This window comes from Pinus tabuliformis, chromosome 7 (assembly GCF_031772625.1).
Source record: "Pinus tabuliformis cultivar Carrire ecotype Pingquan chromosome 7, CPIR1, whole genome shotgun sequence".
Taxonomy (NCBI): Eukaryota; Viridiplantae; Streptophyta; class Pinopsida; order Pinales; family Pinaceae; genus Pinus; species Pinus tabuliformis.
The window spans coordinates 1,411,871,813-1,412,448,528 of NC_142293.1; the positions used below are offsets into that span (position 1 = coordinate 1,411,871,813).

At 37.5% G+C, this 576,716-nt stretch overlaps 1 protein-coding gene and 1 pseudogene across 3 annotated transcripts; one reads left to right on the forward strand and one right to left on the reverse strand.

Annotated features, from left to right (window-relative positions):
- The first annotated feature begins 117,099 nt into the window (after positions 1-117,099).
- ATS1 (phospholipid/glycerol acyltransferase family protein) lies at positions 117,100-366,613 on the forward strand. Of its 3 annotated transcripts, none has more exons than XM_089459840.1 (12): positions 117,100-117,892; positions 129,853-129,950; positions 137,074-137,160; positions 137,308-137,405; positions 165,653-165,710; positions 166,011-166,112; positions 166,253-166,314; positions 166,396-166,506; positions 193,065-193,143; positions 254,863-254,982; positions 255,069-255,182; positions 366,200-366,613. In XM_089459840.1, exons 1-12 carry the CDS (start codon positions 117,535-117,537, stop codon positions 366,320-366,322), a joined length of 1,410 nt encoding a protein of 469 aa, XP_089315966.1. In that variant the 5' UTR covers positions 117,100-117,534; the 3' UTR covers positions 366,323-366,613. The 3 variants fall into 3 exon arrangements, with proteins under 3 accessions (XP_089315966.1, XP_089315967.1, XP_089315965.1); XM_089459841.1 differs by lacking the exon at positions 366,200-366,613 and adding an exon at positions 365,992-366,024 and having other exon boundaries at positions 117,101-117,892; XM_089459839.1 differs by lacking the exon at positions 366,200-366,613 and adding an exon at positions 365,302-365,834 and having other exon boundaries at positions 117,102-117,892.
- Positions 366,614-576,356: 209,743 nt separating this feature from the next.
- The window catches only part of LOC149252942 (protein ENHANCED DISEASE RESISTANCE 2-like pseudogene), a 1,276-nt pseudogene continuing 916 nt past the window's right edge, over positions 576,357-576,716 (reverse strand).

Here is a 576,716-nt window from a genome sequence, read left to right on the forward strand (position 1 = left end):
TTGGTAGGAAAAATTATTGATATCGTGATGGGGAAACCTATTGCTCAAAAATATCTAGATCTTGGTAGTCCCATTGTGAAAATTCAAACACTTTGATTGATCTAGGAGAAACCACCTATTTTATGAGTAAACAGACAATGGAGTAACTTAAGCTTCCTAATATTCAATATACCCCTACATTATTACAATTAGTAGATAGATTTGTTGTCAAACTAGATAGAGTATTAGAAGATGTGTTTGTTTCTCTATATTCTTGGGAATATCCTGTAGATTTCATGATTTTAACTCCCAAGAATAATTTAGGAGGCCATTCACTGATCCTTGGTAGACCTTGGCTAGCTACAGTTGATGCATTCATAAGTTATAGATCTGGTGATATGTATATCTTACCAATTTACATTGTATCCTCCTACAGAGACAATAAATAAAGTAGAAAGTGAAATTTGGATGGATGATGATAATGAAGATCTTGATGATATGCAACGAGTTTATACCCTTTCACAATTAGATGAAGAAGATCAATTGATCAATTTAATGAATAATAATGATTCTTCTTCATACTATGAGAAAGATCAAAGTTTTCAAGAGAAATGAAATATTGGATATCAATCATCTCACCAAATAGCTTTACATTCTATGGAAAAGTTTGGAAATTCTCAAGAAAAGAAAAAAATTCCAGAAAAACATTGAATATTAATAATAATTTGGAAGAATTTAAAAAGAGAAAATTGATACAGATGCTACAGAAACACTCTTCTACTTATGCATGGGAGTATACTGATATGAAACGAATTAATCCTAAAACTTGTATGCATCATATTTATATTCAAGAAAATGCCAAACCAGTTATACAACCTCAAAGAATGATGAATCCTAATCTGAGAGAAACTTTTAAGTAGGAATTACAAAAGTCACTTAATGTGAATTTCATATATCCAATATCACATAGTCAATGGGTGTCACCTTTAGTGATTGTTCCAAATAAAAATGGAAAATGGAGAGTGTGTATTTACTATAGGGGATTAAACAAAGCTACTTTGGAAGATCATTTTCCACTAGCCTTTATAGATCAAGTATTAGATACCTTGGCATGGAAGAACTATTTTTCATTTATACATGGTTTTAGTGGATATAACCAAATCCAACTAGCACCAGAAGATCAAGATAAAACTACTTTTACATGTCCATGGGGAACATATGCCTATAGTGTACTTCCCTTTGGATTATGTAATGCACCTGCCACATTTCAGAGAGTTGTTTTAAGTATCTTTTCTGATCTAATTTTACTTAATGTGAATTTCATATATCCAATATCAGACAGTGTATGGGTGTCACCTTTAGTGATTGTTCCAAATAAAAATGGAAAATAGAGAGTGTATATTAACTATAGGGTATTAAACAAAGCTATTTTCAAAGATCATTTTCCACTAGCCTTTATAGATCAAGTATTAGAGTATTAGATACCTTGGCAAGGAAGAAGTATTTTTCATTTTTAGATGGTTTTAGTGGATATAACCAAATCCAACTAGCACCAAAAGATCAAGATAAAACTACTTTTACATGTCCATGGGGAACATATTCCTATAGGTTACTTCCCTTTGGATTATGTAATGCACCTACCACATTTCAAAGAGTTGTTTTAGGTATCTTTTCTAATCTAATTCATGATTGCGTGGAAGTATACATGGATGACTTTATTGTGTATGGTGATACTTTTGAGGAAGCTATTGAAAATTTGGAAAAAGTTATTCTTTTTTAAGCTTGGTAGGACTACATCTTCATCATGTCCAACTTCTCACCCCGATCGGGGGGTAGCATAAGATTTGAACCCAAGACTTCCGGTTTGGTGAGACTTCATTTCCACAACCATTGCCAATTGAGCTACCCCAAGTAGACATAAAAAGTTCTTTAGAACCCCTATTTTTAATAATTTTTAGAATCCCTATTTTTAATAATTTTTCAAGAATTTGGTGTATTTATTTATCTATTTTATTTTTATTTTTTGTCTCATTTTTAATGGCATAATAAATAAATATATAATATTATTTATTAATAATCAGTTAAATAAACAAATAATATTAATTAATAAAGAAAGGATGAAGAAAAAAAAAATTATTAATATACTTATTTAAATAAATTAAACTATTATTTATTACTATTTAACATTTTAAAGTAATCCCCTTCACTAAACATATATATTCGTTCAGTTGTTTTATAATATTATTTTTATAATTTTCCCTCCCGAGTCAAATATAGCCATTTTTCCCCTAACAGACAAGTTGACCTATTTTCTTATTTAACCTTCACTAAGATTTGTCTCTTCATCTTCTCCTAAAGATCAACCACACTGGCTGGTTCGAAACGCGTCGACCAAATATTCTCTATGTGATTTTCTCCAAAAAATTTCATGAATTAATAGAAAGTTCTTATTAGATGTAAAGAGGAAAACCTTTCATTAATCCATGAGAAATTTTTTATGATGTTCAATGAAGGGATTGTTTTATGCCACCATATTTCAAGTGATGGAATCAAAGTGGATACATATAAAGTAGAAATAATTTCCAAAATTTCAATTCCTGTTTGTCAAAGAGATGTTAGAAGTTTTCTTGGATTTACTGGATATTATAGAAGATTCATAGAAAATTTCACAAAAAAAAAGCCTCTCCACATTTTAAGCTCCCTACAAAAGATTGTGAATTTCTTTGGAATTTTAACTCTCAAAAATCATTTGAGACATTAAAACAAAAGATTATTGAAGCACCAATTCTAAGGGGACCTAAGTTGTCTCTTCCTTTCCAAATTTCTACTAATGCTTCAGATACAGCTCTGGGAGTTGTGTTGGGACAAAAATATTTAACTCCTTATGTTATTTATTATAGAGTTAAATTACACTATAACAGGAAAAGAGTTTTTAACTGTTGTGCATGCCATTAATAAGTTTCGTCATTATATCATTGTTTATGAAACTTTCATTCATACAGATCATTCTGCCATTAGATATATAATTAAAAAACCAATTACTAATGGTAGATTCTATGGGGTAAAGTGCATGGGATGAAAACTACCCTCAAAGGTCTTCCCGGGACCTTCGACAGATTGTAAGATTATCTGCAACAGCTACAAAGTTACACACATGTTCATCTATCAAACATAAATTGACAAGGTATGGAAAGAGGATTACCTTTAGCTCCTTCTAGATTCGCTTAGGGATCTCTATGCGGCAAGAAGAACTCCTTCAAGGCTGGCTCCGAGACAATTCCTGCACAAAGGACAAGGCAAACCAAACACTGCATATGCTTCTGAAAACTAATGTAAGAATGCACAATAAACATGTATTAGTGTATAACTTAACTACTCATCTCAACAAGCATCAGAATGAACAAATAAATGAACAACATTACCGCCACTATGGAGTAGGGAACACAACTACAGTTCTATATTTATAATGGAAGAGTGATTACAACCATCCGTTGTATCAGCCTTCCTCACCCCTTCTTCCTCTCTCTCTGATGTTAAACGTGCACGAAATCATCTGATTACCAGTCAATAATGGAGACCGTTAACAAATGCGAGGAAGGCAACCAATAATGGTGATGGTCTCCAAGATGCACAGTGCAAATTAGCAAGTGTGAAGAATTTCTTTGTCGTCGAACACTCGTAGAATTGCTTAACCAGGAGTCAATAATGAAAACCCGCGATCAAACATAAGGTAACCTACCACTAATGTCTGCAAGTACCAAGGCACTGAATGTGTTTCTGGGTGATCTTCCAAGATAGAGTGTTGAAGTCGATAGGAAGAAACCTGTCGAAAGGTAGGCAATGATGTGTCCTACATCAATCGACATGATCGGACAAGAATGATTTTGTTTTTTGAGGAATATTTTGAGCATTTGGGTCTAAACAATGAAGGGCATGATGAAAGTATATGTAGGATTGGTTGATAGAGGAAACGAATGGGGACCCTTGAACAATAGAAGGCACAAAAACGGTTTTAACCAGACAGCACTAGACTCATGAACACTACAGAGTGTTAAGATACGAAGATGCAATTTCATCAGTGTATATAGGCTAAAACTCATAGGATTGTAGGGTTCATATTGAGAGGCTATAAAAAATGAAGGTTTATTTGAGGGAGTGCCATGTTCAAGGGAACGATTGCTGCCAAACCACACTTTCTAATACGGAATACAGTTGTATTGTCCACTTTCCTCGTCTGATTAATGTAATGAGTCCAGACGGGTAAACTCATCAATCTTTTCATGTTTAAAGAGTCTAAAAAGGATCGCAAAAAGAACGACTCTTTTCCCTATCTGATTAGTTTAATGAGTCCAGACAGCCAAACTCATCGATTTTTTCATGTTTTAAGAGTCTGAAAAGTGTCGTAAAAAGAACGACTCTATATCTTGTATGTGTATTTAAAGAGTCCAGACTAGGCAACTCGGTGGTCTTTTTATATTTAGAGAGTCTAAAAAGATCGTAAACAGACTCCATGGTGGTCCCTTTGTCATAGTTGTTAACCGGGTGCGACAAAAGGTTAATAATATACCCGGATCGGTTACTTTTCCGTATTTTAATCTATTGAACCCGGATAAAGAGAAACCTATTTTCAATAGATGTCAACCTCATTTTGTTACGAGTACGAGGTGACGGACTAAACTCATGTTTTGTCATGAATTTTTAACGAGCTCAGTACAAAGCTCGGGATTTTTCAGATTTAATGAGCAAGAAAAAAGTACCTAAAAGAATGCTCGGGTCATCTTTAGCAAGTTTTATGAGCAGCAAGACATAGCTCGGGATTTTTTTCAGTTTAAAGAGCGAGAAAAAAGTGCCTTAAAAGTATGCTCCTTTGGTCTGTTTCTGTTTATGAGCTAGAAAAAGATCAAAAAAGAGTCGCTCAGAGTATTATTGCATATATTTAACGAGTGCAATGATGAAAAACTCGAAGATGTTTATATTTTTTAAAGAGAAATAAAATATCTCCAAAAGTGCTCTATCTATCGTTGCATAGATTTAACAAGCGCAACAACGAAAGCTCGGGGATGTTTATATTTTTTAAAGAGCTATAAAATATCCCTAAAAGTGCTATATCTATCATTGCATAGATTTAACGAGTGCAACGACGAAAGCTCGGGGATGTTTATATTTTTTAAAGAGCAATAAAATATCCCTAAAAGTGCTCTATTAATCACGGTATATATTTAATGAGCCCCACGACAAAAAACTCGAAGATGTTTAGATTTTTTTAAAGAGCAATAAAATATCTCCAAAAGTGCTATATTCTATTCTTCATTGTAGTAGTTTAACGAGAACAAAGAAAGAGACTCAAGGTTTTTCGGAGTAACGAGCAAGAAAAATACCATAAAAATAATGCTTGATCTTCTTCATGGGAGTTTAACAAGCCTAAAGAAGGAGACTTGAGGATTTTTTGGATTAATGAGCAAGAAAAATACCATAAAAACAATGCTCAGCCTTCCTTGATCTCATGCTTGACAATAGAAGGGTCTAAGCCATGCATTTCCTCATAAGACCAAGGAAAAACATCGCGGAAGTCCCTAAACGGGTAGTTGAAGCTCACAGTTTCTTCAAGATTGTGATTGGCTCCACTCTGTATGTTTTCCACGATGCCTGTCATGACAGAAATATCAAGGAGCAATGTTTGTGAAATATTGCCCCTGTTTCCTTCTGAGTCCAAAAGTTGGATAGTCATATACGGTGAGGAAACGATTTCATGTGCGTCAGGTGACAGGATTTGAAGAGGCATCATGTCCGAATCAGATATCGAAACATGATGGTGTGAATCCTCCCAAGGTCGCTCTTCTAACCTCGTGATCTCTCTAATAGCTTCGTCCATCGGTAGGACTTGATTGAGTGGATCGAAAGAAAGAGCGGTTATGGGAGGGGCAGTGGTACCGTTGGCTGAAACCAAAGTGACCGGAGATTCAGATGCAAATTGAATGGCTTGGTAGGCCGATTCAGCTGGTGACAGCGGCATTTTCTCTCTGTATGTGTCAATGTCTAAAGGAGCCAATAGGATCCATGGATCGGTCTTTTCATGAGGAATAGATGAAAGCATATTGACCATCTGTGAAACCTGCGGCGGCTGAAGAGGGAAACAACCCATGAGGGAAGAAGCCTTCAGTAGACCGGTACCTACACTGACGTAACTGTTAGTTCCACCTCCTACTAGGGGTACGGAGCCACTTGGTAATGGTGAATAATCAGGGGTGCAGAAAGACAACTGATCTACTGTAATAACCTTTCCATCCAATGGAAATTGGATGATGCAAAAGACAGTAGATACGACGGTCGTCATGGCATATGTCCAACTGCGACCCAGCAAGAGATTATAGTCGAGTTTTCTGTCTACGACTTCTACATCCACCGTTATGTTTTTCCCAGCCAAAGTGATGGGAAAACTGGCTAGGCATCCTTTTGGGATAAAGGTGTGGTCGTCGAAAGCTTTAAGGGAGTTCGATGGTGGGGATGGGGTTGGGGAACCCAAGGCGAGCCAACATGAAGCTGACATGACGTAGGTTTAAGCACCTTCGTCGATGACAGTTCGGTGTATACCTTTACCTTTCGAAGTGATATGCACTTGAAATGCATGCTGGTGGGAAAGGGGAGGTTTACACTTATCCATGTCGAAAATAGCAAGCATGGAATTCATAGGGTCAATACCTCTGATAGCCAAAAGCAAAGCTTTTCGTTGGCTAGGGCATGTTTGCAATACTTCGAGTGTCGACATAGCCGACGACGCTTGCGCCAAATCCTCTACAATGTTGTAGTGTTGGGCAGCATGTGCAGATGTATTGTGCATTGTGTGTCGAAGTGCCCCCTTGGGGGCTCAAATTACAAAGTCCTCAACCGGCCGTTTGATATGTAGATCGTTGGGTGACGATGGGTTTTGACCTAAGGATGGTTCCGCTGCAGGAGTGACAGGAGCTCCATAAGATTTGGCTCTTGTGGCGAGATCTACCGTTCCAAATGTGTAAACAGTAGAACTTCCTTCACAAGCTGAAGGATGTTGCGAACCATCGTTGCCCCCTAGCGTGGGTTGCAGTTGGTTGGCAACAAGATTTTGCTGTTGTTGAGTAGGAAAAGGATTTCTAAGGACAGCAAGTGCCTTACCAGAATCCCTTTTGGCAAGGTAATCTGTGCATTCTTGAAGACACGAATAACGCCAGGTTACGTGGTCTTCAAGACAGAGTTTGCACAGATATTTGGTGCCTTTATCCTTTTCCTCATCAGTAGGTGCATCAGCCTTCTATTTTGGGCTGGACTGTTTTGTTGACTGCTCCTCAGAAGGAGCGATATTTTTCTTGTTCTTATTTTTCTTACTACTAGATTTTTGTGTAGACTGCACAGAGTTTATTGCAGTGGTAGGAAGAGCAGTTGATTTGTTGGTAGAGGAAGCATTAGGGTTGCCAGGAGCATGGGGGATTATGTCGTAAAGAGTGCCAGACTGTGAATAGATCAAATCTAAGTGTTGGACATGACGTATGGATTGGTCTTCAGTGACCGCACCACCTAGACTGACATCTCTAGTGATTTGTGGAAGTAACGACCTACAAAACCAGTCCGTTAAGAGAAAGTCTAAGAGGGGAGCTTTGACTAACCTCCGCCTACGTCTCCATTCATGAATATGATCAGAGATGTGGGTGGTGGTATCATGACGAAATGAAGTAAGGAGCTCTGTCCCAGTTTCATAACGGATAGGTAACTGAAAGTGTTTTAGGAACTCCATCGCTAAAATGGCAAAGATATTTACTAACGCGCGTGGTAACTCAATATACCACTTTGCTGCATTGCCAGTAAGGGTGTGGGGAAAAAGATGTAACCAGACACTATCATCCACCATGGAGTTAGAAACACTCCAAAGATGGTAGGTGGTGATATCGGTGCCCGGATCCTCCCCTTGTTTTCTGTCGAACTTAGGAATGTTTGTCGGTATTTTATGCGAGATCAATGGCCATTGTAAGTTGTGGTAGATGGGGTCATTTGTCAGCTTGTATAAGTCGGGAATATCCAACGTTGCCAAAAAACGCAGATTGTTGGGTGCCCCCGACTCGGACCGTGGTGATGACGGATGACCTGAGGAGCTCTATGCTCCTCCCATCGTTTGGTTCCCAATAGTGTACATGTGTTGCGTGGTGTAGCAGTTGCTTTGCGGTACAGTTTTATAGAGTGGATTTTCATGAGGATTTTGATACTGGGGTATGAAATTGCCCCCAGTATAAGCGATGCCCCCTTGACTCATTTGAGTCTGTGAGTAGGGTGCCCCCATGGATTGGTTGGGTATCCCTTATGGATTCCCAACCAACACAGAACTAACCATATGGCTTTCATTGACAAAGGGAACACTCATGTCAATCAGCGACTGTCCATGCATGCTTGAGAATAGAGGGGGAACTGTGACATTCCCCACCGGCATGTGCATATTGGGAACCCCCCCAGATATCTGAATCTGGGGGTTGGAACTGTACATTGGCGGCCGACCTTATTGTTGGTAAACTGGAACGCGCCCATAGTGTTGCATTGAGTGTTATACGGAGCACTATATGTGGCACTAGTCGAAGGTATGCATTGTGGAACCATAGGAGTGGGACCTGATATCTACTGGGTTCCACTTATAGAGGGTGTTATGTGAGTTGTCATACCTGGGACAAACGGGACAACGGGATTCCACATTACCGGTGTTGTGATGACCGTCAACCGGGGAAGTGGTAGAGGACCAACATTGTCTCTAAAATTCCACAACCCTTGAGTCGTTGACTGAACAGATGGGAAAGTTCCACCTACTGAAGAAGGAAGTACAGGTACCACAGGAGCAATGATAAGATCTGATGGATTTGTAAGCAGAGTGTTAAAGTGAGGAAGAAATATTTCTGTGAAGAAATCCTCCAGCAAACTGGGATCGTCGGTTGTCCACACAGATCCCGTGTGAGATTTAGGAGACTGATTCCTCAAAGATGAGGAATCTGAGTCAGTGGAACTTGGTGAATCCTCCACAATGAGTGGAGGAAGTCCTAATAATCGTCTAGAGTGATGACGAGGGCCGGATGTAGCCATGATGACCGTTAAGTTTTATCAAATAAATTTGAATGTAATATTATTTAAAGTCTCGAAAATGATAGCACTCGGGTACCTAAAAAGAAAAAGTACAATAAATATATCAATTAGCAAATAGAGGGAAATTATCTCGTCTGATAGGCACCGATCACTGGAGATGACACCCAGTATCTCAATGAATAATAGAGATGGATGGCCAAATGTATGGTTACGGTTACTTTAGAGCTTCACCCGAACCTCAGATTGAGGGTCCAAGTACTCTCGTGAAGACGAGCACCCTCCAAAAAACTGAAGACAAAGTAGATCCGTCTATTTTAGGTACCAGGATAGCCCGTCTTAGTCACCTTGTATAAGTAACTAGAAGTTTTGGCCACTAGAGATACCTCAAATCACAGACATTACTAGGGGGGACATAGTCGTAGATAGCATGCTGTGTGGGTAGGATACCTAAGTCCCTGACTCAGTTCTGAAATCCCCGAAGGGACCCCCAATACACAGAATGCCCAAAGGATTTGTAAGAGAAGGCGGGCTACCTTCAATTACAGTCCAATGTTGTCTCGTATTTCGCTCTGTTGTTAGTGGAGTGGTCCTGATAATATGAGTGCAGAAGGATTTTTCACTCGTTAACGACACTAGTTTTGGTTTTCAACCTTGGGCAGTTCACTCACATGCTTATCCCAAGGTCCTAATCTAGCTAATGTTGGTTTGCTCAAAAGAGTAACTGATTGATTTTAATGTAAATTTTAGTGTACTTGATTATTTGTCTTCGGTAGGGGTGTTGACGTATGAATATGGTGAGACTCTTGACTCAATAAACCATGCAGAACAATGCTCTTAAAATATATATATATATATATATATATATATATATATATATATATATATATATATATATATATATATATATATATATATAAAAAATTAAAATTAAATAAAAAATGAAAATGAAAATAAAAAAATAAAATTAAAATTAAAATAAAATTAAAAAATTAAAAATAAAAAAAAAATTCAATTTCTTATGCAAACAAGTCTTATTCTACACATTCATCTTTTCACATATTCATGGATTCGTCCATGCATCTAAAGCCATTCAACACTTGCATAACCGAAAGATTCTTTTCCCAATATTTCCTAACAACTACTGAAAACCAAAATGAAGCAGCTTACAACTATTTCGACAGAAGGATCAATAGATAATTAGTTGGGCCACTAATGCTCCCTGTACACAGGCAAAGAGCTTTATAAAGCTCTGTGTAGACTGGCAACCTGCGTTAGTGAGGGAAATAGCTCAAACAAAGGGCCTTTAGGATCAGTGTCTAAGGAGAATGCAAACTATTAGGATGTAACAAGATAGATGGTGGATCAGAAAAGGATTTGAAGTAGGAAGCTCTTAGAAGAAAGAGAAGAACTAAGAGGAGTCCAGGTTGATCGGGAACTAGATGTATAGTCCCCAGCGGAGTCACCAATTCTGCTATGGGGTAAAATGCATGGGATGAAAACTACCCTCAAAGGTCTTCTCGGGACCTTCGACAGACTGTAAGATTATCTGCAACAGCTACCAAGTTACACACATGTTCATCTATCAAACATAAATTGACAAGGTATGGAAAGAGGATTACCTTTAGCTCCTTCTAGATTCGCTTGGGGATCTCTATGTGGCAAGAAGAACTCCTTCAAGGCCGGATCCAAGACAATTCCTACACAAAGGACAAGGCAAACCAATCACAGCATACGCTTCTGAAAGCTATTGTAAGAATGCACAATAAACATGTATTAGTGTATAACTTAACTACTCATCTTGACAAGCATCAAAATGAACAACATTACCGACACTATGGAGTAGGGAACACAACTACAGTTCTATATTTATAATGGAAGAGTGATTACAACCATCCATTGTATCAGCCTTCCTCACCCCTTCTTCCTCTCTCTCTCTCTCTCTTTTAGCTAACTTCTTCAAGAATATGACAGTTCACAACAGCTCTATGGGCTATCCTTCCAAATGCTCTGATCCTCATCACAATGGCCCTCTCAATGCTTATATAGCAATCGAATTAGGGCTGCCAAGTTCCTCCTAGAGTTCATTAGGGCAAAAGCCATGAACTTGCCCTATTTACAAGCTTTTTCCCATTTGCCTTCATTCTCAAATTGGAATTTCTCCAAATATCTTGATTTTTGGAGTTTCCTTGCTTTTCTTGAGAAAATTTAGGGATTTAATATCTAGATATTTATGAGCAGATTCGTTGGCTTGACTCATTGAAATTCTCTTAGGTTCACTAACGCTCCCCCTGGTCTAACAACTTGAGTTAGCAGGGTGACTAACGCTCCTTTATGCTTGGTAACAAGCTTTATAAAGCAGGTTAGCAGTGTAAAGCCAGCGTTAGTGTGGATTCAAGGCCTGCAATTGTGGTCTTTGCTTCAGTCATTTTGTCTTTCACCTCTGAGTTGATGAGGAGGTCATTTTGTCCTATAACAGTGGAGTTACAAGATGGTTGCTATTGTTACAAGAATTCAACATTACTATTCTCGATAGACCAAGAAAAGAAAATACAGTTGTTGATTTTCTTTCTATAATGCAGAATAATAATGATGATGTTCCTATAAAAAAAAAATCCTGATGAATATATTTTTGCAGTATCTATTAAAACACCTTGGTTTTCATATATTGCTAATTATTTGGCTACGAGAAAGTTACCTCCACAACTATTAGCCAAAGGAAAGAAAAAAGTCATTAAAACTAGTGCACCTTATTCTTGGAGAGATGGAGAATTGTACAAAATTGGATTTAATTTGATCATCAAAAATGTGCTCAAGAAGATGAAGTACCTGAAATCCTGAAAGCTTGTCATGATGAGCCATGTGGAGGACACTTTGCTGACAAAAGAACTGCCTACAAGATCTTTCTTTTGGGATATTATTGGACATCCATTTTCAAGGATGTCAAAGAATATGTCAAAAGATGTGATAGTTGTCAAAGAATGTGGAAGCATATTCCATCAAATGAAATGCCTCTACAGCCATAGGTACTTGTAGGGCTTTTTGAAAAATCCTCCATCTAAACAGAAAAGGTACATACTTGTTTGCATAGATTATGTTACAAAATGAGTAGAAGCTAAACCTCTTTTATTTACAACTGAAAATGTTGTAGTTACATTTATTTTTGATGATATTTTTACTCGTTTTGGTATTCCAAGAGAAATTGAAATAGATTAAGGTACTCAATTCACACCAATTTGGTGCAAAATGTCATGGAGAAATATAAGATCAAGCATCGAAAGTATACTCAATATCATCCACAAGCCAATGGACAAGTGGAATCCACCAACAAAGTACTTAAAGCAATTCTCACCAAGACTATGCATTTTCATAGGAAGGATTGGGCATAAAAGCTTACAGAAGCTCTATGGACATATCAAACCATATGGAGAAACACAACTGGACATACTCCTTATGAGATTGTCTATGGGAAGCAAGTTTTGCTTCCAAGTGGAGACCTTCAAAACAACAGCTAAATTGGGCATTGATCTATCAAAAGCTCAAAAATAGAGACTAGCACAATTGAATGAGCTAGATGAGATCTAACAAGATGTTATCCAAAGAACCAGCATAGTTCAGCAACAAAGATCAAAATGGCATGACAAATTTATCAAAGCTAAAAATTTCAAGCAAGGTGACTAGGCTCTTCTTTTTTATTCCAAATTCAAATATTTTCAAGGGAAATTTCAAACTCATTGGCTTGGTCCTTATGAGATTGATACTATTTTTTATAATGGAGCAGTCAAAATCAAAACTATTGATGATGAACAAGTTACTTTCCTTGTTAATGGTCATAGATTAAGGTTGTATCATAAACCACTAACAAAGGAAGAGTTTGTCAAATATTTGCAAGAGAATTATGAATTCAAGTTGGTCAAGAAAGGAGATTCTTCTCCTCATTCTCCAACTTCATTGTAATTTTTCTTATTAAATATAAAAATAACAATAATAATAAAATATAAATATAAAAAAATAAAAATAAAAATAAAAAGTATAAACATGAAAACCAACTATGTTGGCATGTTTATACAGAAAACTAATACTTCTTGGCGGTTTAGATTTTCAAAATTCCCTTTTCTTGTCCCTATTTCTTTCTATCCTTCTTTTTCTAATAAATTTCGGGTGGTAAGTAATGCTTTTGAAGGCCAATTTTCTTCACTGGTGACTAAAGCAACAAAAAAATAAAGAGTCTTTTCTCTGATCAGAGCAGCAAAATTGCAAAATGAGTAGCAACAAAATTTATTTCATTCTACAATCGATCTTCAATTCTACAGCCAGGTCTGAATTCTACATCTATATCAACATTAGAAAATCCATAGCAAAGGAATATCAAAAGGAACTCACAAAGCAAAGGTATGGAAGATGTTGACTTATTTTCCGTAAAAGAACTTAGGTTTTAATTCATGGGATGATTTTATTAAAGAAAATCTTGAATTATTAGAAAACCTTATAAGACTACCTAAAAATCATAATTGTTACACCCCACCATCATCATTACTCATTCGGTCACATCAATTTTGCATATATCTCACCGATCCTATGAAATCAGATCTAAGAATCGTGGGAGATCATATGAAAAAGTGTAGTCCTATCACGAAACTAATACTCCGTAAGTGCCTTACTCTGCTATCATTTTACTCAACCTCATCCCATTTCACTCCATTCTGAAACCCTCACCAGTCAACTCTGCTCATTTCGTATCAACCCTCCATCATCCCTGTCGAAAGGAAACAATCAAAGACTAAGACTTCTCTCCACCATGGGTATCATCATCTGATATGAACCAAACAGAATCAAGTTTCTTCAAGCATACCCGAGAGTTAGAGATCAGTTGCAACAAGTAGGGTGGCTTAAGTTCTTTTAAAAATTCGACGGGCATGAGACAAAGGTCACCAAAGCTTTTGCTCAAGATTTTGATGGAGTTGAGGTAGAAATTGGAGACATCAAGCTTATCTTGACAGAGTCTATCATGGCAGAAGCTACATAATTGCCTAGAAACAGAGAAAGTTGGTTCAAGAATAGGAAAATCAAGGAGAATGACTCGGTAAACTTCCTCAAAGAACCAGGTATGGATATATCCATATTTAAAAAGGGAATTCCAATTACAACACTAAAAGGGAAATGGAGAAATTTATTGTTGGTTATCCAAAAAAATTTAAGTTGTGAAGAAAGGTTCGAAATTATGTTTTTCTACCATGCCTAACTTTTGATTCATTTTATTGACGAGAATGAAATAAATTTTCCTTACTTTTTACTTCAAAGTCTTAGAAAGATGGAATCTAGTACACAGAGAGAATCTATATCTATTGATAATGCCCTCTACCATCATGGATTAATCAAAATTATCATAATAGCACATTTAGAAGCTAAGGGAGACAATTGGCAGGACTTTCTAGTTCATAACCACTTTATAGAAGTTCAAGAAGAAGAAATAAGTAGGAGGGTTAAAAGAAGTCGGTGAAGGTCAACATCAAACCCTAACCCTAAAAAGAAAATGGAAGAAGAAAGTTTATAACATAATGAAACAAAAATACCAGAAGACCCATTTGAATATGACACCCCACTCTCTCGGTACTTTGAAAAATGTAAGCAAAAAAATGAGAAACAGAGTCTTAGAAGAAAGAAAGCCAGCTTAAGTTCTAAGCTACCTGAAGAAAGTGAAAAAATAGAGACAAGAAAACAAGAGGTTAGAAAAACAAAAAGGCAAGACATTAAAGGATCAAGGGTAAAATTGAGAAGAAGTAGAAGAATTTCAAAACTCTCAAATACACAGTCTCCAGAAATGATCGATCTTGAAGAAGAAGGGTACATAACACCACCTCACACAATGATCTCGATAAGAAAACACCAGACATTGATCCAGTCCAGCAAGAAATTTATGACTATGTGGAATCCCTAGAACAGAGAGTGCAACAAAAGGTAAGCTCCTCTCATAATCAAGAAAATTCATTCAATGAAACTCCTTTGTCATACCATAGACTTGAGGATACCCTGAAGCAAGACATATATGAGCTAGAAGTTCTTAATAAACATCTCACATAGGAAAGAGAAGCAGCAAAGGTACAAAATGAGATATTAAGAACTCAAAATGATAACATACTTTTACATCTCTGCCATTGGTATAAGAAAAATAAGAAACTCAAAGCAAACAATAAGTTCCTTAAGAATAATATCAGGGGTTTGCAAAGTAAAATTATGATGAAGAGACCAAGGGATACCTTTAGCATTAGAAAGAGAAAGGAAAGCACTAGTATGGATGTGCTTGCATAGGCTTCAGAAATCATACATTGAAGAAGAAAGAAGAACCAATTTTGAATTTTTGGTGCATGAGGACATGCAAGACCTTCGGTGTGGGGGAATGTTGAAGTCTGAAATTGTTTCCTTTTTTACTATCTCTTTCCCTCTCCTTTATCTTTTTGTGGCCATTTTTGTAGCAATCTCAGTATACTCAAGGTTATTTAAGCCTATAAAACGTATTAATCATACATGTTTTATAATCTATGTTTCTTTATGAATTATAATGAAAACATATCTATAAATATGAAATCTTAATCATTCTGCACCTAATTTTGAATTCCGCATCCATATCCATGATTAGACAGGGTGCAATGCATCAACAAAGGGATGAAGGGTATTTGAAGATGACAAATGTTCACCAGATGGACGACCACTTATCGGCATGACTTGGCAGGCTATAGAGATCAGGAGATCTAAGAGTTAAAGTCAAAGTCAAACTTTGAGTATGATGGTGCAGCGGTCAATTAAAGATAAGCAGGAGATTGCGACGACATCAAGCGAGCGTACAAAATACATGTTCAATCACGAGAATACGATTCGAGAAGAATATCTCATGATTTTCTCTTTTAGTAGCAAATTATAAGGAGATAAAGTTCTAGTTTAATTCAATTTCCTAGATGGCAAAATAGTTTCATTTCTTATCGACATATAACCCTTTGATTAGTTATAATAAAAATTGTATAAAAGTCATAAGGCGAAACCCAAAACACAGTTTGGAAGTTAAGTACGTTGTGGTTTATTTCCAGTGTTGTAAAACTCTGTTTCGAATTAATAAAATCCTTTGTTTTTAATGCGTGACTAAGAAATCAGCTGATCGGTGATAGACTTACACTCATGGGAGGGCCCCCTATCGAGTTGTAAGAATATTAGTTTTGTTTCTATTTGCTCATAGCATGATAGTTTTCTAAAGTTTCTTTTCTTCTGAAGTAGTTTCATTACAGTTATGTTTTGATCATTTGTTATTTCGATCTCAGAGCGGTCATAAAAGAAAAATACCAAAAAGATTTGATTTTCATATGCATTTTCTTTCCAACAATTTTGTTTCATTACTCAGTTAATTTTGTAGATGGTAAAAGAAATGTATTTTAGAATTAATTGCGCACATCAGTAATCATTTAGAGTTACAAGTTCTCATTTGATTTTTTCTTCTGCAAGTAATTTCATTAACATTCCTTTCTGCAATTGTAGTTAATTTCTTTTCTTTCTGCAATTAGGAATTAAGTTTTATTTATGAAATTAGTGTATAGGTTCCTTTATTCAAGATAGTGTTGTAGTGTTTTCAATTCTTCAAGTAGCATTAAAATCTTTTTCCCGCAATCTTGTGTTAGTATTTCCTTTTATGCAAGTAGAAATAAGTTTTGAATTCTGCAATTAAAATATATTTTCAATCCTGCAAGCAATAGATTCTAATTCAGTTAAGTAATTGGGTTTTGATGTAACTTTGAATAGAAAGAACTTGTGCATGATTACTCTTTAAATCTCATTCAAACATTTGTTCATACTTAGGATAATATCACACTTAGAATAATTCAATCCATAAATAGAATTCCTAGCATATATGGTGCACATACATCTCACAAGTACACGAACCTTGGTTGAAAATTAATGAAGTAATTTAAGAACAATTAAATTACCCAACACTTACCATAAGATGCATCATGCATGTTCGCTAAGGATCACCGTCCCTATGAGTGCAAGTTGCCTAGAGAACCACTGTTCTTCTCCTTTCTATCCATTAGTTTTCCATTGTTGATTTTGCAATTTGGTCGAAATGGGATTCTATGGAGGAACCATGAATTCTTTGGGGGGCTTCTGCTAGTATCACAGTGATAACAACTTACTAAACAGTGGTATCTTTGCATATGTGTATACATCATATATAAGGTAGAAGATGACTATCTCTCGTTGCTTCATTAGAAACTACCTGCCTCTACTATATATCTTAGAGCATATTCACGGGATGGAGGGGAGAGAGGCGAAGCTTTCTCATCTATTTTTAACAATGAATCATGGATAATGTGCACCATTGTTTTGCTTAAGTGTAGATGGTGCCACTCTTGATGCAACATTGTAGTATCAACGTTGTTGAGTGGAAGTAATAGGGTAGGGGCAAGGACAAAGACTATGGAAAAGAACCTTTGATGATTCCATCTTTTAGGTCGTTCCCTGAATGAGCTACATGAAGTAGCCCTGATGTAAGTTGTCTACTGCATTCCTTTCCCTACGGAAAAGAGCAGCAATAAATCAACGTCAATAGAGCTAATTGTTGTTTAGACACTGGATATATATTATTTCATTTATGAATTGATGTAGGTGCATCATCTAGATATATACCACATCGTCAATGTCATACTAGAAATTATTTTATACTTTAGTTCTCTTTCTAAAATCCTAGTACATACATGAGGAAACTTGGAAACAAAACAAAAGTTGCAAGGTTCTATAGGCTCAAGTTTGTACATATTATTCATTTGTGGGAGTTGAAATATTTATCTAGATGCTTACGAAGTTTACTGGCTCAATAGTTCACTTCATAATCTGCATTTGTTAACTCAAGACTCACTCATTTCTCCTTTTAGACACTTCTACCTGCATCTGGTAAATAAATCAATTATCTTTGTTAATTATGATTCCAGATATCAAGCATTTTGTGTCAATTTTGATGTAATCAAAGCCCTTTCTATGAACAATATCTTGCCTTGCACACCAAAGAGGGTTTGAATGTTCATTGTTTTGAACGTTCATTGTTTTACAGGTTATGTTCATATAATCTAGTAATCTTAAAACACATCTAGTAATCACAATGAAAGTTGCAAGTTTTATTGACTTACTAGTTTTCTACATCATCTTTAGTTCATCAACAAGACATCTTAAAGAGCTCTTGTACGTGACTCATTTATTTAAGACAACAAATGGTCCTATCTTGAATAATGGACTACTTCTTTGAAGGACCTGCTTATGCTCACATGTTGAAGTGTCATATGAACCTGTAGCCACAGATGGTGAGTGAACCCCTAGTAATTACCATCACCTTGAAAATTATTTCCTTTCACCTTTCCTTTATAGTATAAGGGCAAGCCATGAACCTCGATGCACAACAAAGGGAAACATGTTTTAATTACAAAGTTATTTGCAATGCCACACATGTCATCTGGTATTGAACTGCAAAACATCACCAACAGAGAAGCTTTGCGCACAAGTCAATAGTTATGATACTAAATCGTTGTTAGATAGTAGGAAGATTGTGTTATGCTACTAAAGGCAGTTATTCGGTGATGCTTGAAGCTCTTTATCACCAAATGCTAGTTCTTTGAAATTCCAAATGCCAGTTTGTTGAATGCATATGAGATGTTGCATTGAAACTTATATATAGCATTGAAACATTGGTTTTCTAAGTGTTGAAAGATAGCACATATTAAAACTTTTCTTTAATAACATTGTATCAAATTTCAAAACATATATTAACTTAATTTTTGATAAGAAATAAATGCAATGGGAGGAGCCAACATAGATTAACCTAAGTTTTGAAAGGAAACAAATGCAATAGGAGGAGCGACATCTGTAATAAGACTTCAAAGTTGGTATCCAATCTTATGTGAAAAAATATATATATATATATATATATATATATATATATATATATATATATATATAGGTTTCCTATATTAAACATTGAAAATTCAACATTAAAGTAATAGTGGTAAATTAAATATTGACTATTATAGTCTTTCTTTACCTTTAGGCAAGGACTAATAATACAGATGTTATGCAGATTTTACTTTTAAACATCTAAATCTTGAGCTTATAACATAAAGTGACTTGCTACATATTTTAATAAAGTGGTAGTGGATTGTATAATGAAGTGATAATGGATTGTACAGTTATATAAACCATTCCAAAACACCATTGGTATGTGTTTGACTTTACTATACACACACACACACACATATATAATGAACCATCCACATAAAGAGATAAAAAGTCTCACCTAACAAGCATATCTCTTAAATATGGTTTTTCATAAAGTTTTTAACCTTGTACAGAAATTACTTGCAAACAAATTATTTAAAAAAAAAGATACAATGGTGAGAACAAAAAATATACAAAGAGATTTTTTCTCTTAGAACCGGAAATTGGGAACCAAATTCATTTTTCATTATTTTCCTTTCAATGTTAAAATGCATTATATACATGTCGAAGCATTCATAAACCCCCCAATCGATTAACCCTGGATAAGAACATAACTATAGTGCCCTTGACCAGATCTATAAAATACCATGGGTAAAACCATCATGCCCGAAACCATGTGCAAAACCATGGGTATGTCCGCCCAACATCCTTGGGCCCACACCCCATCCTCGAGTCCGCCCAACCATCCTTAGGTCTGTAAATAATATAACACATACCCAATATTCTCCCGCTTGTTGTTTTCTTTGCACACAGGGAAGCGCAAGAGTATACAATCATTGGTCCAGAGCAGCAACACCCATTGTTTCTCTACACCAAGAAAACTTCTCAGTGCTTACATAATTTGTCAATGCATCTACAATATTCTTCAAAGTTTCCACCTTTACCAGCGACACATTTTTTACTTCAACCATATCCCTCACAAAGTGATATTAAACATCAATATGCTTTGTCTTTGAATGGTAAGCAGGGTTCTCGTCCAAGAAAATTGCACTATGGATGTCGCAATTTATCCTTATAGCTTGTTGTACCAACCCCATACTTGAACACAATCTCTAACCCCAAATTGCTTCCTTGATTACATGAGTGGTTGTCATGTATTCAGCCTTTGTAGTTGAAAGTGCCACTATAAGTTGTCTCTTTCTCATCCAACTGACTACTCCTCCAAATAGGTTAAACACATAACCACTTGTATATCTTATATGATCTAGATATTCAACCCACTCCACATCAACAAAGCCACATATGTCCAACACTCTGCCAATATTTGTCATCCTTGGTAGCAAAAGCCATAATCACTAGTGCCACGTAGATATCTAAAAACTCGCTTTACTTTTGTCCAATGCTCCTTCCTTAGTTTTAACATAAACCTGCTCAATACTCCAACTGCGTGTGCAATGTTTGGTCTCATACAAACCATTGCATACATCAAAATACCAACTACAATCGCATATGGAACACGAGATATGTCTTCTTCCTCTTATTTTGTCTTCATACATTGTTCTACAGATAATTTTACACCTACAAGAATACGAACCTTCATCGGTTTACTATCTTGCATATTAAGCCTCTACAATATTGTCTCGACATACTTCCTCTCGTTTAAAAAAATCTTCCTCTTTGCCAAATCTTGTTTAATTCCCATGCCAAAAATAAAGTTTGCAGCACCAAGATCCTTCATGTTGAATTTAGAGGACAATTGGGTCTTCACATCCTAGATAATTTCTCTATCATTTACGATCAGTAGCATATCATCCACATACAAGACCAAATAAATAACATGATTAACAAGTAATTTATATTGCTCCTAGTGATTTGCTTTGTTCCTTGTGAAGCCAAGTCCTTGTACATATGTATCAAATTTTTGATACGACATGTTTGGTGATTGCTTTATACAAAGACTTATTTAACATACACACCAACTCTTTCTTACCCTTCACTGCAAAGGCTTCTGGTTGCTTCATGTAGATCTCGTCCTCCATATCCCCATGTACAAATGTTGTCTTCACATCCATTTGTTCTACCTCAAAATCAAATCCAATAGAAACAGATAAAAATAATCTAATAGAAGATAACTTGGTAACAGGGGACAAAATATCACCAAAATCAATTCTCGACACCTAGGAATAACCTTTCGGTACTAACCGAGCTTTGTATTTCTCCACTTTTCCTTTTGCATTCATCTTCTTCTTAAACACCCATTTTCTTCCAATGGATTTTCCTCCATTCGACAACTCTACCAGATCTCGAGCCTATTTTTTCCCAAAGCTTCCATTTCTTCAACCATGGACCTCTTCCAAAGTTTGTCATCCTCTGAATCCACTACCTCCCTGATAGTTATGGGATCATCAGCAGTAATAGATAAAGTAAAATTTGAATATAAATCATATGGACTATACCTCTTTAGTTTCCTTCTTTCCTGAACTGGTCTCCTCAAAACCACAATGTGTGGTTCTTCTTATTCTTATTCTTATTCTTCTGTGGAATCTGAATCTTCATTCTTCATATCAAAATCAATCTTGTTTGGTTCCTATTCCCTTGGTGGGACTTCTTGTTTTATGACATCCTTCACTTCTACAAATACCAAATTTTGATTTTAGACAACTTTCCTTGTTTATGGGTTCTAAATCTTGTAACTTTTTAAACCATCTTTATACCCAATAAATATGCACCTTATAGATTTACTATCCAACTTGGTTCTTTTCTCCTTTGGAGCATTTAAATATGCATCGCATCCAAATAGCCTAAGATGTGAGAGAGAGGGTTTCTTACCATTCCATACCTCATGTGGAGTCTTATCCTCCAACACTGATGAAGGTGATCTATTAAACAGGTAACATGCAGTATCCACTACCTCTACCCAAAATTCCTGCCCCAATCTAGAACTATTGAGCATGATCCTTGCCTTTTCCATCAGTGTATAGTTCATTCTTTTTGCAACTCCATTATGTTAAGGTGTATATGGAGTAGTATTTTTTCATGATATACCACATTTCTTACGGAACTCTTTGAATTCCTTCTTGTAGAACTCTCCACCATTATTCGTCCTCAACACTTTGGAATTCTCCTCTATTTGATTTTTCACTAGAACCTTAAATTCTTTAAACCTATCAAAGACTTCAGATTTATTTCTGATGAAATATATCCATGTATCCCTTGGGAAATCATCTATAAGCGAGATGTAGTACACAGATTTACCTAACGATGGAACCGACATAGGTCCAAACACATCACTATGGACAAGCTCTAATATTCCTTCTGCCCTCTTAGCACCAAAGGGAAAACTCACCCAATTTTGCTTCCCATGTACACAATGTCCACAAAAATCAAAATCTAGAGAGAAATTAGACATACATTCTACCATACCATTACCATGTAGTATTTGAAAGCCCTTCTCTCCAATATGTCCTATTATTTGATGCCATAACATAGTCTTTTCACTAGAGACTAAAATATTTTTTGCTCCATTTTCAATAACGATAGAATTGTTGCACCCATCAATAACAATACTGCCTAAAATATTTTACATATTTCTAATATGAGCTCCTCTCATCAATACCAATGCTCCTCGAACCATCTTGCAGGTATCTTTCTTGAACACTGTCTTTACACCTGAATCATCCATATTGCTTACAAAAATTACATTTCTATCAAATCTGGGATGTGAAGAACATCGGGGAGTGTTCTAAACCTTCCACCTATCAACTTTATCTTGAATTTTCCTCGTCCTATGATTCTCATCTTCATATCATCACCTAGGATAACATCAGCACCATCATACTTCTCATATTTGCATAACCACTCCCTATGAGGAGTGATGTGGAAGGATGCACTGAGTCAATAAACCATGCCTCGTGATCTACATGTGTGCTTGAAGAAGAAGCCAAATACACATCCCCACCTTCATCTAAGGTGGTTTTCATTTGTGTAGAAGGAGCATCATCAGACCCCTTTCCTGTCTCAGGAGTTTTAGATCTATAGTCATTTTTGTAGTTCCCTTCTTTTCCACATTTCCAGCATACCTTTACAAATTTCCCTGGAGATTTATATTTCCCTATAGATTTATATCTCCCACTTGAGGACTTATTTCTATTTATGTTATAGGATCATCCTCTTACAGACAAGGCATCTCCACTTTGTCTCTCCATATTTTTTTGTTTCATACCCTCTGACAACAAGGCTAAGACTCTTTCATCAAATTTCAAGGTAGGTGTATAACTACATAAGGTAACAACCAGACTATCCCGCGATTTTGGTAGAGAACACAACAAATTGATGCACTTACCATAGTATTGAAGGCATTCAGAAGCTCTGTCACTAAGTCTCCATCCCCCATCCTCAAGTTATAAAACTTTTTCCATACGAACAGTTTGTTCACCGAGGACTTATATTGATACAAAGTCCCTAACTTGCCCCACAAATCATTTGTTGTAGCTTCTCCCAAAACATTCATTAATATTTAATTTGAGACACAAAATTATATTGTGCTATTTTCCTTCTGATCCAACTTGGTCTAGTCTTCTATCGACATTTCCATTAGTTTAGTACCTAGATCCTAGTACCTAGATCCACCACAATCCACTAATGTTTTTCGACCAACAAATCCTCCATCTTGAGCTTCCACAGCTCAAAACTTTTTCCGTTGAATTTCTCAATCTTTATCTTTCCACTACTAGTCATCTCCTTTCACTAAAAGAATCGATCCCATAGGTCTCCCACTATAACAAGGTCTACCACAAACCCGAGAAAAACCCCTCAACCATAAAGGTGCCCCTTTGAAGCTAAAACCTGTTGTAAAACCAAATGAAGGTTTTAACCCTCTACATAAATTACTTGCAAAAGAATTCTTAAAAACATAAAATATACATGGTGAGAACAGAAAATATACACGGTGATTCTTTCTCCTGACATTAGAGAAATTTTGAAGTTTAAAATGGGCCTCCTAAGGAATATTATAAAAAAATAGTGGAAATAATAAAATAATATTATGTTGCATCATCAAATTTTAGAGGGAAAAAGAAAAATCTACTTTTTCAACTTGTATTTTCAACTTATATCCCTATGGTTTTACTCACATTTCAAGTTACAAGAAAAATGAGAAATACATGAAAAAATGTGATTACAATCACGCTTTTCATGTATTTCTCATTTTTTCGTGTAGAAGAGTCCATAGAAAGTATGCAACATTGGTAGTACTTGGATTAGGAATTAAATTTTACATCCAATGAGTGCTCCCACTCAAAATTTAACTAAAATCGTAAGGAGATAAGTTGAAAATATGAGTTGATAAGGTAGTTTTTTTTCACTCTTTTTACTTTTTTACTTCAAAAATGGTGAATCATCTCCATGGTTGACATCATCATCTTGAATCTTATTGGTTCTTATAAACTTGATTTTGGTTGTACATTTTTGTTTTGAGGCCCATTTCACACCTCAAAATTTCTCTACTGAACCCAAAACCGGGAAAACCAGATTGATTTTTCATTATGTTCCTTTCAATGTTACAATACATTATATACATATTGAAGCATTCATAAACACCCAATCCATTAACCCTCGATTAGAACATAACCATAGTTCCCTTGACCGGATTGAAAATACCATGGGCAAAACCATCATGCCCAAAACCATGGGTAGGTCCACCCACTATCCTTGTGCCTGCCCCCATCATTCAGTTTGCCCAACCATACTTGGGTCCACATAAAACAAAAATTTGTTGCCCCGACTAATTGTGCAAAGAATATAACACATAACCAACATTTCAATCCATTATTAATAAATAAATAATTAGTTAGAAGTTAGATTTTCATAATTGCTTTGGTTTAAATTCTTTTGAATAGTGATTAATGATTAGTTAATTACTACTTAAAGGGATATACTTTTTAGAAAATACAAGTCTTCTTGATGTGTTCGAATTCAATAACTTTGCTATCAAATTCGTTATTTTTTATTTATTTTTTACTATGGTGAATCGGTAATTTGTTGAAGTAGTCTTGACAAGGCTCAAGATCAAACCTAGCGACTGCCACTATAACACCAAGAGTATATCCAATAGCTCGTAAGCCAAATATACTAGGAATTATGACTTAGCAAGAGTTGATACTCCATGAGGGTGGGGGAGCCTACTCCTTGAGCCTTATCACAATGGGTCAAAGATGTCCACTTGTCAGATTTGAAACCAGGTGGAAGGGATAACATCTCATTGTGCGAACTACTCAGTGTTCCCACAAGAGGACATAAATTCCCTAATTAGTACAAAGCAAACATTTACCAATCTTTAAACTATAATTTGAGACCTATTAAAACCCTAAAAAATTAAGAAATAAGAACTTTGTCATTCTATTTATAAGCATAAACCTTCTCTTTAAAAATTTCTAAAATTAAACATTATACAAGTTTGATGGTCCAATTAACACATAGAAACCACTTTGCCTATATTTAGACTATAATTTGAAATCTCTCAAAACCAACCTCGGTTGTTGGGTTCGGCAAACAAAATTGATTAATTTGAAGTTTGTCGAATTTCATTCCTAGGTGAATTTATTCAATGAGGTTCACAAATCTCAAGTTGAACACAAAGAAGCCAAACACGAACACAAATAATTTTAGGAAATTCATCTAAAATTTTATTGAAATTTGTTTCTAGTTCACTATGAAATCACACGAAAAAACGAACACAAATAATTTCACAAAATATTCTAAAATTCTATTGAAATTTGTTTCAAGTTCACTATGAAATCACAAGAAATTCAAAGAGGTTCTTAATAAAAAAAATAAAAAAACAATAAAATCCTAAAGGCTAAAACCAACTTGCTTTAAAAAAAGAAAAAAGAAAAATCGAGGTTGTTTGTACTAATAAAATGTTGTCTCTAAATGTCAAACTTGACAACAAAGGGAGAAACCAAAATGGGTTAAATTAACTTTGGGAGGATGCTTGAAGTCGTGTTGTTAATTTGCTTAGAACATGAATTTTTTTAATAATATTTTTCATTTCTATTTGTTTATCTTTATCTCCACAATTTTGATATATTATTTCTTTATTTATACGATACACTTAAATTATATAAGTGTATATATTTATGAACAACTATAATAGAGGTGTAATATTTCAATAAATATATAAAATGAGTATATATATATATCACAACAAAATATATATATATATATTTCACTTAAATTATATAAATTTATAAATAATTATAACAGAACTTAATATTTTAATAAAATATAAAAGTTAAATTTATAAAACATATATATATATATATATATATATATATTTGTGGTTTATGATTTCTGGAGATCGGTGATCGCTACATCCGTAGTATATTTGAAGAAATCACTTTATATCGACTCAACCATGGAGCCTAACCCTGAGAGTGTCGAGAGAATTGAACCCATGACCTCTCAATAGTAGAAATTATTTAATGATGGAAACTTAGCTAACCCTCAAAACCAATTATTTTTTAATACATATATATATTATTTGAAATGTAATATTTCAATAAAATATGAAAAAGTAAATACATAAATTATAAAAAAAAAACGTCATTATAATAATCTTTAAATTTTATTTTTTTCCGAATATATATGCTAATTTTTATCTATACCATACATACTTAAATTATATAGTTTTATATATTTATAAAGTGTGATATGTTAATAAAATATATAAAAGAAACAGATGTAAATATATAAAAATATTTGAATCTATATATATATATAGATATATATTATAGAACTGTAATATTTCAATAATATATATATATATATATATATATATATATATATATATATATATATATTGAAATATTACAGTTCTATATATATATCTATATATATATATATATATATATATATATATATATATATAATTGTTATTTATTGTTTTTTAATATGTGTGTGAAATGATGGTGATGATAATGGTTAACGTCCACAAAAACTAATATGGTTCATCGGACCTTAAAAAGGTAATTGGTTCAATGAGGCGCTTTAATATTTTATTTCTATAATTAAAAAAAGACGAGAGAAGTGTTGCGAGATCACATTCAATATCTTCACATTATAGAGTTATAACCATTCTTATAACACACATATTAATTTTTAATTTTTTTTAGTATGTTGAACATAATACAAAATTTTATTTTCAAAATTTTAACTTTTGAACTCTAAATTCATCAAAGTCAAACATGAATATGAACCAAATGGCTTAAAAACCAACAATTTTTTTTGTCAAAATTATTTATAAACATAAATTATAAATCCTTTTCTTTCAAAAATTATAATAATAATTTATAAAAAAATCACTAATAAAATCTTACACAAGTTCGATTGTCTAACTTTTCTTAATACACTTGTTTATTCAAATAGATTTCTAAAACCTTTTTAGAAAGGGTTTATTTATTTTTCATTTATATCAATATAGTATAAAGTATTTCTTCTTTATTTAAAACATAATTAGAAAAATTAAATTATAAATTTTACTCTATTAATATAATATAAATTGTTAGGGGTGGTAGGAGGGGGAGATTATCATTAATCGTGAAGGAAAAACGAAAATCAAGTTTGCTTGGGCCATGGGTTTGATATTGAACAACCTTGTCGAAATATATCGTCTCATTTTGGGTCTTCAAATAGTTAATTGTCAAGGCATCTCTTCTATAGTTGTTCTGGGAAACTCTCTTCTAATTATTCAATACCTCTGCTCCACCTCTCTCCCTACTAACAATGCACTCCCTCTCTTTCTCCACAGAATCTCTAGCATATTGGAAGCATTTTCTCATAAGTCCTTTCATCATATACTCTGCAATCAGAATCAAGATGCTGACAAGCAAGCCAACAAAGCTTACCATCTTGAAGTAGGGTAATCTAGTATTAATGACCAACTCTCTTGGAAACATATACCATGATCAAGACAAATCTTGGCTTCACTCCTTCATCAATCAACAAATATCAAAAAGGAAGAATGTAATGAACTTAGTCATCGACAAAGTTTGTTTTATTCTCCTTTAAATTTGGAAGACCCACCTCCTCATGGATAACAAAGTTGGCATCATCACTTCAATTTCTCACATGCTCCATATTCATGTGATATCTTCCAGATGGTGATCACAAGTAGATAGTCCCTTCACAAGGACATTTGCCTTGTCCAGAGTCATGGAATGTATGCATAATGGTGCTAGATCGAAATTAAATGAAATCTCCTCACAATACCTCTCACTACTCTATACCCTGCAGATTGGATGCAGATAATCTATATCCCTAGTTCTCAGCATCGAAGGCAATCTAGAAAGCATTAGAAATCTTGTATCCAAGGTAAACATCCATCCATGTTGAGGCTGTAAAATTTGACATGTGTGGCTAAATATGAGGACTACACAGATGCGAAAGGTAGAATTTGGAAACTTTTGTGAGTCGAATCTACTGCTCTTGCATCAGGGAGTCATCCTTCCCTTGGGTTTTTTTCCCTCCAATCATATTCATTACCTGTAACCTTTGTTCAAAACTTTAGAATCTCCCTTCAAAGGAACTGAAATGGGCTGGCACTTAATATCCCTCCATGATTAGCACTCCAGGGGCATTGACAGTCTCAAAAACAACTGCTAAGTCTCATTTACCTCAATCTTTATGGTCAGGTGAGTATCATGGGCTTGTGTCAGCTCAAAAGTCGACAATAAACTCTGAAGGCAGGGCTGGTAATTGTAGTGGACAATCACTGCCCCAAGCCCCTCTGTGATTATTGGGCCACTGTATTGCATACTCTGACACCCCACATAATGCAACCAGCCTAAGGGTTTGTTCAACAATTCCAATGGCTCATCATTGTAACCTGTGTCTGCACCCGCCCCTAAATTGGTTCACAAAGGTCTCAAATATGCATCATAAAATATTGGTCCTAACATAAACTGTTCAAAGCCAGCAGGTCAAAATTGAATGCATGGAGGACAAGATGGATGGGTTGTTCCTTCAACTGGCTAATCTCCAAGCTCAAAGGAATAATGAGAACTTAAGAAGCACAACAAGTAGTGCTCCTACAAATCAGATGTCAATCGATCTACCTCAGTAAGCTATGACAAATACATTTAAATGTATTTTTGTAAATGGTCAATTTTGTAGAATCTACAATTGTAGAAGTATGAATTTTGGCTCTAGGAAGATATGTAACAAAACTCTGCCAGAGCATTTAGATATATCTCTTCCTTTCCTCTTAGAACCTCTGCTCATTTTGAGAAAAATTTAATCCTCCGATGTATCTTGATGTGACCGTGCACACATTTAATTGCAAAACTTTTATTATTTGTGTCCAAAAAAATAGAATACAAATTGTTGTGGACAATTTTCGAGAGAAATTGCGTAAAGGATTTTTAATCCATTTAACATTTTGAGTGGACACTCCACCCATCATTTGGGACTAGAAAACATAATGATATCAAATGTGTGTTGAGGAGTATTTAATATAGAATAATAGAAGGTAGTTATTTGTCTTCCGGAATTTCTCCACAACATGAACAACTATGAAACTATTCACTCACTTTTTTTTTAATCCTCTATTGCAGGTTGACTTATCATTGTTATTCAAGGAAAATCGCACCACTTGTAATTACCCATTGGTCATTCGTAAGGGTGCGGGCTTTCAACCCTTCTAGATGCCTCTATGCCTTAGGTCGTTAACCTGTTTCCTTATGTCTGAGGAAGGCGAGATCTTAGCCAAGTAGAAGCAGTTTTCGGGCATACTTTAGGCCTGTTAAAATTTAGACTCACTTTCAAAAACAAAAAAGAAATTGTGGGAAAACCTATCATAACTCAGTTGTCAAACCAACAATGGGGACAACCATCTATTGAATTTTCTAAGTCTATCCGTTAGAAAATTATTTTGTATTCTACTGGTTTATTTCTCCTACTCGTCTAAATTCGAACAAGTTATTTAATAGAGTTAAATATCAAAATAAACACAACACAGTCACAACATCTACAAATCATCAACTGAAAGAAAACAAGCACACAAGTGACACCATTATTTTTGGACAAATGTCCTCGGAAAAACACAATGCTGGAAAACCAGTGCATCTATTCTGAGGGTTATATTATTATGCAATCTTTCTGAGTACAATTGGGTGCCTAATTGGCTCACCTGACAGAGAAAAATACACGACAGCAATACCTCTATATCCGGAAACAGGTATTCAGAAAACTTGTCCCACGAAACCCTCTCTGGCACAACTGAAGCTCAGCGTTGGCCCTTCTGGCCTCTGCGTCAGCCTTCTACTGATCTACGTCAACCCTAGGACCCTCTATGTTAGCCCTCTGAGGCACTGCACAGCCTCTGGGACCCTCTGCCTCACTCGAGTAGCCTCTACATGGATGACGCAGTCCCTCTGGCCTCTGTGATGTCTCTGCTAGGCTCTGTGTAGCCTGGACTAGCTGCTGCTCTCACTCTCTCTACTTCTGCGCTAGTCTCTTAGTATTGTCTCTGCATATCTGCCTTGTACTCACTGCCCCTTGTTGCTGATCATTGATTCAACTTTTCTTAGCAACCCTGCTCTAGCAAAATGAATGACTGATCACTCTAGTGTGTTCTCCACCTGACCCTCAAGCCTCTTCTTATACTTTTCTCGTTGGTCCATCAACGTCCGAGATTAAATCTCTAATCAACTACTAAGATTAGATTTGGCTTGATCCATGACTTTTGGACCCTTCTAACCCAGTTTTATATTAATACCCATTAATATTTTTTTCCTAAGTTTAGACTTAGGAACTCCATTAAAAATATGAATTAATTTAATATCTCCCAAACCGAGTACAATCTATCCAAACCATTTTTGGGTCTTAGAGATCTCATGTGCTTTAACCTCTCCACCAATTTTCATGGCTAGAGAACATCTGATGCTACCCCAAATCAACACCCTCACTGGATGTTATCCGCAAATGTAGGTTGACTCATCATTGTTATTCAAGGAAAACCACGCCACCTATAATTACTTGTTGGTGGTCCATAAGGGGGTAAGCTTTCACTCCCTCCAGATGCCTCTAGGTCTTGGGTTACTGACCTATTTCCTTATGTCGGAGGAAGATGAGCTATTAGTCAAACAAAAGTTCTTTTAGGGCATACTCTAAGCTTGCTACACTCAATTATTATAATATAGATTATATTTTCTTGTTTTTACACCGAAGGTGTTCCCTCTATGGAGTTGGTTGGGAAAACACTATTCATCCTTGCCAATCCCCTTCCCCATTTCCATCCTCCTCCATCAAGTAAAAAACATACGCAATGGAAAGGAATTTGCGCTTGTTATATTTCTTGAACGTGGATGGCAGGCATGTTTCTGGTGGCCAGCCTTTCTTCTTCGAATACATCAGAGATAATTTTCATGGAGGGAGTGTTGCCCAGAGTAGTCAACCTTCTCTCCATGGCCACACAGTTATTTAATTGCGGTGTTTTGCAATTCAATACGCTCAATGAAACAAATCAAAAAGTGTTTATTAGTCTTTACAATTCTAGCTATAATCATACCATGTTCCTCTTCACAGAAGATGGAGTACCCAAGAACATTCTCCTTGACGACAAGTTCAGTGCCAAGCTATTAGACTTCGCACTAGAGAAGTTCATCAACTGGAGTAGGAAGAGTCGAGTTATGACTAAAATAAGGGGCACACTTCTCATCTTGAGTGATCCAAGTGAATATTGGTGGCCACCCGCCTATTCCACTTGGACCCCCACCGTTGTTTCTTTTCAGTTTCCTTAATTATAGCACAACTTGCTATTTTTGGCAGTTTTTCGGGTCCTAAACTTCTTAAGTCATTTTGAGGGACTAATTGGCATTTTTAGGGAAAATGGAGAGACCAGAAAAGTCCCAATTTAATTTCTCGATTTTATTTCGACATCTTTGAAACGGGGTATTATGATAGCCAAACGGAGATCGTATGACAAATTTACGACCACAGAAAGTTGAAGTACCAATTTACCCAAACAGGGCCCACAGTTTTTGCGCTTCATCTCCTAGGGTTAGGTTTTTGGATGTTTAGGGTTTTCCATTGTTTCTTAGTAATAAATAGGCCTTTGAGCCTCATTATAACACAGTTCAGAGGCATGTATCTGCCACATCTATTCTCAGAGATAAGCTACCATTGCCCAAGCTAGTTTATTTTTATTTTTGTATGTAACCATATTTCAGTGTTTTGATATTAATGAAATGAAGTTTTACTTTTGTTTCATCTCTATTTATATGGGTATTTCTGTATTTTTTGTGTTCCTGCATAATTCTAGATGAATGGTATCAGAGAAGTTTGTTCTTTCTCTATTTTTTTCTTTGCATGTCCCCAATGAGGTCAGGGTATAAGAAGTAACGGCTCGATCTGGTTGAACCTTTGTAAGACTAGCCTCGCAAAACTCGACGGCCTCCCATGGCGGAAGAAAAGAAAGATGAGGGGGCAGGAGATATTTTCAAAATATTGCTTGAGGAAGCCCTCAAGTGACAGCGGAACACGATGATGGATAACTTTGCCCAAATCCTCCCATGGCTACCTACAGGCGATGAATCTTCATCCAACGACCACTCTCGAGGCGCCACTACCTTTAAGGCACATGTTAACTTTTATATTCCCATATTTAAGGACCAGATAGATGCAGACACCGTAAATAAATTGTTAAATATGTTGGAAGGATAATTTTCAATTCATGACTTTTCCAATCGGGAAAAGGTTACTTTTGCACTTCTAAAATCCGTCCCACACGTCAAGGATTGGTGGGAAACCTACTATGAACAAAAGGAAGAGAGGGAATCCTCACTATTTTTAGCCACACCCAATTGGAATTCTTTCTGAGACGCCATCAAGGAACAATATTACCCTGTCGGGAGCTATGAAGATAAATACATAAATTGGACCATGCTATGATAGGGAAGGGACCAAGATGTGTTGGAGTTTACAAATGTTTTCCATACCCTTTGCACGAAGTTGGGTATCAAGGATTGTGAGCAGCATTTGGTATTCAAGTACTGTGGTTGTCTACATAAGTACATCCAAGACGAGATGGATTTCCTGGACATCTTCTCGCTTGGCATGGCATACCGATACGCTGTCAATATTGAGCAGAAGTTTAAATAGAAGAAGCGAGACTTTGGATTTGTGAATCCAAAGCAAGGAAAAGGCACCCCCAAACCACAGAGCAAAGGAAAAATCCAAGACAGGGTGACCTAAGACAACCCACCAAAGCCACAAGCAAAGAACAACACCATGAAGACAAAGAAGGACATGGGAAAATGGTGTGAGTTACATAAGAGTTCAACTCACAACACAAGTGAGTGTCGGGTCAAGCAATCACTGGTGGCCAAGGTGAAGGCTTATGAATCAGATGCATGCTCCAACTCTGAGTCGGAACCTGACATGGGGAATGGCAAAGGGAAGCAGATCATTGACATGAAGCCTAGTGCCACCGTGGCCACCACTAAGATCCAGAAGAATGAGCCTGAAGATCCAGAGGAGGGGGAACGCCTCTTCCACTCACAAATGTGGGTGAAGGGTTCTCTGTTGCAGTTCATTGTCGACAACGGGAGCCAAAATAACCTCATTTCGAAAGAGGTCATGAAGTGGTTAGGCCTACCAACTACAACACATCCGTAGTCGTACACCATCAGGTGGCTTCACCAAGGACGAAATCTCTGCGTCAGCCAGTAGTGTTTCCTTCCCTACAACATCAAGCCCTTCATGGATGAGGTACTGTGTGATGTTGCTACTCTTGAAGTTTGTGATGTATTATTAGGAAAACCATACTTGTGGAAGCGACATGTTGTATATGAGTCTAGACCTCACTCTGTGATTATTACTTTTGGTGATAAGTTGTACAAGATACTGGAGGTAGCCCCACCTACCATCATCTCTTTGATCATTGCAAAGAAATGTAGTAAGATCATTTCCCAGACCAAGAAATTTGTTTTCCTTATTATTCGCCCTCAGGGAAAGAAGTAGGTTGTGGCCATGGCTTCAAGACACGGCTCCTTTACACGGCAGAAGCAAATGAATAAGGTCGTGGACGAGTACAGAGACATTTTTGCCTCACCCACAATGGTACCTATGCACTGTCAGGTCAAGCACTCCATCGATCTGACCCCAGGCATGTCACTACCAAATGGATTGATTTATCGATGCTATGTTCTGGAGAATGATGAGATCAAGAGGCAAATTCAGGAGTTGTTGCAGAAAGGTCATATTATTTAAGGCTCATCACCCTGTGGGAGCCCGATTGTGTTGGTACAGAAGAAGGATGGGACCTAGAGACTCTGTATTGACTATCGGGCATTGAACAATATCATTGTCCAAAATAGGTACCCAATCCCATGAATTGATGACCCTCTAGACCAGTTCAAGGTGGGGAAATATTTTATCAAGATTGACTTGAAGTCTGGTTATCACCATGTACCTATCGAACCCTTTGATGTGTGGAAGATTGCCTTCAAATGCAAGGAGGGCCCTACAACCTTCACGAGATTGATCGTTGATATCTTGTGACCCTTCACCAATGCATTCATGGCGTTGTATTTAGATGACATCTTGATCTTTAGCCAAAGTTGGAAAGAGCACCTCCACCATATCCGACAGGTCCTTCAAACCCTGTGACAACACAAGTTGTGTGCCAATTTGGAGAAATGCACTTTTGGCATGACCCAGGTTCAATATCCGGGGTACATCATTGATGAAGAGGGTTTTCATGTGGACCCAACCAAGATACAAGTCATTCGGGATTGGCCAACCCCAACCACTCTAACAAAGCTTCGTAACTTTCTAGGTCTTGCCAATTTCTATCGCAGGGTCATGTTGGGGTTCTTTCATATCACTTGGCCTTTAAGTCAAGTCACCAAGAGGAGTGAAAGGAAAGATATTTTTTGTTTGAATCCCAACAGAAGGCATTTTCCAAGTTGAAGCATCACCTCTACTCTACACCAGTTCTCACATTACCATACCTGATCCAACCATTTGAGATCGAGACAGATGCCATCGACTATGTTATTGGTGTAGTTCTTACTCAGCAGGAGCATCCAGTGGCATATCACAATGAAACACTTTTAGACACTGTCTGAAAGTATCCAAACTATGACAAAGAGATGTATTCCATTGTGCAGGCCTGCTGACAATGGAAGCACTACATTCTGGGGAAGGAAACGGTTATCCACACAGACCACCGACCTCTGTAGTTCATACAGACACAAGGGAAGTTTCAGAATGATCACCATCAGAAATGGTCCACATACTTGTAACAATTCCATTTGAACATTAAGTACAATAAGGGTAGCACCAATAATGTTACAGACTACCTCAGCGGACCACCGGTCATGGCATTGACCACTGTGCTCGACTCTTGTGGGCACGAGACTGTAGGGTGGCCACATCTTTACAAGAGCTATCTAGAATTCAACAACACATACCAGACACTCCTGGAAGGTAAGAAAATTCCAAATTTTCACCTCGAGGATGCACTGTTATGTCACCTAGGACACATATGTGTTCCTTTAAGTGAGAATGCTGAGATAATTTGGGAGGCGCACTACAGTCAGGTCGTTGGACATTTCAGGGTAAAGAAAACAATGGCAGTGTTGTAGAAGTATTTTTATTGGTCAAACCTTCGACAGGATGTTGGGAAGTACATTAGATCTTGCACTGCCTGCTCCATTTCCAAACTGACCATCAAGAAGCAAGACCTATATACTCCTCTGCCTACTCCTAGTTAACCTTGGGAATCCATCTCCATGGATTACATGTCGGGCCTTCCTTTTATTAAGCATCGCAATGATTGTGTTTTCGTGGTCGTCGACAAATTCTCTAAGATGGACATTATGGCGGCCTGCAAGAAGAGTATCACAGCAGAAGCCACTGCTAAGCTCTTCTTTGAACGAGTGTGGGTACATTTTGGGATCCCACAATCCATTATCTCAGATCGAGATAGCAGGTTCCTAAGTACATTTTGGTCAAGTCTCTAGTCGATTTTGGATACCAAGCTCCCTAAGTCCATGACTTTCCACCCCCAAACTGATGGCCAACCAAAGGTCATCAACAAGATGATCATACACATTTTTTGTATGTACAACTCAAAGCATCCACGCACATGGGAAAGCCTCCCCTATGTCCAGCACAGCTACAACAGAGCTCTTCGTAGCTCAACTAGCCACATCCCCTTTCAGGTGGGGTTGGGATTCCAACCACTATGTCCCATTGATGTGGCCATACCATTTGCAACTACTCAAGTAGATCCAGCTGATGTCCAGTCCGAAGCTGACAGGGCTAACAACTTCATTGAGTGCATTCAGCACATCGCAAGCATGTCCATGACATATTGGACAGAGTTAATGCTAAGTATAAGCAGTGTCATGATCAGCATCAGGTGCCACAAAAGTTCCAGGTGGGCGAAAAAGTTTGGTTACATTTACAGAAGGAACGCCTCGCTGGGCCCCACCGCAAGCTTCGCCTGCTTTGATATGGGCCTTACACCATAACTAAGGTTGTAGGGGACAATTCTTTCGAGCTCAGCATTCCACCATTCCTTGGCTTGCACCCAGTGTTCAATGTGGACCACCTTTGACCATACTTTCTGACACATCATACATTGCAAAACAACTCACACCAACAAAGTTAAACCCAGACTACATGGAACAGAACACAACTGATCGGATCATGGACACACGGATCACGAACACTCACCAGTAGAAGATCCAACTGTATCAGTTTGTCAAAGTTGGCCAACTCCTGCATCAAGGCAAGTGGCTCACCAGGGACCAAGTTCAGAAGAAGTTTCCCCGTCTCATGGAGGCACTCAACGCAATGGGGATCATTGCTTCCTAAGGGGGGGAGGACCGATCTAGGTGGATATTGGTGACCACCCACCTATTCCACTTGGACCCCCACTGTTGTTTCTTTTAATTTTCCTTAATTGTAGCACAACTTACTCTTTTTGGTAGTTTTTTCGGGTCCTAAACTTTCAGAGCCGTTTTGAGGGACTAAAAGATGTTTTTAGGGAAAATGGAGAGATTGGAAAAGTCCCACACCAATTTCATTATTTTTTTTGGCCTCCTCTTCGACATATTCGAAACGAGGTATTATGATAGCCAAATGGAGATCGTATGCCAAGGTTATGACCCTGAGAAGTTGATGTACCAATTTACCCAAATGACGCCCACAATTTTGGCGCTTCATCTCCTAGGGTTAGGGTTTTGGATGTTTAGGGTTTTCCGTTGTTTCTCAATAATAAACATGCCTTTGAGCCTCAGAGGCATGTAGTTGCCACATATCTTCTTAGAGATAAGCTACCATCATTTGAGCTAGTTTATTTTTTATTTTTGTGTGTAAGCATATTTCAATTCTTTGATATTAATGAATGAAGTTGTATTCTTGTTGCATCTCTGCATATATGGGTATTTTTGTATTTTGTTGTGTTCCTGCATAAGTCTGGATCATTGATATTGGTATGTAGTGGGCTTAGAACAATGGGTTTCAACCGTGGCTCCTTATTGTGGTTCGAAAATGGGGAAATACAAAAATGAGGATAAAAGGTTTCCATGTGTTGTTTTTACCAGCAAACGTGGATGAGGATATTGTTGCTCTGTGGTACATCTTCAAATCTAGATGACCATCTCTTTCCCTGCATCATCTTTTTCTAAACCATATTACAGACAGCAACAATAAACTATGTTGGAAATCTTGGTGTCTGCTCCATCAACAAAATTATAGATGACAAGAAGAAAAAAAGTGCAGATATAATATAGAATCTATTGAACACAAATATTAGTATCTTTGTCCAAGATTGACAAGCATCGTTATCTAGTAGAACTCAAGAGGAAGTGAAGTAATGGCGAGAGTAAACAGTGATGAATTAGAAGAAGAGGGGTAAGTAGATGTATTCACAATTCACCACAAACATGCCACACATGAGATATTGAGGCAATGGAACGTAAGTGTATTTTGTTTCATGTTCTTATGTATGAGTCAAATTATTATACTTTGGTGTCAAAGATTTATTTATCATTGAATGTGGAATTGAAGTAAGGGTGACACGATATAGGTCAATTAATTAATTATTGAAGGGGCTTTGCATTCCAGGCTACTACCTTTCATATGTATACTCATCAAGAGACTTAATTTCCTCTAAGAACACTATTATATTATATCTTACCATTGAAACTTCTCATTGAATAGTCTGTTATAACAGCCAGTGCAAATTGGACCTACCAATTCATTAGTACAGAGTATTGAAGAGTGCCTTGTAGCAAGGGAACATACCATTCTTCCTGGATCTTGCACTATCATTTTGTGAAAATGACTACCCAAAAAATTAACATGTTATTCTATTTTATCAAAATAAGAACTCAACCTTTTCTTAAGTTTATAATGTATATTGTTTGAAGAGTTAATAGAGTTAGTTCCTCTTTTGTTTAACTATGTATACCATCCTCATATTCTATGACTAATCTGTGGACTCGATTCTTCCTATTACATCTTGACTCTGAACAAAAAGATATGGTCAAATTGAGAAATTGATTTACCAAAGAGTTTTTCGGAGGAAAATAAGGGGAATCTACAATACTTATTGAGACTTCATCTCTTTCTTGAATTAACATGAATAGGATATAGACATGATATGAACTGTTACCGAACTTGGAAACATTGAAAGAGACTACTCTTCAACACTTTTACGAGACACTCTAGATGACTTCTATACATTCTATATATTTACATGGATTGGGGTATGCTTCAAGCATGTGCATTTAAGAGATTTGTTTCCTCTCTACTGATGTGGTTTGTGCAGAGGGAAAAACTCCACCACGATTCTAGAACTCCCAAGTACTACCTTTCATTGTTTATATATATTTGTTTGAAATTGAAATTAAGTGTACATGGAAATATACCATGCAATTATGATATATCAGTACATCTATATTTGCTCTTTCGACTAAGCATGTTAATCAATGGATCGCAGTTGGAGCCATACAATATTTTCTAGGGAACTATTTTCAATCTTTTATTTGAATTTGCCTACACGCAAATCTCCATCATCGTTCTAGATATTGTGGTGATTTATAACAATATATAAGTACTCTAGTGTTGTGCAAGTGGAAGGAAACTTTCATCATTGACGCCCAACTATGAAAACAATGCATAGGGAAGCCCGATTTGGAGTTAGAAGTGCTTGCAATGAGGTTTAGGTGAGGTAGTTGTGATGGAGGTATCACATGGCTCACTCGGCATGAGAATGAGGGATCAAATGCTTCCATGCAAACATGTTACCTTGAGCTACGAAGTAAAAACATGGATAAATTTTCCAAGGGTTACCACAGTGCCCATGAAGTAATGAACCACGAGGAGTCCAAGAGGAGATTGACTAAGCCTTCAAAGCTGGCACATTAGGAGGTGAAAGCGGCCACTGACTAAAGTAGTCATAGATTCCTTCCAAGAGGATCTTAAGCGAACTTTCGAGGTTAGCACATTAGGAGGTGAGAGTGGCCAATGACAAAAGTAGTCATGAGTCCTACAACAACAATCTTCCACGGATCATTCTAGCAACAATTCTACAATGCCTTCTTATAACACCAAGATGACCAAAGCAGCCCAAAGGAAGGAACATCGTGCTGATGATCATAGATGAGTGCTTATTTATGCACATATGTGACCGAGGGTTCTGACAAGGGAAAATACGTGTACTCACTGTTTTTGGAAGTGGTTGTTAGGATGCCATTGAATGGAGCAAACATAAGTTCATTGACAGTAATAGTTTTTGACTTCTTGGAGCAATACTACTGTCATCATTGATCTAGGTGGATGTTGGTGGCCACCCGCCTATTCCACTTGGATCCCCACCAGTGTCTCTTTCAGTTTTTCAGTTTACTTAATTGTAGCACAGTTTACTATTTCTGGCAGATTTTCGGGACCTGAACTTATGGAGCCATTTTGAGGCCCTAAACGACATTTTTGTGAAAACTGGGGCAAACTTGAGTTTTCAATTGATATTTTCCACTCAAAAGTTGTATTCCTCAGATAGATATTTCTAGAGAGGTATTGTGTGTGTCAGCCAGAGATCGTATGCCAAAGTTACAACCCCGGGAAGTTTATGTACCAATTCACCCAAACGGGGCCCATAGTTTTGGCACTTCATCTCCTAGGGTTAGGTTTTTAGATGTTTAGGATTTCCCATTGTTTCTCAATAATAAATAGGCCTTCAAGCCCCATTGTAACACAGTTTAGAGGCATGCAGCCGCCACATCTCTTCTCAAAGATAAGCTACCATCACCCAAGCTAGTTTCTTTCCATTATGTTTGTAAGCTTATTTCAATATTTGATATTAATGAAATGAAGTGTTATTCTTGTTGCATCTCTCTATTTATGGTTATATCTGTAATTTTTTGTGTTCTCATTGAAGTTTGGATCAGTGGTATCAGAGCAGTCTTCTCTTTCTTAGTTTTTCTTTGCATGTCCCCAACGAGGTTGGGATATAAGAAGTTAGGGCTCAAATTAGATGAACCTTTGCAAGACTAACCTCACAAACCCCGATGGCCTCCCATGGTGGAAGAGAAGAAAGATGAGGGGGCAGGAGATCCTTTCAAAATCTTTTTCGAAGAAGCCCTCGAGTGATAGAGGAACCTGATGATGGACAACTTTGCCTAGATCCTTCAACGGCTACCCAAAGGCGATGCATCTCCTTCCAACATCCACTCTGGAAGCGCCACACCCTTCCAGGTACAAGTTAACTTTGACATTCCCGTATTTGAAGGTCAGATAGATACGGAAATCGTAGATAAATGGTTAAATCTTCTAGAAGGATATTTTTCTGTTCATGATTTTTCCATCAGGGAAAAGATTACTTTTGCACTTCTCAAATCCGTCCCCCACCTCAAGGATCGGTGGGAAACCTATTATGAGAAGAATGACGAAAGTACACCCACACTATTTTCAGCCACACCCACTTGGAATTCGTTATGGGATGCCATCAAGGAGAAGTACTATCCTTTCGGGAGCTATGAGGATAAAAACATAAAGTGGACCATGCTATGGTAGGGAAGGGACCAAGACATGCTAGAGTTTACCAATGTTTTTCATACCCTTTGCATCAAGTTGGGCATCAACGATTCTAAGTGGCATTTGGCACTCAAGTATCACAGTTGTCTACACAGGTACATACAGGACGAGATGGAGTTTCTGGACATCTCCTCGCTCAGCACGACGTACCGATATGCTATCAAGATTAAGTAGAATTTTAAACAGAAAAAAGCAATACTTTGGATTTGTGTATCCAAAGAGATGGAAAGGTGCCCCCAAACCACATAGCAAAGGAAAAAGCCAAGGCGGGGCGACCTAGGATAACCAGCCAAAGTCGCAAACAAAGAACAACACCTCGAAGACAAAGAAGGACATAGGAAAGTGGTGTGAGTTCCATAAGAGCTCCACTCACAACACAAGTGAGTGTCGGACCAAGCAGTCACTGGTGGTCGAGCTGAAGGCTTCCGAATAAGACTCATGTTCTGACTCTGAGTCAAAACCTAACAAGAGAAATGAAAAATGGAAGCAGATCATTGACAGGGAGCCCAGTGCCAGCATGGCCACCACCAAGATCCAGAAGATTGAGCCTGAAGATACAAAGGAGGGGGAATGCCTCTTCCACTCACAAATGTGGGTGAAGGGTTCTTCATTGTAGTTCATTGTCAACAGAGGGAGCCAAAAGAACCTTATTTCAGCAAAGCTCATAAAGTAACTGAGCCTACCGGATGTAGCACACCCGCAACCATACACCATCAAGTGGCTTAACCATGGATGAGATCTCCATGTCAGCTAGCAATGTCGCCTTCCCTACAACATCAAGCCCTTCACGGATGAGGTATTGTGTGATGTTTCTCCTCTTGAAGTTTGTGATGTATTATTAGGACAACCATACTTGTGGAAGTGGGTTGTATATGAGTCTAGACCTCGCTCTATTATTATTTCATTGGGTAATAAGTTATACAAGATACTGGAGGTAGCCTCACCTACTGCCATCTCTTTAATCTCTGCTAAGTAATGCAGTGAGATCATCTCCCACACTAGGAATTTTTTTATTCCTAATTCACTGTCAAAGTAAGGGGAAGATCATAGCCACATCCATGGCCCCTGCGAAAGGTTCCTCCATGGGGAAGAAGCAGGTGGATACAGTCATGGAAGAATATAGGGACAAGGCGTACCCTTGCACAGACGTACCCTTGCACTATCAAGTCAAGCATTCGATCGATCTAACTCCCGGAGAACCTCCACCCAATGGGGGTATATATCGTCACTCCATTCTAGAAAATGATGAGATCAAGCAGAAAATCTAGGAGTTGCTGCAAAAATGGCACATCCGACCAAGTTCCTCGCCTTGTGGGAGCCTTATTGTACTTGTACAGAAGAAGGATGGGACCTGGAGGCTCTGAATTGATTATCGGGAACTAAACAAAATCACTGTCAAGAAAAGGTATCCAATCCCATAAATTAATGACCTTCTGGACCAACTCAAGGGGGGAAAGTATTTCATCAAGATTGATCTGAAGTCTGGTTATCACCAGGTTCCAATAGAGCTCACAGGTTTCTGGAAGACTGCCTTCAAATCTAAGGAAGGCATTTTTGAATGGTTGTCTATGCCCTTCGGGTTGGCAAATGCCCCTACTACTTTTATGAGGCTAATGGATGACATCTTGTGGCCCTCCACCAGCTCATTAGTGGTTGTCTATCTTGATGACATCCTCATCTTCAGTAAGAGTTGGGAAGAACACTTGCAACACATTCGGTAGGTCCTTCAAACCCTTCAGTAGCACAAATTGTGTGCTAACTTGGAGAAATGCACATTTGGCATAAGCCAGGTCCAATATCTAGGTTACATCTTAGATGAGCATGGCATGCATGTGGATCTGACTAAGATCCAAGTCATTCGGGATTGGCGAGCTCCGACCACTCTAACAGAGCTTCGTAGCTTTTTGGGCCTTGCAAATTTTTATCGGAGGTTCGTGTTGGGATTCTCCCATATCACTTGTCCTTTGAGTTAGATTACTAAGGGCGGGGTGAAAGAAAAGTTTTCATTATTCGAGTCCCAACAGAAGGAGTTTATTGAGTTGAAGCACCGCCTATACTCTGCATCGGTACTCACATTTCCAGACCTACAGTAGACATTTGAAATTGAGACAGGCCTCCAACTATCCTATTGGTGTAGTCCTCACCCAGCACGGGCATCCAGTGGTCTATCATAGTGAGACGCTTTCTGATACAATTCGGAAGTACCCCATGTATGATAAAGAGATGTATTCCATCGTGCAGGCTTACCGACAATGGAAGCATTACATTCTGGGGAAGGAGACAGTCATATACATTGGTCACCGACCTCTTTAGTTTATATAGACACAAGGGAAGTTGCAGAACAATTTCCATTAGAAGTGATTTACATATATGAAACAATTCCTCTTGAACATTAACTACAAAAAGGGTGGCACCGATCATGTTGCAGACTGCCTCAGCCGACCCCCAGTTGCAGCACTAACTATTGTTCTCAACTCTTGTGGCCACAAGACCTTTGGATGAGCACAACTATACAAAAATGATCCAGAGTTCGCCTCCACATAACAGATGTTAGTATATGGCAAGCAAGTTCCTGATTTCCACCTTCATGATGCATTATTACACTACCTGGGCCACCTTTGTGTTCCTTCAAGCAAGCGTGCCAAGCTGATTTGGGAGGCACACTATAGTCAAATCGTAGGACACTTTGGCATGGAGAAAATGTGGTTGTACTACAAAAGTATTTTATTGGCCAAAACTTCAACTAGATGTTAGGAAATATATCAGATTATGCACTACCTGCACCATTGCCAAGTCAACCATCAAGAAGCAAGGCTTGTACACTCCTTTGCCTACTCCCAGCTAGTTGTGGGAGTCCATCTCCATGGACTATATGTTTGTCCTCCCTTCTACCAAGCATGGTAATGACTGTGTATGTGGTCGTGGACAGATTTTCTAAGATGGTTATATTGACAGCTTGCAAGAAGAGTATCAGAACATAGCACAAAGCCAAACTCTTCTTTGAACGAGTGTGGGTACATTTTGGGATCCTGCAAACCATTATATCAGATCAGGATAGTAGGTTCTTGAGCACATTCTGGTCAAGCCTCTGGACACTATTGGACACCAAGCTCACCAAGTCGACTGTCTTCCATCCCTAGACTGATGGTCAGACGGAGGTTGTCAATAGGATGATAGTGCACATACTCTGCATGTACAACTCCAAGCATCCACGAACCTGGGATGAGAGTCTTCCCTATGTGCAACACAATTATAACAAAGCTCTCCATAGCTCGACTGGTCGCAGTCCCTTTCAAGTGGGTCTAGGATTTCAACCATTGTGTCTAATTGATGTTGCCATGCCTCATTCAACTACAAAAATAGAATCCATACATGTATTGTATGAGGCTGGTAAAGTGACCAAATTTATTGAACACATCCAACACATCTCCCAGCAGGTTCACGGCATCTTGGAGAAGTCAAATTCCAAGTACAAGTAGTGACATGATCAACATCGGGTGCCACACAAGTTTCAGGTGGGCGACAAAGTTTGGTTGCATTTGCAGAAAGAATGCCTTACCGGAGTCCATTGGAAGCTCAGACCACTCTGATATGGTCCTTACACCATTACCAAGATTATGTAAGATAAAGCTTTTGAGGTCAATATTCCCCCATTCCTTGGCCTGCACCCAATGTTCAATGTGGACCGCCTTCGACCATACTTTCCATCATTACTGGACACATCAGACATTGCAGAACAACTCACACCAACAAAGTTAAACCCAGACTACATGGAACATGCCACAACTGATCAAATTATGGACACACAGATCAAGAACACTCACCAGTAGAAGATCGAACTATATCGAGTTGTCAAAGTTGGCCAACTCCTGTACCAAGGCAAGTGGCTCACCAGGGACCAAGTTCAGCAAAAGTTTCCCCATATCATGGAGGCACTCAACGCAATGGGGACCATTGCTTCCTAAGGGGGGAGCACTGATCCAAGTGGATGTTGGTGGCCACCCGCCTATTCCAATTGGACCCTCACCACTGTCTCTTTTATTTTTTCAGTTTCCTTAATTGTCGCATAGTTTACTATTTTTGGCAGTTTTTTGAGTCATGAACTTCCGGAGCCGTTTTGAGGCCCTAAAAGACGTTTTTGGGAAAATCGGGGCAAACATGGGGCTTTAGATAATGCTTTTCACTCAAAATTTGTAGTCCTCACATATATATTTCTAATGAGGTATTGTGCGCATCAAATGGAGATCGTATGCCAAAGTTACGACACCGGGAAGTTTATGTACTAATTTACCCAAACGGGGCCCATAGTTTTGGCACTTCATCTCCTAGGGTTAGGTTTTTGGATGTTTAGAGTTTTCCATTATTTCTCAATAATAAATAGGCCTTCAAGCCTCATTGTAACACATTTCAGAGACATGTAGCCATCACATCTCTTCTCAAAGATAAGTTACTATCGCTCGAGCTAGTTTATTTCCATTTTGTTTGTAAGCTTATTTCAATGTTTGTATTAATGAAATGAAGTGTTATTTCTGCTACATCTCTGTATTTATGGTTATATCTATAATTTGTTGCATTCCTGTTTAAGTTTGGATCAATCATAGTCAACTATGTACTTTTGTGTTATTGTAGTTTCAATATAAGTTGGGGACATGAAGTAAGTTGTAGGGTGAGGTGGGGGCATTAGATTTTTTGAAGTTCTAGCCTTTCGGAATGATGCACTAGCCTTTTCTCGCTTTGTGGCTAAAATGCAAGTTGGAGTTTTCGCCCCTGGGGTCTCCAGGTTTGTTAAACCTCCCCTAATTTCTTAACTTCTCCTTGTCTAGGATATTTTATGGAGCAACGAAGCATCCATGCAGTGATTTTTTCTTGAATTTTTATCCCTTTGTTCTTGTGCTAGCCCTCTAATTGGATATAGATTTGGATAGGGTGTAGTTTTTATTTAGCAACATATTGACCGAATTAAGGACATATAGTTGTATCAAGAGCGGATAATACTGAGAAACAATGAATTAATAGTTTGTCTCACTTAATACTATATTTTTATTCCCATTAATAACAAATACTTCGATATAAATTATGCCTTGGGGCATATGCATTGGTTCTTGTATTGTTTGAATTATGAGCCAAGTCAATGTTGTGGTTTGTACTTCATTTGTTGTGTAGATTTCAAGATATTTTATGCATATTCAATTAGCAGTTATCGCTAATAAAATTTGAAAATACAAAAAAATCTTTAAAAATTTGAAAATAGAGTTTTCTTAATTTTTTCAAATAATCTTTATATAATATTTTATTTTTTGTAAGTTTGGTAGGAACTTTCTATTCATTTTATATCAAAAAAGGGCAAGTTACAACCAAAGCCTGACTGGTTAGGTGGCCTCAATCTGCCTAAAGGGAAACTAGGTCAGTTGGCCACCTACCGGCATGATAAGCCATCCAAAAATGAAATATAATAAGTCTGTTAATCCAAGCTAAAAAATTATAATTGTCCTTATACTTCCTAACATCTAGATGACTGTAAGCATACTGAAAATACTGATAAGAGTGAAAATCTTGCATACAATAAAAGTCAAAATGAGAGGTGATACACAAAACTACTCATCATCAGCTGAGTCAATAGGAATCGGGTCCTTTGCACTTGACCCTAGAAGTTCTGATTGCAAAATGCATGGGATAGGTTGTTCAATGCAGCTGAGGCGACCATTCTGCTTTTGGAGTTGAAATTTAATTTGTTGGAAATCCTCATTGTAATCCGCGAATGTCTGAGAAGACGTGGTTGATATAATTTAGAATATTAGATTGTTGTGTTTAAGATCCTCCTTAGATTAGAAACAAAATGCTTTCATTGTGCTTAAGGATTCATGAATTTTTGGCAAGTGAAAAATGAGTTTTCATGTTAATTTTATGAGCAATTAAACATAGATAAGAGACTGAACAGCAGCATAAATGTGTACAGAACATCATCCAAAAAACATTACAATAGGAATATGATAAAGGAGTTCACCCCTCCTGGGCTGCGTCTCCTTGGTCCATCTTCCAATGCCTTGGGCCTCTCTATTATGCTCAAAAGTGTAAAAAGATGTGTTTACAATGCTCAAATGCTTCTGAAACCTGCTCCAATAAGTCCAGATTGTCCAAAAATGACCCTCTAGCCTCTTTTTGCATAAAATTTGGTGGAAAACTGAAGAAGTTATGACCTCTTCTAGTTCTCCCAATATTCGCTCCACAAATTGAACCATTTCCGGCATGAACCTACAATTTCACCGCGCAGCGATCCATAATCTATCGACACTGACTATTCCATCACAAATCACAATCGGTGAAGAACCAATGGTCTTATGAGCTGTGAACGCGGAGGGGTGATATGCTATTGTGATACGACAGAACCATTAGTTGGAGCCCATAATCTTATCGATCCAGGATCCATCGCAATTCACAATCAGCAAAGTCAAGGGGTAATAGATATATGGGACTTTGCACTTCTGCGATGTGTGATTATGATTATGGCATCGCAACCCGGGTACACTACGGGTTGATTCATTGAATCGCACCTGTCAGGCCAATTCTTTAACATTGACCTGCCTACGACATACGATTTGCGAAATACGGGGCCAATGGCAGCTTGCCACTTGGTGCTTCCCCATTTGCTGAAGGGTCATACCACGTCATCCACTCCTGCCATGTGTCCAAGTCAAACCTGAATCTTGACTTGCTCTAACTTCTTCATATGAGCTTGGATTAGAGTGTCGTTCGCACCGTTGTAATCAGGATGGCAAGCACTTCGATCTAAAACTAATTTTATCGAGCTTCTTCCACTTTGAGTTTTGAGCTTAATTTTGAGCACCTGATGACACCTCCTCACTGGAAGCCTTTTGGACCCCAAAAAAGGATCACTTTCAATTGTCCAGCAGGTGAGGGTACATTTCCCTCACCTTTCCAACCTCTATCCATTTGGATTTTAAAGGATTTGTACCCTTGAGCCCCACTTGAAGATAATCGATGCTTCCACTTTTTGATGTCCTTGTTCTTCTGTCAAGTATAGTGTCTTGCTGAAGCTCATCAAGGAATTCTAGAGAAAAGCCTTCAATAGATGGAATTTGAATATTCTCTCCTTGATCTTCAATCAAAGGAGGCTCATACAATCTTAGATTCTCAACATTAACAACAACATAAATTTGCATATATGAAGGCAAATCCAACCTGAAGGCATTGTTACCAATCTTTTCCAAAATTTTAAATGGACCATATCTAATTGGTTTTATCTTTTTACCTTCTCCTTGGAGCCTCTCTTTGTTAATGTGAAGCCAAACTTCATCACCAACTTGGAACTTGTGATCTTAACAATGCTTGTCGTGCCTTGCTTTGTACTTGCCTTGGCTTTTCTCAAGTTGTTCTTGAACCTTTTGGTGTACTAATTGGATTTGTTCAATGAACTTTCTTGCTTTGTCTATGTTGATATGACCTTCAATAGCAACATCTTTTCCAAAAATAAAATCCAAAGGATATTTACGCAAGTATCCCAAGCATGTCTCAAATGGCGAAGTTTGAGCTGAAGAGTGCTTGGCTCGGTTGTAAGCATGTTGAATATAGTGCAAATGTTTATCCCACAACTTGGGATTCTTGCTGCAATACCCATGAAGAAGATGTATCATTGTTCTATTCACCACTTATGTTTGACCATCTATTTGTCAATGAAAAGTTGTACTCTTTTTCAATTTGGTTTCCATGAATCCCCACAAACTTGACCAAAAATTCCCAACAAAGCGAGAATCTCGATCACTAATAATGGATGTGGGCAATCCAAAATGCACCCAAACATTCTGAAAGAATAACTAAGCATTTTGTTCAGTTGTAATTTGATTTTTACATGGCATCAAAATACACATTTTGTTGAACCTATCCACAACTACATAAAAATAATCATGACCTCTTTTTGACAATGGAAGACCACCTACAAAATCCATAGAAACACTCTCCCACGATCGTGAAGGAACTGGAAGTGGTGTGTATAATCCTAACTTCCTATTGCTAGGCTTACTGATTGCACATAATGAACACCCTTTAATAAAACAAGACACACTTTCAAGCATATGAGGCTAATAACAATACCTTTGTAGAAGTGCCATCGTCTTACTTACACCGAAATGACTAGAAATAAGAGAAGTATGTGCCTCTCTTATGATGTTAACTCTTTCTCCCTATGGAATACAAAGCTTGCCAAGATGGTACAACAAGTTATCATGCAAACAATAATCCAATTCCTCTACTTGGTTACCTTGACTCAAGATTGCATAAACATCTTGAAAGTCATTATCTAATGCATATTGCTCAATATAACTTTCATGTAAAACAAAATTATTCCTGAGTAAAGTAGTTGCGCTAAAAATAGGCCTAGAAAGTATATTGACAATTTTATTGTAGATACCTTTCTTATACCTGATTACCAAGTGGAATTGTTGAAGAAAACTCATCTATCGGAAATGCCTTGATTGCTACAACTTTGATTGTGATTGCAAGTATTACAATAGTTGATGATCAGTGTGAATGATTGTTTCATTACCCATCAAGTAGTGTTTCCATTTTTCACACTTTGCACCAACACATACAATTCCTTGTCATATGTAGGATAGTTAATCACCACACCATTAAAAGTTTCCGAATGAAAATAGATAAGTTTTCCATGTTGCATGAGGACTGCACCCATAGCATAGTCACTAGCATCAGTCTGAATCTCAAATGACTGTCTCAAGTCTGGAAGTGAAAGTACTAGATTTGTACTGATATTTTCCTTCATTGCATCAAAGGCCTTTTGTTGTTTGCCTCCCCACTGAAAAACTTTTTTCACACTTGTCAACGCATGCAAAGGAGCTTCTATAAGAGAAAAATTAGCAATTAATTTCCTCCAATATTGGGTTGCTCCCAAAAAAATTCTTACCTCAATAAATGCCTTGGGCCTTAGCCAATTCACAATGACATCAACCTTGGACGGATCTATTTTCAACTCACCTCCTCCAACAATATGACCCAAGTAAACTAAAGAAGTTTTTCCAAACTCTCACTTTGATATCTTAAGATACAACAATTCTTTTTTCAAGACATCAAGTACTTTTCTTACATGCATGACATGTTCATCACGAGATTTACTGAAAATTAAGATGTCATCTAAGTATATTATGACAAACTCATCAATAAATGGTCTCAACACATCATTCATCACACGCATGAATGTAGCGGGAGCATTACATAAACCAAACAACATAACTAGCCATTCAAACAAACCTTGTTTTGTTTTGAATGAAGACATTGTTTTGAATGTTGTCTTCCAAATGTCTCCTTCAGCTATTCTAATTTGATGGTAGCCACTTCTTAAGTCCAACATACTAAAATACTTTGCATCTTTCAATTAATCAAGTAAATCATATATTCTAGGCAATGGGTAATGGTTCTTTACCGTAATTTTGTCCATTGCACAAATGTCCACACACATGCGCCATGTTCCATCCTTCTTTGGCACCAAGACAATAGGTGAACAACATGGCAAGGAAGATGGTCTGATGATCCCTTTATTCAAAAACTCTTGAATTTTCTTCTTAATTTATGCATTTTCCATCACTGACATCCTATACATGCCAATGTTAGGAAGAGGACAACCTTGCTGCAATTGTATCTCATGTTGGATTCCTCTCTTGGGAGGTAATCCCTTTAGTTCCTGAAACATCTCATCATATTGGTTAACTACGTCAACCAATTTAGATTTCAAATTTGAATCACAACTTTTAAAATATTCATTATCAACATCATTCTTGGGTTTGATCATTATAAGAACAAAATTCTTGCTCAAAACCACTAGTCTTTTCATCTGTCGTGCATTAACAAGCGAAAGATTTATTTTCTTGTTATGAGCTCTCACAATATATTCTACTCCATCTTTCAATACATGATTTTTTTCATGTCTATGGAAGATAGCTTTTCTGTCATAAAGGTACGAGCTGCCCAAAACTGTGCCACAGATATCTAACGCACAACGTCAAGCTCCACTTCATCTATGAAATTTGTAGTAATGGCGAATTTCAGTTTACACTTTCTAGTAACCTGCAATTGCGCATTGTCACACACCCATATAAGTGGATATGGTTTATGGTGTGGAACGGTTTCTAAGTTTAAACTTTTGACAATGTTTTCAGAGATAAGATTGACTTGAGAGCCACTATCGAAAAGCATATCAATCTTGTTATGTTTTGAGATCACCCTTAGGTGAAAAAAGTTATATTCTCCTCTTTTCGTTTGGAATTTCATTTTGTGAGTTTGAAGAACTAGTGCTAGCAATGGATTATTTTCCTTTTAACCGCATCGATGTGATTTTAATTTCATCACCCGAATCGGATCCCAAATCTTGTTGAGTGGTTGTAGTTTCCTTTTGTTTCCCCTTGTTGTTGTTTCCTTTTGGCCTCATTTCAGGATGAAGCTTCCAACAATGAGCTTCATCGTGACCCTCTCTAGAACAATGTTTGCATGTAACTTTATCTCCTTATTTTTTTATAGATGCATTTTTCTTTGCCTTCCCTTTGAAAACTTTTTCCTTTCCTTTACTCTTAAATGGATTTTTACTACTTTCTTCTGGGGTGTTTTTCCCTCTTGCCTCAAGATGAGTGGCTTGCACACACATATCATTTAGATTATTCAGATTAAACATTAAGATAGTATGCTTAAGGTAACTGTGTAAACCCCCCATGTACTTCAGCAATATGTCCTGTGATTGCAAATCTACACCTAACATCAAAGGCCTTTTTCTGAATTCTTCGATGTAATCTTGCACATTTTGTCCTTTAAGATGTCTAAAGTTCTGCCAATTCATGATGGCTTTCTGCATATAAGCTAGAGAGTAGAATTGTCTTTTGATTGCAGCAATGAAATCATTCCAAGAAATTGAGGTCTTACTATGTCTTTTAATCTCCTCTTAGGTCTTTGATTCCCACCATACCAGTTTTGCACCTGCCATTCTCAAGGAAGCTAACTGAATCTTTATGTCATCCTCTTGAAGGTTTTGAATCCTGCAATAGACCTCCAACTGACAAATCCAATTATCAAGCTTCTTTGCATTCACTTCACCATTATACATGGGCAACTCAAATTTAACATCAAGTTTTAAAACAGGTTATTTACCAGTTCCTTTTGTAGTATGATGATGAGTATGAGTAAGGGTTGTGTTAGTGGAAGAGGATGAAGATGCTTGTGAAGAAGAAGATGAAGAAGATGGTGGAGAGTGTGGAGGTTTGTCTCCATTTTCATTACCTCCTTTTCCATTACCTCCTTCTGAAGAACCTTCTCCTTTGGGAGGTTTGGAACTTTCACTTTGCAACCTGGTATTCCTCTCTTTAGAGAGGACCTTCACCATCTTTGTCATGTCAAAGAAAGCCTTTATGAAGGTCTTCTCATCTTTTTTCATGTTTGTAGGTTCTCCTTCATGAGACATGATCTTTGGAGTGTCAACTACAACTTGAGGCCGAACTGGTTTTGGAGATTGTGGCAACCTTGCTCTCCTTCCCCTTGACCCAAATCCAGGGCTTCCAAACAGCTTCCCTTCTCCTCTTTTGAGGTTTAACCTTATAAGCATGACATAAACTCGCAAACAATTAAATCCTTCTTTCACAAATCAAAGCTAGTGCTCTGATACCAAAATTGATCTAATTTAGAATATTAGATTGTTGTGTTAACATCCCCGTCATATTAGAAATAAAAAAATTTCATTATGCTTAAGGGTTCATGAATTTTTTGCAAGTGAAAAATGAGTTTTCATGTTAATTTTATGAGAAATTAAACATAAATAAGAGACTGAACAACAACATAAACATGTACAGAACATCATCCAAAACACATTACAACATGAACATCATAAAGGAGTTCACCCATCCTGGGCTACATCTCCTTGGTCTAGCTTCAAATGGCTTGGGCCTCTCTATTATGCTCAAAAGTATAAAAATATGTGTTTACAATGCTCAAATGCTTCTAAAATCTACTCCAATGAGTTCAGAATGTCGAAAAATGGCCCTCTAGCCTCTTTTTGCATCAAATTTGGTGGAAAATTGAAGAAGTTATGACCTCTCCTAGTTCTCTCAATATTCGCTCCACAAATTGCACCATTTTTGGCATGAACCTACAATTTCTCTCCAAAATTGCACTAATTGGGCAAAAATTTCATCATGCAGTGGTCCATAATCTATCGACACCAACTATTCCATCGCAAATCGCAATTGGCGGAGAACCGACAGTCTTATGGTTTGTGAATGCAATAGGGCGATATGCAATTGCGATACAGCGGACCCAACAGAACTATTAACTAGAGCAAATAATCTTATCGCATCCAGGATCCATCGCAATTTTCTATCAGTGAAATCAGGGGGTAACAAATATACGGGACTCTGCACTTCTCCGATGTGCAATTGTCATTATCACATCGCAACCTAGGTACGCCGGGGGATGATTTATCGCATCGCACCTGACGGGGCCGATTCTTTAACACCGGCCCGCCTGCGACATGCGATTTGAGAAATGCGGGGCCAATGGAAGCATGCCACTTGGCGCTTCCCCATTCACTAAAGGGTCCTACCACGTCATCCACCCCTGCCATGTGTCCAAGTCAAACTTGAACTTTGACTTACGCCAACTTCTTCATATGAGCTTGGATTCGAGTGTCGTTCGCACTGTTGGAATCAAGATGGCAAGAAATTCGATCTGAAGCTAAGTTTATCAATATTCTACCACTTTCAGTTTTGAGCCTAATTTTGAGCACCTGAGCAGTGGCCGAGCCTCAAGGGATATGCTCCAAAGCTTTGGCCAGAAGATTCTTCATCATCCACTGCAAGTGAACAGTCTATTTATACTGAGAATTTTTCCCCTGTGTGTGCCCTGGGTCAAGCACCAGGTTCATCCAGTCATCCAAATCAATGTCCGGTATACCAGCTTTCTAGTTTAGTTCCTCTTCCCATTGTGCTATAAGTTGGCAGACCTAGGCAGAGCTCTCATGATATGTAGTAGTAGCTTCATCAATAATTTGGGAGGTTGTATTATGCCCATGGATTTTACCTGTAGAAGTGTTGGGTTTACAAAACTCAGTGGTAGCTTTTAGCTACTTCCCACGACCATGAGAACCCCGAGTGGTCTCACCCTTCCCTGTGGCAGCGTGAGCCATGGCTCATGAATGGTGGAGCAAAATGAAATCAGTTGTTTTGAACCCTGTTGGCCAACCCAAGGTGAGCCGATACCCAAGAGAAATATGCTTCCAGGGGTCACACCAAATTAGGCAACTTGTTAGGGTAACCAAATGTGAGAGCCACAACCCATACAAAAACCAACTTTGTCTCCTTTTGTATACTAGGAACCTAAGATAGAAATAGTCCCATGTCCTAGAAACTTGAATCCAACTATGCCCAAAACGTCTAAGGGTATAATTATAAACAAAACCACATCCATACCAAAACCTTGAAAATGCAGTGCCGAGACCACATATTTCCAAAGGAAAAGCAAATCTAGTGCACCAAGGACAGAAACATAAAGACCGGGAGTGGCCCATAGACCTTACCCAACACATGCCCATACGAGCCAACAAAATTCCAAAGAACACAGACACTAGAATACTAAAAATGAAAGATCCTTCAAACATCTTTGAAATGGCAGTATATGAGTCTTGGTAATGCTCCATCCAAACCATCTGATGAGCCCCAGTATTGCAACAAGAATGTTGCAACTCCCAAGGCTTCCAACTTTAGTTATCAACTCGGGGTTCATACAAACTTAACAGGTATTGACACTATATGTGCAGCATACAAAGTGTCCTTCCTTCACTGCCATGATGTAATGGAGTGAATGTAATGAAATCAAATCCTAAAATAATTTCATAAATGGAAATGTTACTTTGAAAAGAAATTAATCCTAGGCAAGAACAACAAATTGTAATTGAAATCCTAAGAGCATGAATTCAAATAAATAGGCCTAATCTACATTGTAAAAAGGCATGTCCTAATTGGTGTTTATTCTTCCTCAACCATTGATTTAGAGCCTAGGGGTCATGATTCAACCCTAAGAGACAAAAACCAAGCTTTTTGAGCAAATTTGGGCAAGTATATACGTGTTAGAAGAGTGCTACAGGAAGTTACAGGTGCTGCTACAGGAAGTTATGGGATTTGCTATAGGAAGATATAATTCACCGGATGAGCAATAAAATCAAATCCAAATTGGATGGGATAAGTTTTTTTATTGAATATGATATCTTAGGTCTCCAATCCAAGTGGAATCACTCAAAAATGCCCCTGTTAACACATGCTAAAAAATAGCAGAAAATTACTAGTCTAAAATCTAGAAATTCGAGAACTAGTGAGCTAGTTAATCTATCAAATGCCTAACCTAATCAAGTGAAAATGAAATGGGGTGATTTTTTTTATTAACATTAATGTTTTTATTATCTAATTCAAGTGGAATAAACTCAATTGAAGCTCATTAGCATGTTCTAAAAAATAACAGAAAATTGCTACTATTTCCCACAAGGGACTTCCAGAAATTTAGATTTGGGAAGAAGCAAACTAATCCAAGTAGCTCAATGATTACTATGACCTTCCAAAGTTGTTCCAATGATGAAATTATGCTTTTAATCCTAAAAAATAACTTACTTCAACCATTTAACCCAATCCTACAAGAAATCATCAATACTAAATGCAAAAATAGGAAAAACAAGAACAAGAGATGCATGTGAATAAGAAGAAAAGTAAAATATACAAAGGGGCTCTAAGGCTCCTGGGATGGCCAAGCCCAAGGAAACTTAGAGTCCTATGAAGGAGAAGAAGATTTAGACGGAGGAAATGGTACCAATCTTCATTATTTTCATCAATACAATTACATCCCTGTAAGAAATGAAAGTGGAGCTACAAAAATACAAATTTTCTCCACAAGAAGACTAAGAAAAAACAACCCCTAGAGTCAAATTCGAATTGGTACCTCTACAAGATGATGAGGATGCATTCTCCTTTAAAAGAAGAAGCTTTCCCCTCCAAAACCCCTCAAATAGTGGATTTGGTTCCCAACACTAGGAATCTGAATTAAATGGCAGGGAACACATGCCTAGATTTTCTCAATCATTGGAGCTCCAAAATTTGTGTAGTAATTTCAGAATATCTAGTTGATTTATTATCCAATACTGATCCTCCTATAGTAGGGAGAAAGTCCCTAAATGATCTCCTCCTCCAAATCTTCATAATCTGCCCAATATTCTCACAATATTCTACAAAAATAGATAATATTAGGCACATATAAGAAATCATCTCTAAACTTTCCTAATGAATATATTAAAGTTAAAAAATAGTATTAAGTGTAGAAGGAGAGTTTTAATATAGCCTTCATGTGCCTAAGAAATGTTAGATAGGCCTTAATTGTTGTCTAATTTGGAGGCTCATCATACCCCCTTACTAAAATTGTTGCTCATCCTTTGAGCAACATATCCATCTTCCTTGCCCTGTTGTTCTTCATGTATGCTGACATGTTTCATGCTTTATTTTTTGGTTTATTTGATGCTCTTTTTGTTGCCCTTCTTTCTACTGCATTTTTTCCCTATCTCAGTTTCCCAAGGAAGCCCTAATGTAGGTTGAGATTGCTTCTTTCTCTTGGGTGATTCTTCAACTGTAATGAGTTCTATTTTTTACGGAAATGCCTTGCTTTTGGTTCACCTTCTTGGCCACTTAGATATTTTAAATTGAATACAAACTCAAGTGCAATCCCATCATCATACCCCCTTACCTTTTGTTTGCACCCTTGTCATTTCCATTGAATATTTCCTTGCTCCCCAAGGCTTTAGTGCAAATTTTCCTTCCTATAACACTCTTATTAACTTCTTGTAGTAGTTTCTCAGCCTTCCTATAGTACTACAAGATCTTCCTGTAGCAATCCGGAGAGGGGATGAAATTTGATTTGTGAACTATTGGGATGATGGAGAGTGGTGAGTACATGAGCTTCACACAACCTGAATCCTATAGAAACTAAATTTTGCATGCCAAGAGGTGGTGGGTCCATCTTTTATTTCTTTTATTTTTCCCCTTTTTTTGTTGATTTTTTTCATTATTTTTTCTTTCTTTTTTTTCAACTTTTCTCTATTTTTTTCATTACATGCAAAATAAAGTCAAAGTGATTTGAGTTAAGTGAGTTGGCCCTAACCTACCCCTTCGCACTCCTTATCTTCCATCACGACTAAATGATTACATCCCACTTTCTCAAGTCCTCTTCACTTTTGTCTTGTCCTCTCCCCCATGTGCAGGTGTCTTGGTGGAAAAGTGAAGTTAATTGCTAGATAAGGCCAAGGTTGCTTTGCTAATACTCTTGGCTATAAAAAAAAAAATTCCTTTGTACACTTGCAATGTTTTTCAAGCTAAAATAAGTTTGTAGGAAAGGTTTAAAGGATTGCATACCTGAGCCTTACCCTTGATGTGTTTTTGCAGGTGATATTAAGGTTGTTGATATGAATGTTGAAATTGCCTTTGGTGGTCTTGAAGCTGTTACTAATGATCTTGAAGCTGCATTTGATAATTTGCTAGAGGTCCTATTGTTGGTATCCTTGAATCTAGAGGTCTCCTAGGTTTTTGGTTGTTGTAGTTGCTGCTTCACATCCTTGGCTAAAATGTTGTTGTTGAGCTTCCTAACATGATGATTTCGGAGGTGTTGACTTCCTTTGTTAGTTGATGCATAGGCCTTCATAGCATTATGCTTTTCTTCTTCTTTTTTACTAATGAAATATTTTTCGTGTGCAAGACTCTTTCTGGTGTTCAATTTGTTGTTGTTGGAGTTGATGGATGGCCCTACATCTACTCTTTAGGGATAGTGTGACCCTTATATGATCCAAGATCATTTACTTATAGATGCATCAGAATTACATGAAACAGAGCTTATTAACCGTGGAACTTGAAAGCACATAAAACAATGTGAAAATAACATGATAAGCAAGAAACCATGACACAAATATTTGATTACGGATTCAATCTAATTTGGACTACGTCTTCGAGCCCTGCTCAATAGTGGGAAGGCCATCTTCCATTAAGTGGCATAAAAAGAGATAAAATTACAAGAAACATTCATTTACAATCCTTATACCTCCAAGTTGGAAGATGGACAAAGAATGGAGAACCCACCTTCAGAAACAGACAGTACAACCGAAATCCTGGCGAAAAATCGTGCAAAAACAACTATACAAACACCCAATTCGAATAATCGGGCTTTCTACACCCTCTCAAAACCTCTCTGCTACTCAAGGCGAGGTTCCAGCCCTCTGCTGCAAAGTCAGGTTACTATTGCGTACAATGTTCTGAACTATCAGCTAGTCTCCCCCTCTTTTCCTATGCAGACAGTCCATTATATATATGCTGGTGGCAAACTCCTCAATTCTCGAGTAGTTCCTAACAAATAACAAGTATTAGATGGAGGGTTTCTTTCAAGCAGAGATTCTCAGGCCCTTGAATAGTACTTTGTAACAACCCTATCAAACATAGAAAAACATTTCACGCATTGTTTTCGCATTAAACCTCAAACAGAGGAATAATCCATCGGTTCAGTTAGCCTCATTGCAAATCGCAATCGACATTTTCCATCGGCGTACATACCCAAGCCTTTACAAAAAATTCCCTGCGATAACATTGGACTCTATGGGCTTATTAAACACAGTTCATAATATATCAGGTCCGAAGCCTCATTGCAAATCGCAATCGGCAGGAACCGGGGTTGGTACTCCATACGAATTCTCCAATTTCATGAACTATAATTGTGATATATCACATTGCAACCTGACTCTGTCGAGGGCCGATTCGTAAACACTCGATCCACCTTTGATCCATTATATGCGATATCGCAATCGCAACTAGGATCCTGCAAGGGGCCGCATCGTAAACACTTGTCTTTTGCGATTGCGATATGCAATTATCGCATCACAACTTTTCTTGCTCAGGGAAGATTTGAAACCGCTGACCTTTGCCTTCTTTGATAAGCGAAATGTGGGCCCCATGGTGGCCTGCCACTTGGAGCTTCCCCATTCGCTGAAAAGTTCTGCCACGTCATCTTCTCCTGCCACCTATCCAAGTCAAACCTAACTTTGACTTGCTCTAACTTCTTCATATGAGCTCGGATTTTAGTGTCGTTCACACTTTTGGAATCAGGATAACGAGCACTTTGATCTGATGCTAAGTTTATAGAGTTTTTGCCACTTTGAATTTTGAGCCTTTTTACCATGCCACTAGTACTTTTTATAGATCCACTTGGATCAATCCTCCCCACTAAGAGCTTTTGGACCACCAAAAGCCTTTTCAGTCAATTGGAAAGTGAGGAAATTTCTCTCTCACTTTCTCTTTCTCCATCCATAGAGCTTTACTCAAATGCATTCCTTTGAAGCCAACACGAAAGTACTCCACTTCTCCCCATCGTGAAGTTCTGGTTTTCTTGTTGAGTATGATATCTACAGACAACTTGTCTAGATACTCTGGGGAAAATCATCCACTGTAGGAATTTGTGAAACCTTTTCGATATCCATAATCAATGGAGGTTCATAAAGCTTCAGGATTTCAACATTTACTACTAAGTACATTTGCATATAAGCGGGCAAGTCCTGACGAAAAGCATTGTCTCCAATCTTTGCCAATATGGTTAAGGGACCATATCGAATGGGTCTCAATTTCTTCCCTTCTCCCTTCATTCTATCCTTACTGATGTGGAGCCATACCTTGTCCCCAACTTGAAACTTATGGTCAACTCAATTGTTATCATGTCTAGCTCTATACCGACCCTACCTCTTCTCCAATTGCTCCTGTATTGCCTGATGAATCACCTGTATCCACTGAATAAACTTTTCTGCTTTGTCCCTATCATCTCATCCATTTCGATCCTTATCTTTCCTAAAGACCATGTCTAAGGCATCCCTTGGTAGATAACCAAAACATGTCTCAAACGGTGAGCTATGTGTGGATGAATGTGTTGCTCGATTGTATGCATGCTGCACATAAGGAATTTGTTCATCCCACAACTTGGGATGTTTTCCACAATAGACTCATAACAAGTGTACCAAGGTGCGGTTGATGACCTCTATCTGCCCATCGGTCTGTGGATGAAATGTCGTAATTCTTTTCAGCTTAGTGTCCATCATTCTCCACAAGATGGTCCAATAGTTTGCTTAGCAGTGACCTGCTTTTTACAAGGCATTAAAATACACATTTTGCTAAAACGATCCACGACGACATACAAATAGTCGTGACCTTTCCTAGACATAGGCAAACCACCTACAAAGTCCATGGACACACTTTCCCATGGTCGACTTGGAATAGGGAGTAGTGTGTAGAGCCAAACTTTTCTATTAGAGGGCTTTGAAACAGAACACAACACTTTACAAAGCGAGTCACAATTTTTTTCATATGAGGCCAAAAACAAAACCTCTGTAAATGACATAAAGTTTTTTCAACCCTAAAATGACCATACACAAGAGAGGTATGAGCCTCTCGGATTACATGTACTCTTTCATCAATAGGTATGCACAGTTTGCCAAGGTGATATAATAGTTTTCCCTGCAAATAATAATTGTCCACCTGCGATCCATGAGTCAGTTTTGCATAAATCTCTTTAAAATAATCATCGTTAGCATATTGTTCAGCATAACCTTCTAATGATAAAGAAGCATTTTGCAAAACTACAAATGCAGAAATAAGAGGGAAAGAAAGCATATCTGCTACTTTCTTGTTGGCATCCTTCTTGTATTTTATTACCAAATGAAACCGCTGGAGGAATCCCATCCATCTAAAATGACAGACTTGTTGAAGATTGGTATGTGAGTGACGGTATTGCAAGGGCTGATGATCCCTATGGATGATGGTCTCCTTACCGTTCAAGTAGTGTTTCCACTTCTTTACACTCTGAACCAAGGCGTACAACTCCCTGTCGTATGTGGGATAATTCACAACATCCTGGGAGAAAGTCTCTGAATGGTAATATACATGCTTCCTTTGTTGCATCAATACAACACCCATGTCATATCCACTGGAATTTGTGTCAATCTCAAAATTTTGTTGAAGGTCTAGTAAGGCTAGCACTAGTGTTGTGTTGATCTTCTCTTTTAGCGTGTCGAAGGATTTTTGTTGCTTTCCTCCCCACTGAAAGGTCTGCTTCACACTTGTTAATGCGTGTAATGGAGTTGTGATAACAGAGAAGTTTGCAATGAACTTTCTCCAATATTGTATCGCACCCAAAAAGATTCAGACCTCTGTAGCATTTGTGGGCTCATACCACTTCATAATCACATCTACTTTAGAGGTATCTATTTTCAATTGCCCATTACCGACTATGTGACCTAAATAAACCAATGAGGTCTTCCCAGACTCACACTTTGACAGTTTTACATACAGTTTTTCCTTTTTCAGAACATCTTGAAGCACTTTCTTCACATGACATACATGTTCATCCCATGTCCTACTATACACAAGAATATCGTTCAGATATACAAGCACAAAAATATCAAGAAGAGGCCTAAACAGATCATTCATTACCTTCATAAATGTGGTCGGAGCATTGCATACTTCAAATGGCATCACCATCCATTCGAATAACCCCTGTTTGGTTTTAAATGCAGTCTTCCAAATGTCTTGTTCTACAACTCTAACTTGGTGACATCCACTACGCAAATCCAATTTTGTAAAGTAGACAACATTTTTCAACTGATCTAATAATTCATCAATGCGAGGGAGAGGGTATTGATTCTTCACCGCAATTTTTTTTAGCGCCCTATAGTCTACGCACATTCTCCATGTGTTGTCTTTATTTGGCACCAACACGATTGGTGCTGCACGGAGAAGAAATTGGTATGATGACCCCTTGATTTAGCAAATCTTGCACTTGTTTCTTAATCTCCTCCATCTCGATAGAAGTCATCTTGTACATGCCAATATTCGGTAAAGGAGCATCTTGTTGTAAATGGATCTCATGTTGGATTTCCCGTTTTGGGGGCAATCCTCTCGGTTCCTGAAACAATCCATCATAGTCAAAAATAATTTCAAACAATTATTTCTTATGATCAGGATCACAACCTTTGAAAGCGTCAGCCATCTCGGCCTCTTTCGCTCTCACTACCATGAGCATGCACCCTTTACTAGAATTAACCAGTCGTTTAATATGTCCTGCACTAACAAGGCTAGCACTAACTTTCGTATGATGAGCTCTGACAATATATTCCACCCCATCCTTCATGAGGTGGTATTTATTTTCATGCCAAAAGAAAACTTCCTTTTCGTCATATAGATATGGACTTCCCAAGATAATTCCACATATATCTAAAGGCACAACATCTAACTCTACCTCATCAACGAATTTGGAAGCGATAACAAATATGGTCCTACAATGCTTGGTTACTTGTAATTTTGCTTTATCACTTACCCAACCAAGCAGGTATGGACTCGAATGAGGCTTAGTTTCGAGGCCTAACTTTTCCACTAAGGACTATGAGATTAAATTTGCTTGGGAACCTAAATCTTACAGAGTTTCCACCTTTGTGTGTTTTATCATAACTCTAATGTGGAATAGTTCAATTCTCTTTCTCTCATTACTTACAGGCTCATTCAAATAACTAGTACTTGCCATTGAATCAAAATTATTACTAACAAAAAGAGTACCTCTTGCGTCCACGACTGTGATCAATGTCTCATTATCGGAATCTAATCCAAGGTCCTACTGTGTTGTTGCCACTATCTTTTGCTTGCCCTTTCTGTTGAATCTCTTTGGTCTCAGCTCCGGATGTAGCTTCCAACAATGGTCCTCGGCATGACCTTCTTTCTTGCAATGTGTGCAAGATGGTGTTGCTCCATCCCCTTTCTTGGCTGCGATGGTATATTATCCTTCCCCTTTCCTTTCTTCTAGAATTTTCCATGTTGAGGGTTGAACAATGTTTTCTTGGCTTGATCATCACTTTCATTCTTGCCTCGGTTTTCAAGGTGAATCACCATTGCGCTGGCCGCATCAATCATAGTAGGCTCGAACAATAACAATGAGTGTCTTATGTAACTATCTAACGCACCAAATTACTTAGTTACAGTCTCGGGCGAATCTAATGAGATGCCCAAATTCATTGCTTGTTTCCGGAATTCTTCAGTGAAGCTTTGCACACTTTGGCCTTTACCTTGCCTTAGATATTTCCATTCCATTAGTTCCTTTTGTTTACAAACCGAAGGGTAAAATTGGTCTTTCAATGCAGAAATAAAACTGGACCAAGAGGAAAGAAGGTTACTTGATTTTTTGTTGCCCTTCTGCAACTTGCTCTCCCACCAAACGAGAGCAGTGCCACTCAGTCGAAGAGATTCTAACTGGACCTTTGCCTCATCTTCTTCGATCTGCTGGATCCGGAAATAAACTTCTATTTGTCTTATCCAATTATTAAGTTTTTCTTCACTACACTCTCCATTATACATGGGCAGGTCAAATATTACATCTAGCTTTAAGAATGGTTTCTTAGATGTATGCGCGGAATCGCGATTAGAGTGATGAGAACTATCACTTGAAGAAGGAGAGGGAGGAGACTCTTCTCCAACACCTTCATGATTTGTTGATCCATTGTCGTCATCATCCTTCTTCTCATGCCCAATTGCCTTCTCATACTCTGAAAACATCCTGTCCACTTTCTTTCCCATATTGTATAATACCTTGCGGAAATTGTGTTCATCTTCCCAACAAGCTTTTTCATTTGCCATGTTTCTTCTTCGTTGTGCACATCCTGCTTTAGGATCAAAGAACTTAAGCGTTCCTTTTCCTTTTCACAGCTTGTTCCAAGTTAGCATATACTCATGCAATTTGCATCGACAAAGACCTGCTTTGATACCAAACTTGATCCAAGATCTTTTACTTATAGATGCATCAGAATTACATGAAATAGAGCTTATTAACCATGGAACTTAAAAGCACATAAAACAATGCAGAAATAACACGATAAGCAAGAAACCATGACACAAAGATTTGATTATGGAGTTCGTCCAATTTGGACTACGTCTCTGGGCCCTGCTCAATAGTGCGGAGGCCTTATTTCATTAAGTGGCATAAAAAGAGATAAAAGTACAAGAAACATCCATTTACAATCCTTATACCTCCAAGTTGGAATATTGACGAAGAATGGGGAGCCTAGCTTCAAAAACAGACAATACCACCGAAATCCTGGCAAAAAATCATGCAAAAATGCTTATCCGAACACCCAATTCAGATAATTGGGCTTTTTGCACCCTCTCAAAACCTCCCTATTGCTCAAGGTGAGGTTCTGGCCCCCTACTGCCAGGTTGGGTTACTACTACGTATAGTTTTTTGAACTATCAGCTAGTCTCCCCTTCTTTTCCTATGTGGAGAGTCCATTATATATATGTTGGTGGCTAACTCCTCAATTCTTGGGCAGTTCCCAACAGATGACAAGTATTAGATGGTGGTTTGTTTCAAGAAGACATTCTCGGACCCCTGAATAGTACGTGGTAACAACCCTGTCAAACATAAAAACAGTCCACAGACTGTTTTCGCATTAAACCTCAAACGGTGGAATAATCCATCGGCGCAGTTAACCTCATCGCAAATCGCAATTGGAATTTTCCATCAGCATACAAACCCAAGCCTTTAAAATAGGTGCTCTGTGATAGCAACGGACCCGATGAGATTATTAAACACAGTTCATAATATATCAGGTCCGAAGCCTCATCGCAAATCGCAATCGGCTGGAACCGGGGTTGGTACTCCATATGATTGCTCCCCTTTCGTGAACTGCAATTGTGATATATCACATCATAACCTGACGCTGCCGGGGGTCAATTCGTAAACACTCAATCCACCTCCAATCCACGATATGTGATATCGCAATCGCAATCGGGATCCTTCCAGGGGCCACATTGTGAACACTTGCCTTTTGCGATTGTGATATGCAATTATCACATCACAACTTTTCCTGCCTAGGGCCGATTTGAAATCGCTGACCTCTGCCTTCTGCGATAAGAGAAATTCAGGACCAATGATGGCCTGCCACTTGGAGCTTCCCCATTCGCTGAAGAGTTTTGCCACGTCATCTTCTCCTACCACCTGTCTAAGTCAAACCTAACTTTGACTTGCCCTAACTTCTTCATATGGGCTCCGATTTGAGTGTCGTTTGCACCGTTGGAATCAAGATGATGAGCACTTTGATCCGATACTAAGTTTATAGAGTTTTCACCACTTTTAATTTTTAGCCTTTTTACCATGCCACTGGTACTTTTTAGAGATTCACCTGGATCATTATAAGATTCAAGAATGGCCTCATAATGCCTTCGGGTGATTGGATCTTCTATTCTGGAGCTGCAGGAGGAATCCCCTTCCTGTAGCAGTCATTTAATTCCTCTTCGAGACCTCATTATTCATGTGGGACTAATGGAAAGTCATAACAAGTATAAGGACAGGGTTAAAATCATCAAGAGGTGGTGTAAGTGGTGGAAAAGTTGATGACAAAGCTTTTTCTGATTTTTTTTTCATGTAAGGTGGAGTGGAATTTGAAGATGAATTTTGGCTAGATGGAGTGGATAAGTGATGAAAGTGGTGTTGGGTGACCATTCTCAACCTTCCCTAAAGAATACATGACCTTTTTACCCCTTTCTCCAATCAAATTGCCTCCTATAACTTCTTCTCGGCCATCTTGTAGCATTTCACAACAGCCTCTTGTAGCAAAATTATTTTATGCATATCTCTCAAACAGTAGACTGGATTGACTTGAAATTTGGTGAGCATGTTTCCATCATCCCTATGCATCCACCCATTAAAAATCTTGGGTAATGGATGCATCAATCTTGAGAAAATTTAAAAATTGTTGTAGGTGATGGAGGTAGATTTCTCGAAAAGTGTGCACTAGAATTTGTTGAAATTGCTTGAGCATGTTACCATCATCCATATGCATCTCCCCATGAAGATGCACAGATATCGACAAAAAATAAAAATGGTTGTAGGTGATGGAGGTAGATTTCTCGAAAAGTGTGCACCAGAAATTGCCAAAATTGCTTGGGCATGTTACCATCATCCATAGGCATCTCCCCCTTAAACAACTCACAAATGGATGCACAGTTTTCAAGATATGACAAAAATAATTTTATGCTATGTATTTTGGTTTCCTGTAGCAAAACAGAGTCCTCCTGTAGCATTTAAGACAACAAGAAAAATGAATGGGAAAATCTTGGGAACGATGGGTGGATGGTGTAAATAGATTAGGGTGATGGATTGGCATGGCCTTGGTCCTTCTGGAGCATCTGAGCAAAGGAGAAGAAAGTCCAAGTTTGACTTCCTTTGACTGGAATTTTGACCAACTTCTTCTTTTGGTGCTAAAGTGTTTTGGTTGCTTGCAAAAATTGGAGAGCACCTACATTCATGAGAGAGATACATGGAGCAAATAATTTTTTCTTTTTCATTTTTTCATTTTTTTTTTACTTTTCTTAGGCCTACTAGCTGCCTCAATGAGGTTTTCAACTAGCAGGTTTGCCTAGGCGTCTCAAAGCAGGTTTTCACCTAGGATCTTGTTTTTATTTTCTCTTTTTTCTCTTTTTTCCAACTCATTTACCACCTCATAGAGGTTTTCAATCATTGAGCCATACTAAGGCACCTCAAAGGATTTTTTCACCTAATATTTGGTTTTTTCTCTTATTTTTCATTTTTTATTTCTTTTTTTATCCTACTCTACTTGAAAAACAAAAAATCTTTCAAGTATAGGAATACTTCTAATGGAGCCACTTGCATAACATGATGACAGATAAAATCATGTGTAGGCTCAAAACATATGGTTTGATATGTACCTGAATGTGAGATACCAACTGCTTTGACTGAGAGGAGATCAACAATTGTTGAAGAAGAGTGTGTTGCTGCAACTTAACAATTTTATGGAACCATATTTCAATATAGTTGTGATGCCCTTGGTTCGCTTGTTCATCTAGATCATTCTACATGTCTTCTTCTACGATGACATTCAAATCTTCCTCTTTTTGCAGATTATTCTCGTCAACACATGGAGGATTTGATGGTAAACATGAGGGAACTTTCTCAATATCTGATTCTGATGTCTGCTCTTAATCAAGTGAAGCCCATGATTCTTTGGTCTTCTTATTTGAATCTTCTTTTTCTGCATCTTGTCCTTCAATGGCATCAAGAGAATCTCTTTTTTGCAATACTCTTCCTGAGCTAAGATGAATACCATTGAGATCAAGAGGGGGTGTTAGGAAGTGTTGTACCTCAACATTATAAGTGGGTTGATATACTTCCTTGTGTGGGTTTGGAAATGGTGGTACAGGTAGTTGAGTGGGAGTGGATGTGGTTGGGTTGTGGTTGTGGTGGAGGTAGATGGTAGGGATAAAATGGAGTTCTATATGGAGGATATTGAGGAAAATATTGAGGATATTGTGGATTTTTCTCATAAATTCCTTACCAGCCTTGTTGCCAAGATTGGTTTTGGGTTTGAGATGGACAAGGTTTCCAAGGAAAGGGTGTGTTCCAATTATTTTGAGATGGATGTGAATAAGCTTGAAATTGTGAATTAGGCTCTTGAATCATACCAGGTTGACTAGGTTGCGCCGGTCCTCCTGGAGCTACATAATATAGTTGCTTTGGTGATTGACTTTCTCCATTGTCCTCTTGGTAAACTTCCTTCAACCTTGGTAATGATGGGAAATATTTAACAACATGTGATTCTACATGGATAACACAAATACTAACTTCTTCTTTTTCCTCGTCTTGCTTTCTTAACATTTCTACTTGTTCGCTTAGATTTGCTAAGAATTTCTATTTTAAAGTCATCAAACAAATTTTCAAGTTTAGCTTGACTTACCGATCTTGATGTTGATTTACTTACTCTTGCCCTTTGTTGGCAAGGTAAATCCCCTCTGTGACAGAGGCAATCTCCACTAGCCCAGAATGGGTCTAGCAACAATCAAACAATGCTAACACGCAGGTTCCTAATTACAAATTAAAGGTAGATGATGAGAGCCTACTTGGATTCCAACGCTAGTGTTGTAGAAGAGTCGACACTCCCGTTCCTTTGCTCCGGCCGGTCACGATCCTCACGATCTTCGTGAATGGACACCTGCACATGCAAAGAACGACACAAATGCAAGCATAAAATCCAATAGATGCAATTATATACCGGTCAGAAAGGATATAACTCAAACATCATTACAATGAACAACAAGAGTGGAACCATAATGATAGTCATCTATTATTGATAAACAACAAAGAAGAATACAACCATAGTTCTGACGTCAAATCCTCCTTTGGCTGGGTGATCAGCTACATATGTCTTGCAAATCTTGTCGGGATTGGGAACAAGCCTCTCTCTCTTTGATTATGAATGCAAAGAAGACTCTTACAGCAATCTCTTAGACTTCTGAAAGTATAATTCTCCCTATGCTCCAACTAGCTTGTCAAAGGCAACGGAACAAGCTTTTATAGATGGAGGAGAAGGAGATAAGATCAATCACACCATCTATGGGATTGGGTTTATCCTCAGAAAGCTATTATGGATAGAGGAAAGGGAGATAAGATTAATCACGACATCCATGGGATTGGCATTATCCTTAAAAAGCTTCATGAGTCGAAAGGAAAGAACCTTCGCGCGTGCCTTTGTTAAAAAGCTTTCCCAAACTCGGTTGGCGCGAGTATATCTCTGAGACAGAGCGCCAACTGGTGCGTCCTCTTTGGACGATTTCCCCTATTGGCGCGAGTAGTGCACTGTGGATCCGCGCTAATGGAAAAAGGGAACTTTTCAAGGATATTCTGCAGGAGATGTCTTCAGGGCATATGAAGTCCATACTTAGAGGAATATAATGCAAGTGTTTTCAAGTTATGTCACTTTTCACAGGTCCCGGAATGAGTCCTCCAAAGTGCGAGAGAGGGGTGATAGGGACGGTGACAAATGGTGATAAATTACTGTGTAACAGATGCCCCCTAAAGCATGAGGCCCGAGAGAGAGAGGGGTGAAATGCTTTACAAGAACACATGCAACTAAAAATGTTTTTGCCGGAGAATCTGCATAGAGAGGTACAACTGATATCTTAAGTACATGATATATGTGGTATGGGCACAGCCATCCATAACAGAGTACATAATAATCTAGATCCAAGGTATGGGCGCAGCCATCCGGTGAGGATCGATGAATAGACTCAAGCATGGTCGCAACCATCCAGTGAAAGAATCATGTAATAATCACAATAATCCACCAAATCGCAGCCTGGATTCCAACAGACAAAATCCAGGGTCTTGCGCTCCATCTTGACCCGAACAAAAGTACAAGTTCAAGCATGCGAATACATGAGTTGAAGTCGAACATGCATGAACATCGTCTGATTACCAGTCAATAATGAAAACTTTTAACAGACGCGAGAGGTACCACCAATAATGACAATGGCCCTCAAGGTACTATAGGTACAATCTACGGCGTGTGAATCAGTGAGCTGGCGTTGAACACCCGTAGAATCATTCGATCAGAGGCCAATAATGAAAACCTCACGTCGAACATGAAGAACCTGCCATTGAGGCATGTAGGCTCCAAGGCACCGGAAGGGAGTCTCTAGATCAGCTTCCTGGATAATGAGCTGAAGTCGACAGGAAGTGTCCTTGATCGAAGGTGGGCCATAGTGTTTCCCACATCATCGACACGAGACAGAGGAAGAATGTTGTGGTGAATCAGAATTATGCGAGCTATCAGAGGGAGGTTGTTATTCTGCAGAGGTCAACTTCTCTTGAACATATCGGCGGCACGACAGTGGACTTGGCAGTATTTGACATCAATGGATCAAAGTTCATGGTGACGAGGCAACGAGCAAATGAGAGGTCAAACAGGATCACCCAAATCCGCGGAGGCAAGTGAAAAATGAGATGAGATGTCCCCACCCAGACACGAAAGCAGACAAGTGCCATGTTCAAGAGCGACACACTGCCGACACGACAATAATTATGGTTCCATTTTCCCCCACCATCTCTGGCAAGTACCCCAGTTATTTTTATTAACAAGCTTGACGGGGATAGCATATGCTTGTAAAGCGTCATCTCGACGGACTCCAATGTCATCAAGTTTTAACGAGTCTGACAAAGGAAGAACTCAGCGTCTTTTCATGTTTAGAGAGTTTGAAAAAATAGAAGAAAAGAAAACTCCAAGGGTGTCCTTTTTCGTAAAGTTGTGTCTCTCGAGCCCGAAAAAGTATAAAACAATGCTCGAAAGAACCGCCCGACCATTACGATCGAGGAGTACTTTTCATGAGTAGTGACGTCGACCTGAAAAAGTAAAAAAAACGATCGATATCACGTCATTTCGTAACCATTAACGAGCCTGAAACGACAAGGGCCCGACGATCTTTTCATATTTACACGGTCGGAAAAGAGTTTAAAGATGACCACCTCTTATTTACATTTAACGAGTCAAGAGGGGTAGCTCGGCGATCTTTTCGTCTTTAAACGGTCGGAAAAGAGCTAAAAGTAGACCTCCATTTTTATTCTCTTTAACGAGTCAAAAAGGGAAAAGTACTCGGCAATCTTTTCATCTTTTACGAGTTTGAAAAGAGCTTAAAGGAGACTCGTCCTAGAGGAACGAGTGGTATAAAGGGTAGCAACTGGTTCCGGCAATGGTGGAACTACTCAAAACATGTAATGGTCAAGAGGCTGGCTAATAAAACCACTCATCGTTGCGGTTCCTCAGGAAAGGATAAACAACCAAGTGAAAGCATATGATCGGCCAAAGAGATGGTGGCGATGGAATGAAACAACCAAGGCTCATCTAACAGAATTTAGCAGATAAAAGGCAATCACGAGATGTAAATTAGGTATGGGTTCATTTTTACACAAGCTTGAACCATGGAGAACTCTGCTTAGATTCGGTTTCATGTTTACACAAGCTTGAAACGAAAAACTATGCTTGTTATCAGTTCGCATGCCCCCAGCATAATAACGCAAATCGAGGTACATGCCCCCCAAGCTTCATTGCATTCAACAAAGTGGATGGAATGAAGGTTCACTCTCGAGATCTAGAAAAGACTCGACTTGTATTTTACGAGATCTTAATCAAAAGACTCAATTTGGAAAGGGAGTTGTTTCATTTTTTAATGAGGTTGACGCAGTAAAAGAACTATCCTCATAACCCTTATTTCATTTTTTAATGAGCTTGACACAAGATCAGGAACTATGCTCGGCCCGACCTAGTTTCATTTTTTAAGGAGCTTGACATAGGAAAACGAACTATGCTCCACCCGAACTTCATTAGAATGAACAGGAAGTCGGGGCTTCCAAGAGTGCCACTCCGGGTGGAAGGGTAACATCTCGGAAGTCAGGACCCAATGCCCCCAGGACACTATGCACAACGGCGGCATCACTGGATCCAAGCACGGGATAAGTGGCCACGTAGTTGATCTGTGGTGGGGCAGATGCAACTGGTGGATGAAAACCAGGAGGGGATGACGACTGCGGAGGAGGCACCCGGGGACGAACGAACGATAATTGATCTATAGTCATTATCCTTCCATCGTGTGGAAAGAAAACCACACGGAAAAGTGAAGAGACCAGGGCCCCCATGGCATAAACATAGTCACGGCCAAGGAGAAGACTAAAATCTAAAGCACCTTGGGTAACCGATACGTCTATATAGACGGTTTTGCCTCCCAAAGTAATAGGGAACTTTGGAAGGATCCCTAATGGTTGACTAGTTCCTCCATCAAAAGCCGTCAGATTCGACACGACTGGCACAAGCTGTGGGGAACCCAAAGCTTGCCAAGTAGTGGTAGGCATAAGACTGACAGATGCACCCTCATCCAAAATAGTGCCAGGTATTACCCTATTATAGGTGTATACTGTGACCCAGAAAGGCACATGGGATGGAAGGCGGGAGGTGGTCAAACGACTCCAGTCGAAGGAAACGACTGAACTACTTGGTGGGGGAATTGTATGATTGCCCCCCTGCTCTAAAGGGACTGAACCATGCTCCACCCGAACTTCATTAGAATGAACAGGAAGTCGGGGCTTCCAAGAGTGCCACTCCGGGTGGAAGGGTAACATCTCGGAAGTCAGGACCCAATGCCCCCAAGACACTATGCACGATGGCGGCATCACTGGATCCAGGCACGGGATAAGTGGCCACGTAGTTGATCTGTGGTGGGGCAGATGCAACTGGTGAATGAAAACTAGGAGGGGATGACGACTGCGTAGGAGGCACCCAGGGACGAATGAATGATAATTGATCTATAGTCACTATCCTTCCATTGTGTGGAAAGCAAACCACACGGAAAAGTGAAGAGACCAGGGCCCCCATGGCATAAACATAGTCATGGCCAAGGAGAAGACTGAAATCTAAAGCACCTTGGGTAACCAATACGTCTATATAGACGGTTTTTCCTCCCAAAGTAATAGGGAACTTTGGAAGGATCCCTAATGGTTGACTAGTTCCTCCGTCAAAAGTCGTCAGATTCAGCGCGACTGGCACAAGCTGTGGGGAACCCAAAGCTTGCCAAGTAGTGGCAGGCATAAGACTGACAGATGCACCCTCATCCAAAATAGTGCCAGGTATTGCCCTATTATAGGCGTATACCGTGACCCAGAAAGGCACATGGGATGGAAGGCGGGAGGTGGTCAAACGACTCCAGTTGAAGGAAACTACTGAACTACTTGGTGGGGGAATCGTATGATTGCCCCCCTGCTCTAAAGGGACCGAAGCAGGACTCTCGGGAGCAGCTGGGATAGGAGAATCATTTCCGAACGCAGGAGAATCTGAGGAGACGAGAAGAACATGGGAATGATGCTCTTCCGAAACAAAGTGGTCGACGGGTGGTGAATTCGAGTCGACACTCTTTCCGACCAATGGTTGGTCTGGAACAGGCTTGGCACAGCCAAGTTCGGGAAGAGGGGCCTGGACACGAGAAGAATTTGAATCAATCTCTTTGTCAACAGGGGGATGATCTGCGGCTGCAGAAAGACGTTGATAGCCAACGGGTAGTTGGGGTGAAGGAGCTGTAAGACTTTCCAAGATAACAGAGGCTTTATCCATGAGCGGGCAAAGGTGAAGGGGATGATTGCCTTCACAAAGTGTACAAGGGATTCGAATCTTCCCTTTTCCCTTACCATTTCCAGCTAATAGAGTAGCATCGTCATGAGCTTCAGAGGACGATGAGGGGCGGGTCGGATCGTGAGACCATACTTCTAAGACCCTGGGAATGCCAGGACAATCGCGCAGAAGATGGTCATCCTTGCATAATCTACAAGGAAATTTGACTTTCCGCGGAGGAGCAGAAGGTGGCCCGATGGGAGGTGTACTCGAGGGACTAGCTATAGTTTTAGCCTCTCCCTTAGTAGACTTCTTCTTCTTCGTCTTCTTATTCTTCTTCTTAGTCACCTGGTTACTCGAATCTAGACTTTCACCAGGCGAAGTAGAAGATGAGGACGTAGAAACAGGCGAAGAAGGGGAGAGGTCCACCTTAGAATCAACATGATGTTGTTCATGTGGAGGGACTGATTGACCAGAAGTTGAGACGGCAGAGACCAAAGAGGTTGGGAACAACCAAACAGGCAACCCAACAGTTAACCCTGGGAGGGACAACGTTGCCATGTAAGGAGCACCAACATTCCCAAAAGGAGCGAAATGACCAGGGTTTCTGTCAGAGGGGATCCCTGGGTTGGTGAACCCCGGAAAGGTTGCCATCGAAAAAGAAGCCTACTCAAGCTAACGCAAACAAGATCTAACCGGGTAAATGTGAATCACGGCCGAATAAATTTTAAGACAAAGGAACTGAACTTGACCTTTTCATGTTTTAAGAGTCGAGAAAAGGACAAAAAGGTGACTCTAGTCGCCTTCGAATGTTTAGTGACCCCGAAGTGACAAATGCTCAGGTGAGCCTTTTCTTTTAGGGAGTCCGAAAAGGATCAAAAGTGACTACTCTGGAGAAACTAGGCAAAGGGTTTACCAAAAAAATCCGTAAAACTGCATATACACCTTGGCAATCATATGAAAACCAAGGACTTTCCGTACTGCAGTCAATCTTCCCGAATGCTGTGTTCAGTGCGTTACGGCTTGTAAGGCGGCAGACACGGCTTCCTGTGGATAAAGGATGATAACCTAGTGGGGTCTCCCCATATACTCGACGGTACGTGGGAGCACAAATCTGTGCTAGAACATTATTGAGTCACAAAAGGAGGAATCACCCAACCTTAATGTGAAACAACAGTGACTAGGTTTAATGACGCCGGAACACGTCTCTAGCCTAGACCTCTAGATGTATGCGTTAAGTTCCAATGCGTTTTTAGATTCATTCAGTTCATTTTACGGTTGATCTTTTATTAGGTTTCAGTTTCCAGGTCCTATCGTATGTAATCTCTCACAATTTCCTAAATGCAAGCTATATGCCAAAATATATCATTTCATTCGATGAACGCTAGCTACAAGAGAGTTGAGATCTTTCAATCAAACAAAATGATCATAAAACAATTAACAATGACTCTAATGCAGCTAATGGCAATAAACGAAACTTTTCTTTAAAGTCACTAATCGCTAATAACAATGAAAAGCTCTAATTTCCATTAACTACTGCAACGCAAAAGAGATTGTTCGTTTTCTTTTCGATGGCAAAATGCACTAAACAAATTTTGAGAGATAATAACAAAGAGTAAAAGAAACAAATTTCACTCAATGAAAACACAATCAAGTCCCTGAAACACCAAGACAATCTTTCAAACCAAGAAAATCACAAAGACCTCAATGAGATATGTAATCTAAGCCCAAACGAAGCCAAGCAAAATCCAAACGAAAAAGAGGTAAATTGCTCGAAGAACACAATAAAAGGTTTTTACAACCACTAGACAAGTGCAAAAAGTAGCCAAGAAGTCGACTGGACAATCAAAGAACCAAAAACTCCTACAGAAGGCTCGATGCACAAAGCCACTAGATGCCCTAGGGCTGGAATGTGAAATCGATGGAAAGAGGCAAACACCCGAAGGATGAAGGTCAAAACCAGTCAAACAAAGCTCTGACACACTCCAGTAGTTGAAAAAGATGTGACAAGACAGAAATCCAAGCTCAGAAGGCTTCCAAACAAGCAAACTGGAAAAGTTCACAGGCCTGGCGCGACTGTCAGGCTGTAACTCGCGCTTTTAAGGGATTGGCGCGAGTTGTTTTTGTGCAACATGCGCCCACTGGCGCGACTGTCAGGCAAAAAATCGCGCTAATCAAGTTTGCTAGCTTAAAAATAAAAACAAGCAGTCCAAGGCTTGATCAACAGTATCCAGACAGACCAGGCAGCAAGAGACAACTAAAAATTCAACCCAGAAAGCTTATCTAAGCAAGCAAAACAAGAGAAAACCAAAGGGCAAGACAAACTCCAAGTTGTTCGGTTCGTAAACCAAACCGGAGATTGACTGAAGTGGCGTTGATCTACTTCGCTAATGCAGAGCAATAGCGTTTCGAAGGCTATCTGGCCGTACTTCAGGCTCCGTCCAAAGTTTACAAATCAAACAACAAATAGTATCCCCAGTGGAGTCGCCAAATTGTTGGCGAGGTAAATCCCCTCTGCGGACAGAGGCGATCCCCACTAGCCCAGAATGGGTCTAGCAACAATCAAACAATGCTAACACGCAGGTTCCTAATTACAAATTAAAGGTAAATGATGAGAGCCTACTTGGATTCCAACGCTAGTGTTGTAGAAGAGTCGACACTCCCGTTCCTTTGCTCCGGCCGGTCATGATCCTCACGATCTTCGTGAATGGACACCTGCACATGCAAAGAACGACACAAATACAAGCATAAAATCCAATAGATGCAATTATATACCGGTCAGAAAAGATATAACTCAAACATCATTACAATGAACAACAAGAGTGGAACCATAATGATAGTCATCTATTATTGATAAACAACAAAGAAGAATACAACCATAGTTCTGACGTCAAATCCTCCTTTGGCTGGGTGATCAGCTACATATGTCTTGCAAAGCTTGTTGGGATTGGGAACAAGCCTCTCTCTCTTTGATTATGAATGCAAAGAAGACTCTTACAGCAATCTCTTAGACTTCTGAAAGTATAATTCTCCCTATGCTCCAACTAGCTTGTCAAAGGCAACGGAACAAGCTTTTATAGATGGAGGAGAAGGAGATAAGATCAATCACACCATCTATGGGATTGGGTTTATCCTCAAAAAGCTATTATGGATAGAGGAAAGGGAGATAAGATTAATCACGACATCCATGGGATTGGCATTATCCTTAAAAAGCTTCATGAGTCGAAAGGAAAGAACCTTCGCGCGTGCGTTTGTTAAAAAGCTTTCCCAAACTCGGTTGGCGCGAGTATATCTCTGAGACAGAGCGCCAACTGGCGCGTCCTCTTTGGAGGATTTCCCTTATTGGCACGAGTAGTGCACTGTGGATCCGCACTAATGGAAAAAGGGAACTTTTTAAGGATATTCTGTAGGAGATGTCTTCAGGGCATATGAAGTCCATACTTAGAGGAATATAATGCAAGTGTTTTCAAGTTATGTCACTTTTAACAGGTCCTGGAATGAGTCCTCCAAAGTGCGGGAGAGGGGTGACAGGGACGGTGACAAATGGTGACAAATTACTGTGTAACACCCTTCCTCTTTATATGTGTGTGCATGTTTCACAAATTTCTTCAAATGATAATTGGTATACATCACCTTTACTCATGAGATAAAGGAGATCAATCCACTCATCCCTAATTGTTATAAGTAAGAGGGTTTTTAGTGTGTCAGACCCTAAATGATTTAAGTTTTCCCTCTTAACATTATACATGAACCTCTCTATTAGATCCTCAAGTCTCTCATTTTCCTTTTTATTCATTCTAAATATTTCTTCTTTAAGATCATGATCTTTATATTTTTCTAGAAATATATGTTGCATATCATTCCGTAATCTTATTGAATTAATCCCTAAACTCATGAACCATTTAAGAGTTTTATCCTTCAATGTTGCTGGAAACAATCTCAACTTTTGAGTGTTTAGTAAGTAACCATAAGATCTACAAAGGATTTCAAATTCAAAGAGAAATGTTTCTGGATCTTGTGACTTCATACCATGGAAGTTGGGAAGGAAAAATGGAGGGATGTTCTTCATATGCACACTAACATCAATATCTTGAAGGAGAAATCCAAGAGGATCTTCTTCATTATCATCATCTCCATCCATTTATTCTACCTTATTTGTCACCTCCTCTTCTTCTACTTGCAAAAGTGGATGGTGATGTGTCTCTTACTGCACCACGTGATCAAATGCGGGGGTGGGGTTGGAGGAGTATTTTTAAATTTAATTTTTTTTAATAAAAATGCTAATGCAATGCAATTTTTGTTTTTGAAATGAAATATGCCTAATTCAAATCTTTTTTGTTTTTGCAGAAATTAAAAGAAATGAATCAACCAAGGAAGAAAAAAATGCATACTTTGACACCTCCCCGGCAACGGCGCCAAAAAGTGATGACCCTCAGTATTGCAACAATAATGTTGCAACTCCCAAGGCTACCAACTTTAATTATCAACACGAAGTTCGTACAAACTTAAGAGGTATTGGCGCTATATGTGCAGCATACAATGTGTCATTCCTTCATTGCCATGATGTAATGGAGTGAATGTAATGAAATCAAATTCTAAACTAATTGCATAAATGGAAATGTTACTTTGAAAAGAAATTAATCTTAGGCAAGAACAACAGTTTGTAATTTAAATCCTAATAGCATGAATTCAAATAAATAGGCCTAATCTACATTGTAAAAAGGCATGTCCTAATTGGTGTTTATTCTTACTCAACCATTGATTAGAGCCTAGAGGTCATGATTCAACCCTAAGAGACGAAAACCAAGTTTTTTTAGCAAATCTAGGCAAGTATATACGTCCTAGAAGAGTGATATAGAAAGTTACAGGTGCTGCTACAGGAAGTTACAAGCTGCTACAAGAAGTTACAGGATTTGCTACAGGAAGATATAATTCACCAAATGACCAAGCAAATAAAATCCAAATTGGATGGGACAATTTTTTTTATTGAATAGGATGTCTTAGGTCTCCATTACAAGTGGAATCACTCAAAAATACCCTTGTTAACACATGTTAAAAAATAGCAGAAAATTACTAGTCTAAAATTTAGAAATTCGAGAACTAGTGAGCTAGTTAATCTATCAAATGTCTAACCTAATCAAGTGAAAATGCAATGGGGTAAATTTTTTTATTAACCTAAATTTTTTTATGATATAATGCAAGTGGAATCAACTCAATTTAAGTTCATTAGCATGTTCTAAAAAATAGCAAAAAATTACTACTATTTGCCACAAGGGACTTCCAAAAATTTAGATTTGGGAATAAGCAAACTAATCCAGGTAGCTCAATGATTACTATGATTTTCCAAAGCTATTCCAAGGATGAAATAATTCTTGTGATCCTCCAAAAGAACTTACTTCAACCATTTAAACCAATCCTACAACAAGAAATCATCAATACTAAATGCAAAAATACAAAAAACAAGAAAAAGAAATGCATGTGAATAAGAAGTAAAAAGAAGAAAAGTAAATTATGTAAAAGGGCTCTAAGGCTCCTGGGATGGTCAAGCCCAAGGAAAATCAGAGTCCTATGAAGGAGACCAAGATTTAGGCTGTGAAAATGGTAACAATCTTCATTATTTCCATCAATACAATTACATCCCTGCAAGAAATGAAAGTGGAGCTGCAAAAATACAAGTTTTCTCCACAAGAAGACTAAGAAAAATCAAACCCTAGAGTCAAATTCGAATTGGTACTTATACAAGATGATGAAGAAGCATTATCCTTGAAATGATGAATCTTTCCCCTCCAAAATCCTTCAAATAGTGGATCTCGTTCCTAACACTAAGAATCTGCATTAAATGACATGGAACACATTGCTAGATTTTCTCAATCATTGGAGTTCCAGAATTTGTGCAATAATTTCAAAATATCTTGTTGATTTATTATCCAATATTGATCTTCCCGTAGTAGGGAGCAAGTCCCTAAATGATCTTCTCCTCCAAATCTTCATAATCTTCCCAATATTCTCACAATATTCTACAAAAATAGACAGTATTAGGCATAAATATGAAATCATCTCTAAACATTCCTAAGAAAGGTTAAATGGGCCTTAATTTTTGTTTAATTTGGAGGCCCATCACCATCTAATTCAGAGCATATCCCTTCTTCCCAGAAACCAACAAACAAATATAATGAGCCATAATAGCAAGGATACATATGATGGAACTAAAAACATACCCGAGAAAGGTGGCATGTACCCACTATAAGTGAACCAATGCTTGCAAAAGACCTCGAAGGACTCCTCCCCCAAGCTTCTGAGTTACTCAGGCCAGACCGTATGCAAATGAGAATCGCATACGAGGGACTTATCGAATTTACCAGCGAAAAGGCCAAGAACTAGCTTCTCGATTATGTTGTTGCCACCTTCAGGAATGACATTAATTGAGGCCATGCACCGCTCCATGTGCCTCGTGCATATGGAGGGTGGTGAGGGTTCTCCTCAAGATCCTCACAACATACATCAGTCACTGGCAGGGCTAAATCGATCTAAATCGCACCATTATCGAGGAATCTTTATACAATATTTATTCTATTAAAAATAAGAATTATATTTAGTGATTCATTAAATATGATTTAGTTTTTCAAAATGATTTTCCCAAATCTTTCCTTCAATGTATCTTTACACCTATAGGGACAATTTCTAGCTTATAATATTGTAACATGTGCTTTAAAAAACCCCATATGTTTGAAGCACACTATATGAAACCTCTGAGTGGATGCACGTAAGTACACTACCTTTCTTATTATACCTACCGCAAGGTTGGTATATTGTAAAGGGTAAGTTGTTGACTTTCTATTAATTTAGTCAACTATATCATATATTTTTCCCTTTGCTAAAGTTTAACTTTAGAAAATCATTTTTATATTTTATGGTAATTATTTTATTCCAATCTCTTTGTAACATCATTGGTTGCTCATTTTTACATGTTATCGGCCATAGCATCACGAGTTGAGTCATGTTGCATTGTCTGTAATCTCCTTGTTGTGTACTCTGCGTATTGCACGTTACATTTTGCATTAATACATTCAAACTACTTATATCTGTGAGATTTCTCATAATCCACGTACATTAATATAACTTTAAAAGTTCTCCACGAAGGTTTAATAGCTTGCACGTTCATTACTCGTTTACATGTTTTTTCCAAAGTATTACATAAGCTATTTTTATTTTTCAAATATTTAAAATTATTTATTTTATATTTTATTGGTTAACATATTGAGGATCTTATGACAAGATTGATGGCCATTTTCCTCCGTGGGTTAGGATTTACCGCACACATGTTTCGAAGATTAAATATTTATTAATACTTTTTACAATAGTTAGCTCTTGTGATAAAGTGTATTGGACCAATACACACGTCTTTAGACTTGCCTGAGGATGGCGAGGCAACTTATATTCAGACTAACACATGTTATTACAATCTTGGTATTCCTCGTTGTACAAATGTCTTTTTTAGATGACATTGTGTTTTAAATATACAATTATAAAAATGTTTTACACAATATATTTATTTATTTTGTTCTTAAATTATGTAAGAAACTAATTCACTCTTAGAAATTGTGAAACCAAATCACTCTTAGAAACCGTGATTGAGGGGCATCTAAGCCATGCAAATCACAAGGAGACTACACCAGGTTTGAGCCACAGGAGCCGTTAACATGATTAGAATTTTTCCCACGAAATCTCTAACTGGTGATCTTCACATCACGGAGTGAATTACAATACACAAACCAATTCTCTCTTAGACTCGTTCATTTTTGTTAATTTCTTAGTTGCTTTTGCTTGGTTTATTTACTCTCCTTAGTCAACTTGTGGATATATTGCTAGCCTTGAATTGTGGTTTTTATTGTAACATGTAATGTAGTTTTTATTTTATTGCTTTACATGATAGTTTTTTAAGGAGTTGTCTTTAGTGCGACTTTTTGGACTTTCTGGTGCCGGAATCCGGCAGAAAAAAAATTGAGGTGAAATCATGATGTGTGTTATTTAAACTGGTTTTTTGACTCTCTATATGTATTCAACACCCTGAAAACCCCTTAAGGCACTTCGATTGTGCAAGCGTTACCCATCAAGCTTATGATTTCAATAAATTTCTGCCGGATTTTAGAGAAATTAAACCAGAAAATCTTCCAAAAAGTCTCACTAAAGACAACTCGGTTTTTAATCTATTTTAGATGTTTTAAATATTTATTTTGTTTTGAATTTAATACTCATGCCCACACATGTCATCGGTATTAATCATTATTAATGTGTCATTCGAATATATTAATTACATTATTAATATTTTTAGATTAATTATAAATGGAATAAATTTTTAATTTAAAAAATAGATTTAAATAAATTTTTCACTATATAACTTAAAAAAAAAAACAATATTTTAATTTAACAAATTAGAAAACAACTTTTAACTTAAAACAATGACTTTAAAAAAAAAAATAATAATAAAACATCCATGATAAAAAACTATATTTTAATTTAACGAATTAGGAAACAACTTTTAACTTAAAACAATGATTTAAAAAAATAATAATAAAACATCCATGATATTTTTTTAATAGTAGCATTTATATACTTTTATTTTTATTTTATATATTCTTAAACATTTTTTATTTTATTTAAACATGTTCTAACATCCACCATATGTGTGGACAACGTCGTAGTCTAATTAGACTGCTTTTTTGCCCTAAAAATCATGAAAATTCTGGTAATATTTTGATAAATTCCGACAGGGATTTTTATAAATCCAGGTTAAAGTTGTTAAACTTCAAGATTTTGGGTGCCCCAGAAGTTTTTGATGGTGTTGAATCCATTGTCACCTTCAAAAACATGATTTAAACACTCCTTCTGCAAGATTTGTTGAAATTTTTTTGCCTAGATTCCGGCCAAAAATGGTCGTCCGGGCAATTCCTCTGCCTCGGTAGACTTGTCCGTGGACAACCGTTCTTACAATCTCGTCTTAAAGATGATAATATAATGTAAGGGAAACTTTATTATTTATTATTTTTTGGTTTTATAAATTACAATAAATATATTTTAGTCATTTTAATATTTTTATTTTTTGATGCTATTTTTTTAATAAGTTGTATATTTAGTATGAATAAAATTATAAATAAATATAAAATTGATTATGTATATTTCATTCATTGACATGTGAATATTTACTAATATGTTGGTGAGTTGTGAAACTAAAGTGAACGAGAAGCATATGTGCCCTAAAATTATAATAAGATCTAATCTGTCAATTCTTAACATGGTTGGATTTTTTGTACTCACCTTCATATATAAGGAGTGCCTTAACAAAAACACTCTATCCCCGAGTATTTTAGGTCTGATGGGTAATTTTTTTAATTAATAATATTATTTATTGTTTTTAATATATTTTTGTCTTGAGATATATTAGAATCTTAAAATACATACCCTTTTTTTTTTACTACAACTTTTTAGTCCTAATGAGCAAGTTTCATTGCCTAACCTTTGTTCAAGTCTTAAGATTGATTCCTACTTCTCCAAAAACCAAAGTGGTGCTCATATTCTCACTAAGAATAAATTATACAAATACAAGGCCATGTGTGGGGGTTCAAGGTGTTGTTTGTGGTTCAAGTTTTCATGTGTGCTCAAGGTGTTATTTGTGGCCGTAGCCAATGTATGTTCAAGGTATTGTTCATGACCTTAGCCAATGTGTGCTCAAGGTGTTATTCATGGCTTTAGCCCATCTGTATTCAAGGTGTTGTTTGTTGGCTTGGCCTATGGTTAGGGATGTTAATGGCTTAGCCTATGGTTAGGGATGTCAATGCCACTAGAAGTTTTTAGCAGTAGGTATGTACCTTAGGGTCATGGAAACACTATACACTTCTACTTTTTACCCTTTTTTTCAATGTACACAAATCTATTGTAGATGAAACTATATACACATATTAGTTGACTATACAGATTAGTTTAAATGTAACTTTTATTACTATAAACTATTGATGAAATATGTATTTCTTTATTGTTTTATACTTTAATTTAGATATATTTAAACTAAGCAGTAGGTACTAGCTACTATGTAGCACTTGTTAATTAGTATACTAATTTGCAAATCAACATAATTTACAAGGTGCAACACATGCTTTGAAACATCATAGCTTGGCATTTAATAGCATATAAATATGTTACAATATGACGTAGATGAGAAGGAAGTACTTTCTCATAAATTTTCTACCAAGAAAATTTATTATGGCTAGAATATTTAATTTTTTATTAAAATGATTAGGATTTTTATGATTTAATTGTATGAAATTAAAATGATTAGGAGTTTTATGATTTAATTGTGTGAAATACGTAATAGGTGTTGATTTTTTGGGGATGTGTGTGTGTGTGTTCGAGACAAGGGTGGCAGAAGGACAAGTCATGATTAGTCGAACGAAAGATTGGCCAAGTGTTTGTAATGAAGTAGTATTCTGTTTTATCCTAGGATAAAGATTACATGTTATTACAAAACATATAATTTTTTTGAACATAGTCTAAGTAATGATTGTAAGTGATATTGGTTTTCTTGTGGGTATTATTTATGTTGAAACCATCTTTTTAGTCATGGGGTAAAACCAAAAACTACCTCTAATTGACTAACTTGCATTTGTCTTCCTTGAAAGCAAGGAAATATAGTAATTACCCAAGACCTATAGACCTACTTCTATATGGACCTCTAGTGGGTTATTTCAGGTGGCATGGTTTGCATTGGAGAATGATGATGATTCAACTCGCATTCACAAATCGTAGTTAGATATCATTATTCTCATTGCTAGTTGACAATTCCGTTATGATTGGTCTTGCCACCTTCAAAAGACCTAAAATAAATAAATAAATTGTTAAATTGCAAGTGGTTAAATTACTTCTAAGACTGGTACTTGGTGTTGTGTATGGGATTAAGGCTAGATATTACCTGAAATCACATGACCCCACTAGAGGCAGTCTCAATTATTGAAATTGGGTCATTGCTTTGTTGTGGATACTACCTAGGTTAAAATTATCTTTTGGTCCTAGAGAAAAATCTAAATCTACTTCTAGTTGGCTAAGAGTTCATCTTTCTCGAAAGTAAGAAAATAGGTTAATGGCCCAATAACTAAAGGCATTTGGTATGAGTGAAATTTTGTGCCTTATGGACCATTAGTAGGTTATTTCAGGTGGTGTGGTTTTCCTTAAATAATAGTGATGAGTTGGCTCGCATTGGTAGATAACAACTAGTAATGGCTACCCTCACTAACAATTGACAACTGAATTATCAAAGGCTTTTCCACCTTAAAGAAAAGTAAAAAATAAAAAATTGTTGTAATTGGGGTTTGTATTTGGTTTCATGTATGAGACTAAGGCTAGATGTTACTTGTAAGCACATGTCTCCATTGTGTTAGCCTTGATGATGATCTACTAGGGATGTTGGATTACTTGCATATACTATCTTGGTTGAAACCACCTTTCGGTCTTAAATTATAACTTATAATTGCTTCTGATTGGCTAAGAGTTTATCTTCCTTGAATGTATGTAAACATGTTAATGCCTTAAGACCTAGAGATATATAATAGAAGTGAAGTTCTTCTCCCTTATGAACCATGAACACATTACTTTAAACGTCTGAGTTTTCTTTACACATAATGACATTATTATATGTCAGGATTTTGAGACATATCAACAAACCCTCAATTACTATCGTTGAGTTTGATAAGATTATTTTAAATGCCTAAGTTTTCTTTACACATAATGACGTTATTATATTTCAGGATTTTGAGACATATCAACATACGCTCAATTAATATCGTTGAGTATGACAATATTTCCATTGCATTATATATATATATATATATATATATATGAATATGAATGAGGGAAAGAAATGAAAAGCACTAAATTTATCTGGATAAAGTATTTATTTTTTTTTTAATTTAAATAATTAGGAATTATATATTCTACGTTTTGGGTTTTTTTTGGTCAAAATATGATGATACAATTATGGGTAAGAGTGTGATTTTTGATAATTCAAAATATATTTTTCACTGCACAAACCCCTTGAGCGTCTAGATTATGCAAATTACACAACTCAAATTTATAATTTGAACAAATATCTATTAAATTTAAAATAAAAAAAAATTACCTAAAAAACTTCAAAATATAAAATAGTTAAACTGCATGATGGAGTGTATAACCATTTATATTAATAAAAGAAAAACAAAAAATAATATTATATATTTAAAAATATAATTTTCCTAACTTTATCTTTAATTTTTTTTTAAATATATAATTGGTTTTTTTTCATCAATTATTAATACATTTGAAATAAGATGGATATGTTGGGGTATTTAGACATTTATTAATATTTAATTTGTTTACAGATATAAATAACCTATCGAACTTAGATGCAAGTCTTGTTTGGCTTTTAGTTTAGTGGTGAAGATGGTAACAAGTTAGGCCAAGACTCTGTTTCCTAAAGACGTGCGCAAGTGATTAAAGTTTGGCCCAATTCCTGAGTGCTTTTTGGTTTAATGAAGAATATGAATTGGATTCGGTATTGGCCTCAACAGACTACTCCACATGCTCTTTTGAGATGAAGTGTCGTATTAGGAATCTGGAGAAGGAGAAGCTCAGTTTGTTGAAACAGGAGGAAGCTAGATGGAGGCTCAAAAGCAGAGCTTTATGGATGCAGGAAGGAGACAAAAACACGAAGTTTTTCCATAAATATGCAAATGCAAGGAGAGTAAAGAATTTCATATGGAAAATAAAGGACGATAACGGTGGATATGTTGTTTCCCAAGAGGATATTACAAAGCAGGCTATTGCTTTCTTCTCGAAACAATATTGCAGGAGTAATGATATTGCTTTCAACGACATCAGATGGAGCATTGACTTGGTGCCTGAAATGTTTGATCAAGAAAAGAATGATGCTCTGTTTAGACCAGTTTCTGAAAATGAACTTCTTGATGTTATGAAATTATTTAAGAAGGATAAATCCCCTGGTCTTGACAGATGGACAATAGATTTCCTAATCCATTTCTTTGACCTCTTCAAAATGGATTTGCTCAGCATGGTGGAAGCATCCAGACTATCGGGCAGCATCCACAACCATACCTCGTCCACTCTCATTTCTCTTATTCCTAAGAAGGGAGAGCCAGAATCTTTTTTGGACTTCAGGCCCATCTCCCTATGCAACATAACTTTCAAGATTATTACAAAGATTATAGCAGAAAGAATTAAAGGCACTTTGGCATCCTGTCTCTCTCCTAATCAACATGCTTTTTTAAAGGGCCGTAATATTCTTGATGTTGTAGCCAGTACACAAGAATGCTTACATTCTATGTCTGTGCATAATACTAATGCAGCTATCATGAAAATTGACCTTCAGAAAGCATATGATGTTTTGGACTGGGGATATTTGCAATGTCTTCTCGCAAAAGTCGGTCTGAATCTGGGGCCTATTCGATGGATAATGGCTTGTATCGAAAATGTTAACTATGTTGTTCTAATTAATGGCCTTCCCTCTCCTTTCTTTTGGGCGGAAAGGGGCCTTCGACAGGGCTGTCCACTGTCGCCTCTCCTATTCATATTGGCCATCAATGCTTTGAGTTTGCACATCAATCGCGCAGTGGAGGATAAAGCATATGTTCCGGTCAAGATCTGTAAGCAAATACACATCTCTCATAATCTGTTTGTAGACGACGTATTGTTATTTGCTATGCTATCTAAAGCATCCTGGATGTGCATTAAGTCTATTCTTGACCGCTTTCAAAGGGCCTCTGGGCTTGCCATCAATAAGGCCAAATTGGTCCTGTATCATAATGGAACTAATGAGATCACGACATCTTGGATCTCCTAGCTCTTTGGAATCGACTATAGACCATTGTCTGAAGGTATCAAGTACCTGGGCTTTCGCCTTAAAGCCAAGGCTTATTTAAAGGATGACTGGAGATGGCTTGTTGAAAGATTTTATAGTAAGATCGCGCTGTGGGAATACAGATCGTTATCCTTGGGTGGCAGAGTCGTCCTCGCCCAATCAGTCTTGATGCAGATGTCGGTCTACTGGACTCACCTTTATTTTCTCCCGGCTAGTATTATTCAGGCCATGAACAGGATCTCTGCCAATTTTATTTGGGGGGCGAAAGCTGAAAGAGGTAAAATTCATCTTTCAAAAATGAATCACTTAACTTTGCCAAAAAAACTTGGCGGATGGGGTCTGAAGGACTTAAGGATTTTTGGAAAAGCTCTTGTTTGCAAATCTTTATGGAGAGGCATCTTTGACTCAAATCCCTGGAGTGCAATTATCCACCAAAAGTATCAAAAAGGAAGAAGCTTGGAGTTCTGGTTCAGGTTGGGCTCCATTGGAAAAAAACAGGGGTCTGCTATTTGGCTTAGCTTCAGGAGAATTGAGAAATACTTTCTTAACAATCTAAAATGGAGGATGTTCTCTGGAAGGAAGATCTTCATTGGCTTCGACTCTTTTGCTCGTTTCAGGGGTAATCTACAGGTTCCAGATCCTCTTCTTTTTTACCTTCACAGATCTGGTATCTTTACTTGGAACAGGATTATCAAGGAGTGGAGGGGGCTCTCTCCTTCGCTCAAGAATGCTGTTGATCTTGGTATCCCATAGGCCTTGTCTCTTCTATGGGATAATCTCAAGAACACTCTTGATCAAGGTGGCTTGAATCGGGCTGGGACTGATGACCATGTGGTGTGGTCTTTATCTCTCTCTCACTCTCGAGCTACTGTAAAGGACATATACTCTGATCTCATTTCCAAAAAGATTATTCCTGCTAGACAGATTTTTCTAGTGTTCCGGTGGAAACTCGGCTGCCCCCTCAAAGTGATCATTTTCTCTTGGTTAGTCTTTTACAACAAGAATTTAACTTGGGAAAATCTGCGAAAGCGTTCTTGGCACGGGCCTAGCAGATGCGTGTTTTGCAAAATGGAGGAGGAAACTAACTATCATATGTTCTTCAATTGCATCGCCTCCCATCAAATCTAGTATGCTCTAGCTTCGTATTTTTCTTTTCCGCACCTTAATTTCTCTTATGTTGATGCAGCTTTTGCCTGGTGGGGAAGTCAAGAAGCTGACAAGCGCCCAATTCTTCCGATCACAATATGGTGCCTTTGGAAGTGGACGAATTTAAAAATCTTTGAAGACTCAAATATTTCTTCCAAATATGTTCTGTTTTCAGTCTCAGCACTCCTTCCTCCTATTCGATGATAGGTCGATGGGTGCAGTATGTATGGCGTTTAAATCTCGGTTTTGTGCCCTAGATTGTTTCTGGGGGCTTTCATCTGGGCTTCTTTTTTGTTTCCTGTAATGCATTATGACAATGGTGGTGATGCTGGTGATTCCAGTTTTTATTATGTTTCCTATGTGTAGCTTCATGTTTTATTCTGATAGGCCTCTCAGCTATTAGACTCTCTGATGCGGTCTTCTTCATGAAATCCATCAGAGTATGATGTATATATTGCCTCAATATAATATATGTGCTTTTCTTTCTGAAAAAAATGGTAACATTTTAAGTGGTTTAATTCTAATTCCCTAAAAAATTAGATAAATTATTAAAGTAATGTTGATAAGTGATTGAAACTAAGTAAAATTTGTGTTATTATTTATTTATAATGATGATATGATAATTAAAGTTTAATTTTTTTTGGAGATATAAATCAGTATATATTTATTAAGTATAACTCTAACATGAGTCGAGAGGATCAAATTACAATATGTTATTTGTCATTGTTTAAATTATATTTTTGAATGCTAAATAAATTATATATAAGACTAAATAAACATTTTAATTATAAAAAAAAATAAAAAAAATGATGATATATATATATATATATATATATATATATATATATATATATATATATATATATATATATATAATTTTTTAAATGATATATAATATAAATAATTTATATTAAAATATTTTACATCACATATATATTAAGACAATTTATCACACAAATTAAAATAGATTTTTATTATTAATATTTGTTTAAGTAGGCGTAGTCCATTTTTCTGGTTAATTGTAATCAAAATATGACAGAGATTTTTAAAAACTTGAGTTTAAATTGTTTAATCTGCATAATTCGAGTACCCAGGGGTTTTTCAAGGTGCTAAATCCATTTATGCATTCAAAAATGTATTTTGAACAAAAAAAAATCTTGAAATTGTATTGCCAAATTTTGGCAATTTCGGTGAAAAAGGTTATTTCGTTTATAAATTAGACTACGCCTTTTTAAGTATATGTCAATATTAATTCTTATTAAAATATTTTATTGATAACCAACATTGAATATTTTTTATACAACGTTAAAATGTTTTATTTTAACAATTTTTTTTCTACATATACATATATACGAAGTTGATATCGACATAAATTAGCTAACATAGATCTTCAAATAGTTTATTTGAATATTTTGTGGAAATATTTTTTGAAAAATATAAGATTTATACATATTACTTATATATTTTTTACTTCTATTCATTTTTTTAATTATATTAGATATTATTTTTCCATTTAATATATATATATAAAAAGAGGCGGATGAACAAAAACTTACACATCTCTTCATACTAAATTGTAAAAACAATTTTAAAAAAAAAGTAAAGACAATAGTAAGCTCAATTTCATTGGAAATATAAATAAACGATTAAAGCCAACACTAACTCTTACATGATTAATGGAATAACATCTCTCGGTGCAACACCTTAATGAAATAGAAGTGCTTATATTTTTTCCTAATACAAATCACTTGTGCTACTTAAATTTAATGGAACAATACCCCTTGTTATGATACATTCAACAATACCCCAAGGTGGGTGACGACTCCCGACCCTCCACCTGACAAACATGCAGCACCACCTGGATCATCACGCGGTCCTATACAGAACAAGGTACAGGTCGTTAAATACTCACCCGCAGAGAGATATCCCATTTGCTGGGATCTACAAGTCATAATGGCTGGCAATCATACCAATCCACTTCACCATTGTAACACGCTTAATCCTGCTTTTAATCAGCCCTGCAACCTGATTATCGCCATGTTTAGTACCTTCGCCACCCTGGGGTCGAGTTTAGCTATGAGCCATGTCGTTCATGCACGTCCTGGTTCGCCCCGCTGTGGGAGTCTGTTCGCTCTCAAGGCATCGGCAGGTGGCCATTGACCTCTGTTGGGTACAAAGCTCTCTAATCCCGAGGAATTTTTCGGGTTCATGTGGGGTTCACATCATCCGACATTTGTAATACTTGTTTTGTCTGTCCTCTAGCCCAAGACCCTAGCGACTATGCATATCTGTCTAAATCCCAATGGTGACGGTTGGTGACGGTTGTAACTTTGTTAATTTTTAAATGGCAAGGGTGACAGTGGTAACCTTGTTAATTTTTATTTTAGGAAATGAAATGAAATGATATTTTAAGGCATGACACTAAAAAAATAGTTTATGAAATTATTTGTAATTTTGTTTTTAACTTTTTACAATTCAATACTTTTTTATTTAAATTGATAATAAGCTAACTTAACCTTCCAAAAAAACACCACACCCAAATGATTTGGATTCTCTGTAGAGCCCAAACTACGACACATGTGTGGCTAAGTGTGAGTGTCAAATCCTCATCTCTCCTCTCCAGCGCAACAGTGGCCCTAATTCTGATCGGGGCTCAGGGTGGTAGCAACAACCGGTCTCCCGACAATGACATCGAGCCACCCCAACCCTCAATTGGCACCAACAAAAACAACACTTCATACAATTGGGTGCATAGCCTCTCATGGGGAGCTCTACTAATAGGGTGTTATGCTCACAAGGTTGTTGGACGCTCAGTAGGGAACACTGCATGACAATAGAGCACGGGCATTTGGGTTCAAGTTCGAGCGATCGCCAAGTCACTCGTTGGGCCAAGTTTGTGACAAGGCTCCTACTCAACGGCACCAAACACATTGTTCTTCCAGATCTCGGCATGTGTCCACTCTCAACAGCCCTGAGCTGACCTCATTACAAATTCCAGGTCTAAATGACACTGCCTAATGATTTTTGTAATACAATACCACCCAAATTTTGTTTAACTCTGTCTACTGCTCAGACAAGAAGCAAACAATATAATATCAAAGTCTTATATTTGTGTCATTGGTCTAGTATTCCTTCTGGAAGACCAGTAGCACTGAGTCAATACTCATGTAATCTTTTCTTTCTGAAGTAATAGAAACAAAGGGAAATGTTTGTGTCAATGCTTTACTCTTCAAAGCTAATGGAATAATTCACACTCATTCAAAGGGAAATGTTTGTGTCAATGCTTTACTCTTCAAAGCTAATGGAATAATTCACACTCATTTTTTCCATGCAAATGGCTTACAATTTAGCTAAAGGGTAGTGTGTTAATTGTTTATTTATGGAAGCTTTTTTTATCTACATAAGCGGTAAAGTAAATTTATTAGTCATAAAATTTTAGTTACGGAAAATGACAAAGTATATCTATGAATTATAAAATTTTAGTTATGGAAAATGTTTAAGAATTCATATTTATCTTAAAATTTAAAAATTATGGCAAATTTTATTAATTCTTAAAATATAAATTATAAAATATTTGTCTATATTTTTATAAAATATTAAAATTTCCAAAAAAATGCATAATTTGTATAAAAAATTAACAGGGTTTAAATTAGCATACCTTTATTTTTTAGAGTTTGGGTGAACTATGAAAAAGAGAAAATGAACTAATTTATTTAGAAAAAAACAAAACAAAACAAAACAAAAACAAAACTTACCATTAACCTATGGATAGAACTAGATCCTAGTGTGTTAATTGTTTATTTATTGAAGCTCTTTTTATCTATATAAGTGGCAAAGTATATCTATGAATCATAAAATTTTAGTTATGGAAAATGGCAAAGTATATCTATGAGTCATAAAATCTTAATTATGGAAAATGTTTAAGGATTCATATTTATCTCAAAGTTTAAAAATTATGGCAAATTTTATTAATTCTTAAAATGTAAATCATGAAATGTTTGTCAATATTTTTATAAAATATTAAAATTTCCAAAAAATTGCATAATTTCTATAAAAAAAAATTGACGAGTTTTAAATTAGCATACCTTTATTTTTTAAAGTTTGGTAAACCATGAGAAAGAGAAAATGACAATGAACTAATTTATTTAAAAACGAAAAAGACTTACCATTAACCTATCGATGAACTAGACCCTAGTGCTTATTTCTTGAAGCTTTTTTTATCTACATAAGTGGCAAAGTATATCTGTGAGTGATAAAATCTTAATTATGGAAAATGTTTAAGGGTTCATATTTATTTCAAAGTTTAAAAATTATGGTAAATTTTATTAATTCTTAAAAGGTAAATCATAAAATGTTTGTCAATATTTTTATAAAATATTAAAATTTCCAAAAAAATGCATAATTTCCATAAAAAAATTGACAAGCTTTAAATTAGGATACCTTTATTTTTTAAAGTTTGGGTGAACCATGAGAAAGAGAAAATGGGATTGAACTAATTTATTAAAACAAAAAAAACGTGCCATTAACCTATGGATGAACTAAACCCTAAATTTTCTCTTGATCTTAATTTAACAACCTTTTGATGTGTTGACAGTGCTGGACCCGCCAATATTCAGGGGATCACCCCGGTATGAAGTCTCAACTAGACCTCACACCATTTGATGTGGGAGTCCCATCCAGTATGATGGCTCGGTTGCCATTGTCTTAAGGATTTGCCTCAACTCTTGCTTGTTAGCACAGTAGAGTGGTTCGCTGTCTTCGAGAAGTGAGGTTTGCGTGCCTGGTGAGTGTAAGTGTACTTATGTCAATGTTTCTTTCACTGTGAGGGGGAAAAGGTGAAGGTGAGTTCCAGGTTGAAAGGGATCAGTCTCAACTCGGCTATGAACACACAACACAAAGGACATACACAACTTTCGGCGGAAAAATCCACTCGGATTAGGCAACCACAACATACAAGGTAAGATAACACATACAACACTCACGGATTAGTCTGAGACAAGTGCAACGCTTGTTACAGCAAGGTTCATGTGAAAGGTCTGTCTGATGTCCGGTAGAGCAATCGACACGGATGGGACAGCATTAACAACATATACAAAACGTTTCCATTAATAGATTATGCATTACAACAAATGAATCAGTTAAGATGTAGAACACATGGTTAAAGCAACATGCATTACAAGTGTTAAAGATCAGTCTTACAACAAATACAATACATGTGTGAAAACGTGTTGGCCTGTTGACAGGCTTCTGAATTAAGCGAAAGTTCCAAGACACATCATTACACCATACATCACTAACCCCGTCAGCAGGGCATTGGAGCCACTACTTCTCAAAGAAAAGATTACAAACTCTCTTGGCTATATGGGAGGAGCTGAGGTGAAAATTATTATCATGTACAAATGAGGGGGGTATTTATAGCCAAGGATGAAACTGACCCTTGTGGTTGTTCAACTACCCTTATGATCGTTTGACTTCCATGACTTTTCGACTTACATGACTCTATGTTCCACAAGTGGGTCTCTTGGACTTCCACGTTACATCACATTGATAGGCAACAAGTCCATAGTGGAGATGTCAGCAACATGACTCATGACTTGACTCGACATGACTTGACAAGACAATGCTGGTACATTCGTGTTGCTGCTGGAGTGCATGTCGAGCTACAGTGTTGCTGAGTGATGGATGTCTTCATGGTGTATCATAGCTTCACCTCCACATGGCGAAGTGCGTGGAGTCTTTGATGGTCCTTTGTTCACTTGATGAAGCTTTAGCATGTTGTTCCTTACTTTCATGCTAAAAGGCTTGACAGGCTCACTCGTTCGCGAAGGTGCATGTTCATTGTGTTCATCCGCTTCACATGCTTCGTTCGTTCGTCCGTTGGTGAACCTGTCCATCTGCATGTGCTCCCTTTGTTCATTTTAGCCGTCGCCTTGTCATGTTCATTGGTGTACCTTTACCTGCAGTCACTCATGACGAGACGACATCAAATCCAAAACCTTCTAGTCTACCATGACACATGATCATTCTGGTGTAGGTGACAGGAGAGGCAGTAAGGTTGTGATGCAGGATGATGGCTCCGAGCAACTGCTAATGAAAACTATGCAATATTCATTGAGAGATGAAGACATGCAATCTGAGTACACAGTGACTGTCTGCAAGGTCTGGCTTGGTTGGGAGGAAAAATTGCGCAAATTTTGGGAGGGACAGTCCAGGCTACAGGAGGGCAAGGCAAGCATGCTCTACACATTTTCCGAAACAGATAGACAACAGGGAATGGACAACTATATTTGCGCAATTTTCCATAGGAACAAGACGACCTTTATGAAGGGTCAGCAGGCAGGGATTGCATGGTTTTTCTGGGGAACTGCCCGGGAGACTGGCAGCCAAAACTATGCAATTCCCATAGGGAACTGCCAATTGGCTGTTGGGGTCACTGGCAGCCAAAACTACGCAATTCCTAGAGGGAACTTCCAGTTGGTTGCTGGGGTCACTAGCAGCGAGAATTGCACAATTCCTAGAGGGAACTGCCAGTTGGCTGCTGGAGTCACTGGCAGCAAAAACTGCGCAATTCCTAGAGGGAACAGGCAGTCTACTATTGGGAGCTGCTAGCTGGGAAAACTGTACTAAGGCCGGGAGGCCGGCCTGCTGATCATCTCTGCACAATTTATGAGTTGAGCTGACTGATGGGTAGAGGGAGGCCTGCTCATGAGCATTGCGTAATTTCTGAGATGAATAGTCGGTCGACTGTCTGGGTAGCCAACATGAGGATTGCTTGAGTTGCTTGCGGGAAGTGTAGCTTGAAAGGACTAACTTGGTGCTTCTGCGTTGTTCTGGTTAACAATCGATCAAGTCAAAAGTAGGGTGATGATCCAGTTGTCAGTGAGGAGTCTGGTCGTCAGAATTCCAGCAAGAATGACTAAGTGTGTGAACAGTCGAAAGATGCATAGGTGATCATACGAACACACACTCACATGACTTGACGATGAAATGATCAAACCATCCAGATACACATGTTCAACATGACAAACCGACGGTGCAAGCGACAAGCGTGATACTTGTGGTTGATCGTTCATGATCGAGATGACGCTTGTGCGACAATGAATGTGACTCCGTGTGTGAGCGCGACAAATGCTTTCATGGCGAACATAACATACACATACAAAGCAAAGACTTTGAGCATAACCAAAACATGGTCGCAAGCATGACTTGGACATCAGCATGCAGAGACTTGGATGCAATGAACAAGCAAGGTGAATGTAAAGACTCACACGAGCTCAAGGAGTGAGCCTGAGTGTGTGCAATCATCAAGAGAAACTCTTCAAGGGAGGCTCTGAAATTGGTGCAGGCCAAAATTTTGGAGGGTGGTTATAGCCGCTACAACACTTGGTGACACATTGATAGAACTCCAACTTCTCTGTTTTGGTTCATTGCTAGCACAGGGCCTTGGTCTTTCGAGAAGTATTGAATCATTGTGCAAATTACTTCACTTTCCCCACTTACCCCGTGGACATACATGGTTCACCCTTTGCCAACTCAGTCAACACGATCAAAAGTTTAGCTTAGATCTCAGTGTTTTGAATCTGGGAAGGGTAGTTTAGTTTGCGAGTTGAAGATTTTTAGAGTATAAGTTTTCATCTCTGGTGTTTCTCCGCTACTCGTAGGCCTGGATAGTACCCCAGTGGAGTCACGCAAAAACACACACATTGCTCCACTACTAGCTAGCCTGGTCAGTACCCCGGTGGAGTTGCATGCTTCACCTCTCTGCGTAGGAAGCCTTTCTCTTCTTTCACCTTTGTATATATATATATATATATATATTTAAGAGAACTATGCATAGGCACTTATTTATTTTTGGGGTGGAAGAGGGATCCCGACTTATTGAGAGCAGAAGAGGTTGTTCCTTTAGAGAAGCATGTAAGACCTTTGACATAGGTTTTCTCATTTAGATTTCTCCTTCTCTGTTTCTACTGGTTGGATTAGCTTAAACACATAGAGCAGAAAGCTGAGTACAATTATGGGGCTTTCTAGTATGGACACCGGTTCACGGTTGGACCAAAGCTTCCCTTACAGACGGTTCATATCTTCCGTCAGGACTTCATCGGCCGAAGGTTGTAACAAAGCACAAAGAAAATGGACACAAGATGGGCCAAGTGCTACAGTGTCACAAGTCTCTTCAAATTTCAGCCACATACTCTATTCAAAAGCCAGAACGTAGTAGTTGGCAGCACTTATTTCCGGAAACAAAAATAGTAATATATCAAACAAACAAAATGAACATGAACAAAAATAGTAAGCAGAATCAAACAAAGCGAAAGCAAAGATAATAAGCAAAACAAACCAAATGAAAACAACAAGTAGCAAGTAGACTATGTACATGGCATGGGCGCGGCTCGACCTACTGAAACTAGTGTTTGAGGACTTGGCCTTTGACAGGAAGATTATCAATCCTCCCATCAAGTGATTGCAAATGATATGTGTGTGAGCCAAGTTTCTCGTGGACCAGTGCCAGTCCATCAAGCTCTGCTACTGGAACCTGGTGGCATTCTAGAAGACCTTCAAGTGAAGACAACACCATTGTTTCAGGTACTGTGTGCAACATGGGCTCGGATGATGGCACGGGGTAGTTGTTTTTATTCCGGGAAGGATTCAAGTTTCTGAAGTCAATGCATAAGCGAATCTTCCCAAATTTCTTACGTTCAAGATTTTGGTTAGAAAACCAAGTATGATGACGAACTTTGCAAGTGATCCAAACACTTAAAATGTTAGTCAATCTTTTCGGAAAAAGGAGGACAAACAACATGTATGTGTTACCTATTCTTTACTATAATGGCTTGTCTCCTCCTTTACCTGGAATCTCATGTTGGATTGCTCGGGTGCAATGGGTACTCAAGTCATCATCTACTCGTGCAGACCCATCTCGGTATTGTTCAATCAAGTGGTCAACAGTTGGTTGTTGCTGCAGTGTGTAACTTGTACCGAGATTTGCCATCTTCGGATCATGGTGGGTTCCCAGGTTGCTTTGTTCGTTCATGGTGTTGGTCCTTCTTGTGTTCATCGCGAGTGATTCAACATCATAGTTTGTGACTTCGGACTTCAAAAAACTTGAAATCACGCATGGTTCATTGTTTTGGATGGTTGAGATACACTTGATCCTTGAGCCATTATGTGTTCCTGATTTGCCAAGACTCATGGCCCACAACTTGTCTGTATATGGAACGTTCGACGTGTTGGTACTGCTGCTACTACTAATACTATCAGAAAAACAAATTGTACAAGTTTCATTATCATCAATTGGGCGAGGAAGGAATCCCAACTGCTTGTCTGACGAGGTTGGGGTTGGTCATGTAAGATAACACTCCAATGCCTTTTCCAGGAAGAAGTTGTCAAACATGAGTTCTGCGAAGGCCAATGGTTCGTTCTCGCCGTTAAGGGGAGTGACATTGTGTTTCATATACCTCTCCGATAACACCTGGATTTGGTTGCATCTGCCCTTGTATGGAAGCCACATGTGAGACCAGTCTGTGGAAAAGTATCCATCTAGCTTGTTGGACCAGTCTCTGCTGAGCAACAGACCATATGCTTCCGGTATGTCCACAACAACTATGTTGATGCACTGGTGGACTCGACTGTCATGGGATAGTCGGATGATCATGTCTCGTAGTTCACCAATGGCTGGTACTGACGTTTTATCAAGTTGGATGATTCTCATCGATGTTTCACTCCATCATGCATTGATATTCTTAGCAATGGAGAGCGACATGACATTGGCTACCGCGCCAGAATCAACCAAGCAGTTGTGGACATTGTAGTTGAAAACTTTGAATGAAAGCAAGAATGGGGGGCAACCTGAGTTTGCTTCTTCCATCTAAAGTGTATTGAGCACAATGGATAGTGATCCGGGAGGTGTGCTTTCTCCCTTGTTGGTGGAGGTCGCGCTGTCTATTGTTGTTTGTCCCAATGCGCACAGTAGGATATCTCGCTGACTCTGGACTTTGGCTAGCTCGAACAAACTGATGTTCACTCAAGTTTTCTTCATGTCATCAACTATGTTGTAATCTAGAGGTAGTAAACTCACCAATGTTTCCGGGGTGGAACGGATGCTTGTGTTGTCTGACAGATTGTTGTACAATTTTCTACCCATGGACGTGCTCTTATCCGTCGTTGTCTTCCTGGAATTGCTTTGTGTTTGTTGCTTTGAGGCAGCTGGTGGTTCGGCCTTCTTTATTAGTTGTCTCACCTCTCTTGCATCTCCTGAAGTGTAGGGGGAGCCCCTTTACTCCTAAGATGGTAACGATCATTTTGCTTTTGGGGCTACTTCTCGGTGTTCATCTTCGAGACTACTTGCGAGCACTGGTATGCGTTCACCACATGCCCAGAACTTGGTGCTTCATCAGGTGCAACCTCTTCGTTATCATCAATGTCTTCTAGTTGCTCATGTATGTTGCCATCTGCATCGAGTGTATGAGTACAGACAGAGGTAACAACTCGCTTCCAATCTGAACAAGAGTTCTCGGGGTGAAATTCTTCATGGAAGGAACAATACTTAGGATCAACACATTGATCGAGTTGGAACATAGGCTTCTGTGCAAATTTGGAACCGAACTGGCTGTTGCTTGATGAGTCGATTGATGAACTGCTTGCTTATCTCTGTCTGGGTGGATGATTGTTTGCAAATGTGTTCGTCTTCCGTTGCTTGAGTTCGGACATTTCGATGGTCAAGTTCTTGACAAGGCGAGTGAGAGTCTCAATGTCAGTTGCTTCCTTGTCTCTGCCTTTGCTCATCGTTTCTTGGGGATTTCTACTCACATCCTTGGAGTCTTTCGTTAATTCGTCATCCTTGATGACTCTAATGGTGCGCAAGTCTTTCTCAACAGCAATAGCCTCTTTGCGGATTTCTAAAATTGTTGGCTTCACAACTCGCTTGATGAACTGCGCAATGGTGGTTGGCAAGACAGAGGTGTAATAGTCGACAATGATGGAGTCATGAGGTTTGGTGTCTGCTGCAAACTTGTTCAAAATATGCATAAACCTCTGATTGAAATATTTCACTTTCTCTTTTCCCTCCATCCCGAGGCTTCCCAATTCTTTGAGTAGCATGGTTGGGGTCTTATCATCAGCAAAATTTTCAAGGAACATATGTTTGAAAGAACCCCAGTTCTGTATGGAGTTGGGTGGAAGGCTGTGATACCAAGCAGCTGTGCAGTCGTCCAAGGTACATGGAAACAATCTACATGCTACGTCATCATAACATACCTCAAGGGTCTGCAGCTGTAGGTAGAAGTTGTCTAAATGGTCTTCTACCTTCACCATGCTGTCAGGGTTGAACTTGATGTTCATTCTCTCTGCTCGCTTCGGCATCTTGTGCAGAACAGCCGGGAGAGCCAATGGTCCCTGAGTCATCCATTCAAGATTTGGGTCAACCATCTCTTCGTCCTCTTCATCCTCTTCGTCTTCTTCCTCTCCTTCAGAATCTGATGGTTTTGGATCTAAGTCTATCAGCTCGTCTCCACCTCCACTTCCTCTGTTGCCTTCCCCTCCACCTCCTATATCATAGTTTGATCCCAAGACCACAAGAGTGCCTTGATCGTCTTCAAAGAAGATTGGAGGTTCCTCTCCATCTTCAATAGCTTCTTTCAAACCTTCAACAGTAGCAAGGACTGCTTCTTCCACTGATGATACAACAACCCTTGTGGGAGTGGCTTTTGGCTTCTTAAATGTGTGTGGAAGATATTGTGCGCCTGGGATCAGTCCGACTACTGTTGCAAACTGGCGAGTGATGGGACAGATAGAGTGAAGGTGTTGATATGAAATCTCGTGTTCAATTCCAGGAGGTGAGGAGTAAATAATTGTTGAGTCGTGAGAGAGGGAGTGCGAGTTACTACCTTGACTAGATGGTTAATGAGTGAGTGTGAGGGGAATATCAACCATGTACAATTGGTTTCCCTCCTTCTAGCGCCAGAAATATTGACGGTGCTGGACCCGCCAACATTAAGGGGATCACCCCGGTATGAAGTCCCAACTAGACCTCACACTATTTGGTGTGGGAGTCCCATCCGGTATGATGGCCTGGTCGCCATTGTCTTAAGGATTTGCCTCAACTCTTTCTTGTCAGCACAGGGGAATGGTTCGCTTTGTCTTTGAGAAGTGAGGTTTGCGTGCTTGGTAAGTGTAAGTGTACTTGTGTCAATGGTTCTTTCACTGTGAGGGGGAAAAGGTGAAGGTGAGTTCCAGGTTGAAAGGGATCAATCCCAACTCGACTAGGAGCACACAACACAAAGGACATACACAGCTTCTAGCAGAGCAATCCACTCGGATGAGGCAGTCACAATGTACAAGTTAATATAACATGTATAGCACTCATGGACCAGTCCGAGATGAGTGCAATGGTTGTTACAACAAGGTTCATGTGAAAGGTTTTTCTGATGTCCAACAGAGCAGTCGACACAGACGAGACAACATTAACAACATATACAACACATTTCCATTAATAGATTATGCATTACAACAAATGAATCAGTTTAGATGTAGAACACATGGTTAAAGCAACATGCATTACAAGTGTTAAAGATCAGTCTTACAACAAATACAATACATGTTTGAAAACGTGTTGGCTTGTTGACAGGATTATGAATTAAGCGAAAGTTCCAAGACACATCGTTACACCATACATCACTAACCCCGTTAGTGGGGCATTGGAGCCACTATTTACTCCTCAAATAAAAGATTACAGACTCTCTTGGCTATGTGGGAGGAGCTGAGGTGAAAAGTCCTTTCATGTACAGATGACGGGGCTATTTATAGCCAAGGGTGAAACTGACCCTTGAGGCTGTTGAACTACCCTCATGATCGTTCGACTTCCATGGCTTTTCAACTTACATGACTCTATGTTCAACAAGGGGGTCTCTTGGACTTCCACATTACATCACATTGATAGAAAACAAGCCCATAGTGGAGATGTGGGCAACATGACTTGACAAGACAATGTTGATACGTTCGTGTTGCTACTAGAGTGCATGTTGAGCTACAATGTTGCTGAGTGATGGATGTCTTCATGGTGTATCACAGCTTCACCTCCACATGGCGAAGTGCGCGGAGTCTTCAATGGTACTTGGTTTGTTTGATGAATCTTTAGCATGTTGTTCCATGCTTTCATGCTGGAAGGCTTGATAGGCTCACTTGTTCGCAAAGGTGCATGTTCATCACATTTGTCCGCTTCGCATGCTTCGTTCGTTCATCTGCATGTGCTCCCTTTGTTCATCCCATTTATCACCTTGTCATGTTCGTTGGTGTACCTATACCTGCAGTCACTCATGACAAGATGACATCAAATCCAAAAATTCCTAGTCTACAATGACACATGATCATTCGAGTGCGGGTGACCAGGAGAGGCAGCAAGGTTGTGATGCGGTATGATGGCTCTGGGCAACTGCTAATAAAAACTGCACAAGAGTCACTGAGAGATGGAGAAAGGCGATTTGAGTCGACAGTGACTGTCTGCAAGGTCTGGCTCGACTAGGAAGCAAAATTGCGCAAATTTTGGGAGGGACAGTCCGGGCTGCAGGAGGGCAAGGTAGGCATGCTCTGCAATTTTTTTGGAATGAATAGTCAGAAGGGGGTGGATAGCCAAATTTGCGCAATTTTCCAAAGGAACAGGTCAGGCTGCATGAAGGGTCAGTAGGCAAGGGATTGCAAAGTTTTTCTAGGGAACTGCCTAGGAGACTAGCAACCAAAACTGCGCAATTCCCAGAGGGAACTGTTAGTTGGTTGTTGGGGTCACTGGCAACCAGAATTGCGCAACTCCCAGAGGGAACTACCATTAAGCTGTTGGGGTCACTGGTAGCCAGAACTGCGCAATTCCTATAGGGAACTGCAGTTGGCTGCTAGGGTCACTATCAACCAAAGCTGCGCAATTCCCAGAGGGAACTGCCAGTTGGTTGCTAGAGTCACTGGCAGCAGAAACTGCACAATTCCTGGAGGGAACAAGCAGTCTGCTGCTGGCTGGGAAAACTGTACTAAGGCCGGGAGGCTGGCCTGCTAATCATATCTGTGCAATTTCTGAGCTGATCTAACTGATGGGCAGAGGGAGGCCTGCTCATGAGCACTGTGCAATTTCTGAGATGAGCAGTCGGTCGACTGTCCGGGTAGCCAGCTTGAGGGCTGCTTGAGTTGCTTGCAGGCAACGCAGCTTGAAAGGACTAACTTGGTTCTTCTTAGCTGTTCTGGTTGAGAGTCGATTGAGTCGAAAGTAAGGTGATGGTTTGGCTGTCAGTGAGGAGTCTGGTCGTCAAAAATTCAGCAAAAATGACTAAGTGTGTGAACAGTCGAAAGATGCATAGGTGATCATACGAACACACACTCGCATGACTTGATGACGAAATGACCAAACCATCCAGATACACATGTTCAACATGACTGACCGACGGTGCAAGCGACAAGCGCGACACTTGTGATTGATCGTTCATGATCGAGACGACGCTTGCACGACAATGAATGTGACTCCGTGTGTGAGTGCGATAGATGCTTTCATGGCGAACACAACAGACACATACGAAGCAAAGACTTTGAGCATAACCAGAACACGGTCGCAAGCATGACTTGGACATCAGCATGCAGAGACTTGGATGCAATGAACAAGCAAGGTGAATGTAAAGACTCACATGAGCTCAGGGAGTGAGCCCGAGTGTGTGCAATCATCAAGAGAAACTCTTCAGGGGAGGCTCCGAAATTGGTGCAAGCCAAAATTTTGGAGGGTGGTTGTAGCCACTACAACATGATGATGATCTTAACTTGGGGATTATACTGAAATACTTCACTGCACAAATAAATTAAATGAAAATGGTTCGTTTAATACTTTCCCCTCACAAGTAGTGACATAACATGCCTTAACATAATGAAAAGGTGTAGTCTAGATATTTTACAATTTTAACCTCTTTTCGGACATGTTTTTTCTGACCAATTTCGATAAAAGTCTACTAAAAAATCATGAAATTACATATCTCAGTCATTGAGATTGCATAATTTGAGCACCTTGAGAGTTTTTGAGAGTGTTATGTTAATTTATGCATTCAAAATGTGATTTAAGCAATGTAAAGTAGTGATTTCACCAACAACTAAATTATTAGGTTCTGATGATAGGTTGGCTATAAGGACTTTTGGAAATAAACTATATTCATAGTTTTGAACATTCAACATTTTGAGTGGACACTTTCCCATCATTAGGGACAAAAGAAAATATTTGAATATATAGATTTAACAGTTAATCATATTCTGAGTGTGTAGATTTTCACAATTATTTCACTCAAAAAGTTGGACAATTCCAAACTCTAAACAAAATTTATTTCCAAAAACTCTTATAGAAATACGAGTAACTATGAACATCTAAACACTTAGATCCAATGATAATTATTCGAGAGAGTAAAAAATGTTGGACATTTAACTTGTCCAAATAAAAATGCTTATGTTAATAATTTACATCAAGAATAATTTACCCTTGTAATTACTTAAAAAAGATCATTTAAATGAAAATTATGGGCTCTAGTCAATTGTCCATATAAAAGTGTTCGTGTTAATGAATCACTCTCAAGAACCAAAGAACCATTTTATGCATATAATGAGACTTTCACTTTCAAATATATTGCAAAATAAAACAAGAAGGGTGAATTCTATTCCATCATCATTTCTTCTTCATTTTTCCATGGAACGAAGCACCTTATCCTTTTAATGGTTCATGATCACTCAACAACAAAGATTGAAGCCATTGCACCAATCTACTTCATATAAACTCATCATGTCACTTACAATAATTAAACTTGGGTGGGGAGAATAAAGCACATCCCTCCCAACTACTTAAGATAAATCCAATTAACAAATTCAACCCTTACTCATAAATAATTACATATATTTCTCATGCATTAAAAACTGCCACATATAATGATTTGGAGCAACATAAGATTTTAAACTAATATAGTCATAAATCATAATTGAGAGTCACAAAGAATTAAATTAGATAATAAAAAAATCAAATTTAATAAAATTTTGGGAAATTATAATTTAGAATCTATTTTTTTGTCCTTCATTTTTAACTTATTCTTAAAAAATCTAAATCATAAATTAAAAAAATCTATAACAAGACTTTATTAAAAGAATAAAATTACTATACATTTATATAGTTTTTGAATAATTGTCTTCAATAATAAAATAATGATAAAAATATTGATCATCTGAAGTAGATAGAAGGGTTGTGGTTGTGTAGAATGGATGAAGAGCAAGTGCTTGATTATGAGTCGGATGAGGACATGGTAGGTGTGTTTTGGTCTAGGCCACCAAGTGTTTTATGTGATCAATTCAAATGGGTGCTCGACAATGATTAGAAAGTCAGGGAGTCATCAATGAAGGAGGGTAGGGGAGAATGTGTTGAAGTTGTAACTTGGTTCAGTCTTCATAATCTATCATTGAAATATTTATTATATTTTTGTCAAAGCGTATTCTTCATGCTTAGAGAGTCACAAAGAGTTAAAAATAATTTATTTTTGTCCAAAGAAAACGTATTTGAGTCATGTCCCATTTGGACATTTGTAAGAAAAAGGAATTTGAATTTTACGTTGAGTCATTAGTCTACAAGATGACCAAGTTAGCCGCCCCTCCAGAGTGACACCCATTTGACCGTCCTCGACAACTATATAAGGAATAGTTCAACTAACTTGATGGACGTTCATTCATCACATTACATAACATCTTTTACACCTAATGAAGAAGAAGAAGGGCAAAGTAAAAGGAGAGAGAAAAGGAAGTCAAACCTTAAGAAGAATATTCTTTGTTGATTGAATTTCAAATTCACTATAGTTTGCATGTTTGAAGAGGCCAAAGTTTTCTAAGATACTGCAGGCCAAATTTCAGCCCCCCTATTGCATGACCAAAATTTTATGTGTTTGACCAGTTCGGAGCAGATTTGACCAACATTGACTTTGACTCTTGGAGGTGACTTGAAGGAGGGTTGGATTTGGCATCTCAATGGTAGTTTGGTCTTGGTCTTGGTCTTAGTCTTAGATATCTCTCATTTTGATTTGATTTTATAAGACAAGAATTGTTGGGATTTCCTTTTGTGGATTTTGCCCTGGCCTCTGGCCTAATTTCTGTTATTCCTTGTCTCATTGTGATATTTATGTTTTGACAATTTGTATAATTTGATTGATGAAGAAGACATAAGAAGTAATAAGAAAAAAAATCTAATATTCACAAGTAATTATCAAGAAGAGGAATCAAGCATTAAACTACACTTCACTTGGTTTCTCAACAAAATATTTTGTGTAGGAATTTCAAGTGACAGATATAGGTGTGTTATCCTTAGCTACGATTGTTGTTTGTTTATGTGTGGGGTTGGAGTGGAACTCAAATTAGGGTCATGGATCTCGAGAGGTTGTTTCTCGGACTAAGGTTGCGCTCAATTAGTGCCTTTATCCTCTCCCCTCATCGATTGTGGGGTGCCTGTCCACAACGAGCTACCGATGGATGTGGTTTCCATTCAACCCCGTTCTCATCAAGTGGTTTTGACATTCTTAACACCTTTTCCTCCTCTTGATGGTTTCTTGAGGAAGACTTCATACAAACTATTCCTTTTTTTGTGGCCAAGAATGTATCTTTGGGGTGGGGGGGATGGCAACCCTTTGTTGGGTGAAAGTAGCTTTTTCAACGCGTTGTTGGAGTCATATAGTGCAGAGAAAGTTCGCTCTTCAACAGGTCTGGTCGAGCCCTGTAAATGTCCTTCATGGTGGTTTGAAAACTAGGGGAAGGTTTCAGTTTCTCCAGGAGACAACGGGACGTGAAGTAAGAGAAAGTAGAGAAAATGTTTGAGGTTATAGAGTGAGTACCCAAAGCTGAATATGGGGGAGGACGTTTTGATGGAATTGGTTTTTAAACTAGCTAAAAAGGTGGTCGTGGATCATGTGAGGGGTCGCAAATTCAAATTTAAAACCCTGTCAGAATGGGTCGAATATACCTTAAGCTAACATGTTCAGAAAACCCTTGATGTATTTTTTCTAGCAAAAGGATGGTTCTAGCTAAAATCCCGATCTTCAAAGGAGGCTTTATAGTTTTCACAACAAGTTTGGAGCTTGGATTCAGCTCTTATGGTTTTCAAAAGACGAGTGTCTCTCTTTAACATGAGAAAAAATCAAATGGATATTATCTCCATTTGAGTTTGTCTTCCAGGCCTTCCCTCTTAGCACTAGAGTCCCATAATCCTTTAGGATATTGGGGACTCCTTGGGCTCTTTCTTGAAAGCCGACACGTATTATTTGGAGATGGGTGATAGATCGATAACACACATTCTTGTTAACATAGATATGAGAGAAAGGTTGGCAAATGAAATGGAAATAAGGGTTGGAATGGCCCACATGCAAGTGCTTGACTACAAAGGGATGCCAACGATGCCATAAATATGGGCATTTAGTGAACAATGTTGACTTCCTCTCTCCAAGAATTCATGGAGGGAATTAGAGCTTCCTACAGCTGCGATGGTTCAAGGGGTTTCTAAAGATCCGATCAAATTTCCATTGTGCAAAGTGATAAGGTCCCACTTTCCACAATGGACCTGAGGGAGGAGGCTTAGAGGGATTCAAGTTTACCATAGGATAATGTCACACAGGTTGTTGAAACCTTGGCTGAGGTGGGACGTGGGGAAGGCTCCGACGTTAGGATCTAGGTTGAAACCTCTTTCCCTCTCTCTTTCATTTTTGCATCAGTTATTTCTAAAAAATGTTGTGATAGTATGATTATGGGGTTAGGGCCTCCAAGTTTGTATGCACCACCTTTGTGCAACTTTCTTGTTCCCTCATCGGTATTGTGTTCGATATCTCCGAGGGATGGGAGTTCTTCCTCGGTGGCTTCTTGTGGAGTCTGTGTATCTGATGAGGGGGATATTAAGGAAATTCTTTATAATATCAGGTCCCGCCTTATTCTCCTGTTTGTTGCAGGGGTTTTAGGAGGGTTGGGGAAACTAAACACCTCTTCGACAGATAATAAAGGGAGGGGAATAAAATGTTACCTATCAAAAGCCAATGATCAAGCCTAGGTTGAGATAGTTGCGAGTATAAAAAAATACATAGATGGGGCACTTAGAGTAGTGAAATCCTTGAGTAGGGTTTCACCATGAAACTACTCTCTTTAAATTATAGGGATCTGGAAAGCTCATCCAAAAAGCTTTCCTTGCGTAGGGTTGTGTAGTCTAACAACCTCAACATAATTTTCCTCTGATATATTTTGATAGACAAGGATAACATATCTTCTTTAATGGAATCCTTATTTGGGGGATGGAATTTTGTGGGTCTTGATGGCCATGGAAGATCTGGTGGCCTAGTTGTAGGATGGAACTCTAGAAAATGTAGAGTGCTAAACTCTTGGAGTGTACTTTCTGGCATTAGACTATAAATTTTCTCTGAGGATTTAGGCACTAATTTGGTGGTTTTAAATGTCTATGGGTCTAACATGGAGACTTGAAGTACTGGGAAAAAACCTATGTTAAGGAGATAATTAAATCGAATTGTCTCAGTTTTGGGGTTGACCAAAATTTCTCTTTATGAGTAGAGAAAGCATGGGGTCCTAGAGCCAGGGCAGATCCACTCTTAAATTCCTCCAGTCATTTGATGTTAGCCCATAAACTCATAGATGTTGAAACAATTAAACTCAAAGTGACTTGCAGAAACAAGCGTGTTGGTGTTAATTGTGTGGAAGAAAGGTTAGATTGTTTCCTAGTTGCAAAATCATTTTTAGATAGATTCTCTCTCCTTTGGCAGTGGGTAGACATTAGAGGGGAGTCTAATCATTCACTATTTTTCCTAGAAATTAAGGGGTTAGTAAACAAACCTGTCAGTCCTTTTCAAGTGAGCTCAAATTGGCTAATTGATGATGAGTTCATCAACCTAGTTAAAGGCACACTATAAATATTTTGATTGTGGGGAAGGAGGCTCTGCAACTAGGTAGTTAGAAGAAAATTTCTAATTGATTAAAGGGATTACCAAAGAGTGGGATTTCTTGAAGAAGTTAAGCCCTTTGACAGGTGGATATGGAGATAGATTGGATATCATCGACGACAAAGGAGGGTTTCTCAAGTCTAGAGTCCGGGAAGGACTTATTTAGTTTGGAATCCAAAAGGAAATAATTGCTTGAAGACAAGGAAGCACTATGGAGATTAAAGAGTAGTGCAATATGGCTTAAGTGTGGAGATGAGAATACAATTTTTTTCTAAGCCTTTGCAAGTGGTCGCAAAATACACGATACTATATGGTCTTTTAGATGAGGAGGGAAGAGAAGTCTCTAATTTTGAAGGGTTGGCCAATCTAGGGAAAGCTTATTTTCAAAAAAAATTCACAGAGTTTGAAGGTTCAATAATTGTTGAGGTTTTCAGACTGGCCCAATTCTTCCCCAGTTTTGTGGAGGATGAGGAAAATCGATCATTAATGGAAGAGTTCTCTATCGATGAATTGATCGTTGTTCTCCACATCTTCCAAAAGAATAAAAGTCTTTGGGTGGATGGATAGTTAATTGATTTTTTTTGGGCTTATTTGATATTATGGGGATTGATCTGCTTAGAGTAGTTGAAGAGGATATGATGTCAAACAAAATTCTACTTGCCTTCAACTCTACTTTCATTGCTCTTGTCCCAAAAATCGATAATCCTCGCTCCTTTGAGGACTTTTGACCTATTTCTCTCTACAACTGTGTCAATGAAGTGATTGCCAAAATTATAGCAAGAAGATTAAAGCCTATTCTGTCAAAATCTATTATGAAGGAACAAATTGGTTTTCTAGATGGGAGATAGATTTATCAAGCAATCAGAGTGCCCTAGGAAGTGTTGCACAATATAAAAATATGGAATTGTAAAAGGGCAGTATAAAAATTGATCTCTCAAAAGCCTGTGACCGAGTTAACCAGCTTTATCTTCATTCACTTTTGACTCATGTTGGTTTTGCTGCCAATTTTGTGGCTTGGATTGATGGGATGTCTGTAGTTTGTCTCCTTTGTGGTCCTTGTTATCACCCCAAGAAACTCTCCTAGGTTGTAGCTTGGAGATGCTCGAGAGCATTACAAACTCAACTAAATGTTGGAAATGGATGAATGGAAGGAATGATGCTTGTTCAAGCCAGATAACCACTTCTACGATGCTTAACTCCAGACATGCATGAACACCCCCAGACTACAAGGATTTAGACCACCAATTACTCACAGTTTAGAGTTTGGGTGAAAATGGAGAATACTGACCACACCAGCAGATGCACAGGACGCTGTGATGGCCGGTTGCAACCAGTGAAGAGGTCTGCAAATCTAATTCCCCAGTGCACAGACAGGATGACAGCTCTCTGCCACTAGATGAAAAGAAACTTGAATAACATATTCACTGATACATACAGGATTCTAGCACAGAGGTAGGATGATAGCTCCTCTAATGCTAAACATCAAGATTTTAGGAAAACTACATATCAGGCGCAGCCTAGAACAGAAATAGAAATGGAAAGTGAGCGATTAATAGCAAAAGAAGCTTGTATTAGCCGAAAATGAAGACGAGACGCTGCAAGTATCAAGGTAGTTACAGTCTCCAGAAGTTGAACCTTACATCAAAACAACAACCATCAACCCTGATTACATCTGTTTTCTGGGTATATATAGAGTTTCATTACAAAGACGTTCTATTATTCTAGGTGTGGAGGGGTCACAATTGACCACCAACCGCTTTAACTGCTTGATGGAGTCTTCAGTGCAATTTGCTTGCTTCAGTGAACAAATATGATCTTCTCAGGTGCTCTGCTATCCTTCTCGAGCAGGTGGAGTGTTATATGGGATAAAGTCCCATAAGTGTTGAATGCATTTACTCGCTCGGCTGTCCTTTTCCTTCTCGACCATCCTTCCTGTTGAATGCGGTTGGTGAGGAGTTATTGCGACGAGTACTGGATGCTGGCCACCTTCGTCCTTTTGGGAGTATGGAATGGTTATGGACTTGGATAGTCGGGACGGATGGAGGAATAAGGTTGGTCGTTAGATTGGGTGGATCAACGACGGATACGGCTTGGCGGGGACTGTCAGGAAGGCGAGGCGGAAGATGATTGTAGGCTGTTGGATCTCGGGCGGGTAGATCCAACGGTCGCCGGGCGCCGAAGATGCACAGAGCTTATCGGGTGGGAAGAGCGGGCTTGAGTGGTAAGTGGTATTGCTCGCACTGCTATTGAGGGTCGGGCGGTAATCGTACGAGGGGGAGCGATCCCACTCGGAGGGAGACGCGTGGCAGCAGAGGGGCGGGAAAACCGCTTTTTATCACGCATTATCACGTGGTTGGTTTGCGGATGTGGGAGGAGCGATCGCCGTCCGATCGTGGCGGAGGTGATCGAACGGTGGAGGTTCAGTTGAGCAGGTTTTCGTTGAATGCGGCGGGGAACCATTGGATCGGGATGCGTGATCGACGGCTATGATCAAAAGGCGACGGTGGGTTAAGGAGGCGCAGGGTCGTGTGGAAGCGGCGTTATGAGGTTTTAAGCTTAGCGCTTGGGGCTTAAGAGCAAAGGTTTTTATATGATTTTTATCAGCAAGTCCCGGGAAATGGAGGTGAAATGAGGATGAGTGAGGTGAAGGGAAGGGCGAGCATAACTGGTATAGGCCTCTTCTAATCAAACCGAGGATTGAACTAACTCAGGTTCTTTGAATATCAGCAACATGTAGCAGAGCTAACAGTCCTTATAAATGGATTGACGTCTCCATTTTTCCATGCTCAAATGGGTTTAAGATAGGGTTGTCCCTTATCCCCTCTTTTGTTTTTACCAGTTACTAAAGGTCTTAGTTGCATGTTAAGTGAAGCAAAAAGAAGAGGTGAATTTCAGGGTGTTCAAATTTCTTAGGTTTTGGCAATAACCCATCTGCTTTTTATGGATGATATTCTTAACTTTCGTAGTGGTGTTGTCGAGGATGCTAATAAATTGGTTGAAATTCTATCTATATTCGGGAAGGGCACTAGAATGGTTATCAGCGATAAGAAATCTTCAGTTTCTACTCAAAATTTGACTGATAGTGAAATCCACTATTCAATTAGTCTTTTTCCCTTTTTGCATAAACCTTTCGACCATGGTTTGAAATAACTTGAGTTTAATGTGAAACCAAACAACTATTCCATAAAGGATTTGCATTAGTTGATTACCAAGTTGGAGAAAAGGCTCAAGGGTTGGAGTTTAAGATGGTTATTGTGAGTAGATAGATTGGTGCTTGTAAAATCAGTTTGCAGGCTATCATGATGTAGTGGATGTCCCTTGCTTGGATTTTAAATGAATTATTGAAAGAGCCCATAAAATTTGTGCAAAATTCTTGTGGGCATACACTAAGGACCATTTTGTGCTTTCATGGGTTAGATGGGATAGAATTGCTATGTTGAAATTGCTTGGAGGATAGGGGCTCAAGACCCTGTATCATTTCTCGAAAGCCCTGGTTGCAAAATATGGGTGGAGGATGCTTTCGACAAATAATTTTTGGACTGTGGTAGTAATCCAAAAATCTATAGCCCCCTTTTCCTTAGAAGAGTGGGTTTGGCTTCAGAATAAACCAAAGGTAAATATTTCTGTTATTTGGAGGGCGGTGTTAAATTCCTTTGATCTGATTGAGTTTGGGCTAGCATGGAAAGTTGACAATGGTGTGAAAGTGAGAATAGGGGTGGACACTTGCGTTGTCTAGCCCCATGGCCGTGAGAAATTAGACTTGTTTCTGAACCACCTTAATTGCCAATTTGAATCTATCAAGTTCATGATGGAAGTTGAGGTGGATGGGCGACTTCCTTTCCTTGACATTCTCCTCTCTAGAATGGATGATGGTTCTGTTTCTCACCAAGTTTTTTGCAAAAAAAGTCGCACAGAACATTATCTTCATGCTAGTTCTCGTCATTTTCCTGCTCAAAAATTTGGTGTTCTTAGCACCCTTGCTACCCGTGCTCTGAGAATCTCTAATGAAAGCCACCTGGAGCAGGAGAAATCTCATCTCCTTGAAGTTTTCAAAAATAATGGGTATAGTAGAACTCAGAGCCTCAAGGCCTTTCAAAAAGCCTGTAAAGGACCAAGAGTTAAAACTGCTCATTTTGATTCTATCCCCAAGGTTCATCTCCCGTTTATTCAAGGGACCACTGATAGGATTGCCCATATCCTTTGGAGGAATAATGTTTCATCTTCGTTCAAACCTCTTAGAACCATTAGAAATTCTCTTGGTTCGGTTAAGGACCCTATCGACCCAAAGGACATGAAAGATGTTTACCTGGTTCCATGTTCCTGCGGTATTTCATATATTGGAGAAACGGGTCGATCAATTAACCAGAGGATCCATGAGCACACTGCAGACATAAGGCACAATCGTTCTCGCTCATCGGCCTTAGCTGAGCATGCAGAGAAATCCAAGCACCATGTCTGTATTGAGGATTCCAAAGTCATTGCTACAGTGGATCATTTCCACCATAGGAAACCTAGGGAGGCTATCGAAATTGAAAGGCATGCCAAAAATCTCAACAGAGATGATGGTTGGAAGCTGAGTAAGAGCTGGATTCCGACCCTCTCCTTATGATCATCTTGTCTCTTCCTCCTTTATTTTTAGTTTTTCCTTCCTCTTCCCTTTTTATTGGTTAACTTTATTTTAATTAATTCTCTAGCTTCTTAGTACTTTATATTTTTCTAATCTTATATTATCCCCCCTTTTTTCTTTGGTTTTAAGTCATTTTTTTGACCCCCTTTCAATAAATTATGTGCTCCTTTTGTTTTCCTTCCTTTCCTTCTCTTTATAGTTTATATTAGTATTTGATATTATTTATAAACTCCTAACAACGGTTTTTATAACTTACTCTTAACCCTCTTATTAATTTATGGAGTATTCTTAATATTAATTTATAACTAAAATTTATAATAGTAAATAATATCAATCTCCTTGATGGAATATTTTGAAACTTGCACTTGACCTCTTTATACTTTTTTCCTTTTTATTTTTTATTTTTTATTATGATTTAACATTATATTCTAACAACCATTTTTATTAAAGCTTATTCCCTTATTAATTTTCTTAACTATATTATTATTATTGTACTCCTAACTATATTTATAATATTAAATAGAATTTACAACTAATAAATATTAAATAATTCCTTTTTAGGATTTCTAGTTACCTAATCTCCAATGGCTAGTCCTCAATGGCTAGTTTTTCAACGACTGGTTTAAACCTTGGACAATGATGCATCCTTACTATTTATTCATGAAGATTGTATGATTTTTTCCACCTTGTCCTGAGGATGAACCACATCAATTGGTTTGAAACGTCGACCCAATCCTAAAAATGTGATTAATCCGAAAGACATTTATCTTCATTATGGATAACAAAAGTCTGAGATCTAACAATTTTTTTTTTTTAAATAACAATGACCTAAGGCTAAAACTAACTTGTAATTTTTTCCCTATAAAACAAACGAGTTGTCATTAGTTTAGTAAGACTTTTTTGAAACTTGAAATCACAAGCTTGATGGTTAACCTCTGCACAATTGAAGTGCCCTAAGGGGTTTTTCAGGGTGCTGAATCCATATATACAGTCAAAAAAGTAGTTTAAATAACACAAATCAAGATTTCACCTCAAAATTTTCCACCACACTAAAAACAACTCCTAAAACAAATACCTATATTAACATTATTATAATATAAAATACCATAAAATAACTCATTGTAAAACAAATACTTATCTTAACATCATTATTATAATATAAAATACTATAAAATAACTCACTTAAATAAAATAATAATAAAAATACTATCTATATAAATTGTTAAATAAAATAGATCATTACATTATTATTATAATTTTAAAAATATATAAATATATATTTTTTATCTCTTTAAACATAAATTTCAAACAAATCAAAACATGAAAAATACCATCTAGCTAAATTATTAAATAACATAGTTCATTACATTATTGTTATAATTCAAAAAATATAAATATAATTTATTAATTTTTTATATATTTAAACATAACTTTCAAACACATCAAAACATGAAAGTGATATATTATTATTATTTCTGTGAAAGTGATATATTATCATTATTTTTTTTTTTAAAATCAAACCGGCAAAGGGCATGGTTGCCATCAAGGGTTAAATTTGACGAGTCACTCTACCCAGAAATAATTTTAATCACTGTTTTATTTTTAAAGTGCTTGTCATATGATGTTTAATATTTATTTTTATAAGTTTTTTGTTTTTTTGTTTTTTAACTTCTACTAATCATATTCATAATTGTCTTCACATTAAAATAGTGAATGTAGGCAACTAAATTAGACAATTAAATTTATTTTAACAGAAATTGAAATGCACATACCATGTTTTCCATTTAAGTCACTTCAATGCCAATCCAATTAAAGAATAATATGTGTGATATAAGTTTCAAACAAAAAAACATAATGTGCATGAAATATGTAAATGTTTTAAAAAATACATTCAATATCATCATGTACAAAAACTAAATTTTGGAGAGCTTTACCAAACAAAGTAATTGTCAAAATAAATACATGTTAGGGCCATCAGGATTTGTAAATGTATAAAAATAAAAAAACAAAAACAAAGTACATACCTGGACCTTCTTCTAAAAGATTTTCAAATATTCAATTGTGTCATCTAGCATGTCTGTAGTGTTCGTTTGCTGCATTAAGTCTAAAAGTGAAAATTTATAATTACTAATAACCTGCAAATTGTAACAACTTTTACAAACAATGAGTTCACCTACAATCTAGGCATACCACATTCTGAATATTAAGCTCCAATTTTCTTATTTTTCATATTTCGTACAAACTATTCCATCACTTATGGATGTTTTTCGGACATGCAAATATGCTAGTATAGACATGGTTTTTATATGTGAGAAAAGCCTATAAAAAACACCAAATATTATGGCATTTATAGCATAAAAAAAAAAAAAAAAAAAAACAAACAAACCATTTTTCTCAAGCAAATAATTACACTTCTCCATCAAAGATTAAACATCCAAGAATAACCTAATGAAATTATATAAACATCCAAATATATAAATTTAAACTTTCTTTCTACTATTAATTCAAAAAATCATATAACAAAATAAAAAATTGTAATTTGATAAAAATATTATGTAGTAGAATTCTTTTGATAATTACGGTCAAATAAAATTCAAGCTGTAAAACGGTTAGACTTCTCTTTCAAATATTAATTCATGTTGGGAAATTTTCAAAATATTATGTAGTAAAATTCCTTTGATAATTATGGTCAAAGAAAGTTCAAGTTGTAAAACGGTTAGACTTCTCTTCCAAATATTAATTCATGTTGGGAAATTTTCAGAGAAATGCACTGAAATGTTGTGTGGGAAAATATTTTTTCAAGAAATACTATGCAATTGTGTGGGAAATACATAAAATAATTATGTGAGAAAAACGAGAGGAGAACCTGAACACATAAAATTTCTTGCATCATTGCTCGGCTCCTAAGTATACGATGTCCACGTACCATGCTTCATTTTTTGAAATGGCCATCATTTCGTTTTCTAACTCTGCATCCGCTCTTTTTCAGTTGGCTTGCTATTTCTTCTATATTGCTCTTTCTGTAGGCACTTACTCACTTATCCACTCAATTCCACGTTACTTTGATGGCTATTAGTGGATGAAGAATGCACAAATCTATTAAATGAAATGGACAAACCGGACCTACTATCTAGAATGTAGAGCAGATCGACTAAATATGAGGCATCAACCAACTTCGATGGGGATGGAGAGCCCAAAATCCAACCTCTAGGACCTCTAACCCACGGGGGAGCCGAGTAGTGCAGGGAACCGTGTGGCTCTTTGGTTTTGCCAAAGTTCGAATCCAAGGAAGTCCCAATGCCTTTGTTAGTGATCTGGTCTTGAAGCTAGTTGAAAAAATCTTAATAGGGATTATGTGAATGGGAAACGAGAATGAATTTATGTATTTCAAATTAGCTGTCTCTGAAGCAACCCATGCCTTGCCCTACCTTACTTGGTATAATTATAATTATGAGGAGATCCATACGCACAAAACAGAGATTTAGGAAATCTCTAAACCATTCTTGTACAACAATTAACTGTAAATGCGAGGATTGACTTGTCTCAAAACAATTTTGTGTTTTAAATGAGTATAGTGTGCAAGTCGCAATTAACTATAAGATCCAGAAACACGAAGTATATTCATCACTTTCATTAATCTAATTCATCTTCCTGAATCCCAACAACCTCGACGTTGAAGTCATCTTATCCTTGTCTTCTTTGTGACGAAATTCAATCTGCCATCGTTCCTCTACCTTAAAAGCCTTTATGATAATGAAAAGTCGCCATTTCCAACAAAATCTATATGCAGATTCCATATGGGAGAAAAATAAATCTGTGATATATAAAATAGATATAAATATATAATATATATATGTGTAAAAATTTAAAACCGGTAAATTTTTTATACACCCGTCATTATGACATTTTGAAAAATTATAAGCAAGTCAACAATTACGTGTTTATTTTGAAATAAACACGTATTTGATAGCGAAAAAAAGGGTAAAAAGTGAATACGGTCGTCAATTTTAAAGCCTGGTTGCCATCGTCACGCTGCAACGACCGCCCAATTTTTAACCTCCACATAACGAAAAAGCACACGTAAGGCTGTAGGAGAAGATCTCAGTGCCGTGTATATTTTGAGAATCCCCATAAGTCCACCTCAGCGAAAGCAACGTATTATTCCCTGCGACCCGGAACCTATCGCTTTCCATTTCCGACGTGTCACGTACAGTTGGAAAGCCTCAAAACCTTCTTCAACTCGTCTTAGTACCATTGGTTGAGATTATAGACGGTACATATCCTCTCCCGCAATCAATTCCTCTCACCCACCCAACCAACCAGCCTTATCGGGATTCCAGTGGCAAAAACGGCGGAAACAGAGCATCTTTCGTTTCCTTACCACTTCTGGAATCTGGAATTTGAGCTTCAAGCGCATCCTAAAGGAATCCGTTACCTTTCCAAAGAAAACCTCTGAAGTTCCGCAAATCACTAAGCAGGAGGAACTCCAGGATTTGCTCTGCCATCACATCAATTGTTGAATTCAAAGTATAACCTCAAACTGTTGCTTCAGCAGCAGTGCAAATTAATGAGAGTTTACGAGTTCGATCTCTTTCATGATCTTTTTGCTGTCATTCCTCTCATTATTAGCTTAGGTTTGGATAAGCAGCTAAGTAGGGCTTGGACGAATTAGGGAAGAAGAGTTAGTTTAGTTCAGGTTAGGTTAAAAATGGCGGCTCTTTGTAATGCTGCTGCTGTTCCCACAGCAGCGGCAGCAACAGCGTTCTCCCCGGTAAAATATTTAGGGTTTAATTTATCTTCCGAGATGCCATTACACGGCAGAGCTACTTTGTGTTTCTTGGCGGCTCATCGCCAGTCCAGGGGCTTGGGCTTCCCCCGTTTAAAGTTAAATTCTAGCTCAAGGAACAAGATGAGAATAAAGGCAACGACGGAGCTGGTGGAACACATAGGCAATATTGAGCAAGTTGTGGGTCCTCCTAAAAATTTGGCCGTTGCAGAGCAGCCAGTGAAGACAGACAATGCTGCCGGACACTCCCAGAGGTTTCTGAACGTCAAGACGGAGGAAGGTGGGTTTTCTGATTAACTTCTTAATTCATTCAAAGCGGAGGAAGGTGGGTTTTCTGATTAACTTCTTAATTCATTGCTTGTTTATGCTGCAAATATAATTCTTCAATTGGGATTTTTCTGAAATTATTATTTTTTATTCGATTGTAAATTGAAACAGTTGCTGTAGGGCAATGGTTTTAAATTTAAGTTTCTACTATGTACTTTAAGAAAAATTATGATCACGTCTAAAGACTCGGAATACGTCATTGAGTGTTATGCATAAATTTTCAATATGTTAGTATATTTTTAGGAGACTTTTTATATTAGTATATTTCCCCCTTTTCACAGCCATGTCTCTAATAATTTAATGTTAATTTTTCTTAGGGTTATATTGTTCTTTGCTTTGATAATTGTATTTTATTATTTCCATATTTAAACTCCCCTCATCATTATTCAGATTTACATCATTATTCAACGACATATGCAACTATGTAGAAAGAACAATATCATCATCAATGCAACGAAACATAAAACAAGGAACAATAGAAGAAAAACATTCACATATAGAGACACCAGGATTGGTTGGAGACTAAGGCAAAACCCACTATAGGAAAAACCCTTTCAAATTCTTCTTCTTATTAGATTGTCATTGAATGATTCAGCAAAAGAGAGTACAATGATCCATATCTTCATCCATACAACTATCCAACAAAATCAACTAAACAATATCCATAAGATGAACCCAACCATGCTAATAATCCAAAAACCCTGATTCAAGAACATGTAGTCAACTGTTACTGTTTGTAGTCAACTGCCGAACTCTGCGGTCAAAATGCGAAAACTTTGGTCAATTGAAAAATTCAACCTTTAGGTTCTAATCGCAAGGAAGATGTGTCATGCATGCGGTGGAAAGGCTTTGGTCGAAAATTCTCCATGACATGCTTGTGGCTGCAGTGGAAATTTCTCCATGACATGCCTGCGGTTGAGACCCATGTTAATTTTAGATAACAATGGTATGTTCTATGCTTAAGAGCAATTTACTTCAATTTTTTTCTTCTTATTAGCCCAATATCAATTTTCAGATTAGCAATCACATTAACATTGATAGTAAATGCAGATAAAACATAAACAATAACCAGTAGACTAGCCAAGACAAGAGGACATAGTATTTGGTAGATGCCAGGGAAAAACCCCAATGTGCGGAAAACCCTTTGATCAAATCTTCTTATTATTCTTTAAAAGTTCAGCAGAGAGAGAGTACAATATACAAAATTTAGCCCAGGCACAGTCAAATCTGTTTAGTCAAATTGCAGTCAACAGGATGCCCTAACCAGAAATTCAATGCTGCTCAAATCAGCAGAATTACTCCTCCAAATCAGCTTGGTCAAACCCAGTCAATTCGGCCTCCAAAAACAGTTCGAATGAACCCAAAACAGTGTTGAAGAAATCGGTCAAACTTGGTCAACGCACAGTCAGCTTTGTGGTCAAAGGGCCTGCAGTCAACGCTAGTCAACCTTACACAAATCAATACTGTGCAATCAAATCAACTAAGTCAACTTATCAAGCCTTAGATGCCAAATCAAAACTAATATCAAACTCATAAAAGCTTTTGCCAATATTCTTGTGACAAACTCTTTGGACCAAAATGTCAGGTAGATCTCACATTCAAATGCCAAATTATGACTTCATCTATTGTCATGTCAACAAACTGTTATTAAGCAATATCAAGCCATCCTTATGCCACTAAATAAGAATGCATAAATCAAGAACAAGTCATATAAGTTTCATGCATATACCAAGGATAAGTCAGCACTGTTTATATTTCAACCAATGTGCCAAAACCAATGAAACCAATACAAAATCATTATTGAATACCAATATTAGTTATTGAAAGTCACTATAGCATTCCCATCAAGGCAAATCATTAGTTATCAAATCAAAACCCTAATTTGTTATCATTGTGAATTCAATCAATCCATAAGCTAGAACATATCTATGAACTATCAGTTATCATGTCAAAATTTGAATACTTCTCATCTATACTTCTCATCAACTATTATCAATCACTATCATGTACTAGCTTTAATGATCAAATCAAAATAACATGCTAATATGCATATTCTGGTCCCCTGCAAACACAAGTTTAGCCAAAACATTCACATTCTCTATAGTAAGTCAAATATTCCAACTTCCCTGCTCATAGGACATTCTATTGTCTGCTCCATGTTTGTAGGACTGTCATACTCTAGGTGCACTTTTGATTTCATGTATGAGGCTTCATATTTTGTGACCTATAGGCACAAGTGCACCCTAGGCCTTATTCCATGTGGTTGTGGCTTAGACTAGGACAACCTTCTTTGCCCAGATCAGAACTTGCTGCAGACCAACAACATCAAATATTTGCCTATTTACTTTGACAATAAAGAATCTTATACTTTTAATGCAAATGATATTAGGTGTAGGGATCTTATGAAGAGTTTCTCCCTCTTAATGAGCAACCACTTCAGCCATCATCATTCAAGTCATCAATTTGTTTATCATAATACTGTCATGCATCAACAAGACTGTTAGATCATGAAATCCAACTATATCGGGTTCTACCACATATATTCATCATACCCATAACATGTTAGCATCAACTACTTCATCATCACATATGAACATGCCATCAAATTTCATCAAGAGTTAAAGTCTTATGATTAGGGCAACTGACAGGTTTATCATCATACTTCAAAGATTATAATCACTACATCACTTCTTTACATTTATTCAATCATCAAATTAGGTCATTCAATTTTGCCATATTGTGAGAATTACTAAGCCAAGTTCAACAAGGAGATTCTGAGCAATAATCATATTGTTACACTTCTACCATCATGGTTATCATGCTTATCACAATCATTATCAATAGTATCAAGATCAATGCATCTAGGAGACCCATCATGTCTAAGATGTGAGATGCTTTGCCAAATATCAAGTATACCAATATATGAAAAATCAATGTTTCTATGTAGCTTTACCATGACTTAATAGAATGTAAGATACCTGTCCAATACCAAGTGCACCATCTCATCATAAGTACCGTGAATCAAACTTACTTTCATATGCATGCATGAGCCATTTGTGAGGGTGATATTCATCATACCTTACCAATGTTGCCGCTGAAACATAACATTGAAACAATGTATCATATATACCTTGTAGTATTCAAAGACCTGTGCACCTTGATAATGGTAGCAGGAGCACTGTTAAATTTGGCAACTAGGGCCAAACTTCACATTGGACGGCTCATATGAGGCAGCTCATAGTTTTCTTGGATTCCTCTCTCTGAGAGGTGTAGGATTGATCTAAAGATCATCCCATTCTGACATGTACAAATGAAGTTATTAATTTATTTTGATTATGGGCAAATTGTCAAGGTCAGCCAACAAACTCATGTAGGCTCAGAAGCCCAACAATCACGTCTATTCATCCTCAATGTTTGCCTATAAATACATGATGCCTCCTCCTCATTTGGACACACTTCACTCACTCATCTTCTCTCTCCTACTTTGATTGGGTACGAAAATCAGAAGCTGCTCTCCACACGTGCGAAGGGAAGGAAGGGTTTTCTGTTTCAGCGTTGACCAGATTTGACCAAAAATTTCAGAAGCTGTTTTGACTGCATTGACTTGTTTTTGGTGCGATTTTGGGTGGAGGAATTCTGTTCTAGCAGGCCGCAAATGTGGGCACAAGAACCGAGGCAATCTGACCTCCGGTTTGACAAACGTTGACTATACGAGGGCTGGCGGCATGGTTGAATTTTGTTGACCAGTTTTGACTGGACTTTTTGGACTGTTTTGCGCTGATTAGACTTGCTGTTGTAGGTCGAAATTGATTGGGTTTGACCGAGATGAATGGGGAAGAAATCTACCCTGCTAACCAGCGTTGACTTTCTGGTTAGGGCTTTCTGTTTTTGTTGTTTGACTGATCAGATTTTCACTATAATTGGACAAGTGAATATTATACATTTTACTCTCTCTCTCTCTGTGTTGAACTTTTGAAGAATTTTAAGAAGAATTGATCAAGGGTTTCCCCACATTGGGGTTTGTCCCTGGTTGGTGCCATATCTTGTGTCCTCTTATCTTGGCTAGTCTTCTACTATCACTGTTTATGTTCTATCTGCATTTTACTATCATGTTGATGTGATTGCTAAACTGGATATTGATATTGGGCTAATAAAGAAATTGAGGTAAAATTGCTCTAAGCATAGAACATACCATTGTTATCCTAAATTTAACAAGCACTTTGTCAACTTTTTCATCAGGTGCCTCCTTTCCTTTTTTTTCAGCGCTAATTCTTCTCTTCCTGCACTAGCCATCTTTTTCTGCATCTCAGATGATCCTCAAGAAAGATCCACTTATCACATCTCATCAAGATGTAGAAATTAATGTGTAGATTCAATACTGCTCATGAAATTTACTAAATTACAAGACTTGAAGCTACTCTAGTGATATGCGAAAGTTAATTCACCATCTAGAACACAAATCATAGACATGCAAAAGGAAACATCACACATGCACAAATATTTATCTAGGTGAAAGAAACTGCTCAAAACCCTTTATTGTCTCAGAGAATAAAGAAGAAATACATATGCTTGCTCAAGCTTGAGCACACTTTGCAATTGTATAGTCTATCCCTCTGCTTGAATGACTGACTCTGGCCAACACTTAGCCAATTTTCAAGCCCTCCAAGCTCCTATTTCCTTGCGTTGTTCCTTTGGGAATTAAGCCCCTATTAATTAGGAAATTCCCTCATCTGGATTGCGCAATTCCTTTAGGGTCTTCCTTTGACTGCATGCACCATCTGTACACTTAGGAATAGTCTACAACTGATAGTATACTACCTTGGAATCTTCATCTCAACTGGGTAATTCGACTTCTTTGCATGCATGAGTTAATTTAGGCCAATTTATTAGTTATCTGGTTGATCACTGAGTGTGGTTGAAGTTCCACTACCACAACTTGACCTTCCACTAGTTCCTCCAATAGTTAGAACTAGTTTAACTGAGCATAGCTCAATTTAGCTGAATTAAATTGCTACAATTGAAATTAACTCAACCTAGGCTCTTAAAATTTAGGAACCCACTACACTCAATTGAACTTCATGCCCTAACTCGAACTAAATGAGTTAGAATCCTATATTTTAGGAATCAACTCAAGCAAACTGAAACTCAACTCATTAACTCAAATTGAGTTTTCTTAACTGAGTGGCAAGAGCCATGTCACCTTAGTTAACTCCTCAATTTGTCTGTTGATGTGGAATTTCAAATTTTCTCAATTCAATTAAGGCAAAAATCAAATTGAGACTTTCAACACTCCTTCTCAGCAAGAAAGAGATTATCAACCACCCCTATCCTGCAGATGTGGAATGTACTACATGCAACACCTCGCACTGCTGCTGCTGCCGCTACAAAACCTGCCACTGAGAAGTATCCAAAAAAAATTGAATCAATTGTCTTTGCAACTGTCTACTGGGAAAACTGTGCTGCTACTGACTCTGCTACTGAGCCTCTTGCTTTGTTGTCAACACTCCTCTGCACTCCTCAATATCTGACTGACACTGATCCTCCTTCTACTGAATACTGTGGGCCCCTGTAGCATGGTAATGATCCATGAGGAGAACGCCTCAATGGACCCTACCCAAATTTTTGCAACTCTTGGACTAGGGCTTCACATCACCCCACCTCACACCTGGAGGTATGGCTGCATGTGCTCCCTCTCTGCCCACTTAGCTCGAACTCTCCCCCTGCTGGAGGTCTTTGCTTGAGTGGATGTCTCCACTTTGCCTCCTATCTGCTTCTCCATTTGTAGCTGCTCCACAATTTCCCGAGGCTTCTTCTGAGGTTGCATGTTGAGAGGTAAATCATGCTACCTCTCAACCACCACATCTCTAGTCTCTGCTTTGTTCCTTAAGGCTTTGCATGCATCTTCTACCTCAAGTGCATACAGGTTCTTGGCTCAAACCTCGGTTTGCTTCACCTGTCCCGTGGCTATGTGTCTCAGGAATGCCTTTCCTTTGCTGAAGATCACATCATAACCACAGTCTTCCAAAACTGTAACGAAGACAAGATTCTTCTTTAGACTTGGAACAAACATCACATCCTTGAGTCTGAGAGGAGAGCTTGAATTTCTCTGAAAGGTGACAATACAGATCCCGGTTGCACTGTAAATCCCGTTGTCTCCAAACTCAATGTTCATTTGGAGATCTTTCTCCTTCAAGTCATTGAAAAATTCTCTATTCCCTGTCATATGGAACGAGGCACTGCTGTCCAAGTACCACACCCTTCCCATCACTGTGTTGGCCATGCATGCTATGAGAGTAAACTCAAGCTCGAATCGTGAAGCCAAAGCTTCACTTGCTGTTGCTACTGTAGACTCCTTCTTGCATGCCTTCTTCTGTGGACACTTAGTGGCATAGAGCCCAAATTCACGACAGTGAAAGCACTTGATTTTTGACAAGTCTTTCTTCTTGCCCTCTTGGCTAGAAGTAGCCTCACCTTGGGACTTCTTCCCTTTGGCCTTCCTTCATTTGCTGACTAATGCAAAGTCCTCTTCCCCTTCTTTGGATGAGGTCCCATCTCTGGTATTCCGCCTTATTGCCTCCTGTACCAAGTCGGACCATAGGCGCTCCCAATTTGGCAGTTTCTCCTTCCCATTCACCGAATATTGATAGTTGTGCCAGTTCTTGGGAAGGCCTAGAAGGGCCAGGCCTACCAAATCAGCTTCTGCAACAGTAAAACCAACTCGACCAAGTTCATCATGACATTGTGTGAACCTGCTCAGGTACTGTGGAATGGTCTTGTTCCTCTGCATCTTGATATTTTGCAGATTATCCTTGAGCCCCAATTTCCTGTGGTCACTACTATTCTGGAATAAATCTGTCGGTGCTTGCCGCATTGCATACAAAGTCTATTTCCCATGGAGATTTCAGAGAATATGGTCTCGTACTCCCTCCAATATGATTCTTCTCGCCTTGGCTACACACTTCTTCCATTCTGCTAGATCCTTAGCATCAGATGCTGCTGGTTTCAGAATATCATTATCAATGAATTCCTTCAACCCATTATCCTCGAGTACTACCTCCATGCAACATAATTCTAGCTTCCCTCAAGGGCATACTCGAGCCTTAGTCCATTGAAATCCATCTTCTCAGTCCTGAAGAAAACTCGCAACACTGATCTGCAAGTTCGAATTTCCTGCAATGACAACTTCGAAATCTCTGCTCTACAGTGATTCCAACTCTGGTACCATGTAGATTAATGTGTAGATTCAATACTGCTCATGGAATTTACTAAATCACAAGGCTTGAAGCTACTCTACTAACATGCGAAAGTTAATTCACCATTAAGAACACAAATCATAGACATGCAAAAGGAAACATCACATATGCACAAATATTTATCTAGGGGAAAACAACTGCTCAAAATCCCTTACTATCTATATTGCATTAATCAGAGATTAGAGAAGAAATGCATATGCTTGCTCAAGCTTGAGCACACCCTGCAAGTGTATAGTCTATCCCTCTGCTTGATTGATTGACTTTGGCCAACACTTAGCCAATTTTCAAGCCCTCCTAGCTCCTATTTCCTTGTGCTGCTCATCTGGGAATTAGGCCCCTATTAATTAGGAAATTCCCTCATCCAGATTGCACAATTCCTTTAGGGTTTTCCTCTGATTGCATGCACCATTTGTACACTTCAGAATAGTCTACAACTGGGATCTTCATCTCAATCGGGTAACTCGAATTCTTTGCATGCATGAGTTAATTTAGGTTGATTTATCAGTTATCTGATTGATCACTGAGTGTGGTTGAAGTTCCACTACCATAGCTTGACCTTCCACTAGTTCCTCCAACAATTAGAACTAGTTTAACTGACCATAACTCAATTTAATTGAATTCAATTGCTACAATTGAAATTAACTCAACCTAGGCTCCTAACATATAGGAACCTATTGCACATAATTAAACTTCATGCCCTTAACTCGAATTAACTGAGGTAAACTACTATTTTTTAGGAATCAACTCAAACAGATTGAACCTTAACTTATTAACTCGAATTGACTGTTCTTAACTGAGTGACAAGAGCCATGCCACCCTAGTTAACTCCTCTAAGTTGTCTGCTGATGTGGAATTTCAAATTTTCTCAATTTAATTAAGGCAAAAATCAAATTGAGATTTTCTTGCTTCATTTTCAACACAAGAGGTTAGAGGTATCCAAATATTCAAATATACATGCAGGAAGTATAAGTAATAATCTATGTTGCCAGGAAATGTGGGTTCAGGGACAGGGATGGGGACGGGGACGGGGATGACATTTTTGGAAACAGGGTGCGTGGGTTCGTCGGGTAATATAATAATATTAAATTTTAATAATTATATTTTATAAATTATAAATTTATAAATTATAATTAATAATATATATGAAATTTGAATTTGTATATTTTTTCAACTTTAAACAAGAAAACTTTAATCATTTAAACATGCACATCATTGAACATTCAACATTGACATTGAAATTTCAAAATTTATCACCAAAAAACGGTTCATTGTTTACAAATTAATAAGAATCATGAATCATGATATATGTCCATTGTCATACTACATTCAAAATTTGCCTTAAGGCATCTTCAAACATGAACTAGGAAATTTAAAAATACTAAATAGCTAAAGCCTAAGGAACAATGGCTTCCTTAAAGACCAAAAAACTGAAAATAACAAGTTATTTGACCTTCAATATTATTGCATCCCTTTTTATTAAAAAAGAACTAATAGGTATAAGAACCAAGGCTGCTTGGTAGTGGGGGGACACAATTTTTAGAAGCTTCTAGATCGAGAGCGTTTTTTATACTATATATATTTTGAATCACTACATATAAATTTTGTGGTTTTTTTTAGGCTTGTGGCTACATTAAAGTATAAATTATGGCTGCTGGCAGCATATATTTCACTGCTGTCCCACCAAACACACAAGGCAGCCCAATAAAATAAAGTTTAAAATGTTGAGTCTTTGAGAACTCAGAATACTTTAGGATTTTTGAGCGTACTCCTGAGTTTGTAGGAAACTTGGCTAGTGTATCTTAGTCAGCTGTGTGTGACAAAATCTGTCCCAAGTTTCACCAAAATAGCTGAGTCTAGCATTTACTTAAGTTAAGTAAATGTTGGACTCGCTGCTTTGGCATTAGACATCTTAGTATCTTACAATGTTACATGTAAATTCTTATTTTATGTTTGAATTTTTGAAATAACTTATAAAGTTATAAGTAGCATAAACATGTCATTCATGCATGCCGTATCCTAGTATGTATTTTCAAAATATAGTTTTTTTAATATAGTTTTTTTTATGAAGAACCCAAAGAACCCAACCCAAAGAACCCAAGAACCCATTAAAGGAAAAGAACCCAATTTTTTTTTTTGAAGAACTCGGTTCTTCTGGGAAGAACCCGTACCCGAATCCGGTACTTAGGTGCGGGAACCCAGGACGGGTTCGAGAACCCCATCCCCGGGTGCGGGAACCCGTGCAACATAGGTAATAATCCAAGCAATAAACTCAAACAAGAATAGAATCACAAAGAGGTAACGTAATCTAAAAGGTACTTATCTTTTAACGAGAAGAGATCAACTCCCTCTTGCACCAACCTTCAAGAGTCATGACTGTCCATTCACCATATAACATTGTTTCCTTTAATATACTCATCAACCTCATCAATAACCAAGGCCTAATTGAGACTATCTCATCTAGGGCTACATAAAATCTGTCACAAGTGCTTGAACTTTTTCACATTGATCATGCTTGGGTTTCTAAAGTGCATATCTCCAATTTTTGTCATAATTTAGGGTCCCTCATGATATCCATCAAATCCTAATGCAAGGTTTCCTTCAAACCCTAGTATTCTTTTAGGTCTCCTCCATCTTCTCTTGCTTTCATGAAAGGTGTCTTCTTAGGGGTGATTTTAATGACTTTCTTCAACTCAATTCCGATAGCATGTTAATTTTTCTTAGGGCTATATTGTTCTTTGCTTTGATAATTGAATTTCTTTATTTCCATATTTTAAATCACCCCATAACATCATATCATTATTCAACAACAGATGCAACTATGTAGAAAGAATAATGTGATCATCAATGCAACGGAACATAAAGGACCAATAGAAGAAAAACATTCACACATAGAGACACCAGGATTGGTCGGAGACTCGGGCAAAACTCACTACGGGAAGAACCCTTTCAAATTCTTCTTATTAGATTGTCATTGAATGATTCAGCAAAAGAGAGTACAATGATCCATATTTTCATCCATACATCTATCCGGCAAAATCAACTAAACAATATCCATAAGATGAATCCAACCATGCTAATAATCCAAAAGCCCTGATTCAGGAACCTGTAGTCAATTGTCCCACTGTCTATGGTCAGCTACCGAACTCTGCGGTCAATGAAGGAAAACTTTGGTCAACTGAAAAATTCAACCTTTAGGTTCCAGTCGCAAGGAAGATGTGTCATGCATGCGGCTGAAAGGCTTCGGTCGAAATTTCTCCATGACATGCTTGTCGCTGTAATCGAAATTTCTCCATGACATGCCTACGACTGAGACCCAAAACCCTAAAAACAGAGATGCGAGCTTTGGACCTTGCAATTTCGGACCTGTGCCAACCAATCTCTGCGAACTTGCCTCAGACTTGTGTGAGCCAAACCAAATAAGAGAATAGAAGAATGTCTTATGATCATGTCCAAATGAGGTTGAGGTCACTTGTATTTATAGCCTTCCAAGGGTGTCCAATTTGTTTTAGGGCTGAGACCAAATATGCACATGTGGGCTTTAATTCAAGAATACACTTTCCATTGTCCAAATTGAGCACTTCAATAGTCAAAATTTGTCCTCTCGAAGAGAGGAATCTCATCCCATGGTTGAAATTTGCCATTGAGCTGCCAAATTAACATTTAATTTTAATGGGAATAAACCATAAAAAAACACTTGCATATGGCTGACAATTTTCAACCATCAGTACATGTAAAGTAAGTGAATTTGTTTGTTTTTTTTTTACTAAAACAGAAATGGTTAAGTATATGTTTTAAAAGAGGCTGCAGTTGAACTGGTCAGCGTGATAATATAAAACAGAAGATGTAAGTGAATTTGTTTTGTTTTGTTTTGTTTTTCACTAAAACAGAAATGGTTAAGTATATGTTTCAAAAGGAGCTGCAGTTGAACTGGTCAGCGTGATAATATAAAACAGAAGCTGTCTCTAATAGCAAAATGCAGCATGCTTATCCAGCCATTAGAATCTCAAACATGATGATGACTGGTGCCTTTTTCATAGAAATTCAAAAAGTGGCTGCTAGTTTAGACCGTATAAAAACTCCTAGATACAAAACAGTTTTGCGCATCACATCTGATTACAAACTGGTAAAAGTTAAAACACATGCTTGCTATTTGCTTCATCTCGAGCCAAATTGGTGGGCTGAGATTCTTGTTTTTCCAAGTCCATGTTTCAAGTATCTGATGTTCTGCTTCCTCTTCTCAGAGTTCTGTGGGAGTTTAACATATTCAGATTAGAAGCTGAAGATTGGGAGATTTTACTTAGATTGCAGACCATGTTTCTGAGCATTGAACACTCAGTGTTTAAAACCTGTATTTGTTTTTTTGCTGCACTAAAGTGTCATTACCATTGCATTCTGTGAAACACATTGGTTCTCATTTTCATCTACTTTGGTGATGACAGAGAAAATGGAGATTCAAATCACCCTTATATACTCTTCATCGCGATGCAGGATACTGTGCATTTTTTGAATTTCTGTTTGACATTTGTGATGATTTCCATGACATTCCATTTCCTTTTAATAAGTATATACTTTTTCAGTATGCTAATCCGATTTTTAGTGTTCCCATGTATTAGCATTTTCTCTAACAATGATTTCAGTACTGATGGTGAGCTTTGTGCAGATCTTTTCAGGGGAATTAGAGAGGAAATTGAAGCCAAACGATTACCTGCTAGTGCTGCAGCCTCGATGGAGGAGGTATATCGAAATTATCATGATGCCGTAAGTTGGAGAAACTTTAATGTTCTTGAACTCTAATTTGCTATCAGCATTTTTCTTTTTTGATTTGCTCAATTAGAACCATTGAAGTTGGTTCTCATTTTTCTGTTTGAGTTTAAAACTTTAAACTTTATTCACTTTTTCAAATCAGTAATCAATGATCATGCATGTGCTTCTTTTAAATTTTTTGGAATCCTCTGATGCATCAGTTGGTGGTTTGTTTCTTTTTCTGTGTTCTTTTCAGTATGCTAATAGTAGATATTCTCCCAGCACTCTTGTACCCATTTTTCATTTTATTTCGTACTTTATTTCAGGGGGTTCTTTTTTATAGCAGTAATAGCACGTTGAACAGTGCCTAACATCTCTTCCAAAGTTCCAAGTGTCTTCGCCAATATTCTCATAATCTCCAAATTAGACTATATTTATAGCAATAGGATTGAATGAGAAACAGGATTGACCTTTGGACATTGATGGTGTACTTTGCTTCATGATATTTGGGGTGCACAGTGTATGTTGAAGCCTCATATGGTCTTAAGTGTTGAATTTCCACGACCTTGGGTCTAGGTTAGAGTCTTAAAATCATTGACACTACCAAACCAAGAATCTCAACCATAAACTACTTTGCACAACAGAAATATAAAGCAGTAAATCACATATGCACAAGTATACACATTTTTTAACAAATTGTACAATATGTACAACCCTAATCTTCGTTGTATTAAACCAAATCTGAATAATACAACAGTCTATGGGCTTGTGTAGTTTGCTAATTTTCATTATGCATTAGGCGACTTCTGCATGCCCAAATACTTAGGCTTGTGTAGAAGTACTTGCCCGAGCTACAAACATCAACACTTGCTCTTAGTAAGGGAGATACCTCCTGAAGAGCCACTTGGAACTAGCTGTCCTTCTTGCCCTGGCATATTGTCCTCCTTCAGAGGCCTACTTGTGAAAATTCGAGAATCCCACTCGAATCTACAACTACAGCAACTGATTAAACTTCTGCTATTTGTTAATTACAGAAACAAATTATTAATTGCTTCTTACAACAAATATCAAAGCTAATACAACTGCAACCTTCACTTAATTAATTTATTTGCCCAAAACAAGAACAAAACAATAGAGAAAGATACACACAAGTGACACAATATTTTTTGGACAAAAGTCCCCGGAAAAACCCAATGCGGGAAAACTGGTGCAACAGATTTGAGGGTTTTTATTATTATGCAGAAATATTATGAATACAACTCTAGGATGCCCTCCCAACAATCCAGTTACAGAGAAAATCACTTGGCAAGAAATACTGGTGAGATGACTTCACTCAACATTGCTAATCCTGATTGATTCGGCCGCTGAACTGTGAGTTCCCCAGCTACTTTTGTGCTGCCCCTACATGGGCCCTACGTCAGCCTCTAAGTCACTGTGTGAGAATCGATCTGCCTTCAGAAGCCTTTTCCAGCCCTCCCGACTCAGAAACATCAACTCCTTCAACTAATTCGGACCTCTGCATTGGAAGCTGCTGTGCTGCTCTGCGTGGGGCCTGTGTGAGCCCTTCCTGGCTCTGCGTCACCCTCTCTGCCCTCTGCACTGCCTCCTCTATGTGTCTCTCTGCCTCTCTGCTGAGTATTCTTGGCTCTGGAGAAGATCCTCCAGCCAAAACTCTCTCTGCCCCTCTCTGCAACAACTCACTATCGAAATTCACCTGGCAGTTGCTCTGCTTCAGAAAATCGAACTTCTGAACTCTCTGTGTGTTTTCCAAATGATCCTCAAGCCTCCTTAAATAATCTTCTCGTTGACATTCAACGACCTAGATTAGAGGCTAATCAATGGCTAAGATCATTCTGCGTGATCCTCGTCTTCTTCTAGAAGTTACATCCACAGTTAGATTAATACCCATTAATTATTTTATTTTCCTAAGTTTAGACTTAGGGTCCCATTAAAAATAATTAATTATTTTAATAAAACTATTTTTGGGTGGAATTTCCCAAAACACTTTTTGGGTTCTTTGGAATACATGTGCCCAAGACTCCCTGCAAAATTTGAGACTTAGAGCACATTCGACGCTACCAGAAATCAACACTACTCTCCATGAATGTGCTTCTAGCAGCCTCCAAATGCTTCTATGCTTCCATCAATGTCTGAACAGATTTACTTGTCAACTTGTATAAGCTATTCTCTCTAACCATGCTGGCCACTGATGTGTCTGGGCTAGACTTCTCTGGACGAATGAACACTTGCCCATTCTTGATTTTGACCTCAAATTCTCTATCCTTCATGACTGACACAGAGCAAATTTCTCTTTAGCCATGGTATGAATAACATGTTCTTCGCTTGCAACATCTCTCCCGACTCTAGTTGAAACATAATAGTTCCAACCCCCTCCATTGCATACTTGGCGTCATTACCAAGCTCCACAAACAAATCTAAGTCAATCTCCATCAGACTATTAAATAGCTCCTGTGCCTTTGTCATATGCATGATGCACCACTATCCAGGCACCAAACACTCTTAGTGTTGGTGTTGGTAGATAGGCAAGGGACAAATGAGAAGTCTCTGTCGAATTTTGTTGCAAACTCTTCAAGATGAACCTTCGCTGATGTTGTTGCTTGCTGCAACTTCCCCTACCCACTCTTCCACTCTAGACACTGTGAAGCATAGTGCCTACTCTTGTGGCAATTGAAGCACTTGATTTTACTCAAGTCCCTCTTCTTTCTTCTTTCCTGGTTGAGAGGTTGCCCCCTTACTGTTACCTTTTGAACCATTTACTTTCTTGCTTGTTGATGTTTAACTCGTCCGGAGTCTCTTCCTAGATGTAGTCATACCAAAGCCTTTCCTGATTGGAAGGGTGCCCCTAGGTGCAGATTCCTTGGACAAATGATTACCATGACTTGGGAAGACCATTCAATGCCCCATTCACGAGCTCTGTGTTTTCCACCTTTTCCCTAGTGCTAGGACTGAATGGACAGCTAGTTCCAAGTGGCTCTCTAGGAAGTGCTTTTCTGGCTAAGAGGGAGTTTTGATGTTTGTAGCTAGAGCTGGTACTTCTGCATAGGCCTAAGTGTTTAGGCATGTAGAAGTTGCCTAATAGATTCTTGATCTTTGCAATTAGTTTATTGATTAAAGTAATTTCTTTTATAAGAAAAAAGTGAGTTAATCGAATGAAATGAAAGACACCATTGACTATAATATTACTTTACTTAATTGTTGTGACTAGCTCTTTGACATACCACATTAATATGACTATAGAGCACTCTTTGATGATTATCTCAAGGCTTATGGTCTATATAAGGATGATACAATCTAAAATCTCTCCATTTCTTCCATTTCTTTCCTGACTGATAGGTAAGAAGTAAAACAAGTAAACTATGTCATTTAGTTCCAAGTGGCTCTTTAGGAAGTGCCTTTCTTGCTAAGAGGGAGTTTTGATGTTTGTAGCTGGAGCTGGTACTTCTGCATAGGCGTAAGTGTTTAGGCATGTACAAGTTGCCTAATAGACTCTTAATCTTTGCAATTAGTTTAGTGATTAAAGTAATTTCTTTTATAAGAAAAGAAGTGAGTTAATCGAATGAAATGAAAGACACCAATGACTATAATATTACTTTACTTAATTGTTGTGACTCGCTCTTTGACACACCAAATTAATATGACTATAGAAGCACTCTTTGATGATTATCTCAAGGCTTATAGTCTATATAAGGATGATACAATCTATAATCTCTCCACTTTTACGATTTCTTTCCTGACTGATAGGTAAGAAGTAAAACAAGTAAACTATGTCATTCATCAAATAATGGAAGATATAAAAAAGCTAAGCTCCCTTGTTTTGATATCCAAGCCCTTGTAGACCCTTATGCTGATATTTTTGCATAGGTTAAAGGTCTCCCTCTCACTTGGGTTGTACTACCACCATCTTAGACCTTGAGAGATTTTTTGGGTGGCATGAATTTCTAGAGGCATCCACCTCTACTCACATATTCCTCACCCCCTGCATCAATTGAGAATTAGATAACTTTTAGCTGGAATGTACAAGAAGACAAGGCCTCTCAATGACCTTAGGACATTCTATATACGATATCTATGGTTTCCTTTCGTGACTTGCTGTAATATTTCGAAATAGACATTGATGCCTACTAATTCTCTTTTGAAGCCGTGCTTAGGTTGGGAGGACACCTCATAACTTATCATATGAAACTTTGTATCAAATAAAGGTGAATTACAACACATTTGACAAGGTATTTTATGCCTTAGTTTGACCACTTAAGTAGTGGCACCATTTTTTTTTCCACATAATGATTCCCAAGGAAACCCATTGGGCACTTCCCCTCATTTGAAGGATGGTACATATGGTAAACTGGATTTTTCGGGGCTTAAGTCCAGGTCAAAATCTCGACTACAACTAGCTCACAAAGAGGAATCATGTCACAAAGTGAGATTTGAACCTAGGTGGGGGAGGAAACAACTTTTCCTATTGGCCACTTGAGCTACACCCAATTGATAGAAGTTGCATGATTATATCCTTGACATGAAACCATTTTGCAGATTGATAATCAACCACTTCAGTTCTCGAGCTCACAGTCCAAGAGTTGAGGACCCTGCCATTTGAAGTGGGTTTTATTCTAACAATTTCATTTAAATTTTAAATACAAGAAAAAATTAGCCATCAAGGTTTCTGAATTTTGTAGAAGACTTTTGCTAAGGTTCTCAACATTCTTGATGTTTGATGTGTTGTGAATAAGGAGTGAAAAGATCCGTACTCAACTAATCCTCATTTTGGTCCTATTATGGCAACATTGCAGCAACCCACCATTGTGAATCAAAACCCTTTTCTAGAATATAAAGTAAAATACGACCTGCTATTCATGCTTAATTAACTGTATGTAAACAGGACGAGCTTGCCTATTTCATTGGGAAGCCCATTCTTCTTTTTATGGTACACACTTAGGCATCCATAAGAAATGGCAACACCTTCAGTGATACTCTGTTGTCCTTCCATGCAGAAACAAACAGAAGGTTACATCGAATGATGCTCTCCTTGTGCTGAATTTAATCCTTGCAATCAGAAGCTTGGATTGTACCTGCCATTGCTGGTACCACCAACGTTGGGAATCCATCTTAATTGATTTCACCAATGGTCTATCCACTACACAAAGAAAGCATGCCTATATTTTTGTCATAATTTGCATATTTTCTAAGATTATAGTCATTATTCCTTGTAGCAAATCCATAGATGCAACACAAGTTTTAGATATATTCTTTAAGCATGTATGGAATCAGTTTGGGTAGCTGCTCACTAGGATTTCAAGCTGACATTCCAGAAATTTGAGTAAAATTTGGTTGTCTTTGCAGAAGCTATTGGGTTGTTGGTTCAGGTTTCTCTACTTCCATCCCACCTCAAATTGATGGGCCTTCTCGAGGTTGTCAATAGAACCTGTTACCCCTAATGTCAGCAGGGGTACATATAGATCATTGCTGTATTTTTCACCACCATTGTAAGCCGAAGGTCATAATTCGAAAGCATTGTAACAACCATGTGAGGTCCTGTATTAGGTGTCCTAGACTTTGGTCAGACCATGGCGGTCCCTTGAAGTCCATCTTGGGTTCATTTCATCTTGTATAGGATTTGAGGGCATTATGTGGGCTTGCTTGAGGACTCATGGTCTTATAGGAGTTTGCATTTGTAGGGGTGATTATCAGTATATGGGCCAATTCAACCCATGTCAGGGTGCACCTATGTCTTACCCCATGGTTAGAGTCTATAGAGTTTGTAGGTGGCATTGGCTTTGTTGTAGTATCACTCAGACAATTCTTATGCATGGCAGTCTTAAACAAAGTTAACTTGCTGCTGGAGAGTCAATTAGCTCTTTAAAAATCTAACTAGCCATTGAATATACCTTCAATCAAGAAGTTGAGGAAAGGATTGATAAAGTAGCCCTTATGAAATCAAATAACCAACTCAAAGGCCAAGTCAATTTGTCCCAAGCAAGTCGAATTTGTCATGGACCAAGTCTAGCTACCACTTAGATTTTGGAGAGGGATGTTGGGCAACTATATGCTACTATTCTTCATCTTTGACCATTTCGGGCCATTAGCAAAGAAAATTTTAGGTTAACTTCAGCATTGTGAATCAATTCGGCCTCTTGGTGGGAAAAATGATTTTTATAATGAAATATTTTATAAAAATACTAAGTCTCTAACATGTGGATGGCTAGTAGAAAATATTTTCTAGAGGAGTCCAGCTAGTCGTTAGCTAGCTGTTATCTAGCTACTAAAAATATTTTATAAAAGGCTAGCCTCCTCTCTAGCAAAGGTTGTTGTTGTCTTATGAGATAAGTGCCATCAATAAAGAATTCTCATTTGCAAACCCGCATTCAAATTTTTTTGTACATTGTGTGGGTTGAATTTTACTATCGTTTTTTTTTCTTGATTAATTGTTGTATCTGTTTGTATCTAAGAATTTTTCTAACAAGTAGGATCACACTAAAGCTAACAGATTGAGCAATTGAAGGGATGCATAGTCAAGTGGAGGAGGTAAACTAGGGAGCAATTTCACTTCGTCTCTTTATCTGCAGGTGTCATTCTAGGAATGGTTGGACTATTCTGGTAGGAAGCTTCGACTGGGAAGGGAGCTTGTACTCCATCTCTCACTCAAACTGAATGTTGGAGAACACCACTCTAGGGGCTGCTTTTGGTTGGGTACAAAATGTAAAGGAGTTTTTAAGTCACAAGTGGGGGCGATTTTTTTTGTAGACTGAACCCACCTCCTTGACAAAGTATAATATCAGCTAAGAAGGCATGTGTTTCACAACCCAACAATAGTTGCTGACATGTGGCAATGTATCATAATGTATCTGCAAACTTCTGATCATAACTATGGTGTTTAGGAGACAACCACCACCAATTGATTTCTTTATCAATCTCTCTTTTGATTTGATTAAATTACATTTTTTGGATGCTAGTTACCATAATAATTTATTATTTGAACAGCATATATAGTGTACAACATATGCACAATTCTGCTTCTCTCTTGCATTCTGTGTTATTTGTGCAACTGTTTTCATTGCTGTTTGTGTGCACATATCATGTAATATTGAATATTGTATTGTACTTCACTTGTCATCCTCTACAGGTTCTTTGCAGCGGTGATCCCAATGCAAAAGAAATAGTTGTTTCAAACATGGCAGTAACTTTTGATCGTATTCTCTTGCAATTTGAGGTTTGTTTCTTTCAAGAGGCTCCTATATATAATTGTTTGCATAGTATCGTCATTTTTCAGAGTATATTCCTAAGAAAAAGCATTAAATGCATTGCACCAATTTTTCACATCAAAACATGCAGGTAATTGCTCTTTTTTGATTGTTAGGATCCTTTTACATTTTCTTCCTATCACAAAGCAATACGGGATCCTTTTGATTACTACATGTTTGGACAAAATTACATCCGCCCATTGATTGATTTCAGGTATTTTAGTGATCCTTTAGATGAAGGTTTAAGCTCTTATTTTAGATTAGAATCATATACCTTTTGAACAATACTTTTTGATTATAGTCTAACGAGACTTTTGTTATTATTATTACTTCAAATTGAATTGAACTTTTTTAGTCTTGGAAGTATGATTATTGAAAAGCGTAAAATAAAAATTAGTTGGGAAATGATTTATAATTGGTATAATGGTTCCATGTTTACTTACTGTCAAAGCTAGATAGTGTAGTACTAATTCTATCTTGTTGCAAATGATTTACACGGTAACAATTTTTTATTTTGTTTAATATTATCTTAGTATTCTTTTAATCATAGTAGCAACAAATGGTCCTCTTAGATAAGGAAAGGACACCATTTAAATTCTTTTGCAGCAGGCATTTGTTAGACATTATTTTTTCCTTGGCGTGGTCAATGCCGATGGCACTTTTCAAATTAGTGACTTCAATTTGAAATTTTGAAATATAGCAACATTTATTTGAGAGCTCTGCCATGTAGTGCAGCCACAAATTAGACAGGATGATGTATTTTGTCTTGTAGTCTATCCCATCCGTTAAGGACTTATACATGTGGTCAAAGGAATAACTATTATCAATTATGCATATATGGTTTAATTACTTTATGAATAGGTCATGGGCCAACTCTAAAGTTTGTCATTTTGAGGACATCATTGTAGGAATTTACAGGGTAAGTTCCTGAGATAGAACACCAAAGGGCACTACTCACAAACAGATCACAGATCAATACACTAGTATTTTTGACAGCACCAACTACTTCCAATGGTGGTCCTACATTGTGGATTTGCTTCGAAGTAAAGGTCTTTACAGAATAGCCTCAGGCCAAGAAACTAAACCTAAAGATGAAGATAAGGCAGTCAAATGGGAAAATAGGCAATATCAAGCACATGGGTTGATAGGGATGTCTATTTCTCCAGACCTTAGATTTCATATCGCAGAACTTGATACCCCTAATGAAGCAATGAAACAACTCAATAAAGTTTTTGGAATTAAAAATGAAATTAGAGCCCATCAACTCGAAAATGAGTTGCTTATGTTTGACCCCAATAATTTTTCTTCCATTGAAGATTTTTTGTCCAAGTTCAAGATCCTTAGACTTCTCTTGGAAGGTGTTAAGGTTAAGAAAGAAGATGGTAGCGTTATCTATTCTATTCTTACTAAGTTGGGACTAGCCTACTCTGTGTTTGTTTTCACCTTCCATTCTACTAGAGAAGCCTTTATTTCTCAAGGACAAGACTACAAGTCCCCCTCTTTTGATGCCTTTTGTGATTCTTTAATAAGAGAACAAGAAAAACTCTTACATCTTGGAAACTCTTCTAAGAAAGTCTTAGCTGCTCAGCAACAACCAAATTCAAAGAATTCTTAAACCAACCTACTCTGTGTTTGTTTCCACCTTCCATTCTACTTGAGAAGCCTTTATTAATTATTTCTCAAGGACAAGACTACAAGTCCCCCTCTTTTGATGCCTTTTGTGATTCTTTAATAAGAGAACAAGAAAAACTCTTACATCCTGGAAACTCTTCTAAGAAAGTCTTAGCTGCTTAGCAACAACCAAATTCAAAGAATCCTAAGAAGAAGTATCCTAAAAAGAATGGTCCTAAACCGAACAAGGGTCCTAAGCAATTTCAGTCTCAAAATGAAAAACCAATTCAACAAAATGATAAGGCAAATAAAAACAAAGGAAAGAAAATTGATAGACATTGCAACTTTTGTAATCGAGATGGCCACTTAGAATCCAAATGCTTTAAGAAGATGGAAGCCTTGGAAGCAACAATGAAGAAACATAACATCCATTTGGAGCACTCTTCAACTTCAACTTCATCTTCAGGAATAACACTTTCTTCATGTGGTTGTCAAGCATCGCGCTCTGGTTATGCACTAAATGTATCTTCTTCTTCTCATTCTCATGAGTGGCTCATTGATTCTGGAGCTTCTTATCACATGGCCAAAAACAAAGCCATGTTTTCTTCTTTAAATGATTGTAACACGAAAAATATATATGTTGGTGATGATAGATCTCTTAGTGTTGTAGGGACTGGAACTGTTCATCTAGATAATGGTCAATTTAATGATGTATTTGTGTTCCAACCTTATCCTGCAACCTTCTATTTGTATATCAGATAACTCATTCAGGTGAAGGTAAAACCATTGAATTTTCACCTCACGATGTTGTAATTAAGGACCTAAGAGATCTTAGACAGATTTTAGCTACTGGAATTGCTGATGATTCTATAAGGTTGTATAAGTTTAACAAATTTGGGTCATCAACTCTTCCCTCGGTATTTGTTGCTCATAATGTTGAAGTGAGCAAACTTTGGCATGAGCAATTTGATCACTTAAACTATCACTCCCTTCAAAATCTATGTAAAGAAAATATGGTGACAAGTCTTCCTATGGTATCTTGCAGAGATGGTGTTTCTTCCGGATGTGTACTCGGAAAACATCATCGGGATAGTTTTGAAAAACGTGCCTCTTGGCATGCCTCAGTCCCTTTACAACTTGTGCATAGTGATTTATGTGGTCCACTTCTAGTTGTTTCATTATCTGGCTACAAGTATTTCTTAACTTTCATTGGTGATTTCTCCAGACGCACTTGGGTATACTTCTTAAAACTCAAGAGTGAAGTATTTAACATGTTCTTGGCCTTTAAGGCCTTTGTTGAGAAACAATTTAGACATCAAATTCTTAAGCTAAGATCTGATAATGGCGGAGAATATGTTAACAACAAATTCATCAACTTTTGCACTGAGCATGGAATTCAAATGCAACATACTGTTCCATATACTCCACAACAAAATGGTGTAGCTGAAAGGAAGAATCACACCTTAAAGGAAATGGCTAATTGTATGCTTCAACCTAAAGGACTTAGTCTTAATTTTTGGGCAGAAGCAATTAACTGTGCAAATTACATAGTAAATCGCACTCCTACTAAGGTTTTAAAGAATATCACTCCAGAAGAAGCATGGAGCTCAATTAAACCAGATGTAAGTCACTTTCGTGTTTTTGGAAGTGAAGCATGGGCCCATATTTTACATGAGAAACATAAAGCTTTAGAACCTAAGAGTGAAAAATGTATTTTTGTTGGATACTCTGAAGATGTCAAAGGATATAGACTTCTTTCACCTCAGTCCAAAAATGTTATCATTAGAAGAGATGTAAAGTTTGTTGAAAATATATCGGCCTACAAGCCTAGTTCGGCGGATGTGCCACCTCTCTCTATCCCTTCTACTTCTGAAAATATTTCTTCTTCAGATGATGATAGCAAGGATGACAATCCTCCCCCACCTTCTCAGGATCCTCCTTCAGCTCCTCAGCTTCCAGAATGGGTTCATGCTACTCGGGATGCAGATGCAGCAGGTGCTCCTACAGATCAGCGACGTACACGTTCTCAGTTTGATAGAGCCTCTTCTTTACTGGCTCAAGCTTCAACGAATTATGATCCTGACACCTTGGCAGAAGCTTCAGGCCATCCACATTGGGACACATCTATGAATGAAGAATATCGTTCATTATTGGAAAATGATACATGGGATCCTGTTCCTCTTCCAAAGGGACGAAAACTTGTTAGATGCAAATGGGTTTACAGAACCAAGTTTGGACTAGATGGAAAAGTCGATAAACATAAAGCTCGTCTTGTTGCTAAGGGTTTTTCACAAGTTGAAGGCATTGACTATACTGAAACCTTCTCCCCTGTTGCGAAAATGAACTCTATCCGCCTTGTTCTTTCCCTTGCTGTCTCTTTCAAATGGGAAGTCCATCAGATGGATGTTAAATATGCCTTTTTGCATGGGGACTTGCATGAAGAAATCTATATATAACAATCTCATGGCTTTATACAAATAGACTCTAGCCTTGTATGTCGGCTTAAGAAATCTCTTTATGGTCTCAATCAAGCCCCTCGGACTTGGTATGCCAAAATGGATAGCTTTATTTTAGATACTGGCTTTTCGAGGTGTCATTCTGACAACACTGTCTACACCAAGAAAGTGGGTAAGTCTCTTATCATTCTTGTTCTTTATGTTGATGATCTTATCCTTACTGGTATTGATCCCAACCTTATAAACCATTTGAAGTCCAGCCTTAAAAAGAAGCTTGAAATGACATCTCTAGGACACTTGCATTATTTTCTTGGTCTTCAAGTCTTGCAATCCAAGGAAGGTATTTCCCTTTCCCAGTCCAAGTATGCCTGTGATCTTCTATGCCACTTTCACATGGAAGACTGTAAGCCAGCCCCTTCTCCCTTTCAGTCTGGAGCCAAACTTTCAGTCACTTGTACTTACCCTGAAGTTGATGCTACCTTATACCGTTAGCTTGTAGGAAAACTTTTGTATCTAACCCATACTCGTCTTGACCTTTCCTTTGCTGTTGGCCTTATTGCTCGGTTTATGCAAAACCCACATGAAAGTCATTGGAAAGTAGCTAAAAGAATACTTCGTTATGTTCGAGGTACGATTCGGTTTGGGATTCATTACAATGCAGAAGCATCTCCTCTATTGGTTGGTTTCACTGATTCTGATTGTGCTGGTGACCCTGATGATCGGAAGTCTACTGTCGGTTATGTCTTCACCCTTGGTTTTGGACCTATTACATGGGCTTGCAAGAAACAAAGTGCTATTTCTCTTTCTTCAACAAGAGCAGAGTTTCATGGCGCAGTAGAAACTAGTAAGGAAGCCCTATGGCTTTGTTAGATCCTGTCAGAGTTTGGCTTTCAGCAGCAACATCCGACTACATTTTGGTGTGATAATCAAAGTGCCATTCAACTATGCAAAGATCTAGTTCAACATCAACGCAAAAAACACATTGAACTACACATGCACTTCATCGGAAAGCTCATTCATGACCATGTTCTTGAAGTGCAATATTGTTCAACATACGATCAAGTTGCAGACATCTTTACAAAGGCTCTCACAGGAAGTTGGAGTTCAGGAAGTTGTCTCTAAGGGTGGATAGGCTCTAATGCCTGCTTCCTTCTCCTATTGTGTCATATTTGTACATCCTTCAATCCTATCCCAAGTTGTTCTTAAGGGGGGATGTTAGGATATTTCGACACATAGGAAATAGTTAAGTATAACTTGGTCTAGTGTAGAGTTAGGTAAAGTTTGTTTCTTTACTATGTACTTTTGTAACTTACAATCTGACGGTCACGATATGTTCTAGACATGAAGTGATTCGACGTTCATTCTCTCCTCAATATTACCGACACTTGATCCGTGGCTTAACACCCGATTGGTCCATGATCACTATTTAAAGAGCATGGAGGGTCATTTGTAGGGGGTGACTGTTCATGAGAGAGGCTTATGTAAATTTTCTTTCTTTTACATTAATAAATTGCCTGAAGCGGCCGCATTGGCTCAGGCCGTGGACTGTTTCCCTCTTTGAGGGTTTTAATCACGTCAAGAATATTGGTGTATTGATCTATGATCTGTTTGTGAGCGGTGCCCTTTGGTGTTCTATCTGAGGAACTTACCCTGTAAATTCCTACAACCATTAGGAAGTCCTTGCTAGGAAGTTCTCATTAGTTAGCCGAATGTTTATGTCAACCATTACTGTGTGCTTAGATCTTTATGCGTATGAAAGGCCCTCCATTTTGGATTGAATTATTATAATAGATGGAGACAATATCATAGTAGATTTTCTTTTGCCTCTCTCTCTATTGATCATGTCTATCTAATATAAATAGATGGAGTTTATTAAAATAGCTTAATGATATTCTGTGTATTCAGGAATCTTGTCCATTTTCATTTCAGTTAGGAGCATACACACTCCTTTTTCTTACTCTGTTCCATTATCATTACTCTAGTAATGTTGCAAATACTCCTATTCTCTTGATTTTTTTGCTTTTCCAAGTTTTACAGGTTGCCAAAATCAGTATCTTTGAGTTTTTCAGGTTCAAGTTTATGCTTGCTGATATTTTATGATATTTTCCCCAATTTTTCTGGTAAGTTTGTTTGTGGACCTTTGGCAGTATATTCTCTGAAACAATATTCGCGACATTCCTTGTAACCTAGGTTGAAATCCATGTTTAACATTTTTGTGCCATTGTTGGGTTTGGAGTGTGACAAGGAATGATCCTAATCAAGAATGGTGCAAAAAACAATGTTTACAAAGGAAAAAAAGCAATGTTGTTAAGCAAGAAAAAGTGCAAATTGAAAGAGAAGCTTGAGTTAAGGGAATTGATTCTATATGCACACATGTGCTCCAAGGCCACATGTTTGGTAAATGCTCTCTAAAGGTGGACGTTTCACTTCAATAAATGTGTAAGGGATCCAAAAGTGAAAAGTTGCCTCAAAAAGTCACAATGTTTCATCTCCAAGGGTCACATTAACCTCCAAAAGGTGTGATGTCATCATCAAGGTGTCCAATCATCATGAAGAAGTGCCATATCCTTATCAAGCTGCAATGTCTATCATCTAGGTGTCACGTAATGTTAGAAAGAGCAACATCTCATCTCCAGTGTGTAATGTCTCATCTCAAATGTGTGGTAAGACATCTCCTCAATGGTCCCCAGTCATTATAAGATCCAACACTCTTTAAGAAAGATGGAACGACCTCAATCAAGTCTGGGAGCAAGGTACCATCAACGTCCTCCAAAGGGCCATGTCTATGTAGTTGTCATCATCAGGGGGAGGGATTTAGGCATCCAAGTGTGACCATTTGACTTATATACATGAGTCCATGCAACATAAAAAGTGAGTCATGTCTCATGTAAAAGTAATTAGGTAGATCACATTAGGTATCTTCTTCAAACTTCACACTAGTTTATGACTTGATACAATTCACCAAGTTTTGATATGGGAGGATCATTATAAAACCCTATTAGGTGTACCAATACCCAAGAAGAGTATTTCCTATGAAACCATCAAGTGTAAGTGTAAATGACAATGGTATGTGTTACCCACCAAAAAGTGGGTAACCCCACAGGAGAATTTTTCTCCTTTGGACAACTAGCTAACCAATAACCCTACATTGTTCAGTATATCATGGCATGCCATATTCCTCTGCCATTTGCACTAGTCAAACACCTCTCAACATTCCTTTTGAAGGAAGCTGGGTCTCCATTATGCAGGCACTTAATGTTTTGGGCATTCTAACATGGATAAAGGGGTAACCTGAATTGTTGACCGATCTTGACTCTAGACTTGTTCTCTCACCTTACTAGGAAGGTTAGTTATTGATCCTTGTAAGGTCCCACCTTACCAACCATCAGTATTATACTAAGGTTGACTCAAAATGCGATTTAAGTTTAAGTTTTTAAGATGTAAAAGTTAATGCAAGGTCATATATCTATATTTTTATTTTTATTTTTATTGGTATTCTTTACACTACACACTAATTTCTACTAACTAACTAACCCATGGTAATATTAAACTTCTCATTAAAGCTACAGGGTCATGGTTCCTCAAGATCCAAAACTTACAACCATAAGTCTTAAAATCACATTTAAATGATAGAGTCTTTAGTGGGATAAACAATATCAATCTTTACAAACCACAATTTCCAATAAGCTAATTGTTCATTCTATTGCAATTAAAAGTGTTTAAGAGTGACTAATTTGATTTTGTTCTAGATAATATGCCTATGAATTCTTTGGTAAAACAAGGGAAGAAAAACAAGATAATTCAACTTCTAAAGGAGTGGTTTCCAATTATTATGAATTCATATGTGAGCTAACAATTACAACAATTCACCTACCCAATTTGCCTTCCATGGATTTTTAATTCAATGGAATCATCATGCTTATTCTTTGAGATATTTCTAAAAACACCTTGGCTGCGAATCCTAAATTCACTTAATCATATTTATAGACAATTCATAGATGTAATTAGCTACAACCATTGAAGCACTATGTCAAACAATTTGCAAGCATGAAATGTACAACCATTGAGGCATTTTGTCAAACACTTACAACCGTGACCCTTAAGGCGATTTCACCAAAATTAATTAACATGAATCTAAGAATACATAACTTCTTTTTCATTGTTAGAAATGCCAATAAGTGAACCTAATACATAAGTAGAATTGTCATCTATCTTGATCGCTGCATATACAAAAATTTAGGCACATAATGACTATAAATATTTAAGAATTTTTACAAATAGCTCGCAGCGATGTAGCTACAGCCATTGGAGAATTTTGAACAACGGTTAGCAGTCACAAAACAAGCTGCTAGCTATTAAACTATCAAACAAACAGTCACAAGTTATTTAAACTATCAATGTATTAACCATTTAGACTTTAAAATAAGAATTCCAAGTTTATATAATAGTCTAGTTTCATAAAAAGAGGTTACCAGGCAAATCACAGCTAAAAAAAATAGCAAGACGAACCACCAGGCGGCAACAGCAAATTTGTAAAATATAGCAGATTACAGAATCAGATTCTGAACTCTGTTTTTTGAAATCAAAGTTGCGGTGACACGGCCATAAGGTACAGATACTCCCTGAAGTTAAAATGAATCGAAACAGAAACACCCCGAAACGCGATTATTTAAAACCACAACCAAAAACAAATTCCTACTATCTCATTTATCCCATTTGTCAAACATATAATGTGCAAACTTATCTACCACTGTAAAAAGGGAAGGAAAAACCAAATTTATGCAATTAACATGTTTTCATAAAACTCATGGCAGCCTGAATGCTTCAACCATTAAGACATTATGTAAATCAACTTGCAATGAAACTGTACATAAAAACTTACATAAAATAAACTACAGTTATTGCAAAATTCCTTCAAAATTTAGTGTGTAGCATTTGATATACATCTAAGTTTCAGTCAACAACCAAATAAGCAAAAACCATGTAATGAACTACAAAAAAAAAAAACACAATATAATGCTGTCAACATATCTGGCAGTGAATTTATACAACTCAAAAAAATGGAGTATGCTCCAAGTTCCAACTCCAATGAGAGTATGCTCCAACTCCAATATCCTTACCAACTCATTGTGAACCATCCGTTTTTCCTCCCAACCATATCCAAGAAGAACTTCTCCCCGTGGAACCCCCGAGCTGCAAAAGCTCACAAGCAGTACCAAAAGACAACAATAGAGAGATTTGCAAGGCAAACTAAGGAAGCAAATTTTCACTTCCTCTCAATACCACTCATGGCCAACCTCAATAGCTAGAGATCTTAGGATTTTAATAAGAATTTTAGATTTATTATGGAGACAATTGGCTACTCTTCATATCTCTCCCTCTCACTATTTTTCTCAAGTCTCTTCCACTCTTGGCATCATAATCCACCCCCAAGTGAGAATACATGGGACTCATATATAGGAGGAGCAACCAATTCTTGTCATAAAGGAGGAGTAATGTGCATGCATTGGATTCCATTTAGAGCAGTGTAACTTATGCCATTAAAGAGAGGTATGCATGCCTTAGTTAAGGAGAGTGTAACATATGCATTAAAGAGAACGTAAGAGGAATATTTTATGACATATTTTTAATGAGTGAAAAGGAATATGCCATTCTTTGATGAGTGCATAAAATAGAGTATAATGAATTATTTATAAGAGAGAGAGAGAGAGTTACATAGAGCCATGAGAGTCATGAAGGAGATGTGTGAATTGATTGAGGAGATAAAATTGACTTGTAATTCCTTTTTAATAATAATATCATAGTCTCATAAAAGATAATAATAATATTAATAATATTGAGGATTCAATCAAGATTTAACTATTAGGATTGATTAATGATAAGTTAAGTCGTTTTTCTTCAACTCTGCTTGATTACCAATTTATGCAAGGTGATTTACTATTTTTGGAAAGTCGTGCTTGAGATGCTGGACATGACTTTCTATTTTTAGAAAGTCATTCCAAAATTGTGAGAATGAAATTTTATTTAAGGAAATTCATCCATGAGTGGTATTTTTCTTCTGGAGAATAGGGATTCCGCACCCCTATTTCATGCATCTCCGTGCCTTAGTAGATTGAGGACTCCGTGCCCTGATCTACTCCAAAGATCCAAGATTCCACAACTTGATATTTTTAAATATTCAGGACTCTGCGCCCTAAATATACAAGACTCCACGTCTTTATCTTTCTTGGATTTAGGACTCCACGCCCTAATTTCCATGACCTCTCATCTACTGTGCTTTGAAACTTTGTGTTTCTCCTTATGGTACTGATTGTGAGCTTTTACCCATCTGATCGTTCGCTGGTGAGGCCTTGTTCAAAGACCTGCACACATTACAATCTCATAGATCAAAGGGATCGAATGAATTTCATAATGAAATTAACTTAATCGCATTTTACCCAGAATGGTGCATGACTTCCACAATTATTTTGATTTTGAAGAAATGACTTCCACAGTCATTCATAATTGAACATCCTTGTTGGAAAATGACCAGGTACCCTACCACATCCTGCTTAGTACAATATTAGACATATATAATCACACAAATCATGTATCATCCATAAATCATAATTAACCATCTATTTCGCATAACCATGAGCATCCATGGGTCTATGTGTCTCAATCTTGGATCACCATCCATGTCATACACCTGCTTCATAAATTAGATACAAAAAGAAAAAAATATGTATAACATTTACTTAACCAAAACCATCTAATATAGATAATCAATGATGCCACATATAAGAGGAAATATAACTATATAAAACATTATTCCTCAATCAAGTGATCAACCTGTCATATATATAACTCGTCAAACTTCACCCTTGATAGGAGTGAGAAAACCATACTAGGAAAAAAATAGGACACTACAATCCTAGTCTAGTTGGACCCCCTTTGAGGCGTTCAGGTTTCAGGAGGGGCACTAGGGAAACTTGGATTGAGGTAGCATGTTCGTATTTTTTCCATACTTCCCACTTCCCACCATTCCCCATATTTCATATCCATTGTTCGGGTTTGTTGTTGTTAGTTCATTGGGATTGGCACCCTCATATACTCATCTTTGAGTTTGGGTTGGAAACTTTGCCCCAAAGGTTGATGCAACTAAAAATAAAGGTAAAAGCATAAGATGGCCACAAGGATAGAAAAAGAAATGTTAAAATGCAAAAGATGGACAAGACATTAACTAGCGCATGAGCAAAAGCCATTGCCCAGTTCTTGAGCACTTGACAATCCATCATATAATAAAGGAACCTTTGCATGTCCCAACCCTAATGAGCGAGAAGTTGACTCATCTTTAAGGGGTAAATAAATTCTATATCATTAAAAGCAAGCTTGGACACTTGGGCTATGCTCCCTATGAAAGAATTATCAAAAAGAAGTAAAAGGTGCACCATAAGGTTGGAAAAAGTAGGCCAAGGAAAGGGGTAACTCATGCCTCCACGATTGCTCCTTCCATACATTTATACACTGGGGATGATGGATCGCCATTGATCGATCCCATGGCCATGGCACCTTGCCATGGAGCTTTCCCCCTTTATTGCCACGTTATCACAAACACCTATGGATTAAAGGGTTGACCTAGGACATGTCACCTCCCCTTAAAGGCTAGAAGCACATAATAGCGTTAACCATGTAGCCATCCCTAACATAGGTAGGGAACACTTTTTTGGGACTTGGTCTAGTTAGATATTTGAAGGTGATCCTAATTTAAAGTATTATTATGCTCTTAACAATTAAATATGGTTCCTTGTGATGCAACTATGGTCATTGTCCCTAACGATTGGTAACTTTCATTTAATCTTTAGATGATTTTGCCTAGTGGCCTTGTTACTGCTCAAACTAGCAGGGGTCCTAGGAGGGGATACTAAAAGGGTAGCTGCTAGGTTAAGGGCAACAATGGAGCGATAGTCTTATGTCACATCAGCTAAGGCTCCCTGCACTTTACGGACTTTCACCGATGGGAGGATACTCGGTAGAATCACTAGATGAATAGTCAATGCAAGGATGAGGAGTGAGTCCTAAGGCCTATTCACAAGAGAGACTCAATTGTATGGTTTGCTTGCTTGGGAAGCAAGTTATAAGGCTACCTAGGAAGGGCCAAGGGGATTTCAAGGGCTACGGTTTGAGGATAAGACTTGTAAGGAGGATACCTAGTCCCAAAAACCCTTGTGAAAACTTGGTTTCCAAGTGGTCTTTTGTGGAATTAACTTCAATAGGTTGTGAGACCACATGGGACCAAGTGGACCCAAAATTAGGTCAAGTGGAATTGGTCAGTCAAGGAGGGGCTTTACCTAATTGTGGAAGAGAAATGGATCAATGGGCAAATCTTCTTGGAGAAGTATGCAATGATCGAAATGAGGTCAATAGCGAAGGGAAACCTAGGGCAAGAAACAATCCTTGAGCTAGGGCTTGCTATATCTCGAGATCCCACCATCATATTTGCTTCAAATTTGGAGGTTCTCTAGAGAAAACTTCAACATAGTTGTGGACCAAAAATCGAAGTGTTTGGATGGCTAGATTGTGAGATAATTGATGCCCTAGGTGACCTATGTAGGCTAGGCCTAGAAAAAGAGGGAGGTGAGAAGAATAAGCGTTGAAAATGATCACCAATGGAGGATTAGTGCCTTGTCCTTTGGGAGAGATGGAGTCAAGGAGAATTTGTAGTTTGGAATAGATTCACTTGGTCAAGGAGGCCTTGAAAACAACTTCGCATGGCATTAGGGCATGAGAGAAGCAACTTCAAGGTCTTTACACTTCGATTTGCAATATTTGATGACTTATCAAGATAAATTTTGACACAATTATCTCTAGGAACATTCACTCATTCATACATGGCCCATGACATGATGCAACGCTATAAAAAGATCAAATTCCGACAATTTTGCATAAGAAAACAAAGTCAACTATAGTCAAACTTCTTCAAATCCTCGACTTCGACCCTTGCAACACTTTTTCGTCCTCCTCTTCAGTCCTGCAATTTTGCGGCCTTCTTGCAGTAGTTGCAATTTCGCACATGTGGGAGAAATATGGTGAAAGAGGTCTTCTTCCTTCGCTTAGGGTGCTTCTTTATCCTTAGTAATGAGGCTTTCAAACTTGATCTTTTGACAACAAATTTTGGCTCCTTTAGATGATTGTAATTTGGACCTTGCTGCAACAAGAATGATGTCCTAGTTTTTCGCACGTGTGAGAGAATGCGTTACAAAATTCAGACCATCAATTTCGACTTTCCTTAGCTTGTCCTTTTGGTCTCTTTCTTATGCTTGTGATCGAGTTGCTTGGTGTGTTCTCTCAAATGAGGTCAAGTGTCATGTATATATAGCTGTCCTTGGAGTACGAATTGCCCTAATGAGGTCGACTTCATCATATCAAGGTCGACTTGATCTTGGAGGGGTACATTGACACATTTAACTCAAAAATAATTTCTTTGACTTGTTACAAGATGCCCAATGGGGTCTTTCACGTATGACAATGACTCTTGTGACTTATTGACTTTATGACAAAACCTAGAAGCACAAAATGGGTGCTTTGACCTAGAACAATTTAACCTTGAGCATGAAACCCCATGATTTATAAAATGACAATAATAATTTTCTTTTTCTTTTACATTAAATACATAAAATCAATAATACATAGAATATTATCAAGACTGAACCTAGTTACACATTACAATAGACTTTATGCCTGAAACCCACAAAAACCTAGCAAGAAATTGGGCTACTTTCGGCTGGCCTAGAATGCCCTAAAAATGCGCACTTCCTATCTTTGCCTGGTGTACGCACTACTGAAGGAAGGGGTTGCCTATAGGCCCCAAATCCCTCCGGAAAATTCACTACAAACCGTTCTGCAAATCCCTTCAGCAAGTCCTCCAAATCTCGACAATCACCACCCCCCAACTCACCCAACTAAGCTCCCTTGTGCAGGTCCAGCGAGTGACCCTCTGGGCATAGTCAAAAGCAATAGAAATACTCCTCCAAACTCGCAACACTTTAGCCCTGCAAAATATCCCAAATCTTTGGCAAATAATAAGATAATATCCTCTTGAAAAACCTATAATCTAGCATGCCTTGTAACTATTTCCCGAAGGGGTGCGTACTCCTTCTATGTTGAAAAGTGTAACTAGGTTCGATCTTCATAATGTCATGTAATTGTGACTTTTGTAAATGATGTAATGAAGAAAATAAAATTATTTTTGTAAGCTTTTCTTCATGGGTTTCATGAGTAAGTGATTTTGTTTTAGATGGGTCCCATTGAGAGCCTTAGGATTTGTCATTAAGGTCAAAGAATTAATGTCATGTATGAAGAGATCTTCTTGAGCATGTGTAAAATGTATATGAGTCAATTAAGTGTCTAGAAAGCCCTCCAAAGACTAGCATAGTCCTCTTCTCTTGATGTCAACTTGCAAAATGAAGTAATAACTCATGTCGGCTCAGCCAAAGTGACACACCCTTTCAGATGCTAACATCGGCTTAGCCAAAGTGACACACCCATTCAGATGCTAACATCGGCTCATTATATGGACGAATGACTATATATACAAGGCTAGGGTCATCGCAGAAGACACAATTCAGAAGCTCAGATATCTGAGATTTTCGGTGGCAACCGTAAGTTTAGATGTATCTCTCTCTCTGTAGTTTCAGATGGATGGGACAAAGATTACAGTTCGGATCACACTCTGAATCTCAGGTAGTCAATCATAGTGGCAAGTTCAAGGTGAAGTGTTAAAGAGACATTGAAGATCCTTTTATGGCTAACTACAGAAATAGAAGCTCCATCTCTGAATGAATGATATTTGTGCCACAGTTTGGACAAGAGAATATAGTTAACAGTTCGATGCTTTGAAATAGTTATAGGTCCGCATCATAAAGGACCTACAGTTTGACATTATACCACAGTGGTTCGGTCTCACAGCAAAGGAGCATTCAATGCCATTGTTTGAAGGTCTCAGAGATTAGTGACCAAGGTAGTACTTCAGGATTCAAAGCTATTGTTTAAGAAGAGGTTCTTATCATTACAACGATCTCATATAATGCAAAGTAGAAGAAACCGAGAGAAAGTAATCGATAAGGTGGAAGAGGACTTGTGTCTTGATCTTGGAGAGGCTACTAGGTCAAGTGTCTTGGTCTTGGTATTCGTCAATCGGAATCTCTATAAGAAGGAATTTGTGCGGGTTTTCCTCTCAAAGAGTGAGAGGTTTTGGCCCTTGCTCATAGCCTTCATGCTGTGTCTCTTTTGTATTTATGTTCATGCATTGGTTATTGTTTGATGAAGAAGAACACTAATAATCTAACATGAAGAAGATCCTAATCTAAACAAGTAAAACGCATTCACACGCAGTCACTAATAGAAGAGAAATCACCTAATGCTAATGCCCTAGATTTCTCAACATGGTATCAGAGCTAAGGTGCTAAAGTCAAAGAAAGGGCATCTAATCAAAGAGACACTAAAGGATCGAGTTTCAAGAAAGGCATCTAAGCAAGTCAAAAGTTATCAAAGAAAAAGATCAAGATCTATGTCGAAGAAGCAGTCTACAACAACAAAAGTTTTGGATCCTCTAGTCATAATCAAAAGACCACAAAGACCCTCATCAAGTTATCTACAAAGCAAGTAGCTCAAAATACTTTGAAGACGAAGATCACATTATCTTGAAGAAAGTCGAAACCCTAGAAGCATTTATGATCTGCACTCATTCACTACCAAAGAAGGTGAAGTATTTTGAAGACAAAGAAGGCTAGAAGGCATTGCCATCATCTTCAAAAGCTACAAAGCAAGTTCCCTCTCATTGAAGCTAGGATCCTCTTCTTATCCTTGAAGAAGATCATCCGAGGAAGCAACAAAAATCACCATCAACAAAGAAAGCTAGATCTAAAGGCGTTGACATCATAAAAGGAGAAATCTCCTTTATTGAAGAAAGACTTTTTCATTTGGAAGAAGATCATCCAAAAGGGAGCACTAATACATCTTCTTCAACCATCATCAAGGTGATCAAGTTGAAGATTTCATCTTCACTTGTCAAGTAAGTATCTTTCATTCTTTAATCAAATTTGGTAAAATGACTTCATATTTGCAAGGAGATCTATAAGCTGGTTGGGTCATCAAAATTCCTTGCATGGAAAAAGGAGGATAGACATAGTCCTTGAAGAAAGCGAAGTCATTGAACACATCAATAAAATGTTCTCCTCTGAATACATGGAAAGGGATTCTTATGAAAGATCCCCTCATATAGCAGTATTGGAGACATCAAAGAGATGTATAAGATAAGCTCGTAAGACTATTCTTCGAAGATGCGATAAAGAAGGTCACATGACTTAGATCTGATCTATGCAAAATATGAGGTATTAAAGAATGAAGGGATATCTTCATAAGGCCTCAACTGCGAGATTTCAGAGAGATGATAAGAAGATAATCATCATTGTTCTAAATGCACTAACTAATGAACAAGGTAACAAATGTCCATGGGGACAAGAAAGTTACCTCATTCGACAACTTGTGGTTTCTATGCAAGAAGATAGAAGAAGACAAGTTGAGGGCAAAAGTGTTGAAGGTTAAAGGACTCAAACGTTGGCAAGAAGGAAAGGGAAGTTTGGAAAATTTGGTCCTAAGAAAAGAAAGAAGACCATAGTTGAGATTCAATGCTATGGATGTAAAAATTATGGACATTACAGGAAATATTGTGTTAAAGGGAAAATATCAAACAAGGAAGAGAAGAAGCCCATATCACCAAAGAAGTGGAGGAAGCCGAAGAGAAGAAGTCCAAGAAAAGAGGAAGTAAGGGATCTCTACTATTTCGAGATAGTCTCCCTCACAACAAGTCTTGACATAGCTTCTAAATCTTATGTTATAGGATATGGCTATAATAAATAATAAGATGCATTGTCGCATCACGGAAGCGTTAGAAACAAGAGCTTGTGACATCACCATAGGAAACACGAAGGATGTCTGGAACAAAATCCATGGCATTCAAATATGAAGGATATAGCTCTTGGGAGCGTCATTGCAAACTTAAGGAAAGGAAGAAGTCATCCAGGACAAGGTTCATCATACATCAAGTCAAAAAGGAAACGTTTGCCGGATAGGGATATGCAAGATCCTATAGATTCTCTGATGAAATCCTCATCGAAGGGTTCACCGATCTAGAGAGGAAGCAAATGTTTCATCATGATTAGGGACTCCAATTTGTGGAGTTCATGGGATGATGATATGATGACATAAGAGATGTAGTAGATAAAGGGGTTGAAGATCTTTTCAATCAAGGAAGCTGCTGAAAGAAGCCTAGTGTTGATTTGGGGTAGCATCGGATGTGCTTTAGCCACGAAAATTGGTGGAGAGGCTAAGGCACATGAAATCTCCAATACGCAGAAAGGGTTTGGGCAGATTCTAAACAGTTTGGGAGATATTAAAATAATTAATATTTTTAATGGAGTCCCTAAGTCTAAACTTAGGGAAAATAAAATATTAATGTGAATTAATATAAAACTGTGTTAGAATGGTCCAAAAGTCATGGATCAAGCCAGATCTAATCTTAGCCGTTGATTAGGGACTTAATCTTGGCCGTTGATTTGTCAACGAGAAAAGTATAAGAGGAGGCTTGAGGGTCACTTGGAGAATACACCAAGTTGATCAAGATTTCGACTTTCTGGGGCTGGGTTTGCTGAGGAAGTCGAGAGAGTGATTAGAGTTGCAACTGAGGGGCAGTGAATACAGAAGTAGAGAGGTAGAGATAGCACCAGGAGGATCAGCGCAGTAGTCGAGAGTAAGGGATGTAGAACCAGACAGGGGTTCACGCAGAGCCAGCCAGGAGCTGCGCAGTGCCTCAGAGGGCCAACGTGGGTGACGCAGAGGGCCAGAGGGCTGACGCAGTACCTCCAGAGGCTGACGCAGTGCCTCCAGAGGCTGACGGAGGCCAAGCTAGAGGGACGCTGGGCAAACTCTGGGCTAGAAAGGGTTGACGCTGGGGTTTCGTGGGGCAGATTGGAGTTGTGAAGCTGCCAGAGTGATTATTTGGGGTTTCAGCCGGAACATCTGTCTCCGACTGAGAGGTACTACTGCCGAGATTATTCTCTGTTGGGTGAGCCAGTTTTGGCACCCAGATTGTATTCAGAAACTGCATAATAATAAAACCCTCAGATAGCTGCACCGGTTTTCCCGCATTGGGTTTCTCCGAGGACATTGGTCTAAAAACAACCGTGTCACTTGTGTGCTTGTTTTGTTTCCTTTAGTTGATGATCTGTAATGTGTTGAGCATGTACTTGTATTTATTTCCAGTATTTACATGGTAAATAACTTGTTAATTAATAGAACAAGTAGGTAGGAATAAATGAGTAAAGTACATGAAGTGTTTCTAATAGTTAGACTTAGAAATTCCAACACCTAGATGACCTAAAGGTAAATGAGGTATGTATGCTTGTATTTAATATTATAATGTCATGTCGTATGGTTGTAGGTAACATGGATCACTACTTCTATCTTGAGAAGCATGATCAAGGGAAAATGATCTCCCCCTTTGAAAGGATGCAGGAAGGCATAGGTCACACTAGATGAAATCAACATAATATGTCCTCATATGAAGTATGAGGTGGTTGACTACAATTAAGGAACTTCAATGGAAGCTCTCGGGAACGGAATGTGTCAAGAAAGGAAGGAAGAGATCGTGAGATATGCAACCATGATAAAGACAATCCATATCCAAAAGACCAAGAATATTTGACTAGGAAATCTCTCAGAAAGATATGAAGATTCTGATGGAAGTTTGAAAAAGATGGAGACCCTTGACAATGGATATTTGTGGTAGATGTGTCAACATGTATGCAGAATGCTGATACCTACAGGAAGATGTTATGATGAAAGACCATCACAAAGGTAATTCTAATTTAAGTATTCATTTTGTATTTTTGAACTAATATCTAGATGGGCTTGTGTAGGACTTCCAAAGGGAAGGTCTGTGGATGACTTCTAGGAAAACCACATAGAAGGATGTAAGATCCTTCTGGAAAATATGGCATGAAGAAAACATCATGACATGAAGCAAAACCTGGTGGAAAAACTGCTGAATCACTTTCTGATGAAAGGAATGAGGACATGACTGACTCATGAACGAAAGTGATGGATGGTCTGTGCCATATGAAGAAGTCCCAAAAGATGAAGACTCCATGACGAGGAATAAATTTATGACCTCAAAGGAAGGAGCTCTTCAAGCAATTGGTTGTTCCGTGATCTTCACATGAGGAGCTGCTGTAGGTCCCTAGTTAAGAGGGAGCCTGAAAAGAAGTTTCTTACTTGGAAGAAACTTGGAAATGTTGATTTCTGGTAGCATCAGATGTGCTCTAAGTCTCAAATTTTGTTGGGGGCTTAGGTGCATGTATTCCAAAGAACCTAGAAAACGTTTTGAGAAATTCCACCCAAAAACAGTTTTATTAAAATCATTAATTATTTTTAATGGGACCCTAAGTCTAAACTTAGGAAATTAAAATAATTAATGGGTATTAATCTAACTGTAGGTGTAACTTCTAGAAGAAGACGAGGATCAAGCATAAATGATCTTAGCCATTGATTAACTTCTAATCTAGGCCGTTGAATGTCAACGAGGAGATTATTTAAGTAGGCTTGAGGATCATTTGGAAATACATACAGAGTGAGTTTAGAAGTTTGATTTTCTGAAGCAGAGCAGCTGCCGGGAGAATATCGATAGTGAGCTTTTGCAGTGAGGGGCAGGGTTATTTTGGTTGGAGAGCCTTCTCCTGAGCCAAGATACGCAGCAGAGAGGCAGAGAGACACCAGAAGGAGGTAGCGTAGTACCTAGGAGGGGTTGACGTTGAGCCAGAAGGGCTCACGCAGAGGCAACGCAATTCGCCAAGCAAAAGTCTGAATTTGTTGAGGGAGATGACATTTCTGAGCCGGGAGGGCTAGAAACTGCTTCAGAAGGCAAATCGATCCCTAGTTGAGCAGACTCTGCCTTAGAGGCTGACGCTAGACATACGCAGAGGCAACGCAAAAATTGCTGGGGACACGTTGGTTCAGCTGCCGGATCAGCCGAGACTTGTCGGGTAGAGTGAGGTAATCTCACAAATTTCTCCTGTCAGTTGTATTTCTCTGTAACTGGATTGCCGGGAGGGCATCCAAAAGTTGCATTCAGAAAACTACTGCATAATAATAAAAACCCTCAGGTCTGTTGCAAAGATCCTTTTATGGCTAACTACAGAATTAGAAGCTCAATCTCTGAATCAATAATCTCTCTGCTACAGTTCAGACAATAGAATATAGTTCACAGTTCGATGCTTTGAAATAGTCACAGGTCCGCATCATAAAGGACCTACAGTTTGACATTATACCACAGTGATTTGGTCTCACAACAAAGGAGCATTCAATGCCATTGTTTGAAGAAGGTCTCATAGATTAGTGACCATGGTATTACTTCAGGATTCAGTGCTACTGTTGAAGAAGAGGTTCTTATCATTACAATGATCTCAGTGACTACAGTGATCTCATATAATGCAAAGTAGAAGAAACCGAGAGAAAGTAATCGATAAGGTGGAAGAGGAATTGTGTCTTGATCTTGGAGAGGCTACTAGGTCAAGGGTCTTGGTCTTGGTATTCGCCAATTGGAATTTCTATAAGAAGAATTTGTGCGGGTTTCCCTCTCAAAGAGTGAGAGGTTTTGGTCCTGGCTCATAGCCTACATGTTGTGTCTCTTGTGTATTTATGTTCATGTATTCGTTACTTTTTGATGAAGAAGAACACTAAAAATCTAACATGAAGAAGATCCTAATCTAAACAAGTAAAAAGCATTCACAAGTAGTCACTAATAGAAGAGAAATCACCTAATGCTAATGCCCTAGATTTCTCAACATTGACACATCTAACTCAAAAATAATTTCTTTGACTTGTTACAAGATGCCCAATGGGGCCTTTCACGTATGACAATGCCTCTTTTGACTTATTGACTTCATGACAAAACCTAGAAGCACACAATGGGTGCTTTGACCTAGAACAATTAACCTTGAGCATGAAACCCCATGATTTAGAAAATGACAATAATAATTTTCTTTTTCTTTTACATTAAATACATAAAATCAATAGTACATAGAATATTATCAAGACCGAACCTAGTTACACATTTCAACATACTCTACACCTCAAAAACACAAAAACCTAGCAAGAAATTGGGCTACTTTCGGCTGCCCCGGAAAGCCCTAAAAATGCGCACTTCCTATCTCTGCCTGGGGTACGCACTGCTGAAGGAAGGTGTTGCCTATAGGCCCCAAATCCCTCCGGAAAATACACTACAAACCCTTCTACAAATCCCTTCATCAAGACCTCCAAATCTCGACAATCACCTACCCCCAACTCACCCTGCTGAGATCCCTTGTGCAGGTCCAGCCAGTGACCCTTTGGGCATAGCCAAAAGCAATAGAAATACTGCAGGATATGTCAGACCTGCAAAATATCCCAAACCTCTGGCAAATACTAAGACAGTCTCCTCCTGAAAAGCCCATAATCCAACATGCCTTCTAACTATTTCTCCAAGGGGTGTGTACTCCTTCCTCTGTGCCTAGTCTGCTCCAAATGATGGTCGAATACACTTGCAGACACTCCCGGAACAACTCCAAAAGTGTAGCAATGGACTCCCCTAGGGTAGCCCTCGAAGTCCACCAAAGAGAGAGGTGAGATTTCCGCTCGGAAATCCTTTGTTCTAAACAACATAGTTGTTGAATTGGTTCAGCAACTCAAGCAAACAAGGGTTCAATTCTGAAATTGGAAAAGAGTCCCAAAATGAGGCCCTCCACCTCTATTTATCCTTGCTGCCCCTCCTCTCTTCATGTGGGCTCCACAAATCAAACTCCCTTCTCTCTCTCTTCCCAAAAGTGCGAGTTCTCCTAAGGGGTGCAAATTACCTCTTGGAGTGGTCCCCACATTCCACAGACCTTTCAATTTGCTTTCTTTCCTTATGTTTGGACCCTTCTTCTATCAAAATGTCAAGTGGGGTCCTCCTAACCCACTTTTCCCCAAGTCAACAAGTCAAAATTGTGCAAAAATGTATTTCTTAGCAGAAATTGCTAAGTGGGGACATTACAAGGACATTGCAGATGTTCTCACTGAGATTCTCGTTGGCTCTTGGATTCTCCTTCATTGTGCTGGCTCATATTATTTCCTCTGTGGCTGTAATACCATGTCAGAGTTACATGGAAAATTGCAAATACAATAGGAGATAATAATACAGAAAATACCAAGAGTGAGAAAATATACTTGGATAATTATATTCAATATGTAACGTCATAATACATATGTGAGAGAGGGACATAACTATGCTATGTGGATTACATCATGCGTGATTCATAAATTCTTAATTAATGACATAATTCAAGCTAAGACATGACTTTTGACCTCATCATTACTTTATTACATAACGTGACATTGTGACATAAGTGTAACAAATACATTACTAAACTCTGAGGTATGACCATTGTAGAGATTTACTTTAACAAAATCATTAGGATGTTTGTTAGTATATTCATGAACTTACATTGGTTTGTGACCCAAAATCAGTTTTATGACAACTGAACCGTAGCTGGTTGAATCACCTGGTTTGGCTGGTGGCACAGAACTGGAAAAGATCAGTTCAGTACTGAACTGGCTGGTTCAGTATTGAAACGGATGGTTTAGTACAATGTGACTAAGGACCCTTGAAATACAAATTAAGAAAAAATAATAATTATTTATGAGTGGGGCATCCTAATATTCAACCCTAGAGCCCCATTAATACTATGTGATTAATGGTAATGTTAAAATTTTAAAGTAAAAATGATGAAAATGGAAGATTAAGGAGAATGTCACTGTTGACATTCTCCTTTATTTTTCATTTTCATCCTTCTTTTACTTAAATTTTTAACATTACCATTAATTGTTTCAGGATGTTTGAGTGTGGTTCCAACCTTGCTGGATTTTTTTACATTCTCCTTTATCTTTCATTTTTATCCTTTTACTTAAATTTTTAACATTACTATTAATTGTTTCAGGATGTTGGAGAGTGGTTCCAACCTCATTGGATATTGCATGGAGAAATTAAAATTTTTGATCCCATTCTAAATCCAAAGGCCTTAACAATTTTTAGGATTTCAGGATTGTGGGGATTGCAATGTTTTCATTAGATCTTGTGATGTATGAGGGTTTGGAATAGCATTTAATCAAGAACACCAAGGTCTCTATGTACCTTGATGTTGGTGGCTTTGGTCGTTGAACTCCATCACGACCCTAGTAAAAATGTACTCATCACTCAAACAAAATCTCATTTTGACATGTTAAGCTTTTTCTATCTTATTTTAATGTTTGTAGTATGATATTGTTGATGAGGATCCCAATGTTGGCAATGATTTTGATGATATGTTGGTATTTGTTGTAGCATGATTTTTTTCAGACTCTAGAGGCCATCTATAGCCTCTGTTGATGTATTTTTGGTTCAGGGATGGACTGCATGTACATGTAGTGCTATTTTGGTTCTATGTGCCCTTGTGTTGAAATTCGTTTGCAAACAAGAATTTCTAATCACGATAATTACTTGCGACTGTTTATATATGTTTTACATCTAGCATTTACTTCATTCATTAGGTCATCAAACAATTATACAAGTACAATGCACAAAAAGACAAGAGACACCATAAATTAGGCCAAAGGCCAAGGCAAAACCCACAAGGGGAAAACCCAACAATCCTTTCCTTATAGAATCTTTAGTCAATAAGAGAAATCCAAGTTATATATAAACTGACCAGTAATCCAATTGCCAAGTCAGCCCTCCATCAATAGCTCAAACTCTGCCATAATTCTGGTCACAAGATCTTCAATAAGTCTGCCATGTTCCTGTACTTAGATACCACGTCCCACAGAGATAGAGTGCCTCACATTAACAGAAATAATAGTCTTCTTGTAGCTCGCATTCCACAGAGATAACTGTCGTCCTGTAGCTTGCATTTCATAGAGATAACAGTCCTCCTGTAGCTCACATTTCACAGAGATAACAGTCCTCAAGTAGCTCGCATTATCACAGAAAAGTATTGCCTCAGGAAGTTCGTATACCACAGAGAAGTGTGCTTCAGACATCCAAATTTCTCTTCCACATGTGAACACCGAATTACTTTCCAAATGGTGGAGTAATGTTGCCAATATATAGTGGTTGCTTATCCGAAAAGGTGCCTCTAAGAGCATAGCTGACTTGTTCCTTGGAGTGCTGACTTGGCAAATTGGAGGGACAAATGACGCTGTCAAAAATTCAAATTTACTTATTTTACAAGGGTCACAAAGAACATGCCTTCTACATTTTTTTTTTCACCAAAACAAAGCATGGAGAACATGCTAGAAAGTAATAATAATTTTTCTTCTTTTGTTTTTACATAAAAGACATATTGATACAAGTACAATGACAATTATGAAGACCGACCACAGTTACAATTTCAACACCTTAATATATATATATATATATATATGAAAAACTTTGCTTATTTGTGTATAATGGTTTGGATCTAAGTCACCGGATTCATCCTAACCCCCCTACGAATCCCGAATCCAGCGAATCTGACACGATTCGGTCCGGATTCATTGACACGTCGTGTCTTTTTCCGACACATCGAATCCGAGGTCGTGTCAGGATTTTCAAAAGCATGTCGCGATTTTGGGAAACGTGTCCTGTTCATGGTAATTTTAATCTTCATTTTCATCCTTTTACTTAAATTTTTAACATTACCATGAAATGACTCAGGATGTTTGAGAGTGGTTCCGGCCTCATTGGATTTCATATGGAGAAAGTAGAATTTTAGATTTCATTCAAAATCCAGCAGACTTATCAGTTTTTCAGGATTTTAGGATTGGGGGATTGCAATGTTTCCATTGAATTTTGTCATGTATTAGGGTATGGAACTCGTATTTAATCAAGAGCACCAATCCCTCTATGTACCTTGATGTTAGTGACATTGGTTGTCGAACTCCTGTATCATGAGTCATGACCCTCCTAAAAATGTACACATCACTCAAACAAAATCTTGACTTGACATGTTATGCTTGTTCTATCTTATGTTAATGCTTAAAGGGTGATATTAATGACAAAGATCCCTATACAGATACAAAGGTAATGACAAAGATACCTCTAGATATTATTGCTTAGAGGGTGATATTAATGACAAAGATCATGATTTTCCAACAAGACTAAAAAATTAGACATTTCTCGTGGTGGCAAGAGGGCCAAGCATAAGAAATAGATAATAGATTGACATGTATTTGAATTTTGTATGTACTATGCATGCTAATAGCTATAGATGAAGATCTATGTTTGAAATCAATAAATTTGTATCATTAATTAAAATTTGTGTAAGAAATATGATAATATCTAATAATTTTATATATATATATATATAAATATATATATATATATAAATATATATATATATATATATATAAATATATATATATATATATATATATATATATATATATATTTAAATATCTATATATATATATAAATATATATATATATATATAAATATATATATATATATATTTTTTTTAATAAAATAATATATAACGTGTCCTAACGTGTCCTGTTCCGGGGGGTCAGCGTGTCCGAATCTGACACCACGAATCTCGAATCCTACGTGTCCCGAATCCCCTTGTCAGGTGACTTAGGTTTGGATTCATATGGATGCACATGAATATGTTTCTTTTTGCCTTCAAAATTTGTATATTTATGTATTTTTTGGTTGACCTTTTTTTCACCCAGTTTTTTCTGTTTCTGGTGCGGTTCCTTGTTTTGGGTCGACCGCTTTGATGACCAATCTGGTTCTGATAACATTGCCCAAAGTCTGTGGTTTTTTCGTCAGCCCAACTCAAAAACCTCAGTGTTAGACTATACAGATAGAACATCAACTGAGAAAGTGCAACATTGACATATTTTGAAACTTATAAACATTTAAACCAAGGAATGGCAACACTGGCATCATTTGAAATTTATATATATTAAAATCTTGTTTCCTCTCCCCCCTGTGTGAATGCTTGTTAGTTGCATTATCCATTTTTTTGGTGAATATTTTGAAAGGATGCAGTTGGTTTTTACTTGCTTTCTAGGAACTATTAACTGGTTTTCATTTTTCTTAATAAGAACAACACTTTGCGCACATGGTGATCTAAAATTGGAGGAGAACTTCTCCTTCCTAAAAAGTGATCGTTCTCTTGACGCTTTGCAAGGAAAAATGGGTCTTTTGACAAAACAGGTTTTCAAAAGTCTCTTTAAGGACTATGAGTTAGTTTTTCATGTAAACTTAAAACATAAGCAACATCTTGTGATTTAACTCATACAGGCATTCATGAAGAGCAACAACAAATAATTTGGTGACGGAGTTCACCCCTCTTGGGCTACGTCTCCGGGCCTACCAACATAGCTAAACTGCTCCATATATTCAGTGAAAAAGAGTACATAAAGTTTGCTGATAAAACAAGTGCCTAGTTTCTTCTTCAAGGAAACGTTCTCTTGCAAAGAACTCTCACTATAAACACCATGACAACCTATAGTCAGTCATGAAACCATTAGCAATAAAAGGCGTCTCTTACAAAGACCTAGTACTCCATCTGAAAATGAGCATACATGAGTATACAAGTACTTCAATTCCACATTGAGGTAAAAAAAAAAGCATTTCTCAACAAGGCACCCTACAAGTCACAGTTGCTGTAGTAAACTTCTGAACGTATGTAAACCCCCACAAGGCCTTCTCCATGCTCAAACACCTTCAAGAACTGCTCTAAAACACTGATTGATCCATACACTCATGGACTTGAACCTGCAAAAAGTCTCTCCAGATGTGCTCCAATCAACAAATAGAGGGCAACATTGGATCTAGAATGTCCAAAAACCCTTATCTAGAGTCTAGACTCTTCTTGAGTTCCAAAAGGCCAAGAACACATCAAGTTATAGCTCTCACAAGCTTTGAAAACTCCTCCTTTGTTATCCGTCCTGCAAACTAGATAAACAGTCTAACAACGCTACAATTTCGCCCTGTTTCTTGCTGTGGAGGCGACAATTTCACCCACCTCAGGTGCAATTTGTTGGATAATTAAATTGCCCAATAACCTTGTGAGTGGAAAAATCTGGTCACATTAGTGCCATAAGGCCGAGCGCTGGGCCTAACCGCCCACCCCTGTTTGCCTGGACTCCTTAACCATCGAGCCTGTGGTTGCGTTGGCTTGATATGGTGGGGGCCAGGGCTAACCTCTCGCCCTTGCCGTTGGAGCACTCTCCTCCTTTTGCTGGGGTCACATGCTCGACCATATGGCCTGGGGCCGGTCCCAATACACCACCCCCCTGTTGGCCTAGTGCCTTCTGATCCGCTAACGATCTTCTTCCGCCAGTGCCAGGGTTCTGTGGATGGTCCCGTGACCGGGGGCCAGGGCTGGTCCCAAGCCCCACTCTGCTATGCCGTGGTTGTGTGAGGTGCAGGTAATCGGGGGCTGAGGCTGACTACTCGGCCCCTCCTCCAAAAAGGTGCTCCACTTAAACTTTAAATAGAGCCGAAGCCCTTATGGGGTAAGAACCACCCCCGTGGCGTAGTGGCAAGGCACTTGAGTGTTGGATGAGAGGTCGCAGGTTCGAGTCCGGCTGAGACTATCCGACCCTTAACAAATTTTGGCCAACCACGGGGTGCCACGTGGCAGCCTCTGGTTGGGCCATGTGGCATACCCTCATTGGTCCACCACTTCAACCAATAAAAATGAGCCAATTCGCACCTGTATGGGCCTGCCACTTGGGAGGCCTTGATTGGCTCGTACCTGCCCAGTCACCCTGATGATGTCAGCAGTACGGCTGCCCAGTTAGCAGCACAGTCAGCAAACTTGCTAATTTATTAACTGTTGCCCGAAAAATGAGAACATTATAACTTTTTCATATGACATCGGATTGAGGTGAAACAAGTGTCGTTGGATTCAGAACGATGAACACTTCGACTTGACACCAGTTTCGAAAGATTCTCAGCAATTTAATTTTTGAGCTAAAATTTGATCACTGGATCACATGGCCTAGTGCTCTTCTTTAGGATAGTAGCAAACAAAGGAATCTGAACAAGAGAAAGCTATCTATTTTACAAGTGTTATTAACTTCTTTAACTGATTTTATTGACAAAATGTTTGGGCCGCAAGTTTGAGGTATGAAAAATTTGAATCTGTATTGTGACAATGTACCCATGCACTTTGGTAAGCACCAAGTACTGGACATTGTATGCTGTTTTCTACGTGTTTTTACTTTTTGACAGGAGAATAATAGTGGTGCAGTGCTTTTCAGGTACCTTTTCCACTGGTAGTAATTGTTTCCTATGGTTGTTGTTTGTTCTAGGAACTCATATGTTGGGAATTTAGCATTATTTGATGAGATGGACAAACAGTTAAAGCAGGTAATGGAATGCTTTGAGCCAGGTTTACTTTCTGTTTACCAGTGTTAGAAACCAAAATCAACTTCTGGAACATACTTCTGAGTGGAGCTGTACCCTAGTGTTTCCTCACACGGTCTAACAAATGCTTATGGAAGAATGTGAAATACAAGACAATGTGCTCAGGTCTTCGACACAGACAACATGGTTTTTATAATTGCTTAATGTGTACATACTCTCTGGACATATTTAAACCAAGTTTGAAGATACTTGCTAGACAAAATTTACAGGCATACTATAGAGTTTTTTCATTTTGTTCTGCAGGGTCATAACATTGTACTGTTTTCAAATCATCAATCAGAAGCTGATCCTGCAGTTATCGCACTAATGCTGGAAACTAGTAATCCAAATATAGCAGAGAAGATAGTAAGTAAACATGATTTTTGTTGTGATCTAGGGATACCTATACGTTGGCTAAGTCTTTGTTGCTGTGAATGTTATTTGGTATTCAAATTCTGGCAATATCTTCCTAATAGTAATCATTGTTGGGTATTTTCTTATCATAGACATATGTAGCGGGAGATAGGGTGGTGTTGGATCCAATTTGTAAGCCTTTCAGTATGGGCAGGTATGTTCCCTTATTTAATTGTTTTTGGCAATACAGAGGTAAATGTAATTGGTGATCATGGCTTCTTGAATTTGATATCAGGAATCTACTATGCGTGTACTCAAAGAAGCACATAGAAGATGTACCAGAACTTGCTGAAATGAAAAAGAAAGCAAATGCACGGACATTAAAGGAGATGGCTTTGCTTCTGAGGTATTTTGATTTCAAATATTTTTAGAGATTGATTGGGAAGCTTGGATGTTTAACATGTTTGTGAACAAATACCATTTCTTCAATGTTTTATTTAACACTTGTATATTCCGTACAAAATAATTTAGGGTGTGGATAATGCCTGTCTATCTAAATAGGTGCTTAGTGTTATCGTTTTTGTAAATATGCAGCTAAGAGTGTACATAGGGTTTTAATCTTCAATAAATACAACTGCGAGAAGCTTAACCTTTATTTCCCTACCTTATGTGCTAGTTGTAGATGCACTGTGTTACTTTCTTGATGCAACAACCTTACAGGGGCAGGTAAGAGGGATTACTATTCCACGAGAGAGCGTTAAAACCACTTTGCCAGTGATTCACTTCTCTTGGTTCAGTGGAGTCTTTACTCTATTGGAACTGCCTTGGGTTTTTTGAACTTTGGATACTTTTGGACTGTGGTTGGTGTTAGCTTTATGGGTTACTATAAAAATGTTGACACCATGTTTGGGTGTGCTTTGAAAGATGTAGGTTGCATGGTTTATGGTTAGCCCTTGGTTGATTTGTGATGGACTTGCACATTGGAGGTGGCTTACTCATTGGTTGCTAAACCTCATGGATGATTGCATTTCATTCTTTTTTTTGGCATTGGAGACCTTTAAACAACTTGGTGACATTCTACATTCTAGCAGGGTTGGCAAGGTTCAACCAAGCCTGCTAAATGGTAAGCACTTTTAGGAATACACCCATTGTCATCTCATCGTATTCCTCTCACTTTAAGCCAACTCCCACTAAATGCCATGGGCGGTATCACTACACACATCAACTCAACTGAATGAATAATATACCAGTGCCTAAATGAAGTATATGGAAGGTGTAGGAGTTTCTAGGCTGATTAATGATGTAACAACAAACTTCTATTGCAGACCAGCAAAGGAAACTACTCAATATGCCAAGGAAATAAGCTTGAAAGTGCCAAAAATTGGGTATGAGAACTTCTTACCACAATAGAGGACAAAATAGAGTTGTTATGCCTATTTTATATTACTATAATGATGAAAGAAACTGGCTGTTCAGACTTGTGATTTTGTATTACTAAGGAGTGCACCAGGCCAACAAGCAAAAGGCCACTTCAGAGACCTAAAAATGACTTTTAGTGGACTTGAAACTTAAAGGACTTAATTGGAGATGTTATTACTATAAAATACCTTTCCAATGAGCATAGGGACACAGTAGTTTCAGAGATATTCAATCTGCGAATCAACTACCCAGAAAATAACCCACAACCGTGAGGGTTGTGTTGCCGCCTAAATCCGCAACTAGATTATCGTGGAGAAAGTCTTAAACTTCACTTGGTGTGGCCTTCGGGGCAAGTTGCAAGTTGGGTATGTCACCCAATTCCCGACTTCTCCGTCTAGGCTAATCCTAGCGAAGCCAAGGGGGGTAGTCCCAAAGAAGAATACTTGTTGGAAAATCAGGGCAAATGTAGATTCTCCTTACTTGATAATTACTCGTGAAGTTAGTTATATTTTTATTTATTATTTTACTTCTCTTTCGTTAAGAAATTACCAACAAAGTAACTATAAGAGACAAAGACACTAATGTAGGATCCACGCCAGGGTTAAACCCCACTTCTTGGGGAAAACCCAAATTGTCTCCTTATAGAATTTAGATCAAAATTAAGAGTTGCTCATATTGTACTGGCAATGCGACAACGGCTTAGGCCAGGGCTGCCACTCTAATCCCTGCCCACTCCATTCTAGCTGTCTCCCAACAAGAGGCTATGGGGGGTAGTCCCTATGGAAATGAGATGATGCAACTTGTCCTGGAGACACAATTGAGTGGCCTAGCTACTTGGTTAAATTTAGCAAGATTCAAGGATTTGATTAGATTTAGAAATGAGACTAGTGCCTTATGGAGTCAAAACTCTTGCTTATTACACATCAAGACCAAGTAACCAGATGGACAACCGCTGCTTAAATGACTTACTAACTTATAGGCTATGCGAATCCTATGGTCTACGTGTAATGCATGGATCATGGTAACTTTTAAATTATATGCCTAGTCTAAATGGAACCTTCCTTTTAACTATTTTGAGATCAGTCTTTAGAGTAGGTTGTGGGATGGAAGCCAACGGGAAGCAAGCAGGGACTTGATTAATGATACCTCCCCTTGTGTTCCAACCACCCAGTGCCTCTGGCGCTGCAGAGACTGTGGCTCTGGCGAATGCAAGGTCACTATGTTAACCACTAGAAAGGTGCTGAATCCCTAAAGCTAGGTGAGCAAGGGTGGCCCAATGAGTCTATCAACTAAGCTTATGTTTGGAAGTAAATTATTAGTGCAAGCTAAGCCTAAAATGCTTATGCAATGGTTATGAGTGGATCTTGAGTTAAGATTGTTTATGTTCTTTAGGTAATTGTAGCAAGAGTACTTAATAATGAATTTGAAAGACAATCTTAAAATCAATTATCCAATTATTTCTCAACAATGCTTCAATTAGATTCCAAATGCAAAGATGCCAAGTAGATCTTAATGCTCAAATAACTTAAACCATTAATGCGATTAGAGGATTTAAAGCTTTTAGATGTTTGAGTGATTTTAGTGCCAAGTTAACAATTTTTCAAATCTAACACAAGACAAGCGATTGTTAGAACTTAACAATATAAACCACCATGATCCAATTTAACAATGAAAGAGCTACTTATGATGAAGTACAAGACAACAACAAGTAAATCACTTCCAACCAAGAAATTATTAAGCATATGAAACTAAAAATGACCAATGTCCTGCGAATTGATAAAACAACTTTGCCAATGTAAATTTATGATCTTTTAGCCCTCTTAAGATGTTATATTGAGAAAATATCAGATCTGATTATGCCTTTTATGCAGAGATATCAGCCACTATAAATGAAGATTCAAGCCCAAAATATCAATGCCCAAGATGTCTAGAAGCTATGATAATATGCTAGAAACCACAACAATCAATTTTATCCACTTCAGAATGCTCTTTTCAGATTTATATCAAATCTGATATAGTGATTATGCAGAGATATCCCAAGAAGCAAATGACTAGATCCAATACCCAAGTAGCCAAAACACTAGCAAAATTTTACTATGAAATTATTAAGGTGTTTAAACCACTTAGATAAGATTTTAGGGCTTACAATTAACTGTTATAAAATGAATATGACAACTAAAGCACAACAGTGATAAAGTGAGGGTTTAAAGAGCAAACCCTAGGCCAAGATTTCTCCAATGATTATACCACCTGAAAATACAAGATTTGAGCCAATTTCTTTGCAAAACACAACAAGAATTCAATCTAGAAATTTCAGAGGTAGACATAAGTTAAACTAGGGCCAAGGAGGGCCAAAGCGAAAGGAAGAAAGGCCTCAAGAGGCCTAGGAAAACCATGTCAGAGGAAGAAAGGCCCAAATAGGCCCACTACAAGTCTAGAACGCTGCCGTTTAGCTCAAGGAAGTGCCAAAAGGCCCTAGAGGGCTGCGGCCTAAATAAGGCCCGTGCCTAGGCCGCTAGGCCACAAGGAGTGATCTGAAGGGGAAGAGAAGGCAACAAAGGGCTAGACAGAGAGGAAAGGGAGGGCCGAGGGCAAGGGGAGGCCCTTCGGGGCTTGCGACAAGGGCTAGAGAGGAGGCCGAGTGTCCTAGAGGCCATGATCAACCCTAGGAGGGTTGAAAAAGATGACGTTGGGGCCAAAGATGCTGACGCAAAGTTAGGAGAGGAAGACGTTGGCCTTGGAGGAGGTAGATCCGGGCCTGGGAGCCCTAAAACTTGAAACCCCAGCTCTGAAATTTTTTTATTCACTTCAGATCTTCAGTTTGCTGCAAATTCTTCAATAAATGGCCCGTCAAAAAATTTAGAGACTAGATCTTACCCTCAAGGGCTTAGATGTAGCTCTAATCCAACTCTTCTCACTTGATTCCACTTGCACAAATAAATTTACAAATACCCAAAACTTCAATATATACAAAAATTTCAAAACCCCAAAATTCCAATTAGAAAAAATAATTTACAAAATATATTATACAAGTTTATTTACAAATGTACAAATATACAATGCTTTTAAAAGGAATTTTGAGATTTTTTTTTTAGATTTTTTTTAATAAATAGCTAAGCATACTTTGGAAAATAAATGCATGCTACAACCTTAGCGAAGTTAGATAAACCACAAAAATATTTGAAATCCAAACAAGGTCAGCTTCTGTTCACAGTTTGTGAACTTGCAGCCCAAAGACTGGGGAGCCTGCAAACATTATATTTTTTTTCAAGAAAGCTTGTTAGACATATGACGGATCAAATCACCTAAGATAGACCCAAAATCTACTAATAGAATGTTCTTATCACCATCTAATGATCAAACTTTAAAAATTTTAAGCACAATATAGGAAAGCCCGTACCCAGCGCATACCACAAATCAGTAAACAATAAACACCATGAACTGCACCCAAAAGTCTTTATTATGATGCAAAAAATGTTTCTAGCAGGACAGTAGTGTTACATCAGCTTTTCTATAGAATTTTCTTAGCCAAACATCAGATGGATTTAAAGACAAATGATTCCTAATTTATAGATAAATCCCCTAAGTGGAAAAATAACGACTAGTTGGTTTGATCCCCTTCAAAATAATCTCATCCGTTGAAAAATATTTGATCATCTTTTAATCTCCATTGTCGAAAATATTTATTTTTGAGGAATTTTCGAATTTCTCATATAACCCTTTTTTTATTAGTTCAAAATTAATTATTTTGAGCTAATTTCCTCAAAAAATTGACTATGACTGAACCAACAAGGTCCAAGGGTCCAATTTTTCTTGAAATTTCCAATATTCCCTTGGTGGGGGCCCTTCAAAAAATTAATTTCCTTGATACCCAAGAATTTTTCCATTTGGAAAATTTAATTTCTCGAAGATTTTAACTGACTCTAAGTCATTAAATTTTTGGCTTAGGATTTTAATTTATTTTTAACATAAAATTTAATTAACTGACAATTGAGGGGATTAATAATTTTTCCACCCTCTAATATTTTAGCCATGGTGTCTAAATATGAGGGACCTTGCACTAAAATATTTTTTATGTAGGATAATTACATTTTCAACCCTCAAAGGGGGAACACCCATTTGGTATAGAGTCTAGACCTTCAAATTCCATACCCATTTTTGCGACACAATATGATCTAGTAGACCAAGTGATTTGTAATAAAATAACTTAGCCAATTAGCTTAAATTATTCCAAATTACTTTTACATAAGATTCGACTAAAATACTAGGACTCACCTAAGACTTTGACGTAGAAGGTGTGAGGTTGGAGGGAAAAACTCTGTCGACCATCTGTGTTTACAAACACAAATGAATCAGGGAGACGAAAAACATCTTAGGATGAAACTCTTGCCAAAATAATAGGCTTACCTAGATTGTTACATACATATACAGTCTTACTAGCATCATTTACATTATGAATTTGCAGAATGGGTTTACAATGACTCAATAAACTGATGACTAATGATCTGATCCTTTGAAAATTTTTGGCATATTTGCTTCCTTGGAACTTTGACAAAAACTGTGCAACATCTGGCTCCATATGGGGACACGTTGCTTCTATGAAGTAGCGTGAGAACCCCACAATCCTGCATCCAAGCAAACAAAAGTCCATCAAATAGATATCCATTCAAAATCGAAATCATCATGCATACATAATAAATCCTCCTGGAATAGAAAAATGTACTCTAACAAAACTGAAATATAAGAGACATAACATGAATGCGTGAAATAAAACTAGTTGATGACATGAACTAAGAAGGAATAGGGTTAGAGATACTATACAAACGATGGCCTATGGCATCATATGTTATCGGTGTGGCACAATCTTGGACATGTGCTTATTGACTGGTAGATCAATAGGTTAGTTATCAGATGTCCCTTGCTGAAACTTGACCCTCTTTGGTCGGTGTAATTGTTCATCACTACGTTGCATATCTCTGTCACACTGAAATTTGCTTCTCTTTCTGTTTGAAGGAGGGGATAGGTGGTGGAATGCCGAAAAGTGATAAACTCGTTGGACAAAGTCTGATTCAAAATATGGTGGATGACCCTGTGGTACAACTTCTTCACCATTTTCCAATCTCTTTGGAACTTCCACGCGATGTCTTCTTTCCACTTATCTATATAATTTTACCATGCCACTAGCTGCTGCGGGAATAGTGGCGTAAGATAAATCCATCTGAGTAGACCCTCCTAAATCAGCTGCAAATTTTATGGAAAGAAGCATTCCCCATACATCTGGTGCATCAATTACTGCTATGTCCATGATGATAATCCTTTACGGGTAATCAACCAAGAAGACTTGTAGATCTTTAACTACACCAAGGACTTCAACCTTTTTAGAATCCATTGAGCAAATGTTATGGTAAGTTCTAGATATTCTTAAGTTCAATTGTTGCATAACGTTCTTAGTCTTAACATTTGTGGATGCACCGAAATCAAGCATGCAGTTGTGAAGCAATCGGTCATTTATGTCCAAAGTTAGGAAGAAGGGCTGATGATCTTCATTTGTCATGTAACAGTTCAAATCTTTCAACTTAATTTCCTCATCCTTAGAATCATTATTACCTTGCTGAACAATACCCAAAGCCTTGAAGAAAGATGCCCTCTGAGATGGAATTTTTAAAAGTTCAAGCATCGGGACAAACATCTTAGTACTATTAATCCATGCGGTCCAATCCACTTTCAATCCTAGCTTCTACCTTTTAGAGGCTAATTGTTTGTTTTGATTCTAATCCTTACTTTTCCTCTGATAGATGTATCCCTTGCTTCTAGAAATTTCTAAAATTTGCTCTTGAGAGGGTTTTTTACCGTATGCTTGAGTAATGGGGTCCTTTTCTTCACTGAAATTATTTATGGTGAATGATGAAGAAATCATATCAGCACACCGACTCTCTTTAGAAGCATGCTGTTATGCTTTATTTACTTGTTGATTTGCTCCTTCCTCTAAAATTCTTCTAGCAAAGGCACATGTACTTTCCAAGATTCCTTCTAGAGTAAGCTATTGTGAATGGTTGAACAAGTGGAGTCACCACCCAAACAGGAAACCAACCTAAATGTCCAAGTGCTAAAGGTGCAGATGAATAAGATGGGAGGATTAGTGAGAAAACAAAGGATAAGGTGATGAAAAGATGAAGAATGATGGAAGATTAGAAAATCAGGAAGATTAATAAGAGTGTCGTCAACACCAAGGTCCAATAAATTAGTCCTCGACAATGACGCTAAAAATGTTCTGCTTGACAAGCTAGTGAATGATGATATGATGGGAAAATGTCGTTAACCCTGGCAACAAGAAACTTGTCCTCAACAACGGCGCCAAAAATGTTGTCGCTCAGATTATACAGGCACTGCGACAACAACTTAGGGCAGGGGCTGTCACTCTGATCCACGCCCACTTCATTCTAGCTGTCTCCCAACAACAGACTATGGGGGGTAGTCTCTATGGAAATGAGAGACACATTTGAGTGGCCTAACTACTTGGTTAAATTTAGCAAGATTCAAGGATTTGATTAGATTTAGAAATGAGACCAGTGCCTTATGGAGTTAAAACTCTTGCTTCTTACAAATCAAGATCAAGTAATCGAATGGACAACCGCTTCTTAAATGACTTACTAACCTATATGCTATGTGAATCCTATGATCTAGGTGTAATGCAAGGATCTTGGTTACTTTTAAATTATATGACTTATCTAAATGGAACCTTCCTCTTAACTGTTTTGAGATCGGTCTTTAGAGTAGGTTGTGGGATGGAAGCTAACGGGAAGCAAGCAGAGGCTTGATTAATGATACCTCCCTCTGTGTTCCAACCACCCAGTGCCTCTGGCACTGTAGAGACTGTGGCTTTGACAACTGCAAGGTCTTTCTGTTAACCACTAGAATGGTGCTGAATCCCTCAAGCTAGGTGAGAAAGGGTGGCCATATGAGTCTATCAACCAAGCTTATGCTTGGAAGTAAATTATTAGTGCAAGCTAAGCCTAAAATGCTTATGCAATGGTTATGAGTGGATCTTCAGTTAAGATTGTTTATGTTCTTTAAGTACTTGTAGCAAGAGTACTTAATAATGAATTTGAAAGACAATCTTAAAACAAGACGAGTGTTTAGTGATACAAGCATAAATGTTAAACAATAGATTAATCCACAAGATGCTTAACAATTTAAAACACTTATTCAACAAAGATTACTTGAGACCGTTTAAGATATGCCAATGATTGATGTTAAGGGATGCTCACTTAGAATAGTAACCAATGAAACTTAATATGCCAAATTCTAAAGATATCAAAGCTTCTTAAGATTATGATTTTTTTTTTTTTTTACTTAGAGCAATTAGCCAATGATTTCTCAACAATGCTTCAATTAGATGCCAAACACGATGCCAAGTAGATTTTAATGGTCAAATAACTTAAACCACTAATGACATTAGAGGATATAAATCTTAGATGTTTGAGTGATTTTAGTGCCAAGTTAACAATTTTTAAAATCTAACACAAGACAAGGGATTGTTAGAACTTAACAATATAAACCACCATGAGCCAATTTAACCATGAAAAAGCTACTTATGATGAAGTACATTCCAACCAAGAAATTATTAAGCACACGAAACTAAGAATGACCAATGACTAGCCAATTGATAAAACAAGTTTGGCAATGTAATTTTTTTAAGTTTTAGCCCTCTTAAAATGTTATATTAAGAAAATATCAGATCTGATTATGCCTTTTATGCAGAGATATCAATCACTAGAAATGAAGATTCAAGCCCAAAATATCAATGCCCAAGATGTCTAGAAGCTATGATAATATGCCATAAACCACAACAATCATTTTTATCCACTTTAGAATGCTTTTTCAGATTTATATCAGATCTTATCTAGTGATTATGCAGAGATATTCGAACTTATGAACTTTCTAGTGATAATGTAAATTTATGAATTTTTAGCATCTTAAGATGTTATATTGAGAAAATATCAGATCTGATTATGCCTTTTATGCAGAGATATCAGCCACTAGAAATGAAGATTCAAGCCCAAAATATCAAGCCCAAGATGTCTAGAAGCTATGATAATTTGTTAGAAACCACAACAATCAATTTTATCCACTTTAGAATGCTCTTTTCAGGTTTATATTAGATCTGATCTTGTGATTAGGCAGGGATATTCCAACAAGCAAATGACTAGATCTAGGCTAGATGTTCAATACCCAAGTAGCCAAAACACTAGCAAAATTTTACTACAATTTTTATTTTTTATTTTTTTTGTTTTCCGTGGAAAAAGGACGTAATTTTATTCATATGAAAAAAATTACATGTTGTAGATGCTAGAAGCATATGTAGAAGGCTGCCCATTGTAGGACAAATTACAATAAAAAGAAAATAAAAAAATCAGCAGGCCTATGCTTTTCTGCTCTTCTTCTTCTCCACCCTCCGCCAACCTTCCGAGTCAGGAGAGGGTGTAATGGCCAGCAGGTTTGCCAGTGTGTTCAATGGAAGTTCCTTGTCGGATTCAGATCCTTCAAATCCATGAGTTCTTTTTATGCCACTTACGTCCAACTGAGGTTCTTGATGCTGTTGTATATTGTTTGGCCCGAGTTGAGAGTTTGGGGCAATTTCTTCCTGAGTATATTTATGTCCTGGATATATATCAGTTTCTGTTTGGTTCTCTGTAGGTTCTGTCTGTATGTCCTCATCATCCATCAAGTCGGTCCACTGCCACCCATTGGGATTTTTGTTGTTGTTTCTTTTTCCCTTTGGGGTCCTTTCTCGACAGTGGATAGTTGTATTGGAGATGCCCTGTTTTCATGCAGCTGCGGCATCTGAATGCAGGGTTCTCATAGTCGAGCGGTTGAGTCCTCAATGTATTGTTGTAGTTCAATGTGATGTGTTTAGGTAGTCCCTGACTCAGGTCCACTTCAACGCAAATCCTGGCAAATGTGAAAATTCCTTTGCTAACTCTGTCTTCATCAATTTTTAGGAATTTCCCTAAGGAATTCCCAATGGCTGATAATACTTTGTAATGCCAAAAATGTAGAGGGAGGTTATGGAGCCTCACCCATACAGGCATTGTTGAAATTTTCATAGTGTTTGCATCAAATTCAGCAAACCAGGGAGTAATGAAGAGGCCAACATTTCCCCAAAACCATGGCCCCTGTTCGATAATACTGTTGCATTCTTGTTCTGTACAAAAGCTAACTATGAAAAATCCCTTTGAGCATAGGTGTATATCACAGTTTGGTGTCCATGAGGAGTAAATCCATTGATGCAAAGCATTGGGTTTTGGCCAGAATCCATTAAATCTACAAATGACAACGTTTTTGGATAGTTCAGTGTGTAGATCAGTTACCTCTGTTAGAGTTACTTGGATCGATGGGGATTCCAGTTTTTGTTCCACTAAATAGGGACCTGGAATCTCTGTTGTTGGTGCTGGTTTATGCTGCATTTTTTCTTTTCCCTTGACTGCATCTCTAAAGGAGCCAATATTTTTTGAGCTGTCTCCATTACATCCTCCACGCAGTCTCAGATTAAGAAAGATGGTTGAATCATTGTTGATGCCATATTCCTGGAGTGAAAGGAGGTCTTGTAGACTACGTCAAGAGAATATCAAGTTTTGGTATTTGGTGGGTGTCCCAAGTTGGTTCTGGATTTTCTCCTTTAACTCTTGAATATTTAGCCCCTTGCTGAGCCTCATGCAATGATGGCTGCCCTCTGTCTTTTTGATGAAGATTTGAATCTGTTCTTCACCCAAGCAGTAAGATACAACCATTTTGGAGCCACAATCCGATGGATTGGGCGATTTCTCTGCGAACCCCGATTCACCCCACATTTTTATCTTTTGTCTGCTACCTGGTGCCTCCAGATTTGGTATACGAGGGACATTTTTTAGGTACTCTGTCATTGCACCTGGATATATTGAGTCCGCTGTAGTCCGTCCCCTTTCGATTGCACAGGTCTCTAGTTCAGATGTGAGCCAAGACATTGAAAGCCCTACTTCACTTATCCATGCTCGCGGCGGCATGTTGGTGGCGCAGTTGTTGCCAGGGGATGTCGTAGGCCGGACAGACTGAGATATAAAGGCGTCATCACGCTGCGAGCCAGGAGTCCAAGCCACTGAATCACCGTCCAGAGGCAAGCAAGGTCGTGGTTCATGCACAGGAGAAGTAATGAGGTGTATTTTTCCCCCGCCAAGGAGACCGAGAGCTTGCAGGTGTGGTTGAAACAAAGAAAACCCATTTAACGAATAAAGAAACTGTAATGTTATCTCTTCCAGGCGTGATTCTTTTCCCAGATAAGAGGAGACGCCAACCGGCTCGTGGACGCCCTCTACCGGTGTGTTGAAACCCTGTGGGAAGGTCCCTGCAAGTTAAGGAAGAGAGATCGCCATTGGAGTTGCAGAGCACAGTTCCCGTCCAAGTCAAAAAAAATAAAAATAAAAAATTACTATGAAATAATTTAGGTGTTTAAACAACTTAGATATGATTTTAGGGCTTATAATTCACTGTTATAAACTGAATATGATAGATGAAGCAAAATATTGATAAAGTGAGGGTTTAGAGCACAAACCCTAGGCCCAAGGCCTTGTAGCACACTTGCCCAAAATTCCAAGATTTCTCCAATGATTATGCCACCTGAAAATACAAGATTTGAACCAATTTCTTTACGGAACACAAAGAATTCAGTCCAGAAATTTCAGAGGTAGACAGAGGTCAAACTAGGGCCTAGGAGGGCCAAAGGGGAAGGAAGAAAGGCCCGAATAGGTCCATGAAAAGCTTAGAACGCTGGCGTTTAGCTCAAGGAAGGGGCCGAAAGGCCTTAGAGGGCTGCGACCTAGGGTTTTAGAGCCACTAGGGCTTGCGATTACCCTAGAAAGGGAGGCTGAGGCCTAAATTAGTGCTGCGGCTTGGCTGCTAGGCCACAAGGGGGGAGCTGAAGTGGTAGAGGAGGCAGCGGAGGGCTGGACGAAGAGGAAAGGGAGGGCTGAGGGCAAGGGGAGGCCATCTGGGGCTTGCGACAAGGGCTAGAGAGGTGGCCGAGTGGCCTGGAGGCCATGACCAGACCTAGGAGCATCGAAAAAGATGACGCTGGGGCCATAGAAGTTGACGCAGGGCTAGGAGAAGAAGACACTGGGTTTGGAGGGGTAGATCCGGGTCTGGGAGCACTAAAACTTGGAACCCCGGCTTTGAAATTTTTTTTTGCTACAAATTTTTCAATTGCTGGCCCTGCAAAATTTTTGGAGACTAGTTCTTACCCTCAAGGGCCTAGATCTAGCTCTAATCCAACTCTTCTCACTTGATTCCACTTGCACAAATAAATTTACAAATATGCAAAACAGGGTTGCGGGGGAGCTCGCCCTCCCCCACCACAAACCCACTCCCAATCCGCGCTCCACTTGGGAGCTAGTCGGGAGCCCACTCCCTTTAAAAGAAAACGCTCCCTGGTTTTTAGGGAGCGATTAGGGGAGCTCCCTAATCTTTTTTACAATTTTTTTTTTGCAGTAACATACCAAATGCAATTTTTTTCGAAGAAACAAATATTTTTTGAGTGGGGCAACCTAATGATCAAGCCTATGGCCCTAGTATTGATATGCAATTCATGGTAATGTTAAATTCTTAAAGTAAAAGTGACATTCTCCTTAATATTCATTTTCATCCTTTTACTTAAATTTTTAATATTACCATGAAATGACTCAGGATGTTTAAAAGTGGTTCCGACCTCATTGGTTTTCATATGGAGAAGGTAGAATCTTAGATCTCATTCAAAATCTAGTAGATTTATCAGTTTTTCAGGATTTCAAGATTGAGGTGATTGTAATGTTTCCATTGGTTTTTGTCATGTATTAGGGTATGGAACTCCTATTTAATCAAGAGCAGCAATCCCTCTCCCCCTTTTTTACAGGAAAACATGATGGACTGTTTGCTAGGCTTGCCCCTAGCAATAGAAGGCCCTGCCCCTACACCTAATGTCAAATAATGAGTGCTAGATATGGAGCTGTGCTCTCCTGTATCTATAGCAGATGGTGCTGATGCTGATGCTCCCACAATCTCCTCCTTCTCCTTCTCTTCCTCCCGCTCCTCCTTCCTTGAGTCCTCCTTCTCTTGCTACCCCTGTTCTAATGGATCTTCTGGCTCTAACCATGAAGGGGACTCCTCCAAGATTGGCACCTCAGACTCCACCCTCCACTGAGACAATACATTAATATTGTTTAAGGAAATGGCATCTGGATCCATTAGTGCTTCTATTTGCTTCACTCGAAGTTGGATATTGTAATGCACATACTCTAAATCATTTAGGCATGAGAACTCCAACCTATAAGAGTGTCAAAAAAACTAACGAGCCTTGTGTATTAACTCTTGGCACTTGAGGGTCATTAAGTAAAAATTAAAAATTACAATAAATGTAATTGCTGAACTGAACGCTGAAGCTCAAATTTATACTTCTTGTGCTTGTTTTAGTGTATTTTCTCAAATACACTCCGATTGCGCTCACACCGTGAAGAGCTACATGTTTGACTTAGGATTCTTATGGCCAATTTGTGCAAATTTGGTGCCCTTGCACCATAGTTTCGCCACCAAATATCTACAACAAAATAAAGAAATAAAAAGGTCAAAAACTTAAAACATAATTAAACTTTCAAATAAAAGTGACATAATTGAATTTTAAAAATCTAGAATTAGAAATAAGTAAATTCTAAGTTGAAAATTCTAATGAGTGATGACTTGTCACTTACATGGCATGAAGAGGGTCCTTTCCCTAATAGCATCTTCAAAGCCAAATAGGCCAACACAATTTCATTAAACTGTATCTCGCGATTGATTTTGCTACGAAGCCTAGGATCAAGTACCATCCTCTGAATATAGGAATGGAGCCCTTCAATCACGTCGCCAGTACCATCCTCTGAATATAGGAATGGAACGCTTCAATCACATCGCCATCAAAATCATAGGCACATTTGTATGAAAATGCGGGGTTGAGGAAGAGTGTTGCTGCATGAATGGGTCGATGAAGCATCCTTGTCCACCAACTATCAATCACATCCCATAACATCATATGTCTATCAAGCCCAACAAAACCTTTGTTTGCATAATAAGAACGAATGGCCTCCTTGGCCCTATCCATGGCCTCATACAAATAAGCCATTGCAGGCTTGTCCCCATCTACCAATCTCAAAACCTTTACTATAGGTTCACTAACTGAGCACACTTCTTCTACTCCCTGCCAAAATGTGTCAGTGTACACCATTTTTGCAATGGCTCTCCTGTCTTGTCTCCTACTGTATCTACAATCACGCCACTCATCAGAAACAAACATTTGCTTCAACTCAAACTGGCATCGAAGCAAAGACTGAAGAGTAATAAAGTTGGTGGCAAAACGTGTGATTGCAGGATGCCACAACTCCTTGTTTCTAGTGTATCTCCTCATGAGGCTAAGAACAAAAGCATGGTTATAAATAAACTTGGGGACGCTCCTAGCCATATTGTTAAAATTGGCAACTAGGGCCAAACTCCATGTGGGTAATCTTATTAATGGCAGTTGATATTTTTCTTGGATCCCTCTCATCGAGAGGTGTAGGATTGATCTAAAGATCATCCGATTCCGATAAGTATTCATGGAGATATGAATTTATTTGTGTTATGGGACAATTCGTCAAGGTTGGCCAGCAACCAAATAAACCCCTCTTGTGCTCAACGTTTTAGTATAAATAGAGGTGCCTTGAAAGTCATTTGGACACACATCCTCTTGGTGATCTCTTCCTCTCCACTTGTCTTTGGGTTTTGGTGGGAGGAGAAATCTAAAGAGGATACACTGCCCTAGAGGATGCCCTAGATCCTAACGCTATCATGGAGGAGATTTTAACAAAGTGAAGAAAGGGTTCTACGCAGCTAGTCAAGATGCCTTCTAGGTAGCCCTAAAGTAGGAATCTTGGAGGAGCCCTAGCTGCAGGTATACATGCCCTTGACGCAATCAAGGAAGGAATTAAAGTAGAAGCCCTCAACGCTGTCAAGAAAGGGCTCTCTAGTCTAAGGAGCTTCAATGCAGATCTAAGGAGTACTAGAGGGAGCCCTAGCCGCAGTGAAAAGAAGCCTACACATAGCTGAAGGATAAGCCCTCATACACTGTCCTAAATACCCTAGTTGCATGTCATGATTTGCTGTCACAAGTAACCCTCAAAACGCAGCAAAAGAGAACCTTGATTTGATGTCTGAATAGCTCCTAAACCACTGTCCATAAAGATCCTAATTCGCTGTCATAATGGAGACTTTAGCCACTGTGTTGAGAAGAGTTCTATATGCTGTCTAGTGGAAGTTCATGAAGCCCTAGCAGTAGTGAGGAGATCTGAAAGAAAGATGTATTACACTGTCAATCTAGAGACCTAATTGGCAGCCCCCATCTAGCTCCTATTTGCCATCATGAAAAAGGTCTTATACGCAGCTCTATTAGCCGCAATAGAAGAGGCCCTAACCAACGGCATACAAAGACCTAAGACGCAGTAAGAGGAAGTGGTCTTATGCCGCAACTAAAGGAAGTATTTCATCAATGTTAAAGTCACATTGTTGTAGGTGACAGCGTGACACATTTGAGGTTTGTTCTGGGCATAGTGTGCAACAATAATGCTGATTGGTAGACATTGTTCTTCAAGGGTAATAACTGGGTATTGTATGATAATCTTGCTTGCTGCCGGGCTAGGCCGCAGGCCATAGCCAACAACATATTGTGTTAAGAGTTGCACAAGGATAAGTACTAAAGGTTGATGTGACTACTTGTGTGGTCAACATGTTAGACAACTTGGTTAGATGCAACGGTTGGATGCAACATGGTATTAGAGACATCAGTAAAGTGCAACATAGTAGTCATTGAGTGCAGATCATTGATGAGTGCAGATCTGTGATGAGAGCAGCTCAGTGATTGGAGCAGCACAGTGACAGGAGCAGCGACATGAAGTGCCTAGCATGGTCATTAGGTCCAACACTATGATGATGAGTGCAACATGGTGCTACACGGTGAGGTGCAACATATGGACGAGATGAATCACAATGATATGTGAAGCAGTCACCTTGGATAATCAGTTGAAGCAACATGTCTTCAACTGATCTCATGTATAGATGATCTATTCTCTTATATGAAAGTCGAAGTGTTGACTTCTGTTGTAAATGTATTATCTTTCTCTCTCTCTGTGCTGAACTATTGAAGAACATATAAGAAGAATTGATCAAGGGTTTCCCCACATTGGGGTTTATCCCTGGCTAGCGCCACATCTTGTGTCCTCTTGTCTTGGCTTGTCTTCTGCAATTTACATTTATGTCCTATCTGCAGTTTACTTTAATGCTGATGTGATTGCTAATCTGGAAAAGATATTGAGCTAACTGTGAAAATTGAAATAAATTGCTCTAGCATAGAACATACCTAAAACTAACACATATCAATCACCTCCTTGATGAAGGAGAGTTTCCCCATATCCTCAACCAACAAATCGATACAATGCGCTGCACACGGAGTCCAAAACAATATGCATTTCCTCTCCATAAGCATCTTGCTGACAAACACATAATTAGCTGCATTATCTGTTATGGCTTGCACCACATTCTGCACACCAATCTCCTGGATGAACCCATCTAACAACTCACATATCATTGCTGCATCTTTTATATGTGCTGATGCATCCACTGATTTAATGAACATGGTACTTTTAGGACGATGTACCAAGAAATTTAGATAGGTCCTACCCTTCCTATCTATCTAATCATCAGACATTACTGTGCATCCAGACACTTCCCATGTCTGTTTCAACTCCGCCAATCTAGAGTTGATGTCTTGCTTTTTTGCTTGAAGGATTGGCCCCGCAACTCCTCATATGTAGCACTTTTGTACCCTGGGACCACAACAACAATAGTGTCACACATTGGCTGCCAAAATGGATTGGTTTTGGTGACGCTGAGAGGTAAGTCTCTCCAGAAAAGACACCTCCCCATAACTCTATCTGCTTCTTGCTTCTCCATTTTTTTAACAATTGATTTTTGGAAGGTTGTGCTTCATGTTGTGTTTGTGGAACAAAAAATGATGACCTCCCACTCCCGCTAACATTAGCAGTAGTAGCAGTAGGTGACGTTGTGGAGCCCCTCCCACTTCCCTCAACCTCAAAATCAGAAGAAGATATCCCGAAAGACCTACCTGCACGTTCAGCCTTGTTTTTTTCTGCCTCTTCCTTCTTTCTGTCTTTTTCATCAATTGCTTCAACATCTTTTTGTATAAGGTCTGCACTAGAAACTGTACAAAACCCAACATCATGTCTAGGGAGTCTAGCCAGATGGTATTTCAATCACATAACCCCTCTTGTCATCCCGGTCCCACACAATTTGCATGATAGATATGCTTGATTTGTCCCATCATCAGGCTCCCCATACTCCCAAAATGAGTCCAAGGCTTTTGACATATTTGTAGTGAGCTAATTCAAACCTAGGGCATGGAAAAAACAAAAAATGGGCATTAATGATTAAAGTTTAAACACCCATACACAAAAAATAATAAGTAATAGCCACATCATTTAAAAAAATATTTTTTTTGCTACATTATTTGCAATGTGAATTCAATGAAAAATGGCAATAAGAGGGTGCACAAAAAAGTTAAAAAGGAAATGGAGTTTGCTGTCCAAATATTGAGAAAACCCTTGCATTGGCTCATGGGCATGAAAATCTTAGCAAATGGAAAAAAAAGAAGCAGCAAAATGCTAGTAGACAAAGATGCAAGCAAGTATAACCCTAAATCTATGAAAAAAATCATTAATGTAGGGGTTTTTAAGAACTTACCTATTAATGGAAGAAATGAAGTTTTTTTCTCAGTGTTCTTCAATCTTTGATCCCAAAAACTTCTTAGTTGGTGGTGATAATGGCTATTTGATCCTCTATCCCTTCTTGACAACCACCACAATGCTCTTCCCCTTCCTTCTCCAACACTCAGAAATCGAAATGAGGGAAAAAATGAGAAATTTCCCTTTTCTAGCCGCGACCCAGCCTGCCAGACGATATTCCTATTGTCGCGCGATATTTTGCTGAGATATCAACGATTTCTCAGAAATATCACGATATTTTCGGGAGAGGAAATATTGCGATATTTTCTGCGCGATATTTTGGCTCGCCTAAAATAGCGTGATATTTATGAAAATTACGGATATCCCGACGATATTATCATAACTGTATAGGACAAACTACTATATATATGTGGCTGGGGTCTTCACATTTCCACAAAAGTCAACTTCGGATCACACTTTGAAATTTGGGTAATCAATTGCAATGACAAGTTCAGAAGTTGCCGTGACAAGTTCAGGAAAGAAGCTTTGATAAGTATGCACAAAATCTCGGTATAGTTGCAGAAGATTACAGTGTAGATGGGAGCAGAGAAGTTAGATGAAATTTCGGTGATACTACAGTGATATCTCCTCACTGTCTCAGTGTTATATCACAACAAAGACCTCGGTATAATCTCTGTCTCAGAACAAAGGAGAAATCAGTGCCACTCAGGATGAAGGTCACAAGTTTGTGACTAGGTCTCGGAGTTATTGCATGAAGAAGGTATCGGTGCTACCTCAAAGATCAGTGACTATGATTCCTTGCTACTGTTGAAGGAGAGGTTCGTATCTTTACAGTGATCTCAGTTCGATGTCATCTCATGACTACAGTGATCTCATATGGTGCGAAATTTGAAGTAGAAGTGTTAATTTTAGGTATCTTCTATGCTTAGAGCAATTTATTTCAATTTTCACAGTTAGCTCAATATCTTTTCCAGATTAGCAATAACATCAGCATTAAAGTAAACTGTAGATAGAACATAAACATAAATCACAGAAGACAAGCCAAGACAAGAGGACACAAGATGTGGCGCTAGCCAGGGACAAACCTCAATGTGGGGAAACCCTTGATCAATTCTTTTTATATGTTATTCAATAGGCCAGCGTAGAGAGAGAGAGAGAGAGAGATAGTACATTTACAACAAAAGTCAACACTTTGACTTATCTAGATAAGAGCATAGATCATCTCTAAGAAGATGATACATGAGATCAATTGAAGACATGCTGCTTCAATTGATTCTCCAAGGTGACTCCTTCACCTATCATTGTGTTGCATCTGGTCATCATGCTGCACCTCACCGTGCTCCACCATGTTGCACCCATCATCACAATGCTGGACCTCATGACCATGATGTACACATCATACTGCTGCACCTTATGTTGCACTGTTGTCCCATGTGTCACTGTTGAACCATGTTGTCATACAACATGTCTCATGTGCTAGCAACACCATGCTTGCCACTGCTATCCATGCTGTCCATGCTTGCCATGCTGCACCATGCTTTCCGTGTTGTTCATGTGCCTTTGCTGCCATGTCACAACTGTTGTCCCACTTTGCCTTGCCATACCTTGGTGCTGTCCCATATGTCTTAGCATACCATGTAGCCTAGCTATCCCATGCATCATTGCAGCAGTATGTCATCTTGCTGTCCCATGTATCTTTGCAGCGGTATGTCACCTTGCTGTCCGATGTATCATGGCTCCACCAAGCTCCATTGCCTAGCTGTCCCATTTACTAGCACTGCTATCCACAACACTGCTATTCCAATGTTGCCTTCACTGCTATTTATATGGTGACTGTTAGAGCATATGACAACCTTTACACACCCAGCTATCAGTCCATAACAGCCCCTTAAGGACTACGGCCCACCTTGGCAAGCTTCTTCCCTAGCAACGTTGCTTCCTTAGGATGTGCGTCAGCCCTTAACACCCCCAATGCAATCACAGCTGTGTGCTTAGGCCTGCGGCCAAGTACAACAACAATGTTGTAGCAGCTACCTCCACAGAATGATGCCCACAACATCATATTGCTCCTATTATCCTCGGCTTGGCTGCTTGTCTTGTTTTAGCCCTTAAAATGGTCCCTGCTCTCCTCGTTGTCTTGGCCTCTCCTTGCTTTAGCTAGGACTGCGGCTAGGGCTTGCTAAGGCCTCTCTCGACCTCCTTAATCTCCTACACATCACACTGTCCAGATCTCCTCAATCTTCTTTTGTGGCTAGGCTTTAGACAGCTAGGTTAGGGCTGGGCAGACCAGCGGTTAGGGCAGATTGAGTAGGGCCTCCTCCAACGTGATATTTCTTCATCCATGGATTGCGGCTAGACTCCTTTAGGTAGCGTATAGAATCCTTCCATAGCTACGTTGGCCTATCTTCTTTGTTGCGGCTAGGGCAACCTCTTTTCCTCCAACATCTAGGGCTTCCACTCTTAGATTTCTCTTCCACTAAAACCCAAGACAAGTCGAGAGAAATCAAGATAGAAGTGTGTGTAGAATGACTCTCAAGTCATCTCCTTTTATACTAAAATGTTGAGCACATGTGGGGTTTATTTGGTTGCTGGCCGACCTTGACGAATTGTCTTATAACACAAATAAATTCATAACTCCATGAATACTTATCGGAATCGAATGATCTTTAGATCAATGCTACACCTCTTGATGAGAGGGATCCAAGAAAAATATCAGCTGCCATAAATAAGATGACCCACATGGAGTTTTGCCCTAGTTGCCAATTTTAACAAGAAGGAACCGAGAGAGAATAAACGAGAAGGTGGAAGACGACTTGTGTCAAGGCAACTAGGTCAAGGGCCTTGGTCTTGGTATTCATCAATTGGAATTTCTATACAAAGAATTTGTGCGGGTTTTCCTCTCAAAGAGTGAGAGGTTTTGGCCCTAGCTTATAGCCTACAGTCTGTGTCTCTTGTCTATTTATGTTCATGCATTGGTAGCTGTTTGATGAAGAAGAACACTAATAATCTAAGTAAGAGAAGATCCTAATCTAAGGAAGTAAAAAGCACTCACTAGCAGTTACTAATGAAAGAGAAATCACCTAATACTTGATGCCCTAGATTTCTCAACATGATTCTCTCACATTATATTTGATGAGAAAGGTCATTGGTTTACTGACAATAGTTATTGTAGGAAATAATCATGACTTTTACAAATGATGGAATGATAATTTTCTAAACTAACCTCTTTTGCAACGATTAAAGATGAATTAGTCTGTGTCTCTTGTCTATTTATGTTCATGCATTGGTCGCTATTTGATGAAGAAGAACACTAATAATCTAAGTAAGAGAAGATCCTAATCTGAGGAAGTAAAAAGCACTCACTAGCAGTTACTAATGAAAGAGAAATCACCTAATACTTGATGCCCTAGATTTCTCAACATGATTCTCTCACATTATATTTGATGAGAAAGGTCATTGGTTTACTGACAATAGTTATTGTAGGAAATAGTCATGACTTTTACAAATGATGGAATGATAATTTTCTAAACTAACCTCTTTTGCAACGATTAAAGATGAATTATATCATATCATTGCAAGCAATGAAGTCAATATGTATAATTATTATTACTTGCCTTCACTCTGGGATCATGATTTGAAGATCTTTATAAAATCAATGGAAGACCTATCCATGCATTGATTCATGAGAGTAATCATCAATGTGAACTGTGGCACCAAAGGTTCACTCATCTTCACTATAAAGCATTGTCTTAGGTGAGAAATATGGTTTCTAGAATGCCTAAGATTAAAGTGGATCATAATGGAGTTTGCCAAGGGTGTGCAAGTGAAAAGCATGCAAAGGGACCATTCCCTTGAAGCAAAAGCAAAAGCAATCAGGTACTTCATCTTGTACATTCTGATTTATGTGGACCTATGCATGTAATTTCTCTTGGTGGCTACTTGTATTATATAATCTCTGTGGATGATTTTTCTTGCAAATCTTGGATTTTCTTTTTGAAAAACGAAAGTCAAACATTTAACATGTTTAAAGACTTTAAAACTCTTGTAGAAAAACAAACTGGAAAGCAGATCAAAATCTTCAGATCTGACAATGGAGGAGAGTTCACTTCAAATGATTTCATTGACTTCTGCAAAGAAGATGGAATCAGGAAAGAGACCACTGTACCATATAACTTAGAACAAAATGGTGTGGCTGAAAGAAAGAACAAAACCATCATGGAAGCAGTCAAAGCTATGTTGCATGATCAAAATCTACCAAAGTCTATTTGCGGAGAAGTTGCTAACACTGCTGCCAATGTCCAAAATAGATCTCCACATTGAGCCTTAAACAACAAGACTCCTGAAGAAGTCTTCACTGGTGAAAATCCCGAAGTTGGGCACTTGAGGATCTTTGGTTGCCCTATCTACTTTCATGTGCCAAAGGAAAAGAGGACCAAGCTGGAAGCTTCAGGTAAGAAAGGTACGTTTGTTGGTTATTGTGAAAATTCTAAAGCTTACAAAATATACGTGCTTGATCAAAGAACTATAGATTTTAGCAGGGATGTAACATTTAATGAAGATGCAACTCTTGGAAAGGCAAGAGACACTCCTCCTCCTGCTAATGTTGGAAGTCAAGATAATGCCTTGGATGCGCAAGAAGAACCTGAGCTTGAACTTGATCTTGCTGATGAACCCATGGACCCCTTGTATCATCCTCCATGTGATCCTCCTGCTAGAAAGAGACCATTATGGCTTTGTGACACTCTACATGATGCTGATAGACATGTTGCCCCTAGAGGAACCTTCAGAGAAAGCAAAAAACCATGCTAGTTCCAGGGATACGTCGTAGCCATGAGTAATATTATTCAGGATGAACCATGCACTTTTGAAGAAGCAGTGAAAGATCAAGTATGAAAAGATGCAATGGCCAAAGAATATGAGTCGATCATACATAATGATGTATAGGAAGTAGTTCCAAGACCCAAAAGTAAGAGTGTTGTGACTCCTAAATGGTTGTACAGAATTAAACATGGTGCAAATGGTAGTATTGAAAAATATAAAGCTAGATTTTGTGGCTAAAGGTTTCTCTCAGAAAGGAGGAGTAGGCTATGATGAGATTTTTGCGCATGTTGCTTGATATACTACCATCCGATCTACTATGGATCTAACTGCTAGCTAGGGATGGACTCTTCACCAAATGGATGTGAAAACTGCTTTTTTGCATCGCTTCCTCAAGGAAGAAGTATTTGTGGAGAAACCACTAGACTTTGAAGTGCATGACAGGAAACCTCATGTGTGTAGACTGAAGAAATCTCTATATGGATTGAAGTAAGCCCCAAGAGCTTGGTATGCTTGCATGGATAACTTCTTGATGAAGCTTGGTTTTACTAGGAATAATGTTGATCCAAATCTCTACTTCAGGATGGTCCAAGGTATCCCTTTGATTTTGGTATTATATGTCGATGACGTATTCTTGACTAGTGGATAACCTCTTATCCTCCAATGTAAGAGGGAGTTAGCTTTTGAATTTGAAATGAAAAATCTTCATTTGATGCACTATTTTCGGGGCCTAGAGGTATGGCAGACTTGATGAGATTTTCCTTTCTCAAGGAAAATATGTTGTCAAGCTTCTGGAAAGATTTGGTATCACAGAATGTAAGTCCATGAACACACCAATGGAAATGAATTTCAGAAAGCTATGTGGTGAAGCTGTAGGACTCGATTTAGCTAACCCTTTCGAGTATGACAATTGATTGAGGCACTGATGTTCTTAGTGAACACTAGACCGAACAAATGTTTTACGGTCAATACTTTGAGCCAATATATGATTAAGCCATCATATGCACACTGGATTGTTGCAAAGCATGTGTTGAGATACTTGGATGGTGTTGGACATTGGGTTTAGTGCCCCTGTGTGTTTTGCGACATGGACTAACAACCTCTCGTGGATCCTAACTGGTGGTGATTGTAGGATAGACTAACACTTGTGGGTTTTGGTGTAACAACAATTGTGATTCCAACAAGTGGTATCAGAGTGACAGGTCTTGAGTTCGAAACTCACCCAACTCGTGTTGGGGGGGAGTTTGTTAGACATTGGGTTTAGTGCTCCTTGTGTGGTTCATGACATGGACTAACTGCCTCTTGTGGATCCTAACTCTGGCGATTGTAGCAGAGACTAATGCCTAAGGGTTTTGGTCTAACGACAATCATGATTCCAACACATGGGACCATTAATCTTGGATTGAGATATACTTTTTGAGATGTGAGACTACATGGGTACTCTGATGCTGATTGGGCTGGTAACTTTGCTAACAAAAGGAGTACATCTAGATGTTGCTTTAGCTTGATATGTGCCATGATATCTTGGATGAGCAGAAAGCAGAAGTTTGCAGCCCTTAGCACGGCTAAAGCCGAGTACATTGATGCTAGCATGGCTAGCTGTGAGGCAGTATGGCTGAGGAAGCTCTTTGGAGAGTTGTTTGAGCATGTGCTAGATACGACAATAATATACTTTGACAATAAGAGTGGGATTTGACTTGCAAAAAATCTCTTGTTCCATGACAAGTCCAAGCACTATGAGATCAAATATCACTATATCTGGGATATGGTGCTGAGAGGAGCAGTAAGACTCCATCATATTGCAACTGATGATCAGATAACTGACATATTTACCAAGCCTTTGTTGAAAGGGAAATTCTTGGTATTCAGAGAGCAGCTTGGACTAAAGGATGTGACCCTTCTTGGTGGGGGCGACCATGGATATGATCGAGAACACTGATCTATGCTCTTCCCTCTTGTTTGAGCTCCCATGTTGGGAATGGTGCCATGAGAGCTCCTGGGGTTGAGGGAACTCTTGACTGTAGGCTGTGCGGGATCCTTGTCTTGTGTTCACAAGTGGTAACCCCCCTACCATCAAGTTTGGGACTTCCTAAGAGTATACCTCAGTATGCATCCTACCCACAATTTGGGCGTTGGGAGTACCACCCATTTGGCCAATGGGTGTGGTAAAGCTTGGTTGTGCGCTATCCTTTACAAGTGGCGATCCCCCCTAAGCAGAGGTGAGGCTTGGTTGTGTGCGATCCTTGTCAAGTGTTAATCCCCCCAAGCAGAGATGGGACTTGGTTGTGCATGATCCCTGTCATGTGTTGACTAGCGATAATCCCCCCAAATTCTATGGATGCAGGTGTTCTACCACTTGACTCTTATGGTAAAACGTGGTTGAGCGCAATCCTTGTCATGTGTTGAAAAGTGGTAATCCCCCCAAAACAGAGGTGAGACTTGGTTGTGTGTGATCCTTGCCATGTGTTGACAAGTAGTAATCCCCCCAAGCCTGTGTCAAGATGGGAAGATTAGTGGATATAGGGTGATAGATGAATCTCCCCTATGATGATTTTTCTTCATTATATTGAGACATCATTGTTCTAGATGATACAAAGAAGAGATGAATAGAGATGAGAAGAGAAAGAAGAGATCTTTGATGCAAAAAGAAATTCCTCCATATCTAGGAGGGAGTGTTGAAAATTGGCAGCTTAGGGATGAATTTCCTTATTTAAAATCTCATTTCTGGCAATTCTAGAGTGAATTTCTAAAAATAGAAAGTCATGTCTAGCATCTCAAGTATGACTTTCCAAAAATAGTAAATCAGCTTGCATCAATTGGTAATCAAGTATAGTTGATGGAAAATCACTTAACTTATCATTAATCAATCCTAATAGTTCAATCTCGACTTAATCATCAGTGTTGTTATTATTACTATTATCTTTTGTGATACTATTATATTATTATTATTAAAAGGAAATTCATGTCTCTCAATCTTGTCATATGTAACACTCGTCAATTACTGCATATGTTACTCTGTGTCACTTAATTTATAAGTTACATTCTCTCTTACACACTCATTAAAAGCGTGGCATATTCCTCTTAGACACTCATTAAAGCATACCATAAAAGATTCCTGTTACGCACTCTTTAATGCATATGTTACATCGTCTCCTTTATGGCATAAGTTACTAAGGCATGCGTTGTTCTCCTTTATGGCATAAGTTACTAAGGCATGCATACTTCCTTAATGGCATGAGTTACAAAGGCATGTGTACCTCCCTAAATGGCATATGTAACTCCTCCTCAAGGCATGCGTATTGCTGCTTCTTTATGACCAAAATTTGTTGCTCTTCCTATATATATGTATCTCATATCATCTCATTCTCAGTACTTGTGCATTGTGAAAGAAGAATTCGAACTTGAGAGAGAGAGTTGGAGGCTTGAAGAAGACTGTGAGAGAGAGGGATTTGGAGAGTAAGAGCAGAACTTGAAGGTTTATTCAGTGTTTTCATCAACTGCTACTACTAGTGATCTTCATGCTACAACTTGTTTAGATTTGGGTGAAGTTACTCATTCTCTTGATCTCTTATTGTACTTTGTATCTTTACTGAACAATTGATGTGTAATAGAATAAGAATTTGGTTGGGTTTTCACCTGGTGGGTTTTTCCCTAGTCATTGGACCTTAATTGTCTATGTCTTATCTTGTTCTTAGCTATCTTCAATTGTGCATTTGGTTTATGTTTTATCTACAATTGCTTAACTAATATTGCAGCAAAAAGAAGCTTTGGAATAAGTAATTGTTACAACATAGAACATTAGAATTTCAACATTTATTTTGTGAATGATGCCATTATTTTATGGGATAATTTTATTGATTGGTTTCTTCTGGTGGGCGTCAACCTGAGAGAAGTGCAGGAAGGGTGGCCAAGTCATCTGGATTGCTCCAAGTGGTGGTAGAGACCGTCCTGATCCAGATACAAAGGAATGGTTTCCAGTAAGTTGATAGCAAAATGGCCATAAACTCATTTTATTTATCAGTAATTCACACTGGCGATTTGTTTATGAGACACCTTAAATGGGCTTGAAACCTTAATGCTATGTGTTACTTATCTCAGGATATGATTTGTTATGTTCTGTTAGTTGTTTCCTTTTAAATTAGAAATGGTAAAACAGGGGACATTTAACTATTATACTTTTTGGAATTTATTTTCAGTCATACCAGTTATTGGAACACAATTGGGAAAGCGAAATTTCCCATATCTACTGTTTTATCTGTTGTATAGAGTTAATGTCATGGGCTGTTTATGTTCAAACACAAAATTTTCATAGATAATAGTCACGGTCTCTTGTCAAGTGTTAATTTTAAAACAATGTGCAAGATTTAATTGTAGTTATCTATTCCAACCTCTTTCATAATGATCAAGACAATATGACATATAGTCAAAGTTACTAAACTTCCGGATGCCTTTGGAAGATTTCAGTGAGGTACAAACTTGACAATTTCGAAACTGACTAGCTGTAGCATCTTTGCTACTTCTCATCGAACCAATGAGAAAGACATGCCATTTATTTTTATACAAAAAAAATCCACAAATTGAAACACCATCCAGGAGGAGCACAAGCACTACAAGCTAGACTCAATTTCTACAAGAGGTTCATTCTCATTACTTACGACATCATAGACAATAATGTATTCACAAGTTGAGCTCTAGCTCTTTATTAGAATTTCCAAGCATTGCTTATAAGATTATGTTCTTAGCCAACATTCCAAAGTGAACAGAGATAACTTCCAACATGCATCACAGTTTTTTCAACCAGAGTCCTGCTTAATATCTTATGGATTAGAGGATCATGGTCAACATGCAAAAACACTAACAACCTATAATGGATTCCAACCTTGATGTCATGCTTCTAAAACATAATACATAACCTCAACCTGATTTCAGTATCAAGATGTCAAAGCCAAAACCCAAGTATCATTCACTAACTCGTCGGCAAAGTTATGAACTCATATCAAAAGAGCTCTACTATTTTCTCGTGACTAGCAAGTGGAAATTACTGATGTTCTCAACCATCAAGATCATCAAACTTAGCATTCACCATATTGCCTCTCTGTTATGTATTCACAAATCGGATTGGATGTAGACAACTCTATTTTATACATAAATTAAGGGACAGAACATACAATAAAATCAAGCTTTTAGAGACAATCAATGGTTGCCATAGCCAATACTGTATACCTACCACTTGTTAGCACAAATTTCTGCTGTGTGAAAACTTAAAAGGATGAAATAACTTCGAAATTCTGCAGTGGAAATTATTGTAACATTTAGGAAAATCTGCCCAATGTGTCACCAACTAAGTCACCTGACACGGAGATTCGAGATTTGACGGATACGGGGATTCAAGTGTCGGATACGGACACGTTGACACCCCGGAATAGGACACGCTTGGATACGTTATATATATATATATATTAAAAATTAGATATTTCTTACACAAATTCTCATTCATGATACAAATTCATTGATTCAAACATAGATCTTGATCTAGATGTAAGGTTTACAGAGTAACATTATGCATACAAAATTACAAATACAATTGTAACATAAATGATAAATGATAAATTATAATACATATTCGATTCATCAATGATCCAATAGGAGAAGGACAAGATAGTAAGATAAAGATACTGTAGTTTTCTCATAAAGTCATCAAAATCAAAATGTGTTACTGTTTACATAGGTAGTGCAATGCCAATAGCAAATAGAAATAGCAATTACAAAACAACTACAACTACAAGTATACAAGCTTCAATGTAGTAGGTAGGTCATGACTCATGAGTCATCAATCCTCATAGTCATCATCAAAACCAGCATCACTGTCATCATCATGGTCACCATTGCTCTCCTCTGCTGTATCCTTATCCTCTGTATCCAAAGTCATCTCTACATCTGCTGGTGTGGAGGATGACCCCTCTACAGTATCACCATCATCAAATCTGACAGGCTCTAGCACTAGATCATTGAGATCCAAGTTGGCCAATGCCAACTCAACACTGCTGTCTAGACCAATGTTGCATTAATCATTATTGAGATAATATCGGCGCGAGGAAAAAATCAGAAAAAATCGTCATTATCTGGAAATAATCGGAAATAATCAAGAAAAAATCGTTTGGTACAAAAATATTCATTTTTTTTCAATTTTTTTAATATTTAAACCATCTACAACATAAAATAAATACATTGACACATAAATATGATAAAAGAACTAACATATAAGATGTTTAATATCATTTCTAATTTTCTAGTGCTAAAATCACACATAACATTGAATCATGTTCTGAATAGTAAGTCCTGAATCCTGAGTTCCAACTCAGCCTCAAAATATCAACAAAAAATATAATAATGCATCTCATCATGTCATAATGTCATATACAATAAAATGAAGAAAATAACTAAAGTCTAATACTGTTGATTTCCTCTGCCCCTCTTGCGAGAAAATGCCACAGCTTTCCTTTTCCCTCTAGATGTAGATGCTAGTGCTGGTGGAGTTGGCAGTGGAGTCTGCTATGCTCTAGAAGCTGAAGAACTAGAAGTAGGAGCTATAGGAGGTAGACCATGTCCTCCTCTACTGGTGGTAGGGGTAGCCCGGGTAGGGGGTGTCACCTGGAAACATTACAATCTCCCAATCCTAAAATCCAGAAAAACTGATAAGTCTGCTGGATTTTGAATGAAATCTAAAATTCTACTTTCTCCATATGAAATCCAATGAGGTCGGAACCACTCTCAAACATCCTGAGTCATTTCATGGTAATGTTAAAAATTTAAGTAAAAGGATGAAAATGAATATTAAGGAGAATGTCACTTTTACTTTAAGAATTTAACATTACCATGAATAGCATATCAATACTAGGGCCTAGACTTGATCATTAAGCTGCCCCACTCAAAAATTATTTGTTTCTTTCAAAAAAATTGCATTTCGAACATTTAGCATCCCTTATAAAACCTCGTTGCCCCGACTGCCCGCGATAATTTCTCCATATCATCAGGAAAGACATCCCACATCTTTGTCTTTCCCTTCAACCACTCATCCCTCTGCCTGTAAATAAGACGAAGGTTGGTGTGCACATACATCATTGTCTCTGCCCTGGATTGCTCAAGTCTTCTCTTCTTGACACTATACAAATTCCCATATGTGCTCCAATTCGTCTTGCAACAAGAGGATGAAGTCACTTGAGAGAGGAGCCTCATGGCTAACTGTTGTAGAGGAGGGTTTGTTGCCCCATGATTTGCCCACCAAGAATAGGGCTTCTTAGCTCCTTGTCTCTAATAAGATCATATCCTGCAAATCGACCAGTGCCAGTTGAAAACTCTACAAAGTCATCCAACACCTCATCAAGGGATGATCGATCCTGAAAAACCCACCTGAATGTATCTTTCCTCCCATGTGAGATTTGACCATCCATGTGAGGAGGGAAACTGTGGGAAGGTCCACCATTTAGCCACTCATGGCTGTAGTATTTTGGGTTCAATGAGTGAGTGAAACAATGTAAAGGTGTGCAATTCTTGTCCCATCTGCTGACAAGAATATCCTGTGTAGTGGTGAAGAAGGCCTCTAATGATGTCTCATACTTGGGAAACTCACTTTGTAAAATAATGCTCATCACAGACTCAATCATGGAATCCCATCCCTCATAAACCTCTCCTAGGATGGGTTGGTCTGTATCTACAAATTGAAGCAAAGAAATGATAGGGTCCATGACCTGAATAAGTAGATCTACCCTCTCCCACCAAGCATCATCTAACACTGCGTCCTTCACTCTTTTAGAGGCTACTTGATCTGTCTTTCTCCAAAAAGAGCAAAACTCTGAAATAACCATGGCCCCAAGAGCAGTGTTGACCTCCCTCAACCTCTTCAACATGATGAGTGAAGAGGTAAACTGTGTATTCGCAATCTTCAACAATGATAGATTGCCGTACTCCTTGTAGATAGTGAGGGCATTTGTATGATTTTGTACAAAGTTACGGATATGCCGTGCATCCTCAATAATGTTACCAATCCAAAGCACATCAGAAGCATTAGATTTCACTGCTAAGTTCAATGAATGGACAATGCAAGGTCTCCAAAACATTTGTGGATATTTAGCTCCCACAATCATGCCAACAACCTTGCAAACAAGTGCATTATCTGTAATGATTTGCACACAATAATCAACACCTACATATTCAATAATTTTAATAAACAACTCACCCATATATTGTGCATCCTTGTATTGTCCAAGTGCATCCACTACTTTCAAGAAAACTGGACCATTCAAGGAAGACACCATGAAGTTGATGAGTGGGTGTCGTGTTGGATCTGTCCATCCATCAAAAACAGTGCTAACCCCAGATGTTGGCCATGATGCTTTATTAGGCTCAAGCGTTTTTTCCACCTCTGTTTTTGCCTTAATCAACAAATGTGGTTCTAAGCTTCTCTGACCCAGGAGGCACATACTTTGATGGAGCCCCTTGAGTTAGAGCTCGATACATCTCAATAAATAGAGGTGAGTGTGCAACATTAAAGGATCTGAAGTTTTGATTGAAAAAAGGCAATAGTGAGATCAAGCTCTTCCTGTTTCTCCTTCTGAAAAATCTTGTCCATTGACCAAGTGAAGTTTTATTTCTTTTTGCTGCTTGTCCCCCACCAATACTCTCAAATGGGAATTTGTTGCTACTTTTCCTCAAGAATGGAAGGGGGTTATCATTCTTGGTTTTTTTTTGATTTTGCAGCCACATTTGCCATACCAACATTGGACTCTCTTAGCATTTCTTTCCTCTTTGGTAAAGGCACATTTGTACAAACTCCAATTCCACAACCTGGTAAAGCCAACAAATGACCTTTTACACGGAAATATGTGGTCGTGAAAGTATTGTGGCAATAACTGCATTTCCAACTCACATTGGCTTCTCCCTTCACCTTTCTGGGTGGCCATTGCTCTCTTGTGACATATTTCCACAAGGGATATTTGTTACCTTGAGGAGGAAGTCTACCTTCAACATTTGAAGCTGCTGTTGCAACCCCACTTGCAATAGAGGGGACATTTCTAGACCCTGATGAAATTGGGGGAGGAGGGGCATCTCCAATGGGGACATTCTTACCCTTCCTTAGCCCCTTCCTTGCTACCCTTGATTGAGCTATGAATGCTGTAAAAAAAAAAACAAAAAATGTACAAATTTGTAAAAGAAATGCACATGCAAACTGCTATAATAAAAATGCAAAAAAAAAGAGAGAAAATGCACTTACCTCTTGCTTGAATCTCCTTGAAAATGCTCCCACACCCTTTGCTCCTTGCTCCCAAACACTCACAACAAACCCACAACAAACTAAACAAGTGAATGTGCAAATAGAAAGGAAAAAACTGCCTTTATAATGCTGCGCATCATCCCATTTTCCGGTTCAAATCCGAAAATCGGGATTTGTCGTGTCCGATCGGGACACAATTCAGATTCGATCATGTCCCAATCGGATATGACGAATCCTGATTTTCGGATTTGAATCTACCCGAATCATGTCTGATTCGCTAGATTTGGGACACGACGGGCCTAGGGGACGAATCTGGTTTCATAGGTCACCGACAGATCTCCTTCCCATTCAACCTTGTGCTTGGCAACCTTGGGGGCTGTCCCTGGCTGTTGATGTGCTGTCTGCAGATAAAATTCATATCACAGATTCACAGCACATGATATGTCATTTGGCATGACTTTGAGCAGTCAAAGGGGTTATGAGAATAATTTTAAATTTGTGTGGTGGAAAATTTTCTTTACTCAGCATAAAAAATGATGAGAATAATTTTATGTATAAAATTAATAAAATAAATATAATTAACTAAATATATTATCTATGTAGAGGGGCACGATCTGTTCATTTTCCATTACTCTATGCTATTTCAATTACTTTAGCCCAAATCACTTCTTCAATTAGCAATCTTTTCAGTAACAATTAATTCTTCCACTAAACAATTCAGTAACTGAAGATAGAACAATGAATGCAATGACAATAGGAGAGAATCAACACATCAACAAGAGACACCAATTTGGTCAAAGACCAAGGAAAAACCCCACAAGGGGGAAACCCTTTTAAATTCTTCTTCTATTAGATTGTCTTCAAATGTTCAACAAAGAGTACAATGAGCCCAAATCCATAAACAATAATCAAAGTCAAAGTACAACGAATCTACCTACCAATATCAAAATATGTGGCAATAGTCAAATCTGGTCAACTGTCATAAAGTTTGCAATTCTGAAAAGTCAATAGCAGTCAACATGCCCTAACTAGTCCACAAATCTGCAGTCAAAGTCCTCCAATCAAACTCGGTCAAAGGTCAAAGAGTGCGACCTCAAATGCTAGTCAACCATAGCCCAAAACAATCCAAGAATATCCAGTCAAACTTGGTCAAAGAAGAGAGTCTACAGTGAAGTTTGCAATTTTTTCTTAAGTCAAAGTGCTCCAAATGCCTCAGTTTTGGTGTCCAAAAATGTGGCCTGCGCAAAGAGAAATCCTCTCAAAAGATTGAACTCAAAATCAGTCCAGAAATTCAAAGTCAATGCTGGTCAAAGATGTAGAAAACTTCAGAATTTTGGCCACCTGTAATTCATCCTTCTTTCAGTCAACGCATTTGAACAGATCCTGCAATTTTGTACAAACCAATGAGGAGAGGAGAGAGAAGATGTGTGTGATGATGAATGTCTAAATGAGCTTGAGGTGACCTTAATTTATAGGCATTGGATGAGGGCTTAATTAGCCTCTAGGCTGACTTGATCAAATGTAACATTGTGGGCTTCACTTCAAAGATACACGTTTCCTTATCGGAATCCAGTGCTTCAAAGGTCAAATTTGGTCCTCTTGGAGAGAGGAATCTAGTCCAATGATTGGATTCTGGAATGTCACTGAGCTCCCAAATTAACACTCCCTCTCAGCTAGGGAGAAATTCCAACTGCATCATGTGATTATTGCAAATATGCTATTGTCAAATCATGTCTCATCTCTGCTCGACTCTATCTATTGATTCATTCTCGAATCTAAAGAAGAAGAAGCATAGGGGAGCTTCAGCTACCACCCTCTATATCCTTTGGGGAGCCACTGATACCACTTAGAACCTCTTCTAGCGGGGAGCCAATGCTACGACTCGAGGATCTCTGCCAGCGGGGAGCCAATGCTACGACTCGGGAATCTCTGCCAGTGGGGAGCCAATGCTACGACTTGGGAAACCTATATAGACAATAGGAGGGATGGCACTTACCTTATGAGGTAAGAATCACGCCTATCCCATTTCCTGGTGATAATAAGAGGGATACTAGCTACCAGAAGTGGTAAGGATCACACCTAACTCAAGCAGCAAACACCCATTGGCTAGATGGGTGGGAAAGACAAATGCTAACTAGGATATACTCTGCTAGACCAAGATAGGGTAGATATTTGACTTGTAAAAAAGGACAAGGATCATGCACACCCTATGGGTGACAATATGGGAGATACCCGACCTACTACAAGTGTAGGGATCATGCACACCTATTGTCCAAAGATCCCTCAAACCCAGGAGCCCTTAACGTTCCATTCCCACCTCAGGAGCTAAACCAAGGGGGAAGAGCTATGCTTAATGTTTTCAATCAGCCCAAACCCTTACCTAGGAGGGTCACATCCATCAGTCCAAGTTGCTCTGCAATCTACTCATTAGTTAAAGTATGATGGAGTCTCACAATTCCTCTCTTCTCCATATCATGTATGTAATGATATTTGATCTCAATGTGCTTGGATTTGTTATAAAACATGAGATTCTTTGCCAATCAGATTCCACTCTTGTTGTCGCAATGTATCATTATCGTATCTAGGACTTGCTCAAACAATTCTTCCAAGCTAACAATGTATCCTGCCTCGACCGTGCTTAAAGCAACAAAATTTTGTTTCCTACTTATCCATGATATCATCGTAGATCCCAAGCAACGCCCAGATGTGCTCTTCTTGTAACTAACGTTTTAACTTTTTAGCCCAATCATTATTGGTGTGTCCATGTAGTCTCATATCTTAGGAAGTGTATCTTATACCAAGATCTTTCATCTCGAACACAAAAGCCAACTCCTTCTTATGCTTAATCATCGGAGGCTCACTACCTATCAAGAATAAATCATCAATATATAAAACCAAAATCAAAGTCATACCTTGGACCAACTTGAAGTAGAGGTTCAGATCGACACTGCTTCTTGTGAATCCAAACTTCACCAGGTAACATTCAATTCAGGCATACAAGGCTCTGGGAGCTTGCTCCAAACCACATAATGCTTTCTTCAATATGAAAATGTGAGTCTTCTTGTCTTGTACTTCAAACCCTTGGGGTTGCTCAACACATGCTTCTTCCTTGTACCTTTCAATGTTTCCATCTGCTTCATGCTTTATCATATATAGCCATTTTGAAGTTGCATCCGACTTTTCTTGTGATCCCAGGACAACATCCCATACATCATTCTTCATAATCAATTCTTCGGCCATGACATCTTTCCAAACCTGATCTTTCATAGCTACTCCATTATGATGGAGATTATCATCGATCTTGATCCTGTTAGAGGGGAATGGTTTCGTTGACTTCTTTTTACTTCGGTGCCATAGCTTGCTTTGATGATTAGTGTTGTGGACCATTACTAGAAGAGTTCTTCCAATGACTCTGTAGAGTCCAAATCTAAATCCCAATGTGAAAGCATTTCTCATAGAGGATCCCATAGGCCAGGTAAGTACTTTTCCTCTAATGAAAATAACCCTCATTCCTTTGTTCTCCAAGGAAGATATAGATACTAAATTCTTCTTTAACCTCGACACATAGATCACATCATGGAGCAAAAAAGATTCCCTAGAGTTCAAATGAAATTTAACAGAACCAAAGCCCTTCATAGGATACAAAGTTTTGTCTCCAAGAATAATCTTCAAATTCGTCTCCCTCTCAACCAGTTTTGAGAGGGCTTCCTTATACCCGAAGAGGTGTTTAGAAGCCCCACTATCTGCCATTCAACTATTATACAAATTCAGAGAAGAACCAATGTTACTTGGGAGCGGGAGCGGGAGCGACCATTTTCAAAAGCTCCCAGTTTGGGAGCGAATCCGGGAGCGATTTTTTAAAAATATATATATTTTTTAATTTTTGATACATATATGTCAATAAAAACATGTAGAATGATGAATTAGATATAAAAAACATAAAAAAACATAGAGTGATCATTGAACTATATCACATCAATCATTTAGAAATTATAATCTTCATCAACCATGTCCACAAGTTAGTAAAATACATATTACAACTGCAACATATTGAGTCTCGTGAATCATGATTCATCAAATTCAATCTTAAGCTTTCAACTTCAAGCTTTCAAAATTGAAAATTCAATATATAAAATTTATCATCATTGATCACCAAAGTTGTACTTGTAAGCTAAGTTTAACCATTACAAGAAGTAATATCGTAGATATTTCTAAGTCCTAACTTCTAACTGTTAACATGAAATGAAATGTTATAAAATGAAACATGAATAATGAAATGAAATGAAACAACTTTACTCTTTCACGAAGCATCATATTCATAATTCACAATCATTACCAATGAGTTATAATTGCCAACTTCAAACTTCAAATTTTCATTGTCACAGTCATATATTGTTTACAAAAAATATCATTATGATATGAAAGAGTCAAGAGTCCAGAGTCAAGGACTCAAGACTCAACAGTTATGAAAACTAATAGAAACTAGAAAAGACAAGTAAATTGTAAATCTACATGTGGCCCTTGCCACGAGAGTCTCCAGGAGTATAAGCAGGTCGTGGTGGTCTTCTAGGAGTCTCCCGCACAGACCGACGACCAAAACTAGAAGGCACATGCCCTCCACGTGAGGGTGTAGATGGAGGTGGCGACAGCAAAAGAACAAGACTTGGACCTCGAGCACTGCTACTGGATGGTGGAGGTGGAGGTGGCATGGCTACTGCCACTGCAGCTGCTTCATCTTCATCCCTTATAAGTTCCTCTTCCAGTTCTTCAAGATGCACTATACCATCCTCCAAATTGTCATCCTCTGGGTGATTGTCCCAAATTTTATATGTGGGATCCTCATAAGCTCGATCACAGTAATGACTCAACAACCTCAAGTTGTATTGCACATAAACCAAGCTTTCTGCTCAGTTTTCATTGAGTCTGTTTCTTTTCACATTGTGTATGAAGCTGTAGGTGCTCCAACACCTCTCTGCAGAAGAAGTATTCACAACCTGTGATAGAACTTTTTTTGCCAATTTTGGCAAAGTTCCATGGCCGCCATATGTTTCCCACCATGTGAGAGAATCAAATCTGTCTTTGTCTTCCATTGCATGGAAGGTACCAAACAAACCAGTGCCACTGAAGTATTTTCCTATTTCAAGGTGCACAACTGCACATTCCTCCTTGTCAGGTATCAACTTTTCTAATGCTTGCAAATATCCACTAGTTACCTCTGCATCTAAATGGGGTTTGGTCCTAATCCCACCCCCTGGTGCAGGTTGGCCCAACCAAGATGTAGAGTAGTATTTTGGCGTAAGGATATATGCCAAGCAATGTAATGGAAGATTAAGTCTATTCCACCGTTCACACACACAATCGTGAATCACTTTGTACAAGTCGGGATCTCTGTTATGAACAATATCTTTTATTTGCCCCAACATGGTATCCATCTACTCATACACCTCGCCAATCATTGGTTTGTCTGTATCTGCAAATCGAATCATGTGATAAATGGGCTTGGTGAAATCCAATACTTGCCTCACACTTGTCCAAAACTGACCATCAAGAGCGGCCTCCTCCACCAGTTCAAAACCTCGCCTGTCAGCTGCATTTGTAGCCCTTTCCTTTAATACCTGCCAATGTGGACTTGATACCATGCTAGCCAATGACTCTCTTACCTTCAAAAAGCGCCTGAAGGTGAGGTAATAACTACCAAATCTGGTCTTCGCAATCTTCAACAACTCCAATCTCGAGTGACTGTGGAAAAGGCCATGGTTATTGCTATGATTTGTAATAAATTTTATCATTTGTTTGCCTTTCTTGTACAAATCACCAATCCATTTGTATTGTGCATTTTTGTTCTTGACAACATCATGCATCAGAAGGTTCAATGTGTGAACCAAACATCCAGACCAAAATATGTTGGGGTATTTATCCTCAATAATTGCTCCCGCTGCCTTACAATTAGGAGCATTATCAGTGATGACTTGGATGACATTGTATGGCCCAATACAGTCAATTGTTTCAAGTAATGCTTCTGCAATGTTGATGGCGGTCCTGAACTTGTCTGAGTAATCATGTGCAGTTAGAAAGATGGCACCACTAACAAACACAACAAGAACACTTATCAATGGCTTGCCTTTTACATTTGTCCATCTATCAGATACAATGGACACCCCATGGTCAGTCCAAGAACTTGTCATTCTATTCAAAGAATGTGATATTTTTGCTTTTTCATGATCAAGTCCAACGGTTCTTGCCTTGTCATACCCAGGGATCTTGTATCCTTTAGGGGCATCATTTATGGCAGAAACCATTTCGTGCCAATAAGGTGAGCGAAGAACATTGAATGGTATCCCACATGCATAGAGAAACCTGTAAACCTTTGAATCCACATCATTCCTACACCTCTCATCAAGGAAATCTGATATGGTTCTACACCTTAAACCTGATGACCCTGTGCCTCCATAGCCATTGCCTTGGGAGGACGCTGAAGGAGTTCTTTGTGCTTGTGATTGTGAGCTTGGTTCAAAGAAACCCCTTGATTTTTTTGATTTGTATTGGGCTTCTTCCTCTTCCCTTATGTATTTGGCTCTATCCGCTGCTGACGCCGCTGGACAAGTTTTGATTCCTATTTGTTTGTCTCCATCCCATGGCCTTTTCCCGCAGAGGTGTCTTCTGGCACGGGTGTATGAACCTGTGTAATCATTGTTGCAATGGGGGCAATGAAATTTAGTGGTTCCACCCCCTCTCCCTGTTTCAGCCCTGTTAACATATTTCCACAATGGGGTTTGGTCTTGTTTAGTTTTTTGAGAGTCATGTTCACCCTCCTCCAGATCCTCCTCACCAGGGTTTTCATCAATTCTACTTTCTCTAGCTTCTTCATCCCCCTCTTCATTTTGGCCCCTCCATTTCCTACTCTCCAGCACCATAATAACCATAAAAGGGACCAAGAAGAGGAAAATGCCAAGAAATATAGCCAAGTCCATGATGTTTGATATTTGTAGGCTTTTGAATCTGCAAATTTATTTAGATTAATTAATTTAATTTAGATTCATGATTTTTTTACTAAATATAGTTAATAAACTAAATAAACTAAATTACTACCTAACTAAATTAAACTAACTAAATTACTAAGTTACTTACCTCTTTGCAGGCTTGCTCCTTGCTCCTCGGCGTTTGCTCCTCGCTTCTCTTCACTCCTTTGCTCTTGCTCTCTAGCTTCTACTCAACTCATTCAACTGATAATGAAATATTTTTAGCCCCATTGGGTTTTTAAAACAATTTTATTTTTATTTTTTTTATTATTATTATTTTTTTAATCCGCCGGATCGCTCTCGGCACCACCCGATTCGCTTTCGGAGCGAAAATTTAAAGCCCAGGAACGATCGAGAGCGATCACTCCTTGATCACTCTCGGGCTGTAATTTTCTCTCCGGGAGCGACAACGCTTCTGAAATTGGCAGGGAGCGCGGATTGGGATTTTAAAACAATTTTTTTTTTTTTGTTTAATTTAATTTGTTGTCCCGCCGGATCACTCCCGGCGCCACCCGATTCACTTTCGGAGCGAAAATTTAAAGCCTGGGAACGATCGGGAGCGATCGCTGCTTGATCGCTCCCGGGCTGTAATTTTCTCTCCAGGAGCGACAACGCTTCCGAAATTGGCAGGGAGCGCGGATTGGGAGCGGGTTCGAGGGGGGGGGGGCACTCCCCTGCAACTCTAAGAAGAACCATAAAGGGTTGAAATAAGAATGTATTCAGATTGACTAGTAGTTACGTTACTTTCATACTTAGAGTTTCTTGACTTTTTTGAGGACGAGGACTTTCTTCACGATCTTCCGGAGTATCTCTTCTCCTTTGATCATCTCTCCCTCTCCTATCATCTCGCCTTTTTCTATCATCACTTCTTCTTCTGTCATCGCTTCTTCTTCTATATTTGTACCTATTGTTGTTGTAGCTTCGGTTGGATCTAGGAGCATAATCTTTTTCTGGGATAGTCTCGGGCATAGTGACCACGCTTGTGACAATTGTAGCATTCAATATCCCTTAATCTTCTATCAGAGGCATCTGACTCGGGAGAGGGCATATTTGAACCAGATGGTCTTCCTTTTCCCTTTTTCTTTTTATCTTGAGTAACAAATGCAATGGGCTCTCCTTTTCCATGTTGTTGAATTCTCCCTCTTGAAATCATCCTAGGTTCTTCTGGAGTGAGTTTTCCAACAAGCTCGTCAAATCATGGGAAACTGTTGCTATTGCTTATGGTGGTAATGAAGGTTTCCCAAATAGGAGGGAGACTTCTAAGGGTTACCAACACCAACTCCTTGTCAGGTACAATTTCCCTAACTCTTTGTAATTGATTTTTAAGACGATATCCTCATGATGTAGGATTGCATAGTTTCTCCTTTATTCATTTTCGTATCTTTGAGTTGATCTTTCAAGGAGATGATCTCATTCAAATTGTTGACTTCATACATATTAGCCAACTTATCATACATATCCTTAGACTTATTCAAATTCCCAACATAGGTAAGTAAATGATCTTGTAAACCATCAACTGCAATTTTCTTTGCTTTTAACTCACCTTTCTTTTACTTGTTCTTGGCAACAACAGGAGCATTTTTCGGAGGCTCAGGAACTTTTTCTTGTATGCACTTGCAGACATCATTATCATCAGCTATGATTTCCAAGCTAATCTTCCAAGCAACAAAATTTGATGAGTCTCCCAGCTTCTCAGTTTCCTTGAAGAATGAGGTGGACATCTTGTAATATCCCAAATGGGCATTTTCATTAAAATTTCCTTAGGGTTTTAACTTTGCACAATTTTACCAAGAAACACAACCAAAACACCAGAAATTTGATAGAAACAATGAACCAAAAAATTATACAGAAATCTCATTAAAAATATCACAACATGAGGAACAATGAGAAATGTGGCAACAATAACAAAATCCAGCTTTATTATATAGAAATATATTGCCAATACAATAGTTGGAAACGACCCTCCAAGATATGCTATAATGCTGATGCCGACCTCCAAACTAAAACAAGAAATCAATCACTACTCCTGTGGATTCTGAATGAATCCACCAAGAGGAGAGATGGGATGTCGCCCACTCTCACTGAATCACCCAAGGGTTTCCGTCCTGGGGCTACTGGAGTAGAGAACTATGTTCTCAAACCTCTCACACAAAGACAATGCACAAATCCAAGATGTCCTCAAATGGTCTCCTCATCCTCTTTTATAGATCTCATGGAGTCCTCTAGAAGCTTTATTTTATTATTATTTTAATCCCTTGATACATTTTCCCTCTTTTCATTTTAATTAAAATTTAAAATACCCTTTTAATTCGGAAAAATGGTAAATTAGCCACCATCTCTCCTCAAGCCACTGAAAGTCACTTCCCACCATCTCATCCTGTAGATATTCTTGTTCCGGTTCCAACGAGCTATTACACTAAGGTGTTCCGTCAAGTATTCATCCCAGAATGCCACCTTAAGCGTAATTAATTGAGTTAGCCCAATAATAACCTTGTTTCTCGAAAGTTGTCGGAATGCAACAAAATGAAAGGCAAGTTATGCGGATGATGGAATGCGCTGAGCGAATGCCGTCAGACTCCATAAAACTCCTCAAAACCCCATAAAACTCTTTATAAGCCCCTGGGCCCACTGATGGAGTAAACCTGCTCCTGTGACCTAGCTGCCACCAACCCTGGAAGTCCATCCTGACCATCCCATACGGGAAACCAAAAAAAAGAACATGACAAATCTTCCTGCCCCAAGACTGCTTGCCCTCAAGCCAATTTGGCGGTTTCGTGCAATTGAGAACCAATACCTTGATCCCATACAAACCACTGGGTGATACCATGCCTCCGTGTCACCCAACCATGAATAAATCCCTTAATTCCTGGATCCCAGACTAAACTCTGACTTGTCTTGCCATCAACAGATCCTCTTGGATCCTAATGCCACCATGGCCAATCATCAGCACCCCTATCCCACAACTCCAACTGTGCTCTGTCTCCGACTGTAGATGCTGCTTCATTAATTGAATACCAACTCATCACCTCTCTCCAGTCCAACCCTTGGCATAGACCAAGGTCAGCCCCACTATGCTGATGCAGGCCTAGTGCAAATGGTATGTGTTGCACATATTTTGTCAAAGTTCCAAAGAAGCAGTGGTACCATATTTTTCTTCAAAGATCGAGATCATCAACCATCCGCTATTATGTCATCGTAAACCCATTTTGCAAATTTTTAATGTAAATGATGCTAGTAAGACCATATATGTATGTAACAACCTAGGTAAGCCTAATATTTTGGCAACGAATTTCGTCCTAGGAGGTTTTTTCGTCTCACTGATTCATTTGTGTTTCTAAACATGGATGATCGACAAAGTTTTTCCTTCTAGCCTCACCCTAAAACTAGGATGAAATTTGTTGTCAAAGTCTTAAGTGAGTTCTAGTGTTTTAGTCGAGTCTTCTGTAAAAGTGATTTGGGAATAATTTAAGCTATATGGCTAAACTATTTTATTACAAATCACTTGATCTACTAGATCGTATTGTGTCAAAGAATTGGGTAATTAATTGAGGGTCTATAACGAACGGATATTTTCCCTTTGAGAGTTGAATTAAGTAAAATCTTATGTAAAAAATATTTTGGTGCATGATTCCTCATACTTAACACCATGGCTAAAATATTAGAGGGTGGAAAGATAATTAGTCCCCTCAAGTGTCAATCAATTGATTTTCTGGCAAAATTAAAATTAATAATCCTAAGCCAAAAAATTAATTAATTAGAGTAAAAAATTAAAATGTTAGAAAAATTAAATTTTCCAAGTGGAAAACTTTGTGGGTCTTAAAGAAAATAATTTATCAAAGATTTATCAACGACCGAAATTATTTTGACGGGGATCAAGCCAATTAGCCGTTATTTTCCACTTGGAGGATTTACCTATCAATTAAGAGTCATTTGTGTCTCAAGTGATCTGATGTTTGGCTAATGTAATTCTGCAGAAAAGCTGATGTAATGCTACTATCCTGCTGAGAATGTTTTTTGAATCATAATAAAGACTTTGGGGTGTAGTTCATAGTGTCTATGTTCTATTGATTTGTGATATGTAATGGCTACGAACATTCCTATATTGTGTTAAATTTTTTATATTAAATCACTATTTCATTGTAGATGATAGGAACACTATTGATATGTTTTGGGCTCATCTTATATGATCCGATTCATTGTTGTTGTAACGATTTATGCTTGAAGAATTATATAGTGTTTGCAGGTTCCCCAATGCTTGGGCCCCAAGTTCACAAACTGTGGGCACAAACTGACCTTGTTTGGACTTCAAATATTTTTATGGTTTTTCTAACTTCGCTAAGACTGTAGTTTGCACTTGTTTTTCAAAGTACATCTAGCCATTATAAAAAATATTCAAAAAATTTATTTCTCAAAATTCCCTTTAATAACATTGTATATTTGTACATCTTGTAAATAAAATTTGTATAATATATTTTGTAAATTATTTTTTTAACTCTTGTTTTGCAGTTGGGGTTTTTTGGGATTTTGTATATATTGGGGGTTTGGGTATTTGTAAATTCATTTGTGCAGGTGAGATCAAGTGCGAAGAGTTGGATTAGAGCTAGATCTAGGCCTTTGAGGGTAATATCTAGCCTCTACAATTTTTTGCAGGGCCAACTACTGAAGAAATTTTGCAGAAATTGCAGATCTGAAGCAAAATTAATTTTAAAGCAAGGGTTTCAAATTTTTTTGGTGCTCTAAGGCCCAACGTCCTCCTCTAGCATCAGTGTCCTCCCTCTCCGTCCTTGCATAAGCCATTTGAGGCCCTACGTCAGCCCCAGAAGCCCTCCAGTGTGAAAATTCCCAAGATCTAACAATCTTTGGAATCCTACTGCAACCCGCTGAATCTACATCATCTAGATCGTAAATTACATTACAAACTTATTTCAGATTTCTTCTTGAAATATTGAAGTAAATTACTGAAGCAACCTACACCAAATTAAATATGATTCTGGAACATAGAAACTGAGCAAGGAAATACAAACACATAGGACACCGTTATTCTTGGACAAATGTCACCGGAAAAACCCAATGCGGGAAAACTGATGCAACAACTCTGAGGGTTATTATTATTAAGCAGTAGCAAATTCTGAATACATCTCTGAATACCTCACAAGGTTACTCAATTATAGAGAGAAATACTGGCAGAAAAAATTGTGAGGTTACCTCACACGATCACTGGAAATCCTGGCTGATCCAGCCCCAGACTGATTGACCCCGGCTTTTCTGGCTGCCTCTGCGCAGTGTTTGCGTCAACCCGGCGTCAAGCTCTCTAGGGACTACGTTACTCCTTTGGCTAGTCAATTTGTTGCCTAGGAAATTTGATTTCTGCCTCCCGGTTTCACACCTCAGCTCACAGCTTCTGAAACTCGAATTCCCTCTACAAATTTTAGACTCCTCACTGACTTCAGCGCTGCATCTGCGTGGCTCTGCATCAGCCCCTCTGGCTCAGTGCTGCCACTGCTGGATTACACTCTGCCTCTCTTTGTTGATGATTTTCCAACTGAGAAAACCACTCTTTCTCCGGAACCTATCCGTGCCCCTTTGCTGCAAGAAATCTCCTCAATCGAATTTTCCTCTTAAGAACTTTTCACTTTAGAAAATCGATTTCTTGATCTCTCTTTGTGTTTTCCAAATGACCCTCAAACTCCCTTAAATAATCTTCTTGTTGACATTCAACGACCTAGATTAAAAACTAATCAATGGCTAAGGTCATTTTAGCTTGATCCTCGTCTTCTTCTAGAAGTTACACCCGCAGTTAGATTAATACCCATTAATATTTTTAATTTCCTAAGTTTAGACTTAGGGTCCCAATAAAAAATATTAATTATTTTAATAAAATCGTCTCTGGCTGGAATTTCCCAAAACACTTTCTGGGTTCTTTGGAATACATGTGCCCAAGCCTCCCTGCAAAATTTGAGGCCTAGAGCATATCCGATGCTACTCCGAATCAACACTCCCTCTTAGTGAGAAATGTGCTCTAGCAATATATTGCTGCTGCATACTACTCTAATTCTGAAGCATCATTCTTTGCGTTGCTGATGTCTGACATGCTGTCCACCAACTACTGCGCTGCTAATGTCTGACATGCTGTCCACCAACTACTGCGCTGCTGATGTCTGACATGTTGTCCACCAACTACTGTGCTGTTGTTGTAACTATACTGTTGCTGACACTGCCACTGCTTGTGAAATTCCTGTACTCTAGGAACTCCTACTGCAACAAAATTGAATTTACTTCTCCTACTTGATTTTAATATACATTACCGAGTTATTTTTTGAAAAGTACTGAAGTAAATTACTTCTGCAGCCTACACCAATTTAATTCGATTACATGAAACAAGAAACTAAGAACAAGATACATAGGACAATGTTATTTTTGGACAAAATAGTCCCTGGGAAAACCCAATGCGGGAAAACCAGTGCAACAGCTCTGAGGGTTTTATATTATTAAGTAGTATTTCTGAATACAATGCTGGATGCCCTCTCGATGACCTAGTTACAAAGAAAAATATAATGGTGGAAAACTGAGTGAGATTACTTCACTTGACCCAGCAGTTTTAGGCTGATACGACAGCAGAACTGGCAAACCCCCGACTATCTCTACATTGGCCCTATGTCAGCCTCATAGGCTCTGCCTCAGCCCTACGTTGTCTGTTTTGCCTCTTGGAGCTTTTGCATCAACCTCTCCCGATTGTTCTGGCAACTCTCTGACAGTTCCAGATTTCTGTGTGAAGGCAACTTCCCTTCTACGTTGGCCCTTCTGGCTTTGTGTCAAGCCTGCGTGGCCCTAGACTGGCCCGACATCAGTGCCTCTAGGTGCTGCGCTGTCTCCATTGGTGGCTCTCCGCCTCTTTGCCCAGTATTCCGGAACTATCCTTGCCCCTCTGTTGCAGAATGATCACTTAGTTCGAATGTCTCAGCTTCCAAGCCCCAGAAATTTCGAACACTAGATCAATTCGTTCTCTCGATTTGTTTCTAAATGAATCCCAAGCTTCCTTATACTTTTCTCATTGAGACTTCAACGACCGAGATTAAGTCTCTAATCAACGACTAAGATTAAAAACTTGACTTGATCCGCTTTCTAGAACATTCTCACCCATATTTTGATTAATACCTATTATTACTTTAATTTTTCTAAGTTTAGACTTAGGAACCCCATTAAAAATATTAATTATTTTAATAAAATACAATCCAGGTGGAATTTCACCAAACGGTTTCTGGGCTCTTTAGAACTCATGTGCCTTATCCTCTCCACCAATTTTCATGGCTAGAGCACATTCAATATTACCAAAAAATAACACTCCCTCTTAGCAAGGAATGCGTTCTAGCAACAATGTCCAACTGCATGTTGCTCTGTCTCTGAAGCATCTCCTTTCTACACTGTTGCTGCCATCAACACTGTGCTACTACTGGTACTCTACTGCTGCCCATAACACTGCCATTGCCACTACTATTGCTGCATCTGTACTACAACTTCCTCTCAAATGTTGCATGTGCTATGCTACTAGAACTGCTACTGCGAACACTGTATTTGTATTGCAACTCAGTTGCTAAGAGAAGTAACTGAAAAACACCCAAAATTACTAAACTAATTGTGTTCAGCATAATACCATGTGAATGTTGGAATCTGACTGTTACTAGTCTTTGACCCTCTGAATCTTCTGCGCTGCTCCTGACTTCTGCACTGTGCCATCTGCACTATTGCCAACCTTGCTCTGCGCTGATCAGTCTTTGGTCTCAGGTTACTGCATCTGTCTCTCCAACCAACCCATTGCGTCATTTGACATTAAGTCCATCTCACTACTGCTGAATTTCGAGCTCCTATAGCAAGGAATTGATCCAAGAGGTGGGTTCCTCAAGGATACTGCCCACATGTAGTCCTCCCGACTACAGTTCTATATCGCCCCATTTACCTCCTGGAGATGCATGGGCACTCATGGCAAACTCATCTTCGTTAATTTTTGCTGGAGCAGCGTTAGGATCATGTTTCTCATCCTTATCCTTTTGCTTCAAAGAACACTGGGATGCAAAGTGGTCCATCTCGCCACATCTGAAACATTTCACCTTCGAAATATCCTTCTTCCGCTTCTGCTTCTGCTATCCCTTTGATGCTAGAGCTGTGTTCTCCTCCTCCTCCTTGGTTTTCGTGCCACTCGCACTGCTGCCTTTGAGGTTGACATTAACCAGATCCCTCCTTAATTCTTCCTATTGAAGGGCTGCCCACATCTCCTCCCATGAAGGTAGTCTTTCCTTGCCCAATACCTTGGACAAAGACTTGCCATTCATCCGAGACTGCATTCGACATTGTCCTTACCATTGCGATAGACTAAGGAGTAGACCCCAATGCAGCAAGCTAGTCTCTGGTGTCCTGAAGACGCTGAAGATAGGAGTTAACCCCTTCTGCATCAATGTCCACTGCAACTTTTGTTCTAAGTACATCTTCCATTGTTGGGAAGAACCTTCATACAGTGAAGACAAAGCTTCCCACATTTCTTTGGATGTATCATTTTTGCTCTGCAAGTGTGAGACCACATGATATCGAACTCCATCGAGTATGTACCTCTTCACCTTTGCCTGGTCGACCTTGTACTTCTCCTTTTGATCATTTTCCGTGGGAACAACCACAACACTCTTGACGTAAGCTTCAAGATCGTTCTCCTCCAGAACAGCTAAGATTTTGGTCTTCCATATGACATAGTTGGAAGCTCCTTCCAACCTGTCCTGATATTTGAGCCCATGTGATGCCTTCTCACCCAAACTGTTGAATTGACTCCTCTAGTCACTGTGCAGCACTGGTCTGCTGCCCGACAAGTGAAAAGTTCGAACTTTTGGCGAAAAAAGTCCTATGAGGAGAAAATTCCCCTTCTATGTGTCTTCGCTCTTTTCCGACAGATTTCTGCCCTGGCAGAAACTGCGCCCTTCAAGCACTGTGCTAAGGCTCTGCATCACTCCCTCTGCCTTTGCAAGCTCATGAACTGGAAATCGTACCTCTCTGTCGATTCTCTCAAAGAGAGATTTCCTCGGAATCTCTGCTTTCCTGGCAAGGATTGCGCAATCCCTTCAAGGGGATTCGAATTGCTGCCAAATGCAACTATTGGCCTCTCTGCTCAGCGCTGGATCTGCTCTTCCTGTTTCAAAATCAATTCTCTGATACCATGTGAAAATTCCTATACTCCAGGAACCCCTACTGCAACAAAACTGGATTTACTTCTCCTACTTGATTTTAATATACTTTATCAAGTTATTTTTTGAAAAATGTTGAAGTAAATTACTTTTGCGGCCTACACCAATTTAATTTGATTACATGAAACAAGAAATTGAGCAAAGAATAAGATACATAGGACACCGTTATTTTTGGACCAAATAGTCCCCGGAAAAACCCAATGCGGGAAAACCGATGCAACAACTCTGAGGGTTTTATATTATTAAGCAGTAGTTTTGAATACAATGTTAGATGCCCTCCCGACAGCTCAAGTTACAGAGAAAAATATAATGGCGGAAAACTGAGTGAGATTTCCTAACTTCACTCGACAGTTTCCGGCTGATATGACAACAGAACTGGCAAACCCTCGACTATCTCTGCGCTGGCCCTGCATAGGCCTTGCGTCAGCCTCAGAGGCTCTGTGTCAGCCTTGCGCTGTCCCTTCTACCTCTTGGAGCTTTTGCGTCAACCTCTCTCGACTGTTCTGGCAGCTCCCCGATAGTTCCAGATTTCTGCGTGAAGGCAACTTCCCTTTTGCGCTGGCCCTTCTGGCTCTGCGTGAAGCTTGCATGGGCCCAGACTGGCCCAGCATCAGTCCCTCTAGGTGTTGCGCTGCCCCCACTGGTGGCTCTTTGCCTCTTTGCTCAGTATTCCCGAACTATCCTTGCCCCTCTGTTGCAGAATGATCACTTAGTTTGAATGTCTCATCTTCCAAGCCCCAAAAATTTCGAACTCTAGATCAATTTGTTCTCTCGGTGTGTTTCTGAATGAACCCAAAGCCTCCTTATACTTTTCTCTTTGAAACTTAAACCATTGAGATTAAGCCTCTAATCAACGACTAAGATGAAAAACTTGACTTGATCCGATTTCTAGAACATTCTCACCCATATTTTGATTAATACCCATTAATACTTTATTTTTTCTAAGTTTAGACTTAGGAACCTCGTTAAAAATATTAATTATTTTAATAAAATACAATCTGGGTGGAATTTCACCAAACGGTTTCTGGGTTCTTTAGAGCTCATGTGCCTTAGCCTCTCCACCAATTTTCATGGCTGAAGCACATCCGATGCTACTAAAAACTAACTCTTCCAACACTACATCCGTACTACAACTCCCTCTCAAGTGCTGCATCTGTGTTGTTGCTAGCATTGCCACTGCCAACTACTACTGCACTGCACATTGTTGCTTATAGCAATGGAAAAACATAAAAAATTACTGAACTAGCTATGTTCAGTGTGATACCACGTGAATGTTGAAGCCTGACTGCTGCTAGTCTCTGCACTGACCCTATGAATCTACTGCACTGCTGTTGACCTCTGCTGTGTGCCATCTGCACTACCGCCAACTCTGCTCTGCGTTGTTCAGACTGTGGCGCTCCCAGCCACTGCAACTGTTTCCCGACACTCCTCGACACCATCCAACACTAGTCCATCTTGCTGCCACAAAACTGGGCTCCCGTAGCAAGGTATTGATACAAGAGGTGGACTCCTCAAGGGTCTTGCCTATCTGTAGCTTTTTCGAACTACAACTCTAAATATCCCCACCTCCCTCCAGAGGGCCTCAGCCCTCCTTCTCCTACTCCGCGTCAGGGTTTTCAGGCCTTTTTTGGCCCAGCCTAAGGTTTTTAGGCCTAGGCCTTCCCTCCTAGGCTATGTTACCAGAAACGGGACGGTTGCCACTGTTCCCCGTAAAAAAGCGTGTAAGAAACGAGACCAGACGGAAACACCGTTTTCTACGATCATTTTAGTTAACGGGTGCATATATTTTATGGGAAATCTTTTACAATTCGTAGTTTGCTCTTTTGCAGGTCGTTCTCACTTCTCAACCCTATATTTTCACTCTTTATTTTAGATTTCATGCATGTATTCATTCAATAACCTAGAGGCCTATGCCAAGTATACAGAAAGTTGATCATTTCTGTACTATTGTCCCTTTCTTTAGTTGATTTGTTTTCCTTTAACATGTATATTGTTAAAATTCATAGTTTAAACACTATTCTATATGTGGCTCAAGAAGTTCACATTTAATTGCAAATTCTATTTATTGTTTACAGTTATATATATATATATATATATATAATTATTTGGATTTTTTTTAAAGAAACAATAATTAGCCGAAGGCGCAAAATGCATAAGAATGTATACACTTAATTGACTAGGAGGCATAAGAATGTATATATTTAATAATCAATTTGTTAAGCATCAGTTTGGTATTCAAATTATTTAGTTTTTTAATAAAATTTGGATTGGAAATTTAGTTGAGACTACATTGAAAATTGAAACTAACTCTGTATTTTTCATTTTTATTTTCATTTTCTCTCTCCTTGTTTCTTGAGTGTGAAACCTCCAAACTTTGTTTCTCGTACCATTGTCGTTTCTCGTTTCGTTTCCTGTTTCTCGTTTCTGGTAACATAGCTTCTAGGGTAGCTGCAGCCCTTGAGGGCTGTTTAGCCCTAGGTCGTAGCCTCCTAGGGCCTTTCGACCTCCTCTCTAGGCTGCACGACAACCCTTAGGGCTTGCTGTGGGTTTGTTTGAGCCCCTTCTCTTCCGTGGCCTTACTTGGCCTCTTCTCCCTAGCCACTGCCTCCTTCAACATTTTGCTCTCCCCTTTGGCCCTCTTCCTAGTCTCATTTGTCTCCCTTCTATCCTCGGTTGCCCTCTGAATTTTCTAGACTGAATATTGGTGAGTTTTACAGGTGAAATTAGCTCAAAGTTGGTGTTTTCAGGTGCCAAGTACATTGGAGAATTTTTTGGCAACTTGGGCAAGTGATTTACAAGGCCTTGGGCCTAGGGTTTGATTTGTAAACCCTTGTCCTGTCACTGTTTTGCTACAAATATAGTAAATCTTTCAGAACAATAACAAAATTCATGATTAAGTGCCATAAAAATCATATTTAAGTAGTCCAAACACACCAAAAGTTTCATGGTAAAATTTTGCTAATTATTTGGTGACTTGGGCATTATTTATTGAGCATAGATCTAAATTGCTTAGTAACAGAAATATAATCAGTAGATCATATCTGATATAAATCTGAAGATCACATCTTAAAGGGCTTAAAAATCAAAATTTTCAATTTGGCAAGCTTGTTCTAGCATTTGGCAATTTTTGGACACAATTTTGCACACACTTTCACATTGGTAGCTCATTGTTTGCATATCTTTCTTACTGCTGTTATAAGTGTTTCCAGATCTGATATATCTCTGAATACTTCATCATAAGAGGGTTAAGTAGCTCATATAGTTGCTTAGCAAGTCATTGGGCATCTTGCTTAATATTTCTTGGATCTAGAGTATATACTTGCTGCTGTCTTAAAAGTTTATAAGTGCTCATGATTTTTTGGTGCTCTTGTGAAGAAGCTTGTCTAAGCATTGGTTATTTGAAAGCTAACACGTTTTTTTCTTGTAAGCCTATTCACAAATTTGCACTAAATAAGCACTCACACATCACATCTCTAATACTCTAATCTTGTTTAAGTCACTTTGGGCGTTGAAATATCTTTAACATTTAAGTGTCTCTTTCTCTTATGTATTTTGGCATCTATTTGGCATTGTCTAAAGAGCGTGATCTTGGCATTATCTTAGATAATTATTATTGGCATAAGATGATTTGGGTAATTGGCATCTTGTGTTCATTGGCTTATTGTTAAGTGAATAACTGTTCTTAATTGCTATCATTAGTTAAGCATCTTGTTGATTGATATATTGTTTACATTGGAACTTATTAAGTTGGCACATTCTTGGTTGAAAGATTGTTTTATAATTTATCATTAAGTACCCTTGTCATAAGAAACTAATTATAACTTAAGTACTTAAATGATTAAACAATCTCAACTCAAGGTTCACTCACATCCTTTGCATAAGCATTCTAGGCCTAGTTGCATTAATAATTTACCTCCAAGCATAAGCTTGGTTGATAGACTTCTAGGGCCACCCTTCACATCTAGCTTGAGGGGCTTGGCAACTCTTCGGTGGTTAACGCGGTGACCTTGCAGTGGTTAGAGCCACAGTCTCTTCAGTGCCGGAGGCATCGGGTGATAGGAGCCTAACAAAAGGTATCGTTAATCAAACCTTTGCTTGCTTCTTGTTGGCCTCCTTCCCACAACCTTCCTTGGAGTCTAGTTTCAAAACAATTAAGGGAATGTCATACTTAGATTAGGCGTATAACTTAAAATTAACCAAGATCCTTGCATCACACTTAAATCCTAGGATTTGCATACCATATAGGATAGTTAATCATTCAAGCAACGGTTGTCCATCTGATTACTTGGTCTTAATTTAATAACAAGCAAGAGTTTTGACTCCATAAAGCATTGGTCTCATATTTAAATTTAATCTAATCCTTAAGATCTTGCTAAATTTAACCGAGTAGCTAGGCCACTCAACTGTGTCTCTCGGACTTGTTGGATACCAACTTGTCACTTAATAAGTTGGTTAACACAGTGACTTTGCAGTGGTTAGAGCTACAATCTCTTCAGTGCCGGAGGCATCGGGTGATAGGAGCCTAACAAAAGGTATTGTTAATCAAACCTTTGCTTGCTTCCTGTTGGCTTCCTTCCCACAACCTTCCTTGGAGTCTAGCTTCAAAACAATTAAGGGAATGTCATACTTAGATTAGGTGTATAACTAAAAATTAATCAAGATCCTTGCATCACACTTAAATCCTAGGATTTGCATAGCATATAGGTTAGTTAATCATTCAAGCAACGGTTGTCCATCCGATTACTTGGTCGTAATTTAATAATAAGCAAGAGTTTTGACTCCATAAGGCATTAGTCTCATATTTAAATTTAATCTAATCCTTAAGATCTTGCTAAATTTAACCAAGTAGCTAGGCCACTCAACTGTGTCTCCCGGACTTGTTGGATACCAACTTGTCCTTCACCTTCACATTTCCATAGGGAGTAACCCCCATATCTTGTTGTTGGGAGACAACTAGAATGGAGAGGGCGGGGATGATGGTGACAGCGACTGACCCAAGTCGTTGTCGTAGTGCTTGTACAATTTCAGTGACAACAATATGCTGATAAATTGACGACCTACATCCCTCTACCAAATGAAACATGCAACATCCCTTACATCTAAGGGCCCTTGCTACACTATGTCCCTGACTAAAAATATTACTCCTTCAATAGAATACCAACTCATGATCTCCCGCCAATCCATCCTATGGGAAGGATTGGATGCATAGGAACCTGTATATGGAACAATCCCCTATGCTGCACCGTGCTCAACTCACATGACTTTGCCTAGTCAATCAACAATATCCATCTAGAAAATCCTGCTTCTCTCCCTATAATGGGCAAAAGTGGGCAAGCTGTGTTGCAAGCCCTGTCTATGTACTCCTAAAGGGGGCTGCTACTTAAAGTATTGCAACTCTACTAACTGCCATTGCATCTATTTGTACCTGATCAATGGGTAAGCTCAATTATGTATGCAATACCATCTCCAAAAGATCCTCCCTCATCTGACCAAAAACTCCATGCTCCTCCAGTCTACCAACATCTTGCAAGACTAACTTGTCAGGCTCCAACACCTAATGACAAATGTCTGCAAATACTACCACCTTGCTGGTTGTTTGTACATCTCTATGCTCCTCATCAATGATTGGTCCAAAAGGTGACTGCTCATCTTCTTCCATCTTGGGCCCAACACGAGCCACCAATTGGCTCTCCACAAAAGGATCATCATGCATACTTTGCATATCATCCTCCTTAGCTAACTCATGCTCCTCCATATGCTGCTCATGTTGAGTCGTCACTAGTGACTCATCACCCTGAATTCTCCCATAGGGTCCACTGACCGCTCACCATACACTCCGGATTATATATCTGGCTTGTTGTCAACAACTCCATATGATTTCTCATGCTCTTCAGAGACATCCTTGTATGAACCCATGGACTCATCCAAAGAAGAATCCTCATCTTGGAAGTCAGAAGGAATCTCTTGCTGTACCTCTGCCATCTCCTCGACATCACTCAAGCATGAGTGGTTAGGTCCCCAAGGTTCTTTGCAGATGAAGCAAAGACCCTTCCTCCTCAACTCATTCTTGCTGCATGGTAACTCACTGCAAATCCACCGCAACTCCTCTTGGGTCAACTATCTCCTAAACAACCCAATGTTCTGCTTAACCAACCTTTCAGCTAGTTCATAAGAAGCAGAACCAACTATTCCTCCTTCCAAAACCAACAATTTAGACTGCAACCTCTTGCAAATGGCATCATGGCCTCCCATACACGAGGACATAATGGATTGCATGTGTGTTATGACTGTGTCAAGATGATGTTTCCTAATGTTGAAGAAACATTGGAACATCTACAAGATCAAGTCGTCACACTCCAGCTCAAACATGAGGTCATATGATCTGACCAAGGCCATGATTTCCAGAATTTCTAGCCTCTTCCCAAAGGTAGGGCCCTCACTTTTATCCAAATTTTGAAATGTCTCCACTATCAGTCTGAAGACTCTCCTCATAATGTTATCACTGTAAGGGGGTATAGGTGCGATTAACATCATGATACTACTGAGACAAAAGGAAACTGGAAGTTTGATTCCTATACAAGGGTGCTCCAAATACCTGTATTGTACTAAGGCAAACATGACTGGTTTGAGAACCCAAATTAAGTTTTTACCATCTGACTGATGCACCTCGGAAGGAGTGAAGCAAGTTTTCTCAGCTTGAGAAGGGCTTTTGTTGTAACCCCCATGAAACTCAAATCTGTCCCAAGTGCATAAATTTTGGGTCCCAACTCATGTTTTTTTATGGCTGCTCTTGTTGTAGCATAGAAAGTATCTCCTTGGAAAGAGTTATGTTGATTATTGTTGTCAGTTTATTAAGGGAGTTTATGAAGGTTTGATCCATGTTTTAGTTGAAGATTGACAAGTGCATCAAGTTGTTTTATACATGATTTTGACTGACAACATCAACAAAAGTACATAATAGTAGCTGAATCAATACAAAGAGCTCTCACAGCACAAGCACTCTTTTGTGACAAGATGCATGCAATCTCCTAGTAGCATACTTAGCCATACTAGGACTCAACTCATGACAATAAAGACTAATAACAACTTTAAAAGGTTTGAGCAATTATACAAGGCTTACTAAGATGCTATAGTAGTGTTACAAAATGCATATGTAAAAAAGCAACATGTATGAGGGATCTTAGCAATCCAAAGAATTCCTGCCACAAATGCTTAGTCAACACACATCTATAGGGCAATCTGTTTAATAAATCTGATCAATTTTGTCATCTTAGACTGGCATTTGACAGAGGTCAGCAATACTAACAAAAGTAGTAGTGTGGGCACTTGGGAAATGGATGGCTTGTCCAATGACACAATCTTTAATGATTGTTGTACTGACTTCTTTTGGGCACCGTAATGTATCAACTGGGCATTTCTTGGTACTATTTGCTGCCTTGGTCTAGACAAAATGAGTAATAATATGTCCTCCCTTTGGTGCCAAACCTGAATCAACAATATGATAATACTCTCAACCCTCAATATGAGTTAAGCTCAAACTCTTTAACTTGTTGCAGGACTGAGATGAATATTTTTCCTTTGTCCCAACAACTCGATCAACTATAGGAGTGTTGGGAAAACTCGTCCTTCTCTTCCACTAAGAAACTCAAAATTCAAGAAGACTTCCAACCAAGAATTGAACATGACCACCCTTCAAACAACAACTAGATGATCCTCTGAGATGGAGACAATAGCTATAACAAACCTAGGCTGGCAGCGTGATGCTAAACCTGGAGCGAATTTGTAAATCCAAGATTCCAAACAGAGTATTCGACCTTCTTTTATACTGTCTGCTGTAACAACCGATTCAGCCAACACAATCTCTTCTCATTAACTCTGTCACAATAATAATAACACTTACCAGTAATACATCAATTTTTCTGAGATTGATTTAGTAGTCTTAAACAAGTATTCAACCCTTCTACAGTGTAGAACAATTCAGCACTTGTGACAATTGTTGATACTCCAAAAATAATGCGGCCCTCTCCCCAGAGTAAGGGAACACAACTTCTCCAACAAGGTTCGTCCTTCAATTTGGAAGTATGCTCAGTCAACATCGAATATAAATATTATTTGAGGAATCACCGCCTCGGAGCTTCATGCGTAGCACGTCCATCATCCTCTCCTCTGGCAATCTCGTTAAATAATACCAACCTCTAATTGCACAGGTGTGTATTACAAGTAGTTGTTGATCTTGAAAACCAAACCTCTCACACTTTGGATTGACTCTTCATTTTGCATCCAATACAAATCGATACGCATGCAATGAATGCAATCTATTGATTGGAAACGTATTTGACTTTGAAATTAAATGAACCTCTGCACACACGTATGAGCGGTTGCAAGAATCAATGAAACTTGCGACCTGCCTTCGATTAGGATATTTTTCGTGGTGATATTTGACTTGCCATGGAGAGGTATTACAACCAAGAATTCGCCCCTTTCTGATTTTAGTGATCAACATGGCTTTGTACTGTCAATTCTCAGCCTGAGTTGAACTGACAATCCTTGATCGGAGTTGAGTTGATTTCCTTCCCAAAAACGCTATCACCAACTAATAAATCTTGAAATGTGTTAGGAAGTCTCATAAAAGTTGGTCCTTTAGAAATAAATATTTCGCCTCCATATTAGCAATGCAATTTGACTTAAAAAAAATAAAAAAATAACATGTTGCCGTTTTGAAACATTTAACTCAATCTTTTAGAAATAATTCGGTCCACAAAGAGACTTAAAATAAAAATGCATTCGGCTTTTAACATGTCAGCCACCATGAATTTTGACTCCTGATATTGGTGGAAAAACGAATGCCCGACCTCGTCCTTCACTTGGCATCCAAAAACCAAAGTCTTCGGCCCTCTAAACTATGGTCTTAATTCTTGGCCTTTAAAATAACATTAGGCCTTAATAAAAGAGTTGGCCCTTTCAAAGATTTCCACCGTGCTAGAGAAAATTACGATTTTGTCACACCAATATTATGCAACCTACATTATAGAGGCTATTTTGTCAATCTTTTATTAAAGATGTGACAATATGATAAAGGGATCAACAAAAATGTTCTTCAGTGACAATTTGGCTTCTCCAACAATGATATATTTTCCATAATAAAATTAACTCCAACAAGTAAAAGCTCGATCTTAGCACATGAATTGATCTGCAATAAACCCTCAGGCTGGCAGGGTGCATAACTCTGATACCACTGTAATATCACAAACAAACATTTTCATTAAAATTTCATGAGGGTTTTAACTTTGCACAATTTTACCAAGAAACACAACCAAAACACCGAAAATTTTATAGAAACAATGAACCTAGAAAATATACAATAATCTCATGAAAAATATCATGACATGAGGAACAATGAGAAATGAAGCAACAATAACAAAATCCAGCTTTATTATATAGAAATATATGCCAATACAATAGCTGGAAATGACCCTCCACGATATCCTATAATGCTGATGCCGAATTTCAAATTGAAATAGGAATCAATCACTACACTTGTGGATTTTGAATGAATCCACCAAGGGAAGATGGGTTATCGCCCACTCTCACTGAATCACCTGAGGGTTTCCATCTTGGGGCTACTAGAGTAGAGAACTATGTTCTCAAACCTCTCAAACAAAGACAATGCACAAATCCAAGATGTCCTCAAATGGTCTCCACCTCCTCTTTTATAGATCTCATGGACTCTTCTAGAAGCCTTATTTTATTATTATTTTAATCACTTGGTGCATTTTCCTTTTTTTTTTTTAAATTTTAATGAAAATACCCTTTTGATTCAAGAAAATGGTAAATTTGCCACCATCCCTCCTTAGGCCACTGGAAATCACTTCCCACCATCTCATCTTGTAGATCTTCTCATTCCTGTTCCAATGAGCTATTACACTAAGGTGTTTCGTCAAGTATTCCTTTAGGAATGCCACCTTAAGTGTAATTAATATAGTTAGCCCAATAATAACACTGTTTTTTGAAAGTTGTAAGAATGCAACAGAATGAAAGACAAACTGTGCGGATGATGGAATGTGCCAAGCGAATGTTGTCGGACTCCATAAAACTCCTTAAAACCCCATAAAGCTCCTTTATAAGCCCCAATCAAACAACAATCAATGCAAGTGTATTTATATATGCCAACTCAATTTTGTTAAAGTTTAAGTGGTGACTGAGCTGCCACATGGGACAGTTCTTGTCTCCCACTAATAGCCAATAACAAGAGGATATGCAGAGAATGTCTGGTAGCCCATATGCATGGCTAGTTCACCCTTCACGCTGGCAGCTTCTATAACAGTGCAGTGCAAAGAGGGAGGGATTTGAGTTCAATGTACAGTGGTGTCTTCACATGACTATGGTTGAAGTTTTGTTGGAGAATATGCTCCTTTTTCAGCACTTATGCTTCACACTTGGCAACCCAAATGAAGGATTGGAATTTGGCACATGGGCATGAGGAAATTTGGCTTCTACACTTGGCATTTGGAGCTTCTATCCACAAATTTGAATTTGCCTTGTGACCACCTTCCTCTCACCACTTGACATTTGGTTCTACATTGGGATTGGCTCCCGTTTGCTTCTTTAAATGAGCTTTGGCTCTCATTTTTATGAATTGAAAATGAGCTATTGTGCTTGGGGAATCGTTGCTCTTATGTATACTTATGTTCTATTGCAATAAAAGACTTTGGGGTTTCACATATGAGGTGTTGTTCTTCTTGAGCAAGGTAATATTTTGATCATTGTATTTCATTTTGTACTTATGCTATTGTGTTCATTAATTTCCATTATGCTTTTAGAGATTTGTTAATGTGCAACTATCTCACATTGGAATTTGGTTTTGAGAGTTTGCTTTAGATAAAATTTTAGTTGATTTTCCAATAAATCACTAAGATCTCTTTATCATTGTATTTATTTTAATCCATGTGGATCTAATGTTCATTCGATGTTGTGTAGAGACATCTCTTGGTTCAAGCCTCAAGCGCGAGGGGAAATTTTTAGAGGAATCATCCCGCTCTTGAGCAAGTTCATTGAAGAACTCGCATTTGTCATTTCCCAAGGCCTTAGCTTACGATTTTGTGTTGTAGGGATCCCTAGCTTTTAGCTTGTGTTTCAAAATTCAATTTTAATTTAAATCATTTGTCTCAATTTCTTTTGCTAATAACGATTCTATTTCGTTATTGAAGAGCATGTTGAAAATTATGAAAGAAATGAAGTTTTGCTCCAATTCCTTAGTCTAAATTTTGTAGAATATTTGTAGATTATATTTGATAACTTTCATCTTTGTGTTACACTAAGTTTGAGTGTGAGTTTTGCAGAAAATTCAGATTTATTTATGGACTATGCTCACTTTTTGTGTTGATAGGATTGAGGAAGCGAAAGTTTGAAACTCTAACTGTTTGTTGTAGGACCCCAAGAGCACTTGAGGATCAACTTTAGGGAGGCCATGGGCAATCTTATATGCAACAAATTAGCTTGGCCGTGGGCCTTTGTGCACTTGTAATTTTCAGATTTCAAGAGTTATTTCATGGCCATTGTGGTTGCCGCTTCTTGGAAGGAGATCTTGGTTCTCATAGACTCCTATTTTGTAATTGTCTCTTCCATCTTTTGGGCAGCCTATTAAGGGGATTTCTACTCATTGTAAAAAGCTAATAAAAGATCTATTTTCCTTGTGGGAACTTGGGTTTTACCCATGGCATCCCTTCTCTCCATATAGGGAGAGAAACATGTGGGTGAATTAACTTTTGCATCTTTTTGTTTTCCATTTTAATTGCATGCTTAAAATTTACACAACCTCACTAATCACATTTTTATTTTCTTCAAACAAGTTTGCTAAAATTCAACTTAATGTTTTGCATTCTCCAATTTCTATGTTGATTTGAGCTACAAACACTTTACGTTGAACAATCTACTCTTCACATGTTTATTAACTTAATTTTCTATAAGTCATTTTAATTTCATATTGAAAATTCAAGTCTATTTCTTTTGCAAAGTTAATCAATCCTGAGTTCACTTAATCATAAGCATTGTTATTTATTTACATGCAAGGCATCTCTCAAGTTTTATTTGCTTTTGGGTAAATCACAAAACTATCATAAGACAAAGCAAATATTTTTCACAAATCCTACATGTGTATGCAATCTTGTGTTTAAGGCAATTTCTATCATTTACTTAACTTTTGCAAATTTACTTGCATGACATAGTAGACATATTAAATTAGTTGCATTTTACAAGCTTCCAAAGCCTCATTCAAAATTAACCTCCAACTTAAGTTGGTTGTATAAACATTTAGGGACCCTCCACCTCTATTGACTCCTCACTGTGAGATCCAAATTTTCAGGCGAGGGTGAGGTCTGAGGATTGGAGTTTAATTGAAATCTTGCTTTTAGAGTTTAACGAATAAAATCAACCAAAAGCACATTTACATGATCATTTTACTTTACTTGCAATTTTCCATTTTTTTGTCTTGATGTGTTTTGAGCTTCATTTGCAAATATCATTCTTTTCATTTCGAGAAGCATTTATGATGCAAGTAGTCCTTTACTTTTGTAACAATTTAATTTTCTTGTACTTAGAATATTGATCATTAATGTAGTTCTATTTCATGTTATTGCTTTGATTATCATTATGCTCATGAGTAATTGATGTATCTTGTTATATGGGGCATTCTCTTCCAAAGTACTATTTCCTTTATAGTTGCAATTGGTGTTCATATGCTTATTCTGGTCTAACATTTGAATTGTCTATCATTGTATCTTGATTTCATTTTTTGAGCAAGCTATTGTTATTTACTTGAATGCACTGGTCTATACTTTGAATATATCATTGAAATTTGTGCATTTATATGCTTTCTTAATTCTTGGAAACAAGTTATTTTTGACAAGTAATCCAAATTAACTTTCCTCCTAGAACCTCAAATCACTTTTAACTTAACTTTTCATTAGGGACCACCCCCCTTAGGTAACTTAGGAGATAGCTTAGACAACGAGAGTCAGGAATAGTGTGACAACCCCTTCTCTTAGATCCCTGCCACCAACCACACTTTGTGGGGTTGAAAGATTTTTCTCACTAACCTATAGGTAGGTGTAGATGGCAGGGTCAACACTGCTGATTCGAATCTATATATCAAGGTCGTGAATAATGAGCTAATGATTATTCTACTATATGTGGATGATCTATTCATCGCTGGTGTAGAACGAAGAATTCAAGAATGAAAGAAGATGTTGGCAGTTGAATTTGAGATGAAGGATCTAGGACTAATGCATTACTTCCTAGGTCTAGAAGTATGACATAGACCTGGGAGATATATTTGGGCCAAGGAAAGTACATCATCAAGCTATTGCAAAAATTTGGGATGATGGACTCCAAGCCGATGGTTACTCCTATGATCACCAACCTCAAGAAGTTGAGGAGTTCCAACTCGAGTCTTGTGGATCCTACCTCATATCGTAAGTTGGTGGGTGCTTGTAGAACCCTTACCAAAACAAACCTCCAATTGACATAATTTGACAATATCGAAGCCCAAAATTAAGAGATTGATGCTTTAAAGCAACATTTGTCAAATTTAATTAACAATACATACCTGGCTTTCGCTTTTGAAGTTGATCCCGGGCTACCATTGTTCCAAATTCGTTCTCGTTACAAAAAGGCCAAAACCCCCCTACCAAACTGGGTACAATATTAGTACCAAGCTCTAAAGTACTTCAAAATTTGAAGTAATTTGGCCCCCGTGCCCAAAAGCTTCAAGAACATTGAGGCTCTTCTTCTGTGTCTCTTTCTCTGGTAAATTGCTCCTCTCGTTCTCTGTTTGTGTAAGAACAAAAAAAACTTCCCTTCTTCTGTCCTCCTCGATTCTCTTATAACATCTCCAAAACCCCACTGTCTTCCCCTCCTTCCACCATCTCAACATTCACCATCCATTTGCTTTCCCTGCACATGTCCTATTACGTGGAACATGAATCATATTTAGAGGCAGTCATCTCTCATTTTAGTACTGCTGTTTGGTTAAATTGATTTTGGTTTAGTAGACTAGTTTAATCTTTATATATTATTTAGAAATTTATTCAATGTTATGTCATTATATTATTTAGTTTATTTTCTTGATATATATATATATATATATATTTTTTTTATAAATAAAATGTATAATTCTGTTTGTTAATATAAAAATGTTATTTATTTTAATTTCACTTTTATCTTATACAATCCTTTCTAAATATACATATATTTTGAATAGTACTTTAATTGGTTTCGTATTATAGGGGTGGTATAGTTTCACATATTCATTATGTTCTAGTCAGTTATGTTTTTACTTAGTACTTCAATAATTAAATCATTACTTTATACTTAAACATTTTCCAGTATTAGCTAATATATATACTAGTGCGATATATGTGATGCATGCATATGTAGATATCATATGCATGCCTCGTATGCATGCTAATATTTCTATGTTACTGGTGAATCAAGATGGGTCATTATAGTTCCGTGATGTATTTGGTAAATACTAGGCCAAATATATGTTTTGCAGTAAACATTCTTAGTCAGTTTCAGTTGCAGCCTCGTCATGATAACTAGATAACTACGAAACATATATTGAGGTATCTTCGTGGAAATATACATCATTGCCTAAAGTATGATAGTAAAGAGGTCAAGCTAATTGGCTTCACAGACTCTGATTGGGGTGGCAGGGAGACCGATGGAAGGAGCACTACCGGAGGATGCTTTAGTCTGGGAGCTGCTATGATCTCATGGATGACTAGGAAGCAAGATCCCGTTGCATTGAGTAGTGCCGAGGCAGAATATGTCGCTGCGTGTGTAGTAGGAAAAGAGGCTGTTTGGTTAAGGAAGCTTCTGACGGATTTGTTTGAAATGTCTCTGGGTCCTACCGTGATTAACTGTGATAATCAAAGTTGTATCAAGATGTCTGGAGATCATGTGTTTCATTTGAGGACGAAACATATCAATAATAAGTTCCACTTTATTAGGAACTTGGTGCACGATGGGATCGTGAAGTTAGAATATGTTTCGACAAACGAACAGGTAGCAGACATATTGACAAAGGCTCTTCCTAATAAGAAGTTCGATATCTAAGGAACCTGCTGGGTTTGGTAGATATGGGTGATTGTATTGATGATAAAGAAATGGAAGAAATTTGTTGAGGCTTTGTGAGTGAAGCATTGCCTTGGGAGAAATTAGGATGACACTCTGTGTTGATGTCAGGAATCCCGGAATTGAAAAGGTGGTGTTGTTTATTGAGCTCGGTTTTGGATACACACTCGTATATTTGGGTTGGTGGTTAACAAGTAAGCCTGATGGTACCTAGAGGGGTTGAAAACTTGAGTCCACCTTAGTCCCACTTGGATAGATTGCCCTGGTCAGGAATCTAGTCCATGGCATTGCGGTGCCTAAAGGTTCTTCATGTTTTCATATAGTTTGAGATCTTCCATTGTATTTGTACATTATGAATACCTCCCTAGTTAAGAGGGAGTGTTGGAAAAAGTAACTATGTTCGGTCTTCAATAATGTACTTGAGTCATTATGTAATGTACTTGTCAAAAGAATAAAGAAAAGAATTTTTATTATTGTAACAATGACTTATTAAAGCATGGGTTTCATGCTTGGGTCATCATTATATTAGTCAAAGTCCCCATTGTGGACTCCTAGGATTAATATTGAGTTTATAGAGTCATTGTACATTCGAAGAGACCCTTCTTGGGCTTTTGGATCATGTAAAAAGGTTTTGTATCAAGTCAAATATGAATTATGTGTCCTCCACATCATGTCGGCCTAAGGAAGATCAAGTTGGCCTAAGGACCCCCATTCGACCCACAAGAAGCCTATATATTGAAGGAGGTCGAAGTCATTTGGAGCACTCACACTCAAGCAAGTTCGATATCTCAATAAGAACTGGTGAAGTGCGAAGTCTGTTACTGGGAGGATGAAAGAAGTGCGAGTTTGGGGGAGTCTCTAGAGAAGAGAAAAATCGAACTTTTGGTGCCTCTCTATCTCTCTGTTTCATGGTCTGGGTTGGGAGGTCAAAGTCTCCTAAGATTTTGTTGTTGCTGGAAGCTACTACCTAGTCGAAGTTGTTGGAAGAGGTCGAAGATCTTGGACGCTGACATGGTGTGTAGGGAAAGTTTGGTCTTGGTATAGGGTAAAGAGAGTCTCAAATAATACTATTGAAAGGAAGAATTATCTTGACTGGGTTTTCCCCTCGAGGGGGGTTTTGCCCTGGCATGTGCCTATATCTTATGTCTCTTGTTTTGTGATCTTCATGTATGTGTAATTGCTTGATGAAAGATAAGATAATAACGAAGTAAAAGAAGCCAACACACTCACAAGTAATTATCAAGAAAGGAGAATCAAACCCTAATATAATATCCTTGATTTTCCAACAGGATTAATATCGTCCAACACAATGGGATCTAGATCAAGGTTCTATTCAACATTTGGTTCCGCCTTAGTCGAAGGTTGTATTGCATGAAGACAAAATCTTTTAACTGTTTTTGTTCCGAATGGTTTCTCTTCTTCGTGTGTATGCACTCAAAAACAAACCAATTACACTTTGCAACCTGAAGCATTGCAAGTTTGGCTGAGGACTCTAATTGCAAACTTTTGCAATTGAGGACATTGGCTGCCAAATGACTCCCACCAATGTGCTGCAAAGAAAAAGACATTAATTAGTAACTTAGTTCATTGCATTACTTATTTACAAATTACAAGTATTTATATATAATTTGAATTGTAAATTTGTAAATGATTTAACTTGAAAAGAAAAACAAATTGGAATTGCTTACCTGGTTGATCCACATCCTTGCCATCCTTGCCAAGTTTTTTCCAAAGGTACCAGCTACCATACTGAAAAGAGTAAGTTATTTATGTATTTCCAACTAGTCTGCATTGATAGGGGCTATGTGCTCCAAGCAATCAATCAATCCATCTCTGACCTCCCTATCCTGCAGATCTCCTAGCCTAGCTTTATAATGATACTTTGGGTTCAAAAAATAACCAGCTACATGTATAGGATGATGGAGTTGATTGTTCCATTTGCTATCAATGATCAACCATATATGACCATATTTAGCTAACCTATCCTTGTAAGCTGCCTGTATCTACTCCTTTGCCTGATCCATAGCCTCATAAATGTAGCCCATGGCCATTTTTTCTCCATCCACCATCCTTAGCACTTTAACAAGGGGCTCGGTAATTTTCACAAGCTCTGCAAACCTTTTCCAAAAATAATTGTCAAAATCTTTCTTTTTGGTGTCTTTGCCATCTTGTCTGTGAGTCCACTGAGATTCAGTCTAATTATCAGAAGAAAACGTTTTGTGCAGGTTTTTTTGTTGAGAATTGAGACATTAAAACGTGAGGAAGTGAGTTGCAAATCTCGTAATTGCAAGCCTAACAAGCTCTTTGCCCCTAGTGTTTTTCCTCATTAGGCTCAATACCCATGAGTGGTTGTAGATGTATTTTGCAATGCACTTGGCATGCTCTACAACATTTTTTACCCACTCCACTTTGCTATGTCCTCAAGCATGAGGTCTATGCAATGTGCAACACATGGAGTCCAAAATATGGTCTTATATTTGGACTCAAGCATCTTTCTTGCAAGAACACAGTTTGAGGCATTATTTGTGATGCCTTACACAACATTTTGCTCCCCCACTTCTTGAATAATCTCATGCAAAAGCTCAAATAGAAGGGTTGCATCCTTCACCTTATCAGATGCATCAACTGATCTCAAAAACATGGTTCCTTGAGGGAAAGAAACAAGTAAATTAATGATAGTGTGGTTCTTTCCACCGGTCCATCCATCTGGCTTGATGGAACAACCTATTTTGAGCCATGACTCTCTATACTCAGCCAAATACTCATCAATGGAAGAAATCTCTTTTTGCAAAAGAGCTCCCCTCAAATCATGCATATTAGGGCCTTTGAAGCCCTTTCCTCCAACTATAACAGAGGCCCACGTAGCTTGGTAATAAGGTGAGCGAGTAGCATTAAATGGGATATCTGCATCATACCACCATCTAGCAATGTATTGATAAGAAGTTTCTTTGCATTGTTTTTTCCAATGTTGATCCAAAGTGGGTTGACGACTTGGTTGTGAGGAAGTGGGATTAACAGATGTAGTGGTGGCAATGGATGAGAAATAACTCTGGATATTTGTTCTCTTTGTCCCTTTAGATTGTTGGCCAAGAGTAGGAGGAACATAGTGAAAGGGGTCATTGGTGGAAAGGGATAGAAGAGAAGTTTTGAATCTCATAATCGTCATACCCACTCTCTTTCATGGATTCTAATAATTCCCTCTTCCTTGAAATTTCATCTTGGATGGCCTTCTCCCTAGCCTTATTCTCCTCACACTTTTCAAACTTGGAAAAGTATTCTGCCCTAACAGGACCTAACACTTCATTTTGTGATTCACATGGGTTTACTTGGCCTCTTATCCCAGCCAAGTGTTGTTTCAATCTGAGAATACCCCCGCGTCCAATAGGTTTATTGCAAAATTTGCATATCATTTTTCCATCAATCACATTAAAATGAGCCTGTGCAGTGTCCTTAGCTTTTGGTGCCATGTCGGCTTGAAATAATTAAAATTTGCAAAGAAATATGCCATTTAAAACAAATTGCAGCTAAGAAAATGGAAAACCTAAGATAAATTTAGGAAAAGAAAAGCATATGTAGCCTACAAAATTTGATAGCATAGAACTAGAGATTTGATAACATAGAACACATAAAAAAATTTAATACATGGACAACAATGAAATGAGGAATTTTTCAAGTGAAAATCCTTACCTGGAAATGCAAACTAGCTTCCTTAGCCTCCTCTTGAAGATGCCAACTCTACTAACAACTCCAAACTATCTCCAAAATAGCTCCAACTCCAACTCCAAGCCTCCAAGATGACTACTCCAACAAAAACTCAACACTCTCCAAGCTCCCAATCAAACTCACAAAAACTCCAAATGAGATGTGTGAGGCAAATGAGGGGGGTGAGCTCCTTTTAAAGGCTTGGAGAGGGTGTTTTTGGAGGGAAACAACCCTTACTTTCCCTCCAAAACACCCAGGAAGCTTCCTAAACTACGCCGTGTGGGTCCGCCGCAACCTTGTCAATGAACTGACCAATTTAGGACAAAACCGACTGGTTTGACCATAAATTCACTGGTTCTGTCCTAAACTAGTCGGTTTGGGCCAATTTTTGTGGATTTTGGGTGAAGTAGGCCGTTACACTGGGTTTTTTGTCTGGTTTGACCCATCGCCCAATGAACTAGCTGGTTTGATCAATTTCCGGTTCAAGCTGGCCGACTTTTAAAACTATGCTCCCATTTGCTGCATGCTTGATCTTGTATATCCATTTGGAAGTCACCACTGACTTTCCTTCAGGTCTTGGCATAATTTCCCATACATCATTTTTCATTATGGATTGATATTCTTCAATCATAGCATCCTTCCACACTTGTTGACTAGCTGCTTCTTCATAAGTGTAAGGTTCTGCATCAATGAGATTAGTCATAAGAGCTACATAACTAGAGAACCTCTTAGGTTTCTTACTTTCTTTGGATGTGCCATGTGGAGCTGCATGTCCTTTTGCTTCTTCCAAGGTAGATCTAAGCCATGTTGGCCTTTTCCTGATATGAGGAACAACAACTGGGTCTACAGGTTCACAATGCCCTTTTGGCTCTTTAGGATGTTTTGTAGAACTTGAACCTTCTTTCTTAGAAGCCTCATGTTCTTTGTCATCATTGGAGTCCACATAAACTTTTTTAGACTTACAATATGCAACCTTCTCATCAAAGGTAACGTCCCGACTGGCCTCAACCTGTCGTTGTTCTAGAATGTAGATTCTATAAGCCTTTGATGATTCACTATAACCAACAAACATTCCTTTCTTTTCTAAAGGATCTAGCTTCTTCCTCTTATCTTTGGAAACATGAATGTAAACTAGGCTGCCAAAGATTCTCAAATGTCTAAACTTTGGCTTTTGCCTAGTGAACGCTTCTTCAGGAATCATATCTTCCAAAATTCAGTGAGGGCTTCCATTCTGAATGTATGCAACTGCTAAGGATGCATACATAGGCAAACATAGGCAAGTCTTGATCATGCATCATAACCTTGACAAATTCTTCAATGGATACATTCTTTCTTTCTGCGACTCCATTTGGTTGAGGGTTATAAGGAACTATCAATTCCCTCTTAATCCCAACTTCTTTATAGAAGGCAACAAGTTCTTTTGAAGTGTTTTCTCCTCTGTTGTCAGATCTTAAATCCTTGATCTTCTTTCCTGTCAAGTTCTCTACTTCAGCCTTGAATTCTTGAAACATGGCGAAGAATTTATCCTTGGTCTTCATGAGATAGATCCACATCTTAGAAGAGAAGTCATCAATAAAAGTTACATAGTATAAATAATGTCCAAGTGATTTAATTGACATAGGACCACATGCATTAGAATGAATCAAATCAAAAATTTCTTTGGATCTACGATCACTGCTTGGAAATGACCTTTTGACATTCTTTCCAAGTGCACAAGCTTGACATTCATCTTCATGTTCTATCTGCGATTTAGGAACACCTGAAACTATTTGACTGAAAGCACCTAAGGCTCTATAATGAAGGTCAGCATATCTCCTATGCCATAGTTCACATGGATTGATTTCATCATGTACTAAAGCTTGAGCTGGTTGACCCAAGAGTCTATACAATCTTCCTTCACGAATTCCAATAACTCTAGCATCATCTATACTAGAGCCCTTGGGCCATACAAGTACTTTTCCATTAACAAATGCTACTCTATCTCCTTTATCTTCCAAACCTGGCACATATAGAACATTGCCGAGATGAACATTGTTACGAGATTCCAACTCAATGGATGTCTTCCCAATTCATTTGATTGCATAGCTATGGTTGTCTCGAAGCTCTACCCTTTGTGATAATCTTCTTTCCATCATACTAGTGAGATTTCCACGATCTTCTGTCATATGTCTTGAAGCACCAATATCCACAAGCCACATCTCATCATCATTGCAATAGAACCTGTTAGAGCAAAAAAGTAAAAGAAATCTGTGTCATCTTTGGATTTCTTTGGATGTTCATCAATATCTGTTGTTGAAACATGTTGTTTTCCTTTCCTCTTTCTATCATTGACTCATTTAGTGACCAAATTTGTGACAACGATAACCTTGAATTTTTGACATATCTTTCTTTCCTCGTGTAGTAGGTCTTCCTTTTGGTTTTCTATTTTGGAAACCAAACTTCTTCTTTCCTCCATTCTTCTTCTTGAAGCGTGCTGCAAATGCTTGAGAATCTTCTTCCTTTCTATCTCTTGATATAAGCCTTTATTCTTTTTGAGCACAAAATGTCCATAGTTCTTCAAAAGAGGGAACTTCCTTCCTGCTAGTTATACCAGTAGCAAATGCATCTCATGATCTAGGTAGTCCATTAAGTGCTATAGTTGCAAGTTCCTTCTCAAAGATGACTTCATCAATTGCTTGAAGTTGGTCCCTTAGTTGAGAGATTCTTACAAAATATGAGGCCACAATATAATCATTTGTCATCATTACATCACGAAGTGTTGAAAATAGTAGTTGCGGTTGGAGTTTTTATTGGAAAACCAAAGGAGAAATCATTTATCTTCTAACAATCCATGTCGGCCTCAAATGGACAAGTCGGCCCCACCACTTGAAGAGGGTTTGACCCCAAGGTCAAAACCCACCTCTTGACACACATATAAATTGGCATTCGTTGGACCTCATTGGGCATCATCACATCACATATTCATTGGACCAATCACAAGGATATTTGTCCACACGTGTGAGGAAGAAGAAGAATTATCTCTGCGTTGACTAGCAGGTTTTGACCTTTATTGACCAACTTTGACTTGACCAGATTTCTGTTGTTTGATCGTGTTATTGACTGAGGTTTGGAGGTCGAATATTCTGTGGTTTGACCATTGGTTAAACTTTGTGGTTTGACTGAATTCTCTGTGGAAATTGTAGGACCAAATTTTGGCCCTTTGATCAAAATCCTCAAGCCGAAATTCAACCCCCTTGTGCATACTTTAACTGTGAGCAAACACTGACTTATTCTCTCTCATTTGACTGGTTTTGACTTGGCATTTATTGATGTCAAAGGTTGGCATTTTTACTGGAATATTCTAATGTACAATTGATGAATTGAACTCTCATAAAAAAAGATTAATGAGTTTTCCCCCATGTGGGGTTTTGTCCCAAGAAATTTTGGTGTCTTCTTGTTTCATTGTAACTGTGATCTCTATTACTTTATTGAAGTTAATGGTTAAAATTTTCATGTATAATTGCTTAATGACTGGAATGCTCTAAAAGAAGTCACATTGTATCATTGGAAGTAGTTATTAGTTTGAAAATTGTTCTAGTCTTGTTTGGAACTAGAAAATCAACATGGTATTAGAGATTTGGTGAAGGAAAAGAGCATTGAGATCACCTTGAAGAGCATTGAGATCGTACATCTTTTGTCTTGATTGATCATCTTCACCATGAATTCCTTCATGAAGATAGAAAACAAGCTTGAAGGAGCTACAAACTTCACAACATGGAAGACTATAATTGACCTTGTTCTTGCAAGGCATAAGGTCTTGGATATTGTGAAAGAAAAGGTGATTGAACCAATTGATCAAGTAGGAAAAGACAAGTTCCAAGAAGATGACATCTTGGCTATGAGCATCATTGTGGAATCTGTTAGAGATCATCTAATTCCTTATATTGCTGATCATAAATCTTCCAAGGAAATGTATGAGGCTCTCACTAGATTATACACCATCAACAATATTAGTCAATCTATAAGTCTAAGGAATTAGCTTCGTGATGTTAAGATGACAAAGAATGATATAATGGCATCATATTTCATAAGAATATCTCAATTAAGAGATCAACTCAAAGCTATTGAAGAAGAGGTACCTAATAAAGAACTAGTAGTTGTAGCACTCAATGGTTTGCCTGACTCTTGAGATTCTTTTGCATCAAGCATTAGTGGTAGAGAAACTGCCCCTGCCTTTGATAAACGATGGGCTACTTACACTCAAGAAGAATCTAACTTTGATAAACTATGGGCTGCTTGCACTCAAGAAGAATCTAAGTTCATATCCAATGGCAAGATTCCAAATCCAGGTGAAGGTTCTCAAGCTTTTGCAACCCACTCAAAGAATAACAAGGGAAGTAGAAATTTTGGAAGATTTCAAAGAAGTATAGGAAGAAGACCCGCTCCAAGACTTGCTCCAGGAAAAGGACCTACTCCACATAGAAGACCTCCTCCTCCTTCTCAGCAAAGAAGGGACATGTCAACTGTTCAATGTTATCATTGCCAAGCATTTGGTCACCATCAAAATAGGTGTCCTCAAAGGAATGATGATCGAAAAAGGAAAGCGAAGCAACATGCTTTTGCAATTGATCTTATTGAACCCCCATTCAAGAGGAGGTCGAGGAAGAAAGATTTTGATGATGATAATGATTCCTTTTATTCTGCTTTTACAGGTTCTATTGTAGGTCATGACGAAATTTAGTTGGTGGACAATGGTGTCTCTAGGCGCATGATTGGAAGTCGTGATAATCTCTTTGATCTGGTTGAAAAGAAGATATCTCAAAGGGTGGAGCTTGGAGATAATAGCAAGTACGAAGTCGAAGGCATTGGTTCATCATCGTTCCAATTGGAATCAAGAGTTCTAGTATGGAAGAAATATTCCTCCTTTGAATATGCCAAGGTCATTGGTGTAAGAATAGGAGGCCTATATAGTCTCCTTGGACACTCAATTCAAGCCTTGATACACAACACCTCTGATCTTTGTGAACTATGGCATCAAAGGTACGCTCATGTTTATTAGAAAGCTTTGACTAGAATGAAAGATTTTGTTAAAGATGTACCTGAAATAAAGATTGAACATGATGGAGTTTGCAAAGGATGCACTCTTAGGAAAAATGTCAAAGGACAATTTACTAGCAGCGATAGTAGATTTAAATGAATCATGGACCTTGTACATCCTGATGTTTATGAGTTATGTTTGACAAATCCTTGGGTGGTCATTCATATTATGTCACTTTCATTGATGATTAGTCTCATAAAACATGGATTTATTTCTTGAAATCTGTTGTTGTTGCGACAAACACCCTCCAAAATTTGGTCTACTCTTGAATTCTGGAGCCTATTGTGGATCTTGCAATCGTTCGTTCCATAATCACTTTATGGTCGATTGGTACTTTGTTAAGTATTCTAGGCTTCTTCTCAGTTCGTAAGTGTCAAAGGCACCTGCACCTACTCGTACATCCTCAGTTTGCAACAAGTTCATCGGTGACCTCTTTTATGCAAGCTTGAACATGCATAACACGAGTCCATCAAGCACACTGTCATCGATAATCTCTCACTTTTGGTTGCGATTGTTCTTCTATTTCAGTGAGTTTTAAAGACTGTCACTTTTGCACACCTTTGCTTTCGCAAGTGTCACTTTCATGTTGAAAACTGTCGCTTTTGCTTGTTTTCACTTTACTAAGTGTCGTTTTCATGCTATCTTCATTCCAACATGTGTGGCTTTCAATGTCGTTCACATTTTGCAAGTGTCATTTGCACTTTCTTCTTATTGTCACAAGTGTCATCTTTTGAGCATGGAAAGCATTGCACATTGCACATTGCACATATGTAATTTTGGTTTGTTTCAAGGGGTAACCTTGGTGCTAATGAGTCATTCTTATCATGTAGACATGTATCACACTCATTCCAAAGTTTCAAGCACTGTTGCACAAGTGTTGTGACTGTCGTCGCAAAGTGTACCTTTAGTGTTGCACTTGGGGAAAACTATGTTGGAAACACTGAGGGGGGGGTGAATCAGTATTTCTTTTCAATTGTTACTTTTACTAGTTAGATCACTTATAATTAGAACACAAAATAAACAATAAGAATAAATGCTTTTATTAATTTCTTTTTCAGAATAAATCAAGTACAATGTATATAGGGCTCCAACCCTAGATGAAGACACCGATCTTCAATCTCCTAGGCTCCAACCTGTTTCCAAGCACCAACTTGGACTTTTGTGAGGCTTCGACCTCTAGGGCACTGACCTTATCTTCTCAAAGGCACCAACCTTGTGTTTAGGGGCTCCAACCCCTAGGGCACCAACCCTTCTCTGGTACGGGCTCCGACCTGGTTTCTTGAGGACACCAATCCTCTAGGGCTTCAACCCTATCCTCCAAGGCACCAACCTTGTCTTTTCGAGGCTCCAACCTCTTGGGCACCAACCCACTGCATACTAGACTTCAACTAGTCTGCTAGATTCTCAAGATTGTCTACAAAGTCTTCTCCAATATGCCTTTAATAATGTTCAAAGGGACTTCAAGAAGGTCTTTGTAATATAATCCACTGTCTCATGTACTGGTGTATGCAGCAAGGGTCACTGTCATTGACTGTAGTCTTATTGTCTTACTATCATTGTCTTTACAAGAGTGTCATGTGTTGTTAGCAATCACTAGTACAGAAAAATATCAGTCACACTAACACTCAGCAAATAAGTATTCTGCTATAGGTGAAGGGTCTTATCACAAATCCGAGAAGAATCAAGGCCTCACTGTTGATAAACTTCAAGTCCGAGCTCTTAGTTCAAGTGTCCCAGATATGCATAAGTCTTTGCCACAAGTTGAAGTCTTGATCTCTACAGGTCTGCAACGAATATGAGATTTGTATCCTTCAAATATAATAGAAACACTCCTCCACAGGTCCACAAGAATTTCCAACTGATCAGATCCGAGAGATTTCAATTACAGGTCCAAAATACTGAATCTCTTCACAGGTCCGAAGGATATAATACAGGTTTGTAAATAATATGAGTCTGAAATATGTATTCTTTAAATATAATACTAAGACTTTTCCACAGTCAGGTATGCAATAAGCATCTCCTCAGATCCGCAAAACATCCTCTCTATAGGTCCGCAAAAATATCTCTAAATTCCTTCACGATTTAATTTTTCTGCGAGATGTAAGGTCTTCTTTTAAATGTTTTCTCGCTCTCCTATGACACTTGCTACACGGTTCTTCTTCAACGAGGTCAAATGACTTTTATTTATATACTCTGTCACTCTTCAAGAGACATGTCCCTTGGTTTTTAAAGGTGAGCCGACAAGGAGTATTTGGAAGGAGGAAGCCGACATGTGCAGAGAAAGATATTTAAATACGTAAACTTGGTGTCCCTCTTTTTTTTTATGACCTGTAGTCTCATACTATCCTTTATTAGCAGCACGACAACTTGAAGAGGACATGTCAAATATTGGTCTGCCATGTGATGTATCACACATGCATCACATTTGTCTGCCATGTGAAAGATGGATGATATAAGAACCATGCAAAAGACTTGTCTGCCATGCGAGTGTTGTATCTCATCAAAAGACTTGTCTGCCATGTAAAAGGCCTTGTCTGCCATTGTATCATGTACATGCTGCAATTATACATTGTCTGCCATGTATGGCCATAGGAAACATGTATGCCATGTTTGTCTGCCATTAAACAAAGTAATTTTATGTACATGGTAATGGTATAGATGTATGATGTTTGCGTAGGTGTTTAGGAATTAAGATTTTAGAACTAATGTTTAGGATTTATAAAAACAAGTAGACATTAATATTTAGGGTCATAATGTCATCATGATATGCTTCATCCATGTCATCTTGATATGTATATTTTATGTGAAGTTAGCTTCCTTGTATCTGTTGTATTTTTTTTATTGCTGACAGAATGTAGTGTTTTCACCCTTGAATTTACCTTCACACAGTTTTAGTTTATGTTAATCTAAAGATTTGATAAGTGCACACTAAACTTCCAGTTTTAGGGCCAAGCTTTCTTCAACTTATCACCAAGAGCATATTAGGGCATGCTTTATCTACTAGGTTTTGCTTCAACAAAATCTAGAGCATCTTATCAACAATTCTAAGGTTAAGGCATCATGTAGTATAGGGTTTACATCAACAATTCTAGGACTTCATCAACAATGCTTAGAGTTTTATCATCTTCAACACTGCAAGGATTTCATTAATGCACTTGGAAACATCATAGTTAGTTCCAGGACTTCATTAGTGGCTTGACATATTAATGGCATCATTAATAGCTTGACATCTTCATTAATGGCATCCTTATCAAACAAGAGGGACTTGTCATCATGAGCAAGGACATCATCATATTATGCATCACAAGAATATTTTCCATCCCAATAATGCCATATTGACATCAATGACAACCTTGATTAACAAACTGTTGCAAAGTTGTCACATTGTGGGAAGTATGCTGTTCATGTGTTTTGAGTGATCAATGTTGTGTTGTCAACTGTTTTAAGTGTGTGATCATGCTCAAGTTTTGTCCTTGTTCACTTTAGCCTTACTGATCCTACACTTAGCCAAATCCAGAAAAGTGCATTCCCGAGCAACTTGATCTCACTCAGCCTTCTCGAACTACGCACTGCGTAGTCTCATCCCTCAAGCTTGGACCTTGCTTCTTGGAACTGCATAATGTGTAGTTCTTTCCTTCCATAACTGCGCATTGTGCAATCTCAGTGCTCAGTCCCGACCATTGAGCTCTAGAAGTGCGTAGTCTTTGCCTTTAGTTAGCCTCCTCTGGGCACTGTCTAGTCTCAAGCATCAAGCCTTTAGCTTGAGCTCTTGAACTGCCAAGCCCTTAGCCATTGTCCCTCCAAAATTGTGCAGTGGGAAACCTCAAGCCTCAAACCTCTAGCCTGACCCCTTGAGCCCCTCAACTGCGTAGTTGTCTTGCCCTGGCTAGCTTGAATTGTGCATTACATAGTCTCAATGCTCAGTCCTGGCCCTTGACCTCATGAGCTGCACAACTGCGCAATCCTTGAGCCAATCTCTCAACTTATCACTCGGTTCCGACTTAGTTAATGGTTGTCATGAAGCATGTTAGACTAGGGGTTTATCAAATTGATGTCGTCTTATCATGAGTGGATTTCAATTGCAGGTATTATATCATGTTATGACAGGATGATGATGGAGGAGATGAAGAAGGAGACCCTGCTAGAAGACACCTTTGTAGCTGCAAAGACAAGTTGATCAATCAAGAAAAGACAAAGGGACACCAAATTGTGATAACAGTTGGAGATTAAGATCATAGTGAAGACTCCCTACAAGCTTTATGGAGGAGGAAGAAGAAGAACATGTACTATCTTTCAAGAAGACATGAAGTCAACAACATAAAGAATGGCTTGACATTGCCATATCATCACACAGTCATGAAGGAGTCAAAAGGTCATAGAGAGGTCAAACAGTCATGAAGGTAGTCCAATATTCACAAAGGAGGTGAATGGTCACCCCATTTGTTATATATACACCCTCATAGCTCATGCAAAGGACTTTTCACCTTGGATCCTCCTACTAGGCATTAGAGAGGAAGATAATTCTTTTGGAGGAGCAAGTGGTTGCTCTAACGCTCCACTACTGGAGCTAGTGGTATTCAAGTTACTGATGTACCTTGGAACTTTTGCTTAATTTCAAAGCTCGTTGAGCCAACACACTTTCATGCATATGTCGTAAATATTGTAAGATTATTCTTTGAATGTTTGTGATGTATGTTGTTTTCATCTGTACTAAGGAAATTGAACTATTTCAGTGGCTTTGGTACTTATCTTGTTGAAGGTGTGTTGTATGTGTTTTAACAATTGTTGCTTCCATGTGAACTATTTCGCTAGTTTTCCAATGATTCATTCATATGTATATGCTCGTGTGTCTTTACTAGATTAGTACTATTACTTTTCTTTTAAAGGCTCACTTTTCTCTCCCTTTCGATAGAAGAACCTTGATACATTCTGCAGCTAAACATTCCACAAGGCATTCCCACTTGTTCATTCGAAAGTACATGTGCATTACTCTCTTGTGCTGACCATTGTAGCCAAGGCAAATCTCTAAGAACATATGGCAACCAGGTCTTATTTATGGAAGGGCTCCCACATCAAATAGTGCGAAGTCTGATCGAGAATTTTCATCAGGAAGACCCTCTTGGTTGACAGATTTCCACCACCGTCAACAAAATCCAAGGATGAAGTGTTTGAAATTTTTTAGGAATTCAAGGCACAGGTTGAAAATGCTACAGGAAGAAGGATCAAGACATTAAGGTCTGACAATGGAGGAGAATACATATCCAAGGAGCTCATTGATTTTTGCAAGGATGTTGGAATTAAGAGGGAGCTGATAGTTCCCTACAGTCCTCAACAGAATGGAATTGCCGAAAAGACAAACATAATCGTTATGGATGCTGCTAAAGCCATGCTTCGTGATTAAGAGATGCCTATGTTTCTATGGGGAGAAGCTTCAATAACATCTGTTTATGTTCAAAATAGATGTCCTCATCAAATCTTGGAGTACAAGACTCTTGTAGAAGCCTTCACAGGTGAAAAGCCCAATGTTGAACATTTAAGAATTTTTAGTTGCCCTATTAATGTGCATGTGCCCAAGGAGAAAAGAACAAAGTTGGAACCTTCCGGGAAGAAGGGAACTTTTGTTGGCTACAATGAAAATTGAAAACGTTTTAGAATCTATGTACCGGGACAAGAATTACTTGATACTTGTAGGAATGTCATTTTTGATGAGGATGTTGCTTTTTGGAAGTCCAAAGGACTCTAGTGATGAAATGCAGGTGACCCTTAAGAATGTGGAATCAAAACCTAAAGAGCCTGAACCTATGGCACTAGATCCTCTAGAAGAGTAAGATGAACCACATGAATTTGTTGATTGAGCAAGACTAGAAAAAAACCAACTTGGCTTGAAAGAAGTTTAAAAGAAGCAGAAGGACATGCAACACCTTGTGGGACCTTTAGAGAAAGCAAGAGGCCAAAGAAGTATTCAGGTTATGCAGCATTGATGTGTATGATCATTGAATTTGAGCTATCCACCTATGAAGAGGCAACTAAACATAAAGTTTGGAAAGATGCTATGATTGAAGAGTACCAGTCCACATTGAAGAATGATGTATGGGAAATCGTGCCAAGGCCTGAATGAAAATATGTTGTGTCTTCCAGATGGATCTACAAAATCAAGCATTCAACTGATGGAAGCATAGAGAAGTACTAGGCAAGATTTGTGGGCTATGGATTCTCCTAGAAAGACGAAGAAGATTATGAAGACACATTTGCTCCTGTTGCTACGTATTCTTCTATTAGATCTTTTATTGCTCTTACTTCTATTATAGGTTGGAAACTGTTGAAAATTGGTAGTTGCAGTCTTTATTTTCATTGGAAAATCAAAGAAGAAATTATGAATTTATATGTTGGCCAAGTCGGTCTCACTTGCACAAATCAACCCCACTCATTGAGAGTGTTTGACAACAAGGTCAAAACCCACCTCCTAGCACATGTATAAATTGGAGTTTGTTTGATCTCATTTGGCATCCATCCATCTCACTCATTCGATCTGAAATAAGAAGAAGAAGATCACACGTACGAAGAGAAGAAGGAGATTTGACTTCTGCATTGACGAACCTCTTGACATTTTTTTGACTTGCATTGACCGTGGTTCATTTCTCTTTGTTTGACTGAGCTCTTCATTGGTTTTGGAGGCCGAGATTCTTCATGGTTCATTGACTATCTTTGATTGAGATTTTGCTCTATTTTGGGCTCGTTGACCGAGAGTTGACCTGTGGCCAAATTCTGTGATTTGATCGAGATTTCACTGTGGGATTATAGGCCGAATTTCAGGCCCTTGTAATTAGCTACCTTAGGCCGAAATTCGGCCCCTCTGTTGTAGTTACTTTGACTTGGACCAATGTTGACTATTTTCTCTCTCATTTGACTAGTTTGACTTGACATTTATTGAGGTTAGAAGATTGGAATTTTGCTTTGAATATTCTGATGTGCATTTTGATGAATTGAACTCCCTCTCATAAGGAAAGATTTGTTGGGTTTTCCCCTTGTGGGTTTTTCCCTGACCGCTGGCCTAAATTTTGGTGTCTCTTATTGTTTACTGTGATCTCTACAATTACTCTATTGTTAATGGTTGAAATTTTTCATGTATAATTGCTTGATGTTTGGATTGCTCTAAAGAAATAATATTTTATCATTGGAAATAATTATTAGTTTGAAAAATTGTAGTAGTCTTGATTTTTCGAGGAAAATCAACAAAAACTGCATCAAATGGATGTTAAAATTGTGTTTCTTAATGGAGTCATTGAAGAGGAAGTATATATTGAACAACCTCAAGGCTTTAAGATTCATAATAGAGAGACACGTGTTTGTAAATTGAAGAAAGCCTTGCATGGGCTTAAGCAAGCTCCTCGTGCATGGTGCTCTCGTATTGATGGCTATTTGTTGAGTCTTGGTTTCACAAAGAGTGATGTTGATCCTAATCTGTACTTCAAAGTTGTTGAAGGAGAGCCTTTGATTTTGCTATTGTATGTCAGTGATCTACTTCTGACAGGGGCTGAGAATTTTATTGTCTAGTGTAAGAGGGAGCAGATTTTTGAATTTGAGATGAAGGATCTTGGTCTTAGGAATTACTATTTGGGATTGGAAATATGGCAAAAGCTTGGTGAAATCTTTGTTAGGAAAGGAAAGTACATCATTAAGATCCTTCAGAAATTTGGCATGATGGATTGTATGTGATGGACACTCCCATGGTGGAAAATTTGAAAAGTTGCGAGATTGTGATTCTGATCTGGTTGATCCCTCTATGTATCGAAAATTTATTGGTTCATTGAACTATCTGGTTAACACCATAGTTGATATTTGCTATGCTATGAACACATTGAGCCAATTCTTGGTTGAGCCCCGACATGTGAAATGGGTTGCAGTGAAACATATATTGAGATATCTATGCAACACCATTGATTATGGTTTGAGATATCTTTCTAATGGAGAATGGTAGTTGCATGGTTTTATAGATGTTGATTGGGCTGAATGAACTGAAGATAGAAAGAGCACTTCTAGTTTTTGTTTTAGCTTGGGCTTTGCTATGATATCATGGTCAAGTAAGAAGTAGACTTCTATTGCTCTTAGTACGGCTAAAGCTGAGTATATAGCTGCTTGTTCATCCCGTTGTGAAGTAGTTTGACTTCGAAAGCTGTTTGCTGGTTTGTTTGATCAAGTGTTGGAATCAACCATTGTATATTGTGACAATCAAAGTTGTGTAAAGTTTTATGAGAATCCAATTTTTCATGATAGGTCGAAGCACATTGAGATCAAGTATCATTACATCTAGAACATTGTCCAGAGAGGAGGTGTGAGGTTCAAATACATCCCCTATTGATGAGCAGGTTGCTGATGTTTTAATGAAGCCATTGTCCCGAATGAGGTTTGCTTATTTCAGAGAAAAGCTTGGAGTGGCTAAGAATCCCTCTCTTGGAGAGAGGGAGCATTGATTGTATAACATCATGAGATTGACAATCTTCCTTGGGCTTAGTTGAGAGACCATGGTTTATGGTCGGGAAGATTGTCCTGGTTACTCCCTTGGGTCATTGAGATTGACTAAGAAACCAATATGGTTGGGGAGTTTGGTTCTGAGGCTTGAAGTAATTCCTTAAGTCATTGTGTTTGACTAAAAGACTAGTGGGTTTGGTCGAGGACATCGATTTTTGAGTTTTATTCCTTTGGTCATTGTGTTTCACTAAGACACCAAGTGGACTTAGTCAGGAAAACTGATTTTGAATATTCTCTTGGGTCATTGTGCTTGACTTAGAACCATTTCAAATGGTTGGAGAGTTTGGCCTCATTAATTGATTCCATGGTCAGTTGGGTTCTGACCTTGATGCCATTTGTTTTGGCTTGTGGGATGAGCTTGATGCTATGTATCTTTCCTTATGATGAGATTTATTGAAATTAGTAGCCAGGGAGAAATTCCAATAGAACCCCTTTACCTATAGAAATCCTGCACCTGATTAGATACACAATATTAATTGTTAATTGATGTGATTAAATGCATTTGGGGTTAAGAGAAATTTATTAAATTCTTCATCAAGTCGGCTCCAATTCAAAGAGGGAAACATTAAATTTCAAATTTCAAATTTGGTCAATTCGGCTCACCTAAAGTCGTGACCCTTCTGATGACCCATCAACTATAAATTGGCATCTAAGTTCCACAATTTGACAAGAAAATTTGGTGATCTTTTGAGGCAGATAAAAACTTGGTTTTGTGGTGGATTTTCGGCCTCCTTCTGTGATGGACATTTGGCTTATCTTAATGACTAAACTCGGGTCTATCTTTTGTGATTTGGATGCATCCTCTATGGTTTTCTTTTATTTTGTGGCTTAGATCTCTGTTTAGGAAACTCACTTTTATTCTATGTCTCAGACCTTTGTTCTGGAAACTCACTTCTATTTTGTGGCTCAGATCTTTGTTCAGGAAACTCACTTCTATTATATGGCTCGCTTCATATTATAGTGACTTCCATATTCATTCTAAAGCTCGCATTGTGATCTCCAAAGCTTGCATTACAGTGGCTTGTATGACATTCTCCGTGGCTCACATTGTGGTCTCCGAAGCTTGCATTATAGTGGCTCATATGCCATTCTCTGTGGCTCGCATTGTGATCTCCAAAGCTTGCATTACAGTGGTTTGTATGACATTCTCTATGGCTCACATTGTGACTCGTATATGTATTTCTTTGGCTAGCATTATTGTGGTTTGGATTACAATAACTCGCATTTTGTGGTTTGATTACAGTGGCACCAGTGATATCTGTGGTATGGCGCGCATGATCTCGGTGGTATGTTTCATATGATCTCGTTGGTATGGCACCCATGATCTTTGTAGTATGGCACACATGATCTCTATGCTATGTTTCACATAATCTCTGTGGTATGGCTCATATATCTCTATGTCTGACAAAGAGTAACCTTGGATATGGTAGTAACTTAGAATGGCAGTAACCTAATATCTGGCAGCATATTTTAGGCAGTAATGTATGTTAATATATGACAGAGTAACTCTCAATGATAATGATGTAACAACGATAACAATAATGGGTCTAATAACAGTGGTCTTGATGGATATGTCAATGATCTTTGTGTCTACGATCATGATGTACATGGCCGTGACCTTAAATACTGGAGATAGAAACCTTGCTCTTATGATGCATAGTGACTTTTGCAGTGATGTCTACACTTGACAATGATGTATAACCTATGATGTATATGATGTTCTATGACAGTGATGTGTATGCTCAACAATGACACTTCCTTTAATGACAGTGATGTGAGATGATGGTTGTAACCTTATGTATGTACCTTGTGTTGAAATATGTAACTAGGTTCAGTCTTCATAATGACATATGTAATCATGATTTCATGTAATTAGAAAAATAAATTTATTGTTATTATCAAGGCATGAGTTTCATGCTCAAGAGAAATTTATTATAGGTCAAGCTCCCATTGTGAGCTTCTAGGGCTTGTCATTTAGTGTACAAGTCAAGAAAGTCATTGTCATGTATGAAAGACCCTTCTTGGGCATGTTACATATTGTAAAATGAATTTATTTAAGTCAAAGTTGAGTCAAAAGACCCTCCAAGACCTTGTCACGGTGCAATGAACAAGTCGACCTACTCAAGCAACAAGTCGGCCTAAAGACAGTGACAAGTCGATCCTCAAATATGGACATGAAGCCTATATAAAGGAGGTATCGGCATCATTAAAGGACTCACTCATCTCTCACACAAGTTTGATTAAGGAAGAGGAAAAGTGCGAAGAAGAAGAGGACAAGAAGGAGAAAAGGAAATCGAATTTATGGCACTGTTTTTGGGTATTCTTCTCACACATGTGAAGTGGATTAGGGTATCCTTTTGCAACAACAAGTACCTAATTGCAGTCATCTTCAAGGGCCAAGTTCTAGGTTAAGAAAGGTCTCTCTAGCAAGCCAAATTCTCAAGGAAGGGAAGTCAAGTCAAGCGAAGAAGAAAGGAGGAAAGTTTGTCCATATCCAAGCCACATGTGTGACCTAGTGTTTTTGAAGAAGAAGCCGAAATTGCAGGTCTACAATAGCTAGCCAAAATTTTGATCTAGGGCCGAAATCTGAAGTAGTGTAACAAGTTTGACCAACTTTGACTTGGAGGAAGAGAAGTTCATCAAGAAGGAGCTTTGACTGGGTCTTGTAGGAGTCTTGGTCAAGGGTCATAGGTCTTGAAAACTTGTCATTTGAAGATTATATAAGAAGAGAATAATTCTTGTGGGTTTTCCTCTCAACTGGAGAGGTTTTGGCCTTGGATGGTCGCATATATCTTGTGTCCTTTTGTCTCACTGTTCTTTATGGTTTGGTAGTTGTTTGATGAAAAGAAAATAATAATTAAGGTGAAAAAGAATCCAATCAAGATAAGAAAAAATACATCACAAGCAGTTATCAAAGTAAGAGAAATCACATAATCTAGCTGCCCTTAGATTTCTCAACACCTTGACGGCAGTGACATGATGAATGATGCAGAGATCTTGATAGAGACAAATGCTACTTGTGATAATGATATGGCAACATCTCTTTAAAGACTAGAGCATTCAATTCATTAACAATGTTGTGAATTGACTTGAGTTGGCCCTAGGAGGCCTGATGTAATTAATGCATCTCATTCGTATTGTACTTTGTATCTTAGTTGATCAATTGATGAATATTGAATAGAAGAAAAATCTGGTTGGGATTTCCCCCTTGTAGGGTTTTGCCCTAGTCTTTGACCTAAATCCTAGTGTCTCTTTTGTGTATGTTTTTCTTCTCTTGTTCCTTTATTGTTTCGTTGCATTATTGATGTTATTGTTCTCTCTACATAATTGGTAATGATGAAATGATGTTATGAGATGAAATCTATATGAAAATGTTGAGAAGTATAAAATTGCAATTATCTACAAAAAAGAACAATCCAACCCTAAAAATTAACAAAATTTATACATCTGATCTCTCCCTTAGGACATTATTGAGAGACCAATGGATTGGTCGGGGAGATTGATCTTGAGAGAGAATGAAAAGTACCTCGCTAGCTAAGAGGGAGTGTTGAAAATATTAGTTATGGTTGGTATTTTCATTGGTAAAATCAAAGGAGAAATTATTTATCTTCCAGCTGTCCATGTCAGTCTCAAATGGACAAGTCGACCCCACCATTTGAAGAGGGTTTGACCCCAAGATCAAAACCCACATCTTGACACACATAAATTGGTATTCGTTGGATCTCATTTGGCATTATCACATCACTCATTCATTCAACCAATCACAAGGAGATTTGTTCACATGTGCGAGGAAGAAGAAGAATTATCTCTACACTGACCAACAAGCTTTGACCTTGGTTGGTCAGTGTTGAATTGACCATTTTTTTGTTGTTTGGCTGAGCTATTGATTGAGGTTTGGAAACCGAATATTTTGTGGTTTGTTGACTTTTCATTCACTGAAATTTTGTCTTTTTTTGGGCCGTTGACCGAGGTTTGACTGAATTCTCTATGGAAATTGTAGGATCGAATTTCGACCCTTTGAACAATAGTCTCAGGCTGAAATTCAGCCTACTTGTGTAGACTTTGACTGTGAACAAACATTGACTTATTCTCTGTCATTTGATTAGTTTTAACTTGGCATTTATTGAAGTCAAAGGTTGGCATTTTCACTGGAATATTTTGATGTACAATTGATGAATTGAACTCTCTCTCATAAGGAAAGATTACCAGGTTTTCCCCCTTGTGGGGTTTTGTCCCAAGAAATTTTGGTGTCTTCTTGTTTCATTATTACTATGGTATCTATTGCGCTATTGAAGTTAATGGATGAAATTTTCATGTATAACTGTTTAATGATTGGAATGCTCTAAAAGAAGTCAAATTGTATCATTGGAAGTAGTTATCAGTTTGAAAATTGTTCCAGTCTTGTTTGCAACTACAAAATCAACATGAAGCTCATTCTTTAGACTCATGACTTGACCAATGTTGTTGATTGTAAATAGATTAGTTAGGGCATCATACATTTTCTTTTGAGTTTGGGGCTTTGAGATATAGGGGATTAGATGATCTTTGATGGAATCCACAAGAAGACTCATGGTAGTAATGTCATCATCCTTGAACTTCTCTTTTCTTGCATTATCTTTCGGTTCTACATTGTTGCCCTTCACAATATCCAAAACTTTATTCTTTGCAAGAATAAGATCAATCCTAGTTTTCCAAGCTTTGAAGTTTGAAGCCTCTTCTAACTTGTTCTTTGACGTCATAGAGGAAGCCATGGATGTGCATCAATAGTCAAGAAGGTCTCAACAGTAGTGATCTCAAAGTAGACTTCTTCAAGAGTGATGTTAGTGTTCCTTACTTCATTGGAGCTCTGATACCATGTTGATTTTTCAAGTGCAACAGATACAATCACAATATTTCTGAAAACAGATAATTACTTCTAATGATGTTGATCTCCTTTCAATTTTCCCAGTATATCATTAAGCAATTATACTTCAAAAATTCAACCATATAAAAACAATAGAACAATAGAGATCACAATGCGCAAAGAGAGCACAAGATTAACCCTGGGGAAACCCACTTGGGGAAATACCCAACAATCTTTTCAATAGAGAAATTCTTCTTTTCAACAAGAGACACACCCAGACTTCTAGTTATCAACCAGGTCAAACTGACCTTCAACAAATCTATGGTCAAACCTAATCAACACCCTCCAAGTCAAGCCTCCAATTTGACCTAGCAACTCATCCTTCTAGTTCTGCTCTAGTCCGTAATTCAGACTCCCAGTAACTACCTAGAAACACAGAAATCTAGCCTTGCAACTACCTAGAAATTTCGGCTTTGCAACTACAACTTGCCCAAAAAATTATGCGAGTTGGAGAGAGAGAGAGATCTTCCACAAGTGTGAGCTAGATAGAGAGAGAAAGAGATGAATTCGTCCTTCTTTTTTGTCCTCCTTGTCCTTCTTGTCCTTCGCTTGGATGCCTAGAAGATTCTTGCTTGAGAGAGATCAAATTGTTGCCTTGAGGAGGAGATTGAATTGTCTTTATATAGTAATCTATTGGATCAATGTGTGTCTCTTCTACTTGGGACAAGTGGACTTGGAGGGAAGTTGACTTTACTAGTTTTGGAGCCAAAAATTTAATTTCAAAAATTCAAATTTTTCTCTTTTAAGGACATGACTCAAAAATAAAATAAGGACATAAGGACATGACTCAAAAATAAAATTTTCTTTTTACTCCAGCATGAAGAACATGCTTTACATTGTTCAATAAAATACATCAAGTGCTAAAATATACATTATGAAAACCGACCATAGTGTTGAAAAATGTGTAACTCGGTTTGTTCTTCATAAATATGCGATGTACTTTTAATTCTTGTATATTGTAAAATGAAAGAAAAATTATTATTGTTATTTTTGGATGATGTGTTTCATGCCCAAGGTCTTTTATTTTAGAGGTCAAGCACCCATTGAGTGCTTATAGGGTTTGTCCTAGGTCAAGAAGTCAAAAGAGTCATTGTCATATGTTGAAGATCCCATCGGGCACATTGTAACTTGTAAAGAGAATTATTTTTGTATTTAAAAGTGTCAAAATATCCTCGAAGACAAAGTCGGCCTGGCAACTAAGAAGTCAGCCTATTTTGAGGAGCCATGTCCACCTTAGAAGCCTATATAAAGGAGAGAACTCGACCTCCTTTGGACACACATTCACTTCTCATCATCTAAGCAAAGGAGAAGCACAAGAAGGCTAGTGAAGAAGGAGAAGGACGAAGAAGGAAGGTTTTTGGGCTACTCTCTCACACGTGCGAAGAAGGAAGGCTAGGGTTTACTGCTTCAAGGTCGAAATTCTCAAGTTGCAGGAAGAGGATCAAAGTTGCTGGAAGAGGAGCCTAATAGGTCACCTACCAGCCCTAGACAAGGAAGCAAACCAAACAAAGTTGCTGCGAAGCCTTGGAAGGCTAAATTTTGCTCACATGTGTGGATGTAGTGGCAGGGGCCGAAAATTTCAGACCTGTAGTAGAGGCTGAAATTCTGAACCTGGGGGTCAAAATTGTGCTGTTGGAAGAGATTTGACAAGGTTGGACTTGGACAAAGGAAGCACATCATCAAGGAGGATGGACTTGGTCTTGGATGGGTATTGGTCTTGGTCTAGAGGTCTTGGAATCGTCAATTGAAAAATCTATAAGAAGAGGAGATTTATGGGTTTTCCTCTCAAGTGGAGAGATTTTGGCCCTGGCTTGCAGCCTATATTTTGTGTTCTTGTGTACTATTGTTGTTCTTGTTTTGGTAGTTGTTTGATAATAAAAACAAACATAATAATAAAAGAAGAAGCTAATAAGTAAGAAAAGTAAAAAGACATCACAAACAATTATCAAGAAAAAAGAAATCATCCTAACTACTGCCCTATAGATTTCTCAACACATAGCTACAAAATTCAACATGACAGGGGCCATTTGAAGGAAATTATCGAATGCATAACAAACAAAACATATATTTGGTAAGTTGGAATGATATGCATCAATTTGAGGAGCTTAAGGCCATTCGCATATTATTCATGTTTACCTTTAGAGTTGGTTTTTGTTGGTTTGTGTTTTGCACAACCATCTTCATTGATCTCCCACATTTTCTGTTAGGTTTGAATACCAACCTGTGTGGTTGTCACTTACTATAAGTGCAAAATTTTAGGATTGTGTCAATATCGTTTCTATTATAAAAATGTATGAAATGATTATATTACAGGTTTGCATTTCTTTTTGATACAATTTTCCTTGCCAACATCTTCAGAGCAGTTCTTTTATCCTACATTAGCGTGTCTAAACGAAGTAATTTTGTACAATGTTCTATATGTGGGATATCTTATTCCACACTTGTAGTAATTTCTGGCATCGTAACAACGTTGCCTTTCAAAACATCTTCGCCAACCATCTTGATTTTATGATTTTGTTAATGCCAAGAGCATGCGTTGTTGTTTGTTCTTTTACAATTTGTTTTACTTAAAAGTCTGAAGTTAATCACTAGGTCTCAATTCTCATAATTTTGAGTCCTTGTTGCTTTGTAAGATCACAGACACCATGAGTGTCACAATTTATAAGGTAGGGCATGAGAACATGTTTGTATGGGCTTATACAATACAAGATTAAAGACACTTCATCTTAGTTTGATTTCTTGCATTGATTGATAATGTTACCATTAGCTAACTTCATCAAACATACTGCCTATTGTATTTTTTGTTTCCCACCTCTGATTCTCATTCCAAGAGTGGCAGGCTTCTTTTGATGCTGCAGCAGTGGACAATATGAGGAGACTTGTGGAGCATTCTGGTGTTCCTGGGCACTTGTATCCTTTGGCATTGCTTTGCTATGACATCATGCCACCTCCACCTCAGGTAGTGAAAGAACAATAGAATTTATGTGGAAAAAGAAATAACATTTGCTTCAAAGTTCATAACTCCATTATGTTACTGTTTGGCAGGTTGAAAGGGAAATAGGTGAGCAGAGAAAAATTGGATTTCATGGAGTTGGGATCTCTGTGGCTTCTGAAATAAGTTTCAGTGAAGTTGTTGCTGGTATTGAAAATCAAGAGGAGGTAATTATGTGCACTATTATGTTTGGAACTTGTTTCCTCAGATTTAATTGGATATCCCATTTCGTCAGTTCATGGCCTTTTCATGTAATTTCGATGAGCATGCACTCAAGATTATGCTCATATTATTTGATGTTAACTCACCGTTCAAAATAAAATTTAAATTTGTACATGTTCAACACTAGGTTATTGGTTTGTAAGTCATCATACAAAGATCTCGAAATTAGAATAATTGGTCTGCTTGGATTAAAGGAGTATGATAAAGTTGAATGGCAGAGTAAGATAGATGAAGGGATTAATTAGATAATTGAGTGTTCGATAAATCTCTTAATCAAGAGACTGAAGCTTTTAAGTTATAACCTCAGTGTCTGTGAGATCCCAGGATGGCAAAGATCATATCTTTTGACATCTGTGCAGGCATATGGATTTTGATGATAATGCCATTTAAATGTTGCAGGGAGAAGGTTCTGAATAATAAGATATTAAAATTCATGTAGTTTAATGATCATAATCACATAGTATTTATGTAATATGTGAAAACTGATGGTCAAAATATCTGATAATTTGAATGTCTGCTTTTTATAGGACACTGGATATTTGAATTCTTTTCTATATAAACCGTTAACGCATTTAAATGCAAGTGTCATTGACCATTATCAGTAGGGGGTCGTTAGTGACTCATTTTTTATGAGGATAAGAGGTGGGCATGTGGGTTCTCACATCATTATTAGGGAAAGTTAATTTTAGGGCTAAATTGTTCTCTACTAAACATAATTGCAATTTCTAACTATTTCGTCATTAGTACATTCACTCCATAACATCATAACATCATTTGCAGCTATGTAGAGAGAACAATGACATCAATAATGCAGTGGAACAATAATAGAAAAAAACATACACAAATAGAGACACCATGATTTAGGTTAGAGACCAGGGCAAAATCCCACAAAGGGGAAAACCCAACCATATTCATCTTTATTAGATATTCATCAAATGTTCAGCTGAGATACAAAGAATAATATCAAGAGACATAAGTCTTTCATCATTAATCACACTAGGCCACCTAGGGCCAACTCAAGTCAGTTCACAACTTCGTTTGTGAACTGAACAAAACAAGTCCAAGAGAGCTGCTATTGTATAACTGTCAATATCATATCTGCCATAGCGACAGTGTCACATCCACACTGTCCATGTCATGGACACCGTCATATCAGGGTGACTGTAATGTATGCCATATAGAGGTTACTGCCATATCTGCCATATTGAGGTGTCTGCCGACAAGAGCATGTCATCACTGTTATAATGCTGTCCACATATACTGCCAAACCAACTGTCATATTAATAGCCAAAGATAATTGTCATATATATATATATACATGTTACTGTTTCACAGTCATATATACCAATGTCTCACTGTCACAAAGACCATTGTAATAAGTGTTGAAGAATGTAACTAGGTTTGGTCTTCATAATTGTACTTGAAGTCAAAATTTAATATATTTGTCAAAAGAAAAGCAAAAAGAATTTTTATTATTATTGAATTGACTTGTTAAAGCATGGGTTTCATGCTTGGGACAATTGTTATAGGTCAAGACTCCATTTTAGGCTTTAGGATTATTTATTTGGGTCAAAGTCAAATTTGTTTATTGATCAAAGGCTCCATCAAGTCTCCTGTCGGCTTCAAATAGATCATCATCATGTCGGAGGAGGTGCGGCACCACTGACCACTTTCATTTCATCAATACTTGCAATCGTGGACTACGCCTACTTTGGATACTTAGTTTATTTTTTTCTTTTACCAAGTATATGTTTTCTTTATAACAGAATGAAAACCATTAACATTCACCATAAACAGCGTTAACCATAAATGCACAACAGTTATAAAGGGAGGGGCAACTCCTTGTAATGAGTCTGCCCAAAAACACAATATATATATAAGTTACAATCTTGAGGAAACCCCAAATTTACACTTAGTCAAATTTTACATTCACCCAGCCAACTCGGTTGCCTAGCTTATCGGCGCGCCCGCACAGTGGCCGCACGACTTGCCCAACTCGTCGTTTACCCCTGAATGCGTTCGTTCAACTGCCGCTTCGTTTGCCCAACTCAGGCGCCGCTACCCGTGTCACCATGCCACCCAACTCGGGCACCTCCACACACTGGCCGCACCTTTGTTCACAAACCAACACTTTCGTTTATCCTCGCTGGGTGCACCCACCTGCGGGTCACCCTGCATGAGATCTCCAACTGACTCGTTCACCGTTTCGTTCGGCGGACGCACACGCCGTGTCGCCCTGCCCGAGCTCCTTCGTTCACACCTTCGGTTCACTCGTCGTGCGGGTTCATAACATCTTCGCCCTGCTCCTCACTGCAGAACCACCGCTATGAACTTCACACTTGTCGAATGTGATTCCAACCAACTCTCTGTTTGGTTATATATATGTGTGTCCGCCCGTCGTGTGGGTGTTCGGCCGACCCACCAACCGCAACACATCGGTTCATAACATGTTAGCCCGTCCATTGTTACTGCCATGTTTCATGCCCCTTCATTTATTTTGGCTCAAGTCGGCTCGTGGGCTTGAGCTGCCCGCTCGCGGCCTTAGCTCATCGTACACACTTGTCCGTCCACTCGTCAACTGCAGCTTGCCTTCGCGCTCGTGTCTAGCCGTTCGCTAACTCGCCGGTACGCTCGTTTCCACCATTCAAGCACGCCCGATGGGCGCGCCCGTGCCGCCCAACCGTCTTGACAACCGCAGGGCGTTACATCCTCCCCCACCTAATGTCATTGCCGTCCTCGACAATTCGACTATCCTACGTAGCTTCCATCTGTCACCAAGATATCCATACCAAGGCCATATAATCCATAGGTATGTCATACATCGGAAAGTTTCCTCAATCCATGATCATCAACCACATCCTGTCGCGATCTCCACTGCAACATTTCTCATGTTGACTCCACCATGTGTTGTCATCGTGTGAATCGCTGTCATGATACTCCAACACAATGCTAACATATTTCTGCACACTTCCGGACCCCATGTATTGAACTAGTTGGGTAGCTAATCCAATTGTCACGCCCAAACCATGAGAATGCACATCCTCATGCCATCATCAGTCGTTTCTCAGACTCCTGTCACAACATCAACTTGATCAAGAATCCATCTCCATCTTCATCAAATGTAAGCCATGCTCAGGTCCATGAAGTAGTCTTCATCTCATCTGCAACATGCTGCCCATGACGTTTGGTATCAACATGCTGCATGAAATCGACCGCATCTATCCCAACATCATCATCCATATGTGTAAAATCCATTTCCTCAAAGTGAAGAGATCCGCTCATCAAACCCGACTCTTGATGTGCCACATCCAGGTTCATGAAGCAAGCTCCATCATATCTGTAATGTGCCATCCCTCAAGTCTACCATAGAAACAAGTATACACCTGTCTCATCTTCCATGTGCTGCCCATGATCAGCTCCCATGTATAAAAGTGGTTAAGTCTTGGCTCAACCCATGCCCAAGTGTTGCCACCAAGGCATCATCATCGCTGTAACTCTATCACTCCAAAGTGTCTCATATCGATCCTACTCATCAAGTCACTCTCTCAAGCACACCCATACATGTACTCAAAAGTATGCGCCCCATCCTGCATCAAAGTCCCTGACCTCAGCGTCTCAATGCATCAGATCCTCTAAGTCCACCATATATGAAGTCCCCAAAAGTCTCAACCTTATGTCATCATGAGCTCCATGAATCATCTTCAACCAACATCCTAGCAAGCATACATGTCTCGGTCCAAAGGTCTCTGTAAGATGCCTCAACTCTCCATGTAGTAGGAATGCTCCATAGTCTGCTCACAACTCCACTCAAGTCCATGGCCTTGTTGTACAAGAGTGCACAACATCCCCATCGGCTCATAAATAAAACATCTCCATGTCACATCAGCAAATCCACCTGCATAACATCCCTGCCTTGGCACTCCTCATTGGATGCCCATAAGTGACACCTCTACAAGTGCTCCTGCATAATGTCCCCGCATAAGACTGCCATGCTCCAAGTCTTCAACCTGATGTCCATGACTCAAGTTGCCCATGTTGTCCAACTAAGTAGATCCATCACAACAATCGGTCATCCTTATCCAAGTCCTGCAAATCCTAGTCTAGTGAACTCAGTCACCCAACCATATCATCATCACATGAGTCTCTTCCATCACGACTCCCCCACTGAAGGTTCCACCAAGACTTCCTCTTGGTCTTGGCCATGAGAAGTCCACCCAAGTATCACCATACTCAAGTGTGTGCCCTCCTCTAATCTGTCCATGAGTCATGCCGGGCACTTAGCCAATTCTCCATGTGGCTAAAGCATGACCCATTCTTCCACAACGATCATCATGTTCCTCCCTTGTCACGGGCCCTTGTACCTTCTATCATAAGGTCATAAACAACCCCAACAAGTCCCGCAACAGTAAATGATTCTTGCCTCTCCATACAAGGTCTCATCTTAGACATCCATGGTATAATCCTCCATTGCATTGGCAAATTGATTTTGCCCTTCCTTGCATACGGTTCATCTTCCAAAAGTCTCACTGAAACACAAGTATCAGTGATACTTACTTCATCATGAGGTTTCTCCATGTGAATATCCTCATCCACCAATGTCTGCAAACTGCACGATCCTGGTCCAACTTGATCAATTTCAAGTTCATCCTCCATCGTTGTCACATCTGCAACATCCTCATCGCACTCTGCAACTTTCCCTTCAAGTGCACCAATCAAGTACCCATTGACTTCTTCTATCGAACTAAGCCTCCGAACATCTACCTGATTGTTTCGGTAGTAGTCCCCAAGTCTGTCAATGTAGTCGAGCTCATCCTTCTCTATTACAATGACCTTCTTACCAAGAAAGTCCTCCTTTTGTGTATACTCCCATTCTATATACTCGTATTGGTCCTTGAGTTCTTCAAGTTCTTTTATCTTTGCATAGCCTTTCCGCATCTGCATGCTCTCGGCCTTCATCGAAGCCCATTCAGAACTCCATTTCTCCATTTGTTCCAATACCTCTTTCAGAAAAGCCTTTCCCGCATTATGGCCAGATTCACTTGTCATAATCTGCGGTCCTTCGCCATCTCTGCCATCTCCTTTCCTTGCAGCCTTGAATCACCTGTCACGAATGTCAAGTATTCAGCTTCCCGTCGCTCATCAGCTTTGATACCATCTGTCACGAAGTGACAGTGGGATCAACCCTTCGTCACGATCTTCTAAATCAACTCTGATACCACCTGTTACATTACTGTAGTGGGATCAACTCCTTATCGTCAATCAGCAGGGATACAAAGAATAATATCAAGAGACATAAGTCTTTCATCATTAATCACACTAGGCCACCTAGGGCCAACTCAAGTCAGTTCACAACTTCGTTTGTGAACTGAACAAAACAAGTCCAAGAGAGCTGCTATTGTATAACTGTAAATATCATATCTGCCATAGCGACAATGTCACATCCACACTGTCATGTCATGGACACCGTCATATCAGGGTGACTGTAATGTATGCCATATAGAGGTTACTGCCATATATGCCATATTGAGGTGTCTACCGACAAGAGCTTGTGATCACTGTTATAATGCTGTAATCAAGGGTGAGATATATCTGTCATCCACATATATTGCCAAACCAATTGTCATATTAATAGCCAAAGATAATTGTCATATATATATATATATATATATATATATATACATATACATACATACATGTTACTGTTTCACAGTCATATATACCAATGTCTCACTGTCACAAAGACAATTGTAATAAGTGTTGAAGAATGTAACTAGGTTTGGTCTTCATAATTGTACTTGAAGTCAAAATTTAATATATTTGTCAAAAGAAAAGCAAAAAGAATTTTTATTATTATTGAATTGACTTGTTAAAGCATGGGTTTCATGCTTGGGTCAATTGTTATAGGTCAAGACTCCATTGTAGGCTTTAGGATTATTTATTTGGGTCAAAGTCAAATTTGTTTATTGGTCAAAGGCTCCTCCATCAAGTCTCATGTCGGCTTCAAATAGATCATCATCATGTTGGCTTCGTTCAAGTGGAATCATGTTGGCCTGATCTTAAATAAAGACACAACTGTTCATGAAGTCATGTCGGCCTATTTTCAAGAAGGAACTACTATATATACAAGCCTAGAACCTCACATCCCATACACAACAGAAGCTCACATTTTCAAAGATGATTTCAGTGATCACAATCAGATAATTTCAGTGGATTTCAAAGATAAATAGTTCGATGTCAATCACAGAAGTTCGGATCTCGGAGAGGAAGTCTCGATGCCATTACAATGTGAAGTTCGGACAAGAATTTCAGAGGAAACATTTCGGTGTCACTACAGGAGCTCGGATGGGATACAAGCATACTCTCGGTGCTATCACAGTTAGGTAATGCGGATTAAGGTTCAGTGCCCCCACAAATTCGGTGCTACTACAAACATAGTCTCGGTGTAATCTCTATCTTGGTGTAGCTTCAGTGATAAGGGTTAAGTGCCACCACAGTGAGATGGTTTCAGTAAAGAAGGTCTTGGTGCCACCACAAAAACAAAGTCTTTGTCTCAGTACTATTACAATGTGACATAGATCTTGTAATACCCTAAATTACATAAAATATACCAAATCTTTGTAATTTACAAACATAGTCTCGGTGCAATCTCTATCTCGGTGTAACTTCAATGATAAGGGTTAAGTGCCACAACAATGAGATGGTTTTAGTAAAGAAGGTCTTGGTGCCACCACAAAAACAAAGTCTTAGCCTCAGTACTATTACAGTGTGACATAGATCTTGTAATACCCTAAATTACATAAAATATACCAAATCTTTGTAATTTACTCAGACAATCACTGTTACCAGAATATGAAACTTATCTTAACAAATATGCCATAATTTATAATTTTGCCCTAAATTTATCATTAACCAGTGTGTAGAACCCAGATTGTGCAAATTTTAACCAGACAAGAATTGAAATAAAAAATTTAAATTACAGAAGAATACCTGGAAATTATTTTTGCTGTTGAGGTCAATCCGCGTTGTTGATGCTCCAAATTCCCTCTTGTTACCAAAAGACCAACACCTCCCTGCCAAACTGGGCAAAATCTCGGTACCAACACCAAAATACTTCAAATTTGAAGTAATTTGGCCCCCGTGCCCAAAAGCTTAAAGGACAATTAAGGGCTTTCTAACTGTAGTTCGTTCTTCACTATAAGTTCTGTTGAAGGAAATGTAACTAGGTTCGGTCTTCATAAATGTACTTTTGATATTTGTATTTATTTAAGAAAAGAAATATTATTCTCATAATATATGTCAATGAGTTTCTTGCTCATTGAAGTAGGTCTAGCACATGTTAAAGTGCTATAGGTAAATCAAAAGGTCAAAAGAATTATGTTAAAGACCTTAAGGGTATGTTACATTATGTATAAGAGTCAAAGAAGTAACCTCCAAGCAAAGTCAAGTCATCCCCTAGCAAAGACACCATCAAAAGAAGCAATGGCACCATTAAAAGCACCTATCGCAGCAAAGGAAGACAAGTCGGCCTCAAAGCAGTAAGTTGGCCTAAAGGAGGGACAGTCCTCTATATATAGAGGCTGTCCACTCCTCTAAAGACAACGAATTCATATCTCTGAAATTTGCGAAGTAAGGAGGCAAGAAAAGGGTAGCTAAAGGACGAAAGAAAGGTCTCCAAGGACAACGAAGAAGGAGAAGTCACCACCGAAGATTTAAGGACTGTTTTCTAGGGTTAATACAGTCACACGTGCGAGAAAAGATAGGACAGTCTGCGGTTATATCAACAGTAAGGTCACAGTCACATGTTCATCATTGTTTGGGTTAGAAATTAGGCCTACAAGGCCTCTCAAGTCAAGTGAAGAAGACTCTCTCTCTATCGAAGGAAAAAGGACCCTAATTCTCTAGGGTACCTCTCTCACGTGCAAGAATTAGGGCTGCAGTGCTGTCACACTAAGGAAGAATGAAGTGCTAGAGAATGAAGTGTCGGGGAAACATAGTGCAGAGAAAAGAATGACTTGACTTGTGCTTGGAGGATCTTCTAGTCAAGGGTCTAGGGTTTGGCATTGATCAAGAAAGAATTTTCAATAAGAGAAAACTTACCAAAGGGTTTTCCTCTCAAGAGGAGAGGTTTTGGCCTTGGCAGAGAGCCAACATTTGTGTTCTTGTCTTTATGTTTTTGGTAGCAGTTTGATGAAACACACACACTAATAATAAGAAGAAGATCAAGCTAAGATAATTGTAAAAGTGCTTCACAAATTGTTATCAAGGCAAGAAGAATCACACTACACCTAATTGCCCTAGATTCTTCAACAAGTTCTTCCTTCTTGCATTGCATTCTCGAGGCCAACCTCTTAGGATCCCTTCTCTGTCGCACTCCCTTCCCTTTTATTGTTGAGAGCCACCATTCATTTAGCCTCCACCGCCGTGGCTGTGAGGTGGGGATTCTTGCCCCCTGCCCCTTTGCGTGGCTCCTCATAGTGATTTAAGGTGGATAGTCACGTTTTAATTTGACACTCACCATTTTATTAATTTACGTAGTCCCTTTTTATTAGGGTTTATTTAATATTATTTTATTTTTCTTTTAATGTTTGATCTTTAATTTAAAAATTAATTCTTTTATAACAACATAATTCTCTTTAAACTTTAATAATTTAATTTAGAACCTTTAGTGTTTATATATATAATTTTTTTTTAATCAAATTATTTTGTATTAGTATATTTGGAATAATGTATTAGTTATTTTATGGTAGTGTTATAACAAGTTTTCCATAAGTATATATATTTATTTGATTATGGTGAGTTTAGGTATTTACCTTGTATGTCAATAATTCATTCACTGGACTTTTATAAATGGTTTGCATGTATACTAATGCAACATATGTGATACATGCATATGTAGCTATCATATGCATGCTACTATTTACGTTCTATTTGTAAATTGTAGGTGGGTCATGTCATACATCTCCTATTTCAAAAAACTTCGTCCCAAAGTTATATTTTATGTAGTATATCAATAGTTATTTAATGATTAGAATAATTATGTAGGATTTGAATTTTGAACATTTATAGTTTTACAAGCTTTTACAAGCTTAATAGTTATACCTTGTCCTTGTCAGGTTCCCAAGATATTCTAGAATCACCCTATTCTTCCTAATCTCTTCCGCTCCCATCCTATCCTTCCTCTATTGGAGTATGCCATGGCGTCAACTATACTGATTTAACCATTCATAGGTTTTAAGGATGACAACGTCAACTATATCGACCTGATTTCCTAGTAGGCATCCAACAATCATCATCACACGTCTAGGGGAGCGTGACTCGCCCAGTCCTCCCATGACTCCAGGTTTCGGAGGATAAAGGATGGGCAATACCTCCACCCCTCCTTCAAGACTAGGGTCAACAACCTATCATGGAATCTTATTGAGCCTTAATTGTTTTTGGAGCTTTTGTCATCACGTGGTCATTTGGTAATGATGCTATCTATAATGTAAACACTTGTCCATACATTATAACATATACATCAATATATTCAAAACAATTCATATTTAAATAATAGTTTCTGTATAATTCATATATGTTGTTGTCTATGATTAACGTACTTGGCCATGTCTAGCCCATATATTAGTAATTTAGCTTGCTTATTCAAATGTTGTCATCCTTTTATTTCTATCTCATCAATTATGTCGATATGCAGAAATGAAACCAAATTATAGATATCTTCATCCCATAGTTTTAAAAACTAGCTAGCTTGAATCGGAAACCAGTCAAACTGGCCGGTTCATTGGCCGACCGAGTCAAACCAGAGAAAAAACCCGGTTTATTGGCCTATTTCTCCAAAAACCCACAAAAGCCGATCGGTTTATGAAGGAACTTGCCAGTTTTCCCACAAACGGACTGGTTCCTTCATAAACTAACCGATTTATTGCCAGGCTAGCTACCCCTCCAAGAACTCTTCTAAGAAAAGCATGCCTCCCTTCTCATTTGCCTCACACATATCAACCCTAACAACTCTAGAAATCACTGCCAGATGGTAATGTTAAATTCTTGAAGTAAAAGTGACATTTCCTTTATTTTTCATTTTCATCATTTTACCTAAATTTTTAACATTACCATGATGACTCAGGATGTTTGAGAGTGGTTTCGACCTCATTGGATTTCATATGGAGAAACTAGAATTTTAGAGTTCACTCAAAATTCAACAGACTTAATGGTTTTCAGGATTTCATGGTTTGGGGGTTTGCATTGTTTCCATTTGATTTTATCATGCATGAGGGTATGAGATTGGCATTTGATCAAGAGCATGAAGCCCTTTAAGGACCTTGATGTTGGTGACATTGATTTTTGAACTTTGTTGATGTTGGTGGTATTGATTGTTGAAATCCTCTACCATGTCCTTAACAATAATGTACCCTTCACTGAAAGGAAAATAATTGGCTAGGGATGCTAAGATTTTTCTACCACATTATAAGGCTGAGGAGATGAACCCTTCACTCAAACCAAAATCACTAGTTAGGCATGTTAAACTTCAATTTCTATCATATTGTAAGGTCGAGCAATCCAAGTTCGAAGACTTTGAGTGAGATGATATTTATGTATCTCTTGTTGGTGATTCCATTTTTAGTAGCGCTGAATCAATGATGATTTTCATGAGTGATCATGTTGATCAGTGATTTGTAGTTTTGATGTTTATTTTTGTTGCTACTACTACCACTACTGCTAAGGTTGCAGGGGAGTTTTAGGAGTCCTCAAAGACTCAGCCAGATTATTTATGTAGCTCACGTTGATGATCCCTTGTCTAGTAGTGGTGATGAGTTTGATCATGATGAGGAGTGATCATGCTGATCACTGATATGTAGACTCGTAGTAGGCTAGTGACCACATAGCTTATAACGTTGTTTTTGGACTTTGGAGGCCATTTAGAGCCTCATTGATTATGTATTATGTTGCTGATATGTATTGCACTCGGTGCCAATTTGATACATTCACCTTTACCTGGTATATAGATGAACAAATTTTGCATAGTTTATCTCTGTTGGTTTTAAATCTTAAAAATAGTTTCATCATTAAAAACTAAGTATTTCATGTATTTTTTTAAAGACCAGTTCATTGAGATCTGACCAATCCTGGTTTGACTGGTTCCGGTTTGAAACCCGGTTTGATAGGTGGACCGGTCCGGTCACTAGTTCCAGTTTTTAAAACTATGCTTCATCCATAACATAATTTATGATTTAACTTTCATAGTAAGGTTAATCAAATACTAAACTTCAAATTGGTATCCATATTCCAACAATGTTAATTAAATAACATATTTGATATTGGTATCGATGTACCAACATCGTTAAGCAAATAACATATATCATGTACTGACAAAGTTAAGTGAATAACATATTTCTGTAGGTATCCATGTACCAACAAAATAAAATTCATTTTTACATGTGATAGTTCAAAATGATAGTCTTAAGTATCTAACTAAAATAAGTAGTCATATACAAAATAAGGTTTTAAGTTCATCAAAATCAACACAAGTTGGGATATCTTCGACATATGGTCTCTGTATCTTCCCAGGTAGTTGATCCAGGGCTATACTTGTCCCACTGGACCTTAACTTGGTCTACCAGACGGTTTCTGAGCTGTCGAACTCTACGTTCCAGTATACGTAATGGTTCGACCAAAATGGTTCCCTCGTCTAATACCTGCAGTTCCTTCCATTGAAGGTTATGAGATTTGTCAGCTATGTAATGTCGTAATATAGATACATGAAAAACATTATGAACTTTATGCAAGTGGGGTGGCAGTGCAAGACGATAGGCGACAGGTCCAACTTTTTCCAGGACTTTGAATGGTCCAATAAATCGGGGTGACAGCTTCGTCCCTTTTCCAAATCGGATAGTGCTTTTATTTGGTCTGATGCAGACAAAAACTTGATCTCCTACTTCATAATTCCTATTTGTCCTATGCGCATCAACATAACTCTTTTGTCTATCTTGTGCCTCTTTCAATCGTTGCCTAATTTGTTTCACCTGTTCTTCCATCTCTTGAATTAATTCTGGTCCCACTATTACCCGATCTTCTAACTTGTCCCAACTTAACGGTGTTCTACAAGGTCTGCCGTACAATGCTTCAAATGGAGGCATCCTGATTGAACTGTGGTAACTGTTATTGTATGCAAATTCAACTAAGGGTAAGTACTTTTCCCAGTGTGTCTGCTGATCCATAACATACATCCTTAGCATATCTTCTAGTACTTGGTTCACCCTTTTTGTTTGTTCATCAATTTCAGTATGATAAGTTGTACTTAAATTTAGTTGAGTTCCTACGGTTGACTGCATACAAGTCCAGAATCTTGAAGTAAACCATGAATCCCTATCTGATATGATCTTCTTAGGTACTGCATGAAATCTGATAATTTCATTTATAAATACCCAGGCTTCGTCAACAACTTCGTAAGTATCTCTTATGGGAATGAAATGGGTGTTTTTCGTTAATTTATCCACCACAACCAGAATGACATTATGCCTTTGTGGAGTAAGAGGTACGTTGACGATAAAATCCATAGAAATTATCTCCCATTTTGTCATAGGAATGTTGTGAGGTTGTAGGAGACTCGTTGGGTGACAATGGTCAGCTTTCACTTGCTGACATTCAAGACATTTTGCCACGAATTGGACAATATCACGTTTCATGCATGCCCAAAAGAAGAGTTTCTTTGTATCAATGTACATTTTCTTTACACCTAGATGTGCACAATACAATGCTCTATGGGCTTCCTTAAGGATGGTGTTTCGAAGGTCCTCATTATTGTGGATGTATATCTTTCCATGAAATCGCAAAATTCCATCATCTTTTAATTCATATCCCTCAAACTTAAGTTCTTTTGGATTTTTGCTTTCAAGCCCGGATCTTACTTTTAAATACCAATTGTCTCAAGAGATTTTTTAGTACTTGCTTCCTCAAGTCTACCTTGATAGGTATGATGGAGAATATTCATGGTCTTTTACTTAAAGCATCTGCCACTACATTCTCTCTTCCTTTAATGTATGAAATTCCAAAGTCATACTCACTTAGGAATTCACTCCATCATCCTTCTCTAGCATTCAAGTCTCTTTGAGTAAACAAATATTGTAGACTTTAATGTTCGCTTTTGCACATAAAGCTTCTTCTTGCGAGATAGTGTCTCCATATCTTTAAATCTAGCACTACAACGGCTAACTCTAAATCGTGCATGGCATAGAGTTCTTCATGAGGCTTTAACTTTCTTTTGGCATACGCTATTACTCCTTTGTCTTGTATTAATACTGCACATAATCCTTGCTTGGATGCATCAATACATACAGTAAAATCTTTGTCCATATCAGGTAATTGCAAGATTGGTGCACTGGTCAACAATCTTTAAGTTCAGAGAATTCTCTATGACATTCTTCAGTCCATTCATACCTAACTCCTTTATGCTGGAGAGTTGTGATAGGCTTTGCAATTTTGGAGAATCCTTCTACAAACCTTCGATAGTAGTCAGCTAAACCCATAAAACTTTGCACTTCATGTGCATTTTTCGGTATTGGACATTCTAGGATTGCCTTTACCTTCTCAAGATTTACTGAGATCCCTTCACCAAATATAATATGACCCAAGTAATGAATTTTTTCTGAAAGAAAGAACACTTGGATAACTTTCCATATAACCGGTGTTCTTTGAGGCAAGCTAATACTATCCACAAATGTTCTTCATGTTCTTTCTCATTTTTGGAGTAGATGAGAATATCATCTAAGAAGACTTGTACAAATTGATCGAGATATTTGCGGAAAACATTGTTCATAAGGTTCATGAATACCATTGGTGCATTGGTCAACCCAAATGGTACCACAGTGAACTCATAATGTCCGAAGTGTGTTTGGAATGTAGTCTTAGAGATATCGCTTTCCTTAATCCTTAGTTGATGATAGCCTGATCGTAGATCGATTTTTGAAAAGACAGAAGCTCCTTTCATTTGGTCAAAGAGGTCATCAATTCGAGGCATTGGATATCGATTCTTTACTGTGGCTCGATTTAAGTCTTGGTAGTCTATGCATAGTTGTAAGGAACCATCCTTCTTCTTGACAAAAATTACAGGAGCACCCCAAGGTGAAATATTGGGTTGAATGTGTCCTATATCCAATAGTTCCTTCAACTGAATTTGTAATTCTTGAAGTTCTGGAGTTGTCATTCTGTAAGGTGTTTTAGAGATTGGTTCTGTACCAGGTTTCAATTCTATTGTGAGATCCAACTCTCTTTCAAGAGGTAATCCTGGTAGTTCCTTTGGAAAAACATCCGGAAATTCGGATAACACTGGATATTGTTCTAAGGATGGTCCTTTCTCTTTGCTTACTTCTTGAACTGCATATACCTGACAACCTTTTCTTAAACAACGCTTCATTTGCATTGCTGAGATGAAGCGTAAAGATACTTTCCTCTTAATACCTTGGATTTGGATCGTCTCTCCTTCATCATTTATACAGAGAATTCTTTTCCCATAACAGTCTACCCAAGCTTGATGAGCTTCTAACCAATCCATACCTATGACGAGGTCATAAGTTCCTAGGGTTGTGACATAAACTTTTAACTTAGTTGAACATATCCCTAGATCAACTTTGCATTCTTCCACACTTAAGTCTACGGATTGAAGTTCTCCTGAAGCCATTTCTACCTGTCTGAAATCGTTTTGCTTGCAGGCTGCCAACCCACATTTATTTAATGCATATGATGAAATGAAACTATCAGTCGCACCAATATCAAATAAAATTTTGAGTTTTATACCGTTAATAGTACCTGAGGATTCCACTACAGTGGATTGGTGTTCTACTTGGTTATTGTTGACAATTGCATGGATTCTATGATTGCCTTGGGTATTTGATGATGGGTCTTTCCCTGCTCGATGCATTACATTTGACGAGGCTTCCGGACAATCATGTTGAAAGTGCGGTCCTCTACATCCCCAACGATTAACTTGGGATGGTCCCCTTGAGTTAGATTGTGAGTTTCTAGACAAGGAACTTTGCCCTTTTGTGCTACTTCCTCTTGCGTTTCTTCCTCTATTAGTAGTTACTTGAGATTTCCATGGACTTGTGTTTTACGATTCAACAACTATAGTATTAACTCTCATGGGAGCTCTTGCTCCTACTGCTCTTGGGGTAAATCTATTGCCATAAGGAGGTGGTCTCGAGCCACTTTCCCTGGAGAAGTTTTGGGGAGCTTTCCCGGGTAATCTTGGCTGCGAGGGTTCTGTCCGTCTGACATCCCTTTTTATCCTTAGATGCTCTTGTGCATAACGGGCACATTCAACTGCCTCTATTATTGATAATGGCTTCCACATTCTGACCATGGCCCTGATCCGAAGATTTAATCCATATACAAAGCGCTCAGCTTGACGTTCATCACTATCAAGATAAGAAATATATTCCACGAGCTCCATAAATGTTATCTCATATTCCTCCACTGTTTTGTTACCTTGGACTAGCATATGGAAAGCTCTGACTTGCTACTCCTATAAGTAAGGTGGTAAGTATTTAGCGTGAAATCTTTCCTCGAACAATTCCCAGGAAACATTATCCGCAGTGAGATGTAATTGTTTTTCCAGATTTCCCCACCAAACCAAGGCACTTTCCCTTAATTGAAAGATGGCAATCTTCGTCTTGGAGGTAGAAGAGTACTCTCTTAACGCAAAACATTTGTTCATTCCTTCAGCCCGTTCTCCCGCTCATCCTCGTGAAAATTTTGGGAGTTTTATCTTTTGCATCTCCCTAGAAATATCTTCCTTTGGCTGTCTATAATCAAAACCTTTGGGCTTCGTTGGATTTCTTTCTTGAAGTTGAGGTTGCTCTTCTTTGGTATTAGCTATTGGCGGCTGTTGTAATGTTTCCAAGATGGCTTCTAATGAGCGCATTATAACGGTTAACTTAGGTGTTGGAGCGGTTGGTGTTGATGATGGGCTTGGTGGTGGCGATGGCGATGGCGATGACGACGGTGGTGGCGATGGCGATGGCGATGATGACGGTGGTGGCGTTAATGATGATGATGTTACCTAATCGTGTCGTCGTCGTTGATATGTCTTTACCATCACAACTTTTCCTGGATACATAATAAAATTTATGAAAATCTGAGGTACAATTTAGATTTAATAAATATTATTTTCATAAATTGAAGCTCACATATGGGTATAGTTGTTTTTCCTATTATTACTTGCAGGTAGGTCTTACTGTTACCGAGGTCAAGGAGGGTGGTATGGCTACCTCCTTGTCCTAATGCATGGTGTTCTATCCTAATGCGTAATAATAGTTATCAAAATGCATGGGTCTTCATAGACCATAGTATCACTCATTAATATTAGCCTACCATTTTCTATTTCTAAATGTGGTTATAGACACATGGGATTTATTATCGGTGGAACAAAATCCTAAACGAGAATATTAGAGAATATCGACACCACAAAATTAAGTTAAATTGGTCACCACCCAGTCGAGCGTTTTTCTTGATTTGTAACTCTTGGTGTGCCCTTCTTCCTTCGGTGTTGTATGTGTGAACTCTCTCGGTGCTTGCCACGAATTGACTTGCGACAATGGATGACTATAGATAGGGTAGCATAATATGACCATAGGTAGGACATGGAATATGGCTAAGATTCAAGAGCCGAAGCTATTCTATGATTGGGACCAAGCTTCAATTTACATTCAAGAGAACCGTAAGCCAGTCTGAGAGTTCGACACGATTCAATTGAATACGGAGGGGAATCGCCTATCATTGGATGAGATCAATAGCTTCCCTAGCCGTGCATGCCTTTGATAAATAAATAATTAAATATAAAAATATTATCTAAAATATTAAAATATTCAATTTATAATCGACATTAAATTTTATTTATTAGCATTGTTTTTAAATATCCCTTCACACTCCATATTCCATATTTAATTAAAATATTACAAACATTGCAAAATTAAAATAGTACAAATATTACATTCTCGACAACATTTACATGTTAAATGACTACATATTACAATCTGTGTGACACTTGATTTCTTGCTATCATTTAGATTTCATTGGGTGGTTTATATGTATGGTAGAGCGACCGAAATGATTAATGTCCATTTTATATAAGACAAATCCAAACAGATAAGCACAAAATAAACATATCGATGTTATCAGAATCCAATCCAACAAATAAAGGGTTTAAAAACAAGTACGATGAACCGTGAAGATCTGTGGCATGCCATTTAACAAGATTAAGAGCACTTCAGACACCCAATTAGCGGACGAGGCCACTGAGGGTGAGGCCCTGACGATATGAGGAAAACAAAAGTTGCACGCGAAGAATGCAGAGCGCCCATGGATAGGATGGGAGAACAAATATATGAAATCGAAAGACAGGAACCCTTAAAATGGCCAAAAGAGAATCTGCTTTTTAACTTGGAGCAAAGATACCTTTTTATTTATACTATAATCGTCTCTAAAATTGGCAAAAAATGATAAAATGACGAATTTATTAGGTTATCTTAGCTTAATTGGAACGCGAGAATCTGGACAATCTGATATCCTCAGGATGCGCTGTACTTTTATATATTATTGATAATATATTATATAATTGTCAATAATTATACTGGATATTACGTATAATTGATTTCTGTAACATTCCAATGCAATTACGTAATATATATATATATATATATATATATATATATATATAATCAACTTAAAAAATAAAAATTCACTAACATTTAAATTTATATTATATTTTTTTTGACGCGATTATACACTCCTTCCTTGACCGCTTTGACTTGATAATCTTGAAAGTGTGCTCGCTTTGATAGAGTATGGTTGTTATGAAGTAAGCTCTGCTTGTGACTATATATAACTTCGAAATTCAGCTTTATAAACTCGATATTTTAACATATCATTTAATCAATTGCCATCTGCGCATGGCGTTATAACTTCATTTATACCCTTTTCTTTTAACTTGCGGAAAGACCTCCGATACTGCTGCATTTTTTTCTTCTCCAGTGCCCCTTTCATTTTCTAGTAAATGTCTACTAATAAGGACTCTTTATATATTTTTTTCTTCTCTCGTGCCACAAAGAGCAACGATCGTCGTGAGGGTAACGCTATCTAGGGGTGAATTGATATCACACACAACATTCAACTCCTTCGATGCCCAAAAGTTTATGACGATTTTATCTCATTTCTACTGTCTTTGAAGGGTTTCAACATTTTCATAGCAGACACACTGTCCGAAGCAATGGAAAAGCCAATGGGAACACCAAGTCTTTGGGTTCATGTTTTCATATACAATCATAGGGACATCCTTGTTTGACTCTGCTTTCTAAGCCGTTGGTTGCTAGAAATTAGAATCCAGTGCTGAATACTGTCATTCAAAATTTTCATGCTCGATTCAGATGAGTCAGAGTTGTCCTTAATTTAAGAGTTGGGCATAATTTCCTTCCGAGTCAAAACCCATATTATGGTTAATTGAAGTTCCGATATATATATATATATATATATATATATATATATATATATATATATATATATATATATATATATAATGGTCTTTGATCAGAGGATTTTACCAACAAAATTTATATATGTAAACAACCTAGATTTAATAAATTCTTACGATTCTTCCTCATTATTATATTAAATATTACGCTCAACCAGTAAGTGCGAAAGGTACTATAGCTTACGGGAATTACGTTAAGATGGTTCACTTACAATTGTTCTTTCCTGAGGGCATTATCAATTCAAATGAAGAGCCTTAATTCTATAACCCAAAATTTTTAATGGCTTAAGCCTTAGCTCCTTTTGAAATTCTGATGTAGGTAGGGCCTGTAAGGTCCCAAAAGGGTTTGAAATGGCTTTGATACCATAGTGCAATACCCTAAATTACCAGAATATGAAACTTATCTTAACAAATATGCCAAAATTTATAATTTTGCCCCAAATTTATCACTAACAAGAATGTAGAAATGAGATTGTGCAAATTTTAACCAGACAAGAATCGAAATAAAAAATTTAAATTACAGAAGATTACCTGGAAATTATTTTTGTTGTTAAGGTCAATTCGGGTTGTTGATGCTCAAAATTTGCTCTTGTTACCAAAAGACCAACACCTCCCTGCCAAATTGGGCAAAATCTCAGTACCCAGCTCCAAATTACTTCAAATTTGAAGTAATTTGGCCCCCATGCCGAAAAGCTTCAAGGATAGTTAAGGCTGGTCTAACTGTAGTTCGTTCTTCACTGTAACCTCTTCCTTCCTGCGCTGTAGTCTCCAGACCAACCTCTTAGGATCCCTTCTCTGTCGCACTCCCTTCCGTTTTATTGTTGAGAGCTACCGTTCATTCAACCTCCACCGCCGTGGCTGTGAGGCAGGGATTCTTGCCCCCTGTCCCTTTGCGTGGCTCCTCATAGTGATTTAAAATGGATAGTCATGTTTTAATTTGACACTCACTATTTTATTAGTTTACACAGTCCCTTTTTATTAGGGTTTATTTAATATTATTTTATTTTTCTTTTAATGTTCGATCTTTAATTTAAAAATTAATTCTTTTATAATAACATAATTCTCTTTTAACTTTTAACTTCAATAATTTAATTTAGAACTTTTAGTGTTTATACATATAATTTTATTTTTTTAATTAAATTCTTTTGTATTAGTATATTTGGAATAATGTATTAGTTATTTTATGGTAGTGGTATAACAAGTTTTCCATAAGTATATATATTTATTTGATTCTTGTGAGTTTAGGTATTTACCTCGTATGTCAATGATTCATTCACTGGACTTTTATAAATGGCTTGCATTTATACTAATGCAGCATATGTGATGCATGCATATGTAGCTATCATATGCATGCCAATATTTACGTTTTGTTTGTAAATTGTAGGTGGGTCATTACACATCTTGGCACACAAACACAGTGAAAGGAGAATGACTTGATGGAGGTAGTCTCGAGTCTAAGTTGTAAGGGTCTTGATCGTCTCATCTTGAATCTATTGAAAGAAGAATTTTGACTGGGTTTTCCCTTAGAGTGGGGTTTCTCCTTGGTAGCGTGCCTACAACTTATGTTCTCTTCTATTTGTTGCTTGGCATTAATCTTGATGATAAGAAAAGATAATTAAAAAAGTTAATACTAATAATGAAAACATCACAAGTTAATGTCATAATAAGAGAAATCATTTAACTGCCACCTCTTTGGATTTCTCAACATGGTTTTAGAGCAATGGTCAAGGTCACAGGGAGTTTGAAGAACACTCATACATCTTTGAAGCATTCTCAGCGAGAAGTTCTGTTTACATTTGTCTTAAAGATCATGACAGTTAAATCAAGATCCCTCAAGGTGACAAGTTCAGACCTAATTCAGAGAAAAGAAGTTAATGTTCAATACCACAGTGATGAATTTCAGTAAACGTCAGTAAGGAAGTTCGGTGCTTGTGCAAAGAAGAAGTTTTTCAGTCCTATAACATGTTGAAGAATCTAGGGCAAAGTAGTGTTGTGATGATTCTTTGTTACTTGATAACAATTTGTGGAGTCTTTTTACTTTTCTTGTTAGCTTATGCTTCTTCTTATTCATATTAGTGTATATGCATGTACTTCATGAAACTGCTATCAAAACAAAATAACAAGAACGCAAAGTTTGGCTCTCTGCTAGGGACAAAACCTCTCCACTCTTGAGAGGAAAACCCTTTGTAAGTTTTTTCTTATTGAAGCTTCTTATTTGAACATTTGCCAAATCCTAGACCCTTGACTAGGACATCCTTCGAGCATAAGTCAAATCCTTCCTCTTTTTACACTATAACTTCCGGCACATGGAACTCTGTCTTCCGGCTCTTGGCTCCTTAGCACTTCGTCCTTCTTCTGCTGCTTGTCTAAGTTAGGAAACCCTAGAATATTAGGGCTTCTTTACTTCGTTATAGATAGAGTCTTTTTCTTTGGAGACCTTGTAGACCTAGATACACATATGAATGAGGCTATTCATGCTGTTGCCTTCAACTACTATCAAATCTGCAATTGTTTTCTTGCTGCACGTGTGGATAGGAGCCCTAAAACAATCCTCTTATCCTCGTTGACTTTTCCTTCCTTCTTCGCTGGAGAGAGAGGCCTTGTAGGCCTATTTTGCACCCAAAACGGTGATATATAATGACCTTTATTTTCTTGCTGCTATGGCCATAGGCAGTGCTTTCTGAACCTCGCACGTGTGGTTGTAGCTGACCTGGAAACTGTCTTTTTACCCTCACTGTTCTATCTCCTTATCACTCTGTCCTTGTAACCCTTTTCCTTGGCTTGTCCTCGTCTTACTTTATCCAAGTGTTCCACGGGGACACCTCCCCAAGGGTTAGGTGCGCACAGCCCTCGCACCCCATGCACTTGGGACAGGGGGACGTCTGGGGAAACATTTCCCCATGTCCCCCTTTTGGGGAGAGATGGGGAGACATTTCCATAGTGTGGGCGTCCCCCCTCAAAATGGGCTATGCGCCTCCCCTTAAATTTGCTTGTAAACAATGATTTATGGCAGGGGAAACCTAGTATTTGACCATATTGCCCTACTAATGCCATGCAATTCATGGTAATGTTAAATTCTTAAAGTAAAAGTGACATTCTCCTTTATCTTTCATTTTCATCCTTTACTTAAATTTTTAACATTACCATGAAATGACTCGGGATGTTTGAGAGTGGTTCCGACCTCATTGGATTTCATATGGAGAAAGTAGAATTTTAGATCTCACTCAAAATCCAGTAGACTAAACAGTTTTTCAGGAATTTAGGATTCGATGGATTGCAATGTTTCCTTTGCATTTTGTCATGTAAAAGGGTATGGAATTAGTATTTAATCAAGAGTACCAAGCCATTTGTGTACTTTAGAGTGCCTTTTAGACTCATCATTCCATTGTTTTTGAGTTTTAGTTATATCAATTTACTATCCCAGTCTTCATATTTCAGTATCTATTATAGTCTATTTTGCTTAGTACTAATTAGATTCTAGAATGATGAATGAATGAACGATGAATTTTAATTTTAAATCAATTTAGAAACTAGAATGACGAATGATGAATTTAATTTTTAAATCAATGTAGATTCTAGAATGGTGAATAATGAATGATGAATATGGATCAGAGTATTTCATTATTGAATCTCGTGGTCTATGGATGAATTATGTATGTATTAGTAAGGATGATGAGTATGGATCAATGTATTTCATTATTTAATTCAATTATGTATGTAATATGTATCATTGTATTTATGCTTTCATTATTAAATATGAATTTGAAATATATATATATATATATATATATATATATATATTAAAAAGGAAAAAAAATTATACACCCTGACATCCCCCCTAAATTTCCCTAAAATTTGTGGGTACTCCCACACGTCCCCCTTGTGTGTCTCCCCGCACCCGCATCTCCTCGTCCCAGAGTCTTGGTGGAACATTGCTTTATCCTCTTCTTGCTTGCGGATTTTAGAGTGAAGTTGTACGTTGTATGAGGAGTGGACAACCTCTATAAATAGAGGTCTGTCCCTCCTCTTTAGGCTGACTTGACTGTCCTCTAGGCCAACATGACAGTTACACTAAAATTCATCTTTTATCCATCATTTTGTTGCTTGGAGACTTCGTTGATGCTAGGAGAGGATTTGACTTTGCTTGGAGGTGTTTCCATGACCTTGTACATTGACATACATGATGTAACATGCCCTCAAAGGGTCTTATCATAATTACATTTTGACTTTGACTTTCTAGAAGCACTTAAAAATATGCTTGACCTATTTTCAATGAGCAAGAAACTCATTGACAAATACTACAAAAATAATTTCTCTTTTCTTGAATAAATACAAATATCAAAATTACATTTATGAAGACCGAGCCTAGTTACATTTCCTTCAACACTCCCTCTTAACTAGGGAGGTATTCATATAATATTATAAGGTGTTTGGCAATTTTCAATCTTGAAGAATTCACATAAGAAAAACCGGATTTTCAATCCATCTGTTATAGCATCATATCCATCAACATTGTCATAGTGGAAGGCCTTGACTAACAACTCCATCTCTTTACGAGACCATGAGCTACAATGCTGGCAGGACGAATGATTTATAGACACCTTCATCATTGTCTCTCAAGGTACATACCTACCTGGGTGGTCTCTGAGTATGACCTTCTAGGACTATTCTTATCCTGGGTTCCCAGCCCTTAGAGAATATCGGTCCTCTTGCCTACTCTTATGTTGGATGCCTTACACATCCTCAAAGAGTATCGGATGCCAGACGATTACCTAATCCTCCCATTCTTTCTTCCCAAGTGAAGATAAGAATGTTGTGTCTATCTTGTGTCTTAATTTCCATTCATGGCCTTCATCTAGACTTACGGTTGTTAGTCCTGATCTAGTGCATGACCCATGAAATGGAAAACACAATTGTCACTCCTTTGTAATCATGGGTGATCCAAAAATTCCTTCTTGATCAGGGACCTGTCTGAGCTCTCTCTTAACTAGAGACTCTTTCCTTCATCAACAACTTCTTCTTCTTGGGTCCTTCAGCTGCTTGATCTCCTTTCTTTCTTGATGTCATGAAGTCTTTGTTTGAACTTCTTTTACGTAGGGCACCATCGATCGATCACTTTCCTTCTTGGTTTGTCATGTCATTGCTTCGTGGATAGTGACTATCAGGTTTTCTTGTCATCTTGGCTACTCCTTTGTCAACTTGTCTATGCTTCAGAATACTCTTCTCATGGATGCTTCATAGTAATTTCTAGGTTACATGCTTTGTCCTAGTAGCCCATCATGACTTCATCCTGATATTGCTTTTTCTTTTGTTGGATGGCTTCTTCATCACGACATCTCCAAGGCCTTCATAGGTGTCAAGAGTCCTTTCTTTATCAGAGTTGTCCTGCTTTCTTTCGAGAGATATCTTCAAGGCCTTTGTTAGATAGTGATTCTCGATAATCATGGTGTTCTTCACATGCTTGGTCTCTTTTCTTCATTTTCTTCTCCTCAGATAGATAGGTCGACCATCTAATGCTTCTCGTGAGAGCATTCCTTCATTGCTTGCTTTCTGGACTTTGTCATCATTTCTTCTTGCTTCTTAGTTAGCAATCTTATGCTCCTTATGTGAGCATATTCTTTTGTTGACCTTCATCGCATTGTAGTGCATGCCTTCGACAATGTCCTTGGTGAAAGAGATTCTTTCATGCTTGATCATGTTATAGAACTATACCATGACTCAATAATATACAAATGATAACATGACTTAAACTTTGATGCATACATACCTCATCTTGATTCTCCTTTGATCATCCTTGCTTCATTTGATTGACCTTGGTGTGGCCTTTCTTGCTTCATCCTAGCTTCCCTACATATCATCCCTTTTCTTGAATCCCATGAATGGGATTCCCAATGAGACATCTGCCTTGGTTCATGAACCTTCTTTTGAAGATTCCATCATAGGATCTTAAAGATCCTTGCCTTGCAAATGTTTCCTTTCTTTTGATGAAGTAGGTTTTCTAAGATTCTTATCATGATCAATTTTTCTTTCATCATGTATGAGGTCCTATACTAGGTATGCTTCTTCTACATGAATATCTTGAGCTATATTTGCCATGCTCCTATATTCTAGAAGATATTTCTACTTATGAATTTTTGTTCTTCTCATAAATGCTACATCTACATGAGTGTCTAGAACTCTATGTATATCATGCTGCTAGATTCTAGAGGGTGTTTCTAGCAATGCAATTTTAATTTATTCCTACATGCTCCTATTCTACTCAAAACTTTGAAAGAAGTATAGAAGTAAAGAGTTTGACCTAGTCATAGTAGAGATTCGAAGGATCTTCCTTCTTTTGCTTCTTTCCTTCTTCTTTCATTTCTTGAGTTATGTGAGCTTCTTCCCTCTTCCTTTTGTTGTTGTCCTTTTTAAGCTTAAGACAATCCTTTTTGTAGTGTCCATATTCTTGGCATCCAAAACATTGGATCTTGGACATGTCTTTGTTGTTTGTTTTTCGTGGACCAAACTTGCCAAATTTACCCTCTCTTTTGGCCATGGTAGCAAATGCTTGCTCCTTGGATCCCACTTCTTCATTTGCCTTAAGTCTGGTTTCTTCTATCCTACATAGAGACCACATTTCACTGAGAGTGGTTGCTTCCTTTTTGGCATGTATACTTGATGTGAAGTTTCCCCACTCCTCAGGTAGAGCATTGAGTACTACAATTGTCATCTCTCTGTCAGACATGACTTCCCCAAGCTCTTGAAGTTGATCTCCCATTTAAGAGATTTTCATGAAATAGGGACCTATTCCTTCCTTTGTTATCTTCATCTTGTACAATTCATTTCTCAGAGGTATTACTTCTCCAGTTGTGGATACCGAGAATAACTCTACTAGTTTATTATAAATTTCTTTGGATGTCTCAAACTTGGAGACATAAGGAATGAGAGAGTCTTTGGTTGATTCTATCAGAATCCTTTGAGCTCTTGTCTCATCCTTATTGTACTTGGCTAAGGCTTGAGTCTGCTCCTTAGCAGGGATAGTGATATTCCCTTTGACATGCTTTAGGAGTTCATTCTCCTTGAGTAGTAGATCAATCCTTTTCTTTCGTGCGAGAAAGTTATTGGTACCTACCAATTTATTGCTTTCCTTGCAAAAAGACATGGATGTATATTCAGAAGGGGAGATGTTCTTACTTGATAGATTTTGAGATGTAATGGATTTGCTTCCTCCTTGAAAGCTTGATGGCTTGTCTTCCTTGGATCTTGATGTCTTTAAGTTGCCTTCTTCAAGTGGACTTACTTGGTGATGAGGTTTGCTTGTAGCTTGATATAGGTTCTGCTTCAATCTGCTCTTCTTTGTAGGTGTCTTTATACAAGGCTCTTCTTCTAGCTTTGTAGACTTCCTTGATGAATGATGAATTGTAGACCTATGTTGCAGGAAACGTGGGGCAGAAGGGTGTTTCCGTAGGGAAACAGGTACGAAACGCTGAAACGCGTTTGGTATGGCCCTGAAACGTGTTTCAGGCCGTACTGCCACGTTTCACGAAACTAAAACGTGGCCAGTACGGTGAAATGTGGCAGTACGGCCTGAAACGCGTTTCAGGGCCGTACGACCCACGTTTCAACATTTACTTGTGTTTTTATTTTTTATTTTATTTGTTTTCTAATCCATTCTTACGTTAGCCTAGTGACTTCTAGTTGCTTCCAGATGCCTGTCTAAAGTTATAAAAGTGAACTTTTGCCCTAGTGTTGATATGCAGTTCATGGTAATGTTAAATTCTTAAAGTAAAAGTGATATTCTCCTTTATTTTTCATTTTCATCCTTTTACTTAAATTTTTAACATTACCTTTCGCCCTCATTGGATTTCATATGGAGAAAGTAGAATTTTAGATCTCACTCAAAATCCAGCTGACTTATTTGTTTTTCAGGATTTCAGGATTGGGGGGGATTGCAATGTTTCCATTGGTTTTTATCATGTACTAAGGTATGGAACTTGTATTTAATCAAGAGAACCAAGCCCTCTATGCAGGGGAGACTCCCAATAATCAAGAGAATGTAGGGTACTAGGGTATGAAACTTGTATTTAATCAGGAGCATTAAGGTCGTTCGACTATGTAGGAAGAGACTACCAATCAAGCACGAGACAAGAAATTAGAAATTTATCGTGGCTGATTTTGGATATTTCTATTTTCATTATGTGATTATTCATGAGTAAATGTGATGCAAATGTAGATACTTATAGTTTATGCATTGACAATTGACAATTTTATCATAATGTAATAAATTAGAATGCATCATATATGCTTTATGATTGCACATATTTCTTAAATGTCCTAATATATATATATATATATATATATATTTTCGCGTTTCCCTGTTTCCAAAATTTGGGGAGGTCGCGTTTCGTATCGCTTCCCGTTTCGGAAACTCGTACCCTTTTCCCCGTTTCATGCAACCTTGTTGTAGACCCTTCTTGTCCTTGAAGTGATTGAGACTTCTAGGCTTGATGCTTCAACCTTGTAAATGCTTCCCCTTGATGAGTGTTCTTGAGTTGCCCTTTCCTTGATGTGTCACCTAACCCTTTGATACCATGTTGAAGAATCTAGGGCAAAGTAGTGTTGTGATGATTCTTCGTTACTTGATAACAATTTGTGGAGTCTTTTTACTTTTCTTGTTAGCTTATGCTTCTTCTTCTTATTAGTGTATATGTGTGTACTTCATCAAACTGCTATCAAAACAAAATAACAAGAACACAAAGTTTGGCTCTCTACTAGGGACAAAACCTCTCCACTCTTGAGAGGAAAACCCTTTGTAAGTTTTCTCTTATTGAAGCTTCTTATCAAACCCTAGACCCTTGACGAGGACATCCTCCAAGCATAAGTCAAATCCTTCCTCTTTCTGCACTGTAAATTTCGGCACATGGAACTCTGTCTTCCAGCACTTGGCTTCTTAGCACTTCGTCCTTATTCTGCTGCTTGTCTAAGCTAGGAAATCCTAGAATATTAGGGCTTCTTTACTTCATTATAGATAGAGTCTTCTTCACTTTCCTTTGGATACCTTGTAGACCTAGATACACATCTGAATGAGGCTATTCATGCTGCTGCCTTCAACTGCTGTCAAATCCGCAAGTGTTTTCTTGCTGCACGTGTGGACAGGAGCCCTAAAACAATCCTCTTATCCTCGCTGACTTTTCCTTCCTTCTTCGCTGGAGAGAGAGGCCTTGTAGGCGTATTTTGCACCCAAAACAATGATATATAATGACCTTTATTTTCCTGCTACTATGGTTGCAGACAGGCCTTTCTGAACCTCGCACGTGTGGTTGTAGCTGACCTAGACACTATCTTTTTACCCTCGCTGTTCTATCTCCTTATCACACTGTCGTTGTAACCTTTTTCCTTGGCTTGTCCTCGTCTTACTTTATCCTCTTCTTTCTTGCGGATTTCAGAGTGAAGTTGTACATTGTATGAGGAGTGGACAACCTCTATAAATAGACGTCTGTCCTTCCTATTTAGGCCGACTTCATTGTCCTCTAGGCCGACATGACAGTTACACTAAAATTCATCTTTTATCCATCGTTTTGCTGCTTGGAGACTTCGTTGATGCTAGGAGAGGATTTGACTTTGCTTGGAGGTGTTTCCATGACCTTGTACATTGACATACATGATGTAACATGCATTTAAAGGGTCTTATCGTAATTACATTTTGACCTTGACTTTCTAGAAGCACTTTAAAATATGCTTAACTTATTTTCAATGACCAAGAAACTCATTGACAAATACTACAAAAATAATTTCTCTTTTCTTGAATAAATACAAATATCAAAATTACATTTATGAAGACCGAACCTAGTTACATTTCCTTCAACATAACAGAGATAACAAGTTCGGATAAAACAAATGTTTCGTTGTTATTACAAGGAGCTCGGATAGGGTATAAAGATGATCTCTATGCTTCACAAAGCTCGGTGAGATGCTCCCACTGTTCGGTGTTATGCTCCCATGCTCTCACAATTTGCTAATTATGCTTCCACAATTTGGTATTATGATCCCTCAGTTCGGTGCTACTTCAGTTCGTTGTTACCACAGTAAGAAAGTCTCAATACTATCACAAGGAGAAGGTCACAATGCAACTATAGTAATGAGGTCTCTATGTAATGACAGTGTTGAAATCTCTGTGCTATTTCAATGATGAAGTCTTAGTGATATTACAATGAGAAGGTCAAAGTAGTAAAAAAATATTTTGTTGAAGGGATGAAACTTGGTATAGATGCCTATGGAGATACAAGCACAAGGAACGAGCTTAAGAAAATCAAGTAAGTATTTCGTACTCAACATGATGCACTTGCAACAAGTCTAATAAAATCAAAGGTATGTAATTCACAAGGTACATATGTTCATAAGCGTTTGAATTTCTATTATCTCTAATGGTTCATATAATCCTTGTTTCTAACTAGTCTAGGATAAAGAGTGTACTCTCTAGATAACATATTAAAACCTTAATCCTCTTCCTCAAGGGATTACAAGTAATCTAGGATTCCAAGCAAAAGTCCTTGATTAAAGAAGGAATAACTTTTCATAGATTCCATCCTCCACGGTTATGTAGGAGATCTAATTTGAGAAACTAAATCATGTTCTTGGTATCACATGTTTTGCTTGTAAGTATGTATTACAGGTATAAAAGATCTTGGCTTAGTACAAAGAAGACATCGTGAAAATTTCTAAATAGAAATCTTATCGTTGTGATTAATATTATTTCTTCTACTTCTCTTAGAAATAAGTTATTCACAGTGTTCTTACAGAAAATATCGAAATATATTCTACTACAACCTTCACAATTAAAATATTGCAGAAAGTAAATGAAAGGAAAAACATTGGCACAAATACAATCACAATGACACAATTATTTTTGGACAATCGTCCCAGGAAAAACCTAATGTGGGAAAACCGATGCAGCAGATGAGAGTTTCTTTATTATTCTTTAGCGAAATCTCTTGTACAAATTACAATGAGCAAAACATGAGTGAGAAAAATTTACAGACATTTCCAGACAAATTTATGATCCAGGTGAAGTACCCCTCCTTCCTCTGAATCCTTCTGCATCCCTCGGCATCACTTTTTCCCACAGTGGCCCAACGTCTAGCTGCCCATGTAGTCCCTGCATCAACCTGCCTCTACGCTGCCTCTTTCTGCGTCAACCTATTCTTGCTCCGCATCTTGCTGTCTTGCACTCTCGATAGATGTTGATGCCCTCTCTCCCTTTCTCACCTGCAACTCTCCCTCTAATTCGATTTTCTCTTGTCGAACTTCGACTAGTGAGAAAATCGATTTTACTCAAGAAATTGAGTATCTTCCTCTGGTGCATTCTCCAAGTGCCTATCAAGTCTCCTCTTATAATCCTCTCGTTGATCAATCAATGACCCATATTAGATTCTAATCAATGGCTAGGATCATATTGACTTGATCTTCGCCTTCTTCTAGAAGTTTCAACCATAGTTTAGATTAATACCCATTAATTATTTTAATTTCCTAAGTTTAGACTTAGGGTCCCATTAAAAATAATTAATTATTTTAATAAAACTGTTTCTGGGTGGAATTTCCCAAAATGATTTCTAGGTCTTGGAGAATGCATGTGTCTAAGCCTCTCTGCAAAATTTGAGACTTAGAGCACATTCGATGCTACCAGAAATCAACGCTCCCTCTTAGCGAGGAATGTGCTCTTGTAATGCAACCTGCTGCAACATCACCCTGTTCTGTAACATCTCCCTCTGCGCTAGCTGATGTCTGACATCCTATCCACCAACTACTGCACAAATGCTGCATCTATACTGCTACTGACCCTGCCACTTGTCAACACTGCATTCATATTGCAACTCCCTTTGTCATAGTAAATGAGAAGTCACCTGTTTCTGCTATTGAAACGGATTCTCTACCATGCCCATCTGCTCTTTGAATTGAATGAACTTCGCTCTTCTTAGAACCTTTGTGAGTATGTTTGCTACCTGATCTCCTGTGGGGACATACTACAGTTGCACTTCCCTACGCTGAACATAATGTTTGATAAAGTGACATCTGATATCAATATGTTTTGACCGATCATGAAATACTGGATTCTCAGAGAGTTTGATACAACTCTGATTATCACAGTACACCTTGGTCGCTTCCATCCTTTTTCTAAACAAGCTCACAAGCAGTTTTCAAAGCCATATATATTCGCACGTAGCTGTGATGGTTGTCATATATTCTGCTTCTTCTGAGATCAAATCTACCAACTTCTTCTTCCTGCTGCACCAAGATATCATCCCTGATCCAACACTAAAGCAATATCGCGAGGTAATTTTTCAGTCTACTGAACTACCTACCCAATCTGCATCTGTGAACCCATTCAATTTGACATTCTCCCCTCAGGAGTATTTCAACCCATATTCGACTGTTCCACGCACATATCTAAGAATGTGTCTAGCTGTTGCCCAATGCACCCTTTTTGGTTCTACCATGAATTGACTAAGAGTGTTGACAACAAAGCAAATGTCTGGCCTAGTGTTGACCAGATACATAAACGACCCAATCCGCTGTCTGTACAAGGTGGGGTCCACTTCCTTGTCTCCTGATGCATCTATTTTCTTCCAGTTAGTGATCATGGGAGAAGCCATGGGTTGACAGTCTTGCATTCTAAATCTCTTTAGAATGTCTGTAGCATATCTTCCTTGGCCAAAGAAGATCTCCCCATTCTTTTGCCAAATTTCCAATCCCAAAAAATAATGCATCAACCCCATATCCTTCATGTCAAATTCAACTCCAAGATTCTTCTTACAATCCTATATGAGCCTGGATGATCCCGTTAAAAACAAATCATCCACATATAATACCAGAATAAGTGGCTCATTCTCTACCATCAAATAGTAGAGATTGGGATCAACATCACTTTTGACAAATCCCAACTGCTGCAAGTAACTATCTATTCGACCATACCATGCTCTGGGTGCCTACTTGAGCCCATACAAGGATTTCTTTTATCTGCAAACATGAGTTCACTTCTAATGAGTTTCGAAGCCTTCGGGCTATTCTGTATACACCTCCTCTTCTATCACCCTGTTCAAGAATGTTGTCTTGACATCCATCTGGTGAATCTCCCATCCCATTTGAGCTGCTAGGGATATAAAAGATCTGATAGAGGTGTATTGGGCAACTGGGGTGAAGGTCTCTTCATAGTTTATTCCTTCTTTCTAAGCATACTCCTTTGCCAAGAACCTAGCCTTGTACTTCTCTATACTGCCATCTGCAGCATACTTGATCTTGTAGATCCATTTTGATCCTACAATTGATCTCTCTTTTGGTCTAGGTACTACTTCCCAGACATCATTTGTCATGATAGAGTTGTACTCTTCTACCATGGCATCCACACATACTTGGTGTTGAACAACTTCCTGAAAGCTATAGAGGGTTCTTCAACCTGAGCTACCAATGCTAGGTATCTGTCAGGTTGTCTACGTTGTCTTTTCTCGGTTCTAGGAGCTCCAACAAACTCCTCTGCGTCCTCTACTGGTGGTGGGAGGCTCAACCAACTCCTCCTCCTGATCTTGTTGTTCCATTTTCTGAGAACTCTATGGATTTCCTCTTCTGAGGAGATACTAGTACTGGTCACTGTACTTGATCCAGGTGTCTGTCCTCCTTGCTGCCCCTAGACTAGTGGAACATCTCATGGCTGATCTTCTGTTGGCATCTCATGAGATTTCTTGAAAGCTCCATCCTCCATGAACTTTGCATCTCATCTCACTACAATCTTCCTGCTACTAGGAATGTAGATTTTGAATGCTTTTGAGGTCTCCCTGTATCCTAAGAGATACCCCTTTTCTGTAGTCGGATCTAGTTTATTGCGCTTCTCGTTTGGAATGTGACAGTTGTCACGCTTCCGAATGTCCTAAGATGACTAACTTCCGACTTCTTCCTTGTGAAGACTCCTTCAAGCGTTTTCTTCCCCAATGCTCTATGCGGAGTTCTATTCTAGATATACATTGGTGTGTTGCAAGCTTCTACCCATAAATACTTAGATAGGTCCTGATCATACAACATAGCTTTGGCTGCCCCAACAATAGTCCTATTTTTCCTTTCTGCTACTCCATTCTGTTCCAAATTATATGGAGCTGTCCACTCTCTTTTGATGCCCTCCTTTGTGCTGAAATCTATGAAGTCTCTGTTCGTATATTCTCGACCATTATCTGAACGCAATACCTTTATCTTTTTCCTTGCCATATTTTCAATGAGAACCTTAAACTCTCTAAACCGATCAAAGACCTCATCCTTGGTCGTCAAGAAATAGATCCCGATTTTTCTAGAGTGATCATCAATAGAAGTGACGAAATATTCGCCACCACTAAGAGCTCTTGTGGACATTGTACCACAAATATTTGAGTGTATCAATCCCAATACGCATTCTGCTCTAATGCTACTTCTGGAAAATGTTGCTTTAGTGTACTTCCCTAGCATGCATCCTTGGCATAAGTCATCATGCTCACTACTAAGGGTTGGTACTCCTGTAACAGTCTCTCTTAGAATCCTCAGTGCTCCATGTTGTAAGTGTCCCATTTGCCTGTGCCATAATTCATTTTGTTCCTTTTCACCGTTATAGTCGCTGCCTATCAGTGCCATTGGTGACTCAAGCTGCAACCTATACAATTTGTTGCTTCGAATCCCAATTTGCCTTTTTTTGCTTGGATGCTTGATGTATACTTTCTTTCTCATGAAGTATACATCGTATCCCTTGTCGTGTAACTGGGACATTGAAATCAAGTTCATTCCTAATCCTGGCACATGTAGAACATTGGTGGCTCAGATGCTGGTCCCTGCTTTTGTCTGAAATGCTATGGTGCCTCTCCCTACTAGAGTACATTTTGTTCTGTTTCCCATAGTAATTTGGAAGTGCATTTGTTCTTCTTGATAGCTCGAGAAATGTTCTCGTTATCCCGTCATATGAGCTGAAGCCCCGCTATCAATGTACCAAACATCTGCTGACGCTGAATTTGCTAGGCATGTGAATTCTTCTTCTAATCTGGTAGACAACTCTGAGACACTTTGAGTATCCATCTTGTGCCAATTTTTGACGCTATCTTGCCCCAACAACTGCTGCAGGAAAAATTGCGTCCCACTTGAGACAACCCCTCTCATTGAATCTTCTGCTGCGCTGTTCCTTTTGCCGCTGACAGATTTTGATCAGGAAGACTTACCCCTCTGTCTACTCACTCAGAGAGAGTTTTACCACGAAATCTAATCCTCTTGGCTTGAACTACGTAACCCCTTGGAAATTCGAATTACTGCCCTTGCAGGAATTTTGAATTCCTTTCTTCCTTCAACATTGGGTCTTCCGACTTCTTTCTTTTGCTTTACCTCAGCTCTGATACCATGTGAAAATTTCTAAATAGAAATCTTACTGCGGTGATTAATATTATTTTTTTGACTTAACATAGAAATAATTTATTCACAGTGTTCTTACGACAAATATTGAAATATATTCTACTACAGCCTTCACAATCAAAATATTGCAGAAAGTAAATGAAAGGAAAATATTAGCACAAATATAATCACAATGACAATTATTTTTGGACAATCGTACCCAGAAAAACCCAATGTGGGAAAATCAGTGCAGCAGATGAGGGTTTCTTTATTATTCTTCAGCGAAATCTCTTGTACAAATTACAACAAGCAAAACAGGGGTGAGAAAAATTTACAGACGTTTCCAGACAAATTTCTAATCTAGGTGAAGTACCCCTCCTTCCTTTGAATCCTTCTGTGTCCCTCTGCGTCAATTTTTCCCACACTGGTCCAATGTCTAGCTACCCACGCAGTCCCTGCGTCAACTTGCCTCTACATTGCGTCTTTCTACGTGAACCTGTTCTTGCTTTGCGCCTTACTATCTTGGACTCTTGAATGATGCTGATGCCCTCTCTCCCTTTCTCACCTGCAACTCTCCCTCTGATTCGGTTTTCTCTTGCCAAACTTCGACCAGTGAGAAAATCGATCTTACTCGGGTAACTGAGTATCTGCCTCTGGTGCGTTCTCCAAGTGCCCATCAAGTTTCCTCTTATAATCCTCTCGTTGATCAATCAACAAACCAGATTAGATTCTAATCAATGGCTAGGATCATATTGACTTGATCTCTGCCTTTTTCTAGAAGTTTCACCCACAGTTTAGATTAATACCCATTAATTATTTTAATTTCCTAAGTTTAGACTTAGGGTCCCATTAAAAATAATTAATTATTTTAATAAAACTGTTTCTGGGTGGAATTTCCTAAAATGATTTCTAGGTATTGGAGAATGCATGTGTCTAAGCCTCCCTGCAAAATTTGAGACTTAGAGCACATTCGATGATACCAGAAATCAATAGACACTTCAAGGAATCCTTCCAAATTCTGTTGGAAAACATCTGCTACATCCTCAAGGAGTATGGAAGAGGATATCCCAAGACAAGGTTTGTCAAGGAACAGAGGTATGCCTTAAACTACAAAACATTGATTTCTTTATAATAAATGCTTATTCATTTGATAATCTATCACTAACATTGTTATGTCCAGATATTGAATCATAATGATTCTTGTTTTGGGTGATTCATCACTTCATAAATCTACCCCCTCATATTCTTAATTGACTTTATAGAACCCTAGACAGGTTCTCTGGAAAACCCTAACCTAAGGGTATGGTAATGTTAATGTATGAAACCCTAAAACTGTTTAGGGTTATTGGAAAATTTTATTTAAAGTTTTTGTTGATGTCATGTTTGGGGTTTTGGTATGATCATGAAAACCCTAACTAGTTAGGGTTGAAATGATGTTGTCTGAAATCCTGAACCTTTGATATAGTAGGGTTTACTTTGCTATGTTGTGTAACCCTAGATCTTTAGGGTTTGGTTGGGCCTATAAGCAAAACCCTTGTTATGTCCTTAGAATGAGATCCTAGGAATGAATCCCTAGGTGTGTGTCCATTTGGTCAAAATCCTAGCTTGGTTTAGTTTGGTATATGTCTAATGTATTAATATTGCCTGACATATGATGTGCTTATGATATGCTAATGAATTCCTAGATATATGTGTTGACCTAAGTGTTAATGGTCATGAGTCCCAGGGTTTTGAAACAAACCCTAGTCGAAGTTTGATGTTCTAAGATGATGTTTTTTTGGTAAATCTAGGTTTTTGTAGCTAAACTATAGTAGTAGTTAAAATTCTCTAGTATGTGTGATATGACAATCTGGAATCTATGAATCTATAGTGATTGCTAAGAATTTGTAGATGGAAATCTAGGGTTTACATCAAGCCCTAGTAGATGCTAGTCATGATGTTGATTAAGTTATGTCTGGTTTTGATTGTTGAATGATAGCTAAGAATTTGTAGATGGAAATCTAGGGTTTACATCAAGCCCTAGTAGATGCTAGTCATGATGTTGATTAAGTTGTGTCTGGTTTTGATTGTTGAAGCTCATGTATGAAATGTAGGATATAGTCTAACATATGAATTTTGAAAGTTGTTAGATTCATTGATTTGATTTGTTTCTAGGGTTTTCTCTATGAAAGAACTTGTCATGTCATTAAAAGAATATTGAAACCCTAGATATAATGAGTTTGATATCTTGATGAGCTATGGCTGTGATTTAATGTTTGTAACTAAACCTGGGCAAGAAGTTGAAATATTAAAGTATAGTCTCTTGCTGATTATGTTTGTAAAGTCTAATGCTTCTGTTATTATAAGATTCTGATATGGCTCACTTCATGCTTCCATAGTTTTGGTTGTACTTGCTATCTAAGTTGTGCATGTACACAATCTTCTTCAAGATGGTGAAAATGATCGAAAGAAAAGTTGATGTGATAAGTATGATGTGAATGGTAATGATAACTCTGATGATAAGGATGGAACCCATGAAAGATTATCCGATGTTGAAGAGAAGAAGAGATCTCCTTGAGATTAGGAGGGAGCCTAGATAGAGGAAAGCTTCTTGGTTGAGAGGAAAGACATAACATAGTTTTGATTGGAGAATGCATTTTGAAGGATATGTTGCTGCATGTGAAGGATAATGTATGATTGAGGAATCTTCTGTCAAAGGTTCAGTTGGTAGCCCTACTATGTTGAAAAGAAACATTAAAGACCCCGTAGGTTTGTGTTTATTTATGAATATGTGAAAGTATATTATTGGTTGGGGTTGTGTTTGTATAGGTAAATCTCTCGAAGGTTTTGATAGCATGCTGGTTATCGATCAATTTGATTGGGAGAGATTTGTCCTTGGTTTGCTGGATCAAGGAAAGGCTTTGTGAGTGAAGCATTGTCCGGGAGGACATTTGGCCGACACTTTGTGTTGATGTCTAGGTCCCAAAGTAGGGAGGGTGGCGTGGGTCGTAGAGCTCTGACCGTGGATACGCACCTAGGTCCCTGGGTTGATGGTTAGCAAGTAAGCCTGATGGTACCTAGAGAGGCTGAAAGTTTGAGTCCATCTTAGTCCCACCCAGATAGATTGCCCTGGTCAAGAATCTAGTCTGTGGCATTGCGGTGCCTAAATTGTTGAGAGACCAATGGATAGATTTCCCTAGTCAGGAATCTAGTCCATGGCATTGCGGTGCCTAAACTTCTTCGTAGATGATGTGTTTTGAGATCTTCCATGTACCTCTTTGGTTATATGTAAATATGAATACCTCCCTAGTTAAGAGGGAGTGTTGAAGAATGTAACTAGGTTCGGTCTTCATAATTGTACTTGAAGTCAAAATGTAATATATTTGTCAAAAGAAAAGAAAAAATAATTTTTATTATTAGTATATTGACTTGTTAAAGCATGGGTTTCATTCTTGGGTCAACTGTTACAGGTCAAGCCTCCATTGTAGGCTTTATGATTATTTATTTGGGTCAAAGTCAAATTTGTTTATTGGTCAAAGACTCCTCTATCAAGTCTCCTTCTGTCGACTTCATATAGATCATCATCATGTCGGCTTTGTTCAAGTGAAATCATGTTGGCCTGATCTAAAATAAAGACACAACTGTTCATGAAGTGATGTCGGCCTATTTGCAAGAAGGAACAACTATATGTACAAACCTAGAACCTCACATTCCATACACAACAGAAGCTCTCATTTTCAAAGATGATTTCGGTGATCACAGTTAGATAATTTCGGTGAATTTCAGAGATAAATGGTTCGATGTCAATCACAAAAGTTTGGTTTGGATGAGGAAGTCTCGATGCCATTACAGTATGAAGTTCAAACAAGAACTTCAGAGGAAACATTTTGATGTCACAACAGGAGCTCGATGGAATACATGCATACTCTCGGTGCTATCACAGTTAGGTAATGCGGATTAAGGTTCAGTGCCACCATAGTTTCGGTGCTACTACAAACACAGTCTTGGTGCAATCTCTATTTCGGTGTAACTTTAGTGATAAGGGTTAAGTGCCACAATAGTGAGATGATTTTGGTAAAGAAGGTCTTGGTGCCACCATAGAAACTAAGTCTCAATCTTAGTACTATTATAGTGTGACATAGATCTTGGCATGCAAACACAGTGAAAGGAGGATAACTTGATGGAGGTAGTCTTGAGTCTAAGTTGTAGGGGCCTTGGTCGTCTCATCTTGAATCTACTGAAGGAAGAATTTTGAATGGGTTTACCCCTAGAGTGGGGTTTTGCCCTGGTAACATGCCTACATTTTATGTTCTCTTCTATTTGTTGCTTGGTATTAATCTTGATGATAAGAAACGATAATTAAAAGATTTAATACTAATAATGAAAACATCACAAGTTAATGTCATAATAAGAGAAATCATTTCACTACCACCTGTTTGGATTTCTCAACAATAAGTACCCACCATTGTTACCAAAACACTCTATCTCACTGTCATCAAAGTAATTGTTGTCAAGAGTGTTGACTCATTGTAATAGGAATCAATCACATTTATCAAATCACTGCCTAAGCAACATAGGAGTCACTGTTGAAATATTGTTGTCACTGTCATAGAACAGGGTTACTGTAATATCAAGGTTACTTTGTTGTAAGTTATTATCATAATTAATGCCAAACATCACTGTTATCAATGCCATACAATGTTGTCAAAAGATGAAAGCCTCAATGATCCACAACAAATGAGTGTGAGCCATAAGGGCCGAGTCATAGAAACAAACCATATGCGAACCATTGTAAACATAGTATTGTACAACCCACTGTAATTACTAACAATAAATGCAAGCTATTACAAATGCGGACCATAGAAAAATGTGAACCACTGATAGTCAATACGAACCATTGGAAGTAACAAGTCGTAGAGTGAGCTACAGTGAGATGCGATGCCACTGTAATTGAAGTTCCAAGCCTCTTTTATATAATGTGTGCCTCAGAAAGATGCATATGTGAGCATTGAGAGAGCCACAAGTAATATGAGTAACTGGTTATGCGAGCTAGGGTGTATGCGAGCACAGATAAGAGAAACGAACCACTGCATATAAAAGTGAGCCATAGTATATGAGCCACTGTAACATACAAGTGTGTGCAATTGAAATAATGAGCAAAATAGAAAGCGAACCACAAAGATCGAACAAATGTGTGCCTCTAAGAATTGCGAGCCTGTGAACCTTAGTGAATTGCGGGCTCGAGAGAAATACGAGCCACTCAAAAGACAGAGATCTTTGCGAGCGTCAACAAAAGTGATGCGAGCCACTTGAAATAGTGAGCTAATGAGAAGTAGAGAAAGTGAGGTACCCAGAAAGCATAGCGAGTCATAGAGAATACAATACAAGCCAAATGCGAGCTTCTAAGATTTAATGAGAGCGAAAAGCGAGTCACTAAAAATAAGCCACAAAGATGTGATTCAAATTTGCACTTTTTTGGAGGAGGATTAATCTCCTTTTTATAACCTTCCTCAAGATCGCATGGATGGCAAAGGAGTCAAGCCAACTTTCACTATTTGGAGGGAAATACTCCAATTCAAATTTAATATATCTTTCTTTAATAATTACAAACCAAATTTGTATAACTTTATATAATTCAAATTTTCTCTTTTGGGGCAATTGGCCTCTTCTTGGGGTCTTAGGGTTTCTATGGGGAAATTCGTCACATAGTTGCCCAATTTTCAACAGGGAAGACAAGATATACAAGTGCCTCAAAATTTACTTAATAGGTTTTTTACATGCTTTGCTTTTGGTATTTTGGCATGCCTTTGAGCCAACATTGTAGTAAATGAAACTGGATTAGAACTGGAAAAGCAAAATCTCAAATTGGCTTGGGAGCTACACCATATTCTTCATGAAAATTGGAAACATACCTGGTCATCTAAACAATACATAAAATGGTCAAATTTTAGTAAATAAATTATATATTCATGTAAATCCAAACCATTAGACACAAAGTATGCAATTTTTTCTCATGTATCTAGCATTTAAGGGTGTGAATCTAGCAAAATGGCACTCTACATTATATACTTGAGGCAAAATAAATAAACATTGAGGTTCTAAATGACCTCTGGAGTTCCTGAAAAAACGTACTCAACAAATCACTACTACATATTCTCAAAATCAGTGAACCACTGAATTCATTCCACAAACAGTGCCAAATCAACACAAAACTTGCTCCATATCAACTCTCTCTTCCATGGCTTAGAAATTTCTAAATGCTCCAAAGGGATCAATGAGATGAGTGTTTTTTGGTGGTCTACATTACATGGGAAATTTGATTTTTTTTCTTTCTTTCAAAGGGACACGCAATCCCTATTACTCACTTCATTAGTACCATATATTTAGTTCAATTTCTTTGAAGGCACATTGTTTTACATTGAATGTATCAGTGTACATTATTGAGTAGCAAACTCAGACAATATATCCCTTAATCTCAAGTTCTAAACCTTGTGTAGTAAATAAAACATCTCACTGTAATCTTGTTGGTTTCCTGCTTTAGCCTTTTGTTAATCAATGACCTAATAGAAGGTAATAGAAGGTTGTGCCCTAGGAATGGACCTTAGAACATGAAAGGTGAGCTTACCCGATTGTATTGTGAAAGGTTGGGTCAAAGATTGGGTTTCACTTCCTAGGTTCCTCCCACCTTGGTTCTCAAGCTTCTTGCAACGAACGTTATCAGAACCAAACTAGAAAACCTTGTGGATTGGGAATCGGTGGGAACTGGTAAAAACCAGAAAAAAACCCGGTTTACCAAAAACACATAAAATGTTCATATTTTAAAGAAAAACATATATATTCATGTGCATCCATATGAATCCAAACCATTTATATGCAAATATGCAAAAGTTGTCATTTATATAGCAAGTAATAATGCATATAACCAAAATAGCACTTAGTGCAAAACATCGCTAAACCAAAAAACATCAAGAAGTAGTCTCTAAAAGGCCTTTATAGTCCAAAATAACATAATAGTATGATACTATAGTCTACAATACTACAGGTACAACCTACAAGTGCTACAACTACAACCTACAAGTGCTAAGTGTCAATGTCATCATCAGAATCATCATCCTGATCATCCTCCTCATCCTCATTTGAAGAATGAGTAGCATCTAAATCTGCAATCATTGCCTATTTTGGGATCTTTGTCATCAATATAACCCTCTAAGCATTAAAATAAGATAGAAAAAGTGTAGCATCATGCTAGAGGAGTTCAACAACCATTGCCACTAGCATCAAAGTGTATAGGGGGATTGGTGCTCTTTATTAAATACTAGTTCCTTACCCTCGTACATGACAAAATCCAATGGAAATGTTGCAATCCCCGCAATCCTGATATCCTGAAAAATTGTTAAGTCTACTGGATTTTGAGTGAAATCTAAAATTCTACTTTCTCCATTTGAAATCCAACGAGGTTGGAACCACTCTCAAACATCCCGAGTCATTTCATGGTAATGTTAAAAATTTAAGTAAAAGGATGAATGTCACTTTTACTTTAAGAATTTAACATTACCATGAAATGTATAGCAATAATAGGCCCATACATATGAATATTAGGCTGAGGACCATAGGCTTGACTATTAGGTTGGCCTAGGGGAGAATTAGAAGTTGGCCAACCAATTGAAAAAATCAAAAAATGAAAAAAAGACAATTTTTTGACGTTGACTTGGGAAGATACAAACATAACAAAATTGGTCTTGAACCGGCCTGTTCGGTTTTGGGCCAAAAATAGCTGGATCGGCCGGTTCCACCTGTTCCGGTCCGATTTTGATAACATTGCTTGCAACTCCTGTAGTTGCAATTTCAAGCCTCAATGGTTTTCCCTCATCTTTCTTATTACCAGTATCAAGAATTGATTGAGTGGTGATATGGACAACTTTTGGGGTTTGCAGAGAAAATTTCCACTTCATGGCTTGGAATTTAGCTTCCTTATCCAAAACAACTCGGAAAAACTCATTTTCATTGAAATCCGACTAAGCAAAAAATCTACAAGGAGCATAGTTCCAAGTTATTTCAAGATTCTTCAAGGTTTTGGGTTGCTTTAGAGATGTTCAAAATCCTTGGGGTGTTTAGGAAATATGCCCTTGGAACTTTGACTTGTGGAACTATGTTGGGTGTCTCAATTTCAACTAGATTTTCTGCTATGAGCTTTGCTAGAAAAGGTGCCATTTTGGATATTTTTATCCTATGCCCTAGAATTTTGGCAATGTAGTATTTCAAATGATGAATTCCACCATTCATTTCCTTTTCACACACCTTGCAACTTGTTGGAAAATCGATGAAATCGTAGATTAGAATTGATTCTCCTTGAAAATTACTTGTGATATTTGTTGGCTTTATATTATTTAGTTTTAGTTCTTCATCAAGCAATTACCAAAACATGAAGATCACAAAGACACGAAAAACACAAGATATAGGCTCTAAGCCAGGGCAAAACCCCACAAATGGGGAAAACCTGAACAATCCTCTTCTTATAGAATCAGATTAAAATGAGACCTCAGAGACCCAAAGACCAATACCTCCTCCAAGTACCAAGTTAGCTTTCCAACAAAATTTATTCCAATCAAGTCAAAGTCCACTAAAGTCAACAAATATCAAACTCTCAAAAATTTGCTTCAGTCAAAGTTTCTGTCCTGCAACTTGGCCTGCAATACTCAACCTCGCAGCTCGCACAAAAACCCTAATCTTTTCGCATGTGTGAGCGTAAATAATCAAAATTTCGGTTTCCTTCCATTGCTTAGCCTTTCTTTTTATCTTCTTGTCATTCGCTCTTGTTTTCCTTCTTATCTTGGTGCAGATCGAACTTGTTGTGATTGGTGTCCAAAATGAGTCGAAGTCTCTTCCCTTTTATACCCTTGTCAAGGGGGTCGAATAGGCCTCTCCTAGGCTGAGTTTTCACTGGCAGGGCTGACGTGGTCTTGGGAGTCATTTTGTCTTTTTAGACTTGAAAATAATTTTTCTTTCTTGTTACAAATTGCCCAAATGGGTCTTAACAAATGACACACACTCTTTTTGACTCAATGAACCCTAGGAGCATGAAGAGCATGGTTGACCTAGATGACACAAATATTGAGCATGAAACCCATGCTTAAAAAATAATATTCTTTTTCTTCATTTTGCTTTTGATACAAGTACAAAGATAATTATGAAGACCAAGCCTAGTTACCTTTCAAACACAACTCAACTTCTAGCAATTATGAGGGTCAAGTGGCTGAACATATTCCTATTATGGGTCCAATGCCTTAAGCTTTTTCATAGGAACCTTGTTGAAAAATGTGTAACTAGGTTCAGTCTTCATAAATATGAAATGTACTTTTGATTCTTGTATATTGTAAATGAAAGAAAAATTATTATTGTTATTTTGAAGCATGGGTTTCATGCTCAATGTATTTTATTTTAGAGGTTAAACACCCAATGAGTGCTTTGAGGGTTTTTCCTAGGTCAAGAAGTCAAAAGAGTCATTGTCATATGTTGAAGACCCTATCAGGCACATTGTAACTTGTAAAAAGAATTACTTTTGTATTTAGAAGTGTCAGAATACCCTCCAAGACCAAGTCGGCTTGCCAACCAAGAAGTCAACCTATTTTGAGGAGCCTTGTCCACCTTAGAAGCTTGTATAAAGGAAGGAACTCGACCTCCCTTGGGTAAGCATCTGGCATCCGTTACTCTTTGAGGATGAGGTAGGGCATCCAAGATGAGAGTAGTCATAGAGGATCGATATTCTTAGAGGACTCGATAAGAATAGTCTTGGAAGGTCATACCTTGTGAACACTCGGGTGGGGTATGCACCTTGAGAGACAATGATGAAGGTGTCTATAAAGCATTGGTCTCGCTAGCATTGTGCTTTGATCTTGTGGAGAGATAGACTTGTTAGTTAAGGCCTTGCTATGTGACAATGCTGGTTGATATGATGCTAAACAGATGGGTTACCAATCCGACTCTTCTTATGAGATCTCTTTAGATTGTGAATATCCATGTACCATTTATGAATACCTCCCTAGTTAAAAGGGAGTGTTGAAAAATGTGTAACTAGGTTTGGTCTTCATAAATATGAAATGTACTTTTGATTCTTGTATATTGTAAAATGAAAGAAAAATTATGATTGTTATTTTGAAGCATGGGTTTCATGCTCAAGGTCTTTTATTTTAGTGGTCAAGCACCCATTGAGTCCTTCTAGGGTTTGTCCTAGGTTAGGTAGTCAAAAGAGTCATTGTCATATGTTGAAGACCCCATCGGGCACATTGTAACTTGTAAAAAGTTATCATTTTTGTATTTAAAAGTGTTAGAATACCCTCCAAGACCAAGTCAGCTTGCCAGCTAAGAAGTAAGGGTATTTTGAGGACCCTCGTCCACCTTAGAAGCCTATATAAAGGAAGGAACTCGACTCCCCTTGGACAAACATTCACTTCTCATCATCTAAGTGAAGGAGAAGAGCAAGAAGGCTAGTGAAGAAGGAGAAGGACGAAGGAAGAAGTGTTTGGGCTAATTCTCTCTTACATGTGCCAATAGGAAGAGCTAGGGTTTGCTACTTCAAGGTCCAAATTCTCAAGTTGCTAGAAGAAGATCAAAGTTGCTAGAAGAGGATTCTACTAGGTCACTCTCTGGCACTAGACAAGGAAGCAAGTCAATCGAAGCTGCTAGGAGGCCTTCGAAGGCTAATTTTTGCTCACACATGTGGATGTAGTAGCAGTGGTAGGGGCCGAATTTCAGACCTACAGTAGAGGCCGAAAATTTGAAGATGGGGGTCAAAGTTGTGCTACTAGAAGAGATTTGACTGGGTTTAACTTAGACAAAGGAAGCACATCATCAAGAAGGTCGGACTCGATCTTGGAAGGGTATTGGTCTTGGTTTAGAGGTCCTGGAATTCGTCACTTGAAGAATCTGTAAGAAGAGGAGATTTATGGGTTTTCCTCTCAAGTGGAGAGGTTTTGGCCCTGGCTTGCAGCCTATATCCTGTGTTCTTGTGTACTATTGTTCTTCTTGTTTTGGTAGTTGTTTGATGATAAGAACAAACATAATAATAAGAGAAGAAGCTAATAAGTAAGAAAAAGTAAAAATATATCACAAGCAGTTATCAAGAATAGAGAAATCATCCTAACTATTGCCCTATAGATTTCTCAACATGGTATCAGAGCTAAGGTTGCTTAAGGGTAGGATGAAGATATCTACTACATTGAAGAAGTTCTTGAAGAAGTGTACAAGGGTAGCAAGCAATCCATAGAAGGGCATCAAAGAATTATGGGATCTCCTATTCTCTCTCAAGAAGGACGTGACCAAGACATCTTCAAAGAACGAAGGATTGTTCTCAACATTTACTAGCACATTTGAAGATGAGAATATTTGGGTGATCGATAGTGGAGTGTCAAGAGATAGACTGGTGAACACAAGCAACTAAAAACATTGTCAAGAGGAAAATCTTCTTACTCCGTTGATCTTGGTGACAAGAAGCGCTGTTCTGTGAGAGGAATTGGATCAACCTCGCTAGAATTGGAGAATGGAGGCAATATTCATCTCAACAACATCTTATTTGTTCTAGGTTTGCATAAGAATCTACTTTCCATTTCATGTCTAGAAGATAAGGGAGATAGAATTGCTTTCATAGATGGAAAAGTTGTAGTATGGGATAAAAACTCTAGTATCGAAAATGCAAAGATGATTGGGATCCATGAAGGAAGACTCTACAAATTGTTAACTCCCCTGGCTCAAGCTTTGGTTCACATTGAGGTTAGCCCATGTGAACTTTGGCATAGAAGATTTGGTCATCTTCACTACAAAATATTACCAACTCTAAATACAATGGTAAATGGCATCCCCGAGCTCAAGGAGCATCATGAGGGAGTATGCAAGGGATGTACATTGGGCAAAAACACCAAGAGACCATTTGGAAGAAGTTGCTTCAAGGTAAAAAAATATCTGGATCTCATTCATTCTGGTGTCTATGGTCCCATGACTCTAAAGTCTCTTAGAAGTCATCTATATTATGTAACATTCATTGATGACCATTCAAGGAAAACTTGGGTTGATTTGATGAATTCCAAGGATGAAGTATTCAACAAATTTCAAGAATTCAAAGCTGAAGTAGAAAGCCTTACAGAAAGAAGGATAAAGATCTTAAATCCGACAATGGAGGAGAATATACTTCAAAGGAAGTAATAGTCCCATACAATCCCAAACAAAATGGAGTTGCAGAACAAAAGAATTGATCCATTGAAGAAAGTGTAAAAGTTATGTTACATGATCAAGATTTGCCGAAATTTTTGTGGGGTGAAGCAACTAAGATTGTTGTATACATTCAAAATCGAAGTCCCCACAAGTCACTATATAACATGACTCCCGAAGAAGCATTCATTGGGAAGAAACCAAGTGTGGATCATCTCAGAATTTTTGATTATCTTGTCTATATTCATATACTGAAAGACAAGAGAAAGAAATTGGATCCTTCAAGCATGAAAGGAACATTTGTTGGCTATAGTTATACTTCAAAGGCATATAGGATCTACATAAAAGGACACCGAATAGAAGTTAGTCAAGATGTGATATTTGATGAAAGTATTGCATTCAAGAAATCAAAAAATCTCCCGATGGACTCTGATGATGAAGAACTTCCTATATTTGAAAAGGAAGCTACAAGGGAGGAAGAAGAACCAAATCATGAAGATGAATGTCCTAGTGAACCAATGCAACCTGTGGTCATCCCCGAAACTAGAAAGAGCCCTAACTGGTTGAAGTCTACTCTACTAGATCCAAAAGGTCATTGAGTAGTCAAAGGCACATTCAGGGAAAGTAAGAAGCCCAAAAAATATTCTGGATATGCAGCCTTTATGATGAAACTGATAGAAGCAAAGCCATCCACCTTTGAAGAAGCTGTCAGACACCATGAATGGAAGGATGCCATGAATGAAGAGTATCAAATGATAATGAAAAATGCAGTTTGGGAGATCATGCCTAGGCCTGAAGACAAATTCGTGGTAACTTCCAAAGGGCTCTATGAGATTAAACATGTAGTAGATGGAAGTATTGATAAATATAAGGCAAGATTTGTGGCTAGAGGCTTCTCTCAACAAGAAGGCATCGACTATGAAGAGACATTTGCACCTACAACAAGGTATGAAACTATACATTTGTTGGTATCTTTGGCAGCATCGATGGGATGGAACATCCACCAAATGGGTGTCAAGACTACATTTTTGAATGGCACCATTGATGAAGAAGTCCATATAGAGAAACCCTTGGGATTTGGAGTCAAAGATAGAGAGTTATGTTTGCAGGTTGAAGAAGGCATTATATGGCCTTAAGCAAGCACTAAAGGCGTGGTATGCGAGGATGGATGCATACCTACAAAGATTGGGCTTCAAAAGGTGTTCTACTGATCTGAATCTCTATATCAAGGTTGTGAAGAATGAGCCTATTGTCATTCTTATATATGTGGATGATATTCTATTGACAGTTTGGTAGGGACCTTATGATATTTATCTAGGTCAAGGAAAGTATGTGATCGGGATGTTGAATAGGTTTGATATGATGGATTGTAAACCTGTGACAACCTCCATCATGACAAAATTGAAGGGGCTAAGAAGTTTCAAATCAAGCCATATGGATCCAACCAGGTAGAGACAATTAATTGGCTCACTGATGTACTTGGTGAATACTTGTCCAGACAGATGTTTTGCAGTGGATGTTCTCAGTCAATTCCAAGTTGAGCCAAAGCATGATCATTGGATAATAGCCAAGCATATACTGAGATATTTGCAAGGAACAATCCACTACTGCCTGAAGTATGATAAGAGGAATGATGTCCACTTGATTGGATATACAGATTCCAATTGGGGAGGCGGTGAGCAGGATGGAAGAAGCACCACTGGAGAATGTTTCAGTTTGGGATCCTCCATGATCTCATGGATGATCAGAAAGCAAGAATCAATTGCTTTGAGTAGTGTTGGGGTTGAATATATTGCTGCCTGAGAAGTAAGCAGAGAAGTTGTCTGGCTGAGGAAGTTGTGTTCCGACTTATTTGAAGAACTAGTGGACCCTACAGTGATACATTGTGACAACCAGTTGTATAAGGTTGTCTGAAGACCTAATGTGTCATGGAAAGACAAAGCATATAAACAACAAGTATCACTACATTCGAAAGCTGGTGCAAGATGGTGTGTTGCAACTACGCTATATCTCCAATGATGAACATGTAGCTGAGATCTTGACAAAATCTCTTCCTAATAAGAAGCTTGCATATTTGAGAGACAAGATTGGTTTAGTTGATATATTCTCCGTAGTTGAGCGAGAGAGATAGACACATCATTCCTGTCTTCATTTGGGAAGAATGAATGGAGGATTGTGTAAGCATCTGACATCTGATACTTTTTGAGGATGAGGTAGGACATCCAAGATAAGAGTAGTCATAGAGGACCGATATTCTTTGAGGACTGGATAAGAACAATCTTGGAAGGTCATACCCTATGAACACCTGGGTGGGGTGTGTACATTGATAGACAATGATGAAGGTGTTTATATATCATTGGTCTCACCAACATTGTGCTCTGATCTTGGGGAGAGAGAGAGAGAGTTGTTAGTCAAGGCCTTGCTATGTGACAATGCTGGTTGATATGATCCTAAACAGATGGGTTACGAATCCGACTCTTCTTATGAGATCTCTTTAGATTGAGAATATCCATGTACCATTTATGAATACCTTCCTAGTTAAGAGGGAGTGTTGAAAAATGTGTAACTAGGTTCAGTCTTCATAAATATGAAATGTACTTTTGATTCTTGTATATTGTAAAATGAAAGAAAAATTATTATTGTTATTTTGAAGCATGGGTTTCATGCTCAAGGTCTTTTATTTTAGAGGTCAAGCATCCATTGAGTGCTTCTAGGGTTTGTCCTAGGTCAAGAAGTCAAAAGAGTCATTGTCATATGTTGAAGACCCCATCGGGCACATTGTAACTTGTAAAAAGAATTATTTTTGTATTTAAAAGTGTCAGAATACCCTCCAAGACCAAGTCGGCTTGCTAGCTAAGAAGTCAACCTATTTTGAGGAGCCTCGTCCACCTTAGAAGCCTATATAAAGGAAGGAACTCGACCTCCCTTGGACACACATTCACTTCTCATCATCTAAGCGAAGGAGAAGAGCAAGAAGGCTAGTGAAGAAGGAGAAGGACGAAGGAAGAAGTTTTTGGGCTAATTCTCTCTCACACGTGCAAAGAAGAAGAGCTAGGGTTTGTTGCTTCAAGGTCGAAATTCTCAAGTTGCTAGAAGAAGATTGAAGTTGCTGGAAGAGGAGCCTACTAGGTCACTCTCTAGCTTTAGATAAGGAAGCAAGTCAAGCGAAGCTGCTGGGAGGCCTTGGAAGGCTAATTTTTGCTCACACATGTGGATGTAGTAGCAGTTGTAGTGGCTGGAAATTTCAGACCTGCAGTAGAGGCCGAAAATTTGAAGCTGGGGGTTGAAGTTGTACTGCTGGAAGATATTTGACTAGGTTTGACTTAGACAAGGGAAGCACATCATCAAGAAGTTTGGACTCGGTCTTGGTCTAGAGGTCTTGGAATTCATCAATTGAAGAATCTAAAAGAAGAGATGAGATTTACTAGTTTTTCTCTCAAGTGGAGAGGATTTGGTCTTGACTTGCAACCTATATCTTATGTTCTTTATACTATTGTTCTTCTTGTTTTGGTAGCTGTTTGATGATAAGAACAAACATAATTATAAGAGAAGAAGCAAATAAGTAAGGAAAATGACATCACAAGCAGCTATCAAGAATAGAGAAATCATCCTAACTATTGCCCTCTAGATTTCTCAACAAACACATTGAACTGATTATGCCTCTTTGAATAGGGGTAAATATGAGCATATTCATTTTGGGCAGCACCATTGTAAGCCCAAGGAATGCAAGTCTAAATCCTTGTAAAAGCCTTTTGGGATGATATTTTTGTGAGAATGTGTCTTGTTACTCCCCGAAAGTGGGTAACCTATACGAGACCTTTTTTTTCTCGCTTATTTGGCAACTTGTCAGCCAACAATGTTATGATGTGTTGAAAAGTGTAACTAGGTTTGATCGTCATAATGACATGTAATTATGATTTTATGTAAAGAGATGTAAATAAGAAAAATGAAATTATTATATTGACTTGCTTCATGGGTTTCATGAGCAAGGGATTTTGTTTTTGAGTTTGACTCTCATTGAGAGTCTTTAGGGTTTATTCATCTAGTCATAAAAGAGTCATTTTCATGTAAATGAAGTCATGTTACACTTGGCAAAAGGTCAAAAGGTCAATATTGTCTATGTAAAGTATCCTCCAAGAACTTGTCACCAAACTCCTTCAAGTCGGCCTAGAAACTATGAGGAGACTACAAGATGAAGTCGGCCTAAACTCCAGCGGTCAAGTCAGCCTAAAGGGTAGTGAAGAAGGGTATATATAGCTCTACTTGACCTAAACTTCAATTGTCAAGTCGGTTTAAAGGGCAGTGAAGAAGGGTATATAGAGCCCTACTCGGCCTAAACTCCAGCTTTTAAGTCGGCCTAAAGGGCAGTGAAGAAGGGTATATATAGCCCTACTCGTCCTCATTTGGAGACACACAATTCGTACGAGCATTCACTGGAAAAGTGCGAAGGAGAAGGTAGAAGAAAGAGGGCTAGAAGGAGGACGAATAAGGAGCAGCAAAAGCGAAGGATGAAAATTCTTCTGGGTCATCATCTATTGGGTACAACGAAGATTCTATTGGGAAGTGCGAAGTCTGGGCAACATAATCTTCTAGAAGTGCGAAGTCTGGGCAGTAGATTCTTCTGGGAAGTGCGATGTTTGGGAAACAGATTCTTCTGGGACAGTAAGAGAGAAACTCTACTAAGTGATCAAAGTAGAGGCGAGGTTCTCTCTAGAAGAACTAGAGATCGAGATTCTCTAGGGAAGCTGTGGAGGTGCAGTACAACGAGATAGAGATTGAGTTTCTCTAGGAGGAAAGACGAAGAAGGGAGAAGCAAATCAAGGTGGGTGACAAGTTTCTTGGAAGGATACTATAGTCAAGGGTTCAGTGTCATGGTCTTGGTACTTATCAATTGAAGATCTAGAAGAAGAATTTTATCGGGTTTTCCTCTCAAGAGGTGAGAGGTTTTGGCCCTGGCTAGAGAAGGCTATATTTTGTGTCACTTGTCTTTATTAAAAGAACACACTATTAAGCTAACAAAGTGAAAGATCATAAGTAAAAGAAGAACAAGCATATCACAAGCAATTATCAAGTAGAGAAATTGTTAACATTGAATGCCCTAGATTTCTCAATATGGTATCAGAGCTAAGGTGCTGAAAACAAGAAAAGGGTAGACAAAGCAAGTTGGCACACATATCAAGCTTCAAAAAGGGAATCAAAGCAAGTCAAAGGTTATCAACACGTCCAAGATCTACATCATAGAAACCCTAGATCGAAGAAGGAAACAGGAAGAAAGAACAGAAACCCTAGAAGCACTTCAAATATCAACACATCATCAAAGGAAGTGGAAGCTCGTCAAATCTAAGGAAGATTGAATCATAAGTCAATCCTCTATCTTAAAGCAAAGATCTCATAGAAGGCAGTCCTCCCTCATCGAAAGATTTGAAGCAAGAAGCAGCAAGTTCATCATCAAGTTGAAGACTTGATCTTCTCAAGTAAGTACCTCTTATTATAATACAATCTAGGAAAATGACTTCATGTTTTAAGGAAGATCAAAATTTGGTTGGGGTATCAAACTTCCTTGTTTGGAAAAGAAGGATAGACATTGTCCTTGAAGTAAATAAAGTCATTGATCATGTTCATGGCAAGGTCTCCAAGCCATGTGAAGGACTAGCATTATCTGAATACATGGAAAAGGATATCAAGGCTCAAAAGATACTCAAGTAGTCCATCAAAGATTCACTTATTTCCTATGTAGCCAAGCTAGAGACATCTAAAGAAATATATGATAAGTTGGAAGAACTTTTCTCTAGAAGCACAGTAGAAAAGATCTTAACACTTAGGTCTAAACTTCATAAATTGAAAGTATCAAATGATGAAGGGATGTCATCATGCCTCTCTAAGGCATCTCAAATAAAAGAATAATTGAAGGTTCTGGGAGACAAAGTATCAGATAACGAAATACTTGTTAATCTAGGTTGTCATTGATGTCAATATAATAGTGTTTGTGATGGCAAATCCTTGTGTAGACACTATGATGATATGATGAGATGGAGGACCCAAGGAGGAAAGATATCGGAAGCCATCAGAAGAAAAAGAGAAAAGAGTAAAAAGAAGAAGCCATCGGAAGAGAAAGAGAAAGAGTAAAGAGAAGAAGCCATCGGAAAGCTATCGGAAGCCATCATGAAGCCAAAGAGTAAGAGGAAGAAGTCATTGGAAGCCATGGAGAATCAAAGAGTAGCTATCGGAAATTACAGGAACGAGAAGCCACAGGAAAGCCAAGCCAAGAAGTGATACAAGGAAGAAAACAGTGATATCAGCAAAATATCCAATAAAGAACCAAATCATATCATATCGACGATATATAATATTGATGTTTTATTAATGTATTATCGCCCAAAACCTCTGATGTGCGATATAAGGTGCGGACCTGACGTGATTATATAACAATTAAATTGTGAAATCGTATCCGCCACTTATCACAATCTTTGAAATGTGACCTCCGATTAGAACCTTCGATAAGACTAAAGCTTTGATTGGGACATATGTGGCAAACTTGATAGGACTATCAAATAGTTTTATTGAAATATTGCATCCACCACATCGCAAGTCTTGAAGCCTTGTTACACTGAAATCCCCGATTGCGATATGAGTTGCGGACCCGATGGTCCCATTATAACACGCCCTAATGTAATATCGCATCTGCCGTATCAAAACTTTCATATCACATGTCTTAAAGGAATGTCACGATAAAACCTCCGATTGCGATATGTATTACGGACCCGATTGCAACATTTAACATGACTAAATGTAATATCACATCCGTAGTATCACAAGTTTCAAAGGATGTTAAAACTTCCAATTGTGATAGAGTTGTGGACCTGATTGACTTATAAAAAACAATTTATTAAATATCGCATCCGCTACGGGGTGATATGTGAATATTGGTGATGTTGATATCGGAAGACAGAGCATGTGCACACTTGTAAAACCTCCGATTTTCATGAAAGTTGTGATTGCAGGATTAAAGGAATGACGTGGCATGTGGGACCTCCAATATGGGTATAGCCTCTCTTATGATGTGATTTCCGTAAATAACAAGGCTATGTTATAATTGGTTGAATATTAACAAAAGGCCCTTTGATATATTTTTAATGTGCCACCTCATGCACAAGTCGACCTCTCCACCAATGAATGTGTCTTTTCGTTTATTGGCAAAACTCATATATATACAAGTTGAAACGCTTCACTTCAAGAAGGCGAATCAGGCATCTATCACAGAGAAGAAGAGACAGTTCACAACTCATGAACTTGAAGGAACAAACGAAAGGAAGTCGAAGGTCGAGCAGGAAGTATTTGTGAGTTTGTTCCTTGGAAGTAAGATATCACGACAGTGAGAAGCAGTCATTCCTGAAGCAGTGACCGCGACAGTCACTCCTGAAGCAGTGACCGCGACAGTCACTCCTGAAGCAGGTACTCTTAAAGCGCCACTCCTGAAGCAGTTACCGCGACAGTAAGAACAGAGGGTCGAAACAGAGAGCTATTTTGAAAAGACATTGAGGCCTAGCACAAATATCTTGTTGATAAGCATCAACAGATCTTGAAGATCATGATGCATTGTTGAAATCATCATGAGGTAAACTTTGCAGACTCTGTTGGGCAATATGAAGAATTGTGAAGACTCCTTCATATGAAGACATGTTGTCATTGATGAAGTAGCATGGAGACTACAATGAAGCTGTAGATTGACAAGAACTTAGTGAAGAAGATTTTGGGAGCTATGAATTACTATAAAACATATCTAGACAAAGTATAGTAGTGGATTGGAGCCCAGAGGGTTGGTGCCCTAAAGGTTGGAGCCTCGAACAAACAAGGTAGGTGCCTTGAAGGATAGGATTGGAGCCCTAGAGGATCGATGTCCTCAAGAAACCAGGTTGGAGCCTGTACTAGAGAAGGGTTGGTGCCCTAGGGGTTGCAGCCTCTAAATGCAAGGCCGATGCCTTGAGAAGACAGGGTCGGTGCCCTAGAGTTTGGAGCCTCACAAAAGACCAAGTTGGTGCTTGGCAACAGGTTGGAGCCTGGGGAATTGTAGATCGATGTCTTCATCAAGGGTTGGAGCCCTATATATTGTACTTGATTCATTATAAAGATTATACTAATAAAAGCATTTATTCCTATTGCTTATTTTGTGTTCTAAATATAATTGATTTAACTGGTAAAAGTAAAAATTGAAAAGGAATACTAATTCACCCCCCAGTATTTCCAACAATACTCTCCACTATTCTAAATGCATTAACTGATGAACAAGGTAACCTCATAGCCACTAGGGAAGAGGAAGATACCCCATTCATCAGGTTATGGTCTCTTTACAAGGCAAAAGGAGATAGGATGAAGAATGAAAGTGACGAAGATCAAAAAGAAGGAAACAATTAGTGTCAAAACAAAAAGAAAGATTTGGAAAGTTCGGTACTCCAAAGAAGAAAAATAAGAACATGGCTAAAGTAAGATGCTATGATTGTCACAATTTTGGACACTACAGAAGAGACTGTCCTAATCGCAAGAGGGACAAGGAAGAAGACTATTCTACTAAGGAAGTAAAAGAACTTGAGACAAAGAAGCATAAGAAGGAAGAAGCTAAAAGATGATCTTCTTCATTAGAAGGTTTCTTTCACTTGTAAGTTATAGATAGGAAGCAATGTAAAGCAAATAGGATGCATTAGAAAGAAGCATCATAATAAAAGTATTAGAGATAAGAGCTCATGACATGAGAAGCAAAAAGTATGTCTGGTACAAATCCTACTGATTTCAAAAATAAGAAGCTCTTATGAAACCTCATTAATACTTATAGAAGCAGAGGTCATCATTGTTTGGATCATCATAGAAGAAAACATTTACGGAATAAGGATATGAAACATCCTCGAGTTCCTCTGAGATAATTCTCATCAAAGGATTCACCAATAAAGAAAGGAAGCAAAAGGTTTTCATCAGGAATTCCAACTTGTGGGATTCAAAGGATGATGGTATGATGACACAACAAGAAAGCAGGTCTAAAGGATAAATTCCTTTCGAATAAAGCTACTACAAGAAGTCTGGATGATTGAAAGAAAGATGAGGTATGTATGCTCACATAGATTATGGTAAAAAGTCATGTCATATGGTTACTATGGATCACTATCTTGGGAAATCTGATCAAGAGAAGAAAGAATCTCCTCCTCTGAAGAATTGTAGAATAACATAAGTCACACTAGATGAAATCAACATAATATATGAATCATGAGGAAGCTGACTACAATCAAGGAACTCTAATTGAAAGCTCCTGGGAATGAAGTGTGTAAGAGAAGGGAGGAAGAGATCGTGATAATACATAACGATGGTAGAAGGCATTCAACATCCGAAGTCCAAGAAATTTTGACTAGAATATCTCTCGAAAGGATGTGAAGACTCTGATGGAAGTCGGAAAAAGATAAAGACCCTTGACACTGAATATCTATGGGAGATGTGTCAATCTGCATGCAGGATGCCGATACTTACAGGAAGATGTCATGGTGAAAGATCATCACAAAGGTAACTCTGATTTGAAGTGTTCATTGATTATTTTTGAACTAACATCTGGATGGGCTTATGTAGGACTGTCAAAGGGAAGATCTGTGAATGACTTCCAAGCAGACCATATAGAAGGATGTAATGTCCTTCCAAGAAATATGGCATGAAAGCAGAATGACATGAAGCAAAGCTAGATGGAAAATCTGATAAATCACTTTTTGATGAGTTGAAGACATGACTGACTCATGAACAAAAGTGATGAATGATCTGTGCCCTATATATATATAGAAGTTCCCAAAAGGTTGAAGACTCCTTAAAATAAATTCATGACATCGAAGAAAGGAGTTCTTCATACAACTGATTGTTGCTATAGGTCCCTGGTTAAGAGGGAACCTGAGAAAAAGTTTCTTACTTGGAAGAAACTTGGAAATTCCTAAGCCGAAAGCTTAGGTACATTCCTCTGTGATAGGAATGAGTACATTGCTTTAATAAGACCTCCTGGTATAAGAAGGAGCGATAGACATGTTGTTCTGTGCTTCACCTGAGAAGACAGAATGGAGGATTGTGTAATCATTTGGCATCTGATGCTCTTGTGGGATGAGATAGGGAATCCCATGGAAGAGTAGTCGTGGAGGACTGATATTCTTTTGGGGACTGGGGAGTCCAAGAAAAGAATAGTCCTCATGGAGCATATCTTGAGAGAATCTGGGTGGGGTATGTTCTGAGAGGGACAATGATGAGTATGTCTATAAATCGTTGGTCTCGTCAACATTTTTCTCTGATCTTGTGGAGAGATAAAGCTGTTATTCAAGGCCTTGTTTATTTTTGGTAAGCATTGAATGTGCTCTAGTCTTGAAATTTGGTGGAGAGGCTAAGGAACATGAGATCTACAAGACCTAGAAATCGTTTGGAGAAATTCCACGCGGATGAGGAGTTATTAAAATAATTAATATTTTTAATGGGTTCCTAAGTTTAAACTTAGGAAAATAAAAATATTAATGGGTATTAATAAAGATAAGGGTGAGAAGCTTCTAAGAGATGAGGATCAAGTTTGTTTTAATCTTAGCCATTGATTAGAGACTTAATCTCGGTCGTTGATTCATCAACAGGAAAAGTATAAGAGAAGACTTGAGGATCATTTGGAGACACACCGGTAGATACTCAGTATCTCAAGGAAAATCGATTCTCAAGAGAAGGAGATCGATTTCAGAGGGAGAGTTGCAGGGTGGAGGAAGAGGAGGGTATCAGCAACAGTCAGTGATTGAGGAGGAGGTGACACAGGGACATTGAGAGACAGCGCAGAGGGAGACGCAGTCTAGGGGAGACGTAGCCCTCACGTAGGCTGACACAGAGCCACTCAGAGCCACACTGAGTGACATAGAGGTGATGCAGAAGTGGGAGAAGGGTCTCCAAAGTGTCAGAAAGTTTCCAGGGGAAAGTCTCAGGTGTTTTCTCTCAGGTTCTCTGTAAAATTATTCCTTGTAAAAGCGATTGTTGCTGAAGATTAATAAAACCCTCATCTACTGCACCGGTTTTCCCACTTTGGGTTTTTTCGGGGACAATTGTCCAAAAACCACTGCATTGATGTGATTGGTTCTTGTGTATGTATTTTCCCTATGTAATTATGTGATAATTGCAGTAGAATTTATCTTAATATTTGCTGAAGGGATTTCGTAAATAACTTATTGTGAAGAATAAGTAGGTGAAATAAATCAGTTGCTGTAGTAGAATTTCAGGTTAGAAATTTTCACATGGTATCAGAGGAGAGATCCAACAACAAGAGAGAAAAATCAACTATGGGTCAAGAGCATGATGCAAAGGCATCAACTCAAAGGGCCTCATGCAAATTTCTAGAAGAAGACATTAGGGACATGGATCACGATTACTCTATGTTAGCTTCCAGATTGGAAGAAGAATTCACTTGCCTAGCAAGCTTTGCCTCCTCTGAGGTTTGGTATATAGATAGTGGGGTTTCCTGGCATATGACAGGAATTCAAGTATGTTTTTCAGATTATCAGGAAGAAAGAATGAATTTTCAGATCACCATGGGAAATAAGGCAAAGTGTACCCCAGAGGAAGAGGTACTGTAGTCTTTCAAACCGAAGCAGGAGAGTAGCTTCGAGCAAGCAATGTGTTGCATGTCCCAGGATTGGGGATGAACTTACTCTCCGTATCTCAACTTCAGAAGAAGGGCTATGACGTTTTCTTCATTAAGGAGAAAGTATATGTCAAACACCCGAGCTGGAAAAGGAAGGCTCAGATTGGAATCAGAAGTAACAGGCTGTATAGATTACAGATTGAATCACCAATGGCATTGATAGGCAACAATGGAGATAAATATTTGAATGAATTGTGGCACAGGAGGATTGGACACTTAAACCATGGGGCTCTGAGAATTCTTAGGAAAACAGTATCAGGAGTTCCAAAACTAAGTACCGAATGAGATGATGTATGCAAGGGTGTGCTTTGGGCAAGTATGCCAAAGTTGCGTTTTCCAGTAGTAACAATAGAGCTAAGAGTGTTCTAGGATTGATACACTCAGACATTTGCGCACTGATGTCCACAAAAGCTCTTAGTGGTGTCGAATACTTCGTCACCTTCATCGATGACCATTCCAGTAAGACTTGGATCTACTTTATGAAAAACAAGGATGAGGTTTTCGGTTGATTCAAAGAGTTCAAGGTTCTAGAGGAGAATTTGATAGCAAAGAAGATAAAAGTGTTGTACTCAGACAATGGTGGAGAGTATGTTGACAAGGACTTCACTGATTTTTGTGCTAACGAAGGCATCAGAAGAGAGTGGACAACTCCTTACAATCCAGAGTAGAATGGAGTAGCAGAAAGGAAAAACAAGACTATTGTGGAAGCAGCTAGGGCAATGCTGTATGATCAGGATATGCCCAAATTCTTGTGGGCAGAAGCATGCAGCACGACAGTTTATGTTTAGAATAGAATTCCACACAGGGCATTGGGCAAAATCACTCCCGAAAGGGTCTTCATTGAGAAGTTAGATGAATTCAGTCATTTTAGGATATTTGGGAGTTTAGCATATTGCCGTATACCCGAAGGAAAGAGAAAGAAATTACATCAAACTGTTGAGAAAGGATATCTTGTGGGACATAGCGAGAATGCTAAGGCATATAGATTCTATCTTCCAGGGAGTAGGAAGGTAGTAGTTCAGCTGGATGTAAAGTTCATGGAGGACAAAGCTTTTAGGAAATCCCGAGAAATGCCTTTCGAGGAGGAGTCAAAAGACGATCTGTTGGTCCAACCACTTCGATCAGCAGAAACTAGTACCAAAAATTCTCCTGAAGGCAAAACTTCCGAACATGAGGAATCTCAGGAAGAGGAAGATCTGATAGATGTATCCACTACTGGTGGATGAATGAACCGAGAACTTCAATAGATTCTACGAAATGTAGAGGACTTCATTGGTGCACCCAGGAATGATAAAAGGGAGCGAAGACAACCAGAGAGATACCAGGCCTTAGTAGCTCAGGTTGGGGAACCTTCTAGTTTCAGGAAGTTGTTCACCATCAAGTATGGGTAGATGCGATGGTGGAGGAATACAATTCTATAATGGTCAATGATGTCTTGGAAGTGGTACCTAGGCCTCAGGACAGGTCAATGGTAGGTTCGAGATAGATCTACAAAGTCAAATATGCTGTAGACAACAGTGTGGAGAAATACAAAGCCAGGTTTGAGGCTAAGGGATATGCTCAGAAGGAAGGGATAGACTACGAAGAAACCTTCGTCCTAGTACCCAGGTATACTTATATTAGAATGGTGATATCTCTTGCAACACAGATGGGGTGGGAGATTCACCAGATGGATGTCAAGACAACATTCTTGAATGGGGTAATAGTAGAGGAAGTATACATTGAACAGCCAGAGGGTTTTAAGACACATGAGAAGAAGTCTCATGTATGCAGATTAAAGAAAGCCTTGTATGGGCTTAAACAAGCACCTAGAGCATGGTACGATTGAATTAATGGCTACTTCCAGAAGATGGGGTTCGTCAAGAGGGACGCATATCCTAATCTCTACTATCTTATTGTAGAGAATGAACCTCTAATCCTAGTGTTATATGTGGATGATCTTTTCCTGACAGGATCATCTAGGCTCATCAAAGACTGCAAGAAGAACCTAGCCACAAAATTTGACATGAAGGATTTGGGACAGATGCGTCATTTCCTGGGGTTGGAAGTTTGGTAGCAGAAGGGTGAGATCTTCCTTGGACAAGGGAGATATGCTACAGAGGTCTTGAAGAGATTCAGGATGCAGGATTGTAGACCTATGACTACTCCAATGATCACCAACTGGAAGAAGATTGATGCATCAGAAGATAAAGACGTTGATCCCATCTTGTACAGGCAGCTTATAGGGTCCTTGATGTATCTGGTCAATACTAGGCCAGACATTTGTTACGCTGTCAACACCCTCAGTGAGTTCATGGTGGAACCCAAGAGGGCGCACTGGGCAACAACCAAACATGTTCTCAGGTATATACAAGGAACAATTGAGCATGGACTATTGTACACCCAAGGCAATGACATCAGGCTGAGTGGGTTCAATGACGCAGATTAGGCTGGAAGTTGAGTAGATCAGTGAAGTACAACTGGGTACTATTTTAGCAATCCATGACCTCCTGGTGCAGTAGGAAACATAAATCTGTGGCTCTGAGCTCAACTGAAGCTAAATATATGGCAGCTAGCACAGCGTCGTGCGAAGCCATATGGCTTAGGAAATTGCTTGTGAATCTATTCAGGAGAAAGATGGAAGTGACCATGATTTTGTGTGATAATCAGAGTGCATCAAGCTCTCTGAGAATCTAGTATTTCATGATCGGTCGAAGCACATTGATATCATGTGTCACTTTGTCAGAGACTTTGTCCAACGAGGAGCAGTGCAGTTGAGGTACACTCCTACAGGAGAACAGGTGGCAAACATCCTCGCCAAGGCTCTAGGAAGAACAAAGTTTGTTTATTTCAGCGAGAAGATGGGGATGGTGAAGAATCCATTTCAGTAGCAGAAATGGATAAGTGTCAGGAGTTGTAGTGTAGCAGTTAGCAGTGGCAGGGCTATGGGCAGCATGATGCAGCATGTTGAGAGGGAGTCGCAGTACAAATGTAACAGTGGCAGTGTCATAGGCAACAATACAAGAAGCAACATTGCAGGGGATGTGAGGTAGCAGGCCAAGCATCAACACAGGTACTGATGCGGAAGATCAGTGTGATGCTTCTACGGTGAGGCATTACTAGAGCACATTCCTCGCTAAGAGGGAGTGTTGGTTTTTGCTAGCATTGGATGTGCTCTAGCCTTGAAATTTGGAGGAGAGGCTAAGGCACATGAGATCTCCAAGACCCAGAAATCGTTTTGAGAAATTCCTCCCAGATGAAGAGTTACTAAAATAATTAATATTTTTAATGGGTTCCTAGGTCTAAACTTAGGAAAATAAAAATATTAATGGGTATTAATAAAGATAAGGGTGAGAAGCTTTTAAAAGACGAGGATCAAGTCTGTTTTAATCTTCGCCGTTGATTAGAGACTTAATCTCGATTGTTGATTCATCAAAAAGAAAAGTATAAGAGAAGACTTGAGGATCATTTGGAGACATACCGACAGATACTCAATATCTCAAGGAAAGTCGATTCTCAAGAGAAGGAGATCGATTTCAGAGGGAGAGTTGCAGGGTGGAGGAAGAGGAGGGTATCAACAATAGTCAGTGATTGAGGAGGAGGTGACGCAGGGACCTTGAGAGAAAACGCAGAGGGAGACGCAGTCCAGGGGAGACGTAACCCTCACACAGGATGACGTAGAGGGACACAGAGCCACTCAGAGCGACGCTAAGCCACACAGAGTGACACAGAGGTGACGCAAAAGTGGGAGAAGGGTCTCCAAAGTGTTAGAAAGTTTCCAGGGGAAAGTCTCAGGTGTTTTTTCTTAGGTTCTTTGTAAAATCATTCCTTGTAAAAGCGATTGTTGCTGAAGATTAATAAAACCCTCATCTATTGCATCGGTTTTCCCACATTAGGTTTTCCCGGGGACAATTGTCAAAAAACAATTGCGTTGATGTGATTGGTTCTTGTGTATGTATTTTCTATGTGTAATTATGCGATAATTGCAGTGGAATTCATTTTAATATTTGCTGAAAGCATTTCATAAATATCTTATTGTGCAGAATAAATAGGTGAAATAAATCAATTGTTGTAGTAGAATTTCAGGTTAGAAATTTTCACAAGGCTTGCTATATAAATGCTAGTTGGTATGATGCTACACAAATGAGTTACAAATCCGAATTCTTCTTATGAGAGATTCTTTAGATTGAGAAAGTCCAAGGTACCATTATGAATACCTCCCTAGTTAAGAGGGAGTGTTGAAAAGTGTAACTAGGTTCGGTCTTCATAATGACATGTAATTATGATTTTATGTAAAGAGATGTAAATAAGAAAAATGAAATTATTATATTGACTTGCTTCATAGGTTTCATGAGCACGGGATTTTGTTATTTTGTGAAGACTCCAATTGAGAGTCTTTAGGGTTTATTCATCTAGTCATAAAAGAGTCATTGTCATGTAAATGAAGTCATGTTACTCTTGGCAAAACGTCAATATTGTCTATGTATAGTATCCTCCAAGAACTTGTCACCATACCCCTTCAAGTCGGCCTACAAACTATGAAGAAACTGCAAGATGAAGTCGGCCTAAACTCCAACTGTCAAGTTGGCCTAAAGGGCAACAAAGAAGGGTATATATTGCCCTACTCGGCCTCATTTGGAGAAACACAAAGTTGTACAAAAATTCACTAGAAAAGTGCGAAGGAGAAGGCAGAAGAAAGAGGGCTAGAAGGAGGACGAAAAAGGAGCAGAAAAAGGGAAGGATGAAGATTCTTCTGGGTCATCATGTACTGGGTACAACGAAGATTCTTTTAGGAAGTGCAAAGTCTGGGTGGTAGAATCTTCTGGAAGTGTGAAGTCTGGGCAGTAGAATCTTCTAGGCAGTGCGAAGTCTGGGCAACAGATTCTTCTGGGAAGTGCGAAGTTTGGACAGCATATTCTTTTGGGACAACAAGAGAGAAACTTTACTAAGTGATCAAAGTAGAGGTCGAGGTTATCTCTAGAAGAACTAGAGACCAAGATTCTCTAGGGAAGCTGTTGAGGTGCAGTACAACGAGATAGAGACTGAGTCTCTCTAGGAGGAAAGTCGAAGAAGGGAGAAGCAGATCGAGGTGGGTGACAATTTTCTTGGAAGGATACTATAGTCAAGGGTTCAATGTCATGGTCTTGGTACTTATCAATTGAAGATCTAGAAGAAGAATTTTATAGGGTTTTCCTCTCGAGAGGTGAGAGGTTTTGGCCCTGGTTGCAGAAGCCTATATTTTGTGTCACTTGTCTTTATTTTAACAATTGTCTTGATGTAAAAGAACACACTAATAAGCTAACAAAGTGAAAGAACATAAGTAAAAGAAGAACAAGCATATCACAAGCAGTTATCATTGAATGCCCTAGATTTCTCAACATGATGGTCAGTAGATAACTTTCTCCCATAGTTCTCCACCTAGTGCTCTGGTCAATGCTCTCACCCATCTGGTGTTCTTATTGAGGGAGGGTGGGTCATCTATTAGTAGGTTCTCTAACTAGTCTAGCAATCATGTGCTTTCATATAATGTTATAGGAATATTAATATGGATCATGGGGCAAACTGTATGATTGACCGATCTCTATTGAATACTTATTCCTACACTTCACTTGGGAGGTTAGTCAGACTCTCCTCTAGTGGGACCATGTTTAGGCCTTACAGGAGGGGCACTACTTGAGAGGCACTGATTGATAAGGCATGTCTAAGGTAATCCATACTTTACCACTTTCCATTGGTCCCAGTTGTCCATCTCTATTCTTTGGGTTGATAGTCATTGGTCATTGGGTTGGGACCCTATATCCCAATGTTGCATATATCGATATTGACAATTTATCACTCAGGGACCAAAATTTAAATTATCAGCAATAGCAGGGAAAATATTGCAAATTATTGGGGAACGTAAAATACAAGAATAATTAATTTTCTTCAAATTTTTAAATTCTAAAAACACATCAACATCAAACAAACACATTGCTAGATAAATATGAAAATAAAATCAATATATAAGATGTATAGGATGTGAAGTAATACATCAGATTTCAATATTGAAATATGATATTTGTCCTGAGTCATAAGATCTAATAGAATGATACAAAATCATATCAAACAAAAATAGATGTATCTCATGAGATGAACCATAGCAATGAAAACAACAGATTTCCCCTTATTTGCTTGATGGAAAATGGTCATAGCATTGTCAACGATGTTATGGGAACTGAAACAAAAGATTAGTCAACCAAAAAATACATAAAATACTCAAATTTTGAAAAGAACATTTAGTTCATGTGCATCCATATGAATCCAAGTCATTATACACAAATATGCAAAATTTCTCATGTATATAACAAGGGTGCGTATAACCAAAATATCAATGAGTGCAATCCATCTTAGAATCAAAATAGATCAATAAAGAGGCTCTAAATGGCCTCTGAAATCAAAAGAAAATCATGTTACAACAAATAGCTAAATAACATCATAATTATTTCCTATATTGGGGTCCCCCTCATCAATGGCACCAACATCGAGGTACGTACAGGGCTTGGTGATCTTCATTAAATGTTAGTTCCATACCCTCATACATCACAAAATCTAGTAGAAATGTTTCAATCCTGCCAATCTTGAAATCCTAAAAATTGTTAAGTCTACTGGGTTTTGAGTGGGATATAAAATTCTATTTTCTTCATATGAGATCCGATGAGGTTGAAAGCACTCTCAAGCATTCTGAGTCAACTATTGGTAATGTTAAAAATTTAAAAGGATGAAAATGAAAGATAAAGGCAAATGTCACCTTTTCTTTAAGAATTTAATATTACCATTAACTACGAGGGTATATATCTCATGAGATGAATCATGGGAAATTAAAACAATAGATTTACCCTTGTTTGCTTGATGGAAATAGTCATAGTATCCTCACAGCCCAATCTCCTAATTCACTTTAAAAAATTAGGGTTAAAAGATATCAAAATTGGTAATAAGTTCAAATTGATAGCAAAAGAGCGACAATATTGAAATCTCTGTGATAATTACAATTGATTTGGGAGAAGTTGACCCAAAAGTGGCTTTGTGGGTAGTGTAAGCAAGCAGTGTATTTTGTACCCAAAGTTGTGGGCACATAACCAAGTGGAGAATTTGATTGTTTGATCATTGAGAGCATGTGGGGCACTCTTGAAGGGCTAAGGGGCTCCTAAGGCTTTGATGATATGGTGAAAGAACCAATGAAAGAATTTTATCTCTAATGTTAGATGGGTTTTGGCAAGAAAACTCAAGTCAGCTTGAGTAATGGTCACAACCCTTGGTGAAGGTTAGCACCACCATAGAAATCTATAAGTAGAGATGAAGAAGGAACTCATTGGTGCACCTCTCATGTGATATCTTCCAAGAAGGAAGTCGGTATACCTCAGCTAAGCGCAGGATCTAAAGAAGGTCAAAGTGGAGCATTGATGGTTTGTTTCAAGTTTGAACAAAAAACCGAGTTTATGCCCATGTATGAAGACATGTTAGTCTAAACTTTTGTGCCTTGTGTAGGTTTGTTTTGTGCAGGATTTGGAGGTAGACATCTATGGTTCGTGCCCTAGTTGAGGGCAACTTCTATGCATGATCAATCCACGAGTTTTATCCTTATAATATGCCCTAAAGTCTGCGCTAAAAATCACTCAAGATTTGATGAGAAAAGGAAGGGCCGAGATGTTTAGATGGTGGTTTATTTATCGTTATAATATGCCCTAAAGTCTGCGCTAAAAATCGCTCAAGATTTGATGAGAAAAGGAAGGGCCGAGACTTTAGATGGTGGTTTATCTCTGCAATCAAGGCCACAGATCTCGAGTTGATTTGCGTGGGTATTTGCGAGGATGATAGATCTAAAAGGGGGTTGTATCCATGGCAGAAGATTGAGGCATAATGTAGGGTGCTACGTGAGGAAAGTAAGGACTTTCATGAAGTGAAGTATAGGGAAAATTCATTGGATACTTGCTGGCTTGGATAGATCTATTCATAAGTATTTTGAACATAAGTTTTGGCAGCCTAATAACAATCCTGTTTGTGGAAGAAGACAAGGCCTAGTGAGGGCCAAGTCGCCTCAAGGAACAATGCAGGTCTTGTCTAGTCTAGAAGGGAGGTTTACACACTGTTTTGTGGATGGTTAGTGGCTATGTAGGGAAGCCCTAAGTACATTGAATGCAGGAGGTTATTCAGTGTATTGTGGGCAATTGACAAGAAGCCCTAAGTTCTGTCTTACTAGGAGCAATAAGGAGACAATTAGTGGGCAGATTTTTGAAGCTCTAGTTCAGTGATTTGATGTGTGACAAATGATTGATAATAGGGTTGTGTATGAAGACTCGAAGAGCAGAGATAGTGGAGCAACCTTGTCTATGCTAGAGGATAGTTTGGTGAAGTCCATAAGAGCAAGTAATCTTGGTGGAGCAAGAGGGTTGCTAGAGGGTAGATCATTGAGCCTAAGATCAGTCACCTTTGGAGCAACTAAGGGATTGATAGTGGCAGATTGAGCAGCTGAAGATGCAAGCACTCTAAAGTTGCAGAAGTCTTGTGAGTAGTAGAAGAGGTGGCAAAGGACCTACCAGATGTGTTCAAGGTACGTGGACTGAAAGGGATGAGTGAGTGCTCCTTCAACAAGTAAGTCTTGTGTACTTTGTTCAGGGAAAGATTGGTAGTCATAAGTTGTTGGCTCCAAGCCCTAGTTACCCTTGTATTAGGAATGTATGTAAGGGCCATGATCCCTCGGGAGCCCAATGTTTGTTGTATTAAAGTTTGTAATATAATAAGTTTAGGGTTAAAAATTGTCTTGTGCACTAGATTGATTCACAGCTGTATGTTTTCCGCTGTGCAAAGTCCTAGTGTTGTGTTATTTTAGTGTGTTTATGATTGTGTTCTTAGATAGAGACTTGTAGCTGAATTGCCATGGAAAAATCAACATGGTATTGGAGCAACTTTGAAGGGACAATGGATCAAGGTGTGCATAACGAAGCAACTCAGAGGGAGCTGAGAAATTACCTAAAGCATGGAGTAGAGGGTTCAGTGAAGAACATGGAACCGTGGTCTCGACTAAATATGTGGCAAGATGGGTTGGGAGTTCTGGTGGATTGGTGGAGAACTTGGTGAACAATAGTTTGTTTTGTGGCAAGTTGCAGGTCATCGAATTTCGGTGACTTGTCATGGATTGTTAGCACTGCTCAAGGGTTGTTTTGGCATGGACGAGATGATGGCAGGCTAGTATCTTATTTGGGTAGTGATGTTGCACATTCGACAGTGGGGTCATGTGCACATGTGGTGTTTGACCCAAGAGGATGAGATTGCTTACAAAGTTGAGTTTCATTGGTGATGTGGCCCGTGTTCAACTGTAGCTCAGACTGACCTTGGAAGGACATAAGTTCAATAGCAGTGTGAGCCAGTGGAGGTTGTGTAGACTTAGAGGGAGTCTAGCTTCAGAGGGAGATGCCCAATGGAAGTGTGAATCTTCATGCTCTAACGAGATTGAGGCAGAGACACTACCGAGACGAGCATGGTTCATTCTACAGGGTATGCTGCAGTGGTGAACACCAAAGATTAGGCTAGTGTTGTCAACGATGATGATGAAATACTTCCAAGTGGTGGAGGTACCTCCCTCGCTAAGAGGGAGTGTTGATTTGTGTAGCTTGGGAGGTACTCCCATAACCGTAGGGTACAGGGTTTGGGAGAAGTTGACCCACAATTGGCTCTATGGGCAGTGTACCCAAACAGTGGGTTTTGTACCCAAAGTTGTGGGCGAGAAACCAAGTCGAGAATTCGATAGTTTAATCATTGAGAGCATGTGGGACACCCTTGAAGGACTAAGGGGCACCTAAGGCTTCGATGATATGGTGAAAGAATGAACAAAATAATTTTATCTCTTATGTTAAATGGCTATTAGCAAGAAAACTCAAGTCGGCTTGAGTAAAGGTCACAACTCACAACCCTTTGTGAAGGTTAGCACCACCATAGAAATCTATAAGTAGAGATGAAGAAGGAACTCATTTGTGCATCCAAGAGTAGCATCTCTCTTGTGATAGCCTAAGAACAGAAGTTTTGGTAGCCTAAGAACAATCCTGTTTGTGGAGGAAGACAAGGCATAGTGAGGGCCAAGTCCCCTCAAGGAACAATGTAGGTGTTGGCTGGTTTGGAAGGGAGGTTAACACACTATTTTATGGATTGTTAGTGGTTGTGTAAAGAAGCCCTAAGTACATTGAATTCAAGAGGTTATTTAGTGTTGTGTTGGCATTTGACAACAAGCCTTGAGTTTTGTCTTCCTAGGAGCAATAAGGAGTTAGTTAGTGGGTAGATTTTTGAAAGCCTAGTTTAGTGATTTGATGTGTGATAAATCACTCATAAGAGGGTTGTGTATGAAGAACCTAAGAGCAGAGATAGTGGAGTAGCCTTGTCTATGCTAGAGGGAAGTTTGGTGAAGTCCCTAAGAGCAGGCCATCTTGGTGGAGCAAGAGGGTTGCTAGAGGGCATATCAGTGAGCCTAAGATTAGTCACCTTTGGAGCAACTAAGGGATTGATAGTGGCAGATTGAAGGGCTGAAGATGCAAGCACTCTGATGTTGCAGAGGTCTTGTGAGCAATTGAAGAGGTGGTAAAGGACCTGCCAGATGTGTTCAAGGTAGATGGATCGAAAGGGTTTGAGTGAGCGCTCCTTCAAGAAGTAAGTCAAGTGTATTTTGTTCGAGGAAAGATTGGTAGTCATAAGTTGTTGACTCCAAGCCCAAGTTGTCCTTGTATCAAGGTTGTATGTAAGGGCCATGCTCCCTGGTATGGGAGCCCTATGTTTGTTGTATTAAAGTTTGTAATATAACAAGTTTTGGGCTAAAAATTGTCTTGTGCACTAGATTGATTCACTGATGTATGTTTTCCGCTGTGCAAAGTACTAGTTTTGTGGTGTTTCTATGTGTTTATGATCGTGTTCTTAGACATAGACCAGTAGTTGAAGTGTCATGGGAAAATCAACAACTACCTAAATTTTTGCAATAATTTCAAAAGGGAAATTATTGTGATAGTTATTGTCAATATTATCCTTGAGGTTGGTTTTGGCGATATTATCACGATAATTCTGATAATATTGTGAAAAGTGCAACTATGCTATATCCATATCCTTGAATGCGTGCCTGAAAACTTGGCCCTGGAGGGTGATGCAACTAAAAGAACGATAAAAGAATATAAAGCCACAATGAAAGAAAATGTAAAATGAAAACGATGGTTGGGAATTTAGCGTGTGGGTAAAATCCTAGCATGAGTTCTACCCCCCTTGATAGCCATCACTTAGTTCCTCGAGCATTCAATGCTTTATCTAAATATAGGAACTCGTGTCCCATCCCCGGTGAGCAAGAAAATGCTACATTTTAAAAGGGTATTGGAAAAGCATAAAGCAAGCTTGGGCGCTTAAGCTGTGCACCAAATAAGACAAATCATTTAAGTAAATGGCACACCAGAGTGGTGGAAAAAGATGGTAGAGGAAAGGGCTAACTCATGGCACCACAATTGCTCCCTGCTTGCATCATTATACTTTGGATGTTGGACCTCCCATTAGCTAGTCTCATGGTTGTGGCATCTTCCCTGAAGTCTCTACTCTCTCCCACTCCATGTCCACTATATCACACACACACCTATGGATTGATGAGTTAACTTGGGACATGTCACTGCCCTTGGGGGTTGAGAACACTTAATAGGGTTGTTGACCTAATCATTCCTAACATAAGTCAGGTAACTTGTTTACAGGTTTTGATCTATCTAGACATTTGAAGGTGAGTTGTGTGTCAAGTAGTTGGTTTTCCAGCCACTACTTCAATACATGTTTGAATTTATGCTATCTATAGTGTGTCATGTTGATTTTTGGTAGCATCGGATATGCTCTAGCCTTGAAATTCAGAGGAGAGGCTAAGGCACATGAGATCTCCAAGACCCAGAAATCGCTTTGAGAAATTCGATTCAGATGAGGAGTTATTAAAATATTAATGGGTTCCTAAGTCTAAACTTAGGAAAATAAAAATATTAGTGGATATTATTAAAGATAAGGATGAGAAGCTTCTAAGATACGAGGATCAACTCTGTTTTAATCTTAGCCATTGATTAGGGACTTAATCTCGGCCGTTGATTCATCAACATGAAAAGTATAAGAGAAGACTTAAAGGTCATTTGGAGACACACCCACAGATATTCAGTATCTCAAGGAAATTCAATTCTCTAGGAAGAGGAGATTGATTTCAGAGGGAGTTGCAGGGTGGAGGAAGAGGAGGGCTTCAGTAGCAGGCAGTGATCGAGGAGGAGGTGACGCAGAGGTAGTGGAAGACAGCGCAGGAAAAGAGACGCAGTCCAGCGGGGAGATGCAGGGCCTATGCACGCTGACGCAGAGGGACACAGAGCCACGCTGGGTCAATCAGAATGATGCAGAAGTGGAAGCAGGGTCTCCAAAGTGTTAGATGGTCTCAGAGGGAAAGTCTTAGGTGTTTTCTTTCAATTTCTTTGTAAAATCATTCCTTGTAAAAGAAATTGCTACTGAAGATTAATAAAGCCCTCATCTGCTGCACCGGTTTTCCCGTATTGGGTTTTTGCAGGGACAATTGTCCAAAAATAACCGTGTCAATGTGATTAATTCTTGTGCATGTATTTTTCTCTGGGTAATTGTGTGATAACTGCAGTAGAATTTATTGTAATATTTGCTAAAGGAATTTCGTAAATAACTTATTGAGAATAATAAGTAGGTGAAATAAATCAGTTGCTGTAGTGATAGAATTTTAGTTTAGAAACTTTCACATGTCATGCACTCGTTCATCACTTAACAAAATTTGAGGAATTGAGAGAACAATGTTCATTGAAACCTTCTGAGAGATCCAATACCAGAGGTACCATATTTACCCAATCCATTCTTCTCCCAAGTTGTGGGTTATAACATTATGTTCATATATGGACACCAGACAAATTTCAAGTACCCCAATTCTTGTTAAATCTACTAAAAATCTAGCAATGATGGAATTTTCACATAGTCCAATCTTCTTAAAGTGACCACAACGAGAGTCCAAATAGTCCTGATGTTATCTAATCCTTATTATCACCTGTAATTGTCGATACCTTGCCCAGCAATCCATATCATGTCCATTCACATGTTAAGAATCCCTATAACTAGAAGGTGAGCCAGCCTAATTTATTGTGATGAATCAATCCACTTCCTATATGCTTGAAGTTGACGACCATTAATTTCCAAAACTTCAAGCTAGGTAAGTAGTTCCACTTAACTCTCTTCATGCAAAGTATCGTAGCCATATCCTAGAAAAACCCAATCAACCAATGGGTAACAATACATCCTTTGCTTGATTTGACTTCGAGTACTTCTTATCTTCCTCTTTGACCTTCCAATGTCTCCCTTGACTAAGTTGACTTGGTACTTTTTCTTTTGAAATAGTTGTTTTCTCCCTTAACTTTGCCATTGTGTCCTTATCTTTGCTTCAAGACTTGTCATTCCTTGACTTGTTGATTTTCCTTGGTCCAAAAGTTTCTTTGGGTGAGTTGGATAGATCTCCTATCCCTAGAAATTTGGCTAACCCCCTGGAAAAGCAAGTCCCAAGTGGAGATCTCCAACATCCTTAATCACATAAAAATTCCAGAACCGAGGTTTTGTAGCAGAAAGTTTGTAGATGCCAATAGAATGCTCACTTTCCCCATTTGACCAAAAATTGCCCTTCAAAATGCCTCAAGAAGTTCCACATGTTGAAGAAAGTGTAACTAGGTTCGGTCTTCATAACAACTTGTAATTATGATTTTATGTAAAGAAGAAACAAATATATTTATTGTATTCCTTGCATCATGGGTTTCATGAGAAAGAAGTGTTTTTCATAGGTCAAAGACTTCTTCTTGATGTCTTTAGGGATTTTTCATCTTGTCATAAATATATAATTCAGAGTCTATGAAGTGTTGTTACACTTGTAAGAGTCCTCCAGAATAGACAAGCACAATCATCCTCACAGCATCAATATATATATGCTCAAACTTCATGTCGGCTTCAATAAATGGAGACACAACCTTTGGAGAACGTCATATATATATATATATATATATATCTCTATATATAGACATGTCGGCTCATCAAAAATGACATGTCGGTTCATAAGGATAGGTCGGCTTAAATGTATGACCCAACAACTATAAATAGGAGCCTGTACCTTCACATTTACACAATAGACAGACTCGACATATCTCTGAAATTTCGGATGAGTACAGGACAAAAAAATGTGGATTATACACAGAAATCTCGACATATTCTCTGAGTTTCGCGGTGATCTAGGCAACAAGAAATTAGTTACTACAGTGACCACAGTGCGGATTAGTTTGGGTGATATTACAATAATATTCTCCTCGTTGTCGTAGGCTTATACTCACTAGAATGTGGATGGACAGTGGGGCTCAGTAATGCTCGATGATAGCAGGTGTTGTAGTAATACGATCAATATTGCAAAGTGTTACATGATGAAGGAATGACATAAATATGTAATTCAGAGTCTATGAAGTGTTGTTACACTTGTAAGAGTCCTCCAGAATAGACAAGCACAATCATCCTCAAAGCATCAATATATATATATATATATATATATATATGCTCAAACTTCATGTCGGCTTCAATAAATGGAGACACAACCTTTGGAGAACGTCATATATATATATATATATATATATATATATATATATATATATATATATGTCGGCTCAGCAAAAATGACATGTCGGTTCATAAGGATAGGTCGGCTTAAATGTATGACCCAACAACTATAAATAGGAGCCTGTACCTTCACATTTACACAATAGACAGACTCGACATATCTCTGAAATTTCGGATGGGTACAGGACAAAAAAATGCGGATTATACACAGAAACGTTCTCGACATATTCTCTGAGTTTCTCGGTGATCTAGGCAACAAGAAGATTAGTTATTACAGTGACCACAGTGCGGATTAGTTTGGGTGATATTACAATAATATTCTCCTCGTTGTCTCAGGCTTATACTCACTAGAATGTGGATGGACAGTGGGGCTCAGTAATGCTCGATGATAGCAGGTGTTGTAGTAATACGATCAGTGATGCAAAATGTTACATGATGAAGGAATGATGAGGCCAAAGTTCAGGGATAGATCACAACGTTGGAATGCTGCAGTGATCATGTTTTGGTGCCATGAAGAAATCGAAGAATCAAGAGAAGAAGGATGACTGTGTCTTGGTCTAGGAATGGAAATATAGGTCAAGGGTCTTGGTTCTGGTCTTCGTCAATTGGAATCTCTATAAGAAGAATTTGTGCGGGTTTTCCTCTCAAAGTGTGAGAGGTTTTGGCCTTGGCAGAAAGCCAATATCTTGTGTTCTTGTCTCTTTTGTTTTGGTAACTATTTGATGAATTGAAAAGACACACTCTAATAATAACAAGTGAAGAATTGTGCTAATAAGAAAAGTTGAAAACACCTCACAAATAGTTATCATGACTAGAAGAATCTCAATTTCCCTAGATTCTTCAACATCACATGCTCGCTAAAATTAGGACAACCCTCTTTGACTGAGCATATCTTCCTTCTCCATCACCTTTTTGAAATATTCCAAGGGGCATGGGAAGTAGAAATTTTGCTTCCTCATCTCAGCATTTTGACCGGTGACCCCTTGGCAACTTGTACATTGGTATCCGCAAACTATTCGAAAATCTAAGAATGCCATAATGAAGAACCATGACATGATGAAGACACCAAAACCAACAAATTCCATACAAACATAGTAAGACAATCAAGTGGGGAGAAGGTAGGTGTGTTTGGATCAAAGGATAACATAAGGGAAAATACAATAGGCGATCACCTTTACAAGACTATACACTGAGTGGCCTTGTAAATCATGTGTCCTAATAGATCCACCTCTAGGAAGCTCACACACCACCCTAGGACATGTTGAAATATGTAAGTAGGTTCGGCCTTCATAATGTCCATTGTAATCATGATTTTATGTATTTGATATTCAAGAGAAAATAAATTTATTATTGTCATTCTTGAGGCATGGGTTTCATGCTCAAGATAAAATTATTTATAGGTTAAGCACCCATTGAGTGCTTTTAGGTTTGTCATAGAATTATGAAGTCAAAAGAGTCATTGTCATACATGTAAGACCCCTTTGGGCATGTTGTATCTTGTAAAGATTTTTTTTGTAAAGTCAAAAGTGTCATAAAGACCCTCCAAGACCTTGTCAAACAAGTCGGCCTATAGGAAGGATCAAGTCGGCCTCATGGACAATAGTTTGACCTTCAAAGAAGCTTATATATAAGAGACATCGACCTCACTTGAAGAGCACTTACTAACGACACAAGAAATTTGATCAAGGAAGAGAAAGAGACCTAAAATAGCGAAGAAGAGAAGAACTAAAGGAATGAAGTCTTTGAGTATTGTTTTTGGGCTATCTTCTCCTCAAACGTGCGAAGATTAGGGCAACCTTACTACAACCCAGTTGTAGAAGAAACTACTGGGAAGTCAAAGTTGCAAAAGAAACTATTGGGAAGTCGAAGTTGCAGAAGAAACTCGAAGTTGCTGGGTCGAAGTTGTTGGAAGTTGTTGGGTCGAAGTTGCAAGAAGTTGTTGGGTCAAAATTGTTGAACGTTGTTAGGTCAAAGGTAGCTGAAAAGTTCATCAAGAAGGAGAAGTTTGACTTGGTCTTGGAGGGGTCTTATGTCTTGGAATTTGTCATTTGAACATTCTATAAGAAGAGGAGAATTCTTGTGGGTTGTCCTCTCAAGAGGAGAGGTTTTGGCGCTGGCTTGCAGCTTACATTCTGTGTCCTCTTGTCTATTTGATCTCCATAGTTCAGTAGTTGTTTAATGATAAGAAGATAATAATAATCAAGTGGAAGAAGAAGCTAATCAAGTTAAGTAAAAGTACATCACAAGAAGTTATCAAAGTAAGAGAAATCACTTAATCTAGTTGCCCCTAGATTTCTCAACGTGGTATCAGAGCTAAGGTGACTAGAACAAGAAGGAGAGGCAACTTGAAGATCACATCGTTGAAGAAGGACACACAAGGGCCGAGCACAAGTTCACTAAGGAGGAGTACTCATCTCAAGGATCACATCATCACAAGGACGAGAAGACCTCAAGGACCCTACCTCCACTCAAAGAAAGAAAGACTACACTTTTGAAGTATTTTGAAGTCTCCATATTCTACATTTCTACATACAAAGAAAGCAAGAAGAAGCATTGCCATCATCATCAAAGAAATCAAGGTAATCTCCCTCTCATTGAAGAAAGGATCTCATTTCAAGCATACTTGAAGGAGACATCTTCATCAAGAAAGCATCTTCTATTATCAACATCATCAAGAAGGCATGAAGTTGAAGATATCTTCACAAATATCTTTATATTTATGTCTAAATCTACAATCAACATGACTTCATTATGCAAGGAGAGTAATAGATTGGTTGGGTCATCAAACTACCTTGCATAGAAGAAGAGGATAGAATTGATCGTCATAGAAAATGAAGTCATTGAATATGTCAAGGGGTTCAATCTCCAAACCAACTCAAGAGCAAGCTCAAGCACTATCGAAGTATATAAAAGGGGAAATAAGGGTCCAAAGAATCCTCGTAGAATCAATCAAGGATTCCCTCATCCCTTATGTAGCAAAATTGGAGAAATCGAAAGATATCTACGGAAAGTTCGTAGAATTGTTTTCCGTAAGCACTGCAGGAGAGGTAATATCGGTGAGAACTGAACTGTACAAAATGAAGGTATCAAAGGAAGAAGGGGTAGCCTCATACCTTGTAAGGGTATCTCAAATAAGAGATCAACTACAAGAACTAGGAGAAATAATGTTCGATAAAGAAATGACCTTTGTTGTGCTCAATGCACTACCTGATGAATGGGGCAACTTTGTATCAAGTATCTATGGAAAGAAGGAAGCCACTCCATTGGAAAGAAGGAAGCCACTACATTCAATGAACTATGGTCGTTATGTAAGATTGAAGAAATTAGGTTGAAGGCAAAGAGCAGTGTTGGATCCAATGAACAAGTTCAAGCATACGCTGCCACGACTAGGAGAAAAGGAAAGTTTGATCCTCAATAAAAGAAGAAGATCGATATGTCAAAGATACAATGCTATGAGTGTAATGAATATGGGCACTTTAAATTGAATTGTCCCAAACTCAAAAAGGACAACAAGAAGAAAACGGAAAAGAAATGAAGCCCATGTTACCAAAGAAGTGGAAGACTTAGAAAAGAAGAAATCAAAGGAGGAGGAAGTGAACGATCTCTACTATGACTGAGATAATCTCCTCCACTCATTTCTTTTCCGTTATAGAAAGCATCACAAGTATGATAGGATGCATTATAGCAAGATAGAGATGATGTCATCATAGAAGCATGGATGGATAGCTGAAGTAGAAAGTCTACATGGTTGTAACAGTCATCCTGAGAAAGGAAGTAGCTCATGGCACCTCCTTTGGAAGCATATAAGGACAACCAAAGTAGTAGTATAAATGGTTGGAGAAAAGTCATCTAGCAAGATAGAAGATAAAGAAATCATCATACATCATCATCATTAGGAAGGAGCATTTGCAGAATGAGGATCATCAAGATCCTCCATTGGAATCTTCATTAAGAAGGTTCACCTCTACTTAGAAGCAATGTTATCAGAACCGAACCGGAAAACCTTGTGGACCGAGAACCGGTTGGAACTGGAAAAAACAGGAAAAAACCGGTTTACCAAAAACACATAAAATATTCATATTTTAAAGAAAAAACAGATATATTCATGTGGATCCATATGAATCCAAACCATTTATACACAAATATGCAAAAGTTCTCATTTATATAGAAAGTAATAGTTCATATAACCAAAATAGCATTTAGTGCAAAAATGTTGCAAACATCAACAAGCAGGCTCTAAAAGGCCTTGATAGTCCAAAATAACGTGATCGATCATAGTATTATACTACAACCTACAATACTACAAGCTACAGCTACAGCTACAACAAATCAATGATCAAATCATCAATCATCATTAGAATCATCATCTAATTCTTGATCATCCTCCTCATCCACATTTGAAGAATGAGTAGCATCCAAGCCTGCAATGAGATTATGGCTTGATTCCCTTTGCCCTGAAGCTGCTACTGGTGCTTCTGATATAGCTGCCTCGGCATCCTCTAGAGGTGGGTCCAAGTCCAACCAAGAAAGGTCTTCATTGTCAAGTAGTGGTGCTTGACTCTCCACAACCCATTCTGATGTTGAGTCAAAGTCACCCAAGACGATGTTGCTTGGTTCAGGGGTTTTATTCAACTATTGGTTGCGCCTTAACCTAAGGTTGTACTGAACAAAAACCATGTCATTTAACCTTTTTAGCTCCAAACAGTTCCTCTTCTTAGTGTGTATACCATCAAACACACTCTCCAACAGCTCCCCAAGATTCCATTCAACTCTTCAACATTGCAAAAAATCTCCCTCAGAACAACCCCACAAAAAACTCCTTTGCATTCTCCTCACCAAACTCAGCTCAAGAATTGCAAGAGACTCGAATGAATAATGTGAGTGAAATAGAGGGGGTGGGCGTGGTTTAAATAGCTTTGGGGGGGGGGGGGGGGTGAGTAACGTTAGAAAAAAAAATGTTTTTTTTTTTTTTTTTTTCTATGCCTAGGTCGCGTTTCCGCGGACCTTGTGAACTAGTACAGATCAGTTTGGTACCGAACCAGTGAGTTTGCTGACGAAATCGGCCAGTTCGGTACCGAATCGGTCTTTTCTGGTTCGGAGGGCTGGTTCGGACCGATTTTTCCCCCAAACTGGTCAGACCAGCGAGTTCCGATAACACTGCTTAGAAGAAGCAAGTGTCTCACAGATGTTCTACATTCGACCTTGTGTGGGATCCACAATTAGAAGGATGATGGTATGATGACAAAGATATGCAGCATGACAAGTTGGTTGAAGTACTTTCATCTTCAAGCAAGGAAAGGACGCTGCCCGAAGGAAGCCTAGATGGCCACATGAAGGAAGAGGTATGTATATATTTGATAAATAGATAAAGTCATGTCATCATATGGTTGCAGATAGAATGGGTAGAATGCTCTATCTCATGAGCATGATTGAAGAAGAAAAATCTCTTCCATTATAAAGATGCATGAAGGTAAGTAGATAATGTGCCTTGAACTCTTCTACATATTGACAAGATGAAATCAACATAATATGACCTCATGAAGAACTTGAGGTGGTTGAAAATTATGGTTCCTAAGTTGAAAGAACCATGTAAAGAAGATCCTAAGGAAAGCAATATGTGAGGAAAATGAAAGAAGAGTTCGTGGGAAGATGCATCTATAAGATAAGATAAGGAATCAACATCTGATATTGACTAGAAGGATTAGCTATGACATCTCCATGAAGAAGGTATGAAGACCTTGATATGTGTGCTAGAAAAAGAGAACCTTGGTAATGTATGTTTTGGAGATGGATTCATACATGTGCAGGATGTTGATGTTAGAAGTTGATGTCATGATGAAAGGCCATCATAAAAAGGTAACTTTGATTTACTGTTCATTTTGATTTTTGAGAAATCATCTGGTTGGGTTGAAATAGGGCTACCGAAAGAGAGTTGTAGATGTCACCTACAACTAGTACTCATGAGAATGGATGAAAGATCCTGAAAGAAACATGACTTGGTAGAGGTAGTTGTATGAAGGAAAGCCAGATGTGAACTATAAGATCACTTTCCGATGAAGAGAAGGATGACATGACTATTGGTTCAACACTATGATTCGTTGAAGAGAAAGTGATGAAGAAGATGCTCGATGTCCTACAAAGAAGTTCTCGAAGAAGAAGCTCCATGATGAAGAAGTTGAAGTTCATGACACAATGCTGAAATGTTAGGCTAGGAGGTAACTCAAATGATTTGTGTTTATTCATTAAGATTACTCATGGTTATATACATGAGGGAGTGACTCTTGGGCTTTACCTCCCGATGACTCTTCATTATCCATTATTTACTATTTCCATTATCTACAAGTGTTCACCCAATCCCAATGGTTAGGTGTTAACATTCCCCCCCTTAATCTGAAGGGATGTTGGTGAGTCCAAGCATCGTTCTGAATCTTTCAAACTTTTCTCTTCCAAGTGCTTTGGTGAAGATGTCTGCAATCTGCTCAGTAGTGGAACAATGGCGTAGATGGATTGTCTTGGCCTCAACATGATGTCGAATCAGATGGTATTTTGTATTGATGTGCTTCATTTGATCAGGGAACTTTGGGTTCTTGGTCAACTTTATCGCAGAGGTGTTGTCAATCATGAGTGGAGTTGAATGTACTTGCTTTACTTGCAAATCTTCCAAAATTTTCCTAAGCCACACAATTTCTTTTGTTGCCTCAGCTGCTGCCACATATTCTACCTCTGTTGTGGAATCTGCTGGAACTAATTGTTTGCGTGATCTCCAAGAGACGACTCGTGATCCAAGACTCATAACATAACCTGAAGTAGATACCCTAGTTTCTTTGTTTCCATCGAAGTCTGAATCAGAGTATCCAATCTAGCTGAAGTTGCCCACCTGTGTGTACTTGAGTCCAAAGTCTTGGGTTCCCTTCTAGTACTTTAGAACTCTTTTTGCAACAGACCAATGTCCCTCACAAGGTTTTTGCATAACCCTGGAGAGGATTCCAACAACAAACGAAATGTCTGGTCTGGTAGTAGTAAGGTAGTTGAGACTTCCTACAAGCTGTCTATACTTTGTTGCATCCTCAAATTCTTTTCCTTCAATGGATGTGAGTTTTAAGTTTTGTTCCATTGGAGTAGTCAGAGGATTGCACTTAGCCATGCCAAACCTGTTCAACGGGTCTCCAATGTACTACTTTTGAGAGAGGAATATATACTTCCGATGTTGAGTTACTTCACTACCAAGATGGTAGTGAACATAGCCGAAGTTAGTGATTTCAAAACCTTTCCTCAATTCCTTCTTTATGGATGCAATGTAGCTCTCATTGTTCCCTGTCATCAAAAGATCATCTACATATACCACAAGATATACAACTGTTTTGCCAACTTTCTTGACAAACAAAGTTGCATCATCAAGATCATAATGTTTGAAGTTGAGTTTCAGAAGATGCTCAGTTAACTTTTCATACCAGGCTCGCGGTGCTTGCTTGAGGCCATACAAGGATTTCACAAGTTTGCATACTTTATGTTCATGTCCTTTCACAACAAATCCTTTAGGCTGGGACATAAAAACATTCTCTTTCAAATCTCCATTCAAGAAAGCAGTTTTTACATCCATTTGATGGGCTTTCCAACTTTTTTGAGCTGCTAAGGCAAAGAGTGTCCGGATGGTAGCCCATTTTGCTACGGGGGCAAAAGTCTCCTCATAATCGACCCCTTCCTTCTGTGCAAAACCTTTTGCCACAAGCCTGGCTTTGTGCTTGTCATGTGAGGCAACAACTTTATACTTGTTCTTGTAGATCCACTTGTAACCAATTGGTTTGGTTCCCAATGGAGGATCAACCAACTTCCAAGTGCCATTTTTTATCAAGGCATTATACTCCTTTTGCATTGCTTCTTTCCATTCATCATGAGAAGTGGCTTCTTTGAAGGAAGTTGGTTCAAAATCTGTAGACAAATTTAGTTCACAATCATAAGAAACATCCATATCAACAGGTGAATCAGAATTATCTACATCACGTCCATTTTCCCTGGCTGAATTTCTTGTTCCTGTCTTTCCAACCTCATCAGGGTGAACACTTTCAAGTGTCTTTGTCAGCCACTTCGGGGGACCTTTTTGAGATGGTCCAGGATGCTCAGTTGATTGAGTTGGGACTGAATCAAGATTGGGTCTCCCAATTTTGTCAATCACATCACTCAAAGTATCATTAGTGGTTGGAGTTTCACGTGGGGGAGAAAGTGCTTCAAAAGAAGATTCCACAGATTGATCTAGTATAGGAATCTCCCCTTCAAGATTTGGAATCTGATTATCAAATTCTTGAAATGATTTTGCATTTCCAAATCTATCCAAGCGATCAAGTTGCCACTCAACAACATTGTTAGCTTTGGAAGATTCAAGAAAGATTACATCTCTAGATATAACAAACTTTTTATTAACTTCATCATAGAGACGGTATGCTTTGGAGGTATTTGAATACCCCAAGAAGATACACTTATGACTCCTTGCACCAAGTTTGTTTTTATGTACCTTTGGTATCAAGGCATAACAGGTGGAACCAAAGACCCTAAGATGCTTTACCAATGGAATGTGGCCATACCAGATTTTATAAGGAGTCTTGTTTCTAATAGCATTAAATGGACATCTATTCTTTACATATACATCACATAGAATTGCATCAACCCAAAACATCAATTTTACATTCTTGAAAAACATCATGGAACATACCATATTTAAGATTGTCCTATTCATTCTTTTAGCTACTCTGTTTTGTTGGGGATTATAATGCACAGTTGTTTGATGTTTGATCCCATGCTGGCGGAGATAGTTTTCAAATTCATTTGAAGTGTATTCTTTTCCATTATCAGTGCGAATAGAGCCAATATGAGATTGTGCATCATTTTCAATCCATGTATGAAAGTTCTTGAATGTTTGAAAAGCATAAGATTTGTTCTTCAATAAACAAACTCAACACATTTTGGTGTAGTCATCAATAAATGTCATCATATATTTATTTCCGTTTGCAAAAGGAACAAGCATTGGACCGCATAAATATGAATGAATGCGTTCAAGTTTTCTATGTGCTCTGGAATGTGAATCGTGAAAAAACTGTTTTCGATGCTTTCCTAGAATGCAAGAATCACATTGCTTAAGTTTCCTAGGAAATGTAGGCAAACTAGTAACACCATTTTTCTTCAACAAGCAAAGGCTATCATAGTTCAAGTGTCCAAATCTAGCATGCCATTAAAGACTTGATGGAAATGTACCTTTGTCATAATGAGAACTATATGAGAAATTTTGTGCACGAGAAGAGGTACCTTGCAGCTTCAGAAGTCTTTCTTCTTCTATCCCCATCATGACAGGTGAGTGATTTGATGCTTTTCTCACCTCAACCTTGCCATCAAACATATGAATGGAGTGTCTTTGTTGGCGGATGTGGACCAAGGATAACAAGTTTCTCCTCAACTGTGGGAGATATAAAACATCATGCAAAAGAAAGTCTGGAAGACCATGCAATTTGAGCCTGATTGTGCCAAGCCCTGATGGCTTGAGTTTTGATTTGTCTGCAAAGTATACTGCTCCATCAACATTGTCAATAAATTCATCAAAAAAATCTCTTCTAAAAGTCATGTGACAAGTTTCTCTTGAATCAAGCAACCAATCATTTTCCCAAGAAGCAAGTGAAGCATTAAACAAGTCTTCATTTACTCCAATATTACAATGTGCCACAACATAGTGAGCAGATTCAAGTGCTTTACCTTTCTCTTTTTCATTGGTTTTACCTTTGGCTTGATTTCTTTCCTGCTCAATTTTGTCCCAAGGCAACTTGCATGTGGATGCATCATGTGATCCATTTCTATTACAACGTATGCAATGAAGATCAGGCTTTTCTCCTTGAGAGTGTTTGTGTCCCCTGCCTTTGAAATTTCTTCTTCCTCTTCCTCTTCGACTACCTCTTCCTCTGGAAGAATCTTGAGCATGATTCTTCTCTCTATGTGCAAGACACAATTTCTTCAAAAGATTGAGGAGTTGTCTTTTTACCAAAATCTTTCTCTCAGCAAATTTATTCACAAGGGAGTCAAAGGTAATCTCTTTGAGGTTTCCATTTGCTTGCAATGACTCAAGATAATTTGAATAAGTGGGATAAAGTGCCTTGAAAAAAGTTATCAGAGGAATGTCTAGTTCAACATTAGTGACTTTGATATTATGCATAATATATTTTTTACTTCTAATGCTAGAGCAAGAGGATCATCATTTTGTAATTCAAGACTGAACAATTTAATCATCAATTGTACAACTTCAAGCGCAAAGTGTGAGCCATAGAGTTCCTTCAACTGCTGTAAGGCTTTAAAAGCATTTGAAAATGGTGAAATGTGGCGACTCACCTCTTCATCTACAGATGCTGCAATCAAGGCATAGGCCTTTCTGTTCTTGTTTTCCCAAATGGTGAATTCCTTGTCTGAGGTAGGCTTTGCAGTTTCATTATTTCCTTCTCCTACACAAACTCCTTTCCACAGCGCATTGAAGATGAGAGTGTGTTTGATCTTTCGAGACCACTCAAGATAGTTCTCCTTCCCGGTGAGAACCACTTCCACAATAGATATCAATGAATGCATTTTAAAATCTGTGTACTGTAAAAAATATACTTAGCTGCCAATATATAAAATGTGCACTTGTGGTTGTAAAAACTACAATTTTGATATATATATAGCAGAGGTATATATGGGGGGAGGGCTTATATGGGGAAGGGCTTATATGAGGGAGGCGGGTTCAGGCCACACGGTAATATATAAAAAAATGAAATGTCAGGCGTGCATTATATCAAAAAACACTTGTATTAAAAAACAATTTTATGTTATTTGGGCCTAGAAACAATGTGGATCAAATACAACGGAGCTATATGCAATGGTATAGTATTTGGGGGAGGTAGTGAGTGTAGACAGTGTGATATGGAGAGAGCGTAGATGTTTGCAATGGGCCAACATATATGACAATGTAATGTGGTCTGTAGCGATGGAATCCACTTTGTCAATTTAAAACAACGAAACTGTTGAGGCGGCTCACTATATAGCTGCATATGGCAACTAAAAAATACTTTTAAAATGAAGTTTACATTGCAACTAGCTGCCTACATCATTGTTGAGGCACTTGCAACAACATTCAAACATACATATTTACATAAAATTAATTCTCCTAGTTAAGATGGCAACACTCTATTTAATTCCACCCGTTCTTACCTCCAAATCAGAGCCAACTCCATTTCTAGTTTTTCTGCCCTTATAACTCCCTTCTGCCATTTCTGCAGTTTGCCATAGTCAGGCTAGGAGATAACTCCTCAAATGAATTGTGTTTATTCATTAAGATTACTCATGGTTATATACATGAGGGAGTGACTCTTGGGCTTCACCTCCCGATGACTCTTCATTTTCCATTAATTACTATTTACATTATTTGCAAGTGTTCACCCAATCCCAATGATTAGGTGTCAACATGAAAGGAGGAGCCCTACAAGTAGTTGATAGTAACATGATCTCCACCGAAGGGCAGATAGTTGTTGTTGGTAACAAGTCCCTAGGTAAGAGGGAGCTTGGGCATATTCCTTTTATAGGAATTATTAGATCCTCCCTAGTTAAGAGGGAATCACAGATATGGCTCTCTACTTCATGTGTCTTGCACTAGACTAGGACTAACTACCATAAGTCTTAGTGAAGGCCATGAGGGAGAGATGGACACATCATTCTTGTCTTCACATTATGAAGAAAGAATGGAGGATTGGGTAAACATTTGGTTTCTGATACTTTTTGAGGATGTGGTAGGGCATACAATAGGCAAGATTAGTCGAAGAGGAAATTCCTTGAGGATGTGTGATTCCAAAGACAGGAATGGTCCTAAAAGGACATACCTTGTGAACATCCGAATGGGGTATGTGCCTTGAGAGACAATGACGAAGATGTCTATGAATCATTGGTCTCCCCAACATTGTGCTCTAATCTTTTGGACAGATAGAGTTGTTAGTCAAGGCCTTGCTATGTGACAATGTCGGTTGATATGTTTGAAATGCACTGATATAAGATGATATGATAACTTATGAGATGTCTTACCAATCCGACTCTTCCTATGAGAATTACTTAGTATGAGAATGTCCAAGTACCATGTATGGATTATGAATACCTCCCTAGTTAATGTGATTGTGTGTCTCCCCTGCATCAAAACTGCTCTTACCTGCAACTTCCGGCTCTCGAATGTGATTGGTGTGTCCAAGTACCTTTTGTCTTTGTTAGCTTAATCTTCTTGTTCTTTTATTAATGCATGTGTGTGTACTTCATCAAACTGCTATCAAAAACATAAAACACGAACACAAGATATTAGCTCTCTGCCAGGGCCAAAACCTCTCTTCTCTTGAGAGGAAAACACTTCGGTAAGTTTTCTCTTATTGAAGCTTCTTTCTTGATCAATGCCAAACCCTAGACCCTTGACTAGAAGATCCTCTAAGTACAAGTCAAGTCCTTCCTTTTCTTTGCACTATGTTTCCACGACACTTTGTCCACCACCTTCCGGCATTTCGTTCCCCGACTCTTCGTCCTTCTTCTAGCGCTTTGTTCTTCCTTCCACTGTTAGTAGACCTTCTAGAAGAGATACTTACCTTTTGTACTTAGTGATATCCTTCACCTAAGGATACTCCTTCCTTCTCTTGAGCAACCGAGCCCCTTCTTGATGTATAGTGGTAGGCTTAGTGTGACAGCACTGCAGCCCTAATTCTTGCACGTGTGAGAGGTCTTGTTGATGTTATATGGCTCCTCTTTCCTTCGCTTGATGTCCTTCCTTCTTCGCTTGGATAGGAGGCCTAGTAGGCCTAGTTTGTAGCCCAAACGATGAGGTATGATGGGAGGTGACTTCTTGTTATCCTAACTGCAGATAACGCTTCCTTCTCTTCACACGTGTGTCTGGTATTGGCCCTAAAATAGTCCCAAAACCTTGGCTTTGCGTTCTTGCTTCTTTGCTACACTAGAGGCTACTTCTTCGTCCCTTTCTCGGCTTCTTGTTCGGTCCTCTACCTTCTCTGATTTTAGAGTGAGTTGCTTGTCGTTTGAGGGAGTGGACAACCTCTATATATAGAGGACTGTCCCTCCTTTAGGCCGACTTGTTGCCTTGACGCTGACTTGACTTCTTTTGCTTCGATGGGTGCTTTTAATGGTGCCATGGCTTCTTTTGATGGTGTCTTTGCTAGGAGGAGACTTGACTTTGCTTGGAGGTGTCTTCTTTTACTTTCGTACATAAATATACAATGTGTAACATGCCTTTAAGGTCTTCAACATTTTCTTTTGACTATTTGACTCACCTATAGCACTTTAACATGTGCTAGATCTATTTCAATGAGCAAGAAACTCATGGACATATATTATAAAAATAATATTTCTTTTCTTGAATAAATACAAATATCAAAAGTACATCTATGAAGATCGAACCTATTTACATTTCCTTCAACAATAACCGCCAATCCAGCTCGGCGAATTGTTGTCCAAACTCTGGTCTAACAATAAGAAAATTCCCTGCAAAAGCACGAAGCCTCTAATCCACGCGTGTTCCCACAATGTGCTCCACAAAAATACCTCTGCACTCAAGAAATTTGCACTGCCGAGTAAACTCCTACAATGATGTCCAATGGAAACTCTGAAATTGAGCTCCCCAAATTGCCTCACTAGGGGGATACTCGAAGTTTTTCGAAATGAGGGTGGAATTCTTGCTCGGAAATTCATTCCTTGTGCTGAACAACACAGGTTGTCTTGGCTTAAGCAACTCAAGAGAACTAGTGTCAAATTGTCAAATAATCAAAAGATACCAAATGGAGGCCTCCAAGCTCTATTTATAATTGCTAGTCCTCTCCCTTGGTGGTCCCCACCTTCCATTAATAAAATATTACTTTGCCGCCATTCTTCATTAAAATAATAATTTCCACTTTTCTCCCACAAAATACTATTTTCTCCTTTTTATTTAATATCACCAAAAATTGGCAAAACTCCTTAGTGAATTTTGCACACAAAAATTGGGAACATTACATAGCAAGGCCCTAGGGGCCAAAGATTGGATATAGTAGAGCCAAGATATCCTTAGGGCTCTCGCGGATAACTTGCAAAGAACTCAAAACCAACAGAAGTTGTATGCATAAAGGGGCAGAGTAGAGAGGCACTTTGAGGTTGGGGACTTAGTCTTTTTGAGACTCCAACCATACAGGCAATCCACTCTTAAGTAGAATAGAGCAAAACAGCGTAAGATGCGCTTTTATGGGCCTTAGTACTTACAAGGTGACCAGGCGAGTTGGGGAGGTGGCATATGAGCTAGAGCTCCCACCTGGGAGAAAGGTACGCAACATACTCCATGTCTTTTGCCTGAAAAAGGCTTTGGGACAACAAGTTACAACAACTATAGAGTTACCACCAATGGATAATGAGGGGCACATGATTCTAGTTTTAGAGGCTATCATGGAGGTGAGAGAGAGGATACTCTGGAGTAGGGTCATTAAGGTGTTTCTTGTCTGGTGGAAGGATTTGCTAGAGGAGGATGCTAGATGGGAGGGAGAGCAAATTTTACAACACCTGACATTACAATTGCTTAAGCACAAGCAACATCTGGGAGGGGAGGATTGTAATATTCCCTCTAGATAAATTTTGCTAAGGCAGTCTCACAATTTTGCAATTTTGGGTGTTGGTCAAATTTTGTGCACAAAACTTAGGAGATGTGGGTAAGAGTCAATTAAATAAAATTTGAGGAAAAGGGGGCTCCAAACATTTGGAAGATTATGACATTAAAATTGCTTAAGCACAAGCAACATTTGGGACGGGAGGACTGTAATATTCCCTCTAGATAAATTTTGCTAAGGCAGTCTCACAATTTCGCAATTTTGGGTGTTGGACAAATTTTGTGCACAAAACTGAGGAGATGTGGGTAAGAGTCAATTAAATAAATTTTGTGAGGAAAAGGGGGCTCCAAACATTAGGAAGATTATATCATTATTGGATTGTGGGCAAGGCAATTCGAACTCCCTTGAGAAGAAATTCGAATTAGAGGGAAGGAGAGGTAAAGGAGGTCGAATGGGGGACCCATAAGGAGAGAAGTGGAGACAAAGGATAAATAGAGGGAAGGAGCTCCATTTTGGATCTTCTTTCAAATTCAAATTTGAACTCTAGTTTGCTTGTGCTGTTCAATTAGGCCAACACGTGTTATTTAGTACAAGAGATTTCCGAAGGGGAATCTCAACTCCTTCAGTGGACTTTGAGTGCCACTATAGGGGAGCCTATCTTCACTATTGTAAAGTTGTTCTGGAGGCAATTTCAGGGTAACTTGTCCCATTTGGTGAGCAAACTAGGCATAGGAAAATAGTATGCACCCCTTGGGAGAGGCAGTTACAGGAACAATGAATTTCCGGGCTTTTTGGGGATCATTTTCCATAGAATTGCTGGATTTTTGGAGTGGTTTACAGGGCTGAGAGTGGGGGAGAACTTCAACTCAAATTTGGGCATCTTTAGCTTGCGCAGGAGCTGCTTCTGGGCTTGTGCAGGGGTTCAAGGGCAAGGAGAAATCAAGGTGGAGGAACGCTGGAGAAATAAGGGAGGTTGAGGAGAAATTTTGATTAGTAATTGCAGGGGAATTCTAGAGGAATTTGGCAAGTGATTTGGAGGCATTCTACGGCTCAGTTTCAACGGTGCATTCTGTGGGTCGAGTTGGGCAAACACACTCTTTGTGGGTTTTCTAGAGAGCTAGATTGAGGGTGAAATCTTTCTGGGTTTTTCTCGTCTGAGTGAGAAAGTGTAATAGCTGAAGTTTCAAAATTTTCTGAGCACTTGGGAGGACAAATCCAATTCCTCACCTAGCAGCAGCAATGGTAAATTCTGGGTCAGCGCAGATCTTGGATTGGGGCCTAGCCAATACATGGGCAGCGTGATTTCCACCTGGGTTTGGCTTTGCTGCTTGTAGCAACCTCAGGTTCATCTATTCCTGTCTATTGTACTCCATTCCATCAACATAATAAAATGGATCAACAGTTTTGGTGCAGTGTTATTGTGTGGATGATATTTTGTTTGTGTTTAGTTTTTGGTTGCATATTCACTATTTTGCTTTGGTATCACTTAATATTTCCACTAGGAATATTATACTAACAGACTCTGTGAGCACTGAAAAATTCTCTTGGTGTAGAGAAATAATGGGCATTAGTGTCTTGGATTGTTGATCATCTTCTCCTCTGATCTCTTGTATGCAAGTAAAACAAGTGGGAGATTGTTATGTATGTGTAATAAATTATAATCTTTGCATGATTGGTTCCATGTGTGATTTGTATATGCTGGGCATAGTGGGAGGGTCATAGGGAGGTCACAAGGGTGTGGAATCCCCAAAAGAAAATTTGGACAATTTTTGCATCCATTTTTAGTGGTTTTCAGCGCATGGTTTTCACCTTTAGCAGTGTTGTGGTGCATGGTGGTTTCGCCTAGGGTTTTGTAATTTTGGTTAAGGGACGACGGTTGTATTCTAATCTAGGGTTAATGGATTGGAGGTTTATGGATGCGGCATGATATAAAAATTGTATTGTAACATTGTAGAGATATTAAATATTGAAAAATCTTTTTGGTTTTCTCGGGTTTGAGTTTCCAGGGTAAAATCTGTGTTAAATATGTGTGTGCCTCTGCATCTTTTGTATTTTAGGAAGAATATGTTTGCAATAATTTTTGTCAATTTGAAGCATATTAAAGCAAATTTAGTCAATTTGCCTCTGGACCAGTGTTTTTAAAACCAGCGTTCCTAATTGGTAACCGGTCTAACTGATCGGTTTAGGACGGAACCAGTCGGTTACTTGCCATGCCCACGGAGGACCCACACAACGGCTTTGCCAAGGTTGTTTAGGGGTTTTGGAGGGAAAGTAAGGGTCCTTTCCCTCCAAAAACACCCTCTCCAAGCCTTTAAGAGGTCCTTCTCCCTCTCATTTGTCTCACATATCTTATTTGGAGTGTTTATGAGTGTTTGTGAGTTTGCTTGGTAGCTTGGAGAGTGTTGATTTTTTGTTGGTGTAGTCATTTTGGAGGCTTGGAGTTGGAGTTGGAGCTATTTTGGAGATAGTTTGTAGCTGTCAGTGGAGTTGGCATCTTCAAGAGGAGGCTAAGGAAGCTAGTTTGCATTTCCAGGTAAGGATTTTCACTTGAAAATTCCTCATTTGACTGCTGTCCATGAATTAAATTTTTTTATGTGTTATAAATTTATAAACTTCTCACTTCTATCATCTATGCTATCAAATCTCTAGTTCTATGCTATCAAATTTTGTAGCCTACATGTGCATTTGTTTTCCTAAATTTAGCTTTCGTTTTCCATGTTTCTTAGCTGCATTTTTTTTTAAATGGTAGATTTCTTTGCAAATTGTAATTATTTCAAGCAAACATGGCTCCAAAAGGAAATGACAGTGCATGGGATCATGGTGATGTAATTGATGGAAAAATGGTATGCAAATTATGCCATAAATCTATTCGAGGTGGGGGTATTCTTAGATTGAAACAACACTTGGTTGGGGTAAGAGGCCAAGTAAAGCCATGTGATGCACCAAACGCAGTGTTAGGTCCTATTAGGGCAGAATACATTTCCAAGCTTGAAAAGTTTTATGAGGATAAGGCTAGGGAGAAGGCCATCCAAGATGACATTGCAAGGAAGAGGGAATTATTAGAAGCCATGAAAGAGAGTGGGTATGATGATTATGAAATTCAAGACTCAACTTCTATGCCTTCCACCAATGACCCCTTTCACTATGTTCATCCTTCTTGTGGCCAACCATCAAAAGGAACAAAGAGAACAAACATCCAAAGTTATTTGTCATCTTCTGCCAACATTGCCTCTTCTAATCCCACTTCTCCTCCCGGCCAAGTCGTCAACCCACTTTGGATCAACAATGGAAAAAGCAATGCAAAGAAACTTCTCATCAATACATTGCTAGATGGTGGTATGATTCAGATATCCCATTTAATGTTGCTCGCTCACCTTATTACCAAGCTATGTGGGACTCTGCTATAGCTGCAGGAAAGGGCTTCAAAGACCCTAGTATGCATGACTTGAGGGGAGCTCTTTTGCAAAAAGAGATATCTTCCATTGATGAGTATTTGGTTGAGTTTAAAGATTCATGGCTCAAAATAGGTTGTTCTATCATGTCAGATGGATGGACTGATGGAAAGAACCACACTATCATTAATTTCCTTGTTTCTTGCCCTCAAGGAACCATGTTTTTGAGATCAGTCGATGCATCTGATAAGGTGAAAGATGCAACCCTTCTATTTGAGCTTTTGGATGACATTCAGGAAGTTAGGGAGCAGAATGTTGTGCAGGTCATCACCGATAATGCCTCAAACTATGTTCTTGCTGGAAAGATGCTTGAGTCCAAATATAGGACCATATTTTGGACTCCATGCACTGCACATTGCATAGACCTCATGCTTGAGGACATAGGCAAAGTGGAGTGGGTAAAAAACATTGTAGAGCATGCCAAGTGCATTACAAAATACATTTACAACCACTCATGGGTATTGAACCTAATGAGGAAAAACACTGGGGGAAAAGAGCTTGTTAGGCTTACAATTACGAGATTTGCAACTCACTTCCTCACGTTGTAATGTCTCAATGGTCAACATAAAAACTTGCAGAAAATGTTTTCTTCTGAAAAATGGTCTGAATCTCAGTGGGCTCGTAGACAAGATGGAAAAGACACCAAAAAGAAAGTGTTTGGCAATTATTTTTGGAAAAGGTCTGTAGAGCTTGTGAAAATTACCGAGCCCCTTGTTAAGGTTCTAAGGATGGTGGATGGGGAAAAATTGGCCATGGGCTACATTTATGAGACTATGGATCAGGCAAAGGAGTAGATACGTGAAACTTACAAGGACAGGTTAGCTAAATATGGTAGTATATGGGAGATCATTGATAACAGATGGAACAATCAACTCCATCGTCCTATACATGCAGCTGGGTTTTTTTTGAACCCAAAGTATCATTGTAAAGATCGGCTAGGAGATCTGCAGGATGGGGAGGTCAGAGTTGGATTGATTGATTGCTTGGTGCGCATGGTCCCTACCCACGCAGACTAGTTAGAAATACATAGACAACTTACTGTTTTCACTATGGCAGGTGGTACCTTTGGCAAAAACTTGGCAAAGATGGCAAGAGATGTGGATCAAGTAGGTAATTAATTCCAATTTCCAATTTGTTTTTCTTTTCAAGTTAAAATTGTTTACGTTCTTTACAATTGAAATTATAAACTAAGTTACTAATTAATGCTTTTCTTTGCAACACATTGGTGGGAGTCATTTGGTGGCCAGTGTCCTCAATTGCAAAGGTTTGCAATTAGAGTCCTCAGCCAAATTTGCAGTGCTTCAGGTTGTGAGCGCAATTGGTTTGTTTTTGAGCGCATACAAACGAAGAAGAGAAACCGTTTGGAACAAAAACGGTTAAATGATCTTGTTTTCGTGCAATACAACCTTCGACTGAGGAGGAACCAAATGATGAACAAAACACTTGATCTAGATCCAATTGTGTTGGTCGATTTTGATCCAACATCAGAATGGGTGGAGGAGACTGAATATCCTGTGTTTGAGGCTGATTTTGATATCGACATGGCATTAGCGGAGGATGAACAGATTTTGTGGCAGCATCAGAACCAGGATCAATAGCGGCATCCAGGAAAGGCAAAGAATCAATGGAAGGCACTAGTCGTGCAGGTCGACAAACTTGTGCTTCCATTAGGTCCACTTCTATTGCTATTGGTGGCATTGCTACTGAGGTTGCAGATCAGGCTGAGGCATCCTCAGACTCTGAACTAGATGATGTGTATGTAGCTCTTGATGATGATCCTGTGTCTAGTAGTGGTGATGAACTTGATGATTGATCATGTGTACACTATAGACTTGTAGTAGGTCAATGGCCTCATAGCTTGCAACAGTTTTTTTGGACTTTATTGTAGAAATTTCTCATTTCCCACCCCGGTTTTCAGTTTCTCCTTATTTCTCCCATATAGTTAAATGCTCTTTTTCATAACCATACATTTAACAAGCTGGAAAAAATAAATTTGCTGAAAACACAAATTCTGGAAATTTTACGAAATGCTGGAAATTGCAGAAATAAAAATCAGCAGTAATAAACAGCCATTAAAACACATTTAAACACTGATATTTTTGATCAATGTGACCCTGGAAAAACCCCCTACAACTCTTGGGGAAAACCAGTTTGAGAGCTCTTCTTTATTTCTGGAAAATGCCTTTTTACAGTAAGAGAAATATTCAGCAAAAATCAGCAAGCAAACTTTTACAACTTATCTCAGCCTTGCTGAAACTCCGCCTTGCTGAAACTCCGCCCTGCTGAAACTCCGCTGTACATACTTGCTGAAACTCCGCCCTGCTGAAACTCCGCTGTACATATTCGCTGAAACTCCGCCCTACTGAAACTCCGCTGTTGAAACTCCGCTCTGCTGAAACCATAGTTTTAAAATTCGGCCGTTTCGAAACTGAAACGGCCGAGTTGATCTGTTTCGTTGCCCTCAGGAGTGACTCGGTAGAAGAAACGGCTCGTTTGGCCGAGTCATTGAATGACTCGGCCGAGTCACAAACAGCGGCCCGTAACCCCAGTAAAACAACGATTTAACAATTTTTTAATGATTTTTTAAGGTGTTTGCTGATTGGTTTGGACTCCAATGTGTTTTATGAATTAGTTAAATGTTATTTGGGGTCCATTTCCCCCTCCCAAACCCTATTTAACACACTCAAATGCTCTGTACTATTGATATGCTATTCAAATTTCATGGTAATGTTAAATTCTTAAAGTAAAAGGATGAAAATGAAGATTAAGGAATTAAGGAGAATGTCACTTTTACTTAAATTTTTAACATTACCATGAAATGACTCAGGATGTTTGAGTGTGGTTTCGGCCTCATTGGATTTCATATGGAGAAAGTAGAATTTTAGATTTCATTCAAAATCCAGCAGACTTATCAGTTTTTCAGGATTTCAGGATTGGAGGATTGCAATGTTTCCATTGAATTTTGTCATGTATTAGGGTATGGAACTCGTATTTAATCAAGAGCACCAATCCCTCTATGTACCTTGATGTTGGTGACATTGGTTGTCGAACTCCACTAGGATTCGCTCCCAAACTAGGAGCTTCTGAAAATGTCGCTCCCGCTCTCGCTCCCCACTTTCGCTCTTGCTCCCAAGTAACACTGAGCCAGATGATGTTGGCAACTCTAGCAGTAGCCACTAGCTAGTAGTACTGGTCACAGACTTTTGTTGTAGGGGCCATTTATAACCTCCTTGGTTATGTGTTTTTGTTTTGATCTCTATATCATCATCGTGTATGTATTGGACAATGCACTGGGTGCCATTTTGATATAATGGATATATTCATGACTCATGAGCCTACTTTGATCATATGTTGTCTTCTATCTATATTCTAATACTGTGTGTTTGGAAACATGAATGAAAATCTTTAAAATTATGTGTTTTTATAAAAAATAAATATTTAATGTATTTTTTACAACAACCGAGTCATTGAAATTGAGTCGGCCGAGTCGATACCGAGTCGGAGTCGACCCTTGGCCGAGTCGGAGTTTTAAAACTATGGCTGAAACTCCGCTCTGCTGAAACTCCGGTGCTGAAACTCCGCAGCTCACTGTCCAGAAATCTCCCTTGCTCTCCTTCTCTCAATCTGCTCATGTAAGAAATGAATGACCTTTTTCTCCTTTTACTCCTTTAATCTAACCCCAAGTGACTTTTGGGTGATCCCTAAATCCAATGGCTGAAATAGATTGAGATCTAAGGCTGAGATTAAATGCTCATTTAAATCTCACTTTTTATTTTTTAATTCACCCCACTTTAATAAAGACCCACTTAGTCATTTATTTCCAAAGTCACTTTTCCTTTCTAATTTTTCATTGACTTTATAAAAGTCACTTTAAAATTAGACTTAGTAACTTTATCACTTAAAGTCACTTTTAAATTAGATTTAACTTTATAAAATTATAAAGTTACTTTAGGAGAAAAATTAAATTCTTTTGGACACTTTTCCCTAGGCCAAAGATCAAAGCCTAAGGGAACCACTTGTCCTCCGGTACCAAATTTCAACATTTATAGGCCATTTAGAGCCTCATTGCTTATGTATTTTGCTATTTTGTTGATGATATGTATTGCACTCGGTGCCATTTTGATATATTCACCTTTACATGGTATATAAATGAGAAAACTTTGCATATTTTGTCTCTATTGGCTTGGAATCATGGTTTTAAATCTTAAAAATAGTTTTGTTTCACTAAAAATTAATTATTTATCGTATTTTTCTAAAACCGGTTCATTTAGACCTAACCAGTCCCAGTTCGACCAGTGCCGGTCGGTAAACCGGTTCATTAGGTGGACCGGTCCGGTCACCGGTTCCGGTTTTAAAAACATTGCTCTGGAACAACCTTTCTCATACTAAATTGAATAAAATATTAAAGAAAAAGAAAAAAAATAGACAATTACATTCCATGAAAAATCCCTCATTTAAAATCAAAATAGAAATATGCTTGTGTACACTGTAAATAAACAAAAAATTTCGAACATGGTACATTTTTCATAGTTTATAAGCCATATTCCTAGAGGTCAATAATATATACCCAATCATTTGTTGTTAGTAATTTTGTAATTTAAATTACAATGTATAAAATTGACGTATGAACTACTAATTATAGAGCATGAAACAAAAAAAACATAACCGTTAGCAAGTTTGGTAGTGTTTGATTGAATTTGACCAAGTGCATTTGCGTTTGTCTGCATCTGCTTCCTGAGTTTTAGACTCATGAGTCTAATCAATTTGAGTCTTCACTGAGTCATGTTGAGTATGGATAAGTTTCAAACCTAGTAAGCTTTGTTGACTTTGTCAGTTTCCCAGTCACTTCATCATTTGAAGCAATGATCTTGACTAGTTATGAGGTTTTGAAGAATATTGGATAGCACAAATGTGTTATTATAAAAGAAATTGTTAAAGGAAAAAACTTTGGATTTTGTTTACTTGAAAAAATCCACAAAACAATTAGGCAATTAGGAAAAGATGAAGTTCTAGAGACCAAATATAGCTATCTGTAACTATTCAATTCACAAACATGCCTAAACTCTTTTCTAGAGTTTATAATAAGAATGCATTTATTTTCTATGTTAGTGTGCTCTCAAGGTTAATCATTTTTTCTTGATATTACAAGGTAGAATAGGAAAATGAACATTTGAAGTAGGTTTATCTCAACTTGACACACATTTTTTCTTCTTGGACATAAAATTTCGCTACTTTAGAATTTAGTGTTGGTAAATCAATGCTAGTAGAATTAGGGTTAGATTTCTCTTTCTTGATAATTACTTGTGAATTATGTTGCCTTCTTTTACTTATTTGTTATATTATATTTCATAAAGCAATTACCAAATTATGTGTATGAAGATAAAAAAAACACAAGACACAAGATGTGGGCACTTTGTCAGGGAAAAACCCTTATCTAGGGGAAAATCCAGTCAAAATCTCTTCCTTCAATAATTTCCTTGAGACTCTTCAACTTAGACATAGACCTCCTCCAACAACCAAGTCAACCTCCTCTTCCAGCAACTTCAACCTAGAATTTCGACCTTGAAGCAACAACACTTTGACCCAGCGGATGGCAGTAGCAACAATAATTTTGACTATACAAGAAAACCTTTGATCTCCTAGAGAAACCCAAACGAGAGAGAGAGAGAGAGAGAGAGAGAGAGATAGCCCAAAACTTCGATTTTCTCTTTTCCTTCCACTTTCTCCAACTTCGCACTTCTTCTAGCCTCCTCTTCCTTCTTCACACCTTTCCACCTCTTTCTTTTGGATATCGAACTTTTGAGTGAGTGAGGGAGTGCTCCAAATGAATTTGATCTCCTTGTATATAAGCTTGAGGTGAGGTCGAATTTCCTTGTTTGAGGCCGACTTGATCTTCTTGAGGTCGACTTGGTGTGGAGGTGTCAACTACCTAATTTGACTGAATAATAAATATTTTTACATGATTCAAGAAGGGTCTCTTTGAATGGACAATGACTCTAATAACTCAAAATAAAGCCTAGAAGTCCGCAATGGGATTTTGACCTAAAACATGATGACCCAAGCATGAAACCCATGCTTTAATAAGTCATTGTGATAATAATAAAAAAATCTTTTTTCATTCTTTTGACAAGTACATTACATAGTGACTCAAATACTTTTATGAAGATTGAACCTAGTTACATTTTCAACACTCCCTCTTAACTAGGGAGGTATTCATAATAACATATACAAGTACAAGGAAGATCTCAAACCATATGAACTATGAAGAGTTTAGGTAAAGCAATGCCATGGACTAGATTCCTGACTAGGGAAATCTATCCAAGGTCCTCCAACAGTTAGGCACTTTCAATGCCATGGACTAGATTCTTGACCAGACGAGGGCAATCTATCCAGGTGGGACTAATGTTGGAAGAATCACCGCACCTCTATGGAATCCGTAATTTCCACCCTGGGGATCCTAGTTACTGGTTTGGAACATTTACCAACACCTGCGGGTTTTGGTGTAACGGAAAATCTCTTCATGGTATTAGAGCCTGGACCCAGGTTCGATTCCCCTGAGTTGTGTTTGGGGGGGGGGGGTGTTGGAAGAATCACCGCACCTCTATGGAATCCGTAATTTCCACCTTGGGGATCCTAGTTACTGGTTTGGAACGTTTACCAACACCTACGGGAAACAACAAGTTTCTAATAAGAAACTGCTAATAAGATCATAGACAATCTTATCTACATAAATGAGCATTAAACACTAAAAATAACATTATTCTAATAACTAAGATGGACTAAATCTTTTAGCCTCTCTAGGTACCATCAGGGTTACTTGCTAACCACCAACCCAAGGATCTAGGTGCGTATCCGAGGTCAGAGCTCCATGACCAACACGACCCTCCCTACTTCGAGAACTAGACATCGACACATAGTGTCGGGCGGATGTCCTCCCAGGCAATGTGTCTCACACAAAGCCTCGACAAGTCATTAGCAATATCAACTAAACCAAGCATACTTCTAAAGATATTCAAACTTCCTATTAGGAAGAGACTTTGTTAGTATATCAGCTACCTGATCATCTGTCAGGACATACTGTAGCTTCACGATCACATCCTGCACCAAGTTCCTAATATAGTGGAACTTATTGTTGATATATTTCGTCCTAGCATGAAATAAAGGATCTCCAAACATCTTGATGCAACTTTGGTTATCATAGTTTATCATAGTAGGATCTAGAGTCTTCTCGAACAAATCTGTCAGAAGCTTCCTCAACCATACAACCTCCTTTCCTATTTCACACGCAGCCACATATTCTGCTTCAGCACTACTCAAAGCAACGAGATCTTGCTTTCTACCCATCCATGTGATCATGGAAGATCCCAAACTAAAGCATCCACCTGTAGTGCTTCTTCCATCGGTCTTACTACCACCCCAATCAGAATCTGTGAAGCCAATCAGTGTGACTTCCTTGCTATTGTAGTTTATGTTGAGAAATATAAGGCATAGCAATTAAGTGATTTCTCTTCTATTAGTAACTGCTTGTGAGTGCTTTTTACTTCTTTAGATTAGAACCTTCTTTTACTTAAGTTGTTAGTGTTCTTTTTCATCAAACAAATACCAATGCATAAACCATAAAGAGACAAGAGACACAAAATATAGGCTATCAGCGAGGGCCAAAAACTCTCACTCTTGAGAGGAAAACCCAAACAAATTCTTCTTCTTATAGAGATTCCATTTGACAAATACCAAGACCAAGACCCTTGACCTATTTACCACTCCAAGACCAAGTCACAAAGGCTTCCTCATTTAACTTAAACAAACAGTGAGATACAAAGAAACATTAAACGAACAACAAATGCTCAATACACAACAAAAATGAGAACCAGCTGAGCCATTTTATTAATGGAGTGGAGCAAGTACAATAGTGCAGAAAATGCACCCGAGCTTGCATCAAGGGCAAGCTTGACAAAGCCCAGGTGTCAAACAATAATCTCAATGCTGGAAAGAACTGCTCCTCTAATGCTCTGCGCCATCTCCTAGTAACTGCAACTGCTGGTTGGAAAGGAGCTGCAAGAAACCTTGCCTCCGGTGATCGGAAAGTGATGAAACTTTAGCCACAAACTCCTTGGCCAAAACCCACAATAACCCAAAAATGCTTTGGCCTGATTTGAACTTCCCAAAATTGACCCCCAAAGGCACTGTGCAATCCCCAACAATTCTACACTGTCTACTGCAAAGATACATTTGAAAAACCCACCTCCGGTGCTCAGAAAATTTTGAAACTTTATATTTGTGATCCTCGTTAAAAACCCAAAAAAACCCAGAAATGGTTTGGCCTCCAAACAACTCCAGAAATACGGCTTGCAAGGAATGACCACAAAGTCCTCCTCCAAGCTCTAAAATGGAAGCAAACACCACTCCAAATATCTCCTCTAACCTCAACGGCAAAGCTCAGCCTCAAGCACTGATACTCTTCCCACCAAATGAGCTCCCACACACTACCTCTGTGCTGGCCCAGGTAGTGCGAAAGTCACACTACAGAGCTAGAAGCTCAATCAGCTCCCAAACTCTCCCAAATGTTGACAATCCTCCCTAGCCTCCTCTCTGGAAAATCTCATATCAAATCTCCACTACTAAGCACCACTAATGAACTCGGTCTCCTCTCCACTGTGTCTCCTAGTAATACGCACAACTTGGAAGGGAATGCTACTGCTGGGAATCACAATGTGATCCTCCTCCTGAAGAAATGATGAAAACCTTCCTAGGGTGGCACTCAAAGTCCCTCGAAGAAAGGGTGAGCTCTTCGCCTGAAAAATTCGTGCTAAACAACCAGTGACTCGATTAAGCAACTCGAGCAACCAAAGAGAAATCAATATACTTCAATAAGATGAATGAAATGAGGGGAGCGATCTTCCTTATATAGATTTCGTGGAGCACTTTTCCCTCCAATTTTACCTCCATCGTGGGCCCTCACTTAACCACCTACATGCAAAACTTAACCACCTTCATGAAAACCGAACTAGGAAGTGCGTCTTTCCCTAGTGTGGGTGGCCCCCACGTGTAATTTAACCACAACAAAATAACTTCTTCTAAGCCTAATCTCCTAATAAAAGTTGAATGGGCCTCATCACCTCCAAAATCGGCCCCAAAATGTAGAAATTAATCTTGTTCCAATATAATTTAGGAAGGGACATTACAGTCTCACACACAAAGCCTCGACAAGTCATTAGCAATATCAACTAAACCAAGCATGCTTTTAAAATATTCAAACTTCTTATTAGGAAGAGACTTTGTTAGTATATTAGCTACCTGATCTTCTGTTGGGACATACTGTCGCTTCATGATCACATCCTGCACCAAGTTCCTAATACAATGGAACTTATTGTTGATATGTTTCATCTTAGCATGAAATACAGGATCTCCAGACATCTTGATGCAACTTTGATTATCACAGTTTAGCATAGTAGGATCTAGAGTCTTCTCGAACAAATCTGTTAGAAGCTTCCTCAAGCATACAACCTCCTTTCCTATTTCACATGCAACCACATATTTTGCTTTAGCACTACTCAAAGCAACAAGATCTTTCTTTCTACTCATCCATGAGATCATGGAAGATCCTAAACTAAAGCATCCACCTGTAGTGCTTCTCTTCCATCGGTCTTACTACCACCCCAATCAGAATCTGTGAAGCCAATCAGCTTGACTTCCTTGCTATTGTACTTTATGTTGAGAAATCTAAGGCATAGCAATTAAGTGATTTCTCTTCTATTAGTAACTGCTTGTGAGTGTTTTTTACTTCTTTAGATTATAATCTTCTTTTACTTAAGTGGTTAGTGTTCTTCTTCATCAAACAACTACCAATGCATAAACCATAAAGAGACAAGAGACACAAAATATAGGCTATCAGCTAGGGCCAAAAACTCTCACTCTTGAGAGGAAAACCCAAATAAATTCTTCTTCTTATAGAGATTCCATTTGACGAATACCAAGACCAAGACCCTTGACCTATTTGCCACTCCAAGACCAAGTCACAAAGGCTTCCTTGTTTAACTTATGCTTCCTTGAGTCAATGATAGTCAAACTCCTTCCTCCTCCCACCTTCCTTAGCTAATCTTCATATTTTGGCCCTTAGATCAAATCTGCTCCTTTCGCCCTCCTTTAGAAACCCTAGTTGCAGTACTTGACCTCGTTTTATATCTTGATCTCCTTCGCTTGGATAGAAGAACGTTCTACTACAACTCGCCCTGATGATTTTCTTCCTTCCTTCCTTAATTCAAACACAACTGTAACAATTCAACTTCCTTTTACTGTAGACTGTACTCCTCTTCTTCGCATGTGTGGGAGGAATTATCCAAAATAGGTCCAAGATATTGTGGCTACTCTTCCTCCACTTCTTCGCTAGAATATAGGTTGCTTCCTTCTCACTTATATATTTCAGATGCTTGTTATACTCTCCTTCAAGTGAGGCTGAGAACCTCTATATATAGTGGTTAGTCCATGCATAATAGGTCGACATTACTTCAAGACTAGGCTGACATTACTTTCTAGAGCCATCTTCATTTCCTTTTGTAGGCTGACTTGGAGGAGGACTTGTGACAAGTCTTGGAGGGCTAATTATACTTATCTAATGACTCATACAAAATGTAACATGCCCAAGAAGGGTCCTTCATACATGACATAGACTCAAATTGACTTTTATGACTAGATGACAAAACCTAAAGGCTCACAATGGGAGCCATCACTAAAATAAAATTCCTTGCTCATGAAACCCATGAGACAAGAATTACAATAATAATTTTATTTTTCTTCTTTTCATCAATTACATAAAATCACAATTATACATGTCATTATGAAGACCGAACCTAGTTACACTTTTCAACACTCCCTCTTAACTAGGGAGGTATTCATAATGAAACTTGGTCATTCTCAATATGAAGAATTTCTCAAGAGAAGAGTCAGATTTGTAACCCATCTGTATAGCATCATATCAACCAACATTCTCACACAACAAGGCCTTGGCTAACAACTTTATCTCTTCACGAGATTTGAGCACAACGTTGGTGAGACCAATGATGTATAGACACCCTCATCATTGTTTCTCTTGGAACATACCCCACGTAGGCTCTCAGGGTGTGTTCCACCAGGATTTCTAGTCCTCAAAGAATATTGGTCCTCAATGACTACTCTTATCTTGGATGCCCTAATACATCCTCAAAGAGCATCGGGTCCCAGATGTTTACCCAATCGTCCATTATGTTTTCCCAAGCGAAGACAAGAATGATGTGTCTATCTCTCCCTCTTAATCAGGGAGGACATATCTATTCCAATAAAGGAATGTACTCATTCCTACAGAAGGAATGTACCTAAGCTCCCTCTTGGCTTAGGAATTTCCCAGTTTCTTCCAAGTAAGAAACTTGTTTTCAGGCTCCCTCTTAATTAGGGACCTACAATAGTTCCTTAGGTGGAGATGATGGGACAACCAATTGCTTGAAGAACTCCTCTTCATGATGTCATGAACTTCTTTTCGTTATCTAGGAGTCTTCATGTTTGGGACTTCTACATAGGGTATTGACATCCATGAGTTAGCCATGTCATCATCGGAAAGTGATCCATGAGTCCATATTTGCCCTTCTTTCATGCGATGCTTCTTTCTTCATGCCATGTTTACTTAAGGATTTTTCATCCTACTACATGTGCATCGGTGGTGGAAGACATCCATAGATCTTCCCTTGGCAACCTTGCATAGACCCATCTAGATATTTGTTCAGAAATAAGGGAATGAACATTAAAATCAACATTACTTTTGTGATGATCTTTCATCACGACATCTTCTAGTAGCACCCTGCATACATATGGAGTCTGGACACATCTCCCAAAGACATATATTTTCAAGGGTCTCTTTCTTTTTTAGACTCTATCAGAGTCTTTATATCTTCCATGGAGATATTCTAGTCAAATCTTCTTGGTCTTTGGATGTTGATTGCCTTCTTCCATGGTTGCATATCCCATGATCTATTCGTCCCTTTTTTCACACATTTAAGTCCCAAGAGCTTCCAATCAGAGTTTCTCAATTGTAGTCAACCACCTCATACTTCATATGAGGACATATTATGTTGACTTCATCTAGTGAATGTGTGACCCATACATTTCTGCATTCCTTTAAAGGAGGAGATCCTTTCTTTGATTATGCTCTCAAGATAGAGCATTGATCCATGTTACCTACAACCATATGACATGACTGCAACAATATCAAATGTAAGCACACATACCTCATTTTTCCTTTGGGTCATCCAGACTTCCTGCAGTAGCTTCCTTGATTGAAAGAGCTTCAATCCCTTGATTTGCTTCACTTTTATGTCATCATAGCATCATCCCATGAATTCCACACATTTGGAATTCCGAATTCTTGATGAAACACTTTCTTCTCATGATCGATGAACCTTTCAATGAAGATTGCATCAGAAAATATTGAGAATCTAAAGTATCCCCATTAGCAAATGTTTCCTTTTGACAGATGTATGATGAACCTTGAACTAGATGACTTTGCCACTTATGTTTCCAATGAGATTCCCAAGAGCTATATCCTTGACTTCCATAGATTCTAACCATCTTTCATGCTCCTCTATGATGATGTCCCGAGCTCTTGCTTCCAATGCTTCTATGATGCCTTGATGCATCCATTTAGTGAATCATGATAGCCATATCTTACAATAGAAGACTTAGGAATTTAAAAAGAGCTTAGGTGAGGAAGAGTATCTCGGTCATAGTAGAGATCTCTTACTTCCTCTATCTTGGATTTCTTCTTTTTAGGTTCCTCTACTTCTTCGGTGATATGAGCTTCTTCTCTTCCTCTTTTGTTATTGTCCTTCTTGATCTTAGGACAATCTCTTTTGTAGTGTCCATATTCTTGACACCCATATTATTGGATCTTAGCCATGTTCCTTTTCTTCTTCCGAGAATCAAACTTCCCAAATATTTCTTTTCTTCTTGTCATTGTAGCATTAACTTGATTTTTCTCAACCGCTACAACATCAGATTTGGCCTTTAGCCGAGATTCTTCAATCTTGCACAGTGACCATAGATCCTGGAATGGAGTAGCTTCTTTCTTCCCATAAGTACTTGAAGTCAAGTTACCCCACTCCTTTGGTAGTGCATTTAATACCACTATATTCATTTCTCTATCAGACATGACTTCTCCCAGATCTTGTAATTGATCTCGAATCTCAGATACCCTCATAAAGTATGAGGCTATTCCATCTTCCCTTGACATCTTCAGCTTGTAGAGCTCTTGCCTTAATGAGATGACTTCTCCAGCGATGCTTACGGAATACAACTCTACTAGTTTGTCATAGATTTCTTTTGAAGTTTTGAGTTTAGATACATATGGGATGAGGGGATCCTTGATGGATTCTATGAGAATCCTTTGAGCTCTAACTTCCCCTTTCATATACTTGGCAAGAGCTTGAACATCTTCCTTTGTCGGTTTAGCGATAAAACCTTTGACTAGTTCCATAACCTCATTTTCAATGAGATTCAGATCTATCCTTTTCTTCCATGCAAGATAGTTTGAAGCCCCAACCAGTTTGTTGTTTTCCTTGCAAAAAGACATTTTGACAAATTTAGATGTGGACATAAATATACTTAACTTGATATGATGCTCCTTCTTGCTGCTTCCTTGATGTTGTTGATGATATAGAGGATAGAAAAATTCTCCTTGATGAAGGTAGTTTTCTTCAAGAATGATCCTTGATCCCATAGGGAGTGAGATGACACCGCCTTTTGATCTAGCTTCCTTTGGATGAATAGTATTCAGAACACTTTAACTTGAGTAGATGTAGGGTTTTGGCCTTCTTTTCTTGATGGTGATCTCAATACTTCTTTGTAGACTTCTTTGATCTAGGGTTATGATGCTTTCTTTGGCTTCAAGATGATCTTTGCTTTGATGCCTTCCTTTTTATCCTTGAGTGTCCCTTGATAAGATGCCCTTCCTTGAGTTAGTCACCTTAGCTCTGATACCATGTTGAGAAATCTAGGGCATAGTAATTAAGTGATTTCTCTTCTATTAGTAACTGCTTGTAAGTGCTTTTTACTTCTTTAGATTAGGATCTTCTTTTACTTAAGTTATTAGTGTTTCTCTTCATCAAACAACTACCAATGCATAAACCATAAAGAGACAGGGGACACAAAATATAGGCTATCGGAGAACCTAGATACATCAGAGAGTCCACCAACTGACGATAGGAGGTAGGATCCACGAGACTTGAGTCAGAGCTCCTTAATTTCTTGAGATTGATGGTCATACGAGTAGTCATGGGCCTGGAGTCCATCATCCCAAATTTTTGCAACAACTCGATGATATACTTTCCTTGCCGCAAATATATCTCCCCAAGATTTTTTTATACTTCTAGACCTAGATAATAGTGCATCAGTCCTAGATCCTTCATCTCAAATTCGGCTGCCAATATCTTCTTGCATTCTTGTATCCTTCGCTCCACACCTGTAATGAATAGATCATCCACATATATTAGAATAATCACTGGCTCATTATCCACAATCTTGATGTAGAGATTTGGAACAACAGAACTCTTCACAAACCTAATTCTTAGAAGGTATGCATTAATTCTTTCATACCATGCCCTAGGAGCTTGCTTCAAACTATATAGGGCATTCTTGAGTCTACAAACATGAGTATCTTTTCTATTTATTTCCAAGCCTGCGGGTTGCTCAATGTATACTTCCTCATCAATGGTTCCATTCAGAAATGTTGTCTTCACATCCATTTAATGGATATTCCATCCCATTCTAGCAAGCAATGAAACCAAAAATCTAATGGTAGTATACCTAGCAGTGGGTGCAAAGGTTTCTTCCTAATCTATGGCTTCCTTTTGAGAGAAACCCCTTGGAACAAATCTAGCTTTGTATTTGTCTATACTTCCATCAATAATGTGCTTGATCTTGTACATCCATTTGGAGGTGACAACCGATTTGTCACCAGGTCTAGGAACGATTTCCCAAACCCCATTCTTCATGATGGATTGATATTCTTCCTGCATAACTTTCTTCCATACTTCTTGATGAGTAGCTTCTTCAAATGTAGATGGTTCGACTTCAATTAGTCTTTTCATATATGCAGCATATCCAGAATATCTTTTCGGCCTTTTTCTTTCTTTAAAAGTTTCTTTTGCAACTCCATGTCCTTCAGCATCTTCAAAAGTAGCTTTTAACAAATTTGGCCTCTTGTGTTCGATATGATCACAGGTTGAATAGGCTCACTTTGTCTTTCTTCTTCTTCTTGAATTGTAGATGGATTGTCAGGTTGTACTTCTTCTTCAAATATAGGTAGATCTTCATCTTTGTCATCAGAATCAATAGGAATGTCCTTGGATCTTTTGTAAGCATGATTTTCATCAAATATACTGTCCCTACTTACTTCAATGTGTCTCCCTTCCTTGATGTAGATTTTATATGCCTTTGAGGAGAGACTATAGTCAACGAAGATCCCTTTGATACTTGTAGAATCTAACTTCTTTCATTTGTCCTTTGGAATGTGGATATAGGCAGGACTCCCAAAGATTTGGAGATGGTCCATGCTCGGCTTCTTCCTTGTGATTGCTTCCTCAGGTTTCATATTTTCAAGAATTCTATGAGGACTTCTATTTTGAATATATACGACTATCATCGCTGCTTCTCCCCATAGAAATTTTGGTAAGTCTTGATCAAGGAGCATTGTTCGTATACCTTCTTCAATTGTCCTATTCTTTCTTTCGACCACTCTATTTTGTTCGAGATAGTAGGGAACAATAAGCTCCCTCTTAATTCCTGCTTCTTTACAATATGCAATCAATTCTTTAGAAGTGTATTCCCCACCATTGTCTGATCTCAAAGTCTTTATTTTTCTTTTGGTTAGGGTTTCCACCTCAGATCTAAACTCCTTGAATTTTTGAAATACTTCATCCTTTTTTTTGAGAAGGTAGAGTCATGTCTTTCTAAATTGATTATCAATGAATGTCACATAGTAAAGATGACCTCCAAGTGATTTGTTAGGCCTAGAACCACACACATCAGAATGAATGAGGTCTAATATTTCTTTAGACCTTGTTTCACTATTTGAAAATGGTTTCTTGTATGTTTTCCCAAAGAGCATCCCTTGCAAACTCCTTGACGATCTTCTTTGATATTGGGGATTCCATGAACTAGTTGATTAAGAGTGGAATGACCTTGTAGTGAAGATGACCATATCTTCTATGTCATAGCTTAATGGGATTGATTTCCATATGAACTAGGGCTTGAGGAGGTGGTGTAATGACTCTATATAAGCTTCCTTTATGAACTCCAATAACCCTAGCCTTTTCAATACTTTAATCTTTTCCCCAAATCAAAACCTTTCTATCAACAAAAGCAACTCTATCCCATTTATCTTCTAAGCAAGAAATTGAAAGCAAATTCTTTTTCAACCCTGAATTTTGTTGAGATTTAGTTTTGCTCCATTCTCTAGCTTCAAAGATGTTGATCTCAAGGCTCTAACAACATAGCTTTTGTTGTCTCCGAATTCCACTGCATGAGCAGATTCTCCCAATTCCACTGCATGAGAAGATAATTCCTTTGATAGAGTTTGAAGTTGTTTACTTTCCCTTGTCATATGCCTTGATGCTCCGCTGTCAATGATCCATGCATTATCATCATTAACTGAACCTATAAGTGCAGCTAAGAACCCTTGACTTTTGACCTTGTTGAATAAGTAGTAGAAAATCTTCTTGATCCAATTTCCTACAGTATTGAATCCATGCATTATCATCATTAACTGAACCTATAAGTGCAGCTAAGAACCCTTGACTTTTGACCTTGTTGAATAAGTAGTAGAAAATCTTCTTGATCCAATTTCCTACAGTATTGAATCCCGTTCTTATCATAGAGGGAGTAATCATTTCCTTTAAGCCAACAAAGTGATCTTCAATCTTCTTTGACCTTAGCTTCGATACCATGTTGAGAAATCAATGCTAGTAGAATTAGGGTTAGATTTCTCTTTCTTGATAATTACTTGTGAATTATGTTGGCTTCCTTTACTTATTTGTTATATTATCTTTCATCAATCAATTAACAAATTATGTATGAAGATCACAAGACACAAGATGTAGGCACTCTGCCAGGGCAAAACCCCTATCTAGGGGAAAACCCAGTGAAAATCTCTTCCTTCAATAGTTTTCTTGAGACTCTTCAACCTAGACATAAACCTCCTCCAACCACCAAGTCAAACTCCACTTCCAACAACTTCGACCCAAAATTTCGACCTTGAAGTGGTAGCACTTCGACCCAGCGGATAGCAGCAACAACTTTGACTATACAAGAAGACCTTCGATCTCCTAGGGAAACCCAAATGAGAGAGAGATAGCCCAAAACTTTGATTTCCAGCTCTTTCTTTTGGATATCGAACTTGTGAGTGAGTGAGAGAGTGCTCCAAATAAATTCAATCTCCTTGTATATATACACTTGAGGTGAGGTTGAATTTTCCTTTTTGAGGCTGACTTGATCTTCTTGAGGCCGACTTGGTGTGGAGGTGTTAAATACCTAATTTGACTCAATAATAAATCTTTTTACATGATTCAAAAGCCCAAGAAGGGTTTCTTTAAATGGACGATTACTCCAATAACTCAGAATAAATCCTATAAGTCCTCAATGGGGACTTTGAACCATTGTTTTAAGATCTAGCCAGCTCACAATCGACTCGGCCGAGTTGGTCGGAGCCGGGAAAAAGAATTTCAACTCGGCAGAAAATTCGGTTCGATCGGCCGAGTTATCACTGACCCGACCGAGCCGAGTCAGTGATAACTTGGCTAACTCTGCTGGATTCGTAACTACTCGGCCAGGTAGTTGACAGTGGCTAGTGAACCATAAAAACATGCCTTTTTTTGTTTTATTTTATTTTATTTTATTTTTCTTAGTGTGGGGGACTTCAAAGGGGTTTATGAATTAGTTTGCTGGTCTTTGGGGTCCATTCCCCTTTCCTAAAACCTAGTATTTGATCATATTGCCCTACTAAGGCTATGCTATTTATGGTAATGTTAAATTTTTAAAGTAAAAGTGACATTCTCCTTAATCTTCATTTTCATCCTTTTACTTAAATTTTTAACATTACCATGAAATGACTCAGGATGTTTGAGGGTGGTTCCGGCCTCATTGGATTTCATATGGAGAAAGTAGAATTTTAGATTTCATTCAAAATCCAGCCGACTTATCGGTTTTTCAGGATTTTAGGATTGGGGGATTGCAATGTTTCCATTGAATTTTGTCATGTATTAAGGGTATGGAACTCGTATTTAATCAAGAGCACCAATCCCTCTATGTACCTTGATGTTAGTGACTTTGGTTGTCGAACTCCTCCAGGATTCGCTCCCAAACCGGGAGTTTCCGAAAATGTCGCTCCCGCTCTCGTTTTCGCTCCCGCTCCCCGCTTTCGCTCCCGCTCCCAATTAACGCTGAGCTAGATGATGTTGGCAACTCTAGCAGTAGCCAACAGTACTGGTCATAGACTTTTGTTGTAGAGACCATTTCTAGCCTCCTTGGTTATGTGTTTTTGTTTTGATCTCTATATCATCATCGTGTATGTATTGGACAGTGCAATGGGTGCCATTTTAATATAATAGATATATTCATGAGCCTACTTTGATCATATGTTGTCTTCTATCTATATTTTAACGCTGTGTGTTTGGAAACATGAATGAAAATCTTTAAAATTATGTGTTTTTATAAAAAAAAAATATCTAATATATTTTTTACAATGACCAAGTCATTGAAATCGAGCCAGCCGAGTTGATACCGAGTCAGAGTCGGAGTCGGAGTCAACCCTCGGCCGAGTCGGAGTTTTAAAACATTGCTTTGAACTGAAACATGATGACCCAAACATAAAACCCATACTTTAATAAGTCATTGTGATAATAATAAAAATTTTCTTTTTCATTCTTTTGACAAGTATATTACATAATGACTCAAATACATTTATGAAGACTGAATCTAGTTACATTTTCAACATTTAGCTGGACAAGTTAATTCATAGTTGTTGGTTGCAAACATTATTTGTTTGTTCTATTACCAAAGACAAGCTAATTAATGAACTTACCGACTTTTTACTTGTAAGGTGTCACTCCCAGTACATTTACTGCTAGTCCATACATACTGATGGAATGCATTGATGCGTGTCCTGAGCTGCCTTCCCGACCCATCGTAGCTATACATCTCTTGCATTTGCTTCTCTCTTGATTCTATTTTTTAATCGTCCTTTTATCTCTATGATTCCATATAATGAAATGATGTGGAAAAGTAGGAATTTGTTTTTGTAGATTTTGTCCTCGAAAGAAAATAAAAAAGTTGTCAGTTCAGATTTTAATCATGCCTACGTTCACTCATGGTTGGACATTTTTCCAGTAGACAAGCACCATGATTTTGATTCGAATTGAATAGTTTGTGTCGTTATGCATCTTAAGACTAATATTGGAAATTAACTTCTTTGAAGGTTGGGATTTTATTCGACATCTAGATTTGGTTTTGGTTTATTAGTTATCAGCTTTTAGCATGAACTTGCCATGGGATTGAGTGTTTTTTCATAATTTCTTTCAGGTAAAGGAAGCTTTCTCAAAAATTTTATATGATACAGTTGTTTTGCACTACAATGTTCTTAAATCTGCTATTTATGGGGGCAAGGCAACAGATGCCTCCAATTCTCTTGTAAGCCTCTCGCAACCATGGAAGCGGTTATCTTCGACTTCAAAGGTTGAAACCCTATAAGATTCTTTCCACCTGAACAGCTAAGCCACTCCCGAGTCCCCTCCTGTACCAGTTGTATTCTGTAAAATGTACACAATAAGTAAAATGAAATTTGTACAATAAACTACTTAGTGTAGGAACAGGTTCCAAGGGGAGTACAAGAACATGAGTGCGAAATGCCGTGGAGTCGGAGAGAAATGCCTGGCTTTATGGTGTTTTTTTTTCCTAGTGTACAAAAATACCAGTAGTGTATTCATTTACACTTGGTTCTATATCAGGGAAAATTCATTATTTTGAAAAATATCATAATTGACTTTCTTTACATTGTTTAGCGGTAAAGCTCTGATTTCCAGAATTCATAATAGCAGAAATCATTGTTATTTCAATTTGCAGTTAGCGTGCTTCACTTTATGACTATAGATGCTCAATTATTACAGAAATGATGATTTAGGAATTTTTCCAGGCCACAAATGTTTCCTACAGAGACATGCAATTTATATATTCAATTTGGAATATTTACATGATATCTGTTTGTATTTACAGATGTTTTCGGCAATATAGCCTTGGCAAATGCCGTTTCTGGATTTTGATAAGCTCTATGACCAATTTGCCCAGAAGTTAACGTTAACATTTAGTCCCCCTCTCTCGAATATAACCACCCAGCTTCTGTTCTGAGAGAGAATTAACATATTGTGATCTTATGCTTGCGATTTGCTTTATTTTGTCACAAATATTAATGCTGCTTGGTCAGGTACATGCATTGAATATGAAGATTAACCATGCCGACAGCTTGAAGCTGAAAAATGTCCCAACGCCAAACTTCTTATTTTATTATAGGGATCTCCTCCAATTGAACATGAAGATCGACATTTAATATAAGATATAATCTACGCATTTTGGTATTTCCTGGCCGCTAGTAACTACGCTAGTGCGGAAATACAATTCTTATGGTAATGTGTGACATTACAATGTTACTGCTACTTGATTATTTGCGTGCATTGCATTATAAGGTCAACGTATTCACAGTTTGGTACGGAAAATGTTCAGAAGACAAGCCTCTTCTTCGTCCATCTTGAACGCTTAACCTGTAGATACTAGCCCTTTTTCAGCTGGATGTTTGGAATGTATTGTTTTGTTCTTTTAGAAAGTGGACATTTAATCAGGATATTGGTCTTCCTTCTCTTTTCTGTTGGGAAATGGTGCAAGTTTCAATTTCAGCAATGGTCAATCTTACATTATAACCATTCTTAAGTTTTTTTAGTTTGGCTAAAGTAGACCTTGTATAGATGGAAAAACACCTAATTTGAGTTGTGCGTATACATATCCAACTATGTTTTGTAATTCATATTTTGTGATTATTTATTAAGTATTGTGAGGTTGGAATTTATCTCTCTAAAACACTAAACACTTGTTCTTGTTCTTTGGGTTCACGCTCTGTGATTGTGTTTTTTTTTTTTGTTTTTGTTTTACAGGATTTCTAGTTTTAATTTTTCTTTTTCCTTTTTTTATTTTTATTAGCTCAATCTTTGGGGTTTGAGTTACTTATATTTACTTATTTAATTTATTTTTTTTTCTTTTTCTTTTTTTTAATTTTATTAGTTCAGTCTTTGGGGTTTGAGTAAGTTATATTTACTTATTTGCTATTTTTTTGTTATGGATATGAACACCAATAATAGAGTGATTGTGGGATCCACTTATTCAATTCAATAATGGATTCAAAGTTTTTTGGTTAGATATCGCTTAAGGTTTATCGATTTTTTATTTTTATTTTTGGATAATCTTCTTTTATAGTTTTCAAGGGGTTTTATTCTTAAAGGGTCCACCTCATTTATTTTTGCTAATAGCATCACTTAAGGTTGCTTTGCGACTATACAGCTAAGGTTTTTGAATCATTTCTTTTTCTAAGGTTTCCTTAGGTTCAAACCAATGTTATAACACTTGGACTTGACAAAATATTGAAATAACTACGCCACACATCAAAACTTGTTGAAACTCTACAAATATAAACAAAGCTCAAAATATAGGAAATTTTATATAATGAAAATAATGACATTTTCATCCATAAAATATATAAGACAACAATTTATCCATAAAACAACATTGTATTATTTAATCAGATATGATAGTATAGAACCTTTCCATTAATATAGCTAGTTTACCAACAATATATGTTCTCTAGCGTAAATAAAAGGCAACCCTTTTGTAAATAAGGCTCATCTCTTTCCTAAATGTGACTTGTTATCACCGGGAAATTCCTTATCTGCAAAAAATCTAGTGGAGTCGAGATAGCTAAACGGAATACACAACTATCACCTTGTTTATTTTCTCACTTTGATGCTAGTGCATGCTAACTTCAAGAGGGTATCCCTGAGTGATTTAAGGTGTCCACTATTAAATCAACATTGCTAAGCAGTGCCAAAAGATAAAAAAATCATTGGTCAATTACGTATATTCTGTTAAAATCAATAAACATGAAAACAAATAGTAGGTTAAATCAATAGATGAACAAGATGCTGTGTTGTTTTTTTTGTAGAGAATCACTAATTAATTGTTGTTTTTATATTTTGTATATTTCTTATGTATTCAAAATGATGGAGTACACCAACTTCTTGTTTTGCAAAAAACTACAATATAAGTTATATCTTTTTATTTTTTACGAAAAAAATGAAAATGTTAAAGAATTCCCTAATCTATATGTCCTCAATCCTTAAAAATAAATGGAAATTGAGTAAATTGATTCATTTGTTTTGAATAACTAAAGTGACCAAGTGAGGACAACCTCTTCTTGTTTTGCAAAAACCAACACCAACAATACAAACTACATCTTTTTATTTTTTACGAAAAATGAAAGAAATGTTACAGAATTCCCTAATCTATATGTCCTCAACAGTGCAAAATAAATGGAAATTGAGTAAATTAAATACATTTGTTTTGAATGACTAAAGTAACCAAGTAAATTGAATGGTGCCTTATAAATTAAAAAAGTGAGTTGGGAAATTGAAAGTTATTTGATTCCTACTATTCAATTTTCTAAAAACATGCAATAAAAACAAGAGGTCACAAAATATTGAATCTATTAGACAGTTGAACACAAGTAGTGGTTTTGGAAAAGGTAGTTAACAAATTTTTATTGCCATGGATTGTAGGAAGAACAAATTCCTCAATGGGTTGGAACACACTAAACACAAGATCTTGGGAGAGCCAAAATTCCTCTACACCATATGGAATAAAAAATGATTACAAAAATGAACATGAGATTATTCAACCAACACCTACTCTCCACAACTAGATCTCAATCACAAACAATGATTTATGGAGAAAAGAAAAGCGTAAAAATATAAATCCAAATCTAGAATGCAACCAGATTAATTACCTAATAGCAACACTTGAAGATTAATCCCAACACCTAGCTCCAAAAATCTTTGGTGAATGAACTTCATGTAGCCTCCAGGAATTCACCCTTCTTAAGGTATTTGTGATAATTCGTCCACTAAAGGTGTACGAGTGTATGACCTAAAAAGGTCAAAGGCCAAGGCAAATTCTTCTAGGTAAATATAGCAAGTGTATTTATAGATTAGGAAGGATCCACATTTAGAATGTTATCCATGTTGAACATACTGAATATGTAAACTTTTAAGGAGAGCACATTCTTATAGGCATAAATAGATAAGTATTCCGAAGAATAAACTAAATCTAAATATGGTACGAGTGTGAGACTAAAAAAGATCTTAAGCCCCTATAATAGAAAGGAAACTAGGTTCAAGAATAATAGAGTTAAATAAGGTAATTCTCCTTAAGAAATGTCTATCATTCCAAGTCTTAAATATTAAAGACAAGCTTGCCTCATATGCTTATGAAGCTTTCTCAAGGAAGTGTGTTTTGGTCTTAACAATAATGACTGGCCCATGATTCAACAATTTTCTAAAATTGTAACCCACCACAAATTGAACTCAAGTGATGTGAAGTATAAAAATAATAGGAAAGACTCAATTATGGTGAATTTATTTTGGCCCAAGAATAGCAATAAGGAGAGCAACAAGGAGGTGTGAGGAAAATTCCTCCATAGATTTACCCCAAGTTGAAGTCAAAAGAAACTACAAGGCTCATGTGTCTCAAAGCTGCTAAAGCTTGCAGGAATACTTCATGTGGGACGCGCTAAGAAGCCCCTAAAAGTTGCCAAAATGGATTTAGACCCTAGAATTTCAAAGTCCTTGGAATGATTTGAAATGCAATGATGTTGTATGCCAAACTAGGCCCCCCAAAATATAACCATTGTTGCTAAAAATAAAATGCTTGGATAGACCAAAACTTCATTGTCTCAAAATTATGTAGATATTTGAACTATCAACAAATCTCCAATCTAGGTCCCCATAAATGTAATTACCCTTGCATTCAAACCAAATTTCGAAAGATATAATTTATTTTAAAATTATGAACTTTTCTTATTTGCCTTAAATTCAAACCACATGCCCATATTTATAACGGTTGCATAATATATGATTAGATCGAAAACAAGATGATTTTCATACATTTGAATCTTGAAATTAAGAAAGTGAAAAGGCATTGATTTGACCATACCCTTCTAGGGGTATTCGACCTTTGATGCATGTTGCACATGTTGCAATAAATCTAGATGTATGGGACCTTGCTATCATTGAGTCCCACTAATATGAGAGTATCAATCTACACTGCTTGCTCAAATTCCTATGACAGTATCCATGTCTATAAACTGCTTACTCAAGCCCCTATACAATTATCAACCATTTAATCAATAAAAACCTACGACCATGTGCCAAGTTTGAAATAATGCTCATGAATTGTTCATGTCAAATGGTGGACCAACCAACTAGTTCATGTGATAATGTACCCATGAGCTAGTTATTATGAGTGGCCCAAATGGATTTGGGGAAATCCATTTTGAGTACTAACATAACCAACAAAATATATTATTTGAAACACAAGCACAACCTTTCCTTTTCTAATCTCACTAAAATGTTGATTACTTAAAACAAAAAGTCATTAATACAACAAAGGTGGACAAATAATATATCAAGTATAACACAAAACCATGTTAAACCTTGTGGATTATTTGGCTCTCCAACATAAATATTCTAAAGATGAAAGTACATGCTAAGAACATCATCATTATGATTTTCCCTCTATTAAGCATTGCATATCAGCATGCATTTGTAAACATGAAGGTTTCCTCATCCTAGTAGTCTAGAACATTCTTGTAAAGTGATTTTGTATTGTTAAAAACTCTCCAAAGTGTTAAAAGTAGAGAAAATGGCCTATGCTATTAAATCTGCTTATTTATTTTATAAGGCTCATTTAAATTGATAATTATTCACATTATTCGTGTTGAAATCTATAGTTATATCTAAAACTTTCAATGTGTTAAATGTTGAGAAAACAATATGATAGCCTATGTATTTGAATCTACAGATTTCTTATAAGACTCATTAAAAGCAATAATTATTCACATTAATCAGGTTCAAATTTATATATATCTAAAACAAGAGAGCTTCATTGAAACCCTTGTGCACCAATTAGAAATAGATGCTAAAATCCTCAATCTTTATTGTAGTGTTCTACAACTTCAAAAAAAAATATGAAACTATAACTACATATTAGTTGCCAATCAATTTTTGTAACTGAGTGGAAAGGTTGCTACACTAGATTCAAAGTAATATGGCTTGCAAACACAACATACATATGCCACATTACCCAACATGTTGACTTTTTTGTTGGCAAGTTTGTCCCAGCTTAGCGACATTTAAACATCGATGACTTCACTGGTGAGTCTGACCTTATATTGTGTTGGATACCCATACAACCACTCATTTGTATTTTGCCATGATTGACCTTATATTGAGTTGGGTATCTATACACCCATTGTCATTTGTATTCATCATTTTAAACTGTGGCTCCTAGTTTAGTTTATAGTGGGGTGTCTTGAAAATGTTGTAAGCTTCAATTTTGGTGACCATTGATGTTATATGGTAATCATTATTGTATTTCTAGGTTTGGTCAAGGCTGAATTTGTACACATGGGCTCAAAATCCCTCTTAGGAAAAGTGTCCTACCCCTTGAGTTATCTACATATACGCAAGTCTAATTTGTAATTCGCATCATGTGATTATACTTTGTTACTAAGGGCATATATCAAGGGCACGTATATACCTTGAGTTTTCACCGAGAGAATATATCAAGCGTTGCACTCTTTTGTGCTTAGATTTATTTCTCTATCTCATGTGCTTGTTCTTGGGTTCACTGTCTCTTTATGTTTGTACTCCTCTTTCAAGTGTTGAGGAGACCTAGAGTTGAGCTTTTAATTCTCTTTATTGCAAAGTTTCCTTTGATTCTTTTGTTCTCTCTTGTGAATCTCAACATTTATTGGATATTTAGCACATATTTACTAGACTTGTCATGATGGCATTAAAGAGTAACAATTTGATATAGACAAGACTCAAGGGGAAAAAAGGCATCTCATTAATATGAAAACTTAGCAATGTACATATAATGCAATTAGGACAAGGCTACAAAAAATTATCAATTTTGAACAATTGGAAACCTCGTTGGTTATCTTCTATAAATTAGATTAGAAAGGAGCTAAGATGACTACACCTTTTTTGTTGTCTTCTATGGAAAAAAGAGTGAGTTAGAATTGTGAGTCAAGTCCTCATAGTCAATCAAATTCATAAGTGGGAATTCTCGTGCCAACTAGGCTTTCCTTTAATGTGCAATTACGAGTCAAACTTAGAATGGAACTAAATCTACTTAGACTCCTCACAAAGGAGTCAGAGTTAGACTCTAGTAACAATTTTTTTTCATATATTCTCTCTTGATTTTGATTATGATACATTCATTCTATTCTTTGCGACTTTGTCAAATATGAACCTTTGGGTTTTGTTGTTAAAAAATTACTACTAAACTTGGAAGGGATAGTGGAGGGGTAGCAATCATCCACAGTTGTCAGAACTTCACTTAGGAGACTAACTTTTTTCTTGGGGTTCCATTGTGCAAGAAATCTACCCACTATTGCTCTTGATACCACCATGCCTTAAACAATGAGGTTCTTCCATATAATGTCAGGTTCAAATAATGGGCTTCTGATAACAACAATCTATATCTCACAAGGACACCACACACTACCACATCCATGACCACAAACTTATTAGGATATTGGTTTAGACCTCCAACTAGATCTTGAATCCTTTTTTTATTCCATTACCATCAAATCAGTGTAATAAGTAAACCCTCAAGCTAGGTACATCCCTAGCCTCTTACCCACTTAGACAATGCTATGAGTATTCTTCAATTGGTCCAAACACTTTACAAACTTATGAGCCAAAAGAGATGTTATTTCCCCATAATACAATTAGAGTAAATAGCACAACAAGCCTCAAGAGTACTTTCCTTTTCCTCCAATAACAAAAAAAAACAACTTATTTTCCTTACACGTCAATAATAATAAAAACATCTATTTGATTTCCTTTCATACTAATACCCAAAGCATTGTTTACTTTCCTCAATAACTAGAAACAACATTTTCCTTTCTTAGTTGTAGTTCCATAAAAGGAAATTATAAGCCGCAATTAGGTGGAATATTTTCCAAAATAAATCATTGTTAACCCTTTTTCCCATACATCTAGGTTATCTTCATTGAACTAGAGTCATTCCCTAGAGTATGACTCTAGAATGATTAATTTTAATTCTGGCTCCTCCCAACCTCTAACATAGGTCAACAAGGGTCCCAAGATCACTTCTTATGCACGAGCGCTTCACTCAATGAACTTCTGACATATCACGTGTGTTCATGGCATACTAAACAATACCCTTAATTTGACTACATATTGGAAAATACCTCTATAAATCACATTATTTAACCCCCCTCAATATGAACCTGATATACCTTCCCAATTTAAAAAACCCCTACTTTCACTAGATATTGTTGGTATCCATTTTTTCATTAACATTTTTTTACACCCCTTTATATTTTTTCATTAATTTTGAGCTCCATTTTTTATACCTGCCAATATAAAAACCCTTTACCCCCTACTATATGCTCAATATATTTTGTCGTCTTTTCCTCAATATATACCCCCCAATGTGAACCCATGTGGTATGGTATTGCTTCCTCAGTGAAGCCCCTGTGTGCTTATGTAATTCAATACATTCAATAATAATGTTAGTTTCATAGAATCCATACACAAGATAAATAAAACAATACACTTTTACAAGATAACAAGATAACCCTATCATAATGATAACAAGATAAATACATCATGGTAGACAAAGCAATCATAGCAAGATGAAGATATTATGGTAAACAAAATTGTTCACTTACATCTCTTAACATGTGTTATCTCAATCCATAAGGTGAATAATCAAGTGACAATAAAGGTTTTGCTAATATAACATAGTAACTCCCAATGATATCTCACTCAATACTTGTAACAAGAAGTGAACCAAAAATGTAACTAGGTGATCGATAAACAAACAAGAGACAAAATGGATGCTACAACGTGTTTGATAGATGTAAACTCTTGTATATCCTAGATTATGGATTTTATGTAAACAAGTTTTTCATTATTTAAATTATAAGTTAAAAAAAAAAAACAAACAATCAAATTTAATTTTGAAAGAAAAACATTTTCTTGTTTAAATTGTAAAACTCAAGTTAGTTTATATGATTTATGGGTTAGAAATATAGGTTGAATGGTTGTTTTTGATTCTTTGTTGGAGTTCAATCTTTAAAGTAACCATATTTCTATAGCCAAAGAAAGAAAAAACATCAAAATGTTGCCAACATGTAGCTAGTGTCAATATTTTCATTCATTTTTTTATAATGTGGTTCTCAAACTCTGGAGATTGGTGACCACTATGTACATAAAATATTTGTACCAAGGAGATCTACCTGAAGGGATCACTTATGTCGTCTCAACCACAAAGCCTAACCCCGAGGGTGTCGAGAGAATTTAGCCTCTGACCTCTCAATAACAAAAGTGCTTTAATGATGGGGGCTTGACCATTGAGCTAACCCTTGTGGCTATCAATGTTTTCATTCATTATGTGTAGTTTTTTGTTAGATAAATAACAAAACTCACTAACGTTGCAAAGAAGAAATATTGTTGATAATGTTGGCATTGATGTCAAATGATCATGTTAAGGAAGCTTGATGTCATTGATCCAATTGGTGTTGATTGGCTAATTTATGTTGAATGCCATTATTGTATGATTGCTTGAAATGCAAAGATTGATAAGTGATGTGAAGTGCAAAGGATGATTATTATTAAATATGTTGATTGGTTATCTTGATGTATGGCCTACAATCAAATTAAATGGCACATGACATAAGTTGGAAAATGTATGCTTTCATTAAATAGGAAAAATCTATGGTACAAATTTGGACAATGTAGCTAATAAAAATTTGATTTGTCTCTTGCAATCATTACTGTTGAGCTATATTATTTAGCTCTATTTTATATTACAAAATTATAAATTTCAGATTTGAAAATGAAGAGGCAGATTGTGAACAACTTTAGAAGACCAAGAGACAACTCCTCATTTCATATTCCTGCGTACAATTCAAACGGACAATAAGCTATGCTTGTAAAGTATACATTGTTGAACAAGAAAGGGAATTTTGGGTGTTAAGAAGTTTGTATGAGAGGGTTCATGAGCAACAATTTGGTGAGGATAAGGAGAGAAAAGTAGCGAAAGAGGAACAAAATTGAAGAAGAGAAGCAGAGAAGATGAGCAACAGACTTGAGAGCATAAATTAATATTAGGTAACCAGAAAACTTGACTTTGTTTTATGATTTAGAGATTGTAGTCTCCTTTCAAGTTGTAGCTTGATAAAGATTAGGTTGTATCTTGTTGAGGTAGGGGCCTCCTGTGGGTTGAAGCCTGCAGAAAACATTGTGGGCATTGGAGATTCCTCGATATAGCAACCTCTTGTAGGTTGGAGCCTACAAATTTTTTGATGTAATTTGGGAGTAGGAGCTTGCCTTCACATCACTTTCAACCAAAAATTTGTGGCTTTCTCCCTTATGGGTTTCCACTTATATCTAGTGTCTTCATATGTTGTTTGTTGAATGTTGTGTGAATGCTTTTGAATTCTAAATAAGTATATCTGCAAATGCCTCTCTCTAGTAACTGCAAAAGAAACCATTAATAATTGAACATATTCTAAGTCATTAGATGCATAAGAAGATAATAGAAAAATGACATTAAGTTGAGCTAAAAATTGGAAATTATTGATTCACCCCGCTCTCAGTAATTTCCAAACATAGATCAATTGGTATCAGAGCCAGTTTCTTCAGTATGAGTCTAACAATTAGAAGGAGGTCCTAAATCAATAGAATGGTTAGTCAGGAAGGATTCTCGACAAATAATTCTCATCTGTTTACTGGTACAAATTATGCCTTCTTGAACATTAGAGGAAATTTCAGCGTAAAAGTTCCCATGATATTTTCACGTAATTTCCATGCTATAATATGTAAACCAATAAAAAACCTTTAAATTTAAAAAGGGGTATGCATAATGAGTACTCGTTGGATGTGGAATTTAAATCCACATCCAATGAGTGTTTACACTTGAAATTTGAGTAAACCTATAAGGAGATAAGCCAAAAATACAATTACAACAAGTAGTTTTCTTTTTTTCTCTCCAAAATTCATAACTCTTATTTTATTATTTTTCCTTAGGAGGCCACTTTTAGGCTGAAATTTCCTCTAATGAGTGAGAATGAATACATATATGTCTCTTGGAGTAGAAGTTTGGGCTGCTATGATGGTAGGATATGAAGAACCAAAGGAAACGACTAGTGTGCAAGGGTTACTCACAAGTAGAAAGTCTTGACTATGAAGAAAATTTTGCATTATTTGGGAGATTGGAGGTAATCAGGATGATTTTGGTGTTTTCTTGTTATAATGATTTCAAATTATGTCAAATGGATGTGAAGTATGCTTTAGGGAAAATTTTAGAGGCTAATATTCGCAAGTATAAAATTTTTAGTATAAAATTGTTTTACCTTAAAAATCCCCAAAATTTTATATAGAGACTATATAAAATTATTAGAAAATTGAATACTTTTACAAAAAATTGGCAAAATTTTTACAAATTGCATGTTATGTACTAGTGAGATTCACAAAGGTTTCTAAACTTTAAAATAAGTTTATATCCTTAAAATTTTCTTTGGTATGCTTTTCTAATTGGAGAACTTGAGGAAGATTTTTATATGAAACAACTTGAGAGATTTTTATTATCATAATACTAAATACATTTGCAGGTTAAAGAGAGAACTATATGGCCTTAAACAAGCCCCACAAGCATGGTACTCTAGGCTGGACAAGTATCTTAAAAAATGGGGCTTCAATAGAGGCGCTGATAGTAATCTATACATAAAGGTTGATGAGGATGAATTACTAATTAAGGTTATGTATGTGGATGATATTATGTTTGGTAACAATACAAATCATTAAGTAAAATGGTTTGTTGAAGGGATGAAGTCTAAATTCGAGGTGTCAATGATTAGAGAACTTACCTTTTACTCAGGGCTGCAAATTCTATAAAAGTCAGGAGGCATATTCATTTCTCAAGAGAAATACCTAAAATATATGCTAAAAAAGTTCCAAATGGAAGACTATAAACATGTCTCAACCCCCCTGGAAATCGGATGCAAGTTATGTGCAGATGATGAATCACCTGATGTTGATCAGAAGCTTTAAAGATCTATGATAGGGAGCTTGCTATACCTAACAACTTATAGATTAGATATAATGTTGGTAGTCGGATGAGTGACAAGATAGCAATCAACACCCAAATAAAATCATCTACTAGCAACAAAGATGATATTCAAATACTTGAAAGAGACTACAAACAATGGACTATGGTAACCAAGAGGTAAGAAATTTAGGTTGACAACATACACAGATGCATGGTGGGCCAGTTGTGTGGATGATAGGAGAAGTACAAGTGGTGGTGCATTCTACCTAGGAGAGTTTCTGGTTGCATGGTTAAGCAAGAAACAATCATCAATTTCTCTATCTACAACAAAATCCAAATACATAACAGTTGTTTCTTGTTGCGCATAGGTGTTTAGGACAAAACAAACTCTACAAGATATGAAGGTGAATTTCAGTGAAACTATATTTATTAAGTGCGACAATAAAAGTGTAATAAGTATTTCAAAAAATCCAGTGCTTCATTCAAAGACTAAACATATCCCCATAAAGTACCACTTCCTCAGAGAACAAGTGGTTGAGCAAACAATGAAGATGGAATACATACCCATAGAAGAACAGATGGAAAATATATTTACTAATCCACTTCTAGAGAACCTTTTGAATATATGAGGGGAAAATTAGGGATAGTCCCCGCAGACTCCTCTCACTAGTTTGTTTTAAAAAAGAAAAGACTAAAAGAATGAAGAGAATATGAAAGTGAATGCATTATCTAAGGGGGAGACTACAAAGGAGTAGGAAGCATATGATTGTGTAAATATTTTGAAGTAGTCAGGAAGCAACAAGAACAATGGACCAACCTACAACTGCAATATCAAGCCGTCTTATTGATGAATAGGCAACATCAATTAGGTTCATCATTCAAAGGTTCATTCTTTAATACAAAATTTTATGCAAAAATGTACATATGTATATATCCTATATATAAGCATGTAAATAAACATTCTCAGATGTTGGCATAGTTCAGTTAAACATTTTCATATCTACTAAAAAAAAATGAAGATGAGGCTAACTCATTGTATATTTGCATCATTAAAATTTTCTCAAAATTCTTCAGCTTCTCATGAATATGAATATGTATGTAGTACCTATCAAAGTATATTATGATAACTCATGTGTTCGGATAACATTTGATCTATGATGAAATCATAAACATGAGATCTCTTCAAGTATATGAAAGCAAAAGCAAAGGTGTGTTAGAAAATTATATATTATGGAGCAATGGAACACATAAAATATTGCAGAAATATAAACACAGAAAACGCACAAAACAAGAGAGACACAAATATACGTGGTTCACCCAGTTTGGTCTACGTCCACCCCGAACAGCCAGTCCTTCCTTTCTATTATCCAACAAAATGAAGAGATACAACCTACAACAAATCCGCTGTAATATCCTCTGTTTTCTATCACAGTCTCACCTCTCTGTTTCTCGCTCACAGAATACACATCTATCACACAGCCTCAAATACAATGCCCTCATACAAAGAGAGGGGTTACCTTCTAGGGCAAAAAACCCTAAACTAAACATAAGTTCTACCGTCAGATCATCTGCCTAATGAACGGCCCAGATTGACTAGAAATTACTATACTTTTACAAGGCAATTTTACATTTATTTTTGGCTTCGGGGGCGCTGCCCCCGAGCCCCAGCCAGGGGACTGCTGGCCCCCGGACCCCCCAGCACAAGTCCCCCCCACACCCCCCCACGTGGACTGGTGTACAAAACTTCCTGGGGTATACATCCGACTAAAACAAAGACCTCTGAACAGTCATGCTCCACACACAACAATCTCCCACTTGGAGAATGATTGTAGCAACTCCACCGCTGCTTCATTTGCTGGACAATGGCTCCTCTTTGGACCTGGCTGTTTCTCATCTTCATCGTCATCCTTGAAGACCAATTGAAACTAAGCATGTTCTCAGTTTCTCCCTGGTTACAACTTTTGTTAGCATATCTGCAGGATTCTGGCTAGTGTGTATCTTTTCCAGCTTCAACTCTCCATCTTCCAACATTGATCGTATGAAATGGTACTTGAGCTGTATGTGTTTAGTCCTGGAATGAAATGCTGAGTTCTTTGCAAGATGAATGGCACTTTGGCTATCACTATATAACATGCCCATATCATGCTCCTTACCCAACTCACCCATAAATCTTTGTAACCAAATCATTTCTTTACTAGCCTCTGTAGCAGCAACATACTCTGCTTCTGTTGTTGAAAGTGCAACAACACTTTGGATTTTTGAAACCCAACTGACAACTGTTCCTCCAACAGTAAATACATATCCTGTAGTGCTCCTCCTGTTATCTCTGTCACCTGCCATATCTGCATCAACATATCCTTGTAGGCAGATGTTTGAACCACCAAAGCATAATGCTTGATTTGTGGTACCTTTCAAATATCTGAGAATCCATTTCACTACCATCCAATGTTCCTTTCCTGGATTGTTCATGTACCTGCTTACAACTCCCACTGCATGTGCAATATCAGGCCTTGTGCAGACCATTGCATACATTAAGCTTCCAACCGCTGATGCATATGGAACTTTAGACATATAATCCATGTCTTCTTGGGCCTTTGGGCACATTTCCTTACTAAGTTTGAAATGGCTAGCAAAAGGTGTACTAACTGGTTTTGCATTGTGCATGTTAAATCTTTTCAACACCTTTTGTATGTACTCATTTTGAGACAATGTTAATTTACAATTTTTCCTATCTCTAGTTATTCTCATACCAAGGATTTGTTTTGCAGCTCCCAAATCCTTCATTGCAAATGAATTTGCCAATTTTCTTTTGAGCACATTTATTTCCCGCATGTTAGATCCTGCAACAAGCATGTCATCTACATACAATAACAATATAATATAGCTGCCATCATTTTGCTTTTTCAAATAAACACAATGATCAGAGTGACATCTAGTATAACCTTGTTCAGACATAAACTTGTCAAATTTTAGATACCACTGCCTTGGAGCCTGTTTTAAGCCATACAGCCTCTTCTTCAACCTGCACACTAGTTTCTCCTTCCCTTTCACCTCATATCCTTGTGGCTGCTGCATATATATCTCTTCCTCCAAATCCCCATGGAGAAAGGCTGTCTTTTCATCTAACTGCTCAAGATGCAAATCTTCAGCTGCTACAAGACTTAAAATAGTTCTGATTGAAGTCATTTTAACAATAGGAGAAAATATTTCATCAAAATCAATACCTTTCTTCTGTGCAAACCCCTTCACCACAAGTCTAGCTTTATACCTCTGTTTTCCTCCATCTTCTTCCTTCAGCCTGTAAACCCATTTATTCTGCAATGCTGTTTTACCTGCAGGCAACCTGACTAAGTCCCAAGTCTGGTTATGTGCTAAGGAGTCCATCTCTTCTTTCATGGCTTGCTCCCACTTCTTCTTGGTTTCTACCTGCACTGCTTCTTCATAACATTCGGGTTCACCAGAATCAGTCAACAATAAATAATATAATGAAGGAGAGTAACGTTCAGGGGGTCTACTTATCCTGGTAGATCTTCTAACACCACTTTCGGGTGTTTGGGGTGCCTGTTGCTGTTGTGGTGGTTGCTGTTGTTGTGGTTGTTGATTATTATTATTTTCAGGCACCTTTACTTTTTCAGTGATTTCGTCAAGAACTGCGTATTCCTTGTTTTCTTTTTCTTGCTTATTTTCCTGCAACTGATTCTTATACAAGACCTTTTCATTGAATATTACATCTCTGCTCCTAATGATTTTGTGATTTTCATAATCATATAAGCGATAACCAAAATCATTAACACCATATCCAATAAAGGTACATTTCTTTGACTTTGCCTCAAGCTTTGTTCTATTTTCTTTATCAATATGGACAAAGGCCTCACAACCAAAAGGCTTTAAAAAAGAGTAGTTTACCTTTTTACCTGTCCATGCTTCCTCCGGAACACCACCATCCAAGGAACTTGAAGGCCCTCTGTTTATTAGATAAACAACAGTATCTACAAATCTGCCCAAAACTGTAAAGGCAATCCTGCATGCAATCTCATGCACCTTGCACGCTCCATGATTGTTCTGTTCATCCTTTCTGACACACCATTTTCTTGTGGTGTTCTTGGAACTGTCTTCTCTCTACGAATTCCATGCTCTGAACAGTACCTATCAAACTCTTTGCTGCAATATTCACCTCCATTGTCTGATCTAAGACACTTCAATTTCTTTCCTGTCTCAATCTCAACCAAAGCTTTCCATTTCTTAAAAGTATTAAATACATCAGATTTATTCTTAATACAATAAATCCAAGTTTTTCTAGTTGCATCATCAATAAAAGTAACATAATAACAAGAGCCACCGAGAGATGATACCTGAGCAGGTCCCCATACATCTGTATGCACAAGCTCTAATTTTTCATTCTTCTTTTCTTTCCCAACTCTGAGAAATCTGACTCTCTTCTGTTTTCCATAAATGCAATTCTCACAGAAATCCAAATCAACATTCTTCAAACCCGGCAACAAATTCCTTGAGTGAAGAATCTTCATCCCCTTTTCACTCATGTGTCCGAGCCTATGATGCCATAATGCTGCATCTGCTCCTTTGGAAGTCAAAGCATTAACAGAGTTAGAAATACCATTGCATAAATACAATGTACCAACCTTTTCGCCTTTTGCTATTACCAGGGCTCCTTTAGTGACCTTCCAAGCTTTATCTGTGAAAGTTGTCACACAACCATCACCGCCTAACTGCCTTGTTGAAATCAGATTTTTCTTTAGATCTGGAACATGCCTTACCTCCTTTAATAGCCATTGGTTTCCATTCTTCTGTTTTACAAGAACCTTACCCATTCCAACGATTTTACAGGGTTTATCATCACCCAGACGAACTTGTCCAAAATCTCCTTGAACATAGTCATGAAAGTATTTCTTATCAGGTGTGGCATGGAATGAAGCCCCTGAATCTACCACCCAGGAATCAGTAATATTTTCGAAAGAAAGAATCAAAGCATCTTGTAACACCTCACCTGTCACATTTGCTTCATGATTGTTTTCTTGCTGTGCATCTCCTTCTTTTCCCTTCCGAGATCTACAGTCTTTCTTTAGGTGTCCTTTCTTTCCACATTTCCAGCACACTATCCCCGATCTGGACTTGGATCTGCCTTTCCTTGATTTACTGCGATATCCTGAGCTCTTTCCTCTTTCCATTTTTCTTCCTCTAGACTCTGCACTCAAAGCATTTCCCGATGTCTCACCGGAGCTTTTCCGTCGCATTTCCTCGCTAAGGATAGCACCGACAACATCATCAAACTTTAAAGTACTAGATCCAGAAACGGAGTTACTAATGGCCATTACCAAACCATTCCAACTTTCTGGTAATGAGCACAAGATTAACAGAGCTCTAACTTCATCATCAAAGTTTACCCCTACAGAGCTTAACTGACTTGTAACTGTATTAAAATCATTTAAATGGTTTGCAACAGATCCACCTTCCGACATATTCATATTAAATAACCGTTTCATAAGAAATACCTTGTTTGAGGCCGAGGGTTTTTCATATAGTTTCGACAACGTCTTCATCAAACCCTCTGTCGTGGTTTCCTTCAAAATGTTGAAGGCGACTGACGCAGCAAGGCACAACCGTATTGTTCCGAGTGCCTTTCTATCGAGAAGGTTCCATTCTTCGTCTTTCATACCCGTCGGCATCTTTGTTTTTCCGCCCAATGGTAGGTATAGATCTTTCTGATATAGATAATCTTCCATTTGCATCTTCCACAGCGAGAAGTTTTGGCCGTTAAATTTCTCGACCCTAAACTTACCATCTTCCGCCATTGCTCCCACTCGAACCAGGAACCCTTCTTTCCTGCGAGTTTATCAGCCAAATAGACCTTCGGCTCTGATACCAGTTGTTAGAAAATTATATATTATGGAGCAATGGAACACATAAAATATTGCAGAAATATAAACACAGAAAACGCACAAAACAAGAGAGACACAAATATACGTGGTTCACCCAGTTTGGGCTACGTCCACCCCGAACAGCCAGTCCTTCCTTTCTATTATCCAACAAAATGAAGAGATACAACCTACAACAAATCCGCTGTAATATCCTCTGTTTTCTATCACAGTCTCACCTCTCTGTTTCTCGCTCACAGAATACACATCTATCACACAGCGTCAAATACAATGCCCTCATACAAAGAGAGGGGTTGCCTTCTAGGGCAAAAAAGCCTAAACTAAACATAAGTTCTATCGTTAGATCATCCGCCTAATGAACGACCCAGATTGACTAGAAATTACTATACTTTTACAAGGCAATTTTACATTTATTTTTGGCTTCGGGGGTGCTGCCCCTGAGCCCCCCCGGGGGACCGCTGGCCCCCGGACCCCCCAGCCGGGGGATGTGCCCCCCTGGACCCCTTGGGGGGGACAAGTCCCCCCCGCACCCCCCCCGTGTGGAGGGGTGTACAAAACTTCCTGGGGTATACATCCGACTGAAACAAAGACCTCTGAACAATCATGCTCCACACACAACAAGGTGTTGCCATGAAGCCTAGAAAAGAAAATCCTATACATTTTTATGTCTGGTTCTAGAAGCCTTCATCATGAAGTATCATGAGATCGATATCTGAGCCATATTATTTGCAAGTCCTATATGAAGATATCTATTCCAACAACTAATCTATCAAACTATTGGTGCAAAGAATCATTTCACGCAAATATATTCTATGATTGCGAAAAATTGCTAATGAAGAAAACTATGAAAATGGTTCTATGACCAGAAGGGAAACATGTGATTAGGCTACATTGTTGCATATCAATGCATCACTAAGATCTATCTAAATTCTTCAACATTTTATTATGAGCACAAATGTTTGAATACTATAATTTTTACCAAACCTCGTGTATACAAATGGCGAATTCTTGAATAATTAAAGTGTATTTATCATCAAAAGAAGAATTATCTTGAAGTGCTTTAACAACATAGTTGAACAAAATAATTTTTTTATCAGATGAAGATCCATGGTCTCATAAGGATTTGAGTGTAGAATCAATTCATCAGGATCTCATCATTGTTCTAAAATAAACATTCAAATTGAAAGATGGATTTTCTTGACATGAGGGTATGATAAAATAATTGAACCAATTTTAATGCAGAGTTCATTCACAGAAGACATTGCATCATACACAGAGGTCATTCATACATATTGTAGAAAATGATGCTACAATGAGGCATTGCAATATCAAATATTTTGGCAGAAAATTTTATCAAATGAAAATGTTGAAGCTTGCAATTCATGAGATCGAAATTCAAAACTACTGTGTTGTAGACTATATTCCTTACAGCTACTGAAATGAAGTAATCATATTTAAAAACTTTTCAAGATCAAAATAAAATTATGAGAGCCTACTCAATCTGTGTCAATCTCAAAAGAAGCTTGAAAAAAAAAGAAGGGGTTGTCTTTGACACAATGTTTGGTGCAGATATTTGAAGAAAATAAAAAAAAACGGAAAAAGGAGGGGAAAAAGAACTCACCGGCACATTCCATTGAAAGAGGCATCACCACCATTGATATATTGAATAATTGCATACATTGAAATTTTTATCCAAATCCACTTTGTGTGAATTGATTACAAGAGATGACTAAGAGAGTAACGAAGTAATTCAAGGAAGAAAATGGCAGCCCAAAGAGAATTGATTGCTCAAAATAATTCTTATCTATAATGATAAGGAATGAATGTTGAAAGGGAAGGAAATAGGAGGAAGAGTAACGACTATGTTGCCAGGAATATAATTATGGCTATTCAAAATTTGACAGTAAAAAAAATGGGAGCAGAGATGGCACGAGACAGAAAGTCAGATAATGAATATTGACAACCATATATTTCAATCAAGTAGATTTCATATATTCCTAATTAATTATTGTATGGTGGATTATGCTGAAATTAGGGTTTTTTGTGCCCTAAATTAAGTTATGATCATTGGAGAGCGATGAGCATTTTGATGCAACATTATTGCACACAATGCTTTAATGATATTGTCACAACTATAATTCTATCGGGCAATGATGGAATTGGAGAGCAACATTAATGCTACTATAGATAAGCCTTGAATTGGAATAACATTTTTTTAAGAACCTTTATTATACAATCTTTATTGAATAACATCTTTGGGGAGTGTTAACATATGTTAATATATGCGCTTTTATGAAACAATGATTATATGCTTTGAAGAGCACACAATGAACACCATTAGATCAATGTTAATATATGTTCACACATGTTTTTTTTATAACATTGATTATGTGTTAGAGAGAATATATAATACTTATGGATTACATTGGAGAACGAACGATGTCTTGGCTTAGATGATATAAAAATTTGGTTGTTATTTTACAACATAATAGTTATATGTTTCAACAGTGATTCCTCCATGTGGTCTAGATATGGCATATGACCTTGATTTGGCATACAAAATTGGTTTGGCATTCAATCTTACATTTATTCATTCTTTCTGGAGAAACATCCAATGTTATATGTGCGTTTTGGAGCAATGTTTACAAATGGAGGACCTTTTAGGGTTTTATGCCCTAATTTGGACAACATTATTTTATTGAACACCGACCTTCTTGACTATACACCATTGACACAAATCATCACCTCAATATATGAGTGCGTTGGCATATTTCTTTTAAGGGTAGTGTTTTACATTGTTTATATGTCACATCATATTATATGCATTAATAATTCAAATTGTGTATTGGATAACTCAAATGAGTTAATGCAATAGTTATATGAATAAAGAAAAGTCTTCTTACAATGTAGCATATAGTCTTCTCACAATGCATGCTTATATATTAAGAGAATGCAATGGTTATATGAAGCAACATATGGTTATATAACAATTTAATGCAATCTATATGAAGCAGCGTATAGTATACTCATGGAGAAGCATATACTCTCTTTAGAGAAGTGTTACCACAAATATATACAATGATCTACAGTGTTGGCACTCATTCATCCTAGTAGTGTTCATGTCCTAACGTTCTTCATATATACTGTGATCAATCATATATATATATATATATATATATATATGCGTTCATACATTGGAGCAACTTCAATGTGTTATTAGAGTGTTATGATAATACGACTCCCAAGAGGCTGCTAGTTATATGGAGTTGCATTGTTCTGAAGCTTGTATAAAAAGTTAATGAAATCTATATGAATCATTGTATTGTCTACTCATGGATAAGCATATACTCTCTTTAGAGCAGTGTTACCACAAATATATACAACGTTCTACAGTGTTAGCCCTCGTTCATCCTAGCAGTGTTCATTTCCTAGTGTTCTTCGTATATATTGTGATCATTCATATATATATATATATATATATATATATATATATATATATATATATATATATATATATATATATATATATATATATATATATATATATATATATGTATGTATATATATCTATATATATATATATATATATATATATATATATATATATATATATATATATATATATATATATATGTATATATATATGTATATATATGTATATGTATATATATATGTATATATATGTGTGTGTGTGTGTGTGTATATATATATACACACACATATATGTGTATACATACATACATATATACAGACACACACACACACACACACACACATATATATATATATATATATATACATATTGCGTTCATACATTAGAGCAACTTCAATGTGTTATTAGAGTGTTATGATAATACAACTCTCAAGAGGCTGCTAGTTATATGGAGTTGCATTGTTTTGAAGCTTGAATGTGCTATTGTGGAGATACATTGTTGATATTTGTTTAATGTGTTGTTTGGAGTTTTGTGTCTATTGCCACTGCGACGACCCTCCAAATTTTTTGCCTAAATCAATTTTGGAGACTACATGAACCGTTGTTTCAAACCCCTTAGTGTCGTCACATTGTTTTCTCTAAGTTTCGCATCCTCTTGAGTCATTGTTCTCTAAGTGTCGCATCCTCCTAAGTCAATGTTCCCTAAGTGTCATCAACTAACCTTTAGAAGCACTTGATTTATCTAGCCCATGGCTAGGTGAACTCATAACTTTTCTTGACTTAAAAACTAGCATTTTTCTCCATGCACACACACAAAAAGCACTCAAAAGGAAGAAAAAGCAAGAAAAAGCACTTTTAAGGCAAAAGTTCACTTCAAGATGATGAAGACTTGATCTTTTTTTGAGTGCACTCCTTCAGGCTAAAGAATTGCACCCTCCTTGAACGTAGTCCTTCATGCTTAGCCAGTGCGCCCTCCCTAAGCGCATTCCTTCAACGCAAAGACATGCACCCTTCTAGAACTCATGCATGAGATTTCATGTTGCATGTGGGTGCACTCATAGAAAATAGGAGCCCACTTAATTTCCCTTGACTAAATCATTCACTTGTCGAAAAGTGGTGAGTATGCATGAGATGGATTTGGATGTAATCTCTTTTAAATCAACCTAGTTAATCATTCATTCTCATAATCATTCTCTTATGGGTTGGGTGCACATCATTAGATCAAGAAACTATTCGTCAACCTTCATTCCAAGTAAGTATTTCATGTTAATTCTATTGGTTACCTTGCATGTTTTTTATGTCGATCTTGCTTTCCTTTTTGGCGTTTCTTTTATTTTCAGTTTATTTTCCGGCATTTCAATTTATTCTTCCCTCTACAAGTGTTAATTTGTTGTGGCAGGTTGTGATTCTACATATTCCTTAACTCTTCACATTCTATTCATTATTGCAACGACATCCATAAAAACTTGTATATTTTTCCTCTCCACATTTCTATCATTCAATCTTGTTGTTAAACTTGTCCTTGAGCCATTTCGTGACAGAGCACACTTCTAGAGGTTGAAGCCCCGACTAACTCAGAAAACTCAGCCCATGAAAGAAAAATTTTCCTCAAGAGCGCACTCCTTTGTTATGAAGAACTGTGATTTCCTTGAGTGCATGAGTGCATGCTGGAGGCTTGAATGTTTGCCCTTCTTCTCTTTAGCATGTGTCAGTGCACTTTCCTTGTCCTTGAGCACATGGGTGCACCTTGAAGGCCTGAAGCTTCACTCCTTTGTCTCTTTAGAGTGCGCCCTTGCACCCTCTCTATCTCTTTGAGCACATGAGCACACCTTGAAGGTCTGAAGGCCCAAAGCCTCACTCCTTCATCTCTTTGAAGTGTGCCCTTGATGTTTTACCTCTCTTTCTTGAGCGCATGAGCACACTTCAAAGCCTTGAATGACCCTTGGACTTCTTTTGTGTTTTAGAAGTGTGCCTTCCTTATTTGCATTCATATTTTATTTTTTATGAAAGTAGTTATGTGTCATCATAGATAGGATTACCTTTTTAGTTAAATTTTATGGTTCTTTGAATATGATTTGCTAAGATATTGCTCCAATATATAGAATATTTCATAAAACTAATCTTGTCACCATAAGTGTGCTGCCACAAACAGGTGTTTGAGCTGAAAACATTGTTACTCTATCATATATTGAAACCATGCCTCCTACTACATGTTAAGTGGCCTCCAAAGAGGCTTCATAGGCGAGCAGAGAAGAAGCAGTTGAAGTGACAAAGCCTACCATTCCCATATATGTTGATACATAGTGCTTCATAGATAAATCTAGTGAGGTCACATGGAATGACATAAAAGGCACATTCATGTAGAAATAGTTCACTAAAAACTTGGAAGATATGCAAGCATACATCAATATCACGATGTCCAATATGCATAGGATCACATGCATATTCCTAGTCATCCCTTGTGCATAAGTGATTGAATGGATTCTTACACACATGGATGATTCTTATTTGGTGCTCCATAGTGAAAGTGGTGGTAATCTTGCCACCTATTGTGGATAAGACATGCAGAATTACTATAAGATGCTTAGGCCCACAAAATATGAAAGTAATGAATTCTACACCAGATGGGTCGATTTCGACACAAGTGACATTATTAAATCTTGGTGTCAAGAGCCTACTAAGTTCTGTCATTGCCCATTTGCAGTTTATCCGGTCAAGATTCTGAAAGATGTATATTAGTATCTCATTGCTATGTGTTGTCAGTTGCATGGGTGAAAGAACATTGAGGTATTTGAGGAAAATTGGATATATATGCTCAACATGGGTAGTTACCTATGGTAATATTTTCAATTGGGCATATATTTTTTCATTTTAGTTGCAGTGTCATGTGGGGCAGGAAAAAACATCTTTGAGGGCTAACTAGGCACCAAAATTCTATATGTCCGCATTTTTATTATATGGAATTTGTGCACTATATGCTTTTCGAGGAATGTATTGGAACTAGACTCCGCAGAACAAGTTTCCAGTCTATTTCCACTCCAGGGTGTTGTCAAAATCAAGTTTTAGCGGTGCACAGGTTAGAAGAGAATTTCTTCATGGCCATATTTCATATGATATTTGAGATCGATCCTCCTTGCATGAACGATATGGTGAAAGGATCACTACATGATATCACATATTGGTTTGCAACGAACGAGAGTACATATATCAAATACTTTGGATGTCATATTTCCTTTCATCTCATGCCGTGATATGTGACCAATAAGGTGGTCTTGCAAGAAGTAGCATATTAGTTGGACAAAGGGTTGTCAAGAGTTCTTCATAGGAGGAAGAAAGCCCCTTGGCCCACCTTCCCTTTGAGGATCAGATTGTATGAACTAAAGAGCCATAAGGCGAAAAATGCATAAATACAAGAATTGGATTGCTTGCACTTGTTGTTAAATATTTCATGGATTTGATCCTAGGAGAGTGTGTAGGTGACATTATGAAAGGATTGGTTTCAATTAGGGATATTCATCAATGTTTACTGTAGAAGATAAGAAAGTGAAGAACTGGTACAATTCAATTAGAAAGACATCCAGAAATGGAAGTTGGTTCACCGCAAGATCCACTAGCTCAAGATGTGTAGGTATAAAAGGAAAAACAAATAACCCCTAGAGAAAATAGTATATCTCCTAGGAAAAGGATCAAACATGATTCAATAAGAGAAAGTAAAAGAAAATGGAAATTCGATCCTTTGAATATATGAGTTATTCAAGCTGAACAGGAAATGAAAGAATTATAAGAAGAGGAGAAGAGGAAGCAAGATGCGTTTCTCAGGAAGCAACAGGAACAAGAAGAGGGTAGAAGGAAAATATATGAGGAACAACAATGGCAGTCCCAAGAGGAAGAAGTAGCGTAGAGACTAGAGGAAGAACAATTTTGGGAGATAGAGGAAGAGTTGGAGGAAGATGACACCATCTAGCCTATTGATGATGAACCGCGTTCTCTAGAAGAACCTCCTCTTATTATTGGTCATCTCCAAATTGATGAAATGAGAATCATGCCTATACCTAAAGACAAATTCATAGATGTTTGGAATTTTAGTTTGATCGGCTCAAGAAGAAGATCATGCATCCAAGGAGAAGATGCTTTCCAAATGATCCTCAAAATCCAGTCTTTGTATCTACAAAAAAGGTGATAACTTCCAATACCAGAAGGAATATCAAGGAAATCATGGCGGCGAATGTTTCTTTTGCTACAACAATGCACACTAGCACAAAATTGCTAATTAGTTGCAAAAAAAATGATTAAAATTTACATATAAATGACCATTTTTCAATCGGTGACTAATAGTGGCTAATTTACAATATCTTATAACATGACCAATTTTTATTTGTATTTAGCTTAATCATTAATTGATTGTATCAATTTTATCATCTAGTAGTATATGTAGCCATAAATTTTGTCATTAATTTAATCATTAATTGTCACAATTAATGACCAAATGCACTACAAAATATACTACTACATGATCACCCAAGAAAACCAATAAATGACCAAATAAATATGACCAAAATGTTGGTCGCATTATAAGATACTATAAATTAACTATTAATAGTCATATATATGCAAATTTTAGTCATCATTTGAAACCAATTAATGACCAAAGAAATATGACTAAATTTCGATCATGTTATAAGATACTGTAAATTAGCTACTAATAGTTATATATATGCAAAATTTAGTCATCATTTGTAATCACAAATTTATCATTTACAATAGTCATTTTTTTTTTTTTTGTATTTTTATACTCATTATATAAATCTCTGATTTAGTAGTTTATATTCATTTTATTTTCATTAATAATCATTATAAACAATTAATTTAGTTTTTGTACATTCATTTTATTTGTGTTCATCATTAATCAATATAAAATACTAATTTAGTAGTTTTAAATTTATTTTATGCATTCATTATTAATCTACATAAATTAATTAGTATGATTATGTGACTAAATTAAAAAAAAGGTCATATAATGTGCATGTTCATCTAATATAAAAAAAAAAAGTTGATTACAATACTAAATAATATCAAGCACCACTATAAATAATTTCAACCCCATGAGTTATATATTATATGAAATGTCAAGTATTACAATATCAGTTTCCAACTTAATATTGGTTGGACTACAATTTACACATGAAATATTGTTTCATCACTTCAAAACATTATCATTGTGTTGCCAAGGCATTATAGGTGAATTCAAAAACTTTAAAGACTTAACTATCAATCTCTGTGTGTGCGCTTGATATGGGATATTGGATTTAAGGGTATCATTGGACCAGTTCCTTTCTCTGTCTTTTTGCATTTGCCCATCCAATTTCCATCACAATCTATGAATTTCGGTGTTGATCCCACCATCATGGTTGACAAGGCCCTCCTTTCACATTTCGAGTAAACCTACACAAATAAAGTGATTAAAGAAAAATTAATACTTAGTTGAAGAAAAATATGCAACACAAAGTTCTCAATAATATATATAAGTCTTTCAATTTCCAACTACTAAAGAAACTCGAGATGACATCGTCAAAAAAGAAGCAGCGTATTTTCTTTTTCAAACAAAAAGAAAAAACCAAAAAACAAAAAACTTATTTCTTTCAACACTCTTCCCTCAATTGGCTACAACTTCAGTTGGTTCGATTTGCAAATTTGCTTGATAGAACTCAAGAAACACCCTTCAGACTATTAGTAAAGTTTGTTATTACACTACTGAAAATCTTTTTCAATCTATTAATGAAGCTTCCTAAAAGTGTGAGTGCATTGGAATAGCTATCTCATGAATGCACTAGCCATGATCATGTGTCTTTTAGTCATGCAAGGTACCAATAGAATTAATTTCACCAAAAGAGAGATGGATTACTAAAAAATAAATTATTGTTGAGATACATGTAGATCCACATACAATGAAAAGGATTTCAGCATGTGTTATTTAACTACTATTTGACTATCATATGGGGCACTTTTGTTAATATTGGTTCAACTCTTACAAGGTCTACATAAAAAAGGGAGATCTCTTATATCATATATATATGATACTTACGAGGTAGGAAATACTCATACTTAATCCATTCTGGATTCAACTATTTCAAACCAGCTCTGCAGATAACAAATTCAAAAAAATACATTAGTGTACAATAGGGAAGAAATATGTTGTAACTTACAAAAGGCATATCAATAAACTTAAAAGGTAAACATGTAATTAATTAGATCATACATGGACTATGATAAGAGGTTTCATACTTAACTGAATCATGAACAATGTAAACTTTGAAACGGGAACTATAAACTCAAAACGGGAACTCTGGCCCAAAAACCCCAAAAAACCACAAAAACAGTGCTCAAAACGAAAAGTGTGTATACTGGAACGATGTTTTTTTTTTTAGGTGTCAATTTTGCGGCTGTTTTAAAAATGGCAGTGACTACGAAATTTTCCTGCAAAATATAGCTTCAGAACGAAAGTGTTGATACTGGAATAATGATTTATTTTTTTAGGGTCAATTTTCATACTTTTTAAACAATGCTAATAAAACCAATTTTTTGTCTCAAACAAAGTTAAATTTTAAGGAAAAACACATTAATGTTTCTGGTAGAATATCATTTTTCTTTCCTAAGTATAAATTTAACATGTTTTCAACCACAAAACTAAAAAAACATGACATTATGAACAAATTATATCACTGAATGAATTCAAAAGTCTTTATTTGTACACTGATTAAAACAGACATTATATCTCTAATTTGATATTGCATTGTAGATATTTAAACAATAAAATTTATCATACTTAAGACATAATCCAACAACATAAAAATGCTTCATAACTTCTCATTTAACAAAATATGGAAAACATTAATTTTATTTGAAGATACGATGCATACATCAGTTATATAAACTGTCTTAAACAATTATTCAAAATCACTCATATTTTCTTGCACACCATCAGAATTCACATCTTCAGATGAGTGACTGGATGCTGACGAAGATGTTCCATATTCTTCTCTGTCATCAACTAGTGCCCCATCTGAGTCCACATGCATGCCCAAGATTCCAGGTTTCAAAAGTCTTCTAGATCTACGACTGGTTTCAGCAGAGTCCCATGTCAACACTGTTCCTTCTGGTAACAACCTTTTCAGAATCTCTGTCGTCTTGAAGCGAAGAGTTCCTCTCTTTGTTAAATTGAAGTCATAAACAAGTATGTCAACATCCTTCAATTGTAATATGTCTGTGCGGCGGCGATTTATATTTGTACCCTTTCTTTTTCTTTTTCCACCATTTTTTTTTGTCAACTACCATCTCTGGCTTATACACACCATTGAATGGGTGTGTATTTGTGGCATACCAATGTACTTCAACACCTGTAACATCCTCATTTTCTGTAAAGACCTTTATAACTTTAGCAACCCAAAATGGATAGCCATTGGGATCTCCATCTGCTAGCACTGCAATCATGCAACCCTCCTTAATATCCTGTACTGAACCCCTATAAAGGTCTTCCATGGCTTCACGTTGTGCACGAGATCTTCTGGAACCTATATACATCTCTCTTTCCTCTGCCTGTGAAGAATTAATAATACCTTGAGATTGTTGCTGTTCAACAATGTTTACTTCCTCATGTTCATTCGACACATCTTTTGGCCAAATAAATGGATTTTTCAAAGGTATATCTTCATTTATTGTTGTCGAAATGAGATCACTTTGATTATTGAAAAACGACTCCCACCAAACTGAATCAGCAATGTCAAAGTACTCATATGTATATCTAATACATTTTTTAATTTCTTCCAGGCAATCAGAATAATTTATAGCCCTGTTCTGTCTACGTGCATTCTGAACTTCACCAACTGATTGTAATAACAATATTTTTGATGCAAATATTGGATGATCTGGAATGAACTTCAAAAATTGCAATCCTGATGACGGTGCCCACTCTGTAGTAGTTGAATACTTCTTGCCCCATATTAGTGTTTTCCCATCAATTTTTTTGATACGAAATTGATGTTGGAAGCTTATGTCATTAAGTTGTTCAATGCATTTCCCCTCACCATATGATCCCAGAATAAACCTTCGCATGTCAACAGTTTCTTCCAACACTTCAAAAGCAGGCTCTGGCATGTATGATTTCTTAATACATTCAATTAGTGATGGCAAGATCCCAACTTCCTTCCTCCTCAATGTGACTGAAAAACGACTGAACATCTGATCAATATGGTCATGAGTGTGCCCAACAAGAAGGAAACCAACCTTTACCTTTTGAAAAATTCTCAATTCAACAAGCATGTTCAGATACCCAAAAACAACCTGATTTTTGTTTTCACGGCAAGTGTTGTCCAATTGTAGATACAAAACTTCAGGAAGATTACCAGACCAATGAGAAATCACATCATGAATTATGGTTATGGTCAGATTTGCATCATTATGAATATTTGGAGCTGTGAAGTACACCCTTGGCAACATTTTCCCATTGAAGACCATACAACCGACCAAGTGAAACTGAATAAAATTTTCCTCTTGTAGATTTTTGGGTGTGCGAACAAAATGTGGTAAAAGTGTTTTCTTCTGGTCCATACCATCAATTATCAAACCCAAATATTTATTTGGATTATCATAACACTTCTTTCGATGCTTGTACAACTTCTTCCTTTCATTTGTTTGTTGTTCGCGATGCTCCTGAAGTTCTTTGACAATTAAATCTACACAACATAAAAGAAATTCATTAAGAAATATGTTTTCATAGTTGATGACTATACAATTTTAAAAGTAAAAGTGATGAACACTTACCTCTTTCTGAGCCTTCACATTTGTCCCTTTTTGATTTAAGAGAAGCACATGTACTGCAAATCCCCATCCTTGTCTTCTTAGGAATACGAACATTATTGAATTCTTTCTTCCATATCTTCACAAAATATTGATATGTAATAAAGTGGCCTTGTCCCTCAGCACTTTCTGCATATTCTTTGTATAAGTTGTAGATTTCTCGTCTTGAAAAATTATTTGGAATATGTATTGTCTCTCTATTTGGCATACACTCTCCATGCTTTGAAAAGAAATCTTTCATCCATGACATTGCAGTATTTGATAATGGCCCAAACTGTCTTTTATAACGTACTTCTGAATAAAATGTGGGATCCTTTTCCAAATTTTCTTGAATTCTCGAGAGACGAAAATTCCCAATTGAATGAAACATTTTGAAAGCTTTTCTACACAATAAAAAATTCCTAATATGATAATCATAACCTGACAATGTAGATTGCATGCAGCCAACTAAATATGAGTTTTGCATGCTTTTATTCATTGACAAATATCTCTTCCTGCTTTCTAATGCAAATGTGAAATCCATACGTTTCAAGCAATTTTTTTGGCAAAATTCACTTGAAATGAGAGCGCTGATAGAACTTCTTCTCGTCAGATATTCTGCTCTACCCCTTGTATAACTAGAATAGCTTGCATTGATACGAAAAGGTCTGCTCCTACTCCTCGATACAATATTTCTTGGCAACATCTCTATCATTGGATCATCATTTTTATAAGGATTTTCATCATCATTAAGAGGAATGTTATCCACACTATGATCATCATCACTGCTGCTCTCATAGTCCTTAGAATCAGGACTAAGAGGACATTGTGATATTCCAATGTTTTGAAAATCATCATCCCGTGCTTCATCACCGCTGCTCTCATAGTCCTTAGAATCAAGACTAAGAGGACATTGTGATACTCCAATGTTTGAAAATCATCATCCCGTGCTTCATCACCGCTGCTCTCATAGTCCTTAGAATCAGGACTAAGAGGACATTGTGATACTCCAATCTTTTGAAAATCATCATCCCGCGCTTCATCACCGCTGCTCTCATAGTCCTTAGAATCAGGACTAAGAGGACATTGTGATACTCCAATCTTTTGAAAATCATCATCCCGCGCTTCATCACCGCTGCTCTCATAGTCCTTAGAATCAAGACTAACTGGAAACTGTGGCACTCCATACTTTTGAAATTCATCATCATGCTCTTCATCAATGCTGCTCTCATAGTCCTTAGAATTAGGACTAAGTGGACACTTTGACACTCCATTTTTTTGAAATTCATTATCACATTCATCATCACTGCTGCTCTCATAGTCCTTAGAATTAGGACTAAGTGGACACTTTGACACTCCATTATTTTGAAATTCGCCATCATGCACGTCAAAACTGCTGCTCTCATAGTCTTCAGAATTAGGATTAAGTGGACATCGTGACCCTCCATTCTTTTGAACTTCACCATCACACTCTTCAAAACTGCTACTCTTATAGTCCTCAGAATTAGGACTAAGTGGACATTGTGACACCCCATTCTTTTGAACTTCACCATCATGCTCCTCATCACCGCTGCTTTCATAGTCCTTAGAATTTGGACTAAGTGGAATCTGTGACTCTTTATTAATTTGAAATTCTCCATCCCCTCTTTCATCAGTGCTGCTCTCGTAGTCTTTAGAATCGGGACTAAGTGGAAGAATTGACTTTCTATTCATAGTGGAAGAATTCCCGCTATATTCATCAATATGAATAGAGTTGTTACGCGATGAAGATGTTGATGGTGTATAAACCGAAACTTCACCATCAGAGCAATCCATCACTTTCAAATAGAAAATGTTGAATGATACAAATGGAGTCTCCAAGAATATTATATAGCTTAAAGAATGAAATATTCCCTCCAAAAATTTTCGCGAAAATATTTCCCTCCAAAAATTTTCGCGAAAATATTTCCCTCCAAAAGTTTGTTAGATTTATTTACCTTTATTATTTTATTCTACAATTGATTGAAAAACGTAAACTAAATTTTTTTTATGAAATAAATCACTAAAATTCAAATTGTAAATCACAACTTGTACATTAATTATTCTAATAGTTAAAGTATATAATATTTACTTAACAATTTTTTTTTTTAATTTTTATAATATATTCTCAAACAAATTAATCCCACATTCAATCCGTTGTAAAACAACTCTACAATATTCGCTCTATAATAATGTAAAACAAACTATCCCACATTAATCGTATGGAAAAACATCTTCGTAATTTCACTTATATAATAAATTTCGCTATCACTATTACTCGCCTCACATCTAGGTTTTCTGAAGTCCCTTGAAAGACTCGTGAATTTGTGGAGCAGCGATATTGCTATCAACAATATATACAACGAAGAATTGTCGCAATTGAAAGGTAAGTACAATTATTTTTTCGAAATTTTCATATTAAATTATTTTAATGAAGAATATTTTTGTTTTAAATTAAAAAATTTTCCAAGCCAAATTTTAATATTGCTATCTACACCACCCCGCCCGCCACACCTCCCCCCTTCTCCAACCCCCTCCCCCCCCCATATTTTTTTTTTTTAAATTAAAAAATTTTCGGCACCCGCCCGCACCTCGGGCCCACCCGGCACCCCCGCCTACCCCGCCCGCACCCCGGGCCCACCCGGCACCCCCGCCTACCCCGCCCGCCCTCCACCTGGCGCACGACCCACCAGGCGCCCGCCCCCGCCCCGGCCCACCGGGCCGCCCCACCCCCCGCCCCCTCCCTCCCCCCCCCGGCCCGGCCGCCCCACCTCCCTCCCCTGGTCGGGCCCGCCCTCCCCACCCGGGCCGCCCCAGCCCCCTCCCCCCCCCCTCCCCCTCCCTCCCCCGGCCGGGCCGCCCCACACCCCCCCGCCCACCCCCGCCCGGGCCGCCCTACCCCCCTCCCCCTCCCCCGGCCGGGCCGCCCCACACCCCCCCGCCCACCCCCGGCCGGGTCGCCCTACCCCCCTCCCCCTCCCCCGGCCGGGCCGGCCCCCTCCACCCCACCCCCCGGCCGGCCCTGCCCGGGCCGCCCCACCCCCCTCCCCCTCCCCCTCCCTCCCCCGGCCGGGCCGGCCCCCCCACCCCTCCCCTGGCCACCCCCGCCCGGGCCGCCCCCCCCCCTCCCCCTCCCCCTCCCTCCCCCGCCCGGGCTGGCCCCCCCACCCGGCCACCCCCGCCCGGGCTGGCCCCCCCACCCGGCCACCCCCGCCCGGGCCGCCCCACCCCCCTCCCCCTCCCCCTCCCTCCCCCGCCCGGGCCGCCCCACCCCCCTCCCCCGCCCGACCCCTCCCGCCCGCGTCGCCCCACCCCCCTCCCGGCCCCGCCGCCCACCCCGCCTGCACAAGGCCACCCCCGGGCCGCCCCGCCCCGCCCGGGGGCGGGGCGGCCCGGGGTGGCCCTGTGCAGGCAGGGCCGGGGAGGGGCGGAGGGGGTGGGGCGGCGCGGGCGGGAGGGGCCGGGCGGGGGAGGGGGGTGGGGTGGCCCGGGCGGGGGGAGGGGAGGGGAGGGGGGTGGGGCGGCCCGGGCGGGGGTGGACGGGCGGGGGGTGGGACGGCCCGGGTGGGGGAGGGAGGGGGGGGGATGGGGCGGGCCAGGCGGGGGTGGCCGGGGGGGGGGGGGGGGGGGGTGGTGGGCCGGTGAGGGAGGGGGGGGGCGGCCCGGGCGGGGTGGCCAGGGGGGGGGGGAGGGGGGTAGGGCGGCCGGGGGGGGTTGGGGCGGCCCGGGGGGGGGGAGGGAGGGAGGGAGGGTGGGGGTGGCCGGGGGGGGTGGGGGGGCCCGGCCGGGGGAGGGAGGGGAAGGGGGAGGGGGGTGGAGCGGCCCGGGCGGGGGTGGCCGGGGGGGGGGGTTGGGGCGGCCCGGGGGGGAGGGAGGGAGGGAGGGTGGGGGGGTGGGGGGAGGGGACGGGGCGGCCCGGGGCGCCGGAGGGGGAGGGGAGTGGGGCGACACGGGAGGGGGAAGGGGCGGCGGTTGGGGGGGCCCGGCCGGGGGAGGGAGAGGGAGGGGAAGGGGGAGGGGGCCAGGGCGGCCCGGGGGGCCGGAGGGGGAGAGGGGTGGGGGGGCCCGGGCGGGGGGCCCGGGGGTGGGCTAGGGGGCGGGTCGGCGGAGGAGGAGGGCAATTTTGATTATATAAATAAAAATTTTATGGTATATTTTTGTTGTTAATTTAAGTTAATATGTTTTTTTATTTACTAATTTATGTGTTTTTTTTTAGGAAAATGGCATCAAGGAAAATTTCTGTGAATCTTTCTGGACCAAGGAGTGTTAAAGGTGTATCTTCAAAAAACATTGGTGAACAAACTCCACCTGAGCTCATACCTACAAATATTTCAAGTGGCGGGGCGGCCCAGTCGGGGGAGGGGGGGGGGGGGGAGGGGGGTGGGGCGGCTCGGTGGGGGTGGCCGGGGGGGGTGGGGGGGCCCGGCCGGGGGAGGGAGGGGAAGGGGGAGGGGGGTGGAGCGGCCCGGGCGGGGGTGGCCGGGGGGGGGGGGTTGGGGCGGCCCGGGGGGGGAGGGAGGGAGGGAGGGAGGGTGGGGGGAGGGGGCGGGGCGGCCCAGGGGGCCGGAGGGGGAGGGGAGTGGGGCGACACGGGAGGGGGAGGGGGCGGCGGTTGGGGGGGCCCGGCCGGGGGAGGGAGAGGGAGGGGAAGGGGGAGGGGGCCGGGGCGGCCCGGGGGGCCGGAGGGGGAGAGGGGTGGGGGGGCCCGGGCGGGGGCTAGGGGGCGGGTCGGCGGAGGAGGAGGGCAATTTTGATTATATAAATAAAAATTTTATGGTATATTTTTGTTGTTAATTTAAGTTAATATGTTTTTTTATTTACTAATTTATGTGTTTTTTTTTAGGAAAATGGCATCAAGGAAAATTTCTGTGAATCTTTCTGGACCAAGGAGTGTTAAAGGTGTATCTTCAAAAAACATTGGTGAACGAACTCCACCTGAGCTCATACCTACAAATATTTCAAGTGCTTTAAGTGATAAGAAGCTAATCTCAGATTGGAAAAGTTCAAAAGAGGTGAAATTTGCATCAAGAGCCTGGTATGTGAAAGAAAGAGAGAGCACAACTGTGAATATATATCTATACATTGATACACCCAATAATAATGAAAATTTGGAGGTGATGGGAAAAGTCATAGATATGTGTTCGGTACCAAACACTGAAGTTGTTTACGTACTTACAAAAGCTGCCAAGTCACATGAAAGGATTAAATACCGACTATCATATTCATTATATGACAGGAGAGAGGTATCTACAAAGTTGTGTAAAAAAATCGTAAATGATATGACACAAAACATGGTAAGTATTGTTATTTGTATTTTTATTTTGCGTTTTGAAAATGTCTCGCTATATTTTTTAACTTTGTTTATATTAACGTATGATATTTTGTTTGGCAGAATTTTGTTGAAAGCTGTTCAATTATGTTGGGAGGCATTCATTTCATAGAGCATGATATCATGAAAGTTGTCAGCCATTTTTACTCAGTGTCAGAAGAAGATATGCAAAACATGGAAAATGTAGTAATTGATGATGCTACAAAACTACATCCAAAGAATCAGAAAAAAAGGCCTCTGGTGGATAAATCTAGCAAGGGTAAACAAGTTACTTTTGAGGACGATGAAGTTGAAATTGACAATGAAGCATATGTTGCCATTACTGAAGATGACATTGAAATTGCGGAAGGTCGTAAAAGACCAAAAGTAATAATGCCCAAGAATAGATCTCTTGAGAATGTTAAGACGAAAAAAAGTAGAGTTGAAGATCTTGAAGTAGTCATTACCAGCAGTCAAGAACCTAGTGAAACTTCAAAAGAAAGCAGAGAAATCATTACACCAGGAGCTGATTTAGGTGATGGCATTATCAAAACAAAACAAAATGCCATTCGACAGAATTTGACAAAGAGTAACTTAATTGATGGTGGTTGTACATTTCAGTTAAATGTCAGACAAACCTATAAGGCAAGTGAAAGACAATGCCAATATCAAGTCAGAAAGCCACATCATCTGCATGTTCACAACTTGAAGACATTGATGAGGTACAATCCATATGCTCATGTGGTTAGTTATGTGCTTCTTGTTGATCCACTTCAAGTTCCCAACAAAGAAGCATTTGATAAGTCAAAATGTTTTGAATACAATTATTATGTGCTTGGGGGGAACCATTCTGTTGAAGCTCAAAGACAATTGATGGAGGAATATCCTAATAACCCACGTTTTGAAACAATGAAATGTATCATTTATGCTGGTTTAAATGAAACAGAAGCAAAGTTAGTGGCATGGGATCATAATTCAGATAATGAATATAGGATGTCTATGACTTTGATCCAAAAGGTTAGATTTATTCATAGTGAATTCCTAGAAAAATGTGGTGGGGATAAGATCAATATTACTGCAGATTTCCGAAAGGAATGTTGTATGGAAATAGGCTATCAAATTGAAGATAAAGGCAGTTCAAAAAGTGGAAAAGACATCAGATCTAGTGATTTATTCAGAGGTGTTGATAACATTTTCCAATTGGCATTTAGAACTGGAGATATTTGGAATTTGATTGATGACATTTTTAGCATGTGGGAAGACATTCGCATTAAAAACCAGAGGGTCAGAAAGTCTAAGCCATTGATATGTAGCAACAATAAATCAGTGCCTGAATTGAAGCAACTTCCAGACGATATGACCATCACGCCTTGGAGGGCGATGCAAGGAGTGAAAGATGAAAAAATTGTCAAAACAATATTATCTCATGTGAAGTCGGGGGAATTATCATTGGAAGAAATGTCTGAAGAATTTCAAAAGTAAGTTTGCTGAATTATTTTTACTTATTTCCAGGATTATAGTTATCTTTTAAATAAAACATGTTGTTATTGGTAGTTTTTGTTATACATATCATTATATTAACTTTTTCTTACTTTATCTATGCAGTCACAAAGTTTACATGAAAATTCAGGAACAAATGGTTAAATTGTTGAATGAAGATAGTTGGGATGATGTTGTACGCAACTATCCAGATTCAAGTTCTACATCAACATTGAAAGCTTTTTATCTTGCATTTAAAAAGGTAACTTGATTTATACATTCAGTTTTAATCATCTGTGTACTATTTTTAATTTAAAACTTACACATACATTTGTTTGTTTGGTAAAAGATGAAGAAAGAAGATAATGGAGCACCAGACAGTTTCAAGACTTTTATTGAAAAAATAAAGATTGAAAGACTGAGAAAGCAACGTATTAAGAATTTTGAACTTGATCCAACTCTTAATCATTTCATTTGGAATGGGCTAGACACTATTCAATATCAAGTAATACAAGGCGACTGTGAAGACATTGCGAAACTCGTACCAAAAAGGGATTATGCCCTGGTTATTGCAGATATTCCCCATGGTTTCAATATTCCAAACATTTGCTATGATATTGACCCTTATACTTATCAAGCTTTTAATAAAGTGGTGGCGGGATTTAAGGAAGTGACGTCATCACCATTATGGAGATTTGTGACATTTCATTCAGACACACAATTGGCAATGTTATTGTCAAGCTTCAAGGGGAAAACAAATTCAAGGATGCAGCTTACATGGTAAGATGTTTAAAGGTATATTTGATTAATATTGAAAAATTAATTTATGTACAAGTTAATTGAACTTTTACTATTTTATGTTACAGGCAAAAGTCAAATCTTCTTGACAATGAAGATCAACAATTTATAAATGACTGTGAGTTCATTCATATTGATAGTTGGGCAAAAGATGATAACCATATGTCTATGATTTTTAATCGGTTGGACAAAAAGAGTCATAGCCAAATACTGACTTATGATGCTGTTGTGAGAAAACTAACATATGAAGACAAATAAATGAAAGGAGAGATAGTTAACATTTATCAGAAACCACAATTATTGATTAACTATCTTATAGACATATGTTCAAATGAAGAAGATTGGGTTCTGGATTTATTTTCTGGCTCAGGTACGTTTTGCCACATGGAATTGAATTTCAATATGTTCTTTTTTTTAATTAATATGTCATTGTACTAATTTACTTCATTATTTTTTTGTGCTTGATAATTAGGTACAACACTAGCATGCTGCCTTCAAAAAGGAAGAAATTGCATTGCAATTGAGAAAGATCCATTATAATGCAATTTTATTCAGCAAAGAATTAATGCTCTTCAATTTCTTCCAGATGCATTGCAAGAAATTGGGTTGAAGAAAGGGGACTTTAGTGAATCACGTGTGGCAAAAAAGGCAAAGGAACCCCAACCACCATTACATGGAATGTATGGAAAGACATATATTGGGGGATTTGCAGACATGAAAGACCCATTAGAAGAGGAAAATGAGCAAAATGAGCAAAATGAAACAGAAAATATTGTGGAAGAGGACAATGATGAAACTCTAGAGGATGAAGAGTTTGGATTACGTGACATTGTTGATTAAATTTAAGTTATGCTTGTAACTCAAGCTTTGCAATGTTTTGACTTTGACATTTTATGAGAAGAATAAACACTCAATTAGGGTTGTTATACGTTCAATATTGGTAATATGTGATTTTTGCATTGATTTTAAAGTTAATCATTATTTTTTGAAAAAAAAGGTAGTTATTATTATCTTTTTGACATGAAATTCATAAAAAAAACTATTATTTGACCATTTTTAGTTAATATTTTTGTATAAAAATTGTGATTTTGACATGTTAATTCTAGCAAAAAATTATCAAAACATTTAGTTTTTTTGTTATATTTATGTTAAAAATGGTTATTTTTTATGTCCATTGTTAAAAAATGTTGTTTTTTAGAAACAATTATTTCATGTGGATTGAAAAATTAATTAAGGATGTCTAAATATGTAGATTATCTAAAATTCAAACTATCGACTTTCTAATTTAAAAATGCAAAACAATAAAAACCCCACTAAAAAAAAAAAATTAAGATAGAGAACAAGAAAATATGAATACAATGATGACTTCAAAAACTATCAAATTTAGAAAATAATTTTTTACATTTCACACACTAGAAAATTTAAAGTAAAAAAATAGGTCTTTTAAAAAAAGGGTGTGATGCAGAATACCCACTTTTTAAAATCAGGATGAAAATCACTACCATTCACTACCATTCTAAAACTTAATGCACATGAAAAAAATTAAAGTTCCAAAAACCATGTTCTTAAAAAAACATGTGTATTCTGCATCAACACTTTTGAAAATCGGGTCATTTTTTTGCCACCTCTACAAAACGGGTAACAGTATCAGTTCCCGTTTCAAAGTTTACATTGTTCATGCCACTATTTGAGAAACACTAACCAAAGAAAAGTAAAATATCGAGCATGCGCCAACTAAGGCACACTATAACTTTTACCATGCAAAAAAGTGCAAAGCACGACAGAAATGATTAAAACCAGAAAGAACTTAAGAGATTACTAAGAATCACAGAAGAAAGGGGGGAAAAGAAGCACAAATGACAAGTTGTAGTTAAGAAACCAAAATGTTGTGATAAAAATTACAAAAAGGACAACAAATATATTATTACTTGATGACATATTAAGGGTGTTAGGTCCCTATACTACTAGTGTAATCCATTATTGTTATTATTTCAACCCCCTTTTTATATTTTTGTGCCCATGTAGTCCCCATATTGTTATTATTGTGTCCCATAGAAGCCCACTATCGTTATTGTTGTGCCCTTACATTATTATTGTTATGTCGGCTCTGATTATATTATGACCCCTCGGACTCCTATATATAGAAAGGAGATATTTTCATTTGTATCATCCTATATATAGAAAGGAGGTTTTCCCCTTGAAGAGGATGATTTCTAAGGTGCTGATCTTTCTTTTCTATCTTTTTGTGAGCTGGTTCAATAACTTTTGGTATTAGAGCTTTGGATTTTAGGGTTTTGCTACTCCAAAACAGGTCGTTGTGGAATTTTCACTATAACATTTTTTCTGCGATGTTTCAGAATCTAAAAAAAAAAAAACCATTTGAGGAGATCTCGATGATCCTCGGATCTGAATTTCAGATCTTGTCTCAATAAATTTGTGGAGATATGATCTGAGAAATTTAGTGTTTTTACAAGCTCCATAATTTCATCTCAAATAGGTCATTGTGGAATTGTCACTATAATTTATCTTCTACAATGGTTTAGATTCTAAAATTAAAACTCATTTGAGCCAAAACCTTGGTGAAGCTTGGACCCAAATTTCAGATCTTGTTTTGCTATATTTTCGGAGATACAGTCCAAGAAATTTAAGGTTTCGGCAGGCTCTAGAATTACATCCCAAATAGGTGAACTTGGTAAAATCCTCATAACTTTCCTTATCAACATCAGAGTGAATTTTCATAAGAAGTTACAGAAAGAGGACTTCATTTACTTTTTTGTGTATCAGTTTTAGGTCCAAAGGTCAAAACAATGACACGTGGCACTTCGTACAAGTTCACTCTTAGGAAAAGGTATATAATCAGGTGATCTTGGGTGATTGTGCATAACTCTTTCTTGGAGAATCGAATTTCGATTAGATTTGTGGCATTGGAAAGAGGCCGTAGAGGGTTACCGCAGGTTAAAATTTCAGAAATGGGAGATCTAAAAATTACAAAGTTACAGTTGTTTCAAGATCGAGCTCCTAGAATCAAGAAAAAGTGATATGAGGAAGTTTGATGGCAAGGATCCGGTAAATTGGATACTACAGATGGAGCAATATTTTGATCTACATGGTGTGCAACTGTTACAAAAGGTACATATTGCATCCTTATATTTAGAACCAAATCAACTTTTATGGTATAAAGGGATTTGCTCTCGTAAATCACTTGTCACTTGGTCAATTTTCACAGAGGAAATGATAGAACATTATGAGGATACAAAGAGAAACACCTTCTTTAGCCAATTGATAAATATCAAACAAAAGGGTTCAATGGTAGAGTACATTGAGGACTTCCAAAAATTGAATATAAGGGTAAATGATATTCCAAAGAAGCAAATGATTGATGTCTTCATAGGGAATTTAAAGGATAACATTCAACATGAGGTTTGTCTTTGGGAACTTGATTCATTGGAGAAGGCATTCATGTTGGCAAGAAAAAATGAAAGAGAAATTATGGAAACAAGGAATCCTACCACTCACAACTATAAATATGGAAGTGTTTTTGTTCCTAGCCTTCCACAACCTACAAGGTTTACACCACAACAATTGGAAGAAAAAAAATAGAAAAAGGGATTTGTTATATTTGTGATAGCAAATACACTAAAGGTCATAAGTGTGTTGAGAAGAAATTATTTTACATAGATTCTGAAGAAGAAGTAGAAAAGGATCAAGAAACATCAAAAGAAGAAGACATACACCAGGAAATAACCCCAGAGAAAGAAGAAATGAATTCGATCATATCTTGTAAAGCATTGGCAAGAATTACCACTCCTTAAACTCTCAAGATAGAAGGGCATACCAAGAAGAAAAAGGTTCAAGAAGTGAAAGATCACATCGAGCATCAAGAAATGAATCCCCATATATTGTAATGCATTGGCAAGAATTACCACTCCTCAAACTATCAAGATAGAAGGACATATCAAGAAGAAAAAGGTAATAGTGTTGATTGATTCATGTTGTACCCATAATTTTATTCATTGTAAGATAGCAAAGGAATTGAATTTCTTCCTATATCCAGCACGAGAGTGTCAAGTGATGGCTAAAAATGGAAGAACCATAAATTTCTCTGTAAAGTGCCATAATATCAAGCTATCCATGGGAGAATATGTTTTGAATAGTCCAATGCTTTCCATTGCAATGGATGGTGTTGATGTTGTACTAGGAGTCCAATGGCTACAATCTTTGGGTACGATAACTTTTAATTTTCAAGAACTCTTCTTGAATTTTTTTCAAAAGGAAAGGAAGTTTAATTAAGGGGTATTGTAGGAAAACACAGAAAAATAATCAGCTCTAACGACATTAAAAAGCTTCTAAAGGAAGAACAACGTGGCGTAATTGCACAATTATGTTCGTTAGAGGTTCCCACATCGAAATCGTCTATTTCTCAAGATCTCCAAAAATTCTTAGACAATCATTCCAAGGTATTTGAGACTCCCAAATGCCTCCCACCTATTTGTGATCATGATCATGCTATCCATTTTCCAGGAAGTGTTCCTCCAAACATCATGCCTTACAGATATCCCTTTGCACAAAAGAGTGAAATTGAACATATGGTTGCAGAAATTCTAGAGGCTGGTATAATTCAACCTAGTCAAAGTTCTTTCTTTGTTCCAGTAGTATTGGTGCACAAGAAGGATGGATCATGGCGGATATGTCTGGATTATAGAGAGCTCAACAAGCTCACTATTAAAGATAAATTTCCCATTCCTCTCCTTGATGAATTATTGGATGAATTGCATGGAGAAATTTACTTTAGCAAGTTGGAGCTTCATGCAAGATATCATCAAATCAGAATGAAGACTGAAGACGTTCTAAAAACAACATTTAGAACTCATGAGGGTCATTATGAATTTTTGTTCATGCCTTTTGGCCTTACCAATGCACCTTCTACATTCCAAGGTTTGATGAATTCCATTTTCAAACCCTTCCTTAGAAAAGTTGTGTTAGTATTTTTTGATGATATACTAATCTACAACAAGTCTTGGAAGGATCATGTTCAAGGTGTTGATAGAGTGCTCATACTATTGGATGAGAAACAATTATATGCAAAAAACTCTAAACGTTTCTTTGGAGTACAAGAGGTGGAATACTTAGGTCATATTGTATCTCGTGAAGGTGTTAAGGAAGACCCTCAACAACAAAAAGTTCTCCAACTCTTAAAGGATAATCTCACTTTGGCATATAATCAAATGAAACAACAGGAAGATCAACATCGCAGCGAAAGATGTTTTGATATAGGCGATTGGGTATTTTTATGAATACAACCATACAAAGAAATGCCCCTCAAGCAAGATAAGAAGGATAATAAATTATCACCAAAGTACTATGGTCCTTACAAGGCGCTGCGAAAGATTGGTACTATGACATACAAATTAGAGCTTCCTGCATCTTCCCGAGTGCCCCCAGTTTTCCATGTTTCATGTTTAAATAATTTTATAAGTGACAAGCTCCCAGTTCAAACAATATTGTCAAAACTTGACGAGGAAGAAATAATCATATTGGAACATAAAGCAATTATTGGAACATAAAACAATCACAGAAATAAGAACCCGACAACTACGAAATAGATCAATTTCATAGTATCTCATCAAGTGGAAGAACTTACCTATTGAAGATTCCACATGGGAGGACGAGAATTTTATACAGAAGCATCCAGAACTACTCAAGCATTGAGGACAACACTTTTTGAAGGAGAGGGGCATGTTAGGTCCCTACACTACTAGTGTAACCCTTTATTGTTATTAATGCAACCCCCTTATTATATTGTTGTGCCCAAGTAGTCTGTTATGAAACCAACTCACAAAAAGATAGAAAAAATAGATAAACTCCTTAGAAATAAGCCTCTTCAAGGGGGAAACCTCCTTTACATTACACAAATGAACAATTCTTAGATGATACAAATGACAAGACCTCCTTTCTATATATAGGAGTCTAAGGGGTCATAATATAATCAGAGTTGACATAAAAATAATAATGTAAAGGCACAATTTTAACAATAGTGGACTTCTATGGGCACAATAATAAAAATATGGGGACTACATGCGAACAACAATATAATAAGGGGGTTGTACTAATAACAATAAGGGGTTACACTAGTAGTATAGGGACCTAACATGCCCCTCTCCTTCAAAAAGTGTTGTCCTCAATGCTCGAGTAGTTCTTGATGCTTCTGTATAAAATCATTGTCCACCCATGTGGAATCTTCAGCAGGTAAGTTCTTCCACTTGATGAGATACTCTGAAATTGATTGATTTCGTAGCTGTTGGTTTCTTGTTTCTGTGATTGATCCAGGTTCCAATATGATTTTTCCTTCCTCGTCAAGTTCTGTCAATATTGTTTGAACTGGGATCTTCTGCAACTTTTGAATGAGTGGCCACACTTCTTCATCCTTCTTATATTCATCCCTTGTTTCGTTTATCCAATTTGGTTGGATAATAGAAATAGCAAAAAACAATGCTTCCACATCCTCATCCTTTCTTGAGAGTGCATCTGCAACAACATTTTGCTTCCCTTTTTTATAGATGATTTCAAAGTCATAACCCAACATATTTGTGACCCATTTTTTCTGTTCTTCTAAAGATAATCTTTGTTCTAAAAAGTATTTAAGACTATCATGATCCACTTTTACCTTGAAGTGTCTTCCCATTAGGTAAGGTCACCATTTCTTAAGTGCATGTAGTATTGCTAACATTTCCTTCTCATAAATAGCTTGCTTGAGATGTAGCCGTAAAAATACCCAATCGCCTACATCAAAACTTCTTTCACTGTGATGTTGATCTGCCTGTTGTTTCATTCGATTCTGCACCAAAGTGGCATTATCCTTTAAAAGTTGGAGAACTTGTTGTTGATGCTCGATGTGATCTTTCACTACTTGAATCTTTTTCTTCTTGATATATCCTTCTATCTTGAGAGTTTGAGGAGTGGTAATTTCTTCCAATGCATTACAAGGTATGTTGGATTCATTTCTTGATGTTCGATGGGATCTTTCACTTCTTGAACATTTTTCTTCTTGATATGTCCTTCTATTTGATTGTTTGAGGAGTGGTAATTCCAGCCAATGAATTACAAGATATGGTCGGATTCATTTCTTCTTTCTCGATGTGATCTTTCGCTTCTTGAACCTTTTTCTTCTTTTTATGTCCTATATTGAGAGTTTGAGGAGTGGTAATTCTTGCCAATGCTTTACAAGATATGGTTGGATTCATTTCTTCTTTATCTAGGGTTGGTTCCTGGTTTATATCCTCTTCTTTTGATGTTTCTTGATCCTTTTCTTCCTCCTCTTCACAATCTATGTAAAATAATTTCTTCTCAGCACACTTATGACCTTTAATGTATTTGTTATCACAATTGTAACAAAGCCCTTTTGCTCTTTTTTCTTCCAATTGTTGTGGTGTCACCCTTGTAGGTTGTGGAAGGCTAGGAGAAACAACACTTCCATATTTATAGTTGTGAGGGGTAGACTTCCCTGTTTCCATAATTTTACTTTCCACTTTTCTTGCCAACCTGAATGCTTTCTCCAATGAATCAGGTTCCCAAAGATGAACCTCATGTTGAATGTTATCCTTTAAAGTCCTTATCGAGACATCAATCCTTTGCTTCTCTAGAATATCATTTTCCCTTATATTCAATTTTTGAAAGTCCTCAATGTGCTCTGCCACTGAACACTTTTGTTTGAATTTATTAATTGGCTAAAGAAGGTATTTCTCTTTGTATCCTTATAATGTGCTATCATTTCCTCCGTGAAAATTGACCACGTAACAAGTGGTTTATGAGAACAAATCTCTTTATACCATAAAAATTGATCCGGTTCTAAATATGAAGATGCAATACGTACTGTTTGTAATAGTTTCACCTCATGTAGATCAAAATATTGCTCCATCTATAGTATACAATTTACCGAATCCTTGCCATCAAACTTACTCATATTGTCTTTTCTTGATTTTAGCAGCTCGATCTTGAAACAACTATAACTTTGTAATTTCAGATCTTCCAGTTCTGAAATTGTGACCTGCAGTAGTCCTCTGTGTCATATTTCCAATGCCACTAGTATGATCGAAATTGGATTCTCCAATAAATAGTTATGCACAATATCCCAAGATGACCTGATTACATACCTTTTCAAAAGAGAGAGATTGTATGAAGTGCCACGTGTCACTGTTTTGACCTTAAATCTGAACAATATACACAGAAAACTACAGTCCATCCTCTTTCTGTAACTTCTTACGAAATTTCAATTTGATTCTCAGAGAGACAATTATGACAATTTTCCCCAGGTCATCTGTTTGGGATGTAATTCAGGAGCCTGCAGAAACCCTAAATGTCTTGGACTGTATCTCTGAAAATGTAGTGAAACAAGATCTGAAATTAGGGTCCGATCTTCCCCACAATTTCGGTGCATATGGGTTTTAATTTCAGAGTCTGAACCTTTCCACAAAACAAATTATAGCAAAAATTCTACGATGACCTGTTTGAGATGAAATTATGGAGCTTGCAAAAACCCTGACTTCCTCAGATCATATCTCCGAAAATATAGTGAGACAACATCTCGAATTCGGACCTGAGCTGCAGACCAATTCCTTCTCAAGTGGGTTTTTGTTTTAGCTTCTGAAACTTCGTAGCGAAAAAGTTATAACGAAAATTCCACGATGACCTATTTGGAGTAGCAAAACCCTAGAATCTAAAGCTCTAATACAAATGTTATGAAACCAGCGCACAAAAAGATAGAAGAAATAGATAAACTTCTTAAAAATAAGCCCCTTCGAGGGGGAAACCTCCTTTACATTACATAAATGAACAATTCTTAGATGATACAAATGACAAGACCCCCTTTCTATATATAGGAGTCTAAGGGGTCATAATATAATCAAAGTCGACATAACAATAATAATAGAAGGGCACAATAATAACAATATGGGGACTACATGGCAACAACAATATAATAATGGGGTTGTGCTAATAACAATAAGGGGTTACATTAGTAGTATATGGACCTAACATAGTCCCCATATTTTTATTATTGTGTCCCATAGAAGCCCACTATTGTTATTGTTGTGCCCTTACATTACTATTGTTATGTCGACTCTTATTACATTATGACCCCTTAGACTCCTATATATAGAAAGGGGGTCTTGTCATTTGTATCATCCAAGAAATGTTCATTTGTGTAATGTAAAGGAGGTTTCCTCATCAAAGAGGTTGAATTCTAAGGCGTTGATCTTTCTTTTCTATGTTTTTGTGAGCTTGTTTCATAACAAAGGGAGATATTCACCCACATACTTGTACCCTTGTTACCAAAAATGCTTGACCATTTCCTTTCTTGATATGTTTTATCCCCAAAATGATTGCTAGTTTCCTTTAGGAATAATAACTTGCACATAATACAATTCATATTATTCATAATCCATATCTTCAGATGAGAAGGTTTATATCATCTTAGATATATAACTCATATTTTTCAAAGAAGTCAATCCTAGTGTAAATGCATCTAGTGTAAATACAATGTGGAAGTGAAAATTCAACTCCCAAGACAATGTTGAAAGAGAGAAGTCAAAGTGGGTTGAAAAATGGAACTTGGTATCTATCCTAGAGCTATAGACTATAGCCAAAACAAAAGGATATGATAATGTAGGATATGTCAGGGCCCCCAAGAGTGGGGATCTCACATCTCTACAAAAGTGGGATAGATGGTGCACTATCAAACTTAGTTGGAGTAATGCGTGAATCAATATTGAATGGTTGGACAAAAAAATTTGTATGATTTCAACATTTTTGTTACACTCACCTTCGATGTGTACACTGCAAAGTAAAGATATGAGTTTTCAAGCACTCAACTGAACTAAGCTTGTAATTTCAAGTGACAATATTCAAAACTAAATGTGTACATGCAATTTAAAAAGGAAATAAACATTAAAAGGTAGTAGAGATATTACACTCTTATAACTACTTGTATTTCAATGGAATGTATAGAACCCAATTCATTTCCATTTCCTTCATTGGTACTAAAGTCTCACCTTCCATTTGAACAAACTTAATTCCAATTTTATCACAGGGTGTAAATGGGGATGTAACATGTTCAAAGACATGTCATGCTTCCTTTGAAAACAAATTCTAACTCCAAATTTAAGACAAAATACTAGATTTTCCCAATATGTAAAAGATTCTACAATAAAAACAAATACTGATAACATTGAAAAACAATAAACTATTGCAATCTTAGAAAACAACAAAGAAATGCTCTTTTCTTTGAAATGGTACCACTGATCCTATATAAAGCACAACATTTTGGAATGTAATCCTTATGATTGTTCCATTCAAATATACTTTTCAATACATCCATATTAAAGAAATCAAAACTCATATTAAAGATATTTCTTCTGTAACAAAACTCATTATCATTTTGCGATAAAAGGAATGGAGATAAACATGGAAGTTATATGCTCTTCTACTTTTAAAAGTACAATTCAATGGCTCCTCAAGTGGAACACATTCAATTTCCACATATTTATACCCATATTACCGAAAAAAGGAACACATTTCAGTCTACAGTATTTAATTGAAAAAGACTAGATGTTAATCAACACAGAAGAAAAAAGGTTACTAAATTAAAATATATGCATTAAACTATGACCAAAAACTAAAGGATGATAAATGATTGAAATGACAAGATAAGAGAAGAAAGGAGTTACCTCCATAACTACTAGAATGCAAACAACTTTACCTTTCCATTCAAAAAACACTAGTTGAGCTGCAAGTCATTTAAAACATAGATTGTTAAGCACAATAAGTATACTTGAAAAGACTCCGCAGATATAACAAAAAAGCTTTGTTGATGAAAGCTCCCATGGATGGAAAGACCTCAACAATGCAGACACTAAATTCAACCATATGTTGTTGAATAAAAAGATACTTTGTAAGAGACCTAGTTGATAGAGGGAAATGGTAACAAAAACACACAAGACCAGACATGAATTTTTGTTATGTTGTGTGTAGCCAAAAAGATAGACCTTCTTTTTGCAAAGTTCTCCACCTCTTTCAAATGCTTTCAGGATATCAGCACCACCCATTGGAATGGAAAGCATTGAACTATTCATTACATATTATCCCATGGATAGCTTGATATTATGGCACTTTCCAGAGCAATTTATGGTTCCTCCACTTGCAACCATCACTTGACACTCTGGTGTTGGATATAGGAAGCAATTCAATTCCTTTGCTATCTTACAATAAATAAAATTATGGGTACTTCCCGAATCAATCAACACTATTACCTTTTTCTTCTTGATATGTCCTTCTATCTTGATAGTTTTAGGAGTGGTAATTCCAGCCAATTCATTACAAGATATGGTTGGATTCATTTCTTCTTTATCTAGGGTTTGTTCCTGCAGTATATCCTCTTCTTTTGACATTTCTTGTTCCTTTTCTTCCTCCTCTTCACAATCTATGTAGAATAATTTCTTCTTGGCACACTTATGACCTTTAGTGTATTTGCTATCACAACTGTAACAAAGCCCTTTTGCTCTTTTTTCTTCCAATTGTTGTGGTGTCAACCTTGTAGGTTGTGGAAGGCTAGGGGCAACAACACTTCCATATTTATAGTTGTGAGTGGTAGGCTTCCTGGTTGCCATAATTTTGCTTTCCATTTTTCTTGCTAACCTGAATGCCTTCTCCAATGAATTAGGTTCCCAAAGGCAAACCTCATGTTGGATATTATCCTTTAAAGTCCTTATGAACACATCAATCCTATGCTCCTCTGGAATATCTTTTACCCTTATATTCAATTTTTGGAAGTCCTAAATGTGCTCCATCATTGAACCCTTTTGTTTGAGATTTATCAATTGGCTAAAAAAGGTGTTGGCTTTTGTATCCTCATAATGTGCTATCATTTCTTCTGTAAAAATTGCCCAAGTGACAATTTGTTTATGAGAGCAAAGCCATTGATATCATACAAACTGATTTGGTTCCAAATATAAAGTTGCAATACTTACCTTTTGTGTGTTTTGCACATTATGGAGTTCAAAAAATTGCTCCATTTGTAGTATCCATGTTCTGGGATCCTTGCCATCAAACTTCCTCATATCAATTTTTGGAACATGGTGGGTATTCAATCCAACATTAGAGTCTATGAAATCATGATTAACATTTCTTTTGTTCTCATCATGAGTTTTCCTTACTACCCTTTCACCATTAGTGACCATTTCTTGTAGCAAATTATTCAAATTTATCTTCAATTCTTCCATCTTATCGTCCATGCCATTCATCTTAGCGTCCATGTCATTCATCTTAGCTTCCATGCCATCCATCTTAGCTTCCATCTTAACGTGCATGACATTTATATTAGCTTCCACGCCAATCATCTTGGCTTCATTTACCTTTAGTGAGAATGAAATTTGTTGTACTTGGTCTTGTAATTTTGATATATCATGTTGCATTTCTTCCTCTTCTTCACGAGTCATGCTAGAGCTTCTAGGTTGCTTACTAGGTGTTTCCATTTTCTTTCTTCGAGGCATTAATTAATACTAATAATTCTTCACTATTCCCTTTGAATTTCTTCAAACTAATTTTTCAAACCAATCTTATGAAAAATTAAAAAAAAAAACTACACACCTTTTTTTTCACTTTGTAAGAGCTCAATATTGAATATGTTGTATCTTTGTAACTGCGGATCTCAAATATCTGAAATCTCGTCTTGTAGTAGCCCTCTGTGTCCTATTTCTAACCCCGCAAGTTTGATCAAGATTGGATTCTCCAAGGAAGAGTTATGCCAAATATCCCATGGTGACTTGATTATAAACTAGTTTAGTAGAGAGAACTTGTATGACGTGTCACGTGTCACTGTTTTGACCTTAGTACCTAAAACTGATACAAAGAAAACTACAGGCCGTCCTCTTTCTTAAAATTCTTACGAAATTTCAATCTGATGCTCAAAATCAAAGTTATGGCGATTTTCCCTAGGTCACCAGTTTGGAATTTAATTTGAGAGTCTGCAAAAACCCTAACTTCCTCAGATCATATCTCTGCAAATATAGTGAGACAAGCTCTGAAATTCGGATCCGAAGTTTAAAACGATTTCGGTTCAAATGGGTTTTTTTTTTAGATTTTGAATCATCACAGCAAAAAAGTTAAAGCGAAAATTCCACGATGACCTGTTTGGAGCAGTGAAACCCTAGAATCCAAAGCTCCGATACCAAATGTTATGAAACCAACTCACAAAAAGATAGAAAAGATAGATGAACGCCTTATAAATAAGCCTCTTCGAGGGACAACCTCCTTTACATTACACAAATGAACAATTCTTGGATGATTCAAATGACTAAACCTCCATTCTATATATAGGAGTCTAAGGGGTCATAATATAATCAAGCCAACATAACAGTAATAACATAAGGGCACAAAAATAACAATAGTGGGTTTCTATGGGGCATACTAATAACAATATGGGGACAATAGGGGCACAATAATAACAATAAGGAATACAATGACAATAGTAATGGGGGAATCACTATTATTATAGGGGCCTAACAACAATCACCACAAACATAACTTAGCTTACATAAAACGTGCAATGAACCTTTAGTAGGTTTGGAATTTTGTAGACAGAGATAGAAAATTAATTTAATTTTCCATCTATTTCTTCAAGTTTAAGTTGCATAAATGAAAATAATGTTTGTCTTGAGTGATAAGATCAAAATATGAGTAAAATAGATAAAATGCAATCACATACCTCCAAGTTAGAGAAATCCCATTTATACTTATAGACAAAATCCAACTGATTCCACTGTCCATTGACAAAATTAACATTATTAATTGAACACCAAGATAAGAGAGCACTTCATCTACCTATGTATAAACATCCCAACACTATTTTTTAAAACACCAAGATCAGAAACAAAACATATTTAGGAGTGCAATTTCACTTATTGATAAAGGCCATTAATGGCCAAATTTTCTAATACATATGTATCCACCTGGATTTTATGCAACATGTATAGATTTTGGGAGAATGGACACATCGATCTTGTCGGTGCAGCAAATGATCTTTTCTATCAAGTAAAATTTTCTTTTGCAATATAGACACACATGCAACTTAAATTTGCTAGAAATAATTATTTCCACTGAGAAGCTAGACCGTTTATACACACCTCGATGCCAACTAGAAATGCAGCTAGCCATAAATCTTCCTGCAAAAGCAAATCACATACCAAATTTAAAAATTCATTCAAGAAAACAAAGCTATCCAATTTTGTGATGTAGGATGCAATATTCTGATATAAAATTTCATTTCTTCATTTCTAATAATAATAAATATCCATGTTAGGAAAGGAATCCAACCAAAGTAGAAAAACACCAAAACATAATACAACACAAATATATTCAAGGAAAAAAAAATTAAAATTGTATACAATAATGTACACATTATAATTAAACTTTGTCACTAACTACTGCAATAGGGGAAAATGAAATCAAGGATGCTTTTGCAGAACCACTCTTCCAATAAATTAATGCGTATACACTCAAGGTCATTTTTCCATAAGCACATTGCTGAAATGATTGTCATAGAAGTGTGAAAGGTTAAAACTTTTGAATAAAAAACATCACTGTATCTATTGGTCAAATAATTGTAGCAAGCAGAAGTGGACTCCACAAAGTTGGGTGGTTAGGTAATAAAAGAGTGGTCGTGGAAGAATAGTTTTGTAGAAACCACAAGGATATGTTGCAATTACATGTTAGTCCACAAAGACGGTCCACACCATGGATTTCAAACATCATCTACAAGTATAGATAGACCATAGATTTTGACATTTCAGAGGCAAAAGCAACATGGGTCCAAAGAATAATAAGAAACTATTTAGAAGGAAAATACAATAGTAAATAAAACAAAGAGTTGTTATCTTATACTCTTTAGTACTTTTGTAAACATTTAAGATCTAAAAGAATCAAGTATGAGAACTGAGTATTGGAGTTGTAATTGCAATTAGTGGAAAAGGTGTGTTTCCCCCTGAATTATGGTGTCAACTCATACGAATATTCATGCTATTATGTAATTCTTGAGTTTAATTTTTTGATGATTATTCTTTAACCCACCCAGTTAAAGTTAGATTATCTATTTAAGGAACAACTCAAAAATATGAGTTTGCCTAACATTGAGTGATATTAGGACAATGCACTTTCAAATAGGAGCTACCATGTGAATTTTTTTTTTAATGGAAGGTTCTATATTGAAAGGTGTTTTCCATGACTCACAAAGAAAATACCACTCATAGAAGCTTGAAAGGTTAAAACTTTTGAATAAAAAAAAACAATGTATTTATTGGTAAAATAGTTGTAGCAAGAAGAAGTGGACTCCACAAAGTTGGGTTGTCAGGTAATAAAAGAGTGGTTGTGGTAGAATAGTTTTGCCTAAACCACAAGGATATGTTGCAATTACATGTTAGTTCACAAAGATGGCCCAGAACATGGATTTAAAGCATCATCTACAAGTATAGTCAGACCATATATTCTAACATTTCAAAGGAAAAAACAACATGGGTCCAAAGAATAATAAGAAACTATTTAGAAGGAAAAAAGAGTAGGAAATAAAACAAAGAGTTGTTATCTTATACTCTTTAGTACTTTTGTAAACATTTAAGCTCTAAAAGAATCAAGTATGAGAACTGAGTATCTGATTTGTAATTGCAATTGGTGGAAAAGGCATGTTTCATCCTAGATTATGGTGTCAACTCATGTGAATATTTATGCTATCATGTAATTCTTGAGTGTATTTTTTTTATGATTATTCTTTAACCTGCCTTACCATCTAGTTAAAGTTAGATTGGATATTTAAGGAACAACTCACAAATATGAGTTTGCCTATCATTGGGTGATATTAGGACAATGCACTTTAAAATAGGAGCTACCATGTGAAAAACGTTTTAATGGAAGGCGCTATATTGAAAGGTGTTTGCCATGAATCAAAAAGAACATACCACTCAAAGAATATACTCAAATTTTTGAATGTTATTGGACTCTAAAAATGTTTTTATTTGTTATTATGATAATAGAAACTAATGCAAACTGGCTTTATGAAAATCATGACCATGTCCCCTTTGTAGCAAACCAATATGTTCTGCACCAAAACACTATTGATTCATAAAATTCTCTACAATCTCAAAACATTGTAATTTTGTGCCCATGAAGATGGCTTCTTGCATTTAAGATCATATTGACATACAATCAAGGTACCAAAATGGGTATTGGCAGTACAACGTGTCTCAGTGTATCTGCTAAGGTTATTTGTAACAAGGATATATATTATATTACCATATATGTCTTGCAACATTTCAGTAGGTGTTAATATTTATGCACTTGCTCATCCCATGTATATATATTATATTTCCATGTGTCCCACAACATTTCAGTACAATTCTAGATAAAAAGCAATGTACCATGGCATACTCCATAAACCTACATGACTCATAGCATTTTCTGAATTAAAATGTGAAACTGCATTGAAAAGGACTCAAAAGAGTTTCAATACATTCAAGAGAGATAAAGGTCAAGACTAATACAAATTGAATTCCCCCAACATGTACAACTGACAAAAATAGAAAGGAACTTTCCACACAAAAATACATAATAAAATATGTTTTCATCAATGAACTTGACAAATCTACCATAATTTAGATAAAAAAAAAAATATAAAATCAAATATTTAAATAAAATTTTCAAAAGTATACAACAATATAAAATAATTTGAAGTGTGAATAAACTTTGACGTGTTGTCAGATAACTATCCTGCAACACAAAACAAGAATTATTAGGCACAAGCTAGAGTTTCAATTATTGAGGAGTTTACAACAATTGAAAAACCTTTACAAAAAAATAAAAAAACACAAAAGGCTCTATCCTACTATTTTCCCATATAGATAAGACAAAAATGACCTTCCTCAAGTACATCAAAGAATAAATATTTATGGAAGCATCCTCTGAAATGCAAAGGTTGTGAAAATGCCTTAAAGACTTAGGGAAAACACCTGTTGTAAGTTATCTCACACGCTTTACGTTCAAATTGGAGTTCGACAACAACAAAATGATGAATGCATGACAACAACAACATGATTATAAGAGAGGAGTAGCCTTACTGAATTTGGATCATGATGTCATAGTTGGCTATATTTGAAACTTGATATGAAGAATCTACAGATTACCATCTATTACTAAAATTGTAATTTGTCGATGAATTTTTTTTATGTATTTTATTTTTTATTTAAATTTATTTTACTATTTTTTTCATTCCTATTGTTTCCTACACATATATATTCCAAGTTTTTGGCAATATTTGACCCGAGTTGTTTCCAATTGTCGGTGAAAAATAGAAAATCAAATAGAAAAGTTTGCAATTTCAAATGAACACTTAAAAAAGAATGAAACAAGGCATAGTGATTTTACCTATTTACAATGACATCATATTGCTCCTCTCTTTGACTCCCACCAATCAGTCCCCCAACCTGTGAAGAACACACCAACTTAAATTTTGTCAAAACAATGAGGATAAAACTACAACCATATACTTAGACTTACTATCATTAACCAATTTTAATGTGCTCCTTGGAGAAACCAATTTCATCCATACACAATTTATATCTAGAAATAAACAAACAAAACCATATCATATTATAATGAATTACAAGAAGAAAGAAGCATACCTTAGGCACAAGTAATTCCATAGAAGCAACATTATTTCCATGATCATTGATCCACATGTAAAATTCCTTGATATATTTTGGATAGTTGTACACAATTACTGACTTTTTAAATATCTCTTTTGTGAAATATCTGCATCAATTTAGAAAATAAAACATCAACAAAATTTCCCATCTTTTCACCTTCCCAAATGCCCATATGCAACTTAAAAAATGTAAATGGTATAAGCAAAACAATATTTGGCATTTTGATTTTAACATGATGTCAATGTGTTATTTTTGTCTTACACACCTCTCATGCTCTGATGCTAAATCAATGCCCCACTCCACCTCATTATCAAACTTCTTATCTATAACATATTTGTTTTCAACCACATGCCACAATTCTCAAGCCTTTATTGTTTATGAAAACTTAGAAATACTAGAAACTCAAACTTGTAAGCATCTATGCATAGACCCAAGCTACAAAAAATTCATAACTTTCTCTAGAAGTTGAATTGCTTCTGTGTAGGTAATATAAACAAATGATGTATTTTCCACTAAATGAAGCCACTCTATATTAGTCTTATCAAACATTATTGACATGAATTCCATATCATCAAGGAAGTTTTCAAGCAACTATTGATAAAAAGAAATTCATGGTCTTCTACGTAATTCATGTCATCCTGAAAATTAAAGTGCAATCAATCATATAGTCAAACGAGGAAATTTAGAATTTGTCAATTTCCATCAGTCTTGTAGAAAGCAAATGCAAGTTCCATTAACAATGCATTGCTAAGAAAATACCAATAAAGAATAAATGCATACAATAAGGGGGTATTTTGAAATAGGTCCTACATGTAAATCTACAAAGGAAATTTCAAGTTCAACCATCCAAAATTCTGCAAGATGCCTTGATGTTTGAGAATTTTTAGCACGAAATATTGGACCAAATGTGTACACACTATTAAGTGCAAAAGTATAGGTATCAACTTGGATTTGACCAGAGACAATCAAGAATGTTTGGTGGGAAAATAAGTCCTGGGAAAAGTTGATCTTCCCATATTTTTGTGTAATTCCAGGTTTCAATCTATACCTTTATTCAATTTTTAAGAGTTGATCTTTAGACATCTAAAGCTTAGATATTGCAACAACAATTACTGATTTATCAGGCTTGCTTGGCCTTCAAATATCACACCCTCTCACCTTTCTCTTTAACAAGGAACTTAGTAGCTTCTAAATCAACTTCAGACAATGTTTAGGTAGGGGTCACTCTTAATGTTACCTTACAAAGTGGATCTTAGATAGACCTTCTCCCCCATCAAATTTGTGATATTAGTGAGTAAATTAGGGTTATTGTTGTGCAGATCACTTTGGGTACTTGGAGACCCTAATACTCATAAGAAAAACCCTCTAATTTTACATGCATGACCCCATAGCACAAACAAATGTAGGCACTAATCTACCTAAAATTATAGAATCACAAAAAACACCATTTATGTTTCCTATGCTCTTTATTGTTCCCATTCTAAACTACAAACATTGAGCTTAGTAACCATAGGGGAGAACCCCTAGGCTAGCATTCACATAGTCTAAATTCAGAAAGGAAAAGCTACTGAGATGACAATGGGTAGCTTGCCTAAGTTTCCTTTGGGGTCTCACAACATGTGCTAAGGGACTTTTGCAGAAAATGAGAACCTAAGAGTTAACAAACAATATTGCATATATGTACATCTTCATGTCAAATCTACATTGTGAAATTCTATATTTTTATTAGCATCTCCAATAAGATAGGAAGACATTTAAGGCTAATCAAGTTCATCGATCATTAGAAAATGTATGGATATCATTCCACAAAACTCTCACCTTTATTGAATCTTATTTATGTGATTAATAGATTGAATTTATAACTGAGAGTGTAATGACAAAATCTCATTGTTGTCTGGCTGTTGTACAAATGAAATGTTAATTTGGAAAGGGGCAGTAGATGTTGTTTAATTAGAGATAATGGGTGTATTAAAGTTGAAAATCTATGCCAAGTCTTGATCACCTTGAGCTAATCATTTGATTGAGTTCGCCAACGAGGTTCCCTGGAAGAGGAAATCTAGTCTATGATAGGCCAATGGACCAAGATCTTCTTTCTAGAATATTAACCTAGAAAATGATTGATTTTAGTCAAATAAGCATATGCAAAAGGATATAGATGAATAATGAGTTGTTAAAGATGTTGAAAAGTGTAACTAGGATCGGTATTCATAATGGAATGTAATTGTGACTTTTATAAATGACGTAATGAAGAAACTAAAGTTATTTTTGTAAGCCTTGCTTCATGGGTTTCATGAGAAAGTGATTTTATTTTGGATGGCTCCCATTGGGAGCATTGGGATTGGTCATTAAAATTCAAAGAGTTTATGTCATGTATGAAGAACCCTTCTTGGGGATATAACAAAGCATTTGAGTCTATAATGTGCCCAAATACCCTCCAACGACAAGCACACAGTCCTATTTCGGCCTCAATATGCATAAAGGAACTCATGTCAGCTTATATATTCAAACAAACCACTATATATATAGAGGTGGACTCTTCGCATGACACAGTTCAGATTTTTGGATCTCTTTGAAGTTTCAGATGGGTATCACAGAGAGTAGTTCAAATCTCTAGAACAGACTTCGCATGTCTTGGAGATTCTCAGTGGAGAGGGAAGAAAAGTGTTCGGATCAGATTTAGATGGGTGGAGTGAATAGGTTAGGTGTAATCACAGTGAATAGGAATATAGACCCCTCTGTATTTCAGATGGATGATCACAGTATCAAGTTCGGATCTCCTTGATCAATAGTGTGAAAGGAATGCATAATATTGTCTCATTAAAAGGACTTGGCCTAGCTTGCAATGAAGTATACCTTTGTCTCAAATAGAAGTAAGGTCTCATTGACAACGAGACATCTCATTGTAACTACAGTTTTTGATGATACTAAAGGTATCATATTTGTGATGTTTGTCTTGGTGTCAAGGGAGTGGTGAAGCTCTCGGTGTCAAAATAGTGATGAAGATCTTAGTAATGATAATGGGGTTGAGGAATTGTGTTTGGGTCTTGGAGTGGCTAATAGGTCAATTGATCCAAAATGGATCTAGAATAAACTTCTAATTCTAAAGTGACCTCACAGAGGAAAATAAAAGTCAAGGGATGCTATTGGAAATAGTCTTATTGCATAGACTGTTTCATTCTGAATCCAATGCAATTTGAATGGGCCAAAACAAAGTTTGAACGAAGAAGTTATCACAAAAGAAGTTTGCCCCTTAACCTTAGAAAAGGAGGCATTTCTTATTAAATGTGGCCTAAAGGGTTAATATTAGCCTTATGCGCTAAAAACCATTGTTAAGCGCTAAACCTTTATAAAGTGTGTTTCGCATTAAAATTTGAATAAAGCATGTGGAAAGTAACGGCCAGATGGACCCGAAGAACTTATAGAAAATTGACTAAACCTTTTGAATTCCGAAAGGAAGGTCGTAAATGGTATTTCAGGCAGGCTTCAAGCAGTAAGCGGTATTGGATGGGCTTCGCCCGATTCCATACATTGACTGACGCGTGGCACAGTGGAGGAGAGAGGAAACCGCTTTTTCGGGCGGTTAATCCCTGTGTAAGTTATGTGCCCGAAATGGACTGTCAGCCGTCGGATTAGCGGTTGCGGATCAACAGTCAGGATCCGATTGGCAGATCGGCAATCGGCATGATCAAAGGAAAGAACCCATGGGCTGTTACCAATGCGATATGCCGATAACAAGATGTGATATCGACTGTCCGATCGAGGAGTCAGATCAACGGTCCAAATTTAATCGACGATCGGGAGATTGGCGAATCCCCGATACCAAAGGGCCGTTACCAATGCGATATGCTGATAGCGATATGCGATATCGACCATCCGATCGAGGAGCAAGATCAACGGTCCAGATTTGATCGGCGATTGGCGATCGGTGATCCTCGACACAAAGGCCAATGCACCATGCGATTTGCAATAACGATATGCTGATAGAAGGTGGACCCGATAGGGATTGTGGACGCAATTTCATAATATTTGAAATCCGATTTATTCGAATTTTCTTTGTATTTCCTGTGTATTTGGGTTTTGGCCAATACGCCATGCGATTGCGATTTGCGATAGAATGGTAGACTCGATGGGTTTATAGATGCGATTCTATAATATTTGAAGTCTGGGTTTTCGGATTTTCTATGTATTCCTTTGTATTTTGGTTTTTTGACCTCTCGCTTGTGTGATTTCAATTTGCGATGACGAGACGGACCTGAGAGGGATATAGATGCGATTGAATTAATTTTGAAGTCCAATTAAATGCCTATGATGGGTTTTTCATGAGTTTCCTGTGTATTTCCGTTATTTGGCTATCACAGCCAGAGGAAGGCAAAACGATCGGGTTTCCCCACGCCGATGATTCCTTTCCATTGTAAACGAATTCTTGTGGTGAATAGTCAAGTTTTCCATGATGGAGGACTGTAACCAACATGTTACAAATGTAAAGAGCACATAATTGCAGAAGCTTGCTGAGAATGTGGGCAGAGGCCGAGAGATAACACAGAGAGCAGAACTGACAGAGGGTCGCTTGGAGGTCAGGCGAACCCAGAAGCTCGTGAGAGCCAGAGCCAGAGTTATAAAGCTCACAACAGACTTCTAAGAGCCATGGAGTTGTAATGAAGCTTCAAAACAGCAAAGAGATCAAATGATCAAGCTGTTGTTGGTGTCCAGAGTGTGCTAAAGACAAAATAAGGAGTTCCAGAGATAGTTAAGAGGATTCTGAGGGAGTTAGAGAAGCTAGAAGCTCAAGAAGCTCAGAACACTGAATGAAGGAGTCAAGGCCAGAGAAGCCTAGGTCTGTTTGCAGAGTGGGGACAACCAATGGGATAAGATGGTATTCTAAGCCCATTGTTTCTGTGTAAAACAATAGAGTTGAGTGTGGAGCTTGTAAAAGAATTGATGCCATAAACCCAAAGAGCCTAGTTGAGTTGACTAGAGCTCAAGGAGACGTAGCCCAAGAGGTTTGGGTGAATGCCATATTATATTTTTGTTATGTGTGTTTGTTTATTTGCTGCTTTACTTACTGTCACATGTATTTAAATATCATCATAAGAAATAGAACTTAAAGCACTTAACAGTTAAAGGCAAACTAAAAGCATACACCTATTTCAAACATTTTTAATTCCGTAATTGGTTAATCATAAGGTCTTGGAAATATATAAGCTTTGGAAGTGGGAGAGGTTCTTTTAAGCATGACAAGAAGCCTTTGGTGCCCCATTTTCAGATCAGGTGGTATCAAAGCTTAAGATTGATTAACCCCACCTTCAAAGAAGGTTATATTAGAAATGGTTATACCATGAAGCAGGGGGTATCATGATGCAAGTGGTATCAGATCAGAATGCTTGATTGACAGAGAAAAGATTGCTTGTCTGAAAGGTGTTTGGGTAGTCAAGGATTGATTGTCTGATTGATTGTATGCTTGTTTGCAGACTGACTATTGTTTGAGTTTGCAGAGGTGAAGGGAAAGCTATTGATAGCTCAGTCCAGGAGAGGACAAGAAGGAAGAAGGGCTGAAGACATTCTTCCCATATGAAAGGACCTCAAGGCAATCCTTGAAGCACAAGAGGTTTGTTTCAAAAGGTTGCTTGAATAAGCTCTTTGTTAGTCTTGTTTGAAGTTCTTTTGTTCATTTTGATAATGACAAATTCTACAAGTGAGTCCTGAAATTCCTCCTTCATCACAACATTCTTTGATGAAGACATGAAGCAAGACTTGTTCATCATGATGGACAAGGTGAGAGAAATGTATGAGGATGGAAAGAAGAGCAGCATACTTAGAGAGCAGTTGAATTCCGTGGATGAAGAGAAGCAGTTGCTTTCTGACAAATTGCAGGAAATGGAGAGGCAACTTCATATTGCAAATATGAATCTGAAAAGGATGCATGAGTTGGAGATACAAATCTTTGCTGCCAAAGAAGCCTTAGTCAAGTATCAGCTTGACGAAGAGGTAAACAATTCCAGTTCTTCTAAGAATGCTTATATTGGTTCTTTTGAAAAACATACAAGAGGCATAGGTTTCAAGTTAATGTCCAAGATGGGCTATGAAGGAAAAGGCTTGGGTAAACATGCACAAGGTATTGTTGAGCGAATAATGGTTGAGGAAAGGCCTAAGTATTTGGGTCTTGGCTATGGACAATCTTATGGAGAGAGTTCCCAAGCTGCCATGAAGGCCATTGAAACAGTTCCAAGAAGGAATTTCATTTCCGGTCTTCTACCTCAAGATTGTGAAGATTGTATTCTTGGGGAATGCAATAGTGTGAAGAATACTTTGCAAAAAGAAGGTGTATATCAGCATACACTTGAACTAGAGAGTTGTGGAAACTCTAAAGGCCTTGAAGAGGTTGATGGTGTTCCAAGGGGAGCCACTTCTTCATTCAATTCACCTCCTCATGAAGGCAATAAAGGTGAAAGAGAAAGGTATAAATCTGGTTCTAATCATACTCCTTTTGATTATGTTAAGCATGATAAATTTCCATATAAGTATGGGAAAATAATTGCATGTTAATTTTTTGGTTTGGATAACCATAATGTTTCTAGATGCTGTAAGAGAATGGCCACATACATGAAACTTTTGAAGGAAAGGAAGCAAGAAGCAAAAGGTCCATTGGACAAGGCAAATCATACTGTCAAGAGGATGCACATTTGTTGCACTTACTTCCATAAGCAAGGACACATTGCTGAAAAGTGTTGGACTTTGAATCCAACAATGCTTCCACAAAAGTTGAAGAAGGTGGAAAGAGAAAATGGCAGGAATGGAAAAGAAGTTTCCATGATTGATGTGTTTGAGGATGATCCACATGTTGATGCTGATGTGCAGACAAAGGTAGCACCTTTGAAATTTATTAGTAAGAAATGGTTAGAGTTCTTATCCAATTAAAGATTGCATGTCTTTTGATTTGATGCATCTATTTGCATTTCTTTGTTAATGAGATGCAAGTTGCAGGGTTTTAATGTGAATGAAAAAAGTTGAGTAGGAGACTCACTTTGTTGGTGCAACATTTTGTTCATTTCAGCGTCGAAAGTACAGTGTGCTTAAGCGAAAGTTGAAGGATGAAATGCATGCATGAGAACGATGTGCATGAACACAGAGATGTTGATGATTTCCTTGTATTTGAACATGTATTTGTAATTAACTTGGAGGGTTGATTGCTTTTTCTTAAACATGCATGCAATATTGACTTGAGAAAAGTTGATTTGGTCTCCAAGATGGAGATAGTGATGAAATGTTTCATCTTTGGAAAAGCATGTAGAAAAGATGAAAAGACATGCTTGACTTGAAGGGTCATTGTTTTAAAGGCATGTTTGGTGGTCATGTTATCTAGTACATCATTTGTATGAAGATTTAAAGACATGGAGGTGTTCCCAAGATGTGAAAATCTATTTCTTTTGTTGAAGCATGAATTTAGGCCATCCAGTTGTTGTCTTTATTTCTGTTGTTGTTAACAGTTGTTGTTGACAACATGTCAAACAAGTAGAAATGAAAGTTTTTGTGACGCAAATGTAACTTCACATTGGTTTGAGCCACCTTGGATCAATGATCAAGGAGGAGAAGTTCAAACTACCTTCTGTGACCATCTCAGTAGGAGTTCTGCATGAAGTCAAGGAGGAAAACAGTTTTTCCTAGGAGGACCAACACATCCAGGAAGGAAAGTGGTCAAAGGATTTGGTTCAGAGGCACTATGCAAGGAAAATATATGGAGGCTGAAAAAAGAGGGTGTTGTTACTCTCATTTACTGTTCAGATCAGTATGTCAGTCTTTTGGGGACCAAAATTTCTTTTAGTGGGAAGGTGTGATCCAAAATGGATCTAGAATAGACTTTTAAGTCTAAAGTGTTCCTCACAGAGGAAAATGAAAGTCAATGGATTCTCTTTGAAATAGTATTATTGCGTAGATTATTTCATTTTGAATCCAACGCAATTTGAACGGGCCAAAACGGACTTCGGACGAAGAAGTTATTGCAAAAAGAAGTTTTCCCCTTATCCTTAGAAAAGGAGGCATTTCTTATTAAATGTCGCCTAAAGGGTTAATATTAGCCTTATGTGCTAAAAACCCTTGTTAAGCGCTAAACCTTTATAAAGCTTGTTTCGAATTAAAATTCAGTTAAGGCACGTGGGCAATAGTGGCCAGATGGACCCGAAGAACTTATAGAAAATCGACTAAACCTTTTGAATTCCGAAACGAAGGCTGTAAATGGTATTTCGGGTGGGCTTCAAGTAGTAAGAGGTATTGGACGAGCTCCACCCAATTCCATACATTGATTGACGCGTGGCATGATGGAGTAGAGAGGAAACCGCTTTTTCAGGTGGTTAATCCCCGTGTAAGTTATGCGCCCGAAATGGACTATCAGTCATCGAATTAGCAGTCGCAGATCAACGGTCAGGATTTGATCGGTGGATCAACGATTGGCATGAACAAAGGAAAGAACCCCCCGGTTGTTACCAATGTGATATGCTGATAGCGAGATGCAATATCGACCGTCCGATCGAGGAGTCAAATCAATGGTCCAGATTTAATCGGCGATCGGTAGATCGGCGAATCCCCAATACCAAAGGGTTGTTACCAATGCGATATGTGATATTGACCGTCCGATCAAGGAGAAAGATCAACGGTCTAGATTTGATCAACAATCAGTGATCGGTGATCCCCAACACAAAGGCCAATGCACCATGCGATTTGCGATAGCGATATGCTGATAGAAGGTGGACCCGATAGGGATTGTGGATGCGATTCATAATATTTGAAATCCGGTTTATTCAAATTTTCTTTGTAATTCCTGTGTATTTGGGTTTTGGCCAATACGCCATGCGATTAAAATTTGCGATAGAATGGCAGACCCGATGGGTTTATAGATGCGATCCTATAATATTTGAAGTCCGGGTTTTCAGATTTTCTATGTATTCCTTTGTATTTGGGTTTTTTGACCTCCCGCCTGTGTGATCACGATTTGCGATGACAGGATGGACCTGAGAGGGATATAGGCACGATGAATGCATTTTGAAGTTCGGTTAAATGCCCATGATTGGTTTTTCATGCGTTTCCTATGTATTTCCGTTATTTGGCTGTCACGGCCAGAGGAAGGCAAAACGATCAGGTTTCCCCATGCCGACGATTCCTTTCCATTGTAAATGGATTCTTGTGGTGAACAATCGAGTTTTCCATGATGGAGGATTGTAACTGACGTGTTACAAATGCACAGAGCGCACAATTGCAGAAGCTTGCTGAGAATGCTTTCAAAGGCCGAGAGATAACAAAGAGAGCAGAACTAATAGAGGATCGCTTGGAGGTCGGACGAACCCAGAAGCTCATGAGAGCCAGAGCTAGAGCCAGAGCTAGAGAGCTCACAACAGACTTCTAAGAGCCATGGAGCTGTAATGAAGTTGCAGAATAGCAAAGAGATCAAATGATCAAGTTGTTGTTGGTGTCCAGAGTGTGTTGAAGACAGAAGAAGGAGTTCCAAGGACAATTAATAGGATTTTTAGGGAGTCAGAGAAGCCAAAAGCTCAAGAAGCTCAGAACACTGACTAAAGGAGTCAAGTCCAGAGAAGCCTAGATCTGTCTGTAGAGTGAGGATAGCCAGTGGGATAAGATGGTATTCTAAGCCCATTGTTTCTGTGTAAATCAATGGAGTTGAGTGTGGAGCTTGTAAAAGAATTGATGCCATAATCCTAGAGAGCCTAGTTGAGTTGACTAGAGCTCAAGGAGATGTAGCCCAAGAGGTTTGGGTGAACTCCATGTTATATTGTTGTTATGTGTGTTTGTTTATTTGCTGCTTTACTTATTGTCACATGTATTTAAATATCAGCATAAGCAACAAAACTTAAAGCACTTAACAGTTAAAGGAAAACTAAAAGCATACACCTATTTCAAGCATTTTTAATTCCGCAACTGGTTAATCATAAGGTCTTGGAAGTATATAAGCTTTGGAAGTGGGAGAGGTTCTTGTAAGCATGACAAGAAGCCTTTGGTGCCCCATTTTCAGGTCATCAATGGTCTTGGTCTTGGTATTCATCAATTGGAATCTCTATAAGAAAAATTGTGCGGTTTTTCCTCTCAAAGAGTGAGAGGTTTTGGCCCTGGATTATAGACAACATTCTGTGTCTCTTATTTATTTATATAGTTGTTTGGTGAAGAAGAACACTAATATCTTAAGCAAAGAGAAGATCCTAATCTAATGAAGTAAAAGATACTCACAAGTAGTTACTAATAGAAGAGAAATCACCTAATGCTAATGCCCTAGATTTCTCTACATGGTATCAAAGCTAAGGTGCTAAAGTCAAAGGAAGAGTCTCTAATCAAAGAGACACTCAAGGATCAAGTTTCAAGAAAGGCATCTAAGCAAGTCGAAGGTTATCAAAGCAAAAGATCAAGATATACATTGAAGAATAAAAACCCTAGATCGAAGAAGCAATTTAAAACAACAAATTTTTTTGGATCCTCTAGTCATCATCAAGTTATCTACAAGCCAAGGTAGCTCAAAGGACTTTAAAGATGAAGATGTTATGAAACCAGCTCACAAAAAGATAGAAAAGAGAGATAAACACCTTAGAATTTAGCCTCTTTAAGGGGGCAACCTCCTTTACATTACATAAATGAACAATTCTTGGATCATTCAAATGAAAAAACCTCCTTTCTATATATAGGAGTCTAAGGGGTCACAATATAACCAAGTCGAACTAACAATAATAATATAAAGGCATAAAAATAACAATAGAGGGATTACGTGGGGCACATAAATAACAATATGGGGACAATAGGTGCACAACAATATTAATAAGGGATACAACTACAATAGTAATGGGGGAATCACTAGTATTATAGGGACCCAACATGCCCCTCTCCTTTAAAAAAGTGTTGTCCTCAACGCTTGAGTTGTTCTAGATGCTTCTGTATAAAATTCTCATCCTCCCATGTGGAGTCTTCAGTGGATAAGTTCTTCCACTTGATGGGACTCTCCAAAATTGATTGATTTCATAGCTGTCGAGTTCTTGTTTCTATAACTGCTTCTCGTTCCAATATAATTTTTCCTTCCTCGTCAAGTTCTGGCAATATTGTTTGAATTGGGAGCTTGTCACCTATAACCTTCTTTAAACATGAAACATGGAAAATTGGGGGTACTCGAGAAGCTGCAGGAAGATCCAATTTGTATGCCATAGTACCAATATTTTGCAACACCTTGTACGGACCATAATAGTTTGGTGATAATTTATTGTCCTTCTTAGCTTGCTTGAGGGACATTTGTTTATATGGTTGTAGCCATAGGAATACCCAGTCACCTACATCAAAACTTCTTTTGTTGCGATGTTGATCTGCCTGTTGTTTCATTCGATTTTGCGCCAACAAGAGGTTATCCTTTAAGAGTTGGAGAACTTGTTGTTGATTCTCGATGTGATGTTCCACTACTTGAACCTTAGAATTTTCTTTTAAATATGATGTGATGGATGGTGGTTGATATCCATAAAGTGCCATAAATGGGGTCATTTTTGCTACAGTATGGAAAGAAGTGTTATACCACCATTCAGCCACAGGTAACCATTTGACCCATTGTGTCTATTCATCAGATACAAAGCAACGAAAATATATTTCCAAACATTTGTTTACTATCTCAGTTTGCCCATTAGATTGAGGATGATAAGATGAACTATGAACTAACTGAGTACCAAGACAAGAAAATAATTCTGTCCAAAAATTTCTAGTGAAAATGGGATCTCTGTACTTACAATAATCTTTGGGCTTCCATGTAGCTTTTGAATTGTTTCCATAAATGCAGTAGCAACTGTAATGGCTTTAAATGGATGTGATAATGCACAAAAATGTGCATACTTGGTAAGTCTGTCAACTACCACCATGATGAAACTCTTTCCTTTAGACTTGGGTAAACCTGTGATAAAATCCATTGAAACCTCTTCCCAACTTTGGCTTGGAATGGATAAAGGTTGTAATAGAAGTGGGGTTTTAATTGTTTCAACTTTATTTTGTTAGCAAACCAAACATTCCGCCACAAACTTTTGAATATCTGATTTAAGGCCAACCCAAAAAAATTCTTTCTTAACCCTGTGGTAAGTTTTTAAAAATCCTGAGTGCCCTGCTAGAGGAGAATTATGCAATTCCATAAGAATCTTTTGTTTGAGTTTGGAATTCTTACAGAGATATAAGTGATCTTTGTACCATAACGAATCATTTTTCCAGATAAATGTATCAGATGTACTGGAACCTTGTTGTAACTTTCGAATAAGTGCCCATACTTCTTCGTCATTCTTCCATTCCTCCCTTGCTTCGTTTATCCAATCTAGTTGGATAATAGAAATGGCGCACAACAATGCTTCCACATCCTCATCCTTTCTTGAGAGTACATCTGCCACAACATTTTGCTTCCCTTTTTGTAGATGATTTCAAAGTCATAACCCAACATCTTTGTGACCCATTTTTGTTTCTCTTCAAAGGATAATTTTCGTTCTAGAAAGTATTTAAGGCTATCATGATCCGTTTTTACCTTGAAGTGTCTTCCCATTAGGTAGGGTCGTCATTTCTTAAGTGCATGTAGTATTTCCAACATTTCCTTCTCATCAATAGCTTTGTGTAAATAATTTCCCTTGATTGGACGACTTTCGAAAGCAATGGGTCTTTCATCTTTCATTAAAACAACACCAATTCCATTTCCTGAAGCATCATATTCCACAATAAAGGTTTTTGTGAAGTCCGGTGTAGCTAAGACCGTTGCTTGGCACGTTGCCTCTTTAAGATGTTCGAAGGCCTTTGTTGCTTCTGGAGTCCATGAAAATGCATCTTTCTTCAATAATGTTGTTAGAGGTACTACTATTCTCCCATAATTCTTAACAAACATACGATAATACCCTGTCAACCCGAGAAATCCTCGTAGATGCTTTATGGATGTGGGGATCTTCCATTCCTTAATGGCTTTAATTTTGCTAGGGTATACCTTAACACCTTCATGAGATACAATATGACCCAGATATTCCACCTCTTTTACTCCAAAGAAACATTTGGAGCTTTTTGCATATAATTATTTCTCCTCCAATAGTTGTAGCATCCTATCAACATGTTCAACATGATCCTTCCAAGACTTGTTGTAGATTAGTATATCATCAAAAAATACTAACACAAATTTTCTAAGGAAGGGTTTCAAAATGGAATTCATCAAACCTTGAAATGTAGAAGGTGCATTGGTAAGGCCAAAAGGCATGACCAAAAATTCATAATGACCCTCGTGAGTTCTAAATGCTATTTTCGGAATGTCTTCAATCTTCATTCTGATTTGATGATATCTTGAATGAAGATCCAATTTGGTTAAGTAAATTGATCCATGCAATTCATCTAATAATTCATCAATGACAGGAATGGGAAATTTATCTTTAATAGTGAGCTTGTTGGGCTCCCTATAATTCGGACACATGCACCATGATCCATCCTTCTTGTGCACCAATACTACTGGAGCAGAGAAAGAACTTTGACTAGGTTGAATTATACCAGCCTCTAGCATTTCTGCAACAATACGTTCAATTTCACTCTTTTGTGCATAAGGATATCTGTACGGCTTGATGTTTGGAGGAGCACTTCCTGGAATCAAATGAATAGCATGATCTTGATCACGAATAGGTAGGAGACCTTTGGGAGTCTCAAATACCTTGGAATGATTGTCCAAGCTGTTTTGGAGATCTGGATAAATAGGTGATTTCGATGTGGAAACATCTAGCGAACATAATTGTGCAATTACACCTTGTTGTTCCTTTTTTAGAAGCTTTGTCATACCGTTAGAGTTGATTATCTTTCCCGGTTTCCCTGCAATACCCCTTAATTCAACTTCATTTCCATCCATAGAAAATTTCATGAAAATTTCTTGAAAATTAAAAGATATTGTACCCAAGGATTGTAGCCATTAGACTCCTAGTACAACATCATCACCTCCCATTGGAATGGAAAGCATTGGGCTATTCAATACATATTCTCCCATGGATAGCTTGATATTATGGCACTTTCCAGAGCAATTTATGGTTCATCCACTTGCAACCATCACTTGACACTCTGGTGCTGGATATAAGAAGCAATTCAATTCCTTGGATATCTTACAATGAATAAAATTATGGGTACTTCCTAAATCAATCAACACTATTACCTTTTTCTTGTTGATATGTCCTTCTATCTTGATAGTTTGAGGAGTGGTAATTCCAGCCAATGCATTACAAGATATGGTTGGATTAATTTCTTCTTTCTCTAGGGTTTGTACCTAGTGTATATCCTCTTCTTTTTGTGTTTCTTGTTCCTTTTCTTCCTCCTCTTCACAATCTATGTAAAATAATTTCTTCTCAGCACACTTATGACCTTTAGTGTATTTGCTATCACAACTATAACAAAGCCCTTTTGCTTTTTTTTCTTCCAATTGTTGGGGTGTCAACCTTTTAGGTTGTGGATGGTTGGGGGAAACTACACTTCCATCCTTATAGTTCTGAGTGATAGGATTCCTTGTTGCCATAATTTTTCTTTCCATTTTTCTTGCCAACCTGAATGCCTTCTCCAATGAGTTAGGTTCCCAAAGGCGAACCTCATGTTAGATGTTATCCTTTAAAGTCCCTATGAACATATCAATCCTATGCTCCTCTACAATATTTTTTACCCTTATATTCAATTTTTGGAAGTCCTCAATGTGCTCCCGCATTGAACCCTTTTGTTTGAGGTTTATCAATTGGCTAAAAAAAGTGTTATTTTTCATATCCTCATAATGTGCTGTCATTTCTTCCGTAAAAATTGCCCAAGTCACAATTTGTTTACGAGAGCAAAGCCATTGATACCATACAAACTAGTTTGGTTCCAGATATAAAGTTGCAATGCGTACCTTTTGCGTGTTTTGCACATTATGGAGATCAAAAAATTGCTCCATTTGTAGTATCCATGTTACGGGATCTTTGCCATCAAACTTCCTCATATCGATCTTTGGAACATGGTGGGTCTTTGTTCCATTGTTAGAGTCTATGAAATCATGATTATCATTTATTTTTTTCTCATCATGAGTTTCCTCTACAACATTTTCGCCATTAAGAAGCCTTTCTTGTAGCAACTTTGTCAAACCTTCCTTCAATCCTTCAATGTCTTTCTTCAAATCTTCCATGTTGTCATTCTTCAAATCATGATTAACATTCCTTTTGTTCTCATTGTGAGTTTCCTCTCCTACCTTTTTTCCATTAGGAAGCCTTTCTAGTAACAATTTTTTCATACCATCCATCTTAGCTTCCATGCCATCCATCTTAGCTTCCATGCTATCCATCTTAGTTTCCACACCATTCATCTTAGCTTCCATGCCATTCATCTTAGCCTCCACGCCATTAATCTTAGCTTCCATGCCATTTATCTTAGATTCCATGCCATTTATCTTAGATTCTGTTAGCTTTTGTGAGAGTGACATTTGTTGCACTTGGTCTCGTAATTTTGATATATCATGTAGCATTTCTTCCTCTTCTTCATGAGTCATGCTAGAGATTTCAGGTTATTTACTAGGTGTTTCCATTTTCTTTCTTCGGGGCATCAATTATTGATAATAATGCTTCACTATTCCCTTTGAATTCCTTCAAACTAATTTTTCAAACCAAGCTTATGCAAATATTTAAAAAAAATACACACCTTTTTTCACTTTGTAGGCACTCGATATTGAAGCTGATGTATCTCTGTAATTTCGGATCTTCTAGTTCTGAAATTGTGACCTGTAGTAGCCCTCTGTGTCCTCTTTCCAATGCCACTAGTCTGATTGAATTTAGATTCTCCAAGAAAGAGTTATGCACAATCTCCTAAGGTGACCTGATTATATACCTTTTCAGAAGAGTGAACTTGTATGAAGTGCCACATGTCACTGTTGTGACCTTCGGGTCTAAAAAATATACATAGGAAACTATAGTACGTCCTCTTTCTGTAACTTCTGACAAAATTTCAATTTGATGTTCAAAAAAAAAGTTATGATGATTTTCCCAAGGTCACCTGTTTGGAATGTAATTCAAGATTCTGCAAAAAGACTAACTTCCTCATATCATATCTCCGCAAATATAGTGTGAAAAGCTCTAAAATTCGGTCTCGTGGTTCAGCGCAATTTCTTCTCAAATGGGTTTTTGTTTTGGATTTTGAAACGTCGCAAAAAAATAGTTATAGCGAAAATGCCATGATTCCCTATTTGGGGCAGCAAAACCTTAGAATCCAAAGCTCTGATACCATATGTTATGAAACCAGCTCACAAAAAGATAGAAAAGAGAGATAAACACCTTAGAATTCAGCCTCTTCGAGGGGGCAACCTCCTTTACATTGCATAAATGAACAATTATTGGATCATTCAAATGACAAAACCTCCTTTCTATATATAAGAGTCTAAGGGATCACAATATAACAAAGCCGGCCTAACAATAATAATATAAAGGCACAAAAATAACAATAGAGGGATTATGTGGGGCACAGTAATAACAACATGGGGACAATAGGTGCACAAAAATATTAAAAAGGGATTCAACTACAATAGTAATGGGGGAATCACTAGTATTATAGGGACCCAATAGAAGATCACATCATCTTGGAGAATGTTGAAACACTAGAAGCAATTCTAATATGTACTCATTCACTACCAAAGTAGTTGAAGTATCTTGAAAACAAGAATGCATTATCATCATCTTCAAAGTTATGAGGCAAGTTCCCTCTCATTGAAGAAAGGATCCTATCCTTACCCTTGAACAAGATCATCCTAGGAAGCAACAAATAAATCCTCATCAATCACCATCATAAAAAAGGAGCTAGATCAAAAGGCATTGTCTTCTTTATTGAAGAAATGCTTTTTCATTTGGAAGAAGATCATCCAAAAGGGAGCACTAATACCTCTTCTTCAATCATCATCAAAGTGGTCAAGATAAAGATTTCATCTTCACTTTTTAAGTAAGTATCTTTCATTCTTTAATAAAATTTGGTAAAATGATTTCGTGTTTGCAAGGAGATCTATAAGTTGGTTGGGTCATTGAAATTCCTTGCATGAAAAAAAAAGGAGGATAGAAATAGTCCTCGAAGAAAGTAAAGTCATTGAACACATAAATGAAAAATGTCTCCTCTAAATTCATGGAAAGGGATTCTTATGAAAGAGACCCTCATATAGCAATATTGGAGACATCAAATAGATGTATATGATAAGCTTGTAAGAATATTATCTAAATATGTTATAAATAAGGTTACATGACTTAGATCTGATCTACACAAAATTGAAGGTATCAAAGAATGAAGGGATATCTTCATAAGATCTCAACTGCGAGATCTAGGAGAGATGATAAGAAGATAATCATCATTGTTCTAAATGTACTAACTGATGAACAAGGTAAAAAATGTCCATGGGGATAAGAAAGTTACCTCATTCGACAACTTGTGGTTTCTATGCAAGATAGAAAAGACAAGTTGAGGGAAAAAGTGTTGAAGATTAATAGACTCAAACATTTGCAATAAGGAAAGGGAAGTTTGGAAAATTTGTTCCTCATAAGAGAAAGAAGAGCATAGTTGATATTTAATGCTATGGATGGAAAAATTATAAACATTACAGGAAATATTGTCCTAAAGAGACAATATCAAAAGAGGAAGAGAAGAAGCCCATATCACTGAAGATGTGGAGGAAGCCGAAGAGAAGAAGTCCAAGAAAGGAGGAAGTAAGAGATCTATACTGTGACTAAGATAGTATCCCTCACAAAAGGTCTAGAAATAGCTTCTAAATCTTATGTTATGGGATATGGCTATAATAAATAATAATTTTCATCATGGAATCATGGAAGCATTATAAACAAGAGCTCATGACATCACCATAGGAAACATGAACGATGTCTAAAACAAAATCACGACAATCAAATATGAAGGATATCACTCTAGGGAGTCTCATTGCAAACTTAAGGAAAGAAAGAAGACATCCAGGACAAGGCTCATCATACATCAAGTCAAAAAGGCAACATCGTTCAGATAGGGATATACAAGATCCTCAAGATTCTCTGATGGAATCCTCATCAGAGGGTTCACCGATCTAGAGAAGAAGTAAGTGTTTCATCAGGGACTCCAACTTGTGGAGTTCATGGGATGATGGTATGATGACATAAGAGATGAAGAAAATCAAGGGGTTGAAGATATTTTCAATCAAGGAAGATGTTGAAAGAAGCCTAGATGATATAAAGGTAAATGAGGTATGTATGATTGTATTTAATATTATAATGGCATATGGTTGCAGGTAACATGGATCACTACTTCTATCTTGAGAAGCATGATAAAGGGAAAATGATCACATCCTCTGAAAGGGCGCAGGAAGTAATAAGTCACAATAGGTGCAATCAACATAATATGTCCTCATATGGAGTACGAGGTGGTTGACTACAATTAAGGAACTATTTTTTGGAAGCTCCGGGGAATGGAATGTGTGAAGAAAGGAAGGAAGAGATTATGAGATATGCAACCATGATAAAGGCAATCAACATCCAAAATACCAAGAAGATTTGACTAGGAAATCTCCCAAAAAGATATGAAGACTCTAATATGAGTTGGAAAAATATGGAGAACCTTGACAATGAATATCTTTAGGAGATATGTCAACCTGCATGTAGGATGCTGATACTTACTAAAAGATGTCATGATACAATACCATCACAAAGGAAATTTTGATTTAAGTGTTCATTTCTTATTTTTTAACTAATATCTGGATGAGCATATGTAGGACTGCCAAAGGGAAAATATGTGAATGACTTCCAAGAGGACCATATTGAAGGATGTAAGATCCTTGTGGAAAATATGGCATAGAGAAAGCAACATGACATGAAGCAAAGCTAGATGGAAAAAAAAAATAAAAATGGATGGATCACTTTCTGATGAAATGAGGACATGAATAACTCATGGATGAAAGTGATGGATGGTCTATGCCCTATGAAGAATTCCCAAAAGATGAAGATTTCATAACGAAGAATAAATTCATGACATCGAAGGAAGAAGCTCTTCAAGCAACTGGTTGTTCCATGATCTCCACATGAGGAGCTGTTGTAGGTCCCTAGTTAAGAGGGAGCCTGAAAAGAAGTTTCTTACTTGGAAGAAACTTGGAAATTCCTAAGCCAAAAGGGAGTATAGGTACATTCCTTTTGTAGGAATGAGTACATTCCTTTTTGGAAATATGTCCTCCCTATTTGAGAGGGAGAGATCGACACATCATTATGTTCTTCACCTAGGATTGGGTAATTATTTGCCATCCGATACACTTTGAGGATGAGATAGAGCATCCAATAGAAGAGTAGTCATGGAGGACCAATATTGTTTGAGGGATGGGGAGTCCAAGATAAGAATAGTCCTCATGGAACACACCCTGAGTACCTAGGTAGGAGATATTCTAAGAGAGACAATGATGAGAGTGTATATAAATCATTGGTCTTGCCAACCATTAGGGGAATTTTGAGGTGGGCCTCCTAAGAAAAATGTACAACCAAAATAAACTTTATAAGAACCAATAGGATTCAATATGATTATGTCAACCATGGGGGATGATTCGACATATTTGGAGTGAAAAAGTACAAATATTAAAAAATAATAAAATAATAAAACTACTTTTTCAACTCGTATTTTCAACTTATCTCCCTAAGGTTTTACTCAAATTTTGAGAGGGAGTACTCATTGGATGAAAATTTTAATTCCTCATCCAAGGAGTACCCATGTTTCATACTTTCGATGGATCCTGCTACATAAAAAATGAAAAATACATGAAAAAATGTGATTGCAATCACGTTTTTCATGTATTTCTCATTTTTCGTGTAGCGGGGTCCATCAAAAGTATGAAACATGGGTACTCCTTGGATGAGGAATAAAATTTTGCATCTAACGAGTGTTGTTGCTAGAAATTTGAGTAAACCCGTAGGGAGATAAGTTGAAAATACAAGTTGAAAAAATAATTTGTCTTTTTTCCCTCTAAAATTTGATGATGTAATCTAATCTTATTTTATTATTTCCACTATTATTTTATAATTTCCTTATGAGGCCCATTTTATACGTCAAAATTCCCCTAATGATTGAGCTCAGATCTTGTGGAGAGATGGAGTTGTTAGTCAAGGCCTTGCTATGTGACAATGTTGGTTGATATGATGCTATACAAATGAGTTACCAATCTGAATTCTTCTTATGAGAAATTATTCAGATTGAGAATGTCCAAGTACCATTATGAATACCTCTCTACTTAAGAGGGGGTGTTGAAAAGTGTAACTAGGATCGATCTTCATAATGACATGTAATTGTGACTTTTGTAAACGATGTAATGAAGAAAATAAAATTATTTTTGTAAGCCTTTCTTCATGGGTTTCATGAGCAAGTGATTTTATTTTAGATGGATCCCATTGAGAGCCTTAGGATTGTCATTAAAATTCAAAGAGTCTATGTCATGTATGAAGAACCCTTCTTGGGGATATAACAAAGTATTTGATTCTATAATGTTTCCAAATAGCCCTCCAATGACAATCACACAGTCCTCTTCCTATGTCGGCCTCAAGATGCATAAAGGAACTCATGTCAACTAATATATTTGGACAAACCACTATATATATAGGGGAAGGCCCTTTGCATATTGACACAATTCATATTTTCAGATCTCTCTAAAGTTTCATATGGGTATCACATAGAGAAGCTCAGATCTCTAGAACAGACTTTGCATATCTATGAGATTATTGGTGGAAAGGGAAGAAAAGAGTTCGGATCAGATACGGATGGGTATAGTTAATAGGTTGGGTGTAATCATAGTAAATAGGAATACATATCCATCTGTAGTTCAGATGGATGAGCACAGTATCAAGTTCAGATCTCCTTGATCAATAGTTCAGAAGGAATATAGAAGATTATATCATTAAAAGGACTCAACCTACCTTGCAGTGAAGTATGCCTCTCTCTCAAAGAGAAGTAAGGTATCATTGAAAATATGACAACTCATTGTAACTACAGTTTGTTGATGATACTAAAGGGATCATCTCTGTGATGAAGATCTCAGTGTCAAGGCAGTGGTGAAGGTCTCGGTGTCAAAATAGTGATGAAGATCTCGATGTCAAGGCAGTGATACAGATCTTGCAGTGATGAAGATCTCAATAATGATAAGAAGGTTGAGGACTTGTGTCTAGGTCTTGGAGTGGCTAATAGGTCAATGGTCTTGGTCTTGGCATTCATCAATTGGAATCTCTATAAGAATAATTTGTGTGGGTTTTCCTCTCAAAGAGTGAGAGGTTTTGGCCCTGGCTTATAGCCTACATTCTGTGTCTCTTGTCTATTTATATTTATGCATTGGTAGTTGTTTGATGAAGAAGAAAAATGATAACTTAAGCAAAGAGAAGATCATAATCTAATGAAGTAAAATATACTCACAAGCAGTTACTAATAGAAGAGAAATCACCTAATGCTAATGCCGTAGATTTCTCAACAAAAGAAGAGGTAACTTGGATGAATTTGTGCCACTGTGAATCATGGCAGATTTTGCCTTGGACCATGCAACATTGTTTCTGGGTTGTTCAAAGATCATAAGAAAATATACAAAACCTTACTCATAGCACTGATTTGGAATAATACATTCTTAAATAAAAAAGTATTACGTTGATAATTACGTTGTATTTCACATGTTGGCTTCAATTTCCATTTTGGTAGAGATTCAACATAGTCATTGAATATTGCATTTCATGGGTAATAACCCGCATTCCTCTAAATGCTTGAAATAGGTGCATACTGAAATTTTGGAATCAAAATTTGTACAAGGAAAAACTACTATGTTTCCTAAGATCTAAACATGTAGATATCAAGAGCTGATATATGTTCCAACATACTACCTTGGGAAAAGAGGAAAACAACACCAATGCCAAAGCTAATCTAAGGGGGGCTTGAATGGACCTTATGCTAAATAAGGCCAAATAAAGTCTATAAATAAGACGTGTTTGTGCGCAAACTAAATGAAATTATAACAATGGATATTCCTTAGCTAAGGTGTTTTGTTGTGTTATATTCTTTCCATGACTAGCCCCAATTGGGTTTGGTGCTGCAAACTATATTTTGGGCATGGAAATTAAACAAGATCAGGCAAAATGGAAGCTCTAGTTAAACCCATGGAAGTATGTCAAGACAATACTGCAAAGGTTTAATATGGAGGATAGTAAACCAGTGAAGGTTCCTATTCCTGTAGGTGTAAAGTTATTTGCTGAAAAGTTTCGTAAGACATAAGAAGAGGAAGAGGACATGTCTCGTGTTCCATATGCAAGTGTATTCAGTAGTCTAATGTATGCAATGGTTTGTACTAGACTAGACATTGCACATGCAATGGGAGTATTGAGTAGGTTTATGTCAAAACCAGGGAAGGAGCATTGGACAACAGTGAAGCGGGTTTTCAGGTATTTGCGTGGCACTAGTGATTATGGTTTGTGCTACCAAGGAAGACCAGGATTTGACAGAGTTTTGGACATCTGTGGCTTTGTTGATGCAGACTGGGTTGGAGATCTGGATTAGAGAAGATCTACAAGTGGGTATGTGTTTAACCTATTTGTATGTGCATTCAGTTGGATGAGTAAGAGACAATCTGTAGTGGCATTGTCAACTACAGATGTAAAATACATGACAACCACTCATGCAAGCAAGGAAGCTGTTTGGTTGCAGATATTGTGTTCAAGTATGGGGTTAGTACAATGAGCTATAAGGATAGACTGTGATAGCCAAAGTGTAATTTTCTTGGCAAAGAACCTTGCTTATCATTCAAAGACAAAGCACATTGATGTTTAGTATCACTTTGTGAGGGATATGGTAGAAGGCAAAAAGGTGTTGCTGGTAAAGGTGGACACTTTGAAGAATATTGTAGATGCATTGACAAATTCTGTGAGCACTGAGAATTTCTCTTGGTGTAGAGAAACAATGGATGTTGCAAGGTTTGATCAATGACTAATCTCTCCTATGGCCCCTTGTGGAAAGAAAATAACAAGTGGGAGAATGTTGGGTTGTGTTATATTCTTTCCATGACTAGTGTAGTGTGGGGGTCACAGGGGGTTTGAGGGGGGTGGTAGCATCCTCTACGGGGTCCGGGGTAGTACGCCGAGAAATATTTTTTGACCCTATATTAGGTTCGCGGACCTACCTATGGTTTTGTGCATGGATTTTGCAAATGGTTTTGGGAGCGATGTTTTTCAGTCCATGGTATTTTGTAGATCTAGTCAAGGGAACTACGGTTATGTTCTAATCCAGGGTTAATGGATTGGGGTTTATGGATCCTTCGACATGTATATATATGTATTGTACCATTAAAAGGAATATAATGAAAATTTAATCTGGTAGTCTCGATTTTGGGATCCAGGGGAAAATCTCTGTGTATATTTGTTTTATGTGTTATGATCTCACCATTGTTTATTTTCTTTTTTTTAAATTCGTATGTAGGTAATTTTTGTATGGGGTTAAAACCTACATAAGGAACATTAGATTTCAATCACATAGAAATCAATGTATTATGATCTAATTGAATCTTGAAATCCCAAGTGCAAAAAGGCCTCCACATACAAGTAATTAATATTGATGACAAAAAAAAAATAGAGTACTACCTCTTAAAGGGAAAAATAAAAGGAGGAATGGGCATTATTGATCTTCCCTAGGTGTGGCTCTAGGGGGTAATTAATAGCACATTGTCAAGGCTAAAAACTAGTGGAGGTTGGTGATGGAGACCTTAGATAAACAAGAAACAAGAATGGTAAGGGAAACAAAGTCCAAAAGGTTTCACATATAAGAAACATATACAATGTATATACAATTTTTAGGGGTATGCATATGGTGTTAGGGGTATATGCATTTTATTCATTGTCACTTGTTAAGAGTCCATGGAAACTATATAGAACTATGAATGGTAACCTCACTAAGGCTACTATGTCTTCATTGGAAAATATGGCATTCAATATGAGAAGCACAAAAGAGGAATTTGTTTCATTCTACATGCAGGTAAGAATGAACCCATAATCCTTTGATGCAAGTGAATCTAATGTGCACGATATGAAGAGAGGCTCTCCACCATAATATCCATCCTTATATGTATCTTTCCTACTACTCTAGTCTAAGTTGTCTTAGGCCTACAAATCCACCTTGGCCATGGTTCTATTATGGTAAGATATACATATTGAGTTTTTATTCCAAGATAGTTTCCATTAAATTGTACAACCTCTAAATTTAAAGGAGCAATTCATCTTCTACTCGAGGAAACTTATTTTGTTATTCAATCTTATCTCAAAGAGAAGGCTTCATAGAACCTTGTCAAATTCATTGAATATGTTACTGGACACTACAAGAAATGATCACTTCAATCTCTTCAGAATTTTTCCCAGGCTTTACAAAGATGGAAGCATCAAGAACCTCAATACATTTCATTAAATGCTCATCTAAATTGTACTTGGGAAAAACACCAAAAATAGTTTCCATCTTCGAGAAACAATTTCTAGAGATGACCTTCAAAATGGCCCATTTATCAATAAAATAGTTATTGACCATTATAAATAAGAAGGGCCATGGAAAACGATGTTTTCTCTCTCTATTTCATTTCTACCTTGGGCCATGGTTCTATTATGATCAGCTACACATATTGAATTTTTCTTCCAGGATAGTTTTCATTAACTTATTCAACCCCTAAATTTAAAGGAGCGATATGTCTTCTACTGGAGGCAACCATTTATGGAATTCAATGATATCTCAAACAAAAGGCTTCTTAGAGCCTTGTAAAATTCATTAAATACAATATTGAGGAATACAAAAAATGATCACTTCAATATATTCACCATTTTTCATAGGCTTTCCAAATATGGAAGCATAAGGAACCTCAATACATTACATTCAATGCTCATCGAAATAATACTTTGGAAAAAAAACAAAAATAGTTTCCAATTCATAAAAAAAAAACTTTCTAGAGGTGACTTTAAAAATGGCCCATTTATCGAGAAAATAGTTATTGGCCCTTAAAAACAAGAAAGGCCATAGAAAACAACTCTTTCTCTGTTTCATTTTTAGGCTATTTTGGCACAGGAATAGGGAATCCTATTCCATTTTTGGTAATGTAGATCACAGCTATCAACTGCGTGTTGTTCAACAATATAAAAAACATGAAGATAAAATTCAAACCCTGAAAGCAATGGAGCTATAAATTCTAGAGTTAACGTAACACTGCACATGTCAAAAAAACGGATTAATTACAAGCTATTACATATCATGTAAATGTTGTCTTATAGGATGTGTGGCAACACAACACATTTTGTGGACTCTGAAATGTGTAGAGTAAAAGTGAGTGGTAAAAATTTCTCCCTAAAAGTTGCATTCTACTGCCAATGAGATTATCTAGAGGTGAATATTCTCCCAAACAAATATTCATCCAAGGGTTTGATATTGAGGAAATAATATTTGAGAGATTAAAAGTCCAATCATGGTGTACAGACTTTAAAGGAATTGGATGAGGAAGAAGAGCCTTTAAAAATAATTAGAGGAATGTTGATTATTGTAAGATATTCCTCATCTAATAAGAGAAATTCAATCTCTAATTGTTTGCTTAAAATTTGTTTAGGTGTTGAACTCAACAAAATCATCACCAAGTGGGACTCAAACTTGGTAATAATGCCATGTGAAGGTGTTGAAGCCCCGAAAATCGGGTCGACAACAAGGGGGATACCCACCCGGTCCGAAACTTGGTTGGCAGCTCCTTGTCCGTTTGGTATAGTGGGTCCGACTGGGGATAATGGGACCAGTTTCCCAATCTAGGTGGTGTGTGTGTGTAGAGTTGGATGATGCTGATCTAGAAGTATTTTAAGCTAATTTAATTCGAACTTCTAAACTGACTCTATGCTATTGTAATCTAATAAAAACAACACATCTAATCTACGCTAACCCGGGGTGTATTTCTTCTATTATGCGATCTAAAGAGATTTTGAACAATAACTGATAATAAAGATAATTCAACTATCATAAGAATAGAAATCAATTAAGATAAACCATTCTGCATAAAAAGTTAGGCAAAACAGTTGTGAACAGCATATCGCATAATAAGTTATTCATATGTCAAGCACAAATAAATGACTCCACCGTACAGAAGTGCCAAATGGTAACCCACACATTCATACATTAACATATAAACAACTAAAACTGCATATCACTCTAAGAATATAAGCAGAAATTGGTCAAGAGATAAAAGTACCATTTATGACTGATTTCACTCATAAACTTCAAGCAATAACGATTTATCTCTACTTGTTCTAATATCTACTAAGAGTACAGAAGTGCAACATCAGTAGCAGACATTAAATACAAACGTTGATAAATCTTGATCCATCCATTCATCAAAAACCCCCTCCGAGGGTGCAAAAGTGCATGTTCTGAGGACAAGTTTTTTGACAGATTTCCGGACCCTTCTCCAAATGCCATGAGAAGGGTTAAATACTACTAACTAATTAATCTTAATTACACAAATTTAGGAAACGGCTTCAAATGACCGCCCTTCTACTAAAACATATTTATTTCTAAAAATTGAATCTAATTTCTAACCGTTTCTGTATCTGCTCCTTAGTGCTGTAAGCAATGCAATGTTCGCCTGAGAAGAGTCGGCTGGTTGTCTTCTCCTTTCGTTCGAGCGATAAAAGTAGAAATAACAAGAGCTGGCACCGCTTTCTGACAAACTAGAAGATATTTTCGAAAATCTTCCTCTGGCTTGGTGTATTCGTTGTGTGTATACTTGGTATAACCCAGATTTCTTTCAAACTGATTGTGCTGTTGCTATTTCGGTCTCCGGCCGTGCGAATGACTCAATGAGTTAGGTATTTCGTTGCCTGAACAATTTTCTGTATTTCAGATTGCTTCCATTCTTTGTTCCAGGCTTTTCTGAAGCGTCTTCCTTCCTTAGCGTCTTTCTTTTCGCTTTACCCAGTCTGAGCTTCAGGATCTTTTGTAAACATGCCGCTTTTGTGCGCCTTTGACTCTGAGTCTTGGATAGTCTATTTTCATCAGTGTCTGTTGAGTGATACTCTGGAATCCGCGGTCCTGCTGCATGCAGCATCCATTTGCGAAGGCATCTCCTCTCTGTTCTCCGAGTATTGGCGCTTTCCCCTTTTCCTTAGATGTTTCCTGCATATTGATTTATATTAGTTGCTGCCTTACAGTTTACGCAAAGGAAAAGAGAAATGACGAAAAGATTGACATGAAAGCTTTAAGTTCTAATGAATGCATAGTCATGACACTCATAATGACTTGACTCTTCGAAAAACGCAACACAATCATTCTTGGATATTTTGGCGTACAATCATTAATTTCCCTTAAGGTGCGCGCTCAATTTTGGGTTTACAGACTATGTCGAGGAAATTTTGCGATGAGTGGTTTCTGCGATTCGCATCGCAGTATCGAGGATTGCGATGTCAAGAAGTGTCATCGCAGGAATTGATAGTCTCATTCATCGCAGATCGCAAATCGCAGGATCGCAGATTGCAAGATCGCAGATCGCAAGATCGCGTTTTATCATTCAATTACTGTGTGTTGCTTATGCGATGTTGCGATATGCGACGTCGCATATTGGCCGTCGGCGATTCCTTAAGTTTCTCATTTAAGGGCGCTTTCAATATATGCGATGCGATGAATTTCGCGTCGCTTCTTCGCAACTTATTTACGTGCATAGGAAATGCTTCACTCTCTCTTCGCGATGCGATATAGCTTTAGGGAGTAAAAATACAAAAAATTTGATAAAAATATTTTTTGGATTTTTTGTTAAGGGTCCCCCTTTGCTTGGTGTTATTGCTAATACCAAATAAAGAGGGGGGTTGTTGGTGACCACAACAATGGCGATTCACTGTGAAGAACCAGTTATCTCTGCTTTTCTATTGAATTTCCACTTCCGAAACAGAAAAATTTTCGTATGTCTAAATTTTGTTATGGACAGATAGAGTACATTACCCCTTATCCTGTCAATGATACTTTGTCTCAACCTTTTCATATTCCAATTGTTTGCTTCCTCAGGCTTAGTTCCTGTATTCGCACCAGACATTACTTGGTCTTTTAAAGATAAAATAAGGTCTTCTCTGCGTACTGGCTTTTAAAATATGCTCATTTGTCGTAGGTAGAGCCTCTGCTGCCCGCAAGCGTCCATAGCCTCGACAGGGTTACCTGTTATCCAGCAATGATCCTTTATCCTGCTTGAGGTTATTTACAACATTTCAGAGAAAAACCTTTTTGACACTTTTTCCTTTTTTATTCTCTAAAGAACAATGTCTTGGTTTGGTGGCCAAATTATGACACAATCATTCACTTGATTTACACTTTTGCTGAACAAGCTGGCTCGTGATGAGACCCCTTGTCTTTTGATTGCAATAATCTTGAGTCGTTGCCCTGTTTTGGTAGACAGTATTTGGCAAAGTCAGCAAGTTATAATATATGTGATCATGATAAGCCGGCTCGTGATGAGACCTCTTATTCTTTGAGATATAGTGTTTTCTCGGATTGTTCCTCTGAATGCTGCGATTTCCTTTAGCAGGGAGGAAGTCATTGTTTTTCCTTAAGAAAGCTCTGGATGACAATAATAGAGTTTGAAAACAACAGCTTTACAGAGAATATTTATTTTATTATTGATACCTTTCATTGTGCTGATATAAAACAATTTTTTACCAAAGGTTTCTTTCATCAAAGTTTTTTGAGGTTGAAACTAACATCATATTTAGGCTAAAGTTAACTCTATTTGTCAATAATAAAAATCAGATTTTTCGAAAAGTTTTGCTACTTGTACAAGTGAAATCAAAATCTGATAGAGGATTGGTGTGCTCTTTCATGAATCTTTTTAGTGACCATCTACAACTGGTTTTATTTATAAGAAAGAGAAAAACAAATAAAAACTAAAACTATCTTACAAAAATAGAAGAATGATCTTCTATGGAAAATATATTTTAAGAATCTGTCCATTAACAGGCAAAGAATCTCTTCTACCTGCCAAATCCTGCAACACAAACGTCGATGGGCCTATGACTTCTACAATCTGAAAAGGACCAAGCCACAGCTTCTGAAATTTCGTATGTTTGCCCTTTTCTTCATGAGCCTTATCCCATTTCAAAACTAAATCTCCCATCTGAAAGTTTTTTCTGGTCATTATGCTTGAGTCAAAAGAGGATTTTATTAGTGCCTGGTGATGAGCATGGGTTTTCTTAGCTTGTTCTCGTTGTTCTTCTAATTTGATTATTTCCATTTGTCTCAGTTGTAAGGAGGAAGTAGATACTTCGTCGATGTATTGTACTAAAGACAAAGAGGGAAGGACTAAGTGAGTTGGAAGAACCACTTCTTTCCCATAAACTAAATTAAAGGGAGAAGTGCCGATTGAAGCTTTCTTCGTAATTCTATCTGCCCATAAAGCATTTACCAGTGCTTTGTGCCAATTCTTTTGGTTTTGGTCGACTGTTCTTTTAATAATCCTGATTAGGTTCTTGTTTGTTGATTCAACCAATCCATTACCTTGTGGATAGTAGTTGGCAGAATATTTCAGTTTGAACCCTCTTTTAAGTGCAAACTCAGTCATTGTATTTCCAGAAAAGTATGAGGCATTATCAAACATTAAGGCCGTTGGCAATCCAAACCTAGTGATTATAAATTGATCTATGAATTCAATAATGTTTTCAGAATTAGCTGTCTTGAGAGGAACTGCTTCTACCCATTTAGTAAAATAATCAGTTGCCGTGAGGATATACCTATGCTGCTTAGAAGAGTGAGGAATGATCTCACCTATTATGTCCAAGCCCCATTGACTGAATGGTTGCTCGATGTTAACCGGCTGTAGTGGCATGGACGATTTCTTTTGTTTCCCTGCAGCAGTCTGGCAGACTTGGCATTTCCTTACGTAATTGTATGAGTCTTTGAACAGCGTGGGCCAATAATATCCTGCACGTAATAGTTTATGTGCAGTAGCGTCTCCAGCATAGTGTCTGCCTGCTGGTCCGTCGTGGAGTTCCTGCAAAACCTTTTCGGCTTCAGTTTTCTCAAGACACCTAAGAAGCACAGAATCGTAATTCCTTTTAAACAGAACATCATTTATGAGCTGGTATTGTTTAGCTTTCAATCTCAGAGCTCTTTTCTTGGTGTGATCCAGGTGTGATGGAGCATACACGTTCTTAAGATAATAAATGGTGTCAGCATATAATGATTCAGCGTCGTTTAGGCTTACCTCATACGTATGTACCTCTTCAGATGAGTTCTCAGGAATTTGCGATGCTCCAGCTAACATCTTGCAGAAGCCTTGACCTCTTACGATGTTTGCTGGCTTGATCTCAAGATCGTATTCTTGTAAAGCGGTAATCTAATTTGCTCTCTTTTCGCCCACATCCTTCTGTATCAGGAGGTTTCTTACCGCCGGAAACGGTACTACGACTTTGGTATGGGCTTTAAGTAAGAAAGGTCTGAAATACTTGATCGCTTTGAAAACAGCATATGCCTATTTCTCCACGTCTGAATAATTGAGTTCAGCACCTTGTAAGTTCGAGCTAAAAAATGTGATTGGAGCTTCCGCCTTCTCTTGATTTGCTTGAGTTAGAATCGTTGCATAAGATTTCTCTGAGGCAAATGTATATAAGATAAAAGATTCTGAAAAATTTGGGGTCGCTAAAGATGGAGCGTTAATGATGGCTTGTTTGATCAAGTTGAATGCTTCATGCTCGTCTTGACCCCATTTAAAATTTGAATTCTTTTTTATCATATTTTGCAAAGGAGAAACAATACGTGAAAAATCTGGGACAAATCTCTTTACAAAATTGATTTGACCAAGGAAAGATTGCATGGCTTTTTTGTTATGAGGCATGGATATTTCGGAAATTTCTTTGATTCTGTCAGGTTCAATGTGAATACCAGATTTTGACACTATGAATCCTAGCAATTTCCCTTCACTTAATGCGAAAAAAGATTTCTTTGGGTTAAGTGAAATCCCATACCTTAAACATCATTGAAAGATTTGTTTCAAGTCTTTGAGATGGTCACTTCGCTTCTTGGAGTACACTGTTATATCATCCAGGTAAATCACTACAGATTTATTGACTAAACCTTTAAATGCGATGTCCATGGCTCTCTGAAAGGTAGCGCCGGCATTGATCAGACCAAATGGCATCTTCTGATATGCGTATGTGCCCCATTTAGTTCGGAATGTGGTTTTTAACTGATCATCGGGGTGTACCAGCACTTGATTGTATCCTGAAAATCCATCCAGAAAAGACATTAATTCTGAGCCTGCTACTGCCTGTAATATTTGCTCCATAGGTGGGAGGGGAAAATTGTCTTTTTGACAGGCTTTGTTGAGATTCCGGAAATCGATACAGATTCTAATATCTCCATTTTTCTTTCTAACGGGCACCATATTGGATACCCATTTGGAATGTCTGACGGGGAAAATTATTCTGGCTCTCAACAACTTATTTAGCTCAGTTTTTATCTGATTTTCTAATTTGGGGTGGATTTTTCTGAGTTTCTGCTGGACAGGTTTTTCGTTGTCAATCATAGGGATAGTGTGTTGAATGATAGAGGTGTCGTATGTCTTTAGCTCATCGTAATTCCAGGCAAAAACGTTTTTGTATTGTCTCAGAAGACAGATATATGCTAATTTTTCTTCAGGAGCTAGGCCGTGGCCTAGATTAACGTTTTGTGGCTTCTCATCGGTTCCTAGGTTCACTAATTCATAGTTCAGAGTCGAACTGTAAAGTTTAGAATTGGTAGACTTTTTAAACTGACTTTTCAAATCGTATAAGTCTTCTAACTTAACCATCGATTTAGGTATAGCATTATCAATGCTATTTTGTTGTATTTGGTGATCATGATGGTCTTCGTCAATTATTTGGTTTGAGTAGGATCCTTCAGAAGTGAGGAAATTTACAATGTCAGGATCGTCGTTGAATACTCTCCAGTTGGTGATGTTGTCAGGGATGGATGGTCTAAAGATTAATTCTATTGAGAATCTATCTGGACTAAAATCTTCGGAGGGAATAAGTCTAGAGGCTACGTTAGCTAACAGGTCTGCACTCGCATTTTGGAGTCTTGGGATTGACGAAATATTGAATTCTATGAAATGTGCAGTCAGATTTTGTACTAAAGATTGATAGTGCTTCAAATGACCTGATAGGCAATGTATGGTGTTACGTACCTGTTTGACGACGATCTCAGAGTCTCCAAAGACTTGAAGGTACTTAACGTTCAACCCGATTGCTTTGTATAGGCCTTGTACTAAGGCCTCGTATTCCGCTGTATTGTTTGTGCAATCGAATTCAAGTCTGCACGTAAGCATGGTCTTATTTCCATCTGGGCTAATCAGAACGCATCCTGCTCCTGCTCCCTCGTTAGATTTGGAGCCATCAAAATATAATTTCCAAAACAAAGATGTATTTACAGGGTTATCTAAAAAATTAACACATTTTGAATTATCAGTTTGGGAAAAATTTTCAACTTGGGACAAAACTGAATTTTCTAAGTAAGGTGAAATATGAGCATTGAAATTGCCGAGGAAAGAATCTACCGAGTAATTGCCTATGATACTGTTGTTATATGCTATTGCTTCATTTTCTCCCTCCAATTCCGTCACTATGTACTTTTGGTGTAACTCTCGTTCAACCTTTATTTGATTCGGTTTACCAATGTAGGGTAACCACATGTGCGACCAGTCGGTTGAGAAGTATCCGTGGAGTTTTTCGGACCAATCCCTGCTAAGAATTAAACCATAGAATTCAGGGATATCAGCTACTAGAATGTCGATAACCAGACATACCTTCGGGTTAGACGACAATCTTATGGTCACTTGATTAAGTTCACCAATCACTTTCACTTGAGATCGATCAAGCTTAACTATGCGCACTGCGGATTTTTGTGGTTGAACATTCAATTTGGCACATATTGATCTGGGTAAAATATTCGTTGAAGCACCAGAATCGACCAAGCAATTGTGCACGTTTTTATTGAAAATTTCATAAGTGAGAAGAAAAGGGGGAGTATGAGATCTCGATCTTCCTCCAATCAAGGCGATGTCATTTGGGTCAATCTGATTGATCGTGTTGGTTGGAGGTCTTCCCATGTTGTGGGAAGCTACAGCTGTAGGTAAAGATGTAGTAGGCACGGCATGTAATTCTTTCATCATTATTTTCTGTTGATGTTTCAATTTGCTCAACTCGTAAAGAGTGATATTAGCCCTAGTCTTTTTCATGTCATCGATAATGTTATACTCCATTTCATCCGACACTATCAGTGTTCTTGATGGAGGTGCTTGATCTGATTGGACTGGGCTAGATTGGGTCGCTCTAGCAGTTGTTTTCTTTGTTGTGACCTTATCTTTTGTTGCAGGGCTTGCGCCCTTCTGTTTAGGGGTAGTTTGGGGAGGATCAAGTTGATTTTTGCTTCGTGTGCTAACCGAAAATGCTTCTTGATCTTCTTCTTGTGGGAGGATGAAATCCCACATTCCTTGTAGTTCCACAACTTCTTCATCATCGGTCTGCCCTTCAGTGATGTTCTCTTCTTCTTCTTGTTCTTCGGATTCAACGTTTGAGACAGCATTGGGTGGTTTCACATCCATGGGAGGATTTCTTTTAAAAGCTCTGTAGGGCTTTTTTGAAGAAGTTTCTGCTACTTGTTTTTTTATGTCAATCATCTCATTGGACATGGCCTTTAATACTTTTTGTAATCCTTCCAAATCGAAAGGATCTTTCGTTTGTTTCTTCTTGGTGTCTTCTTTGAAAGAGATTTTCTTAGATTTGCGTTCTTCTATCGGAGATTTCTTTTCTAGGGCTACTACGCGTTTTTCTACTGCTATCGCCTCTGTCAAGTTTTCAACTAAGGTCGTCTTGTTTGCCCTATCTACGAAGATAGCCAAGTTTGATGGTAAGGCCGTGATATACCATTCACATCTTACTTCCTCGCTGGGTTGGGAAGCAGCGGGAATTTTGTTGAGGATCTTATTGAACCGTAAATTGAAATCTTTAATGGGTTCTCTGGCCTCAGCTTTGAGATTGGATAGGTCATTGATTAACGTCGCCGTTGATCTGTCATCACCGAACTTGGTAAGGAATTGACTTTGAAAAATGTCCCAACTTGTGATAGACCCGGAAGGTAACGAAAAGTACCATGACCCGGCTGTTCCTTGCATTGTATAGGGAAAAAGCCAGACGACAGCATCCTCGTTGGTAACTCCGTTGAGATTAACAGAAAGCATGAAATTATTAATATGCTCTTCAGCTAGCATGCCTGTTTCTGGATTGAATTTGGGTAGCCATTTCTCAGGATGGGCTGGTATTGGACTCAGGGGTGGAGGCATTAAAACCGCCCCAGGATTGTTCCATGGAGACTGGGCCATCATTGAGTTGCTAGTGAATGAAAGTGCAGAGGATGATCCCTGATGCTGAGAAGATGAAGATATTATGATCTTTGATGATTGAAGAGGAGGGACTGTGGAAGATGGATGAGTGATTTGGAATGAAGATGTGGGTGGCTGACTTCGCGGTGAGGGAGTTGAAATGGACGAAGTAGATGAAAGAGTCTCACTGTCAGACTCTGGTGGTGTTTTCCTTGCTCTTTTCCTGGTGGGGAGAGGAAGTTCAGTTGGCTGGATGCCAAACTTTTCACTTTTCAATCTGGTCAGGGGATGAGCAGGATTGTACTGCGAAGTCACGCTGCTTTGAGATTTATCAGACCTCTGATTAAAAATAGAGAATCCCTGGAGTTTACGAATCAGAGTTTGAATTTCAGGGGGTTCAATGATAAGTTGGTCTGAAATATTAGGGTATGTAGCAGCGGTGGATACTCGAGCGACTTCAAACTCCGAGTTTAATCGTACTGGAGAAGTCGGGGGAGTTGATGAGGGTGATTTACTCTCAGAATGGTATTTAGATTTTGATTTAGGTGCCATTCATAGTTTGTGCCCTCCTTCTAGTGCCAAATATGTTGAAGCCCCGAAAATCGGGTCGACAACAAGGGGGATACCCACCCGGTCCGGAACTTGGTTGGCAGCTCCTTGTCCGTTTGGTATAGCGGGTCCGACTGGGGATAATGGGACCAGTTTCCCAATCTAGGGGGTGTGTGTGTGTGTAGAGTTGGATGATGCTGATCTAGAAGTATTTTAAGCTAATTTAATTCGAAATTCTAAACTAACTCTATGCTATTGTAATCTAATAAAAACAACACATCTAATCTACGCTAACCTGGGGTGTATTTCTTCTATTATGCGATCTAAAGAGATTTCGAACAATAACTGGTAATAAAGATCATTCAGCTATCATAAGAATAGAAATCAATTAAGATAAACCATTCTGCATAAAAAGTTAGGCAAAACAGTTGTGAACAACATATCGCATAATAAGTTATTCATATGTCAAGCACAAATAAATGACTCCACCGTACAGAAGTGCCAAATGGTAACCCACACATTCATACATTAACATATAAACAACTAAAACTGCATATCACTCTAAGAATATAAGCATAAATTGGTCAAGAGATAAAAGTACCATTTATGACTGATTTCACTCATAAACTTCAAGCAATAACGATTTATCTCTACTTGTTCTAATATCTACTAAGAGTACAGAAGTGAAACATCAGTAGCAGACATTAAATACAAACATTGATAAATCTTGATCCATCCATTCATCAAAAACCCCCTCCGAGGGTGCAAAAGTGCATGTTCTGAGGACAAGTTTTTTGACAGATTTCCGGACCCTTCTCCAAATGCCATGAGAAGGGTTAAATACTACTAACTAATTAATCTTAATTACACAAATTTAGGAAACGGCTTCAAATGACCGCCCTTCTACTAAAACAGATTTATTTCTAAAAATTGAATCTAATTTCTAACCGTTTCTGTATCTGCTCCTTAGTGTTGTAAGCAATGCAATGTTCGCCTGAGAAGAGTCGGCTGGTTGTCTTCTCCTTTCGTTCGAGCGATAAAAGTAGAAATAACAAGAGTTGGCACCGCTTTCTGACAAACTAGAAGATATTTTCGAAAATCTTCCTCTGGCTTGGTGTATTCGCTGTGTGTATACTTGGTATAACCCAGATTTCTTTCAAACTGATTGTGCTATTGCTATTTCGGTCTCCGGCCGTGCGAATGACTCAATGAGTTAGGGATTTTGTTGCCTGAACAATTTTCTGTATTGCAGATTGCTTCCGTTCTTTGTTCCAGGCTTTTCTGAAGCGTCTTCCTTCCTTAGCGTCTTTCTTTTCGCTTTACCCAGTTTGAGCTTCAGGATCTTTTGTAAACATGCCGCTTTTGTGCGCCTTTGACTCTGAGTCTTGGATAGTCTATTTTCATCAGTGTCTGTTGAGTGATACTCTGGAATCCGCGGTCCTGCTGCATGCGGCATCCATTTGCGAAGGCATCTCCTCTCTGTTCTCCGAGTATTGGCGCTTTCCCCTTTTCCTTAGATGTTTCCTGCATATTGATTTATATTAGTTGCTGCCTTACAGTTTACGCAAAGGAAAAGAGAAACGACGAAAAGATTGACATGAAAGCTTTAAGTTCTAATGAATGCATAGTCATGACACTCATAATGACTTGACTCTTCGAAAAACGCAACACAATCATTCTTGGATATTTTGGCATACAATCATTAATTTCCCTTAAGGTGTGCGCTCAATTTTGGGTTTACAGACTATGTCGAGGAAATTTTGCGATGAGTGGTTTCTGCGATTCGCATCGCAGTATCGAGGATTGCGATGTCAAGAAGTGTCATCGCAGGAATTGATAGTCTCATTCATCGCAGATCGCAAATCGCAGGATCGCAGATTGCAAGATCGCAGATCGCAAGATCGCAGATCGCAAGATCGCGTTTTATCATTCAATCACTGTGTGCTGCTTATGCGATGTTGCGATATGCGACGTCGCATATCGGCTGTCGGCGATTCCTTAAGTTTCTCATTTAAGGGCGCTTTCAATATATGCGATGCGATGAATTTCGCGTCGCTTCTTCGCAACTTATTTACGTGCATAGGAAATGCTTCACTCTCTCTTCGCGATGCGATATAGCTTTAGGGAGTAAAAATACAAAAATTTTGATAAAAATATTTTTTGGATTTTTTGTTAAGGGTCCCCCTTTGCTTGGTGTTATTGCTAATACCAAATAAAGAGGGGGGTTGTTGGTGACCACAACAGAAGGAAATGGGATTGGAACATATTCATTGCCACATTGATACCCAACAAACCATTGACAATAAAAATTGTTGTTGTAGAAATCTTAGCTCCTTAAGTGAATAAAATTTAGAAATTGTACGCGAATAGGCAATTGAAAAACTGTCCATTTTTCCCATAAATAAGATCTCACTACCAAATTTAGGAAAAATAAAATCCCTAAAAAAGGAATGAACTAGTATTTAGATAGTGAAAACCTACAGGAGGCAAAAGTCAACACAAGGGGATTTCCAGTACAAGTAAGATACTCTTTTAAATAAATTAAATACGAAATATTTAAACACTTGAATGAATCTTTGGTATGAATCAAAGAAATTCAAAACTGAACTGCAAAAGCATTGATGAACCTTGGTTGAAATGTGGACATTGTAATAGGTGGGAGACTAGAGCATATTTTCTCATCTGTGATTTTTGAAACTTTAATCAAAGGATAAATTAATTACCTAAAAATCTCTTGATTTTTTTTGTTCACTTTTTTTACAATATTGATGTGTTCTTTACTAATTCCCTCGACTCACCATCCATAATTTCAGATGATATGTGTTTAAACAATAGTTAAAGGTCCATGAAAGCATTTGACCAACAATCTACCTTTGTTGTGGAACCTTTGTTCTTGGTGTCATTGGATTCTAAAATGTACTTATGACAAACTCATGCTTTTAGTTTTCATGGTTCTATTGCAGAAGGCAACCTTATTTTGATAACCTAGAAAGGATCCCCAAAATTGACCATTGTAATGGCATAATTTTCACAAAACAAGTCACTCTAATGGAGAAATTCTTTTATCTTGTTGTCTTATGCATTTCCAAAGTGAATTTTTCAGTCATATTCAGTCCCATGAAAAATTATTAAGTTTTTTACCAATAGGTTAAAAACATGTTAATACTCATGACCTTTGTGTGTAACCTCATTGTCATCCAACGACCTCCTTAGCTACTGATCCCTGTCATTTTCTTTGGATGCCTATTTTTCAAACAACTCTACACTTTAGTTGGATTGACATGTCAGAAGGTAATGCTTGGAAAAAAATATTTTGACCATTTAATCAACCTAAAAAAACTAATGCTTTTTCCAGGAAGCCTTTTTAAATATTGGTTCTTGTATAAACATAATTCATATCACTTGGAAGTTCATTCTTGAACATTGAAAATAAAAATGATTATCAAATTTCAATCTAACCAGAAAGCACCAACATGAATTTAGATAAAACTAGGAGCTATTTGCCACTATAACGCTTATCCTATTAACCAGATGATCCTACATAATCCTACTTGCATGCAAGGGGTTGTGGTAGAAGTCCAACTCATCCAAAATGGTGAACATTTTCATTCAACAAATGTTGAACATCTCCAGTACCATATATTACCTCCCCAACTTGCACTTAATGAAATAATCTCTAATCCACAATGTGCAACCCAAGCATCAACTACTAGAAGACACGAATATACTCTACTATGAACAACGGAAACCAACAATTATCGAAGAAAACAATAATCAACAAGAGGAAGAATATAATTCACACATAACACAATATTTATCTAGGGAAAGCAACTGCTCAAAACCTTGACTATCTATATTGCATTAATCAAAAATCCAAGAAGAAAATACAATGCTTGTTCTCACTAGAACAATCCCTGCACAAGTATGATCAACTCTCTGCCTTACAAGCCTACTCTAGCCAACAATTACCCAATTCTGCTACCTACCAAGCCCTTATTTCCTTGCACAATTCCTAAGAGGATCAACCCATATTTAAATGGGAAATCCTTCTTCCAAAATTGGGCAATCCAAAATTAGGTCCATAACTGATTGCATGCATGATCTGTACAACTTGAACTGATAGTACATTGTCCTTGCACTCTAGACTCAACTGGGTATTTCTCTGAAATGACATGCATAAGTTTCTCTTGTGTGAATCTCCAATTAATTGGAGTAGCATTGAGGATGCACTAGTGCACCAACTCACTACTAGACCTCTACTAGTTCCTCCAACAGTTAGAACTAGTTTATCTGGCCATAACTCAGTCAAACTAAGTTATCTAATTACAACTCAAATAAACTCATCCCGAGCCCCTAAAATTTAGTGATCACACATACATGACTACAAAAAGATTTCCAACTCAAAATTCCTAAGTTAATTAAGTCAATTAAACTTAATTAACTATTTACAAGTCGCTATGAGAATAGAATTCGATTTTAATTCACAATTGACTTCAAGGACAAATTAAACTAGAATTTCTTGTTGCCATTTCTCAACATGATTTCTATGATAGCCAGTGAGTCGAGTTTGATCAAAAGTGCAGGCTAAGTTGAAGGGAATTCTAAGAAGTTTTTTGTGCGAGTTTCTTGCTGGTATACCTCTTTAAAATTGGGCCCAAATTATATGTAGTCTTAGCAAGAGGGCCAAGCCCTGTAACTTCAGATTAAGGAGGGACGCAATTTCTAATGGTGTACTAGAACCAACCCTAGAAACCAATGCATGAGAGAATATTGTAGGCAAAGGAGGACCACAACCTAAGGAGGTTTTTTGGCAGAAAGTAGATAGGGTTGAAGTGGAATGACATAATCCCTAACCAGGCCAAGAACCTACAACAAATGCACAAGCCCAGAAAAGTATAAAAGGGTGTGTAGCATGGTGTTGTCAAGTTGATTTTGTTTCTAAGTAGAAAAGGCCCTGTTGGATACGTTTTGAAGACAACTTAAGCATAGGTGGAGGGTTGTTAGTAGGTGCCTAATTTTGGCCAAAGATAAGATCTTGTGAAGGACAACAAGAGTGCTAGTAGTGATAGAAGTATTGAAGCCCAAGAGTTTGTAGACTTTCAGGGACTAAAGGAGAAGTGAAGTGGGAAGCCTCCAAGCCCTAAGTATATACTTTTGTGAAAGGTTACAACCTATTAGTGGGAAGGTTATAGAGAGCTCTCACAGGAAGCAGGATGGATTACCAAGTGTTGAGAGAAGATCATTGTTTAGAGGGAGCATCAAACTTCATCTCTTGTAAAGGAAGGACTATGATGGTGTGGGAGAGTTCGTGAAGCAAGCTATCGCACCACCACAAGATGTCCAACAACTGGCCCAACATAATAAGAATGATATCAAGGCAAGAAAGATAATTCTATAAGGGTTCAAATATCATATAGCACCTCATATCCATGAGAAGAAGACATCGTATGAAAGTAAAATACAATCCTGAAGTTGTATCAGAGTACCAGTGATACTACGAAGCTTGATCTTAAGTAGAATTTTAGGAGTATATGCAAGAGAAAGGATGATCCCATCATCCCATATTTGACAAGGTTCACTCAAGTGCGAGATGAACTAGGTGGGGTAGGCATGGTTGTATCTGATCATGATCATGTGAGTTTTTCCTTACTTCGATTTCACAAGTCATGGAAAGGGTTCCAATTTTTTTTAGTGGGAGAAAGAACTTCCAAAATTGGGAAAGGATTTTGACTGAATACATAGAAGAAGAGATCCAAAGAGTAACCATATAAGGGATATAAATTATGACAGAGGTGTTGGAAAATTTTGATTAGGGAAGAATTTAATTTATTTTTCCAAACCATGACAATTATTTGTGATTTACATTCTTCTTCTTGATTATTATGCTTATGTTCTTATCATCAAATAAGTGCCAAAATATAAATATCATACAAATACACAATGAACACAAGATATAGTCTCTAAGATAGGGAAAAACCCCCCTAAGGGGAAAACCCAGAAATAACTTATCTTCTTATAGAATCAACATCCAAGGAGACTTCCAAGACCAAACCCTAGACACATGCTTCTACCAAGAACCAAGTTAGCCACCCAATTATTTCCTCTCCACTGCAAGATAAGATCTTCTAGGAGTAGTGAAATAATGTTTCTTCAAAGTAAGGTTCTTCTAGTCAATTGATTATCCAAGAGAAATATGCAACTTATCCTGCAATTTTTTGAACTCAAGTGTATCCAGAAATCCTAGGTTTCCCACTCGTGCGGGAAAAAACATGCAAATTTGTACCGTCGACTTCTTCAAGAGCTTCTTCATTATTTTCAGTAGCCTTCCCTACTTTCCTAAGACCCTCACATTCCTCTTCAACTTCAAACCGAATTCATGATGATTGATCATCATATGTGTGTCTCAATAGGTCAAGTGCCTTCCCTTTTATAGCCTTTCTTAGGGATCAAACATCCATCACAAGGACAAATTTATGTAGGTTGGCCGGCTTGGTTCTTAAAATCATTCTAGATATTTTCCATATACAAAAACAATGATATAAATTATACAAATTCCCGAAAAGGTATTTTATAATAACAATGACTCTTTGACTCATGATAAACCTAGGATACCTAATGAAAAATAATTTGAGCATGAAACCCATGCTTCAAAAATATTTTTTCTTTTATTCTTTACATTATTTTCTTTCTCCAAATAATAATTACATCATTACACAAGCCAAATGAAAATTATGAAGACTGAAACTAGTTACATTCTTCAACAGTCCCTCTTCACTATGGAAGTATTCATAATTGTCCAATAGGTACAAGGAAAATACTCCCTTTAAAAACTTCTCATAAGAAGAGTCAGATTGATAAGCCATTTGTAAGCATCAACATTTGTTGGAAACAATGTTAATATTGAGAGGGGGGGTGAATCGGTATTAAGGCTAATTTCAACTTTTATGCCAATTTATCTTTACTCGTTCAAGTTTGGAATCCATTATATGAGAGAAACCATTAACAACCCATAACAACAACCATATCGACCAATACAAGCATACACATCATAAGCAGCAAACACATGAGACACAAATGTTTTACGTGGAAACCCTTTCGAGAAAAAACCACCAAAGCTTGTTGTTGCAATTGATGTAATTATAAGAGCACCTACTCTATTACATCAATCTATTTGTGAGCCACCACTCATAGGAAGCACCAACTCCCTTTGATTGTTTGCTAGCACCAACTCCCTCCTTTTGTAGACACCTGATCAACCTTCCAAAAGGACCATCTAAAGCACCAACTTCATGGATTTTTTGCAAGCACCAACTTGCAGCTCCTTGGATTTATGTAAGAACCAACTTGCAGGAGGAACCAACCCCCAAGCCTTCGCAAGCACCCACTAGAGATAAAAGCACCAACTTCCTGTATGTAGGCTCCAACCCACACTCAAAAGAAAAATTACTGCTCACTGTAATTGGTAGCCTCTCTACCTGTTTTAAGCTCTTTTCTCTTCTTTTCCCTTAGCCCATGCAACATTTTGTTCTTTGCACACTCTACAACAACTCATTGTCCCGCTCAACAATATTCACTAACAAGAAACACTCTCTGCACTCTACCCAATATGTGGAAACATACTATTCTTGTTCCTCTGCTTTCAACATCATGCATTCAACACTCAGCCCCTTCTATTCCATAGGCTCTCTCATCCTCTCACACAACATACATTCAACATTCAACCTTCTTCTTCTGCTCTGGCACTTTCAACCTCTTTCCTCTGCATAAGAACTCTCAACCTCTTCTTTGCAACATAGGCTCACTTGACCTCACACAGCATTGCACTCACACCCATAGATCTCTCCACACAGCTCTTTGCAAACAATGTTTCTTTCCTCCACTTTTCTCACGTGTTCTCCTCTATTTTCTTCATCTTTAGTTCTAGAAATGATTCTCTCTCTCTGTTGACCATTAACCTTCCATTCACGCTACCCAAGAGTACTCATGTATATTGGCCATCCATGTTGTTGTTGCATCAAACAACCTGATCTCTTCAGCCACATTGAACAATGGGAATGGGATACTAAGAGTTTCCATGCTGAGAAATAAATCATTAGTCAACTTGCACACTCCAATGAGGCTCTCCATTCTTATTACTGGCTCACAAAGATTGACAGGTACTTCAACATGGCTTCTCTTTTCTTCATTTAAAGCAATGAGGCATGCATGTGATATCAGAGGTATCTTATTTCAACTTCAAGACATACCCAACACTCTTCTTTAGCGATCTTGACAGTCTCCATTTATTCCAACAACCAAATCTCTTGAACGCATTTACTTCTTATTTGTCGACTCATACGTATTTCATATTCCTCTGTATTGCAATATCAGATCTCCACATATCATAACCTTTTATTAACGTGATCTTATAATATTATGAGATCATGATTGGCCTTTAGCCTCTTTTGCTTAGCCCCTTGTTGTTTTTCCTCCATTGGACTGGGAGTTGTGAATGGTGGCACAGCACTTAGGTGTTAAGCCCTTCAGGACTTGTTGAAGGCCTATCTCCTTGTGTTATCGCTCTTTTCCCTTGGTTCTTCGAGTTTTCATGGTCAAGTTCCAAACACGTCAGAGCTCCCAGGCATCAAAACTTTTCTCAAAATGCATTTATAGAAGAGTTATGAAATCTTCCACCTCTGATATGCTCCATAGAACTTAGGTGTTAAGCCTTCTCTATGACCTTGGTTATTTGGTTCCCCGCGACCAAATGCCAACAACATTGGAGCTCTGTAGTATCGGGACTTTTTCAAAACTCAATTATAGAGGAGTTACAAAATCCTGACCTTCGATATCTACTTCCCGAATGACCTCATGCTCTTGTCATCAACTCCATGTGGTGTCTCCCTAGTGGTTATATGTGTCACCAGGATTCTCCCCATTAGGCCACCTAATAATGTTGAATCTAACTGCCACATGTCCTCCATACTTTCATGTCATGTTGGCATCTACCACCATCATGTCCTGAGGGCTAATCATTTGTTGCCATGTGTCCTGTCAAAGGAGAGAGAAAGGGTCCATCGGTCCTTGGTTTCGCAAGCGATTTATTTGTAATTCTTGCTCCTCGCAACCCTCATCGACTTCAAAAAAAAAAAATTTACGGAGTTACGAGGTCCCAAAATACTGATATATCAAGCTTATGATTGACTAAGACTTTGATCTTTGATATTGTGACCTCCTGAAGCTCTGACAATTCGAGAATCAACTCCCTGCTATCATATTGAAACTTTCTCAAAAGAACAATTATAGTGAGGTTACAAAATCTCTGACCTCTAATAATCCAACCTATTGAAGCTCTAAAATTAGGCCTTCTCCTAAGAACTTCAAGGTGACCATGAGTACGGTCACTTGTATGGACTTTTCCCCCTCAACAACGCTCCATTCAAGGATGCTCCCTAGTCAAATAAAAATTAAATGGGTTTCAAAAAATTCATTTCTTAATGGTGCAATCATCAAACCCAACCCCCTATGCTTCAACAAGCAAAGGCCCTCAAACTAGTAATAGCTTCAAATCTCTAGCAAGCATGGAATATCCACTTAGTCAAGAATCACAGTTGTTGATGCCACCAGAGCATCAAGATCACCCTTTGAAAATGAAACGAATTCATCCAACTCACAAACTCATTTAGAAATCTAAAGTATATCCAACCAAAAAGAAAAATTTAGAAGAACTTGATGTCTAGGAAATAGTAATGATGGAACATGGAGCACACATGGACCTTGATTCGTTGGAATTCCCTGGAATAGATGAAGTTTGGAAAGTAAAGGAACCCTAATTGATACAAAGACACCAGGGGTGGATCATTCACAAAGCATTATTGAAATCTAGGATATAGTCTCATGGAATATTAGGGGCTTGAATTGTCAAGGTAGGCAAAGGCTCCTAGAAAATAGGTGTAGAAAGTATCAACCAACATTCATGATAATAAATGAAACTAAATGTTCTATTAAAAATCTTCCAACGATAGGCCCTGAATGTTAGAGAGGTTGTCAATCAGCGAAAATAAATGCACAAGGGCGGGAAAGAGGATTGGAAATCCAATGAAACCCAAAATAAGTACAGGTTCTAGATATATTTGCAACCTCCATAATGTTATCAATGGTGCTTTAGATTTTAGGATATATAGAAGTGTGCTACCTATCCAATGTATACAGGCATTCATTGCCAAGGCACAGAACAAACTTTCTTAAATCCATTAACAATCTATAACTCATCAATGGAAATATGTCCTGGATTATAGTAGAGGAATTAAACATGATTAAGTCATTGGAGAAAAATAAGGCAAGCATACAATTCCTAGAATTGGAAGAAAGTCATTTAGAGGACCTGATGAAACAACTACAATTTCTAGACCTAAACAATATAAATGGGAGTTACACTTGGAATAATAGAAGAGGAATGAATCACATCATCCTTGGACCACTTTATAATCTTAATGCATATAATGGAATTATACATATTCTTGGAAGCCTTGATTCTATCACGTGGGGGTTTGGATCACTATCCCATTAGCCTGGACTAAGGCATCAAAGCCATCCCCAAGAGAAAATTTTATAGATCTAAAAGATTTTGGCTTTCTCATTCATATTTTTATGGATTTCCTCAAATATTGGTGGTGTTGTCACTCACTGCATTATGAGTTTTTAGTTGATCAAAGTTGCCAAAGGGCAGTGAATTTTGAAGCCATCTTCCAAGCCACATGAGCACTTAAAGCCAAATTGGAACCTCTTCATTTCATAGTTCCCGGAATGAGATTTCCAACAGTATAAGGAAGTCCGAAAATCGACCTCTGGAGCAGAAGATAAGGCCGTTTGAAGTTACCCTTTGAAAGTCATAAAACAGAGAGGAAAGGACCATGGGCAAGAGCTCATTGTAATCCCAAATCGGTAGGTTCTTCTGAAGTAAAATAGGGATCATAGCTAAATCTGCAATCACCTTACCGCAATATCACATATCGACAAATCGGTGGTCGACAAGGCCATTGGGACATCCTTTAAGGAACTGCGGGGAAGCGTCGATATAATGTTAAATCATCAGGAAGGGCTAAAAACCTTTAACAAAGAAAAATAATGCAAAAATAGGGACAAGCGAGCATTTTTCTCTCTCCTCCAAGGGGCCACATTGTAGAATATCATTGGTCCTTATGGATCCACATGGCAACTGATGTCATCCTGATGTGGCAGTACCACTGACATGTGGCATGCAGATTCGACATTTTCAGGGGTACTTTAGGGGAATTTCTAGATGACACGTGTCACCACTCATAGGGTGACACATGGCAGTGATGGCATCACCCATGAAAATCACATATCGGTGATCGTACAAGTCAAGTCCCTCCTCCGTCATAATCCCTTCAGGCTTGCGATTGCGATATGTGGGGGATCCTCCCAGATGCAATATTTCATGGGTTTTGTCTTATAAGGATTTTGCGTCTGGACAAGTTGCCAGACGCTATGAAATAAAGTAAATAGGTTTCTTCTTCTGATCGCGATATGTGATGCTTTCAGTGAGCCCGACCCCGCAGATCAGTGATCACAAGAGTTTAGAGGAAATATAAAGGGCAAGCATCGAAAATCGCCAATATGTTGGATTTCATATAACAAAGAAAAAATCCCCCCATAGGTAGTTCAATGGCTCTAGCGCCCTCGAGTTAAGCACCTCGTTCCATCCCCCATTTATATGAAGAAAATCATGGAAAGAGGCCAAGAATGAAAGGGGATAAGGAGGATCGGGACTCATCTATTTCGCAACGTTTCTTTAGCGAAAGGCCAGCATTGGAAAGTCCTCCATATTGCCACCAAGAGAGCATCACCAGACAGATCAGGGCGTCGATAGTACAAGGCGGGGCTTTAAAGGTGTGATGGGTCAGCAGTTGTGACTTTAACAGAAACATGTGGTTCATTCAAAACCGATATGGGCTAATTCAGAAAGGCCCATTGTAACGTGAAATTAGGGTCAGCGATAATAGGAGTGAAAAGAGACTTGATATCTCAGGAGGATTTAATTCTCAGGTATGGTGTCCCATAATAGAGAGAGACGAAGTACCACCCAGGGGTATTTTGTTTTAGTACTACGGCATGGCGTTGATGGTGCCCACTCCCAGCCTTAAAGAATGAATGGCTCAAGCAGTAAAGGCAGAAATGATGGGAGTTGGTTGAGCAGCATAGGAAGCCAAACAATGAGCTAATTTCAACCTGAAATAGAGGCGATTACAGGGATGGGTGCAGAGATAGTTTACTACTACTTATTTCTGATGGTTTACTTATTTGATGTCATGTGATTTGCCTCCCTTCAATGAGGAAATTAATTATGTAATGTTTTTGGGCCACATAGCCATCCCTGGACAAGACAGTTAGTCAACTTCACAGATGAGACTTGACCTAAGATATTTCGATGTAATGAATGTTCAATGCTCCTCCTTTCAGGATAAATAGGAGGAATTAAGACTTAAGAAGGGTTAAAAAATTCTAAAGAAACATTATATGTTATTTTTAGGCTGTATGGCTTTGTAATACATATTTTTCAAAATATCAAGGAAACGGTGGTGATTCCCACTTCAAGTATTACAGTGTGTCATACCTTTGTTAAAACCCATCTTATGTTCATGTTTCTTCTCTAAATTCATGTAATCATAGATGTTAGAAATATTTCAAGCTTCCTTACAGATTCATTTATATCGATGTGTGTATGCAACTTCCTGTAACTATATCAAAGATTCATTTGTATCGACATTGCTAATGCATGTACCTATATGGATTATTAAAATTATATCTTTAAATCTTCGCTACATGAATCATAGCATTTAGTCCCTCCTTTATCCATTATATCTGCTTGTAACTCAAATAAATATAGGAATTCTTAAAGTTGCAAGATCTATGTGTTAAGCATAGAATTCTTGATGTTGTAAGCTCCATATGATGAGTTTCTCCTTCTCCTTATCCTATATCATTGCTCTACAAAATCTTATTGAATTGTAAGTCCTTGAACTACTCAACCTCCACTGTTTTATGCATCTTTTTGAGATTTGTATATGTGAATAAGTACCAAAAATTCATGTCTTACTCATTTAGGTGAATGAACCAACCCATTATCTATACATATATAATATAAGTGAGGTCTCCCTTTATTGAGAATCATTCGAGACACTCTAAATTTAGGTGTGCCCAGGCTCTATTCTTGTAAGCAATCTGAGGCTATCTTTGGGAGGTACAACATCTTCTGGCATCGTTGCCGGGGAACGTATTGAAGGATTTTTCCCCTAGTATACGACAAGTTGAGCACTCTTTGTGTAGGTGAGCGAAGTCTGTTCTGATTGCATCCACATCACCTTGGCAACTCCACAAACCCCCATTATTATTTATCATCCTGGCTTTTAAAAGGCATCACACTCGCTTAGATACATCTTAGCAGAAATCCCCATTTGTATCTGACCCAAAAAGATTAATTTTTAGGAAAGTATGGAAAGAGAAAACCCCCCTACCTGTGCTACCATCTCACCAACCTTTGAAGCTTCCTCATCCAATGCTCAGCCCGTTGTTACTCATTACTCAGGATTCGTTCCTAAGGCCCTGACATACCCTGCATTCAATCTAGCCACTCCTACCACTGTTTTTTGGGCCAAGTTCCTCAGAAAAGTTTCAATCCCCCCCATTAGTCTAGATGGCTCTTCGAGGTTTCTTACTAAATAAATATGCACCTCTTAATTTACCTCAACCTCTAAGTGCAATGCCCTTGGACTACCTAAATCATCTGCCTAGGTTCAATGCGGAAGATGATAACACAACACAAAGACACATTGAAACCTTCAGTGACTTTGCTGAGAACCTAAATGTGGAACAACTAGATGTGGTCATGAGAATTTTTGTATAATCCCTCGATAGAGAGGCTAGAAAGTGGTTCAAAGCCCTACCCAATGCCTCCATCACCACTTGGGAGGAACTTGAAAACTCTTTTCCACAGAAATTGGGTGAAAAGAGAAATCATGAGTACCTCCTCACAGAGTTTAACGCCATAAAGGAGAATCTGAAAGAGGATATCTCAAAATTTATAAAGAGGTTCAATAAGTAATACAATAACCTGCCAGCTGAGATAAAGCCTCCTCCAGCTGCTGCTCGAGTAGTTTTTTTTGGGAGATTTTGAGTCTGACTTTGGCTTTACTTTGAGGGAAAGGAAGTCTCTCACTCTAGATCAACTCCAAATCGATGCACTTGAGGTGGAAGCCAATTTTACCTCAGCAGGAAAGTCCAGAGGAAAGAAAGAACCTACTGAGAATAAAAGAGGGAAATAAGAGGCATCCTCCTCTCGTCGAGATAGAGAATCACCAAACCTGAAGATGGATGAACTACAAAAACTCATCAGGATTTTATCACAGAAGGTTGGAAATATTGAAATTGAGAACAAGAGCCTCTCCAAACAAAATTCTCAAGTCAAGAACTGGGTTACAACCCATAGTATAGAAGGCCTCCATTAAAAATACTTCCAAGGGAGAGAAAGGAACAACTTGATCAGATCCCTCATCCTCTATATTTAGAAGAGGATCACGATGAGAAATCATTGGATACATAGGTGATGCAGGGAAATTTGCATTATGACTTTTCCGAAGAAGAACATGATAATATGGCTCACCAGGAGGCTAGTCATGATAAAGAAGCAGCAGCAGATGAGGAATATTTAGATTATTATTGCAAACAGTTTGCAAATTTCATGCAAACACAACCCCAACGTAAGTATAATATAATATTTTCAAAGAAGAGGTCAAGGGAACTAGAGAAACAAGAGGTAACTTCTCCCCAAGTTATTCCTCCAGTACCAGACAAAGGGAAAGGTAAGCTAAATCCTAACCCTTCCAAGATAAAATTCTTTGCAAATAAGGAAAGCAATAGTTCTGAGGGTCACACAGAAAAGGAGGTACCTGTTCTACTGAAAACTACTAGTGGTAAGGAAGAAGGAACAAAGCCAAGAGGTATAGAAAAATTCCAACCCACATTCAATCTCTAGAAGGAGCTTGAAAAGGTGAAAATTCTTGTTCCTCTGATTGAGCTCTAAAGAAGCCTACTTATAAAGTTTAAATCTCTCAATTCGTGCATCCCTCTACCTTAGCACCAACCCATGATAGTTTAAACCTCTAAGAGGAGAGGCCAATGGTTGTTTTCGGGTCGCATGTGGAAGAGTTGGATCCTTCTACTACACCTTTCTACATGACCCTAGTAGTCCATGACCTCCTACTGTACAATTTCATGTTGGATTCCTGAGCCTCACACAACCTCATGACATTATCAGCGATGGAACAACAATGCTTGGAGATCACCAGACCATACAAGGACCTGTACTCCTTTGACTCTAAGAGGGTCAAGTGATTGGGGATGATAAAGGATTTGGTGGTAAACCTGGCTCAGATCCCTGTGGAGAGTGTAGTAATGGACATAGTGGTGGTCGATATTCCTCCTCGGTTCAACATGCTCTTATCTATATATTTGGGTTCCAAGGTGGGGGATTTATCAAGTTAGATCTGACTTATTCTAGTATTCCCACTTTTGGAGGTGAGCAAAGAAGGTTGTATGCAGAATCCAAGTTTGTAAAAATTGTGACCCCAGCTAAAGGCTCAGAAAACTCCCCAGTGCATGGGAAGGAAAGTGACATCTCCTGTCTATTCCTAGAAGAATATGAGGCCTTCTTAGAGGAAACATCAATACACCTAACAAGGAATTTAAAGCACTAGCGTGCAAATGAAAATGAAGTATGGAAGTTATACTTTGATAGGGAAAACTTGAAAGAGGGAAATGGAACTGGAATATTGTTGGTATCTCTAAAGGGTAGCCTGATACCTCTCTCTTTCAAGATGAAATTTGAGGCGACCAACAATGTGGCAGAGTATGAAGCATTTCTCTTTGGGTTTCAAACAACAAAAATTATGAAGATTGAATGCCTAATAGTCTATGGAGACTTTGAGCTGGTTGTAAGGCAGATCAAGAATCAATGCCAGGCCAAACACCCCAGACTGAGGACATACTGGAATGAAGTGTGGGATCTAGTTGATAATTTATTCCTAGCCTTTAACATCCAATTTCTACCTAGGGAAGGAAACATGATGGCTGACTCCCTTGCCGTAGTAGCGAGCAGTTTTAGGCCCCCACAAAATCACTCCTCAAGTACAAGGTAGAAGTCAAATATAGACCTTCAATACATGATAATGTTAAGCACATGCATGTATTCAAGAATGATGAGAAGGTGAAAAGATTCATAGAAGTCGTTGGGGAGTTTGCCCAATCCACCATCATCAAGAAGAAGAAGAAGCAAATCAAGAAGCCAGTTCGTCGAAAGACACAGTGGTTGGGCACAAAATTTTGCAACAGAAAAGGAACACCATCCCACATGCACTTGTCCCACTAGAAAGGATTTTTAATAAGGATGACATAGTCTCCAAACTAATAACCCCGTAGATAGATGATCAAGTATAATACTGCAACATCGGCTCAGAGGAGAATCCTCGGATGATTAAGATATCAAAAGGAATCCCCTGGAAATACAGACAAAGCTATTTCAATCTATTCAAAATTTATAGGGATGTATTTTCTTGGTCTTATGAGGATTTGAAATAATTTGATACTGATATCATTCAAAATAAGATTCCTTTGAAGAGTGTAATAAAGCCATGTAAACAAAAACTTAGGCAGATAAATCCACTTTTACTCCCCTCCATTTAAAAAGAGGTGAGAAAGCTGCTATAGTAAAATGTCATAGTGCCTTTAAGGTACTCTGAATGGGTGGCCAACCTAGTCCCTGTTCGGAAAACGAGTAGAGAAATAAGGCTACGCATAGATTTTCGGAATCTAAACAGGGTGTCACTGAAAGACAACTACCCGTTGCCTAAGATGGACCATATATTGCAGAAGGTGGTTGGCTTAGCCAGAATGTCCATCATGGATTGTTTCTCTAGCTACAACCAAGTGGCAGTCCATCCTGAGGATCAAAATAAAACTACCTTCGCACCTTGTGGGGAACATTCATGTACGCTCACATGCCCTTCAGTCTCATTAATGCAGGGGCCACATTTCATAGAGCCATGGACATAGATTTCATAGGGGACCAAGACAAATTTTTGGTGGTTTATTTAGATGATATCACAGTCTTTTCTAAGACTGATGAAGAGAACCTCTTCCATTTAAAGCTCACCTTTGAAAAATGAAATAGGTATGGTCTCTCTCTGAATCCTAAGAAATCTTAGTTTTCCATGAGTGAGGGGAAGCTACTTGGACACATGGTATCACATGAAGGAGTAAAGATCGATCCTAAAAGAGTAAAATCCATCAGCCATATTCCCTTGCCTAGAAATAAGAAATAGGTTCAAGCCCTTCTGGGGAGAATAAATTTCTTGAGGAGGTTCATACCCAACTACGCAAAAATTGTCAAGGGTATTACAGACATGCTCAGGAAAGAAAACAAAGTCAGGTGGAGCTTAGCCCCCAGAGATTCTTTCATCATACTTAAAGAAGCTTTGGCTGAGGCCCTAGTACTGGTCAGCCCTAACTATTCAATGCCTTTCTACATATTTTCTTTCGCCTCTCCACATACTATTGCTGCAGTGCTGCTACAAAAAAATAAAGAGGGTTATGAACAACCCATTGCCTTCTTCATCCAAGTCCTAAGGGATGTTGAGATGAAATATAACATATTGGAGAAACAAGCTTATGCACTAGTCAAGGCTTTGAAGGCATTTCATATGTATGTGTTGTAATTAGAAATCATAGCGTTTGTCCCAACGACAACAGTCAAGGACATCCTGGTGCAAGGAGACAACAAAGGAAGAAGGGGTAGGTGGATAGCTAAGATACAAGAATATGAGCTAGAAATAAAGCCTACCAAGCTCATAAAAGTCCATAGGTTGGCCAAGGTTTTATCTGAATCTAATTGCCAATATTTAGGGATAAACCTGATCACAGAGGAAGGTAGACCCAAGGATCATCATAGTGGGATTAAAACATCTGAGCAGAAAATCTATGCCAAATATGAGGGATCTCCCTCGTATAAGAACATCGTTCATTATCTCTTATTCTTGAGGTTCTTGTTGGGATTAGATAAATCCAAATACTGAGCCTTGAGATTGCAAGTGCAGAAATATATCATATCCAATGGCCTACTTTACTAGAAGGACCCAACGAGGGTATTGTTGTTATGTTTGGTGGAGGGTGAAACCTAGAAGGTGATTGAGGAATTTTAAGGAGGAGTTTTTGGAGGACACTATAGCTGGAAGACCATAGCACATAAAATCCTCATGGTGTGGTTGTACTGGCCCATATTGTTTAGGAATGTTCATTCCCAGGTAAGATCATATCACAAGTGTCAAGTGTTTACTGAGAGGAAAAAGCTTTCTCCTCTCCCCCTAATTCCAATAAATGTGGAAGAACCTTTCAGATAATGGGGACTTGATTTCCTAGGAGAAATAAACCCACCATCCAGTGGCCAACACAAGTGGATATTGACGGCCACAGATTATTTCACCAAGTGGGTGGAGGCCATCCCAACGAGAAATGTTATAGACGAAGTGGTCATCAAATTTATGGAGGAGAACATATTGTCTCATTTTGTTTGTCCCTTCAAAATTATCACTGATAATGCTTAGGTCTTCAAATATTCCAAGTTCACCAACTTTTGCCATAAGTTCAATATCATCGTTGGGCACTCCACTATATATTATCCTCAAGGTAATGGCTTGGATGAGTCCTCCAACAAAACTGTCGTAAGGGTGCTGAAAAATACCATCACCGAAAATCAGAGAAACTAGGACTCCCAACTGAAGTTTTCCCAATGGGCCAACCGAGTAACACCTAAAAAATCCATGGGGAAGTCACCTTTTGAGCTAGTGTATGGTAAGGCTGTAGTCTTCCTGATCCAATTAGCAATGTTGGTGGCGAGGTTATTACAAGAAGTAGAGGAAGAGCCAAGTGCCTTAATGTGAAGCATAAATCAGCTACTCGAGATTCATGAGAATAGAGAACGGGTGGGGACCAAATTGTCAAATTATCAACAAAAGATGAAATCCATATTTGACAAGAAGGCTAAGGATCAACCGCTCCAATCAAGGGATGTTCTCTGCTGGGACGTCCGATGAGAAGACAAAGGAAAACATGGAAAATTTGACCCGCTATGGTTCAACCCTTTCAAGATTGTAGAAGAAAGAGGAAATAATGCATACATGCTTGAGAATCTAGATGGTGAATCTCTGGAACTTCCAGTAAATGGTCAGTTGCTCAAACTTTATTTCCAAAACTAGAGGTACTTGTCTCACACCCATTGTAAATATCGGTGTGTGTATCGTAATTGTTATATGTACTTTTCATTTTATGTTGAAAAATTCATTTGCACGGAATTATAGTTTGTTTAAAAATGAATCCATGCCCAATGGAAGGAAAGCTACTAGTCTGCAGGTTCTCATTATCTTGCTAGCAAGGCAATGTCCCCAGTTGGAGCTAATGTTGTCACTCACTGCATTATGAGTTTTTAGTTGGTCGAAGTTGCCAAAGGGTAGTGAAGTTTGAAGACATCTTCCAGGCCACATAAGCACTTAAAACCAAATTGGAACCTCTCCATTGCATAGTGCCCGGAACAAGCTTTCCAACGGTATATGGAAGTCTGAAAATGGACCTCTGCAGCAGAAGATAAGGTTGTTTGAAGTTACCCTATGAAAGTAAAAAAATAGAGAGGAAAGGACTATAAGCAAGAGCTCATCCCAATTGCAAATCGGTGAATTCTTCTGAAGTAAAATAGGGAGCGTAGCGAAATCCGCAATCAACCGATCGAAATATTTCATATCAGCAAATCAGTGATTGGCAGGCCCAATGAACCATCCCTTAAGGAATTGCGGGGAAGCATCGATATAATGTTAATTCATCGGGAAGGGTCGAAAACCTTTAACAAAGAAAAACAACGCAAAAATAGGGACAAGCAAGCCTTTTTCTCTCTCCTCCAAGGGGCCACGTGGTGAAATATCATTGGTCCTTATGGATCCACATGGCAGTTGGCGTCATCTTGACGTGGCAGTACGAAGATGACATGGCAGTACGGAGGACATCTGGCATGCAAATTCAACATTTTCAGGGGTCCTTTGGGGCATTTTTGAGTGACATGTGTCACCACTCATAGGGTGACACATGGAAATGATGACATCACCCATCGCAATCAGATATCAGTGATCGTACAAGTCAAGTCCCTCCTCTGTCGTAGTCCCTCCAGGCTTTCGATTGTGATATGTGGGGGATCCTCCTGGATACAATATTTCACGGGTTCTGTCTTATAAGGATTTCGCGTCCAGACAAGTTGGCCAACGTTATGAAAGAAATTAAAGAGGTTTCTTCTCATGATTGTGATATGAGATGCTTTCGGTGGGACCGACCCCGCAGATCAGCAATCACATGAGTTTAGAGGAAACATAAAGGGAAAGCATCGGAAATCGTCGATATGCGGGATTTCATATAACAAAGAAAAAATCCCCTGGCAGGTAGTTCAATGGCTCTAGCACCCTCGGGTTAAGCACCTAGTTCCAACCCCCACTCATATAAAGAAAATCATGGAAAGGGGCTAAGAAGGATTGGTACTTGTCTGTTTCGCAACGTTTCTTTAGCGAAAGGCCAACATTGGAAAGTCATCCATATTGCCACAAAGAGAGCATCACTAGGCAGATCAGGCCATCGATAGTACAAGGTAGGGCTTTAAAGGCATGATGGTTCTGCAGTTGTGGCTTTAATGGAAACAAGTGGTGCATTCAAAAGCAGTATGGGATGATTCAAAAAGGCCCATTGTGAAACGGAATCAGGGTCAGCGCTGACAAGAGTGGAAAGAGACTTGGTAGCTCGGGAGGATTTAATTCTCAAGTATGGTGTCCCATAACAGAGAGAGACGATGTATCACCCAAGGGTCTTTCATTTCATTACTGCGGCGTGAAGCTGATGGTGCCCACTTCCATCCTTAAATAATGAATGGCTCAAGCAGTAAAGGCAAAAATGATGGGAGTCGGTTGAGCAGCACAGGAAGCCAAACAATGAGCTAACTGAAACTTGAAGCATAGGCGATTACAGGGATGAGCATAGAGATATTTCACTACTACTTATTTCTGACGGTTTACTTATTTGATGTCCTGTGCTTTACCTCCCTTCAATGAGGCAATTAATTATGCAATGTTTTTGGGCCACAGAGCCATCCCTGACCGAGACAGTTAGTCAAATTGACAGCTAAGACTTGGCCTAAGATATTTTGATGTAATGAATGCTCAACACTCCTCCTTTCAGGATAAATAGGAGGAAGCAAGATTTAAGAAGTGTTCAAAAATTCTAAAGAAACACTACATGTTATTTTCAGATTGAATGGCTTTGTAATACAATTTTTTTTTTCAGAATATCAAGGAAACGGTGGTGATTCCCCCTTCAAGTATTACAATATGTTATCCCTCTGTTAAAACCCATCTTATGTTCATGTTTCTTCTCTAAATTCATGTAATCATAGCTGTTAGAAATATTTCAAGCTTCCTCACAGATTCATTTGTATCGATGTGTGTATGCAAGTGACTGTAACTATATCACATATTCATTTGTATCGACATTGTTAATGCATGTGCCTATATGGATTATTGAAATTATATCTTTAAATTTGATCTACATGAATCATAGCATTCAATCCCTCCTTTATCCATTATATCTGCTTGTAACTCAAATAAGTAGAGGAATTCTTAAAGCTACAATCTCTATGTTTTAAGCATAGAGTTATTGATGTTGTAAGCTCCATATGATGAGTTGTTCCTTCTCCTTATCCTCTATCATTGCTCTACAAAATCTTATTGAATTGTAAGTCCTTGAACTACTCAACCTCTATTGTTTTATGAATATTTCTAACATTTGTATATGTGAAGAAGTACCATAAATTCATGTCTTACTCCTTTATTTCAATGAACCAACCCATTATCTATACATATAGAATATAAGTGAGGTCTCCCTTTACTGAGAATCATTCGAGACACTCCAAATTTAGGTGTGCCCAAGAACTGGTCTTGTAAGCAATTTGAGGTTGTCTCTGGGAGCTACAACAGGTGGAAGGAAGTAAGAAATATTGAGGTCTATGTTATATATCATTTCCAACAAAAACTCAAACATGTCAAGGACAAGTTAAAAATGTGGAATAAATAATAATTTGGGCACCTATTTCAAACCTAAATGCAGTTAGAGGAGCTTATGAGTCAATTCTAATAAGAAATAATTGAAGAAGGTACACTAAAGGATTTATTCCATGAGGAATCTTTCATTTTATCACAATTAAAAGATATAAGAAAATAAGAGGAGCTAAGAAGGAAAGAGGAGATACTTTGCAAGTATAAATCAATAATTTGATGGATTAAGGAAGGTGAAAGGAATACAAGATTCTTCCATAAATCCATGTTACAACACATGAATCGCAACTAGATAATAGTTCTTAGTGATATGAACAACCACAATCTATGTGATAACAAATAGATGGAGAAATATATCATCCATTACTTCCATGATTTGATCTCAAACCCAATGCCAAACAAGGGGGAGGCTATAGAGAAGATAACTAGACATATACCCGCCCTAGGCTTATGGTAGAAAAATGAATATTTAATGTGAAACATATCTCTAAAGGAGGTGGAAGTAGGCATTATAGACATGCCTAGAAACAAGGCACCTATGCTTGATGGATTCATAACATATTTCTACCAGTCTCGTTGGTTGGTCATTGGTAATGAAATTTGGGAAGTATTGGAGGAATCAAGGAGTAGTAATAAATACTCCCAACGTTCAACGCCACGTTTCTCACCTTATCACCTAAAGGGGGGGAGAGTGGATGAATCGATTGACTTCAATCCCATTACACTTTGCAATGTGATCTACAAAATAATCACAAAAGCTATAACTAGTCAATTAAAATCCATTCTCCCTCAACTGAACTCCCCATAATAGATAAGATATGTATAAGTATGGAAAATCTTGGATGAAATAATAGTGTGTGATGAGGTAATTCACTCCCTCAAAGCACTTGAAAACTCAGTATGCTCATTATGTTGGATCTCTCAATTTATTTTGATAGGTTGAATTGGTCATTTGTTCTTCAGACTCTTTTAGGTTTTGGTTTCACAAATGAATGGGTTATTTGGATCAAACCTCTAATAACAACACCATATTTTTTGGTTCCGCAAAATTAATCTCCCACAACCACATTTTCTATGTCAAGAGGAATCTAGCAACGGGATACCCTGTCCCTCTTTCATTTATCTTAGCAATTAAACATCTTTGGTAGAACCATCAAAATCGTAGTTATGGAAGGAAAATTGAAAAGAATTCAATTGTTTGGGGAGGACCTCTTCATCTCCCACTAGCAATTAGTATATGATAAAATGTGCATGAGAGTCTTAATGGTCAAAGAAGAAAGAACCCTTAGCAAGGTGTTAGAGGAATTCATAGATGTTTCAAGGCCATAAATAAATAAATCCAAATCATAAATGTTCTTCTATAACACTCCTAAAGCAATACAAACTTGTGTTTCCACGCTATTGGTCTACAAGTGCAGCACCCTTCCCTAAAAATATTTGGGAGTTACACTCGTAGATGACTCCCTAGGAACATGCACATGGTCAGATATCCTCAATAAAATGAATAGAAAACTTTCTAGTTGGACATTATGTTATCTTAATGTTGGAAGTTAGCTAGTGCTCCTCAAATAAGTTCTTGAAGCCCTTCCTTCTCTCCTCCTTTTAGCAATCTTGGCCCTAAAGTGCATCCTTACCTCCATTCAAAGTCTTAAAAGATCCTTTCTCTAGGGAGGAACTGAAAATCAAAGGAAATGGACTTTAGTATCATGGGACAATCTTTTCTTACCCAAACTTAGTGGGGACCTTGGATTGAGAGGCCTAAAAACCTTTAACACTATTAATACAATTAATATGCTAACAATTAACCAAGCCATTTCATCAATTTTGGCACTCACAAGAAATGGTATGCATATTATACAACACTACTTTTGGGAAATAAATAATTATCAAGAAGCCTTATTCTGGAAGGACTCATGGGAACAACTTTCAAAACTCAATATCCAAGAACACTTGTAGGATCTAGAAGTTGGTATGATAGCTTGATATAGCCAAATAGTAGTTGATTATTAGTCACAGGAAAATACAAGTGATCAATGGAGAAGATGGCTTAGAAAGGAAGAATGGTAGTCATAACCCAACATAATAAATTGGCATGCCTTTTGGTAATCTCTACAATAATGATTAATACCCTTCTCTGGAGAGCAATACAAATTGTGATGGGGTTTCAAAACTAGACATGGCACTTTCACAGTGGAATAAGCATATTAATTGGAAGAAAGACATATGGTCCATCCCAAGGAGGAAATATGGAAGATAATTTGGGGGAATAATCTACGACCACTACAAGGAAAATACCTTCTAGTAGGGGTTATAATAGGGTTTTTAGTGTTATGAAATTGGAAAAAAATGTCAAAAAAACCTCCACTATAGCATTTGTTTGCGATAGCAGATGCTTTAGCGGAGCCAGTAATGAAATTCATCACAACTAAAAAAATATGGAAAGTTGTAGGGTTTAACGGTTATTTTTTTTAGCAACAGGCTTAATGGAAAAATAACACCAGTGTGTTGTAAATTTAAATAAAAGATTGGGGCGTTGAATGAAAACAACATTTGTGCTTGAAAAATCTACCACCTCAGTGCTTCTATATTAAACAAACACATTGGGCCATACTTTTCAAGAACGACACTAGGGTAGGGAAACAAATCTTGCAGAACCAGTGCTTTTATTTAAATTTATAGCACCTGTACTTATGAGTTGTACAAAAGCATCGGTGTGCTACTAGTATAAACGAATAGGTGTTGTTAATTTAAATAAAGCATCGGGGTTGGAAACAATATCTTGGAGCACCAAGGCATTGGTTCAATGAAAGCACTCGTGCTTTAAGAATTATAATGCACCGAGGTGTTAAATGCAAACAATATCGGTGCTTGAAGAGTATAACGTCTCGGTTCTCATTTTTTTCCAAATTCCCTGATGTTGTATGATGACAGCTCAACTTCTTTGATACAACAAAGCTGCATCTTTACAATTTCTCGTACATGGACCTATGGGTTATGGGCCCACATATTGGACAAATCCGAAACTTTAATTAATTAAACCCCTGTTTAATTAAACTATCGGAACCACTTTGATGATGGGAAAAACCCCAAATTTACATAATTTGGAATTTAAATTAATTAAATTCCTTGTTTATCAAACTATAGGACCCCAAAATTTTGCACGGATCCCAAAACAAATTAAAATACAGTTCAAAATTTATTGTGTTCAGAAACTATGCTAACCATCATGCATCTTCCGGAGCAATATGCGTCCGATCAGCCATTCAACGGACGGTCCGATCCTTCGGAACCTTAAACTCTTTTAATTGAATTTTTCGAGTCCATTTTTAGAGTTAAACTTCAGCGCTTGTTGCCACGCGATGACTGTTAGATCTGTTGGATCTGCTAGGTCTGTTCGATCAGACGGCTATGATGGTTCCTCCAGGTTCCTACGATTTTTGTCAAGGTTCTCTCGTTCCGCCAATATTATTTGTTGATCTAGACGATCCAACGATTTCCGATGTGCCGTTCAATTGACTCTTGTTTCGATTGAGTACCTCTCTTCTGTTAATTTGTTCTCAATCCAACGACTCTCTCGTTTAATCACTGATTGATGGAACTCGGATTTCAACATGGATCTCCCTTACTTTATCTAAGGTGAAGTTCATATGAACTTTGTCCTTTACACTTGCACACACATATTTCACAACTTACAGTAAAGAACATATATATAAAGACACAGACACATAAAACTTAGGTAACATGCAGTTGTACAATAACACGTATATTTCTATTATATACAAAACCTGATTACAGGCTAAGGCCTCACAGCCCGAATCACAAATCACCCTACGACTACATTGTATCCTCTATCTCCCTTTCACACAACACAGACTCTCTCTATATAAGAAATTACAAAAGGGAGGAATCGGTTAAGATCCATGAGTTTCTCCCACAATCGCTCAATCAAATCCCCTAAATCTCTCAATACACATACATGGCAGATAATTACATTAAATCAAGCCTACTAGAGACTTATCAATTCCATCAATTTAGCTATGTTTTATCAGAATTTTCCCTAGTTTACAATGATTGTCCACATTTCCCCTTTCACAGCTCAAAATTTCAATTTTGATTAAAGGTGCTCCAATACTCCTGCATCAGACTCCCAAGGCACAAAATATTATGACCTCATGGTCATATGCTTCTGGTCTTCGTAATAGCTTAAACTTGTGAGCTGCAATCAGCCTCTGCAATAACAAGTCTCCTTCTTGCTACATAGGCCTCACTAAGCTTCTCTCCTCTGAGCTCAGTCTTTCGACATCTCCCTAGTTCTCTCCTCTTTGGAACCAATTGAGCACTCTTGGCTCTAGGCTGCTGCAAATCTTCTCAACTTCCTCTGCTGCTAACTACAAAAAAGTATAACGACCTCACACTTACCAAATCACAACATAATTTCACCTCTATGCAAAATCTTCTTCTGCTTTAATACCAAAAATTGATGACAGCTCAACTGCTTTGATACAAAAAAGTTGTATCTTTACAATTTTTCATATGTGGGCCTGTGGGCTATGGGCCCACATATTGGACAAATCTGGTACTTTAATTAATTAAACCCATGTTTAATTAAACTATCGGAACCACTTTGATGATGGGAAAAACCCCAACTTTACATAATTCAGAATTTAAATTAATTAAATTCCCTGTTTATCAAACTATCGAACGCTGACCTTTTGTGCGGATCCTAAAACAAATTAAAATATATTTCAAACTTTATCATGTCCAGAAACTATGCTAACCATCACACGTCTTCCGGAGCGATATGCGTCCGATCAGCCATTCAACGGACGGTCCGATCCTTTGGAACCTTAAACTCTTTTAATTGAATTTCTCGGGTCTGTTTTTAGAGTTAAACTTCAGTGCTTGTTGCCACGCGATGATCGTTAGATCTATTGGATCTGCCGGGTCTTTCCGATCAAATGGCTATGATGGTTCCTCTAGGTTCCTACAATTTTTGTCAGGATTTTCTCGTTCCGCCAATATTATCCATCGATTTAGACGATTTGACAGTTTCCGTTGTGTCGTTCAATCGACTCTTGTTTCGATTGAGTACCTCTCCTCTGTTAATATATTCTCAATCCAACGACTCTCTCGTTTAATTGCTTATTGATGGAACTCACAATTCAACACATATCTGCCTTACTTTATCTAAGGCGAAGTTCATAGGAACTTCGTCCTTTACACTCGCACATGCATATTTCACAACTTACAATAAAGAACATATATATGAAAACACAGACACACAAAACTCAGATAACACGCAGCTGTAGACTAACACATATATTTCTATTATATACAGAACTTGATTACAGGCTAAGGCCTCATGGCCTGAATCACAAATCACCTTGCGACTACATTGTATCCTCTATCTCCCTTTCACACAACATAGACTCTCTTTATATAAGAAATTACAAAAGGGAGGAATCAGTTAAGATCCATGAGTTTCTCCCACAATCGCTGAATCAAATCCCCTAAATCTTTCAATACACATACATGGCAGATAATTACATTAAATCAAGCCTTCTAGAGATTTATCAATTCCATCAATTCAACTCCGTTTTAACAAAATTTTCCCCGGTTTACAATGATTATGTTTCCCCTTTCACAGCTCAAAATTTCAATTTTTATTAAAGGTTCTCCAATGCTCCTGCATCATTGTACTTTTCAGAAAAAGCACCATGCCATGCAATTTTTTTTTGTCATACCGATACTTTTACATAAAATAATGCACCAACGCATATTTATTTTACCGATGCACTGACATTTTGTATGGGATACTCTTCTTTGTTACTAAAAATGTTGTTACTGAAAGATTCGTATTTAGAGTGGTGCACATTAATCACTAGTCGAACCTGACTAATTATTTACTAAAAAACAACTAAAATTTGCATATAAACGACCATTTTTTAGTTAGTGACCAATAGTAGCTAATTTACAGTATCTTATAATGTGACCAACGTTTAGTTATTTTTAGCTTAGTCATTAATTGGTTTCCTCAATTTTACCATCTAGTAGTATATTTAGTCATTAATTTTTCATTGTTTTAGCCATTAATTGTCGCAATTAATGACCAAATATACAACAAAATATATTACTATGTGAATCTTCGAGAAAACCAATTAATGACCAAAGAAATATGACCAAAATGTTGGTCGTGTTATAAGATACTGTAAATTAGCTATTAACATTCATATTTATGCAAATTTTAGTCATCATTTGAAACCAATTAATGACCAAAGAAATATGATTAAATTTTAGTCATGTTATAAGATACTATAAATTAGCTACTAAGAGTCATATATATGCAAAATTTAGTCATCATTTTAATAAAAAAAAATATATCATTTGCAGTAGTCATTTACCTTTTTTTGGTATTTTCATAGTCATTATATAAACAACTGATTTAGTAGTTTCTATTCATTTCATTTAATTTCATTCGTAATCATTATAAACTACTAATTTAGTAGTTTTAGATTGATTTTATGTGTTCAGTATTAATCAACATAAATTAATTAGTATGATTTTGCAACTAAATTAAAAAAAATGCCATACAATGTGCATGTTTATCTGATATGATGACGTGAAGTTACTTATGTTAATTACAAGACTAAATAATATCAAGTGCAAATAAAATAATTTCAGCCATTAAAATTTTATTATATAGTATATCAAGTATTACAATATGAGTTTCCAACTTAATATTGGTTGGACTACAATTTACACATGAAATATTTTTTCATAGTTTCAAAACATTATCACTGTATTTCAAAAGCATTGCAAGTGAATTCACCAACTTTGAATGCTCGACCATTAGTTTCTATGAGTGTGTCTTATGCAAGATATTGCCTCCAAGGGTATCACTATATAGATTCTCTTCTCTCTCTCATTTTTCATTTTCCACTCCAGTGTTATTGTTCTCCTCTTTCTCCAATTTCTGCTTCTTACCATCAATATTGAGTTCCTCTCCTGAAAATGAAAGGAGATACAATGCAGAGTATAAGACATGAAAGCCGATGAATAGTTGAATATAAAATAAAGTAGACTATAAAATATTTATACAACATATACCTCAACATTCGATAGTGGCCACTATGTGGGCTATATGACCTGTATAAACAAAGCAAATAAAATGTCACCATAGAAAATAACACCTTAGGAACTTAGAATTCAAGCTTTAATAAAACCTTAGGCACAATCATACCAACTAAGTTACATCTTAAAAATATCAAGCAATATATAACTTGTGAAAAGAAATTGAAAATAAAAAGATAAATGTAAAAAATATCCTTATTTCTTGTTCTAAAAGATTCGTGTTCCCTAAATATGGATATTCTTTTTCCCATGGTAAACGTTCCTCACTATTATGACCTATGCTTTTAGGATCATGAGATTGATCCAACATCATATTGGACTGTGCAGACAAAATGATTCAACTTTCCAAGATGAGTAACTCACTTGGTTGAATGAAGGTGCTAGTTGTGAGTAGTGTCAAAACCTTAGGGAAGCAAAACACTAAGGCTTAAGAAAATGTATCACCACTTGTTCACTGAAAGAAAAAATTTCAATCCCACAATGGCCTCTGGGAGTACATTTCGTTGGATGTATATCACACTCTGAGAGATGATTGTCTAATACAATGAGAAGTGTACATATATTTTCACAATTCCCCTCACAGTCAGACCTTATAGTTGTTTCCTATAATACTAATCATATTATACTATTTAATTATAAATTATGACTATCAGATAATTATTAGTAACAACCAAAATGTCGCCTCAAATATATTATTGGGGGCCAAAATGCAATAATTATATGAGAAGCCAAGGAACACTGCACGTTAATCATCTTCACTTTAATATTGATTAATAATTTCTTTGCATGATCATGTAATACTAAAGTGTCAATTAGGAACATTTAAAGTTAGTCATCCATCAATATCACCTTTCAGAGTGCTTAGTAGTTAATGCTTCCTATTACACACACAATAGAATATAAACACAACAAAAATTAAATTAAAAGAAATGTTAGGAAGTCAAATGTGACTAATCTTGAGTGAAGAAAATACCAAGCCCTTCACATTAGCAAGGAATTCTTAGGCACTAAAATAGAAAATCCTTCCATTTCATCATTTTCACCTTTTCTTTAATTTCTTTAATTGAGAACATAACTTTCATAAGAAAAAAATAATTGAAAAAGGTCTCAAAATCCTAACAAATGCTCGAGTGATTGTCGTATCAATTAAACAGAAAGGCAATCGTTTGATATTCTTTAACTTCCAGAATATATGAAGAATATGAAGCTTTCTCATTCCTTGCTCCTAATCAAATTGTAATCCATGGGTTCCAATCAAGTAATCAATCTCCCTCAAAGATAGTTAAGAGATCACTTTGGAGAAGGACTCCTAGAAGCATTGAAATAGTATAAATGGAATTAAATAGGAGGAAAATGAATCACTTTAGTGGGTGCTCCAAAATATTTGAACGCAATTGAAAATGATTTTATAGTCCCTCCACACATTTTAAAACTCAAACCATTCAACTGCATCTCATTTATTTTCCACCTTTCTCTAATATGTAATTCTTTGAGAAATAATAGAGCATTCATAAATATTGTCATGAAAGAGGACTCTTCATAATCCTAATAAGTTGGGCTCTAACAAATAAACAATTTCATGTAGTGAATAAATCTTACATGGTAGATTTCAGTGATTAAAATGACAATTTTATTCTTAATCTCATTACAACAAAAATAAATTCAACCCTAACTACTTGGGATCTAACAAATCAAGAATTTCATGTAGTAAAGTAAAATTACATGGTAGATCCAATTTATTTGCAATGACAACTTTATTCTTGATATTATTACAACATATATGAATTCAAGAGTACATACATATTTCCTTATCTCAAGCAAACTTTGAACACATTCCAAGATTTCATAGAAATATAATGATACGATTTACCTGTAGGACATGAGAAAGCTATCTACATCTAGCACTCGTCACTGGACAATAGTTTTATTGAGACACCATCTCATGGCATTAGAATCATGTAGATAGATAGTGTTATAGAGATACCTTGCAACACCTATTCAACACTACCTTCAAGCTTCAAATTCATCAATTGATTTACTTTAGTAGCAAATTCTAGTGGGATTTCATTAAATACAACTCGACAAAATCCATTTATGATAGTTTTTGTTGCATTCTCTGGATCTATCCCCTCTAGAAATAGAATAACTGATATTCCCCAATTTTTGAGGCATTTTCTTCGTGTTCAACATGGGCTATTGGGTTCTTCACGTGGAAAAGGTTGCAAATATTAGATGTATAATGGAAACAAGCATGCAATTCAAGGTTGCTCCTAAAGTCTCTTGGGTGAATTATAAAACACCATCTACTTAAAACATGATATATGGTAGTAACAAAAACCTACCCAAGATCCCACTTAAGAATTCAAAATGTTGCAAATAGGAGTTGTCTTAAATAATACCAACTATTTAATTTCATAATCACACTAAAATAGAAAAATCTTTAAAATGTTGAAAAGTGTGAAAAAAATGGAGTTGGAGTATTATAGTTATGTCAGGGTAGATATAGCTATGTAAAATGTAACTTCTATCTAAAACACGTAAATGTAACTTCTATAGCTACATGAAATGTAACTTCTACACAAAAAATTAGAGTTGGAATATTATAGTTACGTCAAGATAGATATAGCTACCTGAAATGTAACTTCTATATAATATTCTAAATATCATTTTCATTTAAGAGACTAATGTTTTTTTTTTTTTTTTATCTTCGGTTAATAACTTAATACTTCACCAAAAACAACATTGAATTGGTTCTTCACCAACAAGGGGAGCTTTTAAACCATTGTGAAAATGCTTACTCATTCCCCTTCCATATTTCTGATATTTTATTTGTGTACAAAATTAAGCTAGTGTAATTTAACTTCTATATATTTGACAATTTAAATGTAAAAGATTACCCAGATTGAAGTTATACAATTAACATATGCATAATAGGATACAATATGCATGATTTATAAGTAATATGACGTTTACATGTTATATCAAGAAAAACTTTTTCTCATCTCATTAACTCTTATCTTATAGTTGGTGATGGATATAGCCTTTAAAATTATGAGCCATCCTTGTCATATCTTATATTTAATGATGGATATAGCTTTTAAAAGCATCAACCTTGTTTGTTATTTTAAGTATGGTCAAATTAAATGGAAGTGCTCATAATTTTATTCAATATTATCTTGTACAAATGGAAATAAAATTATGTGGGGGTGGTGTTTCTAGTGATTTTAAAACTTGTTTTAATTACCTAAGTTTAGCCTATTTAAAATAAACAGGGGTGGCGTTTCTAGTGATTTTAAAACTTGCTTTAATTACCTAAATTTAGCCTATTTGAAGTAAATAGTTGCATTGACCATCTTATCTTGAAGTCAGTAACTTTTCTTGAGGGCAACTTCATGACATCCACCATCTTTGAAAATTATGAAATATTAATAGTATCTTGCACTAAATAGACAATGTTGGCATAGAATATTTTATTGTGTTTTTTAATCTGCGCCACAAATTTATTGATATTTTATGATTCTTGGTTTCGATTTCCATGCTAAGACTGGATTCATCGTGCCTGTTAGGATTTTTAGTTGTGCACACATCATATTGTTCACTTCTACTTGTATAAAAAACAAAGAGTATGCACAATGATATGTAGTGACATGTGGGTGTCTATTTTACTCAATGATATGCTTGATTTTTTAACCCATTGCAATCCTACCACATTGAAATTAAGAGAGATAAGGACATAAGAATGACTATCAATAAATGAAATTAGAGACTTTAGAATGCAACTCAAATTGTACCTAAATGTAATGATAATTATTTGCAGCTGCTTGGTCACCGATGAGCATCGATTTACACTGTTAAAAATTCCTTGAATTATGAGAGTTTGGTTGCCCCTGCACTAATCCTTGTAGTAATATCTTGAATTGCATATAGATATAATTTTAGAAACAATCCTACTCCTACAGTTCTTCCCTATATGGATCATCTTTGTCCCCGCTATTGATAGTTATTTTTCAAGGCAACAAAATAGAACTCTCCAATTATATCATTACCTTTCAAAGCAATGCTTGAGTATTTCTAGGTTATTGTCGAACCAGTCTCTACTCAGGTCCATGAAATCCTTGATTTGTCTCCATCGCGCAAAACTCTTTTCATAATAAAATTATAAATCCCATGTATGCATTCCTCTTCCCCGACATACCAATTATTTACAGTGGAATACTTTATCGTTGCTCCCTCGGTGCAAGAGATCCACTATTGTGGCATGGAGATGATTAGTGTCATAAAATGGTGCAGTGCATCCTTCAATATATATGTCACAGAATGCCTCTCATCTACAACAATAAGAGTCTTCTCAAACTTCTTGGTCTCCATCTCATTCATCCTGGAATAAGTGGATATTTCCATCGGTTACAAAGTGTGCTTGGGGATTTAATAGAAGTAGCTATCACTTAAACAAAAAAATACTTTGTAGCATAATAGTTATCAGCAGGAGAAACAACCCTGCCAAGCTGCTTCCTAACTAGATCAAGATACTCCTTAATTACCTTTTATAATGAACAAAAGATACCCTCAACTGCCTATAGAGTCTACCTATGCATGGTAGCAATGAAAACATTGTCAATCTCTTCTTCTAGTCAAGGGCATGACCAACTTTTGAAAAGTATCAAGTAAGTTAGGGTCCACCTCATCCAGGCTCCTCTTCTTCTTCTACTCTCTTCGTTTAGGTTCAAAATAATAGCAAAGGTCTTGGAAATTGATGGGTGGGTAAAAGTTATTAGACCATTTGGGTTCTTCCATTTTTAATTATTGTTTGTAAGCATTGAGTCTAAATTGAAAAATTCATTCAGGTTCCTTCTTTTTAGTTGAAATTAACCTAAGATTTGGAGAGTTGTAAGGTTTAATGGATCTAAGTATATTCTACTTAAAATATAGTAACATGGTTTAAAATTGTAGGCATTGAGATCAGAATCTAAGGATGAAACAAAAATATTTTATGTTCATGATTACAAGAAATTTTAATTTCATGTAACAAAGTTTGAGGAAGGTCTAGTATTTGCATCCTACTAGAAAATTTTCTTGCATCACTCAAGCCCTTTGAATTTGGGCATGGTAGAGTCCATTACACAAACAATCAACCACTAAAAAAAAGGTGAAAATAAAAAATAAAATTTCATGCATTCTGACCCTAGAAAAGTTAGGGAGGAGAGAATTGATCTATACAATAAGGACATGAAAAATGCTTAATTATCCATTGTATTTTGATGAATTGTTGGCCGCAATCAAGATCTGCATTATCATAATCATTAAACCCTCAACTCTAGATGAAATTTATGCTTTGATCATATAAACCCTTGAAATTGTTTACCCATAAGAACAAAAATCATCTTTAGTAAAAAGGAAGAAATCTCCAGTGTCCAAATTCATACCCATGTACAAATGGCCAAAATCTCTATGCCCACCGACCTTGCCCTTCCTCCATCTAATCATTAATGCTCTCCAAAAGTGTTCCTCATGCAAACTCCATTTGGGGTTCAGATCCCATGAAATCCATAGATCACATTGATGGTCTTCCTTCTTCTTCTGGAATTTCCACACAGATATCAACAAGGCAGAGAAAAATGTAGTGCTACAATGTGATGATGTAATCTGTGAATATTGTATTTTTATTTGAACCCAGTGCTAAACTGCAAACAAAAAAGAAAAGAAATATTTATAATGGAAAAATTAAAACAGATATTTATAATATAAAATAAAATATATAAAGTGCAATTGGTTTAAATTATTTATTTTTAATAAGAATTTGTTATTTTTGCCTAAGAGGCTAAATTAAAAAGAAGAATAAGAAGTTAAAAATGATATTGGGATGAGTGTAAACATTTAAATATGGCCTCAATTAATAACAAAAAGTTAATTTAATAAAAATAATGAAATTCAATTTGTTATATTTTGATTTTCTTATTAACTTGTGAATGGGCTTTGTTATAATACCATGGGCCAATACCATGGCTTATCAATACTACAAGTCCAAAAAATATAACAATATGACAATATTGTTAACCAGTGATATTCGCCCCCACATTACGGTAGATATTATTAACTTGTAAAAAATAGCCTTTGTTACAATACCATGAATACTGACCAATACACAATGACAAGATTATCATATACCCCCACATTACGGTAGATATTATTAACTTGTAAAAAATAGCCTTTGTTACAATACCATGACTCAATACCATGGATTATCAATACCACATGCCCAAAAATAAAAAAATATTTCACAATCAAAATATTTTATAACAATATGACAAGATTCTTAAACGTGGATATTCACCCCCACATTAGGGTAGATAGTATTAACTTGTAAAAAATAGCCTTTGGTATAATACCATGGGTCAATACCATGGATTATCAATACCACATGCCCAGAAAACATAAATTATTTCACAATCAAAATATTTTATAGCAATATGAACCATGGATATTCACCCTCACTTTACCATGGATATTAACTTGTAAATAGGTTTTGTTACAATACCATGGCTTATCAATACCACATGCCAAAAAAACATAACTTATTTCATAGTAAAAATACTTTATTTTAATTTAATTTTACAACCCTTTTTTTTTTAATTTCTTAGACACAATACAATGTGATCAAATTTAAGAGAGAGTTGGGAAGGGGGATGGAGAGAGGGAGGGAGATAGTGAAAAATTTGGAGGGCATAGAGAGAGAGAAAGAGAGAGTGATGAGGGGGAGAGACAGTGGGGTAGGAGAGAGGGAGTAATAGGAAGGAAGAGAGAGGGGAGAGAGAGAGAGAGAGAGAGAGAGATGGAGTTGGAGTGGGAGAGAGAGGGAGGAAAGAACAAAGACATAGAGAGATAGAGGTGGAGAGAGAGAGGAGTGAGAAGGAGAGAGATCGAGAGAGAGTGAGGGAGAGAGGAAAGGAGGGAAGAGAAAGAAGAGGAGAGGATAGAGATAGGGAGTGAATCAGAAGGGAGAGAGATGGAGACACGGAGATGGAGAAGGACACGGAGGGGGGGAGATAGTTATAGAGTTGGACGTAAGAGAGAGAGAGAGAGAGAGAGAGAGAGTGATTTGGGGGGAGAGATAGAGGGAGGTGGGAGATAAGGGATAGAGAGGAAGTAAGATAGAGATGAGGAGAGAGAGATGGAATTGGAGGGGGCAGGAGAGGGAGGGAACAAGAAAAACGTAGAGGGAGAAAGGTGGACAAGAGAGGGGGTGACAAGGGAGTCATGGAGAGAGAGTGAGGGAGAGAGGAGAGTGGGAGGGAATAGAGAGAAGGATGTACGAAATGTTACACGTTTAATGAATGGCTGCGGAAAATGCGGTGGAGAGGAGCCGTAATGAAATAGGTCACATCTCATGATTACAAGTGGGGTATGAAAGTGCAGTCGACTATGAGTTAAACCCGAAAATCAATCATGAGACTGTTAAGGAATAAATGTATGGTTTGTGGAATAATGTCGTGGGATGGTAATGGGTAATGGAGCTATCGTGATAATCATTGCACATAGTAGAGCTTTTATGGTTTGACAACTATGCAAAATTGTGCCTTTAATTGCTATTTGAAAGAAATTTTTTCTCATACCTTTGGAATCCTTGTCATTTGTTGTCCATTAGCCTTTAATCAACTACTCTTTATTGATGTTTGGAGATGCTCCATGTCTTCATAGCATATGCTCAGTCACACCTGCATTTTTATGATTATTGCACTAACATTTTGACTGTAAATTTGAAAAACAGAGTGGTGGCTGCGGAAACTGCTTCTGGCTGCGGAAACTGCTTCCAGCTGCGGAAACTGACACAACACCCACTTGGCTGAACAAAGATAGTTAGATAATAACTAACTGAGTGGAAATGGTCCTGAAAGAGACATTTATTGATGAAATGGAATGAAATGGAGTGAGATGAAGCGGAGTGAAGTGAAATGAAAATGAAATGGAGATGGAGTGGAATGACAAATGAAGTGGAGTGAAAATGAAAAAGAAGAGGAGAATTTTTTATTTTTTTTTTGGAAAATATAGTGTCAGGTGTCCCTGATTTTCGCTCTACATTTTCTGTATAAGACCGCCAATCAGTGATTGGTTTTTAGGCTTATACAAATTTTTATTTATTTATTTATTTATTTAAGAACTGAAAGAAACAAAAGTTAGGCTGGTGGGGAAGAAGGATTCTTTTTCACCAGCCTTATTGCAGAATTCTCTTGAAACATTTTGACAAATTCCTCTTTTGAGAGTGGCTTATGATAAATTTTCAATCTGTGGCCATTCACAATAAGAGGAGTTTGAAATTCATCAATGGTCTTGATTCTTACTGCTCCATTGCTAAATACTTTATCAATCTCATATGGCCCAAGCCAATGGGTCTGAAATTTACCTTTGAAGTCTTTAAACTTGGAATCAAACAGTAGTGCCCAATCTCCTTCTTGAAACTTTTTCCCTTTGATATATCTGTCATACCGCTTAGCTCTTTGATGTTGAACTAGATCAGTTCTTGAAATTGCTTCTTGTCTGATCTCATCTAGCTCATTCAGCTACTCCATTCTGTGTTTTTGGGTTTTTGATAGATTCATCCCCAACTGAACTGCCATCTTGAAAGTCTTGACTTGAAACTCAATGGGGAGCAGGACTTCTTTCCCATAAACGAGTTCATAGGGAGAATGCCCTATTGTATTCCTCCATGTAGTTTTGTAGGCCCACAAGGCTTCAGGAAGCCTTTCTGCTCAATCTCTTCTGTGTAGATGAATAGTTTTGGTGATGATGCTTTTAATAACCTTGTTTGTAGACTCCACTTGACCATTTGCTTGTGGATGGTAAGGAGTAGATTTTCTGTGCTTGATTTTGTATTCTTCCATCAGCTTCTCCATCATGTTGGATGTAAATTGGCTTCCCTGATCTGTCACAATTTCTCTTGGGACACCAAAATGAGTAAAAATATCCTCATAAAGAAAATTAACAACTGAATTTTCAGTAGCATAAAGTAATGCTTTGGCTTCTACCCATTTAGTGACATAATCAGTGCATACCAATATATACTTCTTCTGTTTAGATGGTGGATTAATGGGTCCAATGAAATCTAAAGCCTATTTTTCAAAGCGTTCGATGAGTACCTGTGGTTGTAATGGCATTTCATTTGAAAGAGTCGGTTTCCCTACTCTTTGGCAGCTATCACATCTTCTGACATATTGTTTTGTATCTTTGAAGAGGGAAGGCCAATAATATCCTAAGAAAGGATTTTATAGGCCGTCCTTTTGTCAGCAAAGTGTCCACCACATGGTTCATCATGACATGCCTTGAGGATGTCAGGCATTTCATCTTCCCAAACACATCTTCTGATCACACAATCTAACCCTATTTTAAACAATTCATTAGAAATCCATGAATAATTTGAACTGTCCTAAATAATTCTTCTTTTTTCACTAGGAAATAAATGTGGAAGTAGCTTCCCTGTAACCAAATAGTTAGCAATATCTGCATACCAAGGAGTCTTAGTAGTTACTGCAAATAAATATTCATCTGGAAACTTATCCTCTACGGGAGAATCTTTGTTAGTATTTTGGATCCTAGACAAAAAATCAGCTACTGTATTTTGTTTCCTTGGTCTATCCAACACAGTAATATTGAATTCTTGTAAAAGTAAGAGCCATCTTGTAACTCTGCCAATAGTAAGAGGTTTGTTCATTAGATATCTAATTGTAGAATGATCAGTATGGGCAAAAGTTTCATAGCCTGTTATATAATGTCTAAACTTATTGATTGCATGAACAACAACTAAGAACTCTTTTTCAGTCACAGTATAGTTCAACTCAGTGGGAGTCAAATTTTTACTGGTATAGTAAATGGCATAAGGAACTAAATCCTTTTGACCCAACACAGCTCCTAGAGCTGTATCTGAAGCATCTGTAGAAATATGGAAAGGAAGTTTCCAATTTGGTCCTGTCAAAATGGGTGCTTTAGATATTCTTGTTTTCAAAGTTTCAAATGCTGATTGACAATCAGGATCCCATTTGAATTCACAGTCTTTTGTAAGTAATTTGAAGAGGGGAGATGCTATTTTGGTAAAGTTTTTTATAAATCTTCTACAGTACCCAGTAAATCCTAGAAAACTTCTAACATCTTTTTGACAATTTGGAATAGGCAACTTGGAGATGACTTCAACTTTTGATCTATCAAATTTAATCCCATCCCCTGAAATATGATGTCCCAAAACAATACCTTCAGTAAACATCATAAAGCATTTTTCATGACTCAATGAAAGGTTTGTTTCTTTACATCTTATAAGGACTTTTTCTAAATTCTCTAATGCCTCTTCAAATTAATCACCATAAACTGTAAAATCATCCATATAAACCTTTACACAATCATGGATTAGATCAGAAAAGATTCCTAGTACTGCCCTTTGAAATGTTGCGGGTGCATTACATAATCCAAAAGGAAGCACTCGGTAGGCAAAAGTTTCCCATGGACAAGTAAATGTGGTCTTATCTTGATCTTCAGGTGCTACCTGAATCTGATTATAGCCACTAAAACCATCCAAAAATGAAAAGTACTTTTTGCCTGCTAGAGTATCTAATACCTGATCGATAAAGGGTAAAGAAAAGTGATCCTTCAAAGTTGCTTTGTTCAATTCCCTGTAATCAATGCATACCCTCCATTTACCATTTTTTTTAGGTACTATAACCAAAGGAGAAACCCATCGGCTATCTGAAATTGGATAAATGAAGTTTACATTGAGTAGTTTTTGGAGCTCTTCTTTCACTATCTCCCTAAGGTTTGGATTCATCCTTCTCTGAGGTTGTCTGATTGGTCTACTGTTTTCCTCAATGTAGATGTGATGAATGCAAGTCTTAGGGTCAATACCTTTCATATCAGTATACTCCCATGCAAATGCAGTAGAATGTTTTTGCAAGATTTTGGTTAGCTCTCCTTGTGATTTTTCCAAGTTTTTGTTGATATTCAATGTTTTACCTGGAAAGATCTCAATGGCAGAACTACCAAACTCTTCCATAGAGTAAAGAGATATTTGTCTAGATGATAGATACTCAATGTCAGAATCTAACTAAAATTGTGTGTGGTCATATTCTGAAGATGTTTCAAAGTTTTCTAATGTGTTCAGAATTTGACTATCTTCACTGATTTCAGAAATGGTAAAGACAGGTTGTATAGTATCCTCATCATCAACCAATTCATTATCCCCTATTTCTGTAATTGCTTTTGCTGGAGGATACAGATTGAATTTCTTTGTCGAACTACCATCAGAAATATACATATCCCCAGATCTACAACTGATAAAAGCATCAGCTGTGGCTAGCCAAGGTCTTCCTAAAATGAGTGGGTGCTCCCCTAGATTACTCTTGGGAGTTAAAATCATGAAATCTACTGGATATTCCCAAGAATCTAAGGAGACCAAAATGTCTTCTAATACACCATCGGGTTTGATAATTGATCGATCTGCAAGTTGTAGTAAAGTAGGTGTAAAAAGAATATTAGGAAGTTTTAGTTGTTCCATAGTCTATCTACTCATAATGTTGATAGCAGCCCCTAAATCAATCAAAGTATTTGGAATTTCTACCCCATTGATATGTGTTTTGACAATTGGACTACCGGGATCTACATACTTTTGCATGGTAATTTTTCCCATCATGATATCTGCAATTTTTCCTACCAGGTGGATTCTTCTTGTATCTCTTGGTTTCCTTCCTGGTCTTTTGAGACTTAACTCCTTTATTGTTTTTGCTAGAATAGGAATCTCTGTAATGGCTTGTAACAAGGGAATCTTGATACATACATTCTTTAATTCATCTAGAAAATCATAATCAGGCAACAAGATTTGTTTTTCCACCCCTTTGTCAATTTGTAATCTTTCAGGAAAAGGAGGTGTAGATGAAGATGCAGGTTGCTCAACTATAAGAGTTGTGGGGGTTGACTCTTTTTCTTTTTCTTTTTTGAGTGCTTGGGTTTTGAAGAGGTGCTTCAGAACCTTTATTGGCTTCAAGAGAATCTTCCTCAGAAATGCTTTGCTTTTGAGCATCTATAGAAGGCTTGTCTAAAACTATACCAGATATGAGTTGTACATCATTAAGAGGAACAATCATATAGGTAGGAAATTGTTGTCCTTCTATCATGTAAGCATTTTGAGGGTTTTTATTGTTGGGGTTCGGCAATGGCTGGGAAGGTAGTTGATTTGTCTTCTGTTGGAATGGAAGCAAGAGTTGAGAATTTGGATTCTATTGAGAAGGTTGTTGTTGTTGTGGAAATGGCAATGATAGTTGTGGATTTTGATTTGGAAGTTGTGGAGCTTGTTGATTTTGAAACGATGGAGGATATTGATAAAATTGAGCAAATCTCCCATAAGGATTTTGCATACCTTGTACCCATGATTGAAAAGGATTTTGAGGTTGGGACCAAGGTTGTTGCCAAGGATTCCAATTTGGTGGGGGTTGAAAGTTCATAGAGTTGTTAAACCCTTGATTTTGTTGCCCCTGCCAAGGTCTCCTTGAAACAAAACGGAGAGACTCAATTAAATTTGGATCTTCTTGAAAGACAACTTTGAGCCTAGGAATTGAAGGACAATCCTTGGTCTCATGGTTTTCTGAAAAAATCACACATGTTTCTACAACTTTTATATCCAAGGGACACTCCCTTAGAGCATATTTCTTCCTACATTTTGGACAAAAGATGGCCAAAGCTTCAGTTTCCGCTTTCTGCTTGTTTTGTATCTTAAGGGTGTCTAGTTGCTCACTAAGACTCCCTAAAATATCAGTTTTAAATTCATGAAGCATGTTTCCAATCTCAGCCCTACTTACTGATCCAGTTGCAGATTTGTTTTCTCTAATGAGAGAAGGGTCTCTAGGCCCTTTTCCAGTTTTAGATTTTCCCCTTGAGAGATGGACACATAGTTCTGCTATATCATGAAGTGGAAGTTGAGATATATCTCCTTTTCCCATCATGTTCAAAATATCTATCCATTCATCTCTAATGGCTTTTAATAAAAGGGCTTTCAAGGTTTCCTCATCTAAGTTATTCATTTTTGCTCTTTTCGGGTTGTATTGAAATATTTCAAGTAAATCCTCCAAGTTTTCATCTTCTTTTTGCACCATTTTGAATACCTCATCCTTGTGATTGGTGGGCATACAATAGTCCAGGTATCTATCCAAAAATGTTTGTTTCATATCATTCCAAGTCCTAATGGATTGAGTGACTAATCCCATGAACCATTTCAAAACAACTCCCTTCAATGTTGAAGGAAACAAGTTGAGTTTTTGAGAGTCTTCCAGATAATCATAAGTTCGACACACGACTTCAAACTCAAATAGAAATGTTTAAGGATCCTCATTTCGTAACCCATGAAAGTTTGGGAAGATAGATGGTGAGATGTTTTTCATTGTTGCTCGAGAATCCTCATCAACTATAGGAAATTCGAATGAGTTATCTCCATCCCTATTTCCCCCATTGTTACCTCTACCTCCTCCATTGTTTCCTCCTCCTCTACCTCTACCTCTACCAAATCCGTTTACTACTTCCTCTGTCATGATAGTTTCCTCAAAGACCTCAGAGTCCTCTGGTTCTTCTACCAATGGCGAACGAGGAGGAATTTCTCCCTCTTCTTCTTCAGGTGATTCTACTTCCTCAATTACAATGTATTTTCCTATAGAAGTAAAGAAAGGGTCTTTTCCTAACTCAGATTCAGTGGATAGTGTGGGAGAGTCTCCTAATTCAACTACTGCCTCTTGAATTTCAAGAATCCTAAGGCTAGGAGTGTGAGTTGGAGATGATGGAGGTGTTTCTTGTCTATTCCTTGAAGTAGATGGAGTTGTAAAAATCGAACTCTTGGCCCTAGCTAAAAACCTTCCCCTAGAATCTCTTGCTCTATGCATGTCAATTTTTTTTATTTTTCTTCAAGTCGGGCTCATAATTCTCTTTCTGATCTTCCAGGTCACTCTAGGTGCAAGAAGAGAGCATACTCAAGAAATTATTAAACCAATAACTCTCTTTTCTAATCCTCCAAATCACACTAGGTGCAAGAGGAGAGCATACTTTGAGAAGTTATCAATTTTTACCTTCCTTGAATTTTTTTTTTTTTTTTAAGAAATTGGCTACCTAGTTTCACTTCCCCGGCAACGGCGCCAAAATGTTTGGTCAATTTAGTGTATCCTAAATTGCTATTTAAAATGTCAATCTGAGAGTCATAAACTGCTGAAGTGAAGTGCACTATATATGCAAGATAACCGATTTCTTATTTCTTTGTCGTTTTTGAGTTTTGGTTTGTTTTTGGGTTTATCTTCTGTTGATTCCCTAATGTGAGATGGCAAAATTGAAAGTCAAGTATGGATGGCAATGGTGACTTCTACAATGATTTTCCAAACTTTAAAGTTCTCAAAAAGGTTTTAAAACTTGCTTTGATGAAATCAATTCCTAAGAGAAAATAAAAATGTACCAAAACAGTGAGCTAGTGACAATGAAGCCCAGTATCCTTGCTACTGTATAAAAAGAGAAAAAAACTGAACTCAAAGCAATTCAAAGACTATAAGTAAAGCAAACTAAATCACATTACTTCAACTCATATTCTGACCCCTCACCATTCGACTCGCTCTGGCTATAGGAGGTAATCATAAACAAATTGAGTAATCTGATATCTAAATTGTATGAAATGAAATTGCATAAAATGAAACTAAGATTAATTACGCATTCATATTTCAATCCCTGAAAATGACATGAGTAATCTAATCTCTAACTTGCAGAAAAGTAAGCTAAATCATACTACATCAACTAATATTATAATTCCTCACTATTTGAGTCGCTCTGGCTATAGGAGGTAATCATAAACAAATGGAGTAATATGAGATCTAAATTGCATGAAAGTAAATGAGCAAAACAGAACTGAAAGGAATGACAATGCTGGAATTAAAACTCAGAACCTAAATCAACAGAAGGACAAGATGCTTTCATGTCATTAGTCATTAAAAACTATGTGAAATTGCCTGGACTGTCTATAAGAACCTGAAAGAAAAACATTGATTAGTTAACCATCATGAGAAAGCATAAAAGAAAATATGGACAGCAGTTAACATGAATATCAGAACAGTGTAATATATACAAGCAAACGATTATGGAAGCAGTAACATAATGAAAGAAAGCAAGAAACTATACAGTAGTTATAGAGCCTTGGTGTACAGGGGCCCTCTGCAACCTCGGCCAATCAATACTCAGTCACGAATTGAACTTAAGAACGTTGTCTTCTCATATATTAAAATGCAGTCATAAGATAAAGATATAGCACGGCATAGTGGGCTTGTAAAAACAGTCAAGATTACATATAAAAAGCTAGCTATCAAGCGTATGATAACACGTTATTTATAACTGAGGATGCTACAACTAATTCCTAAATTCTGCGCTGCCAAACAGACACGTGAATAACCACGTCCTGAGATCTAGCAGTATGGTAGCCGTGACAATTAAATCTAAGGAGTGGTGGCTATTCGATTTGCTTCACAGATCGATCCACAAGTGTTAGCACACCTTCGGAGATTGAGGAACTTGCCACGCAATATTCACGTGGTAAAAACAGAGTCGTTCCATCGCAAAACTCTTAGGTTGACCACTGCTTTGACTGTCCTTGACCATGGTTGTTTATGAGTGATTCGGCTGAACCAAGGGGACACACTCCATGTACACATCATTTGTAGCTTGCCCATGTGGCCGGATTCTCCAGTAGACACCTGTAACATGGACTTCAACAAAATGGCTGCGGAAACTTGAGCTGGCTACAGAAAGTGACAAGTTTCCGCAGCTGATTGAACAAAAATCTAAATCAAACAGCAGTCACAAGACATAGTTAGGAAACCATTTTATAAGCTCTTTTTAAACTAATATGCAATGATTTGACAGCTTGGTGGGTCAAGTAAATGGAAAAGAAGGCTGAAAAGGTGTATAGGGAAGATGCAAGTTTGGGACTCAACACTAGGATTTCCTTGGTTTGCTTTACATTTTAGTCTTCCTTTCTGCAAGTAGAATAGTAGCAATAGAGTAATCTCTCTTTTTCTTTCATCGCATATAAAGCTTCTTCTGGAATCCATAGAAGTTGGCTTGAGCTCCTAGTGATCTTGCGCCGGCTGACCAAGTGACAACCTATAGTAAGAACTAGTACTTGTGCATATAGCACCGTCTCTTCCAAGTTTGTTACGAACTACCGGGTTGATAAGAGTAAAGTAGGAAGCCCAGGAGTTGTAGTATTATTGCTGCAATATTGGTGCTCACCACTTTTTGGCGCCATTGCCAGGGAAGCGTCAGAGTATTATGTGATTACTGCTTTCTTCTATTTCCTATTGCAACATTCTGCTAATAGTTTATTTCAGCAAAAGTAGATTAGTCATTTCTTTGCTTTCAGTTCTGCATTTCTTTTATTTCTTGTTCAATTATGCAATTTCCCTTTTAGCAAAAGTAGATTAGTCATTTCCTTGCTTTCAATTCTGCATTTATTTTGCTTTCCTTTTTAATTCTGCAATTTTATTTCAGCAAGTTCATTTTAGTTAGTTGCAATTTGTTTGTTCAATCAATTTCAGTTTTGCAGGTACTATCAGTGTGGGTAAAAATAAACAAAACCAACCAAAAGGATTTCCTTTCATTCCTCTTAGGAATAGAGATAATTCAGGAAAAAATTTGCCCAACACCCCCACTACTTCACATAGCCAACCTTCTCTCTTCTTCGGTGGTTGCGATCAAGAAGAACCCTTATGAGAACACCCAAACATATTTGAAGAAACTATAAGGGAAGAAGAAGAAGAAAACATTCCTTTAGAGCCAATGGCTAAACACAGAAATGCTAGTGGGAATGGAGAAAGAATAGGGGATACATTTCCCATTCGGGAGACCAATGGGGACACCAAAATGAAGAATATAAGCCCTTCTGCCCTACTTCATTTCCATGGTCTGACTATAGAAGATCCTGACACCTTCTTGTTTGAGTTTGATGTTATCTGTTGAACAAATGACTATGCAGAGGATGAGAAAAAGTTGAAACTGTTCCCTTCTACTCTCAAGGATGCAGCATTTCGCTGGTTCATGGGATTACATGGCGATAGTATCACAACTTGGGCTCAGATGCAGCAAGCCTTTAACAACAAGTATCGAGACTATTGTAGGTCAAAAGATACTAAATAAGAAATTTTCTGAATGACTATAGGAAATGATGAGTCCCTGGAAGACTTTGAGGAGAGGTTCCAGCTCAGTTACAAAAGGGTCGGGTGTACACTTGTCCTTGAGTCTCTGACGATGGTCCTGCTCAGGCGAATTCGGGAAGATCTTTTAGACACCCTCCATCTACTAGCCAGAGGATACATCTATCAACTCTCCTATGAAGACATAAAGACCGTTTTTAGAAACCATTCGAGAGCAGCAAGAAAGAAAGGTAGGGGGGAGTCAACCCATAGCCAATACCTCTTCCTCTAACTCATCCATTAAGGGGGAAATTGGAACCATGCTGGAAGACTTCAAGAGTGAGATGTTGCAGACTCTTGCCATGCAAATGGCTACCTTGTATATCAAAAGGAAACAAGAGGAAGCAGAGAGGGCTTTGGCCATCTTTTGCCCTAGATGCACCAGGAGGCATCCTAAGAATGAATGCCCATTGAACTCTATAGAGGTTTGTTCAGCTTGTGAGGAGAATCATTCTACAAATAAGTGTCCTTCCTTACTCAGACTTAAAGCTGTATACCAAGGGGCTAAGGGAGCCACTAAACAACTCTGTTACATAAACCAAAGAAGTCCGATGGACCTAGACCATACCAACAGGGGATGCAAGGGACATCCCAGGCTTACTACAACACCAACACAATCACTTCCATACCTTCTTGGGGTCCCCCTGCTCATCCTTCCTAGTCCACACTTCCTCCTTGGTCCTTGTCATCTCAATATCATGCCCAGCCAATCAACCATTCATTGCAATCCTATGTTCAGCCACCACCTCAATGGAATGCACCTCATTAGGGGTGGAGGCCCCAATACAACACTCTTCCCACTCTTTTTCCCCCACCACCTGCCCAACCACAGTCGTTACCTCCTGCTCCACCAAAGCAACCCAAATGCTTGCCTAGCTGAATCCGAACTCGAACAACAGACAGGCTCAGCAAGTGTGTAGTGGGGAACCATCATGCCCAACTTATGCTGTGGAGATCCAAGAATTAACTTACAATCTGGGAAAGTTCTCCTAGATAGTCAGCCTCCATCTAGGTAGGTTGAGGAAGATAAAGAGGAAAGTGAACTAAAAGCAATTCCACCCTTTCCTAAGAGACTATCCGTGACAGTCCAGCCTACCCTAGAAGAAACTGAACTCCTGGAGGAATAGAAACATCTATGTGTGAAGATACCACTTCTCCAAGCCATAAAGGATGTGTCTATCTACAATAGGTTGATTAAATAGAAGTGCTTTAGGCATCCAGGGAGGCGCAAGAGAAATGCCCCAACCATCAATGCCATAGGGTAGCTGTCTGACTTGATGTTGGGGCAAGTAATCTGTCCAAAATATCTAGACCCTGGAAGCCCAGTAGTTGATGTCCACATCAATAGCACCATGATCCCACACACTTTGATTGATATGGGAGCTGCCATTAATTTGATAACCAAGGACACGATGCTCAAACTCAACCTTTAGGGTTCCTTGAGGAAGGCCACAACCGTGCTACAGCTAGCAGACCTCTCCATCGTGACCCCTGAAGGGATTATGGAAGATGTGATGGTCTCCATTGATTCTTGAGAGTAACCTACTGATTTCTTAGTTCTCCAGCACAAGGCAAAGCTCACTAGGTATCCTCTCATTCTGGGAAGACCCTGGTTGGCTATTGCTAATGCCTACATCAGTTATCGAGCTGGGAACATGACCATAAAGAACGGGCATATGTCCAAGCAGTTAATCCTATATCCTCCTGCCCAACCTTCGTTAGAACATGATCTACCTCTCTGGTTGGAGGAGGAAGATGAGGATGAAGTTTATTCTGCACTGCTTTGTACATTAGAAATCGCCATGGGAGGAAAACAACAAGATGAGGATGATATGATTGAAAATCTAATTCAAAATCCACCTCCCAGTGTATCGCCTTTAGAGGACATAGTAAGAGAAACCCAAAACAACCCCTCAACTGATCTTTGTTTGGCCGACTCCACTTCTCTCCATGTTAATAATATAGAGTTCGGTCCAAAAAGAACCTTGAAAATCAATCCATCCCTATCCACTTGCCAAGAAAAGGAACTGTGTAGCCTGTTGAGAAAGCACTTAGATGCCTTCGCCTGGAGTTATAAGGAGATGAAGGGAGTGCACCCTTCAGTTTGTACTCATCATATATACATCAAGGAAGGTTGCAAGCTAGTGAGATAGCCTCAAAGGAGGATGAACCCAACACTTAAAGATATTGTTAAGGAAGAACTGCAGAAATTGCTTGATGCAAGGTTTATCTATCCCATCTCTGACAGTGAATGGGTCTCTCCTTTGGTGCTAGTGCCAAAGAAAAATGGTAAGTGGAGAATCTGTGTCGACTATTGGGAATTGAACAAAGCCATTAAAAATGACTATTTCCCTTTACCTTTCATAGATCAAGTGTTAGATGGTTTCGCAAGGAAAAAGTTTTCTCTTTCCTAGATGGGTTCAACGGGTACAATTAGATTCAGATAAACCCGGAAGACCGAGATAAGACTACTTTCACTTGTCCTTGGAGTACATTTGCATACCAAGTCCTTCTTTTTGGTTTGTGTAACGCTCCAACCACTTTCCAAAAGAGCGGTAATGAGTATATTCTCCGAATTAGTTCATGATGCAGTAGAGATATACATGGATGACTTTACTCCTTATGGCTCTGATCTTCAGGAAGCTTTATCTAACCTAGGAAAAGTTCTAGACAAGTGTATTGAGATGAACCTGTCCCTCAGTCCGGAAAAATGTGAATTTTTGATCACTGAAGGGACCGTGCTAGGTCATGCAATATCTCAACAAGGGTTGCAGGTGGACCCCAACAAAATTGCCATCATCCAAAGGGTCCCACCTCCTCAAAAGGTGATAGATGTCAGAAGTTTCCTAATCTTAGCTAGGTAGTACCGAAGATTCATTAAATATTTCAGCAAGCTAGCCTCTCCGTTGTTTGGTCTTTTAGGAAAAGATGTCGAATTTATATGGTTGGAAAACTGTCAAGAAGCCCTAGATACCTTGAAGAGCAAGCTTGTGACTGCCCCAATTTTGAGAGGCCCAAACTGGACCCTACCTTTCCACATTCACACAGATGCCTCGAACAAAGTAATAGGAGCAACCTTGGGACAAATTTATGAAAATAAACCTTATGCCATATACTTTATAAGCAAAAAATTGTCAAAGGCGGAGCTAAAATATACAATCACTGAAAAGGAACTCCTAACTGTAGTGCATTCCTTAAACAAATTCAGACATTATATCACAGGCTATCAAACCTTTGTGCACACTGATCATGCTGTAATTAGATATTTAATGAAAACACTGGATGTAAATGCTCGCATTATTAGATGGTTGCTTTTACTATAGCAGTTTGATTTGACTATTGTTGATAAGCCTGGTAAATAAAATGTCGTTGCTGACTTTTTGTCCAGAGTAAATTTGCCTGCAGGCGAAGAAGGAATGTTGGATGATTAAATTCCAAATGAACACCTGTTTGTTATCTCAGTACTCTCTCCATGGTTCGCTGATATATCAAACTACTTGGTTTCAGCACAGTTCCCACCACACTTATTCTCAAAAGGGAAGAGCAAGATAGTAAGGAAAAGCGCCCCTTTCACCTAGATTGGGGGCAATCTCTTCAAACTTAGCCCAGATCAGATCTTGAGGAGATGTGTTAAGGAGGAGGAAGTTTTTGACATCCTCCTGACTTGTTATGATGGGCCTTGTGGAGGTCATTTTGCAGCAAAAAGAACTGCTTTCAAGATACTGCAAGCAGACTACTATTGGCCCACTCTTCATCAAGATGTGAGGAGATATGTTAGCCAGTGCGATCGGTGTCAAAGGATGGGGAAATCCACTCCAAATGATGAAATGCCCATGCAGCATCAAGTGATCTTTAAGCCATTTGAGAAGTGGGGCATGGACTTTGTGGGGCCTATCAGCCCTCCTTAAAAACAGAAGCAATACATTATTGTGTGCACTGACTACCTGAAAAAGTGGGTAGAGACAAAAGCAATCAAAGCAGTGACAGAGGAAAAAGTAGTTGAATTTTTGAGAGAGAAGAACATATTCTACAAGTTTGGGTATCCAAGAGAGTTGGTCTCAGACCAAGGCAGCCAGTTCACTTCCAATTTGATTGAAGACCTATTCACACATCATAGAATCAAGCACAGGACTTCCACCCCTTACCATCCACAATCCAATGGGCAAGTGGAGGTCACTAATAGAGCATTGGAAGGAATCCTGACAAAGGTAGTGAGCAGCAATAGAAATGATTGGACAAACAGATTAGTTGAGACCACTTGGGCATTGTTGTGGTAAAAGCACAACCCCACCATTATTGATTTGTTCACTTCAAATAATGGGGACCCTTTCTATAAAATTTTGGCTAAACACCTTTTAGGATTTTTATTAAGTTGATTATCCTACGCTTTTGTTAATTTTTCATTTTTTTAGACTTTCATTTTTTATTGCTTTGTTAAAATCAATTTTTTATAAGCTTCCCATTGATACTTGTTTCGCCTCATTTGGTCAACTGGTTTGTAAATGACACTCCTTTGAAGTCTAATCATTTATGTCGTCTGGGTTAAAAATGCATAAAATGTACAATATTCCATTTTTGTAATTAAATTAGTTCAATAATGTATTTGTTTTAAATATTAACCCCTAGTTAGTTATTACTAACATTTTTCATTTTTTCTTATACAGCCAAATCACGAAGCAATGGGAATTTAGTAATTTACTCCAATATTTCAAAATAAACTACTAATCTTGAAAAATCAAAATGTCAAAATGGTTGTAGTTTATTTATATTTTTTATTTTATTTTCAAAGTGGCTATGGTTTAGAAAATTTCATAACTTAAACAAACCTCATGAAAATAAAACAATATAAAATAAAACTATTTCACGAGTGGAGTATCGCATCTGGGCTTTTGATCGGATCAAAAGTTTTAATCGCAACCTCTTTAAAAACTCTGACACCTTTATTCCCCCGACGCCAATCACCCATCATTAAAAGTCAAAGGGCATTCATAAACTTTAGTTTACGTTTAAAATGTCAAAACTCACTCATATGAATGAGTTAATGAGTGAAGGTAGTGTAGGATTAATTTAATGTTAGATTTAATATTTATTGATTTAAATAATAATTTTTAAATTAATTAATATATAAAATTTAATTAAATTAAAATTTAATTATTATTTAGATTAATTAATTTATAAATAGTTAATTATATTAGTTAGTTAGATTAATTAATAATAGTTTATTAAATAATTAGTTTAGTTCATAATTAACAATTTAATTAGAATTAATTATTAGATAATTAGAATTCTAATTTAGGATTAATTTTTAATTAAAATTCTGATTTTTAGCTCAACAACAGAAATTCTAGAATTGTGTCAGATTTGACTCATCAACTTTGCAGAGTCATAGATTGAATTTTACTTGGCCAAATGAGGTCTGGGATGGTTCATTGGAAAGATAAAATCAAGGAGAACATTTCTGAAGAAGTTTCACTAATAGATTTGGTCATTTATTGGGTTGAAAATCAGGCAGAAGATCAAGCTCTGAATTAAAAATAAAAAAATAAAAAAAATCAAATTTCTGAGTTTTATTTTCTTCATTTTCATTTGCCCAAGCCTCTTCTAAATGCATATTTATTCGTTAATGATATCCTTGGCCAATTAAACCATCCCAAACATCAATAGAGAATTTATATTTTATTTTCAATTATTTATTTAAATTGAATTTGATTGGATTTGTTTTAATGCAAAAATGATATTTTGATCTTATTGTTGCATCTTAATTTATTTTGATTTCTTTTTGAAGGAAAACAATAGAAGAAATATGGAAAAAAAGATCGCAATCAATGAAAATGCTCCAGCAATTAAAGATTGGAATTTTTGAGCAAATAAAATTAGATTGGGCAAATTTTTCTTCAACAAACTTTCCTTTCAAAAATACCTTTGAAAATATTATAAATGGCAGATTGCAGAATTTATAAGGGTTGCTCTCTTCTGCAATTTTAGACTTCTAAAAGCACTTCTGTAATAGAAATTTAGAGTTGTAGGAGGGAGGAGAGAAAATCTCAGTTCTGAAGATTATTGAGGGTTTTTTATTTGTATCTTGAATTATGTATGATGGGCAGAGTTTGCACTATTGTAGCTCTAGTTTTGAAGGTAGAAGTTCAAGCAATGTAAGGGACTGTTAGAGACCGGGGTCAGAGAAATGGATTCAATAAATTGGTATTTCAAATACTAGTTTCATTTTTATGATAACTAAAATGTGTCATTTTATTCATGTTTGTGCACTTATGTTGATATGGGTAATTTGTCTCAATATTATTATTATGTATCTTTGTTCTTATGGATTAAATTATGATTTCTGAGTAACTATTTACTCATAAATCGGTCTTATAAAACTGATTTATTAAATAGTAATGTGTTGTGAACTATCTCTGCATATTATTGTTTAATTATTGGATTTACTGATTTGACAATCAATATCATTTTTATGAATTTTTTCATGAGTGTTGTTGATTGATTATTTTAGTTAAGAGGTCTCAATAGGAGGTGTTTTGGTATTCATAATGTCAGTTAATTGAACTACTTCATTAACTTGATATTCATTATAAACAAGACATATTTAAATCCCAATACTTTAAATATCTTTCTCTTGGTTGGATTACATCTATATCTACCTAATTGAGATAGGATCAGGAATAGTTTCTTTTGCTTGCATCTTAGAATAAGTTTGCATTTAGATTAATTTCTACATTCTTTTAAGTCCTCTTCTCAAAGAGACAAAATTTTAATTGTGGCTTGGCTAAACCCAAATCAGCTTAAGGGTCATTCTCTTGCCTGATCAGCAAGAAGAAGTGATCAATATCTCTGTCTATTGGTAGTTAAAGATACATCATAAACCAATAGTGATAAGGAGAAGGTAACTGGACCTAGTTAAACAAGTCGAAGCCACTACCCCAAACAAAAAAGGAGTTGCTTTGAGGTCGAGACCGGGTGGTTATCCCCCAATGTTGAGGCAGACATTTTTGGCCCTCAATATTTTTGGTGCTAGAAGGAAGGCCTGAGACTTGTTGTCTATTGGAGTCTTTTCAATTTTAACATTTTATTTAAATCGCGATGGCTCCTCTTAAACTTCCAATTTGGAGTTGTATCCATGGACATGCATCTTCCAATACTCCACCCGAAGTGGTAAAACTCGTCTCAGGTAAAGTTTAATGGTAAGAGAAATTCTTCTGCTTTCAATCATGTCTTTCAATTTATTAAAAAAGTTTGAAATTATGATTTTCAAGAAATTGATGAAGGCATTTTATGCATAATTTTTACTCTCACATTTGGGGTAAAAGCTGGAAATTGGTGTAGAACTCTTCCAGTTGCCTCAATTCACAGCTAGGATCAATTTGTTACAATTTTCATTTGTAAATTTGAAGACTATGATTATGAATATGTATGTGACGAAATTGAATATCTACGAAGGTTTGAAAATGAGTCTATTATTGATTTTAATATTCGATTTCCTTTGAATTGTTTAAGATTTAAAATTGAAGATAAACCTATAGAAAAAGAATCACTAGATTGGTTTGAATATATTTGTTCTCTTTCTCCCATTCTCAATCCATATGAAATTAGTTCAAGCATTGTTCCATCCCCTTCCAACATAAATGAGAATTCCAATATGGATGTCCAAATAAATTGTGATGAAGTGGTTTCACAATGTTTAAAAAATATTTCTATTCAAATACAAGAAGACAACAACAGTAATTTTGGAGAAAGAGCTGCATTGGAATCTGAAAATTACTTTGCAATAAATTTAAAAAATCAGATTGCAAATCATCAAGTACAAGTAGCAATCAAAGTAAATAAGAGCATGCAAACTGTTGTACAAATTTCTGAATTTTTCCATGATGAACAAATGCCGAAATCAGAGCAACAAAGCAGCCTTCTTCAAGAAAGTATGAGTGATCTAGAATCTGAAATTTATAGTGAACAGAACATACAAGAGTTCTCAAATAGAGATAGTTTTAAATGCATTGTTTTAGATTCACATTTTTCCCTTTATCCTGATATTTTTAATGATGGTAATTTTCCCCTCTTGGTATAAATGATATTTCAGAAAATAAAGAGGATGATTTAAATGAATTACCAATAATTTTTTATTAAGATAGAGAAACAATTATTGATCATTCTTTTGTCATTAGTTAACATGAAATTTTTATTCCTACTTATTTTAATATATTGGACGAGATTGAAGGGAATTTCAGAGAATATTGTGAAGTTGTTTATGATAATTACTCTATTATTCTCAAGAGAATTCTCATGAGAAAATTCAAATAACATCTGAGAATGAGGAACATTTCAATTTAAAAAAATTTCCAACCAGTGTTCATTCTAGAACAGCAAATTATCTTCATGATTTCACTATTCGAGAAAACATTCCAATTTATGATTCATATCAAGCTCTCATTCCTACTCATAATCATAATTCTCTTTCTAATTCACAAGTTGGAATTGGCAATTATTCAAATTCCATTATTCTGGCCCATCCTTGTGAAAAAAATTATTTCGAAACAATCCCAATTGTGTTGTAACATTAGTTGTACAAATAATAATTTCATTTTATTTTTTCTTTCACTTATTTTGTTCAAACCAAGATTTATTTTATGATTTTATTTTTGATATATTTTTGACACTTTACACTGGCATATTGAGCACTTTAATAGTGAACACTCAATTAATGCATTGCCCGATTGGAAAATCGAAGTTTCATATTATAATCATGAACATCAAAAGCTATTAATATTTCAATTTCAATCGATGTTCATCTCTTATCAAAAGCTTCTATTTTCTCAAAGGTAATGTCAACAAGAGAATGTATTTTTACAATATGGCCATCAATCTAATTCAATTAATAATCTTTCATTATATCTAACAGATTTCCATCCATTTTGCATTAATTCATTTGAAAAATATTTGGAAAATTTTCCTTCATGGAAGATTGTTAACAGTTTAACACTTACACATAACACTAACAATTTTCTTCGGGCCTTTGGATCTAAAAGCTCATATCCACAATCTGGCTTGTCATCTCCTCTTTTGAACATTTCCCAATCCTTAATGGAAACCCATCCAAATTTTTATGATCCAATTGGAATTCAGTTGGAAAGGACATTTCAAAAGAAGGTGATTTTAATTAAATTGCTAACAATAACTGTGCATTCTACTTATAGATTTAATTTTCTTAGTTTAATTAGATTTGTATTTTTATTACTAACATTTGAACTGTACATACATGGAAAGAATTAAAATGAGAGAATGGTTATATTGGAAATATGACTATACCTAGCCATTTTCCTGCATATGGTTAGAATAGGAGTAGAATTAATATAGTTAATTTATTTTTAATAGTTCCGCAAATATAAATAAAGCAAGCAATCAACCCTTCTCATATCATATATACATTCAATGAAACATTTTCTTCTCATAAGAAACTTTTAATTTTTGCTTCCCATTTTTTAAACCGAAATCTATTGTAGCAATATCTCTACTCTGCCTATTTTGAATAATATCTTGACTTTAAGTTTACGAAACATTTTTTGACGAAAATCACATGAGAAACCATTTGTCGACGCGTTTCGAACCAACCAGTGTGGTTCATCGTCTGGACAAGTTGAAGAAACAGATCCAGCTTAGCATGTTAAATAGTCTGAGCAAAGCCTCCAACGGACAACAAGACCAACGGCTAATTTTGACTTAAGAACCATGGTCATAAAAATTTTAAACGAAATTAGTTATATTAGTTGAGCAATCCCGTAAAATATATATAAAAATATATAAATATATAAAATAATTTTAACTGGTGTTAATAGTTAGTTAAAAATATTATTTAATAATTAAAAATTATAAGTTATTTAGTATTCAAATGGAAAGTAGTTATATAAAGGACCTTACTTATAATATATGTCTAAATAAATGTATATATAAATATAAATATATATTAATGGGTTATTAAGATAAAAGTTAGTTAGAATTAATTATAACGAGAAAAAAAAAATAGAAATAAATAAATAAATAAAAATAAATAAATAATAATAATAAATAATAGATAGATAACGAGAGAATATTTAAAAAAATAATAATAATAATAAAATAAAAATAAAATAAAAATGGATAAATAAATAATTAATTAATAAGAAATAAATAATAATAGATAGATAGATAATGAGAGAATATTAAAAAAAAAAAAGAATATATATATATATATATATTACCAAAAAACGAGGAGGGGGGTAGAAGAAAACGAAAAAAAAAACGACTAAGAAGAGAGTGCTGGGATCTAGCACCTGCTGATTTTCCAGCCATCCTCTCTATTGAGATTGCTCGGCCTCTTTTCAATCTCAAGAGCTTCCATAAATTTCCGATGATGGAAGTGCGAAACCTTAGCAATAACACTAGCATCCTCAATACAAACATGATGATTGGTTTTTTCTACATGCTCAACTAAAACAGAAGACCTTGCTCTCCTATGCTTAAGGTCAGCAGCGTGCTCACTAATCCTTTGATTAATGGAGCGACCAATCTCACCAATATAGGGGGTCCCACAAGAGCAGGGGATAATATATACCCATTTCATATCTTTGGGGTCGATAGGATCCTTTACTGATCTGAGGGACGAACAAATGGTGTTAAGGGGCCTAAAGGTCACAGGAACACTATGAATCTTGAGAATCCTTGCAATCTTATCAGTGGTCCCCTAAACAAACGGAAGATGGACACCTGGAATTCGTTCCTTCAGTTCCCTTTTAGTCAGAGAATTCTTGGCAGCTTTAAGGAAAGCCTTCTGACCCAAGTATCTACTATAACCATTCTCAACAAAGACATCAAGGAGATGGGATTTTTCTTTCTCAAAACTCTTCTTATCCGAGATCCTTAGGGCCCGAGTAGCAAGGGTATTGAGAACACCCATCTTTTGAGCCAGGAAATAGTGGGAACTGGCATGAAGATACTGCTCTGTATACGTTTTCTTCCGAAAAACTTGGTGGGCGAGGGAACCATTACTATTCTTAGAAATAAGAATATCAAGGAACGGGAGGCAACCATCAACTTCCTGCTCCTTAGTGAACTTAATGGCTGAGAATTGATTATTGAGATGCTCGAAGAAGAGATCTAATTCTTTTTGGCCGTGAGACCAGATGACATTAGTGTCATCCACATACCTTTTCCAAAGCTTTGGCAAGAGCCTTCTCTCGTTATCTATCTATCTATCTATCTATCTATTATTATTATTATTTTATTTTTTATTTTTATTTTTTCTCGTTATAATTAATTCTAACTAACTTTTATCTTAATAACCCATTAATATATATTTATATTTATATATACATTTATTTAGACATATATTATAAGTAAGGTCCTTTATATAACTACTTTCCATTTAAATACTAAATAACTTATAATTTTTAATTATTAAATAATATTTTTAACTAACTATTAACACCAGTTAAAATTATTTTATATATTTTTATATTTTTATATATATTTTACGGGATTGCTCAACTAATATAACTAATTTCCTTTAAAAAATTTATGACCATGGTCTTTAAGTCAAAATTAACCGTTGGTCTTGTTGACCTTTGGAGGCTCTGCTCAGACTATTTAACATGCTAAGTTGGATTTGTTTCTTCAACTTGTCTTGACAATGAACCACACTGGTTGGTTCGAAACACGTCGACAAATGGTTTATCATGTGATTTTTGCCGAAAAATCTCTCGTAAATTTGATATGGATCACAGAAGCTTCAACTCTTCAATCTTGACTCTAATTGAATTTGCACTTGGCACCAATCACCTCAAAGCCACTTTTCTTCATTTCGAGATTTCCTTCTAAGATTTTCTTCTGAAATTTATTTGTTAAAGGTTTTGAGGATGTAAAGCTTCATGATCTCATTATCTCATGAAATATATGACTGTTTATTATAAGCTTAATTCCAATTCAATCATTATTAGTCATTCTAACCTTTCGCTGTAATCACATGAAGTTCATATTATCTTCCTCAAAATTTGCTAAAATGACCTTAAGGGTGTCCATTTTGTTGTGTGCACACATTCAAATCTGTGTTGATATTCCTCCACAATGAGTGGCTTTATCCCATTCTGATCTTTAGTTTATTATCTAATGCTGCAATACGCATCATATTTATTTACTAAAGGCATTATTAGTCACTATCACAATACATATTTTTCTCAAGTTAATTCGGAATGAGCAGAGGTAATAAATTGTTGTTGCAATTCAAAAGGGAGCATATTCTCATTTTCGTTTTTAATGAATTCTATGAATTTCAAATTTTCTGAACATGAATAATTGATTCCTTTCAGCTTGATTGCCCACTCTTATTGAAAATAAACAATGAGATGATTTTGAACAAAGTGAGAATTCTGATAAATCAAAGGAAGTATTTGAAGATTCATGAGGTAAAATCTACAGAGAAATTCCTTCCAGGTATGCGTTTACGAGTTTATTTTCATCTACTATTAGTTTCTTTTTTTCTTAGTTTAATTTTGATTCTTGTTCTGTTTTATTTACAGGTTTTCATTTATTTTCAAAACTTGAAGTAAGCAGCAACCCCATTTCAAATTTGCAACAGGTTCAGGGAAATTTATTTTGTGATTCATTAGAATTTGAGCATTATTTAATTTTTCTTTCATTCATTAGAAAACCCAATTGAAATTTAAAACAGTATCGCAAGATTCATGTCTGAAACGTTTCAACTTGATTTTCATATTGCTGATACTACAGTGGATATATATTCGCAATATCCCATTGGAAGCGACTCTTAGTGTTTACCGATAAAAAATTGCTGATGCAAAACCTCCGATGTGTTACCTCACTCATTCTCTCATAAAGTGCTATATTCCATTTCGCATATCAAATGTTTTCAGTTGAATATACTTCCATTATCTTGAATCACCGATCTTCGATAATCGACTTTACCAATATTGTGATGAACACATAATTACGGACCTGATATGAAAGTTAAATCAAGTTCATAAGAAATATCACGTCTGTTTAATCGCAATAGTGGAAGGGGCATAATTTTAAAAGTACCAATGTCTCAGATACGATATGATATTAAATCTCATAACAAATTTGTCGGGTCCATTCTTCATCGCATATTGGCATGTCAAAATTGGTACTTAAGTTTGCCGATCGCTGATGTCTTTTGAGGTCCAAAGCCGGTCTCACCTAAGAGCCATGTCATTCATCGCATATTGGCGTTGCAAGAATCATATTGTATTACATCCTGTACTTAAAGTTTGCCAATCGCCGAGAGCCATGTCATCCATCGCATTCTCGCTATCGCAAGAATCATATTGGCATTTCCGACATGACTACTTTCTAATATCTCGATATGCTGATATCGCAATCACTTCATCGCATTTTTATTTATGCTCACATCATAATTCTGAATCTGTGATGTGCGATGTATGATGTGCGATGTGCGAAGTACAAAGCATGACATGACTATCCCCAATCCTCAATATAACATTTCTTCAATGGTGTGATCGCTCCATCTCATCGCATGTTCTCATATCGGCAATTTTCCATTGCAACCTACGATGCGATAAACTCAAACGCATGCATCTATGCCATTAACATTTAATCGATATATGGCATATTGACAAAGGTGAAATTTTGCAGATTGAACTTTAAGCATGGTGAAGAAACATGCAATGTGAATCATCCGATACAATGTTGTGTTATTTTAAAAGTGATCTTTGGTAACCGCTATAGTACTAAAGCGAATGATAATAAATTTGCAGCGTATTTAAATCATTTCGATTTCTCATATATTTCAGTTTTAAATATATAATTCCATAATTAAATATGAAATTCAAGACTTCTCTATCTTCACATTTAAACATTATTATCTTGGATTTGGTTTTAATTCTGGACAATTTATAATAATCATGGAGTTTATATGAAACTTATAATATTTTGAGAACATTCATCGCTGCATATTCTCTTTCTCATTTCTGATGCATTTGTTTTAATTCCCTTGAACACAAAGCATTCCATTTTTTTTTTTACTGCTTGCTTTAGTTTAAATAAAATAAATAATGATTTTGGTTTATAGGATTTTGGTTAGTTTGATTTTTTCATTTTTTTAATGTTAACTAAAAGAAAAAGTCAACTAGTATTTTAAAAACTGATACCTTTCAGGTAAGATCAAATGCAATTATCCAATTGTAAGATTCGTGTACCCACTTTCATTAATTTCCATTTCATCACTTTAGTTTCAGTTTTGTTTTTCTGATACATAAATTTGTTTTGCAGACTTTTATGAAAGTTTTCAATCCTTTGTCAGATCATATTATGGAAGTCCTATACTCTTCTCCTAGTTTTATTTCAAGAAACAACGATAATCTTCGTTGAAATAGCTACACTGGGAAGTTTCTGAACCTCTAATCTGTTTCTTTAAGCATTCCTTTTATTCGAAAATGATTAAGATGATGCTTTGAAACAAAAAGATTGACATTAGACATAAAATTTTTATTGAGGCTGAATTTTATCGTCATTGTTATCTAAAGCCTAAAACATTTACAACCCTACAAAGTATAATTTTTCTGAATCTCGACATAAGAAGGAATGATTACATGATTACTTTCTTTTACTTCATGTTGTTAAGACATTGGTATAAACATTCTTGTTAGAGTTTATTTTTCAAAACTTGGATTTTCCTTTCCACTTTTAAATTTCTTCATTTTTATTTTTGTTGGCTGATTTCTTTTCTCACTTTATTAAGGAATTTTTTCCTTTTGTTTTCAGTTTTAATTTTGGTGACTCTGTCATGATTTATATGGAAATTCTTATTACCTAACAATGGTCGGCAATTAGCTTTTTCTTAAAATCTCTTAATAAAGTTTGATTTTCTTATTATAAAGGTAGACATACTTAAGGAAGAGATTATAGAACAAAAGAAGTTGACAAAGTATTATAGAATCTAAGAAATTTATTTTTTATCAAAATTGTAATCTTTTTGAGATTTCAATATTTTATTAAGATCTTTCAAAATTTTATTATCAGTCAAGAAAAGTAATTTTTAACCAAGTGAAAACACTTTACAGCAAAGCACCTTTAACTCTGAAATTGTTATTGTTAACTCTTAAAGAGTCAATAATTCTCCCTGTCTAAAAAGTCTTATTTTTCTAGAGTGTAATCCAGAAATATATTTAAACTTAAAAGATAATAGGTCTCATCATGAGCCTGCTTACCATGATCGTAGGGGAAAAATAGGTTGACATTACCTACACTGCTAAACGAACCAGGGTAATGGCGTATGATTGCAAACAATTATAAGACAAGGGGTCTCATCAAGAGCCAGCTTGTTCAGTTCAATTATAACCAATGAATGGCATTGTCAACTATCTGGCTATCAAACTAGGACAATGGCTTTTAAGAACTAAAAAAAAAAACAAATACAAAGAAAATAAACATATATAAATGGATTTATCTCTAGGTCAATAATTCTTAAATAGATGGGATTCTGAATCATTCATGATTAAAAAGTAACCCTGTCGAGACTATAGATGTTTGCTGGTAGCAGTGGCTCTACCTATGACAAATGAGTATATTTTAAAAGCTAAGCTGTAAAGTGACCCCTATTTTATCTCTATAACTAATTAAGAACTGATATAAAGTTTTGAAATATTTTAATTTATGAGGAATTTTAAGAAAAATTACAGTAAGATGATTCTTGCTTTTATTCAGACTAATGAACCTAGTCAAACATTTCAAAAATAATTTTCTCTTCTTTAATTATTTTTACTTTAATTTTAGGAAAATCTCATTCATATCAAACAGAGATAACTGGTTTTTCTCCCGTGTGTCTCCATTGTTGTGGTAAGAACACAACCCCTCTATTATTGATTTGTTCACTTCAAATAATGGGGACCCTTTCTATAAAATTTTGGCTAAACACCTTTTAGGATTTTTATTAAGTTGATTATCCTAGGCTTTTGTTAATTTTTCATTTTTTTACACTTTTGTTTTTTATTGCTTTGTTAAAATCGATTTTTTATAAGTTTCCCATTGATAATTGTTTCGCCTCATATGGTCAGCTGGTTTGTAAATGACATTCTTTTGAAGTCTAATCATTTATATTGCCTAGGTTAAAAATGCATAAAGTGTACAATATTCCATTTTCGTAATTAAATTAGTTCAATAATGCATTTGTTTTAAATATTAACCGCTAGTTAGTTATTACTAACATTTTTCATTTTTGCTTATACAACCAAATCATGAAGCAACGGGATTTTAGTAATTTACTCCAATATTTCAAAATAAACTACTAATCTTAAAAAATCAAAATGTCAAAGTGGTTGTAGTTTATTTATATATTTTATTTTATTTTCAAAGTGGTTGTAGTTTAGAAAATTTCATAACTTAAATAAACCACATAAAAATAAAACAATATAAAATAAAACTATTTCGCGATTAAAGAATCGCATTGGGGCTTTTGATCAGATCGGAAGTTTTAATCGCAATCTCTTTGAAAACCCTGACACCTTCATTCCCCCAACGTCGATCGCCGAACATTAAAAGTCAAAGGGCAATCATAAACTTTGGTTTTCGTTTAAAATGTCAAGACTCACTCATATGAATGAGTTAATGAGTGAAGGTAGTGTAGGATTAATTTAATATTAGATTTAATATTTATTAATTTAAATAATAATTTTTAAATTAATTAATATATAAAATTTAATTAAGTTAATTAAATTAAAAATTAATTATTATTTAGATTAATTAATTTATAAATAGTTAATTATATTAGTTAGTTAGATTAATTAATATTAATTTATTAAATAATTAGTTTAATTCATAATTAACAATTTAATTAGAATTAATTATTAGATAATTAGAATTCTAATTTATGATTAAATTTTTAATTAAAATTCTGATTTTTTAGCCCAACAACAAAAATTTCAGAATTGTGTCAGATTTGATTCATCAACTTTGGAGGCTCATAGATTGAGTTTTAATTGGCCAAATGAGGCTCAGGATGGCTCATTGGAAAGCTAAAATCAAGGAGAACATTTCTGAGGAGTTTTCACTAGAAGATCAAGCTCCAAATTAAAATAAATAAATAAAAATTTCAAATTTTTGAGTTTTATTTTCTTCATTTTCATTTGCCCAAGCCTCTTTTAAATGTAGATTCATTCGTCAATGATATCCTTGACCAATTAAACCATCTCAGGCATCAATAGAGATCTTATATTTTATTTTCAATTATTTATTTAAATTGAATTTGATTGGATTTGTTTTAATGCCAAAAAAGATATTTTGATCTTATTGTTGCATCTTAATTTAGTTTAATTTCTTTTTGCAGGAAAACAGTAGAAGGGATATGGAGAAAAAGATCTCAATCAATGAGAATGCTCCAGCAATTAAAGATTGGAATTTTTGAGCAAATAAAATTGGATTGGGTAGATTTTTCTTCAACAAACTTTTCTCTCAAAAATACTTTTGAAAATATTATAAATGGCAGATTACAGAATTTATAAGGGCTGCTCTCCTCTGCAATTTTAGACTTCTAAAAGCATTTCTGTAATAGAAATTTATAGTTGTAGGAGGGAAGAGATAAAATCTCAAATCTGAATATTTTGAGACTTTTTCCTTTGTATCTTGAATTATGTATGATGGGCAGAGTTTGCACTATTGTAGCTCTAATTTTGAAGGTAAAAGTTCAAGCAATTTAAAGGACTATTAGAGACCAAGGTCAGAGAAATGGATTCAATAAATTGGTATTTCTAATACTATTGTTTCAAATACTAATTCCATTTTTATGATAACAAGAATGTACCATTCTATTCATGTTTGTGCACTTGTGTTGATATGGATAATTTGTCTCAATATTGTTATTATGATCTCTGTTTTCATGGATTAAATTTTGATTTCTGAGTAACTATTTACTCAAAAATCTGTCTTATAAAATTGATTTATTAAATAGTTATGTGTTGTGAACTATTTCTGCATATTATTGTTTAATTATTGGATTTACTTATTTGACAATCAATATCATTTTTGTCAATTTCTTCCTGAGTGTTGTTGATTGATTATTTTAGTTAAAAGGTCTCAATAGGAGGTGTTTTGTTATCCATAATGTCAGTTAATTGAACTACATCATTAACTTGATATTCATTATAAACAAGACATATTTAAATCTCAATACTTTAAATATCTTGCTCTTGGTTGGATTAGATCTACATTTGCCCAATTGAGATAGGATTAGGAATAGTTTCTTTTGCTTGCATCTTAAAATAAGTTTGCATTTAGATTAATTTTTACATTCTTTTAAGTCCTCTTCTCAAATAGGCAAAATTTTAGTTGTGGCTTGGTTGAACCCAAATCAGCTTAAGGGTCATTCTCTTGCCTGATCAGCAAGAAGAAGTGATATAATATCCCTGTCTATTTGTAATTAAAGATACATCATAAACCAATAGCGATATGGAGAAGGTAACTGGACCTAGTTATACTAGTCGAAGCCACTACTCCAAACGAAAAAGGAGATGCTTTAAGGTCCGGACTGGGTGGTTATCCCCCAATTTTGAGGCAGACATTTTTGGCCCTCAACATGCCTACAACACAACATGGAAGACCACTACAAGGTTCACACCCTATAAGCTGGTCTATGGGAAGAAGCCTTTGTTGTCAATAGAATTTGAATTCAATACCCTGAAGATGGCAGCTCAGCTAAACCTAGACCTTAGCCATGCACAGAAAGAAATATTACTCCAGCTCAATGGATTGGATGAACATAGAATGCAGGCCCTTCTCCACACAGAGGTAGTTCAGCTTCAGAGGAAGATATGGCATGACAAAAACACCAAGGAGAAGCAATTCCAAGAGGGAGATTGGGCACTACTCTATGATTCAAGATACAAAGATTTCAAGGGAAAGATGAGGACAAGATGGATGAAATCCTACACTATGGAGAAATGCAATGACAATGGTTCAGTTCTAATCAGAATCAGTGATGATGAAGCCATCCTCATGCTTGTCAATGGACATTGGTTGAAAGTCTACAAGAAACCCCTCTCCAAGCGAGAGTTCATTAAAGGATTGAATAAGTCAGTGATGGTAGTGGAGCATGTCTTAGCTTCCACTTCACCCACTCACTGAAGAAAAAGAAAAAAGAAAAAATAAGGACTCAAGTGAAAACCTCCATGAGGCACTTGAGTCCCATCATTGGGTTGAAAACTTCTCCTGAGGCGGCCAAGTGATGTCAAAAAAAAAAAAAAAAAAAATAAGATCCCTGGGTGAAAACCCTCCCTTGGAGGCGCCTAGGGCAGGCAACTAGAGTGAAAACCTCCCTGAGGCGTCCTGGTTGTTTTCAAAAAAAAAAGAGAAAAAGAAAAAGAAAAATGAATTTCTAGTCGTATTGCATATTTGCAGAAGGACTACAGAAAGCAGCGACATGTGCCAAGGGAGCTCTGAAACCAATACCAACACCTATCCTACCTTCCCACACTTCTCTCCATCATTCTTGGCATTTTTTTCACCTCACTGTGCTTCTTTTTCAAAAATTATGTTTTCTACAAGAGGCTCTGTGGTTTCTATAGGAGGCTCCTATAGAAATTACAGAGAGCCAGAAATGGATTTTAAAGGCAGTTTGAGGAACAGGGAAGCTGCATAAAAGATTTATAAATCCTCCTGCGGTCTTCAAAACCTCTTTTCCATCATTTCTAGACCTGCATCATGTCCCAAGCATCATTCTTCTTCTTGCCTAAGAAAAAACACAGAAAAACACTTTTTTTAGAAAAAGAAAAAATAAAAAACAAAAAAATAAGAAAAGGAACAGCACCATCCACCTCACCTGAAGGCTACCTATTACCTCTCCATCTCTATCTGCATTTTTGGCATCATCCTCATAGCTCCAAGCATAGCAAAAGCTAAAATTTCAAAGGGAGAAGAAGCTACAGGAGCTCTTGTAGAAATTCCTGTAGCAGTTGATCCCATTAAAATCTAACATCAGCAACATGAGGGTGAAAATCTAAAGGTTGAAGTAGACACCTGAAGATCAGATCCAACCAGAAAGGAACCTGCACAAAGCATAGCCACACCTCAGCAAGCAAACAAGCATGCATTAAAAGAAATAAAGGCATGTAGCAGAAGGAAAGGCCATAGCACCTCACAACAAACGCATTCGGATCTCAGGTAAGTAACTAACCCGTTCCTCTGTTTGCATTTGTATAATTGGAGAGCATGCAACAGCAACGAGATGGTTGAGGCTGGTTGAGGTTGAGGTGGCCAGTTAACTTAGCCACCTTCATCCAGTTGACTTCACTCACCCGAAGATGTCACTCACACGTGCGCTTAGTCAAACTCAAGAGAGATGTCAAGGATAGGTAGTGGAGGCGGTGTGAACTCCAATGCAATCATGAGGGATGATTACGAGGAAAGGGCCATGATGACAAGGCAGGTGGGGACAAACGGCCCGAATGGGGCCAACATACATTTGGCCAGCTCACACTCCATCACTGGAAATATCCATAAAAAGCAATAAGTACTCCTTCTCGAAGCACATTCACCATCTTTTTTCTTCATTCTCTCCTCGAAACTCCACTCCTACTACCTTCTCGTGCCCCCATAAACCTCGTAACCATCATTCTCCACTGATCTCTCCCATATCCCTGCTCTCGGCATTTTCTACAGGAGATAGGTTCTACAGGAGGACCTACATGAATCCTACAAGAGGGCTGGCAGTGTTCTACAGGAGGGCCAGTGAGTTGTTTTGGAGAGGGAAAACATGGTTTTTAGCACAATTCTCGGGCTAAAGAGGTAGGTTCTTGGCATACCTCCATTGAATATCAAAATATGCAAGCAGTGGTTTAATTTTGAGGAGAAAATAGAACTTTTGGGTGGAGGAAATTCATAAAAAGAATTGTTGCTTATTTCTTAAAAAAAAACACAGTCTCTTTGTCTCTCTGTTTTATTCAAAAATTGTTCTCTCCATTTCCATAGTTGGTTTTCCAAGGAAGCATAGACAAAATGACAGGAGGTTTTATGAGGAAGGAGCCCACCAACTCCTCCAGGCTCCATGCACACCCCCAAGTAGTGGACATATTCACAAGAGAAAATTGGATGAGTTTTTTTGAGAAATTCCGAGGGTTTGATGAGGAGATTGCTCAGGAATTTGCCCACTCTTTGGTCCCTCACTCTAGAACACATGTCATTGTCACCTTTAGAGGCCTTTCCATGGAGATAACCCCTGAATTTATCAGTGGGGTCACTACTCTTCCTCTTGGGTTGCCTTGGAGTAAGGATGAAAAACCAATTGATCGGGCTGCCAAGAAAAAATTCTTCCAAAACAATGAAGCCCCTGTAGAAGATAAGAATGGCATAAGAAGGGCTAGCATACCATACCCTTGGGATGAGGTTAGCTATCAGATAATCAATTATATTTCATGTGAGGGGAGGTACAACATTGTCTATGGCTACCACTCTAGAATCATGCATGAATGAAGGTATGGCATGGACACTCCAGCCCCTCAGAAGCTCAGCATCCCCTACTTCCTCCTGCAATCCCTCATTGACTCCAGTACTAAAGTAAAAGCAGGAAATCCATACCAACTAGCTCACCATGGGTTAGTAAAAATTTTAGTGGAAGAAGCCCTCCATGTATTTACAATCCCCATAGCATGGGAAATTTTCCGAAACATGACTGCTGAAGATGACATAAAGACCCTGACCTATGATATTAGCCCTACTGGTAGTGAGGAGGAAGAGCAGCAAGGGGGAGAAGGTGAAGAAACTAGTGATTTAGAGGGACAAGAAGGGAAGAAGGAAGAAACCAGAAGAGAGGAGGAGAAAGCTGAATAAACAGTGCAGAGAGAAACAAAGACAAAAAAAGAAACAAAAGGAGGAGAAAAAGGGGCAGAAAAGACAGAAGTGTCCCCTAAGACCCTAGAAAGAGAGGCAGCAACTGCTCTCACTGCCCTCAGCACACCAATTAAACCAAAACAAAAGAGGAAGAGGCAGACCTCAATGTATTTCAGGGCCAGGAAGAGCACAAGGATCAAAACAGGGAAACCCCAGCCTTCTTCTAAAGTGCCAATCATTATTGAAGATTCACCCTCTGCCCAAGGAAAAGAATCCCCTTCCAAGGCACCTATCACTTATGAAAGGGGGACTCCTAGATCTCCCACATGGAAAGAAAAAGTAGAACTACAGGACTCAAAAACAGTCCTACAGGAGGCATAGACTGTTCTACAGGAGACCCTGTCAAAACTACAGGAGACCCAAAAACTTGAAAAAATGGTAGAAGGACAGCCACAGGGAAAGGAGGAAGCAACAGAGGCACAAGAACCTGATTCCCAGCCTAGTCCTAACTCTTACTACAATCTTCTTGAGGGGGGAAGAATCATTCCACAAAAATTTGCAATTCCACTATTCTTTGAATTGGAGAAAGAAAGAATAAGGAACCATAGGTGGATGCAAATAGTCAAATCCAAAGGAGTTGAGGATATTGGCCATATGGAGAACAAACTCAGAGAAATGGGCAGAGAGTTAAGTGTTGTCAGACATAGAGAAGCAATCACAAGAAGTCACTTTGAAACTGAAAATAAGTTGCTAAGAAGATAGCTGCAAGAGAAAGAGACCCAACTGGCATGCATGGCCAGTTGGTTCGTGGAGGCATTGCAATGTAGGATACTAGCAAAGTCCTATGGCCTGTATCTCAAGGACCAATGAATGCAATTTCAGATCAAGACTTTGGCACAAAGAGGCACAATTCCTTTCCAAGATTATAGGAAGTTTATGGACCTGTGTGACCAAATCACATCAGAATATAAGGCAAAGATGGCAGAATTCTATCTGCATAACATGGCCCTCACAAACATAAATGTGTAGGACCCCAATGCTAGGCTAGGGGACCTGCAACTTATGGCCATGGCCTCATGGATGAACCATGAAGAGTTAAGGGCAGCAGAAATAAGAAGGTTGATGATAAAATAACAAAATGAGCCCTTAATGATCAGAGTTGAGCCATCAGACCCCATGGCACTCATCTTCACACATAACCTACTTGCACATAATCCTCAGATTGCCCCTAGATATATCAGTGATCAGGCTCAAGCCATTGCACATTTTGAGGATATGGAAAGGTTACTTGGGGATAACTATGTGCATGCATGTATGAGGAGATGGAACACCTTACCACACAGTGTGCACATTAGGGAGTATCATTCCCCAATGAGGATGAAAGAGGCATTAAGGAGAGTGCCAATGTACAAGCGCTCCATGCAGAGGTTTAAGGTCAATTGGATGGGCCTCAAATTGATTCCTCCACTACTGCTAGGCATGCTAGAAGGCAAAAAAGAAGAAGAAGAGCAACAACAGTGGGAAGAGGTAGACAGGAAGGCAGGATTCTATGACAAAGAAGAGGAGACCACATCAGAAGCATGGGATGCTAGGGAGTCCACCAGGGCCATAAAAGATGAGGAGATGGACAAAGTTGCTCAGAGGATGAGCAACACTTTCAATAGGGGGGTGATGATGAGCCTCATAAATGGGTAATTTTATGGGCTCATTTTACCTTCTAACCTAGTCAAATCAACCATTCTCTTAGCTTATTGTGATTTTCTAATTATATTTATGCTTATAGAGTGAGTTGAGTTAGTTATGATGCCATGTGGTCTAATATGTGTTTAATGCATATTTTTGATGAATTTTGTGGTCAAAGTCAAGGATCAGTGGACAAATGACAGCAATAACTCGAAGTGGACAAAGGAGAGGACCTATAGGAGGGAATCTCCCTCATTTATTACTCTCCACTTCGAATTCCCCTTCATTCAGCCCAGAGTACATGCAGCCATGTCATGCATTAGCAGGCAGCCGAGCAAGTGGAGGATAACTAATGCTTATCTCAAGTTTTGGGAGCCAAGCCTCCTTGATTTTGAGGAAGTTGTTGAGAGCTTCATTTGTATAAGTGGAGAGGCCTATGGCCTCACTAGGGTCGGATTTTTGTTGGATTTTTGCTGCAGTTTTTCTTATGTAAAGTCCGCTCAACTTCGAGCTGATTATCTTGACAGTTCATGTAATCTTGTTATTGTTTTGAGAATAAAGATGGAATCCTTTTTGAGTTAGCACTAAGTTACCTCAGAGGTCTGAAGCTCTTGGATTAGGACCCAATCCAAGCATCCAAGCTCCTCTTTACTTGTATTTGTATGTTTCATTTCAGTTTGTAGATTAGGTTGTTGTTAGATGCATTTCTTTCAAGGTTAAGAATAGGTTGATTTTGATGATTTAGTAGTTTGTTTCCATTTGTGCTTTCTATAGCAGGTTAAGCAGTGGTAAAGAAAAGATCCAAAAGGCTAGCAAAAATGCCTTGGCCTCTCTTCCTCCCTTTGGGACAATGATTTGAGGCAAAAACCCTCTTGCTGCCCCAAAAGCACAGATTTACCTCATTCATAGGACTTCTAGTGTTTGCAGCTTTCTAGTTAGTTCATAGTCTAGTTTAGCTTTGCTTCAGAACTTCTTCATCATGCTCATTTCCTTATTTTCAACAATCTTCTTTCATTCTTTATTTTCCTGCAATGGTTATCAGCATTTCCTTCCATAGATCATAGTTTACTTGATGCAAAAACTCTATTTTTTTAGATGCACTTATTTCCCTGCTTGCTTAATCTCATTGGTTGATTGTCAGTTGTTTATGCAGCAGATATCTTCTAGTAGCAGGCCGGCCTATCATCCATTCCATCCTCTATCTGATCCATGCCCTACAAGTCGCCCAAGTCTCCCCTCAATTTTGCCTTAGTTCCCTGCATTTTCCATAAACTTTCCTCTCTCTCCTTGAGCAAATCCAATCATCTTTCTCTCTCCTAATGATTCTTGGTATACCATAGGTGCCCTAACACTTCATCCCAAACTTCATCTACCTTCTCCACCCACTCTCACACATTCAAAGCAGTGAAAATTTCTCTCAGCCTCCTCCTGTAGGCCTCTTGTAGAATGTTGTTTTTCCTCCTGTAGATTTCATGTGTCCGCCTGTAGATTTTCCTGTAAGCTTTCTTTTGAAGGCTGAGTTTGGGAAAAGCCTCTAGAAGGCCACCTTAGACCTCCTAGGACTCATCCACACCATCCTACATCCTCTCAAGTCCCGAAACCGTCCTCCATCGCCACTTATTCGCTGCCACATTCACAAACAAATAAATTACATGCATGACAAATTCACATAAAAATTCATAAAAATCCAAAAAGATGCTTTTTGCTCATTTACTTCCAGAAATATATTAGGTAGATGCTGTTTACTTCCTTGAGTAGGTAATGGCATTCTTTTCATGATTTTCATAGTGCTTTCTACAAAAGTAGGATTAGTGGTTAACTAAGATTTCCTTGGCTTGCTTTACATTTCAGTCTTCCTTTCTGCAAGTATAATAGCATCAGTAGAGTAATCTCTCTTTTTCTTTCATCACATATAGAGCTTCTTCTGAAATCCATAGAAGTTGGCTTGAGCTCTTAGTTATCTTACGCCGACTGACCAAGTGACAACCTGCAGTAAGAACTAGTACTTGTGCATACAGCACCGTCGCTTCCAAGTTTGTTACGAACTACTCGGTTGATAATAGTAAAATAGGAAGCCCAGGAGTTGCAGCATTATTGTTGCAATACTGGTGCTCACCAATGCTTCCACATGTAAGCTTCCTTGGGACAAAATCGAGCAGGAAAGAAACGAAGAAAAAAGTTAAGGAAAAGGAAAAAAACCTGAGTCCTCTCATTATGTTGTGGCACATTACAACATTGGAGTAACTGAAGACTTATTTAATGCTTCACTTGCTTCATGGAAAGATGCTTGGTTGCTTGATTCAGGGGAAACTTGACACATGACTTTCAGAAGATATTTATTTGAAGAATTTATTGATAATGTTGATGGAGCAGTCTTCATTGCAGACAAGTCAAAACTCAATCCATCGAGGCTTGGCACTATTAGGCTCAAATTGTCTAGTCTTCTATACTTTCTTCTACATGATGTTCTCTCCCTCCCGAATCTGAGGATAAACTTGTTGTCTTTTGTGCACATCCGCTAGTAAGGACACTCCATTCATATATTTGATGGCAAGGTTGAGGTCATAAAAGCATCAGATCACTTTCTTCTCATCACTGGGATAGAAGAAGGAAGACTTCTAAAGATGAAAGGAACCTCTGCTCATGCACCAAACTTTCATATAGTTCTCACTATGATGAATGTAAACTTCCATCAGGTCTTTTATTGCATGCTAGATTTGGGCACTTGAACTATGACAACCTTTGTTTGTTAAATAAAAATGGTGTTACTAGTTTGCCAACTATTCCTAGGAAACTTAAGCAATGTGATGCTTGTATCTTAGGAAAGCACAACAAGTAGTCTTTTCATGATTCTCATTCTAAATCACATAGAAAACTTGAGCTCATTCCCTCTGATTTGCGTGGCCCAATGCATGTTCCTTCTACAAAAGGTAATAAATATATGATGACATTTATTAATGACTACATCAGAATGTGTTGGGTTTATTTATTGAAGAACAAATCTAAAGCTTTTGAAACATTCAAGAACTTTCATGCATGGATTGAAAACGTTGCAATCTCTCATATTGGCTCTATTCATACTGATAATGGAAAAGAATATACTTCAAATGAATCTGAAAACTATATTTGCCAGCATGGGATCAAACATCAAACAACCATGCCTTATAATCCCCAACATAATGGTGTAGCTGAAAGAATGAACAAGACAATCTTAAGTATGTTACGTTCAATGATGTTTTTCAAGAATCTCAAGCTTATGTTTTGGGCTAATGCAGTTCTATCTGATGTGTATATAAAGAATAGGTGTCCATATCATGCTATAAAAAACAATACTCTCTATTGAATGTGGTATGGCCACATTCCTTCGGTGAGACATCTCAGGATTTTTGGTTCCACATGTTATGCCTTGATACCTAGGGAAAAGAGAAATGAACTTTGTGCAAGGAGTCGCAAATGTATCTTATTGGGGTAATCAAATACATCCAAAGTGTATCGTCTTTATGATGAATTTAATAAGAATTTTATTATATCTAGAGATCTGATCTTTCTTGAAACTTCCAAGATTGACAATGTTGTTGAGCGGCAGCTTGATTGCTTGGATAGATTCAAACATGCAAAGTCTTTTCAAGAGTTTGATAATGAGATTCCACATCTTGAAGGGGGGATCCGGATATTGTATCAATCTATGGAATCTCCTTCTAAAGCACTCTCTCCCCCTAATGAAGCTCCATCCACTGATCAAGATGACACTTCGAGTGATATGATTGATGGAATTGGCAGGCTAAATCTTGATTCAACCCCATCTCAGTCAACTGAGTAGCTTAGGCCGTGTCAGAAAGGTCCTCCAAAATGGTGACAAAGATACTTGAAAGTGTTCGTCCTGATGAGGTTGGAAAGACAAGAACAAGAATCTTTGTTAGGCAAAATGGAGGTGATGTAGACAATCCTCATTCACTTGTTGATATGGATATTTTGTATGATTGTGAACTAAATTTGTCTATAAATTTTGGACCAACTTCCTTCAAATAAGTCGCTTCTCATTAGGAATCCTCTCCTAGGGACAATTCTCTCCTAGGAGTGGGAAGAAATTGATTGGAAACCCAATGAGAAGGAAGTCATCATCCTTCAAGGGCGGGCTCTCACTCTAGGCCCTTCTTTGCTACATAATCATCTAATTCCAAAATCCCCTTCTATTCCGGTCACTTAGATAGCCCCTCTCAATAGTTCCATAAAGCTAAACTTTGATGGAGCCTCAAAGGGAAATATAGGAATTGCAAGATTTGGAGTATTTAGAGACCACTTTGGAGAGATCATTCATCTATATGCAAACCCCATGGGTTACAGAAACACTAGCACAATAGAACTTAAAGCCTTAGAATTTGAACTACAGGTAGCATGAACTTAACACTACTCTAAACTAATGGTGGAACATGACTCAATGTTCGTTGTCTCTATAATTAAAAAAAATCTACATGGAACTACCCGAGCCAAGTCTCCACGGGCTGGCACTTGGAGAGAAGCTTAGAAATGGTAGCAAATCTCCTCCCTTTGATTCCAATAACCATTACTTCCCACATATGAAAAAAAGGAAGAAAAAAAATAGTAGATTAACTAACGAATGAAGGATGTAAGCAAGAGGTAACACTTCACCAATCTCCAAGGGAAACTCTTCCAAACTTTGAGTTGAAAAGAGAATATGTAATCCTAATAAGGCAAAACATTTAAACTCGTCGTAGCCTTATGCTACATTGTCGCTGGATTAATTTTTGCTGTGCCTTCTTTATTTTTAATTTATTAGAAATAATTGACTAAAAAGCATCTTGTTGTGAATCAAAACTTTTTAAGCTTTAAAATTGCATTTTGATTACCATTAAAAATTAAAAAATATATTTATGATCTAATTTAACTAACACAAACCATAATTATAAAACCAATAAAATAAAATATAAAAACAAAAACCAGCCCTACCATCCTTGACCAAAAGTTTCTCTTTGAACTATATTTATGGATGTCCAATTCACATAACACATTAGTGGATAAATGTTGTTTGGCCAATCTTAAAAAAAAAAAAAAACCAAATACATCATAATGTTGTATTAATTTTAATAAATATTTTAATATTTATAAAAACAACAAAACATTTCACTAATCAAATCAATATAGTATAGTATATATATATATATTAAAGAAATTGTGAAAACTAATTTCAACTCTCTTACTATGCTTGGCTACGGTCAATGAGACTAGCATGGGCAATATAAGATAAGATCTCTCCTCTCGCAACTCGCTTTGCCCCAGCACAGTGAACCCAATTTGCAGGTGAACCGTTGAAGGTGGCTGGACCCATTTCAGAGGCAAGCGAATATGGCGATAAATTCTAATTCTTCTCCTTCTTACTTCTCAATATTACTCACAAGATTTATGAAGGCAGAAATAAAAGCTATAGCTTCGATGCATGTCATGGGAGTCGAGTCCAAAGTTAGTGTACAAAGAAGTCACGTTCTAAGTACAAAAATCAAAAATCATGACTGAATGGAATCTTGGTTAGTTTTGTTAATAAGGTAGGATTTAAGAGTTTTGGAATCTAGCCATGATGTTTGATTAGTTTTGTTAATAAGGTAGGATTTAAGATTTTTGTGATATATTATATATAAATGTTTTTTGGATTAATCATATTATTAAGATTTGGTTAAATGTATATAGTTTATCTTTAATTAATTTTGAGAATGAATCAGTTCGAAATATAAATTAAATCTTAATAATGTAATTTATCCGAAAAACATCTATTTATACTAATATAAAACAAAACATCTGTAGTTAGTATGAACTCCCCACGTTCAGCTTACACCATTGCTATTTGCACAGTGAACCACAATTTCACTTCATACCAGTCATAACCTTTAGATAAAACGATGGGAATATTGTTAGGATGCTTACTTACGGTCAAAATACTGTAGATTAAGCTAATGAGATTCGAGAAAAGATACGATATGAGTAAAGCCCATAAGGGTGAAGTGCTTCGCCATACTTTATGTGACAACAAGAATATTAGGAGCGAAGTGTTTCTTTAGGGTTACGGGAGGAATATTTTTATTTATTTATTTATTTAATTGTTTTTATTTTATTTTTTATTATAGTGAATTTGCTATTTATTTGTGTAAATAGATTGTATTTTTGTCTGGAAAAGTATAAAAGTATTTTTGTCTGGAAAAGCATAGAAATTTTGGTAAGATTGGGTAAATCTGGCAAGGATTTTTGTAAATTTTGTCAGACTTTAAGATCTTGGGTGGATTGGAAGTTCTTGATGGTGCTGAATCCATTTCCACCATTGAAAACATGATTCAAGCACATCTACTACAAGATTTTTTGAAATTATTTTGCCTGCCACTTTTGGCCATCTTGGCAATTCCTCAGCCTGCACTACAATACCAAGAGTATACTAGTGACTTATGACTTTAGCAAGAGCCAAGCCTCCACCTATAAAGGGGAGAAACTTATAACTCCTTAACCTTATCATAATGAACCAAAAGCATGCCTTGTGGAATTCGAAACTAGGTAAAAAAGATAACATGCCAATAAACCAACTACCCCTCCCTACTAGGAAGAGACTAATTGATTATTTATTTTTATTATTTAAATAAAATATAGATTTGAGATAATCATAATTTTCATTAAAAAATTAATTGATTATTTATTTTTATTATTTAAATAAAATATAAATATGGAATAATTTTAATTTTCAATGAAACCACTATATAGCAATTAGTGAAGTACTTTTCAAAATTGTGCACGTCTAGACTCTACTGGGATAATTTATTTCTCCACTTCCACCCTCAATGCATTCCATAAAATTTGAACCTAAAACCCTATAAAAAAATCAACCCTACACAAATTAACTATTCTATATCTTATAAGTACTTAACCAATACAAAAAATCATACAACGAAATCTGATCATTACATTTAATAAAATTCCTTGTTTAAGAAAATTGTGACTATTTATTAAGCACCTACATTTACAATATGGTTTGCAAGATCTACATATTTGCAATTGTTACAGTGTGGTTAACAATTTTACTTAGTAACCATCATAATTACTGGATCCAAGAATAAATGGGAACACTGTTGAGGCACATTCTAAAGTATTTATTTCAATGCCAAATTATTGAAAATAAAAAAAAATTAAAGTATTCTTGCCCTCCATTTTAAATTTAATTTTTTATATTTTTTCAGACAATATTTATGTTGAATGATATTTAACTATTTGTTTTAATAAAATTTATTGGCATCTAATCTTTTATCCGAATATTGTTGGAAAAATAGATCACACAGTTTCTTGGATTATTTGATAGCCAAATTAACACCAAAACCAGCACTATGAAAATGATAAATAAAATTCTCAGATACATAACAATGAAGCCAAATCCATAATAATATTGTCGAGCACCTAAAAGTCTTTATGGTCGAGTCACTAACCTACCTCTACCTTCAAAACCTGATAAAAGCACCTAATTAATGTTTATCGTATTAATTAACTATTTTGAAATGAATTTTCAAACATCTCATTTTATCTATATTTTTTATGGTATATTTTCATGTTACATATTTAACAGTGTATCGCAGGAAAAGAGAGATAGAAATACTTCCACTCCCACTCCCACTCACTCCACCGAGTAGCTATGTCATCTTTATCTTCATTACAATATTGAAACATGGTTGTAACCAATCAAAAGATTTAATAAAAAATCGCTCGCTTTATTAAACTGGTGTGAATAAAAAAGAGACTTGATTTGAGATTGAGGACGCTGAAAAGGATATGATTGGTGTATTTCTAATTTTTTTTTTGTAAATTTATGTAATATTATAGAAATAAGAAAATGTTTAAAATTACACAATAAAATTAGGAAGATAGCATAATTAAAAATAGATATTTTAAATCAATTAAATTTTAGATAGATGGTGATTGGGTGCTCAGTTAAGATATTTTTAATGTGATATATATATATATATATATATATATATATTTTCAGAGTGAAAATCATCATATTATATATTAAGGAAATATAAAGCAGATACATAAGAGCCAATTTACAAGCGGATGCCATCAATTCTATACATTCCAGAGAAATTGGCAGGCCACGTAGTGGCAGAGGAACCAAAATAAGTCCAAAAGAGAAAACCATATGTCGATACACATGCTGAAAAATCCGAAGATAAGCATAGGCCAGACAATAAATTGCTGAAACTTCTTCCAGACAAAAGAGAGGGGAAACCTGAAGCCAAGAGGAAAAAACCCCATATGACATTGCGCATCCTGATGAATCCAAAGATATAAGCATAGGCCAGGACAAAGGATAAGCCGAAAAACTTCCAACAATTAAGAGAGAAATCATGTAGCATAAGAGGTGCAAAGACATGAAAACATGAAGAGAGAAAAAGACATGTAAAGAAAACCATCATTATCATGCTGGATTAAACATCGCCGAAAAAGAAAGAAGATGCACATTTCTATTTTTTTTTAGAGCCAAATTGAATTCAAACAAAAAAAAATATATTTGCTAGGTTATATGAGTTTTTAGATGATTGGAACTTATCCAGAAACATCTAAGTTGTCAAAATCACTAACCCCAACTTTTAGTATGACTAGATCTTAGCCCACATAATTTAGAATCAATAACCATCACATCACAACAAAATAACTTAACAAACTACCTTAAATCTACTTTACACCTATTAAACATAAAAATTATACATTTTAACAATAATGTTGGTGCTCTTAATTACTAATAAATATCATAAAATAAAATAAAAAATAATAATAGTGAATAAGACACATTTTAAGATAAGCTCACTGTAAGGGAGATGTGATGTGTCATGCTTAATTAAAAGGAAAATCACAGAATAACATGGAATTTTCCCACAACCTAAATGTTTAACCAAAAGGAAAATCAGTGGACTTCATTAAAATCCTTTCATGGTTTTAAAGGCTCAATTTAAAATTCACCACAACCTAAATGTTTAACGATAAGGAAAATTTGTGAATTTCATTAAAATCCTTTCATGGTGTTAAAGCCTCATTTTAGAATTCATTACCAGCGAGATGTGCTGTGAGCTCATTGTAAGGGAGATGTGCTGTATAGTCAGTTTTAAAAACTGGGTGGGACTGTGATATCAACTTTGTGAGATAAATAAGCTGGTTGGTTTCTTCCTTGCTGAATTAAAAAAAAAAAAAGAGATGTACAGTGAAAGGTTCATTACAAGTGAGATGTGAGTTCATTATAAGGATGTGTGAGTTCATTACAAGGATGTGTTCTGAAAATTTAATTTTAAAGCTTATTTAGGATGTGTTCTGAAAATTTAATTTTAAAGCTTATTATAAAAGAAATGAGTAAATAATTATAATATTTATTAAAAATAATTATTAATTAATATAAAAAGTGATAAGGAAATTTTAATTTGATTTTCATATATTTTAAAAAATATATTTTTAACAAAATATTCTATTTAAAATATTAATAAAGAAAATTTTAAATATAAAAAATAACATTAATTTAAATTAAAAAAAATGAAAAAAAAAACTAAAAAGTTAGACTATACTATTTAAATTTAAGCTTATATTTATATTGAAAAAAACAAATTATTTTTTATACTTTTCATCTGGGAATCACATCCTTCAGAAAGATTTGATACAGGAAAAGTGTTTATAAAAAATATTTAATATTTTGTTTTTGACCACAACAAACATAGAATATGAAGCCAATTTTTTTTCTAATAAATCAATAAAATTTTAAATTTACCAAAATAAAAATAAAAAGCCCAGCCCCTGCAGCTACCATCCTTAGGCAAAAGCTGCTTGATCTTAAATTGATCGATCAATGTTGGTTGACAAATCTTTGAGGGAGAAAATTATAGAGTACACATATCCAGAATGTTATATTAGTCTTGAACATTGACGAAGAAAATTATAAAGAGTACATAAATATATCAGAATATTATATTAGTATAATCAATTTAGATTATTTAACATTTTTTGTTTTAATTTTTTTTTTAAATATACATTTTTTATCAATTTTATTATAAATTAATGAAAATAATTTTATTAACAATATTTTTTTGGGAAAAAATTACATAACATATATTTTGATTGATGCGTTTAGAACCAGTCACTGTGGTTCATCTTGAGGATAAGGTGAGGAACCAGATCAGGGCAATGAAATAAATATATTTAGATGTAGAGTGCTGCTAACTAGTCGTTAGCCAAGTAATAGCTAGTTTGACTAAGGGCAGATAAAATATTTGAATAAAAAAAGGTTAAGGTAAATAAATAATTTAAAATTTTATTATTTTGATAAAAATATTATAAGAAGTCATAATAAAATAATTAATTTATTTAACCCTTTATGACCCTAATAAATATTAATTTATATAATATTAAAATTTTATTTCAATCCCTAAATATTAACTAATAAAATTAAATTAAGAGAGTCAATTAAAAATAATAGAAGGTGGATTAATAATATTATAAATATATATAAATAATATTAAAAAGAAATATTAATATTGTCTAAGGAAATATCTATTAATAATAATAATAATAATAATAATAATAATAAGTAGTAAGAAGCTTATCGAAGGCAACCCCCTTACTCCCAGAATCTATGGTCTCCCCAAGATCCATAAAGAAGGGGTCCCTCTTCGCCCCATTGTCAATACTATCGGTGGGCCTACTTATCTTTTAGTGAAATTTCTTGCTAACAAGCTCAAACCTCTCGTTGGCTGGACTGAATCCTTTGTTAAAGATTCATCTTCATTCGTTAACGAGTTAAAAGATTTTAGATTTGACCCTGAGGATCAGCTGGTGAGTTTTGATGTGGTCTCCTTATTCACTAATATCCCCATTAATGAGGCCATTGATGTTATCAATCGCATCACTGATCCTGATACTGCTTTTTTAGTTAAATTTGTCTCACCTCTACTTTCTTTAGTTTTGAGGGTGAATTCTATGAGAAAACCTGTGGTGTGGCTATGGGTTCTCCCCTTTCCCCAGTTGTGGCCAATCTCTTCATGGAGGATTTTGAATCCAAAGCCTTGTCTTCTGCTCTTTACCAACCCAAACTTTGGAAAAGGTTTGTGGATGACACTTGTGTCGTCTGGTCTCACGGTAAAGAGGAGTTGGAGTTGTTTTACCATCATCTTAATAGTCAATCAAGTTTCATAAAGTTCACCATGGAATTCAAAGTTGATGGTAGCCTTCCCTTTCTTGACGTCCTTATCTCGAAGAAGGATGACGGTTCTTTTTCTCATCAAGTTTTTCAGAAGAAAACTCACACAGAGCAATATCTTCATGCTAGTTCCCATCATTTTCCTACTCAAAAGCTAGGCATTCTCAACACCTTAGCCACTCGGGCGTTGCGGGTTTCTGACGAAAATCACCTTGAAGATGAGAAGAACCACCTCCTTAAAGTCTTTAATAAAAATGGTTATAGCAGGTCTCAAGGTCTTAGGGCTTTTCTAAATGCTGAAAAAGGTCCTAAGAATAAGATTGACCCCAAGGATTGGTCTTCTGGGGTTCATCTTCCTTTTATTCAAGGGACTACAGATAAAATCGCTAGGGTCTTGAAAAAACATAAGATTCATTCCTCTTTTAGACCCCTTAACACTATTCGGAGTTCTCTTCGTTCTGTTAAAGACCTGGTTAACCCTAAGGATGGGAAGGGTACATCATTCCCTGTTCTTGTGGAACTCCTTATATAGGGGAGACTAGTCGATCTATTAACCAAAGGATTTGTGAACATGCTGCAGACATCAAGCATGGAAGGTCTCACTCCTCCGCTTTGGCAGAGCATGCAGAAAAAACCAATCATCACATCTGCATCGAAGAGGCTAGGGTCATTGCGAGGATCAACCATTTTCATCATCGTAAATTTAGGGAGGCCCTAGAAATTGAACAGCATCTTGTTAATCTAAATAGGGATGATGGTTGGAGCATCAGCAGATGCCGGATTCCTACGCTTTCTTCCTAAATTGCCAAAAAGAAAAAATTAAACAAATAAATAAATAAATATATATATATATCAATACTCCCGTAGACAATATTAATATTTCTTTTTAATATTATTTACATATTTTTATAATATTGTTAAGCCACCTTCTATTTTTTTTAATTGACTCTCTTAATTTAATTTTATTAGTTAATATTTGGGAATTGAAATAAGATTTTAATATTATATAAATTAGTATTTATTAGGGTTAAATAAATTAATTATTTTATTATAACTTCTTATAATATTTTTATCAAAATAATCAAATTTTAAATTATTTATTTACCTTAACCCTTTTTTATTCAAATCTTTTCTCTGCCCTTAGTCAAACTAGTTGTTACTCGCTAACGACTAGTTAGCAGCTCTCTACATCTATTTATTTCATTGCCTAGATCTGGTTCCTCATCTTATCCTGAAGATGAACCACACTGGTTGGTTCGAAACACATTGATAAGAATATATCTTATGTGATTTTTTCCGAAAGATGTTGTTAATAATATTATGGATCACAGAAGTCTTAGCTCAAAAACAAAATAATTTTATTATAAATTAATAAAAAAAATGAAAATCAAATTTTAACTATCAAATATACATAATCAAAACGCTTCATTCAACTCTTACTCTGGTTGGGTTCTGTCCATTAGAATTCGGAGCATTGGGAATATAAAATAAGACATCTCAACCTTGGGAACTCCCTTTGCTAAAGCACAATGCATCATTCAACTCTCTTTCTTGACTTGGGTTCTATGAATGAGACTTCGGAATATAAGGGATATAAAATAAGAGATCTCTCTTCTCGCAAATTCTTTTGTGTAAACATTGCAAATTAATAGTAGATTTTCAGATGATTAATAGATAGGAGTGGTGTTAAATAATTTACTTGGTCAAATATCTAAAATTTATAATCAACTTAAATTTAAATTTAAATTTAATGAGAATGAAGTCAAATTTAATTTAGTAAAATAACTTAATTTAGGAAAAGACAATTGAAGAGATTTGAACTCTTTACAAAGTCGCAGAGAAGAGGGGGATAAGTTCTTCCCTTTCTGATCTCTGAAGACCACAAGAAAGAACATTACTCATAGATTTATGAAGGCAGAAATAAAAGGTACAACTTCGATGCATGTCAGGGGATTAAGTCCAAAGTTATGCTATGGTGAAGTGGTGAAGTTCAAATGCTTACTCTGCTACAAAAAAGTCATAATCGTATAGGGAATCTAACAATGATGTTTGGTCAGTTTGTTGGAAGTAATGCCTCCATGTCATGTGTAGTTTTCATTGTGAGTCTCGAGGCATCACTCTAGAAGTTGTTGATTCTTACGTTATGAGTTGGAGTCATGATCTAGATGTGTCGAAGTCGGTGTGTTATGTCTTATATATTTGTAAAAGATGTGATCAATAATATCGAGGGTGATTTGTTGTGTGCAATCAATATATATCTGATCGCTCTCTCCAGTTTTCTAACATGGTATCAGAGCAGGTACTAGCTTGACTCCCTCAAGGGAGGGCTAGGAAGATGAGAGAGTCTTGAGTTTTATCACTTTGTACATAGATTAGGGTTATTGTGATGTTTGGAGTGTTTATGTGAGTAAATTTTGTTTTGTGTGTAGAATTGATCCGTGTGTGTTTAAGCTATATTGGGTTTCAGGCTTTGCAAAATAGATGTAAATTGTGCTACATTTATAGATTTGTATGCTGAGATGCTTGTTGAGCCACTGTGAATCTTTGAAGGAGAAGGTTCCATCAAATATCATGACTTTTGTAAAGAGTTATGGAGTGTTGTAGCGCTCTAGTTTATCTGTCCAAATGAGGTTTCACAAATATATAATCAAAAAGATTTATTTGATGACCAGTGATCGGGAAAGAAAAGAGGAGGCATCGATGTGGGAGACTGCCACTTGCCTACCAGCATGACAAAATAGTCCACCATTCATGTATTGACTTCCCCAGTGTTGTCAATGTTGAAGAAAGTGTAACTAGGTTTAGTCGTCATGACTTTGTAATTATGATTTTTGTAAAATGAATTTATTATTCCTTGCTGGATGGGTTTCATGAGAAAGAGGTTTATTTATTTAGTGGCTCCCATTGAGAGCCTTAGGATGTCAAAGATTCAATGTCATGTGTAATGAAAAGTCTAAACAACCCTCCAAGACAAGCACAATCCTCCAAGACAAGCACAAGAATAAGTCTTCAAGCCAAATGATGAAGAATACAGTCATATTGGACTCAAAGCATATATAGATGACAAGTTGGCTCAAAAATGAAGTCACAACGGTTCACTATGACATGTCGACTTATTTTTGGGAGACTAACCACTATATATACCTCGTCAAGGTTTGCGCAGAACAGAGACACAAAATTCGGATATATCTGAGTTTTTTGGATGAGATTACAGGGTTTCAGGACTTCGGATAAGGTACAGGAAGCTTAGTAGCCTCAACACCTTCGTGGGTAATCACAAGAGCAGCGTGACAGTCTTGGAATACATATGAAGAGGAGGACACTCTTTGTCTTGGTCTCCTCACAATCTTAGCACTCACTGCCTCAACACATAGTCATACAATCTCGACATACTTATGAAGAGGAGAATCATGAAGAGACACTCTTTGTCTTGGCCTACTCTCTAGATACTATCACAGTCTCGACATAATCATAAGGAAAAGGATTACAATGATCTCACAATAATAAACTCTATCTCATGAACACAGTCATGACCTCGACATAATTGCAGTCATGATCCTAATGAAGACAAAGTCAAGACAGTAATGAAGAAGGTGCAGTCATGGTGCAACAACAAAGAAGATCTTTGTAGTGCAGTAGTAATGGACTAAGTGGTGCAAAAATGATGATGATCCCAACAGTGACAAAGAAGAGGATTGGTGTCTTGGTCTTGGAGTGGCTTCATAGGTCAAGGGTCATGGTCTTGGTATTCGTCAATTGGAATCTCTATAAGAATAATTTTTGTGTGGGTTTTCCTCTCCAAGAGGGAGAGGTTTTGGCCCTGGCAAGATGCCAACATCTTGTGTTCTTGTCTCTTTGTTTTGGTAGCTATTTGATGAACTAACGAAGACATACTCTAATAATAATAAGAGAAGATTGGAATAAGAAAAAAAATTGAAAAACACCTCACAAATAGTTATCATGCCTAGAAGAATCTCATTAATTCTAACTGCCCTAGATTCTTCAACATGGTATCAGAGCTAAGGTGCTAAAGTCAAAGAAAGGGCAGAAAAAAGAGACACTTAAGGATCAGCTTCAAGAAGGGCATCAAAACAAGTTGAAGGAATTGAAAGATCAGTCTTCAACAAGCAGTCTACAACAACAAGACAATTCAAGATCAAGTAATCTTAGTTAAAGTGAAGTCTCAAAGCTAGTGCTCAGAATTCGGATCACAGTCAAAAGAAGGAAAACACAGTACCTCTCACAGTTTCAGTGCTAGCCCCAAATTGGGTGTCATTACAATCTATGTCATACCATAGAGATCTCAATAACTTAAGTCTGAAGCAGTTTCGATGCTTGGTATTGAACAGTGCTCGAAGGTCTCAAAGGAGATCTTTGTTCATGCTAGTCAACTCAAGAAAGGTTCTACTCCAGCAAGGAGCATCACAACAAGGCTACAAGGATATACAATCACATCATACATTACAAAAATATCACTTCAGAAGGAGAACACAATGTCACATCTCGGATGGGCATCATGACAGTGCTCTCAAAATTCTTGATTTCGATTTCATACCCTCATAGTCAAGGAATCAAGTAATCTCAACATATTATAAAATCAATAGTGCTTGGTGCTGACCAATGCAAGGAAGTCTCAAGAAAAGTCTTGGAACTCAGTTGTACCAAGCAGCTCAAGTAAGAATATCATTGAAGGAGATCATTCAAGAAAGCATCAAGGTGAAGATTTCATCTTCATATGACAATTAAGTATCTTTTCAGTCTATAATCAAGTTTTGTTAAATGGCTTCATGATTGCAAGGACATCTATAAGTTGGATGGGTCATCAATATTCCTTGCATGAAGAAGGAAGATAGACATAGTCATCTAAATAGCTAAAGTCATTGATCATATCAAAAGGTTTCCTCTGAATTTATGGAAGGGGATACCTATGAAAAGATCCCATCATATAGCAACATTTGAGACATCAAAGAGATGTATATCATAAACTCATGCAATGAAGAAGATCACATGAAATATGATCTACATGGAAGTAAAGGTATCAAAGGATGTAGGATATCTTCATAAGGTCTCATCTACAAGACCAAGGAAGATAACCATCACTAATCTATAATGCACTAACATATAAGCAAGGTAACAAATATCCATGGGATAAGAAGTTTACCTCACTCAACAACTTATTGTCTCTATGTTAAATAGAGAAAGGCAAGTTGATGGAAAAAGTATTGAAGGGTAAAAGAACTCAAACATGTGCAAAAAGGAAAGGCAAGCAAGACAGAATAAGTATAGCTAAGATTCAATGCTATAGAAATATTATAGAAATAAGCTCATATCACTAGAAAGATGGAGGAAGTTGAAGAAAAGGGCCAAGAAAAGAGGGAGTAACAGATCTCTACTATGATTGGGATAATATCCCTCACAAAAGGGTCCTATCATAAGATTCTATTATAAGATATGGCAAAGATAATAAGATGCATCGTGGCATCATGGAAGCATTAGAAACAAGAGCTTGTGGCATCACCATGGGAATCATGAAGGACAAAATTCATGGCAGACAAACATGAAGGATATAGCTTTTGGGAACTTTGGTGAACATTGATGGAAAGAAAGATGTCATCCAAGACAAGGCTCATCATACATTAAGGCAAAAGGAAACATTTTCCAGAGGAGGATATGAAAGATCCTCAAGGTTCTATAATGGAGTCCTCATCGGAGGGTTCACTAATCTAGAGAAGAAGCAAGTGTTTCATCAAACTTATGGAATTCATGGGATGATGGTGTGATGACATGAAGCAGATCAAGGGATTGAAGATCTTTTCAATCAAGGAAGATGTTGGAAGAATCCTAGCTAACCTAAAGGTAAAATGAGGTATGTATGTGTGTGTTTAATATTGTAATGTCATGTCATATGGTTGCAGGTAACATGGATCATTACTTCTATCTTGAGAAGCATGATCAAGGGAAAAGGATATCCTCCTCTGAAAGGATGCAAGAAGGCATAAAGTCACACTAAGATGAAATCAACATAATATATCCTCATATGAAGTATACAATGGTTGACTACAATTAATAAACTCTTATTGAAAGCTCCTAGGAATGGAATGTGTGAGGAAGGAAGATATCGTGAGATATGCAACCATGGTGAAGGAAATCAACATCCAAAGGACGAAGAAGACTTGACTAGGAAATCTCCCGGAAAAGATATGAAGACTCTAATGAAAGTCTGAAAAGATGAAGACCCTTGACAATGGATATCTTTGGGAGATGTGTCAACATGTGTGAAAGATGTTTATACCTATAGGAATATATCATGATGAAGATCCATCTCGAAAGGTACAATTTGATTTAATATTATGATTTCTTGAATAATATTTGGATGAGTGAGAAATTAATTGATTTTTTGTTTTGCTGAGTTGAATGACATGAGTGGAAGATGATGGTTGAAAGGAGAGCTCTGCGACTCCATGATGCTACACCTCAGGGTCTAGGGGAGTGCAACAAATTTGCATATCAGCTTTTTAAAGAGGCAATGCACCATCCCAGAGGAGAATGGTTGATACAGGAGGAATGACATGGACAGGCCTATTAGTACTACCACAAGCCATATATAGAACAGGATCAACAAAGGGCTGATAGGCCCTAATTTATCATAGTTTTATGGAGACATCAGAACAGTGACTCACATTTTTTTGAAATTTTGTAAACAGATTTGTATTTGCATATTGATACATGATGGTATGCCCTTCCTGGGTTTTATGTACAGACTTACTACTTTTTGATGACTACGGTCACTCATACAACATATGCCAATGGCATATACAACATGTAATTTTCCACCATAATAGAAAATTATGATTTTTCCACGGGGAGAAAAAAAAATATCTAGATGACTTCATGCAGTGCTATTGGAACAAGAATTGAAATTACAAGTACAACTAGCATTCATGTGGTGGATGGAAACTCCTAAAAGAAACATGATGAGGAAGAAGTAGCCATATGACGAAGGTTCCAGATATGAAGAAGGCCACTTTCCATGAAGAAAGGAATGGCATGATGAACCAATAAGGAAAGTGATCGATGGTTGATGCCCTACAAGGAAGAAGCTCAACTGAATTTCATGACATCAAGGAAAGAAGTTGATAAAGTAGCTAAAGGACCCATGAAGAAGAAGTTGTTGATGAAAAGACAAGTCCCTGATTAAGAGGGAGCTTGGATTCGGTCACCCCTGATTAAAAAGGAGTGACAGTTGTGTTTTTCTATTCCATGTGACATGCGCTAGACCAGGACTAACAACTATAAGTCTAGGTGAAGGCCATGAAAAGAAAGGTAAACACATGATATCCTCCCTAGTTGAGATGGAGAGATAGACACAACATTCTTGTCTTCACTTTGGAAGAAAGAATGGAGGATTGGGTAATCATCTGGCCTCTGATGCTCTTTGAGGATGTGTAGGGAATCCAAGACAAGATTAGGCAAGAGGATTGATATTCTTTGAGGGATGGGAACCCAAGATAAGAATAGTTTTAGAATTTCATACTTAGTGAACACTCGGGTGGGTATGTACCTTGAGAGGCAATGATGAAGATGTCTATAATCATTGGTCTCGCCAAAATTGTGCTATGATCTGATGAGAGATAGAGTTGTCAATCAAGGCCTTGTTGTGGAAACAATGTTGGTTACTATGATGCTATATAGATGGCTTACCAATCCAATTCTTCTTATGAGAAATTCTTTATATTGAGAATGACCAAGTACTATCATGAATATGTCCCTATTTAAGAGGGAGTGTTGAAGAAAGTGTAACTAGGTTCGGTCTTCATGACATTGTAATTATGATTTTTGTAAAATGAATTTATTATTCCTTGTTGCATGGGTTTCATAAGAAAGAGGTTTATTTATTTAGTGGCTCCCATTGAGAGCCTTATGATGTCAAAGAGTAAATTTCATGTGTAATGAAAAGTCTAAACAACCCTCCAAGACAAGTACAATCCTCCAAGACAAGCACAAGAAGAAGTATGCAAGCCAAACGATGAAGAAGACAGTCATGTTGGCCTCAAAGCATAAATATATGACAAGTCGGGTCAAGAATGAAGTTACAACGATTCATTATGACATGTTACCTTATTTTTGGGAGACTAACCACTATATATAATCCATCAAGGTTTGCGCATAACAAAGACACAGAACTCAACTATATCTGGTATTTTTGGATGAGATTACAAGGTTTTAGGACTTTGGATAAGGTACAGGAAGCTCAGTATCCTCAACAACTTCGTGGGTAATCACAAGAGCAGCGTTACAGTCTTGGCATATGTATCAAGAGGAGGACACTCTTTGTTTCGATCTCCTCACAATATTAAGCACTCACGACCTCAACACATAGCCATGCAATCTCGACATACTTATGAAGAGGAGAATCATGAAGAGACACTCTTTGTCTTGGCCTACTCTCTTGATACCATCACACTCTTGAAATAATCATAAGGAAAAGGATTACAATGATCTCGCGATAATAAACTCTGTCTCATGAACACAATCATGATCCTAATGAAGACAAAGTCAAGACAGTAATGAAGAAGGTGTAGTCATAGTGCAGTAGCAAAGAAGAACTTCGTAGTGCAGTAGTAATGGACTAAGTGGTGCAGAAATGATGATGATCCAGACATTGACAAAGAAGAGGATTGGTGTCTTGGACTTGGAGTGGCTTCATAGGTCAAGGATCATGGTCTTGGTGTTCTTCAATTAGAATCTCTATAAGAAGGATTTTGCACGGGTTTTCCTCTCCAAGGGGGAGAGGTTTTGGCCCTGGCAGGATGCCAACATCTTGTGTTCTTGTCTCTTTGCTTTGGTAGTTATTTGCTGAACTAACGAAGACATACTCTAATAATAATAAGAGAAGATTGGAATAAGAAGAAAAATTTTAAAACACCTCACAAATAGTTATCATGCCTAGAAGAATCTCATTAATTCTAACTTCCCTGGATTCTTCAATATTTAATTATTCAACATGAAAAATTTGATCGGTGGTGAATGTCGAGTGCACAAATCTGGGCGTGAATTAGCACGAGATGAAAAAAAAAATGATTTTTTTTTTTTTTTTGCAGGCTCACTGTGTTAGCGATTTCACTGCCTGCCTCTCCTCCATCCTGCTCAAACCCAACAATCAATGGTCAAAGGGTTGAACTGTGCGGAGCAGGGAAATCATTAGCAAATAAACCTCATTGTCGACTACAAGTGCTTAAGTCCAGAGGGAATTCCCATGGAAAAATGAGATCAATGTCTGCCAAATCCAAACCCTAGAAACCAAACGCCACTAGCCATACCTCGATAACAGGTTGTGAGATCAAATAAAGGTTGCAAAAGTGAAGGTGGCAATATTTTTGGACATGAATGGGCTCACTACCCTGAATTCTTAGATCTGGGCATAGAAACTTCTATGTGAGGAGTTCGCAGAGCGACAGAGATAAGGCACCTATGGTTGAGATTGTTGTGAACTTGTGCGTAAGATTGTGTGGTGGAGCCGAGTGTGGAGGTTGGAGTTGTGCATTGTGGAGCCTACTTTAGAGTTTGTGTGTAATTGTGCTTGAAATTATGTGGTTGGTGGTATGGTTGTTGTATCATAGTGGCAGAACTGCATGGATATATGTTTGAAAAGAAAAGGATTAGAAGGATGCTATTATACATTTATGCAACTCCTTTTTATTAGGATTTAATTACCTTCAGTAGAGATGTTGGGCTATAATTATTTACAGAGAGATGGTGGATTTGTTATATATTTAGTCATGCAAGATCAGTGAAAGGGCCGAATTTAGAAATCTAACATCAGTAGAGGACAAGTTTCATTCTCAGGGATTCAGTCTATTCTTATGTGCATAAGTTGTCTTTGTGAGTGAAGGGTGCCAAATTCAACTTTGCCAATTGGATCGATTTGCTGAGATTTAAGTATTTACATTAGGCTGGAAGTTCCAAAATCCATTTCAAGTGTTAAAGAAAAATTGATTGGAGGCAAAGATCTCTATTTCAAGTGCTATTGCAGACTTCTATTGGAGGCTGAGATATTAATGGTGATATGAATATAAGATTGATTGTGTGTTTGTTTATAAGTTTGTGATGTAAGTTGTAGTATGTTATGATGTTATAATGTGAAAAATCAAATGAAGAACCAATTATAGAATAGATTAACATATTTTCAAAATGGTGGTTCTTGATGCATACAGTGACACAAGAACATATCACTAATTTGATTATGTATACTCTGTTATAAGTTGGTGGTGTTGTGTGGAGCCAAGAACATCATCTTACAGGTTAATTTGATTATGTGTTTAAGAGGTCATCTTGTATAATTGACTTATGAATACATTTAGTACTCAAACTACCTTCCTAGATAGCTGGGGAATATAGCGAAAGACCATGTGTTCAACAGATGGAGGTGTGTCCATAGGATGGTTCAGTATCAAGACTGACTCGTTGTGCTCCGGGAGGTCGAGAAGCTTCAATTCTGCAAAGTACATCAATGATGGTCAGAGGCAGTATTGTTTTAAATGGAGGCCAAGTGACAGCTCGAAGATGTGGTGGTGAAGAAAGAGCGGTGTTTGTGAGATTCCAGAGTGGATGTGAGTGCTGATGAAGACCAGTCAAACATATATCATATTGTTGTTGTAATATGTGTTTTCCATGTAAGCATTAATGGAGGGTGTTTGAAGTAATGCTTCCATGTCATGTGTAGTTGTCATTATGAGTCCCAAGGTGTCAGTTTATAAGGTGTTGATTCTTATGTTATGAGTTGGAGTCATGATCTAGATGTGTCGAACTCAGTGTGTTATACAATATATATTTGTAACTGATGTGATCAATAATATCAAGGGTGATTTGTTGTGTGCAATAAATCTCTCTTTGATCGCTCTCTCGAGTTTTCTAACACAATTTTCTCAATTAGAACTCAATTGTGACTTCGTAGCTTATTAGACACCTACAGATGCAATGGCTCATGACCTCCACACAACCTGCTTACATAAGTATGATTTTCTTTGTGAACCACACTTTCGCTTCATAGCAGTGATACCCTTTAGATCAAACCATGGGAATATTGTTAGGATGCTTACTACGACAAGAATCATTATTGCTAACTAGATTAAGATAATGATTTGAGGCTTTTGCGATATGTGTTCTGTGTAGTGTTATCTTTCAGAGTCATCACATTCGTGTTTGTTGGAATCAAAGTTTCGAACCAACTTCTGTGGTTCATCTTCAGGAATAGATATCGTTCTAATAATAGAACTCTTAATTTCTCCCTCCCGTACAGGTTGAAAATTAATGATTTTAGGCTTCTGTAATCTATATTCTGTGTAGTGTTATCTTCCGGAGTCATCTCATTCATGTTTGTTGGAATTGACGTTTCGAACCAAGCTCTGTGGTTCACCTTCAGGAATAGATATTGTTCTAATAATCGAACTTCTCTTAATTTCTCCCTCCCATACAGGTTGAAAATTAATGATTTGAGGCTTCTGCGATCTGTGTTCTGTGTAGTGTTATCTTCCGGAGTCATCACATTCATGTTTTTTGGAATCGACGTTTTGAACCAACCTTTTGTGGTTCATCTTTAGGAATAGATATCATTCTAATAATCGAACTTCTCTTAATTTCTCCTTCCCGTACAGGTTGAAAATTAATGATTTGAGTCTTCTACGATCTGTTTGTGTAGTGTTATCTTCTGGAGTCATCGCATTCATGTTTGGTGGAATCAACATTTCAAACCAACCTCTGTGGTTCATCTTCAGGAATAGATATCGTTCTAATAATCAAACTTCTCTTAATTTCTCTCTCCCATATAGGTTGAAAATTAATGATTTGAGGCTTCTGCAATCTGTGTTCTGTGTAGTGTTATCTTCCAGAGTCATCACATTCATGTTTGTTGGAATCGACGTTTCAAACCGACCTCTGTGGTTCATCTTCAGGAATAGATATCGTTCTAATAATCGAACTTCTCTTAATTTCTCCCTCCTGTACAAGTTGAAAATTAGTGATTTGAGGCTTCTGCGATGTGTGTTTTGTGTAGTTTTATCTTCCAGAGTCATCGCATTCATGTTTGTTGGAATCGACATTTCGAACAAACATATTTTGAAATGTCGATTCCAACAAACATGAATGCGACGACTCCGGAAGATAACACTACGCAGAACACAGATCGCAAAAGCCTCAAATCATTAATTTTCAACATGTACAGGAGGGAGAAATTAAGAGAATTTTGATTATTAGAACGATATCTATTCCTCAATATGAAACATAGAGGTTGTTCGAAACGTCGATTCCAACAAACATGAATGCGATGATCCCAGAAGATAATACTACATAGAACACAGATCACAGAAGTCCCAAATCATTAATTCTCAACATGTACGGAAGGGATAAATTAAGAGAAGTTCGATTATTATAACGATATCTATTCCTGAAGATGAACCACAGAGGTTGGTTCAAAACGTCGATTCCAACAAACATGAATGCGATGACTCCAGAAGATAACACTACATAGATTAAGATAATTAGATTTGAGACCAGTTACAATATGTTGCTTATTTTTTATTTAATTATTTTAACTATTTAGGTAGAGAATAGGTTTACGATAGTGTGTGTATATATATATATATATTCAATGAAATGAAATTTGTTTTTCTAAGGATTGTGTAACTTTAGATTTTACTTATAATTTGTGATTTTTATTCTCAATTCATTCTATAAAATTTGAATCTGAAATTTGATGAGGACTAAACCTTATACAAACAAACTATTCTATACCTCGTATACTTATGTTATCGGGAAATCTAGTGTCTATGCAGAGCTGCTAGTCCCACTAAGACTGGTAGCTATCTTAGAAACAAACAAACTAAAACTACTTTCGTTTTCCTTTATGAGAAGTAGATAAGAGGGGAACAAAGGAGACCAACCTCTGTCTTGCGCTTGGTTCCTTGCTTGATTCCTCTCCCTTCTGATAGATCTTTGCCACTCGCTTCCTCATCTACCCAGCTTCAAAGAGCACCTGTGGAATCAAAGCAGCATAACACTATCCAAGAACAGAGATCTACTATCATAAACAATATAGGACCAGATATATATTGACCACACAAATGCATATATCATCAATCATACAAGAATGTGGAGGAAAACTTGAATAGCTTTATTAATAATCAAGAATAGCAAAGAGGATTACAACCAATTGTTCTAACCCAGCGTCATCCTCTCAGCAAGAAAGCCCTTCTTCACCTCATGAAAAGCTTAGATCACCCAACACTATGATGTTACTCCAAGAAACTAGCAGCACTTCCTTGCAAGATACAAAATTCCAGCCTCTGGATAGGGATCCATATATAGATGTTTGCAAGGGGGGTGAGTCAACTTCTGAGATTTGATTAGTGTCCTCTCTCTGATAGTTCTTGATTCCACTTGGAGATTGATGATCTCTTACTCATCCCTGGGCGAATGCAAAGAGGCAAGTGTCACAAGAGAAGTTTCTGGAAGATTCCATGATCCTCCACCTCGCAAATTGACTCTGCCATTTGTCCACTCTCGCCCATCGCACCCCATAGAAGGGCTTTTCAGTATGCATCACACCTCCCATGTGCATTTAGGTGGGATGCAGCGCACTTTGACCATGGAGCAGGTGAGATGGTCCAATTTTGACCAGTTCTGAGTAGTTTTTCATGGAGAACTTCTGGGAGATGATGTAATCAGCTGACCTTGTTCTTTTAGGGTTTGGAACAAAACTTTTAGGGACTTAAGAGCCCTTGGTTTATGGAGATTTATGATTGGGGTTGCAGTGCCCAAAAATGTCTATAACAGTTACCCCCTAAAGCATGAGGTCGTTAATCTTTTGATGTCGAGTGAAATGCTTTATCATGAGGATCCGAAGTTTTTTCGAGCTGGAAGGCGACCTGTAATAAGACACAATACAATACATTATCTTCATAATATTTTCATGATCTAGCTGAGGTGGGCATTCCCATGCTCAACTTTATAAATTCATTTTCATGTACATAAGACAGACAATCGTCTCTATGCAGACTAATGATTCTGGTAGAGCCATCATCCCTTGGGTTAGATGATTATCTGTGCAGCAATGATGTACATTTGATGTCTTTATTTTCCTAAATATATATCGCAGCCCGGATGGATGAGACTAGATTCAGGGTCTTCAATCTCGTTCGATCTTCACTCAAAGTACAATTCAATCCATGTGAGAGATGTTCTGGAGTCGAACATGGAAAGACATCGCCTGATTACCAGCCAATGATGTAAGCTATTAACAGGCGCGAGAGGAATCACCGATAATGATGATGACCCTCAAGGTACTACAGTACAATTCACATGGTGTGAATAAGGGACTTGGCGTCGAACACCACGCAAAATCTTTTGGTCGAAGGCCATTGATGTAAACCTGTCGCCGGAAGTGAGAAACTTGCCATTGAGGAATGCAAGCTTCAAAGTACTGAAAGGGTTGTTCCTAGATCGACTTCCTAGATAATGAGCTGATGTCGACAAGAAGCAATCCGTCATAGGAGGGCCTTAGTGAATCCCACATCAATGACACGGAACGGAGCAAATGATTTTAATGGAGGTGAAAACGATCTGATGACATAAGGTTCAGGGTGGCGGTCATGAAAGAATGGAGCGTAAATGTATTGCAGTGGATGAGACACAGGTGAATTCTCTGAGCGACTTCTCTTGAACATATCGGTGACACTGACATGATGGATTGGTAGCGTTAACCCCAAATATGGATGGTGTGATGGACCAATGGTGATATGACCAGTGAACGGAACAACCCAACCCGACTCGGATGCAGAGTGAAAGTGTCATGTTCAAGAGCGACTTGCTACCAACAAAGTTTCTTCAAGTTTTCTTCCCAAATTTTCCCCAGTCATTGTTGACCAGTACCTCTTTATTTTTGTCAAGCTTGAGGAGGATAACATATGCTTGTTCTATAATTTGCCCTTTGGGCAAACCCATCGCTATGTTTTAACAAGCCTAGCGATAGTGAAACTCGTTCTTGTCTTTATGGACAAGTTTGTCGCTATTCGGTTTTAACGAGTTTAACGACAAAGATAAGTCAGTCCTTTTCAATTTTAGAGAGTCTAAAAAGGGACGTAAAGAAAACTCCAACAATATTTTTCGTCATATAATCCCTTAAGTCCGAAAAAGTATAAAATAATACAAAAGGGATGAATTTTCGGTTTTTAACGCGCCGAACAAAGCAAGCGCTCGATCTTTTTGTGTAATAATCCCTCAGGTCCAAAAAGATTAAAATCTAAAAGAGGGATAGCACTTCCGGTCACTTTAACGAGCTGGAGAGGCCAATTACTCGGCAATCTTTTCATATTTTATGAATCAGATGAAAAGAGCTTAAAGGAGACTCGTTTTTCGAGGAACGAGTGATAAATTCAAGTAGCAACTAATTCCAGGCAAGGTTTGGAATTTTCCAATCACGACAGTGTCACAAGGATGGCTAACAGGATCACTCTTCGCAGCTGTTCCTCAAAAGGGTAAACAATCAAATGGAGGTGAATGGTCAGCCAATACGGAGTGGAGGTGATGATGAGAACACGACCAAGGCTTCAAAGGTTCATGATAATGCATTCACGATGGTTATTTACCGAAAATTGGTTCATTTTTTAATGAATGAGCTTAAACTCTGGGGAAAACATTTTCTCATTGCTTATGTTTATTTTTTAACGAGCTTGAATTCCGCGTTAAAACTGCTCGATATAATGGTCATTGATTACCTTGATTTTACCATTGACAACTTTGTTCCTTCAAAGGTTGTATTGCTTGCTCAATTGCTTCATTAAACTAGTTAGAAACGAGCAATATATGTTTGAAAAATGAGTCAAAACAACAATATTTTACTTGAATTACATGAAAAGTAATTTAAAAGTGGTTTTTACCTCTCATTTTACCATTTCATTTGAACTTTGGTTTGTTGGAGCTTTGGAGGTGCTTTCCCCCTTGATTTTCACTAGTTGATTCCGGGAGATTCTGTGGACGATTCTTGGCACCGTCTGGACCAGGTAAGAGCTAAACCTGAGCTCTTCAATTTCATTCTTTCCTTTTTGAATTCTGAGCATGTTTTCTAGTTTTTCTGAGCCTCTGGGGTTTGAAAAACTCGCCCTGGCTCCATCGCACCCTTTCTATATCGAAAGGTGCAATGCATGTTGGCTTGGCCATTGGCCAGTCAGCATGCATCCCACCCAGAACACTGCTGGGGGTGCGATGGGCGCAAGGAGGGAAACTTGTGCACAGTTTTTCATGGAAATTTTTGCCTGTTTTTCACCAAATCAGGATCCTGACTCTCCTCTTGTTTGTTTTCAGAGATTCATCGGAGCAAAATGCCTATTACATGGCGAGAACGTGAGCATGAAGAAGAGGACATGCTTGCTTTACATGATCCAGTTACGGTAAATGCACTGTGAAACTGTGGCCTGTTCAAGTTTTTCCGCATCTCTAGCATGAGGCAACAAATCAACTTGTTGCAATATTTTCTCGATGCATGGGATCCTACCAACTAGGTGTTCCAGATTAGGGGCAAATCTATCCCTTTGACTGTCGTGGACATCTATTTTTTGACCGGCTTATCGAGGCGTGGTGCCCCTATCTCATTATCAGGTTCAGCCCGTGGGGGTGAATCCGTGAGAGATTACATTCGCAGGTATTGCAGAGAGGGATCTCAGCCGAGTAAGGATGGCAAGATCAATATCCGAGATGTCACTGACAGGTCCCTAAGGACCATTCTGTTCACTTTTTCTAGACTGGCTGGTAGTGTGGCTCTTCATGTGGCCAACAGGTCTTATATGCAGTATGCCCTGGAATGCCTTGAACCAAAGGTGTTCAACTGGTGTGATGCAGTACTCTCTATGATGAAAGAACAACTGACCAAGGTGAAAAATGGAAGATTGAAGAACTTTGGATATGGTTCTATTTTGACCGCTTTTGCCTTGGAAAAGATCCCGCTGATGCAGCCGCAGTATGTTTCACTTGGTTTACCTCCACCGACTGAGCCATGGATGCAAAGATGGGTCGACCTTATGGCTAGACATGCTGGTCAGTCCCAGGTTTCCTTTTCTGATACCTTCTTCGAGTGGTTCAACCGTCAGGAGATGGTTTTTTCCGAGTATCCATATGCTGGTATGGATTTCCGGGGTGACCCGGATTTGGTACTGTCGGCTGGCGAGTAGTGGGGTGTCATCAGTAAATTCTTTGACCATATCTTTGTTTATCATTTCTCTTTATAACGTTCTTGTGCTTTCTTCTATCAGGACTAATCAAAACTCATGTTCTCATGCAGACGTTGGACCAGTTCAGCCAGTAGTACGCCTGAGAGTACCAGCTGCCACTCCAACTGGAGAGGCTGTGGGAAGGGCTATCCTTCGTGACCTTTATGTGGCCGAGACTCTTTCAGCATTACAGGATCAGGTCGAAGGCCTCACTCTTGGTATTCCGAACGTGAGGACTAACGAGTTGCCTCTAAGGTTGCAACGACATACTACCGGCGTGCCGAGTCAATGGACTAGGCTTTTACGCATGATTTCATAGGCGGTGACTTGTTATCACCAGCATCATTAGACTAGGGTGCCCCCTAGCGTTTTGAGTTTTGGGTCATCTGACCAATTTTGTCTTGGTTACAGAAAATTATGTGTAAACCATAAACAGTTATATATATATATATATATATATTTGATTTTCGGAGTTTTATTTTGGTTAAGTTACATGATCCTGATGCAAATATTGATGAAATGCTTCTTTTATGAATGTTGCAAATGTCTATCTAACACATAATTTGCCAATGAGTCTGTTAATGTGTTTAAGAATCTGGAAATATGTTGATATTGAATAAAATCAAATTGCCTTTCCAAAATTTTGACCCTTAGGAACATGCGATAGATAGCTGGATTTCGGACGGAGTAGATACCAGTGAGCTGTAGTATGACGAGTTGTGAGTCTAGCCTGACGACAAGTCGGCGTATGCCATGTGTGATGGCATCAGAGAGAAGTTCTATCAACGCGCTATATTCAACGATGTTATTTGTTGACCGACCAATACATACCCCTCTGAAACTTACTAGCTCGCCGCTTGGATCAAAAATGGCACAGGCCGCAGAAGATAGGTTTCGCGAACTACGACTCGATCCATCGGCATATCCAACAAAAGCTTCCAATAGGTTCGACATCTGCGACAAATGTAAAAAGTGGATTACTTGACCAAAAAAATTACTCTTAGCGAAAACAAAAATGTAACAAAAGCATAAGGGTTACTACACTGAATCATGCGTAGTAATGCTTAAGGTACAACCCGTTACGAGGTTGCGCCAGTGGAATCCCATCATAATCCACTAACTCGTAGGCCCCTTTCGCTAATACACTCTTAACAATATAGGGGCCCATCCACAAAGACTTGAATTTACCTGCTCCCAATTTATCAGATTCTTGGTCGTAAAGTAAGACCAAGTCACCTTCTCAGAAGACACGGGGTTTGACATTCTTGTCGAACTGCGCCTTGACTCATTTCTTATGGGCTTCATTAGCCAAAGCGGCATCACGACGGGTTTCATCCAATTAGATTAGTTCCAAGAAACGAGCCTCCTCTTCTAAAGTTATGGGGAGAAGGTCGACTACGAGTTTAAGGGACGAGATCTCACACTGAACTGGTAAGACTGCTTCTAGGCCATACACCAGTTGAAAGGGTGTAAACCCGGTTGCATTCCTTACCGATGTTCGGTATGCCCACAAGGCTGAGTACAGGATCAGGTTCCAACTCCTTTTGTGGACTCCAATCATCCTTTGCAGCATCCGCTTTAGGACTTTGTTTATTGCTTCAACTTGTTAATTGGCTTGCGGGTAATATGGAGTAGAGTTGTCGTGGGACAACCCCAATTTGGCAGCCAATTCAACCATCATGTGATTGCGAAAATACGATCCATGATCTGTGACTATGGCCTGTGGAACGCCGAATCTGGCGACTACATGATTGAAAAAGAAAAGGGCAGTTGTTTCGCCAGTGTTGTTTAATGTAGGCATCGCCTCAGCCCATTTGGTAAAATAGTCTACCGTGACTATGATATACCCATGCCCCCCGGTCGAGGTGGGGTTACATGTCATGAAATCTATGCCCCATTTGGCGAATGGCCCAACAGCAACTATTGGTTGCAGGGGTGCGGGTGGTCTTCTGGTTTTGCTATCGAAAATTTGACATGCATGGCAACTTCTGACTGCGGTTATGCAATCTTTGAACATTGTTGGCCAGAAATATCCTGCTCGTAAAAATTTTTGTGCCGTAGCATAACCAGATTGATGTCCCCCACACGCGCCTGAATGGCAATCATTCAGGACTTTTTCGGCCTCCTCATGGGTGAGGCACCTCCTCAGAACTGTATCAACACCACGATGGTAAAGTGTATCACTGACGACCATGTAGTTTTTTGATTGGTATCGAATACGTTTTTGTTCTAAGCGAGAGGTATTAGACCTATATTTTTGGGTTTGGAGATAGATGATTATATCTCCATACCACGGATTGCTTGAAGATATCAGAAACAAAGATTCATCCACGATGGTTTCTTCAGATGTTTCATCGTTGGACGAGGATGGGAGATCGCATAGTAATTCCGTGAATACCAAGGATTTCTTCGATTTGGATTTTACAAATTCCATATCAAACTCTTGAAGAATTTCTAACCATTTTGAATATTTTCCCCCTAGCAACTGTCGCGACAATATATAAGTCATGGGGTTGCAATCTAACAAAATGGTAGTTTTTTGAAAGAGGATGTAGTGTCGAAATCTATGTATCGCTTGAACAGTTGCGAGAGCCAGCTTTTCAACGTAGGAATACTTGCTTTCTGTATCATTTAAGTTTCTACTCAAATAATATTTAGGATGCTCAATTCCGTTGTCTTCTTGAACTAAAACCATTGCGATGGTTGTATCCGCTGCAGCCAGATATAGGTTAAAGTCTTTTTGATAATCAGGAGTGTACATTAATGATGCTTTCATTAGGGATTCTTTTAAAGCATCAAAGGAAGCTTGCACGACCTAATCCCAGACGAAGGGTACTTCTTTTTTCAATAGACGTGTATAACCTTTAGCAAGTTCGGCGTAATTTGGAATGAACCTTCTCAGAAAGTTTGCTTTCCCTTGGAGTTTCTGAATCTGAAGCAAATTTGAAGGTGGAGGCAGATTTATGATTGCCTGAACCTTACATGGGTCGAGACGAATCCCGTCCTTTGAGACTACAAAGCCAAGTAAACGACCAGAACTGACATAGAACACACATTTGTGTGGATTGAGTCATATCTTGTAGTGTCGGCAACGTAGAAATATCGCTCTTAAATGTCGTGGATGATCGGTCCGCTTTCGCGAATGAGTCAGAAGATCGTTGAGATATGGTTGAATGATGTTTTTGATGTCATGGAAGGCATAATTCATTACCCTCTGAAATGTTGTCCCTGCGTTCTTTAAACCAAAGGGTAACTTGTGATATGCAAATGTGCCCCACGAACAAATAAATGCAGTCTTTGACTGGTCCTGTGGGTAGATATTTATTTGAATATACTCGGAGAATCCATCCATAAATGAAAAGATTTCACATCCGGCGCATTCATCAATTATCTGGTCAATAAAGGGTGTAGGGTAGTTGTCTTTTGGACAAGCTTGATTTACATCCCTATAATCAACGCACACTCTAATCGTTCCTTGTTTTTCATTATAGGAACAATGTTCGATACCCAATTGGTTAGAGGAACCGGGTAAATAAATCCAGCATGGAGAAGTGTTTCAACTTTTGCCTTGATGGCAGCGGCTTTCTTGGGGTGCACCTGCCGTAGTCGTTGTCGTACTGGTTTGACATCTGGATACATCTTTATTTCATGTTCAACTATACTCGAGTCAATGCCTGGCATTTCATCATATGACCAAGCAAAGACATCTCTGAATTCGCGAAAAAGAACTTTGTATATTTCCAGTTCTAAAGGAGAACAATATTTGCCAACATAAATATTCTCTACAACATCTGTTTTGGTCGAGATATTTATAGCGATAGTTTCTTCAATATTGGACAAGTTTCGCTCGGAATCCACCGTGTTTACAGTATTTGATAGGAAATCAAAAACTGAAGGATGATGAAGGTCATCAGGAGTATCTTCTTGACAATCCAGAAGATGGGAACGATGGTGGTAATTTTCCCATGGCGCCATTGACTGAACAATTCCTTCGTCGGTGTAATACACTTGCGACCAAGGATCTGAAGGTGTGCCATATTCCTTAGACCTATCTATCCAAACGCTTGATGAGCGTTGATTTGGGTCTGTCTCCCATGCCAAAAACATTGATTGCTACAATATTTCTATTGGGCTTGGAGGCAATACCTGCAGATGATCCATGTCAATATCGTTTTCTGAGATATTTTGAATAGAAGATATCATATTGTAGGTTCCTACCATCGCCACTTCTGCCAGATTGATTGGAGGTGGGAGGGAAAAAGTCCCCATTAATATTGGGTCTTTTAGTAGGCCTACTCCGATATTTTGAAGCGAAAGGGGGCTTCCATGGATCATCGGAATGCTTCCCGTAACTTGGGAACTATTGGGGAGAAATGTTTGTTGGTCGACGATTGTAATTCCTCCTTAAAAGGGAAATGCAATCTTCCTAAAGTAGGTCGACACAACGACAGCCATAGCATATATCCAGGGCCTTCCCAGTAGGATGTTGTAATCGAGGTTTCTGTCGATTACTTCAACATCTATTTCTATTGTTTTTCCCCCCAGTTCAACTTGCAAGTTACTTAAAATCCCATATGGGGTATATGTTCATCCATCAAATGCTTTAAGTGTTGTTGAAGATCGCGACAAGGTTGGAGATCCTAAAGTTTTCCAGCAACTCAACGACATAATACCTGTAGATTCCCCCTCATCAATAATTGTTCAATGAACAGTTTTGTTGAGGGCTTTCACTTGAATGAGGAAAGCTATTTGAGCTAGTAACTGAGGGTCATATCCTTTGTGATTAAAGGACACAAGATTAGAATCCTTTGGGTCAATCCCACCTATTGCTGATAATAAAGCCTGCTTTTGGGAGGGGCAATTTTGCAGTACCTCAAGTGTCAACATAGCAGATGGTGATTGGGCCAGATCTTCCACTATATTATAATGTTGTGCTGCTCTGGCACGAGGATTAAATGTCGACTTGTACTACTCCCTTTGGCAGTTTTATTGTTAGCTCTAGAATGATGGGCGGCGCAACTTCTGTCGAAGTTGTTGTCGAACTACTAGGTTGATCCTTATCCTTGTTGTTCGACAGTTGTGGATTCCCGTAATCTTTATTCCTTGTCATTATCAAAGCATCATTTTGTTGTTTTGAAACTGAAAACATCAGCACTTGGGACGGGGAAGCATTGTCACTAGCAATCAGATTTGTCCCTGGATTTGGAAACGGATTAGTCAATACCGCCGAGGTTTTTGAATTCTTGAAGAATTTTCTAAGCTCAGCTTTATATGGACACTCTCTTGTCCAATGATCCTCATCACATATAAGACATGAACGATTTGGTTTCTTATCTCCAGAAGGGCTTGCAGAAGATTTTTCAGGTGATGATTCCTCCTGTTTCTTCTTCTTCCCTTTGTTTTTCTTCTTGCCTCCTGGTTGCTTGGTTTCTTTGCCTTTGTCAGTTGAGATGGAATTTACTTCCGAGGCGAGAAGTTCTTCTTTTTCATTTTGACTAGAAATCTTACGGGCCTTTTTAGATGTAGCCTTTTTTGATTTCATGTTTGTCGTACCAATCACGCCATTGCCAGCATGAGAGTCATTGTTCGATTTAGGAGGAGGAGGAATGGAAAATTCCGGCCTGGGAGCGTCAGGGATTTTATCGTATAGCATGCCAGACTGAGTATAAATCAATTCTAAATATTGCGCACGAGAAATAACTTGCTCTTCAGTGACGACTCCTCCCTTTGCCACATATTCTGTAATGGAAGGTAATAATGACTTAATAAACCATTCAACTAAAAGATGATCAGGAACATACGTTTTTACCATTCTACGACAACGTCGCCACTCATGAATATGATCGGATATGTGAGTGGCCGTTGTTTGCTTGAAACTGGTAAGAAGTTCTGTTCCCATTTCGTACCTTATGGGTAACTGAAAATGGGTTAAAAAGGTTGTGGCTAGGGTACTGAAGTTATCAAACGAAGCTCTAGGTAATTCTATATACCATTTTGCTGCCAGACCAGTTAACGTTCTCTGAAAAAGGCGAAGTCTAATCGAATCATCATTTAGGGTGTTTGATGAACACCACAGATGAAAGGTCATCACATGATTCGACGGGTCTTCACCCGGATTTCCATTAAATTTAGGAATATCTGAAGGAAGTTTATGCGGAATTGTTGGCCACCAAGGGGCGTAATAAATTGGATCATTCGTTAGCCGAATTAGATCCGGTAACTCTAAAGTCGCCACAAAGGGTAACTGTTGATTTAGGTTTGGTGAAGCATACCCAGGATAAGATGGAATCGCCTGGGCAGTTGGTCTTTGCATACCAGCATAATGCATTTGATGCTGGTAACTTTGATAAGGTTGATGGGCATAACCATTGTAGAATGGTTGATTTTGACCGTTTTGAATATACTGCTGCCAATTATTTGCAAAGATTTGTTGCTCAGATCCTTGGTAAACTTGTTGGAATTGTGGTTGTTGATATTGCACTAGCCATGGTTGTGAAGCTATGTGTTGTTGCCCAATACTGGCTATTTGACCAAGATGAGGGGTAATTGTACCTGTTTGGGCCTGTGTCATTCCACTAGTTGGCGATTGTGGTTGAGTCGCAGGGACAAGAGGCTGTTGCATTACAACCTGAGAAACCTGAGGTTGGCATACAATAGGCAACGCTTGTACTTGCGACACCGTCACAATAGCCGGCATAGTTGGTATATTTGACATAGGTAAACATTGTTGCATCGAGTATACAACTCTTGGTTGTTGAGGCAGTATTGGCACCCAACCGCTAGATGTAATTCCAGCATAACCTGAATTTTGTTGTGAACTCTCGTATGGTTGTCCTCCCGGAGGCGACAATGAGAAGGTATATTGTCCCCCATACGACGGTAATCCGGTACTTAAAGGAATGGTTTGTCCTTGAGGACCGAACTGCCCAAATTGACACCGTGAAGGATCAATTTGCTGAGATTCAACATAAGAGTTCCCGGATATTATTCCAGATGAACAAACGAGAACGGACCATACTGTCGAAATAGCCCCTGAGTGGGCCCCATCTAGCGATTGAGAGCTAGTTGGGACAGATGGTATGTCGACGAACATTGTTGGAGTGACAGCAGGAAATTCTGTCGTTGTTGTGTCGGATGACACAGTCCTATATGTCGACAGTTGTTCAGACATTTCTAGTCTATCCAAAAAATTTCCTAGCGATTCTACAGGAGCTTCCAATAACGGTAGACTTATTTCTGATGAAGAAAGATATAAGGTGATCCCGATTCCAAATTGCGATGGAGTACTAGATGGAGGATCCTCCACAATCTCTTCTATAGCAATCAGACCAGGTGGAAGAGGTAGACCATCAGGTCTGTAAAATATTTCTGGTGCCGAAGAAGGTATAGAATCTGCAGCGACAGATGTTTGGGGAATAACACCTTCCGAATCAGCTGTAGATGGAGTTGGTTCAGTAATACAAATGTTTACCTCACACTAGGATCAGCTCTACTGCCCTTTGGTGGCTGTGGAACTTCTTCTGTAAAGGCAGGGATACCAGAAATGTTTGGAGTAACCGGAGTCTCTGATGGTGTCGGAACACTTGTTCTAAATTTACCAGGGGATTTGGAACCGGTTAAACGAGTTCGCTTCGTCCGAAACAGTTTTGATTCTGGAGACAAAGACGGTTGACTCGTCAGCCTCCGCAAACAACGGGGTTTCAGTTGACTTTCTTCCACGATTGCAGATTACTCGACCAACTAAAAATCAAGGGGAAATATGTTTCTGAATTAAATGAATTTTAGACGCTTTGAGACAACTTGCTTTTTCAATTTTTAAGAGTCGAGAAAAAACAAAAGATGACTCTAGTCGCCTTCGATTTTTAATGAGCTTGAAGTGACAAGTGCTCAGATGGACCTTTTCCTTTAAGGAGTCTAAAAAGGAACGAAAGAGACTACTCTGGAAATCTAGACAGAGGGATTACCAAACCAATCACAAAACTGCAGAATACTTTTTACGGTACGGCAGTCAATCTTCCCGAATGTTGTGTTCAGTGCATTGCGATCGATAGGGCGGCAGACACAGCTTCTTATGGATAAAGGATATAGCCTATTGTGGTCTCCCAATATATACTCGATGGTACGTGGGACCACAAGTCCATATTGGCACTTATCGTCTCAAAGTGGAGGAATCACCCAACCAGCAATGAAAACAACAGTTACCAGGCTTTACGACGCCAGAATACGTCTCTAGCCTAGACTTCTAAATGTTGTGCGTTAGGTTCCAAAGCATTTTTAGATTCATTAAATTTATTTTACAGTTGATCTTGCTTAAGAAATTTTCCTTTCAGGTTCACCGCATGATGTAGATATACAATTCCTAAAATGCAATCTAAGATGATAAACAATCGTTTAATCTTATTTTTGCAATGAAAATCCTAGGTACTAAAGAATGAGAGATGATATTCTTTCAACATAGAGCAGAGAGCACACACTATATGCACTGTCCTAAATCAAACCAACAAACGGTCTAAATGCAAATGCACATGCATGTATTTGTTTTCAGCCTTCTTAATGTGTGAATGATAAAAAGAAAGCTAAGCGCAAATCTGAATTATTTTTCAAAGCGACGTTACTAACAAGCTTCTTTTCAAGACAAAATGAAGATAATGACGACACTTTGTGATTCGGAATTGAAAACTTGCTTTCGACACTTGAAAAACTACTAATTCAAATCAAATACAAGAGTAATAGTGTAATCGACTATCAAGAACAATCGGATTCTCTTCTATGACTGAAAACGACACTTGCGACACTTCCAAATCAAGAAACGACAGTTCAATTACGCTACTTCTTTGTAAAAGAGAACTGAAAATGGCTCACAATACATAAAAACATTTACAGTTCTTTGCACAATGGAGGTGGAATAATGGCAAGGAAGGGGGTTTCCAACAGAGGTATACTGACTACAGACAACAAAACTCCTGAATAGAGTTGAAAAGAGTGAAAAAACCAAAGTCTGGAGGCAAAATTAGCCCTTTCTGATCAGCGCACCTGTTACACAGGGATTCTAGTATGCATCCCACCTACAGCACACGAGAAGTGCGATGCATACTGATATCCTTGAAGAGAGGGTGCGATGGTACAGTGCGAGACTTTTGATCCAGTTCTTGATCACAGTTTGTAGCACAGTTCAGGGATTTAGGCCGAGCAAGTGATAATTAGTAATTAAATCACAGGGGTAGATCTAAGGAGGTTACTAGAGCCACCACAAGGGCAATTAGAGAGTTTGTAAATCAATTTTCAGTTCATAAACAAAACCCGGAGATAGACTGAAGCATCATTTATCTACTTTGCACTTGCATAGCAAATGCAGTTCGAAGGCTAGCTGGCTTGACTTCATGCTCCGTCTATAAGTTTATAAAGCAAACAAATATAGACAAACAAACAATCTATTCGTTCCCCAGTGGAGTCACCATTTTGTTATCGGGAAATCTAGTGTCTATGCAGAGCTGCTAGTCCCACTAAGACTGGTAGTTATCTTAGAAACAAACAAACTAAACCTACTTTTGTTTTCCTTTATGAGAAGTAGATAAGAGGGGAACAAAGGAGACCAACCTCTGTCTTGCGCTTGGTTCCTTGCTTGATTCCTCTCCCTTCTAATAGATCTTTGCCACTCGCTTCCTCGTCCACCCAGCTTCAAATAGCACCTGTGGAATCAAAGCAGCATAACACTATCCAAGAACAGAGATCTACTATCATAAACAATATAGGACCAAATATATATTGACCACACAAATTCATATATCATCAATCATATAAGAATGTGGAGGAAAACTTGAATAGCTTTATTAATAATCAAGAATAGCAAAGAGGATTACAACCAATTATTCTGACCCAGCGTCATCCTCTCAGCAAGAAAGCCCTTCTTCACCTCATGAAAAGCTTAGATCACCCAACACTATGATGTTACACCAAGAAACCAGCAGCACTTCCTTGCAAGATACAAAATTCCAGCCTCTGGATCTCTGGGATGAGGGATCCATATATAGATGTTTGCAAGGGGGGTGAGTCAGCTTCTGAGATTTGATTAGTGTCCTCTCTCTGATAGTTCTTGATTCCACTTGGAAATTGATGATCTCTTACTCATCCCTGGGCGAATGCAGAGATGCAAGTGTCACAGGAGAAGTTTCTGGAAGATTCCATGATCCTCCACCTCGCAAATTGACTCTTCCATTTGTCCACTCTCACCCATCGCACCCCATAGAAGGGCTTTTCAGTATGCATCGCACCTCCCGTGTGCATTTAGGTTGGATGCAGTGCACTTTGACCATGGAGCAGGTGGGATGGTCCAGTTTTGACCAGTTCTGAGTAGTTTTTCATGGAGAACTTATGGGAGATGATGTAATCATCTGACCTTGTTCTTTTAGGGGTTGGAACAACACTTTTAGGGACGTAAGAGCCCTTGGTTTATGGACATTTATGATTGGGGTTGCAGCGCCCAAAAATGTCTATAATAACTTACCAAATAGAAAAACCATTACTTTCAATCAATCTAGTCATTACATTTGCTTAAATTCTTTATTTAGGGCATCTATTTATTAAACACCTGAATTTGCAATGCCCTTTGCTAGATCACATAAACTGCTTACATATTTACAACTATAATAATTGGATGTGTAGTCATTCTAAGTACTAAATCAAAGAATGAAAACATTGTCAAGTTACATTCTACAACACACTAAAGAAAATAGTATGGATTGAATCATTATATTGTTTGTCATCCATCTTGATGCTTTCATTCTACAACACACTAAAGAAAATAGTATGGATTGGATCTTATATTTTTTGTCGTCCATCTTGATGCTTTCAGAGTGGAAAGAGTGGAGGAATAAGCTCATAGGACAATTTTTTACCGACAGGACTTTGTTTGGCAAATTGAGGTCATCAAACCATGTTTTTTTTGGGGTAAAACTTCGTTGCTTTAGCGCTACATTTTTTTTCCTATTCTACATGAGACCTTTCCAATGATTCAAGAATCACGTCAATTGAAGTTGATATGTGAAATTTATACCACTCAAAATTTGGCCTTCATGTTTTCAGCTCCATAATTTGAGAGGATGCCACGTCAATCCCCATAACTCATGGAAAAGAGGCTAGTCACATGATTATGATGAAGAAGACTCTAGAAAAGTCTATATTGTAACTCTAGTTAAAATTTGAGGTAGTCAAACCTAACCACTAGTAGACTATCGATCTATGTTACAACCAGACCACTAAGAGGAAAAAGGGTTTCATTATTTCGAGTGCATTTGTTCCATAATCGAGCAAAAATATCCAAGAGGAATAGAAGATAGAACACATAATATTTTTGCACTATAGTAGCCCACCAGCCACAAGCCATAATATTTGTACTTGCAACCATTTTCTATTCAAATAAAGAGAGCAAACCAGCCTCACCTTCGAGCTGAGTTTTTCTCCCGAAAAGTTTTCCTAGGTCATATCTTGTGTGAAATGTGTGTGAGAGATTTTATTTCACTATTCTCTATTTTTTGCATAATTTTAGTTCACATCCATACACTACTAACAATATTTACAAATCTATAGATTTAAAGAGAAAAAAACTGTAATAGTGTAGATTTTGGATTTTTAAGAACAATTTTATCAGATCTATTGTGACAAATTTTCAAATAAAATATTTATGGTGACAAATTTTCAAGTAAAATATCTATGGCAGTTTACCGATCAAAAAGTGTTAAAAATGCTTTGAGAAATATAATCAGTAAACACTATAATACTAACAATGGTAGGGGAGGGACGCCATTAGGCGAACACCTCCACGTCAACCAGCCACCCCGCCATGTTGGCGAACCCTTTTCTGTACGACACCTATCCCTTGCATGCAGTGACGTGTTTCCCACCTACTAAAACCGGTTCAGCAGGTATTTGGCGGGTTTAGGGTTTCATTCTGTGATTACGCTGAGGGTAGTTCATTTCTGTTTGGGACCATTGCTTGTTCGTTCGCAGAGCCGGTTGTTGATCGTGGCTGCTCCAATGGTGGTCACCGCCATTACTGTTGTGCGTCATGTGGGTAGTGGCTTCGCAGTGCCGGGTGGTGGTTTATTGTTCAGCAAAGGTGGTTGTTCTTCAGCTCACAATGTTGTATTCGTCCATTTCGTGTTGTTTTTCCGCCTGGTTTTTCTTCCCCGTCTGGTGGTATGGCCTCGTTCTTCATCTTCCTTTATCCCTGTGGCTAATTACGCTTGGCTCAGTGTTGGAGATGGTCGTTTCATGCTTCGAACGGATTTTTCAGGTTTGTGGTTGAATAATTTAGCTGCAGTTTCATTGTTTAACTTATTTTTGGTCTCTATCTAACAATTTTGATGTTGTTTTGCAGGTTTTTGCAGGTTGTTGCAGTCTGAGCTATTGTTTGAGCATCTGGGGTTCCTGTGGCTTTCTGGCATGGAGAAAAAAGGTAGGACATTGTCCTACCAGTCACATTTACTGTGTTTTTTAACACATTTAACCTACATTGGAAAATTGTGCCATTGTTTACCTGTTTGTATGTGTTTACCTATCTGTATGTGTTTACTTGTGTGGGTTTAGGGTAATTATTGAGTTTTGGGTTGTGGGTTTAACCTACATTGGAAAATTGTGCCATTGTTTACATGTTATATGTGTTTACCTGTGTGTATGTGTTTACCTGTGTGGGTTTAGGGTAATTATTGAGTTTTGGGTTGTGGGTTTTGGATAATTATTAATAAATAAGTCAATGTGAACAATGGTAATATCGCAGTAGTGTAGCGGGATTTAGTGTGAGTGCATTGACATCTAGATAAACCATTGGCTATCGGCTCTCTGCTATGCTCAGCAATGCTAGGCTATTTTATACTCTATGCTTGGCTATTCTATATGTTCTGTTCAATAAACTTAGATCTGTTCTGCAATGCTTGTATATTCTATACTCTGTTATGCTTAGTTGTTGTGCTCTATACACTTGGCTCTGCTTTGCTCCGCTTTGCTTGGCTGTTCTATACGCTATGCTAGGCGGCTCTATATGATGTGCTCAATATTAGTTGCTCTGCTCTCTATGCCCTACTGCTTTGCTAATTTGTTGGCTAATTTGTTGCTACACTAATTCGTGACTATGCTAATTCGTAGCTATTCTAATTTGATGTTATGCAAATTCATAGCTATGCTCCTTCATTCGACTAGGGTTTTTTGGTCTCATTTGATTTTGGGTTGTGGGTTTTGGATAATTATTGGGTTTTGCGGTCTCTATCGATTTTGGGTTGTGGGTTTTGGATAATTATTGGGTTTTTGCGGTCTCATGTAGTTTTTGTGGTTGTGGAGTAGGAAGTATGCTATTCTTTGATAGAAAATCATGGTATTTGTCTGATCATAACTCGTAGCTACCTCTTGGAAATGTTAAATGGCCTTAAAACCCTTCCTAGGCTTCCATCGGGCTCGAGGGAAGAAATTGCTCAAATGTAAGACCAGATACACTGATGTTGCCATTTGTGTTACACAGTTATTCCCAAGATCCCATAGAGTGAGTGTGTGCTTGACTTCTGCCTAACCAGATGATGGTTAACTATTTGTTGGCTTTGATTTTATCCCAAAATTTACTGAAAAATGCTTAAATTTTCAACTGTTTGTTTTCAGCTGTAAATATTAGGTATAAGTCCTACCATAGTGAACTCAAGAATATTTCCAATTTCTGAATTAATTTTGTATATAAACTTCCAATATTGGAGAGTAATTTTCTTTAAAATTAATGTTCAGATGTGATATTATTCAGAGCCTCTTGTGATAAATTTAGGATAGTATATGTTAATTCTTGTGTGATTTGGTGGTTTTGGGAATGTCCCATTTTTTGTCATGGATGGAAAAAAGGTGTTTTCATTTCAAACATCTAACCTGAAAAAGACATCTAGGCTTGGCAGCGTAATGCATTTTCATTCATATTCACTTTTTATATCATATTATCTAGAAGATGTAACTATTGATATCAATTAATTTATGTGCAATATCTTCAAGCCACCTTAAAATGAGTTCAATTTTTTTCTTTCTCCACATTGTGCATTTTCATCTGAAGATACAAAAAACATTACTATGGTATGGCAATTATGTATGTGCTAATAGAAGTCATTGGCCATTGGCTAATTGTGCAAGTTGTCATTTTGATTGATAAAGGGCATTGTAACATCCTCCTTAAGGTTGAGAGGTAGGAAAGCTCTTTCTTTATATTATAGTGAAGTGATGAAAATTTTCCCTTACTACTATTAGATTTATTTTTCTACTCTGTAAAAGTATACATACATTTGTCATAGCTTTGGTGTAGGCTGCTAAATTAGATTTCAGTGCCATCTATGATCCTTTATTTCATGGTTGGGGTTGGGCAGTTTGCATGCGCAACTAGTTGGGATTAGGTTCATCTTTGAGTCTGACCAATACTAGCCACATATGACACAAAGTCAAGTGCTTTATATCTCTCCATACAAAGTAAGCCACAATTGGATATTCTACTTTTCTTAAAAGGTAAATTGTTATGCAACTAAATGTTCATAACTTAGGTTTCCTTAACTCCAACATGTGAACTACTGTAAAACCATTGGGAGAATTGTTTATACACAAGCACTCTCCTACAATGTTTCTTATCAAATCTCTATGTTTTCAATCAGAGGATATATATCTGAATCATTTAATAATGGTAGATGTGCTAGCTTGACATTTTTTTAACAACAAGTGAAATAACATAGGTAATTTTGTAGATCTGTGTTCGTAGATGAATAATAGCAGTTGACTCTTCTTCACATATTGGTTACTTCTTTAGTCTTAAGAATCCCACAATATATCTTGGCTCTTCTAGCATGGTTGGGAAAAGGAAGCAAAGCCTTGTACTTTGGTGTTTTTCTTTTTGTGATTTTGCATTGAAAATTCATTTTTTGCTTTTGCAAAACAATCCAAGCCTTACAACTTTTTCAATTACAAACATTTCAAGAATCCACGCCTAACATGGTTGGTTTTGTTACTATACTTAATATGTTGATTACTTGGAATCTATTATTGTAGCATTTCTTATTGTGTTGTTGTATTTTTGTAGGCATTGAGTGGTGGCTAATTAGAATCATGTCCAATCATGAGACATTTTATTTTTTTCATTGTGGGAGTTTGAAATGATTTTTACAAGTCTTGAATACATGTACTACATGCAAGGTATAGAAAATTCGGTTTAACAATTTGAATTTTCAAATCCAGGTTGTTATATTTTGGTGGTAGCCCATGGATTAACAATTAAAATCACTCATCTTTAAGGTAAAATGTGGTTATGGTTTTTGCTTAATTGAATTTATTTTTAGAAGTGTGAAGAGCATGATTAAACAGGGATTATGTATAATATGTATTGGAGCCCTAATTCCAGATCATCATAATTCCAATTCAAATTTAATTTAACTGCATGGATCATCATAATTCCAATTCAAATTCAATTTAACTGCATGGATCATCATAATTCCATATCATAATTCCAATTCAAATTCAATTTAACTGCATGGATCATCATAATTCCAGATCATAATTTCAATTCAAATTCAATTTAGTTTATAGTTTAGCTTCTACTATGAAACCAATCAACATATTGCATCCTTACAAAATTCACATTGCGAATATTATGTTGAATTTCATCATAATTCCAGATCATAATTAAAATTCAAATTGGCTTTCATCATAATTCCATATCATAATTACAATTCAAATTCAACTACCCGACAGAGCGAATGGACAAGAACAAGTCCCAAACAGAAATGAATGTTGGAATGAACTACCCCCAACGTAATCACTAAATGAAACCCTAAACCCCGCCAAATACCTGCCGAACCAGTTTTAATAGGTGGGCAACACGTCACTGCATGCACAAGATAGGTGTCATTACAAAATTCACATTGCAATAGCGGTTACAAAAATTAATTCATGCCACCCCTATGCTTGATGGCCTCCATTTCTTACATTGCCCAGAATTGTTGAGTCTCCTACCTGACCCAAGTATGGTGGACTACCCAAGATTGGTTGATTAGGATGTGCCTGAATGTTACCATATCCTTGACTCCAATTTGCTCCTTGTAGCCATGGAGGGACTGAGTAACCCAAGTGTCCACTTGTGTTACTAACTCCAGCACTGGGTGCAGGTGTCATATAAACATAGTTTGGATTTAAACCTACACTGGTAGGGGTATATGAGGTGGGCAGAACACCTGGCTAATAGCGGGGGACTTGGATGTTAATCAGCTCTTGGTATGATGGTGTGTGCTCTGCAATGTGGTCCAACATATTGGACATCATCCTATTTGCCTCAAACTGGCTTGGACCATAGACTTTCATGCTTGTCACCCCTCCTCCTCTTTCCAACACTTCTTGAACCTTTCTTGCCTCCCTCTCTTGCCTTGCCAATTGTTTTTGATGTTCCTTATCTTCCCTTGTTTTTTGTCTTTCCATCCTTTCCTTTGTTCGAGCTTCTGTTGCTACAATCCTTGCAACTCTCTTGTCCTTGGCCAACTCCTTCTTTCTCTTTTTAGTTTCTTGAATTTCATTTTTTTTACGTTCAGACTCAAAAAATAAATTCATATAATCTTCAGATGTGAGCAACTGTGAACTCCTCCCCAAACGAAGACAATCTGTAGTTGAGTGCCTTGATGAGGCCTTCACTCTCTCTACTGGTAGCTTTAGGAATGCACCAAGTAATCTGCGATTTTCCCCTTGCTCCCTAGGATCTGACACTTGGCTTTCAGCCTTTGGTACAGCTGATTGGCCCCCATTATCTTCTTCAGGTACCTCATGCTGAACAGGCTCCTCTTCCAGTGAACCATTGTCCACAAAATAATGAACAAGTTTAGTGTTCAACTCTGATGGTTGTGAAGGCATGTCCATGCTTTCCTCATTGGTGGTAGACACATTATGTGGGTTGATATTCATCATGGCCTCTACCAACCATGAAGGTGGGCTTACCTGGGTTGGCATGCTCAATTGTTCATTGTTTAATCCTGTTGCATTATCATTTGAAATCAAGTTTGCATTTTCATTCGCTTCATCCACTGCCTCATATGGAATATCACATGCAGAGTTGGCATGCGGTTCAGTAGGTGTGATAGCCTCCATGACATTGACAGTTGGTTCATGACTGACTGTGTCTCATTCACTTGTTCATCATCATCACCACATAAGTGCCCTTCATAAAGGGACATTATACCTTCAGCAGTAGCAACATATTCTTGGGCATCAACATGGTCTTGTAATTTCTCTACTTCTTAACCTTCCACATCAAATGCTTGGCTACAACAAGTATCATGCACGAGAGAATCAACATTAAGTGGCCATATATGGGTACTCCTAAATCCAGCATCGATATTAGAAGGTGTGAGAGCCCTTTTTAATGCTTTACGTGCAAGCTTAGCTAGCTCAAACCTCTTTACTTTCACCCCTGGATTCTTTGCCATTCACGAAGCTTGCTCGATCCTGAAATAATTCTTGAAAGACCCAAACACGTTGGCATCAAGGGGTTGCAATCTGTGAGTGGTATGAGCCGGTAATGTTAATAGGTCAATGCCAAAATTGTTGGCCTTCTCAATTGTCTGCAAAGCCATGTGGCTTCCATGACCATCTAAAATCAGTGGGTGTATGTTTTTAGGCGATACACCACCTGGTACAGATGCAGCAAAATGAAAAAGCCAATTCAGGAATAGTTCCTTTGTCATCCATGCACGGGGATGTGTTGTCATGCATGCACCTGGTTCACAGTTATGTATATAATTTTTTAGTTGTGTTTTACCTTGTACCATGTTGGGTTCTTGAGTTTTCAAGTCTCTTTTATGTTTTATTTCTAATAGAAATCATAATGGAGACCCACACATGAAGGTAAACTTTGTGTGAGACAATAATTGTATTTTTTGCAGTATTTTAGATATTACAGAGAATTACATGCGCGTTAGATTTGAAAGATCATTCCTTCATTCGATGCTTTGTTAACTCATTGACATTTTACAAAGTGAAAGAAAACACATCTCCTTTTCAAACACCTAGACCTATATTTGAAAAATGGCTTATTCATGGGAAAATTGGACAATTTAGTTTTTTTATCAAACCTATGGCATATATTTTTGTACCATAGATCCACCAAATTTAATTTAGAATGTCATAATATCATATTTTGAAATGTTATTTCTGTAGAATGTCATAATATCATATTCTGAAATGTTAAGTCTATAGAAATAACAATAGCACAAAATTATATGGAGGGATGCTAATGACTAGGCACAATAACTCTATTTGCTATTATAGTAGTTTGATATTGAGTTGTAGGGTCAGATTTGATGTACGTTGTAATGGCTTTAGTAAATCAGTAATGAAATTGGCTGTAATGGCTTTAGTACCTGAGGCTATTTGTCTTTCCTCTTTGAAATAATATTCTTTTCTATTATAGTAGTCTGATATTGAGTTGCGGGCTCAGATTTGAGGTTATAGTGGCAATGAAATTGGTTTCTAAATCAGTAAATCAGTAATGAAATTGGTTGTAATGGCTTTAATTTACCTTTGTTTCTCAACAGAAATAACATTATTCATTATTCAACAAAAATGGTAACATTATTCAACAAAAACATACCTGTATGTCTCCAGCAACTGATGAATAGAGTGAATGTAACACTATGCACACACTTAGTTTGTACGTTTCCAACAACTTCTAGAACTTCTGAATAGAATGAATGTAATAGTGTTTGAACACTTTGATTGCATATCTCCAATAGTTGATGAGTAGAATGAATGTCTGAAATGAAAATGAGTAAGAGTTGATGTTTTATAGTTTTTTCATATAGAATTTAATTGGTAGGGAAGTTTGGCATAGATTGTCATCTCCCAAATTCAAATGTGTGGCCTGGATTGATTTGTACATGATCAAATGGTTGATAATCTTTGAACGCTGATCCATGTGCTTTTCTGTTTTTAATTCCTGAATTGAAAAGTCTAGTGTGTTGGTGACATTTATTAAGAATGTTGAGAATGTTGAGAATTGTGTGTTGAGTATTCACTATTGTCATTCATTGTCTTTAATCTTGAATGTAATGTTGTCATTTATTGTCTTTAATAGGTTGAATGGTTAAATACACATGGACATATGGTGACATTTATTGAGAATGTTGAGAATGGTGTGTTGAGTATTGATTGTTGTTATTTATTGTCTTTAATCCTAAATGGAATGTTGCAATTTATTGTCTTTAATAGGTTGAATGGTTAAATACACATGTACATATATATGGCTAACACACATTTCACCTATTTTTGTGCAGGTATTACTAAGCAATGGGATGTGTTGCTCTAGTCGAAATCTCTAGGTCACTGTTTGATGAGGTAGGTGTACTCCTGAATAGAATTCAATGGAATGTTTTGTAGTGCATTTTGCCTTATTTAGTAATTCAGAGTTGAAGATATTTGGAACATTATATCTTGTCAATATGCGATGTTAAGGTTTGGTATTTGACACTTGTTGGCCTAATCAATACGTGGACCCATTTTAAACTAAATTATATAACATAATATAAAATATTAAATTATAACTTAATATAAAATATTTATGTACAAATTTTTGATGATTTATGAATATTTTTTTGACTAATATAGGTCCAGGTACAACAATAAAAATTTTCCCATACCTAACTTTCAAATATATAAAAATTATACGCTTTAACAATAATGAATAATGCTTATACGTTTTATAAAAATTATAAACTTTAACAATAATGAATAATGATTATACGTTTGGTAAATAGCATAATGTAAAAAAAAAACATAATTGCGTACAAGGGCACATTTTAGCTTTAGCTCACTTCAATGGAGATATGGCATGACTGACTAGTAACTTTAAACAACCTATAGGCTTAACGAAAAGGAAAATCAATGAAAATCATTAAAAAAATTACAACCACCTCAATGTTTAACCAAAACGAAAATCACGAAATTGTGTGAAAGGCTTGTTTTAGAGGTGTGCTGTGAAAGGTTTATTTTAGAATTCATTACAAACGAGATGTGAGGAGAGGTAAGTACAAGGAGATGTGTTGTTAAAGTTTAATTTTGAAGTTCAGATGGGTAATTAATTTTATATTAATTAAAAATATTATTACTATTAAAAATATTTTATTAATTATTAATAATATTTTTATTAATTATTAATATTATTTTATTAATTTTTTTTTATCACAATATTGTATTAAAGTGTTAATAGAAAATATAACAGTTAAAAAAACTAAAAACAAAAACCAAAACCTATAATAGTTGGACAAGGCTATTTAAAATTATTTCAGCGTTGTAGTTGGACTACGCTATTTAAAATTATTTCAGCGTTGTAGTTGGACTACGCTATTTAAAATTACTTCATCGTTGTCGTTGGACCATGCTATTTAAATGTAAGAATAAGAATAAAAAAAAACAAAAACCAATAATAATAAAAAAACGAATAATAATTGGATATGGTTATTTAAAGTTTTTTTTTTTAAATGGGTATAGTATTAGGCTCAAAGAATATTATTTACACAATATATATCAATCACATTAAACCAATAATATACAATCACGATGATACATCATAAGCCGCGACAAACACCACTATAGGGAATCGAACCCGATCGGAGTGCGAGAAAACCAATTACCCCAGCCTTACCGTGCACTCATGTGCAACATGGCTATTTTGTGAATATTATTTACACAATATATATCAATCACATTAAACCAATAATATACAATCACGATGATACATCATAAGCCGCGACAAACACCACTATAGGGAATCGAACCCGATCGGAGTGCGAGAAAACCAATTACCCCAGCCTTACCGTGCACTCATGTGCAACATGGCTATTTAAAGTTACAAAAGGATAATAGTTGGACATGGCTATTTAAAGTTACTTCGGCTTTGTAGTTGGACAAAGCTATTTGAATTTTACTTTATTTTACTTTAGACCAATCCAAAAAAAACGTGTACTTATTAAAAGAAACAAATTCAAAAAAAGTTGAAACGTATAATTCAAAAATTCGAAAAAGTTGAAACGTATAATAGTTAAACTAGGTTATTTAAATTTACTTTAGCTTTGTATTTATCAAAAGAAACAAATTCTCTTTACACTTTTCTTCGGGTAATAGTTAAACTAGGTTATTTAAATTTACTTTAGCTTTGTATTTATCAAAAGATAATTATCAAAAGAAACAAATTCTCTTTAACACTTTTCTTCGGGTAATCACATTTTTTCTCTTTTACACTTTTCTTCGTGTAATAGTTAAACTAGGTTATTTAAATTTACTTTAGCTTTGTATTTATCAAAAGAAACAAATTTTCTACACTTTTTTTCGGGTATCACATTTTTGAGAAAGATTTGATATACTAAAAGTGTTTATTTATTTATATTTATTTAATTTTAAGGTTACATTTTCTAAGCTATCAACTAGTGTATAGGACTTTTTGTTTGTGGGACAAGCGACTCGCTTCTATTTAATTTTAAGGTTACATTTTCTAAGCTATCAATTAGTGTATAGGACTTTTTGTTTGTGGGCCAAGCGACTCGCCTCCTTGATTGTTAAGTTTAGGAACGCATACATATTCTATTTCTGGTTTTGAATCTGTCACTGCTAAGTCTAAAAAAGCATACATACTCTACCCCTCTAGTTTTTTGAGTCTAAAAAAGCACACATACTCAGTTTCTAGGATTTTGTTTTGAACCTGTAACGTCATTTGACGTGTTAAAAAAAAACACAACCACATACTCTTAACTATTAACTATTAAGCCCAAATACTCTTAATACTCTTAACCATTAAAGCTATTAAGCCCAATACTCTTTAACTATTACGCACATATACTATTAATACTCTTAACAATTATTAAACCTGCTCAAGCCACTGACTCAAACTGCCCTGACTCCCCCCCAGGAAAAAAAAACTATATTAAAAATAATTAAGCCCAAGCTCTATATAAAAGATAATAAAAAATAATTTATGTTAAGATAAAAAGAAGTGTTTATAAAATATTTAACGCATCATAAAAAGTTTCCATGTCACGGATTTTATCTACCATCTCACGGATTTAATGTATACCATACCATAGAGAGCTTGCAACCCGAAAGGGGCTAGGTGAGATATGCCAAAACCGAAACTGTGAGAAAAAAAACACGACATTTAGATTCATAAAATAAAAAATTATAAAGAGGCATCACTGTTAACTGTTAAATTCAGTATACAGATGACAGCCCATACATGTTACCAGAGGGGTTCCGGCCCTTCGCTTGCATGTGACCGGAGGGGTTCCGGCGCTTCGCTTGCAGATTTACCAGAAAACCTTCTTGAATTTACCAAACCCCTGCAACACATTTTGAAGGAACGAGTTCAATGCTTCCCATCGTCCTCGACCTTCGCGGAGCCGTGGCCCCGCAGGCCCCAGCTGGGCTTACGCCTCTCCAACCTGCAACCTCCGGGGGTTCTGTCAGCATTGTTTGTGGGGACGGCGTCAACATATA

Bases quoted from the DNA above. Each gene is read 5' to 3' on its own strand.
- ATS1 (XM_089459839.1), top strand. From the start codon at position 117,535: ATGGCGGCTCTTTGTAATGCTGCTGCTGTTCCCACAGCAGCGGCAGCA. The intron at 166,315-166,395 runs GTATGTTCCCTT...ATTTGATATCAG, and splicing joins AAGCCTTTCAGTATGGGCAG to GAATCTACTATGCGTGTACT. The intron at 166,507-193,064 runs GTATTTTGATTT...AGAGAAGTGCAG, and splicing joins GAGATGGCTTTGCTTCTGAG to GAAGGGTGGCCAAGTCATCT.